Source organism: Pezoporus occidentalis, unplaced genomic scaffold (genome assembly GCF_034315485.1).
Source record: "Pezoporus occidentalis ecotype Australia unplaced genomic scaffold, CSIRO_AGI_Poc_V1 ctg18, whole genome shotgun sequence".
NCBI classification, from domain to species: Eukaryota; Metazoa; Chordata; class Aves; order Psittaciformes; family Psittacidae; genus Pezoporus; species Pezoporus occidentalis.
Window position 1 is genome coordinate 3,897,653 of NW_026913640.1, and position 576,716 is coordinate 4,474,368.

A 576,716-nucleotide genomic window follows, 5' to 3' on the forward strand; every position below is an offset into this window, starting at 1 on the left:
TGATATTATTATGAACATGAGTTAACTTTTCAACTAATTTTAGTATCTTACATGTCTCTTAAATAATTTGCAAGGAAGCCACACAGAAACAGTGACTTAAGATAACTGGAATTTTTAGACTCTTACTGTCTCTGTCAGTGCTGTTTCCAATACCATCTCCTTGTAAACATGAACAGCAGTGATGCTCAGAACCTACTAGCTTTAAACACATGTGCAGTATTTATTCTGAAGTTTAATAAGTACCACTTTAATCTTGGTGCTAAGAATACTTTACCAAAAATACCTATCAGCTTGTGGTTGTTTTCTAACAAAAAGACAAGAGTCATTAAGCACTATATATTTCACCAAAAATAAATTCCCAAAACTCCCAATAAACTGAAGATTATATTACGTTACTTTCCAGGGTGAGGACTGTAGGAAACCTTTTATTCCACCTACTTATCCACTCTCTTCATGAAATAGTTAACAGCTACAGTGGGACACTAGTAAGATTAAATGACCTACTGAAGTAAGTCTTTCTATTAGAACACAAACTATTACCCCCTTCCAAAATTTGCCATCTCAAGTCAGTTACAGATGTATTTTCATCTCTGACTTCTCTTCTTCAGATAGGATCTTAAAGAGGTCAGTGCCTTTTTGGAGTCATATATAGGAAGAGAGCAATAAAATGTTTCATGTTACAGACAGAGCAGTAAAATGTTTCATGTTACAGTAGCCACAGGAGCAAAAAACATCATTCAGATTGTTAAATTTCTGAATCAGGATCTGTCTCTTTCCTACAGTCAGGAAGTGAAGTTCATTTCGCTATCAACTAGTGCATCCTTTATACTCTAAACAAATCTAACTATCTTGCTGTCTGAATAGGAGTAAGCTAGAGACCATTAATACATAAACCTTTAAGGCTGCTAATACCAGTTTGTGGTTGGTTGTTTTGTTTTGTGTGGTTCATTGTTTTTTTTCCATTCTAGTGTGGTTAACAGCTGCTTTGTTGGTAAATGTCATGGAATCTTCTTGCTGACTACTCCAGCTATTTACACAGTGTATTCCTACAGCTTAACACTAAAGTACCCTACCTATGGCAGGCATCATCTAAAAAGCCACAGTAGTCAGTGTTCTTCCCTTGGTGCCTTTCTGACAGGTACAACAGTAGTGAATTAATATCTGGGGAGTCTGTACCAGCAGTCTTTCTTTCCCTGTCGATTAGCTCAGTTTGTCAGTGAATTAAATTAGTGTCTCCTCTGAGTTACCTTTAATTGATTTAAATGCTCTCCTTCCTTAACTGCGATGTAGGACAGGAGGTGGGAGAAGAGAGTACAATAACCTAAATATTCTTAAACAATGCTGGTAGTTTAACAAAATGGGAAGAATATTTAAGAACTTCTTATAGTAACTTGGAAAAAAGGAAATATAACCCCCATTTTCAAGAAGGGGAAAATGGATGACCTGGGTAATTACAGACCAGTCAGTCTCAACTCCGTGCCTGGCAAAATCTTGGAGCAGATTCTCCTGGAAGGCGTGCTAAGGCACATGAAAAACAACAAGGGGCTTGGTGATAGTCAGCATGGCTTCACTAAGGGGAAACCCTGCCTGACCAATCTGGTGGCATTCTATGATGGGGCTACGGAACTGATGGACAGGGGTAGAGCAGTTGATGTCATCTACCTGGACTTGTGCAAAGCGTTCAACACTGTCCCGCACGACATCCAGGTCTCTAAATTGGAGAGACATCAATTTGATAGGTGGACCACTCAGGGGATAAAGAACTGGCTGGATGGCTGCACGCAGAGTTGTGGTCAATGGCTCAGTGTCCAGCTGGAGACCAGCAATGAGTGGTGTCCCTCAGGGATCGGTGTTGGGACCGGTCTTGTTCAACATCTTTGTCGCTGACATGGACAGGGGGTTTTAGTGTGCCCTCAGCAAGTTTGCCGATGACACCAAGCTGTGTGGTTCGATTGATACGCTGGAGGGAAGGAATGCCATCCAGAGGGACCTCGACACACTTGTGAGGTGGACTGATGCCAACCTCATGAAGTTTAACCATGCCAAGTGCAAGGTCCTACACCTGGGTCGGAGCAATCCCAGGCATAGCTACAGGTTGGGCAGAGAAGAGATTCAGAGCAACCCTGCGGAGAAGGACTTGGGGGTGCTGGTTGATGAGAAAATGAACATGAGATGGCTTCAGTGTGCGCTTGCAGCCCAGAAAGCCAACCGTATCCTGGGCTGCATCAAAAGGAGCATGACCAGCAGGAGCATTTGAAACTTAAACAGGGGAAGTTTAGATTGGATATAAGGAGGAAATTCTTTCCTGTTAGGGTGGTGAGGCACTGGAATAGGTTGCCCAGGGAGGTTGTGAATGTTCCATCCTTGGCAGTGTTCAAGACCAGGTTGGACAAAGCCTTGGGTGGCATGGCTTAGTGTGAAGTGTCCCTGACCATGGCGGGGGGGTTGGAACCAGATAATCTTAAGGTCCTTTCCAACCCTAACTATTCTATGATTCTAAGTTGTACCTCAAAGGTGAGCATCTCAATTGTTAAACTTCAAATATTCAAATAAAACTAATTTCAGGTAACAACTGAGCAGTTAAAATTACAAATATTCCACAAAGAGTAGGGATGTCAACACTGCCATAACTAAGCGTGCTGCACTGAACTTTTGTAATATATATAATCTCTCTTTCCCTCTCACTTAAACAGTAATTAGTATATTAAGCATTAAATACTTAAACATAATGTGCTGTATAAAATGCTGAGCATTTTTAAGTTGCTTTATCTGATGCTCTTTTTCTTCTTCTCAACACTTTTTGTTTTTACCATTTCACTGTCTGTTCTCTATCTAAAGCTAGTTATTTTAACATCTCATTGAATTTAAGTCTATTGACGCTTTACACTCAGTGTACTCCATTTTTATGTATATACGAGCTGCTATTTAGATAGTCTTGCTGACTAAGCACTGCCTGGACACTATGTACACTATCTGGTTCCCCCAACGATGTTTCTGATGGAACATCCTTTATCATCTAGTGCAGCCTGAGGATTCTGGGGGAATTGTTTGCAGACTTGTCTCTAGTAATTACAACATCTTCCCATATGGCATCTGTAACAGCTGAAGTAGTACCATCAGGGAAAGTGTATTTGATTACCCTCAGTGAGATTAAAAAGAATGACATTAGGGTATTGTCAGCTGTAACATGTGTGTTATTTAATTACCTGGGTGAATTCCCAAAATGAAATGCATCTGAGACAATTACTGGTTACACAACACGAAGCACTTGAGAGCTTTGATCTTCCAATACTACCTTCAAAAAGTCCACTTGTAGCACACTCTTACTCTCTCCAAATGGTTATCTTCAATGTTTCTTGATTTATCATGTGTAGGGAAACACATAATTATTATTTCAGATAGAAAATATTTTGTTCCTTAGGATTAAATATTCAATAGTATTACTATTGGAAAAGAATTCTCCAAGAGGTCAGGAATTGTGGTTGCAGAATAATTTTTATATTAAAATTAAGGACTAGCCTTATTATCTTCAGATAATCTCATGAAAAATGGTAGAAGAAAAAGCAGTGTAGCCCTTTGTATTTCAGAAAATACTTGTGTTAGAAATATTCCACCAACCTGCAATAATAGTCTCTTTCGTGTATTTTGTGTCTCTGTGTTTTTCTTAGTAGCAATGGTCAGGTTTTATGCCATTTCCTACTCTCCCTCCTGAAAGAACTCCTTACAGCAGAAATGATCAGTTCTGTCTGAATTATATTTTACTTCAAAATAGCTTTAGAATTTTACTGTAGATTCCACAATATGGTACAAAATGTAGGCCCCAAAGCCACAGCAAGGCCGTACCTGAACACAGGGCTGCTCCTGTCTTCCAGAATTCACGCACTGTTTTGCCACTGACCACAAAGGTACAAGGCTATGCCACGCTTATTCCTTCAGAAGCTGCACACTGATTCCCCAGATCTGGTTGTGATCCAGGCAATGTCCTCATAACTTTTGCAGCATTATTATGTGCAAATCAATACAAAAAAGTATTTGACTATTTCACACTACAATGGTAGCATTCATACAATGCACATTTCAGTAGCTTTTACATTGGAATAGTGCTAATCTTAGAGCAGAGTAAATGGGAAGAATCAGGAGATTCATGTCCAAAGCTCACTTCTGATCAAATTAAATTGCTACTAAAGGTGCATAGCTTCTAATGGAGCAAAGCTATCATCCAGCACAGGACAGGAGGCTGCTTTGGTCACAGAGGTAATTGGAAGGAATGCCAGGCATGGATTTTTAACAATCACTGTTTTCTTTTTGCCACTTATAGCAAATAAACAATTTTCAGAGATTTTATAAATTATATAGACTCTCAAATATTCATAATTTATCCAGGTTATCTGAAAGCATCAATGTTGCAGGCATTTAGAATGGGCACATCACTTACAGAAGTTGTTGTGTGCACTGTTACAAGACTGTTTCTTAGGAAAAATGTGGTTTGCTTTGCATAATGTCGTAAGATTTGAAAAAAGAATACAGTCACATAATGGAAAAAAAAAAAAAAACACAACACACCCTATTTCTGCTGCAAGGAAAATTGAAAGTTCATGTAAGTACAACATGCATGTAGGAAACCTTGGCAATGTTTACACTGGGGGCAGTCCTCATTGAAACTTCATAGAACAGCTAGGGTTGGAAAGGACCTTAAGATCAAGTTCCAACCCCCCTGCCATGGTGAGGGACACCTCACACTAAACCGTATTACCCAAGGCTTCACCCAACCTGGTCTTGAACACTGCCAGGGATGGAACATTCACAACCTCCCTGGGCAACCTATTCCAGTGCCTCACCACCCTAACAGGAAAGAATTTCCTCCTTATATCCAATCTAAACTCCCCTGTTTAAGTTTCAACCCGTTACCCCTTGTCCTATCACTACAGTCCCTAATGAAGAGTCCCTCCACAGCATCCCTATAGGCCCCTTCAGATACTGGAAGGCTGCCATGAGGTCTCCACGCAGCCTTCTCTTCTGAGGCTGAACAGCCCCAACTTTCTCAGCCTGTCTTTATACAGGAGGTGCTCCAGTCCCCTGAGCATCCTCGTGGCCCTCCTCTGGACTTGTTCCAACAGTTCCATGTCCTTTTTATGTTGAGGTCACCAGAACTGCACACAATACTCCAGGTGAGGTCTCACGAGAGCAGAGCAGAGGAGCAGGATCACCTCCTTCGACCTGCTGGTCACACTCCTTTTGATGAAGCCCAGGATACAGCTGGCTTTCTGGGCTGCAAGCGCACACTGAAGCCAGCTCATGTTCATTTTCTCATCAACCAACACTCCCAAGTCCTTCTCCACAGGGCTGCTCTGAATCTCTTCTCTGCCCAACCTGTAGCTGTGCCTGGGATTGCTGTGACCCAGGTGTAGGACCTCGCACATGGCATGGTTAAACTTCATGAGGTTAGCATCAGCCCACCTCACAAGCGTATCAAGGTCCCTCTGGATGGCATTCCTTCCCTCCAGGGTATCAACCGAACCACACAGCTTGGTGTCATCCGCAAACTTGCTGAGGGCGCACTAAATCCCACTGTCCATGTCAGCGACAAAGATGTTAAACAAGACCAGTCCCAACACCTATCCCTGAGGGACACCACTCGTTACTGGTCTCCAGCTGGACATTGAGCCATTGACCACAACTTTCTGCGTGCAGCCATCCAGCCAGTTCTATATCCACTGAATGGTCCACCTATCAAATTGATGTCTCTCCAATTTAGAGACAAGGACGTCATGCGGGACAGTGTGGAACGCTTTGCACAAGTCCAGGTAGATGACATCAACTGCTCTACCCCTGTCCATCAGTTCTGTAGCCCCATCACAGAAGGCCACCAGATTGGTCAAGCAGGATTTCCCCTTAGTGAAGCCATGCCGGCTGTCACCAGCCACCTTTCTGATTTTCTTAATGTTAATAAAATCTTTCTTTGTTGCTCTTAGACAAAAATCAGATTATCACTTTAAGCAAAGTAAACGTTCTGATCGCTAAAACTCTGTAGAAGTATTTTCTCCTCAACACAGTGGTCAGAGTAAGTTAATCTAGTACACAGACATATGCAACCCATTACAGTTAAGTGTTGTTCGTTGAGGCCATATCCAAAAGAACATGTTTTATCCCAATTAACGTGGCCAGGCCTAACGTCTGGGCAAAATACGCCTGTGAGGTTTATTTCATTAATGAAAACCAACCATCAGACAGTTTTAGGAAGGCAGGCGATACCACAGACACCAGTATCAAAACGCGGTGTGGGCACAGCACTAGGCCCCGGCAGGAGAGCCGAGAGGCACAGAGCGGCAATGGCTGCTCCCTGGCGCTTCTGCCCCGTGTCTTCAGCGACCGAGACTCAGAGCAAACCTCCAGATGTTCCAGGACGAAGCTGAGGAATCAAGCATAGCTGATCAGCGTAGCACACCGCAAGGCAAACAGCAGCCCCCGTCGCTGGGAAATGACGGAAGCGGCTCCTGCCCCACAAAAGGCTGCACGCTGAGAAAACCGCTCCCGAAATAGCTTGAAACAGGGTAAACCCCACTCCTCTGATCGGCGAGCGCGGGACCTGCGGAAGAATAAACAGCGCAGCCCCGGCAGGGGATGCCGGTACTTGCAGTCTGCCGCCCGCCCAGTCCGGTCGAACTACAAGCCCCATAACAGCCTAAGGCTGCGGGGTGAAGGGGCGCAGGAGGTGGTGCCATCTTGAGGGTAAGGGGCGGCCGGCACTCCTCTCCGTCGGCCTGCGGGGAGTGCGTGGCTCGCCCCGGCGGCGTAAGACGGGCGGGTGGCTTGGCTTTGAGGTTCGTCTCCTCACTCTCATGGGGCTGCGGCCTCTGTGCAGCGGGGCCGGGAAGGGGCTTTTCTCCGCCGTTACCACCAGTGCTGGGTGGCAAAGAGGGACCGTGGCCGGGCGGGGAAGGGGGCAGTAAGGCTACGGCTGCTGAGGCTATGGGGCGTAGGCTGAGGGAAGTGGGGGGGGGGGGGCGGGGAGATGAGTGCCTTACACTGCTGGGAGGAAGGGTGGGAGAGCGGCTGACACACCTACCGAGAGCTGGGACCTGCGGCCGCGGCCCACCCACACCGCCCTCAGCCTGTGAGGGATGGCCTGCCTCTGTGGGGGACTCTGGCCTTACATGCTTTGTCACCCCCGTGCCCGCAAAGATATGGTCATGCAAGCAATGCCAGCCGGTTCCCCCCATCTGTAAGTGCTGCCACACATGCCTTCTTTTTCCATTTGGAGATTTAGTGTACAGGTGGAGCTTGAGGCCTTTACCGACTTGGTTGAGTCTTCTGGATGTTTGTCAGATTAATTAAAGTAGTAATTTGGTGTTGCTGGTGAGCCACATGTGCCAGCTCAGGTGCAATACTTACAAATAGTTCCTTACAGAAATGTGACAACTTATCAGCATTCAAGAGGCAAGGCTGTCACATAGAGTGGACTTTTCCGGTCAGTCCTCCTCCTCAGCAATACAAGTGGAGATGCTTTCACATGCAATTTCACTGTCCCAAAGGGTAGTCAGAGAAAGTCTTTTCAAGATTGTCAAGAAAGGATGTTCCTGTGTGGGACAGTCAGAGCAGCATCCTCCCTCTTTAGAAATACTGTCATGTGGCAGATGTTCACATGTTCTGTTTTCATTCCGCATCAGAATATGGGATTTGCACAGACACCATTCCAGAAGACAGATGAGGCCATAGAAACCAATAAAGCAACATTTTTTTTAATTTTTTTTTTCCCCAGTCCTGTTTTTGAGTGGAGGTAGAGTAACCCCTTTTTTGATAGATGTAGAATAGAGTCCATGATTCATATAGTGTCATACTCTTTTAATTTTCAAAAAGGAGGAACTGAGAAACTAGAGGTATACATGAAATATATGTATCTTGAGAAGAGGGGGACCCTACACACAGCATTGTTCCACCAGCTCTGAGGAAGAGGGGTAGTTGCATGGCCATGTTTTTCCCCTTTCTGACATTAATACTGTCTTCCAAGTAGTGAGGTCAAATGCAAACAGTAAAATCTCCTTGGTCAAGACATTTTGAGACTGAGGATGGCAAGATTTTCTTTGCATAGTAGGTTAGTAGGTGAGAATGTGCCTAGAGTAATGTCAGTTTTGCAAGTAAGCATAAGATAAATGTTACTTAATACTACATATAGGTCCTTTTCAGATAAAGAAAAAAAAAAAACCTTCAAAAAACCTTAGTTTTTTGGTCAGAATGAAAGGCATGAGCTACTTTTTTTTTTTTTTTATATTTTACTCCTAGAAAGGTGGAATGTTCACAGAAAGTAGAATAAACCCTCTAGTAGGAAAAATACTTTCTGGTTAGGTGCTGCATTTGTATTGGGGGGGGTGTAATTTGCTGAATAAAATACTTGGCACTTGATTCGTAATAAAATGACTTGGGTTTTATTACATTCTGTCTAGACCTCTTGAATACAAAGGAAAATCCAAGTAATTCTAATAGATGGCTAATGGCATGATTGTGTGTCACAGTGGTCAGTGCCATCTTGCTTTATTTTTAATTGCTCTTGTCTCTGAATCTTTCTGGAACTTCTTGGCTCATTCTCAGAATGCAGTCTGTTTGGGGCAGGGATTGGGTTTTAGTGTTTATTTTTAGAAAATGTGCAACAAGTGTTCTTGGTCCCTAACAAACGTCTTTAGTTGTTCTAAACCCAGAAACATTATAACAGACTGCAGATGTAATTCTAAGTCTTACTTGACTAGTACCAAATTACAAATGCCATCCAGTATCTGAGTGGTGTTAAATGAATTAGTTGACTTCAGTTTGTTCAGTCGCAGGAAATAATCCTTTTAACGGAAGTATTTTCATTATCGTTGGTCGTATTAGCAGTGATGTCAGGTATCAGTTTGTGCATTGGAAATTGGCACATGTTTATCTTATAAAAGAGATTTAGAACACTTGAGGGGTTAATATAGGTCGGTAGAGAGCAAAGGTTGTTGATGTAATTAATTTTTCAAATATTCACATTTAGAATTTTTTTGTAAATTATTTAAGTTATAAAGCATGAATGCTGGACTGGTACAGCACTAATGTAGTTATTTACTAAAGATGTTTAATAATGTGGCAGTTTTGCTTAAACAATACTCCTGGTTGGTGCTTTCTGCTTTTCTTCTGGTTGAGTACATTTTAGTTGTGACTGTGGAGGGTCTGAGGATGCTTGTCATAGGCCTGAATAACTTCTGCTTTTTTATACATTACTTTTAGAATGTGCATGCTGATTATATGTTATTTGTTTTCTAAGATGCTGCATGCTGAAAGCAGAGTAACTCTCTTGAAGTATCAGGATGAAATCATTATTGAACCATATTCTAAAAAAATGAAGTCAACAGAGGAGGCCTATGAGAACCTCTCTCCTGGTGATAACAAAGATATTCAGGAAGAAGTGGATACTGAGACAACATCATGTGACTCAATACCACTGTATGCCTCAGATGACCAAGGACAACATGAAATGCAGAAGCTAGAGAAAATACCTACAGGTGTCCTGAGAACACTGAATAAAGTGCTCCCTGAAAATAACCTAGTTCATTCGGAAGTTGTGCAGAACGTAAATCCTCAGTTTGCTTCAATAAATGACACTAAAGCTGAAGAAAAAGGCCCTTTTATTACAAATAATGTTGGTGAAGATAATATTGAAAATAGCATTACATCATTATCAGTAAATAGAAATGCATCGGATGAAGATTTTTTTACAAGCACAGAATTTATTGGACCAATTTACAAGCCTGACAAAAGTAACAAACAGGATAAATCTGGCAGTTGCAATGAAAGCAGTGAGGGAAACCAGAATGGAGTGCATGAAAACAGAGCTAAAAGAAAGGAGGCAAAGAAGACACAGACTATTACTTCTGCTGTACCAGAAATAGATGATGAACTGGACCAGTTCTATAAAGAAATTTACCAGTTGGAAAGTGAAAATTTAGATACCAGTTTTCAGGAAAAAGAAACTGAAACTTCTCAGGAACAATGCACTCCATATGACTGTAGTCAGATGTCACAAGAGGATTGTCAATGCATGTTGTTGGGCAGCCCACAGCCATATTACGAGAATGGACAGTGTTTCCTTGAAGAGCAGAGCAGTGAGAAAACAAGCCATGAGCAGCAGTTTGTCATGGAAACAAGTGGCTGGAAAACTGAAAATACCTTTGATAGAGAAGAGGATTGTAAATATTGGAACTACTCAGTGCCTGAATTCAGACCTGCTTGGCAGTCAGCAGAGTCCTTCATAATACCTCAGGGACCTTTTCCTCCTAGATTCAACCATCAGTCGCATTTTCAGGTACTTCATTCCCCACCACAAAAAACTGATGTTCTCCCTTCTCAGAATGGTAACCTTTCTTACAAAAATTATGGTTACCATGGAAATAGTGATAATAACAGTCATGGTTCATTGCTTGAGCAAAGTATCAACAATGCAGGTCATGCTGATACCTGTACTACTCAGGTCTTCAGAAATGTAAATAATGACCAGAATGGACTCCAAAATAATGGTTTCTGTGAAACCAGAGGAGAGTGTTGGAAGGATCCAAAAGCTGCCAATACAGGAGGAATGCACAGTTTTTCTTCTTTGCGGTTAACTGAAGAAAGATCTAGCTGTTCACAGAAATTGCTCCTCATCTTAAGAGGCCTGCCTGGTTCAGGGAAAACAACACTTTCTCAGTAAGTAAAGACTTAAATCTTGAGAAGCTTATTCACATAAAAAATTTTAAGAACTAAAACAATTAATATCTGGAAGCACTTGGCAAACTTTGGTATTTGTAGAGTTGGCTATTAAAATGCAGTAATTTTTGCTTAATTTTAAATGAAAAATGTCCGTAAGCATGAACAGTATTTGCTTGGGGTTTGGTTTTCTTTAAAGTTTTGATGAACAGGAGCTGGTTTGTGTTGAATTTAAAATGTTCTGTACCCACTAAATTGCATAATCTTTTATTCTGAAACTTTCAGGTGTACTAGTATGTGATGTCTGCTGCTTTTTTTTTTCCTATTTTTAAATTCCTTCATATAAAAAGGTCTTCCACTGAATGTAACAGCATTAATTTCACTGAACCAGAATTACTTTTTTATGCTCATTCAGAAATCTTCAAAGACCATTAGAAGAATTTTGCTACTCTGGAAATGCTTAATTTGTTTTCAGCGTGTTGATGAAACTTATCATAATCTCATTGCCTTTCTTTTTCATACTGTGGTCTATCAGCTTCTCTGGTTATTTGTGAACAACACACATGAAAGGTATTATTTTCCATTAAAAATACACTGTTGAAGTCCGATTAAGTTAAAAGCAGGTACCACTTCCAACTTGGATTTTCACTGTTGTGTTTTTTTTAGTTTAGAAAATATTTAAGGTGCCATAGAGCACAGACAGTGAGTGCTGTACAATATCATACTTACTGATAGAGCTTCATCCAGTAATTTTAACTCTAATACCATCTAGTTAATGGTTGCTCTGGTTTGCAAATATACATTTTTAAAGCTGTGTGTCTTGTGGGTATTACTGGTCATGAAATGGTCAAGTTCGAGATCCTCAGCACAGTGAGAACAGCATGCAGCAAGCACACTGCCCTGGACTTCAAGAGAGCAGACTTTGGCCTCTTCAGGAACTTGCTTAGTAAGGTTCCATGGGATATAGCCCTAGAGGGCCCAAGACTGTTGCTTGATATTCAAGGATCACCTTCTACAAGCTCAAGAGTGTTGTGTCCCAACTAGAAGGAAGTGCAGCAGGAGGGCCAGGAGACCTCCTTGGATGTATAAGGAGCAGCTGAGGAAACTTTGAGGGGGAAAAAGAGGCTTATAATAAGTGGAAGCAAGGACAGGTGGCCTGGGAAGAATACAGGAATGTTGTTTGGGAAGCTAGGGACCAGATAAGGGAAGCTAAGGACCAGTTAGAATTAAACTTGGCTAGGAATGTTAAGGATAACATGAGGGGATTCTATAGGTACGTACTGAATGAAGGACAGACTAGGGACAGTGTGGGCCCTCTCCAGAAGCTATTGGGATAACTAGCTACCCTGGACGTGGAGAAGGCTGAGGTTCTTAATGACTTCTTTGCATCAGTATTCACTGGCAAAGTCACTGACCACACCACCCAATTCTTGGAAGGCAGACGCAGCGACTGTGAGAATGAAGACCCTAGGCCCACTGTAGGAGAGGATCTGGTTCAAGATGAACTTAAAACCAAGTCCATGGGACCTGATGAAATCCATTTGCGGGTCCTGAAGGAGCTGGCAAATGAAGTTGCTAAGCCACTGGCCATCATATTTGAAAAATCATGGCAGTCAGGTGAAGTTCCCCACAACTGGGAAAAGGGACATATAACCCCCGTTTTCAAGAAGGGGAAAGTGGATGACTCGGGGAATTACAGACCAGTCAGTCTCACCTCTGTGCCTGGCAAAATCTTGGAGCAGATTCTCCTGGAAGGCATGCTAAGGCACGTGAAAAACAACGAGGTGGTTGGTGACAGCCAGCATGGCTTCACTAAGGGGAAATCCTGCTTGACCAATCTGGTGGCCCTCTATGATGGGGCTACAGAACTGATGGGCAGGAACTGATGGACAGTTGGCATCATCTACCTGGACTTGTGCAAAGCATTCAACACTGTCCCGCATGACATCCTTGTCTCTAAATTGGAGAGACATCAATTTGATAGGTGGACCATTCAGTGGATAAAGAACTGGCTGGATGGCTGCACGCAGAGAGTTGTGGTCAATGGCTCAATGTCCAGCTGGAGACCAGTAACGAGTGGTGTCCCTCAGGGATAGGTGTTGGGACTGGTCTTGTTCAACATCTTTGTCGCTGACATGGACAGTGGGATTTAGTGCGTCCTCAGCAAGTTTGCTGATGACACCAAGCTGTGTGGTTCGATTGATACGCTGGAGGGAAGGAATGCCATCCAGAGGGACCTCGACACACTTGTGAGGTGGACTGATGCCAACCTCATGAAGTTTAACCATGCCAAGTGCAAGGTCCTACACCTGGGTCGGAGCAATCCCAGGCATAGCTACAGGTTGGGCAGAGAAGAGATTCAGAGCAACCGTGCGGAGAAGGACTTGGGGGTGCTGGTTGATGAGAAAATGAACATGAGATGGCTTCAGTGTGCGCTTGCAGCCCAGAAAGCCAACCGTATCCTGGGCTTCATCAAAAGGAGCGTGACCAGCAGGTCGAGGGAGGTGATCCTGCTCCTCTACTCTGCTCTCGTGAGACCTCACCTGGAGTATTGTGTGCAGTTCTGGTGACCTCAACATAAAAAGGACATGGAACTGTTGGAACAAGTCCAGAGGAGGGCCACGAGGATGCTCAGGGGACTGGAGCACCTCCCATATAAAGACAGGCTGAGAAAGTTGGGGCTGTTCAGCCTGGAGAAGAGAAGGCTGCGTGGAGACCTCATAGCAGCCTTCCAGTATCTGAAGGGGCCTATAGGGATGCTGTGGAGGGACTCTTCATTAGGGACTGTAGTGACAGGACAAGGGATAACGGGTTGAAACTTAAACAGGGGAAGTTTAGATTGGATATAAGGAGGAAATTCTTTCCTGTTAGGGTGGTGAGGCACTGGAATGGGTTGCCCAGGGAGGTTGTGAATGTTCCATCCCTGGCAGTGTTCAAGGCCAGGATGTGCAGAGCCTTGGGTGATATCGTTTAGTGTGAGGTGTCCCTGCCCATGGCAGAAGGTTTGGAGCTAGATGATTTTAAGGTTCTTTTCAACCCTAACTATTCTGTGATTCTACTGCAGTAACTCCTTTAGACATGAAAACAGTAAGGAAAATTAAAAATACCATCCACAGTCCTGTGGAAAAATGCTTCCTCATTCAGTGCAGAAATTATGATGCTTAATATAAAGATATAAACTGATCTCTTTTCCATGTTTGATGTGCTGAATTCTCTCTGAACCTTTCTCCAAATATATTACTTGTTTTCTCTAAAAGATTCTAAATATCTTCAGATTTTAAGAACACATATTAATGCTTTTTTCTTCTCTTGCTAGTGAGATAAATTACTAATCTTATTTAACAGATGGGAAAGTGGAACTATGAGATCAAGGTCAAGAACGGTTACCAAATTTAGGTGTGGAATTTGAACTGTGTGGGACTTGATTTTCAGTGTATTCAATTATATGCAGTTTTGTTTGTTCAATGCTTGGCTGCAGTTGTTAATTGCAGTGAAATCATTTATCAGCATCTTAGGTACCTGTTTTGGGGGGAATTGCAGAATTAATGGCTTCCTATTGGGAAAATGTAAGTATTAATAAGTCTTGTTCTTAATAACGTTGAGAATGTTTTTCTGTTTAACATCATAGGACTCTGCAGTGTAGAGCAGGACAACAAATAGTCTTCCAAAGTTATGTTAGTACCCAAGATATCTTGGCAGGCCTGGCAGTTTTAGTACCTGCAGACAAACATCTACTGCTTATGCTACCAAAATAGTTGTTAAAGAAAAGCAGAAAATTGACATAATCTGTGTGGATCAGTACTAGAACGGAATAAGATGCATCTTGCAAGCAGGTTTCCCAAGTATGAAATAACAGCAGTGCGGTAGTAGGACCCAGGAATCTTGAGTTCCTGTTTGCATTTGGTAAAAGTAAGTGCTTGTCCTCCTGCTCCCAAACTTCCGCTAAAGAACAGTGTTTTGTTTCAACTGTTCCATCCCAGCTACTTGGAATCACAGGCATGTGTTTTGGAAGAGGCTTGTGGAATTCAGCTGGTCCTTCGTTCTGCTTGGAGCAGGTCTGTCACCATCACTGGATAGGATCAGCCATGTCATTGTCTAGCCTGATCTTGAAAAACCCACAAGTATGGAGACACTGCAGTCTCTGAAAACTTTTCTGGTGCCGTACTGTCCTCCTACTAAGGAAGCTCTTCCTAATCTCCAAACTGAAGTTCTCAAGCCATAATTTGTGTGTGTTCTCCTGTGTTATAACATGTGCTGTTACCTGGTAGAATCTGGCTCCTCATCTTTGAAGCTTTCCTTCAGGTGCAGGTATGGGCTTATTTACTGTAATAGGCCAATTATCAGATGGTCTTTTACTGTCTTCACTGCCAGACTAAACAAGCCCAGATGATATTAACTTCTCTGTAAGGTTGTGTGCCCATAATCTTCTTGACAGGTATCTGTTCAGTCCTTTAATGGTTTTCAGCATGTCTTTTGAACTGGGAAGCCCCAGACTGGATGCAGTATTTTGGAACTGACCACGCGTGAGCCAGGTAGAGTGAGGATGATACCTTCTATTGACCTACTGGCCACATTTTCTCTAATAAAACCCAGTGTGTAGTTTGCTCTTTAGATAAAGAGCACACCAGTCACTCGTCTCCAGTTTGATGTCCACTGTAATACACACATTCTTTTCAGCAGGGCTGCTCAAGCAGTCGCTTTCCCTCCTGTACCAATGCTTAGGTTTCTTTTTACCAGTGTCAGAGCTTCGCTCCTTTCCTTGTTGAGCTTCATGATATTTTGCTTAGTACTCAGGTTTCTCAGTGGCCTTCTGGATGGAAGTGCTGTTAGGTATGTAGGACATCACTACAAATTTGATGTCATCTGCAAGTTAATGATGAAGATAATGAAAAAGTCCTGCTGTCATCCCTTGCTGTACTTTGCTTGTTACTGAATGGGAGATGATAAGAAGCCTTGATAACTTCAAACTGTGTTATATTCATCACTGTTCTCATCTACAAAGGCAGTTGTTTCATCAGAGAGTGCATTTCAGTCAATAACAAATGATTTGTCTGTTGCAAAACCCACATTGGCTCTTCCTGATTACCTTAATTTCCTTCACATGTTTGGAAATAGATTCAGAGAGCATGCAGTCCATTGACTTTCCAGAACTGACATTAGGTGACGCCTTTAGTTCCTTGGGTCCTTGTCTTTGTTTACCCTAAGTATGATCATAACATTAATGGTTTTCTGGTCACTGGGGAGCTCCTCTCATCAACTTATTTCCTGAATTCACCTGATCTAGATAATCACAGCTCATTTGAATTCCTGTCTCTATCCATCAGCTTCCAGTTTTGTTTCCCTGTTCCTATCCAACCATGGCTTTTGATCTGTGCTTACTAGCTCCACATCTGCTCCTAAATTCTAAGGTGATTTCTCAGTTCCTTCTCCATCCACTTTCTTCACAGATTCATCTTGTCCCTGTTTCAGCAGCTGGTGGGATCTCATTCTCATCTTTGTTGTACCATCTTCTTCCCTGCACTTCACTCTTCGCCATGTCCCTATTTGTTAGTTCTGCTGCCAGCACCAAGTTTCTGTTTCCAATATTTATGCCACTATGCTTCCCGTGTCCTTTCTATTTTAGGCCAATTTTGTTCCTTCTCTTGCCATTCTTAAGATTGTGTTGGGAAAAAAAATGTGTTCTTAGAATTATGCAGTATTGGTACTGAATCAGCTTCTTGCTGCTGCCAGAATGCGCTGTTTGGGAATGGGTTTCCTGCAGGGAGAATCTTTCTATTTTCTGTTTTACTTTGTACAAAAATGAGTGCTTTATTTTCTATGCACATGACATTTCAAAATTCTACAGCTTGGGCAGGTTTACAAAAAAAATCTTGCAGGAAAAGCGAACACGTGTACTTTGCCAGATTTCACTTCCTCAATCCAAAACTTCTCAGAGAAAAGCTTGGTATAATGAAACATGATAAAAATTCTGTATTTCTCCTTTGATTTTTGGAAGTAATTGACTATTGTCTAAAATAATTTGGCCAGATAGATACTCAGCAGTGGTATCTTTAGCTCAAGTGACAAAAGTTTGCTACAATTAGAAGTAGATAATATGATCTTCAAAGCTGGAAAAAGTTACAAGAAAACAGACTTGGGATTTTTAGGGTATTTTGCTACTGAACTTGACAGCAATTTCAATTTTCCATTCTTCCATAAATATCTGAACATGAATTTGAATAAAAAGGAGCTTAATGAAGTTGAAAGAACAAATATTGGTGTCATTTAAGAAGTACATTTTGAATTAAATCCATTGTCAGGAATATATCAAGTCATCTGTATCTGAGACCATTTTCTTGAGAGCTCTATCTTCTGAACAGAAAAGTTGAAAAGTTGATATTTATAGCTGAATGTAGAAACAACTGTGTGATGTATTTTTTTGAACAGTGTTATAAGTCATGTTTTTTAAGTAGCATTTACGTAGCTTAGTAATGCTACAAATTTTAGAATATTTAGTCATTGGCTTTTTCTTTTGTCATCTGTGATATTTAGCTATTTTAAATAGGTGAATTATTAGATTGAGAGATCTTTATTATCAAATAATCTGTTGAAGTAGGCTAACTAGGATGCAGGTTGGGAGACCATTTTAGTTTTGAAATAAAATTAAGGCAGGATTTGTGTGTATGTGCACATGTATGCACTGGAAAAAATGTGTGTCAGTTTGCTCACTATTAACTATGAGTAATTTGGTTTCAAGTTGAGTTCTGTATGTTGGGCTAATATGCTCTATTAGATCAGACAGCATGTCTGGAAAAGGTAGGTGGGATGCTTTAATTTTCCTATCTGCTTTTATTTCACTGTTCTACTATGTTCAAAGGTAGGTGTTCAGCTGCAGGGAATATTAAGGGTGAAGAAGCTGGATTGCAGCAGTTGTATAATTCTGCTGCTCATTTCAGACATGTGCACCTATTGATGCTGATTAATCTGTAATGTGACTCTCATTAGAAATGTATGTATGTTCTTCACTGCTCATAAGTGGAATATCTTCTTTTTGTGGGTTTAGGTAGTAATGATGCTTTCTTTGCATAGATGTGCTTCCTGTTGTTTCTGCTTCCTAGTTAATGAGCCTTAGATACATTTTATTTCCAAAAACATGTTAGATGTGTGTGAATTATTCCAAATGACGTTGACAAGTGTGTGTTTTATATTTTGCAAGTTTAATTACTATGAATTCTGAAAGGGATAATTGTCAGGCTTTTAAAATGTTATGTTTTATGATTTCACAATTTAGATACAGGCTGTAATCATTGCTGTAATACTTGAAGCTCCAGTTCATAAAATCTTTCCTTTGTGATAGCTTATATGTTGTGTATAGGGTAAGATTCTGTTACTCTGGCTTCTTCGGTAGTCACTTTGCCTTCACAAATTCTGTAGTTTTAGGATTTTTCTTACAAACACAGTTTACTGTATTAAGTCTGTTGTATCAGTAATATAGGTTCATAAATAAAATGTGGTGTATTCTGAACTTTGGGGAATAATAACAAAATATCTCAAGAATAAACTCTTTTGATGGTTTACAGGATTACGTAACTCTTATCATTGTTTCTTTATTGTTGCTAATGATGTTTGGAAGATAGAATAGATTTAAGTGAATTATTCTCCAGAAGACTGAGCAAACAGAGTCAGTTCCTAGAAAAAAAAAATGAATGCCCTATTAGTCCCATTAGTTTTGATTCATCAGTTCGTATATAATTCCTGTGGAAGCCTGATGATTGGGTTCTCAGGAGCTGCAGGGCTGTGTCTGTGTACTCCGCTAGGAGAAGAATCCTAGTTACTATTTGCTATCTCTTTTATTAAGGCAGATGGTCCTTGCTATTCCAAATTTGTATACACAAAAAGTGGATGTGGAAGATGGATCCAGTTTTTATAGCATTATGCTTTGCAAATGTAGCATACTTTAAATAAGAAAATTGGACCATGTGTGAAATCATGTCCAAGTAACTTAATGAACATGAATTACTGTTAAGTACTTCATACCAGAGAGGAACAGGTATGAAAAAATGCTGTTGTGTGTGGTATATGCTTTACTGGTGCTATTTTATCTACTTGGAACAAAATTAGGCTTTGAATCCTTCTGTGCTCTCATAAACCAATGTAATACACCATTAATAAAGACATAGGCTCTAACAAAAGTCATTATTGTTCAGTGTCCAAAAGAAGTGGGCATATTTTTGGTGTATTATGCTCTGCTTTCTGAAATAGCATTACTGTTTGCCCTAAGGTAACCTTAATACTCAGGAAAAGGGAGAAGGAGCAAGAAGTCAAAACCAGCTTATATGCAGCCTTGATCATGTTACTTGACAGTTGCATCATTAGTAGTTTCTTCTGGTCCTCAGTAATCTGAATTTTGTTGTTACAGATTCTGTATTTTAGAAGCAAAAATAACCAACAACATAGTCATGGGACAATAAATGCGTAGGAATGTAAGTTAATATGCAGTACACTATCATAGTCATTAAACTATGATCCATAACAGATCTGTTAGTGCAGGTGGCAGAACACAGCAAATTCCTTGTGTAGGAATTAAACTTAAGTAGGTCTTCTGCAGATACATAGGAAAGCTTGGTAACTTCAAACTAACATACATTTCTTCCCTTACATTATTTGGGATTTGGCCAGTTCTTTTCTGTTCCTGCCACCTACGCAAATGTGCAATCCCATATAGTTCTGGTACAATTTGGATTTTGTAGGCTTTGGGTATATTGCCAATTTCTGAGCTGAAATAGTTGCCTGAATTTCCATAGGACAGTGATATCTTGCTGTAGCAATGGGCTACAAATACTCTGTGGTGCTGACTGCTTTGCATTTACAAATTTAAATTCACTATCAAAACCAAAATATAATCAAGGAGGTTTTGTAATCTCACTTATTCAGACTTATTATGTCGGTCAGACTCTAAACAGAATTGTACTTTTGTCTCAGTTTTACAAGGTTTTCCCTTAGCCCCTAATTTCCAAGGACTTTCTGAAAATAAAAGTTTACATTTGGCAGGATGAGGGTTGTTTATTGGGATGGATTAATGTGGATTTGATTGTTGTGTGCCCCCTCAACTCTAAAAATTAAGAGGTTTTGAGAAAGTATTCTGTGAGGTTTTCTTGACATGGGTCTATTTTCATCTATCTGAAAAATAGAATTTAAAATATTTTTGTGTTTTCCTTTGTTTAACAGTGTTCTGCTTGGTCAAAGTCATGATGGCATTGTGTTCAGCACCGATGATTATTTTCGTCAACAAGATGGATATACATATAATGCTGCTCAGCTTGGTGATGCCCATAACTGGAACCAGAAGAGAGGTTTGAATGCATAAAAGGAATCCTATTAAATTATGCTTATATGTAGAAGATAGAAGTGTAGCATAATGTGCATGTGTGTTAGCAGTCTGTATGAAAAGGATATACCTGTATATATATTGGTATAGGGTATATAGATGTATATGTTTAAAGTGTTCCTTTTAATTAATGTGTGTATATACCTATACATTAAATTTTGAACTTATAGAAGGCTTACAGTTAAAATTAGAAATTCTCTTTTCTTTCTGCTATGACCTGCTGATTTGTTACATTTGATATTAGTATCTTGATGGCAGAATTGAACCTTTTAAATTCTGCCAACAGCAGAGTATCTTTTTTTTTTTTCCCAGTATCTTTCCTAATCTGAGCTTCATCCAAAATTTATGGAAGAACTTTTCTGAGGAAGATTTCAGTTCAGTTTAGTAGATTAACAGTTTTAATAGTAATTTTTTTTGATACCTAGCAGTGTCTAAAGGTTGGGTTTAATTGGTAAGGAAGTAAATAATTGGGGTAGGAAGGGTAGCAGGCAGAATCTTGGCCTTTGTGTAGCAGTTCTCCAAGAATCTCATAATCTGGTCTGCTTTAAGGAGTGGACAAACTGAACAACTCCATTGTCTGTGCATGCAGATTATTGTCTGTGCTGCATTTCCTCAAGCAGAAGCTTGCTTTCTGTCTAAAGGACTACTTCTTTGCATCAAAAGATATGGAGGACCAAGGGAAAAAAATATTCTCCCCTTTCCTCCCCTTCTCATCCTAATGCAAAATTGATGATACATCAGGGGAACATTTCTGTATGAACAGTGAAGGAAATTTTTAGAGCAATCATTAGAATATCAGTTATAAAGAGCACTTCTGAGGGTGTAGTGCAGCAATAATAAATACTTTGAAGTTCCCAGTAGGAGCCTAAGGTAGCAGTTTACAGGTGAGAGGGCACAACAATTATAAGACTACTGGGCAGTTCTCACTTGATAATGGTTTCTGGCTGTTTCTGACTTGATATTAAGACTTCTCTATTTCTGTACCAGTTAGTTACACAGTGGTTTTGATAACTCAAACAGTATGTAATTTAGTTATTCAGTGATTTTGATAGCAAGAACAAGAACAGCTGTGCCGTGCTGTATAGAACACCCCCTCTGAAACATTCGCCAGAATAACTTTGGGTTGAAGTTACAGTCAATTCCTGCCTCCTGATTTGACTAGAGCTCTCGGACTTGAAGTACTTGAGAAGGTCTTGGTTTCATTTGTGTGTGGATTTTTGTAATACATGAAATGTGAACTGCTGGGGAATGGTAATCCTGATGGTTGGGATTCTGAAGGGTAGGTCTAAATTAAAGTTTCATAAAGATTATATCAGCTACATGAGATACACGTATGTATATATATTTCTTTTTAAATTCAAGTGACAACATATTTAGCTAGAGCTTCAGAATCATGTCAGAATTATGGAAAAATCAAAAATTTACTTTCTTCACAAATGAGAAAATTATTCTGTTAAAGTTATCTTCCCCCCCACGCCCCATTTTTGGGGAAGGAATGAATCTATGATATAGTAAATACAAGGGGAAAAAAATAGTCGCAAGTCAGACCTATTAGGAAAAAAAGAATAGATGAACATAATTTCAAGCTCTCAAATATTAATAAGATAGTGAATTACATACCCTTAATACTTAAAACACATACACATTTAATGTGAAGGTTGTAAGGTTAAGTGCACAAACATTAAGTAATCTTAGAATTAATTTGCCACTGTGATTTCAGTTGTCAGTCAATTTCAGTCTTTCAGGTGTTTAGGCCCTTTGCATTCACTTTTGTGGCTTTTCTAATTGTTTCCAATTTTAGTTCATCCTACCGCTTCTACTGGAACTTTTGGCTGTCTTTAGTACATTTTTAACATCGTTGAGTTGATGGGTCAAGTTGGGTTTATCTGCTTTTTTAACTCTTTTTGTTTGGTTTGGTTTTGACAGTGGTAGTAAATTAATAGCTTTTTACTTTTAAACAAAGCTTTATGTAAGGGGCTACATCAGCACACTTAGCACTTAGATCCAAAGTTAAGACAAAATGGTAAAATATGTAAGTGGGCTATAGCTGTAATATAATCTTGCTTCACAGGCTTTTGCAGATTAATGATGGTCCCATTATCTTCATTGCAGAATTGGCTATTTTCTTGCTATCTTTATGAATCTTTCTGAAATGCGTATTTCAGGATTTTTCCCTTGTTTCTGTCATCCTACCAGCTTTCTTTTCTAGATTTGGGTTTCAGAAATATCATTTGTGCCATGTTAATATATTTTTCGGTTTTTAATAGCTTTTTCCATCAATTCTTAGTGCTCTCTTGGAACATGCTTTATCTTTGCTTTTTTTCCTCCCTTCTGTCTACAAAGCTACTTTCCAGCCTGTTCATTTAACTTAATTTCTTCCCATTGTATGGATTGATTTCCATCAAGATAAATCCCTACATCTCTCCAATAACTTAGGGTTTTTCTTCTGCAAAAAGAACCTAATTTACTGATCCATGCACAGAGTAGTTCTTTTCTAAAGATGTAAAAGTTGTGTCCCTTTTGGCAAGTAATGGCAGAGGTCTTGCTTTCAGAATAAAAAGATGAAGGAAGTAAAACTATGAAAATTGAAGTAGTCCATTTGTCCCAGAAGTGGGATACTCAAGTACTGTCTCTTGAGAGGTACTCTCCTCTGTAGGAGTTCCTCTAAACTTCTGGTAAGAAGAGCCAAACTGCTGTCCAGGTTTGCATAAAATGGAGGTGGATATCAAGCTGATAAGGGTATAGAACTTGAGTTTTTCACTTTTTTGGACAAGTCTTCTGTGAAGCATTATGTAGAAGCTGGATGTCATCATCATGCTCCCTAGACGTGCCCCAAAAAGCTGGTTGTGCAATGTAGGGTTTTTTAGGGACAAATCCTAGTAATGTGAGTTAGGAGTCCTCTGGGAATGCTTTCTGGACTGTGTAAGGAGCTTAGAAGAATGTCTGATCTCAAGATCAGAGTTAGGTTTAGGCATTAGGGAGAGATACTTAACTAATTTATCAAGACTAAAGCAGTCTTGGTCTTACGAAGAGATACAGCTTTAGGCATCAGGTTAACATTAAAATGTTTTCTGTGCTGTGGAGCTGATGTATCTCAGGTATCCAGCACATTTGCATATTTTGTTTCCTATGGTCCTCCAACCGATCTCACCTCTGCACTGTAAGCTCTAGGACAGTTCTGCTGAGTAAGAAGCAGTAACATCTTTCTAGTCCAAAGTTAAAAGCATGCTACTGTGGAAGTGTCCTGCCAAGCAAACTGCATGTGGCTGTGCTCGATCTGTCTTTCCATCAGTAAAGATGGTAATTTGGATGTGCCTTTTTATCAGTTGCTATTTTCTAGAACTTGGAAGCAGCATGTTATTCCTGAAGCTTTTGCCCTCTTTTGGATTTGCTAGAAGCTGGCCAGTGAGTTCAAACATTATTGAGGTGGAGACAGCATGACTGTAATTTTTTATTTTTTTTAATGGATCTCGAAAATATTTCAGATACATGATGCCTTTCTGTGAAAATCACCTATTTCGTAGAAGTCTGTTGGAGAAGGACTGCAATACCTAACCGCAGGTCTCAGTTATGAATGCACCATGTGTTATCCAGCAGTGCTGGTAAAGCTGGAACCAGGATACGGTATCATGCTGGGATCAATATACTCAGCAAAACTTTGAGCAGTTTCATTGTGTTGCTTTGACTTCTACACTTCCCATTTACCCCTTTGCATCAATTCAGCACCGCCTGTTTATGCCCTTCTTGCTTCTAGTTCTTTCCATTCTTGTCTCTGCCTTTCAGTGCTTTTATTCCTTCTCTTAGAACAGTCAGACTAGATTAGTGCAAAAAACATCTGGAACTGTTTACTTACATTTATCATTTATTAAAGTTACATAGTTGTTTATTAACTTGCACTATTTTCCATTGTAGCAAAGCAAGCAATGGAGCAGGGAAAATCTCCAGTTATAATAGACAACACTAATACTCAAGCCTGGGAAATGAAGCCATATGTGGAAGTGGTAGGTTTTGTTGTGTGGGTTTAACATCTGTGACAAGTTTTCACCTTGCCTTCATATGTATAAGTTGGTGTGTTTTGTCCAGATACATTTTCCTTAGTCAAGTTTCTAAAAATAGCTTATTGATATGATCTGTAATTGGTATGGCAATAATTCAGACTAGTGTAAAGATTGACTCGACCTAATCTGTTTAGCCTGGAATGAATGTTAAGTCAGGTTGGGGGTGAGTGAAATTTAGCATGCTACCACCGCAGTGTTAACTACATCTGTTTATTATATTGTCCTTTAAAGCTTTTGTTACATTTTATATAATCATGATACACATACCTTGAATTTTTCTTTGCTTGCTGCAGGCTCTAGAAAAGGGATACAGAGTGGAGTTCCATGAGCCAGATACTTGGTGGAAGTTTGATCCTGAAGAATTAGAAAAGTAAGGTTTATATTACAAAAATTGTTGTAGTTATATATCAAGATAGAAAGACAGATAAATATGCACATATATGTAATACTTAGTATTTTATTCAGTATCTTATGCTTTTTTAGATACCCACCTACTAGTATAAAATTTATTTTATTTAAATACACATTTTGAGATGTATCTGTACATGAAAATATTATGGACAAACAGACAAATACGTAGAGGTCTTGTTGGCCCAAAAAGTCAATATTCAAATTTTTTTGGACATGAGTAGAAAAATGATTCCTGCTATTATAATCAATAATTATTCTTAGAAATTTGTTGCTACAAAGCACTGATGACAAGAAATAGGTAGAAGACAAAAAGAGATTACACCTTTTGGAAGGAGTGTAAAGGGTAAAAAGAGAGCTCATATTTTAGATTATTTTATTGCAAGATTTTGTGAAATTGTCCCTAGTCTTCAGAGTACCTGACTTAAAGTACTGTTGGACATAGGTCATTGGACTTGTGAGTTGTGAGAGTTCCTGAGAAGCTGCTTAATATTCCTGGTTGATGTCTCATCTAAGATATATCTGCTTTAGGAATCTATGAGGTATCAAACCAACTTAGGGAAATTTCATTGTTTGGAACGTAGTATCTTCATGGTTGATTGCAAAGTTTGCTTACTGATTGTTATTTTATGTGCTTCCAGCTGACATGGCTTGTAGGTGTTTCAGATTTGTAAAGTAGCCTCTACAATGCACGAAGTATGTGTGTATAATAGTTACATTACTGAATTATACTTCATGTTTATAAATATTGTGAAGTTTCACCTTTTGCTCCTAAGCTACCAGTAGCTTATTTTTAGAGATGAAGTCCTCTGTCTGCAGGACGGATTCTAGTAAGTTTGTCTAATTCTGGGCGCAGCACAGCCAGGTTAGGAAGCTGTCCTGGTCATCAGATGTTTTTAAGATGTTCAGTGTGAGATATCCATTGCATGGGAGAGACTAATTTTCCAGGAAAATTCGTGTTTTCACATGGTCTTAACAGGTAACAGGATAAACATGAAGTGTTGTTACCATTGAATTTTATTGTAAAGTAAAATTTGTCTTTTCCAAAACAAAACGAAACCACTTGAATTGTGAAGGGCTGCCAACAGTTCCTATGAGCTTCCTAGAGATGTTTCAGAAGCTCCAGTTGCTTTAAATACTTGAATAGAGGCCCATTGTCTGGAAACTTTGTTTTCTGAGAGTTTAGGAAAGGTGGTGATGGGAGCTTTCATTTGTTTGGGGAGAAGGCTCAATTTCTAAGGTTTGGGGTTTTTTGCATGTTGTTTCTCACCTCTTCTCTCTTCCCCATATTTGCATGTTTAGGAAATAGATAACAATAGAGATGATATTGTAGTTTTGGGATTCCCCTTATGAATTTTAAGCTAAACATTTTGTGCAGTGCCTGGGCAAATACTGTGCTAAGAATAAATTTGGATAATTTAATTAGTTGCCTGCATTCGTACATTAGAATTCTAAACAGGATCACTTAAGATTCTGTTTCTGGTAGTTGGAATGAAAAATAACCTACCTCCTACTTTAATTAGCAAAAAGACTTTTCCTATATTTTAGATACAGTCTTCTGATTTGTTTTTAGTGGTGCTGCCTAGAATGTTTGTAACTTTTCTCGAGTGATCTGCCTATATTCTACAAGTCAGGTGCATTTCTAGATACTTCTTGTTAGAAGTATCAACACTAGCAGTGTTAGAAGTAACAACGCTAGCAGTTGTTTCTGCCACTGCTTAGTGTGTTTGAGAAGTCCATGAAAAGGCTTTCTAGGTCATTACTGGGTGAATTCTTGATGTCAAGAACGTGACACATTTTTTAGCATGAACTAGGTATCAGTATCTTATTCTTCAGTGTGCCTGTGAGGTACAGATTATCTTTAGAGTCATTCATGAGTGATTTTGCTTTTAGTTTAGTTTTGTGCACAGAACTTCTGTAAAAATATTTTGACTCCACAGACATGACTTGCAGTAGTGCTCAAAACTTCTTTATACATTTTTAGAAAGAATTTTGTATTTTGATCCCATCTTTAGGAAATCTTCAAAACTGCAGGTGGGAGAACTAATGAGTGTCAAAATCACTGGTATAAGAGAAGGTTTTTTAAATTTTATTAAGTGTTTAATTGGTGTTGGATGAAAGAAATCCCTTGTGTCATGTTTGTGTCTTTCTGAGTAGCTGGTCAGCTGGGGACTAGAACTTTTTTAAAAAATATACTAGACATTTGATTCAAGGTTTTAGGGACTAACAGGTATCCTGTGTATAATCTGTATGTGGGGGTGGATGTTGCTGTAACTGTAAAGTTACCTGCTATGTAACTTCACATGGAAGTGAAATGCAAGCATGTTTAATATAATCCTTTCTCTTTCGTATGATCATAAAACTGCAAGTTGATACTGACTTCATTAAACTTGTGCTGATTCTTTTAAGTAGTCATGTCTGTGCAAGATTACTTTGCCAGTGAATTGGTATATAAGATTTTTCTAGGGTAGAAGGATTTAATAGTGACAGAACTTTGCTTTTATCAGTAGATTGTGTTCCTCCAAGCAAAACCAGCTTCCAAAATGTAACTGTTAGGAGCTTTTGCTGGTACATCTGATTGGTTAAGGATAGATGGCTTTATGCTCTTTCAGCATAGCCAAGCCTCCAAAGCATGAGTGAAGACATGCCTGAGGGGGAGATCCCAGTATTAAGTGACACTATGCAGCAGATTTGTTTAATTTTTAAAATTAATTTCTATGCTTGATGTGGTTTTGATTTCGGTGATTTTAGTATCCTGCCTTGCTCTTTAAGGAAAAGTACTTGCTCATTTATGAAGTGTTTATATACAAGTCCAGTTGTGGATGAGTGGGAGCTTTATGCCTAGAGCACTTGAACTGTAATCTTTTTCTAGGAGCACTAAGATATGGAAAGCATTGAGTAACACTATGCTTCCACCATATGACATGAAAGGACTTGGACTTATTCTTGGTTGATTGGCTGGTTTTGTTTGTTTTTGAGGGTTTTGTGTTTTGTTTTTTTTCTGTCATGAGAGTCAAGTGCTTTATAGAGTCTCTATATTCCTAGGAGATTGGCTTTTTTCTCTACTGTTAACCTTTTTTATATTTGTGAAGAAAGTCAAAACTGTTAAGACTTTGTTAACTGATAAGTTCAACATGCTGCTGCCCCTGGATGACACTCCAGTATCTGATGTTGTCTTCGGGAAGAGTGTCTGAGAGAAGTACTTTACTCTTAAGTCTTTTCTTCCCAGAAACTCACAGGAGGTTGGAGGAGGAGGAGAGGAGAGGGGGAAGGAAGGAGGGAATCAGTCTATTTCTGTGTAGAGTATTCTCTTTCCAGTATAGTCTGTTTGCTTCCAGTATTGATTTCTGTCCTATAAAACTGAGCAAGTTAGTAAGGAGGCCCAAGCTTTCTCTGTCCGCAGCAGAAAGAACAAAGATGCAGGCTTATGTTCACTATTGGTATCACTTGGAAATAATTCAGCTTGGACAAGGTTTCATAGTAATAAGAATGTATTGGGTTAAGATAAATGCTTGTCTACTCTATCAAAACTTTTTTTATTTTTGTATCTGTTCTTTTAGGTTCAGTTCTGTTGCAGTGCTGGCAATTCTGTGACAGCGTGTGCATGGCACTCGTGGCTTTCTTTAATGGCAGAGACTGAAATTTTTTGCTAACATGGATGTTAAGATCCTATTCCTTAAATACTAAGGAGATGGATACATTCTAATGTAATGTCTAATGTCTCAGGTTCTTAATAGGCCAAGTTCTCACTGAAGCAGCTACTTCGAACATTGCCTTCCTAAGTATTGATCTATAATATTTTCCATCCCTCTACTCACATAGCTAATATACCTTGTGAAACCTGATGAATAAATAGAACACAAAGTCTTTCTAGGTTTATTTAGGTACATACTCCTAGAGAATAACATCACGTTTCTGTATGAAGAATGACTGTAGTTTTTTCTATTATTTAACATATGCAGTAGTGAATTGTTAAAACTTTAACACAAATTGAATACTGAGAGAATGAAGGTGCAGTGTAATAAAAGTGAAGTTTCAAATATGAAAAGCAAAAAGAAAAAATGTGAAATTAAAGGATTTATTTATTTTTCTTAAAGAGTGTAGACCTATAAACATACCAAACAATTTATTTAAATTTTTATTTTTGTAGGAGGAATAAACATGGGGTCACTCGTGAGAAGATTGCTCAGATGTTGGAACGATATGAATATCAAATATCCATACCTATTGTCATGAATTCAGTGGTACCTCCCCACAAAAACACTCAAAGGCCACCTCTGCAACGAAGACATAGGTGGGGAGGCAATACAGACTTATGGAATTCTTTCAGTATTTCCAGTAGCCGATAACAGTTGCAGTCAGTTAATAAAAATCTGTTACTTGCCCTTCTAAAACACATCATCACCTCCAGTAAAGTAGTGGATCTTCTGTGTTTTAAATAGGCCTCTTTCGAGACTATTTTCATCTGGAGGTTGCTCCTTTAATGGACTTGTGTGTAAATAAAATTGTACATTTAATGGTGGTTTTTTTTAAAACTATATTTATTACAGTTGTAAGAACTTTGATTTTGGTAAAATATTTAATACAGTATGACGTATAGCAGTCTTCCTTCATAAACCAAAGACAATGATGTTGTCATACGTAAAGTAACTGTTGAGCAGTGTTTTTAAAGAGGTCATATTGGAGATCTTCTTTTAAAAGATAAATAAAGCCCCAGAAGAGGAAGTGATTTATGTAATAACCTGTTTTAATGATTGTCATCTAGTCTTCTTTTAGGAGACGTTTTTGAAAACAGTTTTGTCCTGGAGTGTTCTTTTGTTCTCTTTTGCATGTATTACCAGTCGGCATCATTCTGGCATGTATTTTCTCTTCAGTTGTGGTATTTGGCTTGGTTTGGTTTTTTTTTTTTGTCTTAGAAGCTTATCCGGCAGCTGAAGCAGTATTTGCCAGTACAGTATTCGCCAGCCTTAAACTGTACAAACTGAACTACTTTTTTATTTGTTCTCAGTGGTAGTTTATAAACTGTGATGGTAGTTGCACACCAACTTCTTTGTGCTGACTAAAACCCTCTAAATTTTAGCACTAAACACCCAAAATTTCACAGATATGTTTTCTAAGTCAAATTATTTTATTTATAATAAAAATGAAGTATTAAAGCAGTAGGCTGTCAAAGTCCCAGTCCACAGTTGCGATGCATCAATTCAATATAAATGGTGCATATAATTCTGTAAAACCAGTTATGTTTCCAGTTTCGGCATAGCCAATGTAATCTGATCAGAACATAACAAAGAATAAGCCAGCATGGAGATAGACTAATTTACTTCCCTTTTTCTCTTAAAATAATGACTTTGTAAATTTTCACTTTGCTTGCTTTCTAACAGCCTGTTGTATTAATAAATCCTCTATGTTGTTTTAGTATTTCAGTGCAACAGTCTTATTATTTTCATGCTTGTAGGATTTTATGCACATGAGCATTATTACTAGCCTGCTACCTGAAATAACCTAACTACATTTGATTTCCTTATACACTGAGTAAATCCTGAATAGGAGGGTTTGTCAAGAACATGAGTATGTAGTAAAAGAATTTTCATGGTTTTCTATCACTAATTTGGTGTAATAGTAATCAGAATTTTGCAAATTCCAAAGCCAGCATAATTTCTTTTACTTACAGATAATTTTTCAATAGGCCCTATAAATTACATCATCTTTAAAGCTTGAATACCATGAAAGTTGAAAGTCCAGGTATATAATGAAATATTTTTTGTACACTTACTGTGCAAATTAACTTTGTACAACTTGATGTATATCTGCAATAACATTTTCAGAAGCACTTCTGTTGACTGTAAAAGTTGAAGTGTGCAGTTTCACATTTTGGTAATTGTTTTAATTACTTGCAAAATTATTTAAAATACTTCAGTAGTGCATGGATTGCTAATATATAAAATTATGTCTATATGTAAAAAAAGCTTTCCTGCTATAGCGATTGTCTTCCCTCATTGTCTCTTGTTCATACCAGTTACTTGACTGTATTTTAGTTTTCGTGGTTATCTCTTTCCGTGTCTCGGAAGAGTCACAGTAATCATTGTAAATGATCAGTAGTACTTTAATTATCCGAAAGTTTTCCATTTGAACATGCAAGCATATTTCAAGTGGAAGATAAAAAGGTTTTAGAAAGACTCATTTTATTTACTCTATATTACCTTAAGCCATAATAAAGTGATAAAATTTCTTGCTGCTTTATGTAATACTCACAATGTGTTAAGGTTTGACAAAAAAGAGCAGATTATTGAAAGTTGATGTTATATCTGTTGGTACCTTCCATCTTCAGTTTTTAAAGGAAATAGATTTAATTTTTTAGCAATATTTAATTGATATTTAAGTTTTCTTTAACTGAAATCTGTATTTAAATATATACAAATTCATGGTGTTTTAAAATGATGCAGCACTTTTGTGCTGTATTTTTAATAAATTATTGGTATTTTTTATATGCAAAGCATGTTGTCAGTATTTGCAAAGGACACAACAAAAAATGAATGCTTTGCTTTGCAACTTGGCACTGTATCAAACATTTCTTGTAAACTGCTTAATTTATAAAGCCATATTCCAAGGTAAGTACAATGACATGGTAGGTGAAAACATGGTGGAATTACTGTCTGTGTAACATATTTTTGTTTCATGGTATATTAATATTTCATGTGGATATGACAGTCATGGTCATACATACATCTCAAAAGTTTTTTACACTGCACTGTTTATATGTAAAATAATAAAATAATGTGAAATACCTATCACAGGTATTTGGATTAGTCCTGCTTTCTCACAAACAAGGAAAATTACTTATTTTGTCAAAAAGGATGTACCAGAAATGTAGGAGCCTGCTGTTCAGTGAGACGGTGGAGGTTAAAAATTTTGACTGTCTGTCATAGTTTTTTAATAACCTTTGATGATGATGATGATGAACCTAGAATGAAGGTATCCTGTTGTTTCAGATTTTTAGTAAATTGCTAGCTAGTTTGTTACACTTCATGAAATGGTATCAGAATTATTTTATTTTTTTTTAATGCAACTAATACATAGAACCTAAATGTTATAGTTAGAAGTTGCGTTCGTATCTTGCTGCGTGCTTCAAATCAGTAAGATGTTTGGTAAGTAAATTTAAACAGTATAGTTAAGATATTCAGCTGTAGTTTAAAGATCTTGTTTTTTGAAGCAGGAAATTTAAATGAGAATAAATTTGCAGGACATGCATAATTTGGGTCATATAGCTGTCCAGTTAGCATCAGCTATATAAGCTTGCATATTGCTAGAGGGAAAAAACAGTTCTAGTTTCACTGCTTTGTCTAAACTGCTGCTTCTGTTTGATTAGTTTACTTCCTGTATTATCAGAAGTTTCCATCAGCCTTGTCTTTGATGAATGACTTAGTTTTCTTATTTTTCTTTTGGAAAGGAAAAACAAGGAGAAAAAAAAAAAGGAAACAAGCAAAGTTTAAAAAAAAAAAACAACCTAAAAAACCCTACCACTCCAACACCAAACCGCAGAAGAACTATAGTGCTGGGTTTGGCTGTGATAGAGTTAATTTTCTTCACAGTAGCTGGTATGGGCTATGTTTTGGATTTGTGCTGGAAACAGTGCTGATAATTCAGGGATGTTTTCATTTTTCCTGAGCAGTGCTTACACCCAGCCAAGGCCTTTTCTGCTCTTCACACTACCCCACCAGTGAGTGGGCTGGGGGTGCACAAGGAGTTGGGAGGGGACACAGCCAGGACAGCCGACCCAAGTGATAGCCCATACTATGTGGTGTCATGCTCAGCATATAAACCAGGGGGAAGAAGAAGGAAGAAGGGGAAACGAGGCATGTTTGGCGTGATGGCATTTGTCTTCCGAAGTAACCGCTACAAGCGATGGAGCCCTGCTGTCTGGAGATGGAGACATCTGCCTGCCGATGAGAAGTGGTGAATTAATTCATTGCTTTGCTTTGCTTGTGCATGGCTTTTGCTTTACCTATTAAACTGTCTTTATCTCAACCCCTGAGTTTTCTCACTTTTAATTTTCTGATTCTGTCCCACATTGGACCCAGGGATGAGTGAGTGAGCAGCTGTATGGGGCTTAGTTGCTGGCTGGGATTAAATTATGACAACATAATGTGACACTTTTTTGCATAAACTTTTTAATGTGCGACGTTAAATGAGGTCCTATGAGGAATTCTGTTCTTGTGCATATGTCCTCTTTAGGTTCATTTAATCTAGTTTACCATACTGCATAATTTTTCTTAAGCTTTTTGTCTTTTAAGAGGAAAACCAATATTTTATCTTTTGTAATCTATCTCTTGAAACCTTCTGCAGAGTGGAGTGTTTCTCTGCTAATAGAACTGAAAACTAGGCTGAGATGAGGTCCATAACATTTGTGTTTGAGTGGTTTGTGTCTGTCTTCCCTGATGGACTTTAGGCTGTGTCAGTATTTTCTTCTTTGAGCTGGACAATTGGATTCATTTTTAGTGGATTAGAAAAATAATTAATATTTTTATGTTTTTATGTTGATGTGTGTTACCTGTAGTTTTAACTGCTGCTTCCTCCTAGCAGCTGAGGTTTTGGGAAGAAATGTTTTCCCTTTGTTGGTACATGGTGAAGATGAGCTGCCAAGGTCCATGTTGAGAATTGAGAGTTTTCCCTGCAAAAGAACAGGGATATGTATTACAGTTCCCAGTAGAGAGCAATAAGAAGACATAGTGTTGAAATGCAGTTCATGAATTTGAAATTAAGTGCACTCAATTTAAAAGTGATCAGATGTTTCACATAAATAGATGAGATGTGGAAATATTTCACTTCCGTGTTTCTGCAGTGATCCTTTCTCTTTTCAGTGTTCTGTGCTCTCATCCTTTTGAAATAAAAGCAAGAGCAGAGATTAAAGCTCTTTAGTAATAATCTCCTAGGTGTGATAATTTCCTACTTGTATGTCAATTAATTTGGGATTTATTTTTTTAATAGGCTCATTGCTTGAATTTAGTTGTTAATCATCTTTTTTAGAGTTCACAGAAAAATATGTGAAAGCACAGCTGGTCATTTAAATATTTCAAAGGTAAAGTAGTGAGAAATACGGTTTGTCAAGGCCAGATCATTGCAAATTTGTCTAACTTATTTCTGTAGTAACAGAGAAACAGCAAGTGGTGTTTTTAGCTTGAGATAGCCTGTCAATGTCATTCTAGCTAAAGAATAATAAAAACATTGAAGTATTGCACCTGGAATGGGTCTTTGCAGTTTCCTTTGAGCTGATAATGCTGCTGCTTCATTTCTCAGGCTGGCAGGCAGTCCTTGACCATTTCATGTACACCATGCTGATACATATATTCTGTTGTAGCAATGCCATCTTGTACCAAGTCAGAATATTGTATCCATAGAGTATTTTTTTGTTGTACTTGCAGTCTTTTTAGTGGTGTTAAATATTTTTATTTTTTGGGTTGTTAATCAAATTCAGTTTTTCCTTTGTGGTCCATGAAACTGATATTAGGGCGGGCAACTGCTTTATAATAGTGTGGGTCATCCTGCTTGTCCTTCTAAAGTATTTTCCTGATACTAACTCTCAGGTATTCTCAGATTTTATGGAAACATAATAGAAAAATGTTTTGTATGCCTGCATGTTGTTTAACTATGGATTTAAAAAAGCACAAATTCTTTAGTGGATGTTGTTTAATCTCTTAAATGACTAACAGACAAGAAGTGCTGCTTTAGCTGACTGAATAAACATTTGTTTATTCGGAAGGGGTTTATTGTATCATTTACAAACAAGTCTTAGTCATGGGCCTATAATGCAGTTTGGCTGTTACTTTATTCATTATACTTCTATTTTTTTTTATTTCTTCATCAGCTGTGGCTTTTAGTAATCTATACTATAGATTGTAGTAATCTATAAAAAATTACTGAACAGCTTATCCCACATCTTTCTCTTAACCATGAAGAGTTTCTGAAAGCTCATGAACCTGACTTAAGAGTGGATTAACTATATTACTTTCTCCCCATTTAGTGTTTTTCCCAGCAATTCTCCTGTATTGCTTATAAGGTGAATATACTGCTTCACAGGGGTCTTGAGAGCATAAGTAGATATCACATCTCTTACCTGAAGCAAGACAGGTATACGTGTTTGAGCTTCATCTGCAGCTCTTTGCAGCTGTTCAGTATATCACTAAATATTCAGCGAGGTATACCTGGTAGCATTTCAAAACTATTTTCACTTTATGAAAACTGCAGTTAGAAGACTGTACTTACGGCTGTGCAGCAAAATTGCATTATATATAGGAGTATAAATGGAATTCTCTGTGTATGTGTATTCTTCTATACATTCTTCTATGTATAGAAGATCCAAAGTGGTGTTTCATTCTGTTTTGTTCCAACAGTCTAGACTGAGTTCTTGTTTCTAATAATGAATACTTAGATTAAGTTCATAATGCTGCCCTTTTTGGCCCTAAGTCTTGAGGAGAGGTTTTATTGTGAGCAAAGATACTTAACTATGATTTAACTTTTCTGCTGCTCTGTAGGGAACTGAGCTTGTAAATAGATTAAATAAATTTGTGTATTGCCTCATTAGTTTGTGTTGCCTTTGAAAGTGTCAAGCTTTGAGCTCACTGGTATGTGGAAGATGTGACATATTGGAGTGAGTTGAGCAGAGGGTGGTCAGGGCTTTGGAGCACCTGATACACAAGGAGAAACTGGGAGAAACAGATTGTTCAGCCTAAAGAAGAGAAACTAAGACAGCTTTAATGCTGTCTTCACCTACCTAATGGGAGAGGATGAAGATGGAGCCAGGCTCCTCTTAGATAAGAAGCAATGGGTAGAGGTTGCAACACAGGAAATTCCAATCAGATATTGGGTTGTGTATTCTCCATCGTTGGAGTATTCAGAACTTGCCTGGGTAAGGTGCTGAGGAATGAGATCTCAGTTGGTATTGCTTTGATCAGGGGCTGGACCATGTGGTATCTAGAGGCTCTCTCTGACATAAATTATTCTATTCTAATGAATATAGTGAGAGCAGTGTCCAGAATATCAGAAGAGTTATCAGAGAAGACTTCAAAATCACTAACAGAATTGCTGCCTGGTTTCAGGGTGTCAGATGCAGGCTGGAATTAATACAGCAGTACGTGATTCTCTTCTTACTCTCAAGTGGGCACTAAGTTTCTGGCATTAACTGTTACAGCAAAACTGGCTGTACTGTTTGTTTTGTTTGTTTTGTTTGTTTTGTTTATTTTGTTTCATAGCTATATTGGAACAGTTGCTTACAAGCTCCTGCCAATGCCTTTAGCTGATGCCCCTTTTTCTCCCTCAGACAGTGTCTGTTACCACTTGTCTCTTGTTAAGTTGTATTGTCTTCCCAGACTTTGAAAATTCTGGCATTTGTTAGTGCTTATCTAAAGTAGTCCTTTATTTTCTGTCCAAAGACAGAATTCTGTTGATGCTATATATCAGAATTGAAAGACAGTTTTCTGCAGCTGTTCATCTCCAACACTCAAGGAATAATGCAGGGCTGTTTTGTAAAAAGTAATAATCTTTAGGGGATAATTCATTGTGTCACTTGCGACTCTTTAGTCCTTGTGGTGAAAGATGTTTAAAAGGGAAACGAGTCAATGCCAAGGAGTAATACACAGTAATAGTAAGTAAAAGCTGGATACCCGTATGACAAAGTGTGACTGAGATGTGTTGAAAAGGTGTAATACCCTCCGGAGAATGCATGTTATAATTGAATGCTGTGCATCTCTGTTTCATATAGCATTTGAGAATGAGTGCAATACCTGGAGCAGATGTTCTGAAAAGCAACATTGTCTGTGGTTACAAGTATTTAAATTTCAAAATTGTTATCATCTAAGTTAGATGCTGGTTACTTAAATAGCTACTGATACTGTTTTATTTACTGTTTTCCTCTTTAACTTTCCCTGTTTTCCTCTTATTCTTGAATTGCATCTTTCACATCTGTCTGATGTGGGTGCTTTGTGCTCAATTACAATTGTCTTCATAACTCTGAATCCATCAATCCATCTCCCTGTTTTCTTTTCTTCCTTAACTATAAACTTGTGTGGAGAGCTGCACCTTATGCTGATTTAAAAACTGAATCTGTGTATTTCTCTTCCCCTCCCTTCCCCCCCCCCCCCCCCCCCCCGCTATCCTTTTGAATGTTTTTCTTGTTCTGCTGAAAGTACAATTTTTCTGTCATACCATCCATTTTCCCATGTTCCTTTTTTTTTCTTAGCCTCATTAAGTTTGCAGCATCATCTTGTTTTTTTGGAAGTTGTACTTTTCCCAGAATTATGGTCTGTGCTTTGGTGGATACTTAATTATACGTCTTTTCTCCGATTTTTGTTGATTTAGACCACTTTAATTCATATCCTTTGCCTCATATCCACATATGCAGTAGTGCTGTAGTTAGTGAAAAACTGAGACTGATAATTGTCTGGGAAGATGGAATTCTTCTATCCTGGGATTTTTTGAAAGTGTTCCTTAAAATCTCATCTATAAATGTCTTTATATCAATAGAAAATTATGGAGCATTGCTGCAGAGCAGGTCATAACAACCTTTATTAATTAGTGCAAGTTAGACTATAGTTCCTATTTCTCCAGACTGCTTCTCAAAGTTGCATATTTCATGTCTAGCCTGGATTAATTTCAATCAGGTTGTCTTCATGCTTGAGCTGGTATCATCTAAGTAATAGAACTGATATCAAACTTGACAAGATGAGTTATGCTGTACTTCCAGTGCGTGACACTGGCATGTGTGTCCATCACGTTCTCTTCAAGACTAAACACTGACAGAGAGAACTTAAATGAGGATTGATTCTGTGAGCCTTCACAGGTGAGAAAGCTGATGATAAACCTGCAGTTTCTTCTCTGTATTGTAAGTACATCCCCTCAAGTTGGATTCAGATCAATTGTAGCATTTCACTTTGTCCTTTTTTCTTCTTTTCCTCCTTAACCTGCTTTTTAATACTGAGCAATACTTAATGGTGCAAAGAAATGCAGTAAAACAGAAAATGGTGTTTTTTCTGTCTGTCGGCATCCATCAGTACCTTTAGTGCTGTTTTTTTATTTTTATTATACTTGTTTTTTCTGGTTAGAATTTTGGACTGTGTCAGGCAAGAGAGATTTGTGGCACCTACAAGAGGTTGAAAGCAGATTTGGAGTTGTTTCACTTGTTCAGGAAGTAGACGTTTGGTACTGGCCACAAGCATATTCAGTGAGTATGTACACGTGTATCAGTCAGTATATTCAGGATTTATTTCCTTAGTGTCAACCGGCATATTGTATGACTAAGGAGCTGAAATAGGAGATTGGATCTTTCAGTCAAAAGACATTTATGACTTCCATGAACCACCTGAAACTTCTTGTGGAATGAACGGACTGTCACTTGAAACTGAATTGCTGTTACAAACACCTCAGCAACTTGGGGATTTTGGTGATTTTGGTGGGGGGTTTTGTTGGTTTGTTGAGTGTTTTACTTGGGCATGGGTTTTTTTGGTTTTGATTTTTTTATTTTGAAAAGTAAAGTGGCTGCACTTTGCCACATTGTTCATTAAATGAACAGCATCTAAAGGCATGCTCTGATCAAACCAACTGTATGCTATTCTCTGTCTCCTCTCTAGATCAGTGTCTCTTGTGTCTGGCCTGTAACAGAGCAGCAGTCTGGTGGCTCATTATACATTGCGAGGAGCTGTGGAGACATCAGTCCTGTAGAAATGATAAAGATTGGAGTAGCTCTTCGAATGTTGTGAGAATTAGCCTATTTCATAAGGCAGTACTTAAATCTCACCACTACTGGCAATGCTGTTGGGAGGCAAAAGAATAATAAGTACTGGGTTACTTCAGATCAAATCTAATTAGTAGGATACTTGGAATAGGGAGCATTCATTTAGAACACTGTAATATTCTTACAGGTCACTTACAGTGAGTTTCCTTAAAATGGGCTGTGAGGCAACCCTAATATGTTGCTTTTGAAAGCAGTCACCTCAGTCCTACCCACCACTTCCTTTGTCTTAGCTAGACATTCTACTTATTGCTCTGGTAAATTAAATCAGCTCAACAACAATAACATGTACTTGCTTTCTTTTGATGCTGGCTCAGGCAGATAAATCCACCACAAGAAGGTGGTAGAGCCAGCAAAAGACAGATAATGGAAGTGCAAGAGCAATATCTGGAATAAAATCGGGAAAGGTGACAAGGACTGTTCCTTCAGGAGCAATAAACTGCTAAGCTGGATGCTCAGCTGTCTAATGGAATTTCACTTTTCAGGAAACCAAGTAGTGCTGACAAGTTATTTTGCATACAATGGTTTGGGTTTGAAGTTTTTTGTTTTTCTTTTTTTGTTCTTTTTTCAATTTTCTTGATCACCTAGTAGCAATATTTTATTTGGTTTTGAGGAACTGGTCTTTATCACTCATTTCAGTATTAAAACCAAGATATGTAACAAAAAGGCTGGCACCATGACTTTTTTTGTTACTCCAAAATTGTAACTTCATTTTTTGCTCGTTGCTGAAGTTAGGTCACAAAGCATTCAGCAATGCACTTGGACTTACAAGGTGGAAAAAGTGAAGTCTATCCCAGTAAAAACTGTTTTATGTAGGCAGCTCTACTATAATTTTGATGTTGAAAACCCACTCCAGAGATTTCAGAGATTAATGATGACATGTATTTCTGAAAGAGCATGTACCTTGTTGCTAAATGTCATACAGAATTGCTTTTTATATGTGTTAGTTCCTCTGTATTGCTTGGATATTAGGAATTGGATATTAGGAAAATTTCTTCACCGAAAGGGTTGTCAAGCACTGGAATAGTGGTTGAGTCACCATCCCTGGAGGTACTTAAAAGACACGTAGATGTGGGGTTTAGGGACATGGTTTTGTGGTGGACTTGGCAGTGCTACATTAGCAGTTGGACTCAGTTATCTCTAACTTCTTTCCAACCTAAATGATTCCACGATTCTTTTCTGTATTTCATTATGGCAATGACTGCAGGCATTTTTTGATAGAAGCATACATTAGCCTTGATGTATGCCAGAGCTAAAGTTTGTACAACTACAAATAAATAACTCTTTTCTGGTTTTGCCATTTTCCAGCAAAATGTGACTACTACCTTTAGATTATTTACTTTGCATGTTCCCCCTCAGTAATTGTGAAAGTGCATTTGTTTCTCCAGTAAAGAGTGTCATCTGAGCACTGACTCTTAATCAAGCTGGACAGTGCTATTTTGAGCAGTAGGTTACAACTTTGAACTCAAATGTAACAGAGTTATGGCAAAAAGCTTTTAATATTGTCTGAATAGTAGGCTGAGAAAAACAAAAGTGTTGTACAGAAAGGGAATTCCTACATTAATAAAAATAATATTATATGTTTTTCAGACCTGTTTATTACTAACTTCTTTTTTAATTTTCATTTTTTAAAATATATAGCAAAATTTACCTTTTTACTGAAACTGGTACTTTTCTTCTTGACCCATTTGCCTGTGTTGTATGCGTTTAAAAACAACTCACTAGCAAATGACCCTGTAAAGAAAAGTCTATCTCCATGCTGGTTCTTGAATTTTCTCAGTGTTTGTGTGCCTATGGTTTTACAATAAGGAAAAATCCTCAAAAAGCATGTAGATGGCCTAAAAGAGGAGGAACTATGAGCAAAATAAAGAAAACTAGTGGAAAAATTGCTTTATTAAATGCACGAACCTTAATATAAAACTGGACATACCCCAAGAAGGAAATTTTTAGCTATGCCATCATGGTTCATTACAGTGTTTCTTTGGGGTAGTATTTTCCTAGAAGCAGTTGGAAAGTAGATGTTGCCTAGAAAAGTGAAGAATAACAAATTTTCTTATTCTGCTCATCACTTTCCTTTTTTGCTTTAGTCCCGTCTTTAAGAGTTCCAGACCTTTAGAAAACAAATTTTGCTGAATTGCTGTAAAACGTCCATGTCTCCAAACCAAAGAAATGACATGGCTGTTATATTTATTATGAACTGTTGAATCTCACTACATAATCAACCTGGACCAACATATGCATTCATTATATTTTGACATGCAACAATTTCAATGCAATAATAACGGTTAATTTCTCTGGATTATCTGGGTGGTTCTTCTCCCATTATTTGGTGGATGTATGTCTGCTGTTCTTGCATTCTGAAGTGAATCCTATCCAGTGTGGTTTTCCTTACTGGTTCAGAATTAATGGGAAGGAGAGGAAATGAATGTCCTGAGTTCTACAATACCTTTTGGTGTGGCTTCCTAGCCTAAGAGGTTCTGTCAGCATTGTACTGAAGGTGTTGTCAGATGTGTCAGGAGTTAGGCACCAGAAACTTGCTTGAGTATTAGACAAGTTCACATCCGTCAGTAGCAGCGCAAATTCACGCCTGTGAGAAGTGAGTGATAAGGAAGAGTGTAGCTACAATAATGATACCAAGACTGGAAGAGCAAGCCCATTCCTTTCTAGTGCTGACCTGAGTAAAATTTGGTTGTCATTTCTGTGGGGTTGTTGCACAACAGCACAAGGGCCCCTAGGTACATTACTAAAGTATTCATGGAATTGGTGCACAAGTCTGATGTTTTATTCCCCACTCCATTAAAAACAACTAAAAATGTGACATTTTCTACTTTGCTGATAAGGGGTTTTATGCTTCTTAAAACCAGAGAATTTTCTCTTCTAACCCACTTTCAATATTATAATTCTTGTAGCTGCTGCTTTGTTTGCTTTAGTGTATTGTGTGAAGGACCATCCTGAACAAAGGGTTACAGAAAAGCAGAGAATTACGGAAAAGAAGGAGATTTTTGATATGAAGATTTGCAGTCAAGCTTAGCTTTGAAAATCCCATTTCTTTCTGGAGAGTTTTATAGGGAGAAGTTAGATTTTTTGCACTAGGTTTTTCTTACATGTGCTCATTTCAGGGTTAGCTGGCTGGTGGGCTAACGCCAAGATTTCAGGGAGGTCACCATTAGGGCTACTATCTGTTCAATTTGATGAGGAATGCAGAGAAAAATCCGATGTTCTGAAGAGACATGCAAAACTAATTGTAAATAACTGCCTAAAACTGTGTTAAATCTTCAGTACAGTATTATTGCCAGTAAAATATGAAATATTTTTTCCAAATACGTATGCAGTGACACATAATATTCTGAGCAGTAAATACCTGTTACTGTAGTCACTGTACCCTTCCATTATTCAAATTTTTGGTTAGTATGTTTTGTATTTGAGTCCAAATTAGATAAGTATAGTCAACTGAATCTTAATGGATGAAATTTGCTTACTACATCCTCATTTAGTACCCTTCTGCTCAGCATGGCATTTAATGGAATTTGAGAATAGCAGTTGCTCTTTGGTATCCCTTACTCAAACACCACAAAAGACATCCAGAAACATGTTGTTTGGTCTTGCAGTGATTTGTGATACTTTTGTAAAGCTAAGTTAATGAGATGGCAGCTATGTTTTTAAATTGTTTCAAAATGTTCAGGAGTGTTCTGAATTGTAGGGTGTACATTTGTGTAATAAATAGAAAGTTTTATTTGAGATTTGATTTATTTTAAAAAGCAGATGTTCTGTGTTTGATCGTCATATTAACATAAAGTACCTATTCTTCAAATTGGACACAATGTGTTATTACTGACATTTATTTTGCTTTTTAAAATTTTTTTATTATTGTTATTTTCACATAGGGAGACCATTTTAAAGAAAAACCATGGGCACCTGTCTACAAAAGCAAAGCAGAGGGGAAAGCGAAAAAGAAACAAAAAAATTAAAGGTAATCCTACAGAAATCACAAAGAAAATGTTAGGTGGAGCAGCTCATCATCCAGTTCCAGATGACCAGGACACATCAGGAAGTGAAGAGGATTATCTGGAAGAAGAAGACAGCAAATCATTGTGTATATTCAGTGAAGGTCCAGAGGATTCAGTAACAGTTTCTGAAGAACAGTCTAATGGTGATGATGAAAGCCTGAAAGAAGCTGCAGGGGTTTCAAGAGAAGGGTTTCCCATCTCTGTGTCTGGGGTCTCAACAATGACCAGCAGCACACTGAAAAATGAATTGCCTGTGGAAAGCGACAGTTCACTTCTAATAGATCTAAAACCTTTTTCTACTGATAACCTATCAAAAAATGCAGTAGATGATGAGGAAACAAGCATAGAAAATCTTTGCAGGAGCAGTTTCCTAAAAATAAGCAATGAGAAAAATTCTATCCCGGAAACAGAAGGTGTCTCTGAAGACTGTAACATCCTACTGTTAAGCAAAGAAAACAAACTCAGATCATATCAAAGTACACCTGAACCTGACATGGAAGCTAAGCTGTTAAGTGGTGAAGGGAAAGAAATCTTTCAGTGTTACAATTCAAATATACATGATAATGTGCCTGGTAATAACACAGAGGACACATGTGCAGTAAAAGCAGAAGAGAACAGCTCTAATGCCCAGGCTTTTTTTCCAATTAATTTCCAGTTACCTACTGAGGAATTGCAGCTGGGCTTTGATACACAAGTTTCTCTCTCTTTTTGGTCTGAGAATAAATCTGTAGGTGAACAAAGGCTCCCAAAAATGAGAAAACCTAAACAGACTCATATGAACAGTTCAAAACAGCTAAAATGCCGTTGGTCAAATGAAGGATTGGTGAAGGAAAACCGTCGGGTAACAGTAACTGGGAAGGCTGATAATGTAGTAAGTAATGGTCTGTCAGCACTTGCAGCTGGTGAAGTGCACTTTCATTCCCTGGTGGGAGCCAGGGCCACCTTCATGCAGTGTTCAAGTGAAGTAGATATTCCAAGAAATGATGCTGTACAAATGACATCAAAGAGAAAAAGACACAGAAGAATTGTCAACTTGGCACCAAAGTTCAATCTACCAAGACAGATTGATGGTAGTACAGATGGAGGGAAGGAAGTCCCAATAAAAGATAATGTTCCCCAGAAAAGTGTTCTGGAAGTGGGGAAAAAGAGCTTTATATGCAAGGACCACAGAGAAGAATGTGAACAGGACCATGCATTGCAGGAATATTCTGCAGCTTTCAGTGGCACCAAGGCAACCTATTCCATGCCTACTTCCGACTCAGATATTCTGTTACATGGTATTTCTTGCATTCATTTGGGACAGTCTTCTCCTATGCCAAAATATTCCTGCAGAGTTTGTGTGGTTTCCGGGATGAAGAAGGAACAAGCTAGAGCTCTTAAGCAACAGGAGGTAGTTGATAAAAAAGAGGGCGAAAGTGAACAAGTTTCTTCAGAGGTTACAAATAGCCGACCAGATATTTTGTCGTCTGTGAAAGTTGTTTCTGAATGTTCCGAAGATTCCAGTATGCTGGCAAGCTGCAGTGAAAGCGTGCAGGAAGCAGATGACACTGAGCCAGCAGAGGCCTCACAACTCAAAGATAATCAACATGTGAATACGGCATACAGTTTTCTGGGACTTCCCTTATCATTAGGATTTGCTTTTCAGCTTGTGCAGCTCTTTGGTTCTCCAGGTCTTCCACTGGGTAATACTATTCTTACTACTCCTATGTGAAAAACCAAAACAAAACAAAAAAACTCAACCCAAAAAAACCACAACCCCCTAAAACCCACAAACGAAAACCAAAACACTCCTGGAAAACCAGAAAACAAACAAACCCCCCCATGATTAAATACTTTATTTTAGGTACCAATTAATCAAATATTAATCCTATGGAAAGGAGTTATTGCTGCCTTGGTGATTATTTGGGGTTTTTTAAATGTAAAATTAATTCTCTGTCAAGGTGCTGTTTGGTTTGGCTTTGTATTTGCAGTCTTTTTAGTTACAAAACCTTACTACTTTAAAGAATGAAGCTCTTGTTGTTTTAATACACCCTACTGGGTAAGACTTTACTGCCTTGATCACAGAACTAAATGAAAACGTGGTACAAAATCTGTGCTCTAATACAGAGGTTGCATGGTTTATATTACACCTGGTTAATATGACAATATTCCATTTTCTTTATTTAGTGAAGTTTTAGTTTAAAATCTTGATCCCTTGTCCTATCACAACAAGCTCTGTTAAAAGTCTCTCGCCATCTTTCTTAAAGACCCCTTTTAAGACCTGAAAGGCTGCAATAAGTCTCCCTGGAGTCTTCTCTTCTCTGGGATGAACAGCCCAAACTCTCTCACCCTTTTCTCATAGGAGAGGTGCTCCACCCCTCTGATCATTTTTGCATTATTAAGTGCCACAGTGTTATATACTTGCCTTCCAGAGCTCCAATTGTCATACTTTTACACTTTCATTTTAATCATTGTTAGCACTTAAGAAAAATGGCAATCAGTCGTCAAAGGAGTTGTGTGTGGCAACAGTGATTTCCAACTTTTACGACAGGCTAATGTAAGCCTACAGAGCTGTAGCCAGCAACAAGAACAGCCATTTATTTGGAAATCACACTAAGACATGGATTTCCTGTGCATGAAGTTCTGCAAGCTTCCAAATTTAGTCAGTGGAGAAACAGTAACTTTGATTTGGCCAACAAATAGGATTAAAAACCAGACTGTTTTGGGGTGTTTTTTTCAGCATGTAGACCTTTACACCTATTTGTTTCAGTTAAAGTTAAGCATGTAGTTTCATATAAGCATTTTTTAGGTGGCAGGTGACTTCTGCCTGTTTATCTGCCCAAACTGACCTCAGGATTCCTTGTTTTTACTGTAAAAATTGGTGGCAATGCTACCTGCAGAATAGTGATGTAAACCACTGGCAGCATTATTCAGCTTGGTGCCCAAAGGACTTGCAAAGCTGCTTTATCTAAACCTGGCACCACACACCAAAAAGCTTGACCTGTAGAGCTCTACTTCAACAGAGCACAGGAGTTCCACTCATGTCCTCTGCTGTTACATACAAAACATTTTTCTCCTCCAAACTTGGTGAGTCTTCATAGCCGTGATCTTAAATTTCATCATCTTAGAGGGAGTTGTGGAGTCTCCTTCCCTGGAGACATTCAAAGCCCGCCTGGACACATTCCTGTGTAACGTTATCTAGGTGTTCCTGCTCTGGCAGGGGGAGGGAGTTGAGGCCATCCAGCATACTGTGATACTGTGTGTGATACTGTGAGTTGGCCATGACTTGAAAACATGGATCTTCTGAAGGGGGAGTTGAACAGGCAACACTTGGTAGGTTAGTGAACCAAATGTTCTCCTCCAGGTCAGTAACAGGTGACATTCTTTGGTGTTTAGGTGAGTTTCCTTTGGAAATAATGTTCAAGTACAAACCCACCCCAACATCTCTCTGAAGCCCTGCCAGGTGTTCGCTGGGGCTTTTTTCATCAAAAATATGCCTGCTGTCTGCAGAAGTTTGTCCGCATTCTGATTTGACTATAATTTTCCTACAGGTTCAAAAGTTCTTTTCTGTGGCCTGTTATCTATTATTTATCCATGTACACATTTGAACTACAGTATTTTACAACACTGGCAATTGCAGTAATTTTTTTTTATTATTATTATTATTTTGGAAGGAAAATTTTTGGTAAACATTTTTAGTTATTTAGAAATGAAAGATTTAGTTACTAACTTGCTTGTATCATTCTCATATAAAATATATTTTAGACTGTTTTCCTACAAAGAATCTCTTTTCAGCTTTTTAAACAGCATTAGAACATTTTAGAATGTTGTGATATTGTACAAATTCCTATAATTCAACATTTTAAAATGTAAAGGTTGTTACTTAAGTTGCATTTGTTTAATTTGTAGGCTGAAAGCTGTTGATTTTTCTTGTTTGCACCCAGTTTTGAGGGAGTATATCAGGGAAACGGAAGTATGGTAGGAAAGTCTTTGCCTGAAAAAAGAAACCAAACCCAAATCTCCTTTCCCCTCCTACCCCTCCTGTGCACTGGCCTTAGATTCTACAAAACCTAAATTTTGAGTTTGCTGCTGGCCCATTTAAATACCGGTGGTGGGGTTTTTTTAAGTCTATATATATAATGTGTGCAAAACTTGTAATTCAGTGATATATCTTGGCTATGAAGAGATCTGAACACTCAACTGCACAAAATATTTTCTCCTGCAGAATCCTTGTTGCCAGATGATTATATAGTTCCTCTTGACTGGAAAGTTTCAAAGATGATCTATTTACTGTGGAAGACCTCTGTGGAGGTACGAATTTTGGGAGATTTTTGAAAGCTTTCCAATATTCCAGGTGTAAAGAGGAATTCTTCGGTTCATAAGCAAGATGATGTTCTTTGCTAGTAAATTTGCTTTGTGGGTTTTTAATACCAGCAATGAGAAGGTGGATGTTTTATGTACTCTTCTAGGTAGAAAGTGGAAACTTACAAATTACTTTTCTTCCCACTGTGACTGTTGCTTTGTGAAGGTTTGTTTTTATTTAGGGAGCACGGTAATGTCTGGTAGTGGAAATGAGGAAAATCCTGTAAATACAATGAAATAGTAATTATAAAATAGAGCACGAACCCTGTTCTTCCCCAAAATAACAAATTCTCTTGTCACATACTTTCTTCTTTTCTCTGGATTATTATTATCTATTTTAGGAAAAACAGAAAACAAGCGGATTGCAGAATAGAAACGCTTTGGCTGGTAAGTGTATTCTGTGGTACAAGAACTGTATAAAATACTTCTTGTTCAGAAGAGAGAATAGTTAATGCTGAAGCATATTGAAGGTTTTCAGCACAAATGAGTCATAACACTCTGCTTTGTGCAAAAGCTTTAGGACGTGACAAATGAATTTGTGCCTCCATTAATTGTGCACATAGTATAGCAGAGCTGTGGTCACTGTGTTGCAAGAGCTGAAATTCCTTGGCTTTTCAAGTTTCCCATATGGAATTAATCCAATACTTAGCTCAAGTTTACCTGTTCCAGATCAGAAGGATGTTTTGCATGAAGAAGTCTTAAAGAAAGATTTTATTTCTCTAAAAGGTTGAGCATCTTTGACTTAATTAAATTAAATGATCACTAAAAATTGTCAGCTTGATAATCATAGAATCCCATGTTGGCAGGGACCTCAAGGATCCTCTGGTCCAACCTTTCTGGGCAAAAGAACTGTCTAGACAAAATGGCCCAGCACACTGCCCAGTTGAATCTTAAAAGTGTCCAACACTGGGGAATCCAGTGGTTCCCGTGGGAGATTATTCCAATGATTGATTGTCCTGATTGTGGAAATTTTTTCTCTTGTGTTCAATTGGAATCTCCCTGCACTAACTTTGTATCCATTATCCCTTGTCTATTCCATGTGACTCCTTGTAAAATGAGAATCTCTGTCTTCTTTGTAGCCACCCTTTAAATACTGGAACATGGTGATCAGGTCTCCCCTGAGCCTTCTTTTCTCAAGGCTGAACAAACCCAGTTCTCTCAGCCTTTCCACATGTGGCTTCCCAGTCTGTTGATCATCTTTGTGGCTCCAATCTGGACCCACCTGTCCGCATCTTTATTTATATAGTGGGGACCAAGGCTGAACACATTATTCCAGGTGTGGTCTGAGAAGAAGAGTGAAGTGGGATAACAACGTCATTGCTGCAGATGCCCTTGATGTAACCCAGCATCCTATTGGCTATTCCACAGCAGCACACTGTTCACTCATACTGAGCTTGATGTCCACCAGGACCCCCAGTTTCCTTTCCACAGAGCTGCTCCCCAGTTCGGAGGTCATGCACTTAAGCAGCATGAGGTATCAGGATACATGGGAAGCTTTGGACTTCTGCTTGCATTAATTCCTGCAGTGTGGACGTTATGGGATAAGGTTGCTGGTTGTCATTTTCCATGACTTCCATATTAGTGTAGTATAATTTCACAAATTCCATAATATGAGATTAGAAATACACAGTAGTAGTTCCATAGAAGCTGATAGGATTTTCTGTCTAAAATAGGAGAGGAGTTGGGTTTTTTTCTTACAAAAGAGAAAAGGATGCTCTTCAGGAGCTGAGAAGAAACATAAGAGTAGGAAAACACACACACATTTGCTCTCAGTCTCCCCCTGCATCAGAGACAAACCTGAAGGATTTAGTTTATTTTGTAGGCCATTTAGAAGGGAAAATCAAGAACATTCTGATTAAATGAAAGTTTGTTCTAGAAATACTCTATCCTGACATGTTATAAATGCCAGACTACGTAAGATAATTTCAGGTGTCTTTGGCTGCAGTTTATAAGTGGTTTATTTTTCAGATGATTTTATTGGTCTTGAAGATACACATAAAAATCACCAAGAGAATCAAGACTCTTCTGAAGCACTTGAAGTAGTGGAGCTGTTTCAAGGGATGATAGAGGAGAACACTGTGGCCTGCACTGGCACTGGCTCTCTGGATGCCATGTCTCATCAGCCATGACTGACTATATTAAATTCTGCATGATGGAAAAGGTAATCAATCCCTCTGGTGAATGTGTTTCATTCGTGTATTATATTTGACTAAAGAACATTGTTTGTTATAATTTTAAGATGTCTTTAGTCTCATCCAGCTTAGTTGATTTTTTTCTTCAAGTTAGGGTTGAGGGTTGTTTTGGTTCTTGAGGTTTGTTTTAAGCCTGAATGGGGAAAAGAGAAGGCAGCATTGTTATGAAAGGCATTTTTTCTCCCGAATCTAAAACCTGCCTGGTGAAGTGAAAGCAGCAGTCTAGGATGCCTAAGATCTGGGCTGTATTCCCAGTTTGGTTACTGTGGCAATCTGCTGTGAGTTATGTCATCTCAGTCCTATTTTTCTCAACTCTTCAGTGTAGTGAGCAGTGCTGACTCCATAAAGGGTCTACCTGTGAAGAGCACTGTATGAGCAATAAAACAGTATTTCACCAAGTTATGACAGTTCTGCATTTCAGCTGGGAATCAGCAGCAGGAGGTCACAATAGGACTCCATATATTGAAGTCTTAATTTTTCATGGATGTTTTCATTTGGTATGACAAAGTGCACTACTGAGTATTGGAAAGTATTGCAATTGTGTTCATGCTTGGCTTGTGAATTTTTGGAAACTTGGCAAAATTTCTCCAGTTTGCTTATGGGAGATATTCTAGGTAGACTGTGATAGGAAGGAAGGTCTTTTGGATCCAGCAGGAAAATGCTAGCTTAACTTTCCATTGGTGGTTTGTTCCAAGTGGCAAATGGATTAATCTCCAGTTTTAAAACAAGCAGACTGAGGTATGTGGAAATAGAATAACTTGCACTGTGGTCAAATTGAGCCAGAAAAAAAAGAAATCCTGAGGCTTAAATTATTCCCATGCAGACGCCACAGGACTGCTGGAAGCTCATCCACGTGAGGTCTGGCCAGGGGTCTGTCACCCGGTGTCCTGTGCCTGACCTGAGCATGAGTCAGTGGCTGGAGGAGGAGTCACAGATATGTTCTGTGCTGGGACAGTTACAAAAGCAGAAGTTGACGTTTTAGAAGGCTTCTTAATTTTCAGGGTGGAGGCTCATGACAGAAGTAAAGTAGTTGAATAGTTTGGGATGGAATTGAAACCTCTTGACTGGAGGTTGATTTGATTATATGTGTTTTTATCTCATTGATGACAAAAAATGACATTGGAGGTCACTTGCTGATTAGCCTGTACCAACTACTGATGTAGGAAGGTGAGGGGAGTCTCTGAACCACACAGTACCAACAGCACTAACCTCACAAGGTGCTGTCAGCACAGATCATTAACAACATCAAGAACATCTGGTAGCAGTATTTTACATAATCAAGCACTAAAGTATTTGGTAAGCAAATAAAAAAATATTTTCACCAAATGCTTTGTCCTGTTTCAGCCACAAATTATTGAAAGTTACTCATTTGTAATAATGCAGATGTGAATGCTCCACAGGCAAGGATTTTGCTTGTGATACTCACTGGCTGTCGCAGTGTGGATTTGTAACCAAAGTTACTACCCAGAATTATCCAGGTTTATTAAAATGTTTGTATGCTAAAGAAACAAGCTCAGAGAGCTCTGTACAATTCCCTGAGGAAAACTGTGATTAACCTGGAAATTTCTTTCCTTTGTGTGCTGTCTTAGTGTGTCCTGTGCATTTGTGAGCCAGCCGCTGACTGCTGCTCTGTAATGAAGCATCGTTAAACCCCAGTTTGTAACATGACGTTGCAGTCTAATACTCTACTGGACTGGCTTATGTTAGTCCTAGGGAACCTAGAATTAAAGCAATTGCCATGAAAAAGGACTCCCAGTCATTTTTATTTTTTTTTCTTTTTAAAAGAAGGCACTGCATGCTCTGTGCAGAAGGCCTTGGCAATGAAGATCTGTGCTGAGATGGGGTGGCTAACCTGGAAGTCCCTGCTGGCAGATGAAGCCTGTGTAAGGGTTGATTGCCCTGGTCCCAACCTCCTTGCAGCAGCTTTGGTGCTCAGCAAAGCCTTTGACTTGGGAGCGCTAAACTGGCTAGGGCTCTGTGTTGGGATGAGGAGAGAAGTTAGTCAGGGGTTTTGGGGGGGGGGGGTGTTTGGGATTGCTTTGGTTTTTTTGTTTTTTTTAGTTCACCATCTGAAATGAGTCAGGGAAAGTCCTGAAGGCTGTTGGAGAAAGAGGATGAGACACCAGAGCCTGGATAGTTTTAGGCTGCTCTGGAGCTGTGGTTTTGCCTCAGGCCAAGCTGTTGTGATGGCTCACTGCCACAGACAGTGGAGTGGGAGGTACCCCTCCTCCCAGCCCTGTGCCAGTTTTCAGCTCCGGCACTTCCTGGCTGGCATGAAGGCTACAGTTTCACTTGTTAACACCAGAGGAAACAAATGGATTGTCTTCTTCTGGGCTGGCAAATTTAGATAAGACTCTGCAAGGTCCAACTCGGCGCTGAAGCTCTGGGACCAGGGAGCAGACAGGGTGCTGCTGCTGCAGATGTGCAGTCAGCCCTGATACCAGGGACCACGTATCGTGTGATCATGCCTTCAGATGAAAGACTGGTTTTAAGCTTATACAAACGTTCCCCAGAGAAGCTGTGGCTGCCCCATCCCTAGGAGTGCTCAAGGCCACGCTGAATGGGGCTTTGAGCAACTTGGTCTAGTGGAAGGTGTCCCTGCCCATGGCAGAGGGGTTTGAACTAGGTGATCCTTAAGGTCCCTCCCAACCCAAACCAGTCTGTGATTCTATGATAAATATTAGGATTTTTTAATTAGAAAAATTAAAAAGAAATACTCAAAAAGCAAAACACATTTTTTAGGGTTTTCAGTTGACTCATGCTTACTGTCAGGCACAAGATACCAGGTGATGCAAACCCTTGGCCAGACCCCAGGTGGGTATTCTAGCAGTCCTCTGAAGTCTGCATGTGTAATTGCTGTAAAAGGAAGGTGTGCTTTTCTGGCCAATAGTGCCCCTGCTTTCGAGGGATAAGGTTGTATTTCCTCACCACAAAATCATTCTCTTCTGGTTGCTGATAAAGCAGACTTGCCAAGAATGATGTCCCAGAGTGGCTGTAAAACTGCTCCAGTGAACAACTATAAATGTTGTAATGGATTTGATTTCATCAAATGTCTGGGGGGGGAGGAAAAGTAAAAAAAGCTGAGGCATTCCTTCCAAAAGCTTTTAAAGTCATGGAAAATAAATGCAGACCTGGTATGATCACTTCAGTCCCTTTAGATTGGAAAATAAACTAAGCAGTACTGGCCAAGTGTAACTTAATCTGTTAGTCAGATGATCATGCTTCTGTATTCATGTTCTGTAAGGGTGGTTTTATTTAAATGGCAGAATGAACAGTGTTGGTGTTCCTCTGTGAAAACACAAGGTTGACCTCAAGTTGTTGTGAGAGCTCCTTGTAGTTTCATTGGCAGCACATCAGCATTTGTTCTGGAGATTAAGCAAGAAATCCGGGGTTAAAAAATGCTGAGCTCAGTGAAAACAGCATTATTTCGGTGACTGCCAGTTCTCCTTAGAGAAGGACTCATGAGTGCCAGGTGCTGTACAAATGCAGAATAATAAGACAAAACCCAGTGTCAGTTTAATCATTTATCTGCAGGACTACTGCAGAATAACTGTTGGTGTGTTTCTTTGTGAAGTGTAGCAGTCAGTAACTCCCTGCAGGAAGACTTCCTCCACAACAGCCCGATCAGGCTGTGGTTTTGATGAAATGAATCTCTTCATGACATGTATTACTGCTCCTCCTTTCCCTGGCTGTGCTATTCCCATCACTTCCCTTAGCTGGACGCGATGCTTCAGCAGCCAGGCTGAGGCAGTTCAGCTCAATCATCCAGTGCATAGAGGCATCCAGAAAGTTTTGAGTCTGGACCAGTGAGCTGAAACAACTTTTCCTTGAGCCATGTGATCAGCAGGACACATGCAAAGGAGCAGGAACATACAGCTGGGACAGGAAGGACAGTCTTTTGGCAAGGATGTCATGTGGGACAGTGTTGAATGCTTTGTACAAGTCCAGGCAGACAACATCAACTGCTCTGCCCCCACCAAATTGGTCAGGCGTGATTTGCCCTTAGTGAAGACATGTTGGCTGTCACCAACCATCCCATGGCCAAATCTCTTCCAGTTGCTACTTTGATACAATGATAATAAAAAAATAGTTTCTCTATCCTTTGACATTTAACCACTAATTAAAAAAATGAAAAAAAAAGGACATGAAAAAGTGTACAGAATTGTGACCAGAAAACCTCACCTGCCTTTCACAGTGCTCACCATGAAAACCCGGCCTACAGTTTACTTAAGCAGACAGTACAACTACCAGGGTGGGTAAGAGCTGCCCAGAATGGTGTTTCTGGAGCTCTCAGACAAGAGTAACCGTCAGGCTCTGCCGGTGGCTCCCATGAACTGCATAACTTGGAGGCCTGTGAGGTCCCAAGTAAATGTAAGGGGAAAGACTTGCAACACAACAAAACAATTATAGGATGTAGCTATGCTATAGTGGTATCAGTTGAAAAGTGATTAATTATATAATGTTTGTGACATGTAGAGGAAAAAAAATCCACTGTTACTCTTCTCTTTATTTTTCAGCCTTGAGATTGCTACATCCTTACTGTCTCTAGTTTTGACATCCAAGTTTTCATTTCCATTCTTGCATTTATTTTCCTTTTGCTTTCCGTCACCTGCTTCCTCTCCATTCTTTTAACTTTTTAAAGAAATAACCAACAACTGAGTATGAGAAAGACTTTTAAAACTATCAGACAGGTGAACTCTTCTCAGTCAGATTTGCAGCCATTGAAGTCTTTCTGCAGTCTGTGCTGTTGTGGTATTTCAGCAGAATCTGCTATTTTTTCTTTCAGAAACTTCTCACTTTGATTGCACCATGGAAGGACTTCAGTTGGCCACTGAAAATTTTAAACGTGAGGAGTAACCTGGAAGGAAGAAAACACTGTAGATTCTTGGCATGAATCTTTGGCCACCTTCTCCACAGCCCCCTGATAGCAATCTCTCTGTCCACGTATGAAAAGTCAAAATTGAGATAACTCTGTTGTGTGTGCCATAGGGTCACTTTCTGAAGCCCTTTGGGATTTATACCTTCTTAGTACATCCTTGAGTGTAGTACAAAAAGATTGAGATAAGAAACCTGTAAGCAGAAAGGAGATGTCTGTCAGCATGAGGTGTGAGCTTCAGACTCTGGTATTTAATTCACTTGTATCAGGATCCAAGATGTTGCCACATCAGCTGGTACACGAACTGGTAGTGATGCCTACCTGCAGGGAAAGGTGCCTGTTATGTGTCTTACCCTACTTCTGCTTTTCATCCTGCCAGTCATAATCACACCCCAGTCTGTTTACAACCTCAGGTGGAATGTTTTCATCAGTAACTCCTATTCTTTCACCCAGAGGTGCACAACTTACCACTTTTTCTCCTAAAACTAGGCTTAGTGGTTCCCTTCAACTAGACTTATTTGGGACTATAGAAATAAGGAGAAAATTCACTATAGATCTGGTTCAGACACATTGGAGGTGAGGTGCATATGGTTTGTGGTAGATTGATAAGCCTTATAAGCACTGGTAATGAGTGATTTGATATTTCTGTTAGTAGTATTGCTTTTGCCATTTTTTACTTAAATTCTTATGATATAAGCCTGAAGCAGCTGCTTCCTCTTTTTTTTTTTTCTTTAATATTGTGGTTTTCCCCTCAAAATTAAGCAGTGTTCATTCCTCAGCTAGAACAGTAACCTTACTAACAGCAATTCTGTTACTGAGGAAATTGTCCCGGTAACATGAGTATTGATTTCCAGGGGGAGATGAGCAGCAGAAATGAATGAACCCCTGACAATAAAATCTAAAATTTTGCTTATGGAAATGTCTATGTAAGGCCTACACAGGTATCAGGAAAGCTGGAAATACTTACATGTGCAGGGTGAGCTAAACTAGTTAGGTGATGAATTTAATCCCATGAAAAATCATGAGTGCTTGTGGAAATATCAAGTAAAGTAGGTGAGACAGGCAATAGAGAATGGAGGGACGTGAAAGGACAAATGGAATTACACCTAGTTAATTAATCAGAAAGAGCAACCTTTGTCAATTGAGACCTGCATAAGGCTGGAAATTACTTTGTAGTGAGAGCGAGTGACAGAAAAGACAGCTATAACCTCATGGTGAAAAAAGATGAGAAAAGATCAATGAGAAGAGGGGAAGCAAGGAAGCTTAGGTTGTGTGTACTAGCCAAAAACAGTATTTCCCATTTACACAGCCTCCAGATCCAGAATATTGATTCATCTGTTCATTCACCTCCTCCCTCTTTCCCTGCGCCCTTTTTGATGTGCATCAGCTGAAGAGCTGGTACCCAACTGCAGTCATGCTGAAGCTCCACTGTGCTCTGAATTGCTGATGTGTCCCCACTCTCCACTTAAACAAATCCTGCATATAAGTGTAAGCAGCTAAAGATGTTTGTAGCTCTAAATTAAAGATGTTTGTAGCTCTAAATTAAGGTTGTACTATTGGCGAAATGTACCAGCTGCACTTTTTTAATGCATTTCTTATGTACTTGTGTGATGTTTACTTTCCTTGGTTGGAAATGTGCTGCCCTTCTACCAGCAGAATGTTATACAAAATGTCCCAGAGAGAAGGAAGGTAATTCATGCTGGCCATAGCTACAGCTTCAGACTTACCTGATGTCCCACTGGCAGCAGGCAAATTAGTTTGATTTCAAGAAAATGTCACTTAAGGGTTAATATTTTCTTCCTACTTCTCTTTATTGAGAGAGAAATCTGAATGCCTGTATTTTCAGTTACCGAATACTGACCTTCCAGATTGCTTAAAATTATAGTAATTCTAAAAATCTCACAGTGCTCTTATATGGACAAAAGGTGTTTCATCTCTTTAGTAGGGTGTTGCCAGTTTAAGTTTACTTTAAACCCCCTTGGGTATCTTTGAGTTTTCAAGTTTATGTATCTTCTTTCCTACCACTATTTTTTCCCACTTGCTTCAGCTAGTCTTGGTGTGCCACATCCAGGGAGATAAGCTGCCTCCTGATCTGTGAACACTCTTTAGGTGCTATTTGCAAACTTCAGACCCAAAAGCTTCAGTGTTGTAGTTTGGTGGTGGCGTGTCCCTGTGGCATGTCCCTGTGGTATGCCTGAGGCCACCCACCTTTTAACCAAGCTGAAGTTGATACTGCATGTGCCTCTGAGAGGAAGAGTGTGATGCCATGCCAGCTGTTACTGGGTTTACTGGAAACTGGAAATTATTTCTTTGGCTTGTGTGGTGATCAACTTAGAGCAGATCAGATTTTCTTTAGGGGAAATAAATCTTATTAAACTCCCTACAGTTTTTCTCTTGTGATAATGTATTTGAAAAAAGTGGAGTTGATGGAGTGAGCGTGATGCACAGGGTCATTGGTGCAGGGCAGTTGTTTGGCTACAGCTGCTTGGAATCCTTGCCTGCCTTTGTGGTGGGGTGGACTCCATCACAGTCAGGGAGGGGAAGAGGGAAGGAAGAAAAAAAATCCATCTGTATCTGGTGTCCTGTAGATAGCTACACTCCTTGTAAGAGATTTGGTGATTCCCTTTCTGGTATGACCAATACACATGGGCAGCACAGGGGACTGAATGCATTCAGCACTGGCTTGTGTTCTCCCACTTCTGAGGATTTGGGAGTTAATCTTGATTTTTAAGTTATGAAAGATGGTCTCTTGGGCTAACGTTCCGGGTAGAAGGCCAGTGCCATAACTGCACGGTTTTGCGGCATGAGCAGCCAATGTCCTTTCTTTCCTGTATACTTCTCCTTCAGACAGCTTTCGTTTTCGCGGGGGAAGGTCTCGGGAGCTTGGGACGGATCGCAGGTCTCCCTCCACCGAGGAACACGGGTTTCCCCCACCACCCTGTCAGTGGACGACACAAGCCGCGGCGGGGAGCCGGGGGAATGATCCCCGGGGCCAGGCTCCGGAGCGGCTGCCCGGGCTTCCTCCTCCTCCCCGCTGCTGCGGGCCGGGCCGGGCCGGGCCCGGCTGCTCCTGCCCCGCTCTCTGCCGGGGCCGGCGATGGATGAGCGGCTGCTGCAGGCCCTGGGGCGGCTCAGCCTGCAGCCCCGGCGGGGACGGTTCGCCGGGCGGCTGGTGCTGCTGCGCGGGCTGCCGGGCTCCGGGAAGAGCACCTTGGCCAGGTAAGGCGGTGGCTCCGCAGCCCTTCGTCTTTCTCCTCCTCCGATCGCGGCTCGGTCCCCGGCGGCCCCCACACAGGGTCCGTGTGCCGGGAGCGGCACCGCGGGGTCCCCCGAGCAGGAGACACCGTCGTAAACCACGCGAAGGCGGGTGAGGCACCGGTTCAGGCTCAGGGGGAGGTGGGAGCCTTGCAGGACCCCCGACGAGTAAGCGCAGCCGTTTGGAAACCTCCTCTGCTCCGGGAACCGCTCAGAGCCTTTCTGCTCCAGCTGCCTGTAACTGCTTTGGGGAAGCGCTGCCTGTAGAACTGTGAATGTTGTTCGGAGTGGGCAGTACCAGAAGGGATGTTTATATTAAGATGGACTAATCACCCACTCCAGGCAGCTGTTTCTTCTCTAAGAAGTGCCAGACTAGTCCCTTTTTGTTCGTGGTGGGTTTTGTTTGTTTGCTTGGTTTTGTTTTGTCTTGGATTTGTACGTGGTTAATCACACAGTAAAGCACTTCCTCTCTGACTGAAAACTGACAACTCTGACTTGTGTTTTCATGGTGTCCAGCATTCCTGGTCAGACCTATAGGGAGTATAAAGTGGGCAGACCAGTCCACTCCCCAACAGCTCCAAGACTGACTAAAAATAGGTGGAAAACCCCGGAGGGGAGTGCTGGGAGAGGGCACCGCAATGAACATGATGCAGCGTAGCCACAATCTGGTATCACAAGACCTCACAGTTCAGTACCTCACGGCTTCTGGTGCCACTCACCCACTCTCCATCAAAAGAGGAACACTCGCTGTCTTCTTCCTCTGCTTGGGTGAGAAACACAAGCTGGGATCATGGGCTGCTAAAGGAAGGGCTCTGCTGTGGAAGGTGTGTGAAATACTGGGTTAATGTACAGTTTCCTCTTGTCAGTACAGTCCTTCCTCTCACACTGTGCTTTCTGCCTCACGGGACTTGGGCAAGACCAAGTTCTTTAATGAACAGCAAAATGCAGTGTTTTTACTGTCACCCAAATGTGTTCTCCCGAAAGAGGTTGTGTAAGTTCTTCTTCAGAAGGGGCTGGGTCTTCTCTTAGTGCAGAGCATAATGGTTTGAGGCCATATTCTCAGGCAGTGCAAATAACTGACTCACCTATGTGCTTTTTGGTTACAAGACAAAATTACTTATTAATGACAGATTTACAAACCAGTTGTAAGTATTGTTTTAGACGCCTTGCAAACTGAGCGTTTGAGGAACTTACTCTGTTTCTACCCCTGTTAATGATATCATTGCATTTAGCTGCTCAGCAGTCCACAGATCAAAGGGCAGCATTAAAAATGGTATTTCTTACCTCTCCATTAACTCTGCCCACATTATGGAAGGACTGTGCTACCAAAATTCTGAGATGTGCTATTCCCACGTTGCGTACCATTTGGTGTTGGTGAACAGAACGTGCTGAGCAACGTGATGTCTGCAGAAAACTACTGCAGCAAAGCTCAAGGCAAGATCCTCCTGGAGGAGGAGGAAGGTGATTATTTATTTGCAGAAGTAAGCAAAAAGGTTGTCTAGAGAAGTTGCCCCATCCCTGACAGTGTTCAGGGCCAGGTTGGAAAGGGGCTTTGGAGGAAGGTGTCTCTGCCCACGGCAGGGGGGTGGAACTGGATGAGCTTTAAGGTGCCTTCCAACCCAGATGATTCTATGATTCTGTGACTTCAGCTCTGCAGCACCAGGCAACACAATGTAAACACTAACAGGTGATTACACAATCCTGAATGTATTTACCAAATGTGACCTGCAGCCTGATCCCATGCAAAGTACGTCCACTTCTCTACCCACTGTAGGTGAGACACCCAGGTATGTGGGTGCTTTGCCAACAGAGCTGTTGGCAGAGCAGGGCAAAGTCCTCACCACGCTATTGTTGAAACACAACAGCGTTTCAGTGCTAGCGCTGGGCATGTGCTCCAGATCTTATTTTCTGCTGAAACTAAAGGCTTTCAAATGTCACAGAAATGCTTTACATTGGGAAAAGTGACCACAGCAAGTGGTTGCATGTGGTCTCAGTACCTACGTATTTTGATCTCAGTTACATTGGAAGTAGACTGAGAATTTTACTGGCTCAGAGATCTAGCCATCCTGTTGCCTTCTGAGCACTGCAAATGTTCCTTCCAATCTGCGTACCTGGCTCAAATCAGAAATCAATTAATTTTCAAATTTTCTGATGGAAAAACTTGACAGCCTATGGAATACTGTTATGTTTTTTTTTTTCCTCTCCAATAATATTACTAGTGATCATGGAGACTTCTCCCGAGTACTCTAACACATCCAGCTAATTGAAATCCTGAATATTTGCTTTTTGTCTACGCATATAGTTAACATCTGAAATGATGGTTTGAAAGCACTGAAGATGCTCTTTAGAAAAAAGGGACTTTAAAATGGTATAAAGCATGGGAACAGATTGTAGCTGAATAATAGAGGAGACTCTACTCACTGAAGCAGCTGTTACAGTGCTGCTTTGGTCAAACAGAAACGCAGCAGTATAGAATCATAGAACACCAGCTTAGAAGGGACCTCAAGGATCATTTGGTCCAACTTTTTAAGGCAAAGCATGGCCTAGGCTAGATGTCCCAGCACCCTGTCCAGCTGAATCTTAGAAGCATCCAATGCTGGGGGATCCACCACTTCCCAATGGAGATTATTCCAATGGATGATTGTGCTCACTGTGAAATTTTTTCCTCTTATGTCCAGTCAGAATCTCCCCAGGAGTAACTTGTGTCTATTACCCCTCATATTTTCCATGCAGCTACTTGTAAAAGGGACTCTCCATCTTCCCTTATCCTTTGTATTTTCCAAAACAGCAGCAAACTTCTCTTTAGCAAGATACAGAGCATATCCTACTTTGTATTTACTGCAAGGTAGAGAGCTGTGACGCTGTGCAATTAAATGTCCCAAGTAGGCAAATTAATACTGAACCTTTGACAGGTCCTGCTTATTGCAGCACAGCCCTTTGAGTTCAATGGCTTTTTTTAAGAAATGCAAACACAGCTTATATATACCCTTTGGTCTTGCAAAGAGATTTCATTTTGCTTTTCCTCCTCAGTATGCTTTACACTTTAGGGATCTAACAGCACTGGGTAATCTTCTTTTTACAGTGCTGCTCACAATGTAATAATTAATAACACTGGGCACAAATCCTCCCATTTTGCACAGCTGGGGTATATTTTGCTAAAATAAAGGTGTATTTATTGCATACAGGGATTAGAAGTCTGATATGATTATGTAAACCCCTTCTTCTCAACCCAGTTGTGGGCCTGTGTAGGTCATAGAAAACTTATTTCTGACAGAACATAGTATGAGTAAGTATAAGGGACAGAAAAACCTTCACAGGCAATAGGTGATTAGAGAAAGTGGTCAGTGTTAGTTTGGGTGTTTTAGAAAGCTAAAAGTGAAAACCAGCAAAATAAGCAGAAGGTGAAACACCTTTTTCCCACTTAATGTTTTCTTAGTTGCTGTTAGTAGGAGTTTGTTTGGTATGAATATAGCAAATGTGACAGTAATTCATAGCTGTTAGCACATTTTGTGTCCTATTTTATCTCCTTTGAAGCACAAGTTTTATCTACTTTAACTACCAGTGATATGAGGACAGTAGACTGAGTTTACAGATAATCATGTACTATTTAGATTGATTAGTGGTTAATAGCAAAGTCCTCATGCAACCCTGCATATATACGTGTTAAAAATTCATTAAGGTGTATGCTAAGAACATAATTGTTTAAAATGGCACCGGTCAAGAACATTTTTAAAGGAAACACTGAGAAAGAAAAAAACCCAACCTTGAGATCTTTTATTAATGTGTACAATTCTACGTGCCTATTGGTAGCTAAAGGGCCGACACGTATTTTAGCACAGCCAAGTTTTTAGAGAAGAGGCTGTGATGCAGGTGGGTAGAGCAGAGGGAAAGGTGAGGTGCTGAATTGTAGTGAGAGCTGAACCCCTCCATTCATCAGCACGGGAGTAACCAGGTGTGCATTAGGTGCTCCCATGCTTTTCATTACAAGAATTGTTTGCCCAGGACCAAAAACAAAGCAAAATAATTTGACTCTTTGCTAACTTTTTGCAGCGTGACTTTTGTTAGATCTGGTTGCCCAGCAGTGATTATGTGAGTAAAAACTCTCTTTGGAGCTGGAAGATAATATGTGGGTGCTAAATGATACGTAACAGCAGCTACAACCCAGTCCCAACAGCCGTGAGCCTTGTGGTTGCTAACACAGAATGGTATTAATTACTCAGCAGATGGTAGAAGTTACAGTGGAGGCGGAACAAAGTCAGCAGCTGACCTTTATTTGGCTAAATGTGAAGTGCAATCCTAGTGAAGAGTTGCTGCTGGCAGGCAGATTAGGGTAAAATTGGCAAGTAAAGGGTTGGGGCAGGGCTGGAATTAAGCTTTTTCTGTTTGTGTCTGTTTTTCACTGATAACCTAGAGGCACCTTTTCTCTTGCTGTTGCTCAATTAGATAAGACATTGAGAAATAGTTGTTTTGCATCTTATGGGGATGGAAAAGAAGAGGTTTATCAGGGAAGCTGAAATGAGTCCCAGGTCTGGAGGTGTGGTGTGAGATAGCAGGGCAGCAGCATTCATGTCTGAAAGCCACAGGGTTCCTCAGCTGACCTTACTTTCTTTTCCAGAGATGTTTTGAGCCTTAGGAAGACAGCGAGTAGTGAGATTATGCTGTGGGCTCTCCCTGGTTTTATGCAGATAAAATCTCCCTGATTTCATCCTATAACACTGCTGTTTTTTTCACTGAAGAATCTGGACACAGATCTGGGTTACACAAAAATGGGGACACAATTTTGCACTAAGGTCTTTCCTTATGCCCTCTAAGGACTGGCAGAGGAATGCTTCTTATTTAAACCAGCACATGAGCCAGCACTTCCACCTCCTAAAGCCAGTCACAGTCCATGAGGCAGCTGGTCAGCTCACAGCAGGACACACATCTGCCCTGCATGGGTATCCCAGGCTGAACAAGCATCGCTGCGGGATGCACACTGGTGTGAAGAGGGGTTGCCCTGCTATTGTTTTTTTGGGCTGCCAATCCAGACAGCTCAGACTTGTTTATAAAACCTGCTTAAATACTGAAAATAAATAAAAACTACTCAACTCTACAAAAGGAGGATTAAGTAAAACAGAGGCAAGTGAAAAGCAGAAAAAAACCATGAAGTTGCAACAAATACTAATAAATATTGGCTAATAACTCAGGTATGTGTTTGTAAATTAAAAAAAAAAAAAAGTATTATGTGCTTTGTTGCAAAAAAAATAACAAACCAAGACCTCCAAACTAAACTCAAAAATCCCGGCCAGCCAGAGCAGTGGCGATATAGACCACCTTAACTAAATGACAAATCATTCCTCCTAGTTATCTTCAGAAATCTCTCTACAGCAAAACTCTTATTGTCAAATGGTCTTTTGAGATCAACTTCCATGGGATTAGCAGGTTTGGTTTGGGGTTTTTTGTGTTTACAATCATACCTTCTCAGATAACTTCTGAATGCTCCATCCCTGGGGGTGTTCAAGGCCAGGTTGGACAGAGCCTTGGGTGACATGGTTTAATGTGAGGTGTCCCTGCCCATGGCAGGGGGGTTGGAACTAGATGATCTTAAGGTCCTTTCCAACCCTAACTATTCTATGATTCTATGATTCTCAGAAAGAAAGCTGAATATATGATGGGACTGAAGACTCGCCTGTTGTTGTGAGTCTGGTGTAGGTTGCTGAATTAAAGAAATCAGGACCACACCTTTAAGCTCCATTCTTTTCCTTCTGTGTGTCCACATACTGATGACATTACTGTCAGATCCTTTAATCCCAGATCCTGGGATTTTACAAATGAATCACTATCTGCAGAGCACTCATAAAGTGTGAGTTAATGATGGGCTTTGTGAAACCTGTGCGTTAGCCTATACTAATCCTTCTTTCATCTTGTTTTTTTTGTTTCAGACAACTGAAACGTGACTATCCTGGTGCTGTAGTTCTTAGTACTGATGACTTCTTCATTGAAAATGGTGTATACGTGTTTGAGCCTGACTTCCTAGAGGATGCACACAAATGGAACCAAAAGAGAGGTGACTGAACTCAATCCAGGGGTTTTAGAGAACAGTTTTGCTTTTCAGTCTGTCTTTAAAGTTAGTCCCCAAAATAAAATATCTGGAAGTGGTGTCATACTGCAGTTCCTGGGTACTGATTAGGAAAATACACTTCTGGCTTATAAATGATAAAATTGTTGGTGATTGATAGATGTTATTTTAATAAGTAAACCAGTGACTATTAGGTACCAGAAGCTGGCCTGCAGATAACCAGCCCAGCAGCAGCTCATTACAGCTGTATGCCCCATGGCCGTGGGGCTGTAACTTCTTAGATGTCTGTCCTGACTTGGAAAGGGGTGTTGCAGTGGGGCAACTAGTGATAGCCAGGAGGAAAACTTGCAAACCTAATTATAAATTTGAGAATGAAACAACTCAGGTCTCTACTTCAGTAAGAAAAATGTAATGTGCTTTTGAGGCTGCGCTCTGAACTCATTTCTAGCAATGGGAAACATACTTTCAGATCTTGTAGCAGGGATCTTCAGCAAATGACAGACATTTTTAGCAATTTTAAACACAGTGCTATGATACTGCTAAGTATGTTTTATGAGAGCTTCAGCTTGTACCACTGAGCAGAGCCAGTGGCTGCAGCACCTCCTCTAGGAGAGCACCTGTGGGGCACAACCACTGCTCCCATTTGGGTGGCAGCTGCACCAAATGGTGGGGAAACAAGGGTGCTAGTGGTGGGCAAAGAAAGGATGCTGTGGTAGTGAGACCTGGCTCAGCCTGTTACTTAATACATTTTAGCTTTACTTAATGTGTTACATTACAGCACGCAAAGCAATGAAGAATGGGAAAAGCCCGGTTATTATTGATAATACCAACATCCATGCTTGGGAAATGAAGCCGTATGTGATAATGGTAGGGAAAGCTCTGATTTATTGCTTTTATATGCTCACATTCGTGAGGTGATCTGACTGAAATGGTTCTTAACGTGGCTAAGAACAATTACTTCCATTTTCCCTTAGTTCTCTGATTATAGTTAAGGATTGATATTGTGATGAAGTAGGGGAAGAAGTGCCAGTGTAGCTGTCTTATCTAACCCGTTATATAGCTCAGTGAAGGCAAAGTTACTTGAAAAGATCGACAGTCTTTTGAACTTTCCCTCTTCTTGGTAATCAGGATGTCATCTCCTTCCTCAGCAGTGACATGAATTAAACAGTTCCCAACCTATCTATCTGTTGACAAATATAGCAAGATATGACTTACAATTTTAGTTCATGACTTGCAAAAAGTACACCATAAAGAGCTTCTGAAGATGCATTAGTATCTCTTGTCGGGAGTTCTGGCAAAGATGGCAATATTTTAGTGCAGTTTTATATTGTGGCCTGTCTGCTCTCACTTCTATTCTTGGGTTATGGTCTTGTCAGTTAAGAAATTTGTGTGTAAGTGTTGCTTGTAATGGGAGCACAAAAGAGGCAGGGATTTCTAGTGGTGCTGGAGAGCCGGGGCATGTCACCCCAGCAGCAGTTATGAGTGCCTGTGGGTGACTCAGAAGCACACGAGAGCACAGTATAAAAAGGTAAACAGTATAAAAAGGCAAAGTATAAAAAGATGAACAGATTTCCCTGACACCTTTCCAGCAAATCAAGACAAAAGCAAACCCTGTGTTAAATACATATATGTACATTTGTGTGTGTGTACATAAATATAAAGCAACATACTATGTTGCTCTGCCTTGGAAAAACCTGAAGCCTGTAGACTGAGTGGCTGGAAATAGCACATCTGATAGATGCTGACCTCACACTCTAGAAGCTCCAGGCTGCATGGCCAACCTGCAGCTCCTGAACTATTGGTGGCGGCTTCCAAAGTGTTCAAGTGCTAGGATGCCATTGCTGTGGGGGACAGGGACTGGGGCAAGGCTAAGGCAAGTTTTCCTGGGAGACCCAAACCCTTTGATTGTAAGAAAACAAACTAACTGGGCCTCAGAGCAGCACCTTGGTGGGCGTCATGGTTATCTTCCTGTTTCTGGCTCCTGATACATATGGTATATCTCTTAGATAAAATCTCTGGGGGTCTAGAAGATTGGCTATTCCTGAGCTTGGCAGCCATGCATCTAACACTTCTGTGTCCTTCTTCAGGCACGTGAAAACAGATATGAAGTTGTATTCCAAGAACCAGATACACCCTGGAAGTTCAATGTTCAAGAACTGACAAGGTACATCTCTTTGATACAGCAGACAGCTTCTCGTTTTATTTGTGATCTGAGAAATGTCAGCCCTCTTCCTCTTCATATATGCTAAAAAGTAACCTAGCAAATGACAACAGAACGGTTGTTGTGGAAAACGTCTATTACTCAGTACCTGGCCTGTAGTGAACTCAGCCCTGAAAAAGCCTGACCGCGAAGTGAGCCAGGCAGTAGAAAAAGCAACCCCCCTGAAGCGTGTATTTATACTGTAAGCTTCCTGGGGCAGGAACCCTAATTTTCATTCTGTATTTTGAGCAGCATTCTCTCTCTCTCTCTGGGCACAAAAAGATGTCCAAGCACTACAGACAGTACTCAGGCTTTTGTTCTTAAAAAATCTAACCATAACAAACATGGTCTTGCTGTAACACCATTGTGTGTGGTGCTCAAGTGTGGGCAATAAATGGAGCTCCAGAGGATCTTTATAAAGATCTTAACATGCACACACAGAAGGGATACAATGAATGTATCAATGCTGTGTGATGTGGTAGGATACAGAGGGAGCCAAATACGGCTCTAAGTATGTTTTGCTAGTGGCTGCAGGGTTAATGGTTACATCACTGAGAAAAAAATCCATGCAGGCTAATTTCCTAGCCTTTAACCAACCTGATGTAAAGTGCATTACAACGAATGAATAGTGCACTCCCATCTACTAGATCCAGTGGCTAACACATGATAACTTATTACTGCAAGAAAACAGGGCACAGGTATTTAATCTCAACCGATTTACTCGTTTTATACCAGCTGGGAACTGAAGTTAAAAACAGTGCTGCACCTTTCTGTGTGTGACACAGGGCAGAGGGTGGTGGCCCTGCACAGTGCTTGTGGCTTCAGGGTAAGGCAGGATACTATAGGCAGCAGCGGATGGCTTGGGGCTGAAGGCAGGTGAGGGCACTTAGCCTGCCTTAGCATTCAACTGCAAGTGTCAGCTCCTGCTTCACCAGCACCAGCTGGGAGCATTTGGAGGGCATTGCTGCAGAGGCAGATTTTACTACTAATCACTTATTATAGGTTGAGCTACTTGGTAGCTTGTACTTTGTTTTATTAATCATATGAAGCAAGTTGGCTTTTTACAGCAGCACTGCAATGCTAATCCAAATATTCTGTCTGGAGCAGCTCTTTGGCAGATGATTCAGGGACACCTGATGGTTACTTCTGCTGTGGTCCCACATTGCATCCTCACCAGCAATACAGTTTGTGCTGGTTACTGGGCGCAGGTGGCATGGGTGAGGGCACTGTCTGCTGCAGGGCCTCAATTACAAATTGTGCCTTATAGAGTTAAATGGCAAAACTAAAGATATTCTGAGTTTGCAAATTCACAGAAATTTGGAGTGGTCTTTGGAAAAAACAATTGTTACTTATGTGTTGAGAGAATGCAGCTGTTTCTGGTCTATCCAGGAAGCCCTGCGTGTTTGAGCTCCCCTCCCTCTCAAACATGTCATTTACCCTGGAGCCTGAACCACATCAGGTATGATTTTAACCCAGCTGTGCTCAGACAAAGCAACAACATTATTTTAACCTCTATACATGGTGATTTTAAGTCAGTGCCTGGGCTATTTACAGCCCTTGCCTGCATTTCTCCAGATGTACAAAAGCTCACCCTGAGGCTATCAAGCCATTAGCACTAAACTTCAGCAAAACTATACACACACTATATATATATGCCTTATATAATACAGAGGGTTTTCTACATGGCACTCTCATTTCAAAGCATTTGTCTAACTTCTTGTGTCCTGGCTACCCACAAAAATACTTGGGTTACCTTTTTCAGTTGTGACATAATATTTTCAAGAAGTATGTGGAAGAATACAACAGTTTGGGAAAATGGGGCCAGAAACAGATCAGTGGGGATGTGAACCATTATCCTGAACATGTTGGGAACTGTAACAAGCTTCAGATAACTTCTAACACAGGCAGCTAAATACTTGTATCTTCTGTTAATGTCGACTCTACAGAAGAAATACTCATCATGTTCCTCGACAAAAGATACAACAGATGAAGGAACAATACGAGCACAACGTTACATTCCACAGTGTTCTTCAGTCCGAAAAACCACGCCGAGATGAAAGAAGGTCCCATGAACCAAACGCAGCTTACAGGATGGGTGCCCATTCCTGCCCACCTCCAGCCCTCTCAAACAGGAGGCCTCACGTGGCACATACAAGCAATAGGCCTTTTAACCAAAGAGGTGGATTCCCTGGTGGGTTTTAATTATCAGGGTATAAAAGTCTCTAGTTGTACATCTTTTTCTCTAAACTGTTTTTTATTCTTGTATTTTTCTACTATATTTCTAAATTACTTTTATTTCTTGGAAATATTCTAATGCCTCTGGATTATGATCTCACAGCTTTGCATGACCGATCTAAGACCACTATCTCCAGCACAAACTGTACTCCCTCTCATCCCACTTCCTTCATGAAAATCCATCCAAGCTTACAGTGACAGTTAGTGGCTGTGTCACATGGGTTCTGTTTGGTTTTGGTTTCCTGCATCACTTAACAAATATTCCTAAGTTAATTCTTTCCTTCTTACAGGCCATGTGGCCAATTCCTTCTCCATGCAGTTGTCATTTCTTGACATTTTAATACTTTCTGTCTGGCTGTATAACCTTTTGTATCTTCCCACTCCATCTTGCCTAGAGCATTACTGCAACTTTAAGAGATGCAAAGTGAATGGTGGAAAAGGCAGCTCTAACAGATTTTAGCAAGATTTGATGTTCCCTAGTCCCATCTCTGCTGTTTGGATATATGTTGGTCTTTCTTAGCTCTTAGCAACCAAACAGCTTCACCAGCCTGGAGGTTAAACTTTTAACATACCAAACGGAGCCCTTTATCTTGCCATAGGATTTCACCTGGTCCTGAAGACATAGGAGTTCACCTGGTCCTGAGACAAGTCCATATAGAGGTGCTTCTAAAAGGAAACATTAGTATTAGGCCAGTGCTTGTTAGCTTCTAAGTAGAAACAGAGCTAATCCTAAGCAGATCCAAGTAGCTGAAGCACAAGTCTACCAAATACCTAAACTAAGTAGAAAGAAATTACTTAAGAAAGGGGAAAGAATGTTCTTTTAAGGGAAGAAATCAGTTCTTTGTCCTGCTGAGTGCTGAGAAGCCACTGACTGATAGATGGGTGAGAAGCTATCCTGCAGGGTTTTTAGCCATAGTTAAATTCTGCCAATTATGTCCTCACCAAGACACCTCATGAAACATTTCTGAAACGCAGCATTTGTGATGGCAATTATTTTTTAAGTGTGTGTGGATTATTAGGCAGTGCTTATAGAACAGGGCAGTGGTGAGTTATTTTGCAGTAGGATATGAACAGCTCACATTGGCTGTTAAGAAATATAGGTAGAGCTGCTATTCATCTAGCAATTCAGCCAAGAAGTGTAAAGGTATAAAGTAATCTACTGTTTCAGGGCAAAAGCCAAGCTCTCTTCAGGACAGAGTAGAAGTACAAAATGAATTGCATCTTCTACTAAAGCTGCATTGAAAGAAGCAGTATCATCACTGTAAATAATTGTGACCTAGGGGTCTAGGGAACCTGCCTCTGCCATGTTGCACAAAGGTTTACAGAACTATCAGCAAGCTTGCGTCAATTCTCGCAGTCCTAATACAATGTCCAGCTTGGCAACAGGAGCCATTCCCAGCTTGGCATGTGAGCCAAGGAAGTGGCACAGGACCCCTGAAAGGTTGTTGAGCAGGAGCTGGGGGTGGCCCTGGATCTGAAATGTCCTCCCTCCTTTGACTTGTGTGTGGTGGGAAACAGCAGGCAAAGGGCAGGCTAACAACAAACTAAAATGTGGAGCTGGCAGCCAGTCTAGCAGGATCCCTCTCCAGTGGAGGAACTCCAGTTTTGAGAAGTTTAAATTAATGAGAACAAAGTAATGAATTCAAGTACTGACTCACTCCCAGCAGAAGTGATGAAATTAAACATCTGATTGTCTTTCATGATACTGTGGCCTCGAGTGCTTCTTTGAGGAGTAGCTCCTTGGAAATGCTGACCAAGGATCTATCATTAATAACTTTGTATGGCATTTTGCTATGAATCAAATAGTATCTGTCCTCTAAATCTATTTTAGCATTATATGGAAAGTTCCAAGGGAAAAGTACAAGAACTGCGTCACAATTACAGAGCTGTATTTCAGAATGAAAGTGTAATGTTTGGTAACAATAAACCTAAGAGAATTGTTATGCCCTGTGCCACTTCTGACAGCCAAAGAACTGTTGTAACAAAAGTGACTGCTTTAGACTGAAACAAAGATCTTGCTGTAATTTAAGAATACATCAGAATCAAAGCAATGGTTTCAAAAATGTCATCAGACCTTCAGCCACACTGATGCTATTGTACGATACATGTTTGTGTGAGAAATGTATAATTACTCAACTCCAAATTATTTTGCAGATGAAATGTTGTTGTTTTTATAATACAGCTTTATTAAATACAATTGGAATTTAAGGTACAAAGTGTAAAAAAACCCTGAATTTGAAATATATACAGTACTGTACATGTGCATTTAGTAGCATTTTCAGGGGTTTCATCTTTGTAGCATTCTGTGGGCTGGTAACAAGTTGTCAGGTTCTTCCATCCTTCTGAAGAGCCTCAGCTACTTCAGAACTGCTTTTTGATGAGTTATTTGCTTGCCTAGTAGACCTGGAATTATTTTTGAGTAAAAGATTGTCAGATAAATTAGTAGCTATTGTATTGCTGTTTTCATTTACATACTCAAATCTTCTTTTCTTCTGGTAAATTATTCATGAGTGCTTGTGTATTAATCATTGCAAGTTCTTCATCAGCAACCAGGTCATTCTCAGGAAGATGGCCATTTTCTCTCAATTTTCTATAGGGGGTGACATGACCAATATTTTGATTTGTTTCTTTTGATGAATTGCTATGCTGTAAACCCAAACTTCGTGGTGGCTGAAATGCTCTTTTTAAAGATGGAGAAATTACTGAATACATTGGTGTCAGTGGTGGAGGGGCGGCTATGCAACTAAGGAAGTCCATGGCTTTTCTCTTCTTGCTGTTTTGGGGATTGTCACCATTAATTGTAGCAGGTGAAGGTGGTTTTGCTGACCCTCGTGTGACAAATTTCATATTTGGTGTGCTAGTTGACAGAGGGCTTGGATGCTTTATTTCAGTTTTAGAAGAGATCTAGTTAAAAAAAAAAAAAGTTTTTTATGTTGAACAGAATGTCCTATTTAGCTTCCTCAATTACTTCCACAAAATCACATTTTTGTACCAGGTTTTCCCCTCTATGTCACCATTCATGTCAAACTTAACTTTTGTTTGATACCTTCTGATGGTGTCCAATACTATTTTTCAAGTACTGATGCTTGATAAATCACTGTTTACATGTACATTAAGACAGTTCATTTACATTCTGTTTCTGAGATCTAAGCTAAATGTACGGGAATTTTCCTCTGCCAGGTGGTAGGAAATCAAAGCACTCATAAAAAAAGGAGTTTAGTCTTCTACGGCATTGGGTATATCCTTAACCGGTTGTTAAGTAGAGAAAACAAGGAAAAAAATTTGAAGGAAGAAAGGGATAGAATTTAGACCAAAAACCTTGAAGATAACAATACAGGATAGACACTGCACAACAAATCATTCAAACATATGCTTGAGAACCTTTAACATCTGTTTTAAATCTGTTAACATATTTAATAAATAGATATAAACAAAACCTTCAGAGGTATTAGCACTCCCTCTGAATTGGAGAAGAATGCTTTATAAGCTTAAATTTAGTCCCTAGGAATTGATACCACACTGGGGTGTTTCCACCTTCCTCACAACTAATGGCAAGAAAAATTTTTGTTCTGACTGCACTCAGTACTCACATCATGAAAAACTTGTCATCAGCAGCTGTCATGGAAAACTCTAGCACTATTTAACTCTATCTTTGTAAAGACTTATATAAAACGTAAATATTTACTAGGTGATACCTCTCCCCTTTTAATCCTAGAAATAGTGAAAAATATCTAGGAAAAGATGACCAGGAGGTAAATTCTCTAAGCAAAGATAGGAACTGCAGAATGCTATGAAAAAAAAAAGTAAAGATCAAGATTTTTCCCTCCTGTGACATCCCTGGCAGATAATCATCACAGTGGGACCAAGGAAGCAATAAACCATCTACAGGGAAAGAATGACTCATTTTACTCATAAAAAAATTCAGAATTATTAAATTGTGATGTGAAAACACAGGCCACAGGGGAAGGTTTTCATGTACCACCTGGAGGAAGAATAACCTACAGTTCCTCCTGGGGCATAATAAGCACAGAGAAAGCTAATCATCTTGCATTGCCCTGAAGAGAATGTATGGAGCAGACTGAGAAGTGAGACCATTCCCCACAGCTATCAGTGTAAAATTTGCTTATATCCTTACTGTATATACTGTCTGTATAAACACAGTATTAATTACTAGAAGCTTACCAAACTTTTATCCTCTGCATAAAGATCTGAGTTGCAGAAAGGAGAGGGGCATTCCAAGCCACATCTTTTAGTTAAACTGGGTGTAAGCAAGAGATTTCTTTGTAGCAGATTCATTAATTTACTTTCTGCATCAGAGCAAAAGGAGGCCACATTCTATAAAGGAGAAAACAGTTTACAATGCAGAATAGTTGCTTTCAAATTATGTAAGTACTGTATGCTCACAAAGTACTCAGGACTTCGTTTTCTCATCATAATCCCACTAAAGTTTATTTTGTATCAAACCAACAACTTTTAAGACTGCTGCACTTTCTGTGGAGGGAAGTATCATAGCCTCCATTTATTGTTAACAAGAAAAAAATCCTTTTGTATTTAAACTTATTTTTCAAGAAGTGGGAATGCGTGACCAGGACATGCTATTTAGCACAGCTAGAAAACTGAAATAATAAATTAAATCAACAATTCAATATTGAATATATTCACTAAGCAAGACAGTAAATTCCAACCTTTAAAAGGCTAGAGCCAAACTGTCCATGGCAGATTTCCTATTGACAGGTACAGTATTTGTTGCTAGCCAGAGAAGATTCTGTGGCACATGCTAAAGACAGTGTAGGTTAAGCTGAATTAAAAAAACAACCAAATTAAAACAAAACCAAAAGACATTAAAAAGGTGATATGTTGAGTCAGGAATGTGCAGGAAAAGCACATTAACATCCTACTCTGTCTCCCAGCATCAAATTCCCACCTTCAAAATCAACACCACGTGAATACTTGTTTTAAAGATTTCTTAGTACTAATGGAATTTTTGGTGAAAAATGTAACACAGCAGTAGCTAAAATTAAACCAAAAATATACAGATTTACCTCTATTGTACTTCTCAGTCCATTAACCTTCTCTAGAAGATAGCTTTCCTTTGGACTGCTTGAGAATACAGAAAGATCTCCAGCCAACAGCATAGGAATTTCTGACCTGAATTCTGATTGCCACTGAAGGTTGCTTGCAGAAATGAATGCACAGCGGATAACTATATCTTCAATAGCAAAGTGTCTGAGATCTGTCCAGATCTTTACTGCCACTAAATTATAGCTTTCATCAGATAAGTACACCATAGTAGTGAAACCTTAAAGCAAAAAAAAGTCTGAATTAAACCTTTAAATCTGCAAGGAAAGGTTGATTACTGCTATTTGTGACTGCAAAAAAGTCACACACATCTTGAAAGAGAATTGATAAATGCAATATGACAGCCTATTTACATGGTAGCAGATGTTTCTTGCTTCATTCACATTCTACACTCTGTCCTTATCAATTACAGAAAACAACTCAAAGTCTGTGTTCCAGTGTTTAAAAACCAATACTCCTATTGTGCTTTTTCTTTTAATTTGGAAGAGTATGCACGTGTCCCTACCCATGAGCTCCAGTGCCTGCATTCCAAGACACTGCACACAAAAGAGAGAGCTCACATGCAGGACGCTACTTCTGCAGATGCTGAACACAGATATGAGAACTTACAGAATTTATGGAATGAAAATAAAAATGCCTCTCTTGAGCTTAGATCCTCCCTTACTAAATTCTTCCTGAGCTAACAAGTGAGGACAGTTTTTCTTTAGGAAAACAGAATTATCTGCTAGCATATAGCAGTGATGAGCTATATTAGCAGGTTTTCACAGGCCTGAGATGCAGGTACAACACCAAGATCATTTTGACTTTTGAAATAAAAAAATTACTACTTATTCAATGAGAGGACATGAATGTGATCCAAAGCATACCTGTTCTGCTAACAGAAATGACAACTCCGACTAAATCAACCTCAGCACATGGTGGCTGAAAAGAAGGATCTGACAAACTGGTGAAGTTTAGGACCTGCCTTGGAAAGAAAATCTGTGCCAGCACCTCCTGCAATACCTGAAGAAACACAACATTTTGAAGTATTTACACAAGATACTTTATAAGACTGATACATTTTACTGATACATCTTTATGCATTTAAACCACTTACTGACAGTTGTAGATACTGAGTTTTCTTTGTTGCTGTTAACTGTATATTAGTTGAGTCTGATCTTGCTTTGGACTGTGATATTGACAGATGGTAGATTCTGTACCGACTGCCTTCCTTTAGCAACGAATAAACATCTAGCAGTGGACGCCAGATACTCAGCATCACCCCTGATAATATCAGATTGAGATGTATTAGCTATGCAATGCTGATTTGAAAGCTTTTAATCAAAATAAATCCACAACACTCCTTCCCACCTAAAAGCCCTAAACCAAAACCCAAATAAAACTGTTGTGTGTTGTATTAACACACATGCTAGAACTCTTCAAATCTATCTATGTTGGCCAGTTACCATGTCTAGATAGAAGTTATTTGTAATTTTCCAAGTACTAACCTTTATGTTTTTCTTGCTTTCTGTAGTCTACCACACATAATTTCCATACAGTAGACACATCTCTTTTGGAACAACCATTTTCTTCCTGTGCTGCTGACTCTAAAGCCTTCTTGAATTCTTCCTGTATCTGAGTTTGCTTTTTCTCACTCATTAACTGCCTGTAAGCATTCAAAGCTTTTAGCTGGTCTTCACTGAGATATCCCTATAACCAAGAGAAAAATGTATTTAGGATCTTTTATTAATTAAAAAATCCTGCCAAGATTTTTAGATAGCATCTGTTTGTCTGTTACAAGCAATTTACTGTTCAATGGATACACTACTAGGACTTGACATAAGGTGGTATGTTAACACAACAGGAGTCACCAGTCTTGACTGCTACTCAGCTAGTGCTCTGCTGTTGCAGTATTACATAACACACTGCTCGTATGTGACAGGGAGTGAGAAGCCTGCTTAAGAGCACATAACTAAGGTGAATATTTAATACAACTGGCATGCTTCTGTTTCATAAGAAAGAAGAAATAATAGAGAAACATTCTGTCAGGAGAAAAGAAGAGCTGCACCTCTCAGTAGGCTGCTATCTCTGAGCTAATACAGTGACCTACACTAAAATGCATCAGGAGTGTTACCTTTCTGACCAAGTCTTCAAGATCCAGATGCCTTTACATGCAGCACCATAGACATGATTAACATTGTATCAGATAGTCACAGATCATTTGGCTTTATGACAGTCAAGGATCCTGACTTGTAAAAGACAAGGTATGTATTTCATTTTTACCAGCTGGCAGGCACTAATCACCTGCACCTTCATTAACAAAGGCATATGCACTTGAAAGTTGTGATTGAACTGGAACAGGGAATGAGAACAATGACAATACAATCAAACACTTCAGTAAGCAGCATGCAAGAATATACATGTGAAAGTCCAGATGCATTTAGTTTTCATATTTAGAAGACAAAGAAATAAAATTACACGTAACTAACTTTTAATTGTGCTATATCCTGGATTTTTATGTCAAGAGAAAATAGCATTCTGTTTTATAATCCAATATATTATTAATCTATTTTAATTCATTTTTTTTAATCTTAATTTATTTAGCAGTAGGCATGCTGTAGAAAATCTCAAAAGGCAGCAAAAAAAATAGTAATTTAATAGTTGATTTTAGCTGTTAGGTATGATATTGTAAATCATACCACTAGCGTTTCCAAATTAGCCCAGTAGGATCTACAGTTACCTCCATATAACCAGGATCAGATGCATTTTGAATTGCTTCATAAAGTTCTGCACCATCCTGCAAATTACGGATTTGCTGTCTTGTGACTGTGCGTGATCTCAGTGTTCTGCTAGTTCTCTCTGTTGAAAAAGCACCATTATGTTGCATGCAATCAATGCAATTTGAAAGTGAAAGAAGAAATAATTATGCAAGAAGCATGGCAGTACGTAGGTCTTGCTAGAATACAAATAAAAACCACTTCTATATAGGAACTGATATATGTGTGTATATACATTCAGAAAATGCAAACAGAAAAAATGTCTCATTCATTCAAATACAACATAGATCAGAATATTTATACAAACTTTGGGGAAGCCAGTATCAGTGCCTGCACTTAGGAGGCGACGGTAGACTTGAGAGGCTGCTATGAAATTTCATCAATAGTTGACCACATTTTCTGTATGTCTGTCACTTCCTGTTCCTCTCATACAGCAGAAAAGCCTCAAAGATACCAAGATCTAGCATTGTTAGTTATGAGGGACTCTATGCTGAGAAAGCAGCTAGAGAACTTCTTGGTGTTACAGATCAGCATGAGAAAGATTTATGGAAAGTGAGCAGCTATCTGGGTTGTAGATATGACCATATGAAATTTGAACTGCACAGGTTACTGCAGTGATGGAATCCTATCTGTTTCTGGATAGAAAACCAACAACAAACCAAATCAACAGCAACAAAAAAATATTAACACCCCACCCACAGAACTCCACTGAACCAAACCCAATAAAAACTCCTTACAAAAACACAGACCAGAGTATTAAGACAGTTGGAATCCATAATCAGGGTGGCAAGAATCCTAGTATCCCTTAATCCTCATTCCAGTTTAGCTGAGTCAAACCTAAGAGGAAGCAAACACTTTCTATTGCAGCAGTGAGTTTCAGGAAGCTGCAGCACTTAGAGCAATAGCAGACCTGAAACTACCGCTAGAAATCACTGGCACAGTGTCATCCTGTTACGGAATCAGGAAAATGGCTGAAGTTGGAAGGGATCTCTGCAGGTCATCTTGGCCAACCCTCCTGCTCAAGTAGGGTCACATACCCAAGACCATGTCCAGCAAGCTCTTCCATATCTCCAAGAACGAAGATTTTACAGCCTCTGCAGGCAACGCTGTTGGTAACCCAACAGTGAAAAAGGGTTTCCTGATGTCCAGAGGGAACCTCCTGTTTCTGTTTGCGCCCATTGCCTCTGGTCCTGCTGCTAGGCAACACTGGGAAAGTCTGGCTCCATCTTCGGCACCCTCTCTTCAGGTATTTATGTCACAGATCAGATGCCCCTGCGCCTTCTCTTCTTGAGGCTGAACAGAAGCATCTCTCTCAACATTTTCTCTTATGTCAGATACTCTAACCCCTTAAGCATCTTCATGGCCCTTTGGCTCTTTCCAAACATGTCCACATCTTTCTTGTGCTAGGGAGCCCAGAACTGGACACAGCACTCCACATGCAGCCTTACCAATGCTAAACAAAGGGGAAGGATCACTTCCTTAGACCTTCTAGCAACACTCTTCAGCTTGTCACCAGGACCCCCAGGACCTTTTCCAGAAAGCTGCTTTCCAGCTGGGTGGTTCCAAGCATATACTAGTGCATGGGACTGTTCCTCCCCAGGTGCAAGATTTGCACTTCCCTTTGTCGAACTTCACAATGCTCTTGCAAGCCCATTTCTCCAGCCTGTTGAGGTCCCTCTGGATGGCAGCACAATCCTCTATTGTATCAGTCCTAATTTTGTATCATCACAAACCTGCTGAGAGGACACTCTGCCCAGATCATTAATGAAGAAGGTAAAACAGGACTGGACCAAGCATTGATCTGTGGAGTACACCACCAGTTACTGGTCTCCAAACAGACTTTATGCCACTGATCACCATCCTCTAGGCCCGACAGTTCAGCCCGTCTTCAACTCACCTGACTGCTCATCCAGCTCATGCGTCATCAGCATCTCTATAAGGATTGTAAGGAAGGCATTGTCAAAAGCCTTACTGAAGTGAAGGTAGACAATATGCATTGCTCTTGACTGGCTTGGATAGATAAAAGGCATTTCATCAGAGAAAGTTTTCAGGTTCGTTAAACATGGCTTCCCCTGGATGAATCTGTGCTGATTACTCCCTATCATATTATTGTCCTTTATGTGCCTGGAAATGGTTTCCACGATTAGTTGTTTCATCACCTTCTCGGGTATAAAGGTAAGCCTGACTGGCTTGTAGTTAGTTCTCTGGGTCCTTCTTCCTGTCCTTCTTGAAGACAGGAGACACATTTGCCTTCCTCCAGTCTTCAGGCACCTCTACCAATCACCATGATCAGAGCAGCCTCACAATGACATTAGCTAGCTCCTTCAGTACTTGTGGGTCCATCCCATCACCAACAGACTTACATATTTCCAGTTTATGTAAGCATTCTCTAACTTGATCCTCTTCCGGACTTTGCCCTGGTTTCTAGGGCCTAGGATTGCTGAAGGCTGGCATTGCTTGTAAAGGGTGAGATGAAAAAGGTGTTCAGTACCTCAGCCTTCTCCATGTTCTGTGTGACCAGGGTTCCTGTCCCATTTAGTGGTTCCACTAATCTCAGTATCTTCACAGTCCCCCAATGTTTGTGAGGCAAGATGCTCAGTCTTGAGTGTTCAGATCTACTAAGATACATTCTAAGCAGCGTCCACCTCTGGGTGAAATATTATGGTGTCAGGTCTTTGAAGAGAATGGAATTAACAGTTCTACAATTTTGTAGCACTTCCCTAAGCATCATCTCAATGCTAATTTTTTAGTAACCTGGCTACCAACACATTCAGGAAGAGTTTTCCAGAGAGCTGAGAAGCCAAGCAAATAAGTATATAACTGTTTTGTACTGAAAGGTCTTGATACGTAGGAAGTAAAAAACCTAAAACCTAAAACAACACAAAACCACCACCACCAAACCAACCTAAAACCCTATCTCTGCTTTTCTATCACCACATAAGTTTTGCCAGTTTCTTTAAACTCTTCTGTAAACACTGAAGTTTTTGTGGTTTTGATACATGTTCTGAAATAATGACAACTTTACCTTCATGCTTCTCATATTCTGCTTGGATTTTTGCAAACAGAGCTTCCAGTTTCTTTTGTTGACCCTCTGCATGCCTGGCAGCTTCCCTTTCTTCAGCTCGGCTGTTACGAAATACATATGAACCAGCTGACGTCTTTTCCATCCACTGAAATAAGAAGATTAAAAAAAGAAAAACAAACCCAGACTTTCAAATTTTTAACTTCATTTAACTTCCTTCTCATATTCACTGTTAAGTAAAAACGCTTTAAAAAAATGAACAGGCAATAGGTTGTAAGTTCTTTCAGTGTAATAGGTAGAAGGCAAAACCCCACAGCATTAGTTTGTAAATCTTCACTTTAAAGATACACAGACAGAATGAATGAGTAATCAAAACTGCATGATTCGACAGCTGAAGAAACCAAAGCTTATACTAATAGGTATCAATGATGTAATTTCGAAGATAGCTGGATCCCACTGGCAGATACATTAAGATATGAACCATCAAACTCAATGCTTAAAAATACACCAGAACTGCATTCTACCTTCTACCCAATTTACGTTTCCACATCAACTGTATTGTCTAACACACTAGGTTATATGCTGTAAAAGAAATATGATGTTCTTCTCAAGATAGTCTTAAACTTTTTCTGCCTGAAATGGTTCCACAGGACTCCAGTCTTGTTCACAACCTTGCCTACTTTGAAGGAATAGGTAAGCCAAACAAAGAGGTCAGTGCTGCTGAAAGTGATCCCTTACCTTTCTCTTTGCTGCACAGTCCTATCTTCTCCTTTGTACTTAGCATATATTGGATCTCATCAGACCACACTCAGTTTGTTAATTCAAAAACCAGCAGCTCATTGTGGGCTTTTTTTTTTTTTTTTATAGAATCATAGAATACTTTGGGTTGGAAGGGACCTTTAAAGGCCATCTAGTCCGACACTCCCTGCAATGAGCACTGGCTAGCTTTGTTTGGCTGTTTTTTTTGTATTATTACTATGAGTTAGTTGCTCCTGGTTTAATGAATTTAATTAGCTAAGCAACAGGATTAGGTGAGCTCCAGGTTTAGCATAGAGAAGCAACACAAGAACACAGTGAGAGCAGGATGAGAAAGGGCTGAAGGACTAATCCTTATGAAGAAGTGAATTGCTGAAATAGGCCCTGCACACCATGCATTTCCTGCAGTATTCACAGTTTGACACCTTTAATTAGGGTTACTGTGATTCCTATACTCCTTGACTCTTGAGTAAAAGGAGACAGACAGCCCACATCTTCCTATTTTTTTTGTTAGGTTTGAGCAAGTCTCAGTGCTTAAAAAAGCCCAAACAAACAAATAAAACATCAGCACATGAATCTTTGATATCAAGAGATACAAAGCACCACTTTTCTCCCCAGCCTGGAAGCTATTTACTATTGATGTAGTTACAGATTAGTCCCCTTTCTACCTATCACGCAGTTCACATAGTAAGTGCTGCAATTTCCTCCATTAATGACATTTATTTATGATTATGTAGTGATCCAAACCAAGTATTGCTATTACCTTTACAGAATTCATTTTACATAAATCAACAGTTAATATAACACTTTAGAAAGAAAACAGCAAAAAAACCCTTATGTGTAAATTCCAAGTTTAACATGTGCTAAGTTAACAAAATCTGAAAGTTGTATCCTGATTAGACTGTTAACATTAAGAGGACTGATTACTAATTTAAAAAAAATATTTCTTTTTGTAGGTGGTATTGTCATAAAAGCAAGTAGTTAGAGTGAAGTCTGACCATACTGAAAATCTCTGCATATGAACTACTTCGGAGTTTAAATTGTCAGTATTTTTTTCTCCTTTAAAACAAGCACTGTGCTTTTTAGATTACAGAACTGAAGTTCAATTATTTCTGGCTTTCTGAAGCTGAAAGCAAAGCCAACCAGAGATCCTGAGCACAAACTCAAATTCTTCTTACAGCAGGATGCTCCAGTCCTGAAATATTGAATACACACACAGAGCAGGAACCACTCCTGTTTATTTTACACATAACGGCATCTTCTCTCAAATTTTCTAGCTCTCCATACAATGGCTGATTTGAGGAATAATATAGCAATTAACTAACATGATTTTTACCTCATAAAACCTGTCAGATTAATAAAATAGCATACCTGAATAGGGTAAGTTCTTTGAACAACTACGTCAATACATCCCACTGCACCACCCTCACTGTAAAGTGATGACAAAGGCAAAGGGAAAGGCCTGGGATCCGAGTGAAATCCTAGTTTTGCATGCCATCGTGCACAGCGAGTGCTGTTCGCCGAAATCTGAGTAAGTCAAATGTTGAAAAACTGTCACCAGTAGGTCAAAAAGATATCCAATTTATTATAACTAGAGGGAAGACTATTTTCACATTGACCTTGCTAAGAATATCTCATTTTTGCACCTGAATATATCACACTGAAGAATGCATTTTAAACAGGAACCAAAAAATTTGATGAATTAAAATTCTCGAGGAAATGAGCACCTATGAGGCAAGCCACTGTTCTATACCAAAAGAGCAAAAGTTTTATGCTGAAACTTCACCCAGCGCTTTAATCATCCTCAAACAAGTTAAAGAAACCCTTGCTCAAGCTCACCCTCTCATGACCTGTTTCTTCTCCCCCATTCTTCCCCCAAATTCCATGTTGCCAAATAAAGGAGAAGGAAAAAATTGGCACAATTTAATATTTTAAACTTGTCTTTCTATCCTATTGAGTAGTGTCAGCTACCTGGTGTCATGTCTTACAAATATGATTATTAAACTTCAAGAAAACACTGTGTGTTTATAAAGTCCTGAGAAAGCTTTTTCTGCTTATAAAACATGGCTCAATTACACAGCGTCTATCACATTTCTTGGTCACATCCAGTCAAGCTGAACTAATATTTTGTTTTACCTTTAACATAAGAGAATCTGGGGCTTCCAGTGGTGTACATCCATTCTGAGAGCCAACAAGTTCTGCTCCATGCACTATGATCTTCTGACCAACAGCCAGCCTTCTTCTATGTAAGAAAGCTTTGAGAGGTGGATCCAGAAGAGCTCTAATCCCATACCAGCCATCAGTAACTTCAATTATTGCTGCTGCTTTTTTACTTTCCACATTCTTATTGCTACCACTAGGAGATACAACGGCGTTTAGCGATATGATTTTAGAGATACACAGTACAAGTGTTTTACCTGCTGCATCATCTCTTTCTGTAATTTTTTTGATTGCTGATCGTTTACTTTTATCAACTTCTAAATCATACCTACAAAAAAGAATTCACGATGCTTTGTTAAAGCAAACAAAATCCATCACATTGTTTTTCCTTAAAAACAACTGCAGCAAACTATAGCTTAATCAATTGACATGATTAAGTACCACTGTAGTGAAGCAAATGTTACGTAGAGTTTTGAAAATAACATTTTTAATACTGCTATGCATAAGTTTAACAATGCAAACATTCTGATAAAACAGTAAAGGCAAGGTAAAGGTGCTTAGTTTATAATATTATGATCTGGAAAGCACACAGTATCACAGATTGTAATTCCAAATACACTGCTATACACATACCTATATTTCAACTGCAACAGCACTGTTTCTGGTGTCAAACATCTGTTAGCAAATTCATGTGGAAAAGAGACTTCCATGGCTGCCAATTTCCATACAATCCATCTATAGTGATTGTAAACCCAGGCCTCTGTTATTAGCTTGGGATCCACACCAGGAGTGTCACAGAGAGCTCTGCAGATAAATTGTTAACAAATTAATCTGAAACACACTTAAGTTTTCACTTGCCTATTTTTCCCTGTCACTGTATTCAGTGTACGTACATAGGCTACATTAACAAAGGAATATTTATTAGAGTGAAAAGAGGAAGGTTACATCCCCTAACCTGATCTGGTTATTATCTGAACACTGGAGTTTTGTTCTCGTATGCTTTGGCAGCATTGTGCGTGCAATGTTAAAGTCCTGAATTAACAGAAAATAATAATATTTTATTGGTAACAGAAAATAGTAATATTTTATTTAATTGGACTATTTCCACTGTTGGAGAATTCCCAGAAATTTCCTAAATCGACTTTGTATGCTTCCTTTAATGGTCAGCAAAGATCTCCAACATTAGTCTACACAGTAAATTGACAATCCTACAATATCTTTACTTACACTAACAGAAACGTACTAAAAATGCCCAGTAAAAGTATTCAGAGGCTTTAAAAGATCACTCTGTTGGATTTTATTCTAGGGGATAATTAACAATGAGCATACTTGTCTCGAGTTCCTAAGTAGCAGTACCTGTAAAACTCCTTTTTTCCAGCTTTTCCCTCATCTGTAGGTATTAGCCATCCTCCATCAGCAAGCTGCATCCCATTTCCAGCTAATATATACTCCTTACTGAAGAAGTCTTTGATGAGAAACTGGAATGATTCTGCATTTGTGCTGTTAACTTGTATGCAATGTTTTGAAACACCATATGTGTAAAGCTGCAAAAAATTAGAATAAAAAGACAAAATAATTACAAAAAAAGTAAGAATTCAGCTGAATATCTAATATTATAAATTCAGATAAAAAAAATGTAATTTCATATGTAATCTGAGGAGAATGTAGGAATTCCCAGCAACTATTTTAGCAGAACAGCATGTCTTTTATAAGTGTTTAAAAACATTCAACAGGTTTTGTACTTTCACTGTACCAAAAGCAAAGGTCTTTGGATACAGACCTAGCTAAGCTTAAATTTTAACTTTATCTCAAAAAAAGCTCTTCATATGGGTTAAAAGTCAACAGCAACTATCATTGGTAGATTTTTTTTCCTTGTTTGATGCTTCTCTTGTTTGATTATAACACTGAAGAGACATATTTATGACCTTTATTATTTGGAAAAGTCTTTAAAACTGTGGATATGCAAAGCTGCTTAAATACTGTAGCAACTGATCTAACAGTTACTGTAAACACTCATCTCAAAACTGAAGAATGTATCTATTTAAAAGCTACTGAATGTTTGTTTGCTTGTCTTAAGGAACAAATTCCAGGAAAGACACACAGTAAAAAGACACCAATATACCTCTTCAGCAGAATAGAAACCGGGAGATTTCTCTTCTACTGCAGTTTTCAGAGAGATTCTGTTTCTTGCAGATGTTTTAATGACATAAAGACTGCCTGGCTGGGAGCTAATATGCTGCCTATATTTCTTTTTAATTCTTATTTCCTGCAGATCTCTGGCACAACAAAGATTTGTCATCATCTTGACCAGATCTGCAAAGAAAAAAAATAATTAACTCTTTTTTACAGTACACATATAAAGATACACAGTCACACTATAAAATCAAGTATCAAAAGAAGCATAGGACAGTTTGTTTCTGAAGCACCGTCTGAAAGCAAATTTTCATGTTCTTAATTAACTTTGGAAAAGAGTTGCATATGATTTATTAGGAGAGCAATATAAAATACTAGGAAAGTAATTAGTTCCTAATTTTCCTGAACCACCACCACCACCACCTCCCCACCACAAATAAAAAAGCTGAAAGAGAAGCTTCTTTTTACTTAAAAAAAAAAAAAAAAAAGCCTGACCAAGTATGAAAAACCCTTAAAGATTTAATTCTGATGGTTACTATTCATAACAGTTAAGTGATCAAAATCTGAAAAAATACCTAAATTGCCATTTTCTAGGTCGGTGTCTGCTGCATGCTGGATGCAGGACTGGTGGTCTTGAGGTTCAGCAATATTGTGTTCAGTTGTGATCCGATTTAATTCCATCTCTTTAGTCATGATTGGTGAGTCACACCTTTTGCTACTGTGCTGTTCACCTGTTGAAAATGTCAGCTTGGTTTTGAAGGGTGGAATAAAAGTTTTAGCAGTTTTGCCAGATTTGTACAATCTTCTTGTTTCTTCACTTTCTTTTGTTGAGGCCTTACATGGAGTAGAAAGCACTGAAGTACCATTTGAACACTGCCTTATTGCACAGTGCTGAAAAATGGCAGGTTTAGATCTGAATCCTTTAAAGTCCTGATCTGGTAGAGTAAGGGTAGGATTCTTGACTTCCTGTCGTTCTTTTGTAGCCCTACAAAGATGAAAACATTGAAACACACAGGTTTCAGCTTCCTGAGAAACTATTTGTTAGGATTTTTATAGTCTTAATTTAGTAATACAACATTCAACAGTACAATAGAATGACAAAATATCTATCTTTGACATTTTAAAAACCAAATAGTTAATGTCTATCTATTGAGAAAAGAGAAATACAAATGTAAAACTTGTTTAGCATCTCACTGGTTTACTGCAGCAATGTGTAATGGTAACTTGTTTAGTCGAAGTAAGATTATATGTGTTTTATAAAGTTGGGTAGCAAATTATTGCCATATATTTTTAAAAGGATATGAGGGCTTCCAAGTTTAAGAAATCGCATTAGAAGAACTGTAAAATATATTATAAATTTCTCACCCAAAAGGCTGACAAGTTATGGGTTTTAAAGGAACATGGTATATAAATTTTCTTCTGTCTTTGAAAATGCCTGTAAGATAATTAGAAAAAAAGTCTGAAACGGCACACTACATGGATATTTACAGCAAATATTTTTTTTTATATTAATGTTATAAATACATAATTCTACTCTGGAAACCTTTTTAACTGCTTTGTTCTTCCCCACCCCCAACAATAAAATCTTTGTATAAAACATCTTCACTTGTTGCAGATAGATATAAAGGATAAGTGAACTCAATGCTGAACTTTCCACAATTACTATCTGTGAGCCTGAAAGATGTTTTTAGGCTCACGAAAAGAAAATGTTTATCATTTATTTAATTCCAGTTAGGCTACCATTCCATTTACAATTCTTCTAGCAACTCTTTTTATTTTTTTTTTAAAGTTACAACAGATTTCGTGCCCATTTTCACAAAATCCTCCTTCAATCACTGAAGGGCATGTTTACCTTGGAATTATCAACATAACTAAATCATGTCTGCCTGAAATTTAAACTCATTTGTGCTACATCCTTGGGCTGCAATGAGGAAGTTTCACATGAGAAGTCATAGATACAAGATGTCACATGTTCTAGAAGTCAGAGGCAAGACTGTACTGGAGATCAGAATTGTTTTCAGTTGTTGCTCCAAAGAATAAACAATCCTGCTTCAGAGTAGGATAATATTTACATATGAAGGGTATAAAATTATTCTCTGGTAGACACTAATTCCATTTAAAACTTTAGATCAAGGGGTTTATGTTTAGAACAGATTTAGAACAGCATCCAGAAACCAATATACTGGTTAAACCAATATATTTGATGAATCCTGCTACTGAATTCTAGGTGACAGCATGCAGTGCTTAGAAAGAACAAGCTCCTTAAAGCTTATCCCAGCATATCCCATAACCAAAGCCTGTAGCTAAAATCATATTATCCAAATACCCTAATCACTAAGTAGCTTCACATAAAGCATCAACTCAAACTTTAAAACCTTGATTTCACTTGATTTCATAAACCTCCATATTACTTGTACTTGTTTAAAATATTAAAAGCATCTGTAACAGAGTAAACCAATAAATATATTATTCACAAATTATTATATGATGAAATTACCAATAACTTCTCATTTTCTTGTAGATACAGTTTTTAACTGAGCAATTACAGATCAATAAAATATATTCTGCCTTCTGAGACTAGAATTTGTGAGATTTAGGATGGAACAGATTTAGGAGAAACTGGATAAACTCCTACTGAGCTGTAAACCAGAGTTCTTGCAGAAGGAGTATACTGTAATATATTTACATTCTACACAAGAAGGCATACCATTAATCATGTGATTTTCAATTCAGCAGAGACATCACCACAGCAGCTTCCCTGGATTTCCATGACTATACTGATAAAAGCAGCAGTTAAGCAATCTTATTACACATAAGTTTACTGGAAATTGAAGAATTCTAAGGACAACCAGCACCAGATTACTGCTTAGAACACAAGAAGACTGAAGTTACCATCAGGGGTGCTTTTTGAAGCTTTCAAAGATCTAGGGGAATTCCGTGTTTTGTTAAACTCAAGCAGTAGCTGCCTTTTAATTGGAGGTTCTCCTAGAATGAAACCACAGATTTTGTTAAAAGTGATGCTCCTCTTAAGTTCAGTTTCTTATCAATACTGTATAGCTTAATTATAATTGCTAAATAAAACATTAAAGAACTCAGAGCAAACAGAAGTAGCAAGTTTTCAGATCATGTCTCTATTAAACAGCCTTTTCGAGCACCGAGCTACTTCACTGTAATGTGCAAAAGCTTCTTCTGTACAGTGTACAGATACTGTGTATGTGTTACTGAGAATGATTTCAAGACTTCATATAATGAAGTCCCTTGCAGAATCTTTTGTGGTAAGTCTGCTCCATCCAAATCAAAATTTGTGAGCCTTAAGTTATCAAACATATTCAGCACAATCTGCCTCAAAGTCCACTGCAGTGGACTCCAGCAGCACAGTTCACCTGCACCTTTTTTATACTTTAAGTACTTAGAGCCCATCCAGAATTCTAAAAAATTATGTAACACATCTTTTACAGAAGCTGTAACTAAGGATATGGTTCAACTGTGGCACAGCTGTTACAAGTTGGGCTGAGACCTATCTGCCTTTTCATGCCTGCCCACTTTGCCACACTGGCCTGCCCAACCTTCATACCTGAACTGGTGTAGCTGGGCATCAACTCTGGTGCAATCTACGATTGCATAAGGAGTCTGCAGCCAGCCCAGGTCCCTGAACAGGTCTGGGTGACTGTGCAAGCATTGAGTACCAACACTTCAGCCCTGAGACAGATCACTTTTAGATGGTAAACTGTGCTTTTAGATCAACACCTATTTTTCGTATCAGACTGGCAATCGTGATACAAGTGAAACCATTTCCTTACCTACAAGGCATAAAAAGGTGACAATAGAAATACTGCTGCTCATTTTGCAATGAAAAACCACTAGATTTGTGTAAAGAAAAAAAAAGGAAGTCTGTTCAGAGAGAAAAGGAGCAGTAGTTTTCTTCCATTTCTTTATGATAAACCAGCAAAACCTGCACACCTTCAAATACTAATCACAAATTCAGCTTGCACTGTGCATTTAAGGCTCTAAAGAGTGGATGAGCTGCAGCAAGTGGATAAACTCTGCCTGCAACAGGAATAATTTTTGTCATTGACACTGGAGAAAGAACTTCAACTTCTGTATGACCTAAAAATAAATGTGACAATTAAAAACCACCCTCAAACAACCTGCTGTGCAGAAACATGGAGTTGAACATACAGAATCATAGAATAGTTAGGGTTGGAAAGGACCTTAAGATCACCTAGTTCTAACCCCCTGCAATGGGTAGGGACACCTCACACTAAATAAAATAAATAAATAAATATATAAGACAAAGACCTACCGAGTGAGTTTTCTTCGAAGTACCTCTTCCCAAAGGTCTTAACATTTTTATCCAGTAGGCCACTGAAGGACTGTGCAGCATTAATTTGTGCTCCAGAACTGGAAAGATCGTCTTCCATAAAAGCTCTTGCACTTTCTACAGCCTCCATTTCCAAGTAACTATTTGGAGTCTGGAGAAGATTAATATTCCTTTCTGCTTTAGCAGTAACACTGCATGAAACTGCTTCAGACTCCGTTTTCATCCCCAGGTTCAGCTGACCTTTTCCAAAAGCTCTAGTCTCCTCTTGCTGAAAGTTATTTTTAAATGTTAACTGCTTGTTTTTCTTACTATGTGGTACATACTCGGGCATTTTGACATGGTGAGTACCTGGAAAAGACTTCATTTCCTCAAGGTAGATACTTTCTACATCAAAGTCTTCATTGCAGCTTTTTTCAATTTTGGATTCTGAGATCACTTTATCAGTTACAGATTCCACATGTTGACCACTCTCTTTAATTGAACTGAGTTGATCTGTAATGCAAGGCCCACTGCTCAAAAAGTCATCACATTCTTTAAAAATTGCCTTTGTTTTTTGATAGGCATTTTTAGAGACTTTTACCTGCTTTCCACTTACAGTGCTGAACCCAAAAGCAGGACCTGAAATCAGTTCAGTGCTGGCAATTTCTTCCCCTCTTGGTAACAGTAGCTGCATTTTCCTACGAACTACTTCAGGGTGCATTTCAGACTTTTCAACACCTTCCTCAACTAAAAATGCTTCTTGTACATGAGATGACTGATTCCCTTCCATTTCAGAAAAGAGCTGCCGGGCTTTCCTGAGCGACTCTTCTGATAGTTGTACAGGCTTACCACTTGCTGTACTGAAAAACCCACGAGTACTTGTAGAAGAATCTGACTCCTTTATCTGCTTATCTGGAATAGGCAAGTGCCCTAGAAGCTTACTATTGTGTTCAAAGCTTCGCATCTGAGAATTTGAAACAGGCTTTGCATCTGCAGATGTGTTTATATCCTGGTAATGACTTTCAGTAGCACTTGCATTTACTTTAATAAAATGAGATGTGGACGAATTAATCTCTTCAGTTCCTGCAGCATTTAAAAACTTAAAGGAATTCAGGCATTCAGCATGAATGATGGCAGATGTATTTCCAGCAATTTTTGTTTGATTGGTTCTTAAGTTAGTCTCATATTTCACAGATTCACTGTAGTCGTCTAGAAATATTTCTCTGACTCTTGCTAATGCACTTTCTGAAATAGGAACTGCTTTACCTTTTGCTGTACTAAACACAATTTGTTTCAGATCACCCCTCTGATTCTCAACACTAGGTGCCATTTCTTTTAACTCAGCTAAATTAGTTTCATCTTCAGGAAGACTGACTAGTGACTGGCTTTGATAAGCATTAACTGTGCTGTTCAGGAAGCCATGTGTATCAGCACAAAGTTCATTTAAATGTTCTAAGTCAAATTCTGTACTGTCACAGTTCAAATGAGAGCAGTTACTTTTCGAAGTTAAGAGGAGGGATTGATCAGATATACTGTTTCTATCCTCAGCAAACAAAGTATCTTTTGTATCTCCAGGCACAGAATTATCTTCGAGATCATTTGATATCTTCGTTAAATTCAGAGATGCAGCAGAGTGCACAGGGGAATCATGCATGTTTTCTGAATCATCCCTCTTTTTGGGTGAGTATTCCATCTCTCTCTCTCCAAACAGTTTTTCATCTTCAGATGAACAAGTTCTAATTAAAGCACCCCCCTCCTGTCCAGGAAGCAATTCCAATTCTGACTTTTCAGGACGGACATCAGCTTTTTCACATGTATATGAAGTTAGCAAACTTCTTTCACCCAGCTTGAAAGAAGTATCTACTTTAACAGTATCAAGAAGCACAGCCTGTTTAATGGGACTGCTCTCTACTGCCTGCTTAAATTTATTTCCAGGTTCTTCAGGAACAAGCTTTTTATTAAGTTTATCTGGGTCACATTGAACAGTGCTTTCAACACATAAATCCCAGTCTTTGACACAGTTTTTACCACATTTCCTTTTCTTCAAGGGGTTTTTAAAATAGTCATTATGTTCCTTTCTTACATCAACATTTTCTGCAAAAAACTGTTCAGCTTTAGCTAAAAACCCGTCAGCAACTGTTATTTTTTTGCCACTAGCAGTATGAAATCCAGTCAGATAACTCCTGTTCACTTCATTTTTTTCAACATCTACCTCTTGATCAGCAGGTATTTGATGATGGTAAGAACCTACTTTTATTCCACTTTCATTCTCTAACAGGATCTTATCATGGGTGGCGTCTTCTTCCATATTTTTATGATTTGCCTTTAATTTATGAGATTTGTCCAGAACATTTACATCTCTTTCTGCACGTTGTATATTGATCAAGTGTAGAGAATGATCCAAAGCTGCAACAGAAATGGATTTATCACTACCAGCTGGACTTTGACATTTTGGTGACGAGCATTCATTTTCCTTTCTGTCTTCTCCTTTCTGATTAGGAGACAGGTTTTTAATTTCATTTGCTATACTTAAACTTTGTTCTTCTGCACCTGTAATAGCATCTCCTACACATGTTACATCTAATGGGTCTTCTTGATTGCTTTCAACCTGGCGATCTCCTTGATTCAAAAATTGCTTGGAAGTTTTATGATTCTGGTTATAGTTTTTAATGAATGATACACCGCTGATGATAGCACTAGTACTGCTGAAACTAGCATTTTCATTATACTTTATTGATCTTTTTGTCTGATTTTCTGCATTTTCCTTAAACAGTGCACTAATATTTTCATTTTTTTTCTGTGCATGGTGGGAAACAGAACCTGGATGGGAAATAGCATCTATGCTTTTGAAATCTGAAACGCAAACCATTTTTCCTTCATTATCTTTTGCCAGGCATCTGACAAAATTACAGTTAGAAGACATATGACTATTTAAATGGTGACATCTAGTACTAGATTTAGAAGATTTAAACAAATAGTTATCATCATCCAAGTCCCTGAAGAGCTCTGCAGATCTGTTCAAAGCTGCCTTAGAAATATCTATTTTTTTTCCTGCAGCTGAACTAAAGCCTACACAATGAGAAAAGCTGTCCCCTTTAGCTACTGGAAAGCTCTCATTAGGTAGTCCACTTTCATTTCTGTCTAAATTAGCAAAAGTAACCTTTTTGCCATTTTCATGAAAAACCACTGCATTTTCTTTTTTGTATTCCATGACATCAGAGTCTTCATTTGTGTCTTCCTGCTTCATGCAATACTTACCAGGTTTCACCTGATTCTCAGTTTTTAAAGTGCTACAAAACCCAGCATGTTTCCTTTTTTCTGAATTATTTTCCACATTTTTTCTTCCACATGTTTCTACAGTTCCAAACTGTTGAAAGGCATGACTTTGTATCACGCTACTTTGCTTTCTAAACTGTGTAAATTCAAACTGACTACCTGTTTCTTCCAGGATACTAGAAAGTTCAGCAATTTCAGCTTCTTGGCTTGCTGTCAAGGTTTGATTCGTTTCTTGCAAGTACTGTGGGCTTCTAGGAAAGCTTTTACAGAAGCCAGTTTTGTGTGGAGTAAACTGTGTATGTCTGGGCTTAAGAAAATTTGTCTGTGAATCTAGAGAATCAGATAAACTACCAGCCAAGCTGCTTTCTGAATCTGAGAAAAACATACTCTCCTTTTTATCTTGATTTGAAAAGTTTCTGACTCTTTCCGTAGAACAGGCTTCAAAGCATTCATTTTCAATATCTTTAAACAGCATTCTGCCTTTTGCTATACTGACTTCAGAGAACTTAATCTGCTTATTGGAAGCAGTCTGAAAGCCACCAAAGCCCAGATTCAAACTGCATGCATTAAGACTTCCTGATGATTTCCCTTTATACTTTAGGTTCGTAATTGGCTTTTTATTGGAATACATAGGCACTACTTGTTTATCTTCTTCAGAAATCCCTTCATTGAAAGAATTATCATCTACACAATCTATGGATTCTTTAGCGATCTCCACAGCTACATTAGTGAAATCAGCTGCTTGAGGGATTTCACTGTTTTCAGTCCACTTTGGCTTTTCATTGTTGACTCTAACTTTTGAGGAGGCAGCTGCATCTGTTTTCTCCTCTTGTTTTAATCCAGTACTATGACTTTCTGAGCAGTTTACTCCCAGAGGTTCAAGTGCTTCTCTACAGCCAGCTACTGACCACTGGTCTGTAGCAAGCCTTTTATCAGTTGATACTTTATTACAACAATCACTACTGACTCCATTTATGCCAATGTCGATCTGACTCAAAGTATTATTGAAACTACTGTCTGTCACAGATGTAGTGGCATGATGCGCATCAACCAAGTGTTCATTATGCTTGGGGGAAGACCATGCAAGTTCTTCTTTCGGGCTCCAAGGTACAGAACCTCCACTGTTCACAGTAGCACCCATGTACTTATCTTTCTTGCCTTTCTCTGAGCAACAGCCTTTAGGGAACAATTTGGAATGCTTTCTTGCCATTAGGCATGCTGAAGCTAGAACTTTACGTTTTATATTTGAAGTTATTTCACTATTTAAAGAATTTATTATGTCTTCTTTCCATGTATTAGATATATCTAAGCTTTTTAATGATGTAGCAGGTTGACCTTCTCTTGCATTTTCCCTTAAGTCTCTCAGGTCCTGTTGCTTCAACCTGTCACTGAAGGAATTACCAGATGAGTTATCCATTATATCCATTTTTAAAGTACAAGTGCCAAATTTATTTTCCTTGATATTCGATTGCAAACACTTTCTCTCAGCAAGAAGCAAGCAGTCTAAAAGAGAAGACATTAGAGAAAAAAAATGTTAATAAAGTAGTTCTTATTTACTCAAACAAATGTAAAATCAGATCATTTCTACATATGCTTAAAACTGGTACCATAAACATCACTTTTGTTTTCAAATGTGAACACCTTGACAAGACTGGAGATCTGTTTAATCTACTTATGTTCTAATAGTCAGAAACAAGTGTGCAGTTAACTACTATTAGTTAAAAAAAAATAAATATATATATACATAAAATAATTTTTAGCTGTAATGAAATTTGAAGAGATGGGCTTTCATTCCTTGTCTCAACATAAGTTTTTCTTTCAGACTTTAAACAGACATACTTCAGCTCCTAACATTAAAGTAATTCTTCTAGTGACAATATCCACTTTTAAAAATAGGAGTATGTACTTCTTTCATTACATAATTTGTTTTTTTTTTAAATATTTTGTGTTTCTGAAAGAAACAGATGTACAGTCTTAAACCCTCTAATTTTAGAAAAATAACAGTACAACTTGATCATTCTTTCTGATCTCTCAGAAGTTATCAACTCAGTCAGAATAGCCCTTGACACTATGGATATCTAAACAGCACTGACAAAGATAATAAAGTTTGTCAATTAGAATAATGACTCAAGTTGGAAGTTTCCATTCCAGAAAGTACACTGAGAATAAAGCAGAAAATTAGCATCAGCCTAAGTGAAAATAATGCTATTCTGTTACTATTACTATAAATGGAGCAGTTCCATATGATTCCCAGTTGTAGAACTACTTTAACACAAGATTTTACATGATTTTATCTGAAACATTTAAATAAGATGTTCTTAATAAATAAAGAAGCCTCCACAAATGATGAAAAAATAATATACCTCGCTCATCAACACTGGCCACATGACATCTGTGAAATTCATACGAATCAGATTCGGAATGTGGTAATACAGGATGAATAGGTGACTCAGAGGTTACTTCTTTCTCTACTTCTTCTTCTTGATATAGTAAAGTATTATTTATTGTATAAATGAATCTCTTGGATCTTTTTCTTAAGCTGGATAACATATTCAGACTGCTTTTCAAGCCAGACTCTGTAAGAGTACTTTCATTATTTATTAAATGTAGGTCATTGCCATTATTTGGAGATGTAGCACTACATACAAGTGGGTGAGACAGAACATCGGTTATGACAGATTTAGAAGTTGCTTTTAAATGCTTGGAAAAGCTGCCGTTGTAGACTACAGAATACTCTGTGACATTTGTACTTTCAATTAATAAAGAATTACAGTTTAAGAAGCCCATTTTGGAAACCTTCTCAGCTGCACATCCTTTTACTAACTTTGGATCTTGAACACTCAGAGATACAGCTTTTATTGGAGTTATTTCTGATGTTGGGTTGTTTTCAGAATTTTTCACTTCATAGGACTTTTCTGACAAATTGACACTCAACAGCTTTTGTGCTTTTATCAAGTTTGACGTATCCAGTAAAGATGTTTCCACAGCATCATCCTTCATCGTTACTACTGTCTTCTCTTCTAAATTTTTCTCTCTACATAAGTCAGAAGGTGGAGAGCTACATATGGACATTTCCAAGTGAGTTACATCAAGATCAGATAAGTTCAGTTGAGACCACTGGCTTGATGACGACTGCATTTCCCTCACAGGCTTCTCATTCTCAGATGACTTACATGTTCTACAATCTTGTCTATCTCCTGCGATCCTAAGTGACTCCAGTTCCTTATGTCCTATTAAACAGCCATCTTTACCATCCCCTGTATCTCCACCTGTCTTTTGGAGTAAAGAGTCCTTTAGTTCAATAGAGTGGCTTTTTTCAGTCCACCTAGTTGTTTCCACTTCCTGTGAAATGACAGCCTTTCTTCTATTAGGCTGCTCAGAAGGAACATCTCCCTCTCCTTGTGCTGTACCAGTGGTTATTTCACATTTCTCCACTGTATTGAGAGCACGCGGCAACAGCAGAAGAGTTCCACTGGACTTCACAGGTTTGCTGAATGTATCCTCAAAGCTCTCCATCTTGCCAAATAAGCCATTTAACATCTCTGACTCTAAAGAGTTTAGAGAAGATCAGGAGAGTAAAAGAAGTAAAAATTAAGTGTGGGGAAACAACCTAGGAACAGCATCATGCTTTTATAGGTAAATACAGCTTTCAGTTTTATAGTAATTGCCTATACTCCAGAGGAAGTTTGGAAAGATAAATCTACATGACTTTAAAATAGGTTACTCTCCAACCTCAGCTGTTAGAGGAAGCAGGAAGCAAACAACACATGCAGATGCCCTGGCCTCCTGAGGGCTTTGGTGCTTAAGCAGGTTTCCAAGATGAAACCTAGCTGTCAAATGGATTTTTTAACTCCTATGGACAGAAGAATGAGTAGTAAATTTTACAAGATAAATGTCAGTATTTTTTCTTCCAAAATTTATACCTGGTGGTAGTACACACAAAACAACTTTAAGAAGCTGCCTGGTTTTGTCTATAACTGTCAGCTAAGGAAACTGTTATTTAAGGATTTAATTAAACTACCTTTTGCTTTGATATAGAATAGTACAGGATTTAGAAAGATTTAGAAAAGATTCTTATTTTTTTTAACTGATCAGGAAGCTTGTAAAAAGTTCCACATGATTAGCATAGATGTTAGAAAAATAATGAGAATTTTTTTGTTTCTGCATAGAAATAATGTGAGGTGGAGGGAAAATAACCCAAACTCTACTCTGTAGATAGACTTAAAAGTTTATTCATACCAAATAAAAATACTACCTTCTAAGATGTATGAAACTAGACCCACCTATCAAGATAGTGCATCTTAAAAAAGACAGTTAGGTTTTGTTTCGATAGTACCGTTTAATGCCTTTGCAAATCAGAGAAGTGGTAACAAAATACCCCCAAAACACCGTTGTCTTCTGTTTTCCTTGGGCACATAACCAATAGCTTAGCTTTATCCATAAGCTTTTTTAAGGTACATTTTCTGTAATTTCAACCTCTATAATTTTCCCTGTTAGAACTTCTAAATAACCTCTTGTCCAAAATGTTTGCCATTTGGAAGTCCACAGAATATTTACCAGTACTTGGTCACACACATCCAACTATTTTCAATATACCCATCAAGAGTTCATGCCTATGTTGGAGACATAAACCCACTTCTCATCATATTACTTTAACAGTTACTCATTCTCTTTACTTTCTATTTTTTTGCTGAGAAGCAGAAAGTATCACTAAATTGGATCTCAAAAAGAAGAAACTGTAACACTACAGATCAAGTGTACAGGTCCTTTTCCCTTATTAAAGTACATTACTCTGAAGTAGTATCTGCGTCCACATCCTTTCATCCTGTAATAATTTCTGAATAGAGCTTTCTAAAAAGATACAGTTATATTTCTTTTTACTTAAACAGGAACCATTAGTTTTAATTGAAAAAAGAAAACCATGAGTATGTGAATGCTTGTAAAGATACTGATTGTACACTGAATAACCTGAAAGTAGGGGAAAAAAAAAAAAAATCCAAAAATCAGAGCAGCTCATTTTGACTTCTAAACTCACGGAAGAGTCAGTGAAATGAGAACCCCCTAGCCATGAACTGCACAACAGAATTCTCTTGTTTTCCCAGTAAGTGCCTCTCCTTCTGGGTAAATAATACAATACTCATTAAAAAAGAGGCTTAAGCTTTAGACGGTCCTGCTCTGGATTAATACATTGACTGTTTGGATATATCATCCCATTTCAGGCAGGCATCTTTTTTAGCAGAGGGTATTGAACCTATTGCATGAATAGTTCTAGACACTGAAGTTAAAGATAGACCATTTACTCTGATAAGCATTAGAAATTGGAATGAATGATGCCATTTTGTTTTTTTTGAATCAAAGTTTAAATCCGAAGTTTTGGGCAAAAGGTCAGGGTAAAGTATCTAAAAGCATGACAGAATTTCATGTTTCACATTAGTTTTCAATTTAAATAGATTCTTCAGTCTACAGATTTGAAGAACCTTAACTCTGAATCCACAGTTACACACCTACAGCAAAGCTGTGAATTATGATACAAGGGCCAGATGCCTAAAGCTTAGTGTTACAGTGACCAGTCATAGATTTGCTTAAACTAGGGACATGAACCTTAGGAATTAATTACTAGGTTGTAAATGAATATTCTTAATGACAATATGCAAATTTAGCTCCTTCTGTAAAATTCTGAAGCGTTAACACCTGAGAGTACATAACTTGCAGTCCATAGTTACACTAAACGTAAACAGATAAAAAAACCAAAACAACTTTCCTCCTCCCCTAAATAATTTAACTAAGAACAAAAAAAAATCCAGTAAAAGAATCTTTGAAATATTTTGCAGTTCCTGTACTTTGGACTCAGTGCATATATTCAGTCTCACAGCTATTAATGACACAATTGGCACAATATAAATAATCTCATCATATCCTTGAAATCATGAAGATATTCAAATCAATATTACGATCTCTTTTCTCTTTGACTGAAACAAAATGCATACCTAATAAAACCGACTGCATTTCACGATCATACAACACTATTTCAGAGAAAACCAACATCTGAAAGCTATAAACATGGAGGTTTGAGCTATTCTCCTTTTTACATTGCATCTTCAAATGCCAAATTAACTATTACCAAAATGGGAAGACACAAAAAAAATTTGCAAAGTTATTTTATACTTTAGGAGAAATGGGTTTCTTCCTTTTATTTTTACACAGAGGTTGTTTTAACTAGTTCTCTATTGTAGTATGCAATGCAATAAGCCATTTTAGAATACAGAACAGGACATGAATTTGCCCTTCCTTTCTAGTATTTTACAGACTACAGATTACTTGAATATGTTTACTACCAACAACGTTGTTTTTTCTTACCACGTTTGAACCTACAATATGAAAATAGCAGTACATAATGCGCTGCAAGAATAATGCATCCTGACCCCAGCATTCACAGCCACCCTCATCAAATTCTAAACTGATTCTCTCACAGTTCTTATAGGTAAACACCAAACAGTACTTTTAGGGCAGTTCAGTTAATTCAGAAGAGAAGGAGACATACAATCCTAAGGATATACTGTCTTGTCTAGCCTGCATCAATCTCTACAGCACCCTTTTATACTCATGCATGCTGAACAGATTTCTCCCTTCTGCCATCAAATCAAATAAAACAGCTAGCTTGCAATGAACCTCTTCACTATTCACTAACATGATGTCAGGATACAGAATGAAAATGCTTTTTTTCCCCTGGCTATTTTCTGCATTCTTTTAAAAAAGTTAACATTTCTTTTTCCTAAAGGATTTGTCACATTTTGAACTACTAACATGTAAAGCAAATGAAGAAGAGACATAGCAATATCCAAAACCAACCTTACCACAGAATAATGAGTATTGGCAAGAAACTTCATGATAAAGCTATATCTGTTCAACAGCTAGAGTAGTAGTCTTGCTCCCCCTTGAGCCTGCACCATTTTTCTCTCTAAGCTCTCCCATAGTTTCAAGCCTTCACTTACTGATCTGGTTGTCATCCAGTGGCAAGGTAAGCTGATTTAATTAACTGACTCAGCAGAAACTGATTCCCTTTTTAAAGGCTAGATTAGTTTTACAAAGTTGACTCTATTCAGGAAGTAGGAGCACACAATTGGCAGGGGATATAAGGTAAGATCAGCTCAAGCTATACAATGCACCTCACCCTCAACCTTGCTTCACAGTATAGTCAGCAATAAAACAAAACACCAATGCATACCAAAATCTTTGATGTCATCTTCAGCAGTTAGCTCTACTGTCTCTGGTACAGGCAGCATACTTGCATCACTTGTCCCAGGACAGTTATCATGGTTGGAAAAAAAGTCGTGCGAAATCTGTAAAACAAAGACATAAGCTGTTACAGTAAATACTACGAATAGTCACTTTAACAGTAAAACATTTACTGCAGTATTTGAATAATTCCACATCTCTTAAAATGAAAGGCAACATTTTCACAGGTAGACTTGGAAATAAATAAGCAGATAACCCCATTTTCAATGCAAATCAGGTTCCATTCTACAGCCAATTTAATTGTGGTGAATGGGTTCAGCAGCTTACTGTAAGTAAGCCTCTCAAAAATGAACAAAGGAGACATAAGGAAGCAGAAAGACTTTCTGCTTATTTTAACTTGTAACTGTTTGTTAACTGTGAAGTTTCAGGTACTTAAGAATCAAACATAAATTTCTAATTGAATCTTGTTAGTGCCATCCTCAGTTTTCAGTCTGAATAATCATTCAGCTTTCATATACATACAGTAAAATTATAACTATACAAGAACTCTAACACCCTCAAAAGACTGAAATTAATTATTCAATTTTTACTCCTAGTGTAGTGGTTACATACAAGAAGTTATTGCCAAACAGTAACTTCCAAAGCTCTGTCAAAACAGGAAAAAACAAACAAACAAACTCCCCCTCAGATAAGTAGCATATTGCAATTCCTAGGTTTGATGTCTTTTTGAATGACTTCCACTGCTGCTGAATCCAAGTGGTTTTGGTTTGCTTTTTTAAAAACACAGCAAAAGTATTCCTCAAAGTGGGTTATTTGTGAGAATACAGTCTACAGCCAGGTTTTGCAAGTTTAGTTTTGTGAGCAATAACTTCTAAAATTAGCCAGACAGGAGAACCTAGAATGAAAATGACAGAATTTTTTATTCCTTGCTGAAGGAATGTAAACATGTAACTGAATAGCTTAACTGAAATTAAGGAACAGCATAGCTCTTAAAACTACTTACTATATCAGCTCTTCCATTCTGTTGCTTTGCTCCAGAAACAGAATCATTCTCTCTAGCTTTAGAAAACAGACAGACAAGTCAATTAACTGGCTCCAAGGTAATTTGCTGGGTTCAAATACAGTCACATTTTGGAAGGTTTTTCATTGGATTATTTTAAATGCAACTGAGATCTGTAAACAAAAAACTACTAAAAATTAAAAGTTCTAACTGAAAAGTCCTACAAGTGAGCCTGGGAAACAAATGCAGTTTCATAACAGCACAAAACATCCTCAATGACAAGTTGTGGTTTTTGCTGTGTGGGCAGACCAGTTACTCCTCTGAGACCACCATCACTGCCATTCCCCTTTCAAGCAGTTATTCATGGCACTGCTCTGTCCAAGGATCTGGACAAGACCATGAAGCCTCTGTCAAGAATTTGTTGGTTTCTATTTCCTCCCACAAAAGCAGTAATCACCTAGATTACAAAAGGAGAAAGTGAACCCTATTTTTAAGATGCCTAAGAGCAGTATATTCAAATAACATGTTTCATAGACATAGCAACCCCTTTCCATGTAGCAGCCAAATGACTCACACTTTCCTTTCACAGGTGTCAGACGGCAGAGAGTAGGCATCACTGCTATAAAATACTATGCTCATCCAGGAAGTGGGAGAATGAGAGCTCAAACAACTTGTCCCCCAAAGCACCACCATTAAGCTATGGGTACTTCCCCCAGCCTCTCTCTTCAGGTCACATCATTCTGAATGAACATGCAAAATGGCACAATTCAGTAGCCCTGTGAATAGTTCTATCCCCTCCCTCACAAGAGTTTTCCTTTCTCAAGAGTTTTCATCAACAAATCACACAGTCATTTTGCTTATCATATTCTAATGAAATTCCATTTAGAGCAACACCTTAGGTCAAGGCTTGATGTTTAGCATCACTGTTAGTTACCGCTTAAACAGCTATCACCCACCCAACTCTCACAGATAAGCTTGCAGAGCTGTTTCCACAGCTGCACAGTAAATGAGGTCCAGGAATTACTCTGTTCAAATAACCCAGGAAATATGGTCTTCAATTTGATCAGTATCTCAGTCTGCCTCACTGCACTGATGTGATGGTAGGCACTGTGAGAAAGGTTAAAAACACTGAAGCCAGCACTGCTGCTGGAAAGTTTACTCAATGGGCTACCTCCTTAGACTTCATAAACATATTCACATGACAACCTTAATAGTAACTAGTTTTGTGACAGTGCAAAGCAATCATCATCTAATCCTCTTCCTATGCTTTGCTTTATTATTTTTAAATTTATATTCCCTAATCCCTTATACAAAGGAATAAAACTTTTGAAAAGCAACGACACAATTAATGTCATTTCTCCTTTTACGGCTGCATTATTTTATGTCACTCACTTAGCATCGCTGCAAGAGTTTTGCCCTTTTTAATTAAAGCCAAAAAAAAAAAAAAAATCAGTGCACACTAAGTGAGCTTTCAGTGTCAAAACCCAGAACTTCTTTAGCGAGTCTTCATTTATAGAAATACCTAGTATCACTGTTGCACCAAGTGTAGGAGGTGTGGCTAAAGAACTTGACCAGGACATATCTGGATCCACTTCTGCTCCCAGACTTTCAGAAATATGTTTTGGAGTTCTGACCTAGAAATATATTTAACAATTATTATTTCTATGAAGAATTCCAAATGTACTACTCCATAAAAGGAAAACAGAATGCACGAATAATGTATTTACCTCCAAAAGTTTAGGTGTGCAAAACAAGCTTCCATATGGTCCTAAAAGAAAATATTTAATAAGGACATTAAATAATACTGACAACATAAGGGTTTTTTTTATCTACAGATATTAGATATTTTGTAAAACCAAAGAAGTGAAAATACAAACCAGGAATATTATTTCTCTGTGGTGTTCTGTAAGTATCCCTTAAAATAGCTGGACTGCAAAACAAAATCAAATATTAATTTAACTTCTAAATTTCTGAAAATAGTTAAATATTTTACACATTACATACATTACAACTTCCACCCATGGCTATCTGCCTGACAAAAAAAAAAAAAAGTAAATTTTTCCTAACTGGCAGTCAGTATTTTAAACCTTACTATAAGCTTATTACAAACAGCAAAATGCTTCTTTTCTGAAATATATTAATTTTCAGAGATTATTTGTCTGGCAAATAGAAATAGGATAGATTTCAGTATAACCATGCATTTGTTAATATGCTGTATGAAACTACAGAAATTGGCTTAATTAATTTAAATAATTAAACTATTCTTATAATCAACATGAGTACTTTGATCAGATTTATCTGAAATACACACATTTAAATTTACACATTTAAGTATAGAAAATTGAGCTATTACTAAAAAAACCTCAGTAAATACTGTAAGTGGTTTTACACATTACTACTTGAGAAGCACATGATACATCACTGCTCCTCTTTCTTGCACTGGATCTTGAGGATTTGGAAAGCTGAAAGAGTATCAACAAATACCATATAACAGCTGTGAAGGAATACAAAAATAGAAAGGAAGAACACCTGAAAGCACAGAAATTTTCAAAATTAGCTCGTGTTTTGTTTTCAGTTTACTTAGAAGCACATAGGTATCAAATACACCAGACATACAAGATTATTCACTGCTCTGAAAAAGTCCAACAGTCAAATATGGTGGATTTAACATTGATTTTCAGTAAAATCCCTTTTATTGTATGCTTGTGTTGGCATACTTAGCATACCTAGCTGCAAGGAAGTTGTGACAGGTACCAGGAGGAGAAGCAAGTATTTCATTTTCTTGATCTATTACTTTTCTTCTTGTGATACTTGGGCTTGTCAAATTCTCTCTGCCTGCAACACAGGATATAATAACAACACAGCTTCGCAAAACTACAGGCAACAGTTTCAGTTTAGAGGTTTAAAAAAAAAAAAATAAAGCAACATCCAATTTTTAGTTAAAAACAAAGCAAAACCCCCAAGCCCCAACCCTTTCTCCTCTGGTGTTTTGAGCATGTTCAAATTCCATATCCAAAAAATGCTAAACACATTTCAAATGCACAGCCAAAAAAAAATTATGTCACTTTATTCACCTGATATATGTGAATAAATACATATACACATGCTTCAGGACATTTTCTTAATCTTATTCAAGTCACATATTTCATGTCAGCTTTAATATACTGTATTGCGCCTTTCTTGTCACTGCAGAAGTTATTCTTAGGCGAAACTCAACACATGCAAACATGCATTTGCACAAACTTTCCCTCTCGTTTACTTAAGACACTGATTTGAATAAACATCATAAAGCAAAAATTATGTCAGGAACTGTTAGTGGAGGCACTGTCACTGGTAGCAGTAGCTGTTTCTATGCTAAGCATCTCCAGGCAAAAGTGAGTGTGCCCACCAAAGCAGCAGAAGTCTCTGAACGGTTAGACTCTCACATGAACACGCCACTACTCAGAAGAATTCGTACTCAGAAATTTCCAAACTTTCATAACAGAAATTACACCTAGTTTTCTGAATTTCTCTCTGCTTCTGAGTTCAAGCCCATATGCACAACATGACTGCATCTCAGTACCATATCAAGGTGAAATCCAAAAGCAGTTTGTTTTCACAAGGAGAAAACCCATGCACACAAGCTACCTGGCTCTAATCAAGAAAACTAGTAGAAGATCTGAGGCCAGCCACAGGTAAACTTCATCTTCCCTTCCTTAGGGAAGTATATGCAAATATCCACATGCACAGACACACAGCAAAAGTAACCATTCTGAAAAGAAGAAAAATAGGATTCCATGCTACCAAGAATTTACAAGGGACTTAACACTGTAGGAGTCCAAATAATTGTAAGAAACATGTCCTCAGCTGAGAATAAGTTGAGCAGCAGATCAGCAGTTAACTTCAGAAAAACAAACAGGATAACAATATTCTCCGGAAGCAATATTATAAAGTATATTTGAATAGTAGCACAGTTCTAGACCTTTAAAGACTTTGATTTAGGACCCAAGAACAGTTTTGGTAATAAAATTGTGTTTGTCTATAACCTGTTTAGAAAAGCGTATCTTACCGTTAGGAGGGCATAGACACGGCTGATGTACAAATCGGATATTATAAGAACAGGGTTACATATTCTTCCATAGAAAAGATTCTTATATATGACCTATAATTCATTCTCCACAGAAAAGAATCTTCATTCTGTCCAAGGAGAATAACTATGGCTTTCAGGTACATCAAAATGGAGCAGTAACATGCACTTTATTTCCAAATCCCAAGCACCTAATGAAAGTAATGAGAAGTACCTCATAAAGCAGTAAAATTCTGTACCCAAATGGAAAAGTGTAATTTCTTTCCATGACTTAAGAGTTTTCCTAGTTCAAAGAGCTCACTGCTTCTAAATCTTTCTAAAATAGGTGAAGGTGTGCTCTATAGGTCACCTCATACTTCGGCGGGATAAGCATTATACTCTTTCAAAAAGATTTTCAGAGATTTTGCATAGAACAAAAATCAGGCTGCTAAAAAGAAATAAAAATAAAATCACTCTGATTCTCAGTCAACACTTTACACTAATAAGCACACATCTCCTTATATTAACAGTATTCAGGGCATGTAGTGAAAGGACAAAGGGTAATGGTTTTAAACTGAGATTTAGATCAGATACTAGGAAGTAGTTCTTCACTGTGAGAGTGGTGAAGCACTGGAGAAGTTGCCCAGAGAAACTGCAGCTGCTCCATCCCTGGCAGTGTTCAAGGTCAGGCTGGACGAGGTGGAAGGTGTCTCTGCATACGGCAAGGGAGTTGGAAATAGGTGACCTTTAAGGTACCTTCCAAAGAATTCTGTGGTTCTACAGGGAACTTTGCATATACATTACCAGTTTAATGTAAGGCTGAATCAGTTGTCAAGATTAATTCTGTGTTTTTATAGGTGGTTTTCAGAAGCATACTAAGATAAGCATTTTAGTCACACAATTTCTGCAGCAGCATTATCTGTTACATTAACAGTAGTCAGCTACAACAAGAAAGCCTCTTGCTATGGAGGGCACAAGCCACCATTAATTGTCACTTTAAAAAATAAACAAAAATTACTCACTTGCTTCTGTTTTTTTCTGATCCACTTCCTTTCCCGGAGAAGAATAAGGTGGCAATATTTGTTCTTTAAAAATCGGAGGAGTTGATACCAGCTGACTGTATGCAGAGGGTTTAGCCCTTGGTGTTTTAAAAGACGTTTGATCAAGCCAGCCAAGGGGACCATCAAGTTCTAACAATTTAGGCTCATATGGGGGTGCTTCTGCGCTGAGTTCTTCAAACCAGTTGAGACTGACAGGTCCTAAGTCTATGAAGAAAACCATATAGCAAACTATGTGAAAAGGAAAAAAGAATCCTCCATGCAGGATATGAAAATATATTAGCATTTAAATGCTAGCAGCAACTTGCACTGCTCCTTCTGTCACACTTCTGTTTGTTTCTAGATAGCTTTGAGCTCCGATACCCACAAGATATAAAAGAATGCCTACCCAAATTCTCCAACCATTAACAAAACAAATCAAAGAGCAGATAAATACCGATTTTGTTTAAAATCAAAGGTATACTTGTGGCTTTTAGTTTATCTCTTATTTTAGTTAGACTGTCAAGTTAAGGTTCCTTTTAACAAATCATACTACTAGAGGTGCATTTAGCAAAAGACTAAACCTAGTCTGCGTGTAGGTACATAAGGAGGAAACAGCTTAAAAGCAAATTAAAAAAAAAAGTAACTGAGCACACATTATGAAAAAAGCTTCAAAGAAAAATATAAAGAGATATATAAAAAAGCAGGTATTAGCAAATACATATTTGGGGCAAGAAGAGCAGCTAACAAGTTGCAAAATGCTTTTCTATGGAACATACAGCAGATAAAATACCAATGTCCAGAAAGCAACCCTAATAAAAAATATTTCCTGTAGAAAAACCATACCTGATTCACTGCAATGTGCCTTAAATATTTCAAAGAAAGTCAGTCTCTCCACAGGTTTGCAAGCCATTGTGTTATCCATAATGTTACTGGAAATGTTGTGGAAAAACCTGAGAAGAAATGAGAAAAGACTTTCACGCAGTGCTATTCTGATGTTGTGGGACTGCAAGCCTTAAGCCTGGTTTTCTACGTTAGTAGGTGTGTCATAACCCAGCATGTTTAGCTTTAAGACTGTGATGCGTGTGCTCAAACACTGCAATGGGACAAACATAGTATGTAAACAACAGACCAGAAGAGCACAAGGCACCATACCAGAGATAATAAAAACACTGAGAAATATAGGACAAAACCCAGGTGGAATGGGCAGAACACTTTTGAGGTATTTTACTAATAAAAGAAAAATCCACAATACAATATATATTAATACATATAAACTGGTACAACCATTACAACTTATGTGTTAAGAATGTGATTTAAAGACGCATTCAAGGGGAGAAGGCATTGTCAATTTCACAGTCCTACTAAAAACCAGGTACAAGATAGCCATAGAAACTTCCCCGCTTATTTTAACACGTGTATTGTTTCCACGGCAAAATCAAGTTTCCCTCGCGATAGCTGTTTTACACACACTGCCTCACCAAAACGATGAGAGTGACAGGCACTTAAAAGAAGGGGAAAGGACTACCCTGAAGCAAATCAAGTAATGCAAAACTGCCTCAGAAGTACATTTTAGAAGCCGAAGCGCCCCGTTCACGCTGCTTCCCGTCCGGGACGGCTCCTGCCGGGGACCCACCACATGCGGGGCGCTGCTTGTGCAGCCGCCACCGCGTCACCCCGCAGCGCCAAGGGGCCTCACAAGGCGACACCCCCCTTCACCACACACACGGGACCTCGGCGGGCCGGTAACCGCAAACCCCTCGCAGGCCGCGAGCAAGGCGGCAGCGGGAGGGACCTGCCGGCGGGACAGGACTCGCAGGGAGGCCCCGCAGCCCGTTCAGGGGCAGGGGCAGGGGCAGGCCCAGGGCAGCGCGGGCAAAGCCACCCGCGGACCGTTTACCTCCGTCCGGCCCCTTAAGGCGGCGCGGCTGCATCGCCTCACGCGCGGGGGAGGCTGCCCTACTCCGCAGGAACAGCGGCACGCACAGCACCACCGCAACCCGGCCGCTGCCCCGCTCAAAGCTCGGCGCCAACACCGACCCGAGCGCCTGCGCACTGCGCGCACTCACGTTCCCGCCGGCCCCGGCGCTCCCGTCACGGGAAGGGGGCGGTGTCATGGCGACCCCGCGCGCCTTGTGTGGGGCGGGCCAGCTGCAGCCGAGGTAGTGTGGGGCTGCTTGTAAGTGGTCTGCCTCCGTGCGCGCCGTCTCACAGTACGGACAGGGAGCGTGCCGAGCCAAGGGACACGTGTCCCTGTAGATGTGAGAGATGAAGTATCGCATCCAAGGGACACATCCATCCTCCTGCTTAACATCTCTTAACACCAGCGTTCCGGAAAAAGGCTCCAGCAGCCCTGCAGTGAGATGTACTGCTGTGATGGAATGTCACTGCTGTGGAAATCTTGACCTCATATGCTGAGGAGGCTTATTAGGTTGATACTACAATGATGATATTACAATAAAGAGAATATTATTATCTTCCACACACATGGCCATTCTTGTTTTTGACTCCTGATAAATCCTTGCCTCAGCAATGAGTCCATAAAATAACTTCAAGTTGGGTGGAATACTCATATGTCACCTGCTTCAGGGTCTCTTTATACAATAATTTTTCCATGTCCCTCCTCCTTCCAACTAGATTATTGAATTTAATCCAATTTAATCTCCATGCCCCTCCCAAAGCACATGAACAGCTTACTCTTTTTGCAGCCATGCTGCAGTCATTAAGTTTAAACTTGCTCATCACGGTACCCTGGTTTTCACTTGCTACAGATAGCGCTCTGAAAACCCAAGCATAATGTGGAGCCTTGAGCCATCTTTCGACTGTGATGAGTGTTTCCTGAATCTTAACCTCCTGCTGATCCAGAAAAATGTTGTTTCTACTGATTTATTTCAGACACTTGAAATGATATTTCACAAGTACATTGTGAACTTTTAAAGACATCACCCCTGCCAGGTCTTCCGTAGCCCTGGTCTTGTTGACCCACTGAAATTTTATAAAGCAATGAGGAGTTACACAACAAAATTACTTCACATCACAGCAGGTCCAGGGATTTGGAGATTCTGCACTTTCTAAATCCTCACAGACACAGTTTGGATTATTTAATTACATGATTTTAACTATATTAACTATGATATTCCTTAGACTTGAACTACAGTGATGCGATTATGGAAGAAGGACTGTTAGACTAATATGTACGTGCTTGTACTGCTAAAATTTATTTCATTATACAGGCATTAAGCCACTTTTCCCGGTAGAACTGTTTTCCCTTTGGAGCAGTGTACAAGCTTGTCCTGGTTTCAGCTGCAAGAGTTATTTTTCTCCTTTCTGGCAGCCAGTGCAGTGCTGTTTTGGCTTTGGTCTGGGAGCAATGCTGATAACACACTCATTTTTAGCTGGTGCTCAGTAGTGCTTACCGCAATCCAGGATTTTGCAGTCTCATGTTCTGCCAGTAAGGAGGGGCACAAGAAGCCATGAGGAAACAGAGATAGGACACCTGATCCAAACTAACCAATGGGTATTCCATACCACAGCACCTCATGCCCAGTATATAACTGGGGGGAAGTTACCTAGAAGGAACCAATTGCTGCTCGGGTTGGGCTGGGTATTGGGCAGCAGGTGGTGAGCATTGTATCGTGCATCACATGTGTTTCTTGTTTTTTCCCTTTTAGTTTTACATTCTTTCCCCTTGGTATTTCCCTTATCATTATTACTATCAGTATTAGTATTAGTATTATATTATACTTTTAGGTATTAAACTGTTCTTACCTCAGCCTTTGGGGTTTACACTCTTTCAATTTTCCTCACTGTCCTGCCCAGAGGGGAGAGGAAAAAGGGTGTGTGAGTAAAAGGCTGCACGTGGTTCTGAGTTACCAGGTGGCTCTAAACCATGACAGTCCTTTTAGGCATCAAACATGTGGTGATACAGCAGAAGAAGTTTCTGAGAAAGAGAGTAATTCAAATCCTTCTGAAGGCCAGTTTTGCCATAAAACAGAGTAAGGTCAAGGGCCCTACCAGGAGATACAGTTTTTGGGAATAAAATGGCAAGATGGACATTGCCAGATCCCCACAGATGTGATCAACAAGATAACAGCAATGTCTCCACCAACTAATGAGAAAGAAACACAAGCTTTCTTGGGTGTTGTGGGGTTCTGGAGAATGCACATCCCAAATTAGTCTGATTGTAAGTCTTCTCTATAACATGACCCGGAAGCAGAATGATTTCAAATGCAGCCCTGAGCAACAGGCAGCCTTTGAACAAATTAAACGAGAGATAGTTCATGCAGTAGCCCTTGGACCAGTCCAGACCAGGCAAGATGTGAAATATGTGCTCTACACCACAGCCGGGGAGAATGGGCTGTCCTACCTGGAGCCTCTGGCAGAAAGCTCCAGGGGAGACTTGAGGTCGACCCTTTGGCTTTGGAGTCCAGGATACAGAGGATCTGAGGTCAGCTATACTCCCACTGAAGCAGAGATAGTGGCACTCTATAAAGAGGTTCGAGCTGCTTCAGAAGTGGCTGGCACTGAAGCACAACTCCTTCTGGCACCCTGGTTGCCCGTGCTGGGATGGATGTTCAAAGGCAGGGTCTCCTGTACACATCATGCAACCAATGCTACATGGAGTAAGTGGGTCATACTTAATTACATGACAAGCTCAGAGAGGAAATCCCAGTTATCCAGGAATTTTAGAAGTCACCATGGATTGACCAGAGGGCAATACTTTACACTAACTCATGGATGGTGGCAAATGCCCTGTGGGAATGGTTGCAGCAATGGAAGCAGAGCAACTGGCAACGCAGGGGTAAACCCATCTGGGCTGCTGCACTGTGGCAAGATATCGCTGCCAGGGTGCAGAACCTGGTGGTGAAGATACACCACGTAGATGCTCGTGTACCCAAGAGCTGGGCCACTGAGGAACACCAGACCAACCAACAAGTGGATAAAGCTGCTAAGATTGAAGTGGCTCAGATGAACTTAGATTGGCAACATAAGGGTGAATTATTTTTAGCCCGATGGGCCTGACACCTCAGGCTATCAAAGCAGAGATGCGACATGGCACCCCAGATAAAATTTGGATTAATTTCTGGAATAACCTTATAGACACTTGGGCCAAAGAGCACAGCACTGAGTGGGTATATCACATCCCCTACCATGCACCACCCTCTGGGAAAATCGAATGGTACAGTGGACTGCCAAAAGCTACACTGAGAGCAATGGGTCGTGGGACCTACAAACATTGGGATACACATTTAGCAAAAGCCAAAGCCACTTGGCTAGTCAACACTAGGGAATCCACCAACAGGGCTGGCCCAGCCCATTCAGAACTTTTACATAGTGTAGAAGGGGATAAAGTTCCTGTGGTGCACACAAAGAATTTGCTGGGAAAGCCAGTCTGGGTTATACCTGTTTCAGATAAAAGCAAACCCATTTGTGGAATTGCTTTTGCTCAGGGACCTGGTTGTACATGGTGGATAATGCAGGAAGATGGGTAAGTCTGGTGTGTACCTCAAGAGGATTTAAATTTGAGTGAATACAGCCAATGAACTCAATTATATGCTGTTGCCTGCTATGTAACACTTCTATAGCCAGTCTGCTAGATATCCATCTCTGCCACTCTGGGCTTTTAAAAGAAAATACATGCTGTCATGATCATCAGCAGAGAATAAAGGCATGGTTTCCCAGGCCAGCAGCAGCAGCAGATTAAGTGTGTGTATTTGCTCAGTTGTTGGGAGCAAGCAGACTTCCCCTCTCCATGAAACCTATGGTTGTCCCAGCTGTGACTGAATTACATCTGTTCATCTTTTCAGGGTCTTCCAGAAATGCACTACTTTTTGAGCACTGATTACTTAATCAGCTCTCTCAAGATCTTCACCAGTGTACAGCCACGTAAACAACCAAGGCTTTACTCAGCCCTGGACTCATTCTTGCAGTGTTCAATGCAGTCATGCAGCCTCATGGCTGTTTCCCACCTGAAATTGGAGATGAAGGCCTCCATCAGCAACACAAGCCAACCTGTGTGTGCGGTGCACAGCTGCAGGCCAGCTCGGTGCAGCCCTTGGTCTGACAGAGACATTGATGAGGTGATGATGGGACATCCCACCCGTGATGGTGGCACAGGGCTGTCCCATCATGGCTTGCATGCCCAGGCTTCTGCACTGTTCCTGAAGGACCGTCAACTCCTATTTGTGCCCAGCTCTAGGGGCAGGGATAAGAACAGGTCTACAACCCCCCCTTTGTCATTAGCCCTCCACCGGGCTGGGGCCAATTTCCCCATCAATTAGCAGCAGCTCTCAAGATAAGATAAAAGGCAGGGCAGGGGGAGAACTCGGGTTGACTTTTCTGTGGTTATGATCATGGAGGGCTTTGTCTATTCCCCCTTCAGCACATTCTCCAGCTTCAGGAGCAGCCTCACGCCGAGCCGCAGCGGGGATTCGGCAGTGAAGCAGCCCAGCTGGAAGCAAGGCAAGAGCGGCATCATCAGCCCCTTCCTCGGAGGGCCTCTCACCCCTATGCCCTCCGACTACCTGGACAGCTGCCGCCGGGCCCAGCTCCAGGCCCTGCTGTCGCAGATGAGCCCGGGGCTGGCGCCGCCACTGCGCCGGGCCAGCACCCGGGAGGCGGGCGTGCAGGTGAGCATGCGGGTCGACGCCGCGGTGCAGTGCTCGCTGGGGCCGCGCACGCTGCCCGCTGGCCGTCCGCTGAGCCCTGTGGCGCGCCGCGCCCTGGGACACCTTGCCCTCTACTCGCCGGTGACGGACAGGCGCCTCTTCACGCTGCCGGAGGCCGCCGCACCCCAGGAGAAGGAGGCAGCGGCTGGGACGACCCCCCAGCCGCAGGCGGCGGAGGATGACAGCAGGCATCAGCAGGAGGGGCAGGCTGAGGCGGCGCTGCCGAGCACGGAGGCGGTGTTCCGCCGGCGGGCTGTCTTCCAGGTGCGCAGAGGGGCTTCGAGGCCCGCTCCGGGCAAGAGGCGGGGAGCGAGCCGCGAAGCAGGGTGGAGGGAAACCTACCCCTAGGGAAGGGCACAGCGGCCCCCAGCCTGGCTTGCCTCTCAGGTCGCTCATCGCTGGCAGGGCTGAAACTCCCCAGCAGGCTCTTTGCAGCAGGGGGCCTCCTGGCTGTCAGAAGAGACGGTGTAGCGAGGGAGAGGGCTGGGTGTTCTTGTGGTCCTGGAGGCCGCTCATGAACTTTCTCTCTGCAGTTTTTGGAGCAGAAGTATGGCTATTTCCACTGCAAAGAATGCAAGACCAGATGGGAGAGTGCTTATGTGTGGTGCATTTCTGGAAGCAACAAGGTAGTTAACGAGCCATTTCTTGCCTCTGAGGCTTGTAACACAGTCACCCAATCTGTGACAAATTGGATGCTTTGGCACAAATTTAGGTACTGAACACCCAGAGTAAGTCTCTAGAGTAACCAAGGAATTGTTTGGGTTTTTTTTTCCAGGTGTACTTCAAGCAGCTATGTCGCAAATGCCAAAAGGCCTTCAATCCCTATCGAGTGGAAGCAATCCAGTGCCAGGTGAGTTGCAGATGTCAGTATCCTGGTAAAACTGACAGACTGTCATAAACTCTTAATAGTTTACAATTGCTGAATTAGGTTCTGACTTTCTCTGGAAGAGAATTTGCTTTCATCAAAGAACTGGGAAATGGTATTCGGGAAAGGTGTAAGGGGGTAGGACTCCCTCTCCTGCAGATGGCTTACATGAATGGTTTTCTGTTCAGACAGTACTATGCCCAGCTACATGAAGGGTAGGGTTGTGTGCTTCTAGGTGAGACGGTTCTTACAGCTCAACTGCATAGAGTTTTTATCATGAGCTGTTTTAAGTGTATTAGCTCAAACATGTTGCTATGATTAAGGAAAACAAAAAACACTTAACATGAAGTGAGCACTTTTGACTACTACTAATAAAATGTCTTGTTTCCTAAGACCTGTTCAAAGACTCGTTGTTCCTGCCCTCAGAAGAAAAGACACATTGATGTCAGGAGACCTCATCGCCAAGAACTCTGTGGCCGCTGCAAAGGCAAGAGGTTGTCCTGTGATAGCACTTACAGCTTCAAATACATTGTCTGATCTGTGTGCCCTCCTGTTTTGTGCTTTGCTCTTTTGTCAATCTCCTACAATGTTTTGACTTTAGGCTTTTGACCTGGCATTGGATAATGGATAAAGACTTTTGTACTTATTATAAAATACATAACTTAATTGTATATATGCTGTGAATAAAGTTCAGTAAAAGTGTGCTATCCCTTAGTTTCATCTTGCTGGGATGAAACAGGAAAGTATATCTGGAGGGGAAGAGAACCTATTTGATTTCCTAAAGCAAGTAAGTTTTGTGTGTAGTCTGCCTTTAGGGGATTCAAAGATTAAAACTGGGACAGACTTTTTCCGTAAGTCATCTAACTGAACTAATGTGGAAGATGAAAATGTTCTGGAGCATAACATCTGGGGTAAATGTATCTGTGTCTCTTCCCCCTGACTGTATATTAAAAAAAGGCAGTTTGATCAAAAACTGTATCATAGAAGATTATGCCTGTAACATACACTCTTCCCTTGTATGTCCCACATGTCCTCCAAGTGATCAGGGAAAATACTTTTTGAGCTGGGCTGTCTGTGATTGTGTAACACGTTTTCTAGGCTTAGTGTGTCCTAAAAAAGGAAGAACAAGTCCTGGTGCCCCCGATTCAATACTAGTTTGTTCCTCAGAAGTTTTCTTGTCATTTAATGTACCTCCAACATAGGTGGCTTGAATGTAATTGGAGGGAGCAACAGTGTGCTTTCATGAAGACGAAATGTGTTTGGGGGAATTCTAATTGAAGTCCCAGTGTTGCAGAAGCACAGTGGGATATTACTGCAGTTCATATTGTCCTAGGGCTTCTGTGAGGCTTTGTTGGGAATATACAGATTTCTGCTCTGACTGACGTTTAGAAGTGATGCTCGGAAAGGTAAATGGCTACATGACAGCTTTTGTTTTATCTGTGAAGAGCCATAGAATAGAGTAGAAGGAACATCTGGAGGTCTTTATACTCAGTGGAGGAAAAATTTAATGAAGTTGCTTAATGGATCATACTCTACGTCCAGGACAGTAATGAGGGATGTATACTGGGTAGTCTGTCTTGTTCAACATCTTTACCAGTGATTTGGAATAGTCATGAGTGTATACCTGTCAAGTTTGTAGGAGACATCAAACTTTTCCTGTGACTGTGATCTGTAAAATATCCATGATTTTGCTGAGTGGTAGAGCAGGTCTCAGCTTTCACCAACCACTAAAACTTTCTGTGGACCACCCCAATTACAGTTCTGAATAGCTTTCAAAAGTGAAATACGCAACAGAAATTTGAAGACAACTTTAACCACTGCAAATTATTTTACTCAGAAAAATAGCTGTGTGATTTGCCTTGCATTTATTTTGACCTGCAACTGTGCTGCAGAGCTGTATGGACTGCAAAACTAGGAAACCTGTAAAAGAAGTTGATTCCACCTCTTTGCATCAATGCAAGTACTTTTCAGGATTCACATACAGTGGTGGAAGTGTTCTGAGAATGAAAAAGGGGGTGCAAGAGAAAGGGCTTTACTGCATTCTCAGAGCTGAGGCTGATGTATCAGGCTGGACAGCTTTTCTTTTGCATTTAGTATAAGAAAAAAACCCACCCGAACCCAGAACTGGAAAGAACAGGACCATTACTGATGTTTTTAACAGAAACAAACCTTCACCTCTATTTTTGATTTTTATTTCCTTTTTGTTATGAAACTGATTTAGTCAGTGTCCTCTTCCTGGATGAGTTGCAACTACAGACTGACAATAAAGCCCTTGCATTCCTCACTGGTATATTTCAGTGTAATGAATAGTTTCACCATAAGTGATGGAAAAGGTGTCTTGGGGTTGCTGATCATGGATACGATCTGCAACAGTACAGATGCAGACAAGAACACAATCTTCACAAGAAGCAGATACTCTGTTGTGATTATATACGACTTCTATATTTTAGTTAAATGGATGTACTGATCCAAATATCAACCAAAGTTACTTCACAAAAATGGTAAGTGTATTTACAGAGTGAATAAGTTACACAGTTGTCAGAATAAAAGTGTCTCAGATGAGCAACAGATTTACATGCATACATTTAACACTGGACAGCAGTTGAATGTAAGAAAAAAAACCATACAGGTATGACTTTTATATATACATTACAAATAAAATAAGACATCTCTTTAAAGAAACTTAACATGAGAACTTGCATTTCACGTTAATATTTTTACTTTTTATACTCAAAATTTATATTAAATAAAAATATGCATGCATAACAGTTCAAAAGATTTGACTCTGTGATGGGACTTTCTCCTACAAAATGGCAAGTTAAATTAGATCAACCATCCTTTAATAGTATAAATATATTCATAAAAGCAACCTTCTAGTAAAAAGCAGCCAAGGTCCATTAAAAAAAAAACAACAACAACAAAAAAAATTACCAAGACCATTCATGATGCCTTGGGGGCCTAAGAACAGACCTTTGCAATATGATCCAGTACCTTCAGAGACAGTAGCCTAGTAACATTAGGAAATGTACTTCATAGCAGCTCGTTGTTTTAAGATACAATAATCATATTTGAATTACAGTGTACATTAAACTGTAGTCCATTTACAATTTGTTTCATATACACAGGCTCTCAGCTTTTGACCAACAAGTTTGTAAGATTCTGTGGCCAGCTTCATTCTGCCCATCTTTCACTCAACCAAATAAGAGAAAAAAGGAAAAAAATGTACAAGTTGTTTTTTTTTTTAACAAAAAAAAATATTATTTAGTGAAGGAAACATTGCACTTTTGCCAACCTAAAATTAATTCGCTATAAAGGAAGTATTGTTCAGTGTAGTAGGCTTTGGTATGCAATGGAAGTCACTTCTTCAGTAGTGAGTTGCAGTTGCTCAGTGAAATGCTAACTGATTTTTGTGCAACACAGAACAAAGGATGTTGTCCCAGATGCTCTATGCTACCTTTGTCCTTACAGTATTGCTACACATTTGAAGTTCAGCCCATCTCTTTTTAGAAGAAATCCTAAATGTAACAAGAGTGAGTACAGTTTGACCAAACCTTTGTAAGGCTGAGAAGACATTGAGCCACCTCACTCCAACAGGGCAGCACTCCCACCTTGAAAGAGGACACAAGAGTCCTGTCAGAGACTTGTGCCAGAAATGCTGGAGTCTGGAAGAAAAGTATTGATGACCCGATAACTCTGAGCTCTGCGGATCATGTCACGGATCTCTATATTCAGTTCCATTAATTTGGTACAGATTTCAGTCAGGCTCTGGTTGGAGCCCACCAGTGCATAGGTGCCCGTCTGACCCAAAGTTTGATGCCTGAAGTAAATGTTCAGTAGTGTCTGGACTTCATCGTCAGAGCTACTTCCAAAGATATCATTGGGCCACAAAATCCTGTGATCAAACAGGAAGAGAATATGTGTATATTAGCACAGCACAGATGGAAGCTGGGTGATAGAGATCTCTAAAAGGAGAACTGACTCACACATGCTTATAAGCCAAAGCAAGTCACTGGTTTATGCTACTCATTTGTTAGTCAGTCTGTTATCAAGCACTGAAATCACATAAAAGCACAATTCTTACTATCTAAAAAACAAAGCTTAAGAAAACTCGTTCAAATAAGTGGAACTGGGCTGAATGTTAGCTGATGCCAGTGACATTCACCTATAAGGAATTAGTTCTGTAAAAATATTCTTAAGAGCCTCACAGAAGTACTTTTGATCTACTCAGTGTAATTAAACACCTTAATTGTTGCAAGCATACAAGTTTGTATTACTGATTTGATACTGTTACTGTGGCACACTGCTGCAAAAGTTAGTAATATCAATGCCCCCATGTACCTTCTTGAAACAATTAATTATGCTGACTCAGCACATTATATGTAGTATAAAGTTAGGAAGGTAATAAATGTATACTTTTCTAATAACATGACAGCCTAATATGAGCCATGTAGCAAAACTTGCCTGCATTCTCTTATTTGTCGCACGGCTTTAACAAGTTCATTGTTTTTCAAGCACTCCAGCATGGACTGAATAGCTGCTTCTGTAGAATTGAATGTGGGCTCAGATTCCATCGTCAGAGGCTCAGCTGCGATTGCAGCAGTAGCATCCTTAAGGTTTTTCTTCAACTCACTCAGTTCTCTTGACATATTTAACAGCTGTTGCAAGGAGAAAGATGAGAGATGGGTATTTTCATTCTCCACAGGCACCAAAGACAGTAGCTATTTCAAACCTGTACTATATTGGATGTACACATTATGGAAAAGATCCTCTTTTAACACAAGGGCATTTCTTGACCTCTGAGCTCTGTACAATATAGGGAAGACACAAACTACAGATTTTTAAGCTTTGTGCTTCCTTTAACCCTATACTGTATTTTTGGTTTGCTAAATGCAAGAGTACATCTAAACAATCTTTTATTTTTCACCTCTGCTACTTTTTTCATTCCATAGTGGATAGTTTAAGAAAACATAGACTTCTCCTAGCAATGATGCTGTCATTTATTTACAAAACACATGCAGCATCTGACATGATTAACAGAGGGACAGGAATTGTATAACCCTCTGTCAGACTTCAAAGTTCACATGGCACAAGACTCATAAGTAAGTTAACAGTTAATTTCTAAAGTCTACCTTTTCATGCTCATACATCCTAGAAATAAGCACTCTCACATGAACTAATGATGGAACTTCCTTTCAGTAACAGCTTATGGCTCCAGCAAAATATGCGAATTTCATGGTAAAATAGTTCTTCCCCGTATTATTGTTTTGCAGTTTCACAGGCTGCATTACTTATAAAATTTCTAACTGTGAAATACAGTTACTGAAATCAATTCTCTTATAAGGAACACAAAATATTTCTAAAATTTAAGACTATTTTAAGATGCCTCCTGTCCTGTGTTCTCTTGAAAGTGGACACCCTAGTCACAATGAGCCAGCCTTCAGAACAGTGCCTTAAGATACAATAAATATTCAAGCTCTTTGTACTGCTACAGCATACCTGATAAAACAATTTCTATTTAGAGAGACTCTCTAAGCTATTTGAATATGTCATAAAATACATTTATAGCTTCAAATTTGTTTTACAACTACAGAGTACAATAACTTCTTCCCCTCAATAGTTTAAAATATATACACTTTACCAGGAGAAACTCACATATGGAATGGCAAGTTAAATCTTTCCTTAGATGATGCTTATTCAGCTTAAAGTAATCACCTCAAATATATTTCAAAGGATTACATATTTTATGCAATTGCTGAAAATAAACTTGACTAACAGTATTGTTCTTGTGATCTGTTTATTTTAAAGAAAGATACATAGATTTATCTAAAAACAAACGGCTACTTGGTTCAAAAGCGATAGTGTGCTGTGTGAAAAATAAGTAAAGAGGAAAGGCTGTAAAAATCACAGCGTTAAAAAGATGACATTAAGGTATTTAGTTAATTACATATTTAAAATAGATTTAATATTCAATGTTTAATGTAAACATCAAACTGATTTCAGTGTATTTATCTAGAGAATAAGAACGGGCAGTACGCTTGAAGTCAAAATATAAAGTAGTTCTATGCTACACACCTTTGTTTGCTCAGGTATGAGAGGATGCAAACCCATTTAATAGCTGCTGATGTTTCTAGTATAATGCACATGCAATGGAGACAGTTTATATGGCTGGAAATTCCAACACATTATTCCAGCAAAAACATTAATTTTGCATCCAGATTAAGATTAATTTACCCAATTATTTTGTTATTTCCATGCTAACAAGTGCTCCTGGTCTAAGTGTCTCCACAATGTTCAGAGAAAATCAGTCATGACCTAGGAAAAGGCTGCTTTCTGTATGTGTAATGGAGGTTCATTTTCCTAAAAATTAAGGCCTCATTTAAAATAAAAATAAACCACTTGAAGATGTTCACATAGAGTAAGTCCCCAGTACATGTAAAGTGTGTGAGTGAAGGTAAGATTTCATGTATCATACTAGTTTGTTACCATTGACCGAAATGACTTTTGAAGACTGAATGTATAAAAGATCACAGTCTCTGAAAGTACAATTACAAGAAATACAGTCTCTTGACCATATTTTAATGCAGATGCTGCTGTACTGAAGGATTTTGTCTGCAAACTTATATTCAGGGTGAAATGATGTAATCTTTGATGTAAGTCCATAGAAAGAAATATAAGAACATAGAAGTAAAGTGTTTTTTTCACTGTAAGATTTTTTAATTTGTTACATACCTCTGGCATGGAACTGACTTCATGCACTTGTCCGATAAGTTTACAGTAGGACTGAAAAAGCAACAGCAGCTGGAAGTGCAGTTTATATAATCTCTGACACAGTTCCAATTGCTAAGGAAAGATTTGTGGAAGAAAAATCATAAAGATCAGTGAGTTAGGCTAATTTTCAATAACTAATAAAACACAATGAGATAGTCCAGTTCTCAGAAAACATTGTTTTACTGGATTATGATCATATACTGTTTCAGAAAACGACATTCTTCTGCAGGTAAGTCATATATGACATTGAAAATAAAAATTAGGATGGCTAGCTCTCATGTAGCACACATCAGCATCAATCTCAAAGCAGCTTATATACATTAGCTTCACTATCTCCAATTTGCAGCTGGAAAGCAGATGCAGAATATGGGGGAAATTGCTTTGCTGCATGAAACATAAAACTCTTTAAAACTTCAGAAATGGCCAAAGAGCATTTCTGAGAGGATGGAAATCCAAGAGAGAAGCAATGAAGTAGTTGTCTAAGAGGTCAAAGCTTCTGCCTGCTTCTCTAAGGGAAGAGGGAGAGAGGCAATAAATCCATCCAGGAGCAGTCAGTAGGAAGTGCCAGCTCTGCAATTTAAACCTCAGCTCATGAATTTTCCACCATCTTAAAGAAACTATACAAATGATGGATGGATTTTAATGTTTAAGAGGACCTCTGGCTTCTACAATGTATTCTCTCAGATTAAGTAGATATTGTTCTATGTATATTAACTTGTTTCTTCCAGTGAGATGCGCAGTGCCACACAAAAGGTGTTGGGCACATTGAAGTAACATGTGATGGGCACGTCTGCCATAGGACTCAAGTTAATATGTTTATAATGCTGGCATTCGTGTGCCTTTCAGGAGGAGGAATCTGGTAGTTCCACAGCTGGATCATGATGGGGAAGGGAAGCATATTTGATCTTTGGCAAATTACAGAAGAAGTGAAACTTCTGCAAGTACAATTGCATGCCAAACATGACAGAAAAGGAGAAGCAGCAATTAATGTCTTTGCTTCCTTAAAGCACTTCATACACGCTTAGCTACCAGCACGTACTTCAGCTACTTGCTGAACTGAACTGCAAATGCCAGCACAAATACTTTGAAAGTACTTTAAAAACATGATAAATGTTAATTTCAGTGAAGTTCTTATTTACATATGGTTCAATATTTAAGTGCCAGGGTTTTTATTAAGACAAAATTAGAACAGCATCCTTATGCATTTCCAGTTTCAAAATCTCTGTACCCTCCATACAAGGCTGAGGGGTTGAGGTCAAGGAGATGTTCTTTGGCAAATTTCAGCTTTGTTTGTCAGGGAGGAGTGGACACCAACCACCACCTACGAACAGTCATCCAAGGGCACTGCCAAAATCAAGTAGAGGTAGTCTCCTTCTGAAGGAGGTTTATAGAGGAGAACGGGAGCAAGAGGTGAGTGCCAAGCCACGGGGTGTCAACCTGGCAGGGTTTGTCTTGCTGAAGGCCTGGCAGACAGGTCTGCTTGCACGTCAGCCCTGCTCTACCACAGCAGCGTCACTCAGCACGGTAAATTTGGCTGGTGTGAGCTCTGTAGTGATACACTGTTTCTGGTTTCCAAGTTGGTATGTTTTATGTTTGTTACTGGTGGTCCGGGTTGGAGTGTTCCTGTCCCAGATGGAATCCCACCACACCTGATAACGACAGCAAAGACCCACAGGAAGTGAAGTAAGGCCCATCAGATCCATAGTGGGGAAAAAAGGGAGGTAATGGCTGTGCAACCTGCTAGGACAGAACAGACTCATGGGAAGGGGCAAAACCTATTCGTGGCCAGGAGAATGAAGAGGTAAGGCATGAAGGATGCTGCCTGTTAAATAAACCTGCCCAGTGGCCATTCTCTGTAACTGAGGCCACGGACCACCGCCATGCTTGCATTTGCGTGGCTGATCATTCTCCTCCCAAAATAAAGAGTGAATGTTTAGATACAGCCTCCTGGAAATGGTTCTGGCTTCTGTCATACTCTAGCCATGCTCTGCATGTCAGGGGGTGGCTGGCACCCCAGGCAGGGAAGGTGCTAACTGTTCACCCCTAATACCAGCCTGAGGACACACACTTGCCCCATGGTCCTTTTTTTAGCCGGAACACAGCCGCAGGTTCTCCAACAGGGATCCAATTCACTCTATTCAAATTTTGGAGAACCAGCAACATTATGTAACAGTTACATACACATCTACTTGAAGCTGTCAGGGAGTTAAAAGTTAATTGAAAACCAGGACACGGCACAACATAAAAGAATAAAAATCTCAAGATAGCTTGGCGTGTAACACATGACTTTTTTCAGTCCTTACAGAACAATAATTCAGTTTCACCCTTCTGGTTGCTAACCTGAGTGAAAACAAACTAAGGTCAAATCAAAGACTCAAGTTTGACTCAGTATTCAGTTACCACATCAAGCAATTCCATCTTTGTTCTTCCTAAGTATTAGAAACCAATAGTGGTGAAACTATTAACATATAAACAAACACAATTTAAACCATATGTCAACTCTAAATTGTAGATTTGCATTAGGCCAAATTGAGAATTATGAATTCTAAAATAACAAAAAAGTTATCATCCATTTCAGCATATGACATACATTTAAATGCTTGATTTAAAAAAAAATTATGTAAATGCCCACTTAAAACATATGAAGGTGTCAGAATTTTGGTGCAGTATTTTTAGATTTCACAAAACACACATTAGTAAATTATTTTAGTCACTGCATGTAGAACCACATATTCTACAGGAAAATTATAATGAAAAAGGAAAACATGCTTAGAAGTAAAACTGGGGTGTATTAGTCCATCTACAGATGGACAAAGTATATGAAAAGAACTTCAACTTACTGCAAGAGATTCCATTTGCTACACAGCAAGCATGGCACAGGAGAAAAGGAAAGGAAAGAAAGTATAGTGTCAGTGAAATGCATGCAATAGGAAGCACAGCCCATCTTTAATAGCATAACTTGTCAGCAGTATTAGCAATGCTTGCCTCAATCTCATAACTGGTTGGAAATATCACACACAACATGCACAACTTCTTAATAAAATCAAACTTTAATTCTAATGGTAGATTCCAGTCTAAATACCCTCAGTTAGGTCTTCAGATTTATTAGTTCTGATTTAACCCACTCAGTAAATGCTGTAACTAACAAACACAATGACATCTGCCCAGTTACAGCCTGATGTCAGTGCATACACACATAGTGTTACAAAACATTTGGAATTCTTATTAAAATTATTTACCTTATCATCCGTACAAAGGCAACAAACACAGAAATGTGAAATAATGCTAACTTTGTATAGCCTGACAAAGTGTTTCATTCTGGTTTCTTTCCATGGGCCTTACTATCAAAAAATGTATGAAAAGTATTGTCCCAAATTCTGCCCTACTCTTCTGTAAAACCATGACAAACTATGCTTCAAGCTCTTGTGATGTTTAATTTCATGCCTTTTACATTGCTTGAATAGTTTTCTTCTTTTATTTAGTACTCTTGAAAAAGCCCCTTTCTATCTTGGCTTCCATGCAGTTCACATAAATTAAGCTTTGCAAAGCTAAATTCAGGATAAGAGGACAAGAGCAGACAGATCACTGCACTCTAATAAATTCACAGGTGTGCTGGCTTGTGTTTTTCAAATCTTGTTTGTCTCTGTCTCAGCTCTTCTGAAGTTTAGTGTGCCACCAACTTTCATTGGACTTTCAAAAAGATTGCAATCCACATATAATTTCTAATTTGTCATGGAATTTACGTTAAAGAAGGTGGGGGGGGGGGAGGGGGAAGGGGGGAGAGAAGCAGCAAGTAAGTGAATTCCATGATCTTTTTTCCCAGAAAACACGGTCTTCTCTGTACTGCTTCCAAAATCATGGCAAGCCAAAAAACGGGGTGGGGAAGGGGTTTCACATTACATGAAAAACCCTTCTTCACAGAAAGAAAATATGCTGGATACAAAATCTGCCTAAACTATATGGATGCTCAACTCCATATTGCTGTATAATTTTATGAGTGCAACTTATTTTCCTCTTTCAGCATAAAATGAAATATTCCTTTGAAGTTGAAAAGACACTAATTATTGGACTAAGTGACAATTCTTTTAGTCCCAGGCAGCAAAGGCTCGGGTAGAATGATCCTAGCCTTCACTCGTGTTCTCAATGTCTAGTTTAATTCCTATAGTAAATGAAGTACTGGTTTAGATTAGTAGATAGACACTACGCAATTAGTGGTGTTGCAGCTGAAAATACCAAATGTTTAGAGTATTTGGATCACTCGCACAGTCCTTTATGCAGCTAGTAAATGCTGCACCTAAGGAGGATGCAGCAACACTCTGATTCAGTTTTTTTATTGAGACAGAGAATTACTATTTTGTACAATTAGCAGACAAGGAAGACAGCAAAGCACTAATTTTTAGATCATGGGTCTTCTTGCTTTTCTCAAGAATCATTTTTACATACTGAAAAGAGATGAGAGTTACACAATTATTTCTTAAGACATTAACACTTTGATGGCTACACAGTCTTCAGTTATTTACTGGCACAGAAGAATCCCACCGTAACAAAATAACTGCTGTGTGCAAGGGGCTATTAATTATAAGTGCATTTTATTAAGGCATTCTATCTGATTTGATGTGCCAGCAGACAAAAGCTTTTCCCACAGTCTAGGAAAGTGGGTATATATAAAATTTGTGTATATATCAGAGAGAAAAAGAGATTCAGCATGTGCTGTGCATTCTTAAATATCCACTGGACTTGAAGGACAGTAGAAACTATTCTGTTTGGGGAAATCTGTAACACAGATGTGTTCCTCCTTTAGGAAAGGTGCCTACCTGAGCCAATTTTACCTCCCTGTCAATCTATGGGTCTGTCAAATAGCAGTCAGATAATTGGTTACTGAGTATTAAGAATGCCTAACTTAACAATGAGACTCACTGTGTCTTGAGTTTTACTGTAACTCAACTCAATTCCAGATGACTATGGTCCCAAGAAGTACACCTCCAGTCTTACTGGCATCCTAGAGTAATTGAATGTTTAGCCACAGGAAAAATCATAGCAACAGAGACATTCTGATTTTTTGGGGCAAGTTTTTCTGGTGTGCAGCATGTTGTAAATATCCACTAACAGTCTGAGTTTGCAAAGCCCACATCCATTAGCTCGTAGTGGGCTTTGGGATGAGCAAGGATTAAGGAAGGTGTATACTGACTTTGGACTTACAGAGTAAACTGAATGTCTCACTGGGAGATAAATACTTATTTGAATTAGCAGTTTTAACTGACAAGGAAAAAAATGACCTTTTATGTATCTCTTTTCCAGAGAAAAAGACCCAAACAAAACCAGACTGACTAGGTTCAAAAAAAGCCTTGTTTAGTAAGATTGAAGAGTGTACCGATAGCTGTACTCATCTGAGACTGTTACACCTCGACAGACAGCACAATGTCTGTCACAATACGTCCAGTTAATCTTTTGTCTATCAATTGACTCCTATGTCGTTGAGACTCTGTTGTTCAATGTAGCATCAAAGTTTACAAATCAGAGACACATCCAAATCACGTAATCTGTTGCAAGAATAAGAGGGTGGGGGGGAAAGACATTCTGGGACATGAAGCTTTCACCCCATCTCAGAAAAGTTGCTAGCTCCAGCAGCTGACCTAGACAACTTCTATTTCAAGCTTCTTCAATGTCAGAACAAGCAATCTCTGCCTTTGCCCATGTTTAGTAACAGTAACAACAGTCAACAAATCATGTGCAATTATTTTGAAATAAGATCTGATTAGAGAAACTGATGCCAAGTTAGATACCGGCATCAGCAGGCACTTGTGACGCAACTGCTTGTGCTAATGCTGAATTTGGTCTTATGTCTTGTCTGTAGAGGGGACTATTTTTACTTTAAGCGTTTTACCAAGCGGGGAGTTCTGAGAGCAAGGTGTTGCTTTTTTCTCCTTACAATTATTTATGAACCTTTTCCAGAAGCAGCCAGGTTTTGTGCTTAGCTAAGTTGTTGGGTTTTTTTGTTTTTTTTTTTAGGCCAGAAGTCTCCAGCAGGATTTCAGGTCCTAGTCTAACCTTGGTTCTTCCTACAATTATTAGATTCTTTAGCTTTCAGGGTGAAGAGAAAATGAGAGGAAAAACAATACTTGACAGTCTGGGAGTAATTTTTCCTTGTCCCTTCCTAATCACATTCCTCAGTTTCCCTGGACTCTTCCTCCCATTACACTTTTGTTGAGTGAACAGACCGTTTCACAGGGAAGCGCTGCTTCAACTGAGAGATAAATGAGAAAGGGAAGAAAAGAGAGATGCCTATTGGTCAAATACCTACCATCCTGTCAACTTCCAAGGAATAATGCATTTTGGGCTGAAGGAACAATGACGGGGAGAAACCAGGGACTTCTGAAGGAATTAGAAACTTCTCTTTTCAGTCTGTTTGATAAGTAGTAAAAATACTAAACTTGGCTTCACAAAACACTTAATTCTGAAACAGAGAACACCTAGCTGAAAACAATACCACATAAGTGGAACATGACATTTACTAACTTCTAGATGCATTTAGGCCAGCTATTTGAGCTCAGTTCAGTTTATTTCTTCTCTTCAGCACTCCTTCTCCTCTACTTTTTCAAAAAAAGTAAATGTAGATGATCAACATGCATGTTCCAATAGTTACACCTCCCTATGCATAGTTTATCTCCTTCTCCTGATGTACTTGCAGGAGAGGTAGTAGCATGTATTCCAGGTCTCTTTTCAGATTTAGGAATAGCTCACTTGTAACTTCCCTGTACACAATTCCTATTACAGAATAGACAGTATCTTATTTAAATGCACTGGAAGCTGCCTGTCACTTTTGCTGGTGCCAATAACAGGTGGGGGAAGACTGAACAGTTTTCCCACTGCCTGTGATTGCAGCCACAGGACTTATTAGCAAATTACATTTGCTAATAAGGTCAAGGAAGCCAAAAATGCAGGGGTGGCAAGAGCTTGGGATTCTTGGGAAATGGCATAGAAAATAAAAATCAGGGAAGTTCAAAGATGGGAAGACAAATACACAGAAGTGGGAAGAGAGGTTAAGATAAAACCGGAAGAAAATAAAGTGAACTGGGGGAGAAGACAAAAAGCTAATATAAGAATAAACCAAAGTATTTGAAAAAAATGGTTACAACAGTCAGTTGTGTGTTCTGAAAATGTCACCATTATCTTTCATAAGTTAAAATACATGGAAAGAGGAGATGTCACTTTTTTCTACACGTCGTTGCTACTTCCTGATTTTGGCTAATTCTTTCCAGCCCCCTCTAGTCCCCATCCCTCCATTCTTTTGTCTCCAAAAGGAGAAAAAAAAAAAACAACTCTACAAAATAACATTTCTCAATTCATTCTAAGCCACTAAGATACCAGCTGTTTCTTATAGCTTAGTATATTAAATAATAGGAATGCCTGCTGATGGTGCTGATTTCTGGAAAGACTGATTTGTTAACTAGAATCAACACACTGAATATATATACTTATGTGTATATATATGGGCACATGTATATGCAAAACTTGCTCAAAAGTGATATTTTGCCATAGCTATGAATACTTATCTACAGCATGAATTATTCCACTGGCCATTTTACAGTCTTTATTTCACAACTACTAACCTAAGCGTATTTCAACCAGGCAAATCTTGCTGTTGGGCAGACTGAGTGTATAACAGCTGTAGATAAAATGAGTGTAATGTGGAAATGCAGTACTCCAGAAATGATTTTCAGAGCCTCTGTGCTGTGGGAAACTGCTGCTGCAACATCTTTCTAAAACGGACAGCATGCACAACCCAGACAGGGTTAGCTCTGCTTCCCTGTCTAGACTAGGAAGGCAGCAGTACTGCCTCTGAATGCTTCCCATTTCCTGTGGCCAGGGCTGAGACGACAACACCTTTGAGCCTTACGTGTGAAAACTGGATTATGCCCAAGCCCAACAGAGACACAAGGAGGAAGTACAGCAGGATCTTGTGGGTCTAAGAACAAGATCTATCAATCACATGTGTTACTTTACAGGAGAGAAATATTAGGGCTCATTCATTACCTTCTCTTCTGAGTCCCCTGGCTGGCAGGTAATAACTCCATCTCGTGAGCCCCCAGCGAACGTTGCTTTGCAGTTTGCAAGCCACTGTTTTGAGAGAGAAATTAAAAGAAGATATAAACACAACCTATGGTTTGATTGGAAGAAAAGTAACAAAATCTTAACTTCACAGTATAGCATGTAAACAAATAAAAATCTGCAGTTGCATTTTTTATCTACACAGACTGTGGCAATTTGCTTTGACTGTAATTTAAAAAGTGTATTTCTGATTTCTGATGGTATTTGAATTGCATAAACCAAGAAAATGAATTAATTACTGAAAAAGGGAGAGACCCGGAATATTAAAGATGCCAATGTTTCTAAAATTAAGGGATACAATAGCTACATTTTTTTTAGTTCTGGTTCATATGTTCAGGAAGAAACACTTCATGAATCCAGTACTGAAACATGGGTTTTTATCAGTTTAACCAGATCTGAGTGTATCTGCAGTCTCCTGACATAGCACACAGACATACAGAACAAATATACACATGTACAAAACATAATCCAGCATACCGAGAGCGTTGCTTCTTTCCTGTTGTTGTATGTGTCCAGGTACTCCTGTAGCTCCAAAACACTGAACTTCAGCTTTTCAAGAAGGCCACAAGAGAGCAGCTGGAGAAATGAAATCAAAAAGTCTAGGAAATATGACTCTAAAAATATTAGCAGAGCAGAAAGTATTGTAAAGATCTTGCAAAAGTACACTTAGATTTACAGATACTAATGCTGAAAAATATATTTATGCAAAATTATACATAAATAGAATACTATACTGAAAACTCAATAGCAAAAGTTGCACCAATGATAATGTGGAGTTGAAATTGTGTTCTGTGTTTAACACCTTTGCAGAGGACAATAAAATACTGCACAAAGCCTAAGTAGTCATCTCCACAGAGGAACAGCTCTTCCACAGTCATGGCAGTGGGCCCAAGAATACACTTTGCAAGTTTCTACCTCTGTAGTTCTGTGTGAGGCCACACTGTCCTGATGCTGTTGCATAAACATGGGCCAGAATGAAAACAGCGGGAAGGGTCATCTCCTTCATTCCCTAAAACTTATTTTTATCCTCCAGCTCACATCACCGTTGACTCAAATGAAACCATTAAACAAATTACCCTAAAAATATCTTCTCCTTTTTTTGTTTGTGGAGCCAGCAGGGTCAAGCAGGCACCTGTTTTATATTGTCTTCTGGCACAAAGGCTTAACACATCATAACTGTTCTATGATTCTATATTGCCCATCTGCCAGTATCTACCTAATAATATGGAAAATACACGGAAATATGGTTAAGAATAAGAGACAAAATTAGAGATAGGAGTTGAGTATCTTTTTGACATATATACTCAGGAGTTGCTCAAAAGTAAAAGAGCGAGCCAGTAAAATAACACACTGCAACACAGCACATGCCTTTTGAAGAGAAATATACTCACTGTTTCGGCGTCTACAAAAAGAGTGGGACATTCTGAACATGTTGTTAACATCTGAGAAGACCTCACAAACTTGGAGCCTATTCCTCGCAGGTTGTCTCCTAAGTAACTAGCTGCATCGCAGGTTAAGAAGCAGAATCTTTTCTGAATATTCTGGAAATAAAAATACAACTTATTGTATTCTTCACTCAAGTAAAAGTTTCCTTCCTTTGCAAGCAAATGGAATGATTTTTTCTGTCCACACAATAACATGTGCAAAAGAGACTGTTTCCCTATGGAGAACTGAATGTGTGCTCAAGGATACTGAATAATAGTTATTATGCCAGAGACAGCATACAGCTGGGCAACTGCAAAACTAATTGCACAATTCATAATAATCTACCGCTGAAATACATTCTTTCTCATAAAGACGATTCAATCTTCATATAGCCTTTTATCCACAGGTAGCTTTTCTTTCTTGGTTGCAGAGCGTTAACAGAGTTGATCAGCACATGACTTTTTCTGCCCATTCCGGGCATTGTTTTGTTAGTATTCCATGTCAAGTGGCTAATCAGATAAGATAATGGACATCCTAATGCCAAACAGCAGCATGGAAAAATCAGAAAAACCCTTTTGTTTTCCCCTGTGGGAAAAACTTTCTCACTAAAACTTTGTTGCTTGGGAGGACTCCAGGAATACTACATTGCATCCGGGAATTATTCTTCTCGGAAGATTTTTTTTGTGTTTCGAGTTGTAATCCAGTCAAGTCTTTAAGAAACATTCTAGTGCTGATAGTTTCTTTTCAGTGACTAATAAGTAGGTTGACTAATAAATAAAACCAGTATGTTAGTCTTGCAGGAACTGGAATAATTATATTGATAAATACACAGGAGGTTTCACTGACAAAATGTATCTCAGTAAGGTCAACTGCTCGGCAGGTGGGAGTAACATGAAAATATAAAAAAAATATAAAAGTATGCAGCATTTTTGTATGATTCATTCCACATTACTATGGGCATTTTTCTGAGGTTAGGAACTGCATTACCATAAGCATGCCTCAATGAAGAGAAGTGCTTCCCAAATACCAATCCGGATGACAGACATATAAATAGCCTGTTACTGTTCCTACACTGGAGCACTGAAGTTAAGTACCTAAAATCAAGTAATAACTGAATTCAGACTTTATTGATAACGTAAGCTGTTGGATTGCATGATTTTTTTTTTAAAAAGCTACATAAGCCCTCACACTGTAGGTAGGGTAAACACTATGAATTTATAAAATGGTTAAAGACAAACTTCCTCTACAGACCAATTTCATAAGTGCTTATTTGCGAATCTCTCCCTAAAGCATCTGACCTGACCATGTGAACATACTTGAAATCAGATAGATTGATACTTTTCTTACTGTATGTTTCTACCATCTTACTTAACACAGAAACAAAGCACTATACATGTCACTCAGCACATGGATCAGATTCTCTGCTGCACTGAGTCTGTAGCAGAGATAAGGGGCTTCTACTAATTACCATCCAAACAAGTAAATTATTATTTTTATGAGCAACTAGCACAATCATCTGAATCATAGAACTTGGTGACAGTTGGAGATTTATTACTATGACGCCTTCTGAAAAGAAAAATACAGTCCAAGTCTTAGTGAAACTATTGCTGACAACTCTTCTGGCAAAGGAAAAAGATCTAGATTTGATCTTAATCCACTGAAAAGAGCTAGCTGAGAATGTGAAAGTGGAGTGAAATTTAGAAAAACAGATTATGGAACAGAGTCCAAGAGATGTTGGTTGAAAGGGACATCTGGAGAACATCTGATCCAACCTTCAGCTCAAAGCAGGGCTATTGCCAACACTAGATCAAGTCAGCATGGCTTTGTCTAGCACAGTCTCGGAAGCTCTATGGTCAGACATTCCTCAGGCTCTCTGGGTAACCTGCTTAGGTGCTGCAATGCCCTCCTGGGGAAAGTAATTGAGTTCATGAATCTGAGGCAGTGAAGGAGACATTACAGAAGTAATACAACTTACTTCAATGCATTCAGAATTTGCAGGAAGGAGCCCATAAGAAATAACTTCACGGGGAAAGGAAATAACAAGAGGTAGCCATTCTTTAGGAAAAAAAAAGAAAAAAGAAAAAAGAGGGAAGAAGCACATTCTGTACCACCACAAGATAGAAAATACGTTAAGACATACACCTGCCTATATCACAGATATTTCAGTCAGGCAAATACTCATGCAAAAAAGAAGAACAGAAAGTGAAACTGTGTTAAGTTACTAACTTAAGTTAGTAACTGTGTTAAGTTACTACCAAAAATAGCACAGAAACGTAGGCATGATATGCCAATGACAGAATGCATGATATGCCAGTGAGAGAAAGGAAGAGTGTCAAGAAGCAAAGTAGAAATAATTAAGAGGAAGGCCAAGGAATCACAATGTAGAGAAACACTAACATGCTACTGAAAAGACCAATGTGTTTAATGCCTTCTTTTGCCTTATTGCTCCCAGAAAGAGCATCTGTGTACAGGTAACTGAGACATCTATGAAAACTCTGGTGAGAAAATATCTTGCTAGTAAGGGCTTGGATATTTTTACATCTTTGCAGATTAGGGAAACATGCTATGACGGTTAAAATACTGGATAAAGAGGCCTAGGAACCATAACAAGTATTTTTGAGAACTTAAAGAACCCAGGGTGTTCTTATCTCAAAAAAACCCACAAACCCAAACCCAAGAGCAAAAGAATTAAACACAAATTTCAGGAAATGAGAGAACATATAAGATATGAATAATAGGCAGTACAGATTTGGCCAGATAAAATCATATGAAACCTTAATTTTCATGAAGGGCTAAAATTTTCTATTAGGAGGAGAAGCAATTGATATGTTATACATTAATTCATTTACTGTCTTAGAAGTAAGGCAGAGAATCCTGGTCTAGAGGTAACTAGGTGTGCAAAACCATATTATGAAATTAATTATCAGCAGCTCACTATCCTATTGCTAAGATAAATGGAGTAGAATTCCACTTGGGACTCTGTCAGGCACTAACCAAGTCATTAATGAAAATACTGAATAATGGAAGATGCTTCATGCTTATTAAGTACATGGATGGTTGAGCTGCAGGGGCTGCAAATTCTTTGGAAGCCTGGATTAGAATTCAGACTGATTTTGATAAACTGGAGAAGTGGTGCATGAAAAAAAAGACAAGGTTGTACACCTAGGATAAAACAGTCCACAGAGAAGAGTCAGGATGGAGAATAACCAGGGAGGCAAACTTTTGCAGAACAATATCAGCACACTAGATTGGGTTACAAGTGGAAAACGTGCAGTAGTCAGTAGAGAGAAATTTTTCAACAGGAATACCTTCTATAAGATAGGTAATCCTTTATAGTCAGGGCTGGTAAGAATTTAGGCTGAAATACAGACTCTCTCTTGCTTTTCAAGTAATAAACAGCCTACTGAAGAGAGCCCATAGTGGTAATGGGAAGTTACGGTGGCTTATGGGAAAGCCAAAAGAAATGGGGTTAAATAAAAGAAGTTTGGGATAGGTGAAGTCATGGTAATGGTCTTTAAACTGCAAAGAAGAGAATAAGTACAACTGTGTATAGAGCAAGAAACAATGGGCATAAAACACAGAAAGAGAAGTTTTCAAGCAATTAAGGAGAGCTTAAGCATTGGACTACACTACCTAGGAACATTGTGAAGTTCCACCTGAACCTAAAGGTTGAGAACAGTCTAGAGAAAAAAGTTAAAAAGCATTTGACAAGCACGAAAGCAACAGTTGATCCTGTCCTGGGCAAGATAAGGAATATAAGCATCAGGTGTCTTCCAGCACACATCTACTCATGTGTTTTAACAGTTCTATCTTATTTTATGAAAATAACTTCCTCAAAGCATTTCAGTCATGGTTTCGTCAAAAGCTGACTAGCCCACTGTTTAGATTCAAGAAAACATATCCTTCCTTTACTGCTTTCCTTTTCAGATATTCATCAAAGCACCAATCAATCTATGGCTAAGAAGATAAGCCTTGAACAGTGTTTTAAAACCATTAAAAAATAAAAAAGCAAGCGATTGTACTTTGGTATGTGTATATATATATATATAGTACTTCACTAAATATATCTTGTAATTACATGGACTATTAGTTCTACAGAAAATTATCATCTCAGCTATGTCCTTTTGGGTGCAGATTACAGTGGCTGTAATCTTTCAAGCAAAGTCTAAACACAGTATATATTTTATTACATGGGACTAAAGCGAATAATAATGCCAACCACAGGCATACTATGAACAGCTGTATGATTGCATATAGTCACTGTGTCAATGTAAATAATAAAAACATATTCTTAAATGTTTTCTTCTTAACCTCAGGTTTCCTCTTCTGGGAAGAGGACTTCTTGTAATAAAACAGCTTGGTTGTGGAAACTACTTGCTAGTTCTCAAATCTACTTGTCTTGGAATTGGCTGGTCTGCTGGCAGACACTGATTTGATGAAATACAAAGAAGCAGCTGTAAAGATAATCCAGAGATCTCTGAGCTATGACCCGTTTACAGGAAAAGTACTTCAGTAATTTCAGGAATTATAAACAAGTTTAACGTGTTGAGGGCAAACATCCAAGATACCATTAACTTGATACAGACTGAAATGTAGGTGCCCTGGAAAATGCACTTCTTTCACTTCACCAAGTATTGAGCTGACAAGCTCCTCCAAACAATGGTTTTGTTTCACAGTTAAATATTTTGGCAGTACTTTGCATTGCAAGCCTAGCACATATTTGGCCTGTTTTTGAAACTTCCTGTTGGTGAGGGTCAAAAGCCTTTTAAGTTTTAGCGCATGAGTAGCAAAGTGCAAACACAATGTAATTTCAGACAAACTGGGATCTTATGACAAAAATCTGGGAAAATAATACTTCTATCTTTTAACCTGGAAGAGGAGAACAAAGATACTTTTATAAAATAACAATATGGCTGTGACTCCAGCTAGAAAATTCTGGTTTGCTAATACCATTAACATTTTTTAAGAATTATTTTTATTACTGTTACTTAGGTTTTACTGTTACTGATTTTTTTTTTTTTTGAGAGCAGTATTGTAGCTTTTTCCTTTAAGTATCAACTGCAGAAAATGAGTAGGCCATCTTCCGAATATAGGGCAAGCACAACAGTAAATGTCATTTTTGCAAGGTAAAACAGGTATTTAACAGGTAATGTTCAGGTCCTGCATTACACACATTATTTATTTGGTTTTCAGAAGTGTGGTACCAGTTCCCTTTCACCTCTTCAAAGAGAACAAAAAGGACAAATAACTCAGAACACTTGAACAGGGCTATTAACCTCTAGGACTGCAATAATGGCAGAAAAGCTGAAAACAAATCATGAAGAAACACAGAACTCATTTTCAAAATTGAACTGGCATGCACTGAAGTCTACCCTGTTTTTTGTTTTTCCTTCCAAATGGCTATTTACCAGTATTTAAAAGGCACCCAAACATTACAGTGGTGTAATGTTTAAAGGAGGACACAGTGCGCAGCTAGAGATGTCATGAACTCTGGTGGAGCACAGAAGAAACAGGATGGAGAAGAGATTCTTACTGTGTGATACTTCTTTCTTATAAGGATAGCCCTAAAGATATAAAAAGGCATTGAGAGTGTATAATTATTAGTAGGGTACTAACTGCTAATAAAAAATGGTGTACTCTGAGATCATGGGTACTTAAACTCTGCATGAAGTTACCTGGCTGGAAGTTCACTGTTGCAGCATGCTAAACATCCTGCAGCTGCCTCATATAAGACAGAAGAAACAATTAGAAAATGATTTAAATTTAAATTACAGATAAGAACAGGCAGTCATTCCTTAGAACAGCTTCTACAGTTGACTTTTTTTTTTCTTATCTTTTTGCAAGATTCTTATCTTTGTGAGTATGCAGTTTTAGAAAGGAAAAATGTATTTCTAATCTTCAGACTCAGTCTCTGGAACTTATGTTACATGATGGCAGCTGGATATTTGGAACACAATATTTAATAATGTTGACATTTACGTGGGCACGGTTAGATTTCAATGGTTTCAGATGAAAGATCAGATACAATAGTTTGAGATGAAAAGGCTATTTCCTATCTCTTGCAGTTAGTGTTTCAGCCTATTTGTAAAATATTAAAGAAAATACTTTTTAAAGCAGATCCATATTTTAGAACATTACTTTCAAACCTGCAAGTATGAGATATGTACTATCTCATGTTTTATGATGCAACTGGTCCTAGGAAACAGTTCCGCATAAAAATCTAGTATGGCAATTCTTCAGCATGCAAAATTACAATGGTTATATACCTGGTAGTTCTTTCTGGTACTACTATCAAGAACCATCCTTACAGCCAGACATTTGATTGTCTATCTTAAACTTATTTCTCACCTTAAACAGGGAAGAGAACACATGAAATGTATAAACTGCACAGGAACCATCAGAGTCGCACATGAGCTGGTTGATATGACTACGCCAGGCTTCTTCTGCATCATCACATGCTGCTGGCTGAAATGCAGCAAGGATGGCAGAAAAAAATGGTGAGGGAGGAGGGGAGGCATTTCGATCAACATCTCCAAAACTGAAGGAGAAAAAAAAAAACAAACTGTGATGAAAGGATAATACCAGAAGGTGGCAGATAAAATAGGCTACAACAGAGAGACACATCACAAGATCAATTACAGCACATTTCTAAAAATATTCATCAACTTTCAAATGACTTTTGAAGGTTGGCAAAGTGTTGGCTACAGTAATAAAAACCTCCAAATACAAATCCCTATCTTCAAGCCATTATCATCTATCTTTCTCCAACTCATATTATCATATCATCATTTGGAACAAGAAGGCTGAAACTTCACAGGAGGCTAAAGTTCATGAAGAAGAACTCCTTTTTAAGGAAAAATTGGTTTAATAATGTACAGAAGCACTGAAAAGAATCTTGGCATGTACAAATACTATATACACTGACTTGTCCGTCCCCCAGTGTAATGGACTGGAGAATATCCATCCCTCCTCCACACTGTCTTTAGGACAGAGCATTATTTTGGCACTCCATGGTCAGTGAGGCCAGCTGACCTCCATTTTTAAAGGGTATTAACATACTTGATCTTGCATTATTACCCTTTAAGATGGAGAAATACTTCCTATAGCTCCCAAGAACAGGAACTGTGATTCTGAAATGTGTGGCACAAAGACCAAGCTTCTTTATATATCCTCATTCCTTTCCATAAACACCCACTAACTGCAGTCTAACTCAGCATCCAAAATCTGAAAGATCTCCATAACACATGGAAAAATCTTGGTGCCTTGTTGAAACATATACTGGAGTCCAGCCACACTTACCAGCAGCCTCAAGAGTATACAGATGGGATTTTGGACAATATTGTGACTTCCTTATGACCCATAAGAAATCAGACGAATGATGTGTTGAACAGCTAACTAAGCAGTATTTCCATTACTTTAAAAATCCTATTTTTTCTTTTGATTAAATATATTACATGTATAATGACAAACTGCATAGGTGTGCGTAAAAAAAATTATCTTCTTTATCCTAGAGGGAAAATCTTGTTTGGTTTTTTTTTTAATTGTGTGATAATTATGCAGGTAATTAGGGCACTGTCCTCTCACTGCTCTAAACTCATGACAATTTTATAACTTCTGTAGCCAAAATAGCCATTCCATTAACTGGCACATTGTTAACACTCTATTGTACAGTGTAAAAGAACTTTTACAAATAATAGCATATACAAGTACCTAGCAAGAGCAAATTGTTCCAGCCTGTCAACTTTCTCTTCAGTCTCTGTCATATCCAGACTAAGGCTACCACTGCACTCAAATGCTCCAGGGAGTTCATTTGTAGACCCTGAAAGGTCATCCTCATGGACCGCTGTATCGTGTTCTTCATGTACAGCTTCAACCTAGGGGAGTGAATGATGATGTCTTAGAAAACAGCAAATTAATAAGTTAATTCCACTAATAAAGCATTTCATGAAAAAACCCTACCTGATGACATGTTAAATAACACAGATATAAAGCCACAGATCAGAAATTGCATGAATCAAGTTACGCTTTTTCAAAAACACTGTATTTGCTTAATTTGCTGTCTTGGATCAATATTATTTTTTAGGCATTTCTTCAACTTAATTTGTCTAGCAAAGAAGTTCAGATTTCAGTGCATGTGGCAACATAACAGGGAAGTGTTTTTTTTCAGGAAAAACAATAGGGTTCTTGTTACTGTCAGGCTGCCCTTGTCAGTTATCCCTTGATAGGGTCCAAGAGTGCATTAAAAAGTCCCAAAAATATTGAAAAATTCCTCACTGCCTGGAACACTATATGCATGTTTAGAATTAAAAATTACTTTTAGCATGTCATTTACATAATAACTTCTATTCAAGAGGAATTCGAAGCATTCTATAGGCCATTAAAAGGATTATGCTTCTACTATTTCCTTTGTTTTTCACCCATTAGGACCTAAAGCTCTTGATTTCTTTTTAAAACTTTCAAATTTCTCTTGCATTTTTAATCAGAACAAATTTTGTTTCAGTTTTAATCTTTTGGCTTTTTGGTAGGATTGGAGTACACTTACAGAAATGGGTGAAAAATATATAAAATAGCATAATCTAAATATTCGTATCCCTCAAAGCATTACCATCACTGCTTTATAATCCCTTACAAATACTATCTTAATTATTGTAATTACTACCTTTAATAGAAAATGAGTTATACTAGTTTTGTGTTGTCAACAATAATACCTGGCTTTTGGCCCTGAAACACTTGAGAAGAGGACCATATTCTATGATTCTACTTAATCAGTTTGTTGCTTTCATTTACTAAAACTTTTTAAAAGTTGAGGTGATATTTTTGGTTTTGCTTACGATGCAACAACTAAACCTTTTTGGACAGTGCTAAAGAAGTAACAAAAATTCTCCTCTGCATTGCTGACATACCATCAGCTCTCTGAAAATAATAACTCAGAGGAAAAGAGAAACAGGAAAGAGCTCAGATTTTGCTTTATCAAATTAAATAAAAAATATTTAGGTGCAAGACTCAAGGGTTTTTTTACTAAAAATTGGACGACTTCTTCCTTAAAATACATACAAAACCTGGCATTTTAACTTAATTTATACTGACTCCAATTAGGCTTGGGTAAAAATGCAGAAGTATGCATACTAGAAGAAAATATCCTTGAGGCAAAAAACAGTAAGAAGGCATTCTCTATACACTTATAAATTCAAACATCTTTGCAACACTGGCAAATCCTTGTCAACTTGGGTTATGTATTTCACCAGTATCAAACCTGCATCAGGACTACCTGAACTTGCCAGTCAATACCACAAGAAATTGCTGTGATTTTACATTCTTCACTGATTTACTTTTTCCAAAGTTTTTCATTTTCTGATGAACACTGGCACATGGGCATTTGAAACTTAAAGAAATTTTCACAGTAAAGATTCTAAAACCTCAGGCACATATGAAGCTCATGAACTACAATTTGCAATTCTTAATATGCATATCAATAGCTACTGCAGCTGGATGCATGAGATTAGCTGCAGTCACCACCTGCAAACAGCTGTTCTGACTGCAGCTTCCTGAACTGAAATTCTGCCAACTTCTGATTATGGTTTTTACATGGTAACTTGTCTAATAACAGTTGTTTTGACAAATGATAATGAGTTTACCTTTTCCGCAATGACTATTTTGACAGGTTCCCCTCCTTTCCTATCCTTACTCACATTTTCCTTCTCCTGTCCTTTCTTACTCCTGGGGAGGCTTCTGACACAAACAATTTGTTTAATATTCAGCACAATTCCAGTCTCCTTTTCTAGGACTCCTTCACCAGAAGTTTTCATTACTTCTGTTATATGCAGTGCTAGCAATACTGTATACTTTTTGTGTGTGGCTGTATTTGGAAGGGACCAAGAGCAGGAACTGGAATGAAAGCTGTTGATTACACAAGACATATTTTTTCCCCAGCCCCATTCTGCATTATCACACGCCATTTCTGCCGAAGCCACCCAATTCAGACATGACAGAGAAAGTTTTATTGATAAAACAACAGTGTCATAAAGCCACTAATCCACACGCACATCCCACCCCAGATTATATTTCTGGAGAGACATTGGGAGGAGTAGGTTCACCTGATCTCCCACAAACAAGTATTATCAAACAGGAAATTAAAGAAACCATCTCCACATTGATAAATCACTTACCAAGCTTACTCTATGTTCATTTTCTGATACAACTGTCTGAAATAAACTGTGCTGAACATGGTTGTTGTATCCTTGCAAATCCTGCCTCCCCACCACCCCCCCAGGATGGCTTAATTTTGCAGTCATGAATTTAAAATTTCTGAATGTTTGCCAAAAGGCAACTGAATCCAGTGTGCACAACTGCACAATAGGTTCCCACATACAAAAAAATCCCAGAGAATACACGCATACACCCACCACATGAGTTAGCATATCATTCATTTAAATCAGCATGAAGGAACAAAAGTCTATTCCCTTAGGGTTGTAACTTGCAGCCAGTCCATGAATGTGTCTTCCAATGAGCTTGTAGTATCTTGCTGCATATGTAGTGCCATATACTTAAGAAACAATACATAAAATATTTTAATGAAGAAAGTATAAGTAAAAAGGAAAGAGTATGAATGTGCACGAGCATATGAATGTATTGTAGTATGCCAAACAGGAAGTCAGACTGTACTTGCTTTCATAGATCAAACCCTTTATGAAAGTGTAGGTAAAACAAACTTGTAAAAGTGTTATTTAGAATACAGTCTAGTTGGAAAAGAAGGTAAAAACATATTCACCTTTGATCCTTCTGACACTTGGAGATTATTCATGTCAGGCAAAGACACATCAAAACCGGACGTTCCTATATTAAAATGATGAGGTTCTGCTGATGTTGTGTCACACGATGTAGAAAGTGAGTCAATATGATTTGTATCCTCAGATGGGGAGAGAGTTATAATCTGTTTAAAAGACAAAATAATCACAGAAGAACTGAGTATATGGCTATCCTACCACACACTGCAACACAGATATCGTTTAAAAGGGCAGTGATGGTGGCTCTCTTAGTTCACATGCAGACATATTATAACCCTTTCAATGTTTCTCATAAAAATTGTATGCAAACGTCCCAGAGGTGAACACTGAAAACCTGACACAGTTTAACAAACTGGAGCTTTGTCCTATTTCTTTAAGTATTAGATAACATCAGAAAGATTTACTACTAGCCAAATGTGCAAAACTGTCACATAGTAATCTGTGGGAAAAAAAGGCCAAATAATCAGATCTGATGTTTCCTGTGTTTTGAACTTTGCATTAAAAGTCCTGTTTACATTTGCAAGTAAAGGAAAATCAGGCAGCAACCAAACACAGCATTGAGTGCCACCCCCCCAGTTTCAGCTGATTACATTGCACCTGGGGGAGAGGAAACTAAAAGCCCAGGCTATTTAAAACCACAACCCTGTATTTTCTTAAATTGGAAGTTTGCAACTTACTAGGTCTGAGTTCTCCAGGATTTGGCTGGTGGTCAGGTCCTCCTCCTCCGATGACTCATCTGAGTCCTCATGGTTCATTTTGTTGAGGCTGGGCGTGCTCCCTGAGAGCTGGCTCTCTTCCAGCAGCTGCATGTCGCACTTGTCCAGGCTATCCAGGGACCGTCTGCGCACTCCCCAGTTGAAGTTGTCCATGCTCTCCCCCTGAAATCAGATATAGGGTCACCTTCCTTGATCTGAAGCTCATAATATACAAACCACCAGTATCATTACATCAAAGTTAGCTCAAGAAATACTTTTATGTAAAAATGTAATACAAACTTGATATAAACATTTTGTTTGTTCACCTGGAGATAAGAGCAAAAGCATGGAAATGACAAGTTAAATGAAGATTCAGTATTTTCAGTATTAGATGTTTTTCATGCACTCGCTGATTTAAGAATTTGGTTTTGTAAGTCCACATATACACACACCTCAATACCAGGAGGGCAATGACAGGCAAATGAAAAGTTTAGAAGCAATTTTAGAGGATTTGTCCATGATGTTTAAAAGTATTAGGAGCACAGATCATAGTAATGGCTCAATTGCAAAACCTATGTTAATGATTTTAGGTTCTCTGGATTATATACATAATCATAATGATGAGTAGATTTGAATTAACCCTTCACTTACATACAGAATGGAATAGCTAAAGCAGCACACCTTTTAAAACTTTTATTCTAGGACCATATTGCTTAATTTAGTAACTTGAATTTATTTGAATTATTTGAAACTACACTTCGAGAAAAACCTAATTAGCATTGCCCAAGATTTCATGTTTTAAAAAGGACACAGTCAAGTGGACCAAACATTTTATATTAACTTTCAGTTTTGATCGCATGCACAGTTACATAAAGCCAAGTGCATTAAGCAACTCGCATAACTATTGTGAGGCTGGAGACCTGATACAAAGATCACTTGATTTCTGTTATGTATAAAAATGACAATTAGTTTTCCACTATTTTTCCATTTGTTTATGTATTTTCCAGTGGACTGTATCCCTTTTCCCTAATTGTGCTAACTTTCTTGCTCCCTTCTTCAAGCTTAGGCTCTTTGGCAAATGCAGGAATGTCTCCACAAGTGCTCCTGCCACGGACCTGCAGAGGCCAAAGGAGCCTTACACAGTAAGAAGGATATACCCTAAAGTATCCAGTTGCAGTTTTGGGTACTTTATCTCGGTGAAAGCCCTCAACTTACATCAATGTGGGAAGGAATTTATGGAGAAAAATGTTTCTTTTAAGGTTCAGGGCTGACTGTTTTAAACAAGACTGTAGGATGCAACACTCTGAAACAAGCAAACCAATTGCTGAAAATTCAACTTGACAGTTATTTTTTTAACTATGAATGTGACAAAAATACAGTTCTGCCTACAAAATCATAAGCATTACTATCAAATCATTAATTATGCGTATCTCCTGGGTTTATGCAGATTGACATTATGTGCAATCATAGAGAAAAAGGTCTCAGTTCAGTTAAGTCCCTTAAGAAGATCTGTAATTTTAAACACTTGAGTAATCCCCATTCAGGACTACTCAGACATTTAATGAATGGGGACCAAACTGCATAAAGTGCTATTAACTCAATTGCAATCTTACCTTCTTACCCATCAACAAACTTGCAAATAGATTTTATTTTGCATCACTGCCCTTTAATACAATGGAATGTGGAACATGATTAGATAAAGGAAAAGTTTGGTTTCATGACAGTGAGCTCACTGTTCATCAACAAATATGAGGAAAAAAAACAAGGAAAAAGACAATTCAGAAATGCAAGAACTCTAATCCACAGGAACATTCAGAACTAAGGAATACACTATATTCCAAGAGCAAATGAACATGAAATCATTATGAAGCCAGACACATTATTGGAAGAACCCTGTTTTCGTCTCAGGACTGAGATCACAGAGTTGTAGTTTTGTGTGGGAAAAGAACAGAAGACATCTAAGATATAAGAAGTTAGGTCTCTTTAAATAATAAAAATGACTGTTCAGTTCCCAATCATTTAATTTGACAATTTCTTTGCTTGTCCATCTTCCCCCCCAGAGGCTGGAGGACACATGAAGCAATGAGACATCCTCCACAAACACTTCAGTTACTGAACTAACAAGTGACAAAATAACATGATAAGCAAGCAAGCAAGCAAAGGTGACTGTCATCACTCCCTTATACTCATGATGCCTCATACAGCTTTTGGTAAACTTTCCAGCCCATGTCTATGGGAATATTTCTTGCAGTTTTATTCTGCTATGTCTCAAAGAAGGAAGCCAGCTAAAAAAACCCAGAAAATTAAATGGGACACTTCCAGGGCATGTAGTTAGAATGGGGAGTGAATTAAAAGTGAGGGAAAACGGTAAAGAGAGCTGAAATGCAGTATAATGCAAATACCCTTAGTATTTGGGTTAGCATAAGCTTGCTACAGGGGCACCCAGAATCATACTGAATTTAAACAAGAGGTCACCACTGTCTATGAAGGTGGAGTTATTGTTATTATAGTCTGTTAAACAATCTTTCTTTCAGATCTAACAAGAAGGGAAGATGTACATGAGTGGTTGTACAATGAGAGCAAAGCTATCTTCTATCTGAAAAGCCACCAGTAACAAACACCAATTCAACAGAAAACTGTCACATATTTTAAATGTGTCTGGCCAGAAGTGAGCAGGTACCACATAAAACTTTCCACAATTACTAGCCTCTGGCAAAGGAGCAGACATGCCCTTGCAAGTCACTTTAAACATTAAGATAACCCAAGGGAGTGATACAGAAAGGGCAGTAAAAAAGGGAGTAATCTTAATGTAAGGGAGAGGAGTAACCCTACGTAAGGGAGAGCAGCACTGCTCCTCCATAGAGCTGGTAAGAATCATGCAAAACTTTGTTCACACAAGTCCTTATTCTTAATTTATTGACAAAGTATACAAAGTTAATGGAGTCACACAAATACTGTCAGAAGTACTGCAGAGCTGCGTAGTAAGGCACTAGCTTCATATGGCTGTGTCTTTTGCAACACATGCATTCTTAGACAAAAGATTTTTTAGGGGTTATGTTTGCATAATAACTGATGTACAAACTGCCAGAAACAAATAGGCAAAATACTGTTTTTTTCTGATTTTGGTTTCATTCATATAACTCATTACAGTTGCCTATTCTGCCTACAGTTCTCTGTATACATTGACTAACTGCAAATTTAGGTCCCAAACTGGCAACCTCTGATGTACCTTTTCAGTTTTCTTCATAAATGAATCCAACAAAGTTGGTAGGAGTATACAGCTGAAATAAATTAAGCTGCATGAATTAATTAATTTATCCAACTAAATCGCTGGTAGGCCATGATGTAAACTTTCTGAAGAGGCCTCAGGTGCCAGCTTTAGCTAAATGCTAAAAGGAGCCAATATACCAAAACTGAAAAGCTGGAAATTGCATATAGTTTGCCCATGGAAACAAATGGCACAATCTTTACTATATTATAAGCAATAATGTTCTTTTATTTCTAAGTATTATTTATGCACAAAGATACTAAAGGGAAAAATGGCTCAATTTGAAAAATGCTGGTACTAGTATTAAGATCTTTCAAAATTTGAAGACTGTTGAACACACCAAAACCAAACTTGAAATGAAGCAGAAGTTTTGAAAAAGACCTCAAAAATATTTCTAATACAAGACAAAAAATGAAGCACCTGTCAGAAGTGCAAGCACACGCACGCACACCCACCCATCTATGCACACGCTTAAGAGGGGGAAGGCAACAACAAAACTATGATGTTATTCTATAATACAAATTTGCAAGAAGGCATAACATATGCTGGCACATCTGAGTTCAAGTAGCATTCTTACCTGAAGTTCCTGGGGAGCAGATATAACAGATAGAAAAACAAATAGAAAGAATCTATGTAAAATTACTGTATTAAAGACATCATAGAAAAACATTTGCCTACAATTGTAAGTAATATTATTACAGAAACTTCAACCCTTCAGCCTACCTTTTAAGTTTGAAAATAACCATTACTTGCTTGCACATGTTTATGAAATTTCAAACAAGTGTATCTTATGATCTGGGGATGACACAAGCATCACTGGCCTGTTTGAATCATAAGGTATTTTTTGAAAGACTGTACCCTTGCTAGCTTAAGTTTTATAACACTGTTTTATTCATGTTTATGAATATATCAAATTCTGACCTGATGTAAATGATATTTTTACTTGGTCATTAGAGAAGTAAACTCTTACAGTAGGTTTGAATTTGACTGAAGTATCCACTTATTTAAATCAATAGCAAATTAAACCTTTGGTTTACTTATTTAGTCCAATAGTGGACTAAACCTTTGAATACAAGGTCTCAGATCCATAGCAGTTTAAAGCCTGCATAAAGTAAACGACTACATTTTCCATTTTACTTCACATAAAACTGGAGAAGCTTAGTATCTGTTCCACAACCAATGTAAGACAATTACTATATCAATTTAGGCCTCTGTCTTGAAGTTAGCCACAGGTATAAACCAAATGGTTGCAGGGTCACAGCCCATGAAGGTAAAATCATTTTGATAGGAATTGTTGTGCACAATTACAAATTATAAATTTAAAGCTCCTTTGTAATATTTGGCTAATGTGTTTTCAACCATTGATGCCAACTGCTTTTTTTTAGTAAAGTCATGGGCAGCTGTGAGCCAAAAAATACTGTTTTGATACAGAGAATCCTAACTTTGGAAAATAGGGGCTCTGTGACATCTCTTTCCATTTCTTCTTTGTTTCTCTCCATTGGAAAAACAATTAAAATTCAGAGGTACATGAGTTCATACCTAAGGGGTCTATTTACCTTAAAATTATTCTACTCTTGTAACTGAACTAGGGAGAAAATTGATTATTTCTTCTTGTACGCATGTTCTTCTCAGGGCTTAGAGTGATGCTTGAGAGAATTTGTGTTAGAATCTAGTCCAGATATGACAAGAAAATTGATTAAACTGTTGGTTTGCTGAACATCTGCGCCTCAAGTAAGCACTTCAAAATAGCTACCAGTTTCTGAACATTTCAATAGAAACAAAATTGTTTGGTAATGGATATTGATTTTCGGCTTTTTCCTCCCCAGAAGAAAATAATACTTCAAGTTTGGTATAAGCAAGGTTAAAGGGTGTAACCCCCCCAAAATGCAGTTCTCCAACTTTTTCTTTTTATCAGTTTCAGGTCAAGGTGAGCTGACTGTCTTCACCTGTCAAGACTTGATCTGAGCCATCAGGGTTCTATTTAGCTCCTGCACAAAATGATGAAATCACAGACACCTAAGCGGAGTGGAAGGTATATCTCTCTATGTGTTACCTAGTTCTAAGAGCAACAACAGCCTGAAGGCTTGAATTCATGTTTTAGAGGCTTACTCATTAACCAACAGGTCAGGAACAATTTAACTTATGGGTTTTTAATCAGCAAACTTATTTTTGTTAAATATTTAGACCTTTAAAAATTGTATTGAAATAAATCCACTTAAAAGTAAATTCACTGAAGATGTACTAAAACAGAGGCTTTATCTTCCAGTAACAGTTTTGCAGTGTTTCCTAAACTAGATTCAGAAAGGAAGGGTGTGGTACCCTCTTAACTGTTATGCTACTGAAATAAACACTAAGTGAACATTATAAGTAATCTGAACTCAAAACTACTTTTCTAGTTATACAGTTCAAATTTTATGTTACAAGAACGGCACAGTGTTTAGTAGAAAGAATATCTGTTTTAATAAAAAAACTATTTCAAAGAAAACGTACTGTACCTCTCCATCTTCCAGCTCAACATCAAGGAAATCAAAGTCCCTAAAGACTCTGAATTGTTGTTCACTGTTTGAATCATCCATGTTCTCCTGCTCCCTTGTTCCGTCTTCTGAAGACACCAAACTTGTCTGGTGCTCAATCAGATCCAAATCACCACAGGAAGAAAAAATTACCTACAATTCAAAGGATTTCTTTTGTAACAAACTGTTCCCTCTGGTTGTTTCTTCCTAAAAGCTGTAATTGGTTATTCAGAAGACTGTATTTCCAGTACACACCTAATTCCTTCACTGAGTATTTTTAGAACACTATTATTTATGTTGGACAGGTGCCTTCAGATTAAACTTGTACAAAGAAACAACTTCATACTGTAGGAACACGTCCAAGAATATTACGGCTACCTCCTAATGGCTGCAGATTGATGTGGCCTGAATGTTTGTGGACATTAATAGGAACAAAATTCAGAGGATTTTGCAGAGAAAAAAATACTGTCAAGGGGACAAACACACACACACACACAAAAATCTCTGGTTAAAAATGTTCAAAAATATGTCAAGATTAGGAAAAACAACAAGCTGCATTTGTTTCTTTCCTACTAAAAATCATTATAGCTGCTTTAGTTGTTTTCTTGCACAAATGAAGGGTGTGTTTTACCATAATACAAATGACATGCAACATATTATAAAACATTCAGAAATTTTCCTTTCTCTGTAGAAAACATTTCATAACTATTTTAAGTGCTTCCTACATTGGATGATCTATTGCTCATTTCCTGGCACTAGATAATATTAATTTTTAAAGAGCAACATCAGGCGTACTGTCTAATGCAAAAGTGACATATGCCACCCCACTTTTATTTCTGTAATTTATTTTTTTACTTTATAAAGACTCTATATGAGTAATACCAGAGGTCATTACTCTCTACCCACTGAGATGGCTAAAGTAAAACCTAGAGCATCACAGATCTCTCACAGCAAAACTGTATGTAGCTCTCTAAGTAAATTGTCTCTAAGCGAAAGGGCTGTTCACTCACTCGTCTGTATGCTGAGAAATGCAGCATGGGCCAGTACAAATGACAATGACAGTAATGTGTCATGAAAGTAGCAAATCAGGTCAGCAGCTCTGGGAAACAAAGTTCTTCACTTTTCAAGTATAGGACACGGTGAAACAAAGAAATGGTCAATATGAGGCTACTTACTGAAGGATTTTTACTCAGCCCAACTTCCTGACCACAGAGAGAAAGAACATGCACCAGCTTTTCCTTTGTCCTTTTCTAGAAAACAAGATATTCCTCAAGTGAGCATTTTTTTTTTTTTATCCACCCATTCTCCCCGTGGCTAGAAACATACATTAACAAATTTTAATTAGGAGGAAGCAACCAAAGAATTAGTTATTAAGTGCTCAAAGCACTGCTTTCAGAGCACCTATGGGTACAAGGAAACATAAAAATTGCTGTTAATGATTTTGGTGTTTATTATTTTCAAATTAGCCTATTAATTCTACTGAGCATAATAAGGAAACATTGGATCCTGTACACCATTTCAGAAGGACAGTTCAGAAGCTTAAAATTAACCACATGCATCATTTTTTGCAGAATTGGGCCTGAGTCAGTGCTACATAATTTGCTTTACTAAAAAAAAAAAAAAAACCAAAAAGAGCAATAAATACCTTTATTCTGCATGGTTTTATTTTAACTGACAGATAATCAAAATTAATGAGGTAATTAAACATCGCTTTTAGGAAGATTGTTCGAAAAAATTCTTTTTACCTGAGTTCCCAAGAAAACAACACTTAGAAAATCGTACATGCTGTCTACATGCTCTCCTTGCTAATATCTGAAGTCACTGGTCATTCTTAGCTAAACCTAAGCTAGATTTAGAAGTCTTAAAAAGATGTATTTCCTGCAGGTTGAAAGAAAAAGCCATGGCAGAAGACAGACATAACTTGGTCCATTTCTGAGTCCAGGAAATATATTCAACACATAAGAGTCAGACCAGATGCTGTGCAGCCACTGCCCCTGCCAGCCAGGAGCACTGTGCAGGGCACAGAGGGCACAAGCATTTAAGAACCTAAGTGTGTATTAATTCAGCTGCTCTGAGTGCTACTTGTTAATGAACAAAGAGTTTACCTGAGAGTACTGGGGTCTCTTCCAACTCACAGGAACAAGCACATTGGAGTTAGATCCTGATGAGGTTGAAGAAGTGCTTCGGGTGACAGCCATTGCCCTGGGTTTACCATCTCGTCCAGAGGAACTTTGCAGCTCATCATATCGTCTCCCAATAATTGGAGTCTTAAACAGAGATTAGTTATTCACTAGTATTGTGCTCCAGGATGAACTTATAATGGGCCACATTGCTTCAGTTGCAGGAAAAGATTACTCTGAAGATCATGTACAGGGGTAAAACAAGGGCTGCACCACATTTCATGTCTCCTGATATGCATGTTATTTTCCACTGTGAATGTCTGAGTAACAATTTACATAGTTCATACATAGCTAGTACTTACTAGCTAGTTCATTACTAGCTGTCAAACTAGTTTCTAACATAAAAACCAGAAAAAACGCAGGAAGCTTATTAAATTTATTTCAAATCCACCTTTCTTGCAGGTGTGTTTTAATGGGTTTTTCCTAATAGTGCTGAACACTCTGGCCCTATTCCAAAGAACATCAAAATGCCTTCTTGGATAGACAGTAGGATACTCAGCATTTTCTAGAACTATACCTACATGAAACAGCAAGAAGAAACTCTTTACACAAATAGTGCAAGATGCCTTTTTATGTCCTTTTAACCTCAAAGTCTCACTATTATCTATATGAAATAGTCTATAATTCTGCAAACAGTCCTCAAAGTTCATAATAATGAGCTGCCCATTAAAGTCAATAGGACCATTCAGTTCTATAAAGTTAAAAGGTGTACAGGGTTTGCAGGACAAAGACTGCTGTAAGAGTTTGGTCAGAAGTCAGGCAATAACCCCTTAATGGACATACTTCTGTGTTTACCTGTTACAGAGAACATTGGCATCCAAGTATAAAATGCTTGAAGGGGGATTTTATACATATACTATAATTATATATTACAGTTGTCATAACTGCATCACAGCTTTCCTTCAGACAATTTTAAATATAATGAATAATTCCTTCACAAAAAAAATCGAGTAAAAATCCAGAAATAGCCTTCCAGCAAGGGTCATTTAATGTGTCACTGTGAATTGAAAAGCATTTAAAAGCCTTTTAGTTTGGTAATTTTCCTTTCCTAATTTTCCTAATTCTAAAACATATGGTTTAGGATTAGCAAATAATAGAATTAGGGTGTTAAGTAGCAAAATTACCTCTGAAATATCAAAATGAAACTCTAAAGTCTTCCCTGGTAGCTCCTTGGAGGCACTGTTCCACACTCGATGTATTTCCATTTTTGAAAGGTCACTGTGTTGGTAGGATGGTAAAACTAAACTGGCAGAACGAGAAACTACCAACTTCAGTATATTCAAGGCTTCTCTCCAGTGAATGCTCTAGAAATAGGTATATTTAATCAGCAAACAGAAAGATTCACATACATTCAGGATTATTTACATTTTGAAGTCCTTTTCTTTGCCATATAATAGAAGTGTGGAATTGGAATATTAGTATTCTTTCTCTCTCTTGGACAGTGACAAGGTGTGTCCTTGCAGACTAATTTCAACAGCAAAGACCAAGACTTGCCTACTGTGTAACTGTTAGGGAATTAGCCTGCAACCTGGGAGACCTGAGTGAAAGGCCAACATGGCAAATGATCTAAGATCTCCTATCTGAATGACTTAAAAAGTATGAATAAATGTAAGGCCCATTGCAGAATCCCCATTTAACAAGAAAGCTGACTTGACACAGGCTATTTAGAGGTGTGAATTCCTAGTAGAAATACTCTCCAAGAATTAGGTGCATAAGTCTCTGAAGGAAGTGTTTATGCCACATCTCCCTCATGACAATAATGAAAGAGTGGTCAGTTAGGCTTTGACTGGTATTAAACTTGCTCCCAATGTCATATAGCTGCAGTCTAACCCTTCTCACAAAGTGAACGCACAGCTGGGCATCTTACCTGGGGACACGCAGTCTATAACACATCAGGATGTTTATAAACTAGACACCACACCAGACAGTTACAGTCCTCCCTGCTAGTCTTAAATTCTATCAACTTATGATGGTAAATATTGCTAAGTTCCCATGCTAATATAAAGAATAAGGTATTTACCTGTACATATTTTTCAATGGTTTTTAGCACTTCCACGTTAAACTGTTTCACAGGAATAGCTGAGAGGTCCATATAACTAAGAAGACTGTAGATCATCTGTAAGAGGGACTGCTGCATACTAGGAAGACCTTTTTCTAGTAGCTGTTAATAAAAACGTGAAAATAACTAAATTTTGAGACTTTTTTCTCGTGAAAAGCTACGAGTTTCATGAATACCATTTGTACAGTTCATGTCTCTTCACTCACTGATTTTGCAATGCCATTTTACAATAACTTTTCAAGTGATGATGATACAAGTGTGAAATAAAGAGCTTTAAGTTGGGAACCAAATGCTAGCTTGTTTTGATAGTGAAATGTACATTTTATATATGCCTGCCCTAACTTATCCGGAAAACACATTCAGCCATTGAGTAAACTGGCAGGTAAAAATGTACACTGTAATTGGCAAAGCACATCCAATAAAAACAGGGGAGTATCTTTTTTTTTTTGCTGAAAGTCAGTCAGAAAAAAGAAAACATGCTGAAGAAACAAAACTACTACTATTCAGACATCAACATATATTTATCCAAATATACCTCACTGCCAGTTCTTACTGGCTGTGATTGACAAGGAAATGTTTTCTGTTTAGGAGGAGAGGGATTCCCTGGGCTCTCTTACTGTACAGGCTAATACAAAGAAGGCCTTGATCTAAATCCTGGAATTCTGGAACACCCAAGTGTAGATCCTGGTATACCACAATGAACCTTGGAAATACAACTCTGCTCATATATATACATGACAGTAACTCAGGAGGTGTCCAGACAGCCATGCTATGTTCGTGTATGTGTGTGAAATACCTCCACTGAAAATTTCCTGGAAGGTAGCACATTCTTTCACTGGTGACAGGTACTGTCCTACCCCACAAATTTCAGAGGCAATCAAATATTATTGCTAAAGGTTACTAGAGGCTCAAGTCTAGACCCTATCCTTCTATTCAGGCTGACAAAAAAGTTCCTCTAACACTGGTTACTAGAGATACTAGGGTCTAAGAAACAATTACTCTACGCTGCCTCATGTCTTCCATCAGAGCAAAACTTCAGCTGTTAAACCAAGTGGAGCCTAGTAATTCTTTACATGCTCTCTCTGGTCTGAATGACAAGGCTTCTCTTTTTATTGAATAAGAATGTTTCATGCAAGCCAAAATGAAATGATCAGGTAGGACACACACCTATCTCACTCCACTAAAAATCTTCTGACTTATTTCATCAGTAAAAGTGAGTAATAACTAGTGATTCATAAAACAAAGTAGGCAAATTCCATTAACAGCACAGGAGATAGAACTCGCTACACTTCATCTATTCCTCTACAAAAAGACAGCAAGAATTTTTAAATTAAAGGCACTACAATGGTAACCTGTTTCAGTCCATGGACACCTTTACTGAGATATAAAATGTACTTTGCAATTCTTCTTCAAACAAAGTTATAGTCTTTATTGGCATTCCATTAGGATCTTGCAAGGGAAGGTTTGATTCCTTCCTTGCAATTAGTTTCTGTGATCCAGCACATCAGCTGCAATACCATTTCAGTGTAGGAATAAAGGGTTGGAAGAAGTCATCTGAATGAAAGAAACTTTTTTGTTCTCTGAAAGAGGCTACTGCATCAGAGAATTCCTTTTGTGATATGAAAAGGAATTCTTGGGAAATGGGAATTCTGTCTCTACTGCTGGTTAGAAATCTGTTCTAGGAACTTTATCTCTGAGAGTTTCTAATTCCATTCCAGTTTGTATACATTTGTTTTCAACAGAATCCTTTGACTTAAACAGCTCTTGGCCCTTAAACTCTAAACATTTGTGGACTGTGCCAATTTTCACCTGTTCAGATGAGTATATGTGGTGGTTGATAGTCCAAGTGTGTACTTAAATACATCATGACTTTGTAGCAAGAAAGGGTATTTCAGTTTAAAAAAGAACAGCAACTTAAAATGCATTTAGTACAGTAAGAATCCTTTTGATGCCAGAAGTAACAAAAATAGCAGCAGGATGGAGTTGTGGTAACACATCATTTGGATCAGTGAGTTCCAGGACAGAGTTTTCACTGTATTTCTAAGAAGAAGCCACAACTGTTCTCAGTATTTCTTTTCCTTTTTTTTTTTTTTAATGGCTCTAGTCCATGTAAGCTGCTTTGAAGAATTGTGGATTCCTCTCTTGCTAGTGTGTGGTAACTATCTGGGTCTTATCTGGGTTTACGGATCCACACTCCATTAGAAACATTTGTCCCCTTACTGAAGCAGCAACTAACTTGGGACTAGGTGGAGAGATAAAGAAGGTATATCATAAGCCATGTCTGATAGAGGAGGTCTAAGTGGAACAATGCCTGACCTAGGACATGCTTCCTCTAGCAATACAGATGTGTTAATCTCTAGTGATTCCTTGGTTTTGAACAGGTTATGAATGGTCATGCTTCTATCATGAGCAATCCTCTGTCTAACAGGAAGGAGGAGGAAACATCTACCATGAGCACATTACTATGCACTGTTTTTGTCCCTTCTGCTGTGTTAATAGCATTAGCTATTTATGTCCAAGCATGACCCTGGGCTAAATGAATCATGAGCTAAACGTGTGACCCATGTCAATTCAGATATGCTACTAGAATGCTTGTGCTCTCATGGTACAAGGTTGATTTTTAAAAATTCATATGCAAAAAATCTAACATAAACTGTAATGTGTTTGCATGCTGATTTTGGTAGTGGAGGGTCAAAGTTCTACTGCACTATTAAGCAGTGATTTTTCCTCATCTATAGACTGAGATTCACAAGTATTTTTCCAGAAGAAAAGATAATTTTTCATGATGGAGTTGAATATGTAAAACTGAGTAAGGAGCACAGCTTGTCACTGTAAGGTTTGGATAAGAACACAGTTGAAATGCAAGGATCATACCCCTAGCTGACAAGCAATTACATGCCATCAAATAAGTTACACACAAATTTTTCTCTGACTGACAATAACTGAAGATTTACTTTCTGCCAAAGCATTTGTTCTCATAGTCTTGTGGTAGAAAGTCCCCTTCTGAAGGTATACCTGTGTGTTTGGAGGGGTCATTGTTGCAACACAAATTTCCTTTGTTATTCTTAAGCACCGCATGTCTCACAATTTCCCTCAGGCCCAAGCACTAGGGATTTAGCCAGGATTGTTAAAGCCCAAGCTCTGTAACCAATGGCTACAGCATTCAACTGCAGATTGCCCAGTGGAGCTGTTAACCCATTTGGGTTTAACTATTGACAGTGTATCCCACAGCTGATTTATAGGAGGCAGGAGCACATTATTCATCCTAGTCTGGGGAGTAACTAAGAAGAAAAGGGGAGACATTCTGAATACTGGAAAAATCTTTTTCATGGCCACAGCTGGATGAACAAGGTGGTTTCTTGTCTCTTGCTCCTCCTCCAGACTGGCAGCTACTCTATGCCCATACAATTATTCCCCAGACATGACTCAACAGAGCTGCACTCAATGTAAATACAGAGAAAGGAAGTAGTGCTTACTACTCTGTCATCCTTCTACGAGGGTGCTATGTGAAGAATGTGCCTTAATTACAGTAAAACACTGCCTGACTTGATGTTAATATAGTAGCATGGTACTGATCTATACATGGGGGAAGTGCAAAGAAAGAGTCTCCAGATGCATGTCTAAACCCGTTTTGAAGGGAGCAAGATTACATGCAATGGTCTTTCTGGAGGTGCTGAAGCACTAGTAACTCTAGGTAGACCACTGAAGGGAAACACTTTCCTAATACTGGAATAGCAAAGGAGGAAGAGTTTAAACCTTGTTCTTTACAGCATTCATTTATTAGGAGTACAAGTTTCTGCAGTGAAGGAGTCACTTGACACTGGAGGATTCAGGGTCATGTTTGACGAGCTAACAGTTCTTCAGTCTCTGAGTTTGGAAACAGACTGAAAAAACTCAAGGTCCTGTTTCAGCCTCCTACAGGAGTCATGGCTTTGACCATCAGTTAAGATCTGGTATGACTGTTTACTTAGAGTCTCCATGTGCAAACAAGGTAAGGAATTGCAGCTTGAGGAAGCAGGGCCAATTTTGCTCTAAGTCTTAACTGACTGTGGGAGCACAAACTGGCTTCTCAGTCTCTTGAATATATGTGGATAGCCAGTATCAAAGATGCCTGCAGAGTTTTTGTAGACCCTTGGCAGAGGGGAGAACGAATCTGCTCCAAACTCCAATGCTGCTCTAAAGAAGCATTCTAAAGAAATGAATTTACTAGTGACGTGGGTGTTGGTCTCTTTTCCAAAGTAGCAAGTGATAGGGTGGGAGGAAATGGCCTTAAGTTGCAGTAGGGGATGTTTAAGTTGGATATCAGGAAAAATTTCTTCACCAAAAGGGTTGTCAAGCATTGGAACAGGCTGCCCAGGTAAGTGATGGAGTCACTGTCCCTGGAGGTATCTAAAAGACATGGAGATGTGGTGCATAGGGACATGGTTTTGTGGTGGACATGGCAGTGCTAGGTGGACTTGATGATCTTAAAGGTCTATTCCAACCTTAATGATTCTGTGATTCCATGAGTCTATGAACACAGAACTGTCTTCTCCCTGGATGAGAGGGGAGACTGAAGGCATCTCACTACAGCAGGGAAGTGAAAGAATAAACCCGGTAACTACCAAGGAAATGGTGTCCTGATACTGACCTGACACAGGAAGCAGAAGTGGCATTAAGCTAAAGAGCAGAACTGAGCCTTGGATCCTCAGTAACAACACTGCATCAGCTGTATACTCCACACATGAGAAATGTTAGGATTAAGTGATGAGCACAGGTGAAAACCTGGGCAGCAAGACGATCCCATTCAGCTTTAGAAGAATGCATACAAATTTTTATCAAGAATCAGATCCTTAAGTAGCAGATGATATCTTATTTATGCTGCTAAATCCCTTTTGGAATTAGTCTATCCCTTATTTTGCTCAGTGGGATCTAAATAAAAGTTGTCCAGTTTCTCTCTGCTTCACAGTGAAAAATCTGACCAGCTGGTGAGTGAAGCTGCTTTAAGATGTATCACCCCGGAAGACCTTTGCTGCCTTTTGTTTTAGTGTTTAATAATTTCTTACATAATTCCCTTTCTTTCTGTTAATTTCTGCTTTTTAGTCTTAATTATAATATAAATAACAGTTAAAGAGAGCCCCAGTTATCTGCAGGCAGATTTCAGATCTGTGGGTTGTTGTGCAACAGAAGAGTTAACCAGTAGAGTTTTTGAAAACTTACCTCAGCCAAATATGTAACCATACTCAAAGTAATATCAGCAAATGCTTCATGAAGATAACGGCAAACCACGTTTACCCAGGTAGCACAGTCCCTTGTATAGCTGTGTGTTTTATAAAGGGTCATGACATGTGCAAGATTTGATAGCTTGGGGTTCTTCTCTTCCAAACAAACCTAATAGAATATAAATGTCAAAACACATTAAGAACCAGGCAACTTCATTTATGGGTTTGAGGATGTACAAAACAGTAAGTAACTTTGATACCTGAGCAATCCTTTCAGCTATATCTTTACAAAACTGGTTTGGGTTGTCAAAATGCTGAATTAAATGGGGCAGAAGACACAAAACATTCAGTGGAAATCCTAGAAGAAAAATACAGAACAAAATGTGTATTTGGACAGCAAGAGTCACAGTGATCTTTAAGTTGTTGTTTTGTGGGAAGTTACTGTTTCAATACTACATTAGCCATAAACCCACAAATACCGTCCAGTTGATCATGCCACTGGCCATGCCACATTTGTCTTAAAGGGGTCTTAGTTTGAAAATCCAGTACATCATTTAGGCAACAGTACTGTTAGGAAGCATGAACCTATTTGTACAAATATTACCACAAAAAGAGGTATTTACAATGTAAAATATCTCACAAAAGTATATAATTTATTCCTGTTAGTATGTTTATCTTTTCCACTTAACTGTCTTACTGACAGTCTTAACTGGTGGCATTTCTTTTACTGATGCTAAAACACAAAAAGTAATTCAGTGAATATTGATAAACGAACTGCTTTGGTCAGGCTACCAGGCACAGCTTTTGTTGTTTTATACTGTTCAAGTTAATAATAATAATGAATCAAAATTCTGCTGTAACTGGTAGAATGAGACTACTCAAATTGGTGGTTTTGATGCTAGGAGGTGGCTTCTGAACCAAGTGCCAGCTGCTGTCATTAGTATAAGGGCTTTGCCTGGAGCTGGGATTCAGCTTTTCTGTAACAGCTCATAGCTTAAAGCTGATGAAATACAGGCAGCAACTGTAACTGGGGGCCATAACAAAAGCTGCTCTAGTTCAAGTAGGAGCTTAGAGCTCAGAAGCCAAGAGACAGATTCAGACACAATTTGGTTTCTGAAAAGAAAGAATCTAATCTATGAAAATGACTTTCTAAACATTCATTCCCTCTCGTTCTATGCTATTAAACAAGTTGTCTAAGTTAGGAGCATAATTTCCCTAGGCTTCCTCTATACTCAGGGAAAAGAAAAGATACCTGCAGATGGTACCATCACAGCCCATGTGTGAATTATCCAATCAAAGTCCGGAATACAGGCACCACACAGTTAGAGATGGGCAGACCATTCATGGCATTCATTCCCTTAGTCTGAATCTAAACTTGTTATGACTTAATTGTGAAGCCTACACAGTTGTCTTAATATCTGTGTTTCTGACTGAAACAGAAGAGTAAAAATCTGGAACAATACAGAAAATCTCTTCAAGAAAAATAATTAAGAAGTAGTCAATAACTGGGTTAATAAGGTCTACATAATTGGGATTTTCAAAATGTTACCTTATCTCCCTATAGCCCAGGCCTCTCTCCTCACTCACTAACGTGCTATTATAGTTTATCTAAAAAGTGCACAAGAGTTTTTAATATTTATATTTCTAGGGAAAATCCCATGAAACACTAATTTAAGTCATTTGAAATATTCTGAAAATAATTAAATGGATAAACTGGCCATAAACTAGAACATATGACAGCATCTCCTTACATGTTTACTTTGTCAGCACTCAAACTGTCCACTGCTAAGCCCTAGAAATGAAATCTTAAATAATACATTACTGCATTCCTCCAAATCCTTGTTGTGCAATAGACTGGCTTTTCAGAAACACCCTATATTGTTATGAAATCTCCAAGAAGCCCACTCAGCTCAAAGCAAAAGTACAGCATGTTATACTAGAAGACAACAAAAAAGCATCATTTCTGGTTTTGTTTAGATAGCCTAATGAGGTCTGTCATCAAATGTCAAAGCAATGGAAACTGAAACAGAGGAAAGTATACTGGTTTTACCTATAGCTTGAGAGGAATCCACCATGGATATTCGAGACACTGGTGTCAGCAAACTAAAGAGCTGCAGTGTGAGATCAGTGGTAGTAAGGGAGGTGAATCCTTTCAGGAGTAGCTGCTGAAGCCCTGAGAAGTCTGCCCACTTCAGCTGTCCTTGTAGCTTCTCCAATTTCTCTCGGTTTTCAGCTTTATCTAATGGCAAGTGAGCCAGAAGTTTATTCAGTAACCGCAATGCCATTAGATATTCAAACTCAAAATCTGATTCCATTAAGGCCACAGCAACCCAGAAGATGGTGGCCAGGAGGTTGGTTGGATTGTTAATATGGGATGGGTCAGTGAGACTGTCCTTTAGAGAAGATGAACTTCTTGTTTTAGAGGACAGGCCTTGTTGGGTGCATGCTTGAATTCTGTCTAGTGTGGCACTGCGTGGGGGGTCCGAGGACTTGTCCACATCTCCAAACTTTTTGGGTACAGAGAAGCTCCTCTGGTGTCTGCTTCTCTCAGCAGTGGCTGTGTTACCACTAGCAGGATTTACATTCAGCTGTCCCGTGCTCTTCCGGTTTGCAGTAAGTTTGGTGCTTGATGTTAAATCTGGTGAAGATGAACTGAAACCAAAATATATAACATACATTGCAATGTGTGAATGCACAGCTTGAAACCTGTACATATTCATAGAATCACAGAATAATTAAGGTTCAAAAGGACCTTAAGGTCATCAAGTTCCAACCCCCTGCCATGGGCAGGGACACCTCACACTAAACCATGTCACCCAAGGCTCTGTCCAACCTCGTCTTGAACACCACCAGGGATGGAGCATTCACAACTTCCCTTTGGCAACCCATTCCAGTGCCTCACTACCCTCACAGTAAAGAACTTCCTCCTTATATCCAATCTAAACTTCCCCTATTTAAGTTTTAACCCATTACCACTTGTCCTGTCACTACAGTCCCTAATGAAGAGTCTCTCCCCAGCATCCTTATAGGCCCCCTTCAGATACTGGAAGGCTGCTATGAGGTCTCCATGCAGCCTTCTCTTCTCTAGGCTGAACAGCCCCAGCTTTCTCAGCCTATCTTCATACAGGAGGTGCTCCAGTCCCCTGATCATCCTCGTGGCCCTCCTCTGGACTTGTTCCAACACTTCCATGTCCTTTTTATGTTGAGGACGCCAGAACTGCACACAATATTCCAGGTGAGGTCTCACAAGAGCAGAGTAGAGGGGCAGGATCACCTCCTTTGACCTGCTGGTCACACTCCTTTTGATGCAGCCCAGGATATGGTTGGCTTTCTGGGCTGCAAGTCCACACTGCAGCCAGCTCATGCTGTTTCCCATTTATCAAACTGCAAATAAATATTTAAATAGGAAAAGGAAAACATCACACTGTCTACTGCAGCCTGTCATTTTTTCTTCCATAAGTCTCACAGACATGACTGAAGTGAGTTTCTTGTGGTGCTGCACCAAACCAGAGCAGGACAGCTTACAGTCTAGGCAGGTAAGAACAAAATGGGGATAAGAGACACAGAGCTGTGAAATGACTTGGGGCAATGTGCACATAATGAGGCAGTGGCAGAATTGAAAACAATTTTGGCTGTCAGTCTGCAGAATTGCACATTTATTATCATGAAACATTGAAAGAAAAGATAGTTAGGAGGACAGGCTCTTACCGTGATAACACTGTCAAAAGATCACTGTTCTTCAAACACTCAGACAGATTATCCACAGCCGCTTCCAAAGTAAGTAGTGCCTCCATTACATACCCCTATCAATATATGAGGTTAATCATTTAAACAAAAACATTCAAAACAGTGAATATTTTAAAATCTTCAGCTCATAAAAGGAATAGGCACCTACTGAAAACCTGTGATTTCTCCTGAAAAAAGAACCATTCACTTCAATGCCACTGCCCTGAACATTAAAATGTCACTACAACTGTGTTTTATTTTCTGCCTCTGAATGATCTATGAGGGCGTTCTAGGAGGGCACATATCTCATCAAGGGACTGGTAATGGCACACAGAACCTCTGACTTGTAGGTCACCGATTTAAATTCTGTACAAGCAGTTGTGACAGCATATTACTGTCATTTTGTGGCAGTTTCATTATGTGAGTAACATATGGAGGTGACGTCAGTCTACTCCTTTTTAAGAGCTAGTAGTTCTCTTTATTGAGTCTTGAATCTTGCAATGAGTAGTCTCCGATTGTAAAATTTCTGTCTGTTTAGCTAAATCAAGTGAACATCATAGTTCACTAAGAGAGGACTGTATCAAATCAAGTCAGCATATTTTGTACTACTATGGATGGTGTGGATTTTTTTATTCCAACAGATGTTAACATTTTAGAAATGAGGTAGTGTCTACTTCACACTGTCAGATTACATCAGCAGAGAGGATGATGGGCTCCTTAAGCACAAACTAATGATGTGAAAATGGAAAAAATGGTCATCACGAAGATTTAATTTTGAGTGATATTTACTAGATGATTTATAGTTGTTCTCTTTAGAGCTATAAGATTGTAACAGCCTGAAAAAGGCTTTGATAAGGTACATATGAATTCAGTGAACTCAGAGGTAACCTTTTCTAAGGCCACATTCTACTTTGCATCACTTGACTGCAGAACACCTTATTAAAACAGTAATTTTAAGTTAAGTATACACTGAATCAACAGTACTAAGAAGCTTATGTGCACATTCCTACCTGAATCTCATCTCCATGTTCTCCAATAACTTCTACCAATCTTGACAGGAGGTCTGACAACGCATGTGCAGAAAGGGGCTGCTTTAGGGCCCTGAATATCTGGAAAGAGCGACCCGCGTAATGTCTTGAAGAGCTTGAAAGAGCCGTTTGCAAAGCAACTTCACTTAGATGCTGCTCCAAATGAAAACCTAAGCAAAGAACATTGTGCCAATTATTATTCTTTTGTTAATGACAAACTTTACTGTGGGTCATAAGCAGCCTGAGCCAAGTCTGTGAGGAGGATACACACTGTAATGTATCCTGCAAACCCTGTGAAAAATGGACAGGCAGCAATGTTTGAGAGAACTTCCCACTGTTTAAGTTTATTCGACACAGAATGTAAGAAAATAAACTGCAAAACCAAAATTCTGGGTCTGTAAATGTTTGCCAGCAAAACCCTGAAATTATTAATCTGATTTCATTCTTTTTACAGCTCCTGGACAAACTTTCAAGCCATCCACTATTCTTGCTGGCAGCAACATGGTAACTTCTGAACACTCCCAAACCTAAAGCCGAGCTGAAGCAGGATTCTTTCTATTAGCCTCAGAAGGCTTTGGATAAGGTCTTAAATACCAATGCTGCATTCTGCTTTGATCTTGGAAGATATTTAATTAGCGACCGTGTTGGGTTTGAACATACAAACCATACATTTCCTAAGCTCTAAAACTGTAATAAATTAAAACTAAACTTTTATTGCCAGAAAAAATTTAACAAAGTACATTTGCTTAATAACTGTGATATATTTTAACAACAGGAAACAGAGGAGCTTTTATCTGGTAGAATCAATTAAAAGGTTTTCTACCAACAGCTTTGAAGAAATGTTTGATTTAACATGCAGCCACAATACAGTGTACCATGATTTTTTTAAAGCAGTTCTTTCATACGTCATACATCCTTGTTAAGACATACAACACATTGTGCTTCTGCATAAGCAGATCTGACTCACAGGATAAACAGTCAGTGTGACCTTGATGGAATGTTTTTTTAGTTATGAAAGGAAAAAAATTACTACCTGATTTGGAATCTTTAAACACAGATACAACGTGACGCAGAAAGTTAGTGAGCTGTTCAGCACTCTTGGTGTTCTGATTTTTGGGTGTGATATCTTCATGGCACCAAAGTGGACCAAATGCCCTTAAGGAAATACATAACAAAGTGCAACATTTCTTTGAGTTATCTGAAATAAATGCAAGCTGTTAAGAAATATAAACTGCAAAGGCAATTAGATATTTCCAGGACCACTGCCTGGAAAACATGCAACTGAACAGAACTTTATCAGCAAAATACAAGAAAATAAATATTCCTACACTGTATTTTACAAAACCTGTCTTGTGAAATATAATTTATACCATTTAGAGAGCAGCAGAAGCAAATCCATGGCTTTTAATTTAACATGCCTATGATCTGGTAGCTGTAGTCAGTAGTTAATATTGCTTTCACCAAGGCCTTTCACTATGTCCTGTACACTTCAGATCTAGTTTTATAATAATAAAACTGTCTTCCATTAGCTCATTGTTGAACATAGTACTGTCAGTCAATTAAACATTTTATTTCCATCAGACAATTTTTTTTTTCTGCTGTTCCTGACACCGTTGTTCTTTTAAGTATCTATCTACTTCTATAAGTATCAATGAAAGAGGAATGGGAGTCTGTAATTACTATAAAAGTTCAGTCATTTTCCTCTGAGTTTTTTCAGTTGCCACAGATAATTGTAGAGAAGACATGAAAGTATAGAGTACAAACATATCCTCTGCTTATCTCCATTACCTGGTTGTCAGAAACTCAATTAATTTATTTGCTTTCTCATCTGTTTCAGCAGCAGTATCCATGTCCTCAACCTCTTGTGTAATCTGTGGGAGATTTCCACTGCTGCCTCCCAGACTGATACTGGAGGAGGTAGAGCTGGAGCTCAAGCCCGAGTCTGGCACCGGAGATGACTGGTATTCCCGCAAAAAGTCAAAGCCACCTGCCAGTCAAAAGAGGGGAGATAAAGGTGGAATGCACTGTTAAGGCAGCATTGCAGATTAAAGTATCTGTCAAGCAGCTCTTTTCAGGGTCAGCAGCAGAAATCTTCTACTGGGAAACATGGGGAAGAACACGTGCAAAACACAAGCGTCAAATGCCAGTGGGAGTGAAAACGGTACTGTGGTTCTAAACATGCAGAATCCAATGGTAAATTAAAAATATCGAAGTCAAGATTTATTTCTTTTTAATGCACAAGGGCCACAGTACTTGAAAAAACAAATGCTGCAGGGTATTTTACATTCAGAAGTACGACTTCCTGTAAAGTGAATTTTGAAGTTGGCTTAGTGCATGCTAAGTTCAGCTCACTTCTCTGGGCTAGTCTGATGATGAAAAAGCCTCTGCAGGGTGGAAAGTTTTAGGACAATGATGATCTCCTAATTTTACAAATGTAATGACGATCAAGACACAAATGCGTAAGGCTTCTGTTCAACACCTTTAGTAACTGTAAACATTGGACTACTCACGAAATATTTTCAGCATTAAGATTAAATATCTGAGTAAGAGTTCTGCTAGATCAAAAGCTTGCCACACAACTTAAGATCTGAAATTAAAAACTAAGACCAGTTTTCTTAAGATTAGACTGCTTGTCGTCTTGGCTGTATCAACAACAGAAAAATTGGACTTGCAGTAACACTGGGAGCAGGAGTCCCAGACCTGCTGACAAAGTCCACTGCAGGACAGGAGACCTAATTTAGTTGCCTGACATTCAGGAACAAACCTGAACCAAAGTATTTTCAGTTAGGAATTTTTTGCTATGGCTACTCACCCACACTCTCACACTTAATATTAGCTGCTCAAAAAAGAGTACAAATAAAAAGTTTTAGTAACTTCTTGGACTTCAGTGGCCCAGTGGTACCAATTTTGTTGTTCAGACACAAGAGTGAAAAGTGATTTCATTTTGGCAGAAAAGCAGTAATATAATTTTATTGTAAGAATTTTATTCTGTATTTAATAATTCATGGACATGTGTTGGAAAAGAGATCTACACAATTCAAGACAGGAAATTCATGTATGAGGCAATTTTGCCAGACATTATTAGAATGAAACCATAATTGTTGTGTAAGATTTTAACACAACCTGAATAATTCATAAATTACAAAGGAAACAGATATTTGTGAAATACACTGCACTCTGTGGCAGTAATCTCTTTTCAATTCTCTTTCAAATGGCCAAATTAATTCATTAATCTGAAATAGCTACTCCTTCTTCTCACTACTTTTTTTTTTTTTTTTTTTGTGGCTCATAAAACATAATAATCAGTTACCAAGTAATATTCTTCATAAAGCTAAACTATTTATTACTTCTGGTTACATTCCTAAAGAATCACAGAAATGCCACTAATTTAGTGTCATTTCTAACGGTATTGCAAAGGTCCTGACCGTTTCCCAAACAATTAATCCTGACTCCATAACTCTACATTGGTTCTGTGATTCCTTCAAATCTCAACACTATTCTCGATTTTAGTAATATTACCTGACAATAGCAGCTTTCTACAAATTGTTACCAGCCAACTCCTCAAAAACAGGTAAATTGTTAAAAGTTAACAGAACACCTATCTCAGCTGAGGTCTGAAGTACTGCTCCTAACATGGAAACAGATCTCATGACAGAAATGAAGTGTATCTATGATATAAAGCAGGGTGTATATAATGTAAAATCTAACTTAATAACAGAAAATCTGAGCTGCGTATTCTTCCTGTGTTGGAGTTATTTATTCATTTCTTTTGAAGGCTGAGGAGTGATTGCCCTCATTTAAAGTAGTCCTGGCTCCCTGAGGAAGAAGTTCGGAAGTTATTATCTGTATTAATGTTTAAAATTCTACATTATATATTTTGCTTTCCATTAGATGGCTTTTTTACTATTATGAAAAGTTATCTAATAATAATTTGGGTGCACCTCTAGGGGAGTTCACATAGAATTAATATTAATGGCACCTTTAATGTTTGCCACTTTACTACTTTATCAAGCTGTGATATTTTAGGAAATGAACTTGATTTCCTCCTTTCAAAAACCTCACAGAATAATGCAATGTTAGTTTCTTCTTTTGCTTTATTACCGGTATAAAGATATTCAGGTAAGTATGCTGGTTGTACTGTCAGAGTCTTGGTCTCGTTCATCTCTCTAGTCTGAAGAAGCACTGATGCAATGGCTTGATAGTTGCTATTGCAAGATAATGCAATCAAAAGGTGAAGCAGTAATTTTTTACTGTGTTCAAAGACCTCAGGGCGGTAATGGTCAAGACCTAAAAGAAAAGGTTACAGCAATCACTGAATATGAAGTAATAATAAACTAATTCACATTCCAGAAATAGCAAAAATTCCAAGGCAGTTCATGGCAACAGTGCAAACAAACATAAGATGTAGTATTTCCAGACACAGTTACTAGCGTTTTTACTTAAATGTGTGTATATATTCAGTTTGCAGACTGAGGTCCCGTACAGAAGGTACAAAACAATGTGAGGCAATACAACTTCATGCATTGTCTCACTATAGTGTTAATTCGACAGGGCTGGAAACGCTCTAAAGATGAGAAATTCTTGATGGTGGTTGTAACTACATTGCTTATCTCAGTATCTGGCTTTCTTGCACAGACATCAGTTTTACAACATGTCCAAAGAGTCAGAGAAAAATACTGATTTATTAAAAGAACTGATAGAAAAAATCTCTTGAACTTCAGCTACCAGTGAGTAGCATGAGAAATTACCCACTAGCTTAGGATGCAGAACAGAATCGGAAAGCCTAGCACTGAAATACTCTGATATGGTTACCATTACTGCTGTTTGTAAGATTTTAATACAACCTGAATAATTCACAAATTACAAATATAAAGGAAACAGATGTTTGTGAAATACACTGCACTCAGTGGCAGTAATCATTTTCAATTCTCTTTCAGCATCTTCCAGGATATTTAAAAACACTTTCTTCTGTTTAGAGGCAGTTTCAGTGCTGAAAAATTGAATTATTTTCTTCTTTAGCTCCTCTCTTCTCAGGATATATTCCTCTTTAAAAAGTAGCTCCTTCATCACTTGAAGTGGCAGCAGCAAACAGGTCTTTCAAGTCAAGTGTTTTCCAGTACAGTCCAATCATGCTGGTTTTGTCTGGCCTGCAAAAATGAAGCTGCTAATTCTGCCACAGACTCAGCAATGTGTCTTTGGCTCCTACAGGCAGGTATTTGGAGGTTCTGTGATTCTTACTTATCTGCCCATAGTCTCCTTCAAAAGAACCACGGCCAACTCGCCAACCTCTTTGTGCATAATGAGTGTGCATTTTAAAAAAAAACAACACCCTATTTCATCAAAAGATTTCAAACAGAACAGTTGGTAAAAGAGTACCAGAAAAGGAGAATAAGGTATCTTATTCGACTGTATACTGAAGTATATCACATATATTCTACCACTGCAGTGTAATCTTCTAACTTAATCTTTTTGTCTACTGAACAACAAACTCTTTCCAGAGTGCCAGTGAATAGATTTACTGGTAACTATGGTGACTGACTGAAAAGTGGACTGTAATATCTAGTATTCCAACACATTTATTTCACAAGTGTCAGGCTGGGTTTATTTGTGAAAACTTTTCTTTATCAACCATGCAAGTTACGGAATGGCTTTATAATACTAGATACTTTTGTGTGCTAACAAATAAGGCCACTTGCTTTACATAATGTAAAGTGGCAGGATAAGGAATGTATCACTCTCCAGTTGAACTGTGTTATGGTCAAGAACAGACACAGAAATGCTGAAAAAACAGCGTCTCTATGCTCAGGTATATAGGGGAAGACAGTGACAATAAAGTATTCCAATAGCAGTGAAATTAATGAAGCTTGCTTTCCAGTGGTCTGTGTCCTTCCTTCACTATCTCTGCAGTACAGTATCTTGGCTCTCTTACACAGTATTTTTTCAAATGTAAGAGGCAGCACTTGTGTGTGTAGTCCAGGTCTAAAGCATGTGCTGACTGCCCAGCACAAACCAGACTGTAGAGGGGTGAAGTTTCGTGGGACTTTCTTGCAGGGGTGGGAGGCAGGTAAAGGTTTTTTAGAGATCTTTCAGGAAGACAATCATCTTCAAATTTCTACCCACCTCACAAATTTGGGTGAAATTGGTGAAAATACTCAGAAGTTTCAAAGTTCTGGGGTTAATTCACAGACTGTAACTGCCTCAGGGTGGTTTTTTTGTGTTTTTTTTTAGGAAATCATAATTAAAAATCTTTAAGAAACACAACTCTACAGCTTCAGCAAAACTAAACTAAAAGGACAGGATTACATTTAAACTTTATTTCTTGTTCTGTTAGTCTTACCTAAAAAGAGAGCATGTAGTAATAAAGGGAGGTGAAGGGCCCAATCTTCCCTCACACTGTGATCCACTACCATCTCAGTCATGAAGATAACAGCAATATTGCACCTGGAAATTAAACATCACAGTATCAGTTTGAAACCTCTTGAAGATGGGAAAACAGTAACACCATGGCTATTTCTGAAGATTAATTAATAATTAATTAAACAATCTCTAAATTTCCAAATCTGTAGCATTTCTTTTCAATTTGACTAATGCTGAAGCACCACAGTTACAGCTTTAAGCCAGTAAGTACGCATTACTGAAAAGAATATTCTAACTGTCAGTGCAAATTGTGTAGAAGAGGAATTTCAGAATATGCATAGCCTAGCTAGAATAAAAGATCAAGGGGGAAAAAGTGCTATGAATAACAGCCACAGAGGCTTGGGAAAGAGAAATTTTCCTTTTTTTCTAGTTGTTTCTTCAGTCTGATTCATATCAGAAAGTTATTTCCTACATCGTAAATAGTCTTTCTGGTAGAAATCTGGTAGAACTGCAAGTCTTCAGTGCCTGTTGATTTTAGCACTGGAAATTAGCAGAAATTGAAGTTATGATGTTCTGAGTGATGGGACAGTTGGATTGATGTTGGTCAACCAGTAAGAGGAAGCATCTCACTGAAATGTCAGAATGTGAAACTGCTCACCTATGAAGGGGTCCCCGGGGTGTGATGGTTTCTGGGAGATAGTCCACAAGTGGTGCCCAACATCCTCCATTGTAAGGCATGGGCAGGGGATGTGGTTGCTTTGTTTCAACAATATTCAATAACCAGCTTGTGTACGGAGAAACGGGATCATCTGCGTGGAAAAGCATTAAAACAGAGTGCATAAAATACAAGACTGGTTACTCATTTTTGAGAAATAGTAAAACAGAGTTTATGCTAACGTAATAGCTCAACTGTTTGGATAACATGATAAGATGACACGAGGTTTGCAAATCCTGTGTTCAATAACAAGTAATGCATTTTTAATCCCTCTTTCATGCTGCTGGAAATTAAAGAGATTCCAGGCATACAGCACTGAACGGTAGGAGCTGCAGCTGAATCCCTGCTGTCACTTCGTAGCTTTGGATCCAGATCACAGAGCACCAAGCAACGGACTTTCTCTTCAAAAATGAGAGAAAAGCTCAGCCAACAAAGCTGCTGTCAGAAGCTATCTGCTGCAAGGAGCCGTGTACATTCTTGCAACTCCTCACCAGTGCCCTGCTGAGAGATGCTACAAAGGCAGAAGTTAAATGTCTCGAATTAGGAAGGAGGCATAGGGAATGCAAAAAACATCTTCAGGGTAATTTTCTTTCAACAGGGATGGATTATCTCTTGAATTTCTCAAAGATTAATTTGACTTTGTGTCAGTATGACCGCTGCTGTATGTTAGTGAGTAATAGGTTTTTTCTTCCACCTGTTTATCTGCAATGATGTGGGTCAAGCAAGTTATTTCCAACACTTTCTGTCTTCTCTCAGCTTTGATCATCTCTTCTCTATTCTGATCTCTCTCATTCTTCCTGATTTTTCCCATTGGCCAGTTTTTATTTCTCAGGTCTGACAGTCTGTGCTACACTAGCATGGAAAGTATCCTTTCCAGGCCTGCTCTTGACATATATTCAAATATTGCCTTTTGTGAATTTTTAATGAGAGCATTATTTCTAATTGTTATTATACCTCTGCATTTAGGTTGGTTTAAAAATCTCAGCACTTTCCTTTTTTTTTAACAGCCTGTATCTGATGCTTTTCAGCTGTGCCACAGGAAACAAAAGTAGTTTGATTCCTACAAAAGTATCAGAGCTAATGTCTTCTAAAGCACAACACTTCTTGGTTTTGGCAAATCATCTTCAGGTTTCTAGATCTTCAGGAGTCCTTCAATGAAGTAGCTGCTCCTTCAGTTATTATTCAAATGCCAATTTGATCATTCCCATTCTTCAGTGTTAGTCTTCCAAGGGGCACTTTAGATCTTTATGATTTAGACCTCTACTTGTTTCTCCCATGATGATTTATTAGCTACAAATAAAGAATAAACTGACCTAATAATGTAGCAAAGTATAGCATTTTCACATATTTATCTTCTCAAGATTAACCAGATAGTGTTTAACAGATGCTTTTCACATAAAAATATCACTGCATTTAAGTGTTTCACATAAAACTGCTTCTTGAACTCCATACTAAGACCAAGCTACACACTCATGTTTTCATGGGTTTACATGCAGACTGAGAAAAAAGGAAGCATTTTGCATCTTAACATACAATCTTTGCCTGAACAAAAGAGTTTCTGTGCTACAGAGTTGTGTTGCCTATTTATATCCTCAGCGATTTATGTATGCTGAAGTAGACTGCAGAGAAGAGAGAAGCCGTATCACCAACTACTTCACAGCTTGGGCTGCCTGCCAGAGGGAATAAGTTGCTCTTTCTTAATTGAAATCGCATTATTTATCTTGTGGAATGACAAATGGTATAAGAATTACTCTTTCTTTTTAGAGTTCTATTTATTTTGTATCTTGGCATTCATATATTTGCATAAGGGCCCCTGTGAAAAGCAAACCTTGCATAAATATTCACAGTACTTATAAAGCTTGCAGGTATAGACAGGAAAAATGTTTGGGCACTGGCTTGAGGAGACATTCCAAAGAGCAAAAAAAATGTCAGTACTTTTTAACCTTTTATTACTCTAAGCTCTTGTCAAAACCAGCTACTTGTGAAGAATGTTCTGACAATACAAACATTGCTCTGTTTTGAAAGACTGTTCATGCAGATCAGATTAGCACTGGTGCTCCAGTCAACATCTGCTGAAGAATTTTAGTACCTGCAGCACTAGCAAGGCATAAGAAAAACAAGACCAGTGTGCCGAACGCCACTGAATTTAATACGTTGCACTCTTTTTTGTGTATTTAAATACTGCAGTATGTACATAGGCAATATGTTGTAAATATTGTTCTTTGTAATTATGAAAAATAGTTGTGTAAATACTTCAAATTATCCTGTTGTATTGTACAGTGTTTTGTTATTTTGCAGGAAAGTATTGCCAAAAATCTACTTGGATTAAAGAATATGTAAGATCTTTACTTTTTATGTCAAAATACTGTCCCAAAATGTGCCTGTAGCACCAGGACAAGACATTATGGCCTCAATATTATTTGACCAGGCTCTATTAAGTCAGAGATGAAAGCCAATAAATAGGTCTTGCCTTTTTTACATTTGGTTAGGGCCTAACCAAAATCTGTAGATTGGCTTCTATACAATTCACTCCAGAAATGAAGTCCAACCACCAAACTCTGAAAATTTACACTGTCACTCAACAGTTGAGAGAAATACCTTGGTTTTCTTTGGAATTTATGCTGAGCATCAAGTGTCCACTCATAGTACATTTAGTAGAAATACATAAGGAACAATAAGCATGCTCAGGAGCCCTATTTCACTCTCCCCTCAAACACAGGTTTGCACAGTACAGGCAGAAACTGGTTGCAGGAAGCAGAGAAAAGCTAGAGAGAAGACCTCATTTTTGGAAACTCCTGAATCTCTTCTTCAGGCTCATATAACAGCACTTGATTTGGAGGGAAATACTAGTAAAAGGCACAATTCAAAGTACTTGCTGGAGTGGTTTGGAAGTCTTTCACCTTGCCATATATGGAAGGTTCAAGGTGTTACTGTCTGGAAGATTCTCTGCTGCTGCCTTCTGTGAAGTTCTCTTGGCCTTTAAATAGGTTTGACTGAGCTCAGGCTAAATAAAGGAAATTAACTAAATGAGGTATGAAGGTAAAATAAGGACACTCTCCATATGGTGATGCTACATTACTGTTTATACAGAACTTAAAACAGAAAGCCTCTACCAGTCACGTTTTCCTCTCATACCAAAACACTGGAAATTTCATCAAGTTGAATAATAGAACTTACTTTTGTCATCATCGTAAGATCCTCCGGAGCTATTACTGTATCTTGATTCTAGTCGGGTATGTGCTCTGATTACATTACTGAACCTTCAAATACAAGAAAAATCTTCATTAAAAACACAGGTTGACATTGAACATCTGACTGCTTACACTACACAAAAAGCATTTCCTCAAGCATGTACTTTTGTACTGGAGTAGACAGTAATGTGGATGTAAGGGTCTTTATTTCACAAAAGAAGTTTTTTTGCAGCCAGTTTCTGAGAAGTTCTAATGGTGTGCTCCTGTGTTACAAGCTTTTAAAATCTAGCAGATGGAAAATTCTCATGCTGCAAAGGTGTGATTTTCTTGAAGTAAGAAACTGTGCTAAGGCTGAACTGAGATAAAAACTGTTCACAGCTAGTATTTTGTCACAGCCCCTGTTCATGGGTAAAATCCTGGCAACTTGCTAATGCAGTAACTGACTGAATAGTCCAAAGTCAAGCCTGTACAGGTATCAAACAGCACAAGCTGCTGCAGATCACCCTTTGGAAAATCCAGCAACTGCCATAGCAAATTTAGCAGATGAGTTAAGGGATACAAGAGACAGAACAAACTGTTCATAGCTGTCCTCAAGTCTGCCACAGAACCACGATAAGCTAACTTTTCCTAGTGATCTCCTTTGTTGGGTTTGAGCGAGAGAAGATATATATATCTGTCTGTGCTCAGGGATCTGACAGTCATTAAGCTTTGTATTTACTCATTCACGATTTGTCAGTATGTACCGTAAGTAGCAAAAGTTGTATGTATGATTTCTCAGCAAAATATTTGACACAGCTTTCTTCTGTAAGGCTTAATTTTAACATTAAATTTTACTCACTGTCCATGAAATCAAAAGGTGTGATCAAACCTGATTTTTCATAAAGATTTTAGTAGTCATTACTTGGTACACATTCTTGATTTTCCTTGTTTGTGGATAGTTCCTACAAAACCACAGTGTACTTAGCACAGCTCATTCAATGTATTTAACAAATATTCCTCTGCAATTTATTATTAAGCAGTATCAGGAACGAGAATCAAACAAAAAGCTTTTTTTTTTAACTTTTATATATGCTTATTTTAAGATGGTTTTACTGGGATAATGCCGCTTAGGATCAGTCTGAGCATCAGAGCTCCTCACAAAACAATGTAGAACTTTGCCCAACATCTCACCCTTAGCCTACGAAAACATGCACATTTTGGGGAAAAAAAAAGACAAATCAAACAAACCACAAACCTTTCATCAGTCTCTTTCACCATTCTGTTCTCCTCTACATCAGGAAAACTATCTTGGCCAGCTACAACAGTGTTGCTGCTAGAAGTGGTTCCTATATATGAGGTATCAGTAAGAACATTTGTTACATGCAGCAGACAGTATTTGCAAAGCAATAAAAGCCCGTAACTTAGATTTTCTTAGTAGCCACAGTCGAAGTGATCATCCTGCAAGTATTTGCACATATGAATGAACACCGTTACCTCTACAAATGAGGACTAATGATGTAAAGTTTACATGCTTTGAGGGGTTGATTAACATAATGATGCGCTTCTGCTCCTTAAAGGAAGCTCATTCTCAGGTGACATAAACTATTGCTTTTCAAGAATTTGACAAAACATTGACAAGGTTAAATTTGGGGTTGGTCTTGACTACTGTAGCTTGGAAACAGCATTAGTGTCTGGAAACAGAACTGCCACATGGTTGAGGCTCTCAGTTTTCAGGAAACTGCTGCTTTGGTGTATCTGCTGTGATGGCAGCCTTGATGATGACTTCTTGTTCTGAGAAACTAGTGGTAAAAGAACCACCTCATGTGAGTTCACCAAACATTGGTAATGTCCTATTAAAATAGTTGAAAGAATAAAGCATATGTTTACAAAGTATATACAACATTAAGAATCAAAAAGGACTATAATTTGCACTATATATTGCACTTATAATTGCAGGGCCTACAGTTTGCACTTTATATATACACAGATCTGAATGGGTACAAAAGCAAGAGGGGTTTTTTTGGTTTTTGTTTTTTTTTTTTTGTTTGTTTGTTTGTTTTTTGTTTTTGTAAGAGATAAAGACTCAAAAGAGCAGGAAAGCATAAATGGAAAATTTATTTAGGTCATACCAGAAGCTGCAGCTGAGGCTTTGTTACTGGCAGCAAAACGGTAAAATGGAGGATTGTCACAATGCTGAACTATTGGGTTCACTGGGTCTGTTTGCTGCAGCTCAAAAAGAAGCTCTTCCATGGTCTGAATAGTGTTGTTGCGACATAGATATATTGCAACCTTTTTTATCTAGAGAAGAAAATAACAGTTAAGTTCAAAGTACATTTCTGAAGTAACCAGTACATGTTACACTACACCACTGAAAAGAACCATGAGGCAAATGTTACTCTGGGTCAACGCAACCACACAACTGCATCCATTTTGTTCATATCAAAATAAAACTGCTCATCTTGATATCAAGATATTTTCTCCAGCAATGTGAATCTGTGATCTTATTATGCCAAAGTTTTTGCTTACCATCCACAAATGAGCTGTTTATGCGTATAACTATATAACACACACATACAAAAGCCACCTAATTTTGAACCTATCATTTAAGGATATCAGCATTAACTCTGAATTACACTCAGGGATTTATAGTTTCAGTATGTGATTTCCACATGATGGATTTTACTCTCTTGAACGGAGCAAACTTCTCATCTAGAAAGCTAGATCCACATGTGTATATTTCCAGATACAGTTGATGTGAAAGAGGTAGCCATAATAGAATAAGCCAGGCACTGAGTACCTACTTAGAACTGTAATCAAAGTACTAGAACATGGAAAAAAGGCAGAGTGATTATGTATACAGACTTCATGCACCCTGATTTGAAAAATCTGAGAGTATCATTCACAGAAATTCTTGGAATTTTTATATATTTTTAACAAGACCTCAAACTTTATTGTATGCACTGCAGAAATGAGGGCTGTTTTGATACTGAGACTGAATCAGTCTGAATTCTTGCAGAAAAAAAAACCCTTTTGGATTTTATGACGGTTATTAAAAGCAGAGACTCAGTATGGCTCAAAACCTTTCGATTCATAAACTGGTGAAGATGGGAAACCCTATGGCGAAGCATACCTCTGTGGCTGCCTTCTTGTTTTTAAAGATGTCTCTAACATGACAGTTATAGTGGAGCTGATACACTGGTTTGAACTGCCTGTTGGCCTTACCAAGTACCACTGTTCTTATACTCTTAAATACTTTTGTTAAAATAAACTTCCTGACTGCTTCTCTTTTCCTCTTTTTTCTCTCCTTTTCTTTTGCTTAAAGTAGAGAAAATGTACATATTCAAAGTCTCTTATACTCTACTGTACAAAAAACTTCCCCGAGACTTTCCAGATATAAATCCAACTCCTTTCCAGGGCTCATTTCTAGGTGGGCTCACAGTGCCACTTCAAGCTTCTTTCATTCCAGAAGGGGTCATGTTGCCTCCACTAAGTCTTTGCTGAAGAGGTTTCTGAAGCATAAATATTCCAAGAAATCTTTCAGTATGTATGTGAAAGAAAGGACAGTTCAGCATTTTGCACTGGGACACTGGGAAAAAATGGCTTAAAGAAAACAAGAGACAAAGCAATGAATTTAGCTGATTAAAAATAAATAAATAATACACAAATAAAGTAAATCAGGAATGCTTTTAGCGTGAACCCACATGGGCAGAACAGATGGCTGAAGGCATGAAGAAGCTGGTAACTGCCTTGGGGCACAGAGGGCTCCAAAAGGAGGCTGGTAAAGTGGCAATCTTGCAACTGCCTCAACTTTTGAGCCCAGGTGAGCTGGAATAGTGATTTATCTTTATTTCCTAATGTGTATGTGTTATCTACATGATAATGGAAGATACATGTTTATGGTATCAGTAGCATGTGTAGTTAGCAGACATAGGTATGATTTCTTATCTGCAAACCCCAGGGCATTATCCAAACACTGAGCAGATGAGCCTGGTGTATCTTCCTACTCCAAAGTTATCAGTTAAGGGTGACTCATAAGCACAGTCAGGCTTCCTACAGAAAACTTCTTCAGATTTTGCAAAATCTGTGAATCAAAATTTTATCTCAGCATTACAGAACAGACTAACAGGGAAGCAGAAAACAGGAACCTTCTCAGCTGCAACACCAATGAAAACCTGATTGTCTTAAGAGCCACTAGAAGCCTGGAAGGATAAGCAGAACGGTCCCACAGGCAAAACAACAGATGCTGAGCAGATGAAGCTGGAGATGTTAAACCAGACTGCTGTCTTTGGGAGTAAGAGGACTGTATTGTTCTGTAGAAGGACAAGGCTGTGAGAGCCCAGGCGTTGAGGCAAGAGGGTCTGGAAAGAATCTGAAGAAGAAGACTGCTATGGGTAAGAAGAGGGTTTGAGGTAGGCTGTTCAGAGCTGTGGGATGGCAACAGTTTTGGAAAAATGATGTGTTGAAAGCTCTGGGTTGGCAAGTATCTGGATGGGAAGAAGCTGCATGTAAGGGGCTCCTGGGCAAGAAGTGACAGGGTTAGCAGGTATTTCCAATCAGGCTACAGATTTAGGAGTGAGACACAGACTCAGCAGAGAATTACTCCTTCCTCTTAGAAAACTGCCCCTATTCATTTTGTTAGCTGTGAGAAATACAACAGCACTCATTTTGCCTCTTATTTTTGTTATCTGCCAACACAGCTCCTCCTCATGGAGGCCACCTTTGGGTCTGATCCCAAGTCTGTCATAGATTGTAGGATAAGTCAATTGGAAAAACCTGGGAGAGCCTCTGTCACTCTGTCACAATTGATGAAAATATCTTCATTACCCTCAAGACATTTGGGATCAACCCTTTTGTACTCTTATACAAATCTTGAGCTTGTTCTTACACCAACTCCACTTTCAAATGGTACAACACAAAAGATGTCTATGGTACAACATCTTGAATATTTTTAAGAGCTTCTATATTTCCTTTATTCTACTATGCATTGCAACCATCCTAAACATTTAAAGTATTATTTCAGCAGTTGTAAATGAAGGATGTTTATGAGGCTTTTTATATAAGTGTAATCATACTAATACTAATTTCAAGTTTATTTCAGGGAAATCAATAGAAAGAGATTAACTAATAAAACAGAATACTGTAATTGTCCTTAAAAAATTACTAAATTTAGATTCTGGTTCATCCAGCAACCAAGCAGTAAGGAACATGGGAATGGAACTATCTTGCTTTTCTCAGACAGCCCTGATTTTTATTTTAACTTGAATAATAACAATATCCTGCACAGTTTGATTTGCACATTGCAGGAACAGTTATATAATTCATGACAGCCATGCAAAGGCAGAAGTTGGTATGGTAAGGACCTTATAATGGTTAGGTATCTTATGTCTTTTATGAACCACACAAAGCCTTAGTCTGCTAAAGAAGGAAAGAATGTAGCTAATTGATAAATGAGAAAAAATATAAGCAATGAATATTTTTACTTCATTTTTCATGCTACATAAATTAACCTCTCAACAGTCACTCTGTCTTTTTAATAAAATTTTTAAGATAGAGAGATTGCAGATTTTCATGCAATTCTGACATGAAAAAATATTTCTAGTATTTTTTCCCATTTATTCTGGCAATTTATGGCCAGTCCCTGTTACTGGCCTCTTACACAGACATGGAAAGTTGCTCTTTGCTCAAAAGGGCCTATCCCTTGCTTGAAATGAGGTGTGCTCTGCTGTGGGAGATTGATATTCCTACTACTCAGCTCCTTTCCCGAATTTCAGTTTCCTGGCTCATTTATTCCCATGATGTAATTTTGTACAGTACGCGAGGGAATATGTTGGTACTTCCCAATGTCATGGGTATTTTCTTCATTAAAACCCGTGCAACCAACAGTAAATAAAATAAAGCGCAAACACTTACATAAGGTAAAAGGATGGTATCACTACTAACACCACACAAACTAATGAGAAACTGCAGTGTTATCCTAAGGTTGTTACTCCATTTTTCATTGTTGGCCAAAGCATTCCAGACATTTTCCATCTCTGGTCCAGGAATTTCATCTCCATACTGCAAAGGATCACAGACATACATTTCTTGAAATATGCAGACCTCCAAACTAAAGTGTACTCTTTGAGAGCTTTTTCTCATGCAAAACCAAGAGTAAAGTGCTGTAAAAAGTGACAAACCAGTATTTTAAAAACCTGACAGATGTCAGAGCATACATTCTATTTAAAAGTAATTAGGTTCAGATCCACAGAAAGACTTAAATCACAAATAAAGCTACATCTACACTGCCATCTACATCTGCTGGCATCTACACTAGTTACTTCAAGATGCCAGTTCCTCTGTCACACAGACAGCCTCAATGCTAGGTCAATTGGTATGGTTTGAAGAAAGCACACTTGTTCACTCTGCAGCAAAAACCCTGTGTGGTTTTTGGAAGCAATTTACTCTGACTGCTGCTGGTAGGCATTAAAGGTGAAAGTGCATCATCGCTGTTATGAACCAATAAAATTCCGCTAACAATGTCCTAGAGATTCCATACCATCAGATAATTCATGAGCTAGTAGCATGCCTTGGATATGCAACAAGTATCAAAAAAACATTCTGGTGGGTTGAAGTGCAGCCCCCACATTACTTCAGACATTCTCATATGACAAAATGCACACAAAATAATAATGATGTTTTACTTACAGGGCCTCTATATGAGGCAAGATCCAGAATCTACTGCTATGTAGCAAGGATGCAGACATTCTGCTTGAGAGAGGACTAACCCTGAGCAAGTTAGGAAATACAAACCATTCTGTCCCATATGACATAGGTGTCAAGCATTGCTTCCTGCAGTTTATGTATTTAGCAGTTTAGACATATATACTGCATCTGCCAAAAGCAGTGCCAGATCAGGCACCACACACTAGTGCCTGCAACTCAGCAAAGAGAAGGAAAAGATGGATTCCCAGTACCTTCTCCACCAGCTGCTTGGGCATTTTACATAAAAAAGTAATTGGAAAAAAGGAGTTCCTGGTCCTTCATCAGGACTGTCAATCTAAAATATCTTCCCTTTTACAAAAGCATGCTTTAACTAGTACCTTAAAGATTTATATTCCTATTTCCTTTCCACTTTCTTAAAAAATATTTGTTTCCTAAAAAGTATAAGCACTTCAGTAGGACAAATTCCAGGTGCTTATTCTTATCCCCAAATAAACTTTCATCTGCTGCCTTAGACATTAATCCAAGAGGTGATAAAGGAGGGAACTGAACTTAGTTCCTCTATGGATAATCCTTCATGCTCTCACTATTAAGTAGTTTGGTTTTTTTCAAAAAATAGGGTAAAACACTGTTCATATTTTGAAAGAGAACAGTTTTAGCATTGTCCTAAGAAGAAAAAGTGAAGGACCTTCCTCAAAAACAAGGTTGTGTCTCATTAGTACAGAATGTTCCCATGCAAAAATACTGGTATCAGAGGCAAGAAACCTAAATACCTTTTGTTTAAGAAATCTAAGTTGGAATATTTCAGAAATTGTTTTACAGGTTCGTTTCTTTGTTTTGCTTTTTTACCTTGGCTGTCATATACATGAGATTATTAAGAACCAGTGAGGTGGCTTCAGGAGAGCCCCAGCCATTGCCTTTTAGTCCATTTGTGGCTGCTATTTCCCCATCCTTGTCTTTCAGTTCATCCTCTGGAGTAGTAGGGCTTGAACCAGGGAGCAGCAGCCTGTTGTCTACAAGTTCAATATTATGAAGCCATGGTAGCAGATAGGTAAGCATGATCTGTCTTCCATTTGGATGCGTTGTTGGAAATCGCTGGCTTACCTCTAAAATTGTAAAAGTTGAAAAGGCCAACATATTAGTTTATGAAGAAACTTTAAGTACACAATTTAAACCAGATTTCTGACGTGTGTTAGGCTACCTGATGGTTTTTACCTTGCACACCACAAGCATACAAAAGCATGTACTTGAACTTCCTGAAGAAAAACATTAATTTAATGTTCAATCATAGGAAGCAATTGGTCAGGTCTTCTGTCTAAAATAATTAACATACTCTGGGCTTTGAAACAGAACGTCACCCTTTGTTATTGTGCCCATATTAGGTATTAAGTGAAACAGATGTTAATAAAGAAAAAAAAAGGATAATTCAGTTACTGGCAGTTATTCTAGAATTTCAAGAGCTTTTGGAGAATTATAATAAACAGACAAAAGTGTTCTGCAGAATTACAAATGCCGCATTAGCCTCCATATATCTAAGCTGTATTTTAAATCTCCTGCCAGTGCAGGAGAACTTTATCTAGTTTATAAGAATGAACTGGCACTGTAAGTGAAAGAGATTTGTAAAATCTGGGTAAGAAATACAGTGACAGGCTTCCTGCCAAGGTGAACCACATTAGCTCTCCTTACCAGAATTCTTCTGTAAAATCAGAACAGTTAACATTTATTTTCATTCCTCGCAGCCTGGTTTTTAAAAATCTTCAAGACATACGTTGTTTTCTCTCCTTATGATTCTAGATGTATGAAAAGGGGCCCTGATTTGGACTGTGGATTTGAGTTCTTTTAAGTGACACAGCCTCTACAGCAACATGAATAGATGGTAACAGCAATAATGAACAACATTTGCTTTTTTTCTTAAGATAAATGAGCCATCAGAATTTCCCTATACCAGTTATTTATAACTTACGGTATCTTGGGCACTGTGAAATGGATGATGTATTGTTCCTTTACCCTTTCTCAGACCCAGTAAAAATAACAGAATGGGATTTTAAGAGCCAGTAAGAATTCCCACGGTTGCAGACATTGCATTCTGTTATTTAAGAACTAGAGCAACACATGTAGATGGATTAAAAGAGACAGATACATCCCAAAGTGTCATTGCTCCCAGGAATGGTCTCAGAGTGGGCATATTCTGAATGGTGCTCCTGCAGGTCTGATGCTTTAACATTTTTCTCATTAATCTCAACAAAGATATTTCTGATAAAATGAAAACAATACTAAGAGTTGCAGAAGTTTCAAATAACAGAAGGTAGAGATCATGCATTCAGAGTCATTTGAATCATTAGTAAAACCGGACACAGGCAGTCAATCTTGCCAAAGCTGAAGTCATGTTTATACAAAATTAAGAACTCTATCCTCCCAAGTATCATCTATACAAATGTATGTATAAGAAGAATAACTGTGCTTAACACAGGAATCCATTATAGTAGTTTGCCAGTGTCACTTTAACTTGCTCAGGACCCTTGTAATTTCAAAGTTACCCTGAGATGATGCAAGCAGCATAGAGTCCCCAAACAGGGTTTTTAAATAGCTATTCTGTACTTTGTATCAGTACCTCTACGAAATATACATTGCATTATTAAATCTGATTTGACCTGAACCAGAATAAAAACAGGTCAAGCTAAATTTAGAAGCAGAATTGCTGTTCACAGTCAAAATGTCTTAGCAGTTTACCATTTGTACAAAAATGTAAAATAGATATAGTCAGACAGATATAAGTACCTGAAAAAAGTGGAAGGGTGAGTTCAGGATACATCCTTGCTAGTTCATATGAAAGATGAGCAAGTGAGACACTGTAAAGAGGTGGCAATGGACCATGTGTACCATACAAGATACTACCTGGTCTTTGCTCAGCTACCTTTTTTGAATAAACAAAAAGCTTTGATTCAAGGATCTATGAAAGAGAAAAAAATAATGTAATGAGACAAAAATTCATTAACTCAGGAAATGTCAGCATTTCAAGTTCAGGTATCAGAGAATGATCTATATGCTCCAGTATATACTCTCCAAATTTGAAAGACATGATAACTATTATTTTTCCATTCATTTTTATATAAATATTCCTGTAAGAATTTATAGCCAAGACAAAACTAATTGTTTACTATCAAAACAAAACTGAAAAGCAAATAAACAGTACTTTATAAGAGGCTCACAAAAAAAAACCAAAGATAGGAGGAAAAAAAAGTTGCTGATACATGCCTGCATAAGTTGCATGGAAATTTCATAAATCTCTCTGTTGGTGTCAGATGCTTTGAACAGCACCAAATTTAAAAGTGTCACTATATCAAAAGGATAGTTCCTAGAAAAACAAACAGTACATTTTTGTGAATGTTGGTGAGTAATGCATGTTATATTCCTCTGATTTACTCTGTAATATGGTCTAAAGAGAATGTCATCTTTCTTTTCTCTGTTCCTCCACCAGAATATGGGAAAGGGAGCTCTTAAGAATACATGCTGCTTGATCAAAGGGCCATCTGGTGAATGGGAAGAAAGAAAGGATTATTTATAATTACCTTAGACTAATGCTTAGGAATGCACTGAGTTACCCACAGTGAGAAATGCAATACCTGTGTCTATAACTGTCAATTCATTTTCACTTATTATATGAACTCCTTACAGAACAGGCCAACACCCATGAGAGAAGATGGGTAACATGAAAATTTCCACGATAAAGTACTTCTTAAGCCAAACTACAAAGAAAACAGTCCCTTTGGTAAAAAGACACTATCTCCGACATGAACATTCCTGGATGTTAGACAGTTTTATCAAAATGGTTTTCAAAGTGTAAACAAGAAATACAGCTTCAAAAATCCCACAATCTATAAAGTCAACATTAATTGTTAGGGTAAACATATTAAAGTGTTAACTTAAGTAGAATATTGATAGAAAAGCAGTTCACATGTCATAGTATTTGGATTTCCACTAAATAAGTTTCTGCTTTCTCATCATCATTTGTACATGCACCTGATTCAATTTTGAACCATCATCTTCTCATCATGTATGTGAGCTACTGTGCTCCTGGATTGCTACAGAATTCCTATTTGGACATTTTAGTGTTAAAAATGGCAAATACATGTGTGGCCTGGGACATTCTGTGTAATTCCAACTGCTACCTGCAATCTATACACCCGTCTCTCTCTCCTTCCACTAAGTTCAAAAAATAATAAGAAAAAGGAAATCAAGGGAAGCAGCTTCCTGTAGAAAGACAGACATCAGCAGTGAGATGCATTACTGCTCATTTTACAAGTAGCTTCAACAGTGCCCTCACTATACAGGTTGATACACAATAGAGGAAAAACTGTTAACATCTTTTGGATATTGATAAAAAATCCCAGCTTGCCAGAAATCAAGCTTTCCCTTCAAAGTAAATCATGCAGATCATACTTTCAGTTTTTACTGTAGGTATGGGAAAGATTCATTTTTAGGACACAGTAGCATAAGTGACACCATCTGAGTTAAAAAAAAGACTGGCTGAAAACCAACAACACAAGCTGAACCTGCAGGGTTTTTTACTTTTGAAAGTGTAGATTAATAGAGTAATACCTGCTTCCACACACAGTTGCGATGGCTTTGAAACATCCAGATGCAAGCTGGTATGATCCAGTATAACATCGATCTATAGCCCAATTGAAAAGATTGATTTGATCAGGATTCAGTTCTAGCAATAGGACTACAACTTCACAGCCAAGCTGATGAACCTGAGCAAACAAATACATGTCAAAACATGAGATCAGGTGAGATCAGGTATGTTCATTGTCTACAATTGTGAGTGACATAGGCAAAACAAGGGGACAATGAAGTATCCAAAATAAGGAAAAAGAAATCAGAAATTTTTTAACAAATACTTTTTAGGGATAGCAGAGTTGAAAAGTGACTTAGTTTTCAATACCCCTTACTTGAAAGAAAATCACATGTACAAAGACTACATGAATGAAACATATTTTCAAAGGAGGCTTCCAAAATTAAGCATGGAAAAAAGCAGAATCTTTGGAAAATTTGAGATACTTGATAGGCATTCTTGGGCAGCTTCCATTTGTATTGGTTAACTGATTTGTTAAATGTCTACTTTATACTTCATATGGGTTTCATAAAGTGACGCATTTTCATGTTTATCCTTCTTTTGACTAACACCGACGCAAGGCAGACAAAGAATAATACCTTTTCAAGCTTGAGGTTATGACAACTTGTATGTTTAATCCAGCTACATCAAACAATCTAATAACTCTCCCTATGGACCTTGTATCACTTAATCCTGGCACCACCACCACTACAAACACAGCACCACTATGGCGTGGACTGTGCCTTTGTGTTCCTTCAGTAGAGGATAGTAGTGAACACTAAACACTAATGCCTGCTAATATTCTGTCATCAAGTGTAGGTAACTACTTGTAGGACTGCAAATGATATTTAATGTTAATAGCCAGATAGGATCCCTTTCATCTTAATCTGAACTAGTTGCATAGGCAATGTAGTTTACTTACAGTCCTTCGTGACGATGATTAATCATGAATTACAGTGATTAGCTTGGGTGAAACAAATTTCACCAATCATATCCAAATATTGCATTTCAAGTTTTTAAAAAAAGTAATTTTTGTCCCCAGCAATGATCAGTTAGACATGGTGATATAATATTTGTTGATGATAATGAAACCATGTCAGGAGAAAAGTGTATCTTTTCCTTTCTCTTGTTCTGTGTGTTTGCTTACCACATCCATAGGAATTTCAGTTCTACATATCACTTACACATACCTTCATAGCTCCATCCCTACCAACATTCCAAAGTCTTATCTATTTTCTGAAAGATACTCTCTGGAGCTGTCCCTTCTTCTAATTTGTCCAACCTTGTTTTCATAATTAATTGCCATTTCTACAGCATGTTTCCTCTAGCTGCTCCACAAGTCTTTAGGTTTTGTTGTCAGCATTTTTTAGCAATTACAATCACCTGTGCTGGTATGAGACATTTAGGGAAAACAGCAGGTCAAAGTGCAAGATGCCACAAAGGGAAAGATCATTGTTCTCCAACTACCTGCTGTAAATCACCAATCTACTCCTCCTTAATTAAAGAGTTAGTCCAATCAGCTCTAAATACAGAAATATGACTGGGTAGTTACAAAGTCAAAAGTTATCTTCAAATAAATGGAAGAGAAGATTACAACAATAATCTATTACATGTTTTTAAAAACAAGCAAACAAACAAAATCTTCCTTTCCTGAATCATTTATCCTCTTGACTTCTTTGGAAGATCCATCCACTCAGCTTGCACTCAGATTTGTTTCACCAGCATCTATGTTACCAAGCAGGAAGGGATTTTACATTCTTATTCCCCAGAAACGTGAAGCAGGTGGGTGAAAATAAGCCAAATAGAAATACAAATATTTTTCATCTTGTGCCATTTTCAACTTTTTTTATCAGCTCACAAAAAGCCTGAATTTCTGTTGTAAGCAACACTGAGCCATAAGGCAATTTTTTATCTTATTATTTACCTATGTTATATTTTCAGCAATAGTGATCCTTTTTACTGTTTAACTGCTTTTAAATGAATTATACCTTTGTATTAGACCCTTGCATAAAGCTATTGTTTCCTGCTAAAAATAGAATGTATATATAGTTTGCAGAGTCATACACTCTTCGCTCACCTGGTACACAGATTCAAATCATTCATCAGTGTTGCATTTTGGTGAGTACTTACACGTAAATCTTGACAAGCCAGAATGTTATCAAGCCATTTGTAAAGATACCCATCAGGGGAAAGACCAACATTATCAAATACAGGTCCACAGCAGAGCACAGCTGACATGGCCTAAAAACACAAGAAACTTTAGTGACACAAAAAAGTAACAGGAGTTAACCTTTCAGAATTACTTGAGCCCAGATCCAGGCTAAAAAAGTGACAGAATCATAGAAATATATAATCACAGATTAGTTAGGGTTGTAAAGGATCTTAAGATCATCTAGTTCCAACCCCCTTGCCATGGGTAGGGGGGTCTCACACTAGTCCATGTCGCCACTTGGGTTTTCTTTTGAAGGGATCTATGGTGAAAATGCCAACAGTAGATTTTGCTAGAATTCAGTAATTATGTTGCTATAGGTGTTACTGGATTCAAGATAATGCTCAGTATAAGGATTTTGGAATGAAGCCCGGTTTCCCCATTCTTCAAGATACATTTTATCATTTTACCCAGTCTTCAAAAATCAAGGTACAAAAACATTTAAATTGCACAGAGGTTTCAATAGTATCTTTCTACAAAAATTTAAACTGTGTAAGTGATACAGCTTATAACAAGTACATAAGCTGTTATTTCCTGGTTTGCAAAATAATTAGCCTTGAAAAATGTCTACAAAGAGAAAATGCATAACCTCAGTGGCTTATACTGATATATTCTGTGATAGCACTGTACATATACAAGTTTGCATCAGGTATGCCAATTCAAATTTCTGTTAAATAAAAGGAAATAAACCCCACAATTACTGGAAAATTGTTACTACTCTTTTTGACAGTGAAACTTTAATACCTTTAATGCACAATACTGGTATCTTGTAATCTGGTGATTTCTATCACTGTAACGGTCCAGCGGTGTGAACATAATACTGAAAGGTCCTGCCCACTGGCTGAATAAGATGAACAGGTGATGCCTCAAGCTCTGCTGAGGGAAGAGAAATCTCCTGTGGTGAACTAAGTGAACAGAAATAGAAATAGTTGTGATTTGTTAATGCTAAATGAACATCCATGTGGCAGAGATGGTGACATCAGATTTCTACAGAAAGGGAGTTTTTCTGAAATATTTAATATACACTTACTCCAAAAGTATCTAAGCTCCTTTAAAAAAATGTAAAGAAATGAATTAAGATGCATCTTATTTCGAAGAACCTTCAGTTCTGAATTAATGTGTAGATCTACAAACATGTATGTCTGACCTTTCCATGCAGGAAAGTAATTATAGGATCAGGTTTTTCACTGCCTCTTGAATTCCTTTATTGGCAGATATTTACTTGTTTTTCTAATCCTTTAAATGCAAACTCAAAAAACACGTATGTCTTATTCTAATACAATTATAGGTAGGGACAAGAAATAAAAAAAACTTAGTGCCTTTTGTTTATAACAGAGATGTGGTATATTTTCTGAACAGCTAAATTAAGTGAGCAAATGAAAAACTTCTATGAATTCTTAACCATGTGGAGTAAAAAAAGAGAAGTCTTATAAACAATCGTTTTACTTCCCTGAGCAAAACATGATGGCAGAGGCAGTACTACATTTATTAAAGAGACTGGCAAACTGCTACTGGCCAATTATTTTTCACCCAGGAACTGTACTGGAAGCCAACAAATTCTAACTAGACAATACTAATTCAAATCAATATGAGCAGTGGCTAAGGATGATAGATGTTGACACGATAAATGTTTGCTAGGAATTAAATGTTATGGCTTTCTTAGTTATTGATATATTTTAAAGCTGTCTTGTTAGCAAAAAATACATCTGTGAATTATTGAAATGAATAATTTATTATTGTATTCTCTCAAAACATGGCTGTTTCATTGTATAAAATGCATACAACATGCAGTCATTTGGTTATATACCTGGTATAATATGAGAATGATTGCAGAGAGGAAGGCCTTTGCAAATATGGCAAAGTAAATACTAGAAAAACTGTATTGTTAATGTTCATCATTTAGAAGAGAAATAAAGGAAAGAAATTCAGTATTTCGTTTGATATCAGCAACTAAGAACTTAATGTTAACTTAGTTCAAAGAAATTTTTTTTTTTTACTGTCTTAAATGAGAATAGCATGCCCTGTTTTCCTTATTTTGTTATATACTTTTTATGTATCTTATAGCAAAAAGCAACTTTGACAAAATTTGCACGTTGGAAACCTAAATGAAAGCATTTGTATGTTATTCCCTTACTTTTCCTCTTTTGAATTCTTTTGTATTTGTTGTTACAAATGCTGCTATGTCCTGTCATAAATGATCTGGAGATAGTAGATTTACATAGGCTGAGTAAGCTCCAGAACTTATCTTCTAGCACTTACATGGAGGCCTTTAAAGCAGACTTTATTTTTTATTTTTTGCTAATGGAATTACGTTACATTTCTGAAGTGAACTTGCAATAAATAAAAAGCATGAAATGAGTTGGAGAAATCTTTGCTATACAATCGAAGTGAGATAACATGGGATATGGTCACAACACCTTGGGCAAGTTTTTCACTATATTGAATATTGTACTTTTTCTGCACCTACCTACATTCTTCAAGGCCGAGTTTATGAAGAGTCTGGCAATAAAGTCAAAGGGAAGAAAATAAGGACTTATGACAAAGAAATCTGGAGACCCTAGAGGTCACAGAAAATTTCTTTGCCCAGCTTCTAAAGAGGTGATTCTTGTATATGAACATTACAAACTTCAAGCTTTACTGGTTTTTATATGACTCTTATTACACTTTTGAACACATTTTTGTCCACATTCCCCTTTACATTTGTCATATGACAATTCACAAGCAGTGAAAAAAGCACAGGGAAGAAAAAGAAATAAAAAATTACTTATATATATTAAATACAATTTTATAGTAAGTTGAGATAATTTAGCAGCATACCTGGAACACACTGAATCAAGTTGGCAATCATTGCACTGAAATGTGCTCTCATATCCTTAAGGATTTCAACTTCTTTATCATTTTCTGCTTCCAGAAGCATGCGAGTCAGATCAACATACTCTAAGAACAAGGCTCCAAGGGCTAATGTATCTCTTTCTAAGGCTCCATTTGTGCTAGCACAAAGGAAAGTTGTACATTAATATAAAGCATCAATATAGTTACACTACAGATTTTTTAAGAAATGCATAAAAATCTCTCCATATTTGATATATTGATTACACAATTCTTCAAAGAACATACTGACATAAACCCAGTGTTGCAAACAGTGAAAATTATTTAACTTAAAGATCACTGTTTATGATGAGTAATAGTCCTACCTGTCACTTATAACACCGGCATCAGCAAGCAGCTCGAAAATTCTCAGTAACTGTAGTCTTAGTAGATCTCGGCGTTCTCGACGTTTCTTGTTCTTGGAATTTAAAAGAACAACCATTTTTTCATATGTGGAAGTACATACATAAAAAACCCAGTAATCTCAAAAATGTCAGCCCAGTAGTGAGATTTAAGAATTCCAGTTCAAGTATTTTCTTCATGAAGGAACTTGACTGCTTTTGGATATTTCATCATAACACTGTGCTTATACATTGACACAGAGATAAATATTCTCAAATTTTTGTCTTTTTAACTATTCTCGAACAGCTACCTTAGTCCTCATTGAAAATGTGGAAATGAAATAATGAAATATTGGATATAAAATAATCAATATTCAAGGTTCCTCTGCTAAAAACCCATGCTATCATCAAGTAGAAGAGACATTCATGTTAGCTTATCATCTAGTTTGGTTGCCAGAAGCATTTTAACGCACAGAACGATTACTCAGACCCCAGGAAAATATTTTAGATTAGCCATTCTTGAACTTGGTGATACTGCAGCTACATTCAAGTTATCTCCCAGCAGACACTGCTCTAGTACACTCTTGGATGTGTTGACTGCAGTGGTTGTACACACAGTTACCATACTCCTCCCATAGAATAGCACTGCACTGTCAACCATTTAATTATGTCTCATTGTCTTCTACAAATCTGCCCTTCTATCCTCTATTTTGCTGTGGATGCAACAAGGCTTGTTCTTTGCTAAACTGACTTATTTGTATCCTGCATCTCCACTAAGCCAAAACAAACATGAGAAGGTCAAAAAGCTGTTATTGCACTTAATTTGCTGCCAGAACAAGAAAAGCTCAGAGAAATCTCAGATTTTCATTTGCAGAAAGTAAGAATTGCAATACTGAGTCAGATCAAAGGCTTATCTCATCTAGTACTGTGGCTGTTCCTATAGCTGGTAGATGTCTGTGAGAAGAAAATGATACTTTCCGTGGTATTCTCACCCAGAACTGGCAGCCTGCAGCATCCTAGACAAAGCTTTTATTCAAATCATGATGCCATTTGATTTGTCCTATTCAGAGCCCTGTTTTTCTCCCTTTACACCTTAAGGGTTCCATGAAGCACATGTAGAGAAAAAGGGGTTTTTATTGTAACGCAGTGTTCAACAGGCAGAGCTGCCTCCTGGAATGGTGTCAGAGGCCATCTGACAAGCTCTGTGTCAGTGCCCACATGGTGGACCTTGCATAATGTCCATCTTGGTTTACCCCTGCAGTTCTTGGCTGTGCTGGTAATCCTCTTTCTAGTCATAGCATATGTCAGTTCAAGGATGCTATTTCTGATGTGCTGGATAGCTGCCTGCTGCCATGGAGTCCTGCCATGCTCTCTAGAGCTACATGACCCATGCAGTCACTCCTGGGTTTACTGGTGGTGCTGCTTGCAGGCAGGTGGCCCAGTTTCTTCGCATCAGGATGAATACAGAAATTAAAATTCCAGTCTCTTGTTCCCATATTGCTCTACTAACATTTCCGGGTGCTAAATTTGCTCCTACAGCATACTGTAAACCTCTACATCCTCTTGATTACTTTTCTGAGGGTAGAATGGAAATGTATATCTCCAGAAAAAGCCTTTCAAAGTCTAAATTGTCTTCAGTGGTGCAAAGGGAGAAATGCAGAGGCAGGAGGCTGTGCTAATGTGTATTAATTTACTTCTGCCCAGTATCAAAACAAGTGATCTTCATTCAAATCAATGACTTTTACAGGGATGGAAGGCATACAAGTGAACTGAGGTGTTACACACAGTGTAAGCAACACAGAGTGGAAATAGTAGTGGATGTTTGCCAGAACTATTAAAAATTGTCCACATAAAACTTGAGTGAAGGACCCGCCAAGTGACTTAATTTTTGTTTTGCTGAGAGTCTATGTTCATCTATTTATGATTTAACTTCTTGACCACCATTCTCTGCATGCCTTCTGTACCAAAGACTTGGCAGATGGGGACAACGCACCAGGTTACCATGATGATACCTTATTGAAACTGCTGTGGAGGACAGAATAGTGAACATACAGTTTGAAACTGCTTGAAAACCAAGTAAACAAGCCTGGGTAGAGGACAGTATTAAATCAACAACATCACTTTCTGTATGCAACTGTGCAGACTTCTTGGCTGCGTGGACACAATGCCTGTGTCTACATTAGTAAACAAGAGACAGGGTCTTTGGCCCTAAAGGCAAGTAACGCAGGCTGCCCCATATTCACAGTGCTCCAGAAGATCTTAAGAAGGCTGGCTTTGTCCATGCTGCCTAGCAGGATTTATGCAATGCTTCCCTGGCCCAAGGCATTGTGACTGCCTGTTTCCTTATCACAAACTGCCGGCTCTGACCTGAGGGTTGTGCTGCAGCAACTTGGCCCATAGGCTGCTGCACACAGGGAGATATGTAGAGGATAAGGGGAAGCATACCAGAACAAAAGCAGCTGAGGCAGTTTGGAAGAGAGTGGTCCAAAACTGAGCCAGGGAGGGAAAACTGAGCAGAATGGCAGCTCGAGTCCAAGCACCCTCTATGGCTTTCCCATTTAACTGCATAGACACATCCTGCAACTAAACTGTTTACTGGAGGCTACAGATCCTATCACCAGAGGTGTTTAAGACAAGGTCTGTCAGAAATGAAAGAAGACTAGTTCATCCTTCCTTAGACCAATTGGATGATCTGTTGAGAGCCCATTTAGCACCACTTTTTATTGTGACAAAAGAGAGTACTACAATGAGGGTGAAAACACTGATGAATTTGTCGGTTAACCTATTGTATTTAGAATGAAAAAATTTAGCTGAAGTTGAATTTAGTTGAAGTTGCTTACCCTGCAAATAAAAAGCACATCTGAACACTGGTGTGAAATGCGCCTGCAGCCCTGCTGTGCTGCAAGGTAATTTTTCCAGATATTGAAAGTGGATTTCCAATAGATCCAAGTTCCATATGAGGAGGTTCCATACTTAACTGGATTTTTTTTCCTCAGAATGGATTTCTATACTGCACATTTTGTATCACTGATAGACTTTAAATTACACTAGGTTTTCATGGAATTATTTTACATTCTTATACAGAATTAATAAAATTCTTGTTGCACACAGAGCTTAACTTGTTACTTAGTATATTTTATATATCTTTGTATTCTAAAGAGACAGAATTACTACTTTTGAATCAATGTTTTCAGTTTAAACAAGCTATTACATTTAATTTCTCCAACTAACCTCTGGTCTTCTTTCTAGGGCTTCTTTCATTAGTGGGTGAAGTTCTTCTACCAATTCCCTAAATAAAAAAAAATAAAATAATCTTTGTAGACAAAATCTAGTGTCCTCTGGAAAACATCAATATTTTATTCAATACACAAACCCATATGTCTAAAGTACAAATAAAAATTTAAGTATATTTAAATTACATACAAAATAACACATATGGATTAGAGGCAAGTAACTGAGAATATGGTAAGTGGGGAAGTACCTGAAAACAAGGGAATTTGTTCTTCCAAATCCTAATACAAGTGATTCTGTTATTTCTATGCTTTCAAGTCTCATCAAAGGCACTAGCTGCTTTAGTAAGACTCCAACAGATGGAGTTCCAATAGCCTAAAATATATTAAGAAATTATTGACATTTAATTGTCAGAATTATCAATATTAATTAAATACATCTTTTTTTAAACAAAAAACCCCACAACCCATTGTCCAAGAATCAATATATATTTCAAAATTGTGCTGAAATTATTTTACTATTATGGCTATCAATATACCGGTCTAGCTACATCACAATCATCTCAATAAAGCATAACAAAGAAATAAATCTGGGAAATCTCTTTGTTTTCGTTCAGATGATTGTAATTTACTTAACTTGTTTCATTAAAATATTCCAGTCATTGCATATGTGGAACTATTGCTCCTCTCAGATTGCTACTACTCGAAACTGTATTTCATATAATTATTCCCTCATGTCTGACAGGCATAAAATGTTTATTCAGAAATCTGCCTTATTGCTCAATAACATTATACAATAATGTTTACAGGTTGGAGAGTTCTACAAGGAAAGAAAAGGGATGACCAACAAGAGTTAACTTCAACACATATGTCCAGGACTTCTGTATTTTGAATATACATCACCCAGAATGCAAACAAAAGGTAGTATTTTGAAAATGCCATGGCTTTTGCTGGTATTTATTGGCACATAATGTCAATATGGGTTATCAGATATTTTAGTGGCTAATTATGTACCTTTAGCAGCTTGTGTATATCAAAAAAAATCCCTAACTGAAATACCTCAACAGAGTAAGATTTTGCATGCAGATGCAGTTTAGAACCCTCCTAAATGAATAATCTGTTTGAAACAGGATGCATTACCTTATTATCATAGTTCACTGTTCCATCAGGAGTGGTAGCCATGATCTCTGGTGTTGAAGCACGCAAGTGTCCTGGACTCATAATACTGGGCTTTGCTACTCCAAAACAGAGAATAAGGTAGTTTCTCCACAATGTAACATAGTTGTCTCCACTGGTTGCTGTACTTGTTTTCTTTGCATTAACAGGAATACTAGAATTTAAAAAGAAATTAAAATTATTAAAATCATTCCCCAGTCTTAATTAAACAGTATTTTTAAATACTTTAAAAAGGAATAAAACATGCTACATATCCACCAGCTTCAATTCAACATGGGAAAAATCAATGCAGTTGCAATTATGAAATTTAAAACTGAGTATCTGGGTAGTACCTTGCAGGATTTATGGACTGATACTGAAATATGAGACTAAAAATTCATTAGAATTACCCAACCCATCAAAATGAAAATTAAATGCAGACTGCCACTTACTTTGGATCCACAAGAGGCATTATCAACTGCAGCCTTGTGAAAGCGTATGGCCATGCATAACTGAGAGCTGTAGGACAATGTTTTGGTAAATTCTCCTGCCTAAGAAAACTGAAGAGGCAGAGAACCCATGGGTCTTTTACAGACTGTGCAAATATCCAGACATGGGAAGGACTTTTCACATCATAATGGCTATTTACTAGGACAGCATTCCACTCCACCAGCCACTGCAAATCCACGCTGTGTGTTAATGGGATTGCTGTCTATGGAGAGAGAAGACAAAAAACCAAAGTTACAGTCATTTATATCCTGCCATGTTCCCCCTCAGTCCTTGCTTATATTTTCAAGCTCCATGGCCAACTTCTGCTGGATTTTTTAGACCAACATTTTTATGCTTCCCATCACATTGCCCTTTCACTCAGGAGAAGCTTTTTACAAACAGTGATAAGAGCTACCACATTATTTCCCCTCTGGTTCTTCCTTATAACTCCTATGTACTGTGATAGGCACAATAACTTTCTATAGTAACTAATGATTATGATGACCAATAGACCAATATAGTCTGTTACTTTCTATTGTATTCTACTTGCTGCCACCACCGAGCCACTGTCCCTTGCATGATGCTGCAGCATGTAATAGGTATAGACTGTCCTTATCTTCATTGTCTGAACAGACGGATGGAGCCTTAGTCCATGATTAAGACACCTGCATGCTATGAAAGTATGAGAAATGCCAATGCTATTAAATAACTATTCTTCAGAATTCATCAGGGCGTTTGAATATGTTTATAAGGAATTAAGAGGCTAAAGCAGGCACTTAAGCAGTTTTAATCCAATTAAAATCCTGCTATCTTCAGTGACAAGTAAGGTTCTTTTGTCAACAAACCATTTCTCTACTGTAATTTAGATTTTGTCCTAAGGAAACAACTGTGAAATGAAAACTTAAAACACACATATTTTTGCATCCTTATTATTCACTTATGAGACCTCAAATAGAAAGTAATAGTTGTCTGCATCCTGAATCCACTGTTATGAAGTAATCATTAAATTACCACTACTTGCTGTACTTATCAGAAATCAGATACACAGACAACGCATTTGCTTTGCTATATTATTAATGCATAGAATTAAAGCACAAAATCCAAACCTTCACCTACAGAAACTGTAACAAACCCAGGTTTTGCTATTTCAGATGAATTTTCCTGGGTTGCAGAGTGAGATTTTCTCTTACTTGCTCAGTTTCTGATCCCTCAACTTTATTGTTTTCAGCTGTACAGTGGCCTGACTTCACCATCAGTTTGAAGTGCCCTTCCTACTCCTGGAAAGAGCACTCATGTAGCAAGGACTGATTATTGCTTTAAACTTAATCAGGCTGAAAACTGCCCCAAACTGATAGTTTCTGCTCTCTGGACAAGGGCACTAATCTCTAAAATAGTATGCAAAAGGAGTTGCCCTATGTGTCAGTTCCTCTGCTGATACTTCTTTATGCAAAATGCTTACTGCCTCTCTGCTTCACCAGGCCCACGAGAGAGTGAAAGTAGGGATTCACCCCAGCTGTGACTTACTCTAGAGCTTATAGGCTTAGGTTTGCAGGCAGGGCCACTTCTGAGCACGCGAGGGAGCTAAAGTTTATTGCCTTCTGGAACAGATGACAGCAGTGAGTGACTTCCAAGCACCCCAAGCTTTAAATAGTAGTGGCAGTAAGAATTTTTTAGTGGTTCTTTTGGATGCAGTTCATAGGTCCAGACTCTAGGTAGCTTTGATTATAAATTCAGTTATAATATTTTTTTTTATATGTAGTACAGTATGATCATTTTCATCAAACAGATTGTCTGGGACATTGTGGAGTCTTGGAGCTCTCGGGTAGATGGCTGGAGTCTTAAAGCTGTATGATTTCTTTGATTTCTAGAAGCTTTAGTTTTAGTCTTTCACGTCTGATATTTGTTATGTCCACATGCTATGTAAACACTAGCAGTAACAGTAAAATAATACTTACTGAATCTGAAACAGCCACATGAATAAAACTTTCAAGAATAGAAGAACTCAACTGATCCATGACATCAATCATGGGCCTGTCATCATCCTGTGTAACACAGATAACACAAGTTAACCTCTCTCCTGATCAAATTATGTCCCTTCTTGTTTTTCTGATACATGAAACAGAATGACCTAAAAATTATAACATTAATTTAAAATGGCTAAAAAAAATCATTGGTAATGATAGGTGCATTTTGTCTTTGTCATATGAATCTTAGAACCAAATCCATGCCATGGTTTGAAATAAACTTAATTTGCGGCTATAGCTCACTGCTTACCAAACAAAAGCACATATCAGAAAATCCCAAATGACTTTGGATATCTGGTATCAAGACTGAAGAATTAGCCTACTGTTTATTAAAGCATTCTTTTGCCATGAAGACACATATTTGTGTTCTTAGGCATTTAGATGGCTCACTGAACTGTGACCGCCAACACACAACATGACTGTCTTATTTCTATATCCATAAAGAAGACTTAGAAGTCTTTACTGAGTACTGTACTGTACAAAAATGTATGTGAATAATCTTAAACGTGTCTGATGCTTTTTTTACAAAACGGTATGCTACAGGAATGAGTTTCATTTCCAGTACAAGTTTATAATCCTCACAATACAAAAATGATCCATGCAGTAGAAAACAGGTTTTACAGTGTCTTTTACATTCACATCATGCTAAAAGGAAATATTAAGTTGCTGTACATGTTTCTCTTCAAATTCTTGTATAGGGAACATGTTATTAATGTGACATTGTTCAGTATACAGAAAGGTTTGCAGCGTTAAGGCAAATAGAAATGGTAAGCTCAGATCAAATGTTTTTTTATAAACTAAGTGCATACTTGCTGCTCTGCAACTATTATGTTAAAAGCAACTGTAACAGCAGTTTTGAGCTTTATCTTTAGAGAGTTTTAATTCAAAGTTCCAGAAAAAGAAAATCGTACCTCTGCCTGGCCAAGGGCCAGGAATAAAGCACGGATCTCTCTGAGGATTAAAACAGCTAGTTTACGTGTAGCGACCTGGAAGCTACATAGTAGAACCAGTGCAAATCCTTCAACTGCATGTAACACATTAGAATAGGGGCTTCTTTCAGATTGTATCCTGTGGCTGGATCCATTTGGTATCAACTGCAGAACAGTGCAAGGGGAAAAAAATGGAGTGATGATGTTTGAAAACCGGGTCTTCAAGAAATATCCTATTTAACTAGGACAATATAAAGAACCAAAATGCTAAAGTAGGGGATTTACAGCATTCCCTCAAATAATCAAATTTTGTTGCTTAAGTTACCTTGTTCTACAAAACCAATACGTGAGTATAGTCCTTTTGCCCTCCCTTTACTTTGCAATTCAATTACCTGCTTTGTTCCATCCTCCACTATAAAAATGAACAGCTAAGTCAGACAGTGAACAGTTCACACTTTTTTGACTCCAGATAACAGGTCCATAGGTCCTTTGATCCTGCAGCAGTCAACACCTTTGGAAGGTGGCCTTTATCATCTGACCCTCACCAGTAAAGTGTACAATATTTACTGAAAAGCATGTATTTATCTTTCCTACAGTTTTTGTAATACTATTATTACATATTAATTAATAGTCCTCTGTGATGTAAAGCAGCCTTCATGCTTGCCCAAAGGAAAACATTTCCAATGTGACTGGGTTAGGAGATTAAGAAGCCTGAAAATCATCTCTCATAATGAAAATATCTGTGGGACAGTGCAGATGGGAGGAGCAGGAGCAAAGCTGTTCAGTTCCCAGGAATGTTTGTAACACATGGAGACAGCAGGCTGCAGAAACAATCAGATTCTTTGATGTTTTTGAATCAAACAAATGAAATGGCTACAGGAAGGGAAGATCCACTTCACTCTTCTCAGCATTCTCACTAGCATTATTAATCAGTTTCAGTCCTGGGAACATGTCCTTCTGCCACATCTACATACACGTATTTCATTTTATCTGCTTTTGTTGATGTGCATATTTCAGTTTGACATGCATCCCTCATGTTGCTCAACAACAGTAACATCTGCTGTGTTACACAAGGACGTGGCTGTCCTCAAAAGACATCTGAAGTATGTACCTTAAAAAATTAGACATAATGAATTCTTCTCAGGTGAGTAAATACAAAATACATAAACCACAGCAATACCAAGGAACATAATTTTTGCCTTCAGTTAGCATAAATGTGAGGACACAGATCTCTTGATTTCATACCTCCGCAGATCTGGTTTTTGCCTGTTCAGTTTTTCCTGGAGTATGTATTACAAGCTTCCATTGTGTAAGCAACTGTAGCAGCAACTTCAGTGAAGTGTCAAGAAGGGTCTGATGCATATCATTCACTTCACGTAGCAGAAAATTAGTAAAACCAAAGAGTACATCCTCCCGCCAGTCAACAAAGTCAACAAGTAGACCCTGAAGAGAATTCTGTGCAATGTGTCGGAGTTCATCATCCATATGGATAGATAGCCTGTAAGTAAAGTAAATATCAGGTAATAAAAATCTAAGGAGTGCTTATTGTGGAAAGGAGCATATGTTTCTCCGTAACTTAACAGCAATGGAAAATTCCCAATGACAATGTAAATTTCAGTGATGCTACCATCATGGTTTCATTATTTCTGACCAAAACATCCTTAACCTGGTTTTATACTGCAGTTCTTGATACAACACTGCCTGAACATATTTATGGGTCCAAAAGAAGTCTCTGTTCCATTCCTAAAAGGTTGTATCTTTGAAGTACATAAACTTGGCAGCTCTGCTGTCTCCCCAAACCAAATATACTTTTGATTTACTTATTTATTAAATAGCTTCTATGTACTTATAGTAGCAAATGACTTGCAGGTTAATACGTAATTTCATAATTTATGTATTTATTTGCTTACTTTCAATATAAAAATAAAAGAATCAGAACACTTCAGTTACCTAAGAGTTAAAATTAACCTTTAGCCAAGAAGCAAATCCCAATTATTGAAATAAAATATTCAAAAGAAATAAAAATAAGAATTTGAATTAAAAAACTGCTTTACGTTTTAAACAACTAAGGATAGGGAAATGGTAAAAACAGCCTCGGGACTTTCCATACATTTAAAAACACATTAGACACCCCCAAAGTCCTTCTGAAAGATGGTGCAATTTTAGATCCCATTTTCAAATTATATTTCCTTCCTTATTTGCATCATGTTGAAGCTTTCAGCAGAAAAATTCATTATACTTTCTTTTGACACAAAAATTATCAAACCACTTCTGCGTTAGTAGCTTGGCAGAATAAAGTAAATTCAGATCCGTGTGTTCTGCAATTTTTGGTTCATTGCATTTATGATGTATTTTGTTTTAATTACCCATGAGACTGTAATTTTCTGTAGTGTGTTAGAACTCATTTTCAAAGTATTTTATCTACGTTTAATCTACAGAGTTGAAAATGAGGACACATTATAAAGGAATTGAGAGAAAGCTAGAAGAAAAAAACTCAAAACAGCCAGATGGAGTGGAACCAAATTCCATTCTGTTGGAAGTATATGATGAGATGCAGCTCATAACAAATTTGGTTCATTATAGCTCCCTAACTGGGAGGCAGGGGGCATTTTATTTAAGTCCAAGGAAAGCAACTGCCATGAAACTCCACCCCTAGTGAATATGACTCCAAAAATAACTGTTAAGCTTTAATAACCATATGACTTTCTATAGAAATTTGGAAACACAGTATTTTGTTGTGCTAAGAAAAGATCATTTTGGTCTCTATTTGGAATGCCAAAACCAGAAAAACAAGCAACACCCCTGAGACTATGATTAAGTCATCCATTAAATGACTGCCACAATGACACAAAGTAATAACAGAAAAGAGGAAACAAAAGAGGTATGGCTCTAAGACCAAATTGCAACGGCATTATCAAATAAGATGAAATTCAAATTGATCATAAGAATGCATCTATGTATTACCACTGCATGACAGGCAGCTTGAGGAAGCAAGTAAATGTTAGTTTGCACTTTAAGTCGGTTAAATTTAAGACCTACTTGGGAATTTGTAATGAATGATTTCAGTGGGCAGTGAAAGGGTAAAAAGTACAGTATGCACTTGACATCTGCTTTAGAGCTTATAATTTGAATACAGCTGTCCTGGAAGATGGTCTAGCTGCTGAGTCCTGGAAACCACCAAGAGACACATCAAATTCAAACCAAACTGTGTACAAAAGAACCCATTAACACAAAGATGTTATTTTATCCTTAGTGAAAAGAAAATATTTAATCCAACAACACAGCCCCCCAAAAATCCCTGGCCAAACAGCTTTTCAGGTTCTTTTCAGAACCAGGGAGGAACTGAAACCTCACCTCTTCAGAATTTTTTATCCTTGTATTGATTCTAGTCTGTGACGCAGAAAACACATAGTATTGCAATGTAGTGTTTTCTAGAAGAGCAAAGATGTATCTCCTGGGACTACTTTTTCATAACTGGGGGCAGTAGTCAGTCTGGAGCCAAATAAACATGGGATGGTATAGAGAATGTAGAAACAGCCCTGGAGCTGGGGTAGTGTGGAGACTTACGTCAGGTATAAATTCCTTGACCAGTTTATTACTTTCTTCCCTTAAGCTATATTTTTGTAGAGTGTTTTTAATCCACACTGTCCCAGACTAAATAGACCTAACTCTTCCAAGCCATTGATCCTCCTTTCACTTATTCTCTGGCCAGTTTCTCCTTCAAGCACAATGCACCAGCTTGGACATTGCTTTCCAAATCAGGCATCCTTGATACTGATCAGACCAGAAGAACTTTTTCAAAAGTATTTTAGACTTATTCCTATTTAAACATGTGAACAAGGTTTGCCTTAGGAACATCATTGGTTTGTGTGTGTTCAGTTTGTGATCCTGCTCTGCAGTACTGCGATCCTACCCAGTATTTCAACACATTGCTGTAAGTCTCCTGAACAGTTAACTGTTCACTGCTTTCCAACCTACTATGCATTTACTTTTACCTAAATTGTGTTTCCCTTGCTTATATTTGAGAATAAATGGTGAATATCATGAACTGATGGAAAAGAGTTCTGGATGATGTATCTACTCTCTTATAAAATGAAGAGTCTATAAAATAAACACAATGACTGTAAAAAATGTGAGGACTTTTATGTCTTATTCATTAATAGCATATTACTTTTTATAAGCGTATGATTGTCCAAGAAACAGTTACACATTCTGCGGCTCAGTTTTTCATTCTGTTCTCACCAAGCAGTCATCTAATATTTGAACAGTTTACCTTGCCAGCAAGTCGATCAACTCAAGTTTTGACATTCCGTCAGGAAGCAATCGAGGAATAGCAGCAACACATGTTCTGAAGAGATCAATTTTGGGCTTTCTTTCACCTCTGAAAAAATAAACCAGAATTTTCACTAAACTTAATAAGTAACTGTGTTAAATGATCCACCTATGGCATTTCAGAAAAGGGCTGGACATAATGGCCAAATGCCTACTAAGAACATCAGAACAGAAATCTAGACACTATAAATGGAATAAGGAAACATGAATAAATATTTCCATTGAATGTATGGTTTTGATGTTGACATCTATTACTGAGTAATTTACTTCTTTCAGAGAGAAACTGGCAGATATAACAAGATGGAGTTATAATGTAGGAGGATTCCTTCATCAAACTCAGCATTTGCATGATGCAAGCTTCAGATGAGGGAATGAGTTGGGTGTTCCCCATCACAATGCAGCTATATCACACCAGTTGTATAAAGCAAATAGCAGATACGTAAGAAGCCTAGATAACAAGGCCCTCAAAAGGACAAAGATCTGTGGGAATCTCACACCACATGCTATTGGACTGAAAAGGAAGCATAATTTACAGGTAAGTATGGCAAGAGAGTTTCTGTCTATCCCTGCCTGAGATAGCAGCACTTTAGCAAACATTATCAGCTCAAACATGTTTTAGTAGTCCCAAGGCAGCTCTAATATGTGGAATGGCTCAATTGCTCCCTAATAGCCTGGGAAAGTGGTTGAATCTAAAGTTCAGCATGAACCAAAAATCTAGGAGTCCTTAGGTCTTCTAAAAGTAGTTCAAATTTCAGCTGCTGATTATTTTCACAAGAGATGCAGTTCTTTTCTGACTTCTTACCAGTTTTGTTTCTTACCAGTTTTTTTTTTGTTTTGGTTTTTTTTTGTTTTGTTTTGTGGTTTTTTTTGTAAAAATGCAGATTAAAAAGTTCTTTAGACAAACCTCAAAATGTTTTGGGTTTTTCTATTTCCTCGTTTTTAACTCAATGATCTATTATTTGATGATTGAGTATGGAGGAAATAACCAAAGCACAACAGCATTTTAAACTGTACAGTCTTTCCCACAATATCATTAATTATTAGCCCGTGATATGCTTTGAAGGGATCAAAACAGCAAGGTCCTATTCAGGGACCCTACTATAAACATGCAGAGAAAGGCTGTTCCTGCTTTAATATGACTCTGACCAAACCAGGAAAGAATGAGGAGGAAGAGATACACTGAGAAGCATTGTAAACTACTAAACACCACACTGAATTTCAGTGACAAAACACAAAACTAACCTAGTTTTCCTGCACCACAGTGCAATGCCCTGCTTACTACATTACTGTGCCTCTCCACTTGACAGAGGACATTGCATTTGGATACCTTACTTCTCTATTCAGTCACAGAGAAAGCATGAATGCAATACCACCTCACAAGTCTAAAATAAGATTCATGGAGTAACACTGAACATTCACTGAAACAGTGGGTGTAGAAAAGGCATAAACTGACATTAAGCTTACTTACTTAAAAGATTAAAGCAAATTTTGTGGTGAATATCGTCCTTTCTTTTAACACTCTATTTCACCTTGGATATGTATTACATTAATAAAATGATTGTATGATTGTACAATGAGGGGAAACTTTTCATAATCACTTATCCCTGTCTCACTGTATCTGTATCCTAACAGACAGAATTTGAAAGAAAGCCAGCAACTGACTTGAAGAAAGAGTAAAATACAACATTTAATCCAAGAATTTGATTATAAACAAATCCCTTTGAACTATTATCGCTAATACAAAAAACTAGTCCAACTACTAATACTGTATTTTTATAGTTGTAAATAGTAAAGTATCACTGAGAATTTTATTGGCAGGCAAACCAATGTGTCTTCCTTGCTGACTTGAAATGGAAAGTGAGCTTTGCAGAGTTTCCTTATTATCAGTCCACAATGAGGGTAAATTGTGCCCTTAAAATGGAGACATGTAAAATAATAGTTTAAGAGGAAACTCTTCCGAAGGAAAATGAAGTAATTATTTATAAATATAAAATTTGTGGGTGTTTTGTGGGCTATCAGCTGCTCAGAAACCTAGCAGAAGATCCAAATCTGAGGCTCAAGTTCCCAATTTATATGAGCTACCAGTGTCAGCATGTGAAGTGCCTGGCAACAGAGGTCCTCACAGGGTTCTGCAGTCATCTCTGGACAACTCAGGATCCAACAGGGTGACCTCTAGATGAACACACCAACAGCTGTTCTCACCTGGAAGCTTGTGTTTTCATACCAGCAGATTTTTGTTACATATTTTCAACAAAAATCTTTCAAGTACTTGCAAGAACAGGTTTGCATGTTAGAAAAATGGATGCCCTACTCTGACTACACTGGAAAGTAATTACAACCAGTATTGAAATGCAGATCCCAGTGGAGGATGCAAGGACGCTCCTTAGTTAGGATTTTAGTAAGACACTCCAGAGTGGCATCTATTTCAACAAGAAATGCTTAAGGGATCAGTCATTAAATACAGAAGCATCTCTAACACTGCCAAAGAAAATTCCAGAATCTTTAAAATGTTATGACTATTAATTTCCTAGCCATTTCCCCCTGATTTTTATTTTTGTATCATCCGTAAAAAGTAGTTGAATTTGGATAGGCGCTGCAGTCTATCTACTACTTGCAGTCTTTTTAGCAAGGTGTCTTTTTTTTTCTTTTTTTGACACTCTATGAAAAAAAACATTATCAAAGAGACCAATTTCTTTTTCATCATACTTTGAACTATACCTTGAATTTTTCTGCCAGTTTTTTTTTCTCTTCTGGCATAACTACCATGTCCATCCCTCTATAACATGAAAGATATTCAAGGTCTCCTTATAGCTGGGCTTTCTACTATCTGTGCTCTGCATGTGTAAAATGATGTCTCTGTGTCTCTAAGGTCTACTAGATGTCCACCTCACTAGAACTCTCTCCAGAAAATTTCTCTTATTAATAATTTTGGATGAGAGTGTAAAATGCTGCAGTTCAACATGGCTTGAGATGTACTGGCTTTATTCTCTTTGGTGGGGTATTGCTTAAATCCAAGACTCTTAACACGACATGACTTGTTCTTTTTAATTAAGATTTGATTTTGATTACAGGTACGAATGGAAATTTTGACAGATTATTATTAATAGTGATTTACAGAATTTGTTGACTTTAATTTGAAGTTCAGTAATGCAAATATACCCTGAAACAGTGTTTTGAGCATAGGCTGACAGGTTTTCCACTTTGAGCTTTCACCTTCTACCATCTAAACGTTCATGGGATTCACACATGACTTTGGACACATTGAGAGCATCAGTTCCACTCCAAACACTGCAAGTACAATCAACTGGTCATAAGCAGTTATTCAAAGTATACACTAAGCTAAATCTTCCCCTTTCTTGCCTGTTGTTCTGATGACTCGTGATAGTCACAAATACATAAAAAGTTCTGAAATTACATCTCAGTATTTAATGGGATTTACTGTTCTTAAGCACTCACGTAATCATGTCTTCAGGTTCTTTGTTAAGCATCTGTATGTTGGTTAGCATCATGCAGCGACCGACTTCCTTGTCAAGGTGTCTGAGTATGTTGTCCACGGCTTTTCTTACTTGAGAATAATATAATGACATACCTGCAATAATATGCATTTCTGTATAATTTGGACTATTTATAGATATGCATATTTTGAAAAAGCTGTTTACTCGTGCTGTGCTGCATAACTTTAGAAAAAATGTTTTCCTCATGAGATGGCATATTCCATTAGTAATAATAACTTCATTCAGAGACAAAATATGTTGCCCTCTCCAGAAAGAATGCTATTGTATGAAAAATAACCCAAATGATATACAGATACACATATTTTTCCTAGAGAAGAAGTTAAAAAATACCTAGTTGAAATATGTCCCTACATAGTCAAATGAAGCCACACAGTTGGTGAAGTTATATAATGTATTTTGCACTTTCTATAGCAGAAGTAAAAGTTCTGATCCAGTAGCAAGGTTTAAAAACTACAGGCAAAGAGAAAAAAGGAATCTGAATGAGCTCTCCTAAAACTAATTTGGTATGGAAATTATTGGCATGATGTTTTATATGAAAAATGATATTAGCCATACAGCTTTACAGCAGCTGATGGACATCAAATCCTTTAAAAAAATAAAACTTAACTCTTTCTCTATATTCATGAAAGGCTAAAATTTTAATTTTCATAATGAAAATTTATGTATTAACTCTGAGCAATGTATTTTCAGTCATCTATTCTCTAGTCAATCATTTTCCTGTTTGATAAAGACAATGTAAGCTTACATCAATTTCCAGATATATTATGATCAAAAGTTGAATGACAGTGTAGAAGGCAAAAGAAAACACAGGAATTACCTATCTTAATCTTACATGCTATACAAGGAAACTAGAATTTTGTATCATAAAATAGTGGAAAAATAGCTAAAAAAACATATGAATTCAATACTTCAAACCTTTATTATCAAATTCACGAGGAACAATCAAAATGAACTAAACTAGTGGCAGCACTAAATACGTCTGTTGAACATTTCAACAGCAGTGGGTCTTATGTTGACTTTTTTATATATATTTTGAGATTACTACAACGACATAGCAACAGTACAACACGGGTGTTTGTCGCTGTTGTAGAGATATGCAGGCTTTCTTTCATGGAAATTTGAGGACCTAATGAAGTGCTAGGATGAGTAGCCAAGTCCTCCTTTTTGCCAGCAAGAGCTGGCACCTTCAGGGCATGATAAAGGAGCTTTTCTCTTGCAATCCAAGATTCTCTCCCTTAATTGACTATGAAGCCCAATGTAATGGACTTTTAACTTAGGCCCTTCAGTTCAGGTCTATTTTACATTTAAAAGTTTCTGCCACATTGGGAGTTTCAGTCTGCAAGTAAAATGAGGATATCAAAGAAATCTTTGCTGGTTTTCAAGGCTGGTAAATTTTCTGAGCACAGGCACTGTTTCTAATAAGATGAATATGCATGAATAAACACAGCTATTCAGCATTGAAAGAAGCTAATTCTTAATCTGTGTACTTAACCCCCCTCTAGAACAAAGGGTTGCTACCACTTGCAGAGCACAGATTTTCCTGAAACAATTAAAAAAAGCAGTATTTGTCAAACTAAACCATACATTTCATTACAATGCACAATAAAGTAAATGTTTACAATAAATATATCAATACTATACAATAGTATATTATTCTGCTCAGGTACTGAAGACTTTATCACATCCATTCTTATCCAAGCTTCTATATTGTCTGTTCTCTTACTGACCTATCATTTTAGCTTCCTCCTCTGTAAGAGTTTTGCTCAAATATGTCTTCTTCACTCTGAGAGTGTTTCCAGAGGGAAGGACAGCTCCAGTCACTGGCATTGGAGGTTCACCATCTTTCTGCTGCAAGCTATCAGCAATTACCAAGAAAGCTCTCAGACCAATATTCATTCTCTGGAAAGTTCAGAAGATGAATGAGTATCATAATAAAATAATCATATTCTACTCATATTCTTCAATCATTTTGAAATTCTGAGTTACGCACCTGCCAGCATTTTCCTCCTGTATCTCCGCTACATTGACTAGATTGATATATTTCACAAAAAAAGTCTATGAAATAAAGACTGAATTCATATCTGCACTATGAGTACATATGCTCTCTCCTCTTAAGTACTTGCAAATATCCAAAGTACTTTGAGTAGAACACTGTTTTATCTTCAGGATAAAACACATGAATATGACCTGGAGTTTAGTAATGCATCTTAACCGGACCTTCAGTTGAACTACACAAAAGTCCTACATGGTCCATTACAAAGAAAGATCAGTAACTGTCTCAAAAAGCCTCAGGGCTGACCATACTGAGTGAAAAGTCTAGAATAATGCTCAGTGCCAAAACTGTGATGTGAAAACGTCATGAAGATGAGGCTAAGTGACCTGAATGCCTTTTGGGAATTCACCAGAGGAAAACTTGCAGGCTTTGCATTACAATGCATAAAAGATCAGAATGTTTTCAATTTCCCAGGAATGTATTCAGAGGCTGTCCTACTGACAATCTCCTAGAGGTGCATTTACATAGATTATAGGGGCTTTTTTTGTAGAATGCTAAAGCCTATATACATCAAAAAGTGACCCTATTATTTCATTGTTGTCAGATTTACAATGCTGTTGAGAACCACTAACATTTCAAATGTTGTTTTATCAAGAAGCTAAGGCCTATGTGCACTCCCTACAAGCCCAGCTTCATGCAGTGCTAATACACAACACCCTTTGTAGGACATTCCTCAGTCAATACTGCAGGTGAATGACCCAAAACATGGTGGGGCCTGCCTGCTCAAGGATTCTGTTTCATTTTTGTTCACTCTGATGAAGACAGATGAAAGCTCTGCTCAAAGTAAAGCTTGCCTTTCACTTCTGCTGCTTTTGATAGTAAAAAGCTTAATCTACTTTTCCAAATATTGTTTGTATCAAATACAATTTTTGTAAGGTAACTCATTCTATTTTAACAACTTAGTGAATAGATATGGCTGCTTAATACTGGAAGAGTAATATAGACATATTCTATGAGATTATCATAAATGTCTTTTATTTTTCAAATGTTTATTCCTGATTTTCAAATGAAAATGTATTCAAAATTATAAGCAAATACATTATTTTCATGATAATTTTTCATTATTTTATCACTTATTTTTATTCTGATTTCTGAAAACATTTTTCAAATATCTGATTGTCTTCTCTAAGGAAAGCACTAGGAAGCTGGCTCATGACACTAACACTGCACTAGGAAGCTGACTCATGACACTAAAGCTAGTGGGGCTTTACTGGTCAGAGTGGTAAAACTTTCTTAGAGGCTTGGGGCTTTTTGTCATCTTCAATTCTCCTTGAATCATATAATCTTTTTCAGCAAAACAGTTTTAAAAAACATTGAAAATTTTACATAAAATTCTTTTTTGTATTAAAATACTTTAAGGCATATAACAACAACAGAGTGATAAGGAGATAACTGTGATCAATAGTTTACTTTTTCTTTCATACATTGCAGTACTTCACATTTAATAATACTCACTAAGGAAAAAGAAGATAGGCATAAACAATATGACATTTTACAGATTAAAGTTCACAAATGTATTTTACCAATAAATCAAGTTCAAGATTTGGCCTGAAAACTGGTGAAGGTAGAATGTAACCAGAAAGGAAATGTAGCACAATACAATACATACTAATATAGATATTATATATATGGTACACTAATATATACTAAAAAATGCAGGTGCACATCATACCTCAGGGTTGAGACTGAAAGCTTTTGCTGGTTTTCCGACACAAAGGAAGTCAAAGATAATTTCTTTCATTGCAAAATCTAACCGTTCCTAAAATAGTGAAAACATTGAACATTATTAAGCTGCTCACTTCTGCTACTTACTTGCTTTTAGGTAACAAAACGGTGAAAAGCAGTTTAATCAGGATTTACTTAAATTTACTGAAAAACAGATTTTCAGAAGTATGCAGAACATATTATCAGATCTAAGCTTCCAACACTGCTGTATGTTGATGAATTCAAGGATTTATGGCACTGAAATAGAAAATGATCCATTTTGGAAATAAAGCTTTTAATTATTTCATTTAAATTGTGGTAATTATGGTACTAGCATAGTATTTTACATAAAAGGATCTTGTTCACAGATGGCACAGTTCAGGGAAGATTTTAAGCATCAGTTTAATACATTCCTATTCAGAGACTTGTGCTTAAGTGTTTTGCTCAATGGGAATGTTTTCTGAATTTAAGCAATAAAGGAGATAAAACTGCCAGCACTGAAGGTTAGTTAATTTTAGCAAATCCCATTTGAACTGATCAAAACTGAATGAGCCAACTACATGCTGAACTTGGTTTTCCTCTACTTTAAGAGCAGTGCAACTCATTGTATAGTAGGAATGATTCAGTATCATGACAAAATATGGCTTATTATTTTGAACTTTATTGACAGTCAGAGACTATCAAGAAACGCATTCTCTGACTTGATGACAATTTAAAAAACTCAAAAAATACTTTTGGGTTGAAGTGAAAGCATTTTTTTAATCCATTTTCAGTGGAATGAAGTTAATCAAAATCAGCTGTTCAAAAGAAGTCTGCTCCAGCTCATTAGATAATTTTCTCATTGCCTAGTTGAAAGATACTGACAATGGTGTGGCGAAAAAATCAGACAATAGAAGTTTACTTGTTTGTTAATTTGTTATTTGCAAAACAAGTTATTCATGAATTATAAAGACATATGCATGGTTCTCCCATACCTGTGCAATAAACTGTATTATCTTTACAAAGATGTTCAGAGGCATATCTCTTGGCACAACACCACGGGACCCTTTTGGGAAAAGCGTTGTGACAATAGTAATAAGTCGACTGTAAAACAAGGAAAAAAAGCATCAGACACGTCTGGACCTTGCAGACCTTCTCTAAACATGAAACATATGTTGGATATCCTACTCCATTTAGAAAGACTAGAATGTACTTCCTTTGAAATGAAAACGTAATGGGATATCTTGCTCTGATCCTTAGCTACAAATTTGATGTAATTTATTTCATGACTATGTTACAAGAAGCAACAGACCAGTCAATGACATGGCACTTCAAAAGTATTTCTAACTTTAAAAAGGCAAAGAGTGATTTTTAGTTATTACAAAAGAAGAAACACTTTATAGGGTAATTTTAATAGGTGAGAGAATAACTGACAGTGCCACAAAAGTGAATAATTTCTTGTATACAGTTCAGTGTTTTATTTCACAAAAGGAATAGGTGCAAGTCAAAGGAATTCAGGAGAACTATACAACTTCTTCATTGGCAACATCCACTCTACAAGGCCTCATTATCATTACAAATACAGCATCTTACCTTTGGGTAGCTGTGTTGCTTTCACATTTAATTCTGATCATGTAAACCCACAGTAGTCTGTACAGAGATTCCAGTGCAACTCGAGCCATTTTTGGGTCCTTATTCTAGAGAAATATATAACATAAGAATAAACTTCATATACAAATGAGAAAGGAAGTTCTGCACTTAATAGACGTCAGTGTTCAGAGTTTTCACAATGACACTACAAAAAGACACAGCCTCAGAGCTGCTCAGTATGGTATTCCTGTAGCTGCAGGAATGCTTATGCATAGAATCATAGAATCATAGAATCGTAGAATCGTTAGGGTTGGAAAGGACCTTAAGATCATCTAGTTCCAACCCCCTTGCTGTGGGCAGGGACACCTTACGCTAAATCATATCACCCAAGGCCTCATCCAACCTGGCCTTGAACACTGCCAGGGATGGAGCATTCACAACCTCCCTGGGCAACCCATTCCAGTGCCTCACCACCCTAACAGGAAAGAATTTCCTTCTCATATCCAACCTAAACTTCCCCTGTTTAAGTTTGAACCCGTTACTCCTTGTCCTGTCACTACAGTATGTAGTGACATAGCATCTGACTTACCTCTCCTGCTATTACTTAACTAACTACCAAGTTAGTTAAATTTGATACAGGCTACAATTTAAAATCTTTTAAAATCTTAGTATAGAAAGTTCTGCACCCGCAAGTCAAATTGTACTGGAGCTTTCTCCTTGTCCCATGTGGTTTGGAGACAAAGAACTGTTGCTGAAAAAAACTGCCTCTAAATGAAATGGTGCTTTGACTCTTTCCTATACAGAATTCCTGGCTTGAACAGCTTTTTGTAAATAAAGTTGAGTTAATGATAAATGATCAATTTCAAAACTTGGATAATTACTAACTTTTACATTGCTTTCAACAGGAAAGTATTAAATTACTTTTGCACAGGATTTGGTCAAGGTCAAATATTTCCATGTCCTAGCAGGAGCCTTCTTTATTAATTCAAGAGAAAAGTTTGTTTCCATAAGATCAGAGACTTGCCACCTTATATTAAAATCAGAAATATGATCTGATCCATTTGGGGTTCATGGGAGCCCACACAGTATCGTGGAGTCACGTGTACTTTCCTGGTGTGGACAATTATCCTTCTAATGGAAGAATTTATCTTCCTCTGTTTTGAGAAGGCATAACTAACCACATTCCTAATTTAGCCAAATATTCAGCTACCTTACCTTCTCCCCAGACTGAAGATTGAATGTGCCACTATAAGTCCTATTAATCAAAGTATAAATCAATGAATTATAAGTGGCAAGGTGAATTTGATTTTCAATTGGTAAGGCAGAAGAAACTTACGTTTTCTCTAATGGTTTCAAATAATTTGTTGGGATCTCCCTGATTTTCAGAAAAAAACTATATTCTTGGCTGGATCCTCAGAGACCTTACAACTGTAGCCACCTTTTCTAAAGCTTGTGTAACCTCATAAACTCCCATAAAATTAGTTGCAATATAAATTTTTATTTTCTGAATTTCTTTGCAAAATAGGTTCTAAACATCTTCAGAAAAAGTAATTCAGGTACAGCTGGGAAGAAAACTTCGGACAGACTATGAACATTTCAAAGATATATTCTAACAGTAGGCCAGATACGAAGAGAAGCAATACAAATTCTTCCATTAAGACAGAGGCAATGTAATCAGTGTCCTGCAACTAGTTCCAGTCTGATAAAGCAATAACAAGTACTTTGTTTGCAAATGCCTTTATGAATAAAAGCAAGTTAATATTGGGTCAGTATTGGCATGTCACTCAAGCCAGTAACTTTTATCAACAATCTTTCCTGTTTCACAGATGTTTGACTCAGGCTTGGTTTGAGTTAAAGAAACAGCAGAAATTCAAACTAGGCATAAGAATACATTTTTGTTATTGAAAAAATCTGCATACCTAAAAAATATGTCCTGTTGAGAATAAAATTATGTATGGAATCAGGTAATAGCAATAATACAGCACATTTACCTAAAACAGATTTTCAACAGATCAATAGTGCATACTGAAGTTTTAATACAATATTAAAACCAGAAGATACTAACCTTGAGATTTGATAGGCAGTTGTTGAGGAAAATATGCCATCTGTTTAAAAAGAACTGCTTCTGACTGACACAAAGCAGGCATGTTACCAAAGGGTACAAAGCCTAAACAGAAAATGGATTATTTGCATGTCTACACAACCATATTATTTGCATGTCTACACAACATAAAAGTCAATTAATAGAGCTACTGTAAATTTAAGACACTAACTCCTCTGTTTTGGTCAGTTTGGGTCAGGTGTCCTATCTCTGCTTCCTCCCGGCTTCCCCTCCTCCCTGGCAGAGCATGAGGCTCACAAAGTCCTTGGCCAAACCAAAACATCCTTGTTATCAGCTCTGTTCCCGAGCTGAAAGTCAAAACACTGCACTGCACCAGCTACCAAGAAGGAGAAAAATGACTGCCACTGCTGAACCCAGGACAACATGTTAGCCAACGCAAACACATTGTTAAGTAGTACAGTCTGAAAAAGAACTTCCTCTAATGTCTTTACAGATATGTTTTATGGATGAAATAAAACCAACCAAATACCTTCTCATAGCAATATAATAATCCAAAGATGGGCCACAATTTTTTAGACTTACAGAGCTAAGTTCTGTTAGTTAACTGAGAAATGATAGCATGTAAATAACTAAACTTTATCATAGTAACAGGACCCACTGAGATTAGACTTGTGAATGCTCAGATGCCTATTACTCTTCAAAATCTGCAGTCACAATATTTAATGAGAGAGATGTCAAAACACCTAAAAGAATTGCCTTAAACTACAGGCAGTTCTTGGATCTGCCGGTAGTTACATCTTGCAAAATGAAAAAGAAAGGTAGATCATGTAAGTTCAAATACTGGAACCTTGTCTCTTTGTTAATGTTCACTTTGACACATCTTGGAAATGTCACACTAAAAAAAAAAAGCTAAAATGCACCTATTAATTTTGAAACTGACTGCTATTGCAGCAAGACTTTTTGGTTTCAATTGTCATGTTAACATACCAAATCAGGGCTTCAAAGTTATTAGTAAAAAATAAGGTAACTTTATCTTAAAGACCAACGATTCTCAAAATTAACCCTAAAATTCTAACTTCAGTCACAGCTCAAAAGTTTAAGTACACCATAAACCACAACTTCTGTTCCAGTAATATATAACATAAATTTGCTGTAGCTAGGTTAGACCGAGGCTCTTGAGCAAATGGCAAATGTAAATTAATTTTTTATTTTTTATAATCCTCTTGTCCAAAATACATATGGGAGAGGACAACTGAAGCCTTCTCATGGAAGACTTTCTTACCACATTAACATTATGACTATAATAGTTGAGTACTTGACAGGACCACAGAGTTTAGTAACATCCCAGGAGTGTTACAACACATCCTAAAAAACAGCCCTAGGAAGATACAAACCACCTCCTGGAGTTTCTTAATTATCTCCATTTACTACAAAGAGAACCTCAATGAGTTTTAGATAGAAAATGAGGCACAATGAATGCCCCCATCCTGCCACTACAGCAGTGCACCGATTCACACATCACTAATCTTGGAAAGGAAGGTCCTCCTCAAATTCTAAAGAGTGTGCTTTCTTCCTGGAAGCCTGGAAATATGCACTGCAGTTATTTCTGTCAACTGTTTGCCTTTCCCCTCCTCCTCCTCCTTCTCACAGTGTTTGTATTTCTAATCACACCCTCACAAGAATCTATTCTGTCACTTTTAACTATGTAGCCTCCAGTGTGGTATGTGTAGACAAGCAATCAAATGCAAAACTACAGCTGTGCAATCCTTTCTCAGGCATGTAGTATTGACTTTGGCAAGTACAGCCACCAGTTTGGGGAAGTTCTATTTAGTGTAAAAACTACAACTACAGCAAAGCTCTTACCCTGCTGCAATTTCAACAATGTTTTATTAACTAGGCAGAGGAATAGAGCCACACAGATGCAAGCAGAGTGTGGAAACCAAAAATCCACCCCAAGACTCCCACTAGCTCAAACTGGATCAGGATGCTCTGACTCTCCCCTGGGACTCGTGTAACGGTGGCAGAGAGCTCAAGCACACTCCTTCAGTCTTCCCAGCAGATTCACTAGCACTAGTGACCAGCATTTGCTGGGAGCACTGGGAACAGGGAATTGTTTTTGACTTTCCCATAGAATGAGAAAGGACAAATGACAACTTTCTCTACTTAAAAGGTCCAAGACTTCAAAACGAATTATCTAACACCGCACTGCTGATGTGTGCTGACCCAGTTGGAGAGACAGACTGCTTAAGGCGGCCAGCATCAAACTGACTCAGATCCTCATTTAATTCAGATAAACTCATGCTTCCAAAAATACATTGCAGAGCCACTGTTCATCTCACAAGAAAAAAAATTAAATAGGGAGCTGCACAGTAGCCAAGTTACAGATTAAAAAGGGCATGCGTTATACATTTGTTTTGTTCCTACAATGTATTATTTAAGCCCCATGAAAGAGCTGTTCCCACATGCCTCATTTGTTCTCGCTTGACAAGAAATGAACTCTATTCTTTCTCCTCTCGTCCTAATGTTTACACATAACAAGTATGAGAAAACCTAACCGCTTAATAATCACAGAACCAGAAGCTGAAAACATCTGTTTGAGTCAGACTAATTTAGATCATATTCTGAATAAAATAAATATGGTTATTTTCTGCAAACACAATAATCTTCTCCGCAAATAGGAATGTATTGGTTATAAAGCTGAATGCAGAAAAAAGTTTTGCAATCTCCCAAGGGTCTTGCTGAGAGATATTTCTGACAAAGAATTTTAGCCTCTGCTTCTTGGGGTTACTAACCAAGGAGTGCTTCTTTCGCGAGGAAAGTTCAAGTGTTGTATCATACAGGCTTTCAACAAAGTTCCTCAGGCAGGGGACATTCACTTCATTTTTAACAGCCTGAAAGAAAAGTTCATGTTAGTAAAACACTATTTCACAAGCTGCTCTACCTAATTTAAAGGAATCGTGCAAACAACCTGAGAAATAAACTCACAGCAGCTACGGGGACAAGAATTTCAACAAACAGTCCTGCCAGTGCATGCTTGATATCTTTGTCTTTAACTTCAAGGAAATAATGTGCACATTCCTAAAACAAAACAAAACAAGAAACATAAATTTCATGTCAGCTAGAATAAAGACCTTTAAATGTTTGCTGAATGCATCAAGCGTCAGTGACTATTTTTATCATGCAAATCCCACAGAAAACATTTGTCTATTAACTTCTAAATCTGCATTTTGCAGCAAGCACAAAGCTGGACATAAGTAAAGATCAAAAATATGTTATTCTAACCAGGATAATCCAGAAACTCTCCACTGACTCCAGCTGTGCCCAGTGGTGTTTTGGGGATGGCAAGGGAGTAGGACTCCGGGCTGATCTCATGTGTTCCCTGTGTATACCTCCAGGAGCAGGAGCAATAGCCCACATGGGCTGCTTTACACAATGCTCTGAGAGGCCAGAAAAGGAATGTACTTCTCTGGTGAGATACTCAAGGCAGGTAACAATCTTACTGTAAATATTATGGGATAAATTTCACTGCTAAGATCTGTTTCAAATTAAGGGTCTATATAGAACTGCGCTATGTGAGGGAAGAGACCTGTGGTGCAAACCTGCACCACCTACAACTGGGGATTGAGAGAGAAAAAATGTACTTTTGTTCTAAACATGCAGCAAACTACTATCCACACAGCTGTGCAGCTCAGGAAGTGAGGGAGGGGAGATAAGCATCCACCCATTTGTATGTTTCTGAACAACTCTAAGGATGACAAATCATCTTGCTCCAGTTATTTCTTCCTCTCTGGGTTCAGGGCCCAAACAGCCACTGACTTTACAAGGAAGATCCCCACTGACCTTTTTTCCTGCACAAGTATGCAGAGCAGTTTACACTTTAGACCATGCGTAATTTTTCCTTGCTGCAATTAGGATTCTGCATCACATGTCTTCAGTTACTCCAGCCATTTAGGCTTCACAGCTGAGACTACTGTGCAAAGGCATAGCATAGCTGCTTCTGTGCTCTGTGGTGGAAGATACAGTTTTTCAGAGCTGGCTCCTGAAATTAGCTCATCCGTTGGAAGTGTCTCTCTCTACTAGAGCAGAGCTGGTGTGACAGAGCTTATAGCTGAAGCACTGTCTGTAGATACAGCCGAATCACACGAAGAATCAAACTGTATTTCACTAAACTGAGCAAACTTGGTTTTCCTACATACACAGTTGCACCTTATGATGCATTGTTGCACTTGTAAGAATTAATTTTGTGAAGAGATATTCCAGTCAGGGAAGATGACTAGTGTGAGGTGTCCTTGGCCACGGCAGGGCGTGTGGAACTAGATGATCTTAAGGTCCTTGCCAACCCTAACTATTCTATGATTCTAAGATAGAAATCATCCGCATCCCAAATTTTGAGTACTACTATATGGGAATTTTACGACTGATTTCAATAGCAGTGAACACTGGACCTCAACAGTGCTGTGCCATAAAGCTGTGCCACAGTCACTCACTCATACTAGTTGTGCAGTGAACACATATTACTTTGATATCTTGCCAACTCTAAATAACTTATATTATTGTCAACACATACTAAGATATGTTCATATAATGAAGTGTAAGTTAAGAAGAAATCTAGCTGTTTCAGTGTTGTTAAACATATTTTAAGTATGCTGCTAAATATGGTTTAAAACACATTGCAAAAATGAAATAGATTGTGCTTCCTATTCAGGGCTTAGAGAAATGGCTTTGTGTGTCTGTACGCCTGTGTATTTGTATTCTAACTTCAAATCCTTACCTGTGGGCATTTAACATTGATTTTTTTACTCCACTGATACCATCAATAACCTGATCTTTACATGGACATGTATGCAAAACATGTATTTTACTGGATGAGTGGCTACAAACCATGTAGTCATGAGAGCAATCCCAAGAAAAAAACGACAGAATAAAAATGGTTAAGCAAAATAGACCTACTGACAGGAATAGAAGCCATTGTACATTACCAGCATGAATGCAGACTTTTAAAATGTTGAAACATGAAATGTTTTCTTTCCTTTTGCAAAATTATGTAATCTATTAATTTAAAGCATTCATGGTAGTCAATATGATGTGTACTAGTGGCTCTCAAACTGGGTGGGTACAGAATGTACCCTGCAGGAAGTGGGGTTAAGGTATGGTGGAAGGCAGCAATACATCCAAGGGAAATTCTGTCCAGCTTTTGCCTCAGTTCTTTGCCTCTTCTGTGTTTTTCTCCATCAAAAGTTCCTCTCCTCTCTGACATCTATGTCAATGGTGGAAGCTTCACTTTGGAGGCATGAGCAGCTAGGGACAGATGGCTAGACAGGGACACAGAGCAAGGAACTGCTGTGGACTGGCAGGGTGGAAGTGCTGGGGTCTACGGAACAAAAAAGCTTCTTGTTGGAGGACAGGATGTAGGGACTATATAACTGATACTATACAACTGTAGGGTATACAACTGATGAAATGTTGTTATGCAACGATACACTCCAGAGATTGGAGACTGGGATGCAAAGCTTCAGAACAAGGAGGAAGTAGCTGCACATACATTTATGTGGGAATGACACATACAAAACCTCCTGAAGTATTACAGGAAAGATGAAGTGCAAGCCCTTTCTAAAAAGTCTGGGAATCACAGTTATATTCATAAGAATTTTACCTGCATAAACTGAAGAGAAGCTTCAAAGTCCTCCACAGGATACATCTTAATGCGAAAGAATTTCATTCCCATTATAAGACTGATAATGCTTTGAACTACATATGGGTTTTGTTCTTTATGCCGTAACTCTTTTAACTCTGCCAGAAATTTCTTCTTTACTGCAGGAAATCTAGGAATTCACATTGGTTAGTTACAAGAAAAGTACACATTAGTATTTGAAATGCATTGTAAAGTATATAAATGGGGATAAACCTACAGAAGATTCAATTTTGGTTGTAAAATACCATTTCAGTCAGTATGTGAACAGATTTATTTTTGTTTATCTTTCTTTCATGTCTAATAAACTCAGAAAAGGACATGAAATATACAGCCTGATCTAGTCCCTTTAGATAACCGCACATTTCAAATTGTTTTTACCACACCCCTTTTTTACATAAGAGCTAACAATATCACTAGAACAACTCCCTCCCTTTTTTTTTTCCAAAATCTAGGATGAAATATAGTTTTCTTGTAAGTACATGCAATGTTTTCTAAAGAAAACGCATGAAAGATAACCACGAAAATACCCTTTTTCATGAAAAGGCTGTTCCTCCCTTCACTTCTTTTTTTTCCTAATAGCCATTAAAGAAACACTTAAGCATTAACTACAGATTGGGATGGAAGGGTCTGTGATCATTTTTGATCTGCCCAAAAATCTATTGGAGGTGTCTTTTGAGACTGTCCATAAAAATAACATAAAGGAAGATCACCCATCCTTCTTGAGATGAAATGAAAAGAATGTCATTTTCATGGGCAGGTGTAGTATGTAACAATCTTTTGTTATTGCTTCTGACAGAAAACACAAGAAAGTTGAAAGAAACAAGTTGGCAGGAAGAAGCCCTTTAGTGGCAGTTAACATCTTAGCAAGGCTCTTCAGAACTGAAGAAAAAAAGCAGTATTTATAGAGAAGTTATATTTTGCCTTTGACAAAGTCAACTTGATCCAGATGTCACTCCCCCTCTTCCCTTTAACCCAGACAATTTAGAAGCCCAAGTAAGGCCTTAGCTGAAGTCTGTGAAAGTTATATGATTTCAGGAACAAAAAATGTTTTGGCTACATCAAGCTAAACTGATTGGTTTTATGGAGCAGACTTACTCTCAACAACATCAAGAAGTCAGGAGACACCTGACAGAGATCACCATGCTGAGGGAGTAATTTTCACCCTCTGCTTAATTTGTGGTGTATGTGTACTATAAGATGTCATATTGTGTACATGAGTTTCTGAATCTGCTTCCAGATTCAAAACTATAACCCAAACCACAAACAAGGCTAGGTAGGATGAGGCTTTCAGCAAGCTGGTCTAGTGGAAGGCAGGGGGTTGGAACTAGATGAGCTTTAAGGTCCCTTCCAACCATTCTGTGATTCTATGAACTGTTTTATGTCATCTGCTCTAAGAAGTGCGGGATGAAGGATTCAAAAGCAAATGCATTAAGTTCTTAACTGAAATAACTGCAGAGAGACCTAAAAATGTTGTTGTGTTGGAGGGCAGCCATTTTTAGGTTTGCCCAGCTAGAGAAAAAATAGCATATGGAAAAGGATAATTAAAATAGCTCTATTCAGCCCATTGGGATTTTCACAGACGTCACCGCTGAGATAAGAAAAATAATGCTGCTGTAGTCAAGTTGATTTTATTCAGTATTACCAAACTAGGTGCAGAAAGCCCATGGTTCCCTAGAGTTCTATGCTCTAGAACACCTAGATGAATAGAGGGCCAATGAGCTGAAATTATCTATTCCTACACTATCTTTTAAGAAAGTAAGAAAATCCAAATATTCACATACTAAGCACGTAGAACTTCTCAGATTGACAGGGGAGATATGATATTCAATTTTGCTTACTTTGCTTGCGCTAGAACACCTATTACTTCTGCATACAAATCCGCAACAATATGCATATTTCCAGTGTTAGGACCAAGATACCTAGTGAGAGACAAGAAAGAATTCTTGGTTGAGAAAGCATGCTGTTTAAACCACTGCTATTAGAGCATTAAGAAAGTAATCTTTTTTCATAGTTTTTTTTTTGTATGAGAAAGAGCCTCACCCTTCTTTGTATTTAAAGTGCTTGAAAGCCAAGTTAATAACATCATTTACCAAACTGTCTATTACAGGATGAAGTGGAATCTGAAAACACAAAATAAAACATAATGAGTACACATCTATTACACTTCTACCTCCATACCTTAGTGCTAGTATCACTCATTGGTACCTTCCATACAGAAATATGGTGACAGCAGAAACAGCCTATAGCTCACAAAATGGTTCAGATAAGCCAGCCATTTAAAAAGAAATACTTTAACTCCAAAGACTTGGCAGAGTGAAGTCTGTATGAACACAGAATACTATGTAGCACACATGTGCAAGAAAGACAGCAATGTACAAGCATGCAGGATGCATCTCATGTTTTTGTTAGACTCTTAAGGATGGAAATAGAAAGAAGAATCCTAAAATCCAGCTTTATTGGTAATTTCCATTATTTATTAGTTAATGGACAGTTTAAGAATTCCATACCTGTTTCAAAACTTCTATTAATACTAAAGAAAAAATAAAATCAATAGCCAGATCTCTTCTCTCCATTAAATAGTCCCTCTGCTGTTCATCACTGCAAAATTAAACCAAGAAACACAATACTTAGGAGATAGAAAATAATTCATATTATATGCTTTCTTCAATTATACAAATGCAGATGACAGGAGATTGTGTTCTACTTTTTAAACTGCAGTCCTGTATTTCAGAAATTATATGTTCTTAAAATCTGAGACAAACAGACTAATCCTAAACTTGTTACTTTCACCGTCCTTTAGGTGTTTAAATGTCACTCTCCATTTCCTCCCTCTTTTTTTCTGGTTTATGATCAACACAAAACTTTTTCAAGAAAAAAAAAAACAAGAACGAGGAAAATTTTGGATTCTGTATTTTAACAAGTGGATTTCATGTCATTTTTCTTGCTGATGACACCAGTCAGACAGTTCTCAATTACACTTTGGAGGTAAACATAATAAATTATTTTGTGCCATCAAATACATATTTAGACTTGCGATGGATTTTGAGAAATGCCTTAAAGTCCCGATGGAGAATTCTCAACCAAACTATGTACTCTTTTTAAAACTGTTCCAGTATTTATTTTTTATAACTTTAGCATCACTTGTCAAACGTTCAAATGCATTCCTTGTGCAGAACACCACAGAGGCATAAATGTCTGAGGTGAGCAGCTTTAGCAACACAAAAAATACCATTTTGATCACCTGATTACAGTTTCAAAGTGTACTGAGAAGATAACATGAAATACACTTTTAAAGGGACAGTTCCGCAGTCTGCTTGAAGCAGTCACCACTGATTTCAGTGAGATTTTTGCTTGTGTAAATTCAGTGCAATTCTTATAAACATTACAAGCTCTAGTGATTTCACTTGGTCCATCTAGAAGCTGAGAGAAGAGTTCCAGGAACAAGCAATGAAACACCACAACTTTCAAGCAACTGTAACCTCAACAAAAGCTGATGGGTTAAATATGATACATTTTATGTTAGAATGTGTCAACAATGTGGCATGCACACTTAAAATTGTACCTTTTAGATTTAGTGCTTGTTCTTGGTCTGTATTCATGAGATTCATCTTCTATGCCATTCTGTCTTTTATACCAATCAAACAAAGTGCGCAGGATAGAGGGCAGACAATATTCTGAAAGTGAGCTCATTGAGCTTATAACCTATGGGAAAATACAACAAATCAACGAATCAGTTGATGTTCAAGTCTCCCCTCCTCTTCCTTATTAAAACATGTACTAATTCAATGGTTAGACATGTTCTTTCTTGTTTTCATCTCATTTTTGAGACCCATGGTATAAGCAGTGACTTAATATTCTGCATTTCCCATATTTAAAACACATGCAGATGGTGCTTAGGGACACTGTTTAGTGGTGGACTTGGCAGTTGGGTTTGTGGTTGGACTCAATGATCTTGGTCTTTTCCAACCTAAAAGATTCTATAAGAGAATCATAGAATAGTTAGGGTTGGAAAGGACCTTAAGATCATCTAGTATTCGACGATTATATGAAACATGAGCAGAAATACAGTAATGTCAATTGTGTCTTTCTATTGATGTTACTAAAATGCATTGAAATTGTGTATCACATCTTACAACACACCAGAAAACTCTCTAGTTCTTCAAGGAGTTTATCTGCTACACAATGTTGATTTGAGTTTGAGCATATTATAAGGAAAGAAAAAGTGATGAATCAGGGATACTGTCTTGCGAGTTGTATCTGACTGCTAGATGCCCCTCCTGAAACTCTGCAGTAACCTTATTCAACTGAATGTGCAGATGCGCCCATCTTATTATTAGGTTCACACATCTGATAACTTAGATTTCTCTTCTGTATATAGGAAAATACTTAGTTTCCCGTGTCTTTATGTGCACAAACAAGTAAAACATAGTTTACAATCATTCCTTAGAAGTTCCTGATTAAACAGCTCTAGTGGAATAATGGAAAAGAAAATTACTGCTCATTCAGTATGATTGGTGTCACCAGTTACTGAAATGCTACTGAACATGTAACGACTGAACTATGACTTAAACTTCCTATTACAGGAAACCATAAAGCTGCAAAACATGACAAGATCAAAAGCTAGGGTGAAAAAACCACCCCAGTATTATAAAAGAGGATTATATATGTATTGCCACAGCTTCAGCATTTATGTACATTCATACAGCTATTTTTAATAGGAATAAATTCCTTATCTGGAGATTTTGACCACCTCAAGATCACTCAGGGCTTGATCCTGCAAAGTGCTCAGTAAAAGGAGTGAACTCCTGAAGTATTTACTTCATGTTAAGCACGCTGATTATGTCATTAACTTTGTCAGGTTTATCCATCTACTTAGATTTAAACCAGTTCATTTCAGTGCTTCTGGAACAACAGTTGGGTTTAATGTCTCGTGTAAGACCAAACTTGTGTGAACTCTGTGACTAAGACGAGCAAAACTGGGAGATCAAGCACCTTCCATACAATTCTCAAGTGGTACTAAAAGCCTTAAAAGAGAACTTTTGTGGATGGCAGTTAGTTTAGATCAATAACTCTGATCTCTTGCAGTTTTTCAGCTTCTGAATCTATCTAATTCATAGTGATGTTGTGGTAGAGAGTTAATGAGACACTCTGAGGATAAAGTATTATTGTTCAGGTACTATGGCCTATAATTAAACACGGAGCATTAGAAAGCTTTAACTGGCCCTGTAAAAATAAAAGTTTCTATAAAAGTACTATTTTAGGAAAGCTGTCAATCCAGTGTTTCCAATATAATTTATTATCTGAAATATGAAACAAGTTGCTGTGGAAGGTGGCATACAGGCATTGCTTGCAGCAGTGACAGGAGGCTTTCATGAAGAATTACTACACCAGCCCAGGCTCAATTATACCAACTGCTTCAAGTGTAAGACTTCAGACAGATACTTAAAACACATGAATCACCTAGTGTCAGTGCAAACTATTCTCTACCAGCTCAGGATGCTTAGACATTTCAATGACTTCTCTACTGTTTTTCAAGTTTTCCTGAAGCTGGCATAACGCCAGTTGTTAATTATGAGATGAAGTGAAAAAGGGTTTGCTGGGAAGACTATAATAGAGTCACAGAATCATAGAATAATAGAAAGCTTTGGGTTGTAAGAGGCCTTTACAAACCATCCAGTTCCAGCCCCCCTGCAATGAGCAGGGATGTCTTCCACTACACCAAATTGCTCAAAGCCTCACCCAACCTGACCTTGAATGTTTCCAGGGATGAGACATCCACAACTTCTCTGGGCAGCCTGTTCCAGTGCCTCATAATAAAAAAATTCTTCCTTATACCTTGTCTGATTCTACCCTCTTCTAGTTTAAAACTATTACCCTTGTCTTACCACAACAGGCCCTGTGAAGAAGTATGTCCCCAAATAGACCTAACTACCTTGTAAGGGTCACTATATTTAACTGTAAAGAAAAAGTTTCAATCAGGCCTTCCTGCATGTTCACAGACACATTTATCAATGCTGTCCCCTAAATCCCAGCTACACAATTTCATTAACCACAAAAAGTAAAAGTGACTCCTGTTAAATCTCAAGCCATACTGTTTCTACTGAATTTACAGTGTCTTTAGTAGGGATAAAAGGTCAATATAGCTTTTCTTTAAAAATCTTTCTGTCATTGCACTTTCAAGACAGGAAGGAAGGGCGGACTGGGCAAAGACCTGGCTCTCAGGGAACAGGAAGGGAGGGAAGTCTAGCCAGCGTGTTGGTTACTCAACCCTTTCATTTACTGGAAGTAAGTCCAGGAGTGAGATGAATTCTAGCTCTGTGCTGCTCCTGAAAGGGAGTGAACAGATGTACAAATATGTCCTTGTCGGACAAATGATCACGTTCTTCCATCATAAATGAACTACCTACTGTATAGCTTAAGGATAAGAAAGCTGCACAAGTAGGGAGCTGTTTAAAACTTGTGTTTGAAGAGCATTAAATATACTTTATGTAAATGCTTAATATTTATTTTGGATTAATATGTAAAAGTAAATTTAAAGAAATTCTGACCAGGTATTTTGCTACAATTTATATATTTTCATAAGTCTTGTTACATTGTCAAAATACAAAAACAAGAAATGTATCAACTAACAGCACATAAATGCTCATTACTTTTTTTATTTCACATATTAATGTCTAGGTGCTTTAACAGCAAATATATTAAAAACTGCATTCAATTTCCAGCAGTGTCATTAATTCCTTAGCTCTGCATTTTTTTCACATACCATATATATCAGTATGTATGTTAATTGTGCATTTTATTGCCATTTTCATAGTGCAGAATTGCAGTACTTCATTTTGTAGTGTTGGTTTATTTTTTGTAACTGTTATTTGCACAGTGTCTGCATATCCTGGCCTCAAATTGTTGTACAGATTCCAAATAATGGACTTTAGGAGTGAGATTTTACATTTTCTATCAACGCTACTGAAAGAATAATTCGATAAACATTGTCTTAGCTGCATTTAGGATACACATAGCCAACACAAAGTCTTCCTTTCATTCAGTGTTTTTTTTTCCACTGCGTGCATGTCTATAACAAAGCCCCGTAACTACAAACAACACAGATTCAAGGAAAATAACAGCTGCAATGAAATCCTTGGTCCTCGATATCAACAGCAAAACTCTCATAGACCACAGTAAGCTGCGATTTCATATGCAATACATGAATTTAAGGAAATAAAGTTAACAATTTCTATTCAAAACAATTTCTATTCAAAATACTCTAGACTGTGGCAGGGGTAAGATTTTTTTTGGACAACAGTATGCAGTTAAATCTCCTGAATGTTTATAACTGGTAACTATTAGTTGGGCTCACTAGTTCTCATTTATGGTCTTGGTTTTGTAAGTAAAAAAAAAAACAGGATATTTTTTATACCATAATTTTGTAGATGTGTAATTTCACCTAGCTGGCTTATACATTAGCAATGTTTTTAGCTATTTTACTGACAGGATAACAGTTTACATGAAATCCCATTTATTTCTGGTGTGCAGCAAATTCAATTCTGAATGTGTTAACTTTTAATTTTGCCTTCAGATTTACTTCTTTGCACACTGCTTGAACCCAAATCTCTAATCAGGAGTCAAGGGTTCTATGACCCCATCACCATCATTTCTTAGACTACCTCTTCTACCTCTTCCTCTACCTCTTCCTGTGCCCTTCTGCTGGCGAAGAAGGATAATGCATAAAAGAGGGAAAGGGAAAACAACAGATGCCAGCTGCAATACTACTGCAATGATGATGGTACCATGATTCACTTACTGCCTATAACAAATATAATACTGGATGGGAAAAATTACCAGTAGGTCATTGACCACATTCAGACTGTCATGAAAAAAGAACCCTTAATTGCGAGTATATTGCTTAGTGTCTTATTTATATTTGTATTTATTTTCCACATTTCTATAATTAATGTTTCTTTTTTTTGCTTAAACTATTTTTTATTTCCATCTCCTAAAAGTATATAAAACATTAAATATTTTGGCTTTCCAATCTATATTACCCAACCTAGTGCACTTCTAAGAAGAGAGTAGTATAATTAAAATGGGCACAAAGTTTTGTGCAGTTTATGCTGAAACTCTTGCAACAGGCACCTCGTACTTACTTCCACGGCCCAAACATTACATTCATTTTGTATTTTCATATGGAAAAATGTCTGCTGCTTGGTCCAAGGTTACACAGTGCCCTTTTTCTGCCTCCAGTTCTTGGAACATTTATATACTGTAGTAAGAACAGAAGATACTTCAATAGGGGCTGAGAAAAGACTAATAAAAATGTTTCCTTGGGTGAGGATAAGACTCTTGGATAATTACAGTTTTTTTCATCCTAGCTTTTGATCTTTTCATGTCCTGCAATTTTATGATTTCCTGTAATAGGAAGCTTAAGTCATAGTTCAGTAGTACAATGTTTAACACTTCTGTAGGTGGGGACACAGAGCATGCTAACGCTGGAGTAGTAATGCTCATTGCCAACAGGCAACTAGAGTTGTCAAATCAAGAACTTTTAAAATATGATTTTAAATATACTACAGAGATATTAAAAATCATATGAAGAAGCTCTTCATAATTTCCTGTATTTATTTTCTTTATATACATGCACACCCAAAAAGGAAAATACAGTGTGAGGAATCCAGTTTGTCAGGCTAATGGTGAGACATCTGCAAGTGAGGAGAAGTAAGATTACTTCATACATTGCTCAAGATACTATTATGAGTTTGAGGAGGGTGATGCAATTGGCAGCCACACAGAGCCCACAGAACAATACTATCTACCTAACAGGAGGCACTGGCACTACATCCATACAGAGAGAAACAGCTCTGCCTGAGCAGCCAGATCACTAGACAATGGATCCATTGCCATCATCACAACTAGCATTCCTAAAACAGTGTTTGAGAATGGGCAGGAAAAAGTGCTGGTTCTCAGAGAGCTAGAGATAAAGCTGCTTAGCGGAAGCAAGCAATACTTTCATAATAACTTTGAATGGTTCAGGGGTTTCAATGTTAAACTTCATGCTGATTACTCTGGGTAGCTAAAGTTCCTTTCTGCTCATTGAAACCTACTGCAAAGGGTTTTTTGGGGGGCTGTTTTTTCCACCTCTGAAGTTGATTTGCAAAAAGCAAATTTTAAATCAAGCCACAAGTTATTTTTGCTGCTTTTTAACGCAGAGTTAGAAGATGCATCAGATATTTTAAATGAGTAGCGACTTGGTCACTTCAGCACCAATTATCAATTTCATTCAAACTGAACAGGGATAATTCTGACAAAGTCAAAGAAAGAAAATTAGATTCCTCTGAGAGTGTGTCACTTTTGATTCCTTAAAATTGGAATTCAAAATTACTAGACACCTTGTGAGAATGTTTGTTCATGGGGACTCTCCCTCTTTTCCTCCTTCATTTCTGTAATAAAAATGTTAGGAATGCCATGTGTGGCCTTTTCTGGCTTTGCTAGATGACTTTATGTATTCCAGGACACATAAAGTGTCCAGGAACCAAAGCTTTCCACACCTTACTTGGAAGTCAGAAGCAAGGGACTATCAACCTGGTCTTCCTTCGTCTCATAGACTCTTTAAATATTTGAGTTACTTAACTTAAAAAATAAAACTTAAATGGTTTGACTTAAAAGCACACGTCCCCTTATTTGGTTTTTTAGAAACATGTGGAATCATGACTTTCAGAGTTTTCCAGGGAGACCACATTTTCAATACTTATTTTTAAATTTTTAAGACCTTCATTTTTTACTAAGAACAAAATTACTGTTCTGAGAGATTTATAATACTGACATGTTACCATTTGCAAAACAGCTTTATAAAACTGGGTGGTACTAACCTAATCTACCGAGTGAAACATCAAATAAAGACTTTTTGTTCTATCTCTCTGTTTCTACTTTAGCTGAATTTTATAAAAACTCTACTGTGTATTACAAATTTTTGAATGAAAATGTAACTACAGTTTAGCTAAACTGAAATTATTTGGTAAGTATGAACCATGCTCTTGAAAACAAGCTCATTAGACAGGTTCAGGTTCCATCTCCCAATCACAGGTGTACATCAGTCCCACGAGCACTACAAAATCTCAAAATGATCATGCTGTTCAAGCAGAAACCAGTGTGAAACCTGAAAAGGGAAACATTCCCAACAACTCAGGCTGAGGCAGGCAGGCAGGCAACCTGAACATTTCAATCTGAGTACCTTGTTTGTAAAATTTCATGGAACTGAAAACAAGGTTTTTCTGACAAGAAGTCTGAAACAATCTAGCTCCCTACTTTTCTACCAACTCTACACATAGACAGGACTCTAGAAAGACATTAGAAATGTATACAAAAGTTGTGTATAACAAAATTTGCCTTTGTTTTTTGCCTGCATCATACACCCCCAGCATTCAGAGTAAATTACCACAGTAGTAATAGCCTAATACACAGTTGTTTCACTCCAGGAAGCATTTGCTGTTCTTAATTGATCTTAATTGTTCCATTTTCTATCTACTTACTGATAACTAGGAGAAGCATAACTCTTTTAATTCTTCCCTTTAAAGCACCACAATTTGCTTAACCATGAATATTTAATCAAACCATGGCCACCCGTTATGTATTTGTTTAATGCACTAAAGGAACAGTACCACAAGGTTTGCATATGGGTGGCTTAATTTGTTTTTCTTTCCCATTTGTGTGTGACACTTCCCCCAGGAAGGAAAAAAAATATATAAAGTTAACGCCAGAATACCACAAAAAATTTCATTAGGCAGGTAGGGAGTACTCACAAAGCAGCCTCCTTTAGCCTACAGTGGCTGTCTCCCCTGTGGGGTCTCTCTGTGGTCAGTGAGATTGGCAAGGAGCTCCCCAGTACAATACAGAAGTCCTATCATTTGCCTCCTGCTCTGAACAGCCCTTTGAGTAGGCTACCTCTCCCCAGAAAGCAGATGCAGAATAACCTAGAGAGTCTCACTTGGTCAAGCTAAAATTATGAAGTGAGCCTTTGTGCAGGCCAGTGGCACCTCACAAAGCATCTTTGCTTCTGGTGCAATGTCCCAGAAAATTCACAAAATGTGTCAAATCCATTTGAGGATCCAAAGTCCTACTTGCACCTATCTGCTCTCCCAAAGTTAAGTTAATCAAGGTGGTACCTTATGTAGGTTACTTATATAGGATTTTTTTTCTAGATTTTTTTTTTCTAAGAAGCACTGCTGACAAATTAATTCTTCTATACCATCACTAAAATGTGTGTATATTGCTGTTGGTTTTATTCTTATACTTGTCCCATTTCACTTGTTTCAAAAAACACATATTCTGAAAAGGCACAAAATTTGCTCTGAAACCTCCATCAGGTGAAACAGCCAGGAAATAATACCTATGCTTAATACACTGTAAAAAAGCAGAAAAGTCTATGGCAAAAAAATATTGACAACAGCGGAAAAATTCTCCTAATTTAAAATCAAGAATGATTAGGCAAAGCAGTCATCATTCTACTAAAGTTCACTGAGAGATATTGCTTTTGTAGTGTGCAACGATAGTATAGGGAACTAGACTGCCATCCAAGTATTAGTTTTATAGTTTGAGGAAAGGAAATGATATAATTTCAAATGTCTTACTTGATCAAACTGGGGGTCTTCTCCTCGTTGTAGAGATTTGGTCAGTGGCTTCTCCTAAAAGAAAACATATTAAAATGTATTTCATAGGATCAAGATAATGACATATTCTATCAACTATTATTATTTTTTCTGTTAGATTTTTACTAACATAATTTGCTTCCCAATCGATTTCATGCTGGAGATACTGCTTGTTTCATAAGCAAAGGTAGACCTGTGCATACATATGACATAATACTGACAGGGTGTCTTTAGTGTCTTTCCAAGAAAGAAAAGGATTAATCATTTATTACACCTGAGTTACTTGGTATTCACATTGACGATAATTTTTTTCAGAACTCTGAAAAGTACCTGGTATTTTCTCTGACACATAACCAAGCATCTCTATTTAGCTACATGGTGTTCCTGCTTGTTATAATACTACCAGGCAATGCAAACATGTGCATAGATACAGTGCACCCAGCAGTGCATGCCAAAAGAAAGGCGGTTTTAGAAGAGCCAAACACCATAGAGTTCATTTTTAAGGAAGATAATTGTGGAAAAACTATTATTAAAAAAAAAAAAGGAGTGGAAGCGAATTTTCATGCTGCCTTCTCAGAGTATCCAGGAAAGCCAACTTGGAGAGTCCCCGTGTGTGAACATCCATTCCACCTATACAGCTTTTTTTTGCCAAGCAGGTTCAGTTACTGAGTCATGTGGAAGTACACAGTCCAGTATTCCAGATATACACAACAGCATGAAAAACATGAATCTCCTAAACCAGGATGAAAATAAACAATGCACGAAGGCATATGACAGTCTGAAAAACATGTCACCATCACAATCACAATTCTGCATTGAATTGTACTACTGTTGCTGGTGTCTGAAATGTGCCAGTGTCTTATTCTTCTGTAAGTCATGCATCTTTCTTCTCCTACAGCTGCAAGACTGGGGCTCTCCCACCAGCTCAGCATGAGATTTTCTGTTCAGCTTTCAGCAAACTATTACACTCATTATCATCTGTTAATGTATCAGGCAAAATATCAACACTGCCAGGGGATGTGAGATGCAAAACAAAGAAATTTGTAAAGCTGCTAAAATAATGGAATGGAGAGAAATCTTAAGATTTCTATTATTCAATGCTTTTCTCTGAAGAAAATGTTGCCCAGTATAATCTGCTGACTGATTTTGAAATTAATTATGCTGATCCACTCGTAATGCCAGCTGGCAAGGAGGTTGGCTGCAGGGTGACTACAGTATCCCCTGACTACCTACCAAATAGAAAAATCAACAAAATGCTTTCTCCTGAGTCTCTGATTTATCCAAGACAGTCATCAATACTTTTCATTGTTATTTGTAATGTCTAAAGTGACTCCTCCAGGTTAAATTAAGGGCATGTCAACTATTAATTAGAACTTTATGACAGATAATTGGTAATGAGCAGACACAGTAAAACCCCATAGCCCAGAAACACACACATGACGCTACCCCACCCACAGTCTCCCTCAATCAGTAACTCCATGCTACCCTACCTAGCTGTGTCTCATGGGAGGACAATGCTTCTTTTGTCTATTGCTGCACACTGGAAAGGACAGCAGATAATCTTTCAAAAGTAGCATTCAACTTATTACTTATTTACAAGGGAAAAGATTTTTAAGTTTTCATGGATCCTGGACAAATGAATGTACTGAGGATTAGTGAAGTTCAAAAAAAAAACCAAACAAACTCAAACAAACCCAAAGCATAACTTTTTTTTTTTCAATTAAACTTCTGATTCTGTTACAGATGACTTGTGTTACCACAGAGAAATTTCTTAACATCTGTTTCAATAAAAAAGGCTTTGGCATGCAGTAGCTTTGTGTTCCAACACTGCAATGCTTGGCTTTCGGAGTAGTATCTAAAATCCTGCAGAAGTGCATTCAGTGTTTGAGGCAGAAGTGAGGTGTGGGGTTCCTTGTCACAGGCTTATCTATTAAGGTGGACACAATTAAGCAGGACAAAACATGCTGTGGGAACCCAAGTTTGGAACTGCAATACTAAAAAAGTCCTCATCATCTGTTACCTATCTCTGGAAGCACAGACACCTTATAAATACTTCAGTTCCTAATGATGATGCCCCCCAGAGGCTGTGCTTCTGAGTAAGTGAAGTTCCCTCCCTTTTCACAAGGCAACACAACTCATCTCTTGCCCTCTTACAGGTGACTAGACCAGGACTTCCAAACCCATGGTACTTTAACCTAAAGAAACTGTTCACAGGCCACACAACAAACTGGGCTGCAGCAGAAGGCAGACCAGGGATGAAGACCAGCTAAGGACACCAATCAAAAGCCAAGAAGGGTTCTGCTGACACTTCTCAATGTCTCCAATCCAGGGCTTTAACTAAGTCCTTTTAATTCCCTTCATCCCATCCTGCATCTACTGCTGTTCTTGCCACTACTCCTTTCCTCACGCTCTTGCCAAGCAGCAGCTGCTGCTGCAGCTGTCTCTGCCTCTTCTCTGTTCCCCTCTGGGTTGCTGCTGTTGTTGCTTTTGACTTGGCTCTTTCCAAGAGGGTGGTCACTGACTCTGCCTGCAACTGCTCAGCCCATCTGGAACCCATGAAGCCAAGTGTCTCTGCACACACACCCCTTCCGGAAGTAGGGTGCCCATCACTGCACCCCTGCAGTGAATGGCAATAGTCACAGAAAATTCTATTTGGGGCATGGAGATCTGAGAAGACGCAAGGTAGAAGTGATTGCTGTTTATTATTAATGAGTACTGAATAGGTAATGAACTGAATAAAGATGAAAGGCCAGATACAAATACATTTTTTGGTGTCTAAGAGCTCCTACAATATAAAAGGATGATTGCTTGTATGATGAGGTTAACCAGTGACCATGTCAGGAAGACACTACTGAGTAAATTCAAAGACAGCTCAGCTACATGCAGGTACATGTAATAATAGATAATTTAACCTTATCTGCTGTAAGCAACCTGCCTATTCTATACCACTTTGTTCTAATATCCTTACACATCTTACTATTTAAATTTATGGAACATTTTCAACACTGTTGCTATGGCAGCTACTATATAAAATACATTTAAACTTAGAGAAGACATTTTCAAAAGGTTCAGAACTGGCAAAGGCAAGGTTAAAAATTATAATAAAGTGAATTGCCTCTGAGTAATAGATTCCATAGCAGCCTGTTTACCCTGGAGATACACTTAGAAGTTAAACAAAAAAAATCTTCAAAATGTTTTCCAGCCTCAAGGCACTGCTTTATTTTTATTTATTTTCCTGCCCACCCAGTTGAGAAATGGCAAAGAGGCCCTTGTATATTATGACTTGACTCTGTTTGAGTCTCTGAGACACTTTACAGAAATGTCTTCCAGATCTTGGATGAATAGGTAGGCTGAATTTGAAGCCAAAGCCTACAAGCACGAAATATGAATAAAGTTTTGATTAATCTGAAAAAGCCCATAGCTTTCTGGGCTATAAAAAACATCAGAACATTTCAGAAGAAAGGACTCTCAATAATAACATTTCCATTTTTAATCACTAAGTTAAACATCCTTATTTCTTGTTTGAAGTGATGCCTTCAATTGTATTTGTTCGAAACTCTGTATTTGTTCATGCTGGCAACTCCCTTGATATGAATATGTTAGAGATAAGCCGTAAAGATCAGCAAAGACTGTTTTGCATTTAATATTTGAAGCTATTGTTTTCAAAAAAACGATCTTAACTTTTTGCATTGCCAGTGCTTACAAAACAAAATGCTCTCTTAGAAATTAATTTCCTTTCTTTACCTCATTGCTGCTGTGAAAATATTAATATAATAAAATACAGCATCTCGAAAATGCAATGGTAAATATATATTTTACCACATTTGAATATATCAACTATATATGATATTTACAATTTATCTAAAAAATAACATATCAGTCAAACCCTCTATTCACATAGGTACACTAAAACTTTTCTCCAAGGACTGTCAGTCAGCCACTTTTACTGGTTAATATATTAATGCTTTTCCAGGGCTGCTACACAAATATAACTGGGTAAATTTACACAGGAAGAGCTTTTCTCGACCACCTGTCACAGGACTGAATGTTCAGAGAAACAAGAAAACAAAAAGATTTTGTAGTGCCTATTAAACTTCAGTATGTGATCAGGATATAAATTGCCCCTTAAATTTATTTTGAACCTCAGCAACCATTACGCATTTTATTCCTACTGAACTATGACAGGGTATTGTATTACTTACTAAGAGAAAACCCATCTTTTTATAAAAATATGGAGGATGAAAGGATATTTTTAAACAAAATGTAACTTTTGCACTGCATGCTAAAAAGCAGCTACACATACTTGACTGAGTAGTCTTCTGGGATGGAAGAGTGACCAAAAAGAAACAGAAGAACAGACCTTTTCACAATAATGAAGCAGCCATTCAACTACTACAGCTACAGTATACATAAAATGCATGTAAGCACAATCTTAAGAACCAAAAAATCACCAAGTGTGATTCTTTCCTGCTTACAATGAATCAAGTCAGCCTTTCTCCCTGGCCTCCAAGTTGATCATCTTTGTCCTACGTTCTTTTCAACAGGAAAGAAAAGTGGTGTTTTATAGTAAAAGGTCTGCTCCAAAAATAGATGGATCAAACATGCTAAATTTTTAATTTTGCCATTGGTTGTTTTGTACATACAAAGACTGGAAAACATTACTGTCAATCTTGTGCCCGCGTGCTGTGTAAATTATTTTCTGTGTCACCCAGGAGAAAATGCCATGATGCCAGTTTGTTTCTGAAGGCTGGATATGCAAAACTTTATTGCACAGAGAAGCATTTCCCCTTCATATGCTGACCTACATGCCAGCTGCCTCTGAATGGGACAGTTTGTCTGTCTGGTCCTGGCCACCACTTCAACTGTGGAGTGTCCTGACTGCGTGCTCCTGCCTTCTCCCTGCTAGAATGGTTCTATGGTGATCCTGCATTGAGCAGGTTCATGCAGAACAACTTACAAGTATTTACTTCTGATTTGCTTGGATACAACAGTCCTCAGTCCCATAAAAAAAAGCTGTTGTACTGAAAATATGTCTGAACTTCTTGACAAATAATTTTCTTCTCTTATTTACCTTTGTACCATTTGTGAATTCCCACCAGGACCCCAGGAAGCCTAGTAATCTATATCTAAGCAATTAAGAGAGGCAAGTGTTTTGACTCAAAAGCATGATCTGTTGACTCAGACAGTCTCCCAAATGTCTTCCACCTAGAATTTCTATGAAACAGGCAATTAGTGTCCCGTTTCCACAACTTTTCTTTGCAATTCAGCAGATCCTCATGCCACTTCCCTGAATGACAACGGAATCTTTGATTTCTCTTGTTGCTCTGCTCAGCATCAGTTATCTGCTACATACCGTTCTTAAGAGACTGCATCAGTGACCACAGTACACAGATCGTAAAATAAACAGAAAAGGGAATTTCCTTCATTAACCTTTGAAATTCTAAGCATATACCAAAAGGAAATTCTAAAGGCAAACATAATAAAAAAGATATGATAACACAGCTTCACGAAAACACAACTCTGCATAAAACAAAATTATAGACTAAAAATGTTAAAGAAAACTCTGATGAGCTTCATATAACTTTTGAAAGTTAAGTAAAAAATGCAATGTTAATTGTACATAGTACAAACAAGAAAGTTCTTTCTTTTACTCTCTTTGAGCAAACAACTCAAGAACTGTGACATTCTTACCTGAACAGTAAAAAAATTCCCAGATATGCTTTCAGCTCAGTGTTGATATTAAACAGTCACAAACTTTAAACAAAGGTTAAGTGCTCTTAGAGATATGTGGGTAACTGCAAAAACTCCCCCAAAACAACTTTACTAAGCCACTTTAAGCCCAAATAAGCTGATAGTTACCAGTGGACCAGTTCCGGAAGAAGTATTTTACATACGTGCTTTTGTAAAATCTGGAAAGTTGGAAAGAGTTCTAAGGATGACTTTACTGAAAGTGGGCTCTAGCATAAGTGCGAAAGGAAATTTCATTGGCTGTTTATTTCCAGAGTTTTTTGGTTTTAAGATTGTAATTTAACGAACACATCAAAATCCTCTGTCTGAACACATGCAAATTGTAAGACAGGCTAGGATCATAATGCTTTACCTTGTTTCCCCCTGATGTTAATTACATCAGTACAACAGTGTACAAAAAAGAGGTGAATTTTATAATTAAATTTAAAAAGAGCATCTAGAAACAAACTGTAGAGACTTAATGTTGACACCATAATTCAGTCATAGACCTGTATTAGTAACCTGACTGATTCTGACTTAAAAGATTCCCATGTAAGAAGATAATACAGACAATAAATTGTTACAGATTCAGTGATTTAAACTCCTGAAAGACTTATCAGTAATCAACTATTGTGGAGCCAGAGAACAACATGGCTACTACACTGCAAAGTCTGACTGCAGCAAGACACAAAAACCCAACAGGGTTTGTGGTTGTTTTGCTTATATGCATTTTTTTCAAGGTGAGCAAGATATATAGGATTTAATTCTCAAAACTTATTGAAGTAAATACAGATTTCTTCCTCTGTTGTTTGTACTGAGATCCATTACAATGCATCTTCATAAAAATGTCTCTATATAATAGAAACAAGAACATGCTCAAAATACAGACACCCAGATCAAGCTATACTCCATTAAAAGCACTGTTTCCATATTGCTCTCACCATGAAGCCAGGAAGAAGGATTTCTGGGGAAATACTCTAATAATTAATTATGCTTCATATAAGACTTTGGTTAAGAGTACTGTCATGAGATGTAGTATGAGAGTCCATGATCTTTCATCTATGAACCCATGGGACTGGAATAAACATGATGCTCTTAAAAGGCATTTGATCCAGTGATTTGTATGTAACTTATTTTTAGCATTCTAAGAACAACAGACTGTGGAGATCTAGATTTCCACATCTATGTTAAGATCTTTGCATGAAACTGCTCTCCTGTTTCAGCTGTTTAACAAGGTGGTTCAGCTAGGAACTGTTCAACAGCCAATACATGCCTTAAATAAAAAAAAAAATAATTCATGGGCATCCATATAAATAATCACTTCTATGAAGAGAAAGTTTTTTGATGCTGTCCTGGGTTCAGCAGTAGCAGTCATTTTTTCTCCTTCTTAGTAGTTGGTGCAGCGCTGTGTTTTGACTTTCGGTCTGGAAACGGAGCTATAACAATGATATTTTAGTCTGACCAAGGACTTTGTGAGCCTCATGCTCTGCCAGGGAGGAGGGGAAGCCAGGAGGAAGCAGAGACAGGACACCTGACCCAAGTTAGCCAAAGAGGTATTCCATACCACAGCACGTCTTGCCCAGGATGTAACTGAGTTACCCGGAAGGACTAGGACTGCGGGGTTGGACGAGGTATGAGTCGGTGCTCGGTCTGGTGGGGTGGGGCAAGTTATCAGTTGGCTGGTGGTGAGGTGTTGTATTCTCTTCCCTTGTTATTCCCTTTATCATTATTATCATTGGTGGTAGCAGTAGTGATCTGTGTTATACCTTAGTTACTAAACTGTTCTTATCTCAACCCGGGGGAGTTGCATTCTTTTGATTCTCCTCTCTGTCCCTCCGGGAGTAGGGGGAGGGCAAGAAGGGGGGAAGTGAGTGAACGAGCTGTCTGGCTGGGTTTAAACCACGACAGATGCATATAAATAATCACTTCTGTGAAGAGAAGGTTTTTTGACAGCAGACTTTTGTGAAACAGAAATACTGAAAGATCCAGTGGTGAATTAAATAAATTAAGGAGACAAAGTCACTAAGTCAAAAGTGTGTAATTTGAGCAGTACTGCTCCCTCCTTTCCGCATCTCACATTACTTTTGAGAGCTGGTGAAGAGGATGACAGGATGCTCTTCTCTGCCCTTGATGTACCCTGGTCATTTGGTCATCTTTGTTTCCTAAACAGAGAAGTTAACTGACACTTCAATCCTGCATGCAACGAGTTTTTCACCAACTGATTTATGATGAGCAGTTATTTCTCCTGTGCAAGAAGGACATGGTAGAAAAATGCAGAAAGCTTTTTTTTTTTTATCCTGCAGGGAACGGGAGATGCACAGCTTCCCTCTTGAGTGCACCACATTCTTTGAGTTACTACAAGAGCACTGCCCTCACCTTCAGTCAATACCTCCTGACCATGGCAGAGCTACAAGGATTTAGGGGACGTCAGTGTTACAAGCAGTGGATGAGGTTCCTTCTTCTGATACAGAACTGTCCACGATCCCACTTTTTTTTCCAGTATCTTAATCTCCAAGGGAAGCAGGACTTGACTCAGTTATGGTAAGGATTGCTGCTGGAGTGCTGAAGTGGTTTTGCTGGGACTGGCTTGGCAGGGCCATGGCTGTGGACCGCTGTGGAGAACTGAAGACCAGCCCTTCTTAGGTGTTGCTGCAGCAGGGACTGAGGGCTCTGCACCTGGAATGGGATCTTGGGCTGTGTGCAGGGGTGGGCAAGACTCAGAGGAACCCCCCATTAGGGCTTATTAGTGCCCGAAGGACCCTGACCTCAGGTTACCCATTCAGAGTAAGGTGACCTAATTTAATCAAAGCTATAGGAAGCTTTTATCAGTTGATTTAAATAAATGTAGAGTTGTAATTGCCAGGCTGCTTCAAGCACAGCCAAGAGCTCTGTAAACAGGAACCACATTTCTCCTAATCCTCACACAGCCAGGGGTAATAAAGGACAGCTACTGATGTGGGTAATGGTCAGCTATCTTGCAGCCACTGCTGCTTTAACATCAGGTAGCTATTTATTGTCATCAACCATGCATCTGTTTGCATACAACAGACCAAGAGATGAGGCAAGTGAACTCAAGAAATTCTGATGACTGTCAGTAGTTCACTTTAAACTTCCTTTATTTTGGGCTTTCTTGCATTTAACTCAAAAGCTGTAACTGTACCATAGCAGACATGTCTCCAGGTAACGATCTGAAGCCTTCTCCTCCTGGTTACTGGTACTGATCCAACAGCCTTTCAAAGACGATGCCAGAAGGCCCTTGCAGAACTAATGTCAGCCTTGACTGTTCTGCCACAAGCACGATGGCCGTGAAAGCCGCAACTTCCATGCATACTACATGCCAAGCTAAGGCAACAAGACCTTATTGGATGGATTTCCAAATTGGGAAAGCAGCACCATGAAGTACGTAAGTTTTTCTCATATTTGTCATGCCACCACATATGCAGAGTCAAATATGGTGTAATTCAAGCTGTCTGATGTGTAAACTGTACCATGCCAGATTCAGGCTAGTAAAGAGCACAGAAATTTAAACTTAAAAATGTGCAGCAATCCTGATGAAGTAGCACCTCATTGACTTCAAACACGACTCTGAAAGCATGCAAAGGATGAAGCTGTTACAAAAATATGGGAAGATATCTCTTTAATGAATTGCTATTTATCTGGCAAGAATGCTACCAAAGTATATATTTTCTTTCTGTCCTTTGTGTTGCCAGACCAGTGATAACACTGGCCTGAGATGACTGTAGTATGACTTTCATTTTCTGGACAATGGTAAAAACCAATATCCTTAAATGACACTAAAACGTGTCTAGGGTCATGTGGTAGGTTCTCTGCTATATTTGCAAGTATCAGTCAGCACGTGATACAGTGTAACAGCCTTGGTGACCTTGGATTGAATCTGTCTTCCAATGTTAAATCCTCTTAGCAATTTGAATCATCATATGCACCATTAATTATCCTCCAACTGCATCTATGCTGTAGTGAGGCCTAGGGACAGTGAACATCCTGGAGAGTTTTGCTATTGGAATGAGATCTGAAGCCTCAAACAGCATTCTGCCCACACACCCGGCTATGGAAACCCTGAGATCACTGAGAAAGCTCCTGTTGACACTGCCTGCCTCTGAAATGTGTGAGTGTTTTTATGTGTGTGAGTGGACTTGCATCTAGCTGTGAATGCCTATGCCAATGGCTGTGCAAAATAAAATGTGTGCTTTTCCTTCCTGGTTGCTAAAATGGCCTGAACTTTTCCCCTCACTTGCATATGGATGCTGGAATCTGAGCATCCTGCACCTTGTCTTCATCCTTCTGCTCTCCCCACTATTACTTCTGAAACCCTGCATTTGTCTCTTCCTCTTTTTTTCTCAACTCTGTCATTCATAGTCTTCCCTCAGCTCCTCGGTTTCAATCCTATGATATGTACCCCTGACGACACAGAAGACTATCTCATCTGTGGCCACTGCTTCAATCATACAAATCTTTCTGTCTTTCAGGAAGGTAACTGGCCTGAGGTTCAATATTAAACACCTAGAAGGACTACTGCTTCATACTTTTCAATGCTTGGCTTCTGCTACAGGACTCAGCCTGAGATAGGTACTGAGATAATTAGAGGGGGATATTATTTCTGAGGCAATGAGCGGAAGGGGAAGTGAAAGCTTTTTAAGCCATTTGAGTTAATTTTGCTATATTTGATGCTCTCCATCTTCAGTATAGAAGCTTGATTTTTCCCAGTTTTTTTAGTCTTCACATCCTTTGAGTACATGAGTAGAGATTGCTTATTTCATGGGCAAATTTATTTATAATATTTATACCATTTAAATACTAAATAAAGAATACAGCAGAAATGAAGAGTTAAGATACATTACATATTAGAAACTGCCCACATGCTTTACAGAATTTTAACTACCAAAACCACTAATGGACTCAAAGAATTACACTAATTACACATAATTCTTGAGTGACAGAGAGGTGGATGAGGACAGATCTGACATCTTTGTAGCATTTATAGAGGCAGATCCTAGGGAGGATACTTTTTTAATGGGAAAAAAAGAACAGCATTTTCAATATATACTTGCATGAAGTTATCCAAATAAAGTTGTCTTCTTTTCAGTTTATCTGGACATACACATACTGAGCAGGCAGTTAGAACAGAGCAAGGCAATTTGCCATTCTTCTCTTCCATGAAATAACTTGTTTCTTATAGTAATTTGGCTGTGCACTGTGAATAAACAGGGGTCTGAAGTCCCCAAGTATGACAAACTATTCATAAGGACTTCAAAAGTTAAAAAAAAGTGTAATGCTAATGTGTCTCATTATTGATGACAACAAAGGAGTCATCCCTCATGTGATGCAGCTGGAGTCTTAGCCCATGTAAACCAGAAAATTTTACATTACAGCTGTGGGATAAAACTGCTTGGTATTATTATAGCCTATATAAATCATACTAGTTATCACAGCCCAGCCCTCAGAAAACAAAAAACCTTCAAATTCCTTTTCTTCCAAGTCTGTCCTTAACATATTTCTTCTCTTGCGTGGAGAAAGTGAAGCCTACATTAAAGCTAATCACACAGCAGTGTTACTATATATGTTGGTTGGTCAGGCTTTACAAAACCAAACTTGTATTATTCTTTCCCTTTTAGAATTTTCCTAACCACCTGCTTCACTATTATCACCAACCCTGCTTTGAAGTAGGTATGTATTTTAATGTCATTGAGCTTCTAATTACATGGAATTAATAAATACACTACTATCAACCACATCACCGCTTTCAGGCTTTTTCCAACACTGAGATAAAACCTACCTAATAAAAGGAGAAAGTTGTAGGCAGAATACATGAATATGCTTATAGTCCTACTCCTGTAATAAGTAAATTTTGTTCTTCAGTTCAGTATTCTATGATTTTATGATTCAGAGAGATCCTGAATTTACACAAGCCCAGTAAAAGAAGATGCTTGCAGGAGAAAAGCATAATGAAAGTTTACCAACAACTAAATTAACCATTAACCACAGTCAAAGCCTGTAGCGCACCATGTTTTATCGATGTCTACAGCTGTGTGTAAGTACTGCTGAAAGCCGCATTTAAAGATTAGCCTGATCAGTATGCACAGGATGAATTATTACCCTAAGTGATAATCAACAGTCCCAAAAAGGAAAATATTTTCTGGGTTTTTCTTCCTTACAGTGCTAAGATACATAAACATATTTTATCATTTCAACTGGCAAATATATTTCCCTGGCATTCTCATTCTAGCTTCATTTTAAGCTCACCACTTCTGGAAAAAAAAAAATCGGTGGTAATAAAATATCAATTGTGTTTGTAAGTGAAGCAATGCAGAGAAGATTTACAACATAAATTGATAAAAATTAAATGTGAATGCAATCAGCTGTGAAAAAACATCTGCAGGAAATATTCTTAACATTCATTATAAATGAGAACAATTATTTACAGAAAAGCAAGAAATTAAAGGTTATCATGAAGAAATTATTTACGTTTCATTTATGTGAATTTAATTTTATAAACTGGAAAATCCTTTCTAATTAAATCTGCTGTCAAACACCTTTAATTTGGATTAATATAATTTGACAATCTAGGTATAGTAGTTTAATCACTAAAAATTAGCCACATAATTGTGAACTTACTTAATGTAATTATTGAAATGTTTGTTATATTCCAGAGACACCAAAAATGCATTATTTGACATGCTGGTTACTGAATCTGGCAGCGATCAACATAAAAAATGCACTGCCATTAACTGTTGATTGCTTATTTTCATGTTGATTGCTGCCAGATTCAGGAACCAGAATGTCAAATCATACTTGGTTGACAGCCAAGGCATCAGGAGTAGTAGGTGACATTGCCCTCTGCTTTCTGTACTGCTGGCATCTTGCTATCCCAGCTGAGATTTCACGGGGCTGCAGGAGGGGGTGAGTGCTCTACACTGCTGCCTGAGAATATAGCAAGTTTTTTGTGCCTTGCCAGCATCTGCAACTCATGGCAGGACACAAACCTGGTTTTCCACCGCAGCTGCCAGAACACTGTAATTTACAGTTGGGCTTTGTGTACGTCACAAAAGAAAGAGATGGATATATCAAAAAGGCATATGCAACCCAAAGAAACTGAGAGAAAAATTCATAAAAACAGCAGTAATGTTAATCAGAAAGAATAAGCAGGCAAAAGGTGTGCATGAAAAGAAAAATCCAGGTTAAAAATGTATCAGTTAAGTCTTTAAATTAATTCCATAGTAACTTCAGAGATTTTAATGTGAGCTAGACTTTGTGATAAAAGAGAGGAAAAAGCCATTATATTATAAACAGATCATTTTAGCTTCTCTAGAAGATATCTTAACTATTCATCACTCATTACAAAATTTAACTGTCATATCTTGCAATGAGTTAGAGAATTCAGACTAGACACATCTCAGTGTCAGAGTGCTCTGCAAGTTTCATTTTCTTTGAAGTACGAGTTTAATTAGACCAGAATCTTCAAAGAGCTCACTATTTGACTACCTATTGTGAAAAAAGGCCAAAAAGCATCTCTACACCACCAATTTATAATCTTTGTCTCCCAGATCCCTGGGACTCCCTGGTCACAATTCTACTCAGTAGAATAAAAATATGGGAACAAAGCTGCTAAACATCCAACAGCTGCCCCACAAAAAGGGTGGACTTAAATTCTTAGGCATTATTCCAGAATAATTTTTGCCCTTTTTCCTTGTTTCATTAGAACCTAATTATTTCAACATTATTCTGACTGAATATCTTCATAATTCTGCTTACACATTTGTCACAGTCATCCTCAAACAGCAGCATGCCATGACCGGTATGTCCTATTAGTAAGATGTATGTAATTGAATTATTGTTCCTGTCTCATGGTTAGACCACTGTAAGAAATATATTCTGAAAATGTCGACAAGAAGATGACATTCCAGTCTCTTGTCATATTTTTACATTCTATGTTGAATTTACCAAATAAAATCTCACTGCACAATGTCTGGAATATGGTAAGATCAACATTCAGATATTCATAGCTTCACAAAGTGACAAAAAATAATATATCAACACACAGCAACTCAAAACTATCTTAACACAGGGTGAAATGGGAATAAATCAGGGTCACTGGTTCATATCTATGTCTGAAATGCAGCATGAAAATGCAGAGGTTAGGGTTTAAGACTAACAGAGGTGCTGCAAGGAAACTCCATTCTCAGTACTGGTCTTTCTGTTGTTTCCCTGACCTTGTTAAGTAATTTTTCAACACATTTTGTCTTAAAATTTTGAAGATTTTCAACATGCATCACATGAGGACTGGATGGTAACAAATAACTGCTGACATTGTTTTTTTAAAGGACCTGCTCTATGACTGTCAGTTTATTCCACTTTTTGTAATTTGGAGGGGACTCATGAAAGAAGAAAAAAATGGATTCTTGTCAAAATATTCCTTCCTGTTATTTCCAAATTATGTAAGATATTTCTGTCATCTTGCATCTACCTAATATTTCAGTGGGAAGTCTGGAAAAAATTTCCAAGCATCAGATGCTTCTGAATCTAAATCAAGACATAAAGCTAAACAGATGCCACAATCTTAATTTTACTGTTCAGAATACCCAGACCTGAAAATGAGGAACTAAAGTAAGTATTCCATACTGTGCTTAATAACAGAAATGTTGCAAAGATTTATTAAAATCCCCTTACAGCTCAGAAATACAGGTTCCTGGTTGTTTTTACTTTTTTATTTTTACCTTGTCAGAACTCAAATGTAGCTTACAGACCTATTCTTCTGTATTCAAAATAACAAGAATGTACAGAAAACATCACCTCAAGTTAAAATAGCAGACTCACAGAAATGCAGTTACAGAAGACAATTTGCAACAGATGTACCTGTATGTTAAATTTGCCTAAAATATGAATAACGATGGGTCTGTCACTGACTGTGCAAGACCTTGTAATGCAGTTCTTTTTTCAAATGCTGCATGCTTTCCAAGTCTGGAAAATAGCTGCTACAGCACCTTGTTAGATTGTGAAATCTACCACTAGTCAGAACTAAAACAGGAACCAGCATTGCTATTCATTTTCATGTTTCAGCTGAAAACTGGTAATGTTCAGAAATACTGTTTTAATAATTTTTCAGCATTTTCTAATCTATTTTGACTGAAGTAACTGCTCTCAAAGGTGTGAAATCTATGTTGGCTGATATCTCTTTTGCCTCTCAATCACATTAACACATGCCCATATTGCAAACAAATAAAATAGTCATTCATATGACATTCATGACGTCCTGAACCCAGGACGTCATGTCACCCCTTTAGCATATTTTGCATTCCTCTGTCCTCTCCCACAACCTTCTAATTGCCATAGTAGCATATCTTACAGTTTTGAAAACACTATCAAACTCCAGTGCAGATTACAAGCAAAATATCCTTCATTTCACAGCAAGCAGTCTGATTTAAAAATAAATTCAAAGCAAAGTACATATATACTTAAGAGTTTCTTTTTACTCACAAGAGGTTCTGCCATGATAATGCGAATCTTGCGTTCAGCCAGAGTAGTAAAGTTAACAAATAAGCTCTTGAGGACATATTCGCCTGGTTTACTGTCTGGGTCAACATTAATAGGTAACATGGCTGGAGGTCCTTTTTCCCTCTGTGTACCAGAAACAGGTGGGACAGGTGGCTTGATATATCCGTTACCAACTGGAGAAGCTGAAATGCAGAAAAGGCACATTTACTTATGGGTGATCCAATATATCTTTTCCAGAGCATCCCAATGGCCTACTATACTGTCAAAGCAAAACTGGAGATTAGTTGGTAATCAAAGAAATACACAACACATAAATATTATTTCCTTGGTATAGTTACAGGTAAAAGCTAGACTGGAAGAAGAAATCAAAGATGAAATCTTATGCATCCAAATTAAGTAGTGTTTACCATGCAGTGCACATTAAATGCTCTTTTTTTTACATGGTAAGACTTACTGACACCTAACTGAATCACATCCTTATTTCTTATCCTTTGTCTTACAGGTCAGATCTGCAGCTCAATTGTCAATTAACTTATTCTTTATTGCTAGTCAAGCTGACCTGTCCTTGCAAAAGCCAGGAGTCTGGTCTTTTGTCTAAGCTGAGATGTAAAAGGCCTGGTTTTCCTCTCATTTATACTGAGGTCAGTCAAGAATTGCTCCTTTAAAAACAATGACATTTCACCAGTCTAAATCTTACACGAAGAGTCAGATGCAAAATGGTTTCCATGGACAAAAAGTGTTCATTCTGTATTAGTTTTCCTGGAAGTACCAAACCCTACAGTCCCATTTGGCACTTGTGCAATCACAATTGGTGTACTAAGCCCAGTTTTGGGCTCCCCCATACAAGAATGACGATCCTGTTTTTGGAGCAAGGCCAAGGGAGGATGATGAAGATGGTCATGCATGTGTGCTACATGAGTACAGGCAGAGAGTGCTGAACTAGTTCAGTTCTAAGAGAAGGCTAAGGGAAGATCTTACGGCAGTCTTCAGCTACCTAATGAGAGCATAGCAAAGATGCAGCCAGACTTTTCTTTGAGCACGGTGACAGGACAAGAGACAACAGATACTAGTTAGAATGCAGGAAATTCCAATTAGGTATATTGAAAAACATTTCCACTATGAGTGGGTGATCGAACACTGGTACAGGTTGTCTACAGACAGAGTAGAAACACCACTCTTGAAGACACTCAAAACTTGATTGCGCAAGGCCCTGAGAAACTTCCTCCAGTTCTCTAATCCTCCAGAGGTCCCTTTCAATCTAAGTTATCCTGTCACACAGTGGATTCCCCATAACCAGTATCAAGATATTCTGCACTAGGCTTAGCTTTACTTAGTGTTCTTTCTGGGAAACTGAAGTAAAAATAAACTTAAGTACTGTGAAACAAAACCTCATTAATTCAAATATTACTATTATATGCATAAAATTTCCAAAAGAAAATCCTCAGGCTTAGCTCATACTGGCAATAAAACTCACATCTGGCCTTCAGGAAGGTACTGGTAGCACTCTCTGTTGGCTTTGCCAAAGACTTTAAAAGTAGCAAATTAAGTAACACTGCAAAGACCATCCATTAACCATCCTGAATGCAATGAAAGTGTTGTAACACCCGTAAGAACTGTTGGTGATTGGGTCAGAGGTGCTTTAATGCAACACAAACTGTGGAAAATATTGTGAACTAATACCTTTATAGCATTTCCCCACAGTATTGCAATTCAGTATTACTGAAAAATAGAAAAGATGCACTAGAGGAAAGAGAACATGCTTTCCTTTAGAAAAATCAAAATTTATAAGTACCATTTATGACTATAATGCAAGATAGAAATTCTTTCGTTCATGTAGCTATTATGCTTCATGTGTAACACATCCATGCTTTGAAAATAACTATCCTGATTGACAAGGTATGCCTTCAGTCTTCAGCACAGCAGCACCACCTCCTCCACTCCAACAGATGTTTCATGCTAGACTTGTTTCCTGCAAAGTTGCACTTGATTTTTGAGGGAAAAAGCATAATCAAAGAGTCTTGTTGGCATTAGGAGTTTTTGGATAAAAGAGAGTCTACAGAATAGTTCTACATTTCTACATCAGTGTTTCCAAAAATACACTGTTGTTCTGAATAAAAATCTATTTCAAAGTAATGAAAAAGAGTCACGAGAGAAGAGTATAAATGTCATCACCTAGGCTCTCCTATAGTTTAAGCATGAAGACAGTGGAATGCAAAGGACCAAATGCAAATTTACATGAGCTATCAATATACTAGGTAATGGAAATTTCTCCACAAATAGCTTTAGGAAGGAGTCAGACAATATTTTTACAATCACTAATATATTTGCCAAATGCGTTGTTTTGATTGGCTCACATTTACTCATAAGTTTGATCGACAAGTGCTGACTTAGGAAAAATTCTTTTTGTGAACCGTGAGCCTGATTTTCTTATGGATTTGTGTCCTTTGTGCAGCAAAAACCTTGTCCTTCCCCCTGTCATCACCACAAGCTCCCTCCATCATTCCCAAGGTCTGTCCCCAGTCCTGCACCCAGCGCTGGGCAGGCCAGCTGCCTGCCAACCAGCCTCTGCCAAGTAAAACACACCCAGGCTGGGCTGCCTGCCTCTCTGGCTAGTGCAGTCATTCCAGGCTCCCTCTTGAGGGAATCTGGAGCAACCTAATCAAATTCAAACTTGTCTTCTGTTCCTTGGGCAATTTCGGTTTAAACTGGCTGCTAAATTCGCAATCTAGTACGAAAGGGACATGCAGGAGTGGAAGGAAGGAAGGCAGTGTGTGAGATCGTGCCTGCCTCACATCCTTACAGAATTATAGAATCATAGAATCATAGAATAGTTGGGGTTGGAAAGGACCTTAAGATCATCCAGTTCCAACCCCCCTGCCGTGGCCAGGGACACCTTACGCTAAACCAAATCGCCCAAGGCCTCGTCCAACCTGGCCTTGAACACTGCCAGGGATGGAGCATTCACAACCTCCCTGGGCAACCCATTCCAGTGCCTCACCACCCTAACAGGAAAGAATTTCCTTCTTATATCCAATCTAAACTTCACCTGTTTAAGTTTTAACCCATTACCCCTTGTCCTATCACTACAGTCTCTAATGACGAGTCCCTCTCCAGCATCGCTATAGGCCCCCTTCAGATACTGGAAGGCTGCTATGAGGTCTCCACGCAGCCTTCTCTTCTCCAGGCTGAACAGCCCCAACTTTCTCAGCCTGTCTTCATATGGGAGGTGCTCCAGTCCCCTGATCATCCTCGTGGCCCTCCTCTGGACTTGTTCCACCAGTTCCATATCCTTTTTATGTTGAGGACACCAGAACTGCACACAGTACTCCAAGTGAGGTCTCACAAGAGCAGAGTAGAGGGGCAGGATCACCTCCTTCAACCTGCTGGTCACACTCCTTTTGATGCAGCCCAGGATATGGCTGGCTTTCTGGGCTGCAACCGCACACTGCCGGCCCATGTTCATTTTCTCATCAACCAACACCCCCAAGTCCTTCTCTGCAGGGCTGCTCTGAATCTCTTCTCTGCCCAACCTGTAGCTGTGCCTGGGATTGCTCCAACCCAGGTGTAGGACCTTGCACTTGGCATGGTTAAACTTCATGAGGTTGGCATCAGCCCAGCTCACAAGTGTGTCAAGGTCCCTCTGGATGGCATTCCTTCCCTCCAGGGTATCAACCGAACCACACAGCTTGGTGTCATCGGCAAACTTGCTGAGGGCGCACTCAATCCCACTGTCCATGTCAGCGACAAAGATGTCGAACAAGACCAGTCCCAACACCTATCCCTGAGGGACACCACTCGTCACTGGTCTCCAGCTGGACATTGAGCCAGTGACCACAACTCTTTGCGAGCGGCCATCCAGCCAGTTCTTTATCCACCGAGTGGTCCGTCCATCAAATTGATGTCGCTCCAATTTAGAGACAATGATGTCGTGTGGGACAGTGTCGAACGCTTTGCACAAGTCCAGGTAGATGACATCAACTGCTCTACCCCTGTCCATCAGTTCTGCGGCCCCATCATAGAAGGCCACCAGGTTGGTCAGGCAGGATTTCCCCATAGTGAAGCCATGCTGGCTGTCACCAACCACCTTGTTGATTTTCATGTGCCTTAGCATGCCTTCCAGGAGAATCTGCTCCAAGATTTTGCCAGGCACAGAGGTGAGACTGACTGGTCTGTAATTCCCTGGGTCATCCATTTTCCCCTTCTTGAAAATGGGGGTTATATTTCCCTTTTTCCAGTCATCGGGAACTTCACCTGACTGCCATGATTTCTCAAATATGATGGCCAGTGGCTTCGCAACTTCATTCACCAGCTCCTTCAGGACCCGCAGGTGGATTTCATCAGGTCCCATGGACTTGTGCATGTTCAGATTTTTAAGATGGTCTCGAACCAGTTCCTCTCCTACAGGGGGCCCAAGGTCTTCATTCTCACAGTTCCCATGTCTGCCTTCCAAGATCTGGGTGGTTTGGTCAGAGCCTTTGCCAGTGAAGACCAAGGCAAAGAAGTCATTCAGGACCTCAGCCTTCTCCAAATCCTGTGTAGCCAGTTCTCCCGAGAGCTTCCTGAGGGGGCCTACGTTCTCCCTAGTCTGTTTTTTATTTGCTATGTACTTGTAGAATCCCTTCCTGTTATCTTTAATACCTCTAGCTAAATTTAATTCCAACTGGGCCTTAGCTTTCCTAACCTGGTCCCTAGCTTCCTGTACAACATCCCTGTACTCTTCCCAGGCCGCCTGTCCTTGCTTCCACCTTTTATAAGCCTCTTTTTTCATTTGAATTTTCCTCAGCAGCTCCTTATCCATCCAAGGAGGTCTCCTGGCCCTCCTGCTGCACTTCCTTCTAGTTGGGATGCAACACTCCTGAGCTTGTAGCAGGTGATCCTTGAATATCAACCAACAGTCTTGGGCCCCCCTGCCCTCTAGGGCTATATCCCACGGAACCTTACTAAGCAGGTTCCTGAAGAGGCCAAAGTCTGCTCTGTTGAAGTCCAGGGCAGTGAGCTTGCTGCACGCTCTTCTCACTCTCCTGAGGATCTCAAATTCGAGCATCTCATGATCGCTGCATCCAAGGCTGCCCTGGCGCGTCACATTTCCAACGAGCCCTTCCCTGCTGGTGAGCACGAGGTCAAGCATGGCACCTCTCCTTGTCGGCTCCTCTGTTACTTGCAGAAGGAAGTTGTCTTCCACACAATCGAGGAACCTCCTGGGTTGCTTGTGCCGGGCTGTACCGTCCTTCCAACAGATGTCAGGGTGGTTGAAGTCACCCATGAGAACAAGGGCCTGTGAGTGCGAGGCTTTTCCTATCTGTCTATGGAGTGCTTCACCCGCAGGTTCTCCTTGATCAGGCGGCCTGTAACAGATCCCCACAGTAATGTCTCCCATAGCTGCTCTCCCTTTAACCCTGACCCACAAACTCTCTGTGGACTGCTCACCTGTCCCCAGGCAGAGTTCTGTACTCTCCAGCCTATCCCTAACATAAATAGCAACGCCCCCTCCCTGCCTGCCAGGCCTGTCTTTTCTAAAGAGCCTGTAACCTTCCATCCCAACACTCCAGTCATAGGAGCCATCCCACCATGTTTCTGTGATGCCTATTATATCATACCCCTGTAGACGTGCACACATCTCTAATTCCTCTTGTTTGTTCCCCATGCTACGGGCATTTGTATAGAGGCAATTATGTTTGAGAATCCCTGCTCAAACTACCTGGGAGCTGCCACCCTTTACCTCAATCATTGTGGCATTCAGTCAGGATTTCGAGACTGGAATTTAAGTCCACAGTCATTGTTAGTAGGAAGCTTTTTAACGATGATGCTGTTAGGTTGTGATGTAGGCTGATCTAATCTTTTCTTTTCTTCGGATATCTAACTGAAAAATCAATTATTTGCACACTGTAATGGAGAAATGCAATTATTTGTGAGATTTGTCAGTGCAGCCAAAATTTTTATTCTTGCCCTTCTTTGAAATATGGAACTGTACAGCCTTTCCCTCAGATAAAGAAAAAATAATATCCTTGGGGTTAATATCTATCATTGGTACAGCAACTAAAGCAGTTATAGAAATGACTGACATATGACACAGATTTAGTTCAAACTTTCAAAAGATCATTTTATAGCTGCTAACTCCACTTAAGCATCTTCAGTGGGGAACTTAATATTGCCAACAGTGTGAGGGTCACACGATCATGAGTTGGTCATGAACTATTATATACAGGTTTGGCTTTCTAATGCATCTTTTCAGTTCCATTATCTCAAGTATTTGCATATGCTTGATATTTGCATTGCAAAAATCTGGCCCAGTGACTAGACTATGACTGACATCCATATTGATGATGTATGAGCTTTAAAAGCATATAGTCCTTTTTCCTAGACTGAGAGCGATAAATCCCAGTTTGCCTCTGGGACATAAAACTGGAAATCAAGGACTCAAAATTTAAGAAACAGCATTAAAGTCATCCATGATTGGTCCCTCTATGTTGACACATTACGATGTGTGCCTTAAAAAGGATGTGCCCATTTCTGTCAGTTATGCCAGTGAAACTCTGTCCCATTAAATAACAGGCATAATTTTTATGTGAGAAATCACCACATACAGTTTGTATGGGTTTATGTAGGAGACACCTGGGGAGAGTGGGGTGGGAGGAGGGGGTTATACTAAATTCTAAATATTGATTTCATTGGCAAATTAAGTTTTTACTACCTGATTTCAAAATAATGTTCAAAAATGTTCTACAAAGAGAAGTACTGGAATGGACCACTGCAACAATTAGACTGAACTCCTAACACATTGTGGGGTACCAGTCACCACACAAGTACTGCATTAAACTAAAACCTTCATTTAGAGAAAAGTAGCTCCTTCCCAAGGACAATGAATGGTGATGCACATGCAGCAGACCATGGTAACCCTGATGCCCAATTGCCCTGCAATAGCAAGGAATCTATAGGTCAGTTTTAGAAAGTTGTATAAATATTTAAAGCTCCTAGCCTAGGAAAATCTGTACAAAAAAATTAACTACACTGGAGCAACTACGAGATGTCTGCACCACTTTCAAGTGAAATTCTGTCTGTCTGAGGGCTACTTCTCTCAACCCATTTTCTTGTTTCCAGCACATGTTCCACATGTTCCCTATTTTCCTAATGTATCTGCAATAAGCTGTATTTAAACAATACTCTTTTCCTACAGAATATTTTAATTTAGTTCAGGCTATAACCATAGGATTTTTTCAATGTATTCAAGAAAAAATAAAAACCAAGGAGTAAATATGGAAGTAGTAAATACAATATCCCATGCAGTTGTCAACACAACCATAAACTACTACTATAGAAATGATTACTGAACTAAAATCACTGCAGAAATTTTTCCTGTACTGATCCTTTCCCCAGTCAGAGAAATAGTTGTTGAAAAGCACAGTAGTTTTAACACACAAACACACACGGTCACTGAGCTGATAATGGGGATGAGTACAAAATGCAATTAACGTAAGAGAGTCTCTGCTATGACGCACACTTCAGGTAATTTTCTTAAAGCTCTAAGATGAAGCAAAACAACAGATCACAATGCACAAGCCAAGGTTCTGGCTACACTGGACACAACTTCACCCAAACGCAGCTACTGGATTTTCAGTATCCTTAAGCAGAAGAAACAGAAATTACTGGTTTTAGTTAATTGTGTCAAATATACATTTTAGCAAAACCAAACAATCTAATAACACACCCCAAACATGTATTTTCATTATTTTCGTACCTACCGAGCCCCTTTATAAAGCCGATCACACTGGATTTTCTCCAACATGCTACTGTAATATCCATGAGCCTGTGTGTACCTAAAATATTCCACTCCTTCAGTTAGAAAAGTTAGAATTCTTTTCTAACTAAAATCAAAAAGGAAAGGAGTTGCTTCATAATCCTGTTTCATACTTCACTACAAATTTTTCAGCACTGAGGCATACATTTCTTTCAGTTTTCAGGTTTTGTTTTTTAACAGACAAGTGCTGAAGACCTACAATGTGTGAGTTAGAGCAGGCCTCCGGAACAGATCAGCCTTTCCATAACCAAAGGGGTAATTTTTAGCTTCAGCATATGATGATGACTACTCACAGAGTGGCTGCATGTCTATATTTATCCACAAGTACATACTATGCTGACAGATTAGTGAAACTACTTCAGGCACGCCAAGAACATGAGACAGTATAATGGAGTTCGTCATTAAAAACCTATGTATATCAAACACACGTGCTATCATACAATCCAAAGTGAAAATAGTAAGTATGGAAATGCAAAGCACAGAAACAACATAGGATGGGTTTTCCTTTGCAATTAAGGTCTTTTGGCCAGAAGTACATACAGTTCAAATTCATTCCTTGTGATAAAACTAATGCAGTATCTCTTCTTTTCCCATGCCAAGAGTCAGTGAGAAACCACATACCCTTCAGGATAATTATACAGCTGCTGAAATAACTCTTAAGAAAATCTGCTGTCCTTTAAAACTGCAATTATAATAGTAGAAAGAAAATACATTATTAAATAAAGCGTGAAGAATTTAATTTACAAGGATGTGATACATGTGCCAATGTTACCAAAAGGTGGCTTTTTCACCCTTGAAGGAAAACTTTCCCAATTAGTCTGAACTTGACAGAAAAAGAGAAAAAATTCAAAGGAAACTTTTGCTGAAAGAAACAAACTAAAAGTCTAGCAGACACATTTTTATCTTGATGAAAGAAACTGTAAGATTCCCAAGGAAAATGTTATTCCAGCATACTAGTTAAGATGCAGTAGCAGAACTGTTTTAATGTAAGCATTACTTTCATAGTTCATTTGCATGTTTTAACAAAAAATAACCATAAAAGCATAAAGTTATCCAATAAAATATCATATTAATGACATGCAATATATATGATAGGAAATTTATTTAAAGTACAGGACTTCAAGGTGAGCAATTGATGCTATCGATATCTGATCTTTTTGTGTTTCTGATCCTCTCTTAGGGGGATTTACAGTCACAAATGAAAAATCAGGAAGAATTGAGTGCACATCTAACACCCACATTCAGGCTATTTGGAAAGTAAATGGCTAAGGCACAGTGGTAGAGGTACGGGCCTTACTCTTCACAAGGAATACTCTTCATAGGAATAAATATTCACCTACATGTTTTGCTTACTGCTTATTTTCCATTTTTTATTAAAAGAGTTGATAAAACAGGGAGTAAATATACCATTTTTAAGATACTTCCCCCCTCTTCTCAATGGCATGCTTACCTAAATATAATTTAAAATAAATGCAAGAAAAAAAATATTATTAAATACAATATATATAATTATATAAATATGATTAAAATAAATGTAAGAAAAAGATTGTATGGTTTATAGTAATTTCTAAGTTCCATGTTAAACCTGCTGTATTAATCTGCCATAAGCAACAGCACTGCAGACATACATAGAAAACCTTCTCTAGTGCTGGAAACCATTTACATTTCCAATTGTGCTGAGGTTGACATGCATTATCCTAAGGATGGAGAGATCTGTAATAACCCTTTGGATACATATGTCCCAGGCAGAGACTATCAACTGTGAAGCCTTGATATTATACTTAACTAAATGTATTGCTGCAAAGCTTCCTCTATTTTGATAAGGCCCATTAACAGGTAAAAAAAATTCTCTGTAGCGAAAAATTCACTCTCTGACAGCAGCATGCCAACATAGACTGTAGACACAGGCACATACAGACATTAAGAAAACATGAGAGAGTCTATATGTCAAAAAGCTCCCCTCTTAGTAGAACAAAGTTGTCTCTAAAACTATATATATTAGAAATCATAGGATCATAGAATAGTTAGGGTTGGAAAGGACCTTAAGATCATCAAACTCCAACCCCCCTGCCATGGGCAGGGACACCTCACACTAAACCATGTCACCCAAGGCTCTGTCCAGCCTGGCCTTCAACACCGCAAGGGACGGAGCTTTCACAGCTTCCCTGGGCAACCCATTCCAGTGCCTCACCACCCTTACAGTAAAGAACTTCTTCCTTATATCCAGTCTAAACTTCCCCTGTTTAAGTTTGACCCCATTACCCCTTGTCCTATCACTACAGTCCCTAATGAAGAGTTCCTCCCAGGCATCCTTATAGGCCCCCTTCAGGTACTGGAAGGCTGCTATGAAATCTCCGAAGACTTTGTTTAAAACTGCTCAAGCAGCTACTGGAAGAAACTAGGTCATTCTGTGCATCTATCTTGACACAGGAACTTGACATAAAACTATCCCAATTCATCCTGTCTTTCAAAAGCCTATTTAATCCAAATACAGGATTCTTCAGGAAGAGTAACTTTGGGTTACCAATTAGGTAGATGGTCTGCAATGCCACAAAGATAAAACCCAGTAATTCTATGCAAAACCAAAGTCTGGGCATAGCATGTAAATCCCTATGCCAGAGGAAATACTACCTACTCTAGCAGATAAAATGGAAGAGGCCTTGAGGTCAGCAGGGAAATGTATAAAGTTCAAGATTCTGAAGCAAAACAGCTCATTCTGAACATGAAGGAATAACAGAGAATTTCCTAAAAAGGTGATGAGAAATGACCTAAGCTCTTCCAAATGGAAATCTTCAAACCTCTTGATTACGCTGAAACTGTAAGGGAGAAAAGGTTAATTTATAAATTTTAGATTACTCCATCTCTTTAAAGAGACATGCCTCAGGAGAGTCATTTGTGTAAAAGGGCACAGGGAAGAGAAAGGAAGGAGATATCTTCAGTGTTAAAGGCAATCCAGGATTTGGTCACAGATTTAACTGAGATGAGACCAATATTTTAAATTATTTCTGTCTGAAGACTTAGTGAAAAAATGCTGTTGCCAGGTTTGGATATATTTATTTCACTGTTATCAGAATACTTGAACTACAGAAGACAGTTCCAGCCCCTGTAAACTTGGTTGGGCAATCCTTCAAATTTCTATTCCTTTTACCACAAGAAGAGACTGTAAATTCTAGGTGAACACAAGGAACAGAATGGAGCCTCGGAACAAGTCCCAGATCCAGTCCTCTGAAGGCTAGAAACAAAACGCAGCATTCATGAAAGTATATGGCCACTCAGTAGGGCTGATGGATGCTAAAATACCACTTGTGGGAAATGCTCTTCTCTGCACGTGTACAAAGAGCTCAAATGCTTATTTCACTCAGAGAAGCTTATGAAACAGACACCTTTAGAGATGAACTGCATTAGGAAATAACCAGTTTAATACAGATATCTTTGCCTGAGCTCAGGGAAACATTAGAACAGGAAAATGGTCCTTACACTGTCAGGTTTTATTTGAGATGGATGTGGTTAAGTGCCTAGTGGCTTTGAAGCTAAGAATCTTGCTCAGCCTAGTACCTCCAAAAGGTTAAAACTGTTGGTTTGGCTTTATTAGCCACTAGCAACCTTCTGGCCCTCAAATCCTAGCTGCTGGCGGGTAGGTGCTAAGCTACATAATCCTCAGATATGCACTGCAATTCTGTGCAAGAGAAAGGTAATTGATATGAGACCTCACAGAGGAAAGCCATGGGTAGAACACATTTTTTCCTCTTGCGAGAGATTGTTCCTCCAAATGCAGAGGGATTCGAGAATGATGACTGCTAAAACAAACAAACAAACAGGAAATCCTGTCATGTAAGTCCATCCACTTTCTAAAGATTTTTTCACTGACTTGGCAAAGCTCCTGGTAATTATGATCCCATAAGATGTAGACTTTCCCTCTCTTTTTCTCGTAAGTTGCAGGGCAGGGGTTGAGCAGCTTAACAATGTTTGCTAGGTTCTTATCTCAGGTCCTTACAAGACATCTGAGGCAGAAAAGCAATTCTCCTCCCTGTCCATTTTCTTTCCTCACCGTTTATTTTTCTACTCCCTTTCCTCTAGATCATTACTTCTTGTTTACTTATGCCACCATTCTGAAGATATGTGGGAATCTAGACATGTAACAAATACTATCAGCTGTGCTGATCTTGGAATTTGCTTGGTTTATTATGAGATTAAAAACTGGAAAAAAAAAAGCTAATTAACCTTGTGAACAACCCCAAAACAACTGTCAACTGCCATTTAAGTGCTCTGTTTGGGAGTGACTTCTCACTAAAGGAAATCTCTGTGTTGCTTCTGGTATCATCCAAATAAAACATAAATACTTCTCAGTTTCTGTGTTTTATATGGTAATAACATGCTGCTTCTTTGAAGGCTGATTTGAGATTAACAATATACTTCCAAAATCTTGGTATCTTTCCTATATAACTTCAAAAGTTTTGTTATCTTTTCCAGTTATTTCAAAAGTAAAAAATTCCAAATAAATGTGAAAAGATACATTCAGAGCATCTTTTCCAGATGAGTAAATGAACTGCTTGTTTGGGTGTGTTTTTTTTTTTTAATTGCAACATTGAAAAGTTTTATTTCTGAAACAGAATTTCTTTGAGCTCAAATAGCACTTAAAAAGTCTTTTATTTTAAGCAAAGATGTTCATACTCTTCTTTTACACTTTTTTATGTACTAAGGAAAAAGCTACCCTGCACTTTGGTTTCATTCAATCAGAAAATAGTTTCCTATAAGATTTTTAGACAGATGTTTTCTTGGGGTTGCTTTCCTCCACAGAAACAGGTAGATGAAGATATTCCTGTCATTTTGTGGTTGATGGGTGTTAGCAGAAGAATTATTTTTAGGGAACCTAGGAAAGTGCCGAGGAAGCACAAGGTTAAAAGGTCCCAAAAGAGAAGTAATAGTTACTTCCAAAAGAGGGACCAGCAAACAGGGAGGATGTGACCCACATCTTCCTTCCCTACTATGCTGGTTTTGGCTGAGTAGAGTTAATTCACTTCACAGTAGCTGGTGTGGGGCTATGTTTTGGATTTGTGCTGGAAACAGTGCTGATAATTCAGGGATGTTATAGCTGTTGCTGAGCAGTGCTTACACAGAGCCAAGGCCTCTTCTGCTCCTTACATCACCCCACCAGCGAGCGAGCTGGGGGTGCACAAGAAGCTGGGACACATCCAGGACAGGTGACCCCAACTGAGCAAAGGCGTCATGTTCAGCACGTAAAGCTGAGGAAGAAGAAGGAAGGGGGGGACATTTGAAATATCGGCAGTCGTCTTCCCAAGTAAGCATTATGCATGATGGAGCCCTGCTGTCCTGGAGATGGCTGAATACCTGGTGATGAGAAGTGGTGAATGAATTCCTTGGTTTGCTTTCCTTCTGTCTGTTTACATCTGGATGTGAAGTCTTTTCAAACCTAGCTGATTCTATGATTCAAAGTGCAGTGCTATATTGAAGAAAAATTTTCAAAACTGTAGTTGCTCTCTTGACCTCATCTTATGATGCACCTCATCTGTGCAATGGCTGCCTTTTAGGAGAAGGTTCAAACTTAGACACCTACAGGCCAAATATCGAATTTAATGTAGCCATCTAGATTGGACATTCCTAGGTGATTCATCATACCCTTCTTAGATGCTTATCTTAAAACAGAATAAATCACTTTCTGGAAGTACATATCACTTGTCAGAGATTACCAAAGGAGAACTAACAACAAAGATACGCATCCAAGGTTGTAAGAGATGACTTTCCTAAGTTTGTAGACTCTCAAAGAGCATTTTGTAGAGACTGAAGAGCATTGTGGTGCATTTCAGCATGTACTGGCTAGGATACATACCCTTGCTCGTGTGAGTGGAAAATGGAACAATACCAGGAGTAAACGAAGCCGCAAGCTGGCACTGTGAACTGGCAAGTTTAACCTTCACAGACCAAGAAGACTTACTAAATTTTGTGAAGCTTTCTATGATGAAACCATGGGAGAGATTTCTGTGAATAAAAACTAATATGAGGATAAGTTAGACATTCATTCATGTTTCCCTCTACATTGAAGCATAGAAAGTAACAGCTATACGAAGAAAAATGAGAAAAAAATGTTTGCAGCTAACGTCTGGATTAATAATTATCATTATCAACCCCTTACTCTATGTCTGATTGAATCATTATTCTTATTATTTATTAATAGATGCAGCAGCACACTCACAACAGTGTCTGTCTTCTATGCTCAATTAAACACTACTTGTCCTTTTTGCTTGAAGACAACCCAACACACGCTGTTTCATCTTTTATTAGCCACCAGCCATTATGAGACTGTAGTACCTAATAACCCTTTATTAACATTACACTAACAACTCCTTCTTTGAAACTGGAGTTCACTTATTTCTTAGCCACAAACCTAGCTTTGCTAGACTCAGACTCCAGGTGATAAATATTTCTCATGGTGACTCTGAAATACAAAACCAGCAGGGACAAGATAATGAGTTTTGCTATCCACATGAGCTCAGTGAAGGTTTTTGAAAGTTTGGCTTGAGTACAGATGCCTACCAAAAAATTTTCACTTGAATAGATGAGTGAAGCCTATGTCATTTAGCTGCTGTCCAAGGGACTTTCTGCATGACCAGACAGTTGCAAATATCAAACACAACATGGACAGGACATTGCTCTCATGCTGGTCAGTGGGCCATGACAAAAAACTTCATCCATATATTGAAATATCTAAATGTTTTGGAGTAAGTGACTGCCAGAAATATGTTATTAAGTTTGGAGAGGAACATGTACCTGTAAAGTTAAAACTCTGCATCATTTAATTATAAAAATAAAGACAGAATCCTAAAATTAACATTGGATTTTCCAAATAAAGAGTTTAAACATGGAGAAAACAAAATAATTTCTTAGAAAAACTGGAAAGCCTAACTACATCTGAAAATAATAAAAAAATTTCCTTTACCAGATATTCAAAGGAAAATTCAGTATTCCTGACAAAAGTAGTATTTTATCATGTTAAAGTGATCTTATCTTAAAGTGTGAGCAAGGACAATCCAGGCAACCACAACACCTGATATTCATCCCGGAATGGCTGCATTTGATTAACAAAGAACCAAAGTATACCTGGTATAACACTGTAAGCATAGATTTATGGAAAGTAGATTTTATTAAACAAACTCTATCTTTTTATGAGACTATAAATTTGGTTAATAAGGTTAAAAGTGTAGTCTTATATTTCTGTTTGGCAGCTGGACTGGTATCTTACCAAACTGTAAAATGAGAACCAAAAAAATAACGTTCACAACAAAAATAGATTAAAAGCTAGCTGACAGATACTTCTTAAAATGGGTTAAGGAGGTTCTTGGTCCTGTACTGTTTACCCTTACTACCAATGACATGAAAAAAAAAAAATTCTGTAAGTTTTACAGGCAAAACATAAATTAAGAGCATTTGACAAAAAAAAAAAATACCAAAAAGGTCCCTCTACTTTGAACAGCATTTTGAAAACTAAATGTAAGCAGAGAATATCTGAGATATTAATTCTAACCTATGAAGAAGTGCATAGCCAGAGACAAAGAACACTCACCACACAAACAGAATCATGCTTTCTATTCCTGTGAAGCACTGGTGGTGAAAAAAGGCCTGAGACCAGGATGACTAATATACTGAAAACAGGCTGCTATTCTTGTGACCTGAAGAGCTATGGAGAGCCTTTTCAAGCAGGATAAACAAAAGCAAAAGCAGGCAAGCTCTAATGCATCACTGCCAGTGTCTCTGCAACATTGCTGGATGCTCAGTCCCATTCTGGTGTCTGCAACTTGAGAAAGATGCTGATGAACTAGAGAACAGTCAGCAAAGGCAACCATATAATGACTGGAAAACTTGCCTTAAAACTTAGTTTAGTTTGACCATGAGAAAGTTACAGGGTCTTTTAATCATATCCTCTAATGACAGGAATTTGCACCTATTGCACCTATAATACCTATTTGAAAAATGTGCAGCCACTGAACCCAAATTGCCTTTTAAGACAACACAGGTATTAAGGCACTTCCAAGGTGTGATTCATTACCTCCTCATAAACATGTCTACAGAAGCTCATCTGAACTGTACCCTAAAGTGCATATTTGTCTCCACTGCCTATCAGGAAAGCCAGGCTTGACTACGACAGATTTAATATCTGAAAGTTACGAGAAATGAATTCCATGCCTGCTCAGCATGAACATGAGAAACAGAAATTTGGTAACAGACAGCTCTTCATTCAGAAATGTTCATTGTCTGGAATTTTAAACGAGACAAATGCATTAAAGAAGTTAAACACAAAAGGAAGGAAATTAACTGCCAGAATGCTGCTAAGGCTGGTGCTGATTCTTCCATTAGTGGTAAGTTTAAATTGAGATTTTTTAAGACATGCTTTGGTTCAAACAGAAATTAATTCAGAGAAGGCATAAAGCCTGCCCTATGAGGAGAACAGACTGGATGACACAATGTTTTTTTCTGGTTGTGTAATTTATGACTTGCTGAATACATTAGTAGAAAACATTGCTGAGAAAAATCTTTCATTGGTAAAGTGCAACACAGACATTCTAAGAAGTATTCTTCTATCTCTAATCTTGACAGTATCAAGAAGCAGAAGTCTGAATGCCTATCAGTACTTTATTTCTCTTGTACATCCAGATACAAACATAACTTGTGTGACCAGAGTATCTTTGTGATTTATGTAATAATTCCCTGCCATGATGGTTTGCTTGTCAATTATGCTTTGCTAAAACAGAAGCTGATTTTAAGGGTTGTTTTGTAGAACACACCTCAGGATGTCATGGAAGTGGAGGCAACTTATTGGGATGATATGATTTTCAATGAATATTTTAAAGAAAAAAACACATTGCCAGAATAATTTATAAGTATGCCTTATAAAGTAGAAGTGATAATCATACAAACCAGTGTTTTGCCTTAAGAGAATGCTTGCATAGAAAAGTGAAGCTCTCTGGAAGTGCAATGATATGCCCCTGGGAAGCCATGTTCCACTGTCTGAGAAGCATGTAAGAACCATGGCTGAAATGCTATTACTGGAAGTATGTTCACATGCATATGAATGTGAACTGTCCTGAGAATCTGGAAAGCCTAAAACCAGACCTTAGTGCATGTTACAGATCTCCAACAAATGCCTGATCTGCTACAGAACAAAGCTGAATCAATATAAAAATTCAAGGCCTGCTCCTTCTACAACATCACAGTCTGAAATAAAATTCAGTTTCACACTTGGGTGTATAAGAAAGGCTGTGGTAATGCTCTATGCATTACAGAATTATGTATTCCAACTATTAGACATAATTGTCTTCCTTCTTCTCTTGCGGCATATAAGAAGTTCACCAAACTCAGTAAATTATCCTGCCTCTGTCCCAAAGACAACTTTATAACACAGCGTTGAGGCTCCAAGGGAGCAGGGGAGCTCGGAAGAAAAACATGTTTCTAGCAGTATGCAGATAGGCCAGAATTGTTCTATTAAAACTCCCTGATTCTCATTGGAGAAAGAAATTAGAACTATACTGACCTAAAAAATTTATAAATTATTTTGTAAATATATATAGAATCAAAAATGTAATTCAAAGAAAAGACAGTAGGCAGTGTTTGGCCTCACTGTTCCATAAACTGTGATCTTACCAGAAATTGTATTAGTTACAAGCATCAGCTGTTGTTATGGGACATCACTGCACATCAAACACAATGACAAGCTATATTAGCATAATGGGTTATTATTCCCAGGTCCATGTGATCAGTACTCCATGGCAACTCAATGATAATGAATGGCTTTGTCAGTAGGGAAGCATGTACAAAACGATATGGAGCACAAGCTTCAAGTAATTTAAATGGTACATAAGGCTGTTAATAAATTAGGAATTTAAACACCAGGATTGACATTTCTTTCCATATATACACAGAAAGAGGCACTGAAATTTGCAGTAAGTTCTCAACTGACCATTGCCATTGCGGGGACTTGGCATTTCCAAGACACTTTCACTCAGGGCTGAAGTCAGTTGAGAAGTTGGGTGCTGAAACCTGGCCTGTGGAACAGAAACCAGAAAACCGACACAAATGATCAGGTGAGTCACGCAGCAGCTGAGAACACTATCCACAACAGCCAGCTGAGCCCAGCACCACCTTAGATACATCCCCACATGGACTTCACATTGTTGGGCCACTTCAGATGTACAAAACAGAGCAAAGAAGCGGCTCCCGTCCTTTTCAGTTTGGCTGTAACTGTTTTTTATGTAACAACTTGAGGGCTAACGAACTCACCTGGAATGCTTACTTAAACCTCAGGATTTTGACCTCTCATCTCCCACCTTCTTGGAGAGTAACTCGTTTTTCTGGCTACTGGCCAGAATGGTAAGGAGGTAAGGATTACGCATGTCCTGCTTGTTCAAGGTTTGACAAATGTGAAGAAATAATCTCTAACTGAAAGCACAGTGACTTAAATACAAGCATGGCTCTAGATCAGCAGTTGCCACTTAGTTAATCAATTAGTAAAGACGCTGCTGGTTTGGCAAAGTGTATACTTGTGATAATAATACCGCTAAGAAACAGCTGCACAAAAAACCATACAGGAACTCTAAAATGCTATAAATTGCAAGTTACGCTGTTTATGTACCAAGTCCAGACCAAACCACTAATCAGTCTTTCACATGAGATAAAAAGATGCCAGGATAATGACCAATAAAATAAATGCCCACTTCCACCAATTTATTTTCTTCTACATCATTCTAACCAACAGCAAATGCTGCATTTTGAACAGTAATATTTGTTGCATATCATTTTCTTAGCATCTTTAAATAAGACAAATGAAAATGTGAAAGGATTACAGTTAATCAGATTATTTTAAAGACCCTGGGTATGTTAAATATAACCTTCACATATACTAGGCACTTAACCAAAACCACAGGGATGGATGCTCTCCTGCAGCTAGACCCAGGCTAACTGCCCCCTACCCTCTCTTTAGGTGGAAGCACGGTGAAAACTCGAGGACTCAGCGCTTTGTGCACAGGCCCACTTCAGTAGATTTTACCTGCTGGGCAGATGAGAACTTGAGCATCAGATGTGACATATGACAGAGAATGAAACATAGCTGAGGAAGTGGAAGGACTGATGAGAAATGTCACTCTTGAAAGAAACATGATTACCTGGCTCATGTGTTTAGGTAGATCTCAGGCATGCCTGTGAGATGCACACACTGGCTCATAATGTTTGACTTAGGTACAAAAACCCGTATGCCCTTGGCCATCTTAGCTACTCAGTAGACACAAACTCATCTGAGTTACTTTGCTCTGACCGACAGGAAAGCACAGACAGAACCAACCAAATGAGGTATTCTGTGGCAGCTAACTTTACCATAAATGCAATGTAATTCATTAATTAGTTTAAAATATATCCTTAAAGACAAAGGTGGATAAGAATCCTGAAATGCTGAAAGCTATACGGTAATACTGTATTATTTCAGAAAAGATGAGGCCATAGCAGTGAGTTACAATAGATGAAGTTACAAGCATCAGGTGTAAGGACTGATGGAAACTGTATTATGTGCTGGTTTTTTTTTAAATTTGCATTGTATTTTGTATACAAAATTGTATTACATTGTAATACATTGCATTTTGATGAGTCTGTAAAAAGATCATTTTCTTTCTTGAAAAAAGTATAGTCTAAAACTTCATGTGGAATATCTTAATAGAGTAATTTTAAAATATAGTTTGTGAGTTTTTCAAAAAAACCATGAAATCAATCTAACTCCAATTCCACTGATGTAAACAGTTAAATCCTCCCATGTCTTCAGTGAAAAGGCCTCAAGACAATGCTCACCCTTCTGAAAATACTGCTCAGTATACCTTACTTAAATTATCAACGCAGATATTTATCAGAATTTCATGACACCATGCCAGTTCTTGTATAGTTTATGGAAAACCATAGCTATAATTTGAATCTGCAAAGCTTGTGATGTGTATGATTCAAAACAGAAAAAAAGAGACTGAAAAAGATTAACGTTTGTGGCAACAATGATCATTTGTGTCATCAGAAGTTTAATGATTGAAGATAATATTCAGCATAATGTATAGATTCTAACCTTCCAGCCAAACGTTTCAAACTCTAATTCTGTAAAGTGGGGAAACATGCCCAACATAATAATTGTGAACTGAATCAACTTGAAATGTCAATTCTGAATTTAAATGATAAAAAAACCTAAAACTTTATAACAAGAAGTCATGCCCTGAGGATACTATCATAATATAAATGTAATCCTTAAAATGTATGACGTCCTAGCCAGGCAGGCTTACGAGAATTTACCAATAAGGTTGAAATTTGGTATGTAAGTATCTGGGATATGTGCTAGCTGTGCAAGAAGATCTGACTAATATTATACAGCCTTTTGTTCTTAATTGAGAAAAGTGCTTGATTAAAATCCGTGGCAGCAACTTTGCAGAAACTATCTCATTACTTTGCGGGAATAGATTTCTTTTTGTAACAGGAAAATGACTGCATAAAGTAATAATAGACTTTATGGTGAACTAGAAAGAATGGTATTAATATTAGGCAGACGGCCATTCTAAGTATCTATTAATATCATAAGCACATGATAAATTTAAACAGATCTCGAACTTGCCAGTAGGGTGATGCTTCCATGTTACTCCTTGATGAACTACTGCTTGTCCTCAAATAAATAAAAACCCCTTATTGTAACTACTGTTCTCAGAGCTCTCTGGGATTTCCACTTTGGGCAAAATAATGCTGGGAATTAGCCAAGGTGCAGCTATGCATGTGCATGGACCTTCTCTCACTGCAGGTCCAGAAGACAGTCAACCCTACGCCTCTCCTTCTGGTGAAGAGCTGGCCCTTACACTAGCGTTTAAAAATGTAGCCTGACTTATTTTTCACGTTTCAAAAATTAATTCTATCTTGAAAGACATTTACAGATTCCCATGGCAGGTACATTTTCAGATTTCTACTCTAAACAACCCCTTATTTTTATTTTTTTCCCTCCTTTGCTGATATTTATATACGCTAATGTAAGGATGATCACTAATGTCATCAACTTGCTATTTACCTCCTTCCAAATCCCTAATGAGGACATAAAATAAAATAAAGCCTAGAATCCATCCCTGCATGCCCAACTGTTTAGCTCAGTCTAATGTGACAACAAACCTTTGGAAAGTATATTTTCTTTACAGTGCCTCACACATTGCTCTCAAATATTCACTAATACCCAAATACATGGTCTGTTTCTTCATACAGCTGAGAACTCTGCCAAAAGCCCCAAGATCTGTTTGACATACTCCCTTGGGAGATCCTGGGACAGACTTGCTTTTATTATTGGCTAATATACTACCTATTGTGTCCAGTTCCGGGCCCCTCAGTTCAAGAAGGACAGGGAGCTGCTGGAGAGAGTCCAGCGCAGGGCAACAAAGATGATTAAGGGAGTGGAGCATCTCCCTTATGAGGAAAGACTGAGGGAGCTGGGTCTTTATAGTTTGGAGAAGAGGAGACTGAGGGGTGACCGTATAAGTGTATATAAATATATAAAGGGGGAGTGTCATGAGGTTGGAACCAGGCTCTACTCAGTGGCAAACAATGATAGGACAAGGGGTAATGGGTACAAACTGAAACACAAGAGGTTCCACTTAAACTTGAGAAGAAACTTCTTCTCAGTGAGGGTGACGGAACACTGGAACAGGCTGCCCAGGGAGGTTGTGGAGTCTCCTTCCCTGGAGACATTCAAAACCCGCCTGGACACATTCCTGTGTAACATTATCTAGGTGTTCCTGCTCCGGCAGGGGGATTGGACTAGATGATCTTTTGAGGTCCCTTCCAACCTCTAGCATACTGTGATACTGTGATACTGTGGAGGAGAAATGCATGAGGAAGTTATCTGCTACTGCATCGCAAGAAATAATAAAAATAATAATAATCTGGTAAGAGTATGTCTTTGTATATCTGTGTGCTTTCCACTGTGTGCTGCATTACCCCACTGGACTCAGGCATTCAGAAGCAAGGTAATATAGTGGACGTATGATTCATCTGATGCCGAATGAGCCATTGACCCAGTTATCCTAACAGCACATACAAGTCACTTGCTGCTCCCCTCACCTGGTAACATTTAACATTTTCTGTCACCTAACCCAGGCACTAAGGCAAAGGAAGGCATATACCCTTTGGTGGAGATGTTTGGTATAAAGCAAGGATATAGGATGGAAATCAAGATTCCTGAACTGCATTCCATGCCTGGGAGGGGATTTCTCTGTCTCTCACCTCCCCCATCTCCCCATCTGCTTTCCTCTTACTCCGTATCTGCAATCTGGTGTCTCCTCATGGCAGTGTTCTCCCCACTTCAGACTCCTCATTCCAGTCCCAGACTCCCATGCACTGTTCCCCTTGCCCACCAACAATTGCTCAGCTTATCCTTCCAGCCATTTCAGCCCTGTCCCCATCCCTCCTCCCATCCCTACCCCTTCATCCACCCCTTTCAAGATGCCTTTGGCCCCATTTCAGGAAAAATTACTAGCAACAGAAAAGAGAGGATTCACATAAAAGAGTAGGCACAGCAATACATACATATCAACAATCATGCTCCTTTTTTCTATCTATCTTTTTATAAAATTCAAACCTGTACATATCAACAGTTTTAAAAGTTCATTAAAATAGTAATTCCAATGATTCCAGTTATTTTGCTTGCCACAGAAGTCTGCAGCTCCCTGTAACGTGCACTTTTACCTGTCCTGTCCCTTAATGCTTGAATACATGACAGACAAATCAGTAAAAGCAATCAAAATTTTTAATTTCACTTTCCCCTCAAAAATTTTTCCATCTTCAATTTTATGACACAAATGTTACAGATTCACTATGGACAAGCTCAGACTTTGCTTAATTTACTACATTCCCCAATGACTTTTGTATTTCAACAGCAATCCTTTCCAAATTTTGTTCCCAGAGAGTTATTGCTTTTGATCAAGCACTCATCCCATTAAAGAATACATACGTTGCTCTGCCACATTCTCCTGTCTGTGAGTAATAGAACAAAAATCAAACTAACCACCTAGTTTTGGTTCAGATGGCCCACAGGTAAAGGGTGTGGTGAGATTATTTGTTTCTAACATCTGCCTTCAAAGAAAAAGAATTATAGCTAAGTAATTTTCTCCTCATTTAAGGCATCACTGGCAACATGGGATTTAAAATAATCCAAGGATATTTCCATTTTAAAATTACTACTTACCACCAGTTAAAAGTCTCATTATAAATAATAACTGGCTGAGTCATGATTCACAATGTGTCATCTGGCTACCAAGAATGTGAAGGAAGAAAGGTTCTTCCAATAAAGAAATAGAAGATAGGGCTTCATTTCCAGCTCTAACACAGGTTTCATGTGTAATCTTGTGCTTCTCAGTTAATTTCTGTTTCAAGTTGCCTAGGAATAGCAATACAGAAGTAATACTTCCATCTTTCATATTAATGTAAATAATGCTAAAAGAATTTGAGTCTGTAAACCTCTCAGAGGGAAAGACCTGTAAGAATATTATTATAATGTAGGCCATTGCAAGCAAGGTATTTGCAGCAGTTTTCTTGCATCTGAATTTGCATCTCGTGAATATATTTCAAAATAAACAACACTATGAGTTTTATGTGCAACACTCTCAAAGGTGTGACTGAAGCTTGTTTCACAGATGGGGTATTTACAAAGGCTGTCACAGCAAGGGTTTCCTTAGGTCTAAGAAGACAGGAAGCTGCAATTTTTTCAACGGATGGACTTTCCTCTTCACTACCTAAGGGTGCAATTTTGCAAATTCTGTAGAAACTTAGGTATCTTTAAGAATTCTGCACTTCTCTGAATTGTTCTTAATTTGGTCACTATGTTCAAAAAAGGCACACAGACTGTATAAGCCTTGCTTCCATTGGAAAGCAGACTAAATGTAATTCCAGTTACATGGAAATTAATTGCAAAACCTGATGTCAGGTAGCTTAGACTACTTTCAACATCTGACAACTCTGTAATATGCACAGAATAAATCTCATTCTGATAACATGCAACAATATATTACCGTGAATATATGCAGAAACCTACTCTGCACACTTCTCAAGCAAGAACTTTGGCTAGAATTCTGTCCAGGTGTCCTTCTGACTAAAAAGCCAAATTGATCCAGATGTTTAAGGACATTCATAAATGACAATCAGAAATGCAGTAAAAAAATAAATTTGTGTTTATTCTATTCAACAAGTTATTCAAGGGAATCTGTATCAAAACAAATAGATAAATAGACACCCTTCGAGGTTTAATTTACTCCACATACAAGTTCAGTCTCTTCAAAGTTACACACAGAGGAGCTAGAAAGCTAGAAATTAGGAAAAAATGTTAGTATAAAGATCACCTAATTACAGGAGAATTCCTGCAAAACAATACCTTTGGCAGACTTCTGTGCTGGGCCAGGTACTACTGATTACTTAAGGATTCAAAGGAATGTAAATGAGTCTTTCAAAGTCAAGCCTTTAAAAATAAACCTAAAACCATCTTTTATAACCATTATAAACCCATCATTTTATAATTAAAATCAAGAACTATAACAGTCAAGATCTGTTACATTCTTTTGATTGGTCTTTTTCTAACGCCAAACCTTCTAACATCTTTACATTCTGGCCGTACACAAGTCACGATTTCTGGCCTCCTCACTGACTAGTGAAAACCACAACAGCCTCTCTACTAGTAGGGATTAGCACTACATTTGATGACAGCAGATTTCTGAAAGCATAGAAAGTATTCAGGGTAAAGATTGTATAGCATGTCTCTCAAAGGGTCCCATTTTTTGTGTGTGTGAAACTTCTCTAAGGCTACAGCCACCTAATCAAGCAACACATTCCCTTGGAGACATGTGATACCTGTCACTACAGAGATCCCACAGTATTTACAAAACAACACTCAGACTTCTCTTCAAACCAGTGCCCTAAAAAGCTCCCCCAAATCTGCTTTCTGGGACATGACAGAGCTGACTCTCTCTGGCAGCTCTAATACCCGTTGCATCTGTGACCTTGATATCATGCACAAACGTCAATATTGGTGATCCCTGTGTTTCACGCAGAGGAGAAAGCAAGCAGCATTTGACAAGTCAGTGAAACCACTGCTGCTTGGCTGAGAGCAAACTAGGAAACCAGTGTTTCTCAGATGTGTTTCACTTATCCACTTGCTTTTGCAAGCTCTGCTGTCTGCTAGGAATAGAAAAACTTCACCATCCCTCAGTTTTGAATGTGACTGTAATTTGCAATACATAAAAGATCATAAATATGTATGGAATTGTCAGGCTTCTCAACAGTTCCTGCAAGGAAGAGAGGCTGTGCTCCCGCACTATGGACTTGCACAAGTTCTACCTTACCCCTGCCATATCAAGGGGCACTCCAGCACCTGTCAGATAGGCCAGAGGTACCTTGATGGTGAAGACTGAGGCAAAGGCAGCACTCAGTACGTCAGGGTTCAACACCCACAGGAATTCAGTCTCTAGGGCTAACATGGCAAGTGTTGGAGCACTTACATTGGTAAGTGCTTAGAAGCTCAGGAATGAATACAGAAAATAAAGCTGGTCAGAGACATGCAATCATAATTCTGGAGGTGTGGAGCCAGCTTCCTACCATCCACAAGTGCATACAGAGAAGAGGGTTTCAACTATTAATGAGTCCATCAAAAATTAATAAAATACAAAAGGCATGTTAGGTAGCAATTTTGGTTATATCCTCCATTACTAAGCTTTGGATATTTTTGTACATTTTATACACCTAAGGTAACCTGTATATTATCACTTCTTTTATACTTCCATATATTCCCTTTAATATATTTACAATTTATATATATATGCACATAAAAATAAGATACACAGCTTATTCAGCAGTATATCATATGTATAGAGGAAACTGTTAGTTCTTTCCCTGGTCATTTTGAACAGTAGCTAGCTATACTGGAAAAATAACCAAACTACTGGTAATTTGATAAAATCCAGGATATAACAAATTCATCACTCAGAGTGGATGCTAACAGTATAACAGAAGAGTTTTGGTTTTACCATATATAAAATTATTGGAACTTTATGGAATATCTACCAGTGATTATCTACATCTAGTTTATGCCCAATTTACAGACTATCTTAAATTTAGAGATTAGGACTGAAATTTTATCACAAAGATTACATTCAAACTATTTGTACACTTTTACTAGGACAATTCAAACATCTTAACGACAAGCAAACTCATTCTGTAAATAAACTGAATTTTGCAATAAAGCATTTCTGATCCTTTCATCCTTTTTTTCCTCCTAATATGGTAGAAATGATTCTGGAAGGTCCTGAACAGAGTATCAAACATCAAAATAAATAAAAATTCTTTTTTTAAGAGTTCTTAGGTCATAAAACTTCCACTTTCCCTTACTTCTACAAGGAAACATGTCAAAGTGCAAGTTCTAAATTGGGTACCACCATAACACAAGCAGCCCAAAGTTTCCTACACAGCTTTGTGGATCAGAGGATCAGATCTGCAGACAAATATAAAGAAAACTGTCCTGGGAGATAACAGTCACTACTATCAAACAAGTCACTTTTCTGCTGACAATCACAGACTACTTAGAGCCGAAGAATACACTAAGCACCCTAATTTCAGGCTCAATGGATAGAGCAATCAATTCCCTTCATACTGCAAGACAGCTCGGATTAACATCATCCTTTGTTTGAGGCAGAGTTGTATGCCAAAACCTGAGCAGATGCTAACCTGTCCCAGGGCTCCCCAAAGGCAGAGGCTGTGGAAGTGACCAGCTTTCTGCAAGTGTGTTAGCAGGCAAGAGGAACAGGTCCAAGCATGACACCAGCCCAGGCTGCTGTTTCGCTGTCAGCGCCAGCCTGCTCTCGCCCTTACCTCAGACATATGCCACATCCCTTCCCCAGCTGCAGGCCACCCATTTGCCTCAGGAAAGAACTGATCCCTTCCCTGAAGGGTAAGTTTGTAGCACATCCACTTCTTGAAATCATCTCACTTTGGGCCTGCAAGAGTAGGAATGAGAGAGGTGGCAGGGAAGAGCAAGTTCTTGTTCAGGGAATGTGTTAGATGTTTAAGTGGGCACTCAGAAACACGGAGGAGCCTCTTTCCTTCATTGCTATCTTGCTACAATCACTAAGTCCGATAGCATGGTGCGCTTAGTGTGCTCAGATGTAAACAGGTCTATGCTTGCCTCCAGATAAGTGACCCCCTGCAAAACAGCTGTTATCACCTTCCTGCACAAAAAACAATCTCATTAGAGTATCAAACCAGTGCACCACAGAACTTGGACATAATGCAGACTTTTACCAAAGAAACTGCCCCCAGCCTTCCCTTTTTATTGCTTATGGACACAGGACTTCATGAATTGTCTCTGTAAGAAGGCTGACTTTTATTGCTAAATATATTACTTTCATTTAATGAAAGACTAAATGTCCTCCACTGATTTCTGTTCCTGACAGTAGAAACATGTCTTCAAGAGCAGAACAGAATACGGCTGACATCTTGGCAGTCAGCAATCCCTCAGGCTTCATATGGGCCATTGAGAAGTTTCTCTGATGCCTGATGATGTTCTTCTGACAACACAACTTGTTTTGATGCTAGCACTGTGCTCAGATCCATATGTGACCAGCAAGCCACAGAGGAGCCAGAGGTCCTTCTGGGACCATTGTGGGATGCTTCTGTGTTTGAGCAACATCAGCAATAGCTGATGTGGGTGCCTGTGTACCCCCAGGATTAAGCTGTCTCTATGTTACCACCACTAGTAGACACCAAGTGGTTAGCCACTGCTACAGGCACTGGGCATGCAGGAGTACAGAAAAGAGACCAGTGTGTAGTAGGAGGATTGAGCAATGGCCTTTGGACAGCACAAAGTTGAAGAGGAGGACGATAGGAGGATTTTGATGTGGAGGGTGACTACTTTGGAAGAAGACAGGGAAGTACAGGTAGGGCAAAAGAGTTCAAAGTCCTAATACCAAAAAAACCTTATTCTGAGTCTGAATTAAATACAAGTCCATGGGAAAAAAAAAAACAAACACAACTTGCCATTCTAAAGTAGATAAACAAGTGCAATCCTTAAGATAAGGCCCTGAAGATAAGTCCATTCTATGAGAAGTGGCAAATAAAATTAAAATGTTCACTATCTAAAATGTGCACTCTCAATTATACAAAAAGACACCTTAAAAATCTATCTCTAGTAACTGGGAGACAATGAAACGCAGTTTCTACCAGCCCTTGTAAGAGCTGATTTGTGAGAACACAAGTGAGCCATCTACCTGAGCTGTCTGGATTCTTCTACAGAATCCTATTCTCCAATAAACTTAATTGCTGATCTGATCTAGAAACAGCGAAGAAAGAAAAAAAGGAATTTATTATAGAATTCCCTGCAGTTTATACTGATGATACTCCAAGTTTCTTGTAGCTTGGTTTTTAACCTTCTATACAGATTAATTTTTAAACTGTGAATTTAAAAATGCATTAAAAAAAATCAGAATAAATCTAAATATCTGATTTATTCAAAAAGTAAAAACAGTCTAGGGAAAGAGCAGATTAAAATCCTTAACATTTGTATTAATATGCTATTCTTTGAATTAATTACAAGTATTCATTTGCAAAAAGTATTTTGCAATACTTCCATAACAAATCTGAGGAAAAGACTCTTGTCCTACTTTTGGTGAGCCCTATTTTATTCTTATAATCTAATTGACCTTAGTGAGCCAGGTAAGTACTACTCACCATGACCATTTTAGCAGTAATTTTAAAAAGAAAGAATGCAAATGATTAATACAGTTCTTGACTAACGCAGAATTTGCAGTTGTTGACTAATGCAGCACTGATCAAAAATACTAGTGAATCCCAATTCTGATCCCATCTCCGAAACATTACAGGAATATTTTCCAGAACTGCACGACTTGCACGGTATCTTATAGACATGTGCAGAGCAAAAGTCTTTTTTGGGAGCTGCACAAAAGAGTATTTTGAGGTTTTTCAGTTTGGAGGGATGACGCAAAGGCCAGACTGTGACTTGGCTTTTTTGTCCCCTAGGAATGCATGCTCATTGAGAACACTCCACTGACTGCATCATCCTGACTACAGTACTTAACAGGTACCTAAGACGAACTGACTCCAGCACCTACAAATTGCCTGCCTCTTTAGCTGGTGTTCTACCCTAAAAATGTAAGCAACATGCTAGGTGAACACCTCTTCAAGTGCTCTGTAACAGCATGTCAAGAATGACAATTTTTTAAACACCTTAGACAGCAAAATCAGAGAAAATTGTCATCGCAAGTAGAATAACTGGGTATATTTCCTGGTATGATATAGGCAATGGGTGCCGTTGGCAATCTATTAATAAAGGTTAATGCCCTGTGTAAGCCAAAACACAGATCAATAGAAAGGCCTTGATTTGCTAGGACTATAAAGCACAGGAAGGATAAATGTTATTTACAGCTACATACAAGGACAGCACCTCAACACTATTACTATTGAAACAAAATATATACTGTAGGACCCAATGTTATTTTTCTTTTAAAACAGTTATGTTAGACTCTTTCTACAAGGTAAATGCCCCAGTATAATTTATAGCTTACTTCTGCTCTTGGGCATGCAGACACAGCACCTATTTTCTGAAAAACATGTTCCTGTGCATGCATGTGCAAGCTTCCCAGCAGTTTCTCAAGCAAGGGAAGTGTTTTCCTCTGCTCCACCCATCACATAGCAGAGCTGAAGAAAGCCCTAGGTCTTTTGAACTCCCTAGTCGTCTTATCAAGCTGGAGGTTTTTCAGGTAAAAAGGATAAGTGCAGATTTATAAACATAGCCTTCAAGACTGGAAGAAAAAAAAATAAAATTCTTGGCAACAAGTTGAAGTCAACCTGGTCAATTTATTTTATTTCCTCTTACTGTTTATTCAAATACAGTAGAAAGTCTGTTTATCAGCTAAAATAATGTCAGAAATAGCAATTACCACACACTATTTCCATTTTCCTAAAACAAAGTTTCACTTAAGGACTTCTAATTTCAGACTAGAAATATCTTAGGTATTTTGAAGTACTTTCAATATACTTCAATGTAGAGGAAAAAGAAAAGATTAAAATGTTACATTTAATTCCATAATGTAGTTATTTTTATATTCTAAAGTGCTAGTTTTGCTTATTCTTAGAGTTACAGTAGTCTGTTACAAAAATCACGCCAGAACTGATTTGATTTCTATACCATAAAGTGACTTGTTTTTCTTCTGTCATAAACTGTGGCTAGGTTGTAATAAATATGTGTTGTCACAATCCACACTTCTCAGTATTTGATTAGCATTAGTCCAAAAAGGTAACTAAACTATAAAATTCTCTTCCAGTTCTTGTGGGATCACTGATTTGAATGAATATGCACTAAATATTCTGGAAGGAGGGCAGATAAGCAATACTGTTTAGGTAACAGTAGTATTCCCTGGTGGCTTCACGCTTGTGGTAGAAAAACAGATTCAACCAAGCACTACAGTGTTACTGAGGTTACAGATGACCTGGAAAAATACAGTTTCTATGGATATCATTTAATAACGGTAAGTCTTGCATGTCACACATCTAATACAGTGTTATTTTCATTTCTTTGCAGGTATTCAGACACATGCTTTGTATTAAGCAGATTTTGCAATTTTTTCTACCATGGAATTTAAAAAAACTAGCCTGTTATGCAGAAGTTCCTAAGTTATAGATAGTGGGATAATCAGAACCTTACTGCATTCGTAACCAAGTTGGATTTTTCCAGAGACATTGTGTTCTATCTTTTAAAACCAGTTAATTTTAAAGATTTAGCACTCTTAAGACAAGCTTCTATAGGAAAGGAATATACTGTTCACGTATTTTAAATCAACATGCATATTTCTGCCAGAGTTAACCCATGGCTTACCTAATCTGAATATATTTGCAAGCACTAATTTTACTAAGAAATCTTCATTACATAATAATGTGAAAAATCTGAAGAGTGTTTGATTTGTTTGATTTAAACAGCAATGGAAATCAGGAACAGCAATACTGAAAAGAGCAAGGAAGACTAAAATGCTATTTGTTTACATTCTGCAAAACCCAGCCTGGATTAGATAAATAGACGGATTCTTAAAGGATGGAAATATTGCATAAGATTCTGAAATTAAGCATAGGGTGGGAAGTGCAGCTATAAGCAACTGATGTTTTGCTTTTCAACTCATTAAGATAACGACTTTCAGACCTGAAGTACAATCATTATATTTCTGTCCTTGGTGCACAATTAATGAAAAAATCAACTTCTGAGCAATGCCACACCCTGGTGATTAAACAGCATTTTCAAAAATATTTAAACAGCGTTTTCAAAAATATTTAGATAGAGTCTGGACAAATCAAATAAACATGTAGGCAGGAAATGCTGTTTGGAATGCACTCCCTGCAATGTACTGTTAGAGAGAGCCAGAAACAGCCTAACTTCAGGATTCAATCAAGCAAAATCTAGTATAATCCCATTACAGCCTTTGCAGTTAATGAAATCTATTTAAATCTCTGACATTCTGATTTTTAGAGTTGACAAAAGCAAAAAATTATTTGGTTTCTATAATACAAACATACAGAAAGATAAGATATTATCCTTTAGGTTATCCTAGCTATTTATCAAGCAATGCGTAATATGAAAAGATTACTCTTCTGCTACTCACTATTGCTCCAGGATTTCAGTAAATATTTGATACTGATTTCAAAGAAGCCTGAATCCTGCTGGCTAGCCATGTCTGCTGCATACAAAGAGGCTTCTATAATTCTGAGCAGCTGAAGTAGCAGGTACTATGTATGTAGATATGACTGTCACCAGTTAGTGATGTAAATGAGGGGTCAGAGGAGGAAATGAAGTCTCCGCAGATCCACTTCTTCCGTTCATGGTAGGTAAGCTCATGGAAAAAAAAGCAGCTCAACAACAACAAAAAAAAACACCATGAGATTTTTGTCCTTTGCTCTTCCTCCGGGGCTTGTACTTAATTCTATTTGCAGAGTATTTTATTCCCTCACCCTCTCAGTATGTATTTTCATTTATTCCATTCCACAAGCAGGCAAATTTCGTCTGGTCGGTTAAGGCATATGCAGCGCCACAGCACTTGTTCCATAAAGCACAGTTAGAGTATCTTCCCGAAGGGTGTCTGAGCTGTGCTTTTAATAACATGCAGTCTGCCTGTCTGAAGCTTTTTTTTCCACCAGAAGCTGACAGCCGGAGCTTATGCACCGCCTCTTGCGAACCGAGTATCAACTTGAAGCCCCACTGAAACCGTTTCTTCTGCAGCTGGAGGAATTTCACACGTACTCTTTAGCTTTGGGAAAAAAACCACCCTCTAACGAACATCCTCTTTATGCTCTGGTCAGCTGCTCTCCTTCCGCCTGTTTCCAAGAAGAGCATGCTGAACAGTAGACAACTGCATCATGCTGCGGTAAAGCAGAGCTGCACCCATAGATCTGATTGCAGTGACGCTGGGAAAAAAAAAGGCTCTCCCTCAGGCCAGTTGCACAAGAAAAGCACTTCCAGAGCACTGAAATCACGGCATTCAGCCTGGCTGCTTCTGCTTTTCTTTCACTGCTACTGAAAAATGCGTTGTTATTTTTTTTCTTGACTTCCCCCCCCCCCCCCCCCCCCCCCGCCGACAAATATGAGAGACAGCAAGCTGAATTCATAACGGCAAATAAACCAGAGAGAGCACTGCTTGGTATTCACCTCCAAAGGAGTCACAGAAAATTCTCAGTGTGATGTTGGTTTTATCTTGAATAATGTTTTTCTTTTTTTCTAAAAAGGAACTGAATTCACATAAGGAATCCACATACAAAAATCAGGCAGAAGCAATTCACTGCTTGTAATCTCTGGATTTTCTACAAAATAATTAATAGCTTAGATTTCCATATTCCTAAGGTTTTACTTCATATCACAGTACATCACTATGCATATTTATGGTAATGAAGAAAAGTAAGATGAATCAGTTTCCGAAATATTTTATGTTTCATACATTCTTGGCATCATCCTTCCAGATATTATTGCCTGGGAATAACAGTACTTCTTTTCTCACTTAAGTGGAATAAATTTCCTGCAGCATCTCATAATTACAGTATCTCAGCCAAAATAGCTTGTCTGCTGCTGACTCTTCTAAAAACTTTGTCAGCAATTAAATTTGCACATTATTTTTAGTTTCAGTATGCAGAGAATTTGATGTTTGTATTGGAAACTGAGGAACACAAGGGTCATTGAGACCAAACTCCTGTGGTTCTCACTGAAAATATGCTAAATGTCTTCTGTAAACATACCTCATCTAGAGATAACGTTTTGTGTCCTCACTAATAGAAGGCTGTTGTAGAAACTCACTTTATAAACCTTCTTTCAGTTCTTAAAACTTGACTCAAAAACAGTTTACACTCTTTCATGAACATGTGCTGCAAGAAATGTTCAGAGTATCTCAGGTTTGATCTCACCTGATATCAGAGGTCTGATCAGATCTTTCTCCCTGTACTGTTAAATATCACCCCATTGCTGTCACTCCAGCCCCCAATTTCTTTTCTGAGACCCCCACCCGCCATCCTTGCCTCCCCCACCTGCCAATGCCTCCTCATAGTACCACCCTATTTCAACCAGCACACTCCAACTTTTTATAATTAAAGATAAATTTAATACAAAATTTGGCAAGCCCCAGGACTGATGATTTCCTACCATCCCACTAATTGCTTTTTCAGCAGAGACAATGCCAGGTAGGTTTGGAAGTCCTTATTCATCCTCGCAGAGAGTGCATTCCTATGTTCAAGGATTTAAGCAGTAATTTTCCCTGTGGTGCTACATCAGATGCTTTTCTAAAGATGATTGATATATCAATTTGATCACAATTCTCTTGTTAGAAATATAAATTAATTTGCAAATAGTTGTCTTTCCTAAATCTGTATTGGATTTTATCCAACTTCCAATTAAATCCACACCTTAAACACAATCTCCCACCAAATTTTGTTTCAAAGCCTTGAGTGTGGCTGACGTCAATGAGCGTCTCTGTTGACATAGATTATTTTTCCCCCATAAATTATGTGGTTTATATTTACAAGGCCAAATCTCTCTTTTGATATATTTAACAGAAATTTTATTACCTGAGCAACTTCATATGCCCACTCTTCCATTATAATGAATGAATGTCCTGGGTTCAGCAGTAGCAGTCATGTTTCTCCTTCTTGGTAGCTGGTGCAGTGCAGTGTTTTGACTTTCGGCCTGGGAACAGAACTGATAGCGATGTTTTGGTTTGGCCAAGGACTTTGTGAGCCTCATGCTCTGCCAGGGAGGAGGGGAAGCCAGGAGGAAGCAGAGACAGGACACCTGACCCAAACTGACCAAAGAGGTATTCCATACCACAGCACGTCATGCCCAGGAGGTAACTGGGAGTTAGCCGGAAGGGCTGAGGGACTGCAGGGTTGGAGGAGGTATCGGTCAGAGCTTGGTCGGGCTGGGGGGGGGCGAGTTATCAGTCGGCAGGTGGTGAGGTGTTGTATTGTCTTCCCTTGTTATTTCCTTTATCATTATTATTATTGGTGGTAGCAGTAGTGATTTGTGTTGTACTCTAGTTACTAAACTGTTCTTATCTCAACCCTTGGGAGTTGCATTCTTTTCGATTCTCCTCTCCGTCCCTCCAAGAGCAGGGGGAGGGCAAGAAAAGGGGGGGAAGTGAGCGAACGAGTTACCTGACTGGGTTTAAACCACGACAGGAAGTTATCTGGTTTTTAAGATCTTTTATGTCTTTTTAACCTCACAACTGATCTTTGTTTCATTTGCATTATTCTTCCTACATCTGTTCCAGCGAGTGGCTGCATGGTTCTGAGTCACTGGATCGGCTTAAACCATGACACCAAATCACTTCGTACAAAGATGATCCAAGTAATGTTCTTGTCGCTTGTCCTTCTTGATCTTTACCAGTTACTGAGTCTAACCAGCACAATCTCTTCTTGCCTTTGTGATCATATGGTGAAGAAATAAATGGGCTGTCATGTCCAAGGCTGTCTGGATTTGACTACTATAAGTCGAGTTTGTGTTTGGGATGTTAAAGTATCACTCAGTGCCTGTTTGCACTTCCCATGGCCTAACATTAAGGCAGCTATAGCTACATTCAGCCTTCTGTCTAGAAGTGGTAGATCCCCTAGCACCATTTAACTGACTTTCTCCAAAGGGATTTGGAGCAAAAATAATTCCATTTCATGTAGTCTTTTTTTAACATTGTATCACAACATCAGTATACAATGCACAATCTCACAGCTTTCACCTTTTAGCATTCTTTCTGAAGAACACTTTTTCCTATTGTGCACTTCCACTGGCTGTTGTACTAAAATATTGAACAATTTAACGGATGTCTTAAGACAAAGCATACTAAAGAAAAATGCCAACACTCATAGTTTGTATGGTTTTGGCATCATATGAAAGACTTCATACAGAATACAACTTTGATATTACACTTACTGATCTCACAATTGTACTAAGGAGAGGTACAAACTAAGGAACTGCTTTCAGTCCACAGAGCAGTCTCTTAAGATACAAGAGGAAAAACTACCCCACTACTTAAACACAGGTGTTCACAGCACAGTATTCAATAACATCAATAAAATTTACCTCAGTGTTGACACTCCTCCATTATCAGTTCTGCTTGACAAAGTACCACCCAGAACATACATACCTCTGAATTTAACTTTTGCTTTAACAGCTTCTTCAAAATTAATAGCATTACCAATTAAAATCTCACTAATTCCTATGATTAAGTAATAACAAAATAGTAAAAAACTTCAAAACGCTAAGCTTAATTTAAATATTTGAAAAACTAAATTTGCTCAAATAGGACATATTACGGTTTTGCTCACATTTAGGAACACTCCTAGAACAGGTATAACACACTGAAATGGTAGAAACAGCAGCATTCTAATCTGGTGCTCTGAACTTGAGGCTGACAAGACTAAGAATTTACACAGCTTCCACTTCAACTCTTGTTGACTTTATGATATTTAGAATTTAATTACATATTTCAGGCTATAAGACAGACATAAGCATACAAAATCTGTCAGTGTAAGTAAGCATCCCGATGATGGATATTTCAGTCTTACATATTTACAAATACAGTTGGTTTCTTTTAACAATATCACTACATAAGAGTTTATGATAAATGATAATTTAACAAGTTTTTCACTATGGAAATCAGATCTGTAATATAAGGCTTTTCATAGGTCTACCATGCTGGAGCACCTGCTGATTACCATGATTACAGAAGCATTGTTTCAATTATAAACATTTGTATGTAAACCCAACTCCATATTCGTGACATGCAGTGCACCTTCTGTTCTCTCATCTGCTTTCTGAGATCATAGTAGCAGATAACCAGGAGCCTTGGGTACCTGGCTTATAGCCTTCAGTGGCCAAACAGTCTGTGGAGTTTCCATTCCTCAAATTTGGAGCTCAGCAGCACGGTCAGAAATGTTCTCATGAGCAGAACACTGCCTGAACAGCTATTTTCATTGCAAAACATGAAAAACAGACTTCCAAAACTTTCACTCAGTGAAAGAATAACAAAAATACATACAGCTGAAGGTATTCACAATATCTGTCTTGAGGCATCCAGCTTAGATGCCGATGCTGGGAGGTGAGTATCTTCAGCATGACTCAAAGAGTTCTCAAGAGTTCCAGTACAGAGCACAATTACTTTCCAAAGCAGCATTTTTCTTTTCACTGTCTACATGATACTTAGGGTAACTATTTCTGTAAATCAGATACTGTATTTAGAAACCAAATACGTAACATTTAGTAGCATAGGCACCCATTTTATTTACATTTTTAGTCACTACTATTTATAACAGCCATACAGGCAGTTCAGTCCTCTACATTTTGAGCAATGCTTGCAGGAACTCTTAAAAAAGCACAGGGAGATGCGACTATAGCACAGTCCTTGCACAGTATTTCAGGGCTCATTTTAGTTTGGTATGAAAGGACCTATTCGGCTTTTGCAGTCTGAACTCTTCAGAATCTGAGGCTAAATGCAAGGAGTAGCTGAAGGGATGACATCCTCCAAGGGATGACAACAGCAACAAAGCAAGAATAAACTATAGATTCAAATTTTGTACACTATTTCCTTCCTAGTGCTCACACACTGATTGCCTTCTAGTTGCACAAACTTCTCACTGCGTTCCGTATTTGTTGCTATCAGAATGAGTTTTTAAACTTACATAGCAGGTGATTATATTTTTTACCTCTAAGTACTTATGTTCAAACTCCATCAGTAAAGCACAGTGATTATATTTATGAGCACACAAATACCTGCTAACACTACAAAGCCTCTCCTAGGCTGGCAGTGAAACATGTTTATAAACCAGTTTCTCCTATGGTGTCATCCTGCAAGATGCGAGGACTTCAACCCAAATCTAGCAAAAAAACCCTACACAAACCACAACTTTTTATTTGCCCAGATTGCTCATAATGCCTTGCTTCTACCTTTGCTAGCTGTCAATCACTATTCTACTGCCTAGTTCCAGGCAGTGATGTGGACACAGATCCCAAAGCCAAAAGTCACTTTTCTGAACTGCTGGAAGTTGTAACTTTGTTTTTGATTCTCTATGGCTTCACCAAGTCATACAGCTTTTACTCCTTGATTTGGGTCAAATGCTATGTCCTTTTAGCTAGATAGTGCTGTATACTGAATTATTCCTGTCTCTGATTTTCATAGAATCATCATGGATTTACAGCGGTACAGTTTAGATAAATGTTTAGCTGTCTGGAGTTTTTCACCCCAAGGAACAAATCAGGGCTGCTTATTAGGTTCTCTGTTGTTGTGATACAATTTAGTCCTTTTGGGCCAAATAAAGCAACCCTACAATGAATGATTCACAGATAAATTGCTTCCAGTACCGAACACACCTAACATTTGAAAATAAAAAGGATCTATTATCTTATCACATCATGGGATATATTGCAATGCATTCATGACTTCACATACCCTTATTTCATAAAACTACCTGAAACCTCTTTATGATGTACTCTTGAAAGACTGTGTTAGCTTTCAGACGGATACTGGTTGTAGTCAAACAGTATTCAGGTGCCCAAATATAATTGTCTAGTATAATTATACATACCCGAAGGCATGCAAGCAATTCAGAGACTGGCAGGTAGAAGACCTACATGAGATCCACAACCTTCTGAAGCAGTTGAGGGCATTCTCTTAAATACCTATGCTTAGGTATTGGATTTGATCCCTCTGGTTTCAGGAGGAAAAAAAGAAACATTGAAAAAAACAATATGTCTATTATTTGTGAAGCGAAAAGTCCACCTGGAAACCAGCAATAAAGAAGGAGTACTATTTTTACATTTAAGCAGAAACCCCACAGTATTTATATGTAGGCAGTTCATGTTCTTCAACTTGGCGTTTGTTGAGTTTGTGTACTTCTTTCCTTATGTTAAAATATTTACAAGGTTTGTTTGCTTTTCTTATTACAGCTTGCATAACACAAAACAATTCAAGGCAAACATTAACAAAGCAGCTTGCACCTTGCTTTACTAATGTTCTCTGCTAAAATGAAAATCAAAATTGTTATCTAAATCAACTCAACTCTATGTACCTGTAATGTCCCATAATTTAACAAGGTAAAATAAACATCTTGCTAGGGTCCCAAATTGAAAGTACCAAGTAACAAAAAGCACTTCACAAAATAAAATTTCATTAAGCAAACCCAATTTAATGTGGTAAATTGTAAATAAAGCAACAGAAATCCTTCTTAGTTTATGTCTCTCTAGTTTTGCTGCACCATTTTGTTTGCCTTGTGTTTGTAACTGAGTGTTAAGATACTGCCACCTAGTGATAAAAAGCAAACAAGCAGAAGTGGCAGAACAGTAAATAATGCATAGGGAATACATGTTTTCATTATAAACCGTGTCGGAATAGAAGACAGGAGCATAGAAATATAGTATCAGGCAATTTGGGTGCAATTATATAAAAATTCTAATAGAAGCCTATTAAATAGAATATAATAGGATAAAATTAGAATGTTGCAATAGCTATACAATAGATTGGTACCACATAGCCTAGGACAGACGGAACACAGGGGTTCTGGCTGTCCTACTTTTCCTCAGCTTATGAAATTTCACCACACAATGCACGATTGAACCCCTAAATACTCAAAAATTTAGGGCCAGAATTAGGTGAAAATCAGGGCCTCTTCCACTACCCATCCACCTCTCTGTGATGCAGTTGTACCTCTTTTACCCTCCTCACAGCAAGTGCTCAGTGAGAGCAGAGAAGAGGAAGCCAAGGAAGGGGAAGGGTTGGAGCATGCCCATCACTAGATATTCATAGAACCACAGAATTGTTTGGGTTGGAAGGAACCTTTAAAGATCACCTAGTCCAAGTTCCTGCCATGGGCAGGGACACCTTCCACTAGACCAGGTTGCTCAAAGCAACCTGATCGCTTCCACAGGGTCTCTATGAATGGCAAACAGTTACTGCATGTTACTGTAGCTGAGATCAGAAGACTCCTCATCTTCTCTTCATTCTTGTGCTCGCCATTAACAGGCACACCCTGAAGTTCAGGCACAGATCTCCCAGGGCCACAGAGCTGGGGACAAACCCTCTCTCCTCTCCCTCCCCAGGCATGAAAGAGGCAGCCAGCTGGGAACCTGCCTTGGGAAAGGAAAAACTCCTGACTCCTTGGAGAGGTGCCTGAGATGGGAAGCAGAGGGAGGGAGACAAAGAGATGGCTGTACCCGCTTGGAACGGCAAGCTGATGCCAGAAACTATCTCTGATTCAAACCAAGCACATCACACGCTTTAGTTTTCCTGATTTTGTCTCTGTTCTAGAAGGACACATTCAAAATACTCATTTCCACCTCAATATGCTGCACATGTATAATGTTTTCATTCATTACCTAATGATGATGAGGAATTTTCAGTGCCGTACTTCCAATTTGCTCTCAAATACTAATACAGTTTTTATCTCAAGGTATGCGCTTCCTGCAGGATGATTTTTGAAACAGATGTTTTCCTGAATCTCAAATACATTTACAGGTATATTTTTATTCTCTTAATTCTGCCATAGCAGCTCTTAAAGCTTTCCCTGGCTTTAAATAAGATGCTCTTCTGATAGGCTACCTGCTTACTTGTTCTTTTTTTAACTTTCCTTTCCAGTCTCTAGTTTTATCTTTAATTATTAACACTTCTTCCTTTCTGGGTGACCTATTTGGATACTCGCACTTCAACGTTTTCATTACTCTGTAGAAAGGTATCCTTCTGCTTGTATCCCTTTGCTCTGTTAGCAACGTCAACCTTAGAAGACAAGCTGATTTTTTTATTTCTCATAAAATGAGAACAAGTTGGAAGGGTTTCAACCAACTTCCATCTACTAAAGATCAAGATGAGATGGACATGGGATCAGACTGTACTACATTTGCTGCCTCTTACACCTTCCTATCAGGTATCGAACTCTGACTGCTATCAGAGAGAGGCCATCAGACCAGCCAGGTATCAGGTCTGAGATGGCACACACGTGCCCATGTAACGGAAACACCCTCACAGTTCCCTCAGATGGGACTTATGCATACAGTGTTCACTCTGAATTAATCCAAAAAATACTACCTCTTGCAACACTTGCATAACAGTTACCTGGCTGAAACGGGGAAACTGAGCACTGCCAGGATCAGCTAACACCAGTTTTTACCACTGTCAAGTGATGAAGAAGTATCAAATTGTATGCATCACTGCATCAACTTTCCCTACATGCCTGACACATACTGCTACATGCTATCTCAAACAAGACTGTACAACCTTCAGAGGAGGACTCAGGCCCTTGCTGTGAGTGAGGTGCTTGGCATAGCTGGAACCCTGCCTCATTACAGTAAAAAGAGCTTTTTTTTTTCCTCATTTTACTCAGAAATGCCAACAGAAATACCCAACATTCAAGTAGCTCAGACTACTGCTACCTCCAGTTAGACCAGGGACCTAATGACTCAGCTGCATAACACCTTCAACTTCTGAAAGTTCTTTTTTGTTTCAAAGTGAGAAGAAATAACGCCTCAATACCCAGGATTACCTAAAAAGTCAATGCCAGGTGGCAGACCAAAATAAATATTTTTCTTTCCCTGACTGCAGTTTATAAACAGGGCATGCACATGAACATACACTTCTTAGCTCACTTGATACCTTTAATAGCTAGGCTGTCAATCACCATGCCCTTCATCCATTTGAAAATATTTCTGTTTACCCAAAGTAAACATAAATAGCTATCAGCAAAAATCTTCCTGACTCAAACCACTGGCTGTTTTACAGCAGCTTTACATAAATGACTGCAGTGAGGTAGTGTCAGGAAAATCAGGTCAAATTTCTGTTTCTTGTGGTTCTTCTTCCCTCAGGTTCCTCTTCATTACGTACAGATGACCCTTTTGGATATGGTTCCTGCCGTAGTGCTCTCCTGTTACTAATCAAAATTATTTTCTCCATTATGAAGAATTGATGCCAGTAAACATCTCAATCCTAATCGGTTGTTGAAAGAGAAATGTGTTGTGCTCTATGTAAATCCTTTTCTATACAAACCTCCTAGGCAAGCATGTGTGAGGCACAGCATATGGTGTTTACTGTGTAATACCCTTACTAGCACAATGGCATTGTTAGATGCTGGCTAGATAGGAGGTAACACTTAAATAGAGTAACTCATTGTTCTTATATGAGAATAGTTGTTCTGATGTGCAAAATCTTTTCTGAAGCAAAACTTCTTAACTTTAATTAAAAACTTACCTATAAGGATGCACTGTTTCACCTTTTGAAATAACCTGTGGCAGGAGAGATCTCAATTTCAGAGAGAGAGGTTTTCTTTGCTGATCCTTCCCCATCCCCCAGCATGGGTTGGACAGGGCTTTGAGCAACCTGGTTTAGTGGAAGTTATCCCTGTCTATTGAGGGGGGTGGAACCAGTTTTCTTTAAGGTCCCTTCCAATCCAGACTATTATATGACTGTGATTAATACAGCTCTAGCACCCTCCAAGTTGCTGCCTCTCTATAGAAGCACCAGGGTCCTCACAGAAGCCAAGTTAAATATACATGCAGTCCTTGTAACCGGGCCTTCTGTATTGTTCAGAGTCTGTCTCTTCCTATTTATCTAAAGAGAGCTACAAGGTCTAACACAGTTCCCTGCTTAAATTGGAAAAAGGCAAATGATCATCTTGCTTAACAGGGTAATGTTACTCAAGGTTTCTCTCATGCTACATTTGAATGGAAACTGCAATTTAGTGAATAAATGTACAAAAACCCCTTAAAATCTGCTTTTTATTAACAAAAAGAAAAATAATACTATTTTGGGCTTAGCACCCAAGGGAAAAAGCACAAAAGTCACTTTTAAAATTGAATTATTTCCTAGTGAAGACAATACTTATTATAGTTACTTTAACTACACTAAAAATGATTAATGATTTTGAGTCTCCACAGGCTAGACTTTCAGAGGTATTTAGCTCCTGAAATACCCAGCAATTGCTTTGTAGATTATTAAGTGCCTAATCTGGTTCAGTATCAGACTTCTAGTACTTGTTTGTCCACTGTATCATTAAAAGCTTTGAAAATCTAAACTATGTTGGTTTTTTTTTTATTAAAATGAGTGGATTTCATCCCCTCACATGTTTTCTCTTTCACAAATCAGAAAAGAGGTTCTTTCTTTTTCATGGCTTCTCAGCCATGAAATTAAATCTGAAATACAGGACATATACCTGAATACAATCCCTGGAAACAGAATACTTGAATAAAAGTACTTGAATATGATTCTCAGATCTGGAGAAAACCCAGTTAAACTTTATAACAAACTAATCCAAAAGGGAATGGTGATCATAAAAATAACAACTGGGATTCACTTGATTTAAAATCTTGCAGTGGAGCTGCAAGTGGTGCCGGGCTGTGGTTCTGGGTGTGGAACTTGAGCTCATGCTCAGTCGGGTGCTGGCGCTCAGTGACACTGTATCCTCCTGACTCAGACAGGGCACTAACGCACAAACCTTGCCTGAACTCTTCCACAGATCAAGGGAGGTCACCACCAGCTACTGACTAATTCAGTGAACTAAAACCAGCTTCAGTACAGATAGAATCCTCTGTAAAACAGAAATTTGTCCAAGAACATACTTCTTCATCTTCTGATAACACAGCAGATTTGACCCAGGGTGTGTTTTTATGTTTGGTTTCAGCTAATATAAGATTGTGCTACAGCTGAAAAACCTGTGAAGTTCTTCCATCCTCTCCCTTTGTCCCATAATTTCCATCTGGTCTCCTTATGGTGGCACTGGCTAGGAGAAATTTGATTTCGGTGCTGCGTATGTATTTTGGGGAATATGGTTGGGGCCACAGCATTACATTCATTTTATGAACAGGGCTTTGAACAGCCTGGTCTAGTGCAAGGTGCAGGGGGGTTGGAACTAGGTGATCTTTAATGTCCTTTCCAACCCAAACCATTTGAAGGTTCTATGATTCTATGAATGATACTGTGTGTGTCCCTGAAGGAGCACCTGATCACTATGGTCAACACAAAAGATGCTGCATGGGGATTTAGGTGGGGAAAAGAAACAAGAGAAAACAATGTTTTTAAATCGAAAAAAAAAAAAAAAGGAATGTTTAAAATACAAAAAGATACTTTTCACAGGTATCACATGGCTAAATAACTTTCCCAACTGCTCATATACACTTACAAACATCTGCAACAGTTACTGCATTTTAAAGTAAGAACATTCTTCCAAGCCACTCTTCTGGCTGCATCATTAGTAAACTTTGGCTGTTGCAAGAACTGCTACATTCTAGGTTTAACTGTGTGAAGCACGACCAAACAGCGAGTTTGAAGATTTTAAAAGCCAGAATGGACAGTGATAATCAGCCTGATTTCCTGCATAGGTCAGGCCAGAGAATGTCTTTATTTCTGGTCCATATACAGTAATTCAGTTTAGCTAGGCTAGACAGAAAACCCCTCTGGCAGAGCTAATGTGAGTAATGCTAGATCCAGGTTTAAACTATTTGCAAATGTCAAAACAGGTACTTACGGAGTCAGGTCTAGTCTACAAGACACAAATATAACATTTCACATATATAGACAACATTATTAATTCTCAGTAATATACAATGAGATCAAAATAATCTAAGATCTCAATCTGTGTGGACAACAGGCTGTTCGCTATTACTAAAAAGCAACAACTGCAACTCGTATTTGTTTCTGTAGTTCCATCAGCACATTACAATACTAATCTGATATTGAACCTTACATTACCTACTTCATATACGACACAAAGAGAACCAGATTGAAAATGGCATAAAGAAAAAAAAAAACAATCTTAAAACTAAATCCACTGATTACAGTTCTGAGGTTGTATTTCATCATTTTGTCTATGAGGATATTGCAGAAGGTACACTGCCAGAAGCCTTTCTAAAGCTGAGATAAACAGCATCCTTTGCTCTCCCAGCATCCACCAAGCTGGTTATCTTGTTTTAGAAAGCTATTGAGTTGGTAAAGCATGATTTCCCTTTTAGACAAACATACTGACTACCGCATGTACTCAGTCATCTACTTCTCCTGTGTTTGCAAACGGGTTACAGGATTATTTATTATTTGCTCCATCACTTTCCCAGGCATTATGGTGAGGGTGACCAGCCCATAGCTCTGTGGATCCTCTTTCTTGCCCTTCTGGAAGAAACAGGACACATTTGCTTTCTTCCAGTCCTCAGGAACTTTCCTCAGTTGCCATGAGCTTCCAAACGCTATCATGGCTGGTTTGACAGTGACATCAGCCAGCTTCCTCAGCACATGCGGTTGCATCCTATCAGGTCCCGTGGACTCATGTACATCATGTTTTTTTAAAATGTTCCCTAACCTGTTATCCCTGCAGCAAGGGTAAGTCTGCCTTATTTCAGGCCTTCTTACTGGGCTCTGGGACCTGTGATTCCTGAGCCCTCCTGGAGGTAAAGACAGGCAAAGGAGGCATAGACTTGGCCTTTTCCATTTCCGTCACCATCATTCTTCCTGCTACTGAGTGAAGTTGCCACAGCTGCTAAGACCTCTTTTAGGATGAGTTTTCAAGTTGGAGGAATGAAAATATAACATTAGATTATGCAGAAGTATTCTTAACACTGTGTTGTGGTTTAAGGCCAGATGGTAACTCAGAACCATGCAGCTGCTCGCTCACACCTCCCCTTTCCCCCGCCCCAGCTCCTGGAGGGATGGGGAGGAGAATCGAAAGAATGTAACTCCCACGGGCTGAGATAAGAACAGTCCAGTAACTAAGGTGTAACACAAAACCACTACTGCTACCACCAGTAATAATAATGATAAGGGAAATAGCAAGGGAAGAGAATACAATTGCAACCAGGTGAAGGCCAAACTGTAACACTACTCTTACTTATGTGTCCCATGACATTTCGTATTACTCATTATTTCTAAATTCTAAAGAGAGAACTACTGATTTTCTAGTTCCAGAACAGATTTAGAATTGTATTTGTACACATATGCTTTACTTATCTTCAGACCCTGAAATTCCATGTTGTGAGCTGAATTTAGCTTCTGCTCTTCTTTCACCCTGGCATCTTTGTGTGATAGTAAAAACTCTGCCACACACTAGACCGTTCCACTTTGGAGTAAAGCCTCAGCATCCAGTGGAAATCTAGCACTTGAATGATTCTCCATACAGGACTCAATAACCGTCCATGATAGATTTGAACAAGCCCTCACAGAAGTACTTTAAGATGACTCATAGAGCAAACTTGTACTGGAGTTTTATTGACCTTTATAGTTATTAAAGTCATCCCTTGCTGGACAGACTGGCGATTCAAGTACATTATCACAAATCATTATCACAAATGCCATGCCTATATTAAAACCTGGGCTGTTCTCTGGCCATGGCGAGATGGTACGAAGCAGCCTACAAGCATGCAGTAAAACATTAAATGCGGGTGGCAGCATCCAATTCTCTCTTGATTCCTCAGCTCTTGTCCACTTCTGAGCTGTGCTTAAGAATTGTTAGCGGAGGCTACAGGCTGGTCCAGGCAAAATGGGGAAGTGGAGCAACTCTGGTAGAGAAGGATTTCTCTGGCTTGCATACAAGGAACAGGAGAGACAGGCTAGCATGAGATTGGTTTAAACTAAACACAGTTCAAAAATGCAGGACAACTGAGGTTACAATAAGAAAGATGATACTTACTGAGTGCCTCTTTCCTTACCATTATGCAGACTAAACATTATGATTAAAAATTATCTTGCCAACCCCTTATTGTTTGCATCACAAATGATTGTAGAAAGGGTTATTAGGAAGAGCAGATAATTCACAACAAAGTGAGCATAGGCATGCACAGTAACGAGTTCTGCAACTAAAGCACATTGCCATCAACCACCATGAAATTGCAGAAACAGTAACTCCAAAGACAGAGCAAAAACCCACAGAAAGCCACAGGAACACCCTCAGGCAGCTCTAAACCAAACAAATAAGCCAATAACCCCACTACACAGCCAAGTCCTTGGAGGAGGAGCAACTATACTGTTATCACACAAAATATACTTTGCTTATCTAAGAAAATACTTCCTGGAAACAGTAATGTCATCAACTAATAGATGTTTGTTGAGTGTTCAAAATTATATCTGATTACAAAATTCCATTCCAGCATTGCGTAGCAGCTAGACACTTGTATAGCCTGTGCAAGAAGAATTTAAATTGATGTCACCTTGTGAAGCAGTGTGCAGTTTCAACTGCCCAGAAAACCCAAATATAATAATGTCCTGAGCTCCTCACATCAATTTACTAATTTAAGATCCAATCCCCAAAATTCATAAAAATCATATTTCAAATTAACCACTTATAATTAATAGCAATAAAGAAAATTAATGAGAGATACAGTTGATGAAATTTGTTCTTTATGAAAACTTATATATATTAACTCAGTGTCTATCTGCTTACAGCTGATTTACCAGAAGTATTTCAAGACTTTCCTTTCACTACCAGGACATTTTTCATCACAAGAAGAAGTACCAAAAAGTCTTCAAGCTAACTGCAACTGTGTTCAAAGAAAGTCTTTTGTAATTATGATGAATTTTATTGTCTACACCCATCTTCAGAAAAAATAGTCTCTGAAACTAAACAGATTAATAAAATACTGATTTCTAAAATTCTTATTGAGTTAAGTATTTTTAGGAACTCAAACTTTTCTGTTATTGTTTAAATTCAGGTATAGCAAAGAAATAAAAATGAAGAAAACATTGAGAACACTTATTTCAGAAATTCCAAGACTATCAGGTGATTTAACTAGGATACAGTATGTTACCATTAAGGGCTAGGGAAAGTATAAATAGCTGAAAGGAAAATAGTTATCCACCAAATGCACCCAACAGGTATTCAAACATATCTACAAGTAAATAAGCACTACAGCAGAACTATATTTTGAATGATTTTTATGCAGTCCATAGACTCATATGACTGTCAAGAGAACATATTTTAATGTCATTAACTACATCAGCTTATGTGAAGATTGCACTTCAGAAGAGGAGCAAAATATACATCAGGAAGAAGGTTAAATCAAAGCCATTACAATAACCTTTAAGTCTGCTTTTTTAAAAAACATTTTACTAGGCTGACAAGCTTTTGATTGCAGCAGATGCACTACTGTAAGACTTTAAAAGTAATGTTTGTCTAGCATGCAATGAAAGGGTATGTATTCCTCTATGAAAAAAAAATATTATGGACAATGTTTCCAAATCATTAGCAATAAAATGATTCTTTACAGGCCAAAGATGGGCATATTTTTGTGGTGACTCTGCTCTTTAAGGCGCATGCTAAATCAGCTAAAGAGAATAAAATATTCTATTGTCTCATGACAGCCAAAGAAAGATTTACTTAAAAATAATGTCACCAAACCCTTATGGATTTACTGCACATGAAATGTAGTTAAGGCCACTACCATTTGATGTAAAGAGTGACTGGCTTGTTCTTAAATCTTTTAAAACATTTTTATATGTTTCTTATTTTGCTAACATTTCTTAGGGCTCTGATTTTCTATTTTAAAATTCAATATATTTTAGATTAACATACCTTTTTTTCTGATATACAACCAACATTGATATTAATTCAGTGCTCCTCGAAAATTACATAACCATGCAAAAGAAAGAGCCTGTCATGTTTCCCAGGAGGCAAGCACTCAGCACGAGTTTTGAGAGTTCGCTCTACACTTTAATCATTATCCTCTAGATAGGACATCGCAGAGAGTCAAAGGGTCAAAATGGCAAACCATGCTACTAAAACAGATTCTTTTTCATGTGCTTTTACTATGCCAGCACACAGAGAAACTTGTGCTGAAATCAGGAAGCAAGTGCTGCAATTGCTTCACAAGGTCCTTCAGTACACTGAAAATACTATAAACCCTTAGACATCCTAAGATTTGAAGTACATTACTGTGTGTACAATGGATTTTGTTCACTTGAACACTGGACTCTCCTTTAAAGCAGAGTTTGAACATAACTGATGGTGGCCATCTAAATCTAGGAGACAACTAAAGAGTTTTCAAAACAAGTCAGAAAACAAAAATCCAAGCCAGAATAGCAGATGGAGCCTTCCCTACCTTAACCCCACCTTTCTTCCTATATCCCCCCTCATCTCATTCAAATCACTCTCCAATAGACATAGACAGCTTCCTTTATTTCCCAAATACAACTTAAAGGTGAGGTAGCATCTTGCCTACAAGAGCATGAGGAAATCAGTCTTTACAGTCCATAAAATACCAGTGAACCCAAGAAGAAAACAAGTTGGACAACACGCATATATTACATCAGACTTTCAAATGCAGAATCCATAGCCTTCCTCTGAATCATCAACCCATCCTTTCTGAAGAAAATGACACTTAAAAAAAACATTCAAGAACTAAAATAGTAAGAGTATATTAAGTAATATATGTAGAAATATGTAAGCATAACAATACAGAAGGAAGGCCAACAGCAAAGCCTTCCTTTAAGACATTATCAATTTGATAATTCCTATTAATAAAACAGTGGTCACTAACCCAGATCAATGGGTGGACACACAGTCAATCACCAATTTTATAGCATGGTGGCATATCTTAATATAATTCTCAATAAAACATACAGAACTAATGTCAGTTTTCAATACAAACAGCAAACAAAAAAATACAACACTCCTCTCCCCATGCATTTTCAAACAACAGAAGGTCTTGCTAACAGTATTAAGGGGAAACCAAGCCAATTTTTTCAAGTCAGGAAGGGAAGAGAAGAACTTTGGAACAAGACAATCTTGCCTTCCCTTCTGCTGTCAGTGAATGATACTGGTAAAATACAGCACCAATACAAGCGATTCTGCCACACTTCAGCGTACAGGGTGACAGTAGTGGTACCAAAAGTGAAAAGCAATTATCATATGCAGATTACAAGCACAAGTTATTACCATGCATTACACTTTATTCAGAAGTAGAATATTCAAATCTTCACCAAATTAAAATACTGAATGCAGATCATTATAACTCATTTAAATCAAGATACATTCTGTACTCATAATTTTAAGCATCCTTATAAAAAGTAATTAGATTTGGCAAGTCTTTCCCAATTAATGTAGCCAGTCAAAAGAAAAAAAAAAAAATCATACGTACTGGATGTTTTATCCCCATGTCTCATGAAAAATTAAATTATTTATTCATATCACTGCTGAAGAACTTTTAAATATTTTCCTTATATATAAACCCCTTCTTTCTTTTATAAGTTTCAGTATTTTAATTTACATGCCAACATGATGTCAAATCAACTTACTTATTTTAGAAAGTGACTTTGCTAGACTGTATGCTGGTCTGAACTCCAGAAATGCTTTGAGTGAGTACCTCAAGACTTCTAACTGTGACAGTATTTTCACTGAAAAAAACAAACAAACAGTGAATTTAACACAGAATACTAGCTCTTCTGTTGTAAAATCACAGACTGACAACCTACATTCTTACTTTAAGTAGCTATATAAAGTACTGTTAACCACACTGATGTTTGTTAAATTAACACACAGCAACACCACAATGCTTTTACAAAGCAGAAGTAACCTGCTGTCCCACAGAACACATAGAGCTTATTCTAGCCATAGGCATACAGCCATGAAATGGGAGTGTGCCTGATCCTGGGAGGCAGAAAATCCAAAGTATTTTTCTCAACCCTCTCTCTGCCCTTCAAAACTGACAGCAGTCAACAAGCATTATTCAATGATAATACAGGCTACTCCATATGAAAATGAAGGAGGAGAGGAAAAAACCCACCAAAACACAAGATACTAATGACAATAGTAGAAACAGATTTTCAGCGTACTTAAACTAACATCCCCAGCTCACAAATAGCTTCCAAGTAGAACTACACTATTACACTATATTTTAGTATTTTGACCTTTGTAATTTCTGTATTGGTTATTTAATTGATAAATACAGATTAATTTTCTTCAGCCTCTTGTGCTTCTGAACATGAGTCAGCATAGCCATTTAACAATGTTTAGCTAATCCATTTTAACTTCCAATTCAATTTACCTTTCCAAGGTACCTCTGTAACATGGCCTCCTAAGGCCCCTTGTTGCCCACTCTGCCTTTTTACACTTCTTTCTTTCCTCATTGCAAGTCACAGGTTTATCTTCAGGTTAAGACAAGTCACCATTAATTTTTTTATAGTCCTGCCAAGCTAAGGTTCAGACATGGCTATGATGGCATGCTGAGCCGAGGGGATGTCGGCAGATCTCTACAAATTCAACTAATGAAGCTGGTGAACCTCTCTCTGTAACTGACAATAAATGGCTCTATAGTGTTGATTATGATCAGTTGTGCCTGTGTGGTTGTTTAAAAAAAAAAAAAAAAGTAAAAAGGTGTCACTATGAAGTAGTAAACCTGAAAATTTAGGTATCAAAAGAGGTCACTAACCATGCCCTGAAGTATACAACAGCTCTAAACTTTTTGAATTTAAAGACCAATAAGAAACAAAGTGCTTTGTTGAAAGAAGAAGAAGGTGTCTCTGTGCAGGGTATCCCTTTGGCAATGCCACGGTTTCTCCTCACATAGTTTCTGTCCTCCACTTTACATGGGAATGAACACAATAACCCGGTGATACCACTGTTTGGATTGTCCTGGCTAGGCATATGTGAATGACTCAATTCCTGATGACAAGACAGACAGCCAGACTTCTCTCAGGTTGTGGGTTTCAAAGAGTGAGCTTCTAGCTATCACAGTTATGAGGAAGCTGCAAAACAAGCCTATCGCATGCAAGATGCTTCCCTTAGTCTGCACCATTTGAAACAAGAGTCCCCATGTGTGAACCAACCTATATCCTTGCACCCAGATGCCTTGACATGTCACTATTCATTACTTTGTTTGTTAAGCTCTTTAAGATAGAATAAAAGGAAAGAAAACAAGATGTACAAGACTTCAGACTAAATTGCAAGCGTGTCCTAAAACTAAGACAGGGTCATGGTGATATAAAAGACTAAGCAGAGATAAGAGTATTAGAAGAAAGCGGAGGAGTCAAAATGACAGAGATTTAAAATATTTGTATTAGTAGATGACCATGCTGAAATAAGGAAATTTGAATTACCACATTGTTAAGAGGGCTTGAGCAGTGATCCGAAAGATTGTAGAGCAAGTATATATATGTATATTACATATTTATAGTATATATAAATATATATATTTAATATCTATCTGTCTCAAGTGTTCAAGGTCAAGTTGAATGGGGCCTTGAGCAACTTCAACTAGTGGAAGATGTCCCTGCCCACAGTAGCGAGGTTGAACTATATGATCTTTAGAGGTCCCTTCCAACCCAAACCATTCCATGATTTTATGACACAGTTGTTTCCATTCTAACCTGCATTTACAGCACAAAGACAATGGTCTAGTGGACTTCAAGCTTACTTTGTTAACCTGTTTTCAAAAGCAAATCCAGTAAAGCTTCTCCCATGTATACTGCTGACCTACCAAATGAAAGTCTACACCCATCTTTCCATCATGCTCCATCAATTGCTTATAGCAAGCAATTTGCATTACCTTTGAGTTAAGTGCCCTTGAGTGTACAGTAACACAGCTGCAGTGGATTTCATAAGCGTAATGGCAGCATTCCAGACACACAAACTACATTAAAGTGCTCATATCTGACGCAGCACAAACTAGCATTACTGCTAGTGTAGTAATTTGGGAGGGTGGAAAGAGAACAGAGAGAAAGAAGAACAGTATGATAAATAAATGAATAAAATTATTAGAAAATAAAGGAGAAATCTGTGTGTGCACAACAGAGTAATGGTGTTGGAGACCAAACACAAGGCTATTTAATATGGTTTGGTTTTTTTTTTTAACAAAAATGTTGATGTATAGGGAAAAGAAGTGAAAAGTTACAGGAGGAAAAAACCACCAAGCACAGGAGTAATTAAGGAGCAGAAAAGGTAGCTAGAAGACAAAAAGCAGCAACTGAAAAAGAATAAGGTCAGAGGGTCTATCCTGCTCAAAATAATGTGGTTTGACAGTCACCAACAGACCACATCACCTCAGGAAGAGCCTGTTCAGGCACCGAGAAGCACAGGAGCCTTGGGCATGTCTAAGTCACCTGACTTCAGATCTGATAAGGCTTTTTGCATTCTCTTAAGCTGGGGAAGTAGAACAGGAAGAAGGAAAATAAAGCTTTACTTCCTAAGGTGTTAAAATATTTCAAATACCTTAACAAAGGTACAATGGAGGCACTAAAACCCACATAAGAAGTGCTGCCCTGTGTCATCTTTTAACACTGTACTCCCTTCAACAGTGTTTCAGCTCGTGAGAAGGTACCTATTTAAGTTTAGTTGTCATGAAGGAATATAACATTAATATTTAAATAACACTTTTGAATATACTTCATAGCTCTTCAAAGACCTATTTGACTATTCTATTTTCCCCCTGAAATTTAAAAATCCTCATTTTTATCTGTAAATGGAGATACATAAAAGGATTAAATTCCTCTGATTGCCTCATAAAAATACATCTTCACTTTCAGTAGGGATGAGCTAGTATTGATCCTTTCCCCCATAAAACCTTTTAAGTCCTCTTAGGTAAGATGACACAATTGTTGTGCAACAAATGCTTTGTGCTCATGGTAGTCTGTTGCATATTTTTAGGTATATTTCAAATAATAGTAATAAAAAAAAAAAAAAATACCCAGACTTGTTATTAGCTTGACTGAAATTCACTCTTACATCTTGTTCCCACTTCTTAATAACTAGAGAGTTAAACTGAATTATTAACTCCAGACATTACAGGCTCCAGCGCAAGCCAGGAATTCAAAGCATGCATTTAACTATTTAATGATGTTAATTTCTGGCTACACACACAAAAAAGTCAGCTATACTGAAGAAGTCTGTGTATCCCCAAACCACTCTCCCCCAAAAAAGCAATGAGAGACAGTATCAGAGAAGCAAGAGAGATACACTGCAGCTATTGACTGCATTGCTTATAAGCAGGGTTAAGCAAAATGCAGCTTAAAGCTGTAGAGAAAAAAATGGTTTTCTTTAAATCTAAATATAAAAAAAAAAATAAAATCCCACAAGCAAGGAACATGAAATCAGAACTATGAAGAAAGTCTCTCTTTCTGTTTCTATCACTTTAACTCTAATGGCTGACGTAATTTAAGATAAATGTACTTAATTAAATATATCTGTGAAGACTGCCTTAGGTTTTAAAACAGAATAAATTCTGACTGGAATCAGCTACTGAGTCCTTCAAATATTAACAGGTTAAAAGATATTGCACAAACATACTATTAGCATAGCATTTCCTACCTGAAAATATAGAAGGTCTTTTCTTAGAGCGCCTTGGACGTATAGGCTCTATGTTCCTAATATTTCTTTGAAACTTTCCTTTCAAATCATTTTCCAGCAGGATGTCTGGTGGTAGGCTTCTCTGTCTTGTTGATTTACAATGAGTCTTACAGGAATTCAGTTTACTCTTAGTCCTAGAGTACAAGTTGCTGTCATCAACTGCCATTATTGAGCGCTAGCTGTTAAAGCTACCCCAGCTCAAATCCAACCTGAACAGCCAGAAGTATTTGGACTAATGGTTACAGACCCAAGCAATCTCGGATGTTTTCATGCTCAATGCGGCACTCATTGGGGAAGTTGAGCAAGTTGATAGGCGCGTGCTGGACAGGTGTAGAGTTACTGCATGGCCCCTCCTTGCATCAGTGAAACAGCACAGGGAAGGGACATGCTGAAATCACTCCTTTGAATCTTTTCAGGTAAGTAGCAAGTTAACAAACCTGAGCTCAGCAGTACAATCTGCGCAAAGGGGAAGACACAGTTTAATATGAGGCACTGTCTAGGGCTAGTGTGGTTTACATTGTATCAACAGCACTTCTCCGATCAGTTCATCAATAGTTCATTAACTTGGCAAGCTAAACAAGTGCTGCTAAACCTTAAAAAGAGAAAACAGAGTGATGTAAAAAAAAACCCAACCCAACAAACAAACAAAAGAAAACCCAACAAAAATCCAACCCAGTCACCAGCCTAGGTACCTGTCTGGGTAAAGGTTCAACCTGAATGGTATATGCTTGGGTTTTTAGTCCTGTCCTTTGGCAATGTCACATTTCAAAGACTGATAAATAGCCCAAAACATCCAAAGCACAAAGGTTTTTATGGCCACAGCATCACTTTGGGGTTTCTTTCCTCAAGAAGCACTAATGTTCTTTCCTACTGCAGTGAGAATCAAAGATCTGCCACTTTGACTGTCTGCCTCTTTAGGGAACTGCTGACTAACAAAAATAGGTCATTTAAATATGCATATGCCAAAGACAGTCTGTGAATTTTCAACTTCACTAAAAGCCAAGGTACTGTTCTGGTTTTGTTCCAGTTATCCTAGTGAAATATTTTGGGCCTCCCAAGGATATGATCTTACTTTCTCAAATGTTCAGAAAGAACAAATCCTAATATTTTCTATGAACCTGCTAATTTTCTTTCTTGAATCCTACCATAAATGAGATAAAAATGAATTAGTAAATTCAAGAAGTTAAAAAAAACCTTCTAATTACATAAATTTTGCTGTTAAATAACAGTAACTTTTTAACATGGAAAAGTGAATAAGCAGGATGGTAATTTAAAGTGAGAGTAACTAATATTTAAACCATGGATACCTAGGGCAAACTGATTTTAACACTTGAAGATAGAACTTGATTTCTCTGAATCATTTAAAACACTTAAACCATGAATGGTTTCATTAATTTCCTAAAGATAGGGTACACTATATGGCTGGTGTAATGATCAAGAGGCTGGCTGCTTCAAATACAGTTTTTTCATGAAATTCAGTACAAATTTTGTTATTGTTGACAAGAAATAAAAGGTTCATCTACATGCTTTTGGAAGGAAAGAGGGGAAATTGTGTAACTTAGCATATATCTATATAGCTTTTTAAGTATTTTATTGTGTTAGAAATGCAGAAGGATGCAAATAGTTTGCTCGATTTTTTTCTTCTTCCTCTGGAAATATGATTGCATTTGGCTGGGAGTTGAAATTATGAATGTAATAATCCAATCTTAAATACATTGGAACAAGAAATCATACCCCACATTCAGAACAAACTGATGATTTAAAGTGTTTTAAACCAGCAGTAACTGTAGATAGCAAACTGGTTATTTCTGGTCTTGCTGAGTATTCAAAGGATTATGAGCTCTGTTTATATGCTGAAATAACCTTTTGAAAATCCCACTGGACTCCAAAATAGGTTAGGTGGTGGGAATTAGGCTATAACCAAAGGGAATTTAATGTGTAAATTGCTCAGGGACTTTTTAGAAATGCTTCTAAGGCCTTGGTCTTCATCATTAGAGGCCAAAATACATCTTTCATGTACTTCAAATCTGTATAATCTGTGAATAACATCCTAACCCCCCCCCCCCCCAAGTTAATAACAAAACCCCCAAACAGGTCTGAGAAGCTTCCCTTGCTTCCCCTTCTTTTCCAACTGCATTTGCTTTTTCAGCTTTGACTGAATCAACACAAAAATACTCAGTCCATTCCTGACAGAACAACTAAACCAAAGCAAATTAATCAAAAGCTTTTTAAACCAACAGAAAGTGCTCAAATCTGAGCAAATGTAAATATATTTGAACTATGTGTGAAGGCGATAAAATAAATACCAAATGCAGGAATTGACATTTGAGGAGCTTTAAACTGATATCTGACAGAGATTTAAATAAAACTCCAACATCTTCAGTAATATTTCTAACCATCAAGCTACAGAATATTCCGGAAACAGCTCTTAACTTTTCCTGCTGAAACAACTCCAACACACATAAATACTTAAATATTCATTACAAGAGTGACTTGAAAGTGACTGTCCCATATTCTAGCTGAGTGATACAATTGCTGCACTATACAATCTTACCTTCTCCAGCCCAATAAATATTCATGCCGAGTGGAACATTTCCAACAGGAGAAATCGCCGCTGGGATGCTCAAAGGTGTGATAGTGATCACACTTTCAGATGTGGGGAGACCTACCAAGGGCACATGTCCCTGATCCAGCAGCGGTACACAGGAATCTAAGAACAGTATACCCCTAAAAGTGGCCTTCAGGTGGAAATACAGAAGACAGATAAAAAATATCAGTCACAATATCTCATTACTAAATTGCCTTTTGTAGGATCTGCTCTAGAGCACATACTGAAAATTCTTTCAGAGCTAAAAATGAAGACAGAGAAATAATTGTTTTGAAAACTGAAAATCTTAAGCTGCTAAAGTAAAGGAACATGCAGCAGCAGAACAGAAGCTGAGGGTCCTGGTGGTGTCTGAAAGTTGTTGGAATGAGGTGCCTAAGTGCCATTTTAGTAGCCTAACTTTTCTAGTGATTTAGTTTATGTATCTCCTGTTGGTCATTTACTCCTCTTTGAGACATATGTGTAAAAACCTGTAAGTCTACTCCCAAGTGGGATGATCACAGAATAAGTTGCAGGACAATGCAAAGAACAAAACTGGAAATGATGAAGCAATAGGGACTTAGAAGAGATGATTATTAATTATAAGACCAAAGAAATAAAGCAGATGTGCTGAACATTCAGAAAAGATTTTATGATTCAGCACAGGAAGAAAGGAAGAAAGAGCACTCTTAGTAAAAATTTATATTATTCTCCACTGATTCTGCAGCAACAACATACCCCTCATACCTTCTCTTTTCTAATTAGAGGCAGAAGCTTTGCACCTTTATAGATGGAAATAAAACAAGGAAAAAAAAAAAAGGAAGCATGATGGGTGGAAATAAACTTTTTAACTTAAATGCAATTAATCACAAGGTTCCTATCATATACACCCACGAATACAAAAGGATATCTAGTATCAAATGGTTGGAGTACTATGGAAAAGTAAGTGCATTGCTGAAAATTACAACAGAGACTGAAGAATTAATTATTTCGATGAGAAAATGAACATGGGCCCGCAGTGTGCGATTGTAGCCCAGAAAGCCAACTGTATCCTAGGCTGCATCAAAAGGAGCGTGACCAGCAGGTCGAAGGAGGTGATCCTGCCCCTCTACTCTGCTCTTGTGAGACCTCACCTGGAGTATTGTGTGCAGTTCTGGTGTCCTCAACATAAAAAGGACATGGAACTGTTGGAACAAGTCCAGAGGAGGCCACAAGGATGATCAGGGGACTGGAGCACCTCCCGTATGAAGACAGGCTGAGAAAGTTGGGGCTGTTCAGCCTGCAGAAGAGAAGGCTGCGTGGAGACCTCATAGCAGCCTTCAAGTATCCGAAGGGGGCCTATAGAGATGCAGGGGAGGGACTCTTCATTAGAGACTGTAGTGATAGGACAAGGGGTAACGGGTTAAAACTTAAACAAGGGAAGTTTAGATTGGGTATAAGGAGGAAATTCTTTCCTGTTAGGGTGGTGAGGCACTGGAATGGGTTGCCCAGGGAAGCTGTGAATGCTCCATCCCTGGCAGTGTTCAAGGCCAGGTTGGACAGAAGCCTTGGGTGAGATGGTTTAGTGTGAGGTGTCCCTGCCCATGGCAGGGGGGTTGGAACTAGATGATCTTAAGGTCCTTTCCAACCCTAACTATTCTATGATCCTATGATTGAATATTTTCTTTTTTTTTTTTTTTTTAAGAGGGATATAGCATAGTTTAAGGAATTTATTATCAATCCTTTTATCCAAAAGTGTGATTAAAATGATGATTAAGAATTGAGTAAGACTACAACACAATAGGACTAATCAACATAGTTGCTAAAAATAAGTGTCATTACTCTATCACAGTAGTTTGAGTACAGAAGATAAAAGAGTAATTATTCATGCCAATGGCGTACACAAGAGCCTTCAGAAGAGTTTGCTACAAGAAAGTAATTGTCTTGCATTCAGAACCGAATCATGAAAGCACTCAAATGATGAAAAACAAAGCATGCGAATTATAATTTCATTACATTTTCAGGCTGGCAAATGTTTATAAGGCTTCAGGCTTCTCAGGTAGGTTCTGTGTAGCTCAGTACTTTCTTACAATTTGGAAAGGTCAGCATCAGGATTATGCATTATGGTCAAAGGCTAAATCAGAACACCATACCCCTTTCCTCCAGCAGACTATCCAGTTATAGTGTCTGCAGTTTCTATTACTATTTCTTTTTATTAAAGTTTGGTAAATAAAAGCCAAAGGAAATTGATGTGTGATAACTGATTTGTGTTTGGATGATACTGTCTACTGCAGAAATACAGTTTTGAGGCTACAAAATTAGTATGGTCCAGGTCACAGAAAATGAAGTTTTTGCACAAGAGGAATTATCATTAGCTTTTTGTTAATAATACAGCAGCGAATCTTGTTAAATTTCATGTGCAGTAAGCCATGTGTTATTATGACTGCATTAGAGCTGTCAATCTCATTTTAGCTGAGGAAATATTTGTGCTTATCAACAGTAGAAATAAGAAAAGTTTTCCTAAAAAGTATTCTCAGTGTCAGCCAGTGCAGGCTGGGTCAGAAAATCTGTATTATGGAAGAAAAATAACCAAAACCATGATGAATTCCTGTCTGGTTTGGTAATTTCTATATCAGTGTATATTGATTCATGGACCTTCTTACCATGCTATATGTACCAGAGAAGAATGGTACGTACTACCTCCAAGGGAGGATGAAGTGTTTTAGTCATGTATGTTGGAGGAACTGCAATGGCAGGAAAGTTTGAGCTTTACTAACATTTTTAAAACCAATCTAACTCAATCAATCAAGCCTCATGCTACTTGCCTGTGGTACATGGATCCTCCTTCCTTGTTGCATTAGCCCCCGTTTTGGGAGGCTGCACAGCAAAGCACAGCAAAAGCCTAGGTTACCTTTACAGGTGTTGAATGTGCTAAAAGAAATCAAGTTGATAACAACGAAGTTAATATTCCTGGGTACCCACTTGCTCAGAGGAGACTGTTTAACAGCACATAGCCATTTAGAAAACATTGTCTTCTTTCTTCCCCCATAAGAATTCATTACCTGGGTCTCATCCCCTACACGTATCTGAACAGTCACAGATCTGCAAACTTATCTGTGCTATGAAGTTTCTAACCTCTTCTGATTTGCATTTCAAATAAGGAAGTTAAACAATGCAAGAGAAAACACGGAATCAAAATCTGAGGAAAATAAAAATTTCAACCATTACTCTAAAATTATTTGTTTGATTTTCTGGAATAACCTGGCTGTCTTAATCCATAGGATGTGAACATCTGACATGTTCTCTGCTTGAATTAACCCATTTCTTCCAGTCTAATGCTATTATAAGAAAAGAGCCTAGATTTGATACAGCCTTAGGATCAAAATACGTATCTTTAGTCAAGCATCAGTTTTCAGAAGTGTGTATAAGAGGAAAAGGTCAACAAATAACCAGTCATGGTCATACTCCCAAAGACAGCAAGGAGAGAATTTTAGGTTCACATTAATTTCTACCCTTGTAGCAAACACTTGACTCATCCAACAGAGCAATTAGGACTTAGTTGCCAGACTCCACCTGACCTTAAGGCAAGCTAAATCAGAGTATTACATGATAGTCATATCCTGCACTACATTTACAGTTTTAAGTTGTGATAGATAACACTGAATTACAGTCACAGAAAGGAGAAATAAGCTTTCAGCCCAGACAAGTCCTCACCTCCTGCAAACACAGATGAATCATGAGGAAGAGAATACAGCTTTTCCACTGTTGCTTTCTATGCTGGTATGCTGATTTTAGTATATGAATATTGACAAGAGATTTGTCTGAGTGTTTCAACTGCACTGTCTTTCAGCTGAAAGAAGAAAAGCACCTTTAATTTGTAGGCATGCTCTTGTTTGCTAACAACAAAGAAAATACATGGTTAAAGCTGTAATCTGCTTCTATGATAATATTAGTCCCTTACTGTTTGATGGATAATGCACACTTCCCATATTAAGAGAGGAAGCTGACTTATGTCACAGCATTTCATAAGCAGAATAATTCATATGCTAATGTACATTTGTAGTAATTTCACTTCACGCTGATGTTCTCATTACATGATAGCTGTCAGAGCCTTATCTTCACAAGGACTTAAAACCCAATCCTTCTCCAACAGAAAAGCAGTGCAAACCCTGGAAACAGGCATTTTCTGGCCAGGTAGAGTGTAGAGGCACAGCCAGGCAACAGGGCTCTTTGCATACAGCCTCAGAAATGTCAGAACATGTGGCTTTGCCAGAGCAGCAGCCCAGAGGCTGAGCATCCTCAAGAGATCAAAGGCTGAGGGTGGAACTTGACAGAATCTGCACAACAGTAACAAATGCAATTACAAAATCATGATTGCTGTTATTCCACTGCAATTTGTGGCAGTAGGCCTATGCTCTGGGTACAGTGGTAAAAGAAAGACCTAGAGGCTATGCAGGGGTTTTATTTAATAGGGTGTCATATTAATCCTGAATAAAATATGGAAGATGTCCCCATTTTTCCTACTGCATTCTGTGTAGAAAGTGAATACTGCAAGCAAGCTATGGATATGAAGGTTGCAGATCTTAGACACACTTTTCTATTTAAAACCACTACTAAGTGTTAATTATTTTAAATAAATTAGATTTTGTTTGCACATATCTGTGAGATAATAAAAAAGATTTTCAGCTTCTGTGGAAAAGAAAAAAGTGTTACATATATAGAAGAAAAGTTGAAAACTTCTGGAGCTTGAAAGTACTTTTTAGAGATATTTGTTTCCGTCAGTTACAAAGAGTTTATTCTATACTTGCTGTTAAGAGAGGCCAATGTCCAAAGTGATCATGGGGATTTAGGAAATCCAGTCATTTTCTTTTCCTTTTTATAAAAACAAAAGGACAATGAAAATTCTGCTTTTCATGGAGGGCAAATATGTATGTGGCCTTTCAATAACATTGATTTCTAAAAATTCCAACATACTAAAGCTGCATTGATTCAGTGCTGGATGAGATGCCACAGAGACAGACTGGGCTGCCCTGTGGCAGAAACAGTCCCTTGCTCAACACTCTGTATTGCTGGCGATACACAACATTCTGGTTTTGAAGAGGAAATAAGAAAGGCAGCCAAAACTTATCCTTCAGTAAATCTGTCCTATGCAGTGTAATGGAATAGACCTAGATTAGGTTTCATGTGTCTTTCCCACATTGCAAAATGTAAAAAATAAATTAAAAAAAAATCAAACCTAAAGAAAAATGAACAGAAAACACTTTGAAATAAGTAGCAGACTGAAAAGAAAGCAGGAGAGAAAATTTAGCTCTGCAGTCCTCTTGAATCCTTCTGAAGATTTCATTTCTCATGTTTTCCCAACCTCCATATTCTCCTATAATGTCACACTCTGCTTAATGCATGATTACTTAACTTCCATCACATCCTCCCTCAATATTCATGCCTTAAATATTAACAGGCTGTGTGTTACAACTTGATGCAAGGATGTGATCTTGAAACCCTAGGGTAGTACCTGGTGAGTGTTAACATGGAATCAAAGAATACCAGGTTAGAAGGGACCTCAAGGATCATCTTCTCCAACCTTTTTAGGCAAAGCATGACCTAGCTAGGTGATGGCAAGATCTCCAAGCCCCCTGTCAAGAAAATGCTAAAAGTATCCCACTGCTGGGGAGTCCACACTTCCCTGGAAGTATTATTCCAATGGTTGATTGCTCTCAAACATTACCCACATAAACAAAAAGAAAGTAACAATATGACCAGTCTTTGAATCTAGTAATGATATTTAATTTTTTAATAGGTGTTTCCTGCTTTGACTCTAAATACTACTTCTACATTTTGTGTCATCCATTACTAAATAAGGGTGAGATTCAAATCATTCATCTTCCACTTCAGTTTGAATCCAAATGAAATTTTTGTGCCCAAATATTAGGAATCAAGACTGTCTTCTCTCCAGCACCATTTAAGTTCTGATCAAGGCTGTCACAATCCTACATGCAATCCAAGGAGTTCTAACTTGCTCGTAGTTTTGGGATTAAAAAAACATAATGTTTTGAGCCTCCCAAGAATATGATTTTCCTTTATCAAATGGAGAACCCTACTGCCTCTAGTGGGACTGAGCTCCAGAACAGCAGAAAGAACTGCTGCCTACCCTCCTACTAGCCTAAGATTCAACTTTACCCTTATGTTGAAACAAACTGTTCCTTAGATCCTCAACACTGATACCTGCTGGTTTTCCGAAGTATAGTAATCCAGACAACCAGGAATAGCTTGAATCTTAGTTTTTCATTTAAGACAAACAGGTAAAGTGCCTATGTTTTGCTGGAGTCTCCAGACAGATGAATCTGAATTTTGCCACACCTGAATTCAGATGTACAAACCAAACTGCTTTCAGAAATATGTGTACTTGTAACCACTATTAAAGGAATTGGAGCATAGAAATTTTTATTGTTCAGTATCAGCTCAGAGTATGCTTGATTATATGCCTGTAGCTTTGCAGCTTGTCCATGCTCTCCCTAGAAGCCCACTTCATTTTCAAGCATGGCACATTGCACTGAATAGGAAAGCCACATTTATCTAGGATAATTCTAGAGTTCTTGTGACAATACAGTAAATGTAGATGGATCCCTATCAGTGAGAGAACATAACCTTGTTTTATTCAGTTGATTCCTTAAAATAGTGCTTTCAGTTTCATATAGCAATAATAAAGATATCTATTAAAGTAACAGTATTAGCCAAAGGAGCACACAAAAAGCAAGGTGTGAGCCTATCCCTCAGTTTTCCCCACAGTCAAAAGCAGTCTTTACAAAAGCACCTTAAACTTTCATCTAAGATGGCAAATGCATTCCATCTCCATCAGTCAGCAAACCATCCTCCTTCCTAGCTGTCGCACTAGCAGGGGAGTCAGAACAATGTGCATATTTTTGATGTTTGGCACACAAAAGCAGGTTTAAAGTTATTTGCCTGGCATGCTTTCAGTGCATCCCCTTTTGTGGGAAGTGTTACATACAGATTTATGTACACTTTGACTTAATTTTATTCTCTCTCTCATGTTAGGAAAATACTTGATTTGCTCTCTATATCCTTGTCTGTACTTCAGCTTTCTTAGAAGTACTTACAAAAGAGTGAGATCAAACAATATGAAAATGATGGTTTTCCATCTGAGGCCAGAGCTCTAGAAACACCAGAATACATACTTACCAGCTACTTTGAATGCCTGATTGAGGCACAACCCTGAGGACGTGACTTTTAGCTCCTGCTACAGAAGTCAGTGATATACAAGAATACAAGTATGACATTGCTACAAAGTCGTAAAGCATGGATGTGTAAATTATTTTTAAAACCTTCCAATACAGACGCAAGTACAACACACCTGCTTTGTACATGTTTAATTGCACAGTATTAAACTTATGTAATTTTACTATAAATACTTATTCTGCATTTGAACAGTAATGATAAGGTCCACTTATTGGATCTAACTCTGCCATGCAGTAGGATATTTCCCATAAAATAAGCATTTTTCTATGTACATGCTTACCAAAGTATTCTGTAACCTCTCTTATCAAATGCGTCTTAATTAGTCAAAGTGATTACTCATGCTTTGCTAGTGCTCCTGAATTTGAACTCCAAACTGAAAATAGGATCTCTCTGCATACCTCCTCCTCTCCTTCTCCCATCTGCAGCAAGAAAAATACTGCCTGGGTAAAAATTAAAGCAGCTGAGAGAGTTTCTCTACACAAGTTCATAAATGCGGATTTAGAAGCAGTGTGGAGGTCCTCCTACATTGTCATGGAAATAAAGACAGAAAGCAAGGAAAGGAAGAGCTACCTGAATATTAAATATAAATTTTCTTTTTCCCTACACATATAGATAAAAGATGACAGCCAGCAAACATATAAAAATATAGGGGAAAGGAAAGGATGTGAGGAAACTCAGGGTCTCCAAACCACAGGAAGCAGTGGCCAACTGCAAGTTACTGACACAAAGCACCGACACAAAGTCAGCAACAGCAAGCACTTGCAACTGGCAAGCACAGGCACGGGCTGAACCCTAAAGCAAGCTTTAAGGTGAGTGAAGAATTCGTGGTGCTTAGAGACTGAGAAAGGAGAAAAACTCCACAAAACATGAAAGGAAGAATTAGATTCCCTGTACAGACTTACTTAAAGCCAGAGATATTTTGGGGTTCTCTTTACCTCATTTCCTGAAGATGTGTGAGGACCTAACTAGTTAAGAATCATCACCTTTTAAAACAATGATATTAAAAGCTTTCAATTTCATTGATTATTTTCCCCTGACCTTTTAAAGCATCAGCTGCATGACAAGATGGCATCTAAATCATGCCTGAGACATTGTTCTTGGACAGGACTGGAAAAACATCATGCTGATTACACTGCTACAAACCTGACATAATTTATATAGCCTGTATACCAATGTTAGATTTAAGGGAATGTGCCTGTGCATTTTATATCTATATTTATTTATCTTCTTTTTAATGTGGCTAATAAAACTATACAGATGTATACTGATCATTCAATATCCCTATAATTATTCAGATTAGGATGCTCAGTGGTCACAGCTGTCATTAATACAACAGAACAAGAACAAACTAGAAAAGCATTTAAAAATTTCCCTGAGATTCTTTGTGACCATGTACTGGCCTGAGTTAACAATGATTTAGACTAATTTGACAATAGTTACTTTGCAAGAATGGTAGTAGATGAATTCAAAACAGTATTAGCAGAAGAGAGTAATTGTGTTTCCTTTGCAAGCACCCTAATACAGGGAAAATGATAAAAGACATCATGTGTTTAACGGATGCTCCCTTTAGGCATTGTGTTGCTGAAAGTGTGTCACAGCTGCAAAGGCCCAAGGCTCACGAGATAAAAACCAAAAAAACCCCCAAACTATTGTAAGCAATGAAAATAAGAAATAAAGATCACTCTTGCAACAAACAGAACAGAAAAGTAAGTTACTTTTCTGAGTGTCAGCTGTGCAACTGGCAAATGTTGAACCAATAGGACACAACCTTATTCTGACTAGTAACAAGTATGAAAACAACTGAGAAAATGTAGTGTTAGTGTTAAATGAAACTATGTGATAACCTAGTTTAAGTCAGATGCTCACTGTAGCAACTACATTTTTAAGACACCTGTTTGCCCACTGACTGTGAACATTAATCAACACGTATATTCATCTCTCAAGAAAAAGAAACACCCTTTCACTCCTTACTGTCTTCTAGTGTTATCTCTATACAGGGCTTCAAAACTGGGAAACATTTCATGCAAAGTCAATTAACAGCTTAGTTGGAGAAAAAAAGCTTGCCAAAGGAGGCAAGTCCTGCAACACTCCCAAAACATAGTGAGAGACTCCCACTGAACTCTTCCAGTGATTCATTCCACAGTCCAGGGAGGTGCATGAACACCACTGTCCTCCTGCTTCTGACAAGTTCCATTTCAGGCTTTATAACCCCAAATGAAGATGAGTGGCAATATATTGAGGTGCAGTAAATTATTCAGCTGGACTGTAGGGCATTTAGGTCTTTTAAGACTCAGGATGATAATCCTGAAATTAATCGAGATTTAAAGATACTCAAAGACCCTGCAGCACTCACGCAGCTCAAATAAACTAAAATTTCCTGACATTTCAGATTAGTTTCAAAAGGAATTTGAAGAACTAATGCCTGTGATAGCATAGAATGCCATGATCTGGCTTATCTCTGGGAAGTTAAGTTGTTACCAGTCTCTAGGCCAGGCAAAGATGAAAAATACATTCCTGAACACTTCTGTAACTACACAAGCATCCAAGAAAAAGTGGTAATACTATATACAAACCAATTATTTTCAGGAAGACATGTATCGGTAAGATAAGTCCTTCAATCAGTTTGTGTTAGGAGTCATTACCCTTACATTTTCTGTAGTTAAGTACTACTGTCATGTTAGTGCTATAAATTCAGCTGATAAAGCAACTGTATCTGAGAACAATTTTCAGCTAAAAGTGAAAAAGTGTAATAGCAAGGTTCAGACCTACTCGTGGTGTTTCACACTGCTGGTCATATCGTTTCTATCTTTCTTAGGTGGAGAAAATTATTTGGGCTATCCTTCAAAGTGCTGACTCCAAACAGCACGCTATGAGGGCAACAGCTCTTTCAGCATAGTGTGCAAGTGTAATAAATACTTTGGGGAGGGTGGAAACTAATAGGGGGTCCCAATGGGAACTAAATAATCAGAGATTCCATTGGTTCTTACACAGATTGGAACACACAGAGGAATGGGTTAAGTTCAGATCACATTTCAGCACAAATGAGATTTCCGGATATGTTTCTCGACTGTGACAATCAAGACACAGCTGCTTCTTATGGGAAAGTGAACAGGAACATCTCCCCCAACTGAGGATAGAGGAAACTCTTTTACCCTTAATGGCAGACTTTTACCAAGACTTACAGACACTTAACCTTTCAACGCTCTTACAGGTTAGATGAAAGGAATGCCACACCAAGACCTCCTGCACTATGGTCATCATGAGTGAAGCACAATAAATTACAAAGGATTTCCTTCCACCAGCAGAGCTGCTCTGCTGTGGAGGAGCCCGCATGTGAGCACAGGGTTATGAGGACTTATGTTTTTTTTTCTGCTCTAAGCAGAGGGCAGGAGTAGGTCTTCATCTCTCAGTATTTGTTCTCTCCTAATTTGTTCATACAATTCCCAAGCTCTATGTATTATTATTTTAATTGGAAATGGCAAATTAATGGGCTGAACATTCTTTGATGGTCAGAGTGCTGAACAGGAAGTCAAAGTGAATTATTCAAAGAAGGTTTATCTTCCAGTCTCTTAAGACAATGCTGAAGAAACTGGAAAAAATGTAATAATGAGATTCTTACAGGAATTTTTGATGTTCCTACTTAGGTATCAAATTTATTCAAAATTGGGAACATAAAGCTTTCTCTCTCATCATGTAGCTCTGGATAATGTCACTGCTAGACTGGAAACATCTTCCTGTCAAATCCTCTAAAGGCAGGTGTCTGGCAGCAGATCTCTGCTGCTATTACTGTTGAAATTGTAGCAAAACTGGCAAACTTGATTTGCTACCATATACATCAATCCCCACATTAGCCAACATGTGTGTGTGCATATCTGTGTGAAAGGGTATACAAAAATCCACTGGAAAATAAATCCAAATCTTTCTGCAACCTGAGCTAAGATTTTTCATGTCACTTTCTGGAAACATAGAAAGTAGGTCAGCCCATATTCCAAAATAGCACATCAGCACTGAGAGAAAAAGTAGTATATCTGTATCTGTGGACTTTTTAGCACAGTTCTCTATAGGGGTGGAATGGAGAGTGAAAGCTTTTCCCTTATTGTACTATGTGGAGAAACACATAGAAGGAAAAATTGCTTATACCTTTAAAAAGCCCCCAAATCAGCCACCTATATGGGAAAAATGTTATCTGTTTTAATCAAAGCAAATACCACAGAGTGAAACCATTTCAGCTTTATCTAAATATAAACAAAGAAAAAGCCAGGAAGTTTAAAATGTGTTTAAAATGTTGTACTGGGTATGTATCACATCCTGTTCCTTGTACATCTTGTTCCTTGTATCAAAATTCTATTTGGTAAAATATTTACTTTGGAAATAGCGGCATACTTTCTGTGATGTGGTTGTTCATCTTGTGATTTTTTTTAAAGGATTTGCTGTTCCAGTAAGAATTGCTGCCTATTTTGTGATACCTTACGTGCTATGCACTCCTACACAAAAAATATTTTCTTTAATACCAATGCAGGTCTCCTGCATTTTATTCCCTGCTCCCTCCCCACCCCACCTTTTTTTGAGGAACTAAAAATGTACAAGCAAAACCCGAATTATTTAAACACACATCAATATAAAGATTCTGAAGAACTCTTCTGGTATTAATATTGAAAAACTCCTTTCATAAACTATTACAGTACCTTAACATGAAAAGAAAACCAAAATCCACTCTTAGGCAACAGCCAATGATGCTTATTAGCCCTGAAAAAGTTATTACCTTCTTCAAGTCAATACCAATACTCTTGGTTACAACATGATGAATGATGCTGATCTGCTTCCCAGAACAGATTTCAAGCTATAACATTGATATTTCTGATTACAAAAAAAAAATTATATTGCCTCCCCCAAATTCCAAGTGTCAATCTTCGTTTGGATCTCTGCAGTAGATTAAAATGGATGTTTGAAAGGTACTGAGCATTGTACATGAAAGTTAGAGGACCTTTTAATTTCAGTGATTTTTATTCAAGCAGCAGGACTATCCTAAAAATAACAAAACAAATTTATTTTTAGTTCTTCCTACTGGTCTATTCATGCTCCAGTTCAGTTCTTGGACACCTAGCTATCATTTATTCCCCTGTATCAGTCCAACCTGTTTAAATACCTCATCCACTATCTTGTGGAGCACTATAATCCATGTACATATGCACATAGCTTAGGCAATTATAGAGTTAGACTCTTCCACACAGCCAGGCTTAATTCTCTCCAAAAAGGGAGACTGAAATGGAGAGCAGTTTCCTGAATGCGTAGCTGTTGTGATCTGCACTTTTCTTTCACAGTCAATAACTTAATGCCTGCTATCACAACTTCAGTAAAATTTAGGACCTTCATAAGGCTACACAGGTTTCACAATTAACTAAGTGAAGAAATGATGGAGTTTCTTACTTTAAAAAATGAAGTCAAAGCACTAAAATAAAATAAAATGGTTGATTTTTCATGTCCTGTGAGAATTTTTAAATTTTAACCTATTAAATGAAGTGCATAATTAAACACATTTAATTGCTTTCCTAGATTGCAACCAGATAGCTTGTCACATGCCTTGGTGGGTCTACATATAGAGAGTTTTGATTCTTAATTTCCAAAAACCCAAGGCACAGAATCGACTTAGCTCAACCTAGAGCTGGACAAATATACTACTAAAGTATCATGACATCAAATAAATCAAAGAGCATAAATTTACAGTGCAGAAGTAGAATAAATAAGAAGAAATAAAGCAGTTATGTTTATGAGCAGAAACAGATAATATTGTCTTGCTGTGTCAGCAATTTCATCCTCCAAAACCTAAGAGGGTCTGTGGAAAGATAATAGGTCCCACAGTCATCAGACTTTAGTACAGCTAATTTTTCTGACATACCACCAGTGTAATTAAAACCCAACCCTTTCCTAGTTAGATGGAACTAAATCAAACTGTAAAAGGCAAGATATTTCACAAGAGCACATCATGTCAGTTAGTCTCACTTCTTTTTTAGAAAATAAAGGTCCATGAATATATTTGCATATTCATATATATCCTGCTCTGAGTTCAAGGACATTTACAAGACACCGCTAATATGCCAAATTCATGTTCATTGGAGTGGGAAGCCTGCTGCCATGAGATACCATTTTCATTCAGAAGCCATTAGCTTAAATGTTGAGAGACTGGATTTCCTTAAACTGTTTTGTGAAAGAGAAGCATTAGTATAATCAGTTTTTAGAAGGCACAGCAGAACAGGTGAACTAGTCCAAAGGGGTCAAATCTAGTATTTTCTGAGTCTGCTTAACCAGGACATTGGAGGTCCTAGAATTACAGTCACAAGGTAGTCTAGGAAACAGCTGTCATTTCCCAGCTTAGACCTTCTAATTACATACAGTTGTACTCTTCCAGACCAGCGACATCATGCATTCCCCCCTGGCTCATGTGGCACAATGATACGTGTTCAATCTTGTGTCTAGAGCACTAGTGACCGTGCTCTAGACTCCTGTGGCTGCATTATTTTATATGGGTTAGATGTCTCCCTTACACCCTCCAGTGACTGACACAGGAATTTCAGCATGTTCCAAGGATACACAAACTTGAAATGTCACATGCTGCTGCAGAGGTGCGTCCTAGAGCCCTACCACAAGTCAAACTGAACTTACAGACTCTGCCCTATGGAGCCCTTTTCATGTCAGCATGCACGTACACATCTCTGCTGCACAGAACTCTAAGCAATCACCATCTCCATAATAGTTCTAGAATACATATCACACATTTACAGATCTCTGTGAGCTACAGCATAAATACATCCTTCTACTTGTTTTGATCTGCACTGTCTTGGATAAAAAAAAACAAAACAACAAAACAACACCCCAAACCATCAAAATAAAATAGGCACTGAATAATAAATACTAGTATAATAATTGTTCCCGTGTACTGAAAACCATCATTCAGAAATATAGAGAAGCTGAAACAGAAAAACCTGTATTGAAGCAAACAGCAAAGATCATAAAAATCACTACTCAAATTGAAAAGTCTATAGGCCTATAAAGAAGCTGCATATACTGCTCTTTAAAAGCAAGAGAAATATTTAATTCTTCAGTGGAGTAGAAGTGGAAGCACTATGGAAGACAGTACTCTAGGAGAAATACTGCTAACAGTATAATCTGGTGTGATTTACAGCCAGTTATAGGGCAAAATTAATCGACTGCAAAAAATCTTATTTTTATATGACATAAGGACAAACTACAGTTTAACAATAATAGGTTAAAAATCCATCCAACCTTTTTAGTTGGGAAAAAAGGTTTGGTTTTGTTCAATGGAGGGACACTACTGAATTTCTACTGATGTTGCTCTCTATTTTTCTCCTGGTTCCTTGAGATGTAGATGCATGGTAGCAATTGCAGCTATTTCAGATACTTATTTAGCAAACATGCAAAATGATTATTCATCTTTTTTCAAACACATTTCAGCATTTACAAAACCAAATATAGCCAACTGCTTCTGTAAGGAATTTCTGTCCCTGAAAGGCTTTAGCTAAACGCTTGCACTGTATCAGACTAGTTTAAACCCACAACTTTCTTCAGCTCCCGGTATTGATTTTTCCAGCTTTAACTAACAAAGAGTCCATAAATACTTGTAGTAAAGTATGTGCATAATCTCATGCCACATGTGGTGGTCTTAATATAGCTTTGTAAGTCATATTTAAACTGAAGCAACAAGAAGCCAAAACCCGTCACTGCCAAATTTTTAAATTCACGGACACAATCCTCTTCAGTAAGAGCTACCTAAACATGAGATTCCAAATCCCAGTATGCCTGGTTTATATTTCTCACCTATGCAAAAGACTCTTTACGAAGAAAAGGATAACAGTTGCCACATATATTCAATAAAGAAATGCATTCATACGTAAAATTCACTATTATTCTAACAGAAAAACCTCACGTAACTCAGTAATAACTAGGTAATTAATGCAAAATCTTACCTTTCCCTAAAGTGACAGTTTCCAGCAGTGATCTCTCTTAATGCTTTAATTTTGCAATATAATCTTCATAAATATTTTTCTAGTTCAGGCAGAGGTGGGTTAACTGCAAGCAGTCTGGATGCTATCTTGCTTACTTCCTGGAGATCAGTGTTTTGCATTGTGAGCCATCACAGCTACCTAGGGAAAATAACAGTCATCTTAACCTTTGGTCACCTGGACAACATTATATATTGCTGCTCTCAGATTAAACAAAAGATTAAGCAAAAACTCCAAGTCTTAAAACATGACCTTAAAAATTGTATTTATCTACCAAAAAATTCATAATAGAAGCTGTTAAAAGAATTACTGCATACTTTCTTACCAGGAATTTGTGCTTTTTGCTAGAGACATAAAACAAGTGGGAAAATTTTACATGCAAATGCTGTAAATTTTTTAAATGACAACTTGTCTTTACATTGACAATATGTACTAGAACTTTTTTTATTTTTGGTAGATTTCTGGTTAGAAACCACAAGCCACAGCAGAAATTGAATTATGCTGCAATTCCTTAAGCAGTAGTAAACAGTTGTGCCTCCAGAAAACAAAAACACTGAGAGTAGGAATCTACCTTTACTATTTGGATATAACTGCAAGGTCCCTATTAGAACAGGAAACATTATTTTTTAATGCAGTCTAATAACAGCTGCAGGCTCAAAACCAGAAGTTACTCAGCCACAACCATTCTTTGAGACAGGCTATGTACACTTGCACTTATGCTATATGTAAGTGGCACAAAGCTAGTGGCACTGCAACATTTCCTCACCTAGACTGGCTGAAATCTTCTGAGCCCCCCCAAATCCTAACAAAGACGGCTTTCAGACTGCAGGACCAAAAGCCTGGTTCTTATTGTGTATCAGGTTTATGTCTTGGATTCCCTGGTCATGGTACCAAAGGAGCATGAAGTTGTCTCTCATGCCATTCCTCTGAGGAACATGCTCATATGATGCCATCTTAGTGTGTCCTAGGTTTTAATGCTGTTTCAAAAGATAGTGATGGAAAAGAAGCCCAGGGTTTCAAGTAGATCTCAACATACAAAAAGGTTTTGAAGCCAATACTGCCACTAGCACCATGCCTGCATTCAAATCATGTCTGTGTTCAAAACCACTGGCAGCAGAAGTGGGTACTGCACTTTGGAGGGAGAGCACCATTCCATGATGGATAATGCCCAGAGGCCCATAATGCTGGATTATAAAATCCAACTTGAATTTTGTTACCATGAGACAATTTAAATGTTCTCTGTGAGCTCAGGAAATGATGATGCTACACAGACCTGTGACATCAGTTAGACACCTTGTTTGCTAACTTGAGTACAAGATGTAATTGCTCAGGGCATTGTCCAACCAAAGCATTGAATTACCTCCAAGGACAGAGTCACAAATCTGTCTGGACAGCCACAGTGCTGTTAGTGAACAGCATGCATGAATCTGAATACTCCAGACACACATCAGCAAATAGGACACTCTAAGTCCAACATTACTTGACCTGTTTAGGCCCATGAAATGTTTGACAGGCACTTAATTAAAAGATCAATTGAGTTGATATTAGCAAATGATACTCGGTTTTCTGCTATCTCATAAGGTGTTTTTCAACCCTGATTTCTCTCCCCACCTGCCTCTTAACAACAGGGACCACATTCACCACTTCACCATGTATTATTAAAGGCCGATATATTTTTGCTTCCCTCTCTTCAGTGCCTTTTTCCCTCTGGATAGCCCTTTGCAGCTGTTTTACATAAAAACACAACGCCAGTTCTATCCACACTTTAAGAAGTGCTACTGTAACTCTGGACAATTCTCTTCTTGCTTGTTTAAGCAAGAGTTCAGGTTTCCTGAACATTAATGCAACTATCAAACTGTGGCATCTGAGTCAAAAGTCACTGAGATAGACAGGGCAGTCACAGCCCAGATCTGATCCTTCACACTTTCTGTAACCATGGGTGTTTTTTTATTATGCCAGACTCCAGATTTTAAAGTTAAGGTCCCCTTTTGTTTTAGATGCTTTTGGGGTTTGGAAAATGAGAAGTGGCAGACAGTAGATCTGAAGGGTTCATGAAACTACTCCAGTTCCTCATCTCATGCCAAGAAGTCCATTCTTGTCTGCAACATGATGTCAGAGATGTACAAGATTTCTGGACCAAAAAATGGGTTATCAAGTTTTAGACTCATCAAAGAAAATCCCAATAACACAGAATACTTCATGTTATCATCATCAATACAATCTAGTGGATTTAGTCTGTCATACATTACATGTGTGCAGTAAGGAGAACTTTAAAAGCAATTGCCTGGTTCTGCATATTCATGTGATAAATTGCACTCTCCAATCTCTGGTAGCCTGGAGTCACTACCCTTTGCTTTCAGGGAGGAGGAGGGTCAGCAGGAGAGTGAGGGAGTGCTTTCCATAACACTCTCAGGCAACACTGTAAATACCGACTTTCATGGACATACTTTAAAGAACAGGAGCAACCTGAACCAAGCAGTTTCCAGCCAAACATTACAACCATGTGTAGACACACCACCCTTTCAGTTGTGTACAAAAAGGGCAGTCTCCTCTACAACCAAACCCTGAACAAGGATAAAAGTAAGGAACCTGAATTAAAGTACAGTACGGATATCATTAAATTGTGGAATGCTGCACAATGATTTATTATATGCTATCTAACTTTTTAGCAATCCTCCTTGAGACATTTCTTGGTAAGTATGTTATTTCTACACCGGTATTTACACCCAACCATGACTTTCACACATCAGTGCTTTGTTACATAAGTCTTACAATATGTGCAGTGCAACATGTGTAAGTCACAGAGATCAGTGATACTTCCACCATGCCCAACTTCTGAAAAATCAGGATCTTTGTTTGTATCTCTTTTTAGAAGTAATGAAAAAATTAACAAATGGCCTAAGTAGGTACACATTGTTCTTTTACATGTTATCACTGAACGGGCATGTCTGAAATAATCTTCATAACACAAAATAATATTTAAAAGTATGATAATTATGCCATTAAAAACACGAACAATGTACTAACTCCACAGCTGTACAGTACGACATCCCCAAGTAAGGAAGTTTGTTAAAATTGTTCTCCAGAAGAGAAAAGCTACTGAATGTAAAAGCTGCAGCACTCCAGCACCCTCTGTTGGCCTACCTGCAGTATGTTACTTTGCGTACTCATTTGAGAACATCATTTGTTTCACAGAACGGTTAGGATTCCTTAAACTATGACAAAGATTCCTTTATACAAAACGAATCAACCACCCCACCCCACAACCCAGCTTTACTGAGAGAAACGTGAGATATATACTACAATATAATATCAGAATACTCACTACTGCTGGACCTGTCATGCACTAGCCTGTATTTGCAGATGGTCAGAACTGATCTAATTACAAGGGCAAAATGTTCTTTACTAGCCCTCTCTGTTGTTTAATATTTCTAATAGGTACCAGTAATAAAAAGAATCTCACATGCAGCCAACAGAAACAGCAGCTCTACAGAAAGAACAATCATTTTTATGGAATATCTTTTGCTGTGACAACTGAGAACATCACATAGAGTATCATCCAACAAAAGAACGCGCTCAAACCACATCTCATCAAGCACACAGATAAATAAGGTCTAGATGCCAGATACATGGTGATCTAAATATAAACTCTATATACTGCACTCTGGAATATGGCCAGATGGTGTAATTTCCAGAAGCAGAGGCCCTTAGCCCAGCAAGCCCCGCAGCTCCTTTGCAAAGCACTGCAACAGCAGATGTGAAGTTGCAGTGGGGACTGGAGAGGAAGAAGGAGGGGGAAGCAGTTAAGGCTGAGCAGACGTGCTCTCATGGTGTTGAGGGAGATAAGGGTGTTACAGACTGCTTCTGAGAAAAGCCACCCAGGGCTGCCTGGTCCTTTCTGGCTCCTCAGGGGGTGAGAACAGCAGAAAGAAGTCTATGCCCACCTGTGCAGCGGGAGGCAAAGACCTGCTGCCTGGTCATCTTGCAGTCCTTGAACCACTGCTCAGGAAAAGCCACAGGCAAAGGAAAGGCATGACCAAAGTAGGTCCTTACTGAGCTGTCTGCTGCTTCTGCCAGCCAAATGGTGGAGTAACTGACTACTTTATCTACCTAAAGCTAAACCCTAAAGCTGACACTGACCAGAATCCAAAGAACCAACAAAAGAGCTTTTCTTAACTGACCTTAAGTTTAACATCAGGGCAAAATTTAGTCTCAGAAATGTCACCAGCTATTGCAAACCTACTCCTAACACTGTCTCTTAACTTTGCACCTTTAAGCAAGTATAGTTTTGCACCTGCTTAGGTGTTTTTTCCACAGCAACCTGTCTGCTCACCTGAAATTCATACCCACTGCCTCAACAGCCATCCAGGCTCTGCTTTCTTCTCTTCCTTCACTCATGCAGCTTCACAATTCTCTCCTATTTTTTCCGTGTTTATCAACTTTAAGACAGTGCTAATAAAAAATGATGGTCAGATAATAATCTCTGTAACATGCTGAAATGCACAAAAGCTTTTGCCAACCAAATCTGTAGTACTATTTGTCAGATCGCATTATAAATCCTATTTCAGGTATTTACATATATGCATCTACTTTGGGTAAATTATACTTTACTGCTTAACAGGGATGAAGAAATCAGATTGATTTGGAATGTCACAATCTGAATCGTTACAGTCAAATTTTTATTGCACAGAAGAAGATTGAAACTATCTCATGAAATCTGTGCAGTTCATTTGAGGTCACTCAGTAACCAGTCCAGATGACAGAGGTGGACCCAACTAAATCCACATCCCTAAACCTCAAAATTGAAAAGAAGCCCCAACCCAAAACAAAGCAAACAACCAAAAAAGCAGTCAAGCATTTGCGGTGCATGATATTATCATTCGTTTTCAGGAGTTAGTATTTTGACAGTTATTTTCAGACATTGATATTTGTGCTTTAAACTAGTTCCTGCTGGCAAAGATCTTTCTCTTTAGCCTAGTTTTGTCATTTTAAAGCAAAATTACTGCTTGGTTTTTTCCATGTTTAAAAGGTCTCGTTCCAAATAGTAAATGGTAGAAGTTATTTCCTCTAAGTCTTGGATGTTCATTAGATCGCTGTTTATGGCTGCAGTAGCCTGTTCAGTAACAGATCACTTACGCAATGAAGTTCCTCTGCCTAGCAACCCTAAGGGCGGGGTTCAAAACAGCAATTGCACCAGTCACATTTTGCAACTAAAAGTGAGGGAAAAAAGAAAAAAAAGAAATGCAGGAAAGGGGCGTGCAAGGGGAAATACTGCTTTTTTTTTCCATGAGAACAGTAACTTAGTAAGAAAAGACGGTAACAAACAACATAGAAAAATGAATCAAAGGCATCTAAAATAGTTCCTAAAGTTGTAATTAATTCTGAGATCATAATATGATAGTGATTATTAAGAGAAATTATTCACGCAGAGAACACGTTCATCCCTGCAAAGGATCATGTAAATACTTTGCTATTCTGGCAATAATCTTCCCTTTCCACTGAATACTGAGAATCTTCACTTACAAAAAGTGTCTTGTTAACAAAAGTTACTGGCAAAATAGCTGGATATTTTGAATACTTACAAAGAAAGGTTCAATATTAGTATCTTTATGTTGAGATGTTAAATTGAAAAAAAAAAAAAAAGAAAGCAAAAGCAAACATTTAAATTACTTTTAACTGAGTTCCAGCAATAAAATTAACTTTCTTAATTTCATTTACAAAGTTTGTGCTGGTTAAAGGTAGGCACAATGACAAGATAAAATACATTATTTTGGAGATTTTAATTAAATATTCTGTGAAGAAATCAAGGAAACCAGTACTTCAGACACTAGTAAATGAGAAAAAAACCCAACAAAACAACAAAAGCATTTGGGCATGTATCACTCTATTGTTCATATCAGTTATTCCATTTCATGATTTCCCCACCTTCCCCGATTTGAAAGTCTTTCCCTTCCTATGCTTGCCCAGAAACTGATTAACTACATAATGAGAATAAGCTTCACCCAGGAAGTTATCCATTTACATTCATATAGAACTTGTGTTTTTCATTTTTTAAAGCAGAGGAATGTGGAGAGGAGAATCTACCTTGCAGGCAGCAGGGATGCTCTCAGGCAGTCCATGGAGTCCAAGGCCACACCAGAACATCCATGTTCACTTCAGACCTGCTACTGCTGTGCAGCACAATGTTTGGGTGATGCAAGGAGTGAAGCTGTACCAGTTCCTTGCATGGGCCCAACTAACTGCACTTCTCATCTGTTTTGGCCTGGTCAAGCCCCGGCAGTCTGCAGCTCTGAATTGGTATAAACAGCTCAGAAAAGCAGCATGTGGTCTCAAAGACAATCAGTATTAGTTTTCATTTATACTTCAACACTTATCCCAACATACCAGTTTCTTATACAGGAGCCTTTTCTGAGAAGTGTGTTGCTTTACACAGCAAGTAAATGCACAGCTTACTAAACTGAAGAGTCTGAACTGCATCTCTCATGCTCTAAAGCAGACTGATAAATATACCAATGCTGGGAAGGCACTATTCTCTGATTTGTTATCATATAATCCCTAGAGCTCAACTTGGCAGATTGTTTCACACCAAATGTACAGAAAGTCACATGCCTCTTTGACATTTACCTGATTTGAGATAAAATGTTCACCGTCCAACTGACTGTATACCTGCACAACCTGATTACTATTAGCAAAAGCAGTTAGCTAACAAACATCCTGTGGTCCTAAAAATATTTATTTTATCTTCTTTTCTACTAGTAAATTAAGTGATACAAAATAAATATCTCAACTATTAAAAATTAGTGAGTGAAGGCAAGGATCAACTGTGTTTGCAGGCAGGGTGGCAGCACATGGATTACTGCCTCCCACTGCGGTCACCAATAGCTCTATCCTGGCTTTCTGGAGAGCTCTATATTGATTTAAACTTTGAAAATTAATATAAATAAATGCCATCCCATTCTAGTTTTAAGCTCTCGTGTCTCTATTTTATATGAGAACTTTGCAAAACACAACAGTTCTACATAAAACTGCCCATCAGTGTTGAATAACTTATATTTGTCAAGGATATTAAGAGTGAAAAAGAAAGAATGAGATGGCATTTTAAAAGGCCCTAACATCTGAGACAGAGGATTAAAAAAAAACAAACCAAACAAACCACAAACAAAAAAACCCCAACCCTCCCTCTACTTCACATTAACTTTTGTTGGAAAGACTTGAGCACAGCAAACAAGAGAACTGGTGGGACAGAGAAGGATGTTGGATGAGTGGATATCATTTTCCAGCATCAGCACTGATTTCCTCCTGCTGAAAATGATCACGTAAGTGTGACCTCATTGGGAGTCAAAGTAATAAAGGGAAAGCTCTTAATTGCTTAAAGGGCAAGCAGTTTTCTGTACATGGCTAAAAAGGAAGGTAAATGGTGGTGGGGTATTGCACTTGCCACCAGCAGGACAGTGCCACATTCTCTAAAGAATTCTGTGGCTTGCTGTCATACTGCAAATATCTCTACTGGTGCATCAAGTATTAGTTTGGCAAGAGCGGAAGCTCACTTGAACAAAAATATGGAAACTAATCCTCTTATTAAAAAAAACTCAGATTTTTAATTGAGGCCAAAAATCTGAGGTAGGCTTGTGTGATGTGGCTGGCTGCAACAGTTTTCAGATAGGAAATACTCTTCTGTTTTGCTAGTTTTAATTAAGTTTGATCTCTAAACTGGCATTTCATTAAATAGTTTTCCTTTTTCTGATCTCTCTCCCCGCTCTGTTTTGATTAATCAGATATCCAAGCAACTTCACTGACCCAGACACTGCAACTTTCAATAAATAAACTCTGGATGAAACATTTAAGCAGTCTGTACAAACATCCCAAACAAGATTTAGACCTGAAATTTTCCAGCTTTTCTTGTGAGCATGAGCAGGAAGAACAACTTGAAAGACAGGTATCAAAATCAGTAGAACAGAAATCTCTTTTCCAGAGAACTTTTTTCTACCATGATCTGCAAAATGTTTCTCTCCCATCAAGTAGCTTAAGGAAAAAAAAACCAACAAAAAACCCATCCACTGCAAACAGTACCTTTCCTTCATGTTATAAAATCAGCCATCTTTTTAATTAAGTTTAAATTGGCTTTGTCTAATTAATAGGCAAATTCTGTTGTACAGCATTACTCTCTTTGTTACCCATCTGAAGTAATTATTATTTTAGATAAGAAAATTGAATAATAAATCTAAAAAACAACCAAGGAAAGTCTCCCCTTCACTTAAGTTGACTTAACCATCTGTTACACCCTTATACATAAAGGTCTTCAGACTGAAGACTAACAGAAGTAGCATGTAAGTAACTTTTTTAGCTTGGAATACCCATCAGTTTGCTGCCCACATACTTATTAAAATATTTAGTACCAAAATAAGGACAAAAAAAAGAAATACCAATCCTAACAGAAAACAAAATATTTGAACTCTGAAAGCAAAAGTTTCTGAATATGAGTAATCTGCCAAAAAACCACCCCAAACCAAAATCAAACTCTGGGTGCGCAGACTCAATAATAATGGTGTTCTGAATAACCTTTAGCAATTGCACTTTCTAGCTGTCATGTATATGACAGTATCAAAAATGAAATAATCATAGAATCATAGAATCATAGAGGGTTGGAAAGGACCTTAAGATCATCTAGTTCCAACCCCCCTGCCATGGGCAGGGACACCTTATGCTAAATCATATCACCCAAGACCTCATCCAACCTGGCCTTGAACACTGCCAGGGATGGAGCATTCACAACCTCCCTGGGCAACCCATTCCAGTGCCTCACCACCCTAACAGGAAAGAATTTCCTCCTTATATCCAACCTAAACTTCCCCTGTTTAAGTTTTAACCCATTACCCGTTACCCCTTGTCCTATCACTACAGTCCCTCCCCAGCATCCCTATAGGCCCCCTTCAGATACTGGAAGGCTGCTATGAGGTCTCCACGCAGCCTTCTCTTCTCCAGGCTGAACAGCCCCAACTTCCTCAGCCTGTCTTCATACGGGAGGTGCTCCAGTTCCCTGATCATCCTCGTGGCCCTTCTCTGGACTTGTTCCAACAGTTCCATGTCCTTTTTATGTTGAGGACACCAGAACTGCACACAATACCCCAGGTGAGGTCTCACAAGAGCAAAGTAGAGGGGCAGGATCACCTCCTTCAACCTGCTGGTCATGCTCTTTTTGATGCAGCCCAGGATACGGTTGGCTTTCTGGGCTGTGAGCGCACACTGCCGGCCCATGTTCATTTTCTCATCAACCAGCACCCCCAAGTCCTTCTCCACAGGGCTGCTCTGAATCTCTTCTCTGCCCAACCTGTAGCTATGCCTGGAATTGCTCCGACCCAGGTGTAGGACCTTGCACTTGGCATGGTTAAACTTCATAAAGTTGGCATCAGTCCACCTCACAAGTGTGTCAAGGTCCCTCTGGATGGCATTCCTTCCCTCCAGGGTATCAACCGAACCACACAGCTTGGTGTCACCAGCAAACTTGCTGAGCGTGCACTCAATCCCACTGTCCATGTCAGCGACAAAGATGTTAAACAAGACCGGTCCCAACACCGATCCCGGAGGGACACCACTCGTTACCGGTCTCCAGCTGGACATTGAGCCATTGACCACAACTCTTTGTGTGTAGCCATCCAGCCAGATTTTTATCCACCGAGTGGTCCGTCCATCAAACTGATGTCTCTCCAATTTAGAGACAAGGATGTCGTGTGGGACAGTGTCGAACGCTTTGCACAAGTCCAGGTAGATGACATCAGCTGCTCTACCCCTGTCCATCAGTTCTGTAGCCCCATCATAGAAGGCCACCAAATTGGTCAGGCAGGATTTCCCCTTAGTGAAGCCATGCTGGCTGTCACCAACCACCTGGTTGATTTTCATGTGCCTCAACATGCCTTCCAGGAGAATCTGCTCCAAGATTTTGCCAGGCACAGAGGTGAGACTGACTGGTCTGTAATTCCCCGGGTCATCCATTTTCCCCTTCTTGAAAATGGGGGTTATATTTCCCTTTTTCCAGTTGTCGGGAACTTCACCTGACTGCCACGATTTCTCAAATATGATGGCCAGCGGCTTCGCAACTTCATTTGCCAGCTCCTTCAGGACCCGCAAATGGATCTCACCAGGACCCATGGACTTGTGCACGTTCAGATTTTTAAGATGGTCTCAAACCAGTTCCTCTCCTACAGTGGGCCCAAGGTCTCCATTCTCACAGTCCCTGCGTCTGCCTTCCAAGACTTGGGTGGTTTGGTCAGAGCCTTTGCCAGTGAAGGCCAAGGCAAAGAAGTCATTCAGAACCTCAGCCTTCTCCAAATCCTGTGTAGCCAGTTCTCCCAAGAGCTTCCCGACCTACATTCTCCCTAGTCTGTTTTTTATTTGCTATGTACTTGTAGAATCCCTTCCTGTTATCTTTAATACCTCTAGCTAAGCTTAATTCTAACTGGGCCTTATAATGAAGACTTCCAAATCAGTAAATTTAAAAAAAGACCTTCAGTTGCAAAATTTCTTTTAAAGATTACTTCATTTATGAAAACTAAACAATTCAGAAAGCATTTGTAAGGATACCTTTATATTTGCAATCAGTATTGCTTTCTTCATTTGTACAATAAACCACTGTTAATTATGCTGCCAGCGAACTGCTTCAGAATTAAGCAGAGAACAATTTACTCAAAGCAGAGAACACTTTACTCAAAACTTATGCTAACAATACATGATGAACATTTATCTTGACTAAATAACATTTTCTCGAAAGTATTAATAGTGTGCAGAGTTCTTGATACATTCTTCTCCACCCTGATCAGAGGAAGATCCTGATCTGTTCATCTCTGACACTGAAGCCTCTGACAAATGTCTATCACTCTATTAAAAGAACAGCTGGAAAAACTACATAATACAGTTTCAAGTTTTGAGAGAAAAACTTGAGAGTATCTGTGCTTTGCAATACTCAGCACTATCTGCTTTTCTGCAAGAAACCACTTATAAAGAATGTAAACAAACATTAACCAATGCATGTAACTTCAATGTTAATGTTCTCCTGTATGCAAATCATAGACAGTCACGTATATGGAACTCATTTACTGATGCTTAGCAACCTATATGGGAAACAACGCATAGAAAAAGAAACCTATATTCCATGCTAAGATAACAGAAAACCAGCAAATACCAGGTAGCTGAAACACAGGCTTCACCCTTCACTAATCAATTAAAAAGACGATTACCCCCTTTGCCTTTGTTGGAGATGTGTACAGATAAACAGACAGGCTTTGATGCTGCCATTTTTCCCAAGATGTTACTTCAAAATTTCTTTAAAGCTGATTAAGGAAAATAACTGTTTGTAGTGTTTATGCAACAACACAGCTTTCCTTCGCTGTGATTATAACAAAGTTTTAACTGACCAGTACACCTCAAAACCCAGCCTACATCAGCTTCACTCAGCAGAGCTTCTCAACACAGTGTAGGACCAGTCACACGAAGCACACCTTTGCTACCAACACCCCAACCAATATCCAGATGGGAACCTTCACAGTCCTCTAGCTTTCATTTCAAAAGGATGAATAAAAAGGCAAGGACCAGACAACAGCTGCCATTCACTGAAGAGTCTCCCATTAATGAGGAGGCCATGCTAAAAGATTAAGTGCTTTTCAATTTTGAGGTTAATTACAGTTATCAGCTTTTGATCTGTATCATTTTCACATCTGTTTTAACTGCCCAGCTAGAACCCCCTCTCTCAAAAATAAACATCACAAGTCTTTTCACAATGATACATTTATAAATTTCACATTCCCCAATGACATTTATATCTGAGAACTTTAATGTACTGGAAAACCCTACCACCCTTTTTTGCAACTAATAAAGCTGTTTTCTAATACCTAATGTTACACCCACTAAAAAATGCAGGAAGAAACACAAGTACTCCAACAACCAACTACATACAGGTCTTTTTGAAGAGGACTCCACAAAGTATTACTATTACATACACATGGACTGTTGCTTCAGACACAACACAAAGCCCCACTCCTGCTTGATACGAACCCACTTGTTAAAGCACTATGCATATAATACAAGTATGAAAAACATATAGGTTTTGAATACAGTTTCTTACACAGAGACCATGGTCGGTCTGCATAAAACCATCAATTTATAAAACACCAGTGCAAGCTTTACATTTGATTCAGTTCTCAGACAGACAACAAAAATAAGTCTGAAACCACAATCTTTAAATCTGTCTATCTATGGAAACAGGAATATTTAGGCATACTACAAACCAGCTGACAAAAATGCTGATTGCTTTTATATGTATCTAGCACCCCTATGATCCTATAGCCCTGCTATGCTTAACAAAGATAACCCCTTTCCTTTTCCTCTCAGCTTGCACGTCTTGACCCATTTATAATCATTACTGCCTGATTGCCTACTTTGATGCAGAAAAATACACAGGAAGCCTGTTCAGCTTTATAAGTTAATGAAGGAAATCAAGTGCCTCATCATGTAATACAGATCTGAACTTTTTGTTATGCACTGTATACTGCTCCCTACTTACCCTAGCCAGTAAATTAACTACAACTGATCCTGATGCTGATATTTGCCATCCTACTTTACAGCATCTCTCAATTCCAACCCTTGATATTTGCCATCACTATTTCACAGTAACTATTGAATTGGTTTTGATTTGTTCTGATTCGACCTTTTTAAAGTTCTAATATAGTCATAACTTGGTTATAATTTAACTTACCCTAGAGAACATGAAGACACGTTTGCTTTAATGAGGCATTTATACAAGATGATTTGCACACTTAAAGCATTAAAAGAGTGTTTGTTTGTTTGTTTGTTTTTCACAAAAATTAAGCCCACAGTATTTATACAGAGATTACTTCATATCAGTCTTTTTTCCCCCTAAATAATTTTATTCAGCTTGTAAGCAGAAAAAACAATACAGCAACCTCAGGATTGTTGTATGCAAGCCAACCGTATCTGTTTAATTTATTTTAATGGGGCTAATTAACAATGAAAAATAGCTCTTGCTACTGGGATTGCTAAAAAGGAATTTATGACAAGTAAAGTTTGCCACAGGGCAGCTGGACTGTATAACTATTCTGTATGGTCACTGATTTCCATTATTCATTTATAAAAATGACACATTTATTAAGCAAAACTATAAAGGCATAATGCCTGCAGTTCTTTGCTGCAGCAAATCTACAATGTTTATCCCAGAAAATAGCTTTCCACACTTTACTCAGAGATACCTTTGCAACAACAGTCAGATTTTTACCCGTTTTGAAAAAGCCTGCCTTTAAGCTTATCAGGACGCTTGTAAGTATTATTCCTTAATTCCAGATGCCCTAGGACATTTAGGATTGTTTGTTTGTTCTTGCACACAAAAGCCATGGGTACTTTGCTTAAAAGTTTATGCAAAAAACCTGTCTCAGTCTATGCTAATGTTATCCTCTGAGGTTTTTTTAAAGTAAAAATCATGCATGAATATCAAAGAGCACACTGTAAATGATCGTTTCTAATCTTAGACATGTATCAATTATTCACTAGCTTGTTCTTCTTGTGTTTTATCATATAGACTTCACCATGGCAACACTATTCTTCACTTCCTAGCCTTAATCAGTGAATCTGTAAACTAATATTAGATTTGCTGTTGGATTACTTGATATTCTACCTATTACACCATGAACATGCACGCCTCTCTTTTTACACCATGAACCATAGACAGTTTCCACCAGATCAATAAACTTTCACTTGCTTAGCAATATTGAGATGGTAACTTTTCTAAGAATTAGCTAGTTCCTCTTTTACTGCTAAGTATAAATATATAGCTTTGAATTACCGCCAGCAAAATTAGAATGGAATTTAATGTCTGAATGCAATACCTGTCTTATACAACTGGGAAATGGTCCACTTTCCAAACCCCATAAATTTTAAAATTACTATTAAGCTTTAGAACTAAATCACTTAATTCATTAAATACAAATATTAACAAGTATCTTAATTAAAAAATGTCTTTATATCTGATAGTCTTCTTGATACTATGCAATTTACAGAATATACAATTTATATTTCAAAGTTTTCTTTCCCCTTGTTTTCCAGCACTGTTAAACCGTTTTTCATCTTCCTACAATAAATGCATTTTTTCTACAGAAAAAGACCCAAGTCTTTGTCCTTTACAGTGAGTTCCTTCTTTCAGATTTCTCTCGTGTTTAATTCATTTTTTCTTCACCCCTTTTTCCTGTGTTTCTCCAAAACTCTTGATCCCATTAATTCTTGCCTTCCTTTTGCTGTTCCAACACACAGTATTTCCTTTCCCCTCTGGTTTGTGAGAATTGTCTATGTATCTCATTCATTGAAAAGTGTAACGTGTGGTATCTCTGCTGCGGTCTCCAGGGAGCATTGATTCAAGTTGCGCTTTTGATCATATCATTATTATCCTGGCAGCAATTTCTTAATATGTAAAAATCTGACTATAGTATTACTAGGAATATACACAGAGAGCTCATGGTTCTTCCCAGTAAGTCCTTAATATTGTTCTCTCATTGTTCTTTGTTAAAATTATCAACTCTGTGATACTTCCCTTAAACTTTAACTATCATCTTCACCAGAGTTAAAATGAAAAACAAGGCAGAAATCCCTTTTCTGAAGGAGCTATCATACCACAAAACATTTCAGAGTCTTGCAGTAGGATGGATGTTACCTAGAGAGAAACATTGTTAGTGGTTTATGCTTGACTGTCCACTGTCCTTCATAGATCTGCAAGCCTTGGTGAGTTCCTTTCAGGTCTGGTATAATTATAAGTGGATTCTTCCTGCCTCTTGAAAGATGAAATTATCAGCCTGGTACTGAACAGATGTCAGTCACCTTGTGACAGAGCTGAGGAGATCACAGCGGTTTCCTTGTGCTGCTATTTCCTCCAAAGTGAAGCAAGGAGCCATCTTCTTCCCACCCAACTCGATATACATAAAGATAATAGGGCAAACTGTAAAGCAAGTTGGATCAGAAGTTTATTAATATTTTCACAGCCTGACAGTTGTCAACGAATATTCCAAGAACACAAGAGAAGAAAGCGCAGTTGACTGAAGCAACCTCCTCCAGACAGAGATGATACTCAACATTCAGCATCAAGGCCCTGTGCACTACCTCTTCACCCCTTCCTCAGGGTTTAGCTGGCTGTGCTTAAGGCTGGCTCTGCTACAGTTCTGCCAGAGAGCTGTGAGACAAGTTGTGCGGGAAAGAGCTATGAAATGCCTTGTTCAGGGTTTCCCTCTTTTGTTTGGGAGCTACACTGATGCTCAGTCTTGCCCTTGGTCGCCGCCATGGAGCCATGCTCCCACTATGCCTGTACCCGGCCACAGGCCCTCACCAGCTGACTTGTCCTTGGACTTGCTTCATGACTACAGACCTGTCTGGCAAATGTGGCTGTTAGCTGTCCCTGGATACTGTCACCACACTGCTCCCCTCTTCCTGTTCAGGTTGTATGTCACCCTGTGCCGCCTGAAGTCTCCCTTGCAGAGCACCTGCTGCTCCCTGACAACCACGCTCTAACACAGGAAAACATTAAGCTCCCAGTAAGAGATGATGTTAATGTCCTGCCTAAAACCAATGCAGCCTCAAATAACACAGAAAAGTGCATGTAGCTGCAGTTTTCAAAATACCTTTTCCCACCCATCAATGACAAGGTCACCACACCTCCGTAGTGTATTTTGTCAGCCCCAGGGATGCACACACAATACACACAGCTAACCATAATTCTCCACACATAGATAGGAAACTACCAGCCTTCGGTACATCTGCACTTCTCTCAGACAGCAGAAGCTGTGCCACCAGCAGCAGAGGGCACTAGGATTACACTTAGAATTCAGCTCACTGGAACCCACTGCAACTCCTGCTTCAGCTTCTTTGCTCCTGCTCAGACTCTGGCTAAGTCACTAATTTTCAGTGGTCTCCTCAGAACTCGTGGAGGAGCATATTATCTGCATTAACATGCTAGACAGCACATACACCAAATGACCTCAGGAGCCAACTCTTACACCTCATGTATAAGCCATGCAATTTGTGCTATGCAGAAACATAGCTTACAACCCCAGTGAAGTGTAGTACTCTTAGATTGCAGTACAATTTGAAATTATTTCAGCAAGGACAAAAGAACCAAACCTATGGTCCTTTGTTGTGACTATGATGGTTTGAAGAGATGGTCTCAGAGCAAACCAAGCTCACCTTGCAAACATTGCACACAGGTAACCATGGAACAGGGGGGTACTGCAGCCTGTTCTAGAAGCTCCTACATGAACCCCAACGCCTTGCAGCTGTTGCAGTGTCCATCAGAGAGGCTTCAAAAGTAGTATCAGAGGAGAAAAAGTATCATATACTAACATGAGAATGTCTCCCATGACATGTCTGTAGAAACACCACTGTAAGTTTATCAATAGAACTAAACTAGCACTTGGGTGCATGCTGTCCTCTTTACATGAACAAGATGGGCAGCACACACGTTCAGATCTGTTCTTGACATTTGATACCAATGGATACTACACAGAGGGGAAAGGGTTTTTTTTCATCTTTGGGACCCTCTGGACTTGCTGTCAGGACACTGACCTGTTGGAGCAAGTCCAGAGGAGGGCCACGAAAATTATCAGAAGACAGAGATCCTCTCCTATGAAGACAGGCTGAGAGCTGGGCTTGTTCAACTTAGAGAAGGCTCTGGGAAGACCTTAGAGCAGCCTTCCAATACCTAAAGAGGCCCTACAAGAAAGCTGGAGAGGGACTTTTTACAAGGGAATGTAGTGACAGGACAAGGGGTTATGGTTTTAAACAGAAAGAGGGCAGATTCAGATTAGAAACTAGGAAGAAATTCTTTACTGTGAGGGTGGTGAGACACTGGAACAGGTTGCCCAGAGAAGGTTTAGGTGCCTCATTCCTGAAGGTCAGTGCCCTAGCCCCTGAAGACCAGGCTGGATGGGGCTTTGAGGAACCAGGTCTAGTGGAAGGTATCCCTGCCCACGGCAGGGCATGAGAATGAGATGATCTTTAAGGTCCCTTCCAACCCAAACCTGTCTATGATTCTATGATTCTTCCTCAGACTTCAGTCACTTTCCTAAATACAAGCTATGAATAACTTCGCAAATAGGACATGACTAAAATACGTCTTGCATTAATTGACTTTTTATGGCATAAAATTAAGACAATAAGATTTCAAAGCTTGAGCTTGCAATTGTCTAGATTCCCATTCTAACTTTGATCCAAAAGGAGAACAGTATAAACCTACCTACACAAATTATACTTCCTAATTAAATTATAATGGTAATTATTCAAGCAAATAAGCAGGAATTTTTTATTAAAGCATAACCACAGGAACTGATAATACTAACAAATTTCTGCTGGAAATACTGAAAACTATCAGCATCCTAAAATGAGATCTTATTTTTAAGCCTTGTCATAAAACTTAAATTAGGTTAATTAAAAATATGGAAAATACTTCTTTAGAGAATAAAATGTTTATTTAAAATAACAGCAGATAAAATAAGCTGCTACTTGAAAATTTTTCCATGAACAGACTTGAGCATTTTGAAATTCTTATGTAAAAAATGTTATGTTTGTTAACTTTCACCACCAGCTAAGTCTCAACGATCTCTTTGCTTAAGCGGTCAAACTCTTATGATGAAACAAGACTATGCTGGAAAGGGTTATTTTCCTGTCTCATGCATTTTTCCATCTGACCAGCAACAAAAATCCATAGGGCTTTCTGAATCCTATGTAGCATGATGAAGACTCACTATTGCCATTCTTCTGTTGAAATTGCAGTGCAATATTTCACAGCTGATACTCAAAAAGTGAGAGGTCAAATAAAGCAAGCAACAGTGGATTTATTTTCCATCTTTATATGAAAAGTTTAGATTAACAATGCACCCACCTTTCTGTCACACCACAATGTACATTAAACATACAAACAGGTTTTGAGTTTTTTACATTGAAAACCAAAAAGAAAAGGCCAGACGGTTTCTGGCTGCAGTACCTTCTGGTTCTGACTGCTAAGATTAAATGGAAGTTAAATCAATATAAAATAGTTCAAACAAAAATAGTAATGCTATCTATTCAAAGACAGATATGTCTACACTCCAAATTTTAAGGTGTTTTTAAGCTAAAAGATTACCTGTAATGGTAGACTGAATCCAGCCCAAATTGCTACTAAAGCTTAATGTGCTCAGTGATGTTGAGTGTGATTGCTCCATCCGTCAGCAATGAGGATACAAATTCACAAGAATGACAGTATAGCAGCCTGTATCTTAAAAGTTAATTTAATGATGTTCCTAGTCTCATTAAAAGCATCTAATGCCATAAAATTTCTGATGTTAATAGTTTTTTCCTCATGATATTTCTGAGGACTTATTTCAGAAATTAATAGGCCTTTGTAGCTCTGAGATGCGGAGACACACTTACAGCATCTCATATGGTAGTCAAGGCTTAATTTCATTGCCCACAAACAAGCATCTTGTGCTGCTTGAGATGCTGCAGCAAAACCTGGTCCCCAGGTGTCAGCTGAGGTAGATATAGGTTTCACATGGGTGAAACTACAGTTACCCATTACATCATCCTGCCTGGGACAGAAAGCCTACTTAAGACCGTCCTCACAAATACTGATGGAATTTGGACATGCTTCAGGAAACACCAATAGTTTTAAAGCATCTAAGCTGGTAAATAGAGAGGCAGAGAGAGAAAAAAAAAGATAAATTTGACCAGCTCAGTCTTAGATTATTTGGTTATATTTTGTGTAAAAATCAAGGGAACTCCCTGCAGAATTGCATTATACAATATCGCACACCAGTTAGTCACCAGAGTGCCCATGATTATCAACTTTAGTTTCTGGGTTTAAATGACATCCCCAGAGGTAAAAGAATAAAAGTATTTAGTACAAAGATACCAGAGCCTTTTCAGTTACAGAATGGAGATTATAAACCAGTAACATGAAGCACAGGAAGTCCCCAAATCTACTTTTAACTTCCACATATTTAATTACAGCTCTCTAATTGAGAGCCATGTAAACTAAGTTGGTCAGTTTATTTAAAGCAAGCACACTGAAAACATGAAGTGATTCAAGTTATGGCATAACAGAAAACACGGACTGAAATAGGTCCATCTATCAGTAATACCCAAGCTCTTTTTTCAGTTCATGTGCTATCTACATACAACTTACTGCACTAGGAAAGTTCATTAAGTACATCAAAGACAACAGGCTGAATATCAGATTGTGCAAAAAACTAATTAGCTCCAAAGTTTTGTTGTTAATGCAATGCACGTAGGCAATAGTGCACAGACTCTTCCAATATAATGACAGACTGAGTATCATTTCCTATAAGAAAGAGAATGTAATTCAGCAAAAGACTACAGCAAGAAGTCTTGATGGGCAAACACAGATTCAGTCCAACTGCCTACGACAGTGGTTTAGCAGGTAAAACCATAGCTACTGTATTGGAGGAAAAGTGGCTTCAGCATCACTGCTCTTCTGCCTTTGGGACAGCCCACCAGTGTTCAGTGACATGCTTTTGATTTGATACTGAGCAGGTCTAGAGACTGGAAAGCCACCAGCGGTGCTGATAATTCTGATGGTAACACACAGGGACACACCAGTCACTTCCACCCTACTGCTGTTGATGCTGGACCTCTGATGCTTATAAGCAACTCCCTACTTCAACTGGAATCACAGGAATCACTGAATAGCGACCAACTTGCATTGTTAACCTTTTTTCTTCCTGACAAATGCAATAATAATTAAGCCACAAAGTAAAATTGGATCCCTCACAAATACTCATAGGTATTCTTAAGAATACTTCAAAACGGCATATATTGATACAATTGTCTGTATCAACACAACTTTTAAACACAACATCTGCATTTGCTACTGGCAGAAAACAGTATTCATGTGTTATCATGGCCAGAGTCACAACAGCAAGAAACTCTAAGAGGTGATGGTGGTGCCTCCTCAGAGAGAGATCTCAGGTACATCCCAAAATGAAGCCAGTAATTTTTCTAGCAAGGCAGTGGCACCACCACCAATACCTGCTCTGTACTACAGTATGATGTATGATGTCTGGAATTACGCAGATCCCTCCAGCACAAAACAGGCACAGTTCTGCACTCCCCTCAATTCAGTCATTACTTCCTATGGGCACAGGAGAGAGGCTACTGAAAGGTTCTGCTAAATGAAGGTTTATAAGAAAACATTGAAGCATGCTTCCAAGAGAGTGATGTGGGTTCATCACCCCTCTCTGTCAACAGCATCCCACAGCATGGAAGCTGAACACTTCATGTGCCCCCACCCTCAAAAATTTAACTCTAAGCTTCATTAATCATAAGAGTTCCCACTGAAAGGAACATGGGAACTATCAAAATAGCTCATACAAGTGCTTCATCTAATCCAGCATGCTGTCTGTTTATTAGCCTGCAGCAGATGGTTTGACAGAAGGTGCAAGAAATTCGTCAGTGGACGACTCTAGAAAGGGAAAGTATCTTTTTAGTTGTTCCATCTAATTTTCTTATGTTTTGAAGCACAGGGATTTAAAGCAGCAAGGACTTAAAAAATACTGAAATAATTTATATAGTGCATGCATCTATTAAAGTATCTAATCTTTTGTTGCAGAAATATCAGCATCTTCTCACTGCTCAGATATTTTTTCTGTTAATTACATAAGCTAACAATACACCATCTAAAAAGAACTCTTTGCCTGAGTTTTTTTGACTTTATTACACAGCCTTCACTCTTCTGTCAAAAAGGGTAGACAGAACACACAGTTCCCTTTCCTCATGAAGACTAGTATTCTGCATATAGTCCTAAGTGGAAAAAGTTGAAAAGTGCCAATCTTCTCAATCTTGCTTTATATGGAAGGCTTTCCAAAGCCTATTTATCATTGTTGCCAGTCTCCAGCTTCTATTTCTGCTCTCTTTCTGGACAGCAAATGGCTGTACGTAAACAGAGATACTCATGTCTTTGCTGACAACTAATTCATACAATAGGGTGAGGAAAAAACTTCAGGGCCTATATTATCTATTAAGCCATCAACACAGAGAAATATTTACTTTGATGTCTCAATGGTGTATATGGATTTTATTACTTTTATTGAAGAAGATCTTAACATACGTCAACACTGAATTTCACACGACACAAATTTATTCAGAATCTTCTGTAATTTACTGTAGGCAAAGTAATCTGCAAGCATGGTGTGTTAACTTTTCATCCAGCATGGTGTCACAGTACTCTATCACAGGCAGCAGTTTAAGTACTACCTTTTTCACTCTTTTTCACAGTTTTTATGAGAAAGAAAATGCTTAAATATAATTTAACCTACTATAACTGCTACTGTAATAATTCCACAGCTAATTGTATTTGTTTATATACAAACTGTATATCAAGAACTACCTGCCACAGTAATGCTTGAATATGGCTTATGTGGCATATTAAGGATACGTCTATTCTTCCCCATTTTCCAGTGGAAAAAAAAAAAAACAAAACACAAACCACCTATGCAATACATTTAAATCCTTGAAAACAACAGAAAAACAGCTCAGCCATTTCTTCCTTTCCTTCATCTTTTAATGGTAGCAGAAATGAGAAGCAGAGTCATAACATTACAAATTGCTTCAGACATCATTTGAATACTGCTGTTTCTCAGATGGATTCAGGGACCTAAGTACCATCAGACTTCCATCACTCACAAAAATTCTAGAGTCCTGGAGGCAGCCCGTGGATCCTCCCAGTGGATGGGGAACATCATCAGACCGCTCAAAGAATGGAGATTCATTTGTGAATAGCACAACCTTACATACTGATATCATATACCTCAAAGCTAGGTATTAGCATGTGAATTAGGAAAAAAACCTAAACAAAACAACAAACCCCACAGCAATGCTAACAAGGCAGAAGTAGTGATCGGAAGAAGTCAGCACAGGAATTACTTTTACAATTTTTACAATTAAAAAAGGCCGCTACAGCAACCTTTCCTTCCCAGCATGTCTTTCCCTCCACTAATAATTTTGACCATAGCAACTAAGGGAATCTTAGTATTTTCCATTTTTTTAATTAACACAATTTTAAAAAACAAACCAAACACACACACACAAAAAAACAAACCAGAAACCCAAACTCTTTACATATGTTTATAAATTTAAATTCTCTCAAAAATTCAGTGGAAAGCGGGAAAAAGCCAGTGGCATCATATTAAATATGTGTACTTAAACAGAACTTTGCACACTGTTCAATCTGTCAGAGGTAACATGTTCTTGACTGTTCCTCTTGGCCTCATATTTGTGTAAACTGCATTAGCACTGCAGCAGAAACCAAATGCAGACTTCAGATGGAACAGTTATGTTTCCCTTTTTATGTGTGACCATTAAAAAGAAATTATTAAAAAAAAGAGAGTGAAAGAAGAAGAGGAAAAGAACCTCCCCAAACTACAGCTTTTGGTCTCTGAAGTTGTATTTTATTAAAATACAAAAATAGGAAACTTAAGCAATGTAATTGTGCACAAGAAGAGCCCGAGCTGGTTTGTTGCCAGTTTATACTATTTAAAAAGCTTAAAACCAAATCTAACCCATAACTATGTCAATGCAGGAACTGTTCTTTCCTCTGAACATCATTTCCAACCCTCCGATCTCCAGCTGCTTCCTAGGGAGAAAAATACCCACACAGTCTCTTCCAAGGTCGTATACATCATTTAGAACTTCTTCTAAATACCACTGCCAAACTGGTACTTGTATAAGCTTGTGCAGCTTTAGCTCCCTAAAAACCAGCCTTTTATTTCCCCATTACTCTGAGCCATGTCTACACTGGAAAACAAAAGGATGGACAAGACATGACCTCGAGCACCAAACACTAACTGTCATACTGCTCAGTAGTCTTTTCCTCTGTGATAGAGCTGTTCCAGACTGAGGTCAGCTTAGCATCATCTCCAGGTCCTGTACTGTAGTGGTACAGAAGTAGTCACTGAGGACTGACTTCCTGGAGCCAGACCCATGCTTCTCCATCTCCCAGCATTTACCTCCACTGCAGCTTCTGGCTCTCTCCCATGTCCTCTTTGTTACACTTCAGAAGCTGCTCCAGCTGGATCATATCTTCCTTGAGGGTCATTACCATTCCCTTTTCCTTTCAGAAACATTCAATCTGACCCAAAAAACAGCAGGCAGGGCTAAATATATACGTAGCTGTTCTCTCTTCCTTTTACTATAGCAGTGGTTCTTATCTAGTATACAAGACACTGTCTGTGTAAAAAAAGAGGAAACAAATTATGCATGTTTAACTTCTGAGATCACATTAGTAAGCATCTTATGAACTGCAAGAGCAACATAAACCAAATATTTTTATTCTGAAGTGTACCTGCTAGTATTCTCATGAGACTACTGTAAATAGCCATAGCCCATTTGCTTGCCATGGTTAGCCTGGGCAAGAAATAATACTGCACAGTTTATACAGTAAGGCTAAACTCTTGAGAACATACAATATGTCTATTACCAACAGCATACTTCCGAGTACTCTAAGGTTTAATTGTGATTCATTATTATTGACAGAAAACAGTTTTCTATTCTTCTTTCTGCAATTAAAAGAAACAGGATATTGATTTCCATTTGTTATAGGACAGTTTCCTATTCGCATGGTATGGATTAATTTCAAGATGACTTCTGTAAGAAGACTTCCAGACAAATGACCCTGCGACAGGCCAAAACTGAAATAACATATAAAAACCATCCCTACTTAAACTGAGTCAAGCATTGTGTTTGAGTATGTGACCCCACAAGTATTTTTAATAGGAGGAGCAGGAGCTTTATGGTTGCAGTATATATTAAAGCTATTCTTTCAAACAGGTACCCCAATCCCACTTGTGACTCTGCACTCCTTGTACAAACCCTTGCTAAGACATTCATGATATTAAACCCTAAGATACACACTCACAGAGATGTCTTGCCTGAATAAACTGTAGCTAATACTGCTTTCAAATTATCCATTAAAACTTTAAATTTATGAAAAATAAGTACATTTTAAAATGTGGGTCTGATATTTCATTTAAAAAAACAAACAAACAAAAACCCTAACAGTATTTTTATGAGCCTCCTGTTGACACTAGGCAGTCCAAGAAATAGTATCTGGTTTCAGAACATGTTTTAAACTTCTTATATGCACACAATTTTCTTTTTTTTGAGATGCATCTCTGTAAGCAGAGCATCAGAATCCCAACTGCTGCAGAATAATTAAAATACAGATTTCAGGTCTGCTTTGCTAAAGCTAAGAAGCTTATGTGATCACAAGGTCTGTGAACATCTCTCCTTTCCCCTCCCAACAGTTTTCAACCACTTGGCAGATATTACTGATTTTTGACAGGATAGCGACCTCAAAGGTAGTTAAATTGCTACATGCTTTAGGGAAACAGATGGCCAAATGAAGAACAAGTTTCTGACAAACAGCTCCATTAAACACCCTGAATGAGACAAAGGCTGGAGTATGGATTCACATTATAATGCACATTAGCAGAGCACATACAGAGAGAAACTATACCATGCCTTCAATGTACTAAAACCACTGATCATAATAATGAGATAAAGCATAAGATAAAAATTTGTAAGAAAATGAGCTTTACCAGCATCAGACTTCACAGGACAGGCTTGCTGTAAATGATGATCACATTCAATCGGGAGACAGAAGCAATACGCAAATATAATATGAAAGATGCAGATTGTGCTATTTTGTTTTTAAATCTTCTGACAAAGATTATCTAATAGAACTTTGGATAGCCAAAACATCTCTCTCACAATATGCATTGCTAAAAATACCTCAAATGAGCATGGCATACAAGTTTCTATGTATATAAAATGTAGAATTTTAAGGTACTGAAAATGTTAATTTAATAATAACAAAGCTGAAAGTGTATCAATAGACTAACCAGGCTCCATTAAACAATTACAGACCAAATTATGATTAAGATAATGCATACAGCTTTCCTTCTAACTCATTTCAAAACTTACCAAAACACACAGGGGGGGAAGGAAAAAAACAAAAAAAACAAACCAAAACCCCATAATATTGATGAATTCTGGGTAAAAATGTTTGTTAAACAGCAGTGTATGGAATTATGCACTGAAGAAGAGTCTACACTGCTATAGTACAATAAAAACAATTGTATGTTACCTCTTGTCTGTCATTTCACCCTCACTGCCAACAGTAACTGCAGGATCATTCATGGTATTTCATCACATGCACAGAGGTTAAAGTCACGCTTTTGCCCAACAGCAGTAAAGTTGCCACTCTCAACAAGTAATCCTGCTTGTACCATTAGAGAAAACCAGCTTGCTTTCTGGATGCATCAGTTTGTATTTTCTTTATAATAAGTACAAAAGTACATAATTTTTTTTTCCAAAGAACAATAGCATATATTCAAATTTTGTTTTGCTTTTGCACAGAATTATATTTTTAGTAAGGACATCTGAAAGAAAATATTAAGTAATAAAAATAATGTAGAAACTGATTTCATCTTTTAGAAAAATAAACTCCACTGTATTGCTTTTATACAGCTTGTCAGGTACACATATGATGATTACAGTTAAAGTCCTGCAGTGAATGAATATAGGTGTTCTGATGCCAAATAAAGCCTTCCACAAGCTGAGATAGATTCTTTTTCAGTGATCTATTGTGCAAAGAGCCTATCTTCGAAAAACAACTCCTACCTAAATAAAAATTCTACCTAAATCCATGGCAGTGTTCAAGGCCAGGCTGGACAGAGCCTTGGGCAACACGGTCTTGTGTGAGGTGTCCCTGCCCATGGCAGTGGGTTTGGAACTAGATGGTTTTAAGGTCCTTTCCAACCCTAACTATTCTATGATTCTGTAAGACAGCAATATCCTATAGCACTGCTAAATGTCTTGCCTTCCCTCCCATGCATAGTATACAGAAAAGTTCCAGTCTCACTCCAGAGATGTGCTTAGGCATGAAATCCTACTCCAGGTTTGTACACCCTGTCACGGCCTGATCTGGGGGACCTTGCAATTTCTGCTCCAAGACAAACCACATACTATGATGCAAAGAATAAAATAAATCCACATCCTAACAATCACTCATTTACAATGATGACTGACACTTGTATTAAATTCCTTTCAAAGTACTCTAATTATCTGTGCTCTTACATAACTGCAATAAAAACAAAATGCTCTACCATGAAGCATGGGCTAATAATTTATAGGCATCAGTAACCTTATTTGTATTATTACATTCTTTCTCACTGCTCAATTAAAAATATGACGAGGCACTTCAGAGAATCTGGAGGAGAAGGGGAGTGTTAAGTACAAATGTTCAAGAATTGAGTCTTAAATATGAGAGTAAATGTGTACTACGTTTTCACCACTATGCTTTAGACATTTGCCTAAAATATCTAAGGAGATTTCTTGGTTGACATGGAGAGTATAATAGAAAGTCAATAAAAGCCATGATTTTTACTAAGGCTATATTGGGAAAGAAAACTTCAACTGGCAGGGACAAAAATTGAAGTTTTAAATTTAGTTCTCACCTCCTGTGACTGCAGTAACCAAGAATTCTCCCACCACTTCTCCAGCCTGACACTGCCATCTATAGCAGTCTCCTGCCATGGATGCCTGCAGCAATGACGCTGCTATCAGAGAACAGAACAAGTGGTTGTGTTGCAAACATGAAGTGTTCTGTGGAAAGCAGGTTTGGATGCTACATCAGTACAAGCATTAGCAGCCAATCACTTAAACTGGTGCAGCTGCTGTGGGATTAGCACAGAGGATGACTGATTTCTAGCCTAGGCGGAGGTATTCCTCGAGCAAGAGCCACAGCATCCCTTTCAACGCCAGTTTGGTGTATATAGGCAAGCCATGGACTTCTTTCTAGAAAAAAGGAAGGTAAAGGCATCCACCTCACAAAAGTTGAAGGAGCACTGATTTCGAACAGCACTGTCTGTAATTTCAATCAAAGTTCAAACACGTAAATCTGCAAATGTAGTGTGAAGTCTGTCAGGGGCTCATGGAAACTACTGCAGAATTTCACCAGCAAACTGTAAACCTTTCAAACCCCCCTCCAGAACACCATGCAAAGACTATAAAGCTCAAAAAAAACCAGCAGAAATTCCTAAGCAATACCATAATGAAATCTATGCTTAGGTTCACAGGTTCTCATTGAATAATACTGACTAGTACCATTCTACCAGGTGATATTTACAAATTCTCATAAATACATATTCACAATACTTATTTTTACCAGAAACCATCAACATCAGGAATCTAATAGGATTCAGAAAGAGACTCTGAGAATAAATGTGAGGTGATAAGCATCCCACATTCAAGATGAGACTGATACTGGAATTGAGCAATATTCAGAAGTAGGCTGTACTGCAATAACCCCTTTTTTTTTTCCTTCTGCTTCTATGTCAAGCTTCTACAGCTCAGGAGACTCAAGTAAGTATGTATCAGCCTAGAGGGTCATTTCAGACTTCTCTGTTGTTTGTTGATGCTGTTTATATATAAGATTCTTAAACACTCACTAGGACAGCCCTTAGAACATAAACTTCACGTTTCCCAAGTTCAAAATAAAAGACCTAACTAGCAAGCATGGGCACTCATAGGCACAGTCTCCACAAGAGAAGCTGAGAGATACACATCCCAGACGATCCTACAAACTGGTGATAATGGGATTCCCTGAGAAGCAAGTTTCTGTTCCACACCTTGCTCCAACATAAATAGAGCAGGAATCTGCAACTGGGCAGGTTTCACACACAGATGACTGTTGTCACCACTGCAGTTCAAAGTATAAATACGTGGGCAGGAACACCTCTATTTCCCAAAATGTCACGTTTGCCCTAATTGTTGAATCTGGTGGAAAATAGTCAATTTGGCCTAAGTGTGTAAACAGCCTGGCATCAAGCAAGCAAACAAACCCCCTGCATAATCTAGCTGTCCCCCATATTAGCCACAGATCTAGACTGAGTACTTGTATCAGAGACAAATATGTCCAAAATTATCATAATTATGCATAATAACATCTGAAGAAGCTATTAAGCATTATTTGGGTTTTAAGCCAATTTCAAACTACAAAGCATTGGATTCACCTTGAGCGTGGGATGCAAATTATCTCAAATTTGTTCTTACAATTCCCTCTGAAGCATCTGGCATTAGTCATTGTCACAGACCCCAGGTTTAATTTAGCGGAGTCGTTCCAACATTCAGTCCTCCAGGCCATAAAACTGAAAGAGAATGAGCTGCATTATGAAATTCTGTCCTATAACAATAACATTAGAGCTAGTGACAGCATTTCTGTACACACTACAATAAGCAAACCATTCATGAGTCTAACAAGTGCATTCCTAGTTTCATGTTCTTGTCCAAATTCAGACTGAAATTTATTATATGAATCACTGCTATAATGGTCTACTTGAAGACTTACGATGATCTCCCCTTTCAAGATTTTGATCTTAACAGTCCAAAATAACCTGTTTTAGCAACTATGCAAATCAGTCTCAAATGCTGTCAAACCAAACAAAGCTCTATACCCCCCACAAAAACAAGTTTGGTCGTATGAAAATGTAATGTAATGTGTCATTAATTTATTTATTTTACCACTAGTTTATTTATTTTACAATAATGACATGCTAACAGAACATTAATACAGACTGGGAAAAACATAGCCCATTTCTGAAACAGAAAATATAATTTTAAAAGCCCTGGAATATTAGTGATGGCAAAATTTAAAATCTCAGATATATAATCTAGAGTTCAGTGAACCTGCAGAAGAGGTTTACACATGTCAAGAATATCCAAGACTCACATAGGCATTACAGGACTAAATAAAATAATAAAAACCAACAACAACCCCCTCATACATTTGATTTCTTCCTGAGTGGAAGTTCACTACAATTAATACAAGCATAACTGTCAGGTGTTCCCATCATTATACAATGGCAGATGCTATCTGGAGAAGTAAGATAAATTATTTATCAAATGATTGTAAATATCATCAAATTCAGTGCAGCCAGCCATTCAAAAGGCTTCTAATAAATTATTTGATATAGCTCTAATGGAAAACATGAGCTATTCAGAAACATTTGCTATTAAGCAGCATCATACTAATGTTTTGAAATTCTACCCAGACATGTCCGAAAGTGACATCCTATGAATCACATTACAAAGATCTTCTCCTGCTTTTGAAATATCAGCACCATCCAAGAATGTACATAAATTAAGAAACAAGTGGTTTTGGCAGTCACGTGTCACGATGGAGAACATGCAGATTTTTATTCTGCGCAGCCTAAGCACTTTTTTTTTTTTCCCCTCCTGAACAAGAAAAGATGCCCACATCATTTTCCACATCAACTGCATCATAAATATCCACCAAGGCTTCTCCAGAGCATTAAACAATGCCTGTACAGTACAAAGGCAACTTCCCAGTAATAACAGGTTGTACTGTATTGTTCGAGGCACATTCCTTCCCAAGGAAAATCTATTTCAAGATTAAAGCCGAAAAGCTTTCTGTCTATTAAAACGAGTAGACTCTTTGTCATTCCAAGAGACTATATGACACTGTTAATGGAGAAAGGACTCTAGGAAAAGTTGGGAGCAAACTCCCAAATTTAGGATAAGGCACAGAAGGCCAGTGGACAAACACTGATGGGTAAATTATCTGGCATTTATTTGATTTTAAAAATAAAACAACAAATAATGTTCATAAGGAGTTTATGCATTTTAAATTAATATGCTAACCTGCTATTAACCACATCCCAGTAAATAGGAAATGTTAAGCAAATGCTTGGGAAGAATAATTTTACAATTTATGAGAATAAAATCTAGCAATCATGCTTAGAGCAGTGTCATGAAACAATCAGCCCTTTGGTCCAAAATGCTAGCATGGCTTCTACTAGCTTCTAGAACTACAGATGCTCATTACTACAGTCACCCACAGATGGATGCGAGGTGCACAGTGGCAGGACGTGAGGAAACACAAATTGCAACACAGGAAATTGCCAGTAGATTAAGAAAAGAAAATAAATACACCACAAACGCAGGCAGACACTGGCACCACCACAACCACAGGGACTGTGGCATCTCCAACCTCAGAGATGCTCAGAACTCACCTGGACAAGGTCTGAGAAACCTTATCCAACTGGACTTGTTTGGGACGTGGGAGCAGGACTAGATGACATCCAGAGGGCCTTTCCGATTTCAAATACTCTGTGATTTGATGTTTTTAAAATTCCTTTCCTTATTGGAGATACACTTTTCATTTTTCATTTACACAATCCTCCTGTACATTTGCAGTGGGTTTATAATGAAAATCAGAATTCTCCTTTGTGAGCAATCATGACCATTCATACAAACGACACAATATACACATGATATACTGTATCAGCCGATACAGTAGCTAAAAAACCAAAAAGATTAATTTACAAGATAATAACTAGTACTGACCCTTGCACCTTGTTGTCACTCCTTCAACCTCTATCACCCACATGTTGCAGATGTTCCAGAGAGAAGTGACAAGACAGAAAAGGAAGGAAACACCAGCCCAAAAAAGCTCGAGTCACTGTAAAAAGAATGTCATGAATCAGGTGTGCCAGCACATTAGACCTTGTGCCTCATGCTGAAGACACACTGTGGAGGACAAAGCCATGAGCATCGTTGTTCATGTGCTTAAGAGGTGACCTTAAGGAAGATACATCAAAAGCATCCTGTGTGCACCTGTGGATATTAACTGCCTCACAGTTGCCTGTACCACTGAAACTACATTTTTTTTTTTTCATGGAAAAACAGCTTTAAACCCCCACAACCGCCACGAGGCCTCCAGAACCACTTTATTTCCCACTCCTTAAATAAGAACTGTGCTAATTTTAAAACGCATTGTGATGGGAGGCACATCTAAAAATAAGTTTGTCGGCTCTCAGCGGGGCCCGTCTCGGCCCAGGCCCGTCTCTGGCAGAGCAGCCGTCACGGTGCCTCTCGGCGGCCCCGCAGCGGGGCGAGGGCGGCAGGTGGGGCGGCGGCTTTGTCTGCGACCTGGCGCTAAGCGAAGGCGGCGGCAGCAGCGCGGAGACCGCCGGCTGGCGACTGGGCTCTGCGGCGGAGGGGCAGGGGCAACGTCCACCTCATCGGCATCCCTCAAACTTTCTTCCGGGCCGCGAGGGAACAGACGCCGCCGCAAGCCCCCGGAGCGGAGCCGGGGATCGCCCGGTGTCTCCGCCTCTCCTCGTTACCGGGGCGCGGCCGAGCGCCGCCTCCCCTCTCCAGCCGCCCGCCATCCGCCGGGGACGCGCCGCGCTTCGGCCACCCGCTACCCTCCCCACGCCAGCCGCCGCCCGCCCGCTCGCTCGCTGCCTCCCTCCCTCCCTCCCTCCCTCCCTCCCTCCCTCCCTCACTCACCCGCGCCCGGCGAGCACAGCCACCGACGCGTCCTTCGCTCGCTCCCTCCCTCCCTCCTGTCAAGTTGAGCCCGGCCTCCCTGCCGCCCGATCCCGCCCTCTCGATCGGGAGCGGCGGCAGCCGGACGAACCCTCCCTCAGCGGCGCCTGGCACCGCCCCGCTCTCACCTGGGTCCTGCCGCCGCTGCCGCGGGGGGAGCGGGGAGGCGGAGGCGACTCCGGGTAGTCCCGCTCGGCAGCGAAATCGTGCTGCTCCGCCCGGAGCTCCCTGCGTGGGGCGGAGCGGAGCGGGGCGGGCGGCTCCTCCCCGCCGGGACGTCCCGGGAGGCGAAGGGTGCGGTGGGCCGGGTTGGGTGCGGTTGCCTACTGTCCGTCAGGAAGACACGGAGGAACCAGGGAGTCGTAGTTGGAGAGCGGGGCAGCCTCGGCAGGGCCGGCCGGGAGCTCGCCCATCTGCGGTGAAGGGGTGGCAGGAGGCCTCAGCGCTGCGGGGAGAGGGTGCCGCGGGGGGACAGGGACCGGCTCTGGGGCTGCGGGACCCGGCTGCCAGCGCCGGCAGCTGCCGCGGGCAGGGCGAGCCGGCCGGGGAAACTTCCCTGGCAAGGAAGAGTTCTCAGAAACGGCCTCGGCACTGCGTTACACCATCCTGGCGCCGCTCCCTGCGAGCAGCAAGTGTCCCCGGTCAGATAACCCTGCTCGGAACAGAGATGCTCGCTGTGTGGAACAGGGAAATCGGCGTTATGCAAAGGTGTAAACCGGCGGATTTTCAGAGAAACGTGCAGTGCCGGTAGTACCTGACAGCAGCGAGGTTTTAAACGGAAATTCCAGTTGGGGTGTGGGTGTAAAATGAGTCAGAAAGGCTAAATGAAATCAGAAATCAGGGGAAGCTGCAGTGAGAGCTCTGCTTGGTGTTCAGAAGGAGCAGGAACGTGGTTCTAGGTGAGACAGCATGCCACTTGCTGCACACTGTGGGAGTGGTGAGGAACTGGTACAAGATTCGAAGACTGCCGTGTCGGGCAACTTGCAAGGTGACAGTATGTGTGGAAGGAGTCAACCAGGAAAGACTTGAAGCCATTCACTCACTTTCATGAAGTGCATACACCAATGCCCTATAGTCCTGCATTGCTACACACACCTTCAACATAGTGTTCCTGTTCATCCATTCTGGTTGGCCCAGAAATCCAGCCATATCCTGGGCTGCATCAAAAGGAGTGTGACCAGCAGGTCGAAGGAGGTGATCCTGCCCCTCTACTCTGCTCTTGTGAGACCTCACTTGGAGTATTGTGTGCAGTTCTGGTGTCCTCAACATAAAAAGGACATGGAACTGTTGAACAAGTCCAGAGGAGGCCATGAGGATGATCAGGGAACTGGAACACCTCCCGAATGAAGATAGGGTGAGAAAGTTGGGGCTGTTCAGCCTGGAGAAGAGAAGGCTGCGTGGAGACCCCATAGCAGCCTTCCAGTATCTGAAGGGGCTATAAGGATGCTGGGGACAGACTCTTCATTAGGGACTGTAGTGATAGCACAAGGGGTAACGGGTTCAAACTTGAACAGGGGAAGTTTAGATTGGATATAAGGAGGAAGTTCTTTCCTGTTAGGGTGATGAGGCACTGGAATGGGTTGCCCAAGGAAGTTGTGAATGCTCCATCCCTGGCAGTGTTCAAGACCAGGTTGGACAAAGCCTTGGGTGAGATGGTTTAGTGTGAGGTGTCCCTGCCCATGGCAGGGGGGTTGGAACTAGATGATCTTAAGGTCCTTTCCAACCCTAACTATTCTATGATCCTATGATTCTATGATTCATAGAATCATGGAATGATTTGGGTTGGAGAGGACCTTAAAGCTCATCCAGTTCCAACCCCTTTCCACGCACAGGGACACCTTCTACTATACCAGGTTGATCAAAGCCCCATCCAGCCTGGCCTTGAACAACTGCAATGATGGGGCAGCTACAACTTCTTTGGGATCCTCTTAATCGCTCGCCAGTCATGTTTTAGATAATTTTTAGAAATACTGAGGAGTACTTCTAGGAATACAGACAAGTTGCGCAAAGGCTGTTTTGAGGGTGCATGTGTTGGCTTGGAAATTAAAAAAATTTGTCAGCTGTAAGATACAAAGACATGTAATAACTTCTCTTCAGCTTTGGGAAAGCAGGCTTGTAAAAGCAGCTCGGTGTCTTCTTCCTATGAGTAACATACTGTTTCTTAAAGACAATGGTGGGGGAGGCCTGGTTGCCTAGGGAGGGATGTTCTTTCTCTCTGTATCCTTCCAGTGAGCTTTCTGCATCTCTCTCTCCTGCTGAAGTCACCTGTAGTTTTTTCTTCCTGCACGTATGCTGGGCTGGCTTCCATGTGCAGAGCTGCCAGTCAGAGACGTATCATTAGTCTTTCCAAATTAGTAAGAGGCTCAAGTAAAACTGGAATTAGTGGCAACATTAATTAGTGGAGAGACTAACTGGGGTGTCTCTTCCACTTCTTCCTGAATTATCATGAAATGTCAAAGTATATAGTATCTTTGAGGCTTATATCCCAGTTTTCCACTCAACTTGTCAAACTGGCAAAGGCTTCAAAATTTGTTAGAGGCATGTGCTGATGGACAGAAGGACAGAATGACAAAATAATCACGTAAGCCCCCCCATCGTTTCTGATTGATTCCAGATCATATATGACTCGTGTTAGTTTGTGATCCATTATAAACCAGATAGTATATTGCACTTAGACACCTCTGTGGCAACTAAATTATGGTGTGACGTAAAACATAACTCATAGCAATTGGTTTTGAAATTAAAACTCTTGACTCTCAGAGAGTAATTATGAATGGGAATTCTTTGTCCAGCAATGATGTATCTAACAGGGTGTCACAGGGTGATGAAATCGAGGATCTATTGTTGTCTATGCATCATCCATACACCATCTGTGCAGTGCCTTACTGCCAGGCAGCACAGACCTATTAGGGGAGATGGGGTAATAGACCTCTGCCTGCCTTTTAGTGTTGCTCATCAGTCTGCAAGGCAAGCTCTTAAATATTTTGGGTCGATGTCAGAGCGTTGAAAGTGAAGAGGTAAGAGACAGTGTTTATACACTGTCAGCTAATTCAGTGCTTCAGCCTTCCCTAAAATCTCACCTTTGATGTTCTGTAGGAAAACTGTGTGGTAAATACTTGCACCTGAGAACCACCATTCCCCTTACTGTGAGTTTGTATTTTCTGTTCCCTTTTCCTGATTAGACAGCTTTCTGATGTTCCTTATTGCATCAGCTTATTCTGCATGAAAAGTCAATAGTTTTGGTCTGGAGCCATTTTATATCCCTAGACCTGTATCTTGGGGATAATTTTATGAGAAAACTCAGCATCTTCATTGTAGACTTTGACCTTTATAACAAGTAATGAAGATAAGGTATAATTAGCACAAATGGAAGGGTATTCTGATGAGAATATAGGAAAAGCAGTGTCATTACCTCTAGCACCTAAGATGTCTTTGCAAGCTGTGCCATCTTGTAGGTTGAGACTAAGCTCTTGAAAGCATCTTGGAATTTTGAAGAGGTGTAAGGTTGCATGAGAACATCAATTAAATCTCTACACATACAACTTACAAGCACAGCTGAGATCCAAGAATTTAAAGGTTATACACACAATATTCATCTCTGAGAGTGAGTAGTGTGGGCAAGAAATTAAATCTTGGCTTATTCCCTGGAGTGCACTAACCAATGCAGCTGAGCCACTGCAGGACTGATTGTGATTGTGCATGCTGCGACAAAATTTCTATCCTTTGTTTGGCAAAAAAGAGGAGCAGAGGGGAAATTGTGACTTAGAAAGGATTGGGTGAGCCCCCTTGTCCTCAGGGCAGCTAGATTTGTAATTACATTTAACTAGGATTGCTCTTAAAGCCACAGTGTGGTTTTCTAATGTGTGTTGAAATCCATTTTGAGAACCAGTGGTTCACTTAAAAGGCAGCTCTATCCCAACCATCCTTTGGGTGTGGAAAGAGTGGGCTGTGCTAACATAACACTTTATTTATCTAATACTCTTTGAAATATTTGACTTTATTAAAAAGAGACTGAAACCCATTATGTCCTTTGTCCCATATTTGACAGATGCTAGAAGTAGACACAAACAGAGACTTGCGTTGTGTTAGTGACTGGAAAAGGGCCAGCATTAACTGTGTGTCACTCAGTTTCCCCTCTCTCCACCCCCTTGAGATTTTTCATGCCAAGAATGTTTTAAAAGGTGTTGGAGGGATATAGCTGGAGTTTAGTTCATGAGTTTAGCTCTTTTTTGTGTATTAGAATAATTTCAGATGGGGTTAGGATGGTCTTATTTTAGATATTATTTTTGTTGTTCACTTAGGAAATCTCATTCCTCAAATGCAGATGGGCATCATCCAGTTTGGGCTTTTTTGCTATCCTGCCCCTAAAGCATGATCAGGTCTTTTTATGAATACAGAAAATATGTTAAAGAGAAAGAGTTGATTATTTTAGCATTTCAGCTATCAAGTAATCTATTCAGTAATCTGTTATACTGTGGATCAAAATTTTACTAGAACAGGCTGCTAGGAGGCAAGAGCAATCTAGGCTGAAGGATAAAAAGTAAATTAGATATAAGGAAGAAGCTCTTCTCTATGAGAGTGCTGAGGCACTGGAGCAGGTTGCCCAGAGAAGTTGTAGCTGCCCCATCCCTGGCAGCATGCACGACAGGGCTCGACGGGGCTTGGAGCAGCCTGGTCTAGTGAAAGGTGTTCCTGCCCATGGCAGGTGGGTTAGGAGTAGATGATCTTTAAGGTTTCTTCTGACCCAAACCATTCTATGATTCTATGAATGAATTAACAGGAAGTTGGAGGATTGTGTAATGATGAAGGATTATAGGGTGTTGGTGTGTGCACTTCAAGAAAGAAAGTGAGTGAAATTAAGGGAAAGACTGTTGGGGATCTATTAGAAGTGAGGAAACAGTGCACTGAAACAAAGTGAGGGAGGCAGGAGGCGGGTTTGGAGAAAGATTGGAATGGTAGGGAGGATGTGAAGGGAGACAGATGGGCTGAGATAAAGAATGTGCAGAGGAAGAAAAGGAATAAAATTGATAAAGAGAGAAGGAAGGAAAGTAAAGAAGGTGTTATATGGGGACACTGGGAAAAGTGTGGGGTATGTAGTGGAAAGTTAAAGATTGTTGTAAAGGAGACAAACATATGGGGGAAATACTGAATGGGAATCTGTGCAAGAAAGGTCACTGTGTGGAAGAGGAAGGGAATGGAGTGTCTGAACTCTTTTGGCCTTATTTTCTGTTATTTATTTAATATTGTCAGTTCTTCATGGTAGTAAGTAATGGTACTGAAGTCCCTTGCAAGTAAATTAGAATACCTGTGTTCTTACAGGGATAGCGAAGGTTGAATTTCCAGCTTGAAGTGATTACTCACAAGGTGTTCATGCTGGCTGAAGGGCTGGGAGCTGGGATGTCATTTAATAAAGTGGCCAGCATACTTTTAAAGGTCACACAAGTTGTCTGGAAGCTCTCTGTGAAGCTCAGTATTTTTAGAATAGAAATTTGGGGGGGGGGGTTAACATTTTATCTCTGCATCTTTTGGCTTTAAAAATCCCTATTTTGCTGACTTAAGAGGTATTCGGAATCCACACATAACAAATTTTATAGCACAACTTTTAATAAGAAGGAATTTTGTACCCTAACAAAAAGAAAGTGATGCACTATGATAGTTTGGGTTCGTTTGGTTTCTTCGTTTCTGTTTCCAAGGAAACATGCTTGAGATGCATGTCTGGAAAAATCATAGAGAGTTGCAAATGATAATTTATCAGTTTGATAAAATTGATAACAAATTGTTTTTCTAGTTTGGGCATTTTGGTACATCTAAGATCAAAATGTTGTTGCAGTGTCTTTCAGAAGAGAGCAACTCTCACAGCAGGTAACATGGCTTGAAGACCCCAGCTTTTCTGCTTCTTCCCCCTTCAGTTGGTGGCCTACTGAAAATGAAGAGCAAGGGAAACTTTCAGACCTTTCAAAATTATCAAATTCAAATTATTTGCTATGACAACAGGGTAATGGCATTAAGCACCTTTCTGCTTGACTCTCCCTGCTTTTTCAAAGGATGCAGGGTACAGGTGCTCTTCTGTTGTTGCCTTACATGTATTTGCACTTCGGTAACACCCAAAGGTCAACTCTTTTTGCTCAGTAGTGACAAGTTCTGTGAAATATGTGATTTTGCAAACTCCTATTCCTATGTTAACAAATGCTACACTAGCAGAGGCATAAAATTGTTATTGCTAAGTGCTGACACCTCCTTTCTCTCCTGACATTGAGAACTGTTTTTAAGTAAGGTTTAAAATTACATAATTTTTATATTAGGCAGAGCTTGCCCATTTCTTTTAATTTAGGACAATCCAAGAAAATCCTGTTTCGATTCACTGAAGGCCATGATCAGAGAAATGACATTCTTAAATACAGTCTCAGTTATTTCCAGTGACTGGAATAGATCTTTCATTTCAAAAAAATTGCATTTCCTTTGTGGAGTCTTTGGTCCAGAAGTGTCTTATTTCAACAATGAGATTTCAGGCAGGACTTTCACAACTACTAACTCATCCGATTTGTGAACCTACCTCTGCCTGTTTCTGTTAGTTGGGGTAAGTGTGGACAGACTGAATGGGAGGTGATGGTGGAGCTGACTTTGGCACCTGTCAGAAGTGTGTTGTGGGGGTATATTTGATGACTACAAAAAGTACCACCTGCAAAACATGCCACATGGAGAATCATCCTCCGGGGGATAATAGATGAAATGCATTTTGATAACAGACTTCATCGGTTCACAGAGGGGGGCACTGTCCTGAGGTACTTGTCTTCACCACCCTTCAGATGCTTACAGACCCTTCAGATGCCTTCCACAAACTCTGTGTGCTATGGACTTGCATCTAACAATACTGTTTCTTCCTGACAAGGGGACTAAAAGGTGGAAATTTGTTGCCAAAATCTAAATAAATAGAACTGTAATAGTTTGTCCCCTCTAAAGGACTCAAGCATGCAGTGCAGTTCTGTGTGGCTTCTTGGCTTTGTCATTTCCACTAGTGCAAGGGGGTGCAAAAAGGTGATGTTTTGTGGTGGTTTGCACAAGCAACTTCTCTATGATTTGATTCAGAGCAATCGTGAATAGGGTCATAGCTGATTGGGAAATAAGCCTTACTGGAGTTAATTATAGTTGTTTAACAGGGACTACAGTACTAGACCAAGCACCAATATATTCCCTGTGTAGGGGAGAGGCAGGACTGTGCACATTTCCTGGACTTCTAGACTTGGAAATTGTCAGAAATTCCTGTTTCTTCTTCCTTCAGACCCAAACGTGCAGCAGAAGTTTACAGGCTGCGTTTCTGATGCAATTTAATTCTTTAATTCTGCACTTTAATTCTTTAATTTCACGCTCTCTGTTGCTTATGCTCATTTCACATAAATGCTTAGTGCGTCACTATCCTAAAGTGGAACTGGTTATTATCAAAGGCTCTGTTTTCTTATGCAGTACAATCTTTGTCATAGGAGTCATAGTTTTTAAGGCTATTGACAGAAAATACAAACCTAAAGACTCAAAAGTGCGGTTAAATACATTAAAATTGATGAAGTTTTTCTACACAAGGAGGTAGGGCAGCTGCCTTTAAACATGTTTTGTTTATGGGATAAAGCTAATATTTAGCAATAGCTACCTTTTTCACTCCAGAGCCTCCTTGAAGAAGAATTTTAAGTTGTCCTTAATTGCATGGTAGACACTTTGGGTGGGATTCAGCTGCCTCAGCACAGATGCCTGGTGCCCTTTGAGAAGCCCTGGGGCAGTGAAGTCATATGCGGGGTTGGCAAACGTGCTTAGGGACCCATGGAGATGCCTGCGCTGCCAGAGACTATACCTAGACTTCTCTAATGGCACTAGACACCTGTGTTTAGATAGGTGAATTTCCCCCTTTATGGCAAGGACTGCCTGGCAAAATTCCCCTGGTAGACATTTACAGGTTTTAGTTAAGTCCTAATGCTTATTTTGGGTTTAATTTTAGTGGGAGTTTTCTCAGTGGTGTGTAAAGGTTCCACTGCAGTCCACTGTTGTCCTCTTTTCAAGTGACTACTAGCTTAATGTCTGTCTGCTTGATGAAAAGAAGGGGGGGGGGGGGGGAAGGGAAGCATCTGAATCTTTAGTACAAGGAATTCTGTTTAATTTAGTTTGTGCAGAGCTAAGCCCTCAAGAAGCAAGTACTTAAGTCCAGATTAAGTTTTAATTTATATGAATAAAAAGTCAGAGTATTTTCACCAATTTCAGAGCATCATTTCAGATACTCAGCAATATGAGTGAGTGCAGAATTAATACATAAATTCATACAGTACTTAAGGTACAATAATCTTCCTGTATAAACTTATAATTTAATGCCCAATTTATGCCCTCTGTCTTAATGATAAGCAAAAATGCTTCTGCTGTCAGAAATAATTACATTATTACAATTTTTGATCCATTGCTTTTGGTTAATGGTATTCTTTCAAGGTCTGTCTTTTTAATACCCCTTTGTATTCAAGTCCATTTGACAACATATTTATCACTGCATCAATATAATTTTACATTTTGAGTAGAAATTTGGAAGCAATTTTGAGGTATTCTGTGGTGCCTGATCACAGTAGAGCCATCAAAAGTGTTTGCAGGTATATCTAGTAGCTGTTTCAAAGGATTAAGAAGCAGAATTCACTGAAGACCAACATTCAGTTTTACATTCAGGGTGAACTGATCTAGTTGTTTTCTGCTGCCAAAAGAAAGCAGACTCTCTTTTGTCCCCCATTATTCTCCTCACTCACTGAACGCTGCACAAGCTCATTTAATTCACCAACCTGAGAGAAAACTAGTCCACAAAAAAAAAAAAAAAAAGTAATTTTTCTGGTGGGTTCCAAAAAAGCTCAGACAAATGTCAGAGCTAGTGCAGAAGGAGTGGAGCCACACAGCTGGGCATTAAAGAGGGGCAGAGAAAGAGGAGTGGGGAAGCAATGGGGGAAAGACATTCCACTTTGGTAAATCACGATAAAGTCAGCTGCTTGTATAACCACAATCGCAGTTCACAACTGGATGAGTATTTGGAATGGGGGTGTCACTGTTGCCCTTAGCTCTGTAGATCTCACAGCCAAATGACATGCAGAGCCATGGTTTTAATGAGCAGTTAGTATGCATCTGTGCAGAACTACGTGCCCTAAAGGAACCAGTTAAGGTGTATATTTAGTCAGATTTCATATGATCACTGCTCATGAGATCCTGATTCCTATGCCAGCCTAAGTATTTGGCATGCTGCTTTCTGTCAAAATTTGTTTGCATTTACCTGTCACTTGGCTTCCATACAGATTGCCAGGTACCAGCCTTATTGCCTTATACAACTTCCTGGTGTGATTGGTTCAGCCTTTTGCTATCAAAAAGCCAGGGCTAGCACTTTGACTAACCAAAGGGGTATTTCAGAGCTCAGATAGAAAACAGGAATATACTTTTCTGTACATAAAATACTTGTTTTTTAAAACCAAAGGTAGCACACAAGCATATCATGCAACAAAATATTTCTAGGCACTGAAAACTTGTGAAATACATATGATACTTTGGGTGGATCAGTAATTAAGAGATATACCACCCTGTGTTATTCATAAATCTTCCTAATTGCAGGAGGAGCTTGGACAAATACATTTAATGTGTCATTTGAGGATCTCTGCATTATAGAAATCTGTCATTTGATGTATACTTAGAGCAAGGTCTGGGTCCAAAAGGTCCAAACATAAATATGCTCAATTTAGTGCTCTCAGGAAAATGAAGGATGAGTCAATTTTAACAGGATTTCAGTCAGTGGTGCCAGAAAGTCTACATAGTTCAAAGCTGAACCCAAATCTGAAACCAAATAGCTAAATTTACCAGCGTAGGGTTTTTTGTATCCCAGAATAGTAAGACTAAAAATCCTTTTATGTTAGATTATGAACTGTTTACTGGTACACTGTAACTTTAAACACATTTATAGTTTAATTATTTCTGTAAATGTTACTAATGACACTGATTTTTTTTTTTTTCCACTGTTTTATTTCTTCTTGGTTTCTGCTTTCTGAAACCATGAGCAATATTTCTTTGAGATACCAAGATGCGGCTCACAGAATATCCCGACCCGGTTCTAGTCCACTTTTCTAAAGAACTTGCTCTGCCCACCCACAATGACAGACGACATGGGCTTGGAAACAAAATTTTTACAATTGCCTTGATTATTTGCTTCATAAATTAGAAGGAAATTAACTGCTTGCTTCACAAATAATTCCATGATTTCTCAAAAGCTGAATGTAATCTAAGAAAAACCAAAAACTTCCATACGCTAACTAAATTACAATAACATAAAAAAATGTCATAAGATGCAACTTCCTGGGCTGTTTTGAAAGGAAGCCAATATGCTTTTTGAAACTCATCCTAAATCTTTTCATATCTTTTATGGTAAGGCTTCAAAGCTGAACTGTCCATGCAGTGATTTGTGCTTTAGTAGAAGCCCAGGAGTATATATCTGCCTTTTGGAGGATGCTGTTAGCTGTCTCTTCATTTGAAGTTGTAATTGAGAATATAGATGAACAATACATACTGTAATACATATCTGCTTTCAAACAGGCATTGTCAATAAAACCTCATACTTTATAAAAACTTCCTGCTCACTGTGTAACTAATGTAAACTTTAAATGTTAATGCTGAAAGGAACCTTATTTATATGTGGGTGCTTATTTACTATTTGCATTTCACCAGATATACATGATAAAAAAATGTTTTTCTGTATGACTACTCAGTTTAAATTGTAATACAGCAGAGGAACACTTGAATTAAAAAAGTAATTAATAATGGCTGTCAGATGTAGAGATGAAGAAGAATGTAGGAGAAAAATGTTTTTTAGTATTTTCATATTAAACATATCTCTTCCTTTATTCTTCATGCTTTTTAAGCTATTTGTTATCATTGGCTTGAGGGGAAAAGAGGCCTTTGTCCATGGCCCTCTTTTCTCCCTCAATTGCAAATAGTAAAGCAAATAATGAAACTTCTGTTAGTGCAGTTCCAAGGACTGTTACAGTCTCCAACTGTGGTCTGATAAGATGTTTAAGCTGATTTAAACATTGTCAGCCACTAAAAGTGGCAGCATGCTTTCCCCCATCACCTCTGGTTGATTCCTCACCTTGCCCTTGCAGCAATGCTGCTTTTAATTTTTATTCAGTGAGCTGAACCAGGGTAGCAATATGGCTGAGAGGTAGCCCTGCAAGGAAACCTGGCTTAGCACCAGGCTGAGGTGGCAGCATTTCAGCAGAGAGAAGTGGAGACGTGGTGCAGAGAAGCACCTTGCCAGTATTCCTGCAGGACATGTTTTTCTGATGGCAGAGCCCATCTGCTGCAGCTGTATGCTGATCAGATGATCTGACTGCATGTATGTGAAGAAGGCTCAGTAAAACTGTTCCAGCAAATCTATCTGTTGGCAGAGCTCCAGCACCTATAGGGCTGGAAACGAACTTCTCAGGCAACTTCTCTTGATTCTTTATAGCGTTCTCTATGTGCCCAAAGCTGATTTACACATGTAGTATTAAAAGACCCCAGGATGTCAGAGCAGAGATTTTACACCCTCAAACAAGACTGCAAACTCCTCAGTAGGTATGAAGCAATGGGGAATCACTGAATATGGGATCTCAGCTTCTGTGTTTGGATATTCCTGTGCTGGATAACATTTCTTTCATCCTGAGTGGAGTTGATTTTGATGAGCTGAGGACCAGTTTTACAGTAGTCAGCAACAGAAGTACATTTCTTTGTTTGTATGTTTTCTTACCCAAGTGCACATCTTATTCAGGGAGGGGAAATGGTGACCGAAATGCTACAGATATTTCTGTTGAAACACTTCTGCTTGTGCCATCAAAGGCCGCACTTCTGGGCCTCATAGACTCTCACAGGTGAAGAGCCCTGGCCTCACCTCATCTTATTCATCTGGGAAACCATATCTCATCAAGGATCACCCAACATTCAAAAGTAAAGCTGAGGGACTCATTCCCTTTGAATAAGTATTTTGTAATAGAAAAAAATGTCAGAAAACATTTGCATGACCTGGTAAAGAGCACTTTCTGCTGACATAATCCCCTCAGTATCTGTTAGGGTAAAAAGAGAATTGGATCCTGAATGGTTATATATGGGTGTATATATATGGATGTGTTTACATATATATATATATATGGATATATGTAAACCCCCATGTTTATAAGATTTATGGCATTAATGTTTTTTGCCATCTCAATAGATACTCAGAAGTACAATGTTCTATAACTTTTGTACTTAAATTGTATATTGGTCCATCTGTATATGCTATGTCTAAAATCACTGCCAGCATATAGTTTAGTTTCATCTTGTCTCTTGGTGTTGCTCATAATCCAAATGCCTCCAGTGATTTAAGTTTAATACTGCCTGTGTTGAAAAGACAGACAGCAAGCTGTTCTTGGATCTCTGGAGTATTTCTGGCCCGCACAGTCCTATGGGGAGAGGTCCTTAGGGGTGTTATGCTGCAGTCACAGCTCTGCTACCCTTTAAATAGGTACAGTGTGAACTCTCCTTGCTGTGTGACCAACTGCTGCTGACTGATATAAATACATTAAAGTCTTATGGACTGTGTCTGCAATCTTGTTGCACTGCTTATGCCACCCTTTGCCTAGTAGCCCTCGGATAACCCTCAGCCATGTTCTCTAAGCACTGTGAAATGCCTGACCCTAAATATGTGACTGGTGTCAGCTTGGGTGGCATGACTCCTCAGTAATTCTATGCACCTGGCATTGCAGAATGACAGATGGTGCATTGTCCAGTGCCTGGAGCTGTTTGAAACCCAGCTGTCCTCTCTCCCATTTCTCACATCAGGACTACTGGGATCAATGTGGCTGCTGAGAGACTTCAGCAGGAGCAGCTCCTCACCTGGAGCTGTATGGTGGCATCCCAAGATGTGATGGGGGAAGTCTGGGTCAGGGCCAAGGTCAGCAGGGACTTGTTAAACACAAACGCTGGTGGCACATTTTTAGTGCCAGAGGGCCTCTCAAGGGCCTTATGGCAGTCAACATGGAGATACTTGAAACAGCCTTAGAGGTGTGGTCCCTCAGGGTGTATGTAAGACATTATTGTTAAGTGGAAATAAAATCTGAGAACTGCTGTTATTTTTAATCGTGCTGTCACTGAAAGGCAAACATACCTGTAGTACAAGTGAACTACTTTCTTGAGATACCTTTTCCCTTGCAGTGAGTCTCTGCAATGGTAGAGAAGTGATTAAAGAGCTGCCACAAACATCTTGTTAATACCTTTGTGCTGTGCTGCTTGGTGAACCTTTACAAACATGATTATTTCCTCTTCAATTCCTCCATTGTCATGCTCTTGCCCCTTTCTATGTGTGGTAGCAGGAGCAAAGCAAAAGTAACTAAAATGTCAGCTTCTGAAAGCAGCATTTCAGTTACTCAATGTTATTATTAGTACACACAAAACAGAGCTGAAAAATAATACAGGAATCAAATGCAGATGGAGAAAAGAAAGAAAACAGCAGGGAGCATATAAGGAAGAATAACAAACCTTGAAAGAGGAGAGCATCTTCCTTTTTCACATTAAACTCTTAACCTTAGTTTTCTGGCTTCTCTTGCAATAAGGTGATGAAAGCATTACCATTACACTGTGCTTCAAGAAGTGCAGAGCTGGTTGCAATCCCTGAAACTCTGGTTTCAGAGGGCAGAATATTCTCAGAATGTTTTTGAGGTTTCCTAGCCTTCAAGGAAGGAGGGATGTCATGTAAGAGGTACTTGCACTGCTTGCATCCTAGCTTTTTATATTAGTCAGCATCAAATTAGAAACAAAGACATTAGATTAAAAATTAATTCCCACCTAGTGTGCACAACCAGCATTACAACATCTTACCTCCATGCGATTGGAACTGCAATGCTTTGTTTTTCTGACATTTTTAGGCTGCAGAACAGATAACGTTGAAATACTGCTCATACCAATGGACACATCATCTTGTTTGACCTTTCACAAACTGTTGATATTATTGATTTCTAAACAGTGGAATAATAGGACAAGGCAGCCCAAGCCGTGAATATGTTTTTGTTCAGCCCTTTTTTAGAAGTTAGAGTCTCTCTTTTGATACATAATTTATTTAAGGCATCTCTGTGCTTGAATGCAGAGACGTAGTTCAACATTCAATCCACCAACACCATCATCTATCATACTGAAGTACTTTTTACAGATTTATGCAGACAGGAAGGTGACTAACTTTGCTTTCTGTTCCATTATTCATGGGTTGTCCTGAGGGGACCTTTGTTGATATGACAGTGTGCTCCTGAACAACCTTTGTACAGAGTAGGAAAACTAAGTGGTTTTATCCTGGACAAACAATGAATAATGCACAGTATTTTAAAGCTATCCTAAGGGCACATACTGTAAAACACTAAACATTGGAAATGCTGATTAAAACAGATTTCTGCAAGAGTTTTAAAATTCCTGTTTTAAAAAACATCGTCCTCTGGAAATAGGACAGATTAGAAATAGGACTGCAGACAGTCCTGTCTGATCTATTTTATCTTTTCTTTTGAGTAGGGAGATGATGTAAAAGGTAGATTGACATTTAAAAGATCTAGCTCAGAGTTGAGTTAGAGTATCTCCTGTTAAGATTTCCAAGGCTGAGGCATTTGTTGATCAGTCATTCACTGGTACAAGGCACTGAGGAATGTTTTTTGCAGCCATCAGGCTCATGACCTTTGTCATGGTTTAAACCCAGTCAGGCAATACGTTCACTCACTTCCCCCCCTTCTTGCCATCCTCCTGCTCCTGGAGGGATGGAGAGGAGAGTCAAAAAGAATGTAACTCCCACGGGTTGAGATAAGAACAGTTCAGTAACTAAGGTATAACACAAATCACTACTGCTACCACCAATGATAATAATGATAAAGGAAATAACAAGGGAAGAGAATACAACATCTCACCACCTGCTGATCGATAACTCGCACCCCAAGCCCGACCAAGCATCGACATATACCTCCTCCAACCCTGCAGTCTCCCAGCCCTTCCGGCTAACTCCCAGTTACATCCTGGGCATGAAGTGCTGTGGTATGGAATACCTCTTTGGTCAGTTTTGGTCAGTTTGTCTCTGCTTCCTCCTGGCTTCCCCTCCTCCCTGGCAGAGCATGAGGCTCACAAAGTCCTTGGCCAAACCAAAACATCAGTGTTATCAGCTCTGCTCCCAGGCCGAAAGTCAAAACACTGCACTGCACCAGCTACCAAGAAGGAGAAAAATGACTGCTGCTGCTGAACCCAGGACAACCTTAAAAAACTCTGCATTGCAGCTAATTGAACTGCACTTGGGATTTTCACTTTTCGCCTTCTTTTCCTGCTCCTGTGTTTCACTTGTTACTGATCATATACCAGCTCTGAGGGACAAGAGGTGATTTTATTCATCACTGTGTTCTGTCAAAAAATTATGTTATAAAGACAACTGTTAGTTTTGTCCTGTCTGCTCGTTAAACAGATCCTAGTACCAATAGAGTAAAAATGTTTAACGCAGTACAAAGGCAACTTTCCTTTTAGGTTTTCATAGTGGGCAATTCTATAAGCAGTATTTGTTCAGGTGCAGTTGTTTGTTCTGACCTTACTCTTTAAAAATAATAATAGTAATAATAATAAAAAAGGGTTCAAATAGCCAATGAAATGTTTATAAAGAATTACGGATGTCAGAGGGGAAAAAACAAATGAGCAAACCACAAATATTTTAAACCTCTCCCCACCCTACCCCCCAATATTTTATATGCTAAGAAAATGTGTTAAGTCATACAGGGGGAAGTCCCTGAGGACTGGAAGAAAGAAAATGTCACTCCTATATTCAGGAAGGTCAAGAAGGAGAATCCAGGGAACCACGTGTCAGTCAGCTTCACACTGATCCTTAGGAAGATGATGGAGCACATAATCCTAGAAACCATTTCCACACACATGTGAAGGACAAATAGATAACTGGGAGCAATCAGCATGTTTGTGTGAAAGAGAAATCATACTTGACCAACTTGGTAGCCATCCACAATGGAATAACTGCTTTGGTGGATGCAGGGAAAGCAGTGGATGCTGTTTATCTCAATCACTCTTAAGTCTTTTGACACTGTTCTACTGATGAAATATAAACTAGATAAATGGACCGTAAGGTGGATTGAAAACAACTGCCAGGCTGAGCTGTACAGTCCAGCTGGAGGCCAGTCACTAGTGAAGTACTCCAGGGACTACAGAGATGCAGCTTTTGGTATGTCAGGAAAGGTTGCAGAGGAAGAAATTGTCTTTCCAAGGCATTTACATGAAATCTGAACACTGAGTAGCTAGCAGCACCTGTTTGAAGGCACAGCACATATTTTAGGTGGCAGAGCAGCCTCGCTGGGGTGCTGCCCTCTGACTTCTGCTCCAAAATGCTACCACCCCTTCTGCAGTATCCACAGTGGGGCTGCTTTGCTCCTTTCCTAGCATCCCCATGCATTGTTATAGCCTGTGTGTATCCAAAGTCCTGCTGTGTCTGAGGAAGTTCACTTCCTATAGCACCTACAACAGCAGAACCTACTTCACCTCCACAGGTATGAGCAGAAAAACCACCTATATGAACCAGCAAGATACTGCAGCTCCTCTGCCCTGGACTCCTGCTCTGCAGTCACTGGGCACATCCTGAACCCAGGAGACTCCAGGGACTATTCAGGCCAAGCAGGAAAGTGTCTATCATATTAAGGCCCCCAGTAGGTTGCTTATTAGTGGAAAGTAGGTTGACTGGGTCTCTAACTGAGAGCATCTTCTGATACCCAAATGCAAATTTAGATTTCTTCAGAGAGAGTCCCATACTGAGGTGTGTGCTGTGTGAATACTTGGGTCAAAACCTCACAGTTGGGTTCGTTGCCACAGTACAATGACCTTCTTATAAGAGCTGACTTCCTGCCTTCATGGTGGTTCAAATATATCCATCGTATTTCACAGTTCTGGGTGGCCTGAAACGCATACTCAGTTTTGTCATCTCACCTGACAAATATTAACTCTTCAGGCTTCTCCTTATTTTCAGTGATGTGCCCATGCAGTTGGCAGTTTTCGTCCCTTGATCTTCCTCCCTGGTCCAAACCCCTTTTATTTGATGGCACTTCAGAATAACTTACGAACTGGAGCTTCTGAAATATTTTCTGGAGCTTTCATTATTAAATGCATTTAAAAAAAGGTAAAAGTTTGCTTAAAGTTTCACTTTAGTCTTATTTGAAGAAAAAGTTTGATTCTTCTATTTATAACAGGTAGGCAGCTCATATGCAATAAAGCCAAAATACAGCTAAGGTGGTTATAAAAACATAAGTAATAACAGGAGCTTGTTCTTCCTAGCAAGTGCCTCAGCCCCATAAATGCTTCCCCAGGCACGTGCTTACCTATGCTGCCCGGGTACCTCTGCTTCATAAAACCTGATGCAATGAAAACTGAATTGACGGCTTTCAAGGGTTGTTCTGAGATGTTCATTATTTAATTTTTATTTCAGTCTGGGCTCTGTTGCTTACACAGGAAGTTTCTCTTGATTTTTAGTACCTTAAAATATTGTAATAACACTGCTCAGGTCTTGCAGTTCTGAGTAGTGACTTTATGTGCACAAAGAGACATTCACCACTCTTAGAGCTCACGTATTACTTAAACCTTACAAGACTAATATATATTTACACTTTGCGTACAATGTTCTAGCCAAATCCCACCAAGGACTTCCACCCCTGGGAGAAACACCTCTCTACAAGGATATATCCTGAAACTGGTAGTACAGACCAAATGAGACAAAAGTCCTTTCCCTTAATCTATATATATATGAAGACTATAGCTGGCAAATACAGATACACTCACTGTCTGGGGAAGGGGGTGAATAGTAGAAAAATATTGTTGGTTTTAGCCCCAGTACACAGGCTGTCTGTGCTTCAATCTGCAATACAAATCTCCCCTGATAAATGCAGCGATTTCTATTTTAATTTCCAGGAAGATGAATACAGAGATAGTAATGGCCAAAAAGAGTTGACCTATGAATCTCAAAGAGATCAATGCAGCTGTAAGACAGTTAGATCCTGCTATCTTGCTGAGAAACAACCACTTGAACATCAGTAATATTGATATTGAAAGTTAATACTGTCCTCAAGAGGTACTTTTAAAAAGTCCAATCATAGATGAAGAGCTATGGGTGAGAGGATCATCTGTCTGCATGAATGAAGTGGCCAAGGTTTTTTCACCAATATGAGAATTGCCCTCCTTCAATGACTATCCCATGACTGTGTCAACTGCTGCTTAAAGAAACTAGTTGTGAGAGTGTGGAGAATGGAGGTCAAGGCACTGTGTATTAGCCGAACAAGCATCACTATGCAGGAGGGGATAACGTCTAGGAAAAAAGGTAAGATAACTTTGTATGCTCTGCTGTAGGGATACTAAGCAAGCAAACGTCTTTATGGCATTTTTGCTTTATGTTCTTTGTTTTACTTTATGAGTAAAACATGAGTACTTTTACGTCATGAGAAGGGGAAAAAAAAAAAAAAGGGCTTTTCACCAGGGGCTTTCTCTCTCTCTGGGAATTTAATGAAAGCACTAAACATGAGCTGAAATCCATCTCTGTTCTGGTTTCAGCTGGGATAGAGTTAATTTTCTTCCCAGCAGCTGGAACAGTTATGTGTTTTGGATGTAGTGTGACAATAATGCTGGTAACCCATGGATGTTTAGTTGTTGCTCAGTAGCACTTACCCTGATCAAGCCCTTTGCAGTCTCTCATGCTCTGCCAGTGAGGAGGGGCACAAGAAGCCAGCAGAAAGCAAAGACAGGACACCTGACCCAAATTAGCTAAAGGGGTATTCCGTACAACAGCACATCATGCTACAGTATGTTAGAAACAGGGGGCAGTTGGCCTGGAGGGGTCAATTGCTGCTCAGGGATGAGCAGCAAGCAGCAGGTGGTGAACAATTGTTTTGTGCAAATTTTGGGTGGTTTTGAGAAAGGAGTTATTCCTTTCCCTCTTTATTTCCTATTATTGTTGTTATTATTATTGCTGTTGTTGTTATTATTATTATACTATTTTATTACTATTATATTTTACTTTCATTATTAAACTGTTCTTATCCCAACAAATGGGATTCTGATTCCCACTCTGGGGGATGGGGCCAGTGGGCAAGCAGCTGTATGGTACTTATTTCCTGGCTGGGCTTTTGTCTTGGCAATGTCTCTTTAGGATAGTATTTAATATAAAGCCAAATTCCATAGCTATTTTTCACATGGCAATTTTCATCAGTAGGTTTCAAAATGCCTTACAAAAGGTTTTATTATATCACAGAGGGGAACCTGAAGTACAGAGAGGTAAAGTGAGTTGCACAGAGAGCCATGAGCTGGGATGTGCATAGAGCCTCACCATTGTGAGATTCACCATCATGAACCCCACAGACATCTTCTGAACACGTTTATGATGGCCATGCTTTATTTTTAATGATTTACATGTAATCACTTTTCTCCTGGATACACAAATGGAATTCAGTGCTCCTAATGAGGCTAAGTATGTTTTATGATAAAACCATTAACAGTTTACTACTTTTCTTTAGTGCCTTTTGTATTATGGAGAATTATTTACCCAGTTTTCTACAAACATGAGGTACCAATTTTCTATTATAATAGGAAAGGAGGATACCTTCATTGCCATGTTATCTGTTAGCAGCTGCAAGGTTAGCAGGGCTGGACATAACCAGCATGGTGGTGGAGAACTGTGACATTGTCCAGCTCCTCTGTGGGCTGACAGGGGAAAGCATGTGCTGCCCTACATGCGCAGGAGGGCCTGTAGCCTTCTCAGGATTTGCGAAAATTATTGCCTGCAGCTATATATATATATATAGTGTCAGGGTTGCTTAAAGATGCTTGTGTTGTAATTTTGTTTTTCTGATGATCAAACTTACGGAGTTACTCATGCATAATTCCACAGGATTTTGCAGATGTAGCAGAGAACCTCTTCACTGGATAGCCTCTTCTGGGCCTCACCTGCATACGTGATTGAAGATTGTATGTATGTACTTAAAAGCTCAATTTCTGAATGCAGAAAAAGTCAAATATTTTGGGCAATACTTACTCTTCACCAGTGGTTAACTAGAATTCCTCTAGCAGAATTGGTTTGATTTAATTGAATCTTTAGCAAAAGAAATCACACACAGAGCATTGCCTGAGATTTCCACCTGGAATACAGAGGGGATTTCAATGAGAAAGGAGAAACCCAGCAGATGGCATCAGTGAATACTATTAAAAAATATATTGATTGACAACAGCAACATCCCTGCATACAGGACTCCTTACCTCTCGTGTCTGAAGGGCAGTTTTTTGAACAGAACAAAGCATGCTAACCTATGAAAACACGATGATGGTAGAGGCTAGCAGGTTCACACCTGTGAAGAAACAAGATTCAAAACAAATGGTACTTGGTTTTCTTTCCCATCTTCCCTTTCTCCCCACCACTTCTCTGTTTCATTCTCTTCCATTATTTCATTATAAGTCTTACATTAATGTATCTGTAGTACATAGATACCAATTTTATGTTAGAAACAGATCCTCAAAATTGCCTAGTGTCACACAGCATGCTCACATATCACATGTTCCCATCTTCTACACAGTGAGATGTGAATAAGTTGTAAGAAGTTACTATAGAAACCCAGTTACTGCACAGTATGGGTGGACTTGTGATTCCAGAGAGATCTGGTCTACTGACTAGAAGTGCTGCAGAAAATCTGAAGCAGAAACCACCTGCAGGACTCTCACATAGCACAGAAAGAGCAGCATATTCCCCAGCAAAGTGACAAACCAATCTGAGGCATATCTTCATTTCAGACTGGCTTCCTCAGTTCTGTATAAATATCCATCCTAAAGTACCAAAAGAAGAACATGTGCAGAGCAAGCTGTGCACTTGGATTTGCATTGCACTCTGCTATGTTGCAGAACAAGGCTTTTAGCAGGCAAGTTCATGGACAGGAGTACTCAGTAGCTAAGAGCCATTGCAGGAGCTGGTTATGTCAAGATCCCAGCACCTGTGCACTGGGTTTGTATGGCAAGGTTTTGGTACAAGGGTGGCTTCTGTGAGAAGCTGCTGGAAGCTTCCCATGTCTGATAGACCCAATGCCAGCTGGCTACAAGATGGACCCACCGCTGGCCAAGGCTGAGCCCATCAGTGATGGTGATACTGCTTCTGGGATAAAAATAGCAGCAGAGAGAGAGGAGTGAGACTATGCCAGAGCAGTAGCTCTGCAGACACCAAGGTCAGCGCAGAAGGAGAGGAGGAGGTGCTCCAGGCGCTGGAGCAGAGATTTGTTCCCATGTAGCCCTTGGTGCAGCCCATGGTGAGGCAGCTGTGCCCCTGCAGCACATGGAGGTTCACACTGGAGCAGATTCCACCTGCAGCCTGTGAGGACCTCACACCAGAGCACAGAGGTACCCAAAAGAGCACTGGAGCAGGCTCCTGGGAGGACATGTTGCCCCGTGGAGAGAGGAGCCCACACTGGAGAAGGTTTTCTGGCCAGAAATGTGTCAACAATGGGATAACACATATATAGGTAGCATGGCAATAAACCCCATGATACGGCATGGTAAACTTTTGATCCACAGCACTGCATAATTTTTATACTGTCCATGGTATTTAATATCAGAAACTCCAAGGAAGAACAAATACAACCCCATTAGACAATCAGCACCTATTTAAGATTGAGATTTTACAGTTTACTGAAAAACAGCAATGAAATCCTTTACGTATAATATACTTTTGCATGTTTAGCCAAACCTGGCTAGTATTCAAAAATAATTTATCCCCATGTTTGCAGCATCAGAATTCAGGTTCTATAGGGCTATGAGCCCCTGGCCGCAAATGGGAGAGTGGAAGCTTGTGTCAGGACATAAGAGTGGAAGTGTTGCTGAACAAGGCTCTCACGAGCATGCAGCAATCCAGGGCCAAGCTCCCTGGCTGTGGCCAGCACGGTGGTTCTTGCAGACAGCAGAATATTTAACCACTGCAATATTTGGCACAGAGACAGCCAGCACTGGAGAGAGGCTATGGTAGTGTCTGGGCAATGCTCAGGGTACAGATGCTGCAGTGGCAAAGTTTCAGCCAGGAGCAAGCTAAAAGTCATGCCTTGGCTGTCTTCACCATCAGTGAATTCAGCAGATATTTTTGGGACGTGATTCATTAGGCTTCTTTGGATGTCTTTTTTAGAATTAGGTAGATTGCACAACTCACTGACTATAAAGAGGGCACAAAGTGACTATGTCATAGACATCTGCACTGTAAGCATCTGAAGTCATGCAAGATGAAATCTTTGCTGTATGAAGTTAACACACAGTCAGAAAAGAGAGTTTGTGGGCTTGGCCAACTTGAACAAAGAGAGGAAAAATAATAACAGATCTCATGCTTTTAAAAGGTTAATCACCAAAAACCAGTGTCACACTATTGCACCATAAACTTACAAGAAGGTAGAATTTGGCCACAGCAAGTATAAATTTGGTTCCATGTTTCTATTGGCTTGAGGATTTGGGAGCAATTGCTGGACAGGATTTGGTGGGATCATTTGAAAGTCCTCAAATTTTGAAATATCGAATTCAAAAACAGCAGAAGTGCTTACTAGTTCCCATGGGATAAAAAAAAAAAAGAAAAAGGAAGGGAAATAGGGAAGGGAAAGGAAATAGGGAAGGGAAGGGAAAGGAAATGGGGAAGAGAAAGGGAAATAGGGAAGGGAAACAGCAAAGGGAAGGGAAGGGAAGGGAAGGGAAGGGAAGGGAAGGGAAGGGAAGGGAAGGGAAGGGAAGGGAAGGGAAGGGAAGGGAAGGGAAGGGAAGGGAAGGGAAGGGAAGGGAAGGGAAGGGAAGGGAAGGGAAGGAAAGGAAAGGAAAGGAAAGGAAAGGAAAGGAAAGGAAAGGAAAGGAAAGGAAAGGAAAGGAAAGGAAAGGAAAGGAAAGGAAAGGAAAGGAAAGGAAAGGAAAGGAAAGGAAAGGAAAGGAAAGGAAAGGAAAGGAAAGGAAAGGAAAGGAAAGGAAAGGAAAGGAAAGGAAAGGAAAGGAAAGGAAAGGAAAGGAAAGGAAAGGAAAGGAAAGGAAAGGAAAGGAAAGGAAAGGAAAGGAAATCCTCCTTCCCATGCCATGAGTGACAGAGGACCAGAGAACTGAAGAGAAAGGTATAGTCAAGGGCAGATGGGGTGTGCTTGCAGCAGATGTAGACTGCCCTACATGAGGCAAGAGAGATGAAGAGCACTGATAAATGTTCATATATAGTGCCATGGGGCAACCACTTTGCTCATGTCATGTGTCAAGAAGAAAGCACAGGGTGTAGAGGTACAAGGCTGGCGACTGGGACATGTGAGCAAAAATGTTGTACAGAATTGTGACTTCTGTTCTGCTGTAATACAATAAAGGACAGCAATGGGTGTATGTGACTACCCAAATAGATCCCAAGGAAATGCCAGGAACAACTGCAATGAACACTGAAAACAAATAATGCAGAAATAGAGCTCTTCTCCTGTCTGTGGTGTTGCATGATTCAAGGGGACTTGCTGGCTGGGCAGTACATACACTACCATCAGGGAAATATTATATTAAATATTGGTAAAAAAAAAAGGTTTGTATAATATTACAAGCATGCAGGCAAAACCAGTACTGGCACTGAGAGCCTTAAAAGCATTAAACTTGATAAAAATTCTAATAGTTATAGAACCATGAAAGGACACTTTGTGTACTGAATACATTCAGCAAGCATTTCCTGAAGTGTCTGAAAGCAGAGCTTCATTCTGCAGCATCCCAATGGACCTTCAGTCTACAAATTCAGTGTCAGTAATGCATGTGCTGAAGGATTTGACTCTGAGAATGAAGACCTTGGGCCCACTGTAGGAGAGGATCTGGTTCAAGACCATCTTAAAAATCTGAACGTGCACAAGTCCATGGGTCCTGATGAAATCCATTTGCGGGTCCTGAAGGAGCTGGCAAATGAAGTTGCGAAGCCGCTGGCCATCATATTTGAGAAATCATGGCAGTCAGGTGAAGTTCCCGACGACTGGAAAAAGGGAAATATAACCCCCATTTTCAAGAAGGGGAAAATGGATGACCCGGGGAATTACAGACCAGTCAGTCTCACCTCTGTGCCTGGCAAAATCTTGGAGCAGATTCTCCTGGAAGGCATGCTGAGGCACATGAAAATCAACAAGGTGGTTGGTGACAGCCAGCATGGCTTCACTAAGGGGAAATCCTGCCTGAATAACCTGGTGGCCTTCTATGATGGGGCTACGGAACTGATGGACAGGGGTAGAGCAGTTGATGTCATCTACTTGGACTTGTGCAAAGCGTTCGACACTGTCCCACACGACATCCTTGTCTCTAAATTGGAGAGACATCAATTTGATGGATAGACCACTCGGTGGATAAAGAACTGGATGGATGACTGCACGCAGAGAGTTGTGGTCAATGGCTCAATGTCCGGCTGGAGACCAGTAACAAGTGGTGTCCCTTGCGGATCGGTGTTGGGACCGGTCTTGTTCAACATCTTCGTCACTGACATGGACAGTGGGATTGAGTGCGCCCTCAGCAAGTTTGCCGATGACACCAAGCTGTGTGGTTCAGTTGATACCCTGGAGGGAAGGAATGCCATCCAGAGGGACCTCGACACACTTGTGAGGTGGGCTGATGCCAACCTTATGAAGTTTAACCATGCCAAGTGCAAGGTCCTACACCTGGGTCGCAGCAATCCCAGGCACAGCTACAGGTTGGGCAGAGAAGAGATTCAGAGCAGCCCTGTGGAAAAGGACTTGGGGGTGTTGGTTGATGAGAAAATGAACATGAGCCGGCTTCAGTGTGCGCTCGCAGCCCAGAAAGTCAACTGTATCCTAGGATGCATCAAAAGGAGTGTGACCAGCAGGTTGAAGGAGGTGATCCTGCCCCTCTACTCTGCTCTCATGAGACCTCACTTGGAGTACTGTGTGCAGTTCTGGTGTCCTCAACATAAAAAGGGCATGGAACTGTTGGAACAAGTCCAGAGAAGGGCCACGAGGATGATCGGGGGACTGGAGCACCCCCCCGCTATGAAGACGGGCTGAGAAAGTTGGGGCTGTTCAGCCTGCAGAAGAGAAGGCTGCGTGGAGACCTCATAGCAGCCTTCCAGTATCTGAAGGAGGGATATAAGGATGCTGGGGAGGGACTAGTCATTAGAGACTGTAGTGATAGGACAAGGGGTAACAGGTTAAAACTTAAACAGGGGAAATTTAGATTGGATATAAGGAAGAAGTTCTTTCCTGTTAGGGTGGTGAGGCACTGGAATGGGTTGCCCAAGGAAGTTGCGAATGCTTCATCCCTGGCAGTGTTCAAGACCAGGTTGGACAGAGCCTTGGGTGAGATGGTTTAGTGTGAGGTGTCCCTGCCCATGGAACTAGATGATCTAAGGTCCTTTCCAACCCTAACTGTTCTATGATTCTATGATTAGCAAACCCAGTGAGAAAGGGTAGAAACAGAGGCAAAATTTCATAATTTTGCACATTTGGCTATAATGGAAAAAGAAAATAAGCCAAAGGAATAGGTTATTTGTTTAGCTGTGATCCAAACAGCATAATCGAAGTGAACTGTAGCCACCTGGAAGAGGAAGAACACCTACGGAAACCTGCAGTGCTGAGTGAGTCCATTGCAGTAGATGCTCAATGTAGGTACTGGCATACTTGGGCTGCAGTGTATCATTTTTACATCACCTGTTGGGCAATAGCACTTCAAGGGATTTGATGCAATATCTGCCAGATGATATTTTAGGGAAAGGTCCTTAAAAGGGGGAAGAGGGGCAGGAACTGAAATCTTGTCAGTGATGCTCTAGTAACGTGAAAAACAAAACCTATTCTGTTCATCCAATGCAGCTGGCATAACCTGAAACTGGTTCATGGCAATGGCAAGGCAGTATACATACAAAAGTTGTATTTTGATTCTGACTTAGAAAAAGGAAACATCACAGATGAACCAGAAAGAAAACTAACAAAATTACGAAGTCAACTGCTTAGATAAAAAGCATTTTGGTTGCAGTAGCCCTTTGAAATGACTGACAAAAGGGGAAAAATAACTAGTCCCAAGGGTTCCAAATATGGTTTACGAAGAACATATTAGTCTGGTAAGATGGGTAAGGAGAGCTTGAATTTGAAAGCCTCAATAGAATAGGTGAGGAATGACTTGTACATTTATGAAGAGTACCAGCAACAGAACTTCAGGAGCCTCTGACAGATGTGCCAATGTGTGTGTAACATCTACCCTTACGACCAATGCAAATCTGTTATTGCTACAGCTGTATCAAGGTTGCCCAGAGAGGTTGTAGATGCTCCATCCCTGGAAAACATTCAAGGACAGGTTGAACTGGGCTGTGAACAACCTGATCTAGTTGAAGATGTCCCTGCTCATTGCAAGGGGATTGGATTAGATGACCTTTATAGGTCCCTTCCAAAGCAATCTAGGAATCTATGATTCTATGAATAAAACGAGTGCTTATACCCACTATGCAAAAAGGTTAAATCCCAATTTTGAACTCCAGATCTTTAGTCCTAGAACAGGCATACTTTTGACACCTGATTTACTATCAGGGATTCCTGTATTTCTAAAGAACCTAGTAAATGTTCCTGCCTTGGCTATTCTCAGTTGCATTGTATGTTTAAGCTCTAGAAAGACAAAGAGGAGATTCTTTTTGACAAGAATTTCAAATTTTATTTGAGGATTTGGTTTGGCTCTTGTCTGATCTGAGCAAGAGGCAATTTTCCCCTGAGATTTTAAACTTTAAAACTCTCTTTTGGATTACATACTGTCTATGCCATGAAATAAAATGCCTGTCATCCTGTCAGCTAGTTTCCTGAAAAAAATGAACTACTATTGAAATCAGTTTGTTCTGGTTAATTCCAGCCCAGTAAGTGGGGGGAGGGGAGAAGAGGAAGAGTGCGGGGGGGTGTGGGGGGTGTGGGGGGTGTGTGTGTGTGACATTATGTCTGTCTTACATTGTTCCTGTACTGCATGTTCTCGGTTGGAAACATAGATAAGACAATAATTTTGACAGGCAGGCAGGTGGTACTATTACATTGGCAGTACCATATCTGTCACAGTTAATGTACTCAGATTGAAATAACTACACTTTCTCTTGCTGGTCAAGGTTTATCTAGCAGCAGAGCACGTCTCCATCCGTGTTTCAAAATGGTGTCCTGTCTTACAATTACCACCTTGTTCATGTGTTGGCTTATGGGCTAGAATATTGATACATGCTGCATTTAGTTCTGTGAATAATGAAACGAACAGCTGTAATGCAACTTCAAAAAGAATCTACAAGGAAGTTATTCTGGCACAGCTGCTGTATGATTAACTAAGTTATCCATCAAAAACCTGGAAACACCCATTTGAGATGTCTATGTAGAGCTGTCTGATAAGACAGAAGACCTACAAGAGAACTGTGGCCTTATGGATTAGCAGGTGACAGGCAGGTGGGATAGATACCTAAGGGCATCTCCAATGGCATCAGACTCTTTTACACAGGCAACTGAATAAGCCAGTGGTGAGCACAGTTACTGGGATCAGGAGAAAGACTTACGTCAAACTAGACAAGCTTTTGGTTTGCTGAATGGCTCTCCTGACTAATAATCCATCTTGTACTATTCAGCATGTCCTGTGGTATCTGAGATATCCATGTGGTCAGGCAGACACAACACAGGAGCCATGAAAGGCCAAAGAATTTCTCAAGTGGGGATGCTGTAGGGAAGTCAAATAGCACTAGAAATCTGACCTGCGGGCAACTGAACCAATCACCTAAATTTTGTCCTTATTGTAATGGCTTATGATACATTGATCGTGTGGTTACACTTGAACACTTACGGGGGTCTACAAAAAGGAACAGCGTATTACTATGTATGTTGTCTGCATCATAGAATCATACAATGGTTTGGGTGGGATGGGATCTTAAAGATCATATAGTTCAACCCCACTGCCATGGGCAGGGACATCTTCCACTCGATCAGGTTGCTCAAAGCCCCGTACAACCTGGCCTTGAACACTGCCAGGGATGGGGCAGCCACAGCTTCTCTGGGCAACCTGTTCCAGTGCCTCACCACCCTGATAGAAAAGAATTTCTTCCTAATCTCTAATCTCAATCCACCCTTTGCTAGTTTAAAGCCATTCCTCCTTGTCCTATCACTACATTCCCTTGTGAAAAGTCCCTCTTCAGCATTCTTGTCAGCCCCTTTTAGGTAGTGGGAGGCTGTTCTAAGGTCTCCCTGAAGCCTTCTCTTCTCCAGGGTGAACAAGCCCAACTCTCTCAACCTGTCTCTTTAGGAGAGATGCTCCAGTCCACCAGTCATCTTCATGGCCCTCCTCTGGACTCACTCCAACAGGTTCTTTTGATGCAGCCCAACACACGGTTGGCTTTCTGGGCTGTGAGTTCACACTGCTGGCTCATTTTGAGCTTTGTGTCAGCCAACACCCCCAAGTCCTTCTCCTTGGTGCTGCTCTCAATCCAACCTCTGCCCAGTATATATTTGTCCCTGGGATTGCCCCATCCCAGGGGCAGGACCTTGCATTTGGCCTTGTTAAACTTCCTGAGGTTTGCACTGACCCATCTCTCAAGCCTGTCAATGTCCCTCTGAATGACATCCCTTCTCTCCAGCATGTCAACTGCATCACACAGCTTGTGGTTGGCAAACTCAGTCCCACTATGACTTCCTCACAGTGTTTTCACTGTGTAAAACAGGAGGAAAAAAAGCAAACAATGCATTGCAGGAAAACTGTTCAGAGTAATCATTCGGATTAATTCAGGAGGCTTTCATTTTGCTTAACAAAAAAGAGTGTGAATTTTAAAATAACATGTTTCAGCATTTTATAGAATGGCAATCAATACTTCACATGCCTTGTGTAATTGATGAGTGTTTCTCCTGGGAAAAAAGGATATTATTTAGTGTAGTGTGTTAGTAAAATGTTTCAGGTTTTGCTTACAATGACTGAAGCTACTGTGGACTTTCAATGTGATCCTCAGAGAGGTGAGAAAGTGCACTGAAACACAGATTGCTAAAAGAAATAAAATCTGTTTCTTCATTTATTTCAGGGAAAAGTCAAGCTAATCTAGTACCTTTTTAAATTCAGTTGGGAATTCTCATTTGTAACTTAAAGCTGTCTTAAAAAGATTATGTGGTAATTCTGTAATCACGCTACAGGACATATCCCTTTCAGAAACACAGAGAGAAAAAGCGATCAGATTCATCCTTAGTATTCTACCCATCGCTTTCAATGCGCAAACTTTAAGAACTGTAAGCCTCAGATATTCTCCTTTTTATAGATGAGGAGATATGATATCTTCCTAAAAATTTTAATAGCAGGAAAATTAGCTTTATCATTACTTCTGTTCATCCAATATTTCTTTGCTCTGATTTTTTCCATAAGTCACTTTGAAGCCAGCTGGTACTGGCACTGATGTTTGGCTATTGCTAAACATGGATCATTTTACCTCTGACTCATCATAACTAACCAGTGGAGGTATCTAATTTGGGAACCTGGTTGTCTGAGGGTCTCTCTATAATGTATGAATGCAATAATTGCTGAGAGGTGAAATGAAACAAAGATAATTACGTAGATGTGAAGTTGTCATGTTTAATATAGGTAGAACATGGGAAAACAAACACAAAATTAAAAAAAAACCCACAGTAAATTCAATGCTGAAGGTCAGTATTAGTGAATGAGTTTTCATTACACCATCAAATCAGTGTCTTCAACAAATAACACTGGTTGCTACTCTCCTTCCACAGCCAGTAGCATCCTGCTTCGGTTACTCATGTCACTCCAGTCACTGACAGCTCCCCTTCTCCTTCAAGCTTTCCCTTCTTTTTCTCACTTCTACACTTTCTGCAGGTGTTTGATGTTTCTGCCTAAGCATGTCATACCAGATAATGAGACAACCAGAACCCAGATGCAGTGTGACTACTTTACATGCAGATGAGCCTAATGCATGCACACTTCTCTCCAGAGGAAGTGGTACTCTTGAATCTTAAAGCAGGTGCCCGAGTTTCCCAGACAGCTACTAGGGGAGGCTGGTTCACCTCCAGAGCACAGAGATCCTGCCTTAGCTATCTTTCTATAGGCTGTACAGGGGTTATAGATAGCTTCTAGTATAGCGTGTGAGCCAAAGCAACTGAAAAATACAGAACTGGCCTCAGAGGACCCAGGTGAAGCTGGGCACTCCCATGCCCATTAGGGAGGGAACCTGATGGGCAGTAGGTCAGAGGAAGACCTTGTTTTTCAGCCATACAACTGTCTGTTGTAAAACATGGAAAGTCTTGGAATAAGTTTCCCCTCGCCCCTTGGTGCCCTAAGAAGTATGTGCGCCTCCCTCATGTTAGGTAAATTTCTGTCCTTCTAGCTTTGATTCTGCATGATCTTCTGCCTCATGTTTGGCAGGAAAGGTGCAGCATACTCACAGATTACAGGCATGTAACAAAGCCTGTAATTTAAGTACAGATTTTAGAAAGCTCACGATTCCCCCAAATCTTCTGATGAGGAAGCACACTTGAGTTATATGAAGAAACCTGTGAAGTAAAATATATATTAGAATGAGCACATAATGATTCAATCTAACATGGAATGTTAATTTCATGTTTCAGTATGACTGCTTGACTTTTTATTTTTCTAGTTGTGTTGGAAGTTACACAACTTAAAATTAACCAGGGCCCTGGTTAATTTTTCCAAGCCATAACAACTTGTGCTACTGTGGTCAGTGCAAAAGCAACCTACAATATAAGTAGTTAGTTAAGTAAATCTTTCCTTAGTTTTAATTAAAAACAAGAAAATTACAAAGTAAAAGAGAAATATGGAATTTTGTTTGATTAAAGGCTCTGGAAATTGCTATCGAGAAATCTTACATGGTCTAATTCAGCCTTTTTTGCTTTTGCTCTCACTTCAATTCATACAGTACAGTGGAGGGAATCCCTGTTCCTCACTGGCAAGACAGCACATGGTTTAACACCAAGGAGCATTTAATTTTGCATTTCTTAATCTGTAGAATTTTTATTCATGAACATGATCCTCCTTCAGATTCTGCTTTTCTTGTCCTGTGTAGTGTAGGAGATATACCTGAATATATATATATGTATAAAATAAATGTGATTTATTACTTTATACCAATATATTTTGTTTTAGCAGCAACAAAATGGTTTGCTCAGGTTTCCTGCAAAGGGAAAATCCAGTCTGAGTGAGGAATGGATTCAACAAGAATAAAATACCTGCAGGCTGAGATACAGACATACTATATTTTTTCTGCTTTGTGATCAGATTGCAAGTCCCAGGATTTAGTGGAGTTTAAAAAGCACCCTGGTGCTCATCATCCTATCACCAGGCAGAAATAATAGAGCAAGCCTTTTTCTTATTCTGCTGAAAACAGTGATTGTGACAATTGTCAAAATGTGCCATGTGACTGTACATACAATAATTCAATTAATTATAAAGAATACTTCCTTGGCAATGGCACTGCTGTCCTGATGAGGCTTTATATGTTGAGACAAATCCGCTCCTGAGGACTGAGAGTCACACATATTCAAATGCCTTTTGTTGCCTTATTTTCATACTTTTTTACTTACAATACCATGAGCACATCATATTCCAGGAAGGTGGAATTAGTTAAGGCTTTAATGTGATTGCCATCAAAATCCATGAATAATAATAAGGAAAGTGTTTTCATTTGCTTGTTGTGTAATCATCTTGCAGGAGGGAGTTCAAGCTCTGAGGTAGGTTTTTTTAGTTGTTTTTTCTCCTGACCTTCCTTTATTTATTTCTTACAAAATTAGCCCAAATTTACCTAGTTTTGACCATGACTGTAGATATCAAACAAAGCAAATTATGCCCTTTTCTTTGTTGTAATTTTGTCTCTGGTTCAGTTCACGAGCCATTTCAGCAATAACAGACTAATACATTGCCACTTCTTATGTGTAATCTGCATACCAGAATAAGTAGAGACCACTAGGTGGAGATTTTACAATTAATTGCAGTGTATATCTATACATTTTAAGTTAGAATAAACATTCATTCACAATAACCCATTTCTTTTTCACTGAGAAACTAAAGTGAAAGAATTTTGCTGAACTTGTGAAAGTCATGAGAACAAGAAGCAGCTCCCAAGATTTATGTTGGCAGAGGACTGTGATGTTTTTTAGACAGTCATTTGAAACACCGTGAGGTTCAACTTTGGCAAGGTTATACTTGATTTAGGATGTCACATCTTTAAAAGTGGCTTGGTGTAACAGAATAAACAAATGGTGAATTCTTTCTTCACAGAAAAAGATGTTTTCATTTATCAAATGAAACTTGCAAAATTATCATAAGGGGCATTTGAGTACAGATCCTCTTGGAAGAGTCTCAAGTGAATTGTTTATCATTGATCTTCCTGAATTAAAACATGGTTAGAAAACAAGATATTTTATCATGCTTCATAACACAATATGTAAGTGGAAGGAGAACGTGCAAATGTAAATATTTCAGAGAAGAATCCAAGATAAGATTTAGTTACATTGCTTTGAAATTTAAAGTAAGTTTAGATTTTACGGAAACTACAGAGGAAAAAGAAAGAATTTAAGTTACTAGTAGCAAAAGGTAGCACAAATAATTGGTTTTGGTACTAGTTTATTAATGCATTTTATTTCTAGGCAATGGATTCTTTGAATAATCAAGATATATGCTGAACTGAACAACTCAGAAAAAAATGTGTTTATTAAAAACTTCACATTCTCAGTATGATTACTGTAGGCTTTCCACACATGCTATGACTTTCCTCAGACTCTTTCCCATGGGACCTGGTAAGGGTGGAAAGCTATTCCAGCTCCTTCCTGCTGCATCCGTTGATTCAGCATTCACCCTCTGGAGCCTGGGTCAAAGGTGGCTGGTGCCAGCTCTGATGCCAGCAGCTGCCTGCCATGAGCTTGGCTAAAACAGCAGAGTCAATGAATCACTGAAGACACAAAGTTCTTCATCTTCTTTGCCCTGAGCCAATGTGCTAGCAGCAAAACCTAGATTTTCTGCTAGCAAGCCCAACTAATTTATTTCTCTGGACACTATTAACAGCTGCTAGATTTTATAAGAATACATGTATTTTTCAGGTGCTGCTTTATTTGATAGGAGTCACGAAGAATGAGACTTCACGTCTCCCTCCCAAGTGCAGCAAGCTCTGCCTTACGTGGAATTTTCTATTCCAGTCATCACCATGATATCTGCTTGGGAAATTGTCCAAGGACTAAAACACTCATTCAGTTTTCTAAAAGGAGATGCTAGGTGTTTGCTGGTTGTTTCCAAGAATTTTCAGTTTAGTTCATGAGGTCCCTGTAGGAATTCTGGGAAAAGATAGATGATTCTAAACAGTTTTACAATTTCAGGAGTGTGCTTTATTTTTAACAGAAACATACTAAAGATGGTCCTGGCATGTAAGACACCTATGGGAAAGTGAAATCCAAATTTTGATCCAGATGTGATAAGCATGGGGAGTTGGCAAGCAAGATTCCTTCATGAAGATGTTTGAAAGTACTACAGAAAGAAAAGAACATGGAGGAAAACAGAAAGCTAGAAAAGAAAGCTACTTGATTACTGAACAATACCAATATGAAACTAAATTAATACTATCTAAAAACTAATGAACTGCTTTCAAAGAGAGGAGACAGAAATCTTTCAGTCAATTGATGAGAAAAATAACAAAAAGGTGAAGAACTGTGGCAAGCAATATTTGATGTTAAAATGCAACTGAAAGTATTCTAAGCTTTCTATCTGTCTCATGAAAGACTGACTATTACTGCAAAGGCAGTAAAATTTGATTTGATATTTTCCAAGGAAAAGGTAAAATTCATGAAGCACTCATACCTTTCTTGAGCTACTAGAATATGTGGAATAGTGATTGGATGAGACTTTGAAGAGCTGAAGTTTAGATTCCATTTCCTGTATTTTGGAAGGCTGGTTGCTCAGAGGTGTCTAAAAGGCAATCAGTTTTTTAAAAATGGCAGAATATGGGTGATAATGTACTCACAGTTTCTGAAGTCTGCATAGTCCAAAGAATGCTTTCCTTGGTACTGCCTGAATTCAATTGTGTTGCAGAAATCTAGTACAGGTAAAGTAACAAAGATAGGATAATCACGATTCATTAAATTCTTAGAAATGCAAATGTTTTATAATCCCATATTTATTCCCTTCTGCCATTTTAAGCACACTCTAAATTAATGCCTGATATAATACCACTGAAGTCAGATTCAATATTTCCCACCAGAACTTTCTAATGACTTCTTTGAGGCTATTATGTATGTGTCTATTTCCAGCATATGTCATGTCCTGTTTCTTGATTACGCATATGTAATAGAAGATTTTAGGATGTAATAAATAAGGTACAAAATAGAAAGCACAAGAGACTGTAAAGAAAAGCCAATACTGTTCCAGGCTACAGATATATTATTTTGAATTTTATGAAGCATGAAGCATCACTACCCATCCTTGGCACACTTACACTAACATACATTGCACCAGCTGATGCGACTCAGATGAAAATGACTGGCATGTATATTTTATTTATATAACATTGGTTCTAGCTCTCTGCCCACTCTTCAAATGATACAAGCCACTCTCATGACCATTGTTCTTGCAGGCTGCTAACCGCTTTTGGATGGAATGCAGTTTGAGATGTCATTAGCAACTGTCAAATGAAAGGCATACACCATCCAGTCAGAAGGAAGAGCTGAACTCAAATGCTGTGTACTTAGGGGATGCATAAAGATTTGTCTTAAGTCTGGTATATGAATTCCTACCCTTGGATCTGTCCCTATTTTCTTATGTAGACTTCATACATGCTAGCTTTTATGTGTGCTTTAATCCTTTAAGAATTTATCTGAGGTATAGGGCTAATGATTGATTTTTCTTTTTGTCATCAACAACAGCTGTATTTAAGAAAAAGCGTGTCATTATACCTGAAAATTTCTTATATATGAATGTCTTCCTTCTTCAGAACTCCATGAAGGTTAGACTAGTTCCCATGGGAATTTGAAGGAAGCTGTATTGAAAGCTCTCCAAGTCAAATTCCAGTAAAAACACCATCCTACTATATAAAGAACATGGAAAACACATGGATAATAGCTTGAAAACATGGAAAATAGCTTGGGGAAAAAAAAAAAGTACCAGTGATCTGTTAGAGAATTGCTGTGTACACAGCTACTTGCATAATTTTGTAATTGGTTTTCATGGTAGCGTAGCATCAAAAAAAGAAAGGAAAAAGGGAAAAAAAAAAAAGGATGCTTTATTTAACTTTTTAAAACAGTAAGGTGCAGTTTCATGACAACATACTGCCTTTCAACATAAGGTGGAATGTCATATTAGACTTAATTTAGACTTATTTTCTGCTTAGACTTATTTTAGACTTATTTTCTGCTTACTGATTTTTCCATGGTAGGGTGCAAGACTAAATCTCTGTGTATTGCATATAAACCTGCCTGCATCTGTGCACATCTGGCTATACTGGAAGACCAGCATGATCAAAGCATGAATTTCAAAGGCAAATGCTGTGCTATATACTGTTCAAACAGTGATCACACAGCTGACTGTATATTGATTTTGTTCACTCTATATACTCCAGGACTTGTAATAATTTAATAACCTGTCAAGATGCTCCCATTTTCTTCACCTTTGTACACCTGCTGTAAACTTCGTCTGGAAGAGAATGGATCCGGTTGTGTACGAGTGACCTAAAAGCAGTTGGTAACTGATGCTGAGATCGTTAAATTAACTGGTCAGTGTTGCAACTGTCAAAAATCAGACCTTATATCTGGGTGCAGCTGACAGAGCATCAGAGCCTGGAAAGGACTTTGGGCGCATTCCATGATGTTACACATTGGGTGCAGTACGTTGGGTGCGTTACCTTGCCTGTGAAGCCCAAGGTTTGTCACCTGTCCTTATTGTTTAAATTCCAGGCTGAAGCTTGAGGGCCTGCCTGGGATTAGCTGGGAGAACACTGGTCTCCCTTTGGTATGTTTGGAAAGTAAATTTACTTGACTGCTTGAACAAGCTAGCTGAAGGCCAGCAAACTTCATTATCAAGTTTTAGGACTGGCCTCTTTAAAATATTTCCTTTGGTGATCCAGAAAGATCTTTGGGAATTTATCACATTAACATGTATTCAGCCATATAGAGATTTTAACAACCTGTAGGACTGGAGCTGGCAAACTGAAACAAGGAGCTGTCAGTCATCTTTAAGAACCAATAATCCTGAAATTCCTGCTTTGGTAACATCAGCATGTTTGGTGGGTGCTCATTACCCCAGTGCTGGCTGCACAACCAGTGATCTTTAGAGAGTGGCCTGGGGCTGGCAGGCATTGAGCAATAGGAATGACAAACACAAATAGCATTCAACTCACCTAGTTGTAAACATCTACAGTGCAAGAGGCACATCTCGGCTAACACCCCAGCTCTCTTTAGAGGAGAGAAGTAAACATGCTCTGTGTGCTGTTCCTATGACCTGTATTAGATGACTGGTTTACAGACACATATGGACATACATTGTCAGATGAATTCCACACTGAAGTGGGCCTTGAAGCAAAATGCTCACAGCATTCGCTGCATACTAATAAATCACCTGGTAAACATCTATAGTGAGTAATATCTTCTGCTGTCTCTGGATGAAGAAAGCCCACACTTGGTAGTATAGCACTATGCCAAGTGTATTTAGGCCTCCGTAAAATAGCTTTATGCTGGAGAGCAAAGGAAACTCTATGTAGAAGGGGGTTATGTTACTTGAAACAAGTGAAACAGACTTTAGATTAATAGCAGAACATTCTAGTTCTGTTTCCATGCAGCTGGAACCTTCTGGGTATTGACAGCAACCTGGGAAAAGGAATTCTTTTGTGAATGTCTTACATATGACCCACCCAGTATGTCTGATCAGATGGAGTGTCATTCTGAGACCTCTTTTTAGAAAGGCATTCCATGTCTAGATGCAACCCCCCCCAAATAACCTTAGTAAGGTTCACTTATCTTAAAGGCTGTAGGACACTATGCTGCACTTCCTGGCACTGCAGTGCTTTACATGTAAAGAAAGCAAATGTAAGTAAAACATAAATCAAGTTTAATATCCTACTGTCCATAAGCTACAATAAAAAATAACTGAAACAGAACATGTGCTTGATGTATGTATAAATTTAGATATACAAATGGAAACATCTGAGAAACAGTTTCCACTGGAAAATGCAGATTTGTTCAAGTCACTCCACTGAGAAATTGGATGCTTTAATTTTTTGATTTTAGTGCAGACCAGAGGGAACACAGCATCTGAAGTTGCCTCTTGCTTGCCAAGACATCGTCCTTGTTTTCTAGGATTTAAGGGAAGGGCTTTTTTTGGGTACCGCAACTTGGCAGTCCATCTGAAGGACTGTCCCAGAGCTGTAATACTTTGAGCTGAATCTTCTGGGTTTCTGACTCTTCATCAGAAGGCAGGAAGAAATATTTTAATATTTTAGAAGGGATCAACATAAGGCATTTCAGGATTTATTTTTTTTTTAATGTTTATGTTAACGGGAAGATTTTCTTTTTTCTTTTGTTCCCAAGGGGGATGAAAACAAACACAGACTTTCCAGAAGTTTCCAGAAATGTAATTACCATTTTCTGGCAACTTTATAGATCTGCAACATGGCACTAGCAAGTACATTTCACATTGCATTGCTCTGGTGTGCTCTGGTGTGAGTGCAAAAAGTTGTGGTAAAGTAAATGAGTCCCTGAGTGCATCTGAAATTCCAGATATCTCTATAATTATAGTAAGTACATGTATGCAGTGAAAAGCCTTAGAAGTGTAAAATAGTTTAAGGATAGCAATAAGGGCATTAATATTAAGTTAGAATTCCTCTGATAAATCCAGATAATTGGGCTTTCCATGAACCATATCAAAGTTACTTGCCCAGTCACTGCTGTCTGCTATGAGAAATGTTAACATTTGTCAGCTGTACTTTTGATTATCTATCTATCTATCTATGAGAACATTAATTTGTCAGTAGGGTACATGTGTTTTCTTATATGGATTAGTTTTATTGTCTTTTCTGCTGTTTATAAGTAGCAATTAGAAACTTAAATTAAGAAATCTCATGCAAATTGAATATCAGAAGTGTACCAGACTATAAGCATGGCAGAAAGAGAGGGAGAAATAGAGACATCTAATGTTGATACAAATGTTAGAAGGTGTGCTTATAAAAAAACTGAATTCTAAAGTGGAATGGTTAATGTAGTGGAGAAAATCATGCTGCAGTACATGGTATAGCACAGACAGCTACAAATTGTCTACAGTGAAAAATCTACACATAATAATGGAAGTCTTCTAGGACAAGACTGAGAGACAGAAAGTGACGCAGTAAAGCCAGAAAGTTTACATCAGTTTCATTAAATTAATACATTTGGTAATCTCAAATTTCAGGCAAAGGCATGGAAAGTTGCAATAGATGGTTAGTGAACCAAGTTTATAAAGCTTGGACTTTTTTTTTTAATAGATTTTTTCAGAAGGTGGGAATCTCTATTATATATGGATAATATCAGTCTTTGGGGCAATCAGTGTTAGTACACCACAGAGTAGCTTGGAGCTAGGAGTGGAACACAGGTGAATGGTTAATAGGAAAGGTGCAATATGGAAAGCCATAAACACAAATGACCACATCCAAAGATGGTAGCTGAGGGGTAATGGTAATGAGAAAGGAAAGAGGCACAGGAGTATTATTTGAAATACTCAGAAAGAAGAAAAGTGAAAGAGATGTAAGAGCTTCCTTGGAGGCAGGTGGGGAGGGAGGACACAAGGCAGGAAATGACAGTGGCGTTGACACATTTTTTTCTCGCCCAACGTGCTTCACAGTCACAGAATGGAATGTGATATGGATGGAATCAGACTCCAAAACAGGGATAATTTATTAGCTGAAAAGGGAGATTGTTCTCATAGATCTGAGTTCCTCGTTGCTCTTTTGGATTAACAGTAGGCACAGAGATCAGTAAGGCAGAGAAGAACAGTGGTATGATCACCACCAAACACATACGTGCTTATGCACATATACCAACATATCTGAGACTCTTACAATATTTGAAATCCTCATAGAAAAAGAATTCCTCACTTTACTGGTAAAAAACCTTACTGAGCATAAGTACCTCTACTTATGAGCAGTTCGTGAACCCACTTTGAATGATTCCCCATACAGATATGCCATGATTACCCACTGTCCTCAGCAGAGGATGGGATTCCACAGGAATCTCACCACTGGAGTCTGCCTGGGGCATCCAGACACCCTGTCAGTTTTCTTTGCTGACCAACATGGTGTAATTCCCTCACTCACCAAAGAAAAGAAAGTACTCAATTACATTGAAAACCTCAGACTTGTCAGGCTTGTGGATCATCTGCTGACTATTTGTGATTCAGTGTATATTAGCTGGAGCAGCGCATCCCACAACCAGATTTTGTTTCTGTATACTTACAGATGTTGCAGTACTCACCACAGTTCTCTTCATCTGCACCATTCTCGCAGTCATTTATTCCATCACAGTAAAAACCCCACAAGGAGGCAAATGGGCATGGAAATTACCCTTTTTGGCAGATACAGCCAAGTTAAATGTCTTCCATCAGCAAGACTTCTGAGAAAATATGAGAAGATATTTCCTCTGTAGTAGAATAAGTTTCAAACTAGAAAGGCCTGATAAAACTGCAACCACAGCATGTGACAGAGTATGTTCCTTTTTCACTTTAAAGAGCTTTGTATGTAATTTTATTTCTGCCTCTTGTATTACAGTGTCAGCTACAAATGGTTTCCCAACACTGAAATTTAAAAGACACAGCTTGAAGTTTCTGTTTTTTTTTTAAATTCTCTCTTTTCCGTCATCTGCAGGACACATTGCTGGCCAAAATGAAACTGATTCCTCAAAGGTATGAGCATTAAGTATCAGAACCCTGTAGCATGGCCATGGATGGACAGAGAAGAGGTATTTTAAATGCTCCTGGATAGGCAAATTAGAAATGTCACATGAAGAGAAAACTTCCAGCTGGAGCACGTGGAAAGCCACTTCTCATGGCAAAGGCAGCTGGGCAGTAGGGAAGCATCCACTTACACATCTGAGAGTTAAAACTATCACACACAATTACAGTAAAATCTTTGAGCAACTGGCAAATCAAATCTTGGTACGAATCTGCAAAGTTGGTGTCAGATTTATAGCCCTGTAAATCACTCATTTAGACAATCTGTTCAAAGCAAGAAAATAGTTTTTATTTCCTCTATTGGCGCACAACACAAATGACTGGTTTTCTGCAGTACATTTCCAGGACATCTCTCTATTGTTCCATTATACGTATAGAGCATATGTCCATTTACAAAACCACTTTTTTTCGTTTCACAAGGTTTATGGGAGCTTTTATGGCCAAGAAAAGCTAATGAAAGAATGCTAAAACTACAAAAAACCTCAAACCAAATAAACTGGGAAAGTTCTTTGTATCACACAGAGCTGATTCTGGTTTTACTCATTAGCATGTCTTTGAAAAGTGAAGTTCAAATTTGACAAAGCAAATTTGATTATAATCATAGTTGAAGACATCAAAATGTCCATAGACCTACCTTGCAAAGGCAGACATGCTGACTGTAGACACATAAGACTCCTATGGGGAGGGACTCTTCATTAGGGACTGTAGTGATAGGACAAGGGGTAACGGGTTAAAACTTGAACAGGGGAAGTTTAGATTGGATATAAGGAGGAAATTCTTTCCTGTTAGGGTGGTGAGGCACTGGAATGGGTTGCCCAGGGAGGTTGTGAATGCTCCATCCCTGGTGGTGTTCAAGACCAGGTTGGACAGAGCCTTGGGTGATATGATTTAGCATAAGGTGTCCCTGCCCATGGCAGGGGGGTTGGAACTAGATGATCTTAAGGTCCTTTCCAACCCTAACTGTTCTATGATTCTGTGATTCTATATACCAGATTAAAATTAAACATATAGGATAAAGTTATAGGGACAAATGACAAGCAAAGTAAAGTAACTCAATTCCTATGAAGCTGATGGACAATTAAGGGTTATTTATAGAATATCAGCAAGGATGGAAGAAATTGGATGGAAGAATTTCAGCTAAATGGTGATTTTTAAAAACTGAGTATGTTTTACTCTAACACTGTCCTAATAATACTGCTTTTTATAAGATACAAAGAATTGAGGTTGAGACATGATGATAGGAGATGGAATACATAGTTGATTCCAAACAGGCTTGAGATCCAAATTCTACTGCTTTTGGAAATCTCATCAATATATGCCTTGCCTTTTAAGTAATATATCTCTACTAGTCTCTTGCTACAAAACTTAGAAGATGTATAAAAAATTTTAGACTGGGTTTTGCTGGGATCCAATGTGTGGATAAAACCAGGCAGTTTAGACTGTTTAAACTATAGATCTTTCTATATCAGTATTTTGAATAATGTTACAATTAGACTCTGCTTGTTTATCAATGTCCTCATGGTAGTGCCAATATTTTTAGTTCTAACTGATTTTTTTCATCTATCAGGTATTGCACAAAGGATGGACTGGAAAAAGCTTTCTTTTTGTATTCATTCAGGGACACAAAAAGCAATTTTTCAAAGTACATTTGTATGTTCAGTATGGCCTGACAGTTCCTTTTAAAGAACTAAGTGTGTCCATGACCTCTCAAGAGAAGCAAAGCTTTGAAAGAGTGCACGTACCAGAGCTGAAAATGAATCCTAAGTCTCTCTTCACTCAGCATTAACTTAATTGCACTCACAGACAAGAAACCAGCTATTATCCATGCAGGAAGGACTTGATCTTTTAGTTTTCACTTTGAGTCTCTAAATTTATTTTAACTTGTCTTAATTTGTTCTTTTATCAAGCATAATGCATTTACTGCTTTTATGGCTGCAGTTGCTCCTGACACACTTTCCAGTAACACTGACACACAAACTACGGTGTCATCTGCTGGGTATCCACATCTGTTCTCATCGTCTGCAGTATTATGTGGAGCAGGTCCATAAGGCTTGTAATTTACTACCCTATGGACAGGACTTTGGCAGATGAATAGATACAGGTAAAAGTAGAAGCTTCTTTCGAAACAGGCATGCCATAAAAGCAGTCTTTTATTCACTATGTGATAAAATTCAATATTCAAGTTTCTCTCTGTGGTGGAGTTGCTCCTTCCCTATTTACTATAAGATTTCCCCTGTCTCACACCATAAATTTCTGAGTGGCAAAAATCGACCAAACCATGTCACACATTACTGAGAATGAGCTAGGTTCATGCAACATGGGCACAGTTCTCAAATATGTCACTGTTATTCAATGGGCTCTAATGAAACAAGTGTATAAATTGATTGCAAACTTGTAGTGCAGGCAAGGAATGATGTCTCTTTCAGCTACTGTGGTTGTAAGGACAGTTTTATTTAAAGCAGAAAACCTGAAACAATCTCTGCAAATGTCCAACTTGTGCAAAAACTCTCCTTTGCAATAAGATAGATCCAGAGATTTCAGCACTGGTTAAAACTGGTCTAGCGAAAGCCCCTTGTTGAAACTGCTTGGCGCTGTTGTAACACACATTATTAAGGCACGTTTCAAATGATAACAGAATACTTTTTTTTTTTTTGATCTTATTATTACTGCTCCCATGTCCCTGTGAGAGCAGAAAGGCCAGCTTGCTTTATTTAGCTTCAAAATTGCTGAAATATTACTGAGAGCTCGGTGGGATCACAACTGTTGTTAAGTTTCTTAAGAAGGAAGAGATGAAAGAAAACAAGCAAGTCAAATGGATCATAAGCACTTATGATTAGTAAACATTTTTGGAAAATGGAAAGAGAAGTCTTTACATTTCTGGATAGTGTTTAATGAAGACACAAACTAAAACATACACAAAATTATTTACTTGTGTGCAGATCTAAATTTTCATAAACCATTCTTTTCCATCAGTGTGTTTTTTCCAGCTGGAAAAGAAAGACTTGGGTTTTGTCCTGGTTTTGGCTGGAATAAAATTAATTTTCTTCTTAGCAGCTGGTGCAGTGTGGTGTTTTGTCTTTAGTCTGAGAATAATGCTGATAATACACTGATGTTTTAGCTATGGCTCAGTAGTGCTTGCTTTAGGGTTCCTGCATTTACTATGGTGACAGTCCCTTCATTCACATTGCTCCACAGGAAAACAACATCCCTGAACTCTCTTTTTAAATGACTGGATCCTTTCCCTGGTTATACTTTTCCCTGGTTGAGAACTGAGTCACACTATAATTTATATTCAGTAGTTGTATGACACTCTAAATATGATTGATTGTCACACTTACAATAGCTGGGGTCTTTTATTGCCAGAACTGAACTGCATTGGTATTGTTATTAAGATCTGAAATGTAAATCCCTTCCTGACTCTTCCTACTCACTGAAGAGGTCCTATAGCTCCTGTGAAGAGCAGTTCATCATAAAAAGACTTAAAAGTCTGGATTTAAATATTTTATCCTTAGATTTGTCACACATAGAATCTCCAGGCAGTGATATAAAGCCTGAAACCACTAAAGACACCTGTTCTCTCAGCTGCATCTGACGATCCTCCTGAGGATTTGCGATTTGGACTAGTAAGTCTTATTCAGGTGTTGAAATTTCAGCCACTGTTTTAGACAGTATGGCTAATTAGCATTAATTACAAAGTTATGTTTCGGATTTGAATAACCTTCTTTCCAGTAAGTGGCATGCCAGTTTTGTTTCTCCAGCATGCCTGGGATGCTGTATAATCACTTTCCAGAGGTCTTGGCATATGAGGGTGATTGTGTGAGTTTCCTTCTGGCTGGCTGACCTTGTGTCTCAGTGGCCTGTTGGGATGGGTTTTAGGAATAAATCCAAAAAAAAAGGAGCTATTTCTGACAGCCTTTAGAGGGCAGTAAGATACCATCTATTTTATACAGAATCAGTTTATTCACACTAAACACTAAGGGCACTTTTTGAAGGTTAACCTGCCATTCAGCCATTCAGTGATCAACAGTATTTATAATCAAGTGATGTTTCCCACTCTTTTGGAGTGGACTCATATATCTGTTCTAGGAATTTTAGAGTATGTACCTACGGAAGCCTAAACAGCCTGTAACTAATACCCATTTTACACAACAGATGTTTTCCCCAGGCATAACTGTGTCTTATGATATTCCCAAAGCTGCTATAATGAACATGTACATTAGTAGACACATTTAAGAAGTGAGGGCAAGACCCTCTCTGATATCTGATCAGTCATTCTCCTCATATTTCTGTACTGCTTGTAAGACAGTTACGTGAGGGCTGTGAGGACTCATCCACACAGGAAAAATATCTCTGATTCACATCTCCTTCCCCAAAATTTTTGCTTGTACCTGCGGTTATCTGTCTTTTGAGCTGGAACCTGTTCAGGATGGAAGCTGCACTGCCTTGGAATGCCCAGTTTTCTTGGGTTCAGTCCCACTCTGGAGCAGTCTGGACTAATCTGGTTTGGCTAAAGGAAACAAAGAATCTGCTGTTAAATCAAGGAAATTCTGCCAAAATTGTTTCAAGCCTTATTGTCTGCTACTGATAGGGGGTATATGGAAAAGCAATTTGAAAGAATAGTAATGTGAAAATTTGTATTTTTTTCTGACAGTTCAAAATAAATAAAGATGCATTTTCTGGTGTGTAAATAGGAAATATAGTAAGGAATGCTTTAGTAATAAATTACTTCCAACTTTTGTTGAAATGAAACTTGTAACAATGAAAGCAATGTATTAATCTGTTTAATGAAAAGGTGAGTAATTGTGTGTATTTTATTAACCACATTGTCTTCAACCAAATGTTGGAAGCATAATAAAGTTAATGTTAAAATTAAAAAAAATCTTCATATGAGTAAAATTTCCTTTGGCAATACAAAACATAGTGATTTAAAAATAGTTATTTTTAAGTAAAATTCAATACATAAAAATACATTTCACTCTATCGTAACAGGGCATCTACAGAACAAATAATATAATCGTTAATACTGATTTTTGTCCCAAACAGACTGACAATTTTGAAAATGTCTTTTTTTCACAGCAATTACTTTGCTGTTCCAACTTCTTATTTTGATTACTTTAAAACCTGCCCTTTGTGCATTATTAGAAAAAATGCTGATTTATTAAGGAATTTTCACAAGTCGATAAATGACAATTCATGAGCTCATTACAGTGAGAACGATTTATTCACTTTTCTGTAATGCTTCAGGAATTACTAAGAATAAGAAAACAATTATTAAAAAAGAAACTGCAGAAACTGAAAAGTCTCAATTCTAGGAAATTTTTGTAAATGAAATACTGTAGCTTCTACTTGTATGTTTTTACATTCAGTGTTTCTATAGGAAAGAACCTTTCTCATAGAAGCATCTTTTAAGCAATAATTTCTGAGATTCAAAGCGCTCTATCAAGTGTACATCAGCATAATTTTATTATACTGTTACTGAAAGGATTTTCTTGTCCAAACTACAACAATTTTTCATGCACTAGAGAAATATTTATGAAAACTCACTTGTTATGTTGATGGCCATGAGCAGCATTTCTGCCCTGAACACCTTAGTAGCTTCTCTTGTAAATAATCTCCAGTTCAGCTATGTGTGGCATAGGGCATGTTCACAGCCTGCTGCTTCTCAGTTCTAAAGGAGAAATCTCCTGTCACTCATCAGGTTTCTGGCAATTATTTGAACCATAGTGACAGTTTTGCCTGGTTCCTGGATTACTACTGCTTTCATTTGAGAAAGAGTGTAAGGGATTTTAATTTCACTAGATTCGTGAGTGATTGCTGACAAGGTAATTTTGGGTCACATTTGCAGCAGATGCAAATGCACAGATTTGCCAACATTGCAACATGGAAGGTGATTAAAGTTGGAGTTGGCAGAAAGGTCTAAAGTCTCTTGGCCACCACAGTAAAATTACGTTATAATCTTGCTCAGCACTGACTCTCCGTTTCTGTTTTCTATATACTGTCCACCCAGGTACTTGAGTTCCTAGCCCAAAAGAAGAGATGGATGACACTCAGATTCAGCAATGAAAATGAAAACTACAACCGAGAATAGTAGCCATGCAGAATTATGTGGAGATCACATGAAAAAGCAAAATAGCACTGGTAAATGTCCTTGCAGTTTCTTGGCATCCCATTCCTTGCATGTACTCAGCAAGCTGTGTGCTCAGAGGACTGAGATGCAATCAGCTACAGGTTGCTAGCTGCAAAGGAGCAACACTGTCCCGCTTCTCACTCTTCTTTGGGACTGTGCTACAAATCACACACTGAGAACCTTCCTGGGGCCTTCACAGCAGTTGCAGAGACAATTCCTTGCCTATGGTACAGGTGAGACTGATCACTAAGGGATCGCTAGGAAATCACTAGGAGACTTTTATGCCGCTGCTTACCTGCCATCATATCGGTGATGAAAATGGCAACTACCTATTACCTGAGGTAATGACAATTAACTACTATCAGTCATGGCTGATTTTGCTGTCCTGATGTAGGAGTCCGCCTTACACCTCAGTGTAGAAAACACTGAGTATAAATTACTTGAGCCATGTACTTAGCTGCATTTTTAAGCACTGTACATAGTACTAGGTATATAATACATTCAGGCTATATGCTGGTCTCTGCAAGGATGACATAGTGCACAGAGGACTTCCGTATAGACCTCAGACTCTCCAGATGTATTTTTCTTCATGTGGCCAATTTCTCATGACTACCAACATTTCTCTTGATTCCATGTACCCTTTTCAAAGCCATATTTAGCCAGCGAAAAAGGTAAAAAGGCTACTGAGGACTGAAGAGACCTCTACCTTTGCATCCTAAGAGCTAGTGTTCAGAGTGGGATGTAAAATAACAACATAGGACTGTATCCAGAAACACAGAGCATGACTTTTTGAGGTCAGTAGTTCTTAATCTGAATTCTGGATGTGACAGAAATGTGTTGGCTGAAGTCAGCCCACAGAAATGCAGAGGAAGCCTTTCCCCACTTGATCAGACATCTAGATTGCAGAGTGCTGCTGGGAGGCTCAGCAACTAGGACCTCAGTCCTACCTACTGCTAGCACAGAGGAGAAAAATGGTTGTAACGAGGCAATGTCCTAAATTGGAAAAGACAGATATAAAAAATGACCAACTGGAGGTGAAGAGCAGGAATGCAGAAAAAAGAGCATCCATCACTTAGAGTGTCAACAAGACAGTGTTTTTGCCAGTGCTCCCAGGCACTGAGAGAGCGTGGCAGAACTGAGCTCATCTGTGAGACAGGATGAGCAAAAGCAAGACCAGTGTGGAGGCTGGCATAAATGCTGTGTGTTGCTCAAGCAGGAGTTGGCTGATGAGAGCCTGGCAATGAACTGTTTGCAGACAATGAACTGTGATGTGTCCCTCAAGGTACAAGTGTAAGAAAGTGCCCAGGAGAGTAAGAGGAGATGTTGAGAAGCCCCTTGGTAAAACAGAAGGTAGGATATCCACTGTGAGTGTTAGGCATTTCATACTGAATCCCTGAAGCAAACATGAGATTCCTTTTGAGGAAATGAACCTTCAGGATGAGATGTTTAAAAACAAAAATGGAATCCTAAGACTTTAAGCCGTTCCCCTAACATTTTGGCATCCATCGAATGATGTTTGAATATTGATGTATTTGGGGCACTGCTGTTTTTCATCAGGCTGTGAGGAACAGCTATATGTTTCTAATAATAAGCTGTTTGCTGTCTAATTAAAACTGTCATGAGGAAAGTGGCTGAACTGTCACAGGGAGAAATTGTTTCTATTCCTGTTTCAATCTTTTAAAAATAGAAAACAGATGTTTCCTCCATTCTCTGCTGCCAAGCTGTGGGGAACCCCGTATAAGAGAAGCATCTGTGATGCAGGCAGCACTGTAGAGCCTGTAACCATGGGAGGAACACCAATGTGGGCAGGATGTTGTCTTCTGCGGGGTTTCTAGGTTACCAGAGCCAGTTGATTTTGGTCTCTTTTTTTTTCTCATTTAACTTTACTTTCCCAGTGTGTTTTCTCACATAACAGTGTTTGTTGTGTTCTTGTGATGTGGCTAGAACTAGTTAGGAGTTTTAATGGGAAAGCATCAAAAATGTTGATTTGCAACTGCTGACTTTTTTTCTCAAATTGGAATCAGCTACACAGTGATTCAGTTTAACTCCCTCCGACACCTTCAGTATGCAGACTTGCAGGCAATTCCTCATGATCATTTTCCCAGAGAGCTGTAGCCTTTTGCAAGAAAACATGTTTTACCTGTAGTTAAAATCCTTCCTGTCAACATTCACACTATGGAGTTTTCTGAGTTAATAGGTGTGCTATCAGGTCAGCTCCCCTTGCAAAGCACACATGCTAGAGTGCTATCATCAGGCATTTCTCTTGCTCAGATAGTACAAGACTGCCTGAGGCATGTTATGGCACTATTTCACCTGCGGTGCCATGGTTTACTGTTTTAATAACTCTCCATGTGCAGGAAGAGTGACTTATTTTCAAGTTTCACTATGGCCTGAGCAATGTTCCCTTAAAATTGTGTGTGTTTCCTTCATCCAGTTGTAGTTGCATTTATCTAGTATTGTTTGTTTGAAACCCAAAATACAACACTGCTGAAAGTAAACGGAAAAGAATAAAACAGTGCTGAAAATGACACATATATGAGTGATCTCTGAGGAAGAAAACATTAATTCTCATTCCTTGTTTTCAGGAGTTCCATGTGGGGATACTTTTTGTAAGCCTCAGGGTACTTAGCATTTAGAAGACAGCTTGGGGCTGTCAGTGAAACACAAATCTAGTGCAAGCTCCTTTTAAACTGCTGGTTAATTAATCTAATCAAACTGAATTTAAACACTGGCTTCTTGAAAAGGTGAATTATCTGGTGTTAACACAGCCGCATGCTTGAAAATGCATAAAACGCTGTCCCTGTCAAGAACAAGAGACAGGCCCACAAGGTCTTTGTGATAATCCCAGCCTGCATTGTCAATATCAAACATAGATCTTTGCAGTAACGTTTTTGACAGCCATATGCATAAAAATTCACCAGAACTGTGTAAAAATGCAGCTTGAGGAATTAGAGATGTCTCCTTCCCTGAAAGAAGGAATAAAACCAGTGCTTGTGCTTTTCACAGTGAATGATTCACGTGCCTGTTGTTAGCCCTTTCCTCGCCCCCACCAGTGAACCTTTCCAAGCTGCGCCCAGCAGAAGTGCAGTTGGGTACAGCCACTCCCTGCAGATGCAGTGGAAATGGTAGCACTTTTACTTGTGAGGGGTTGAGGAGCCTTTCCACTGACTGTGAGATCCCCAGCTGGCGTGGTCCAGGCTGGCAGTGCTGCCCATTCCAGCTAACAGTGGTCAGCTTATTCGACTGCTGCAATGACAAGAAAGAGTGGAATCCATGGCCAGTGATTATAGCCAGGAGCAGGGTGAGCTGGGCATGGGGACCTCCTCTGCATGACAGACATGGACAAAGCCACAGGGCTTTTCAGTGCAGCAGATGCATGGGGGAATCAGTCAATATTCACAAGCATTCCTACGTCTCACTGAAAAAAGGTATTTGTCCTGTTGCATTTTTAGCATGACAAAGCACTGTGTGCAGGGAAACACCTTGCTGCGAAAGGCAGATGTATGGAGATGGTGTGCTTGTAAGACTCCTTGGTTTCCTGGTACACAGAGAGGTTCAGCATTTTCTCGTTTTGCCATTCTGATGCTTTCAGATTCTGTAGGGTATGTGTCAGCTGATCTGTCAGTGCTCCTTTTGTTCTGTTATTTTATTTATTAATATTGTCTGCACACATTTGCTCTGGACCATCTTGTTTCTGAGGCACTTCCTAGGGATAATCAACCATCCATCCATTTACTCTATTAAAGCAATCAGTGATTCACCTCTGTTTCAGGCTATGCTAGAACCTAAACACTCTCATAATGCCATGTAGCATCCCAAGCTTCCTGTTCCCCTTCGTGGCTTTACAGGACATGACAGTGTCTCCCAGTGTCCTGCTTCACTGCAAGATGAGCAGGACCAGGAGCACAGCTGTGTTGCAGGGTAACACTGGCCTCAGTGCTCCTACTGACTTGTCAGGACAGAGCTTGTAGCACCTGAGCTGCCTGAAAGCCAGGTAGCTTTAGGATGGTAACTCCCCACATAGGCTGTAAGGACACAGTGCTGCTCTGCAAGAGGGGTGGTGAGAAAATGCAGGCAGAAGTAGGTAGGGGATAGAAAGGACAGGCAGTTCCTGGCAGCGTTCACTGTAAAATCTGCCTCTGGTATGGAGATCAAGGCTTATCAAGCAAGAATGGGAGCAAGACCCCTCACACGTTTTTTTAGCCAGTCCTTATGAGTTAATAAAAAAAAGAAAAAAAGAATCTGTACAGTGGGAGACAATGTGAGAACCTGCCAAGCAGCAGAGGAATGCTAGCAAAGTTGAGAATTGCCCCTTTTCTGAGTGAAATTTGGGCTTGCTCAGGTCTTGCAGAGTGGCTGAGGACTTTCACCAGGTATGCCACTGACTTCACTTCATTGTACAAATAACAAATATGGATGAGGAATGGCTTTTATGGGAAGCTGACTGGTCAGCAAGCAGGGGGGAAACAGGGTGGCACCGGTACATCCTAAAATTATGTTGTACTTTCAGAGCTCCAGGGAGGGATCAACTGGCAGGAGGAAGTAATTTATGATCTACCTGGTTCTTAGTATTTCCACAGGCCAAGAAAAGCAGAAACAGTTTATGTCCACAAAAAGTTGTTCTTTCATAGCATGAGACTGTGTGTAGCTCAGTTTTCAGTTTGCTAGAGAGGGGATGGGCTGGTGGACAGAGAAAGCCTGGCCCTCATTAGGAAGTGTGAGCAGGTTGTGGGATGTGAGCTGGGATAATTTCCAAAATAACTGGGGAATCCAAGCCTTGAAAAGTCAGTGGAGATGTTCAGATTCAGCTAACCCTCCAGGGCATGTAATGACAAGACAAGAAGGAATGGCTTTATGCTGAAAGAGGGTAGATTTAAATTAGATATAAGGAGGAAATTCTTCACTGTGAGGGTGGTGAGACACTGCAACAGGTTGCCCAGAAGTAAGAACCATCCCTGGCAGTGTTCAAGGCCAGGTTGGATGGGGCTTGGAGCAACCTGGTCTAGTGGAAGGTGTCCCTGCCCCCGACAGGGGGGGTTGGAACTGAATGAACTTTAAAGTCCCTTCCAAACCATTCTATGATTCTGTGATTTGTGAGTTCTTAAATAGGTGGTGATGCCACATACCCAATATGGGATATAAAAAATTGAGGTTTTTTTATTTTATGTAGCATATAAGCAAGTAAAGCTGCAACCTGCTCTATCAAACCCACGCTTAGAGTCATGTCATCCTTCACTCCTAGTCAGAGCTGATTAGGTAGAGTCTTGTAAAAGTGCTCTTGTAAAAGGCACTGCAAATGTCTATTTCCTCACTGAAGGAGGCAGTGGCTGGAAACCAGGCAGGCTTACAGTGACTCTTCCAGTACATCACATAGCTCATAACGCTGCTGTGCTGAGCCAGAGGGTTCCCATGAGCAGCTTTCCGGATCTGCCATAGCTAGTGCTGCAGCTCCGGTCTGGGGAGCTGCTTGTGCACCTGCTTTGCCAGGGAGAACCTGTAAAGTAGCATCCGGTGAATGCTTCAATATACACAAACATAGGTTTATGGCAACCAGAGAGCCAGGCAGGCCAGAAAAAAAAGTTACTTGCTAGGTAACACAAAAGACGCCTGCTAGAAATATTCCAGACACATTGGTGTTATGGTAAGGTTTGTTTCAAAGCTGGCCTGTGACTGTTAAGGGAGCAAAAGTCCTCCCTAGTACCTGCTGCTGAGGAAGAAGTTTTGTGCTTTATTCAGTGCATTATACTGTGCAAGAAGCCAGAAGAAAACCACAAAGGGTCAGAGAAGAGGGTGAGCCCAGTGTTACAGTACTTGCAGTAAGGTAAAAGAGAGTTCAAGCTGCTGAGCTAAGGTCGGGTACAATGAATTCCAGATCAAATGTGAAGAAAATGGTGTTCACTACACAGGGAAAATGAAACTTTATCCTCTGGCTGAATTACTTCAACTAAAGGTGGGGGTTTTATATAGTTGCTGCGTTCAGGTTAAAAACATTCACTATGAATCACAGTAATGCTTCTCCAAATATTGTACAAGCTATTTGGTTTACTGCCAGGAAAGCATGTAATGAAAATTAAAAATAGAAATATTATTTAAAAACAGGCAATATGCATGCATTTGTTGATGATATTTGTTGAAATAAGAAGGGACATGAAATATATATATGGATTTTCTGAGTTAGAGCAGGAAGTGAAATACAATTGATGATACTTGGACTGTTTTTATGGAATATGGTAATAAGTAAAAACATTTGTGACATTAACTCAAAGATGATAAGAAATATTCAAAGAATTATGGAAGGATTTAACACAGTAGAGCCACAAGCTTAGATTTAAAATGTAATTGTCTGCAAATGAAACACATTAAAATGTTTTAAAAATATATTAACCTGAAAACAGCAGAAGAAAACCATCTGAAGCTGCTGAGAAGCTGTGCATAACTCACAAATTCCCCAGGCACTGCAGAATGGAAATAAAACATTGAGAAAAATATTTCAAACTGTCTCTGTTGTAATAAGAGTAGTTTGTTTTTAACAACCACAAAGAAATTCTTGGAACTTGTATTCAATTTGAAAACAGAACCTAACGGGCAGTTGTTTCGGGTTTTTTATCAGAGGTTACCTGTGTCGTTAGAACTGATGATCCATCCTGTGACTTGACTGAAGCATCATAAGCTGGGTTGACTTCATTTTTTCTGGATTTTAATTAAAAAGAAAGCAGATAGATTTTTGAAGATAAATTAAAGACATAACACTGGACCAACTGAGTTTACAATTAAAATTTAATCATTAGGCTAAACTGATTACCAAATGAACACAACAGGCACTCAGCACAAACTTTGCTGTTGACTCTAGTGAGGACTGTATTATTTTGGTTTTAGATTTCAACTTCTTTTACCTACATGCCTACCCAGAGCTCTATCTGATATATTACATTTATACACCTGATGAAGGATGTTGGTTTGTGTTGAATATGCCAACTTTACAGAAGTAAACTTTAAGTATGAGTACTGGTCTTAGACATTTGTCAAGGAAATGTTTTTGGTTCTTTTCAAGGAAGCACAGATTTGTGACAGCATTTCAATGACAATGTTGTAACACTTAGGGCAAGAAATTATATGGTACTGTAAGGACTTAGCATGTAAGTCCTGTCCTTTCACAGTGTGATACAGACACCTATAATTAATGCTTTGTATGAGTTTTATGGCAATTTGGACTCCCTCAGATAACAATTCCCAGCTCCTAATACATTGAGCTCACTAGTTCAGACTCAAAGGCAATGTGATTAGCACACAGCTTAAAAAAAAAATATAAATACATGCAGAGAATAGAAGATTTCAGTCCCTGGGCCTTCTACTGTGTGAGTGCTTTATTTCGGATGCATTAAAACATCTCTGTTTATCAAGCTTCTGATATCCTACAGAGAGATACTTGTAAACAAATATCTTTTCCTTTGAAAACCCATTTAAAAGAGGAAGAGGGGCACTGACATTGTTTTATGTGGTGGACAATTTGGCATGTGGGAAGGAGAAGGCCTCTACTGTGTGTTGTGCAGAGGCTGACATCAGTTGCTCTCTAAGAGCATGTTGAATCACTAGGCTACTGATCTTAGTAGGCCAGGTGGAAAGCCGTTCCCAGCCATGTTTTTACTAGCAGATTAAACAGCCCCCAGCCATGTTCTCGAACAGAGACCACATGATACAGACTGGCCCACAACTAAGCTAGTAAAACCTTACTTAGTAAACCCAGTTTTAACAGGGTGATGGTATCCAAGCTGTGTGCCTGGAATGATTCCTGGACTGTTAGGTGCTTGAATACTTTGCTGTGTCTGAGATTCAGAGGACTCCTAGGTAGCTCAGGACAAACTTGCACCTGTGAAGAATATAGACCATTGCATTCTTCCATAACTGTTTAATTTACTTTGCAAAGGGTAACCTCCATGTCTGCTAGAAAGCTAGAAATCTAGTCTTCTTGGTAGTGGAATGAAAGCAAAAGAGAGAGAAGGAGCATGGATGTGTACCTAACACTTGAGACAATCAGAGTGGTCATCCTTGTCCTCAGAGCTCTGTGGTACAAGAGGCATTGGATAAAGTATATAACAACCTGGGAACAAAAAAATGGTTTATTTGCTTTCAGATGAGCACTCAAATCACTGCTACTTCAAGTTCCTTCTACACAAAAGCTAGCAAAACCTTCACCACTCTAACCCAAATGGAGAATGCTTCACCCAGTGAAGTCTATTCCTCAACCATTAAGATGAGAAATAGAAGATTCAAGAAGAGATGTGGCAGGAAGTACAGCCCATGCAGAGGAGGAATGAGGTGAACATATGACATACGGAAAGATACTGGGAGTTGAGAAGGTATATCCAGCAGAAGTCACAGGGCTGGCAGTCACTTACTGAATAAAGTGGACTCATTGCACATTACATTCATGTAATATTATTTTTATTTTCCATTTCCTCACTAACAATGGCCTCACAATAAGTGTAAGGACATTAGTTCTGACATGAGGTATGTGGAGACTTGTGTCTGGCTTGAAAACAGGTAAATTCACAGATGAGGTCTTTCGAGTCTTTGGAAGTAAAGTCAAGTCTATCAAGTTGGGCAGTTATACAGAATATCCTTTGTAGGGTCTTTGGTTTGACTTTTAGAAACATAGATAAAACCTCAAACTCCTCATATGTAAATTGTTCTCCTGTTCTTTTTTTGATTTTTTTCTCGTTCTCCTGTTGATTTTTTCATTTACAGTGTAAGAAACTAGTCCAGAATGTTGTTTGTAGCTGTTTCTTGCTTCTATCAAACAAAATGTGAATGTTCCAATGAAAAAGTTATCAGCAGGGGATTGTTAGGTAGTTTGCAGGAAAAGCTATGACAACTCCCTAGCTCCAAGCAAGTCTCTGTCTCTTTTCAAAGTTGTTGTTCCATTTGAGCCTCAGAACAACAGTAATTCAAAACCATTATATGTAAAATCCTCTGTTTGTCATTCCTCCTGGGAAAACACTTTTCCTCTTCATGTATTGTGTTGTTTTCCTAACTGCACAAGCCTAATATTTACATAGCAAGGTAATCATTAAACATGTTTTTTCTTGTAAAACTGCATTTGACAGCAGCTATAATTTGTGTTAATAATACACATTTCAGTGCTTGTGTTTTCCTCTCAGTTTCTTTAGAAAAATATTCTATTTACCACAGGAAATGGCTGCTGATGCGTAGAGTATATTTGTCTAACTTAACATTGACAGGCACTGAAATTTCTTTGGATGTGTCAGTTCGCCAGCTTACATTCTCTTTGTCTCTTCATATGTGCTCATGTAAAATAAATCTTACATTGTTTGCCTTTATTAAAATCTCAATAGTTTAATGGTTTCTTTTTCCTCCATTCTGAACTAGTTTAGTAATTTGATTAACTACTGAAAGTCTGGTGGCACTCTGGAGTGCTATCCTTGTTGGCTTGAGAACACCACATCATAGGCACTAAAGTTAGCAAGACTACTTATTTCCATTCTATATCTAAAATCAGGCACCTTCTACAAAGATATCCCTGGTTGCACATCCGGCATGTAGTAAATTGGCACATATTAATTGATCTCAGAAGCTTCAAACCAACAGCTCAAATGGGGAAAGGAAGGCTGATGAAATGATGCAACACTAACATTTTTCTCCTTCAGAAATCACTCAAAGGTGATACCCAGTGCAATGCTGTGTGGCACTTTCATGGGCGCTTTCTTGTGGTGCAGTAAGACAACATACACACGCGACCCTTTTCAGCATAGACTCTGTAGTTAGTACTTTTTGTAGTAAAAAAGGTGATGAAAATATAACTGAAAAAGAGCAAGATTACCTGTTGCAAGCATTGCAGGAAACTCTGAAGCATCTATATTAATGACAGCGAAATCTGGAAGTGAATAAGCTCTCTGCTTTTCTAGTCAAGTTCTCCATAATGGTTCTAGCCCCACCCTCAATACTTGGATGTAAACGGATATGATGATTAAAAAAAAGCACACTTTGCTTAAAAAGAGGCCATTTTTTTTGTGTTCAGACGTTTATTTGCCTTGGCCTCTGGTGGTACAGCTGTCAGCTGTACTTGCTTCTGGTCTTCTGGTCTTCTGTTTGATGAAAAGGTTCAGTGCAACTCCATTTGAGAGCTAGCTGGCCTATAGAAAAGAGGATACAGAACTTTAATAACACAATGAAACACATATATAAATGCTAAAAATATTCCAGGCTTTTAGAATGAGAATATACTACCTTCTGAAAGAACTCCAGAACCAAAACAAGTTTCCTGTTCAGGATTTGGAACCATGCAGGGGAAACAGGGAACCATCTACTGTCAAATTCTGCTGCTATTCTCAGATGCTCACCATCTTCCTGCAATGAGTGTATGTTTCCTGTCAGCCTACCTGTGTGTCAGGTCCTCTTATACCCTGCATACTGTTTACATTGAGCTGAAGCTTGTGTGGGAGCAGACTGCAAGATAAACCCAGTCCTAGATACTCTCCAGTGATCCTGGAGGTACCATGCTTACCTCAAACCTCCACCCTGAGCAATTCTGACAGTGACCCAGACTGAATCCCTGGCTCTATTTCCAGAACCACTGGAAATTTCTGTTACTTGTATGTGACTATTACACTAGAAAAAGTAATATATATGGTTTTGGCTTTTTAATTATTACAGAGATTTGGATGACTCCATAAGAAACTTGAGACCAGGAAGTGTAAATGCAACCCTAATTAAGAAGTTCTATGTAACATTTTTCTCCTAACACATGGTAAGTATTAATGGAAAAGAAGATTTTGAAACCTATCAGAACAAATAATGAAAAGCATCTTAGAGGAAACCAGCTGACTTAGAATAAACAGGAGATGCATAAAGACAACAAGCTAGTTAATATTTGAGACTGTGGCATTGTCAGCACCAGTGTGACTGTGTGTGGTCAGGAAGTTTTCATACCTTTCCCACACAAATATACTATAAAAAAAATATTCTATTATGTTATCCCTTATTATCTTTTTCTCCACTTTTCTCTCATACTTAGGATGACTTGCAGTTCAGTTCATTGCAGTTCAGTTCATTACAGTTCACCTTCAAATCCCAAAGCTGCATTGTTCAATGAGTATTCTCATAAAAGAGAGAGAAAAAAAGTAAAGTGCTCATCAAAATATGGCCCATTTTGTAAATATATCATCAGACCAGACATTTTGTGAAGCTGTCCACAATGTCTGTAGCATCATGTCTACTTTTCAAGAATCCTGAAAGAAAAATTGACTCATTTCCTAGCATGAAGTCATCTTACATCCAAAATGGTGTTGTGCTGGAGGACTATCACATGTTTATAAAATATGTGACAAGGAATAAAACTGTTTTCTGCAGTGTACATTATTTTAAATGCAGAAGGGAAGGCCACCACACAGCTAGCTAAATCAGTTGTCATTTTGCACATCAATCACTGCACCAGGTGCATGCATTATGTGTATAAATTCCCATCCAGGGAAATGTGACTGTAAACTTTGATGTATAATTTATTGCAGTGAATGATTTCACTGGCAATCAATGAACTGGGCTAAATGTTAGATTTAAAATTAGATAGCAATTGAGAAAAGAGAACCTCTAGGAATCACTTTCTGGGGAAAAAAATAAATGCAGGAGAATAAATTCTCACTGTTAGCCAGCACAGTGTTCTGCTAAGCATCTAAAACAACGGCTGAACGTTACTGTTCCTTGACCTGCACTTCCAGTGCAAGTAACTCTTTCCTCCCCAAAGCTCTCTGTGCTTGCTCCTTCTTGGCAGTGCTAATTTTCTTTTACAGTCACTCTCTAACCACAGTATTAAAAGTATTCAGGTTTTAACAAACAAGATAATAAGGGACCTGGCAGCTGAGGCAGCATAAATTTCTCAAGGCAGAGATGAGTGACTGGGGATGGCAGGGAGAAAGAGAGAGAGAGATCAGCATAAAACTATAAAACAGGAACGTGTACCTACAGCCTTCAGGATTAACCAGGATCCAATTGTAGTAATGCCAAAGGTATTCTGAAAATGTTCCTGCTTTGGAAATTATGGTCAGACATGTTAAAAATACTAATATAAGGTATTATCCTTAATTAAACTGAGAAGCTGGAATTATGTTGACAGAATTTAATAGCAAATCATTAGAAACATTCATCTTTAAAATAGGTGAAAGCACACCATGCTGAATATGTAAACTAGGTCAGCTCTTGTTTAAATTCTGTACTGCTGAGAAAACGACACCATAGGGAATGCGATTTAGAACTAGATTGTCTGGCAGATCATAGTAAAAAGCTAGTGGTTTAATTATCATTGCTTTATGAAATCATAAAAATTACAGAAATGTGGCATGAAAGGGACCTAAAATGAACCTTTTATATACTCTGATAATCAAGCAAGTTTAAACCTCTTCAGAGAGATACTTTGCTAAGCCAAAATCATCCAGGGCTGGGGATTTTACTATCTTTCTTAAAGCCTGAAAAAGCCTTTTGGTGCTTTCCTCTCTGTTAGCCTTAAAAAAAAATATTGGAAGGTTTTTCTCGTATCTGCCTGACATGTCCATTTTGCAGAATCACAGAATGGTTTGGGTTGGAAAGGACCTTAAGATCATCCAGTTCCAACCCCTTGCCACAGACAGGGACATCTCCCACTAGACCAGGTTGCTCATTACTTTTTCTTCTAGTTTTGGTAGACAGAAAACCAGTCACAATACATTTTTATTTTTTTTTACTACAACCTAAATAAAAATGCCTTTATTCCATTATTTTCTAGGCTACATGATCCCAGTTCTTTGGATTATTTTTTTTTATATAGACCATACTTGCTAGGCTTTGGACTCTTCTACTTACTATATCTTGCATATTCTTCAAATGCCCTGTATTTGCCCCAAGTGTGGTGACCTGAACTGACCCATGTTTTCCAACTGACATGTGATCAGTGCCATACAATATTCATATCAACACACTCTGGAAATCCAGAAATTCATTTCCATTTTTTTTTTTTGCAGCATTTGTGCATTGCTGGCTCTTTACTTAGGATTTTGGTATTTGATATTTTTCATCCTTATTGTAGAGCTTCTTGATTTCAGAGCACTTCTCCAATCAATTCAGACAATTCAGAAATGTGTACTCTGTACTTTCAGCCATGTTGAATATTAATATATGAATATTATTGGTGATGGTAGGGGCTGAGGCTCTGGGGAGACCTTAGAGGTGCATTCCAGTACCTAAAGGGGGCCTACAAGAAATCTGGAGAGGGAGTTTTTACAAGGGGAGGTACGGATACGACAAGGGGAATGGCTTTAAACTGAAAGAGGTAGATTTAGTTTAGACATTTGGAAGAAATTCTTTACTGTGAGACACTGGAACAAGTTGCACAGAGAACTTGTGTGTGTCCCATCCCTGGAAGTGTTTCTGAGGGCTGGAAAATGGAGCTTCTCCACAACATCCCATCCTCTGCAGCTGGAGAGGGCATGACTGGAAAAAGAGAGTGTGCTCAGGCCTGCCCAAAGGCTCAGATGGTGCTTCCCAAAGTGAACCCACCATTTCAGACTGGCAAACAGCCAGTCCAGGAGGGTGGAAGGGTGCTTTCTAGGCAAGCAAATTATGGGTTTGATTTTTGGTTTTGTCTTCCTTGGGCAAATATGCTGCAGAACTTCCTTTAAATACATTTTAGTTCTCCATATGTGTTTACTCAAAAAAATTAGATGGGTTCTTTTGATGTTGCTATAACAAAATTATTTAGAATGAGATATATGTGCAGTATTAACACACATTACTATTAGTTTAGTCAGTATCCCAGACAAGGACTATATCTTTTCATGCAGCTCTTTGCTATTGCTCTCAAGACAACTTACTGCCTCTATTATAAATGGTCTCTAGTTGATTTCTTTAGTGGTTTTAATTCTTCCCATGTAAAGAGATAAATCATGTTGCTCTGCATCCAGTCGTGAGAAAACAAAACACAAACAAAGCCCCTGTAGCTAGGGAGGTTCCTCACTGCAGCTTACTTCAAAGCCTGCCTCTCTTACATGACTCATTTATTTCAGTGTTTACTGGAGCACAGCTTCTTGTAGTAAATGGAGCAAAAATAGATTTATTTTTGTTTCTGAAACTGATTTAGAAAGTAAGGAACCTTATTTATGGATGGGAATATTGTACCTACTCAGGGGAGCAATATCATTGTCTGTCATATGATAGTATTTCATCTTATTATTTTGAGGAATTGTCTTCAGTGTTTTTTGTGAAATGCTTTGAGATATCAACATCTTATGTAAGAACTTAACCCTAAAAGATGCTGAAAATACTCTAGCCTTGATCCAGTAAAGCACTTGAATAGGTATTTAGCTTAAAGTGCATAGGAATACCCAGGGGAATAAATACATGCTCAAAGCTAAGTACATACTTCCGTGTTTTGTGGGTCAAACCTAAAGCACTCAAATCCTTGCAAGAATGAGCCCCCAGGCCTTTTGTTTTTATAGAGTATTTATTTACTGAGCTTCATAAATCCATGTAGATCATTTAGCTCAAATAGTGCTACAGAATGCTTTCAAGTCTATACCGCTCCACCCTGCACTGTTTGACATCAGTAGTAAGCTTATTCAATGAGAATAAGACCAAATCTTCATAGTTTGATGGATTAACATGAAAATTCTGCTCATCTATCAGAAAGATAATGCATGTACTGAATGGTAAATGATCAGTCTGTGTCCTAAAGTCATACACAAACAATAATACTTTGTGCTTATCATGAGCATTCAGAAATGTTCTATGCATTTTACAAAGAAAGACAGGGGGAAAGGCTTTTCCCAACACATTTCCTGTTTGTGCGTAGGGCGGGCCAGCATGGGAGCATCACATGTAAGCAAGGGTGGTGGGACAGGAAGGAGGGAGATAAGCTAGGAATATACCTACACCTTAGGAGCAGACCATGAGCTCTGCCGAAGCACTTAACAAAAACATCCTGTGGAGTCTGCCTGACTGCAAAAAAGAATGAGTTAACAGCCTGCCACTTAGGAAAACAAGCAGTAAGCCTTCCTTTCCCACTACTGATGAGAAGGCAGAAAATATCATAAAAGGCAATAATTATGAGAGGCAATTAAAAATATAAAAGGAGGGAGGCAGACTTAAAGGACACAACAGTCAGGGTGCAGGCTTAAAGGACACAACAGTCAGGGTGCAGGCTTAAAGGACACAACAGTCAGGGTGCAGACTTAAGGGACACAACAGTCAGGGTGCAGGCTTAAAGGACACAACAGTCAGGGTGCAGGCTTAAGGGACACAACAGTCAGGGTGCAGGCTTAAAGGACACAACAGTCAGGGTGCAGGCTTAAGGGACACAACAGTCAGGGTGCAGATTTCTTGCTCATCCTTGAAAAGCAGAAATAAGAAAAACGAGAAAGTGCCCACTTTCTGACTGCGCATTGACTGGAGTTCAATAATATGCCTGCATTTACCCCACACAGAATGCCAGAGCTGTGTGTGCTGTCATGGTAAAACATATCAGCACTGTTATAACGAAGTTCAAGGGTATATTTTTAGCCCAACATTAACTATTGCAACCACTTTGCTTTACTGTGAGAACCTGCCAGTGAACTTATCAATCATATCATCAGTACTTGGCCAACAGACATGTTGTATATTGCTCATAAACTCCTAATCCACTTTTTGGAAATCCTCTGGGTTTTGGGGTTGGGTATTTTTTCATCCTTTTTCCTTGCAGGCTCTATGGTGTGTGAAAAATTCCAGGTCTTTTCTCCTTGTAATGCTTGTTTCTGCCGTACAAAATAAAAGCTGGCATGATCAGAAACCACAAAACTCAAATAACTGAGAAGAACCTGAATCAAGAAAGTAAAGAATAACTAAAATCATGCATGATATGTATATTTAAGTAAACAAAAAAGTAGCAAACAGTAAGTGTATATTTAATACTAAGAAAACCCCTGTTTTCACCAAAATCTGTTAAAGAAGCAACCTTCAAGTGTGCAGAAAAAGTCTCATAGGAGCCGTGATTTTACTATACCATAAAAATGTTTACCTCAAACAAGTATGTTATGATTGGTAAACTGGAATTATCTACTGCTTCTTTTCATTTCTTGTTTTATCATTGCAATAATGCCATTAAAGTTTAGACCTAACATTTATTTTAAAACATGCTTAAACAATTTTCATGCTCAAAACCAACTGTCTAGTCAAGGTGAGCATTTTGTCTTTCTGAGGCACAGCATTGTTACAGTCTGTGTGCTACCAAAACTCCCATGTATTCATGCCTGCATGCTACCATGGTTTCATTCAGTACATGGAGGATGTAGTATATATTGAATATAGTGCTAATAGATCATAGTCACCCATTTAAACATTACCAAATTGCAGTCTTGGTTCTCTCGTATTTTTTACTGGTGTTCTTTCTGTCTTGGAGGATCTCTCCCATATCAGGAAGCTTATTACAGAGTTCTCTATACTCCACTTGAATTCTGCTCAAGAAACATGCAAACACATCATGCAAATACACCGGAGAACGAGCAAACGAAACAAAACTGCATGCTGGTATTTCATGATCCTCCTGAACTTGTACTATGTAAAAGTCTCTCCTCTGAACTGACAGATGTTTCTCCCTGAAGTCTCTGTGTGCTGGGTGCTCATTGCAGCAGCCTCTGAAGGTGACCTTTCCACATCTCTGCTTTTTCTCTGGCCCTCGAAATCATATTCAGTTAAATGTGACCGTTCAGAGCTTCCTCGCATCTCATTGTTCTTGTGAAACATCATTATTGCCATTTAACCAAGATGTGGTGATAGGATTGAGAGATGCACTCAGGCTGTGCAGATGCCCAGTGTACAGTGCTAGATTTTGGTGAACTAATCAGCACTTCAGTCATAAGTCCTGGTTGTTGTATCCACTCTCTATGCACACAAACATGCTTGAAATAATAGAATAATTATTTCCAGCAGTCAAAATGATGGCAAAATGAAACACAAACAGGAACATGTTTCTTGTATAGACACCCATCAAAGATTCTTTTTTGTTTCATAGGCACAGTAGTATGACTGCTGCAGCTAATGTAGCCCATGTTGGTAACAACCCTATACCTCTATTGGATGTAGCCCCACAATTCTGAAAGATGGAAGGATTTTATAAAATCAAACAAAGTAGTGATATAATTTCTTAGATTTGTTTGGCTACTAACTTCTCATTGAAAAGCTAATCACGATACTTCATTGCTTATTGGTTTATGTTTTCAATAGATTTTACCTCTTACTTTACTATAAATTCATACAATGCCCTCTTGTAGATATATCCACTTCAAAGAAAACTATTAGCACTTAAAAGGGATTTGGATCTATCAGACCTGAAATTTAAGTCTGTGTCAAAAGGTCCTATGAAGACAGCTCTGTCAGGAGACAGAAAAGAGAAGAAAGCTGGAAACTTTTAAATTAATTCATATTAAATCAATCTTCAGCAGCACCTTCTTTTGTGTGTAAGGAGATGCAATTTTTTTTTTCTCTCATTTTAGTTATTTTCAGTTTGTTTTTACAGTTGGATGATTTTGGTTTTTAAATTACTGTGAAAAAAAAACTACAGAGAAGCTTCCTCTCCTGGATATGCATGAAACAAATTACTTTATTCTGCTTGTACTCTTTCTGGTTTTCATGGCTTTGAACACAAGAATGTGCTGCATTTTATACCAATTAGTTTTCCTGCAAATTTCCATGATAATGGGTGATCAATATTCTGTTTTTGCCAACAGAGCACATCAGTGAGCAAAAGCCAGAAGCATGGCAAGCATGATAATTTTACAGCAGTGATCAATACCAGTATGATTCATTGCACAAAACATCCCATAATGCTACTGTTCTTTCATTATTTTGGAAAGCATTCACTGTGTGCTATGGACCAGTTCCTGATGACAATTACATTGTTAGCAAATCTTTTGCCAATTCAGGGGATTTTACATCCTCTCTTTAATGGGACAAATACGACTTATTGCAGATGAATTGAACAAGCAGCACCAGATCTTCTGTAAAACTTCCACTGGGTTGGCTCTCTCATCTGAGTATGGCCAAACAATTACACAGAAGAATGGAAGCTTGTAATGGCAAAGAGCTGCAGGAGGAAAAGGCTTTCCCCAAAGCCCTTCCTCCCAAGCTTGTCTGTTTAAGAGTGTCATGGTTTAAACCCAGTCAGGTAACTCGTTCACTCACTCCCCCCCCCCTTCTTTCCCTCCCCCTACTCCCGGAGGGACGGAGAGGAGAATCGAGAAGAATGCAACTCCCACGGGTTGAGATAAGAACAGTTTAGTAACTAAGGTATAACACAAATCACTACTGCTACCACCAATGATAATAATGATAAAGGAAATAACAAGGGAAGAGAATACAACACCTCAGCACCAGCTGACCGATAACTTGCCCCCCCAGCACCGACCAAGCACCGACCGATGCCTCCTCCAACCCTGCAGTCCCCCTGCCCTTCCGGGTCACTCCCAGTTACATCCTGGGCATGACGTGCTGTGGTATGGAATACCTCTTTGGTCAGTTTGGGTCAGGTGTCCTGTCTCTGCTTCCTCCTGGCTTCCCCTCCTCCCTGGCAGAGCATGAGGCTCACAAAGTCCTTGGCCAAACCAAAACATCAGTGTTATCAGCTCTGTTCCCAGGCCGAAAGTCAAAACACTGCACTGCACCAGCTACCAAGAAGGAGAAACATGACTCCTACTGCTGAACCCAGGACAAAGAGGCATTTGGACAATGCCCTTAACATGCTTTAAACTTCCCATATGGTGAAGTTTATTGAGAAATGTGCATATGCCAAATATAGTAAATTTCCTAATTATTTACAGGAAAAGTATCTTTATCGTTCTCCCATCTTCATTAGTTTCACGTGCTTTGGCCCACAGATGGTGTGTCACTGTAGTTGCGCTTCTGATGTCCTGCTTTTTCTGCACTGCAGCCAACTCTAGTCCCATCCCAATGGCTCCACCTCTGTGTTTGTGTAGAGATCTTTGATAGAGTTCCTTCCATTGCCACAACACTTCTTATGGCATGGGCTTTACTACTTTTTCATTATTTTCAACATTTGCTTATTGTTTCTGGTAATGAAAGCAGAAGATCCAGTTATCACTGTCAACCTAGCTTTGCACACCAGTTTTTTATGTTGTAGCTTGCCCAAATTCAAATTAGAAGAAAAGCTGGGAATAAGACAGACAAAAAGAGGAAGTCTATGTCTAATTCAGACTTTTTTAAGGTTTTCTCTAGATCTCAGATGCCTATTCCTAGCAAATATCCTCAGTATTCCAGAAAAGATACCAGTGCATGAGATCAACCACTCCAAGATTTCCATTACGTGAGGTATGTCAATATTTTTGTATTTGATTTTTTGTCACAAGGACAAAAGTCAAAATACAGAAATACTTAATGTATTGAAAGTCTATATGCTTTCATATGTGAAATATCAAAGCAGTTACAGTTCTCTTTTTCCAAGCTTCTCTTTTAGAAAACAGCTTTGCATCCTTTAGACCCCAAACACTAGAAATGGTAGCTCAGGAATTCATGAGACCTGTTCTGCAGCACATCTTCCCTGGTGAGCTGTGGTCAGTAGTACCCCCCCAAGCAGGGAGGGTGGTGCTGAGTTCAGTGTGATGGGGACTGATTGTTCCATGGGCACACAGTGGAAAGTTGAATCAAGGCAGAAATGGGATTATGAGCACAGGATTAAAAGATACCTAAGGTAGTGTCATGGTTTAAAACCAGGCAGAGCTTCTTCACTCACTCCCCCCGCCCCCCGTTCTTGCCCTCCCCCTACTCCCAGAGGGATGGAGAAGAGAATTGAAAAGAATGCAACTCCCATGGTTTGAGATAAGAACAGTTTAGTAACTAAGGTATAACACAAATCACTACTGCTACCACCAATGATAATAATGATAAAGGAAATAACAAGGGAAGAGAATACAACACCTCGCCATCAGCCAACAGATAACTCATCCCCGCCAGCCCGATCAAGCTCTGACCGATGCCTCCTCCAACCCTGCCGTCTCCCAGCCCTTCTGGGTCACTCCCAGTTACCTCCTGGGCATGACGTGCTGTGGTATGGAATACCTCTTTGGTCAGTTTGGGTCAGGTGTCCTGTCTCTGCTTCCTCCCGGCTTCCCCTCCTCCTTGGCAGAGCATGAGGCTCACAAAGTCCTTGGCCAAACCAAAACATCGCTTGTTATCAGCTCTGTTCCCAGGCCGAAAGTCAAAACACTGCACTGCACCAGCTACCAAGAAGGAGAAAAATGACTGCTACTGCTGAACCCAGGACAGGTAGACCTGAAGATTTGCACGTACCATAGGTCATTTGGATTTTCCTGATAGGAATGTCTATGGAAACAGTAATCTTTCTAATGAAAGATTTAAATGAGATCCCACTTTCCAACAGGGCAGTCTCTTATGAAAAATTTTTACTAATGCCTTAATACTATTTAGCATTACAGCTAATCCATTATAAAAAAAATGAACAAACAGAAGACAATAGGATAAGAAACACTTTCTTCTGCAGTGACATGGTTCTATAATGATTTTTGCACTGCAGGTAGGGTAGTTAAATACAGACAGGCACAATTGGTTTCTGCTTAGGAGTACTTTATTACACAGTAAAACAATACTCTTTTACTAAAAATACACACTACAGTTAGCCAAAGACAACCTTTTGGGGGCCAGGCTCCTACATGATACAAGCAGTCAGAGGGCCACTGAAGTCTAAAGAGAAAAGGATTCAATTTTAAGACATGCAAAAATTGGATGTAAGGTTTTTGGTTCCAGCCCAAATCTAAATTAAATGAAAATGGTTATGGTGAAAACACTGATTTAGAAGCCTTTTAAACATTCCTTTTAAAGCCCTTTGACATGTACAATGACCCAAAAAACACTTCAGTCTCAAAACCACTCAATATTTAATATCTATATTTAAGATCTACTGATATCAAATTGGCACATTTTGCAACCAGTTATATACTTTCCAACCACTACATCATTTTAGTGTCCATGTCACTTCAGTAATGTGAACCCATTGCATTAATGTTCTGGCCACTCTCAGATGCCTGCCTTAGAAGCAAAGAAAATGGATCTCTCCAAAGTTGTCTAGTCCCATCATTGTTGGATGCTGCCAGCAAGTGTGGCCGAGTAAGACTGGGTGGATTGGGCAGTTCCTCTGAAGGCAGCAGTAAGAATGGGGGGTAAGAGGGTACACATACCACGGGCTGAGAAAGGAAGTAAATGTTTTGTTTGCAAGAACATCTCTCAGGCTCCCTGCTGATCACAATGCCTGCTCCAGTGTTTTGGTTGTAATGCTGGAGGGTGGGACTGAATCCTGCTTTTGTGGGTCACCAGAGTCCAAGGTACCTCATTCTCTGGGGTGTCTGCCACAGGAGCGTGGTTCTAAAACCACCCATCTATCTGTATCTAGCCCCTCTACTACTGCACAGCCTTTTAACTGTTTTCTGCACAGCCTTTTAACTGTTTTCTGTTTATTGCTTACAAGGCTGCTATTAATATAGTCACCTGACACAACAGATCATCAGCTATTCCTTTTATGATTGGGCCCACAGCTTGGCATTATACCTTGCTTTGCGGTTACTGTTATCCTGTTGTTGCACTTCACAGCTTTTTCTGCAGAAGGGCTGAGCACTCGTTGCAATCTACCTCCTGTACTGAAGTCTCGTTCCTTACCAGCTCCATATGGGTGGAAGCTTCAGACTTCTCAGGAGCTTTCTCTGTCGAAACCCTAGTTTTAATTGTGAGGAGAGTGAACACCATTCTGGCAGAGCACTTCCCTGTGCTGTGGGCCTACAAGCAGGGTGCAGGACCCTTCTCATATGCCTGCTGCACCTTCCTGATCCCTGTTTGCATGCCCTGTTTGCTGCACTCCTGGTTGCTCCTGCTCCCCAGGGCCATTTAAAACTCCCAAGGTTGCTCCTGGCAATGCCCAAGCCACATCAGCCTTCCTCATGATTGCTGCTGGCAATGAAAACAAACAATGAAAGCTTTAAAAAATAACTGGAATAAGTTGTACAGTGTAGGCAAATACAGGAATGAAAAAATAGATAAGTAAAAAGTAGGAAAAGGTTGTTACCTTAGATTTTACTAGTCAGCTAACCAGTGTCCAAAATGGAGTTACAAGAGACTGCTGCGTAGTTGCGAAAGCAGAATCTGTAATTCTGTTATTTATAACAGGTAGAAATATAATGAACACCCACATTAATAAGGAGTGTTAAAGCAGAGATCAGCATCAGTCAAGGATAAATTACTTTTTACCGTTACAAATACCATATTCCAGACTGCAAATATCCCTGCTGTTCACAGAAACAGTGGGACTAGAAGAGAGTAACCAAACAGAATAAAATCATTATCAATCAGATGATTAACTTCATCACATCATGAGATGACATCGTAGTCTTCCAGAAAAGGAAGAAAATATAAATAACCCCTTTTCCTAAGCAAATAATTTGAGAAATCTCAATTTAATTTTACAAACTGACTTTGTGGGGACTGTTAATGTCTTCGATGTCACTCTTCCCATTATATCTCCTTTCAAGCTTCAGAAATATTTAATGCATGAATACCACAGAATCTTTTCAGGAGATAATTTTATTAAATAGATGTGCTTTGACTGAGTTCACGGTCATTTTCTGTTCCCTTTTTGTAGGTATGCTTATACCAGAATTTAATGACAGGAGTCTTTGAGTCACTTGACTTGAACATGAGTTGAGAATGTCCATTGAAAGCACCTACTTTAAATTATAAGAGTCTGTCCACAAAATTTGATCTAAATCACTTTATTCACCCAATAAAGCAACAGAAAAAAAAACCCTATATTGTTTACAATATAGTGCACAGACCTATATTCACATGGATCCAGTCCACTCATACCTTGGAAAAACACTGGGGCAGGAAGTCCTATATTCATATCCAGCCAGAGGAGAGGAACAATTGTCCTCCAAAAGTTAACTTCACTACTAATGTCCCATACAAACACCCATGACCAATGCTGGCAGCAAGCTGCACACCTTCTCACAGCGTGCCCTTGAATTACTTAGTTGTATTTGGCAAAAAGCCTTGGTGTTACTAAAGCAGTGTGGCCCAGTGGGCACCCCAGAGATGCTGCTGGCTGACCCATCTCTCTTCCCTGGATGTGGGATCTTACTGCAGTCCAAACAGCTTAATGAGCCCCCTGCCCTCATCTACCTTCAGTAGCAAGTGTGAAGTCACCAGGAGCAGAGAAGGTAGTGACTTGGGCACAGGGAAAAGCAGGGAGGGAGGTAAAGGCAGGCTGAGCAGGGGGAATGTGTTGCTGGCACTGAGAAGGTTGTCCACCAACAGGACTTGCAAGGTATATTGTGCAGAAGAGAAGATAATTTTAAATGGTGCAAATCCACAGTGAACGTGGAAATATCTGTTTGGAGACGTTACTGTAAGAATGGTGAAAATCAAGCTGAGCATGATCAAGACTTACCCCAGTGGGAAAACACTGCAAAGCTACTAGCAGAAGATAATACACCAAATGAGAAGGAGGATGAGTGACCAGTAATTTGGTTTAAGAAAATATTTCTTCCCAATGATTTCCACTGAAACTAAACCTAAGCTGGATCCCCCTGTGATGGCCAGGCCATGCATAGGTGTCTCCGGCACAGATTGAGCCAGACCTTATAAGTGCCTATAAATATATAAAGGGGGAGTGTCACGAGGATGGAGCCAGGCTCTACTCAGTGGCAAACAATGATAGGACAAGGGGTAATGGGTACAAACTGGAACACAAGAGGTTCCACTTAAACTTGAGAAGAAACTTCTTCTCAGTGAGGGTGACGAACACTGGAACAGGCTGCCCAGGGAGGTTGTGGAGTCTCCTTCCCTGGAGACATTCAAAACCCGCCTGGACACATTCCTGTGTAACATTACCTAGGTGTTCCTGCTCCGGCAGGGGGGTTGGACTAGATGATCTTTTGAGGTCCCTTCCAATCTCTAGCATACTGTGATACTGTGATACTGTGATACATTCTATTCACTTTTTCTGCAGCTAGGCCAACAGTTCAGGTGCCTCTCACTTCAATTCCATAATTTGAAACCAATTTGTAGCAGTTCCAAATGATTATGGTCAATTTCCCAGCTGGCAGTTCCAATAATAAACAGAACTAGCTATTTTATTTACCTCAGTCAGCTTTCGATTTGCCATGGGTACTTAAATCTTATTTTGACAGCTGTTTCTACACATGCTGGATTTGAATGAATAGAAGCTACAGGTTGCAATAGCAGTAATTCCTTCTTCCATGAGGTTTCCCACAATATTAAGTAGCTTTGATTCCTGACTGTGCTTATCATTTTCTATCCACGATCACTCAGAGTATCAAAGTAATCTGACTGTTGGAATGAGTAAACAACCATTCCCTGTCTAGTTCATGTGTAGGTACCTCTAATTTCAGGAATAGCTCAAGTCATTTTATGGACAAGGACATTGGGTTCTTAGGGAGTTCTGTGTATGCTACTTGTCCCAACACATGGTGTTTAGTCTTCCACAGGGCAACTCCCAGAAATAAGATCTTCAAAAGCAGATCTTCTGTAATAAAAATTCTGAGAAGAAACTCATTTCCCCTCTTCTTCACATCTCACTTCCTCATTGTGGAGTGTACCACTGCTAAAATTACTCTTTCATCTGCAATGGCTGCTGTAATTGAAAACAGGCTGTATGACCCTTTAATAACATGCTGCAATAATTCAGTCCAGTATTAAAAAGCATATTATTATATTACATGCTCTGGAAGAGACAGGAAAAGTTACCAAAATTTAGTGGATAACTGTTTGGACCTATTAATTTTAAAACTAGTATTTTTAGCAAAGAATAGAGTTTTCCTCAGCTGTACAATTCATGTCCTCTGTTTCTCAGATTTAGTTATAATAAGATTTTGACAAGGTGTTTGGTGACCGTAGTGCATTAAAAATTCTTCAGTAGAAGCATGTTGTAACTAGAAAGCTTTCTACCAGTCAGTAATCCCTATTCTGTTCTGAAGACTCCCACGGTTTGCTTCAACATCTGTCTCCAGAAATAACAATCCTCTGGCAATCCATGCAGTCTACCACATGCAGTGGGAATAACTGGTACCCATTTAGGTGGGACTTGCTGCCTGTTAACTAAGTTTCCTTAAGGGAAGGGACTGTAATACCAAAATATCATGAAGATCTGAGAGTATTTGAAAAGAGGTTCAAAAAAGCCATGCACTATTGTAATAGATATAATGCATTTAATTCACATGCCTTTGAACTCATTTCTGTGGTGTGGAAAGCAGATAAAACTCAATGAAATTAGAGACATATCTGCTTGGGAGAAAGAGAGGAGGTGTTATATAATCTGGGCTACAGGTCCCAGTGACAGGAAGTTTTCAGGGTGGGATACACCTGTAAATACCTATCTGCCAGCGGAAGGCTACTGGGAATGGCTGTCACAGCACATAACATAATATCAAACCAAAAGACTTTTGAGCTTTAATATTGGTCAGGCAGGCACCAGTCTTGGTGGGCACCAAGAGAGGCTCAACTCCACTGTACAGCTGCTTCAGCCCAGACTCCTCTTCAGCTCAAACTGCAACTGCCCTGTACAGGCAGGGAGGTGTGACTTGTTTTGCTCTCAGCCTGTCAGGCTCACTGTGTACCAGTGGAGGGTGAATTTTGTGACAGGAAAAGCCCTCTTTGAAAGGGCACAAACTCATCTCTTTGTCTTTGCCATCAAACAAGCACATCAGGTGACATGGTTATTGCCAATTGAGGATCAAACACACAACTGAGGTGAGAGCAAAATCCTTAGAAAAAACTACTTCTTTAGTGCCTGAGACGTTAAAGGTCCAGATTTGACACAATCAAATTAAAAAGAGAATGGTTTTCAGGAGCTACTAAGATGATGCTCACCACATCCCTCTGTGGTGTCAGAGAGATGCAATCAGCCTGGCATAACTGATACCTTTCATCCCATCAGTAACTGAGGACAGGGTAAAAGAGGCCACTGTGCTATTACAGAGTGGATTTTGACAGAGAAATCCTGTTTACTTACCATAACAAATGTTTGTCAATACATTTCTCTGGACTGTGTTTCGCAGGTAGCTGGGTTGTAAGAGCTCAGTACTGAACACACAGAGTTGAGGAAGATGGAGTTCGATAAATCAATGGAAGGCATCTGCACAAGCCAACCCAGGCCCCAGGTAGAATAAATTGCCTCTTAAGATGCCCCACCAATGCCAGTCTTAGCCTTGATACCTCAGTGAAATTCTTAAACTCTGTGGCATAAATACAGAATGCAATGCTTTGGCTAGGGAATGATACAAATAGCTTGTGCAGCAGTAATTTCAGTAATAAATTCCATAATAAGATGGTCAGCCATTGTGTCTGTTTCTCGAGTTTTAGGCCTAAAAAATCTTTTTAAAGATACAGAACAGCTTCCTGACTTCTACAAGCTCACCGTTTTATAACTGCTCCAAGCTCTACTCCTTGTCCATGTTCCTCCCTGACCCTTGCCATCTTTATTCAGTGCCAAGGCCTGTATCCTCAGAGCTTAACGCACACACAAACTGGCTGCTCCTTCCTACTCAGTCCATTCCTAGAGTCAAGTAAAGGTCAGTTTGTGTTTATAAGCCTTTACACCTGATTTTAAAAGTTCACCTAGGTACATCAAAATAGCTTTACTTGAACAAAGGTCAGCAGAAACTTTGCATTGGCAGCAATGTCTGGGAAAAAAGTCATAGGATAAAAGCAGAGAAATACCGCTGACTGCCCTACATTCTCTGATGTTCACAGATGATGTTTTCTGGCTCTGGTCCAGCATGCAGTAACTTACGTTTAATTAATAAAAGTTTAGGAAAAATTCAGAGAAGGAGGGATGGAACATAGAAGGGACTCCCGGAAAGCTAAAACTCTTCTCACCAAAATTAAGAGAAAAAGATGTCTGTGGAATGAGTAATTGCACACCAATACTTCAGGCAGGTCATTTTGAAAAGCAACAAAGTTAAATAGTGGGTATAGCCAACTACTTTCATTTCAGCAACATTTCTTATTTTGCAAGAATTATCCCAGATTACTATATTATTGCAAAAATCTAGGATTCACTGTCTTGGCAGGAGCTCACAAAGCTCACCGTGGCTTTAATGATATCATTTGAACCTGGATTTGAAGCTTTCTATTATTCATCTTGGTTGACACCAACTCCTTTTTATTGTACAAAGTGAGACTTTCTAGCTCAAAGAAAGTGCATTTAGAAAAGGAAGCTATCTTTGTCAAATTCTACCCATCATCCCCTAAGAAAAACTTCTTCACAGAAATAGTTTCATGGGCTGCTCATGAAATTCTCTCCTCTTTGGAAACGTGGGTAGCTTGGCAGCAGGACATGCTCATTGAGTCTTGAGCTTTCTTCTTCAAGAAATATTTTCAATATTCTGGTCCTAAAGGCTTTGTGCATGAAAGAATTTGAGGTTTAATCCTGGCCAAATAGCCTAAATTTCTGATGCAAAAATGTCAGTCACAAGCTCTGTGATGAATAATGGAGTAAAATCAATTTGAAGCCAAAAATCCCTTCCTTCTTTAAAAAGGAACAAATACTTCTGCTTGCTCATATGCTTTGTATAATGTTCATCTATGTTCAGTTTATATTATAGGAAACTACTGTCACTACATTTTTCTGATGCATGTTTTTCCATCAGAAATTTTTAAGTGCATATGCTTGTTGTATTGGCAATAGGAAAGTAGATTGTGTGGAAAGAAGCCTACAGATTGCTGATTTCAAGGTGTGGGTCCTCTTAGCAAACCTAATCTGCAAGCAGGTGTTTTGAGGACACTTGCTGACAGCCTTCCACTTGTTTTGTACTTTCTTAAAAAGGTTGCGTTCTACCTGGGACTTGTGAATGCCTTTGTTTTGTTGCTACCAAAAGCAGTTTTGGCATTCAAGAGTAAGGTTTTCTCTGCATTTAAACAAGCTTGTAGGGTATTTCATACTACAGCTTTGATGCCTATTTTTGTGACAGTATATTGACTGTATATAATGTTCTAAAGCTCATGCATAATCCTCTCAAATGCTGGGGAAAAAAACCTAAACAAACAAATGATGTTTCAACTTAGTAGAACCAAAGTATTGCTAAAGTTTTACTTTTAGTGTCATTGAAATGTATGTTGGCAAAAGTTTAAAAACAATATTTGTAAAAAAATGAAGTTTTAAAGGAAAACTGTTTTGGACATCTCAAATCTCTTGTTCAAAAGGTAAAGCACATTTTTAATTGCTCTGAGTTATTGGAAGAAAAGCAACATGTGTGTATATGTGTATATAACATATGTATACATACATGTACATAACATATGTGTGTATATGTATATATAGCATAAGAGACTAAACACAACTGTCCTCTGGGAATGGGCTGAATGAAACCAAACTTTGTGATAGATAAAAGTGATGACCTGAAAATACAAGCAAAATATTTCTTTTCACAGATAACTCAAGGATCACAACAAAGGTTGCCTGGAACCTCCTTAAACTGGGTTTTGATGTCTCCCCCCCTCCTCCCCCCCCCGACTCAGCAGTGATCAATCTTCCATGATCCTAAAATCAATAGTACTTCCTAGGAATAGCATGCAAGGTCCCACAACAGCTGGAGTTCAGCTGCAGGCATGTTACTGCTCTTGAAAAACAGCAGAAAGAAGAAAGGGAAAGGAGATCAGGAGTGGTTTGTGCAGTCTGCATCTTGTTCTAGTAATTAATTCCGTATGGTCAAATAGATTGTACTGTTACTTCTATTTTCCTACATGTCATATTAATGTCAGGGTAATGTTGATCTCTCTGTATTGTAATATATGGTCATAAGTTGAAAACACAATACTGGTCCATGACAGCCCCAAGAAATGGGGTTCTTGAATCCAGCTGAGCAGCTGAAAAGATTACTGCCATATTGACGGCAGAACCAATTTAGAATTGAACACAGAAACAAACACAGAGCTGCAAATAGAAAATGTAATTAGAACACACCCCAAGATGGGAATCAAAGATCCACAGTGTCATAAACAGAGTTTGCTTTCATCACATAGTCATGAACTACAACCATCCATTCCTTGATGGGGATGGGAATGCTCTGCCATTAACAAGAGAGTTATTCATGGGAGCAAATGGGCTGAAACAGGGTCTGAAGAGAGAAGGAGGGTTTCGGCTCGGGTTATGGATTACTAAAAAGAGCATGCAGAGGACATGTGCATGTAGTATAAAGAGAAGGGATGAGCTCACTTAGGAGAGCACAAACTGAACATATATCGGTTTTCATCTTTAGGGCAAAGATGTGCAAACCAGAAAATTCCCTCTGCAAGAGACCAAGATGACATTTTCCCAATTTGAAAAAGAACAAGGAGGAGGAGGAGAGAAGTGTCTCACATCTGGGGGAATAACTGCAAAATTCAATGCAGAAATAATTTTTTTCTGAGCTCTTTCTGAGTCAGACAGGCATCAGACTGGATCTGAGCGTAAATAACATGATGCAGATGTGCAGGGGGTTATTTCTGCTTCAAGACATCCTACAGACTGGGCTAAGCATCTGGCAGGAAAATCTTCCTACAATCAGTTGCGCACTGGCTTGAGGAGCTTGCAGACTGCACCATGATAAGCTTCAACTGCTCAGGAAATATCTGATGTACCTCAGTGAGTGCACTATACAAATAAATTGATATTTGATGTTTTTGCAATAGAATTGTAAAAGCTTTTAGAATCTAACATTATTAACAGCATAAAAGGCATTTGTTGGTGTGTTCTTCTGTGCTGAACCTAGTGAGCAGATTCAGCAGCTGTCCTCATTTCCTCCACATTGCTTTTTCCTCCAGTGACAAATTCAGTCCGTGCTGTAGCACCACAGTTGCTGTATGCTCCATGGCCTATCATTTCATGCCATTGAAACCTTTCAGACAATGGCAGGACTCCCATAGGGTGACCATGCACCCAGGATTCCCAGAGCCCCAGGGCAGCCTTTTGCTGAGCCTGTGCAAGAGCAGGGCCATGTGTGACAGGCATTCTGGCTTGCCTTCAGCGCAGCTGAGCAATACAAGTTGGCACTCTGCTAATAAATAGTGTCTGCAGCTGTTTACAAACTAACATGAATATTAAGCTGCAATTCCAATTGCTGGCTCACTTTCTCAATCACCAAACCCAGCTCAGGGGATGTATTTGCTATCACACCTACTGTTTCTGAAGCCAGTTCATTACACAAGGTGGAATTATGCCCCTCCTTATCAAGCTGAATTTTATTCCTTCCTCAGATTTCTCTTCCCATAGCTTGCTTCTGACCATCCACCCTGCCTTTGCCATAGTACTCTAAAACTGTCCCACTAAAATCTAAGCAATGTTAAACATTTGGATAGGGACCATGACTAGAATGTTTTCAAACTGCCCTAGTCTGCCCTTACTAGCGGCCTTGTACCTTTTATTTTTCTCTTTCAGTTCGTAAGACTTAAAAAGTACTTTCTATTCAGTGTAACTTTAACAAATGGTAAATGTCAGGTAATTGCAGGGTATGATTTAGCTTGCCTTTTGGCAGTTTTCCCCTTATCCCAGTGCTTCCTGACCTCTGAGGCCAAAGACAATCCGAGTTAATTTATGGTTACTTTGCTGTGAAGCAGCCTGGAGTGCTCACACAACCCATTTTGATGTTTTCAGTGCTGGAGGAAATAGCCTCCAGGTGACAATAACCATTTGAACCACTTTTGGTAGAGTGATGTGAGCATGACTGTTAAAACAGCCAGCATCTGCAGTGTTTAATGACTTGGTAAATCAGAGGAGTAGCATTAGACTGGCACCCTGCAAAAATAGATGGGAAGCAGTACTTTGTCTGAATAAAGTGCCCACTATTTAAGGGTCTATAATTCTATGCAAGAAAATTAGAACTTAAAACTACCTTGTGACACTGGTAAATATGTATCTGCATTTCTGAAGTGTAGAAAGCTGTAGAAAGCACAAAGAGAACTGCTATCTTCTCATAAATAATCCTGTATTTCTACCACAGAATTCTTTTTCTTCCTTTAATACCATACAGTGAATGCTGGAGGAAGTTGCAGCAATAAAGAAGGCAGAAGAACATATTCTGCTGATTTAATTAAAAATCATCAAAGAAAACGGTTTAGACAATGTCAATACAAACACAGTATCTCTTGGAGGAAAAATTCTGCATTTGTCAGTTATGAAGACAGACAGACTCAGGGGAAAAATACATATTAAATTAGAGCCAAGAATTTTGAAAGTGGGTCACTGGTGTTACTTCAAATTAAAAAGTGATGTTAGCTGATTTCTACTTTTATTTATAAAGCTCTGTGAGCAGCTGAATTATTTCTATGCTGTACTACTGCAGAACGTCACCCAGCCATTTCACACAGATGAAAACCAAAGTCATGCTAAACTGTCAGATCCAAAATCTGACCACTATGACAGCTGTCTAACAGTGATGGTAATTTTTTTGGTATATTCATGTAATAAAGAACATCCCTGGCAACTACAGCTGGAAAGATATCTGCTCCATAACAAAATATTCTGCCAGCCAAAAGTCCTCTCATCTGTGTTTCTTTTCAGTGCTTCTTCAGTCAGGTCTTATGTTTGTGATGTTCAGTTGCATTATTATTCCCCGGGTTGTGAATCACCATTAAACCGCATTACCTAGAGGACATGCTGAAGGAGCAGAGTGTGCCTGCCACTGCCTTTTGCCATGGGAGAAAAATCCATACTTGGAAAAACATCTGTACATTTACAGCTACGAGCTTTCTTTCAGTACATCATGTGGTATCAAGATGGGATACAATTCTCTGTTGAGGTATAGATGGCATGACAGCTTCTACTCCAGAGAATAACCCAAAAGCTGTAAAAAAGCCTCCATTCTTGGTACCCGTGGAAGGAATAAAGCAGACATGAATGGAACTGGCTGCTGTCTCCTGGCCTCTCAGTGGTACATTCAAACCTGGGGCTAGCTCCTGGTCTTCCCTCTCCCCTCTCCAAGGGTATCATAATATCATGATAGAAACAGAAGCCACTCATCTGTAACTGTAGCTCTGCAGGGAATCTGTAGATGCATACGCTGAGTGAGATGGATATATTCCCCATGAATTTTTATAGGGGCATGGACAGAGAGCACATCTGTGACAGAATGTCTGTGAGTATGTCCCGAGGAAACAACCTAACCAGGAGCTCCTGGGCAATGGCTGTGGCTGCCCCTGGGGCTGGTCCTGGCGCTGTTGCAGGACTTGTGTCACATCACTTCTGATGGAAATGTCAGGAACAGAAATAGACATAACTGAATCATGTGGGAACGTGCTTATATAATCAAATGGATATTACCAATCTCCAGAATGATAATATGGAATCATAGAATGATTAGGGTTGGAATGGATCTTAACATCATCTAGTTCCAACCCTCCTGCCATGGACAGAGACACCTCCTACTAGATCAGATTGCCTAAGGCTCTGTCCAACCTGGCCTTGAACACCACCAGGGATGGGGAAGCCACCACTTCCTTGGGCAACCCATTCCAGTGCCTCATCACCCTAACAGGAAAGAATTTCCTCCTTATATCCAATCTAAACTTCCCCTGTTTAAGTTTTAACCCGTTACCCCTTGTCCTATCACTACAGTCCCTGATGAAGAGTCCCTCTCCAGCATCCCTATAGGCCCCCTTCAGATACTGGAAGGCTGCTATGAGGTCTCCATGCAGCCTTCTCTTCTCCAGGATGAACAGCCCCAACTTCCTCAGCCTATCTTCATAAGGGAGGCGCTCCAGTCCCCTGATCATCCTCATGGCCCTCCTCTGGACTTGTTCCAACAGTTCCATGTCCTCCTTATGCTGAAGACACCAGAACTGCACACAGTCCATGGAAATCAAGCAGCAAAAAGACAAAGAACAACTACTGTGCCTCAGGTCTTCCCTACCCTCCTCCTTTGCTACTCACTCATTCAGAGGCAGACTGAATGCAGAGGTCTTTTGTGTCTGTTATTTAGCTACTGGACATGTTGTAAATGCTTCTTGTTCTTCAAGACCAGACAAAAAGACAATGAAAAATGAAAGGACCTCTTTAGTTCAGCCAAATGAGCAGATGGGCTGAAGGTCTTGAACATGGAAAGAACCTGGCATTTGTTCAGGTCAAAAATCCAAATAACATTTGGAACATGCATCTGAAAGAAGGGCTAAAAGCTTCTAAGAACAGAGCTGCAGTTGTTGACTTAAGGTGAATATTACAGAATCAGATGAATATTCATCTCAAGAAGAATAGCATATGAAGGCACCCTGTGAAGGATATGAAGTGCAGCTTGGAATTCAGAAATTGTGAGCCTAAATTCAAAAAAACCCAACCAACCAACCAAAAAAACTCAAACAACAACAAAAACCCCATCAAAATACCCCCCCCCAAACAAAAAAACAAACAAAAAAAACCCCACAAAGTCCCAAAACATTAAAAACGAAGTTAAATCATGCCTTGCAGTGGGGGTTGAAATAAAGTGGGAGGGTTTTGTCACATAAGTGAAAGAAGAAATTTGTGGGCTGCTCTCTAGTGAGGTAAGGTTTATGGGAAGTCCTGGATTGTCTCAAGCAAAAGGGGTGCCCTGCCCCACCTGGACTCTCAGGAAGCCAAAGCAGCCACTTGGTGGAACAGACTCTTCCAGCTTCACAACAGTTACAGATGTCTGGTGCACAACTGCAGTTCTAGGTGCATTTAATTTCAGAAGCCATGTTTGTATTCCAGGGAAAAATGAAATGTCAGTGTTTCTTACTTCAGCCTTATTTGGATCCATAGCTGCCATGAAGCAGGTTTGAGGGACAACTCACTGACCCACATTCCTGAGGGACAGCTGGTAGCATTGTAAGTGTAAGAAGATTTTGAGCAGAGAAACCCTGGTTTAGGCTCTGAAGTGGCTCTTCTTCCTGTGCCTTCACAGTTTCAGGAATTGGTGCACCTGAAAACTCATTGGATTTTTGCAGTTTTACCTTCTGGGCTAATACAGATGTAGTATTAGCTTTAAGTCACACAAAAGAGGAGGACTTTGCTCCTTGTCTCAGAATTCCATCTTATACAAGATACAAACTTGAACTTGCACTTGAATGAAGTCATGTGGCTTTTTATGCAATAGCCACACTTGTACAAATGGGATGCTGCCATTCCAGGTAATCCTGCCTAACACAACGATGAGGCATGTGTCCTGGGGGAGAGCTGTCCTGGCCAGCATCCGTGCTAAGCTCTTTTTCCAGCTGAAATTTTCATCAGCTCACCAAGCCCACAAAGCTGTTGAAAGACCCCGCTGAAATGACAGGGATTCAATTAAAGGTGTGACATACACCTGCTGAAAGGGTTTTTTCCTGAGTGCCTGGCTGCCCTGCTTTGAGATAAAAGGTTTGTGCTTCCTGGGTAGGGAGGGAAGAAAGGAGAGAGATGTGCTGAGCCTGTTTGTGTCTGACAAACCCAGCCGGGATCAGTAAAACATGAAAGGCAATGGTTTGGCTGGAAGTACAGACACTGAGCGTCAAAGGGAGGAGCATGGTGACTGTGTGTACCACTACCAAAGTCTTCCACAGCTCCCCTGGTGTGTGTTGCAATGGCAGCACCAAAGGAGACAAGAGTGTGGAGAGAGAGGCAGCCTGAAGCCAATGATGACAAAGGTGCTTCCTAGTGAATAAAAAAAGCTAATGGAAAAAAGCACTGACATCATTCCTTGGAAGTATATTTATTACATTGTTTAACAAACACAGTCCCATTAATAGAATTAATTTAGTTGACTTTTTTTACTTAAAAGGAGTAATGGACATAAATTGTGAACGTTAAATGGCAGGGAGGTTATTTGAGGGCTTAAAGTAATTTCTAAGAGCCAGGTGCAGGTTTATGTCTGGTTTGATTTATGAGTAGAAATGGGGGGTCAGTTTCAACACTGATATATGTCACTGTGTGGCTGAAATGGCATTATCGTACTCAAGGATTGCACAGGTCACAAAAGAGAGAGCAATCCAGACTCAGGTTAAGGGTAACCTAAACAAAGGGCTTACCACACTTGGACAGGATCAGAAAATTTAATTGGATAAAGCAAAAAATTAAGCTAACAGAATATAAACAACCCCTTAGCAATGACGTATTTCGACTTTCCCAACTGTTTACATAATGAAGGAGATGCATCAGTTAACAGAGTGTGAGTCAGCTTCTCCTCTCACCTAATGGACTATTCTGGGGGGTAGAAGGTTTGAGGGATAATTCATTTTGTTCGTGTGATGCCCTTTAAGATCTGTATCAGAAAGCATTACTAAGTACAACTGGTGATTTTAAAAGAAAAGGGAGGCGTGAAAATGGGGAGAAGGAAAGATCCCAAATTAATCGCAGTGTGAAACATTTAAGAAAACAAGTTAAGAGATCGCTTTCCTTGCAGTAGTTGGGACTGTGCTGATAGAAGGCTTGTGCTGGGGAGCTTCCGCAGGCTTTGGGGAATGATGTTCACAGCTTTGTGGGACGCTTACAAACAAGCCAGCACAAGACTGATTAATGAGATGGTTTGCAGACATTGCTCTATGTTAAACTGGTTTTCATAGACTTTCCCTTAGCTTTACATGAAATTGGGAAACTGAGGTACCAGGAAACAATCTGAAAGCATCTTATACTTTAGCTGAGCTTTCCCTCAGCCAAGAGTCAAAAGAAATGGAAGGGATGATCATGCCTTGCCTGTTTTTACACTCAGTAATGAAGCTAGGGGTACATGACAGAAAACCCCCAATAGACCACTGACAGTTTACCTGCAAGAATTTTGTGTAGCCTTGTCTCAGACTATGAGAGGATTTTATGGTGGCCTATGATTGTGTTGAATTCAGCTGGTTTCAACTGTCAGACTAACTTTCACTCAGTTTCACCAGACATTTTGAAAGGTTTGATGTAATTGCTTATTCATGCAAAGTCAGAAATAGCTGGTGAACGTATCCAAATTATTTTGGCAGATTGCCCTTATATTCTTTTTCTGAAGTAAAATAATTCTTTGGAACAATTTTAGCAAAACAGAGTTGTTTTATTTGTTTACAGATGGAAAGTTGTCCAGAAGATGATATAACTAATGATTTCTAAGATTTGGATCTGTAGCATACCTTGTATAGCTCTTTGATGTTTTTTACCTAACACAGTACCTTTACAGCATAGCTGCTGAAAGTGTTTTAACTAAGACTGCTTAATAAGGAGATGCTCTTCATGCCAGGTTCAGTGACATTTCCCCTTTGCCTAAAATTAGCACTGAGTGCTAATTGATAGTCCATAGCCAAGTTACTCTGTGAAAGAGAGCTGGTTTTGGTCCTACTTCATGTCAAACATTATTCTTTATTTGAACTCTAGTTCCCAGGACAAGTTCTCATTTATGGCAGCTTAAATAAGAAAAACTAAAGAAAACCCAGTGAAGAACCAGTTCTATAGACTTGTAGGAACATTTGTCATCTGGTATTGTTAAAGATGAGATCTTCAAAGATGCTAAGCATGTGCATCTCCCACTGACATCCTGAAAGCTGCAAGTGATCACTTTGCCATGGGACCATTTGAGTTGCAATACATAACATGGTCATGAGGCTGCTCTTTCCTGCAGAAAATAGGAGGCCTTCTGCCTTCCTTAAGTTTAAATTTTTGCTTTCAAGTGTTGACTCATGATTTCATCTATGGATAAATTTCTTGTGAGACTGTGTTCCTATGGTCTCACACCTGTTAAAAGAGCTCTGCAGTAAGTGATCTCCATACATTCAGGGATAGGGAAAAGAAAGTAAAAATCACAAATGGTCTCCCACAGCTAGGTAATACCACCAAGTAAATTGGGCACATTGGAGACAGAGCTGCTGGGTTGTATGTGAGGCTCCAGCATCCCACAGGACACCAAAATTACAGCATCTTCACTCCTGGCTTCCTGCCTCTGCCTCTTCGTCTCATTGGTCAGTCCTTCTTTCTCTCTGGTCACCCCACAACAAGCAAATTTCCCTCCATTACCACACCAACTGCATCTGTGTCTTCATCTCTTATATAAACCTAGCCACAGTGTAACTTTTCCAGTCATTATTTCACTCTTTTTTCCCTCTCTTATCTTGTTTCAGCACATCTCTGCATTTCCTGTTGCTGAGGAAACACTGCTCTTTTCCTCAGGGAAAGAGAGACACCTCCAGAGCTCTTCCTGATTTCTCCCTGTTTTCCCTTTCTCTGTGATGCTGTTTCAGGACTAGGGGGGAAAGGTGGTAGATGAGGTTAAGGCATGAGACTGTAAAGTGAAGAAGAAGACAAGTAGAAGTTCTTTGAGCAGCTGAATGTGTCCATTCTCTTTTCCCAGTCAGGTTCTATGAATATGGCACCATCAGCCCTTTTGCCATCTGCTGAGAGGGGCGAGCAGCCAACCGCACTCCCTTCATCACAAGGCAGGACCAGTGGCACAGTCAAAACCACCCTGTCAAAGGTCAAACCACTGCTGTACACTGTTGTCTGTATGTGAACAAGACCACAGGTTTAGGCAAATGTTTTTTCCCTGATATAGCTATCTCCTTTGATCAAGTCATAGAATCCTAATTTGAGTAACTGAGTACAGGGATAATTACCAATCATACCAGTGACAGCACATTTCAAATTAAGTCAAATGTGAGTAATCTGCAGAATTTCTTTTTTCCCAGAACAGATGAGAATCCATTATCAGGCAATTTCAGACTTCTCTAAAAAAGAAAAACAAATTCTAGTGGCCATTCCTGCTTTACACATTAAAAAGGCCCTGGGCTTCCATGAATAATGTTTTAATGTGATTCAAAAAACTAATTTCCTCCTTCTGCTTCTCACTTATGGAAGTAAAGATTCTGATCGAATTGCTCTCCCACCTTCTTTTTCTCTCCACCCACCCTGTGCCTTTTGGGTGGGCTGTCTGCCGTGCACACCAAGGCTGAAGAGCTGTAGCACAGCTTGTTGCAGGCAACAGACATTGTTAAGTTTACAGCCATTTGGTTCCCTGGATGTGCAAGTTTCTTGGGTTGACTTAGCGAGAATTTTTGGGGTAATGCTAAGGCCACTCACTAGTGAAATCCCTGCACATGAGCTCCTGTGAGACTCTTCCAAGTAATTTTACTCCGCTTATTTTACAGCTCCTATGGCAAAGGGGTGCAGGCAATGTGGGCAGAGAGGAACCGCAGCTGGATGCTGAAGCTGGTTTATGTATGAACTCTGGGTAGGGTCCTTTCCAAATCAGGATTCAGTTTGCAACAGGACCCTGCGATGGTGATCTCCGTGTCTCAAATGAGACCTTGCTACCTGGCTTTTGTACTGACCACCTCCATTACATCCAGGTGTATAGGCTGCTTGCCCTGGGTTTGATGTTCTGTGCTGGCCCATGGTGTCTGCGTGCACCAGCAGGCTTGTAGTGATGGATGCATAGCACAGTTTGGAGGGATCTGTGAGAGCAGTACCTGACACTTCCCAGGCCTCACATGTGAGAAGAAACCCTGGTCCCTGGGTACACTTCCCAAGGGAGGGTGCATGCAGTAATCGGTGCCAACCTCGCACACGAGCCTGCTCTCTCCAGAAGGTCTCCCTTCCGCTTTCTTGATACTCTGCCCTGTCAGATACATCTGTTTTGCTGAGGACTTGGGAGAGACAGGGCTTCCTAGGGCTCTGGGCAGGTTGTGTCTGCTGCCTGAATGCCCAGGGTGGCCAAGGTGCAAGCCTAAACTAATTTGTGCCACTCAAGGGCAAGAGAAACCCATAAACCATACAAACAAATATGCACCATTTAAAGCTGTTGTTGCCGTAATGGCTATGTGCAAAGAATAACAGAGCCATAAATCCTAGGCAGCACATCCTGCAAAGAAGTCCCTGTAACCCTGAGACCTCGTTAGCCTCCTGGGTACTGCCAAGCATCATGCTGACATGGGCCAATGGCTGTAACATTTTGAAGTCCAAAACTCAGTCTTTCCCCTTACTTCCATCAGTTTGGTCCAGTGCTGGGAATTTTGCCAGTTTCTCAGTGAGAAACAGACTGGTTCTTAGCAGTTGGATCAGCTCAATTTCCTGGGTGCTTGAGAAAAGTGTTAACACATGTGCTGAGTCCCAGCCACTAGACAATGACAATTTTAGATGCATTTGGCCTAACAATGGAAAAACACAGTATCACTGATGGTTTGTGCTAATGAAATCTACTTCCTTAGAATTAGGTCATAAGTGACATTGATTCATTCAGTCACGGCCTTTCCCACTGCAGATGTAATGATAACGCAGAAACAGTAAGCTGAGCAGCTCTCAGTGGCGTATCAGAGTAAAAGACACAGTGACACACACCACCAAGAGACAGAAAATAGAGAAGAAGCACTAGGTAAACCTCTAGAAGTACCTCTGACATGATCCTGATGAAAGCTCCAGAAGGGAGCTTTTTGGGTGCTGTTTTAAAAAAGCAAAGGCTTAAATCTGTTCAGTTTCCAAGGCACCACAATTTGGGTAACCGCTTGCTGAAAACCATCAAGTATTTCTGTTGCATTTTCAGGGTGAACACTGAGGCCAAATAGTTGCTCAAGTGAGAAGTAGATGGGCTGGTCCCTGTAAGGGTCTTGAGAAAGACCATTTCTGCATAACCATTGTACAAGCTGAAGTACACTGCCATCTTCCCCAGGCACAGACATTTATCACCCTGCCAGGTACAGGGTGTCACTAGCTCACTTCTCACTATGAAACCACAGAAGTTACAAGTTCTTTGATAACTGAGCACTGGAAAGAGCCTTATGACCTTCAGAGGTTTCGATTCCCTCTGTTCTGCACTGCAAAGGTGAGGGAAGATGGTGCAGTGACAGTCCTCCATGTACAGCTTCACAGAGCTGAGCCCAGAAGATCCAGATTGCAGCAAATGGCCTTAAACCTGTGCTTTTCACTCTATGCCAGGGCAAAAGTAGAGACACATCATTTTGAGGGATGTCAGAATAAATCGCTTCAGTGTCTGCAGAATCGGGGTACTTTGTTCTGACACACTGAATTGATCATCACTAAACCCATTTGATACTTTCCACTGCTTCATCGGAAGTTCAGCTCAGGGCTCACAGTTACCTGACTGAGCTCTGTGAGCAAGACTTCAGAACAAATTCAGGGTGGTGTGACCTTCACAGCACACTGTGTAACATGTCCACAGGAAGCACGTGCTGTCTGATGGGACATGCTGTTTTCTACAAACCCTGTCCCATGAGAGCAAAGGAAGGGAAAAAGAAGCCAAGCCTCCTCGAACCCTGCAGCCTCAAGACAGTTCGTGACAGTTCACAGAATACTGTGAATCACTTCAAACCTATGCAAAACATAATTTTTTAAACAGATTTTTTTAAAAACACTGGATTTTTTTGATTTTTTTTTGGTGGGTTTTTTTTTTTAAATCCCTTAAAATGTCTTCCTAATCAACATTTTCTGACCAACACTAATTGTGAATAAAAAAAATATAATCAGAAATCAAATTTGTTTTTAAAGAGAGATTCATGCACACAGCTTGAACTTTTAAATGAGGTAGGAAGGTTTTGCTGACAACAGGATATCAGCAGAATTCTTTTCCTATTGTTCAGGTTAATTGAAATGAGCAGAAAACCAAAGCAATGAAGAACCATTTCATTCCCGTGAAAGATTATACCAGGCTGCCATAGTGTTAGAGGGATTGCGTGATGAACTCCAGAGCTTGAACAGCATTCAGAGAGGAAAATCACCAGGTCACTAAACCCACCAGGTCACAGTATCACAGTATGCTAGAGATTGGAAGGAACCTCAAAAGATCATCTAGTCCAATCCCCCTGCCGGAGCAGGAACACCTAGATAATGTTACACAGGAATGTGTCCAGGCGGGTTTTGAATGTCTCCAGGGAAGGAGACTCCACAACCTCCCTGGGCAGCCTGTTCCAGTGTTCTGTCACCCTCACTGAGAAGAAGTTTCTTCTCAAGTTTAAGTGGAACCTCTTGTGTTCCAGTTTGTACCCATTACCCCTTGTCCTATCATTGTTTGCCACTGAGTAGAGCCTGGCTCCATCCTCGTGACACTCCCCCTTTATATATTTATATACACTAGTAAGGTCCCCCCTGAGTCTCCTCTTCTCCAAACTATAGAGACCCAGCTCCCTCAGTCTTTCCTCATAAGGGAGATGCTCCACTCCCTTAATCATCTTCGTTGCCCTGCGCTGGACTAGCGCAACGGTAATGCTTGAGCAAGAGTGAAACATATTGAAACAAGAAGCGGTCGCGATTGTTTTAGAAACCCCTGTGTTAGCACAAACTAACCAATGATTTTATTGTACCCTAGCAGAAATTGTATCTAACACTGAGACTATAAAAATGGCTGTATTTTGCTAAATAAACGAGACTTGCTGACCATGATAGCATGAGGCTTGTCTCCCGCGACTCCGACATTTGGCGCCCGAACAGGGACCAAGGAAGGGACCGTCCCTTTCAAGAGTTGCGGAGGGTGCAGGTCTCGACATAAAGACGGCTTCTGCAGGACAGCAGTGGCACATCGGTGGACTGCGTGATCTCTGCTTTGGCCCGGAGTGCAGCATCGGCTGGCTCTGCTGCTACGCGCTGCCGACGCCTGGAGGGTGCAACGGATCCGGTAAATATGGACAGGCAAGCGGCGTATGATCTTTTTACTGCCTTCCTCCGTCGTCGGGGGCTAAAAGGCTTAGACTTTGATAAGGACCTCCCTGCCCTTCTTTCTCATGCCCAGTCTCTCGGTATTTTTAGTGACCCCCACTCTGTTCACCAGTTATCGGAATGGCGTCGCTACGGCGATAAATTATGGGATCTTACATTAGATGATGATAAAACTGCTAAAAAGTTATCCAAATTGTGGCGTTTGATACATAACGAACTCCTGATGGTACAGGCAGAGAAACGTGCGGCTGAAAGTGCCCGTTTGGCACAAGATCAGAATCGTAACTATGATCCTTCTGCCCCTAACCCGCCGACCGTCTCGTCAATAGAAATACCCCCCCCCTCCCCTCCCTCTTTTCCCTCTCCCTCGTCTGCTCCTGTTTTTGAAAACGGACCATCTGAGTCTCCTCAAAACTCCCTTCCCTCGTCCTCTAATGCCACGGAGCCGTTCCCCGGAGCCCTTTCGGACCTCGCGGAGGCTATGGCAAATCAGAGGCGGGACGCTTGGGCTGCTTTGGTACGCCACGGAGTTGAAAATGGAGATCGGGTCCTTGCCGAGGAGGCACAGGATCACGTCACTACTTCTATAGCCTTTCCTGTCGTTTTTCACCCACGACCTGGCGGCGGTTATAGGGCAGATATCACTCAAATTGATTGGAAATTATTGGCACAACTTCGTGCCACAGTTTCTCAATTCGGGGTTACTAGTGAACCGGCCAAACAGATACTTGATTATTTATTTAATTCACAGATTCTCTTGCCTGTAGACATCACGGGTATCGCTCGTTTGATTTATACCCCTCACCAAAAGCTCACGTTTGAAGCACGATGGCGGGAAGAAGCTGCTGCTTCAGTAGCACTACCCCGTGCTCAAGGAGACCCCCTTTTTGGAATTACAATGAATGAATTATTAGGAAATGGTGATTATACTCGAACAGATGTTCAAGCTGGTATAGGGGTAGAAAAATTGAGGGAAGTAATGAGGGTAGCAAAGCGCGCAATGGACAAAATTCGGGAACCAGGAGGGCCCCCTATGTACATGAATATTAAGCAAACACGAGAGGAATCCCTTGGGTCATTCATTGATAAATTGATGCAAGCCCTGTCTAAAGCTGGTGTTGCGGAGCACATGCAGGATGCCCTCCTGAAACAGTGCATTATACAGAATGGTAATCAGGTCACACGTTCCCTTATTGCTACTGCTCCTGGTAATTGGACAGTTCAGGACCTTTTAGATAAAGCAAATACCCTCCCCTCGGGCAGTCAAATTTTTGTAGTAGAAGCCCTTAACAAAATTGGCGAAAAAATTGGCGAAGGTCTTAGCAACCAATCTAAAGCTCAAAGCCAAGTTTTGGCAGCCCTTGCACCCCTCCAGGCGGCACTTGCGCAGACCCGTCCTCCAGCCCCAGCCACCCGACTGAAATGTTTCCGATGTGGAAAATTAGGCCACATTCGTCGTGACTGTCGGGCCCCTGGTGTTTGGTGCGACCTGTGTCAATCGCCCAATCACAATACTAATACATGCCGCAGACGACCAAACCAGGGAAACTCCCCAGCCAGCGCGAGGATGAGCCGCGCCAAGACACAAATAGCCGCCCAACCTGCAACAACCTCACCCCTGCAACAAGTGGCAGCCTCGGATATGACCTGGCAACAGCTGTAGATGTTACCTTTTACAATACAGACACCCACGCTGTTCCTACAGGCATTCAAAGTCCCATTTTGATTAATAATCAGCCGGTAGGAGGCATTATATTGGGCCGCTCTTCAGCCACCTTGCACGGCCTCTACATCGACCCCGGTGTAATAGATCCTGATTCCACAGGAGAAATTTTTATCCTCGCTCGTACCAACTTCCCTCCATTGACTGTCCCGAAAGGAGAAAAGATTGCTCAGTTTATTCCTTTCTTCTCTGCCATACCAACCCCACCACGTAATTCGCCTACACGGAAAGGACAATTAGGATCTACAGGGAAAATTACCATGTTAAGCCTTAACCGCGAGCCTCTCCAACCCACTATGCCCTAGAGTGAAAAAATGTTTAACTCAGTCACGGAGGAGCCAGGTCTGCAGATGGCTACATACCGAACGGGAGACACCTGATAAGAAAGACACAGCTGCGAGCAATGGAGACCCCGAGTTCGGCGCAGGATCAGCCCCCGAGTCCCCTGAATCCGAGCCAGATTTATATCCTCTGCTTCCAGACCCTGACTCTTCGTCTCCCGGGTCGGTCTGCTCAGACTTACTGGCCCTGGAGACGCTCAGTTGTAACAATGGGTAACCAAATATGTGATCATTACGGGGGAATTTTCTGCAATGGGCATTTCTGCATATCCTGTGTTTACTACACAGCAGGGGGCTAAAGAGTGGGAAGCTCTTGATCTCAAAATAGTTAAGGAGGCCTGACAAACAGTGACCACGTATGTGTTAAAATCCTCTTATACCCAAGCTGTATATGTTATGATTTTTTCTTGCAATTGACAGGGAGAGCCCATACAGTCTCTCTGTGATACTCATGTACTAGAAGTTGGTAAATAAAAGTATGTCCAGGTTTCTGTCAACCCTTGGAGACCTCTGTAGATACTGCTGGCCACTTCTTCCAGCACAGGCTGGCCACCTGTGTCAGAATGAGTGTGCATTTTGGTCAGTATAAAAGCCCAAGCCTCATGCGATGTGGGGGAGGCAGAGCCTCTGCGGGGACGCCTGCTAAGGTTGAGCCTGCCACCTCACACTGCAATGATGCTTCTCGGAGCTGGTTTGCTGTTAGTCTCCACAGGGTCCTTGTGCCACGTTCTGTACGTGGGACTGTAGTGGGAGTAATGATGGCTTTAGCAGGGACTCAAACAAAAAAAAAAAGAGGGGGGAGAGAGAGAGTAATGATGTTACATTTAACTTTAACCTGTCTACTTCTCAAGAACTGAAGAACTGATAACCTGGGGGAGGGGGTGTATTTGTGCCCTCCTGCCTACAGGTCCGTGGCGACTGTCTGCAAAGTTTGTGAAGCCCTGCCATGAGCTGGACAGACGAATGGATAAACCTGATGCCTCAGCTACAGGAGCTGACTGTGATTACCCCAAGCAGAATGAGATAGAGGAAGAGAAAGAACAAATAACTGCAAAACATCACTTGGGGACAACTGAAAAGTAACATCCTGAATATGTGTGCTTGTAAAGTAGCTATATTAGAGGTTGTGATTTTGTGTATAAAACCACCTGTATTTACTAGCTAGTTGCTAATAAGAAACTGCACCTTGTATTGTATAGATTTGTCACTTGTAAAAGAGATGTTAGAGTATGGAAATTTGCAGTAGCTGCTAGAAAATGCTAAGGCAAAAGCTAGAAAAATTTTAATACAATGGTAGTGTTATAAAGCAGGTGATGGAACAAATTAAGAGGGGGGAGAATTCCACTGGTAAGAAATTTCTTTGGCTAGTCCTTCACTGCCATCAGCATCTTCAACATGCTGCTGCACCCTGTAGTAGTTACTCTGCTAATGTAAATTTGTGTGTGCCTTGCTGTAGTAGCGACTTGTTACTGGATAAAACAAAAGGGGGAAGTGTAGAGAGCTTAGCAATGGAATGGTTAAGTAACAGAGGCCATGATACTGTGCAGCTGGTGGAATTATAGGCCTCAAGGGTACGGCAATCTTGTGGTTAATGTTTGCTACGAGTTGCTTAAGATACAGGTTGTATGCTTGCTGAGATAGCGCAACGGTAATGCTTGAGCAAGTTGAAACATGTTGAAACAAGAAGCGGTCGCGGTTATTCAGAAACCCCTGCATCAGCACAAACTAACCAATGATTTTACTGTACCCTAGCAGAAATTGTATCTAACACTGAGACTATAAAAATGGCTGTATCTTGCTAAATAAACGAGACTTGCTGACCATGATAGCATGAGGCTTGTCTTCCGCGACTCCGACATCCATCCACCGTGTTATTTCCTCATAAAAGGCTAAGAGATTGGTCAAACATGATTTCCCCTTGGTGAAGCCATGTTGACTGCCCCTCATAACCCTCTTATCCTTGATATGCCTTAAGATGGCACCAAGGACAAGGTGTTCCATCACTTTCCCAGGGATGGAGGTGGGGCTGACCGGTCTATAGTTACCCGGGTCCTCCTTCTTGCCCTTTTTGAAGACTGGAGTGACATTTGCTTTCCTCCAGTCCTCAGGCACCTCTCCCGTCTCCCAAGACTTGGTAAAGATGATGGAGAGTGGTCTAGCAATGACTTCCGCCAGTTCCCTCAGCACCCGCGGGTGCATCCCATCTGGACCCATGGATTTATGGATGTCCAGATTGCTCAACTGGTCTCTAACCCATTCCTCATCGACTAAGGCAAACCGCTCCGTCGACCTGACTTCATCTAAGGTCTCAGGGGTACAGGGCTCTTCAGGACTGCCTGCAGCAGAGTAGACAGAGACAAAGAAGGCATTCAGCAACTCTGCCATCTCTGTATCTTCTGTCACCAGGGAACCCAACCCGTTCATCAGTGGGCCTACATTGCCTCTGGTGTTAGTTTTATCTGCCATGTATTTGAAAAAGCTCTTTCTGCTGTCCTTGACCCTTCTCGCCAGGTTTAATTCTAACGAGGCCTTAGTCATCCTAGCTGCCTTCCTACATCCTCTTGCAGCAGCCTTATATTCCTCCCAAGTGGCCAGCCCCTCCTTCCACGACCTGTAAACTCTCCTCTTCCACTTGAGCATACCCAGCAATTCCCTATTTATCCACGCAAGTCTCCTGGCCCTCTTCCTTGACTTCCTACGTGTCGGGATGCTCCAATCTTGAGCACGGAAAAAGCAATCCTTGAATGCCAACCAACTATCTTGGGCCCCTTTACCTTCAAGCAGCCTTGCCCATGGGATTTCCCCTAGCAATTGCTTGAAAAGGCCAAAGTTTGCCCTGCTAAAGTCCAGGGTTGCGATTCTACTTGGTATTCTACTGGTCCTACCACACAAGATCCTGAACTCCACCATCTCGTGGTCGCTGCAACCAAGGCAGCCCTCAACCCTTACTGCTTCAACCAGACCCTCCTTGTTAGTGAGGATGAGATCCAGCAGTGCTCCTCTCCTGGTCGGCTCATCCACCATTTGCAGGAGGAAGTTATCATCCACACACTGGAGGAACCTCCTGGACTGTGGCTGGGTTGCCGAGTGGCCCTTCCAGCAAACATCAGGGAAGTTAAAATCCCCCACGACGACCACGGCCTGTGACTGTGAGGCCGCTCTCAGCTGCCTGTAGAAGGCCTCGTCAACTTCCTCACCCTGATCCGGTGGTCTGTAACAGACACCCACAACAGTATCTCCCCTGCCAGCCTGCCCCTTAATTCTCACCCACAGACTCTCAACTCGCTCATCATCTGTCCCCGGACAGAACTCGGTGCATTGTAGTTCCTCCCGCACATAAAGAGCAACCCCACCACCCCTCCTGGCTGGCCTGTCTTTCCTGAAAAGGACATAGCCCTCCATGACTATATTCCAGTCATGTGAGCTGTCCCACCACGTCTCTGTAATTGCCACCAGATCACAGTCTCCTGACTTAACACAGGTTTCCAACTCCTCCTGCTTATTTCCCATGCTGCACGCATTGGTGTACAGACATTCCAGGGAGCGAGCTGAGCACACCGATTTCACCCTAGGATTATAGGAGGCCTCCCAGTCTACATTAATTCTGGAGCGCTGCCCCACTGGGGCAAGCCCAGCTACAACCCCATCCCCCTTCGAATCTAGTTTAAAGCTCTCCAAATGAGCCCTGCTAATTCGTGCCCCAGCATCCTTTTGCCTCTGTGAGACAAACCTTTCCCACTTGTCATTGTCCAGACTGGTGCCCTATAAAACCAGCTGTTATCAAAGAATCCAAAGCCCTGCCTGTAGCACCAGTCTCGAAGCCAATTGTTTATGAACTGAATCTTCCCATTCCTTCCCACATCATCAGGGTCACAGGTATTCTGCTCTCTGTTACTTGATAAAAGGGTAATTTCAGACTAACTTCCAAGGAGTTGAGTGAAGCCAGCTTGCAGAGGTACCCAGAGGCATGGAAGAGGTTTTGAGAGGGCTTCCTCAGGGGGTTCTGATCCTCTGCTTGCTCCTGGTAACTCAGGCTGGAAGCTGGTTATTCAAATAAAACACAGATTTCCATCTGGGCAAAAGGCTGGCTGGCACAGCCTTGGGGAGGTGAACTGAACAGACAGGACCTCTCTTTCTGCCCCCAAATGCGAGCCCTGGGGATGGGTTTGAGCTTGTTACATTTGTGGTGGGGGTCAACCTATCTCCTCTAAGCAAAGCCAGCCTCTAAGCCTGCTTTTAGCTTGCCATCAGCCACGAGGCATTTACAGTGCTCACATGGCACAGCCTTACATTAGTCAAGTGAGACAAGACCACAGGGCAGCCCTGTCTTCCACCCAGCTGTTGTTGCAACTTCCATCCATCTTCCTTTTTTCTTTAGGCAAACCATTCTCCTTGACTTTGAATTTGAGCTTAAATCAAGAGAAATACCTATCTTTTCTTAGCCTTTTAAAATGTTTTAATCTATTCCTTTCCAACAGCCTGATATAGTTAGATTTATCACTAATGGGTTTCAATACATTAAGTTTTATGACTTGGTGGCTGACACTGTTTATATCACAGAGGTATTCATTTATGTACATTCTGCTTGTCTCAATTCCCAAACCTCAAATTTATTAGCAAAGAAGAGCTGGGAGAGCTGATGTAAGAAGCAGTATTTGAAATACAGTAGTCAGCCAAAGTGAATCTGTGCTATAAAGTGCCTCTATGTGGGCTTCATAAAAGTCTTACTGAAAAGCATTTTTTTGCAAGAGTTGTTAAATTACCCTGCTCATATATATGGACACAAACATGTACTTGTACCAAACAAGTACTGAGGACGCATCTATATATAATACATGAGAGGAAATGGAATTTACTTTAACCAAATGCATAGTGTTTTGAAGCTACAGATTAGTCCAGTGGCCAGAAAACTAAGGTAAAATGAAGACCTATATTTCACTAAGCCTTTTTTGCTTCAGGCGTGCAGCTTTAGGTACCCATGGCTTTACTTGCAAATGTGCTGCAATCCACAAATTTATGTGGACTTACCTATACTTTGCCAGCCACGAACGTGTGTTACCAGTTGACACCTGAAGCTCTCACATCTCACCAGGCACAAAGTAATTTGCCCAAGGTCATGCAGGGTTTTGCAAAATACCCCAAAACTTATATTTCCTGTCCCATCCTTCCCACTTCAACCAGTACGTGCCCTGCACCCATTGGCTGGTAGACTGCTCCAGCTTCTTCTTCATGCACACCACTGATGCTGCTCTCCACAGATGAATGTCCCATGAGCTGGCAGAGGGAGGCAACTTTTCTAGTAGTCCCAGAGAGGCTCCACACAGAAACATAGGGACCATACACCCATGCTCCCACAGGAGGGGAGGGGTGATTCACGTTCTCCCAGTCTCTGGAGTTTTATCACCTTTGTCCAGAACAGTGCTCTAGGAGGAGAAGATGAAGTACCTCTGAGCAATAGGTACCTGCAGGAAAAAATGCCACAGGCCTTGAAAATAGCTGGGAATTGTGGGATGATTATAAGGAGATAGAGACTGTCTGTAAATCTGCAGGTGGGAAGGAGAAGGATCTTGTATGGCTGAGCACCATTTAAAGCCCTTGACTAGAGACAAACCATTACTGGGCTTGGTTTTGAATTAAATTTTGCTTACAGTCATAACTGTAAATCATCACAAAAAGAGGATTTCAGTGGAAACTGACATGATAAATTGTAACTGAGATGTCATCAGCCTTTGGATACTTGCTTTTATGTAAATTTTTTCTAATATTCAAGGATGATTCGGAGTAAAGTTCCATATTTATCTCTACAGTAATATTTTGGCTTATAAATGTTAATGAAAGCCAGGCACACCGAGATATGCAGAGAACTGGTTTACTTCCTATAAAACAAAATAAATTGGTCTCTTCAGTGCTGGGTTGTTGTTTTTTTTTTTTCTAGTTAGCTCTTAAAGAGGTCTTATAACAACAGAGCCTCCGATCTCACAGTGATTGCCTGGCTCTCCTTTCCTTTCCACTGCAAGTCCTAGATCTCCTCCTGCCCCAATCACACATATCCTCTCTGCTCCCTGCTTTCCACTCAGCCCCCCAAGTCCCTGCGTGCTGTTCACCCCTTCCCAAGGACACTGCTGTGCCTCCCTCCAGCAAGGTCCCATCTTTCCCACCTTACTCTTCCCCCAGATAGTGCACCCAGCCTTCCAGTACAGCATACAGCTTTCTCTGCTGCACATTGGACTAGACAGTAACTAAAGCCTTCCAGCCTTAAAGCCTGTGGCTGAATACAGTGGTATCCATAGAGAGAAGAAAATGAACCCTGGAATTTCAGGTACCTTTGAGCACCTGTTGCTTCTCAGGAGACCTGCTCTAGTAGTGGTGAGAAAGTCCCAAAAGCACCCATTTACAATGGGTACATGTCCCAAGGAAATCTGCAGCATTACTTTTATACCTTTATTGTTTAAGTAGAGAGAAGCAACTAGAGTGGTGGAAATGAAATTCTTCCCATGTCCAAAATGTGAACCTCCTAGTACGGGAACTGTAAGTTCCAGTTAAATTTAGAAGTACAAAGACACAGAACCTGAAAAGCAAATCTGATTCAGTGAAGAGAATGTTTCTGGCAAGAGGCTATAGAAATTTTATGTTCAAGAACAAAGATGAAACATCCTTTTTTCCTCTCAGTGTGGACAGAGAGGCTTTCCATGTCTGTGGGAATGGGTCCTCTCTCTGCTGGAAGCCCACGGCTGCTCTGGCATCACGTGTTGAACTGAAGCTGTGCAGACCCAACAGGGTGCCCTTTGCATCAGTTAATCAGGACTGCCCTGACAAGTGGGTTATGAGGCTCATTAAGTTTTTATGAGTAATGAATCATTTAATTTCACCTTTAGGAAGCACAACAAGTGAGTGCAGGACTGGTTCCTGGCTGTTGTTCCTCTCAGCACTAGCATGAGCTGCTGGGGTGTTGTTTTGATGCAGCTCTTGAGGATGGAAAGTACCTACAATCAGAAAGCTTTTCCTTGCTGTGAACATAGTTAGGAAGATCTTCGGGGTTGTTTGATGACTGCCTTAATATAGCACTGCCTCTTACTAAACACAGCTTGTAATTCCATTGTCAAGTCCTCTAAGAGCTCACTGACATGTTAAGGGCCACCTCCAACTCTTTGCTAACCTGTGCGATACCTACTTGGAGGCCGTGGGGGGTTAACAAATGCAGCAGAGAGCAGCACGTCAAGCATAATGCTGGATGGTACTTCTGGAAATTAGAGGATTAAGTAAAAAAGTCAGTCAGTAAAGGCTGTGTGGAATCCCCCTGATGCTGCTTGAGGTGTGCAGCAAAAGTAGAGGTGTGAAATATCCAGCAACAAGGAGGCAATACCTCATATACTGAAGACATCATGGACAGTGCTGTCACTGTGAGCACAGGAGAGGAAATGGGTGAAAGCTGAATATTCACCCACACCCAGCTCTGAGGGGTAATAGGTGATGTAGGGAACTTGCAGCTGAACACTCTATGGGCATACAGAGCCCTGGCTGCACACGGTACTCTGGAGACACACAGGGCTCCTCTCTCCAGGCCGTGCTGTTGCAATCTCAGGTGACGGAGGACACAGTCAGCGGCTGGTCTGCCCATGCTGGGCAGGTTGGGGAATAAAGGACAGTGTGGAATGAGCCCCAGCATTGTTGCTGCTCTGAGCACCAGGTAAAGCCAGGCTGATGCAAGCTTGAGCCTGAGCAGGATGACCATGGGGCTGTCCAGTCCTTTCAGCACTCCTGTATTTACAGTCGGTGCACTCCAGTCGGAGCTGGAGACTCATAGTCATAGCAGAGAGCAAAACAGCCCGATTCCTGGGAAAGGTATGTTAAAAGGAATCCCACTGGCGACAGAGAGTTTTTCTCCCAGTTTTGCAGAGAAATGATATCACTGCAGTATTCACAGGTAGTGGGTGCAGAGGAATTCGTTAAAGATAAAATAGTAATTGTGCATTGCTCTACAACAGGCTTCAAAACTCCCCCCTTTCCAACTGTCTCCTCCGTGGGAGCAAAATACAGTAAATTATGCTGGTATGTAAATGCATATAAAACAGTGACAAAAAATGCAAATAGAGTAGGAGAATAGCTCTGGGGTGCTCTGGGCATTTTCTGCTTCACAGGTACCCTTGGTTTAAACAAGAGCACACCCACCTACTTGGGATGGGAGAATGACTAAGGTCCCCTCAGTCTCTCTGCTGATCTCTGTTTGGATGGTAGGTTCATTAGGCAAAGAAACAAGCTGTGGAGGGGAGAAAAGCGCTTTGCAGAAAAAGAGATGAGTGGGAAGTCAAATTTAAGACTGCCTGAAAAAGAGTTTCCAAGAATCTTACATGCCCTGGGGTTTAAGCAACACCGGTTCTGAGAGCCAAGGAGTGTGAGTTTAAAGTGTTTCAGGAGGAATCAACACACTTGCAATTATCCCTGCAGAAGTGATGACATGTCTACAGCTTTGCAGCACGCCTCTGAAGGACCCCCACTGGGTTGACCCATCTCTGTTGTTTTTACAGAGCATTTCCCTGCGCTGGTCTTACAGGGCTGATCTACTACCCTTAACAAATAACTAGAGAAGTAAAAGAATGTTATGTTCTTCAGCCTGTGAGTAAATCTCTTTTCTCATACCCCTTATTCATAAAGAAAATGACTTGAGACACTTGCTCAACAAAGGCAATAGTGTTTGTTATTCATTAGCTTGTTATTGAAAATTCCTGCTTCCTGCTGCAAGGAAAAGCAAACTCATAATTTTCTATTCATTAACCTTCCCATGTAAAGCGATTTAAATTTAGGCTTTACCCTGGTTTTGTTTATAATCAGACCACAGTTTCAGATCAGCTGCAGACTGGTGCTGCCTGGGAAGCACACTGCTGCTTAGAAATGGAGCTGCGCAGACAGCCCTGAGGCACAAGGTCTGCTCCAGAAAGGGGTGCTGCAGGCAGGGTGTACCAGGGAGCTGAGATGTCTTGCTGTGACTGTTGGTGATCTCAGGGCAGTTCTGCTCTATCGCGGTTTAAACCCAGCTGACAATTACATGTAACACAGACACTTGCTCACTCCTCCCTGGGCAGGATGGGGAGGAGAATAGGAAGCGGGTAAAACCCACAGGTTGAGATAAGAACAGTTTAGTAATTGAAATAATGTAAAATATAGTAAGAATAACAGAAATAATAAAATCAATAATAATATTACATAAATAATGATTTTTATTATTATTAACAAAAGGAAAAATGAAAACAAAAGAAACCCCACAAGTGATGTACAACACAATTGCTCACCACCCACCGACCGAAGCCCAGCTCATCCCAAGCAGCAAAACACCCCCTTCCACCCAGTCCTCCCCAGTTTATATACTGGGCATGACGTGCTGTGGTATGGAATACCCCTTTGATTAGTTCAGGTCAGGTGTCCTGTCTCTGCTTCCTCCCAGCTTCTCATGCCCCTCCTCACTGGCAGAGCATAAGACTGAAAAGTCCTTGATCAGGATAAGTGCTACTGAGCAACAACTAAAACATTGATGTGTTATCAGCATTGTTCTCAGACTAAAGCCCAAACACAGCACTGCACCAGGTACTAGGGAGATAATTAACTCTCTCCCAGCTGAAACCAGGACATGCTCCCACAGAAGCCAATAACATGAGCTCACTGATTGCTGTGAGGGCAGCAATACAGTGTTGAATAATAAAGGATTCAGGGATTATAGCATGATTTTGCCCAGGGAGCTTTACATGCCTGTGAGCACATAGCTTGTAGCAGTATTTGCTGAGTTACTCATGGATGTTGTACACTGGCTTTGAAACTTTCTTCAAAATAATTAGAAATTCACAGAGATATTTGAATACCTTCATAAATTTTTAAATGGATTTGATAATTTTAGTAGGGAGAGAGCTGTTATGTAACATTTGAATAATTAATTGTACCCTGAGGGGGATGACTCAGTCAACTCAAGTGTATTTGTATTTGTCTAATGCAGGCTATTTCTGTTTGAGCAACAGCTATTCCATGAGACATGTTACAAAGGGTGCATGTAAAAATAAATAAAAGACAAAATTAAGATAGCCTTGCAACGTTACTCACAGTGCCCGAGATGTATAAGCCCAATATCCACTAATGAACACTCCATTGGTATCTGTATCAGGTCTTCCACCTACTGAGAAAGGGGATGTAAACTACCATCTGCTGCAGAGAGATGCTCTTCATCCACAGCAATATGGTCAGAACATTGCAAACATTTTTAGTAGGAAAGATGAGCAACTGCAGCCTATCACAATTTCATACCTTTCTTTATCTCAACAGATCCAGCAGCTACTCAGCTAGTAGAGAGGGAGCCCTGGGATCTATATGCTGCTCCTTCAGGTGTATAAGTACTGTATGCAAAATGGAGCATCTTTGACAGCCATGACTGCTCCATGTAGTCCAGTGGCTCCAGGTAGCACAGAGGTTTCTGCTTAGAGCTTAGAGATGAGCATTCAGGCTCCCCCTCAAATGACTTCTCATCTTGTAAGTAATGCTGTCACCACCATGTACCTAAGTAATGCAAAGGTTTGTGTTCTGGATGGGTCGAACATACCTTATCACCACCAGCAGGTGCAGAAACATCTTTTCTGTAAAACCCAGGGGAGGGCTAGGTTGGGAAGTCTTAACTTGTAAAGTCTTAACATTGCCTGTAAAAAGTCTTAACATTGTCTGTAAACCCCAGGGGAGGGCTAAGTTGTAAAGTCTAAATTATAATGTCTTAACACTGCCAAGCCATCTTGAACGAGAATGTTCTGGTGGTTCTTACTAGCAAGTACTTGAGTATACCGCTATCTCCTACAAGCCATCACCCACAGATCAGATCCATGAGTTATACTGCTTCTAAATAATCCCAGTGAGAAACTTTGCTCTGCTCAGCCCAGCCCTTGTACCCAACAATCATTAATTCCTCTGAAGGCTGACACAGAGCCATGGGAAGCCAACACTGGTTAGCAGCTCCTTGCAAGAGGGCAGTTATTCAGAGTCTGCTTGATGGTCCTGGTATGATTTGCACTTAGTGGGGCTGATGTGGAGCTGCTCCTGAAATGTTTTGCAGATATAAGCAGGACTTCAGTCCTACTGGGGCATTGCCAAAGAAATATATGAAGTTTTTTCTTACCATGGAAGCAATTTCTGTGACTATTAAGGGAGGTATCTGCCTGCACCAATCCCTTAGAAGCTTTGAACCCTCAGCCTCAGCAGCAAACACTTTTCTTCCATTCTTTTCACAAGTAGAGAGGCTCTAGCATGGAGAAGCCTCAATCTGACCCACAAATAACTGACACAATGAAGTGTGCACTTTTACAAGCAGATTGCCTTTGTGCTGGCGGGAGAAGTGCACTTCACACTGGAATGTCAGGGAAGCCACAGAGCGAGTGCGCAGCTGGAGGAAATCCCTTCCTTAGTGTCTCCAGTGTGACACCTTCACTGTCCAAGCAATGCAACCTTTGGAAGGCTGCAATAAACCCTTGATGCTTGATACTGGCAATAAGCCCTGCAAAGGGACAAAGTGTTAATTGAAAACAGATTCTCCTTCACAAGCAAAAGGTCACAGTGGTAACTGCCCATTAATTTCCAGCAGGATGAGGGCAGCAAGGGGAGCACCTCTTATACAGCAAGGATGAGCAAACACTGGCACAAGCTGCCTAGAGAGGTGGTGGTATCTCCATCCTTGGAGATACAAGCTGCCTGGACCTGCTCCTCGGCAGCCAGCTGTAGGTGGCCCTGCTTGAGCAGGGGGGTGGACCAGGCGGCCCCGAGAGGTACCAGGGCTATTCTGTGATTCTGAGCTTCTGTGCAGATGTGCTGTTCTCTTGAGAAACAGCTCTGACAGGCACTCCCTGTGGGGAGCGAGGTACAAGGGATTTGCTTACCCAGAAACAGCAAGTGCAGCCTTGGCTCAAATCCTCTCAGAGACTGAGTGTGATTAATACTGGTGGGAGCCAATGAACTACTCACCTGGAGCAGATATTCAGCCCAGCTAGAGCTGCGCTCCATCTTCTTCCTCTTCACAAGTCAGGAGAATTGGCCTGGCTCTGCTCACAGATCCAGTGTTAAAGGTACTTTGCAGGATGTACAAAGCTGGAGCTTTTGCCATGCACAAGTGAGAATCATAACGACCAAGAAACTTCCCTGCTAGGAGCTTCAGCTCTCACTTCTTGAGAGCAAGATCTGGATGGAAACTGGCTCAAGGCTGTGTTCCCATACAGCTACTTCCCTCATCTCTCTGCTGTTTGCTGCATTTTTAGTAATAAATTGCTAACTTTAGAGCCAAGTGGCAGCAGGAATTGCAGTGTATCAGAGAACACTGATACACTGCAAACGCTATAACCCTGAAGGGAAGATACTGCTTCTGAATTACCAGAGTTGTATGAATGATAACTGTCCTGGGTTCAGCTTAAACCATGACAATAACTTACATGCAAATTCAGGTCTTAGGGGCCCCTGTGCTTTCCAGACCAGGAGCTGGTGGAGGTGTTGCTCCATGGTTATCTGTAGTAAGTGCACAGGTCCACTGTTGACAAATTTTAGAGAGCTGAATCGAGGTGGCTCTTTGCATGAAGGTGTTCAAGAACATTTGGTCTCAATCAAACATGTAGCCTAAAATGTCCATTCCTTTCAACCTGCAAAGCCAGAAAACTATGGTGTAGCAAAGCACAGGGAAGAAAAAGGGTTTGGGGAAGGTGGGACATGGATTTCTAAGTCTTAGAGAACTTTCAAAGAACTGGTAAATTACTGCTTCTTTGGCCCTCAGATGGCCATGCAAACAATCTGAATGATGCCAGGCAGTGCTTACCAGAGTATCAGAGACCTTAGAGGAAACTATACCATCCTGTAGGGAAGCTCAGCACAACTCTGCCAAGCCCAACCTGATTATTCAGTACCTCTGGCATGGCAAAGTGTCTGATGTCTGGAATGAAGACATGGCCTAGCAGGGTTATCAAAGTGACTGCTGGAGCACGTCCAGGATGAGGTTTGCCTCTTTCAAAATGTGGATCAAAATGAACTAAACTTTCTTAGGATACAGTGCACCCAGGATCTCAGTCTTGATGGTCTGATATCAAGGGGAACAAAATAGGTAATCTGAACACCTAGTTTGAAGGAACTGTCATAAGCACAGGAAAAGCTTCAGATACCTGAAGGGGCATCCTACTGATGATGATGTTTGCTAAGGAACATCTGCCACCATTTTTAATATGTGCCCAGCAGAAGCAGTGACTGTCAGGAGCTCACCTTCATCAGTAACTGTGGCAGTAAGTCATCCAGAAATCCAAAGGAGGCTGCCGTGACATTCATCAGTCTTTCTGAGATCAATCCCTAACTTCTGTTCATAATGCAGGGCTTAAAACTTTTTGAGACCATCTCCCAGTGTGACCACCCCTCCTGGTAAGGGGACTACTGACAGATAGGCCTGATGAGATACCATGCTATTGACATACCAGCTACAAAGCTTATTCACTTCTCCATATGAAAAGTTGCTCAGTTCTCTGAGATCCTAACACCGTATTCAGCGAGGAAAGCTTGGCTGGGTGCCCTGCAGAGCTTTGGGTCTTTGTCATTGGCATGTTTCTTGCCCTGTATGTTGTGGTGGACCAGCACTTCAGTTTGCATGTATGCATGGCCCAGGGTCCACAATCATCTTCTTGTCTGGGGTCCTCAGACATTGTCATGGCAGCAGAGATTATCTTTGAGGTGGCTCTGGACTCGTACAACCACAGGATACTCTGAGAGCACAGGAACTGAAGCACTACCCATAACCACCATTGGTGGAAACCAAAAACCCCAAGCTCACCCTTTGAACTGAACTTTGTCCATACCAATATTACACAGGAAGAGTCATACTGAGTCTGGGCAAAGGTCTGTTTAGGAATTTATGGAACTTTCTGCTGTGATTTTGTACAAACCATTTTAAGCCCTTTTGCGCTTTCCAGCCTCTGTCCATCCTGTGCCAACAGGTTCTGCAGTTCAGTTTTGTGCTACAGAAATACGTGTGCCTGTACTGAAACTACCCTGACAAGTTTGTAGTGTACCTCAGTACCTGGCTTATGAGATAGTGAAAAATCACTCCCTGTTCACCTTTCCTGTATCATTCGTTAGATGGAGTTCTGCCCCTCTCATGCCTTTTCAAATGAATACTTCTAGCCTGTTTATAGTCTTTCACCGAACAGATCTACTCCATATTTCTAGAGATCCTTATCACACCTCGCATTTTTTCTATCTTTAGAGTTAAACCAAGCAAGTTCTGCAATATGTTACCTTTTGACCTCAAAGGAAGATATTTCCTGCTTAAATGATTGCTGACAAGCAAACAGCTCCCCAGGTCCATAAGAATCTGACTCATCTCACTGCATTTGATGTTTCTGTTCAATATCTCTTTACATCCGATACACGCAACGACAATGCAATGAGCCAGGCCATGTTACTGCTTCTTGGGGTCTATTCAGTCCCACAGCTGGACTCCTATGCAGTACTGTCTTGCCTTTTTCAGCACATGAAGAGTTGTGGTGCTTGAATAGAGCTTTCCATGAAGAGCAGCACTTTTATTATGTTTGCCCATGGGGCCATAAGCTACATCAGCTGTGTCGGTTAAAACTGGCTGTTATTTCAGCTATGTGGGGGATCTTGCCTGTGGGTGGGTGGAGGCAAAGGTTGGAGTTAACCAGCCCACTCAGGGTTCCGGTTCTGCAGAGGCTGGAGAAAAATCACATTTATACACACGGAAAAAAAGCAGTAAATTGTAGCGTGGGCTTGTCCATTATTAACGTAAATCCATAATCCTTTTGTCCTTGCAGTGAAGATATGATAGAAACCTCTCAGCAAAGCTGCAAAGGCTGATTCCAACATGGAGATCAGCATCTATATCTATGAGCATATGGCTGCATATATGGACATAAAAGCTGCACAGACCTCAGTTTTACAGCTTAACTTCAGTATCTCTTTCCTTTCTGCTTTTCTGCATTCTCTGTCCTCTTCACTGTAACCCATCAACCTTCGAGGGTATTCATTTGAGAAACCAGAAAGATTTTAAGAATGAAGTGGGTTAATTGGTAACCAAGGTCATGAAAACACTCACTATAAGCACCTACGATGATGCTGGAAGGGCAATAAATACTTCATCAGCTTTTGAAAGACTGGCAGGATGATTATAGGCTTCAAAAGCAAACGTTTGTTGAAGTTTTAATTACAGCACTTAGGTGAACAAGTGGCAAGGCATGACAGAGGTAAGTCAGCTCTTGTAAAACAAAATTATGTCTTACTCTGCTAGGACTTTAAATCTTTTTCAAGCATTCTGTACTTGACACTGTTCCTCACAAGAAGATAATAACCTGGTAATTATGGGATTATTATCCACATTTTATTTGGTTTAAAAATGTATTTCACTGTTTATTAAGTGTAAAATCATTCCAGAACTAGCATTTGTAAGATCAGAGGCATTTTGGTGAACATCAACAGAAAAATTCTAGCCTGTACAAACTGTACAAACTAGCCTGAATGGAAAAAACAAATTCTTAACTTTGTCGGGACAAGAGACAGGCTGCGAACTTCTCAGCAGAGATACATGAATGGGCAGAATGAGGCCATAGGAGAAGAGAGTAGGCTAAATCCAAGCACTGCGCCTGGAGCAGAGCTCCTGTGAAGGACTACCTCAAGGAAGTATACCTGATGAACAGAGCCATACTTGTTTCCAACTGCAAGTGAAAGGAGCTTGCAAACAGAGCATTAGTGAGATGCATAGTCTCCAGAAGTCTTTGGAAGAAAAGGCTGGTGGATTGGCCAACATCACCCATCAGCACTTATGACCAACTGTCCTTAATAAGCACAGAGCTACAAATGCCTCCTGAGCTCTCAGCTTGTCCTGACACTGGCTGTTATTTCTCATGTTTACCTAGTGTTACATTCTGTATCACATCTGTTACCTCGCTAGCTAGGGAATGGTCAATGTACTTGAAGCAGGATCAGCAAGAGCTCTCCTTAAGACAATCAGGGAACTCACTAGGTATTCAGTCATACAGTGTTTCCCTCCTTCTGGGGGGATACATGCTGTGTTTCCTGCCATTCTCCCAGGCTTTCAGGGAGCAGGTAATAGACACTACCATGCAGCATCTATCCTGTTTTCAGTTTAAAACTGTTACCCCTCCTCCTATCCCTACGTGCCCTTGTAAAATGTCCCTCTCCATCTTTCTTGCAGACTCTTTATGTACTGGAAGGCTGCTCTAAGGTCTCCCTGGAGACTTCTCCAGGCTGAACAGGCCCAGATCTCTCAGCCTGTCTTCATAGGAGAGGTGCTTCAGCCCTTTGAGCATCTTCATGGCCCTTCTCTGGACTCTCTCCAATAGGTCCATGTCCTTCTATGCTGGGGGCCACAGACCTGGATGCAGGTGGGGTCTCGCAAGAGATCCCTTCCCTCCAGCCTGTTGACCACACCACACAGCTTGGTGTCATCAGCAGACTTGCTAAGGGTGCATCAATCTCACTGTTCATGTCACCAACAAAGATGTTTAACAGCACTGGTCCCAGAACCAACCCCTCAGGAACACCACTCGTCACCAGTCTCTACTCAGACATGGAGCCATTACCACAACTCTTTGACTGAAACCATCCAGCCAATTCCTTATCCACATCAAATCCATGCTTCTCCAGTTTAGAGACAAGGATGTCACGTGGGACAGTGTCAAAATGCTTTGTACCATCTAATGGGATAGCATCCCGGGTCTCTTCCTGAGACATATTTTAGTTCCAGCCATGATAATAAAAAGTCCTAAACCATGTCAAATTAAGGAACTGAAAATAAAGTAATTCAGACACTTTCCTCTAGTCAGCAGTCATTAGGGCTGCTGTTAGGGTAGTTTTCTTGCACAAAAAGAAAGTTACCCAGATAGCAAGCTGCCTCTGCCTCCTGCCCAGTTTTTCTGCTCACTGAGGAAGAGACAATGTCAGATGTGGGGAAATAAGAATAGATTCACAGTCCTCATTTTCTCATGTGATCAAATGTGGGACCCAAATACGTTATCACTGATCACTCCTGCTACGCTGAAATATTTCAGGATTTGAGTTTTTGCTCCCGAAAGCAGATTAATCAACCAATCAAATTATCAAGAGAATTCTATGAAAGAAGTATCTTAATACATGGCAGTTTTCTATATTATGAACATTAAAATCAGTCAACAATGATCCACAGCTTTTCTTTTTCACACCAAAATTCTGTAATGTCCCAGAAAAGGGAACTTGAAGAACTTCAAGTTGTCAAGCAACTTTGCAGTCCTATTTCAATCTGCCTGTTACAAAAGTGTTGTGAATTCAACTCCTCTTGCTTTGCTTTAACATTACATGACTTATAATCCCCTTGATTTTCCTTAGAAACCTGAGTACTGTTGAGGCTCATTAATGTGCAATTTTGTCTTTAGATTTCAGATAATAACAGCCTTCCTAAGTCTTTTAAAACTAACTTTAATATAGAAGGCTTCACATCTTGTTTGCAAAACCTGTCCACAATCCTCTGCTTTAAAAAAAAAAAAAAAAAAGCCCCAATCTTATTTTTTTTAGTTCATACTTTTATCATTCTTCTGCTAGGGTTGCATAGCATTAGTTATGTCGCAAAAGTCAGAGTTTTGGGGGCAGAATGTTTGAGTAAATTATTGCTTCATTGCTTTCAAAACAATAAAGATGAGAATCAGAAGTCTGATGCTTACTAATACCTCCACAATTGTGTAGTAAAATCCAGAGCTAACAGCAAAAGAAAAGATGGAGCTTCAGACAGCTACTATTACATGTGTCAGACCAGAAGCTGAAGTCCAAGTAAGCAATCAATGAACAAGTCAATGGCGCCCAATCTCTAAATAAAACAGATGTCTACAAGTATAACACAGCATGACCAAAAACTGATTGATTTTGACTGACCTATTCTGCCCCCACAGGGCCCAAGCACATGTGGAATGTCACCAGTCTGAAGTTGGAAGTGACTGGACTACATTGCAAGACCTTTGGAGAATTTGATATTGACATATATTTTATGATAGCATCAAGATTCCCAATCACATGTGCTCACTGCAAAAGCCTTTTTCGTTCACATAAAAACAGAGACTTGAAAATTAATCCACTGATGTGGTTTAGTGGTGGACTTGGCAGTCCTAGGGTAAAGGCTTATGATCTCAAATGTCTTTTTCAACCTAGCTGATTCTATGATCCTATAAGCATGTCAGGAAGGAATATGAAAACCTGAAAAGTTTAAGCTGTCTCTTAGTACAATTGAGCATAGAATACTATCCAGGTGATGAAATTATGATGCGTGCTTAAATAATCCTGTACTTGGTTTGCAAAGAGGAAGGTGGCACAAAAGGTTAAAGAAGAATGCTTTTATTCAGCTTTCAGCTCTCACAGTTCTAAACAGTAAACATAATTAACAATTCACCCACAGTACTGGAGAACACAGTCCTGGGGTCAGTAAAATGTCTACTGTTAAGGCACTGGTAGTGGGAAGAAAAAAGACATAACATGGATTGCTCCTATTTAATCAGAATCTGAATCTGTTACGAACATGTGCTTGCTATTCAAATGCTTAAAATTCCACAAGCTACATTCACAAACAAATGTTTATACAACTTCAGTAATTACTGAAACACAGGAATCAGTGGCTCCCCTACTTCAACTTAAGAACAAGTATTGCATTTGGAGTGGAATCAGGTTGTAACTTACTAAAAGAAAACAAACCACAAATTACTTCAGCAGTATGGCTTTAAGACCCTGTATTTTGGTTACAATATAGCAAGCAAAGTTAAATAACAGCATATAAGCGCCATATACTGTAATCTCAAAAGGAACAGTTCTACAATATAAAAATTAGTTTAGAACATACTAAAGCCAGTTTTTGTACAAACATTTTTACAAAACTGAAGTACTCAAAGAAATGAAAAATCAAAAATATTTTAAATATGAATAGAATCACTCTTTACATGTATGTATGAAATTACTCACCTTGATGATATAAATTAGAAATACTACAAACTTCTTAAAGCTGGCATCCATATACTATTGAAATACACACATCAGAAATACTGAAGTGTTAGTTCTGCAATAATCCTTTAGAGTCACATTTGTACTTCCCAAACAGATATAGTAACTTAGGTATCTAAAGGAGCCACAGTGACCTCCCGTGGCCACTTAAGAAATCCCGTTTCTCCATTTTGAACATGAAATTCCTCACAAACGCTAATAAACTTAAAAACAGTGGTTCACGCTTGGTCCACCAATCCCAGGAGACGTCAGTACTTACATTTGAAATGAGTATAAAGGAACATAGCCTTCACACAACCATAATCTAGCTCCTGGTCACTGAAACAAAGTCATGTCTCCCCTCTGATTTATCACCAAAGAACCTGCTCCAGAACAGCTTTTCTGAGCACTGTTTTGTGTAGGTCAATGTAGGTGATGTTCAATAGATACTCCACACATATTCAGTATTAGGCTCCCAAATATATAACTTCAGCTTTTGAGAGAACAAAGGAAGGAGATGTAAATTGAAGCTGCCTGACTCCAAGCCCAAACCAAAACACAAAGTTATATGAGACATTTTAAACGTTTCAAGCTCATTGGTATACAAAACCCTAAAACATTTTAAAAAGAAACCAAGTGTGACAAAAGAGTCAATTAGGTGCCTTCTCCCATTGCTCTAAGGAATATAACAAACGGGAACAAACCTTGTCTTCTGTATCATGAACAGATGAACAACATGAGACCACCACAAAAATCACAGCAGTGACTGTCTCTTCTCTGCAGTACATCCATCGACATTTACATTCTACTGCTTATAAATCCTCTCTGTTATATCCAACTTTCTTCCCATTAAGTGACTCTTCTGTGTTTGGTGCCAGCCATGTGAAATATACCTTCACTGGATCAATATTCCAATGCTTGTGAAATGATACTGGAATTTGGTGAGAAAGGTAGCCTTTTGGGTAGTCCATTGGCCTCGCCTAGGGTGGAAGAATAAACCAAAACCACTAGTACTCCGTGATGAAGAACAAGTTTAGAACAAGAAAGTACTGTTGTCCAGTGGCCTGTGTACCACAACAAAGCAATGTGGAATTGACAAAACATACACAAAGGGGTTTTCACATCATTATATTAAATCAATTGACAGGCATTAGTTTAGATATCCAACTCGCACTGCGGTCATCATGCTATGAAGTACACTGACATTAAACATGCCCTATTTCTCAGGATGAAACCATCACCATCTATGAAAGTGAATGATGCAGTATAATTTGTATTGCATCTTTTTAAACATACACTTTTGCTTCAATAACAACAGATTTTAAGTAATACTCTCCTGCTCCTCCTATTAATAAGAGTTGCCAGCACATCCAGTGCAACTGTAGGATCCTAAGAGGGCTGTAAGCAGCTAAAATATATGAAGTTTTATGATGGGGAAAGGTTACCAAACACAGAAACACTGTGGTGCCGGAAAACTGCATTGTCATTCTTCATCAAGTTATATCAAAAGAGACAGGATTACAACACAGCTACTTGATGCAGCTGACTTCTCCATGCATCAAGCATGTTTCATTTCCTCTGACAGCATGTAAGTGTATCAATATATAAAAAAGCTCCTTGGTAAAACAGAATCATAGTATAGTTAAGGGTCATCTAATCCAACGCCCCTGCAGTGAGTAGGGGCATCTTCAACTAGACCAGGTTGCTTAAAAACAAACATCCAACTTGGCCTTGAATGTCTCCAGTATGAAGATATCTGTGCTTCTGTTTCATAACATATACACAGTACAATTTTGGATTCATGTACTTCAAGGAACATTGTACATCACAGTATTTCAGTCAAGCCTTTAAAAAATAATTTTCCAGTTGACAGAAAATCCAATTTTGTTTTTCTCATTTTTAAAATACTTATTGCCTAATAGTGGAATTTGCAGAATAAGCCCACTTAGTTTTTATTCAGTAGTTCCACACACACACACACACACCCCCCCCCGTTAATTTTTGTTCAAGGTATGTTAAATTAGAATTTGTTGTAAACAGCAGTAAAGATGATTTACAATTTCAAGTGCAGTGGAAAATCAAACTTCTAGGATTTCACTTTCAAAGTGATTCATTAGCAGATGTACACCATTAAAGATGACACGGAAGTGCCCTGTTTCATTATATAAGGGCCGTTCCTACATATCTGTAAAACCAGTTCTGTTCTTTCTGACTCTCCTTTAGTTAGGTGTTGGGGTTTTTTAAACAAACACCTGTGCCAGCACAAATTATTCAATAACTCTGTTGACTTTATAAGATGCATTACTTGCTTTCTACACTGAAAGGAGTAAACAATGATGAAGAAAATAGGAAAGTAAACAGCTATGATTTTTTTATACAGACAACAAATTAAAATATTGAATAGTGCTTTCTCAGGCTTCCCATTCCTCTAAATAGTAAATGTAATCAGAAAGAGAATCTTAATACAGGAAAACCTTATAATTTAAATAGCAAACCTTTTCCCCCCACTGACAGCTGCTTTGAATTACATGGCAATTTACAAATTTTCAAGTAGCATTTTATCTTAATCTCGGTTCATGTTGAGACGCACAGGTCTTTCCAGTTTTCAAACTAGGTTAACACCTGAATATCCTCAACACCACACTGATTAAAATGCTGATTTTTAAAAATGCTGTGTAATGTCAGGAAAAAATGGTAAGTGCTGCTTCTCTTTCATGCCATGGGAGGAAGGTAAAGTAGTTTATGAGGCAGCAAATCTCTGGCATTGTGTTTTCAACTGTAATGCTGCAGTTAGATTGTTAAATATTAAATATTCTGGAAGACAGAAACAAGGTTCTAATCTATTCCAACCCATTTCTCCCAAACTGGAGAATACAGTCATAAGAAAATTATGGTTTGTGACCGCTTTTTCCCCTGTGTTAGCATAGGGCAATTTATAATATCTATACTACTCTGCAGAATTCACCACAAAAGCAACAGTTCTGAGAGTAATTTTACATTTTATATTTTCACTAATGAGGTATGTCAGAATACTAAACACTGCATCAATAGAAAAATTGGGTAAGTAGAAAAGAAAAATTTACTGCAATATTTCAGAGTCGGTTCTCCATTACCTGAAGAGAATTATGATGCAGGGTTTTTTCTTTTTGTAGAGAACATATCACAAGAATTCAAAGCATGTGGCTCCTAATTTTATTTCTTTTTCAAAATTCCCACTTCTGACAGCATTTTTTACAAAATGTAGTCTTAGGGTAACTGAAATATCTTTTAAACTATTACAGCATTGTGATAATCCCTGCTTTGAGAATATTATTTGCTTGCTCTGTAGAGAAATAAGGTATAGGAGCAGCATCTTGGTTATTGTTATTACACATTGATTGAGTCTGCATTATTTATGAGTTTGAAATATTTATGAATCCTGTTCTATGTGCATACCTGAAATAATGAAACATACATTAAATACTAGTAAAAATAACTCTCTGACCTGATGGAAAAGTGGACTATGTGTTATAGGGATTCCTAAGCCACTGAAACACATCCCAAGGACCATATCATCAGGCGCATCCATGCTGTAACACCGGCATTTACTAGCAAGTAGTTTCTGAACAGCTATTCTGCTGAAAACCATCCTAGATTTAAAAAAAAAGGCAAATGAAACATATAAGACAATAAGTACCAGAGAAGCCAAATGACTCTAATTACTAAATATTGATAAATGATATAACTGCACAACAAAATGTGGCCCTCTGGTACAACAGATTTGAAATTTCAGAATTTGAGAAATCAGTGTTGACAATTAGTGCAAGAGGCATTTTCTGAAAAAGAATTAATTTATTTTAGTTAGCTTTAATTACTTTAAGGACCAGCCAAGCTAAAATTATCCCTTCTGACACCAACTGTTTTCCTCTACAAATCTGTTCCCAGCAGCACAACTTCTTACTAGTTAGGACATTTGGGTCTTGGAGCATCATTACATTTTAACTGTTTCTGCTGTAACTGAATTGTGTTGTAATTCAAGGTATTTGCACTCAAAGCAGGGACTGATGTAGATCTCAGCAGGAGTTTAAATAAATTACCCTCCTCCGCCAGTGATGTAACTATATCCTCCTGTTCCCAAGCCGTAACCATACCGCTCTCCAAGAAATACTGGTTCATTTGGGTCATAGCAGCTGAGCAATTTTCGGAGCCTGAAGATACTATAATATGAAAAAACAAATTAAATGCCACCATTTAGACATTCAATTTGCAACAAACACTGCTAACATAAATGAATTCCAGTAAATAGCACAAAAATGATAGGAGAAATACAGAAATTATACAAAAAAAACAGAGATGAAACTTATGTTGCTGAATTTGGTCAAATGATGACTCAATTAGCTTAAAATACGTTTCTGAAGCAAGCAAAGTTTATCAACAAAAGTGAGCCTCATCTGAGAGAAAACATGGAATCACAGAATAGTTGGAAAGGACCTGAAGATCATCTAGTTCCAATCCCTCTGCCATGGGCAGGGACACCTCACACTAAACCATCTCACCCAAGGCTTCGTCCAACCTGGTCTTGAACACTGCCAGGGATGGAGCATTCACAACCTCCCTGGGCAACCCATTCCAGTGCCTCACCACCCTAACAGGAAAGAACTTCCTCCTTACATCCAGTCTAAACTTCCCCTGTTTAAGTTTTAACCCGTTACCCCTTGTCCTGTCACTACAGTCCCTAATGAAGAGTCCCTCTCCAGCATCCCTATAGGCCCATGAAATTATAACATCTTTGCAAATCATCTTTTCTCCCCAGGAACTGAAAAGCAAACAGGTAGATTTAGTTATATGACTATCAATTTATCTAGATTTACAGCCTCTTCCAAATTCTTCTTCTTTCACAAGCTTTAATGTGAAGTGCTATCTTGAAGCACTTGTTCTCATGGTCATGACTCTGTGATCCTGCTGGTTGACTGCTGTGCCTTATTTCACTTACACTGCAGTGCCAGTTTTCATGTAAACAAGGTCTAAATTTCTAACAACGGCAAGTCCATGGATATGGGTCTGTGTGCCTGACACAGGCCCTCCCTTATGGAACCTTTCTTGTGGCACATTACATAAGGAATACATCTGAGAAAGTGTACTAGCAAATGACTAAAACCAATCAGCTCAGACATGCCTATACTGAAGAATTACAGAATATACAGTTGCGTAATAGCACTAATAAGCATAGTTTTTATCAAGTTACAAGATTACATTGGCTTTAATATCAATCAAAGAATGCTGAATGAAAGTGACAATTTTTTTCTTTAAAGGAATATGAAGCTACGTAATTAATAAAACATAAATACATAAGAGATGAAGATTGCCAAAACTCCTACTGACATGAACAGTGGTAATTCCTGAAGTATTGCAATATATACCTTATCAGTGTGTCATCATCCACTATGACTAACCAAGGAGTTCTGGAAGAGCTAAGATTCAAAAACCTTTCCAAAATCGCAAAAGTTTTCCCACAATGACCTAAAGGAAGAGGAAAAAACAGAATACACATTTAAATAAAGTGAGATTTTATAATAAACCACTTTTCATGCATTAAATCAGTATTCTACTGCACTGTAAAAAACATCTTGGTAATGACTGGTAAAATATTTGAGATGAAAGTTTAAATTACATCCTTTGTTGTGCTGAATGGTATTTGTACAAATTGTTCCAATGCAACCATTGCTTTATATGCAGGAATATACTTTTGAAGGATGCTGAAGCATGAAAACCTGAAAAATAAGCTTTATTCCAGCTATCCTGTTAAGATGATGAACAATACTGGGCAAACTGCTACTCTTAATCTCTAAAACAGTAAAATGAGGAGACTGATAAAAACATGTTCCGCAAAATACTCAAAGATATTTTCATAGCATTTCGTGATGCATCATTCAGGTCCATTGCTTTTATATAAATATTTAAGTTTACATTAATCTACCATACTCATCATCAGCAATTCAGATCCTGATAACTTCCTCCAAGGAAAGGCCTTAACATTTATCACAAGACTATAATGAAGTTGAGAGGTAAACCACCCTTTACTGGGAATTTAGGAGTAAAACACTCTTGTTCAGAATGAGCAGGACAAAAGAAACAAGAAATATCAGACTTCTACTGAATCTCCTTTAGATTCCAGAAATATCTAATTGCAAACAGTCTGTATTCATCTAGAATACAGCTGATTATCTAAAGCAATTATTGCCATCAATATTACAATTACTACATAATCATTAAAAATAAGGACAGGATATTATATTTGAAGCTACTTCCAGCTAAAGCATTTTTTGAGAAAATGAAGTAACTCGATGCTGAAGAAATGTAGAAAGTCCTGGATTTACTGATTTTTGTGAAAGCGTAACAAGGCAGATGATATATGAATATTTACAAAATTGAAACCAAGACTTCAGTATTATATTCCATCAAGAAAGATGGACAAAAATAGTATTAGAGCAAACTCAGCATGATTTGTTTGATTTAGAATGCCAGTTGCCCATTGCCCCCCACAGCAACGCTCAAAGGCCAAACGTGGAAGGTTCCTTGCCCCTGGTGTGACTAGAACTACTGGGCACAGCTTCTACAGGTGATCCACACAGGCCCAGAAGGTCTGCTACCTCCTGAAAGCACCCACTGGTTGCACAAGTCACACTGCAGACATGAAAATGAAAATCCCAGCCTGTTCTCTCTCTGCCTGTAACAGACCTTGTGGTGGACAAAAAACAAGGGCAGCTGGAAAGCTGCAAATAATCCAGAGATCAGAACAACTGACCTAGTGCGCCAGGTAAAGCTAATAGGCCACAGCTTGGACACTTCTAATTCAGAAGGTAATAGCCTGTAGCAGAGACTATAAACCTAAGAACAAGTGATCATATGAAAGGAAAAACCCTTAAAATTAATAAACTCATGGAAGCCATCACACCCATAGCCTTTTTTATATTCAAATACAAAGTAAATTAAAACCACATTATTTTTTTCATAAAAAGATATTCCAATCTTAACATTTCATTTTTGTGCTTAAATCAAGACATTCTAGGCACAAGCATATAATATTTATATATCAAATGTCGCTGTAGTTTATGCCCAGTAACCAGATGGCACTGTCTGAGGTATTTTGAAATAAACCTATGACTTATGCTACTATTGATAATGTTACTCAAGACTGTCAATAACTCAAGAGATATTATTCTTATCCTGAGTAATAACAGTAATTTTTGTTTCTTGGCATATATCAGCATATTTAGGTTTCCACTAAGAAGAACATTCTTATTACACAGGTGAACTGCACTCTCCATCCATTTCGTGTGGGGTAAAAAAGCACTTTCGGTTTAGGCTGCTCAAATGTGCTGCAGAAATACAGAATCTCTAAATTTCATACTATACATGAAATACAGATATCAGCCATAAGACTTACAGACAGTTGTTTGTGCAAAACTGACAACAACAGTCAATAGCTTACCTCTGTCAGTATTAGGTACGCCTAAATCTATAGTAGGAATGGAGATGTCGGCAAAATCACTGTAGTATTCAATAAGGGCAGCTTCTCTTTCCCAAGTCTGCTTTACGACTGGTACTGCAAAACAATTGTTGACATTTAAACACATGTAACTTGATTAAAATAAGTACTTGATCAAAACATTTATGCACCTTGTTAACTGACATATTCCTTTGCACAGAATATGCTGTTCAAACGTTTCAAATTCAGCATCATGGTTTAAACGTTCATTCTTCTTCCTTGTCTACAATATTTAGAGAGAAACATCTTTTATGAAAGCTAGTCAGGGCTGTTTTATTTATATAGCAATAAATTTTCTTTTAAAATATGATTACAGTTCTATTCATATTACATTGAAACAATGATGTTTACATTTATGCTAACTAAAGGAAGGAATTCATTACTTTTACACTTGCTATGGTAGACTTTATAGCACACATCAGCATGAACACTATCAGAGATCAATCATTCTTCCGGTATTGAAACTTCCAGTATTGAAGTATGCATTTTTAAAAGAGCACATCCACTGTACAGTGTATAAAGTATTCTGAATCAGAAACAGACCAAATGCACCTTTTGAAATACTACACTTGTGTTATATACATCATATCTGGCAACACCATCATATTAATGCTCAAATGCACCTGTCTCTGGAGACATTCACAGGACATTTATCATACAATCAGTTTTGATCCCACGGAGAATCTACTCAAAGGAAGAATGCTTAACGTTTCTCTACAAAAGCAATCGTCTTCTTATTAGATTGCCATTTTACATGAGCATTTAAAATTGATCATAAGAAATTCTAATAATGATTCTATGAATGTGTAAACTATAGCCAGAAGTGAATAAATCATGGGTAACATAAAAAAGGCCAAAAGCTTCTGCAGGGTGTTTGGAAGAGAACTATCAGATTAAAAATAATGACCTTTTGTTCATTTTAAAAATGAACAAAAGGACTTAAATGACCAAATACTCTGAAACAGTCATTAACTGCTGTCATTAACAGTCTTTTTTATGTTCTCTGAAACCATCCAGCAGGTCTCACTGGTAGCAGCTGGTTCTTGAAATGGAGGAAATATTTATGTAACTTCCCTTTGCTGCTCTGTAACTCTGATGCTTGTGAACAACTCATTTTACCTCCTTGCTGGAATCATCCATCACCTAACTTGATGTTTGCTGCTGTACTGGGTTTGCATTGCAAGGTTTTGCTAGCAGGGGGACTACAGGGGTGGCTTCTATGAGACGCTGCTGGGAGCTTCCCCTACGTCTGACAGAGCCAGTGCCAGCCAGCTCCAAAGATAGACCTGCTGCTGGCCAAGGCTGAGTCCATCAGTGATTGTAGCAGTATTGAGATAGCGTATTTCAGAAGGGGGGAAAAAAAGCCCTGCACAATTGCAGCTGGAGAGAAGAGTGAGAATATGTGAGAGCAGCAGCTCTGCAGACACCAAGGTCAGTGCAGAAGGAGAGGAGGAGGTGCTCCAGGCACCAGGGCTGAGATTCATTCCCCTGTAGCCCGTGGCGCAGCCCATGGTGAGGCAGCTGTGCCCCTGCAGCACATGGAGGTCCAGACTGGAGCAGATTCCCATCCATGGAGGACCCCACGGTGGAGCTGGAGGATGCCCAAAGGAGGCTGTGACCCCATGTGAAGCCCATGCTGGAGCAGGCTCCTGGCAGGACCTGTGGCCTCATGGAGAGAGGAGCCCTCACTGGAGCAGGTTTGCAGCAGGACGATTTGCAGGAGGACTTCTGATCTCACTGGGGACCCATGCTGGAGCTGTTAATGAAGAACTGCAGCCCATGTGAAGGACACACATTGGAGAAGTTCACTGCAGGACTTCTCCATGGGAGGGACCCCACTCTGGAGCAGGTAAAGAGTGTGAGGAGTCTTCCCCTGAGAAGGAATGAGTGGCAGAGACAACATGTGATGAACTGTCCACAACCACCATTCCCTGTCCACTGCACCACTGGGGCTGAGGCAGTATAGAAACTGGGAATAAAGTTAAGTCTGGGAATAAGGGAAGGCTGGGAGGGAAAGTGTTTTTAAGATTCATTTTCTCATTTTCCTACTCTGATTTGATTTGCAATAATTTCCCCAAGTCAAGTCTGTTTTGCCCATGACAGTTATTGGTGAGTGATCTCTCCCCGTCCTTACCTTGACCCATAAGCCTTTTCTCATATTTCCTCACCTCTGCCCAACTGAGGTGAGCACCTGGGGTCCAAGTCAAGGGCAACCCACTAGTTCTTGAAATGGAGGAAATATTTGTATAACTCCTCTTTGCTGCTATGTAACTTTGACGCTTGTGCACAACTCATTTTACCCCCTTGCTGGAATCATCCATCACCTAACTTGGTATTTGCTGCCTACCTACTTGCTCTCACAGAGACTCAAAGGATTTATAATCCTTGATTGATCAACAGTAACTTTGGTAACACCACAGTGAATTGAATGATAACTGTTAAGACAAGAGTCATCAAAACTCAATGCACTAACGGAAAAGCTTTAATATTTGGAAAAATAGAATTTCACTTCTGTAGCATTGTGCAATGGCCAATATTGCTCTTAAATATTTTAAAGAAATGCAAAACTGCTCTCAATTTTTGCATTAAAAAAATCAAAGGTAATTATGTACAAAACATGTTCATACAACGTTATGGTGGAGTTCTGAAATGCAAACCCAGGAATTTTACAATGCTTTACCTCCTATGCAATAAAAAGTCACATGCCATCATATAAGATTGCATAATTAGGCATTAGTTGACAGAAAATGCCATGTAAACTTCCCTCCTCTCTCTTCCCCCAGCTAGAATAAGAGGACAGGTAGGCAGGAATTTATTTTCTTATTTTGTGTAAATGCTCTAGTTTAAAAGTTTCTCCGAAGAACAAAACCAGAAAGCTTTCAGAAAACAAGGCCCCAGCACAGAACTTCCAACCTTCACCTGGCAGAAGAGACACGCCTGTAAAGGTTGTTTTACCCTTCTGCAACCAAAGACTTCAACCTCAGTAGCATGGTTTAACATACAGAACTACTTGCTATTATGGGCTGAGCTATCATATTTCTCCACTGAAAGATTAATTCACTGAAGATTGTATTTCTTCAGTGGAGCTCCCCTTCTTTGTATAAATGAAAAAGTTCACTGAAGCAAGGACCCGAGACCTTGTTAAATGGTCTAACAAGGGGACACCAGCTAAAGTGTCTTTCTCTTTTCTTTGCTTGTTTTGACCAAAGTGTCACCATCCAGAGTAGTATCTATTGCCAACTGAATCCCACAATAATTTATAATTTCTAACTCATACGTTTCAAAGAAACAACAACTATATGAAATTTCAGACTAGCTGTTGATGCAAATATTTATGAATATGTATTAATACCTGTGATCACATGGAAGCTTTAAAACCACACTGCAGAGATGTTTATAGAAGGTCAGCTCTAAGCTCTTAATAATATTTTATTTGTGCTACTTCTAGAACCTTGACCCATGTCTGCAGTCTTGAAATTTTCTTATACAACCATATACCACATCTGTAAGGAGAGCTGTATGTGAAGTAAATTCTGAAGTAAAATTTTAGCTGCTTTTGCACATGGAATTCCAAGCCTTAATGTTGCACTAATGTAGGTTTTGGCATACAATAGGAAATGACTTACCAGGTAAAAAGAGCTCTCTGAAGCTGGCATCCATTAATCTGTCAAAATCTTGAGTAAGATTATCCTCTATTTCGTAACACTGGAAGCTGTGAGGAAAGTTCAAGAATTTTCCTCAGTCTTCAACAGGTGTTTCTCGAGAGGTATTTATGCCATCTTTTTGAAGCTCTTTTCTGACTTTCTAGGTTTGGTGGGGCTTGGTTTTAATTTTGATGTAAGAAATAAACATGGATCCAGAAAGGAGAACTCTTCAGTGAACTCCAATTACAGGACAGTCAATTTTGTTTTGTCAAAAGCTACTTTAAAGATAGCCCTATGATCAGGTGATTTAAATATCAGAAATGTGTCTTCATCAAGTGCAGAAACATTAAGAAAAAAAATTCCATAAATCTTACTTTGAAGAAAAACCCCAGCAAAAATACAACCCCTAAGACTAATGGTGACAGTGTTACGTATCTGGAGTATTCAAGGACACATGAAACTCACGTAAATTCCTGGAAATAAACCCATTCCTGAATTTCCTTATTATCAAAACATGTAGAAGTAAACTGGAATGGACTGGTAGGTGGCATCAAATAGGTAGAGTGTCTTCTGTTAAATCAGTGGATTTGGAATTTTTCCTTCCAAGTTTTGTTGACACTAAATCTACCTCAATTTAGCTGAGCCTTACCATGTATTACCTGAAGGTAAGTATCAATCTGTTTATTTTCTGTGCCTCTGAGAAGGAAGTTAATACTTACTGGATGTATCTTGTTGGGCTGTGCTAGGGGTTTTTGGTTTGTTGTTTTTACCATGGATACCACAGTCATATTTTCATGGTGACTATCATTACTTGAACAACACTACAATTTTCATGTGAAACATGCCAGTGTGGCACACTTGAGAGACTCTTGATCCAGGCCATGGCTTGGACAAAGTACTACAGATGACCAGATTTCTACATGAGACAAAATTTCCCATTCCAAGCACTATAAAACACATGTGTACGTCCAATTGCATAGGCTGTCAACAGACAGAAGTAATAAGACAGTGTAAGCTGCTCCATCTTCTGCTGGAGAGGAGAGCTAGAGAAATGGAAGGGAGGATGGGAGAGACCTTTCAGCTTCTTCAAATTTCTAAATCAGCCACCACAGAACTGCACAATTGTCACTGCTAGTACAAGGAACAGAAGTGAATCAATTAGCTGGGGGAAACGCACTGAAGGATATTAATAGTTGCTGTATTACTCACTATTGCAACAGCTCCAATTTACAACAATATAAGCTAACTTTAGGCATATTTTTAATTTAGATATTCAAGGATTTTGCCACTATAACACATCACTAACGATGAACCATCAAATGACCACGACTTTTCATTTTAAATGTTTCACAGCAATCTTGAAGAGCTCCGAATAGCAGAGAGAACAAAAAAAAAATCTACCTAAAGAATAAACTGGTTACAATTCTGAAACTTTCATGTTTTGCAGGGGATTCTGCAAACATTTAGTCCCAAGAGCTACAAAGACAGCATGTATCAGCTTGGTTTTTAAGTATTAATTTCAGAAATTATGTTGCATGGAACCACTACCTTGACCAATCAACAACTTACTTCTGTCACCATGAAATTTCTGGCATGTTTTTACAGCAACAAAAACATCTTCTTTTTTCACTGGTTCTCCCTATATGAACAGAACAAAAATTCATGTTTTAACTGCAGGCTCTGCCTTTAACATTTTATAGGGGATGTTTGTCCATATATATAATAATATGTTATTATAATATATGTAATAAAACAAATACCTTTTAATTGTAAAGCATGACAGTAAAATCGTGTATTAGTAATACACTAGAAAGTACATTTTTGTTTCTTAAATAAAGGCCACTAGTTGTTTAAAATACCTGAAATATCATTACTGAAATACTTTTTCCATTGATGTAGTATTCTAATATAAACTCACTGGGGAAAGAGAATGAGTAGTAGAACCTGTTGAACTAAGAAATATTCGTCTCGAAAAAGAATGCTTTCTTAATTTCTTTGAAATTAATCAATACGAGAATATGCTGAACTGTATCATACTTGGAAAAAGAAGCTTAAATGCTACACACTAGAAATCTCTGAATTTCTTCAAGTGTAATAAAACTGCCACTTTTGTTTGTTTTCCTTTTGGCACCTATAATTTTCCTCTCCTGGAAGCATGGAGCACTTTTTGGCCCCTAACAACACTCTACCCATAATATCAGAAATGTATTCTCCTTGAGTGGAAGAGATGGGTTGTACTTTGAGGCACTGAATACTACATTACATTTTATCTTTAGCCTCAAGAAGTTTTAGACTCCCATCTGTGAAAAAAAGATTATCTATACTTCAGTATCTCACAGAAATGTAAGAAGAAATATTCTATAAATCACGCACAGATCAAATGTTGTGGTAAAAAGACCCATTAAGGCATATGCAGTATTTGTTTGCCATGAAATATCTTGTGCCACAGAAGGCTGAAATCACATCCAGAAATAGATAAATGCTAGAACAAACTTTTTTTTTTTAACTTACTGAAAAACATTTTCTTAAGGTTTGAGATTATTAAAGTCAAGTTTTACGCATTTTAGTAGCACTTTTACTAAGCAATTTGAATTTAAAATATGGTACTTACACAAAGTGGCAGAAAATTACTGAATGTTGTTGCACAATGATCGACTTTATATGAGTTTACATCATCTGTGCAGAACTCAGGCACTGGAGTAAGATGTGGTCCTTCCCCTTTCTGCCAAATATACAGGGCAATCTATCAAAACAGAAAAGAGTTATGTTAGCAATGAAACTGGATAAAAATTCTCAGGGTATACAAAGAAACCATATTACAGGGTAAACTTAACAGGAAAACTGAAAAATACAGGATGCTGTAAAAGATTTGCCCCTTAGTTGATTATCTAGCTGCATACCTTATATCTTGCTCACATTTCTAGAGCAAGATATAAGGGGTTCTTTGCTATAAAAGAAATTCTTTAGCCAGTCAAGTTTTAAAATTTATTTCACACCTCATGAAACTGAGTTACTGCACAAAAAGTAAGAAGATTCATAGTGTGGTGAAGGAGAGCCTGACTCTACTGCACAGGGAGAATGGGGCTCCTCCAAGGGAGGAAAATCAGTTTTGAATTCTAATTCCTGTTTCCCATGTTATTTACTCATATTTCCAGTGACTCTTGCACACACACAAAAAAAAAGTTCAGTGATTCATTGGAATATGGGACCAGACTCAGCACACACTAAAGGAAATGAAAAATCGGTGTCCTTTTCATTGTTTTATACCTACTTAGGAACAGTTAGTTTTACACCACCTCCATCCATTGAGGGCCAGAATTCAGCTCCTTTTCTAGTAAATAATGTGATCATTAAGATAGTATTAAGAGGGCATAATATTTCCTTCTCCCCAGTGTTCAGAACAATGCAGTGCAAACCAAGAGCTTTAATATGGTTTGAACAAGCCCAACTCACCAAACCAGTTACAGACTTCTTACAGATGATTATTTTCCTGCCCATCTCATTTAGGTCTCTACATCCTCAGAAAACCTCAACTGTGCAAAAATCCTTTACCCCTTTGAGACAAGGTGTACCCCACCTGCCACCAGCAGATCTGGTGTCATGTAAACTGACCCACAATCAAAACCAGTTATTGATCTGCTGGCTTTTCTTCCCCCATCATCCCCTGCAACTGGAAGAATAGAGGAGAACACTACTTGTGCTCCTGATCCCTTACTCAGTTGTCTCTGTACCACTTCAGATTTCAGCTATTCAGAATTAATGTCTGTCACATGAACCAAAAAGCAGCAATGCTCCTTCAGCACAAAGTGTATTTAACAACTGTAACAACATAAATTATTTATGAAAGTCCGTAATGTGCTATGATTTCCCACTGAATAATGAAATCTTCAATAGAAAGCCTTAGAACGGTGTAATGCTATCATATTTCGGAAGAGAGGTGAAAGAAGAATGCCATTTTGGGTTATAGGACAGGATGACAGACTACTCCTAAAACAATGGAAATGTATTTACAATTAAAACAAAACAAATAGTCTTAGTCCTAGTTCAAATCTAATGTTAGATCCACAAAAAAATCCCATATTCACTTCGAGTTTTGCATAAGCCTCAGTGAATTTCCTATATATTGTACAATTACAAAAAGTCTAAAAAACAATCTACAAATGAGCAGAAGCATGACTAAAACCTTCACTGTATTTGCAAGATAGGCCTTCCAGCTCTACAGTGAGATAAATGTTATGGATATAAGAAACAGGGATTGGGAAAGTGAAAAACCCCTGATACAGAGCAAAATAAAATACCAAGGACTAAAAGCACATGTCATTAGGACTCCGTCAAGCAAAAACATTTCCTGAAGCATTTATCATCCTTCATAAATTTAAAAGTTATACACAATCATTAAAGATCACAGATTATATAATTTGATTTGTTGTCAATCTTGACTCACACAAGAAGGACATAGAATAAAGATGATTTAAGAAGGAGAAGATGGTGATTTACAAAATGAATGAGGGGGAAATGGAACTGCCTCTAGGGACACACAAGACTGCACAGAAAGAATAACTACAGGGCTGAATTAGGTCATCAATAGCAATAAATTTGAAATGAAACATATGCAAAGAACTTCCAGCAGAATAAGAAGTGGATGGAAGCAATTTTGCTAGTCAAATGATCAATTGTTCTTCACTAAGCAATCTGTGGCACATAAAAGGAATGTCTGCCAGTGATTTTTCTTTTTTTATACGACACTATGTTTAGAGGCTTGGTAAGTGCTGAGGCAGACTGGAATATTGGGAATATACAAATGACACTGAGGTAACTTACAATAAGAAGATTAGCAGTGTGAAGCCCAAGGCTTTGCATTTATACGAAACCTTAACAAGAGGAAAGAAACAGCTTGTTGGCTTGTTTCATGTAGCAAAATGAAAGCTGAGAGGTGTCCAACTGCTTTTGAGAAATACATCAGTCGAGGGGAAACTGTGTGAAAGAACAGTGTTGGCACCAACCCAAATTCATTTAAATGCCCTACCAATTTATACTCTATAAAGACACTGTACATTTATGTTGAAAATTAGGAGGTTTATAACCATTCTAGAATAAAGACCTGAAACAGAAGCAGTAGTTTTAAGTAAGGTGTGATTTTTATTTTTTTTTCCCCAGGCTGGAACCACGATTTATAGCTGACTTTCAGGAGCTTTAAAAGATTAACAGAAATGTAATATCACTCATATTTTCAGGCCAAAAATCACCGAGCTTATTGCAATTGTTCTCCCCTTCCACCCTTGCTCAGGAGTCCACTTTGGTGAAGCACAAATCCTTGCACTGCAGAGACATTTTGAAGGCAGAAAATAATAAAAAAAAACCTTCAGAAAATGTGGCACTGATATTCTTGCCAAGAATTCTTCCCCCCCCCCTTTCTTCTCATGTTCCTTTCAGTAGACTTGTCCTCTGAAAGACCTAGTAGCTACCGTTTAAGGCTGCTGCAAACCAGAGGCAAAAAAAAGCGCATATATACTAGACTTCTGTCAGTTGCAGATTTCATTGCTTACACAGCAGTTAGTTCCTCAGATTAGTGAATCCAAACTCCACCATATTTAGCTCTTACAGTCTGACTTAGAAAATAAGTGAGGCTGTCTAATACCTGAGGAATTCATGTCATCTTACACTTGATGCATTGGAAGTCTCTCTCCTTCACAGAGCAAGCCTTAGAAGATACAGTAATGTATCAACCATGTATGTATTCCACCTATAAATGCATTTTTATTACTGAATTCTTATACGCTTGAAACATAATTTTAAAATGTTATAATATTCTAAAGGAAAAGAAAGAAATTAAACATGCCATCGCAAGCATTTTACCAATGTCTAAGAAAAACTGTTATTCCCATTATCATTTATGACCATTCAAATATACAGACTTGAGACATTTTTAATTTCATCACACCACTACTTACCTCATGCTTTAGATCTATTGTAAAGTCTGATTTGAGTGGTTCACTTTTCAACTTCTTTGCAAGCCTATACAATTAAAGATAAGGAAATTTATTAAAAATCCCCACACTTAAAAAAAAAAAAATCAGTCGCTAGTGTATGCAGCAAAGTGTGGCTGGTATTAGTGACCATCTTAGAAGGGGAAAAAATAAATCCTACTTTTGTATTTATGTCCCAAGAAGCAACTTATATTTTTCTTTCTTTTTTTTTTTTTCTCTCATCTCATCACAGTGTGATGATGTTAATAGTAGTTTTCAGCACACACATTTTGATATATTCTTCCTGCCTAAGAAGAAAATTCTCATCTGGAGTAGATAGAGAGTCTGACATAATATTTTCAACAGATTAAAGGCAGCAGAGCGTCTGAAGCTCAATATTGATCAGCATCCCACACTTCAGACAATATTCTCTTGTGTATTCCAAAGAAGAGTATTTAGGCACCTTCAATTTGTGAAAATACCTTTCCTCACTACAGCAAGATGCATTCTACTTCTGAAATCTCTGAACTTTTTGAATTTCAATTAAAAACTAAGCATCTAATCTGAAATAAATATCAAGGTTGCCTCTATAGCATGAGAAACACTTCTAGAGGGCAATGTAGTCACTCTAAAACCCAGGAATAAAACTGCTGTGGGTGGGAGAATTTTAAAATGACGAGATGGTACTGAACTAGCTGAATGACCAGTAGTACTAGACAACTACTAACTAGCTGACATGACATTAACTTCTAGATAGGCAGACTGAAGCGAAATAAATCACATGGACAGCAATAATACAAAAATCTAGTTCTGTAGCCTTGTCTACTAATGAATTCTTGTTTATTTATAATAATTATGCTTGGAATGTGTACAATAAGGAAGAAATGGAATTTTATCAAAGGAGTATTTTCTGGGTAAATTTATAGTGAAAGCTTATGTAGGTATACCCAGAGCTCGCTGTGTATTACTGTGCCTGGTTGAATGTTTTGCGATGCACCTTTGTTCCTCAAGCCAAACTAGAATTACACGTATCAGAATGGATGCTGATAATAAGGGTGGCAGCAGCAGAAGCTCAGTGTAGGCTCTGAACTGCAAACAGCAACTTCAATTGAAACACAGCTCAAATTAAAATTTGACTTTGCATATCTACATGATCAGCAATTAGACCTTCAACTGTTCTGCAGGAACACCTTCATCTTTTACGGAAAATATTAATCCATATGAAATCATAACTCATTAAAATAATATTGATTAGTGTCTAGAAAAGATGTGTAAATTGAACATTCTTAATTACTATCAGTAAACAAGAAGTTATTAACAATTCAATTCTTACTTGTTAACAAGTGGAATGCTAAGTGCCCAACCAGCAGCAAAATCTGGAAATTTAAAGACTGTAGGATTTTCAGCAAAGGCATAATGGTGAATTATTGTAGATTCTTCATCATACAGTGCTTTACCTAAAAACCACTCCTGTAAAGGAATATAGGAAACAATTTTGTTCATCTACAGCATCCTTTTAGTGAAGATGATGACTGCATTCATGCTGAATAAAGCAAACCTGAAAACAAAATCAAGGGAAGCATATTTTTCACAATAATCCAGACAAAAATTGTACTTGGTAAGAAATGAAACTAAAAGCATTCTCTGAATTCAAATACACACTGTATTTTCAAATTCCAGCATATGCCCTGGATTCCACCTGTTCAAAGAGCACTGAACCCCAGAATCACAGAAGGGCTGAGGTTGGCAGAGACCTCTTGAGATCATCTGGTACAATCTCCATGCTGAAGCAGGGTCGGCCAGAGCAGGTCGCCCAGGACTGTGCAGCCATGCTTTGAACACACTCCTCAACCTCTCTAGCCAACTTGTTCCAGTGTTTGACTGCCCAAACTGACTACTGACTAGATGAGACACTCAAATCATTGCATTCAGGAACTTTATCCATTTTGAATTTCCATCTGTCTCGCCTCTTTTACACTCAGGAACCTAAAAGGCAAATGCAATTTAAATATCTTGATCTTCAAAACAGTTAGGTCCCAAGTATACATTTGTAAATTAAAAAATAAAGCAATATTATTAGTGTTTTAAATAACAGTAAGAATTTACTACTGTCTCTGCGATATCTGAAATTATTAACAGACTTAAATACTACTTCTTTAACAATACTGTCATTTAGTTGTCTTAATCTTTCTGTTTAGAATGGATATAAAACAAGTATACCCCCATTATTTTTGCAGAACAGGGACTGCAATGAAGGGAAAAAAGAATATATATCTATATTCATATAATTTTAAATACATAAATATATATAAACTGCTTTTCAGGCCAGAAGTACAAACCACAAATCAGAATTCTAAATCACCTAATGATTACATTAAATCTTTAAAGTGTGAAGTTCTTTGCGTTAAGAAAGTAATTTAAGCTTTTTTCCTGACAATTTATCAGTTCCCATTAATTCAACACTAAAGAGATTCAAAGGCAGGGCAACTGTTATTTCACAAAAGACTCTCTTTCTCCATACTCCCTGCCATATTTGACTTTCCCCCTCCTTTAAAGGGGCAGCTATTAACAACAATGAAAAATTCTTTCAAGGCACTAGCACAGTTCATACACTGTATACACCACTCTATACACTTCACATGAGAGATAAATAATTTGCACAAAATTCAAGGCAAAAGAGAAAATATTCAAGCAGAAGTACCTTAGAAATATCCAGCCCCGCAAAAAAACAGCCTAAGCCCAAGAGGATCTTGTATCTCAGTACTCATCTTTCTAACTCCAAGCAGATACTGCTATATAGGCTGAGCTAAATTTTACAGCTGAGGAGCAACAAGTGAGATTTGCCCAGGGTGCAGCAGTCAGCAAATAACAGAAGAGAGGTCTGCGTGCACCAGGAGACACCTAAAACCAAAACTAATGGGCTGAGCTTGGTGGGAGCATGCACACGTGGATGCCCAGAGGACATTCAGCCTGGCAAGACCATGGCTACCAGCCAGGACTCAGCCTGGCTGCCAGGTGGCATGTCTATGGATTGAAAAAAGCCAACCTTACTTTCCTTTCTCTACATACCACGGAAAATTAAACCCATACATATAACCACCTCAGGCTTTTGCATAATATTATTTCTGTGGCAAACAATGATAGGACAAGGGGTAATGGGTGCAAACTGGAACACAAGAGGTTCCACTTAAACTTGAGAAGAAACTTCTTCTCAGTGAGGGTGACGGAACACTGGAACAGGCTGCCCAGGGAGGTTGTGGAGTCCCCTTCCCTGGAGACATTCAAAACCCGCCTGGACTCATTCCTGTGTAACATTATCTAGGTGTTCCTGCTACAGCAGGGGGATTGGACTAGATGATCTTTCGAGGTCCCTTCCAATCTCTAGCATACTGTGATACTGTGATACTGTGATACTGGTAATACTAAGCCGCAAATCACAGTGAAGTCATTCTAGGTGACAGCAAATATTCTCCAAGCTTTTTTGGTCATAACATTGTTTATTTGCTACACTGAAATGTAGGACAAATCAATCTCTGCTTTACAAAATGAAATTGGTTAAATCTGGCTTTACAAGATTAAATTCATCATATGCAAAGGAACTTATAATTTAAGGAATAGTGCTAAGCAAATTGCATATATATAAAAATGTGTATTAAAGAATGTGATTTATTGCACTGGATCGCTGTTTCAAAAATGGAAAAGATAACCTACCTTCAATACGAACACTCCAAAGTCTTTAGAAAACTTTGAACTAATAGCTGAAGGAATGTGATGCAACAAAACTCAAAACGGATCTCAGAGAGGGCAGAGGTGACTTCACCTAACTTCTCATCAAGCTGATTTTACAACTCTCTTTTGTATTTACTTACTCACACATACCAAGACAGTGCACTGAATTAATTTGTTCAAGACTTGTGTCTGATGCAGAGGGCAGGAGATATCACCTGTCAAATTCTCACTGCATCTTGCTACAACATCTCATGAATTCTTACAATTCTCAAAGTCTAACTGTTCTTTAGACAGATCTTGTATACCCATCAGTTATCAACAGCTACTAAGTCATTACTGACCATCAGCTTGGTTTACTCATTCTAGATATCTTTGTGGCTGTAGTCTATCACCCTGTTAGGGTGACAGGGAGTGGCACATACAATTTGGTTTAACCTTGCTGCTGTTCTCCATTATGAAAGCACAGGCTGAATCCATCTGCTGTTGAAACATAGAATCACAGTGGGGCTGAGGTTGGAAGGGACCTCTGGGGATCATCTGGTCTAACCTCCCCTGTTCAACCAGGGCCACCTATCCAGCAGGCTGCCCCAGACCATGTCCACAAGGCTTGTGAGTTATCTCCAAGGATAGAGACTGTAAAACCTCTTTGGGCAACCTGTGACAATGCTCGGTTGCCCCCATGGTAAAAAAAGTGTTCCCTTATGTTCAGATATAACTCACCACGTGAGTGCTTGCCTTGAGGTCTTTATGTAAATCAGGCATTCCTCACTGTTCTTCAGTTTTACTGCAGTCAATAATGTCCTTGGCTGTCAAAGCAGGTCATTCTCTAAATATTTCTTCATGGCCTCTTATCATGCTTTCACTCAAAATATTACATTCATAACAGTCTCAATAGTTCTGTTACTAATCTCTATATATCCAGATAGAAAAGCTGCAGATTCATCAACTATTCACATGCCCCACTGTAGACTTTTTATGGTGATCAATGAATACCACAATTCTACTATGCAGATTGATAACATTTTAAAATGAATAATGAATGTACCCATTCTGGTCTAACTCGTCTTCACTTTTTTGACAGATGAACTACTACTTCATACAGGCTGTTATCGGAATCAGTTATGGGCTGTTACACTAAGATGACAATTAACTATGTATGCAGGTTGGAACATAATTTGTTATTGTAATAGAATTCATATGCAATGCAAAGAGAGATTACAACCTGCATAAAAGCAGCATCTAGAACAAAAAATTTCATGTTTCTATTCTGAAAACACTGAAGTAGGTGTTTCTGAAACAGAAATAGATATTTCAAAGGCCTGCATATATTCAGTCAGCCATTTTGAAGACAGTGGTAAACAATGTAGGATCTCTGAGTTATCATTACCATTTTAGAAAAGAGTTGTGAGAAAACACAAGGCCATGTGCCTGCAAAAGAAGTAAAAATGCTAAAGTGAGACCTGACACAGAGTTCAATACTCAGTCAGGGTAACAATAAAGAGGCAAATCATATTCCACACAAGAGGTTTTAGCTGCTTTTATTCCAGGCAAAGAACTGATTTTTTTTTCTTAACACTGATAATTCTGCACAGTAACACCTTTCAGTTGCATTGCCAAGTTTACTTTGTTCCTTGGTGTATTTGTCTTTTCCTCTGCGAGTCTTTAGGTGTTTTTTTTTTCCAGCAGGTAAAGACAACTGCCTTATTAACAAGACAGTTCAGAAACAGTCAGTTACTCAAATTAACATCAGTCATTCTGCCTGATAATAATGAGAACTTGATGACAGACAGGAAAACGTGGAGAGTGGACCACACAGCAGACTATATTCATCTTTTTACTGACACCATATGATTTTCAGGCTATCCACAGCAGGAATCTTTGCTCTATTTTAACAGTTCAACAGCTAGATATACTGCTCATACTGCTTTATGTTAGAATACCTTGCTCACTCTCAGACTCAGCAACAGAAATATATCCCCGTGTTGTAGGTTTTTTTTGGATATATCTTTTCCAATGTTTGGAGCTCTGAGCCATCCAGGTAGTCTTATAAAATCCTGGATCACAGAAACTGTTTAGTAACTAGAAATCCTAAAATTCTGTATTTATAATTTTGTGCTTCAAGCAATTCCACATTTCATCTAAAAATCAATTCAAACACATTCAAAAGGAAGTTAAATATCTAAATTTTTATTTCACCTTAGAGCTGTCAAATCTTCCAAGTGTTTCTAGCAGCTTTGCAACTTGTATTCTTGTATCTTCTTCACAGAAGAAAATCCATGAGGAGTTCCTACCATAGGTAACAGAGAAGCTAACAAAAGGAATTAACATTTTATTAATGTGCTAGCTTATGAAGAGGATGACAGATTCAACCGATATTCCCTAAATATAAGTACTTTGCAATCAATTATTCATTTACACAGAAACAGAAACTTTTACTACTACTTTAGAATTACTCCCCTACCTTCCTCAAAGTTAATTAATTTCAATATAGGATTCCTGAGTCCTTCAGAAAATTCTCATTTCTTGTTTCTCTACTCCTGTCAGCTTTAACCACTATTTAACAAAACAAAGCCTTATTAATTCATGATGCCCTGATGGAAAAAACAAACAAACCGATCTTCACTTGTCCAGTTTCCTTTACTTAGCTTTTACACTGATTTAATTAAACAAATCATCTGAGAAGAATAAGAAATTAGCACCTATGAACATCATAGATTTTTCCCCATCCAGCATTGTCTACTTTCAAAACCAGCAAGAAAATAAACAGCAGAAATGTAATTCAGCAAAAATAAGTAAAACAGGGTGATAGGATACTTTATGCTTTAGGGAATGGTATATGCCTGAAAAAAAAAAAAACAAACAACAAAAAACCCAAACCTACTATCTGAGAAATACTTATGCTAGAACATGTGGTACCTTCCTCCGCAGGTCTCCTAATTACATACTAGAAGGACTAGGTGATTGCCAGGTGCTAAAATAGATCAGTCTTTTTTTCATCTGGGACAAGTACTAGCAATAGTGCGGCCAGTGGGACTAGGGCAGTGATCATTCCCCTGTACTGGGCACTGGTGAGGCTGCACCTTGAATCCTGTGTTCAGTTCTGGGCTCCTCACTCACTACAAGAGAGACACTGAGGTGCTGGAGCAGGTCCAGAGAAGGGCAGTGAAGCTGCAAAAGTGTCTGGAGCACAGGTGTGATGAGGAGCAGCTGAGGGAACCGTGGGTCATTTAGTCTAGAGAAGAGAAGGCTCAGGGGGAGATTTTATCACTCTCTCTATCTACCTGAAAAGAGGCTGTAGTGAGGTGGGGGTCAGTCTCTTCTCGCATCTAACAAGTGAGAGGACAAGAAGAAATGGCCACAAGCTGCACCAGGGGAGGTTTATTGGATATTAGGAAAAATTGCTTCACCAAAAGAGTTATCAAGCACTGGAAAAGGTTGCCGAGGGAAGCGGTGGAACCACTGTCCCTGGATGTACTTAGAAGACATGTACATGTGGCCCTTAGTGACATGATTTAGTAGTGGACATGGCAGTGTTAGGTTAATGGTTGGACTCTATGATCTTAAAGGACTTTTCAAACCTAAACAATTCTATGATTCCAAGTCCTATTCCAGTCTGGTTTTGACTACGATAGAGTTAATTTTCTTTATAGTAGCTGATATACCATTTGAAATCATGCTCAGCAATAAGAGCTGGGGGAAGAAGGAAGGAGAGATGTTTGAAGAGATGGCATTTGTACTCAACACTGAAATCTGGGCAACTCTTTCCCATTCAGGCAAGCAAACAAGCTATGATCAGCTGGGAATGAGAATTCCTAGCTGTTCGTTCTAAAACTTGCCAAACAAGTACAGAAAGAGCATCACGTTTTTACACATGTACAGTATTCAGTGCCCTGTGAAGATGAAGGCTTCTCTTTCACACTTTTCTGCTCAGGTAGAGCTCAGGAGAGAAATATCTGGATTTACATAAAAGCAGGTGGGTGAAGGCCAAGGAAAAAGCACTAGAATGACCCTGACAAAAACGATTACTGCATCTTGCTAATACAGCAGATACAAGTTTACAAAAAGAATGATCTGTCCCTCTAGCTACTGTTGGACAAACAGAGGAATTTTCAAGGCTAAGTATTTAAGGCCGGCAGAGAGTCTTACGTAGACCTTATATCACACAACTTTGGAGTTCAGATTGCAAGGAGTCACTGGAGGTACTCGCATAAAAAATAGTTTTAGGTTAGTAATTTTTAAAAATGGACTTCTTCTCTGCTTAATGAACATGGTTACTGAGAAGAAATGTAGTGGGCCTTCTGGAGACAGTAAGGGTACTGTATTGTAAGACATCCATCAACGTTTTTATTAATACAAATTCTGAAATAGAGTGTTTCATCCAAGTTAACATGTGTCCAAGAAGTAAGACTTAAGAACTGTCTTAACTGTTCAGAGGTCTCCTTAAAAATGCTGACAACTACAGAACTGAGGAAAGCCACTCTCTGAAAGCAGTTTTCAGACAAGAATGCATCTTAATTCACAATTCTGAGCACCATCAGTTGCTGCAGAATGAGCTGATCTCCCTTCCTCCTCTTCTGTCCACTGAGAAAATAGTACAAGTCTCACAACATCAACATACTTCTAAACTACTGCATGTCTTCATTCTGCCAAAAGTGATAAGAAAAACAGTAGACACAAGGAACTTCATATTCCAGAATTCTCAAGGTGGAAATCTCTACTTAAGATTCCTCTTCTGATTCCTAAATCTATTTCTTCTGCTTTATCACACAAATGAGCATTTCTATTTTTGCTTCTGAATTTTGCTAGCTTGTAAGAACTGTAACTGTAAATCCTGTCACTAAGACATAAATAATTCAGAAGACAAACTACTAGGTCATTGAAACAGGAGTTTAGAAGGAAAACCAAAGATGATTGATAGTTGGAACATAATCTTTTCAGTTTTTCAATTTACATGAATTCTCCTTTTCCTTCCTTTCACAGTTTACATATTTCTTGAAGATACTATACAAGCACCACTTTAATGTTTCTAAACACACAAAAAGCAACAAAAAGTAGATGGAAAAGCATCCTATCCTGCAACCACTCTGATGCAAAAACCTCAAACAGAACCAGAAACACCTTCTGAGTAACTCTAAATTAAACCTCAAGAGGCTCTAAAGCCTCTGGCATCAATTTCAAATGCAAGTTTTAGGCAAAGGATAGCCTTCAGCACTGTGGAGTTTAAGAACTTTCTGAAACAAGAATCATTGTTTTCTGACAGTTTACTACACACTACCATGTAAATGGAGCACGTTTTCCTTGGAGTCACCTGCATAAACTAAGAAGAAAAGATATTTGAGACTATCTGTCTTCTCTGCCTATACTAAGATGAAAACAGGCCCTATAAGTTTCTTTTTAGATCTCGAAACCTACACCTTTTCACTACAGAGGCAATACTACCTCTTAAAAATACTGCAAGCAGTAAAAGATAGAATCACCAAATAGGTATTATTATCTATTTTTAAAAGAAAAAATATTTATTCACTTCATTCAGCCACATAATCTGAAAGGTCAAAAGTTCTGAAATACCTCACACTACGTTCTGTGAGAACTGGGGACCACACAGGAAAATAAATATTTTAAAAATGGTATTTCTTTTGACTAGTTTACTTCCCTAATTACTTAAAAACCCACACTGATTTGAACGTAGTTGTTCAGTTACATTATATTATTTTTGTTTTTTCATTTAAAATAGCTTCCTATGATGTAATGAAATTTAACAGAAAATTGCTTTGGAAAACCAAAACAGGGGTAAGCAAATGAAGAATTCAATTCTCATTCAAAAACTCTGCTTATGAAAAAAAGAGGTCTGAGTAATTAACATTTATTTTCTTGGTTGCAAAAACCTTCTGATAATAACTGGCATTTGCTAGACTTACTCTCTCATTAAGGGTAATATTGTCCATGCACCTTCATGCCCGTTCATCTGATGAATAAGCAGAACTGTAGGTAATTCCTTTAAGAAAAATAAAAATATTCCCATTAAACTTGAATTGTATGTACTCTTTTTTCCCTAAACACCAACTAATCTAAAAAATTTATTCTGGAATGATTACTTAGTTCTTCATTGTTTTTTTACCAGCAAGCAGCCCTGCAGAAGAGGTGACTTTGGATGAGATGAAACAACGGTGGCCTGCAGTTTAGGGAAAGTGCTTCTTCCAATTCATGATTCCTTAATTCTCTATTAGATATAAAGCTAATACACTTCAAGTTAAATGTTTTGTATAGGTCCCTGTAAACAACTAAGCAATACAGCATACGCATTTCTTCTCCATATCATAAAATCCCATACTGTAAAGAAAAACTTACAAATAATGTAGGGTATTCTACAGAAGCTTCCATTGGACAATCACATTACACAGAGCTTGTGTGAGAGTTCCAATACTCTTTACTTTGCTGAACTCAGCTTTGACCTGTCACAGTAACATCATGACAAAACCCCATGGGTTCACGCAAAAATCAAAATGAGGAGTTAGCATTTTTTCTTCCTGAAAAATCAAAGAGGCTTCCTACAGAGTAAAAAGCTTTTCATACACTTCTTTGCTCTTTTTGGATTTAAAAATCTCCCTGATGTGGCAGATCCTGATGTCTAGCAGCAAGCTATCATTCTGGGGTAGTTAAAAAAACACCCTTTTAACATGGCCCGCTAATAAACCAAATTTTTAATTTATAAATTTATGATTTATAATACATGTTAAAAGTGGGATAGACTAAAGAAAACCTTTCTACTGCTCTAAAGAATAACTGTCTCTGAGAAGTGCATCAACCCAATCAAAAAATAACAATTTACTGGTTTCAAAATTACTTATGCTTTGTGAATGATCCACACTGAAAAGAAACAATTCCAAAACTCTAACTTGGAACAGGATATTCACCTGCATCTAAAATTTTAGCAATTCTGCTTTATGGTTCTAGTTCAAGCAATCTATCAAGTATGTTTCTGGTTAGTTTCAATTTACTGTAAAACCAAAGGCATCCAGAGGATTTTAGTGGAAGTGGCAAATCTTAAGTAACAGTATGCTCAACATCTGGTATTTCAATAAAATGTACCACTTCATGGTAAAAGCATAAAAATATGTTTGTTTACAAGATTGCAGATAGGAAGACAAAAGCATAAACTTCTGTCTTTACAAGAACATTTGTTTTTACAAGCATACAAACACTGCAGTTATGCAGTATTTGTATGTGGCCATGTATTTCATGTACAATAGGAGCCTGACAGAGATAACAATAGTTAACCATAATACATTGAATATCTGTATCACAATAAAGGCTGAAGTTGTATTAGATACCAGTAACATTAGCGCACGCAAAAAGGTATGAAGTAAATTACATAATCTAAGTAGCTGTACCATACACCCAGGTATCTCCTCTTCAACAAAAAATATCCAAGTCTTTCCTTTGTGCGTATCAAAGGAGTGATGATAAAGAAAAAGCGCTCTTTCTTGAGCTAATCTGATACTTGCAAAGTATCTTTTTGAAATTCTCATATGCCTGCTTCCTTTCTCTACCCAACCTCCTCTAAAACACGAAAAAACTACATCCTGCACATTCCCTTTCCTTCCACACATCTCTAACAAATGCATCAATTCTGATTTAATAAAGGACATGCTTAACAAACACTGTACAACTAAAATAGCCTCTTCAAAAATATAAGAGGATCTCTGTGGCTTTTTCTTTCTCATTTTATGCATTTTCACTCTGAACCTAGTGGAACTGATGTGACCTATTCGTTTTATTTATTCTAACTTCAGTACTAGGGCAGAAGAAAGCAAAAAGCACCTGAAAAAAAGCTTTGGGGAATGAAAGGGCATGTGCAGTATAGCTTATTCAGGGGTTGCTAGACAGTCAACTTTGTGATAAATAACTTACACATTGCATCTGTGTATCTCATAAACTCTCCTAAAAATGCATTCATACCCTGTACTGTATACACAGGTTATTTTATCTTGAAATTGTTTCCACAGTTACAGAGCCCATATGCTCTTGCACGTATTAACTTTACATATGACACAAGTCAAATTTAATCTAACTAAAACAATTTCAACACTTTTTAAGACCATTTTAGAAAAAACAAATTTTCCTAATGTACTATATGCAGTTTCAAAGGGTTGAGGGAATGGCCATAGCAGTACTGAGCTTTCTTAAATCAAGAGCAAGATGCTGTGTGCAAGCCTGTTCTCAAATAATCTTACATTAAAGAAAAGATAGAAGCATTTATCCAATCACATGGAGGGAATAACTGCAGCTTAAGAAAGTGATTTGAAGTGTTCTTGACTATAACTTCAGAGGCAAAAGAACTGTCAGAGTCTTCATGAACAGGAAGTAATTTTATTCCTTTTTCCTATGGTGCATTATATTCAAATCCTCAGAACACAACTTCGCTGACAGAAAATATACTTGAAAACACAACCAATGTCCTGTCTCCTGCATGCTTGCATGCTAGATCCAACCACTCATGGCCTGGTAAGAATTACAGTATTTGTATCAGAAGTGACTTTTTAGGCAGTTAGCTGGAATATTAATCCTTACAGAGTAACTTATTTTATCATCAAAAAGAAAGCCTTCTACTACTATGTACTTCTGTCTCCAAAACCTGTAATTGTTATATTTTGTAACAAGACAAAAAGATGTGGAAAAATATGGAAAAGCTTTGAGTGCTTATTACAATAAATGCTACCGGAGATACATATAATGAGACAGTAGTCAAGAAAGACAACAATATACTGCAGCAGTGCCATTTGTTTGCTCGTCACTTGCGTGGATAAAAAGCAGTGAGGAATACTGTCCTCACAGCTCAGTTTATAAGAATTCTAAAAAAAAAGCAATCATACAAAAGACAAGACACATGGTATACAGTACACAGCTATTATTCTTGAAAGTAAGCACTGATGGTGAGCCATAATACTTATGTTGCAAACTGATTTGAATAAGATTATTTATTTAGAATGTGTTTAAGATAGGATTTTAGTACTGTGGCTGGTAACATCAGTGTGTAAAGTAAGTTTTTACTTAAAAGCAAAATCTTTCTCAATGAAAACTTAAACCAACAAATTCACAGCTTTAAACTAGAAGAGGGCAAATTTAGATTAGATATAAGGAAGAAGTTCTTTACATGAGAGTGGTGAGGCACTGGAACAGGTTGCCCAAAGAAGTTGCGGATGTCCCATCTCTGGCAGTGTTCAAGGCCAGGTAGGACGGGCTTTGAGCAACCTGGTCTAGTGGAAGGTGTGGCAGGGGTTTAGAACTAGATGATCTTTAAGGTCCCTTGCAACCCAAATCAGTCTATGATTTTATTACATGATTTCAAACAATGAAATGTAGCTATTTATGGGGCTCTGTTGATTCCTGTATTATTAGAAAACTGTCTTTTCAAAATCTATAGCATCTATTCTAATGCTGGATGGTTCCAAATTCTGTGTATCATACACTCACACAGACAATGGTTTACCTGTCCTTTGCTCTTCTCTTTCTTTAGTCTATGGAAACAATATAAGCTCATTATCCTTCAATTTATTGCAATTATCCACAAAAATTCTTAGCCTCATAGAAAGTTTTAAGTATTTCCATCTTTTAGTAGATTTTCATATTAACAGACAAATAAATCACGAGTGTCTTTCACTGATACCAAGTTTGAAGCAGTCACCTTCCTAGCTAACTTAATCTGACAGATGGGGCAGCAGGTCCCTTTCCCCCCAACAGTCTCTTACCAAGTAAATTTAAAGTAAGTTTTCTAAGGAAGAAAAAAGGGAGAAGAGAAGGAAGAAGGAGAGAAAAGGAGAAAAAAAAACTTCCACAAGTAAGAAATTCAGTAGTGTCCTGGGTTCAGCAGTAGCAGTCATTTTTCTCCTTCTTGGTAGCTGGTGCAGTGCTGTGTTTTGACTTTCGGCCTGGGAACAGAGCTGATAACAATGATGTTTTGGTTTGGCCAAGGACTTTGCCAGCCTCATGCTCTGCCAGGGAGGAGGGGAAGCAGGGAGGAAGCAGAGACAGGACACCTGACCCAAACTGACCAAACAGGTATTCCATACCACAGCACATCATGCCCAGGATGTAACTAGGAGCTACCCGGAAGGGCTGGGAGACTGCAGGGTTGGAGGAGGTTATTGGTTGGTGCTTGGTCAGGCTGGGGGGGGGGGGGGGGGGGACGACACGACGACAACAAGTTATCGGTCGGCTGGTGGTGAGGTGTTGTATTCTCTTCCCTTATTTCCTTTATCATTATTATCATTGGTGGTAGCAGTAGTGATTTGTGTTATACCTTAGTTACTAAACTGCTCTTATCTCAACCCGGGGGGATTTGCATTTTTTTCGATACTCCATCTCTCTGGGAGTAGGGGGAGGGCAAGAAGGGGGGGAGTGAGTGGTTTAAACCCAGCTGTCTGGCTGGGTTTAAACCACGACAAGTAGATGTATTTGAAATACTAGCATAAATGATCAGGAGAATTTACAAGAACATATTAAAATGTCAACAGGTACTGATTTTAAGGGTTTAAAACTGATGATTTAGAAATTCTAGTCTCACGTATACATGACAGCAGTGAATATGGCACTCTATTCAAAGATGACTGAGCAATTTTAGCATAATACACAGCAGCCACAATGGAAGAGGAAACTTCAGATCAATTTCTTATACTATTCTAATAAAAATACACCTTAGTGAAATGGTTTTATTCAGATCCTACTATGTATGCAGAGATTGCTGCAGAAGAGGCTGAGAGGAGCACCTCTGCCTAAAGCACTTTAAACTTCCCAATATCATGTATATATTTTGCCCTGACATGAGAAGCCATATCTGTGAGGTGACAGGTCCCATTATCTCCATTAAAAAATCAATGCAATTACCACATTTGACTAGGGGAAAGCAGCTATATAACAGCAGTGTATGATGTGTAAGATAGGGCCAAGAGGAGCCTATTCATCACTGCTAAAGCATTTAAAAGATCTCATTAGTGCTGAAATAGCCAACTTTTGCATATTCCTTCAAATCTACTGAGTATCTATTACAGGAAGATGATCTTATTCACCTTCTAGCATTACACCATAGGTAACTCACAGGTTCAACAGTTAATGGGCTAGACATCAATTTTGCTAATAATAAAGCCTAGTAATTGTCAAAAGGATTCTGGTACCTTTGCAGAATGAGAAGTAAGAGCATATCAGAAAGTCGGAGATCAAACAAGTCAGAAAGCCAAGAAAATGGCTGAAGGAAAGCAAAGATAAGAAGTCTGTAAAACCTGTGAAGTCCTGCAAGATAACCTTAAAGAGATCCAAGACTATCACCCTGAAATACATGCTCAAAACTAAATACTAATTTTGTACATTTTTCCTGAAATGCTTTCAGAAGGTTTGATTTTTAGAACTTAAAGATACACCACCCTTCAACAGATCAGAGTTCAGAAGCATTTCAGAAGTGGAGCACCCAAACACTGAAGCCCCAAAAGTGAGCAGCTGCATTTTCAAATGCAAATCTCAGAAGAAATTAAGCATTATGAAGACAAACTATGAACTCAACAAGAAAGAAAATTACCAAGAACATGCTGATATCAGGCAATGTATGCAAGGAGAATAAGTAATGCATCAGAAAACAAATGCAGATGTTAATATAGATAAGGGAAATGTGAACTTCATACACTGGCCACTTAAATTAACAGCTATAGGACACTCCTAACATATGTCATCCATCAGCCAAACTGGAAACTGGGAGATTGATAAAGAAACAATATTAAGAAAAAGTAATGAATATGTTATCTGAAGCAAATATTTACTCAACATAATACAGTGGTTTTCTATGTACAGTTCATACTTCTGACTCTGTTTCTTTTAAACTAGTATTAATAGTCACTACAGTAACAGTCCTTGAACTCACAAAAGAGCAATATACCCTTTATATGCAGGGATAGTTTAAATTTGTGGAGATGACACAAAGTACGGAATTTTATTCAAAACAAAGTAAGCCTAATAGTAACAATACTGCAAATTATAATTACAACACTTCCATAAAACAGAGGTCACACTTCACATCATCTATTTTTCATATGGAAGTATGTGATGCTCATTTAACTTTCCAGTACTCCATGGTATCAGTCTTAACATCTTATTATTACATTCTTGGTTTGTTGGTTGGTTTTGGGTTTAGTTTTTAACTCCATAATGGATAGCACTAATTTGCTATAAACATCTATAGTTTGGTCCTGTAACAACAAGCAAGTGAACCTGACGATTCAGTTGATCCAGTCCTTAGTTTCTATACAACAGTTGTCCTTTAAAACATACAGATTTAAATTCCTTTGTCTGAAAGTAATAATTCCATATGTATTCCATATGAATTTCTAATGTTGATGTGCAGGATTTCAGAGATCTTGTGTCTCTTCTCCAAAACCAGTACTACTGGGTCATACCCCACAGTGGCCAGCAGTGGAACTGCGTGTTGACATAAACAAGACATACCAAGTACATGCTGGCTACGCTCATTTTTTTCCTGTACATTGATGACTTTTCCCTGGTCAGGTATGAGATTTTTGGTATGCTGTACTTCCAGCACTGCTTCTCTGAGATGCTTTGAATATTGTTCAACAGGTACTTTTTGATATTGGAAAAGTGTTGCAGAATGACTCTAAGAGCAGGACCATAGAGTTCTGGAGGACTGTGCAAGCAAGGCAGGGGGTGGCCCCCACAGGTGGCGGGAGACTGGACCTGGGAGGAGAATGTGGAGGAAGCTGTGTGGGGCTAACCAATACTGTTATGCCACGAAGGAGTTTTCCTATATATGTGTGAACTGCGCCACAAATAAATCAGAAGTTGCTTATCACCCATATTGGGTTGGCCTGTCTGCTTCTCCTCGCCGCTTACAGAAAAGAATCACTATTTCAGCATTCAGGTTTTTTAAAAACCAAGTTCAGTTTGCTCAAGGCAGAAGTACTCACAGGTACAACTCTTCAATTACAAAAAAGATTTTACCCCTCTCCCATAAAACATGACTGTACTCCTGCCTCACTGGAACTATTTATACTTCCACTTACTGATCTTTTCCTAATTCATATTCTGCAACACCAATTAGGGCGCTCAACTAAAATCTTTGTTTTTAACAACTGAAGTCATAATCCTCTCTGCGAACGTTGTATCTGAACACTTGTCTCAATCCCAAAGATGACTCTGAAATTCAGAGCAGAACTCCACAGAACAAAGGCTGTTCACATGACTGATTTGATTAAAGGATTAAAAATTGCATTTAGAATAGATTTAATTACAAAAGGTTTTACAAGCTTGGATAAATGCAGCCTAAAACATCCAGGAATCTGATTTAGGCATTCCAAGACCAAGATATATAAGGCAATCTAAATCAGACCACATACTTTGCAACAAAGAATCTGGAATTGAAAAATGGGTCCAATAACCTCACAGCAAGCTATTTCATATCAAGGGATGTATGCCCCTCTTGCTTTTTTATTACTAAAGACAAAGAAAATAAAACATTGCTTACATACATGTAACTTTCAATTATGACTTCCAATCTAAGCCTCTTTATAATCTCTCTCTAGAATAAAGTTTCACAAATAAAATATATTAATGTTAAGTCAAAATCAGAATTGCATAACTCCAAGCAGCTAGCAGGCTAGCATGGCCCACCCAGCAGGTAAGAGGCAGAGTGTGCAGTCTCCAGTGGGGATGGCAGAGGAACAAGTAGTCAGGGAAGGTACCGAACCAGGGAGGGAGCCAGTACAGATGTAAGCAAGTAAGGTGTGAAAGACTGTTGCTGTAGGATGCAGGGAATCCTGTGTTAGGATTTCAATGCCATAAAAATCATAGAATAGTTAGGGTTGGAAAGGACCTTAAGATCATCTAGTTCCAACCCCCCTACCATCTCACCCAAGCCTCTGCCCAACCTGGCCTTGAACACCACCAGGGATGGAGCATTCACAGCTTCCCTGGGCAACCTATTCCAGTGCCTCACCACCCTCACAGTAAAGAACTTCTTCCTTATATCCAATCTAAACTTCCCCTGTTTAAGTTTGAACCCGTCACCCCTTGTCCTGTCACTACAGTCCCTAATGAAGAGTCCATCCCCAGCATCCCTATAGCCCCTCTTCAGATACTGGAAGGCTGCTATGAGGTCTCCACGCAGCCTTCTCTTCTCCAGGCAGAACAGCCTCAACTTTCTCAGCCTGTCTTCATATGGGAGGTGCTCCAGTCCCCTGATCATGTCCACACACATGCTCTTCCATTGCCACAGTGCTACGGCTGTGCAGTGAAATTCTGACAAAACCTACATTGCAGCATCTTCATAGAATCACAGAATCCTAAAATGGTTTGGGCTGGAAGGGAACTTAAAGCTCATCCAGTTCCAAACCCCTGCCACAGGCACGGACACCTTCCACTAGAGCAGGTTGCTCCAAGCCCCATCCGACCTGGCCTTGAACACTGCCAGAGATGTGGCAGCAACAAATTCTCTGTGAAACCTCTTCCAGTGTCCCACCACCCTTATAGGGAAGAATTATTCCCTCATGTTTAACCCTAATCTTCCCTCTGACAGTTTGAAGCCATTTAAGTTTTAACAGGTCTAACAAAATGAAGTACTCGCCTAAAATTATTCCATTGCTTAAATTATTATGTTTTTCATTTCATAAAGAAAGCACCTTTCTTTTAAACACACTACAGTCATATCAGAAAATCGCATTCATTAAATGCCATCAAAACAAAAAAAGCTGTTATACAAAAAGGTCAACAGTTCAAATTAAAATTATTTAGTGATAAATCAGCATACAGTCAGTAAAAACAAACTGAAACAGTTTTCTTACAAGCACACAGAAGACAGTTAACAAAAGGAATTAAAGAAAGGCACAACAGAAAGCAATATTTTCAGTAAAATGCAGTAAAAGCATGCATAACAAGGTGCAAACTGTATTATCTAAACATACCTTTCCAAGATCTGCAGCCTGTTTTAAAATATCTCTTTTCAGATCTTCTGCTCTCTTGGAATGAAAAGAATTACTTTGACTCTGGATGATAAATACAATTTCTTTTAATTCTGCAAACCAGAAAATAAGAAGATTTAAAGACAGAAGATGTTATTTTTAGTTTTTCTCCAAAGCTAGTGAGAACCCAGATATAGAGGGGGGTATCCATTACATAGCAACTCTTCTTTAGTTATACAAACATTTAATGTAATAGTAAAAAGGCATAACTGAACACAGAAATAAATCCAAAATGGTCCTTTTAACGATTAACATATAAAACACATGACATGAATAGAAGATCTGCAGCAGATCTTATGCCCCCAGTTAATAGCCATATTCATGAAGTTGCTTTTCTTCCAAATCACCAGTACTCCTATTATTAGAGTTAAAAGCTGTTGATCATAGACCAGCAAGGTCTACGATTGGTAGAGCAATCCCTCAGCACGCAAGACATAAACATGAAACAGAAAAGAAGCTTCCTCGATAAACAGCTTAAAACCCTACCCAGAAACAAATATCAGATGGAGAGACACACACATAAGAATGAGGCAATACTCTTATCTCATAGGACAGCACCAACATCTCACGTGTGTTTACAGTGTTTAAAGGCACCATAGTTAATAACTTTCAATGGGACAGGGGATGGTAAGAAATTTAAAAGAAAATAATGAAGTAGCTTTGCAAACATTTATGGATAGAGAAAGTGCTTTTTAAAAAATACAAGTAGGTGATGAAGCCAATAGCAACATTTTCTTGATCGTAATAGACCAAATAATCCTTCAGCAATCTGAAAACTAAGAAAAACAGGCAGATTATGACCCCATTCAGAAGCAGAACACAGCAGAGGACAACAGAGGATGAAAAGGCAAAAGGAAGAGGAGAGGACAAATGCCCTTCCAAAAATTCTTGACAAGTTTGACCTCTCCTGTAGAACCCATGCAAGACCATAAGTAAGCGCCAATCAAGGCACAAGATAAGAACTGCATGATATTGCAGTTTCTGTTTGTTTGGCCAGAAAAGGCTGAATTTTACAGATACCATGTAGAAAGTGTGCAGACAAGAAAACTCAGACTATAATTGAAGAGGTCCAAGTCAATGACCAACCAATTACTGCATAAGGAAAAAAAAAGTTAGCAATGCTGTTGTCCACTGTTCAAGGAGATAAGTAGAGAACAGGAGGATGGAGAACTGCATTTAAGTCTGTCACTCGAGGTGACAGACATACCAGGCATAAGGAATAACAGATTCTCGTTAATTCAGCAAGAAGACAGCACAGAAAAGGCTGCTCAGCTACTGCCTATAGATGACATCACTCCAAGACAAGTCAGTACCAAAAGGAAAGTCACATGGAATCTGCTCAGAATGTCAAAAAGACGTGGAGAAGGAATGAAGTGCATACCAAAAAAAAAATAAATATATACAGGTAACAAAAAAGATGCAGGAGTCAAACTTCAGAAGAGCAATACTTCTAGAACACCATCTTTAGCAATATTATAAAACATGAAAGGAAAAAATAAAGATACAAAACCTCTAGGAGAGCTTCCTAAGAACATCTTCTGGTATTTCATTGAAATCAAACTGTCAGTAAGGTACGGGAGATGTCAAATTGAAGACAGCCCATCATGAGAGCTCAGTAGAGCTAGAGTCATGGCTGACTGAAAGCTGCCAGATTTTCCTACGTGCAATGTCTGTGAAGACAAACATCCCAGAGGCAGAGGACCTTAGAGGAAGCACATGAAGCTTCTCATCAGGCAGTAGATTATTTAAACACTTTAAATCTGCAGTTTCAGTACAGTATAGATTCAAGTTTTACATCATGCAATATTTAAAGAGTATATTCCTGCATCATAGATCAAATCAACCTAAAAGATCCTGGTGTCACATCAAGATTTTAACCTCTATATTAAGAATGCAAACTTGGCAAGTGCAGCAGAATGAGTGAAGAACAGTAGAACAAAGATGGAAAACAAATGTCCAAAGAAGGAAAAAGAGTAAAACTCTCAAGAAAAGAGTCTCAAGGAAAAAAAGTAAAACTGAGCACATGAAGTAGGATCACAAGAAAAACAGTGCAACAAACAGAGCTTTAACCACAAGTATCCTTGTCAAGATTATGAAAATATTACCATGTCCACAACCTGAGGATTTATTACATTTCTTTGTTCCTCTGAACAGTTACTTGCTAATTTAGACTGATGACAGCTCGAAGCTGCAGACAAAATGTTTTTTCTATTTTTCACTTGAAAGTCTTTTTCCCTTGCTGAGTCACCAAGACAAACTCCGAACATGTCAAATTGTGTGAGATTTCTGGTAATAAAGTTGCAGAGATGGCATAAGCACTGACATAGCTATCAGCTTTGATTTCACATTTTTCCTACGCAGCATTCCTTCATTCTCTGACCCACCAAACAAACTGCTTAAAAACACCCATGCACAATATAAACTTCTGAATAGCAGGCTATTTGCTAGATTTCCTGTGTGAAAACTAAAAATAAGGCAAAAATTAATACTACACTTCATTGATGTGAGAGTCAAAGGGCTAAATCTAAACACAGAACACTGCAAATCTCCCCACAGATAAAAAGAAAAAGCTACATTGCTCTATATAATTACTGGTTTAGTATCAGTACATTTAACAGAATGCAAGCATCTGAATTACACTCAGTTTCATTTATGGTACATTTAACAACAGCTGTGATATTCCACAGTAGAATACTTTCTAGAAGTAATCTAACACTTACTTTGGTGTTACTGTTTTAATCCAATGGAAATAGTTTCCTCTGCTATAGGCACTTTAAAATAGTTCAGAAAAAGAAATATTTACTGTATTAAGATGTCAACAGAAAATAGGCGTAATTGTAAACACCTAAATTATTTCTCAAGTTGAGAAGTAGTCAATTAAGCAAGACAAAGAATGGAGTCTTTTGGAAGATTAATATCTAAAAGAACTACTGATACGCAGATACTTTATTTCCCTTCTTGTCTTCTTTTCTATTTTGCTTCCCTAAGACACTTATACATGTGGAAAGTCTTCAAAAATCTCAAATGGGAAAATACTTCAAGTTCACATTAAAAAAAAAAAATATATATAAATAAAATTCATTTGTTTAAGGCTAAATGGAATATTTGTACAATGAAAACCCAGTGAGAAGGACAAAATGCCTCAATATTTATTGAGACAAAACCTAAACTGCAGAAGCACTGATAATTTAACTAACAAACCAGACTCTACTGCATATGTCAGAAAACTCAGCTTCCAATGTGAGTTTAGAAAAATTAGGCCATTTGCATATTCTGTAGGTCTTCCCCTCCTTTTATGCCAATCATAAAATCAACCTGAAACTCTAGATCAGAATCTTTTAGCTCTTGTACTTTGAGCAGATCATTACAGCCTAGTATAAAGCTTCCACAGTTAAAAGTAAAGCCAAGTCTTTTCACTCTAGGAATAATTCGTGTTTATATATAGTTACTGGGATCCTTCTGGATTAAAGGCAGTGTATGCATATATATAGACAGACATATATACAGACACTATCATATCTTTATGTGCATACTTATTTATCATGTATGCTATAAGCATTGTAATGACTGATTTCTGTTTATGGTCTGCCACATGAGAACTGAAAGTCATCCTAAATTCAAAAACTACCTACGAACACAGTTTGAATATTTCCAGTATTTCTATTTCCTGAATTTTAGTAAACTTAATAACTTCCAAAAAAAACCTTTAAAATCAAATCCAAACACACTACAATTTTAGTACACTTCTTTACTCCTTGAAATTTGAAATAATAGTATCCAGTCATCTCTCCATCAACTGCACACCCATTCATACTTTTGTAATACACAAAGTATGTTGTTTACCACTTCAGAGCTCATGATGTGTCCTAACGCTTACTTAAAAAGAGAGGTTCATCACCCACACATTTGTTCTGATACCGAAGAAAGAAAACTTATTTAAACCATGCATGTTGTTCTCACCTTTCCTCCCAAACTTCCCTCATGAATTCCTAGAGAGCCTAGATGAAATGCAGAACTAGGCCAGGCGGGACATTAAAAGGGTGTAATTGCAAAAAGTGCTTTTGATCCTTTCAGAATATTGCAGGTATTTGCAGAGCAGAAGAAGCGTAACATCACCATATTTGCAAGAATCAAAGAAAAAAAAAAATCCTCAAGACTACTTCATTCTTCTTCTCTCATTTAACACACTCTTTGAAAAAAAAGAACAGAAAACCCCCTTATCAAATACCCCCTTAACCCACAGACAAAAGCTAGTAGATACTCCTGTGGTGAAGGAATGACTCAACCTCTCTTGGATCTCAGCAACCCTCTGGAAGTGCACCTCTGTTTTCACAGACTGCAGACGAATCTAGAACTTGCGCTCCCAAGCTTAGTATTTCATTGAGTTTCCAAACAAAGCAAAATCATTGCACGCTACCCTGAAGTAGCCAGTGCCTCACTTCAAGGAAAGATTTGCTTTTATTATTCAAATATTCTAAAACCTGAAAATATTGCTGCTCGGTAGTGTAGCCTACCATCTGGGAACAGATGTAATGCTGCCTGTGGAAACATTAAGCGAGGTAACTTTCCACAAAGATGACAAACCAGTGGCATAAGGAGGGGGGGTTGGAACTACATGATCTATAACGTCCCTTCCAATCCAAACCATTCTAGAATTCTAAGTCACATCTACCTGGACTTGTGCAAAAAATTTTGGCACTGTCCCACATGACATTGTCTTGAGAAGGCTGCAGGAGACCTGCAGGGGGTGGTTTTAAAATGAAAGAGGGTAGATTTAGAGTGGATATTAGGAAGAAGTTCTTCACTGTGAGGGCGGTGAAGGAATGGAACGGGTTGCCCAGAGAAGTTGTGAATGCTCCATTCCTGGCAGTCCTCAAGACCAAGCTGGATGGGGCTTTGAGCAACCTGCTCTAGTGGAAGGTGTCCCTGCCCATGGCAGGGGGGTTGGAACTGGATGGTCTTCAAGGTCCTTTCCAATCCAAACCATTCTGATTCCACGATTCTAGATTGTAACATTCCTAACTATAACCTACTTAAGTAATGAGATCATACTGAAACAGATGAAAACCCTGTCCTGTCAAAAGCCAAAAAAAGGAGTCTGTCAATGCCTCCCTGGGTGTTTTACAAACTGAGGCACAGCAGGTCTGCTGGGAGCAATAAATGCAGCAACCAACACCTGTCTATATAAGATTGCACAGAAAGAGATGAAAGAACACAAAGAGGAAATGGTTTATGACACCAGGAAAGGTTGGGTTACAAGGGAAACAGAGCAATACAGCTTCCATTGACAGGTCCTGAACTTTCAATGGCAAAATGGGACATAAATGGGACAAGGCACTTTGTTATTTTCCACAGAAGTAGTTATCTGTGTCAGGGCCACAGCTTGCAACCAAGTTCAAAAGAGCCAACAAACAAAACCCAGATCTTCTCAGCACCATTCACAGTTCTGTTAGCAACTCCACTAAAAGCATGCCATATCTTGGCGTTCAGCTTTGATGTCAGAACGAACATGCAACTACTCAGAAACTGCTACAACAGAGACATGGTTAAGGTGGTTCTTTAAGAACAAGCAGAATCAAGTGCTCAGGTTTTAGAAGAATGAGAAGTACCATTAAGAGTCCAAGTTGCTTTTTAAGAACTGAGCTGTTGTAGTAAAGCAGAGGCAGACCTAGGCTATAGTGCCGAGACTGTATTATTTCAGGTCTGTATACTTTTTTGCTGAAAGGACATCAGACTTTTTTTCAGAAAAAGCAGAAGCTTGCAGAATTTTTTTCTCATACTTTATCTCACATCCAGTAAAAAATCATTAGATATATATAAAATATTTAAATATTTTCTTCTAGATATTACAAAGTTATTACAAGTTGTTACAAGTAATTTATAGTAACACTACTTATTGCAAGTACCACGAGAGCCTAGCAGAATGGTAAAATTCAGTTTCATATTAATTTTTTAATAATTTTTTCATTTTTTAAAACAGCTACTAAGTGTCATGAAATTTGATTTTAACTTATTATGGACCACAAAAAGCAATGCACCAGCTTCAAAGTGCAAGCACACATTTTCAGAAAATTGGTTAACTATAAGAATTGCAAGCACAAAGATGAAGAAAGTTCTGTTTGATGAGACTACTGATGAGCAAAGAAAAAAAAATTAAATACTTGGGAATCAGCAATTAACTAACAATGCTGTTGAGTATTTAGGCACTGTTCACACAGTCACTTTTGAAAGCATAACCATACTTTATTTACACTAAAAAGGCAGCCACAACTGAAAACAAACACAGACTGTACAGTACTTACCTCTGCTCATTTTACTAATTGTTCCACTTTTTTTAGACTTCTAGATGAAAGGAGAGAAAGCAAAATAAGAATACACACAAAACCTCAAATATTTGTATAAACACAGGAGGGCAAAGCATTCATCAGATTGTAAATGCACACACAGAGGTTTTAACTCAAGAACTAATAAAAACTAATGCAAAAAGCTTTTCATCATCAAGAACTGAAACAGATATTCTACATGTTTATATACTATTACTTAGACAATACAGTAATAATAGGAAAAAAAAAGAGAATGTCATGTCTTTATAAATATAAACATATATATTTATATACATGCATCTCCTGAGCACAAATATTGGAATATGGAGCTTTATAATACAGTGTGTAAAAAAAGCCCAGCACACTCTTACTCATTTGATCCACTATCAAGCATCTATTGAAACACAATTCCTAAAGAAAGACTCAAGAGTAATTTACATCAAGACGAATAAGTATGAAAAGGCTGTTGCACATAACATGATTTCACTGGGATTTACTCAGGTATCACCTACATACATTTGTGATGGAGTTTTAGCAGAGTGCCGAGGAACAGACAATGACACTGCATTTGCATTGTTAACCAGGAAACCAAGACACACATACAAAAATATCCTAGGAACATACTCAATTGCTTCTACATAACAAAGGCTGGGTAGAAAGGTGTTGTTTAGTCTTAACTAAAGAGAGACAGAACTGGAGAAATAGCTATGTGCTTCCTACAAAAATCACAGGAAGGAAAACAAAGCCTTCATTTCTTGCCCAATTTCTCCCTGGTAACAGCACCTCAGTGCTTCGGTTTCTTCACATGTAAAAATCAAGATCATCTTTACTAATTGCATAAGGTTGTTGTGGTATTTATCTTGGTTCAAGTGTTTTAAGACCTTCAGATAGAAATGCCATACAAGGCACTCCTCAGTAATAGGCTCTTTTGCAGTTTTCCTAGCCTTGTGACTTAATTCCTATTTATAAACACATTTTTCCGCCCCCCCCTTTTTAAAATATCATATCCATCTAATCCTTTTAGTTCTACTAGCATCAGATGATCTCTTCCTCTGTTCAGAACTGACTTTTACACTGAAATGCCTAAGCTCCGACTTCCTTGGTACCCATCTGCAAAACCTTTTCAAGAGTGCATTCATGTTTATGACCCTTTTTAGCTGATGAGGTCAACACAGTTGAAAAAAATCTTATAATCTTAAGTTATTTTGACGATTATACACAGTACTACCATCTTACAGCATAATACACACACATTTTAAAGTTAATCTGCATTATAACCAATAGGGGAAGATTAATTTTCTATGCAAACAAAAGTGTGTGCTCTGTGGTACATAGTGTAATGAACAAGCTGTATTTTACAGTTATTAAAACAAAACCACTGTTGCTCATTATCACTTCCCTGTCAAAATGAAGATTTTAAAAAAAAAAAAGGAGGAAAAAAAAGTATTTTGGCCTGAAGAGTTCATCTGAGAGAAGGTTTCGGAACACCCAAATAGGAGGAAAGCCTTCATAAATTTCATCCTACATAGGAATAATAACATTATAAACAGCTAGATTAAGACCGTAATGGAATTTGACAAGCAGTAACTTACAAGTAATGAAAACAGAATGACATTATGTAGTCTCCCAGACACTGCAGCAGATCAGCAGTTTGCAGTAAGGCATTTTTTTCATTTATGAAAATGACTGTAGATATAGCAATAATCAACACCAAAAATTGTTTAGAAACATATATCTCAGACCATGCTTCTATTGCATTTCATGTGAGATCACTAGATCTGAATGGCATTTATAGATTCTAACTCTTGATTCATTCCAGACTTTAATTTTCCTCCCTTAAGCCTCTTTTATACATACATAGATTTCTGTTACACATATATACATATAAAAAAAAAAAGAAGGTAGCTGGAATTTTGTTGAAGGAGACAGATGCATACACACCTAACACCTATTATGTTATTTAACACTGAGGCTAGTTCTGCCATTACTTCCAACCTGTTAGTCTGAAATTTCATACGCAAGCTTTACTTGAGCCATGGCTTGGGCAGTAAAATGCAATAATGCTGATTTAGCAGGGAGGCAGCCATTTCTCTCTCAGTGTATTAGATATTTAAGAAAACCCAGAAGAAAGCAAACCCCATGTCTGAACTAATAAAAACTACCCAAAACCTGTTCTCAACAGCAATAACACTATCCACTTTTAGAAGCAACACGAAATTGACATGGTTTTTTTTACTGTAAGTTTCCAATGCACTTTTCAGCTGACCCTGGAATAAAGAAAATAAATTGTTTTCTAAATTATATTTTTTTCCACAACAAAACCCTCCAAACCCATTTCTCTTCACACAAATATCAGTATAAGTCAGTAAATCCAGCATAAGAAAGAAACCAAAACTGTAAGTTTATTCTAGTAATGCTAAGAATCCATGGGATAAATTAAGATCCTAGTAATACTAGAAGAGCAGTGCTACGTGCAACTTGTGTCCCATTAAAGGTATCTCATATGGTACACAGAACAGAAAGACATTATGTGACATTTAGTACCACTGAAGTCAATGATCAAAATAATCAACGTCACAGATGTTGAGCCTTCTGCTCTGGTATCTTCTAGATGATTTTATAATGTCTGTAAAATGTTCCTGCTCTGGCAATTAAAATTTATTACCTGCAGCACTGTTAATTCCGTCTCATCTTCTGCATCTTCAGGAATTACAGCAAAAGCTGAAAGAAAAAGCAGACTTTTTTCATTTCATAGGAGCTCATTTTCACACTTGACAAAGTTCTGCAGCAAAAGAAAAAGAATTTAGGAATATTTTCACATTGAATGTTACTATATTTGTAATAATCTTTATGAACATAAGGCAGTCCATTCTTACAGAATTTATACATTTGCTGCCTGACAATTCTATTCCTATACATTCCTGAAAAGATCACTCTTTGATGTGAAGCCAATTTACCTTGGCTTCAAGACAAATAAATTCCATTAAAACAAAACAATAAAATCTGTTCAGTCCACTAGTCCACTTGACAACAGCATAAAGGGACACCTACACTCGACACTATCTTAGGTTTACATTTGGAGTACCAAAGCTACATTTGGAATCACAGAACTGACAGCACCTGACAGAAATTTCTATCAAGCTTTGAGATAGCTGTCACATGCTTGGAATGCCATCTTAGAACAATAGTCAACCTTGTTAATGTATAAGAAAATAAACATTTAAGAAAAGAACAGAGACCCCAATGAGCTAATTTGCACAGACTGAGCATTATCTTAAATCTTTTATACTGACACCATCTTATACATACACTTCTGCTTCATATTAGAAAAATCAGCATAAAAAAGGGTTCTGGTTTGTGAGGTTTTTTTCTTGTTGATACAGTCATCTAATCAATTTGACTCACCTTGCTCATTTGTAAAAATAGTTACATTTAACATAGGAAAGGTTTGCCAAGGATCTTCATATGGAGTCTTTTTCTCAAAGGTACTAAAGAGATGCAAATGCAAGTAAGTTGCTATAAATTGGAAGGAACTCAAGATACTACTCATCATGGTCAAGTTGATGGGTTTCTTAAAAACTGGGACAGAAAAAGATCAACAGATTCAGTGAAGTGTCTCACTGCAAGTTTGAAAGCAATTTCAAGCAATAATAATTTAAAGTGAATTACTAGTCAATTCCTTTGAGATGCTAGAAACCTGGAATGCAGGAAAGCAAGAAGACAAGATTGTCCAAAGGCTGTTGCACTCCATCTCTGATTAGCTATATTCCTATGCTCTTGCAGCTGGAGACCTAATTTCATCAAGTGTCTAGGAGCTGAGTTTCACAATTACATTTCAGGTCTCAACTAATTTGAATCTCAAATCACACCACTAGATCCAGACATCCCAAAATTCTAAACCAGTAGACCCATGTTGACCATAGCTACATTTCAGTAAGGCATTTAGCCAGGAAGAAGAAAACAGAGTACAAGTAGGAGTGCTCCCGCAAATATTATCCTCAAGCAAATGTTTTGAACTTCTAGTTCAAAAGTGCACAGAGAATACCTCAATATGCCTATCATATCCCTTGCTGACAGCATGTTCTGATCATTTTCCTCCTTCTCTTCCAAGGTAACAGTACCTACAGCTCCAAATAAGGAATATCTTCCCCTACACAAACCAGACCTACATCATCAACTTTACAAGATCCTAATTACAAGATCAACACAAAACACTGTTACACCGGGAAATGTGGCAATTACATAGTATCAACCTGAAGAAGCATCCCCTCGTAAATTCAGCTTAGTTGCAAAACTGAACACAAGGAGAATTTTCAGGACTTTCAGCTGTGGAACAGCACGAGAGACTTGAAACAACTGTGACTGACAAGAGATTATAGAACGGTTATACTTGGAAAGGACCTTAAAGATCATCTAGTTCTAATCCCCCTGCCATGAGCAGGGACACCTCCCATTAGACCAGGGTTGCTCAAAGATGCTGCCTCTCTCGCTGCAACATTTAAAACCCTGTGCCACACTGCTTCTAAGATTTATAAAATATTAATGCACATGATCCTTGAAACAAATCAAACAACACTCAGATAACCTGGGGGGGGGAGACCTATTGCATACTATGCCTTTGAGAGCACAGCTAAATCCTCTTCGGGGGATTATTTTAACAACCTACTTTACCTTCATATTACAGAACCACAGAATTGTTGAGGTTGAAAAAGATTCCAGAAGATAATCTAGTTCAACTCCCATGACAGCAGAATGCTCAAGACATTGTCTAGTCAGGTTTTGAGTATTTCCTAGGACAGACATTCCATAAACTCTCCAAGCAATCTCTTCCAGTGTAAAAAGAAAAAAAAACAAAACAAAAAAAAAAACAAAACAAAAAAACAAACACATGTTTAAATGGAGTTTCCTGTGTTTCAGTTTGCGTCAACTACCTTGTGCTTTTAGGCCCCACAGGGTCTGGCTCTGTCTTCTCTACTGCCCCCATCAGGTATTTACACATGTTGGTAAAATCCTAAATGAACCTTCTCTTCTCCAGGTTGAACAGTCCCAGTTCCTTCAGCCTCAGCTCATATGTCAGGTGCTTCCACTAATTATCTTCATGTTTCTTTGCTGGGCTCACTCCAGTATATCCATGCCTCTTTCATACTGGGGAACCCAGACCTGGACATAGCACCCCAGACATGCCTCACCAGGGCCGAGCAGATAGGAAGGACCCATGTACCTCGACCTGCTGGAAACTCTTCCTAATGCAGCCCTGGAGGCTGCTGGCCATCTTTGTCACAGTGGCACACTGCTGGTTCACAGTCAAGTTTGTTGCCAACCAGGACCCTCAGGTTCTGCAAAGCTGCTTTCCAAACAGTGTGCCCTTAGTGTGCACTGGTGCATGGGGTGACTTCCTTGCTAGGGGCAGGACTTGTCATTTCCTTATGTTGAACTTGTTTGTCCAAGTTTTCTGTTTGCCTGTTTCTCCAGCTCATTAAGGTCCCTCTGAATGGCAGCTGGTGTATCAACCTCTCCTACCCATTCTAATTCCTCTGCAAACTTGCTGAGGGTTCAACATGTCCCACTGCCCAGGCCATTAATGAAGAGATTAAACACTACTGCAGCCATAATCAACCCCTAGAGCGCACCATGCCACTGATCAGAGCCCATGAGCCCAGCAAATCAGTTTCCTATTCACCTCACTGTCCACATATCTAGCCCATACTTCATCAGTTTGTGTATGACATTACAGGATACAGTATTAGACTTTGTGCTAAAGTTGAGATAAACAACATTCTCTGCTTTCCCCACTTTCATGAAAGCACTCCTCTCATCACTGAAGTCTTTTGGGTTGGTCAGGCCTTTATGAAAACATCCTGACATCTCCCAGTCACCTTCTCGTCCTTTCATGTATTTGTCTTTTCCTTCCTTGGTTGGTAATAGTATCCAGGACTATCTGCTTTGCCACCTTCCCAGGGATTGAGATGGCACTGGCCAACCTATAGTTTTCCCAGATCCATTTCCTTGCCCTCCTTGAAGACAAGAGCGACATTTGCTCTCTTCTGTCCTTCAGGAATCTTCCTCAGTCACCATGACCTTTTGAAGATTACCAAGAGTGGCCTGCATTGACACTGTCAAGCTCTTGTGGGTACCTCCCATCAGGTCCTATGGACTTTTGCATGTCCAGTTTGTTTTAATGTCCCCTTAACTGGTCCTCCTTCGGTGAGAGTAAATTCTCCTTGCTCCAGACTTTTCCATGTATTTCAGGGGCCTGGGACTGCCAAAGGTGAGTCTTACCAGTACAGACCAAGGCAAAGAAGGTTTTGAGTTCCTCAAATTTTTCCATGTCCTTCTTTTAACCAAGTCTCTCCCCAAATTCAGAAACATTTTTCCCTAGTCTCCCTTTTCCTGCTGATACACCTGTGGAAGCCCTTTTTCTTGCTTTTCACAAGTCAAATACCTTGCCAGATTCAACTCCATGTGGGCTCTGGCTTTCCTAACAGCATACCTGCACTCTCAAGACATTGTCTCCATATTACTCCTGGAATGACCTGACCCTGTTTCCATCTCTTGCATGCTTCCTTTTCGTGTCTGGGTTTTGAGCTCCTTGTCCATGTCTGTAGGCCTCCTGCCATCTTTGCTTGCCTTCCTGCACATGGGGATGGACCATTCTTGAGCTTGCAGGAGATGAACCTGGAAAAATCAACCAGCTCTCCTGGACTACCTTCCACATCAATCTTTCTGTATTGCTGAGGACAGTGGCAGACTGAACATGCCTGGCTAAAAATTACTTCTGTTGCAGCTGCCCTGACACAGTGCAACTTCAACACTCACACATATCATTTATTAAACAAACCAATATCTCTCATGAATGCTGAAGTTCTCTCTATACCACTACTCTTACTCCCAGTGATTTCAGACATGCAGCCTCCCCTTCTTTTCCAACAAATAAACATATTAAAACAACTTGTTATCTTTTACACTAAATATTCCAGGAAGACTTTTTCCACTTAGAACATTTTAATAAGACAAGAACTGTTCAGATTATTTTCAAACTACTGAAGAACCATTCACTAAAAAGATTAGCAGACCCCTGAAGACACCAGAAGAAAATCCTCCAGTCTTCACACAGCAGCAAGCTTTTCACTAAGGCAGACTGTATGAATTTATTTCAGCAACAAATATGCTGTGGCCCCTCTACTACCTTATTAGCAAATCTGCTCTGCACACATAATCTGACATGAGTAAAGCAGCCTTAAGTAAACTGGGATGCACTTGTGGAGTAAGTTCAAGTCTTACTAAGATATGGCCAGGACTGTTCTGTCTGAGCAACATGATATCTCAGCCTGGAAGTAAGTACCCTCTTCTACGGATTTCCTGGGAAAAGGGTGGCATCAGAAGAATGTGGTAAATGTGGCTGGCATACAACTGATCAACAAAGGAGCTACAGGGTAGGTAGGAAATGCAGTAACTGAGCACAGCTGGGCATCTCTAAGATTAATTCATCCACCCACTATTCACTCCCAAGAGAAAGGTGTGCCCAGGAGGAGACCTCAGATAGAAAAATTCTAACTACACATGCAACTACACATGACCAGATTAGTTGTACAACACAGGTAAAAAAGTAAACTCTCTGTGGCAAAGATATCTTTTTGTTGTCTGTAAAATGCACATGCACAAACAAGCATGATGTATGTCTGGGAGTTATTAGATGCTCCTATAACAAAACAGTAACTTTCCATGTCCAAACATTAATTCAGACAACTGCAACAGATTTCTTCCAGTACAGAACTCCCCAAGGCACACATCAATCTCTGGAGCTAGAGGCACCTTTGCTAAATCCAGAATTTCCTCCAGACCCTTTGAGTTTTTTGATACAGTGCAAGCATAGTTCAGAGGGACCACTGACTTACCACGGAGCACAGGGAAGATAAACACTGAGAGAAGAAACAGATTAGCTGGTGGAAGTTCAAACTGCTGGACATCACAGTAACCAAAAAGGCTAGAATGATTAACTGCACCATTTCCTGCAAACAAAGCTTTCTAAAGCAGAAAAAAAAACAACAAGGCACTGTCTTAAATGCACCTCTTAATTTTGTTTTTGTTATGTCATTATTTGATGCATTGCATACTTTGAAGTTTGCTAACACACACAGCTATTTACATCATCTGGCACAAGCAGCGATAAGCTGAATGTGTCAACTGCCAGCCCTCCCCTCCTTTTGCTAAATGCTCAAAAACTGAGGATAAGTAGGAAAAATGAAAGAAATTTTAGAAAGAAAGCTCTTTATTTCCATCAATCTTATTTTTATTTCTTTTGAAAGCAGAACTAAAATCCACTGAAAAAGCCAGACAACATTTCGGATTTTCCATTCCAAACCCAGAAATTTAATCAGAGAATGTAATAGAAGGAGCTTCAATTCCTATTTTTCTCAAGTAAACAGACTTGCTTATAACATGAGAATGTAAAAATCGTTTATTATCATTGTTTAGCAGCAGAACTGCAGGCATATGTGCCAACAAACTATTTGGAAAATGGATGTAAATACTGTAGTATTAAAACACAGTATACTGTATAAATATAGATAGTGATATAATACCGCATTATAAATGTAGATGCAATCCTTTCTTCAGTACTACCCTTTCCAGTGTAAGCAATTCCAAAGGTCTACATCCTTTGAGTGCAAAGGAGGTTAAAAACTGAGGAGTTCATTTTTCCTTTCACAGACAAAATCCATTTGAAGCAGAAAGGCAACACTTCTGTTATCTTCCTCTTTTACAGTCTGGTTTGGGGCTGACTTACCCCAGAGTCATTCCAGACACCTCACAGGGCTGTGTGTCAGTTTAAATGAGCCACAAAAAAGTGACAATTCTATGACGTATGTACGGCAAACCCCTGGCTAATAATAGCCACTTCAAATAATAAAAGCCATTGATTATGTTGTATAGACAAAACATTTAAAATATAATTTCTTTATATTTTTAATTACAGTTTAAAGAAAGAGGGATGGAGGAAGTGGAGGGGGTGATGCAGGTAAATTTCCAGCATCTGAAGCTTGTCATAAAAGCAACTCGTTTTATTTCTTTACACTAATGGCACACATGGGAAGAAGGCAGTTGAAATCACCACTGCAAACCACTGAAATGTCTAAATGAGTGCTGTGTACACCACTATCTTTATAATAAAGGCAAGCAAAGAAAAGCAGTAAAAGCATCATCATTATCCCTTATGATTGTCTAGAATTAAGACCAAACAAAATCATCTGAACATGTTCTCCATTCTTCAAGCTGCCACCTGCAAGCCAGAATGTATGAAATGACTTAACTGCCATCATACACGCTATTTTGTTCTGCAAAATGTAATCCAAATTATTTCTGTTTTCCAAGAGCAAGGCTGATTGGTCGTCTCAAAAGTATGGGGTTTTTAGGAAAGAAAAGACTTTAATTTAAAAAGATACTTTTAAAACTGCAAGCAAACCATGATACTGCAACAAACATCCTGTGAACAAATTGTATACCAGCATTAATTGAGACCTACTAAAAAAGAGGTAATTGCACAAGCAAGAGTTCACCATTGCTGCCTTCTACCTGCGGGTGGGTATGTATGTATGTACAATAAATACACATATAGACAGGGAAAATTGAAGCTGCTATTCTCTGACTGTGATGACAATCTGTTAAAGGTTACCAGTGCTACAGCACCTTGCTGAAGCACTGGAGCAAAACTACTCATCCTGGAAAGAATGAAACACAGCTTTAGGAGAGCAGTGGAGTATTAGATCTCCTCCAAAGCCCAATCTGCATAGGTGAAAGAAAAAGGGGTTTACATGAGAAAAATCAAAATATCACTGTTTTACTTTGCTGGAATCAGGATTTACTTGTACCGAGTTTCCCTTGCAGGATTTTGATCCACAAGGCACAGGAGAAGAAGAGAAACAAATCCAGAAGCTCAGAACAAACTGACCAGCCTCTGCTGACAGAGATGGAAGAAGCATTCAGGAACAGAAATAATGGGAAACAGAACAGATGTATCTGTTCCTGTCTCTTAAACTCACGGCAACAGCTACTCACTCCAAGAGCCTGTAGCGATCCAACTGCCGACACATTACTAACCCTTCTCATCTTCTCCCACCCGGCTGCACACGTTAAGAACATCTCTAGAACACAGTAATACGGTGTTTTTTCTCTACGCTGATATTTTACCCAGGCCATATTGCCTTTCCACCTCCCCTCAGCAACTCCTCTCAGAGAGGCGCTGATCCAACCCGAGCACGTCTGGGTGCCAGCTGGCTCTTCAATGGAGATCCCCCTGACCTCAGGGGCTGTCCCCCAAGGGCCGGGTTCCAGGCGAGGGCTGCCCGCTGCCCCGCGCCGCCCGAGGCAGAAAGGGCGCCCTGTTCCCCGCGCACCGTGCGGAAGGGGCCCCGGAGGACGGGAAGCAGTCCGGGCGCGGGCAGCACCGGCTCCGGGAGCGGGGGCCGCTGAGGGGAGCCCGCGCCCCCGCTCCGGGCTGCAGCCCAGCTCTCCAACAAACTTCGGCGATGAGGCTCCGCCGCCTGCCCGCCCGCTTCCCCCACGGGGTGGGACGGACAAGCGAGGGAGCGGCTGTTCCAGGGCACCCACAGTTCTCCAGCTCCGTCCCGTGTTCTCCTCCCCTCAACACCTCAGCGGAGTGGCCGAGCGCCCCGGCTCTCCTCCCTTCACCTCGCCATGGCGGCCCGGTCCAGCCCCCGGCCACTCACCCCGGTTGCGGAGCAGCGGGAGAAGGAGGAAGAGGTGAGCGCACGCAGCGAGGAGCCAGCGCTTGCAGCCGGGCTCCCGAGACATGTCGCCACGGGCCGCCGAGGCTCACAGCCGGGTCCGGAGGAGCGGGGCTCGGCGTCCCCGCCAGCCCGCCTCTGCCGCAGGAGCGGGGCGAGCGGCCTCCGGCTGCTGGCGGTGCCGCCCCCCCCGCCAGGGCCCGGCACGACCGGCCGCCACCGCCGAGGGGAGGGACGGGGCGGAGCGGCTCCGCGGCGCCCTCTGGCGGGCAGCAGCGGCACAGGCGCCCCCCCCACCCCCGTGCCGGGCAGTCCCCGGGCACCCGGAGCTCCGGCAGTCCCGGAGGCCACTCCGCGCTGTCATGGCGAGCACGGGTGTACGCAGCCGTGACTGACCATCCAGCTGCTGTTACCAAACCAACAACTTTAATTCTCACTGCTACATTAACTTCACAGAAAGTCCACAGACAGGGTTTCTAGGTTGAAATCTGCAACCAAGAGTGGAGACATGAGGTGCATCGTTGAGTGCAGGCACTCAACATGAGTGGGCCACAGCCTTGGCACCAGAGAACTCCACAGCTGCACACAGCTCACCCATAGGGAACACCACCCAGAAAGAAATGCAGACCAGGAGCTGCACAAAACTAGCTTTAGGGATAATGGGAAACAAAGAAGTAGTATCTGACATGCATAAATGTCACAATACAGGCAGGAAATTTGGACAGAACAGCTGCATGTGAACAAAGAACCTGTTAGCAAAGAAAAAAATTACCCCACATGGATCCTGGAGCAAGGAAGAAAAAAACATCCACAGGAATGTCAAACCTGCCCCAGTGAAGCAGCTGACATGCTGACAGCTTGCTGCAACATCCACCCATACACCCCAGACCACAGAACCTCAACCTCCAGATGCTGGGGAGCCAGAGAAGGGTGAGCAGGAAAAGGAGGAAAAACCCCGCAGTGTGTATAAAATTTGCCCTGCACTGCCACTCTTCCTTTTTCCATAGAAATTAGACCTGTATTAATAATTACAGATTCTTCACATTCAAACTATAATAACAAGAAATTCTTGACCTTACTTAACATAAGGCATGCCTCTTTGCCCTTAAGTGATTTTGAACATAACAGCCGGTGCCCATAGGTTTCCTTACACATTGGGTATGTGTAAACGTGAATCCCAGACGGGTCTGTATCTGTCAAATACTTTCCATGCAGAACCCTCCTACCAGCCCAGCCATTCAGTACACCCTGATCTCACTGGAGACAAACAGTGCAGTTCTTAGGTCAGCCGTAAACTTCCTGTATTTTTAATCCAGTAAGGCCAAGAACATGGGACCTAGCTTGGACCTTTCCTCAAAACTCTGCAGCTTCTAGATCTACTGCATTCTTTTTCTGACAGATGAAGTGCATACAATAGGGTACCTTAGGCATGCCAGAGAAGGGATTTTGAAGATGAATGGAAATCTTTTCACAGTGATAAATGATCATTCTCACTGCAAGTTCAGGCAAGCACATTTATATCACTGTAACCTGGTAGCAGACTTCACACTAAAACTTTCTCAACAGAAATAGATCAGCCAGACTGCCTTGGGGTGTTAGACTTGTTTTATATATTTGCTACCTCCCTTATATTGCAGGGGGGTTGAATAGAGAGGAAAAACAGGAGACAAAAGTGAGCTACCACAGCTTGTTATTTGCCTTACAGAACAAGTGCTTGTTGCTGACATTCTGAATCACTAAATAAGTTACTGGCCTCAAGAAAAATAATTCTAGTGCAATTTAAATAAAAACTTTCATACTACATTTCTCCCTCTGATTCTACGTGCATGCTCATTACCAGGAACAAAAAGCATTAAGTTATCCTTCCATTTCTATGCTTACAACAATATAAAAGGTGTTAAGCAGGAGGATTCACACGTACATCTGCATTTGTTTTCCTTTGTAAGTTCCAGCAGTGTTTCCTGCTCTTTCTCCCATTTCCCTGTTATGTACTGGTTGCCAGAAGTATTCACATCACAAAGATCATGCCCACAACAGCTGGGATTAACATTAGGCTTTTCACTTTCAAAATGATTAAGATACACCCCTGTTCAAATGTTTCCCTATGCAGCAAGTCAGTAAGGAAAAAAACAAACTTCCAGCCTTTTGCTGAGGTGTAATCTATGTTTGGTATCTCACAAATATAAGAGAAATTTCATTGTAGCAACCTCCCTAGAAATATGGAACTCCATCGTCAAACCTAATGTTCTCCAACTGTTAAGAAAAATAGCACTATAATCCTGTATTCAGGGCTGGGAGGAGGAAGGAGGAAATAAATTGTAGGAGGTATCCTAAATTGTGGCACTGAGGCCTCTAAAATTTCTGAGGTTGATTTTTCTTATGGATTTGTGAAGCTTTGCTGATTTACTTATGCTTGACAATTTGATGTGAGACAAAGCAATGTTTCAGTAACTGAGAATTGTCAGTGACTGGAATGGGGACAACTTTTCACCTACGATTTTGGTCCTGAAAACACTTTATGTGCATAAGCAGTTAAGAGATCAACAGAATTATTTGCATGGTAAACGTAACTCCTTACACCTTTAGCCTTTTTCATGAATCAAAAAAAAAAAAAAGAAATTCAAAGAATCTGTAGTCCCAATGGAAAGGTAAGCTTGACGTCATGGCAAGTATTTATATTTTACCAAGCATAATGATGAATATCTACAAACCTTACTTGGATTCCAGCTGTGCCATTTGGGCTAATGTATTATTCACCCATCCCTTTACACCAACCAAAGGACAAGCAAACTTTCTAGCTCAGAACAAAATACTCAGATTACCATGTCAGACAAAAAGGGAACAGTGGGAGTAGTTCAGAGACAGGTGACAGCGTGACAACACTTAAGACTGGCCAGACTGGCACATGGTTCAGAGGTGGTTTGCCCTTGTGTGCAGGCAGCCAGCAGTGATTTGGAATACTCTGATGGCTGTGTCATCTGTTCCTGTAGAAGGACTACAGTATGGGAGAAGAGGGATATTATGAACCAGACACAATAGCAATTTGTGAGTTAGAGAACTTGACTGAACTACTTTGTTGTGTTAGCCATTTGAAAAATGTTTAACTAATACAGGAATGACCATGTAATCATGCAGTTCCTTTCAATGGATGGCACAGCAAGGCACTTTCATCAGAGACAGGCCTGTTAATCACGGGAGTCAAGTTCTGTTCCAGCTCTTCCTTAGGTTGCTGCTGTTCAAGCTCTGTCCTACTTGACAAGTTACATAAGCAGGGCCATAACTCTAAACTATGACTACTCCTGAGGAAATCCGCAACACCAATCCAAATGGGTTCAGAATCACACAATTCCTTTTTTAATCAGAATATGCATCTGGTAACAGAATTTCACAGCTTTCAGGTACTTCAGAGTGTAATTTGATGATAGTTCCATTCCATTAGGAACACACCATCCAGGTAATACCCAATCTACATTTCTCAGATGCCAGAGAGTGAGCTCAAGCGTGGGAGCTCTGATAGACCACATTGCTCAGCTTTTAGCTACACTTCCTTATCCCACTCAGACCACTCTAAACAGCTCTTTGCAGGAGAAACTGGCAATGGACTGAGTGATGTAGACAGGACTCGGTCAGTGACATTTGGCCTGGGACTTGACCTTCCTTGTTCAGAACTGGTAAAGCTGCAGTATCAGAGCACATGTGTGCTGTAAGCCTGACAACCAAACCACCAAGGGCAATCCAGTCAACCCGTGTGCTAGCCCACAAAGTAGTCTGAGTTTAGTCTCCCTCCTTCCTGGGTTAATCTGCGGACCACTTGCATTTACTTAAAATTTGAAAACTCCATCTTGAGGTAAGTCTTAGGGCACTCAATCAAAACCTTATGGAGAACAAATCTGGGGCTATAGCAGAGTCCTGGGGACAGAGTCCAACCGAGCAATTTCTCGTGACAGAGACTGCTGTTATTAGATTACACATGCTTTAGAAAGGACCTGGAAATTCACTGGGCATTAACTGACCAGTCACAAATTCTTAGAAGACCATAAAGATGGATCAAAGATGGGGCAAATAATGCCTGCCTAACAGCTCCTCTGTGTTATCCTGCACAGAAACACTGAAAACACCTTAGGTGGTGTATTTTCTGAGGTTTATAAGATAGTCCAAGAGGCAGAGTATATACACTCAGGGTAGCACAGGAGGACACAGGTATTTTAACATCTTTGAGTCATTACAGACTAAGCCACAGATGAGAAACAGGAGACCTATCAAACTGTGGAACTTGACACAGATCCCCAGAATGCCTTAAGACAGATGCTTAGATGTCAGTGTTTCAGTCTCCCTTATACACCACACCTTCAAATTTCTGATTGGATAATCTCAGCTCTGCAGGAAGTCTAAAATGGTTATTAATCAGGTAGCACAAAGAATATAACCTATAGCTGCAGCCTTATCAAGTTCGTATTTCTTAAATTTGTGGTTTAAAACACACAGTAGCAGTAAATCAATAGGTCTGTGGGAGAGAAGCAAGCTTGGTATTCAGAATCTGGAATCCTTTGGAAGGTGAACCCAGAAACTAAATTCCCTCTCTCCCTCTCCCCTACCCTGCTTGAAACCTTTCCCACTTCTTTTCCTACACTTCAATGAGTAACTCATCCCTCCTTCCCACAGAATCAGTTAAGAATCAGTTAAGCATAGTTAAGTTGCAGAATCTGATTCTCATTCTTTCTTGCCATATTGGTTAGACATTAACTTTTACTGACAAGATCTTAAACCATCCTCAGATGTTTTCCACAGCTACACAAAGTTATCATGTTGACTTCAGTCATTCTGCAGTCCTAAAATTCTACCTCCTCTTTGGCTTTGTTTTTACTACAGTAGCTCTAACCTGTCTAAAAAACCTTACTACAAGACTATCCAGTCTACCTGTAAATTACTGTAGTAACCTATCGTATCAGAGAAGGAATTCAGACTGTCAGAGTCCTGTGGAAAGGACCTTATTATCCTTAAGTTCTTACTAATACTTTGTCACATGCAATTATGTGCAATGATAAAATTTTCCCTTTCTACTTTTGGAAACTCAGTTTTACTTCATGAGATTATTTTAAAAATCGAATCATTTTATCTAGTTTTATCTAGGTTCAGAACTGACTGAAATTATTTAATCCCATATGATACTGACAAGAAAGTTCAGTTATAAATTATTTTTATTTTATAATTTTTATATTTTCATTTGTATTTTTAGTACAACTCTCCTGAAAAGCTATTGTATCAACTCTTTTCAGAAGCAGTATCTGCAGACAAATAGCTGCCAGGTTAAAACTAGGGGGGAAAACCATTATTCTGATTTCTTGTGGCTGTCAGAGGATAAGAAGAAGATGATTTATGCTCCTATCTTTGTACCACAGTCAAGGATAAACAAGGATAACACTTTTCAGTCTCAATTATAAGCCAAGGGCATATTGCCCACTCCTTTGGTCAAATGAACAGCTTGCCTAAAACAACTGTCAGACTTTATACTCTCTCCTGTTTGGTCTCCTACTGCTTCCATCTGACACAGAACTGCCTCTACCAAGCATGCCTGAGCTCTTTATATTTTCCCTGCAAGTGCAGCTATTTGAAAATACAAAATGTTAGTCCTAAACTACCTGATAGTGTCTTTTTATCAATTTCTGAAAATATTACCTTGTCAACTGAGAGTGTATAGATGAACAGCAAGGGATTTAATGGAGCAAAACCATATAGGAATAGAATGCTTCTGTATATTTTAAAGAGCCTAGCAGCCTTGTTGACTCCTTTCCCTTGCTTCTATTCCTACAAGCAAAGAAACAGTGGCATGAAGAATCACCTGCCCTTCTCCGCTGTGTGCTAAGTCATACAAGCAGGTTAAAAAACAAGGTGCTCAAGGAACACTGAGAGTGAGTGGTCAAATAATGTCCTCTGAATGTCAACTTTTCTGCTGTTTTGATGAGCTGTAAGTAACATGGTCACTCAAACACTGACTAACCTACATCAGTTGCTGGGATTATTGTCTCAAGATGTCCCACATCTCACAAATTGCTTCCACGTATTTTGTTTTACCTCATTACAGCTGCATTGTGAACTATGACAGTCCAGGAACCAACTCAAAATTCATTCTGACATGCCAATTTGGCAGAATAAATAAATAAATAAAATCCTTAGGAGGATGCAACATCTGAACTGTGCTTAACAAAGACTTTGGGGTATCTCTGTCTCATAGTTTTTATTTCTAATAATCTCAAGAAGTGCAGGGATTACACAGATAAGAACACTCTAAGCGATGGCATGAATGAATATAACAAAAAAGGCAGAGGGATTCATAAAATCACAGAAAGGTTTGGATTGGAAAGGACCTTAAGATTATTCCAATGCCCCTGCCATAGGCAGGGACACCTCACATTAAACCATGACACCCAAGGCTCTGTCCAATGTGGCCTTGAACACCGCCAGGGATGGGGGTGAACAACCTCCCTGGGCAACCCATTCCAGTGCCTCACCACCCTTACAGTAAAGAACTTCTTCCTTATATCTAACCTGAACTTCCTCTAATTAACCCTTGTCCTGTTGCTACAATCCCTGATGAAGAGTCCCACTCCTGTATCCTTGTAGGCCCCTTCAGATACTAGAAGGCTGCTATGAGGTCTCCACACAGCCTTCTCTTCTCCAGGCTGAACAGCCCCAACCTTCTCAGCCTGTCTTCATACGGGAAGTGCTCCAGTCCCCTGAGCATCCTCCTGGCCCTCCTCTGGACTTGCTCCAACAGTTCCATGTCCTCTATGTTGAGGACACCAGAACTGCACACAATACTCCAAGTGAGGTCTCACAAGAGCAGAGTAGAGGGGCAGGATCACCTCCTTCAACCTGCTGGTCATGCTCTTTTTGATGCAGCCCAGGATACGGTTGGCTTTCTGGGCTGCAAGCACACACTGAAGCCAGCTCATGTTCATTTTCTCATCAACCAACACCCCCAAGTCCTTCTCTGCAGGGCTGCTCTGAATCTCTTCTCTGCCCAACCTGTAGCTGTGCCTGGGATTGCTCCGACCCAGGTGTAGGACCTTGCACTTGGCATGGTTAAACTTCATAAGGTTGGCATCAGCCCACCTCACAAGCGTGTCAAGGTCCCTCTGGATGGTCTCCAGCTGCACATTGAGCCATTGACCACAACGCTTTGTGTGCGGCCATCCAGCCAGTTCTTTATCCACCGAGTGGTCCATCCATCAAATTGATGTCTCTCCAATTTAGAGACAAGGATGTCATGTGGGACAGTGTCGAATGTTTTACACAAGTCCAGGTAGATGACATCAACTGCTCTACCCCTGTCCATCAGTTCTGTAGCCCCATCATAAGAGACCACCAAATTGGTCAGGCAGGATTTCCCCATAGTGAAGCCATGCTGGCTGTCACCAACCACCTTGTTTTTCATGTGCCTTAGCATGCTTTCTAAGATAATCTGCTCCAGGATTTTGCCAGGCACAGAGGTGAGACTGTAATGCCCTGGGTCATCCATTTTCCCCTTCTTTAAAATGGGGGTTATATTTCCCTTTTTCCAGTTGAGGGGAACTTCACCTGACTGCCATGATTTCTCAAATGTGATGGACAGCGGTTTAGCAACTTCATTCTCCATCTCCTTCACGACCTGCAGATAGATTTCATCAGGTCCCATGGACTTGTGCACATTCAGATTCCTAATATGATCTTGAACCTGATCTTCTCCTACAGTGGGCCTAAGTTCTTCATTCTCACAGTAAATGACACTGAGACAAGTTTCTCCAGAGAGGCTGAAGTATCTCCATCCTGGGAGACATTCCAAACCTATCAGATAGGAGCCTTAGCACCTCCAGAGATAGTCATGGAGGTGCTGGAGTCATTAGACCAGGTGAACTCAAGGGGTCCTGCCCAGGCTAAATTAATGTCTTTTTCTGTGATGGTAGGGAGAAGAATAGCAAATGACACCTCTCTGACACACACTACAAAATCAGTCTATAACTTTGGGCTTATAAACTGATTCCATGGACAGTAGTTGGTATTTGCTGCCTGTTGAAGACCCCCACTTAAGGCAAAACAGCATTTTAAAATAATTATTTTGCAGAAAGGTCAGTCATTAAAGGTAAAATAATTCAATTATGAGCTTGCCAACCATTCTTGCTCATGAATAAAGTCACCTAACAACCAGTCCCTGACATGAACAAAATCCCAAAAACATCCCTGTGCAATAAAAAGAGTATTTCATTATATCTGAAAAGTAATTTTGCATTCTGATCTCAAAGGTGGGCATCTGCTTTCTCCTGTTGACAGGGGTAAGAGAAAACAAGGGCTGGGACAGTTAACGAGGTGAGGAGCTTATTGAGCAAAATTGACAGTAGGAACCAGAGCACTCCTCATACCAGGAATTTTCACTTATGAAATGGCCTTAGGAGCCACTTCAGAGCAATTGCACCCATCACAGGCTGTATTTTCCTCAAAGCAGTTTTAGATTATGCCCACCAGCAGCTGCCCCCTTAGGATTATTTTATTTCGCTTTTGATACAGAAAATCAAATGGCATCAGATCGAAAAAAAAAAGAAACCAAACACAGAATGTCACATGTGGTACAGAACCAAATACAGGAACATCAAATGAACATGACGCAGAGGAAATACAAAAGTCAAAGAAGTTGAGGAGATTGATGTCAAAATCATAAAGTATTACCAAAACCCCAAAAATATAAAGTTCTAAAACAAACCCATTCATTTAAGCAAACTGCACTGTGGATATGCCCAGTATGCTATGCTGCTGAACAGAAATAAAGAGCTCTTTACATAGCTTTACAGAAAACACCACCAATCCTAAGTATCCTCTTCCATCTCCTCATTCCCAGTGCCAGCCAGAAGATGCAATGGACTGGGTCTAAACAGCCATGGCACTTAGCAAATTGGCTCTTAATTAAAAGAAATTTTAAACTGAAGTTTTATTAAAAACAATAGAACACACAGGTGCTGTTCCTGCTTTTTACATTAGTGCAGAGCTTCCCAACAGGCTGGCTGGGGCACACACCCACAATGGAAGCTTGCCTGTAAAAAAAGAGTATCTATTTCAATTAAAAACTTCACAGATCTGTAGATTAGCACTTGAAATCAAACAGCAGTTCCGTAAACTAAGCAACATCAGTTCTTGGTCAAAAATCCACAACCATTTAAAGCAAGATGACTGCTTTTTGACTTGCCTTATACAGTTATGCCAAAGGCAAAAAGGGAACTGAGCCAACCCTGTAATACTGAAGCTAGGAGGCATCTATATGATAGCTTACGTGAGGCAATGGTGCCACCCAATGTCCAGAAGTTATACATGATCTTGTTTTTCTTTACAAGAACAAGCAAAAAAAACCCACAAAAAAAAACCAACACCATAAAACAACAAACCAACCAACAACCAAAAAAACCCCAACAAGCTCTTGTAATTCTTATTAGTAATCAGACCTGTATGCCGAGGCTTGGCTCAGACATCAGATTAACAGATGTGTAAAATTCAAAACAGGTAAATATTTCATATTTTTACTTCCAGCTTGAATTCTCCGTAAAATAGATATTAGCACAGCCCAGGTAAATTCAGACTGTCAAAACACATTAACCAGCATTTTCCTAAGGTCCTCATTATTTTAGTTTCACACCTTTGGGCCCACTCAGTTGAGGCCTCTCATACGGATCAGTCTTCAGTTTGTTCCAAGCAGTGCATGGACTTCACTACTGAAATCAAGTCTCTTGCACAACAATGCAGTTTTCATCCAGGAAGCCCTGAATCTAGCTCACGTTCAAAAGCCAGTAACTTACTAGAAGAGCAGTATCTGTAACTATAAAGAATTCAAACAAGTTTATCATATTGGAAAAGTTTACCAGGAGCTCATTAATGACAGTCACTGTTAAAAACATACGTCTCAGTTTTGTTCCGAACTTTGCTCTCATCCATCTACTAGAAGAATATTACACTACTAAAATAAAAAATAATGCTCTTATAAGCATATACCCCTTTCTTCTATAAGTAATTTTAAGTCTTTAAGTAAATCTAAACAATGGATTATTTATACCACTTTGCAGAGCACCATAAAGCATGCTGCCAGCTCTTAAGAGTTAACTTCAACTGTTCCAAATCATTTAGAAATGTAAATACAAGAAACCACACACAGCCATACAAGAAAGACACATAACAAGTCACACTTATATTTGTGCAAGTATCGACATCACAAAATGTAGTCTTGTGTTAAGATCTATATCCCTGTAGTGGAACATTCTGATAGTTATTCAAATATTACTTCTTCATGCTTGTTAATCCTTTAGACAACTATGGGTTTGTGCTGCCTTATTTTCACCACACTCATAACTGAATGTTATGGTCACCTAACAAATAAACAAGTTTCCTTCATAAGCCCTAAATTTCCCAAAGACATATAATATTTCTAAGTCAAGCATGTTATTACTTTTTTCCTCAAAAGAATAATTTTCATAGTTTTATACATACCACCTTTGAGACATTCCTTGAGGAAAAGGAGCTGGAGTTCAGGAGCTCAGCCTGTTGATTTTTAATTTTCCATATATGCAAATTGTATGGATAGAATATCCATATAGTCTATCCAATAGATTTTTGCAGCCTTCATATGAATCATAGAATCATAGAATAGTTAGGGTTGGAAAGGACCTTAAGATCATCTAGTTCCAACCCCCCTGCCGTGGGCAGGGACACCTTATGCTAAATCATAGCACCCAAGGCCTCGTCCATCCTGGTCTTGAACACTGCCAGGGATGGAGCATTCACAACCTCCCTGGGCAACCCATTCCAGTGCCTCACCACCCTAACAGGAAAGAATTTCCTTCTTATATCCAATCTAAACTTCCCCTGTTTAAGTTTTAACCCATTACCCCTTGTCCTATCACTACAGTCTCTAATGAAGAGTCCCTCTCCAGCATCCCTATAGGCCCCCTTCAGATACTGGAAGGCTGCTATGAGGTCTCCATGCAGCCTTCTCTTCTCCAGGCTGAACAGCCCCAACTTTCTCAGCCTGTCTTCAAAAGGGAGGTGCTCCAGTCCCCTGAGCATCCTCGTGGCCTTCCTCTGGACTTGCTCCAACAGTTCCATGTCCTTTTTATGTTGAGGACACCAGAACTGCACACAATACTCCAGGTGAGGTCTCACGAGAGCAGAGTAGAGGGGCAGGATCACCTCCTTCGACCTGCTGGTCACACTCCTTTTGATGCAGCCCAGGATATGGTTGGCTTTCTGGGCTGCAAGCGCACACTGAAGCCGGCTCATGTTCATTTTCTCATCAACCAACACCCCCAAGTCCTTCTCCGCAGGGCTGCTCTGAATCTCTTCTCTGCCCAACCTGTAGCTGTGCCTGGGATTGCTCCGACCCAGGTGTAGGACCTTGCACTTGCCATGGTTAAACTTCATGAGGTTGGCATCAGCCCACCTCACAAGCGTGTCAAGGTCCCTCTGGATGGCATTCCTTCCCTCCAGGGTATCAACTGAACCACACAGCTTGGTGTCATCAGCAAACTTGCTGAGGGCGCGCTCAATCCCACTGTCCATGTCAGCAATGAAGATGTTGAACAAGACTGGTCCCAACACCGATCCCGGAGGGACACCACTCATTACTGATCTCCAGCCGGATATTGAGCCGTTGACCACAACTCTTTGCGAGCGGCCATCCAGCCAGGTCTTTATCCACCGAGTCGTCCGTCCATCAAATTGATGTCTCTCCAATTTAGAGACAAGGATGTTGTGTGGGACAGTGTTGAATGCTTTGCACAAGTCCAGGTAGATGACATCAACTGCTCTACCCCTGTCCATCAGTTCCGCGGCCCCATCATAGAAGGCCACCAGGTTGGTCAGGCAGGATTTCCCCATAGTGAAGCCACGCTGGCTGTCACCAAGCACCTTGTTGATTTTCATGTGCCTTAGCATGCCTTCCAGGAGAATCTGCTCCAAGATTTTGCCAGGCACAGAGGTGAGACTGACTGGTCTGTAATTCCCCAGGTCATCCATTTTCCCCTTCTTGAAAATGGGGGTTATATTTCCCTTTTTCCAGTTGTCGGGAACTTCACCTGACAATCGAGGAACCTCCTGGATTGCTTGTGCCGGGCCATACCGTCCTTCCAACAGATGTCAGGGTGGTTGAAGTCACCCATGAGAACAAGGGCCTGCGAGCGTGAGGCTTTTCCTATCTGTCTATGGAGTGCTTCGTCCGCAAAAGAAGAAGACAGCTTGAAGCTTGAAATTCTCAAAATACATTTTATTAACAGATTTCTGTGGCATCATGCTTAAGATTGTCATATGTTTACAATAGCCAATTTATTCTAACTATAGCTGTGCTATATTCTAACTATAGACATGCTGCAAACACTCAAAGGAAACTTTTCTAGTACTCCATTTGTGGCAACTGTTGACATTGTGACAATGCAAGCAGAGAAATTACATATATTTCTTTCAAGAAAAAAAAAACATGCAGGTGTTGGATTTGTATGTGCATAGGCCCAGTACCACAAACATACTCTTTTAAAAGATGTTTTATTACATGCTCTTTCAAAGCATGCTTACTGTAACCTATAGTGTATGTATATCTATTTAGTCAGTTACATTATTGTGCTGTTCAGGCCTAACTGCTTAGTCAGTATATTTTCAGCAAGTTAGTGAAAAAGAAATTAATTTCTTAGTGTCTATAAAGAAGATAACTGGTATTAATATTGGTGAGGGTTTGTTGTTGTTTTTTTTCTTTTTTAATAAGTCAAAATAAGTCTTTGCAGTGCTTGGGATATTTTCCAGTGAAAAAATGGCCTGGATTATAGTCAGAAATTCTTAACAAGTACATGTCATGCTAATATTGCAAGTATTATTTTTTTAAACATTCTACCAACCTTGAAAGCACAAGGAGTCTGCATAATCTGCACACATCTAATTAGCACTGAGTCATATAAATGATACATAATGACTTGGCAGCATATTGCCAGATGGTTTGGTATCAGATCAAGTAGTATTAGCTTCTTTTTCTCCATTCCCCTCTTCACAATTTTCATTTACACACATTTTTATTTCTCTACTTAAAAATAACATCCAGTTCCTTTGATTTTATATACACAAACCAGTCAAAAATCCAATGATTTTTTTTTTAATCCAGACTGACTCCTTGCTTTGCACATTCTTGCTTTTTCAAGTGCATTTAGTTTATTAATGGCACTTAAGCAATTACGCAATTGTTTCCATATTTACTTAAAAACTGTTCAGCTCCTCACTACTTCCAACCAGTGCCTTGCAGCTGGTCACCTACATTCAATTTGTTTTGCACCACTTTCTTATGCAAAACACTTCTTGTATTTAATCAACAGGGAAAAAAAAGGTTTTGAGGGAATTACAAATACATAATCACTCAAGTATTTCAGATTAATGAACACTTAAGGTTTAGTATTATTTGAATATTCCTGAAATCCGTAATTTTGCATCTGAAAGCATTTATAGTACGCTTACCTTGCTGTAATAAGTTTACTAAATACAAAGTAAATGAAGTGTAAGTGTTCTTTTCCTAAAGTCGTCACGTTTTCCAACAGGCCAATCCAGTTCTTTAAGTGAAAGAATGAAAACATCTGTACATGTAAGTGAATAGAACTAAAAAGTTTACAATGACATTGACAGTCACATTTAGCTTACATTCTCCATCTTTGCATTATTTAGTTTCAATTTTAGTTCTGTGTTTTAATAAATCCAAAGAATGCTTGATCAACATTAGACAGTAATGACTGTTTCCCAGCAACCAAAGCAAACATTCATAATCAGAATTTTTGAGGAATTCACTTCAAACTCAAAAGCAAAGCCTGCTCCATTTTAATTCATGTTTTATGAGCACACACATCTAATAATAGGCGTCAAAATTAAAAATAAATAAAGGAAAAAGGCAGCCTTGTTTCAGATTAAAAAGTTACTTCTGGGTTAAGATTTCTATTCATAGTGTCAGGAAGACGAAGCATCACCCCTTGGTTACTCTAGGATTTATATCCATGCTTTGCCATGTGCTAAAGCATGCTGAGACATGTGAAGACATTAGAATTTGCAAAGTGCCGAGGCTTTTATCAGGAAGCATGCAAAAATCTATCAAGTGAAGCTCGTTTGCTTGACCAGAAAGGCTGCACACTTTGTTTAGAGTGGCTATTCCCCACAGTAGGGATGCTCTGAACAGCACAGCCCAGATTTGAGACCTTTAGAAAGCAGTGCCTGTTGGTTGCTATGCTTCAGGCTTCTTACACTACCACATTGGTGATATACCCTCATTGTTTCTTTCTCCAGGGTAAGTACACAGATCAAGGTGTTAACAAAGATAACTGTAGAACAGTATCATTTATACTTCCTACACAGAAGAAACCAAAAAAAAGCCAAATGAAAATACTCAGCTATTTTACAAGCATAATCTGTTACTTGTTGCTTCATATAGTTCAATAAACATTTGGCATTTCATATTATTTTCCTTATTACCATCCTATTTTTTACTTGATTTACAAAATGTTTATATACCTGAAAATAAATATACAGTGGTGACAAAGTGGTACAAAAATTAGTAAAAAAAAAAAAAAAAGAGCTGCAGTACAGCATTTTACAGCAAGGGTGAGACTGCTGGAGCTATCTAGTCAACTAATTCACATTTCCAGAGAGCTGACTTGATAGGAATGTCAGCCTCTCTTTGGAATAAGCTATGATCTCAAATGCTCTTTACACTTGCAAACTTAGCCTGGAACCCAAGAACAAATGAACCATAATCTCATCAGGTTTTAAAGGCTTTCTCAAATGAAGAGAAACAGAAATGGTGCAGAAGCTTAGACTGAGCAGCACGTCTATCGTGCACTATCATAGGAGACAACTGCTCATGGTTACAGAATGTCAGATGCAGTAAAGCTGGCACAGACAACTTCCAAATAGATTAGAATGACAGCATGGGCTGAAATGCAGCTCAACTCAGAAATAGAAAGTGATAACATATGTAAGTCCCCAGAGAAACAATACAAAGACCTATTTACTTGTAATGCAGTATTTAGTTGTTGCCTGCCTATGTGGGAATGGGCTTTCCTGTTTTCTGTTATAAATATCATGATTACGTACAAAGAGTGCTGCCTCCGCTGTCCCAGCAGAACTCCTGTACATCTGTGTTTGGGCCCCTAGCAACACAGCAGAAATCCCAAGTACTCAATAGATTTCTATGTTATGTTCCATGATTCCTGGCCTTCCACACCTCTTTATTTCACTTAGGTCATGATTTACAATGGTGATACTCCCTGCATGGATACTTATGTCATTCTACCTCCACACCCCATGACAGTTTACCAATGTTAGGACTGCTTTAACAGATGAGGCAACTCCTGTTTTCATGTGTAATTCAGTTTCTTAACACCCTTATTAATGCTCTGGTAGAGGTCACAACACAACGCATTCAAAACAAATATGAAAAATTATTTAAAGGCCCGACCAGCTACCATTTTAAAGCATTGCTTGCACTGATGAAGGCCAGGTTGCTTTTTTCTAGAAGTTGGAATGTGGACACGTTTAAAGAAGCCCTAAACTGTCACAGACAGTAAGAGCTCTGACATAGCTGAACTCCCTGTGCATGCTGAGGAGCAAAGAAAAATCCACAACAGATAAATTTTTGTCAAAGTTTCTCCTTATTTACCATAAGCTAAACACCTGAATAGATAGAATATTTGAGTAGACTGAGCAACAATCATCTTAACTGTGCAAGACAACCTCGAAAAGTTCAAAAATATGGGGCAATCATTATATTCTGTTAATAAGCTGCAACAGTTGATACATTGCAAGACAAAAAGGTTGAAATAGAGTACCCATGTGTAAGGATCCTATATCCCACTTAACAGTGAGAAAGCAGGAACAGCAGAACCTTCTTCTTCCCAGCAGCATTTAAGATCCGAGACTAGTTGACAGCTACCAAGGAGAATGTTAACAGAAATTTTGCATCAGACTAGCATGTCTATCCACATGGCCATACAGTAAAGGCTGATGTGACAACCTAAGGGCAGCACACTGGTAATTGCAGTTCCTGGGCTCACAAGCTTTCCAACACAAGTAAACACCAGCAGACAATAGCTACAGGGTCTCCCCACCCCCCATACAAGACAGTTAACTGTCCTTAAGCAACCCTGCCTATCTCTAGTTCAGAAAGGAGAGATGCCCAGAGTCTCCACTTGGAAAGGTAAATGAGCATGCGGGTTTCCCAGGAGGGGTGCAAGAGGATCTCTTACAGCTATACACGCACTTAAGGTGGTTGGCACCACCAGTCACAAAGCCAGAGTAGATTTGCATTATACATCTATTTCTGACTGCACCCTTTCCTCTCACTGGTAAAACAGGAGAAAGATAACTTGGGCACCAATACTTTTTACTTGCACCCACAGGGCTTTGCAGTCTTCCTTGATTCTGCCCAAGTTCCAGCTTGCGGCGTCGTTCATGCCCAGATGAACGAGTAGCAGTGGGTAGTAGGCTGTGCTCTTGACAAGTTGTGGCACGCTCTAACAGTATCTCGGACCTTAGCTCCCAAAGGCAGCACACTTCATGTGCCTCCTGTCAGGTGACAGATGGGTGCCTCAGTGCCCCTTAACAGTCACCCATCATGAGCATTAACCATGCTGGTACAGTTTTTCCCTGCAGACCTTGCTCATGGGTGTCTACAGCTGTTAAAACTTCATATCTGCTTTTGGTTGTAATGCTGGAGGGTGGGACTGAACTGGAATCCTGCTTTTGTGGGGCACCAGGGTCCAAGGTACCTCATTCTCTGTGGTGTCTGCCACAGGAGCGTGGTTCTAAAACCACCCATCTATCTGTATCTAGCCCCTCTACTACTGCACAGCCTTTTAACTGTTTTCTGTGACTCAGTCACCTGACACAACAGATCATCAGCCTGTGCACACCTTAAGCAGGTACTTCCTTTTCTGCAGAAGGGCTGAGCACTCGTTGCAATCTACCTCCTGTACTGAAGTCTCGTTCCTTACCAGCTCCATATGGGTGGAAGCTTCAGACTTCTCAGGAGCTTTCTCTGTTGAAACCCTAGTTTTAATTGTGAGGAGAGTAAACACCACTCTGGCAGAGCACTTCTCTGGGCTGTGGGCCTACAAGCAGGGTGCAGGGCCCTCCCTGCGCACCCTCCTGTGCAGACTTCTGTGCCACTTCCTGGTTGCTTGTGCTCCCCAGGGCCCTTTAAATCTGCTGCAGTTGTTCCTTGCAATGCCCAAGCCAGGTCAGCCTCGCTGCTGGCTCCTGTCAGGTCTCTTAGATTTTGCTCGGGCTCTCCTGGCTCTGGGAACCCCCTGATCCACCTTGATCCAGCGCTCAGCCACAGGACTTGACATTGCCAGTGCTGCATGCCTTGCTGACTGAAATCACTCTTTGATCTTATGTTTGTTGGCCTTCATCAGTGATGAAAAACGGGGTTCTTACTCACACTGTAATGGCCAAACTTGTTCTTCCACAGAGCACTTCCTGGTGACACAGGGGCTGCATCCACAGCCAGTGTTTCCATCTTACAGAATTGCTGGCAACAGATAGCACCAGCTACTCTTTCAGAAGGGCCCTCACCACTGTTTCAGCTGCCCCTGGTCCCACCTTAGGGACCATCTGAAGCAAGCATCTTACCGCTATTGCATTCTTCACCAGTTCTTATCTCCCTTTTACTCTTCCCCAACCCTCAACACCACTTTCAGTTCCACAGTGGAAACTGACCTCACAGATAGCAAGTCACTACCAACATGTGCTTCTGCTCTATGCCACTGAAGAAACAATTACTCCTATGCAGGGATCACAGTTCACTGAAGCTCCACCACTGCACAACACTGTACTGTGCCATCAGACAGATGGTGCAAGCAGGGTAACTTCCAAACTCACTGCTGAGCTTAACATTTTTCTTCCTTTAGAGACCAGCTGCAAATCTGGGCAAACAGTCAAGTTCTACTTATTTCTATTCAAGGATAAACAATGTACAGCAAAACAGAAAAAGCAAAAGGAATGTTCAGTATCTACTTGCATCATCTACAGTGACACTTACTAGTGGGTATGCTGTATGTTCATTAATTGCCACAACAGAATTATCTAAATAATGACTGAAAACACTAGGTCATGAAGGCAGCAGAAGCATTTCCCGCATTTCCTTATCACCCAGGAAAGAAAAAAGGATATTTAAGCACATAAATATTTTAAAGAAGTCTACCTCCTAATTTAAAATGGGAAGTGGATTAGCAGGAATATTTACCATGTTGAGGAGAGACAGAAAGCCTCATCAATATATGCAGACACTACTGCTTGGCCAACCTGACAGCTCGTTCTGAAGTCAGAAGTTGTATCCTCAGCTAGTCACACACTGATCTCAGTGGATTTTTCAGGTATGTAGCTCTTCTGAAAAAGGCCAGCACTGTTTTAGGGAACCAGTTCCTCCCTATATATACTCAGGAGGGGTCAAGATCCAACACAGAGCTGAATATTACCCAACTCAAAAGTGAAGCTTTAGGAAAGATAGATTGCTACAACACAGTACCTGGAAAGTAAATAGGGGCAAAATACTTATGTTTTGCCTCTTCTACAGAGGGACACTCGGGATTCTGAATGCAACAATCTCTTCCCACTCTAACAGCCAGGAACAGAAGAGCAGCATCTAACAAATATATCACGGACAAGCAAGATCAAGATCTGTACCTGCCATGCCTCTGATAACAAAATACAGGGGATTAAGGCCTGCCTGTAGCAGGGGATGGAGTACTGAACAGACAGAACTAGACAGCTACAAGGCAACAGGACATTTATATTATAGCAGATTGTGGCACTGGGCAGAGATAAAAGCCCTTTTAAGGAGGCCAAATGATCTATAGCATGAATGTATTTAACCCGTGCTGTTACTTTTTGCTAGCCATAAGAGCACCTCAACAGCGCAGTGGGGGGATACCCGTAATAATGTGGTAGTCGGCTCTACAGTCTACTCCTCAGCGTATTAGAGGAGTAAGGATACTGCTTCTCTTCCACTCTGCCGCACGTATAGGCTCAGCAAAAAGCAAGCTCCTTGATCAGTAGAGCTAAGCAGGGGAGAGCGGAGCACCCCGGCACCTCCCCTGCGCCCAGGCAGCTCCTCATACAGCCCGTGCCATTGCGGGCTCTCCTCCTCTGTGCCGCTCACCCAGGCTCAGCCCTTCCCCCGCCACCCGCGGCTAGACCCGGGCTAGTTCCGCCCGCCACCGGCAGAGCGGGCGCTTCTGGCGCGTACCGCCATTTACAGCACTTCAACGCGACCTCAGAGCCCGCACAGGCACTGACAGCCCCCCGGCCCAACGCTTTTCCTGTCAGCAAGCAGCAGCAGGGCTCTCCACAAGATCCAAGCTCTCCAGCGGCCCGGCCTCCCTCGGGAAACCCCGCGGCCGGACAAAAGCCCCGCCACCCCTCGGGAGCAACAGCGGAAGGGAAGAGGCGAGCAGACGGGCTGGAAAGGGCAGGCGACGGAACTAGGACAGCACACTGAAAACGCAACTCCGAAGCTCCCACCATGTCTCGGCGAGGAGCCGACTAACTGCTACCACCGGGCGGGCGGGCGGGCGGCAGACACGACCCGCCCCCTTCCCGCCTGCCCCGCCCTGCCAGACCGACTCTGACTGGAGCCGGCGCAGCTCCGCCCCGCCTCCTCCTCTAGTGGCGTCGGCGGCGTCCGTGGTCGCCAGGACAACGGCGCGCGTTACGGGGAAGCGGCGGCGCCGATTGGCGGGAATTGTTCGAGAACGCGGCCGAAGGCGGAAGCGGAAGCCGCACGTGGAGCCGGTGAGTGGTTGCCGCAGTTTCTGGAAACTTCGTCTCATTGTCATATTTAAAGCGGCGGCGCCGGCTCCCCTCCCGTCCCTCCCGCCCGCGCGCCGAGCAGGCAGTAGATCGGCGGCAGCGAGCTGAGCCGACCAGACCTGAGGCAAGGCGAGACAGGAACCTCTTCGCCCGCCCCCGCGGGGGCCATGGCCGTGGTGGGCTTTGACCTGGGCTGCCAGAGCTGCTACATCGCTGTGGCGCGGGCCGGCGGCATCGAGACTGTGGCCAACGAGTTCAGCGACCGCTGCACGCCGTGAGTGAGGAGCTCGGGGGGTGGGGAGGTGATCGGATGCGGCGGCGGGGTCCTTTCTCGGGTGGGGGGCAGCCCGTCCGTGGTCGGCGGAGGGCCCACGCTGGAAGGTGCTGGAAGCTTCCGGGGGGGGGGGGGGGGGGGGCGTTGGGGGGACCGGTCTTTCACGGCGGGAGCCCCGTCCCCCTGAGTCGGGACAGAAATGTGTCCTGCGGGTACGGAGATGGATATGAGAGTGGTCTGCGGCGGGAAGGCTTCTCCGGTAATGGTGCGGCAAAGCCGGCGTTTGCGAGGAGAATCCCCGCCGGGGCAGCCTGGTGTAAATGGGGCACGGGGACAGCACACACGCGGCTCTGTCTCTCCGCGCTCTAGTGGGCTCCAGCTGCCCTGGAGCAGTTCTGCAGTACGAGCTCGGGTAGAGAAAGCTTCTGGCTCAAAGCAGGAGTTGGTTATGAAGTTAGGAGCAGCCAAGCAAGGATGAGCAGGACGTAGTCGGGGCGCGAGCTCTGAGTTGTTATTTTTATGTTTAACTCTTCTCAGAAATCTTCCTGAGGAGCCTTGGATTCGAGCCAAGGCTTGCAGGTGGGTAAGATCGTTATTGTGCCGTTTTGGAACAAGCTGGAAGAATGGCACTTAAGCGGAAAGACTTAGCAGTTGAGAAAATGTATCCGTGACATCCCTCAGCCACGTTCATTGTCAGCACTGAGTTAATTAGCCTGTTGTTCTTTTCAGATCGGTGGTTTCGTTTGGATCGAAAAACAGAGCTATTGGTGTCTCGGCTAAAAACCAGGTAGGTCCTTTTCTGCTAGTTGTTTGTAGCAGTGAATTGGCCAGTGCAAACAGTTGAAGTGCCAGTGGGTGTAAAGAGAGTTGGCGCACTAGTTAAAACAAAATACTTAGTTTTCCTTGTCAAGCCTTTTATTTGAGAAATGCTGTATTATGCTGCCATGCTTCCTCCAGAGGGATGCAGGATGATTTTACTAGACCATTACTGCACTCTTTCATTTATGATAGTATTTTCCAGTTGAACACATTCTTTTTCTGACAGCTTCAGGTCATCAGATTTCTTTTCCTAGTAGTTGTATGTAGGATTTTCCTTGCACTTGAAGGAAGAAATTTTAAATGCTGTGTATAATTTGTTAAAATTAAATGCAGAGGGAGAGTCTTGGCTCAGATTGTTAAAGCTGTTTGGGTACTTTACAGCCTTCGGTTTCAGTGGAAGGTAAGTGCCCGTGGTTTTGAAGGTGTAAGTCCTTAGTTCTGCTTTTTGTGGTGGGTTTGGGTTGGTTTTTTTTCCTCTGATGAAAGTGTTATGAAAGATTGAATCTTTTCTTCATGAAAGTAATATTTTCAGCTTACAAGGACGGCTTACTTCTGATAAATCTTGAAATAACTAAGTTTAATGGTTAAATAAACCCGGAGGTATTGTGTGATAGATTGTTACATAACTGCTGCCGGTGGAGGCCGAGTGTGCAGCCCCCGCTGGCCCGTGCGGATCTCTGTAGTAAAAGGACTGCAGTGGGTTTCCATGGAGAAAGTACTAAAAGACTTCCCTCCCCACTGTAATAGCTCCCCTCTTAATTTTAATCAGACAAGGCAATGCGAATAGGTTACGTCTTCACAAGCACACATATACTTGATCACAGGTTAACATTTGGAGTAATAAAGTCAATGCATGTGTTTATATTTTTTCCTGAAATTTAAGTTTAGCATTGCTTTTGTTTATTAGACTGCTTCCAGTTTCAAGTTGGAAACTAGTATGATTCATCAGTGTGCAGAAATGAGTTGTTACTCAAAACAGCAAGTGATCTGAATCCTGTGTACTCTTGGGTGTGTTCCAGTAATGTTAGATTATTCTAGTAAGTGCCATTGAAAATACAGAGTAAACTGAAAGTGGAGTTTCTCTTGAATTGCATTTAAAAGCATGCATTTGCAATGATGAACACCTGTGACTCCAGTTCTTCAGACTAACCTTTATGTGTTACTATATTGTCTCTTTCATGCTTGGTTGTCTTAGCCATTGAAACCAAATATTTTTACTAGAGGATATGTGATACTTAAAATTATAAAAGACATCAGAACATTTATTACTCTTGCTGCACTTGGTCCGGTTTGGCTCATCATTTGAGATGTAAATCCTGTTTCTTTGATTTCTAAAGGTAGAAATTTCTTGACATGGACAACTGTGAGTTGTATTTTCAGTGTCCTAGGGTGTAATAGCTACTAAAATCAAGGAGTAAAATGATCACAGGTTTTATTTGAGCAAATTTCTTGGTTAATAAAAGGCAAAAGCCCCAACAAACAAAACTAATAATAATGAAAAACCAAACCCCAGCACACCACCTCCCCATAACAAAAGAAAAAAGCAAAAATATTTTGACTGGTGACTTCAACAGTGATTGTGTGAGAGCTCATTGATGCTCAGAGGTGCTCTCTTGCTTTATCACTTGAGGAGCTGCTATTGCAGTGAATTTTCAGAGAATTTGTTTCCTTTAGGTAAGTCTGTATCACTGGAGTTAAGAACAGTGTGTTAGTTAACAGACTGTAATTGTCAGCTTTTTTAATTGTGACTAAGTAGGAGGATACCAAAGCGTGCTACACAGACCTAATGACATACAGTTAAGCTAAAAATATCTGAGGATTGTTCCCTTAGAAAAGGCTCTGAGGCTAATTCTAAATTAGGCTATAAAAGGTACTAGAGTGTTTGTGATTCTTTGACCACTGTGTGGTAATAACTTTCGTTTCTGTGTTCTTTAGCAATACAGCTGTGAATTACGTAGCATTGAAGTACTCTGAAGTTGTGGATATAAAAATAAATGAAACCATGTTGGGAAATGATCTTGGACACAGGAACCTAAATACTCTACTGCATTGAAGTACTGGAATGGCTCCTGGCATGATTTTTGGCCTGTACTAACTCATGCTCTTGGTAGTAGTAATTGCTGAATTCCTAGTAGTGAATTTGGGTGGGACATCTTCCTCTCCACACACAGACCTTTCTGAAAGTATGATGAATAGCATGGGTATGGTCTGCTTCTTTGCCAGGGAGCTTTTCTGTTGGAGAACTGTCATGCTTACATAGTTTTCTAATATCAGATATAGTTTTTCAATTCCATGATGGAAAATTGTCTGCAATAAGAAACTGATGCTTTCCTTTGAGAGTAGTGAATGCTAGAAATCTTCCTCGGGATGGATGATCATGATTTAAGTTATCATGCATTCTCTTGATGGCTACCTATTCTGGAGAGATAAATGCACTTTAGTTTCTCTCCAATAGAATAGGGTTCATTCTGCTCTGAGATACTGGCAGTATCTCTTTAGGCCCAGACTAGTTGTCTAATTTCTGTTTGGCATTGTACTCCTGATGAAGAATGCTTCTCTAGGTCAGCTGGTTCTGTAGGTATACTTCAAATATATACTTTAAGCTGACATTGTTGCCAAAAGAGTCTCATGTTTCTTGCTGTTTGTGCACTGAATCCTTCAGTCTGGTGCAAGAATTTGAGTAGCTGCTAGGTGAACATGAACAGAGGAATGACATGGTTTAAAAGTAGCTCCGGGGGGGGGGAAAGTACACAGTGGAATGTATGGGGAGATTTAGTTAGGAACTTGGTAACTGTGAAAGCAGCTGTTTGCTGTTAATGTAGTGGGGTGAGGTGGCTGGGCTTGGAGTGCCAGTTTACAAGCATTGCAACTACTTGGAAGCTGGCTGTTGTCTTTAACTGTTTGAATTCTGTCTAAATTCTGTTGTGCAGCTGCTGAGTTGAGCAGCTCTGGTGCCAGTACAGTTGGCAGCAGAGGACTCCGGTGAGGTGCATGGGGACTTCCTGAACAAGGGGATCTATGGGGGTCTGGGAGAGACACCAGGAGCCTGTGGCTCACTCAGGCTAGAGCAGCTGATGGGATCAGTCCTAGCGCAACCATGGCCAAGCTCTGCCATCCCCTGTGTCTGTCCCCCTGCTCCCTCAAGGAAAAAGCTGTTGGGGAGTGCCGGTGACCAGAATGAGTGAAAAGGCTGTGATGTGGCAGTAATAATTACTATTAATAGTGATACCAGTTGTTCCCTGAGTACCCAGCTGCTGAGCTGGAGGACAGGGACAGGGAGCAGAATGAAGCCCACATGTCCAAAGGGAAATGATCAGTGACCTGCTACACCACTTTGGCACACACAAGTCTGCTAGGGCCGGATGGGATCCACCCATGGGTACTGAGGGAGCTGGCAGAAGTGCTCACTGAGCCACTTCCTATCATTGGTCAGCAGTCCTAGGTAACCAGGGAGGACCCAGTGGACTGGAGGTAGCAAATGTTATGTGCACCCACAAGAAGGGGTGGAAGGGGGATCTGGGGAACTACAGGGCTGTCAGCCTGACCTCAGTGCTGGGGGAGGTTATGGAGCAGATCATCTTGAATGCCATCACATGGCACATAAGGTGATCAGGCCCAGTCAGCATGGGTTTATGAAAGGCAGGTTCTGCTTGGTGAAGGCCTTCTTCTATGAGAAGGTGACCCATTTGGTGCATGAGCGAGACTGTGGATGCTGTCTACCTCAACTTTAGGGTAAAGCCTTTCATATCATTTCCCAGAGCATTCTTCTGGAGAAACTGGCTACTCATGGTTTGGATGGGTATAGTCTTTGCTGGGTGAAAAACTGGCTGAATGGACAAGCCTGAAGAGTTGTGGTGAAAGGAGGTAAATCCAGTTGGCAGCCTGTCACAGTGGTGTTCCCCAGGGCTCAATACTGGGGCCAGTTCTGTTTAGTATCTGTCAGTGGTGTGAACAAGGAGACTAAGTGCACACGCAGTAAGTTTGCAGACATCAGGTTGGCTGGGAGTGTTGATCTGCTGGAGGGTAGGAAGGCTCTGCTGAGGGATCTGTACAGGTTGGCCAGCTGTGTGAGGTTTAACAAGGCTCAGTCCTGGGTCCTGCACTTGGGTTACACAACCCCATGCAACACTCCAGGCTTGGGGAAGAGTGACTGGGAAGCTGCTCTGTGCGAAAGCACCCAGGGGTGCTGATTGACAGCTGCTGAACATGAACCAGCTTGTGCCCAGGTGGCCAGGAAAGCCAATGGCATCCTGGCCTGTATCAAACAGTGTGTCCAGCAGGGCCAGGGCAGTGATAACCCGTGTACTCAGCATTGGTGAGGCTGCACCTCAAATCCTGTGTTTGGTTCTGGGCCCTCACTACAAGACAGACATTGAGGTGCCTGAGCGAGTTCAGAGATGGGCAATGAAGGTGGTGATGAGTCTAGGGAACAAGTCCTGTGAGCAGCAGCTGAGGGAGCTGAGGTTGTTTCCCTGTAGAAAAGAAGGTTCAGGGAGACCTTCTGGCTCTCTGCCTTACAGGAGGTTGTATGGAGGTGGGTGTCTGTCTCTTCACCCAACTAATGAGTGATAGGACAAGAGGAAGTTGCCTCAAGTTGCTCCAGGGGAGGTTTAGATTGGATATTAGTAAAAAAAATTCTTCACCAGAAGGGTTGTCAAGCATTGGAACAGGCTGCCCAGAGCAGTGGTGGCATTGCCATCCCTGGTGTATTTAAGAGGCATGTAGATGTGGTGCTTAGGGACATGGTTTAGTGGTGGACTTGGGAGTGCTATGTTAACGATTGGACTTTATCATAAAAAGTCTTTTCCAGCCTTAACAATTCTGTGATTTTAAATTAGGTGACTACAGTACTAGATAAAGATCCTCTTGGTTGCTCTCCTGATTGCTTCAAGGTTTTAGAGATACTTCTGTAATCCTTATAATCATTAATATATAATGGTCCGTAAGCATCTGTGTGTCTGACTTGTGTAATCTTCTGTAGTAATAAGCTCATATAAAGAGCCAGATAGTAATTGCAGGTGTTACATAAACATATGACAAGTAAACAAGCAGTTGGCTTAAAACTTGATTCTTGGGGTCCTGCAGACCAGCACTGAACTCTGCAGGTTGATTAACAGTGGATTTCTAAATTTCCTGTTTTTCTTTACAGCAAATTACTCATGCGCATAACACAGTTTCTAACTTCAAGAGATTCCATGGCCGTGCATTTAATGATCCTTTTGTTCAAAAGGAAAAAGAGAAGTTGAGCTATGATTTGGTTCCGATGAAGAATGGTGGAGTTGGAGTAAAGGTAAATTTGCAGTATATATTTTGGGGTTTTGCAGCTAAGTTTAAAAGTTTACACTTCAGCACCTAGTCATGAAAATACAGGTTTCCTTTAATTACCCTAAAGGTTTTCTTTAACCTTTCTGGTAAAGAAGAGCTTTTGTATGAATAGACAGCTTCCTCTTGAAATAGCAGATGTTAACTGTCAAATTAAGGTTCATTTGCAAGTAATTGCTGAAATGTGAGCTTCCTTGTTGGCAAATTGCACATCCATCTCAAAACATCCCAGAAAAAACACTGCTAACATAATTATGAGGTCCTATGGTTTTACTTCAGACTATTAACCTTTCTGCCACTCTTGTGTGTACTGTATTGCAACAATCTAATTACATGGTTACAAATTCCTTGTAAAGTAGCAGGAACTCTTTAGAATAATTGCTATAAATGGGTGACATGTCTGTCTTTAGTGTAAGTTACTTGCAACAGATGTTCAAAACCAGTTTGTACCACATTACAGGTACAAATTGCTTCCATTTCAAGGAGTTTGCTGATACAATGTCAGCTTTTCTTGGAATAGGTACAGTTAAATAACAGCATATTCATTTACAGAAGTATACAAAAATATTGATAATGAGGCCTTGCTGGCATAACAGGCAGTGCTGCTTCATTAATGAAGACCCTAACTTAGGGCTGTGAATTCAGTTTGCTGCTTTTTTCCATACCTTGAACTGATGCCCCAAAACTTCAGTATAGATCAGGCCTAGGTAGTAAATAGATTACAGAGGAGGTGATACAGTTGATGACGTACAGATGATACATTGACTGAAGAGTAGTCAAGCTTTACAAAGGAGGAGATACTTTCTCTTATGCTGTCTGTACTCTTGTGAAATTAACAGGTAAATTCAGACAGAAATGAATGTTTTAATTACGGTGTGTGTAGGAGTCTTACTATATGAGAGTCTAATATTGGGAGGTAGTGCTACTTGTTATTTCTTTGTTCTCTATTTGGAGAACAAATGAGTGTTTTTCTATTTAACTGGTAAAAACTTAAGCAACATCTAGTAATACTGGGATATTTAGAGTGCAATTTTTCTATTAAAATTGAAATGCTTGGGTTTTGGTTGGTTGGTTGTTTTTTTTCCCAAGTTGGACTGTTGAAAATCAAAGGCAAGAGCTATTTTCAAGAATCAGTTGTAACATTCCTTCACTTCATCATTGCTATTTATTTTGTTACACACTAAAATGGTGATCCAAATAATTTCTTGGTAAGGGAGCAACAAATGACCTTTTTGCTGAGCTTCACCTTAAGCTTTTAGTTGTTTTACATGCATAAGTGAACTGTTGTGGTGTATTTCTTCTTTTCGGAGATTCCTCACACGTTTGAGCAGAAGCATTAGCATGTCAGGAAAATAGCAAGAAATTCTTGACTTTTCTGCAGCTGACAACAGTTTGAAAATTGATAGCTGTTTTTACTTCTTTGGAATAATGCTGTGTAACCATGTCTAGCTTTAGTCACAATTTAGACTTGTGCTACCTTTTACATTACTTCCTAGCAGTTTGCTTTGTCTGTAGATTTGATACGGTTATTAATGCTGTAAGTCTGAACGTGGAATTTCTGCTTCTGAAGACACTCAACTGGGAAATCAGATTGGAAAGTGAAGTTCTATAATGAAATAATTAAGCATGTCATGGTTAACAGTATTAGCAGTGTATCAAACAACATTAAACATAAGTAATTTTTTTCCAGTTGAAATAATGTAGTTATTTTACCTATTTCTTCTATCCAGGTCATGTACATGGATGAAGAGCATATCTTTAGCGTGGAACAGATTTCAGCTATGTTATTGACTAAATTAAAGGAGACAGCAGAGAGTAATCTGAAAAAGCCAGTAACAGACTGTGTTATTTCTGTAAGTAATTGTAGTGCACAGGGACATTGTCTTTTAACTTCAGCTATTGAGCACATTTTGTTTCTGTTCATGTAGAGTGAAAAAAGACCACTGCATAAGCGCTTAGAAAGGGATTAATCTTAACTAGCCTTAGAGCTTTTGGCTTAAAGAAATCCCAGGGCCACTTCTGTATTCCAGACACTGACCCCCTTCATTAACTTACTCTCTTGGAGACTTTTGCACTTTCAGACCCAGAGCATTCCTGGGATCCAGGTATATACCCTTCTGCTGCAGTTTGTTTCCATGACTAAGCATACTAATTACTCATTTTAATGAGTAATTCAAAATATAGACACCTAAATATAGATACCTTTGTTTATTGAAGTTTGCCCTGTAGCAGCTGAAAACCTTAGTTTCTGTCCTGCTTATGTTCATCCTCTCAGTAAGTTAATTTGTTTTTCAATTTATGACTGCACAAAAGGTTACCTCAGATACAGAACAGTCATTCCATTGGAAAGGCTGAGTATGAAATAACATCTGTCTCTGGATTCCCAATGGGTCTTTGAGTAAGACTGTCAGGTGTTACATCTAATAATGTTTAGATCTGTTATTAGAAGAGATTGTTTTCCAGTCAGTACCTGACAAGTGTCTTTTAATGATGTAGATTCTGTCCCTGAGGGCATCAAAGGTCACTTTCCAATGCTAATAGTAGAGTTCTGTAGCAAATTTTCAACAATGTATTCCTCTTGTTTAATTCCAACTCGGCTTGTTTGAATAGAATATTTCAAGTCTTGATTCAGTACAGTAGTAGTTGCATGTCAGAAGACTTGCAGTGATCAAGTGTCCTCTTGAAGAGGAGAGATAAATATGATTTTTAAATGCATACTTTCAAATAAACAGTGTGTCTCATTTTCTGGAAATAACTTCCCATTCTTTCTTTCTTCAGGTTCCATCATTTTTCACAGATGCTGAAAGGAGGTCCCTTCTAGATGCAGCTCAGATTGTTGGATTGAATTGTCTTAGATTAATGAATGACATGACAGCAGGTAAGTAGGGTAAAATGGCATTTTTCTGCAAATGAAAGGTGTGATGGAGGGTGCATTTAGCTACTTTAAGAAACAGGACTGACTTGAAAGATTAGACTTGAGATAAACATTCTAAAAGCTTGTTGCTCTTCTGTTAATTTACAGGGGGGAAAAAAAGGTGTTTATGACTTCAGCAGTCCCCAAAGAGTACCTTTCCAACCTCTTTCTCTGCTGAAACAGAAGTAACCCTTCACACCCAATTCAGAGATGACCTCTCACAATACAAGCCAATTAAAGGCCTAGGCCTTTCAAAAAAGCATTTTTCACTTCCTTTTTTTTGTTTGTCAGAAGGTATCAGGCCATCAGAAAAGCATGCAGCTCTTTCCCATCCTTAGCACCAGCAGCCTTTTTTTACTGTGTAGCCTGTAGCATTTCTGATTTTCTTTTCTTTACCTTGCAAGGCTAATGGGTGCCATCCAAGTTTCTCTGATATTTTAAATGTAAGAGTCTTTGATTGTATCTCTGGGGAAGGGGTTCTAAAATACAGTAGGACATAAAAGCAAAATATTGTTCATTTGTTTTTAATGAAAGGCAAATTCTGCTGAGACTTGCCAAATTCATGAATTTATTTTTTAGCTTGGAAACAAAGGCAGTGTGTTCAGTTTGCTCAGAGATAAAAATGTTATGTGAAACAGACCAATACACAATTTCAGTTAAATCTAGATCTCAAGGATATAACAGATATATTTTGTGAAATAGTTTCTGGTTTTAATTAACCACCATTTAATGACTGCTTGTGGTAGGGATTAATGTGTGCTGGTACTGGGGTTTTATAGACCCCAAAGCATCCACACAGAATGAGTGCACCAACTGCAGGGGAATTTCATGTTAGACACCAGAATCCATAAATCCTAAGTGTCTGATGAGTGGGAAACTTGGCTGTCCTTGTTCCACATGGTCTGGAACTAGTGCATTTGATGTGAGAGGGGGAGTTGGTCTTGCCATCTCCTGAAGTGAGAGAATGTCAGTGTTGACTGTAAAATGTTGCTTTTCAGAGCATGTATTCCCAGCCTTCCTTTTGACTGTAAGACTCTGGTTCTCTTGCCTGATAAACTTGGTATCCTGGCTATTATCTTCATCTTGGGATTCTTTTGGTCATACACAAATGTACATTCTTGCACATTTTATCTCATGCCAAAAGCTCAGCCTTTCCTACTTAACCATGTAGCCAAGATTCTCTAGGGTTTTATCTGTCTTCAGTTACTGCATCAGCTTGTTGCTTAGCTTTGACACTGCTAACCATTTGGAATGAATGCTGCTACAAAGCTGTGTTCCGTCTTAGGACTTCTTCATCCCATGTTTTCATGTCCCACTGGCTTCTGTTTTACAGTTCTGATGTACTTCATGAACTGTCTGCCTGCTAATTCTGTATAGGCTGAGGTTCTTGCCTTTTGTAACCTCTGCTGACCATTTATACCATTCCCAGACAAAACTTTCATGCCTGGGAGGTACTCCTTGTAAATACAAAACTGAGTTTGGGTTTTGTTGTAAAGATGCTTTGGTTTTGATTACTATGCAAAGCAAAAAAAAAAAATCAGTTGTTAATAGATCAAGTTTGTTGCTTATTTTTGTGTGCTTAAACACTTGGAGAGTATGTATGTGACTGAGGAAGGATGTTATGCTTCTCAGATCCTAAAACATATTAATGGAATAAAGGTTCCATGTAGGTAAGACCTTATGTAGGTGTATGTCTGGATATGTCCCATTGCTCTTGATTCTGTAGCTTAATATTCACAGGGTTGTGATGGCATGCAATTGGAGACTCGCTAGAGATTGCATGGATAATATGACATTTTTCTTGCAGTGGCTCTGAATTACGGAATTTATAAGCAGGACCTGCCAGCTCCTGAAGAGAAGCCACGGATAGTTGTGTTTGTTGATATGGGGCATTCTGCATTTCAAGTATCAGCCTGTGCATTCAACAAGAGTAAACTAAAGGTAGTAAGATTAAATGAAAATGAAAGGGTTTATCAGACATTATAATAAAATAGCCTGTAAAACTGCCTTGGTTGTAAAATTTGGAAAGTATTTAATGCATGGGGAGTGGTAACATGTCAAAAGGTGAAGATTTTTATCGGTATCCTTCATTTCATTAAGATGGTTTCAAATAGAGGCTGTAAATTCTTTGCAATACACCAATGTAAGATCTACAATATAACTGTTGTAATTTAGTTTTATCTAAATGAATGTGTGTATGGATTAAAATTGGGTGGTTAGGATTGTCACCCAGTTACTTAGTCTTACTTCCACTGTAAAAGTGAAGAGCAATTATTGGCTGCTATGGTTGATTGAAGTGCTTAAGCCTGTGCACTGCAAGATAGGCTAACTTGCCCCCAACCTTTTGTGAAGCAAAGACTTGCTGATTTTGGAAGACTGCATTTGATTTTTACTGAGTATAAGGCTAAATAATTGTGTTCTTTCAAACCAGGTGCTTGGCACAGCATTTGACCCTTTCTTAGGTGGAAGAAACTTTGATGGAAAGCTGGTAGATTATTTCTGTGCAGAAATAAAATCTAAGTACAAACTGGATCCAAAAACAAAAGTTCGAGCTCTTCTTCGTCTGTATCAGGAATGTGAGAAGCTGAAGAAACTAATGAGTTCAAATAGCACAGACATTCCCCTAAATATTGAGTGTTTCATGAATGATACTGATGTATCTGGAAAAATGAACAGGTGAGTTCTGTACAAGACGGGCAGTTGCTTTGGTGGCTGTATTTCTTAAACAAGTGTTTCTTTCCATGTTTGAAAGAAACTTACTGTGCTTAAAAAAACAAAGTGCAGGTGCTGAATAGCTGTGGCATTTCTGTAATGCTAGAATAACTAAGGCTGTGAAATGTAGTGTTCAGCTACCTGAACAATGTTTCAGTGTAATAATGCGTGTATAAGAAGCTTGGATTCTTTCTATAGGTTGACACATTCTCAAAACCATGGATAGATGCATACAAACCAGACCCCGGGGGGCTGGCTGCATATTTAGGCCTCCTGCATGTTTTAAGTAACCTAAATCCCATAGTGCTCTTAAGATAGGAAAAATTGAAGCTTTGTTCCTTTTCTCTGTTCTTACTGTACTGCAGATACTGTCAGAGAAATGGAGGACAGTGGGGCTGACTTGATTATAGTCTGAGTGTAAATGAAGTTTATGTGTGCATATGTGTCTCTCTCTGTTGCATGCACTTACAGGCAGAACTTAATTTGTAGTTACTGTTAACCCTTTAACTACTGCCAGGAGAGTAGTGAAGGGGTTTTTTTTCTTCTGGGATTTAGGGAACAGTCCTTTTATTGTAAAGGAAGTATCAGTGTTTCCTCATTTCTTAACCTGTAACCTCTGCTGAGAGGCAAATATATAGCACCTTTTGAAAACATACCTTTGTCTTGCGTAACTACATTGATAGCAGTGTAGGAATATTTGTAAGCAGCTGTTCATGTACCACCTTGTGTATGGTTGTCACTTAAGTCTACTCATAGGGGTTTAGCTTCAAGTCTCTATGCAGTGTAGTTAATAAATGTGGTCAGTATCAGTTTGGCAACATACTAAGAAATCTTAGTGGTGGGACAGGCATACTTTGGTTAACTCAGATTCTTTCTTAAGGTCACAGTTTGAAGAATTGTGTGCTGACCTGCTACAGAGGATAGAGGTACCTCTGCTTTCATTAATGGAACAAACACAGCTGAAAGTGGAAGATGTAACTGCTGTAGAGATTGTGGGAGGAGCAACCCGCATTCCTGCTGTCAAGGAGAGGATTGCTAAATTCTTTGGCAAGGATGTCAGCACAACACTGAATGCAGATGAGGCCATAGCTAGGGGCTGTGCTCTGCAGGTATAGTACCAGCAACACTTGTTAATCATTAGATTTATTGAGAACACTTCTGTGAAGACTTAGCCAAGCAGTTAGGAGAAATGGCAGAAGTGGTCTGTTCTAAAGTACTTAAGAGAACAGATGTGCTGGGTCTTTTTTGGGACTATGCTGATTAAAAAGTTCAGAGTACTCCTCTGTGGTGCAGTACTTTACTGAAAGTGCTGATCCTGGGTGTATTCTGTAAGGAGTCCACCCTTCAAAATAGGGATCTTTAATGAGAAAAAATTTAAGTTGCTGTTAAGCTGAGGGAAGATACTTTAATTGACAAACTGTATGAGAATTATCTATGGAGAGCCCAAGACACTGCAAGTTTGCATTTTCTGGTATCCAACTTTCCATCTGTGTGAAATGGACTTTTATTCTATCTCCCCCTCATTTTTACAGTTTCCAGCTGGTGAGCTATATTTTACAAGAAAACCACTCCTTCTGCCTTCTTCCTTTTCTCCTTTACTTGCTCACTTCTTTCTCTTCTTTGACTTGTTTCTTTACTCTGTCACTAATTGCTTTCTATCACTATCAGCTAGTTGTCTCTAGGGAAAGAAGCAGGAGTTGTAAGGTAAACACCAATTCTTTAGGACTAATGCAGCACTTCCATTCTTTCTAGTCCTGGTATTCGTTTAGACTGCTACCTTTTTTCACACATTAGGAATAAGGCCAAAAGTCCCACTAACCCAAAGAGTATCAACACTCCTGCATGAGATTTCTGTTTTCTTCTCAGACTTCATTGAAATCAAGCAATTTGCTCAGCTCTGTTCTAGTAAAGTCAGCAGAATTCTCGTGTTTAAAGATACCTAGCTATCTTGGGGGTGGGTGGTGTAAATCAGTTAACCAACTTTAATGCATGTCTGTTTTTTGTTTAGTGTGCAATTCTTTCTCCAGCTTTTAAAGTGAGAGAATTCTCAGTGACAGATGCTACACCATTCCCAATATCTTTGTTGTGGAACACGGAAGCAGAGGACACTGAAGGGTAGGTAGCTCAAACTGCAGTTCTGTGAAGCTTTTGGCTTTCATAATTCAAGGATAAAGTTCTTAGTTGCATGTAAATTAGGATCTTGGCATTCTGATGATACAAGTCCATAGACCGTGTACTAGAGATTGCTGACAGTCAAGAGGCATGTGTAAAGGCATGCTCTGAAATTTTAACCATAACTTTTCATATATTAAAAAATAAAGATTAAAAAACAAGTGATTAAATTCACTGCCAACCAGTATTTTCTCTTGCATTGCTCATACCTGGTTATCAGGTTTTGAAATGTGAAATGAGCTGGATCAGCTACTGGTTCCTGATCCCACTTTACTTTCTGGCTTTTTTACTCAAGGTGTTCCTATCTGGATTCTTGTTTCAGTAGGAACGTAGTACACCGTGGAAGTATTGTGAGCTTCCATGAATGCTATTTATCTGGCTGAAAACAGACTCAAGGATGTAACTCTTAAGGTTTCCTAAGAGAAATTTCTTGCAAATGAAGTGTCTTAAGACTCAGGCCTCTCTGCTATTAACTGTGCCATGCCTGTAGGAAATGCAGCTACTGTCGAGGTTGTAAGGAGGTCTAAATTCTAGAGGTCATCAGTCCTAGAGGGACCTGTTCATGCCTGTCTCATTCTTGTAATTAGGCCCTTTTATCTGTCTTCTGTATAGCTGTAGAACCTAATTGTTCTGTCACATGCTTCTGAAACTAACCTGAGAGATCACATTCTAGGTGAACCTCTTATTTTGTCACATTTAGGTTATTAGATGATATCCTTCCAAAGTTAAGAGACAAAACTTACTTGCAAATTAGAATCAGACTGGTATAGTAATGGACAGATCCTAGAGGAAGAACACAATAAAGTTGGTTGTCTTTCTGTCAAATCAAGGAATGAATAATAAGCTGGTATCAGGGTTCTTACTTGAGCCACTGAAAGTAAATGAGTATGGAATTAACAGTGCTATAATTAGTCTTTTGAGATGAACTGAGGAAGGGTGCAAATTATTATTTCAATTATGCTATTCCAAGCTCAGAATAGTGTATTTGCAGGAAGCAGGTTTTGGAGGTCTCCTGGAAGTCTGTCACTGAATGGCCATCTACATCTAAACTTGCTTGCGAGACTCAAAATGAGTGGAATAGGACAATTTTCCAGTACAGTACACAACAGTATTTTTTTCCTTCCAGTACAGCAGTGAAGTATCCTTGGAATTGTTCAGACAGATAAATGTGCCAAAACATAATGTTTCTCTGAAGAGTTTTGACCCTAGAGTGAAGTTTTTCAGCTCAAATATTCTGCTAAAAGTGGCATTTCTCTTAATTATAGGGTTCATGAGGTCTTCAGCAGAAATCATGCAGCACCTTTCTCCAAGGTTCTTACATTTTATAGAAAAGGTCCATTTGAGTTAGAAGCTTTTTATTCTGATCCTAATGGAGTGCCATATCCTGAGTCAAAAATTGGTAAGTAATTGTCCTGGAAATAGTGTTGTCTCACATTGTTTGGTCTTAAATCAGTCCTGCAATTGTTGTGTGTTACAGTATGGTTATATGATTTATGTGTTTATTTTTCTTGTGTCTTAAGGACTAGATTTTCAGCTTTCCCACTCAATAGTTAACTGAATTTGGCCTTCATATGTTGCTTCAGTCCACTGAAGAAATGAGGGGGAGCTACAGCTGAAGGCACAGTGCTAGAATGGAGCTATCACTATAAAAGATAACTTTTAAACTTTTCTGCTTATCACTAAAGCAAGCTTGGAATGCTTGAAAAATCTCCTGCATGTAAAAATTTGAACATGTCTGGAGTAACTATTGGATGTTTTTCTCTTACACTTTCTGGGTTTGACTTAATGCTGAATAAGTCTTAATCAAGACAGCCTAAATAGTGGCTGCTGCAAGGCTGCAGTATTGATTTGAATTGTATAGGTAACATTTATAAGCAGTTCTTTCATCTTTTTTGACAAATTACAATATTGACCATATTATAAAGAGTTTACATTGTGGTTAGTTAGAAAAAGATTGTGATTGTAAAGACAGGCCAATTAAATAATTGCTGTGAAGTTCCAAGCATGCAATTAAATGTTGTATGTTTGCATGTAAAATTAAGGTAAAGCTATTATTAATTGTTAAGTAATTATTAGCTTCTGTTAGGAAGCTCAGCAATCGGAATGCTCAAATTTTTCTTCAGAGTTGTAGAAGAAATAACAAATCTTAGGTTAAGTATTTGATATTATGGCTGTCCTGTTAGTTAGCAATGCACTTAAAATACGGCATCAGCAGAGTTGTGGTGTTAAGCTTTATAAGTATTCTCAAAATACATGGGAGAAAAAAAAATCTCTCCATCTGATTTACCACTATTTCAGCAAATGCCTAATGCACTGCAAAGTTAACAAAAGCTATTATCCTAACGGGGGGGGCAGTTACTTTCTCTGTTTCAAAACAAATGATGTGGTTGTCTTGCTGAGAGTCACAAAGTGCAAAAATTGTGTCTTCAGAAACCACCTGAGTATTTTGTAGGTGTAGAAAAAGGCTTCCTCTCATGTTAACTCTTGCCATGAAGACTGATGGTGGGATTTGTGAGTGTTCAATTTATATGGCTTTAACAAACAAAAATGTTCTGCAAACTGATAAGAGCAGAACTAGAAATCAGACTGGTTTTGGCTTCCTTGCCCATTAACTTTTTGCACAGAACAGAACTGTTAGTAGTCCTAATGAGTGAGTCAGTAGTTCTGATGTGAATGCCAAAAAGAAGGACTGGTCATAACTCCAGTATTGTTGGACTTAAAAAGAAGGGGGAGATGATATTCTTCAGCCTATAAAGTAAGCAGGTAAAAGCTTGTCTACTTGTGGTTTAGACTTATTGAAGGAATGTGTGTGAGCCTGTGTAATTCCAGCCTCTGATGAGATCAGTGGGCGTGGACACAAGCATTCTAATCTCCAGGTCATTGTTCTGGTTTTTGGCATGTAACCATGTAGCAGGCAGGAAAAATGTCTGCTTTTAATGTCAAGAAGATCTGATTCTTCTTTTACTGTTAATTTAGCTGTCAGTCTTTCTTAGTCTCATAATACTTTCAAGTATTACAAGAGTTACAAAACAATTTCATTCTGCCCTAGAGTAAAAAGTAATGGCAAACTTGCATGGATATTAGAAGCTGCAAAGACCACTTTCAGAAATACTGTTGGGCAGTCACTCATAGTAATAAGACTTACCACTTGACATTGGACTAAATCTTTGTGTAGTTTTCTTTCATCCTGCTATAGCATCATAGGCAATAGCATCATAGGCAACACAAGTAAGGGGGAGTGAGGTTTTTTATTTATTCTGTATTGCTAGTGTTGGGAGAAACTGCCCTATACTAAAATAAACTTTCTCCCTTTCGTAAGGTAAAGTTGGATGAAAAGTAGTATAGTTTTAGTTGCCCTTCCCTGCTGCCCTCCTTTTGGGGGCCATGAGATTGACACAGAGACTTCATCAAATATTTAGAAAGTGTCCCCTATGAAAAAGGGATGTATTTTCCTGGCTCTGTAATATGACGTAATTCCACTGTGTGAGTATTAATTCGTTTGTATTTAGGTAGGTATGTTATCCAGAATGTGGCAGCCCAGAAAGATGGAGAAAAGTCTAAAGTCAAAGTGAAAGTCCGTGTCAATACTCATGGCATTTTCAGTGTGTCCACTGCATCCATGGTAGAACCAGTTAAAAGTGAAGACAGTGAAGATGTCAGTGTTGAAACTGAAGTGGAATCTCAGGACCAGAGGCCTATTGAAAGCCTGAGTGATGTAAGTTGACTTGGCTTGTGTGTGAATGTCCTTACTGGTGAAAGTGTGTTCTGCTGTTACGTAGTTTGGAAGAAAAATACCTTCTTCTAAGGAGAAGTTAGCCTCTGAGTTGGGTTAACTTTCAGCTGTGCATAGTTTTCAGGAAATAGTGTCTTTATAAGAACAGCAGAAAACTTGTGCTATCTTAAGTGTGGATTTTAAAATCAACTATTGGGCAAAGTGCTAAAAAGCAGAAGATGGGTTCCTTGAGGGGGTGGGGTTGCTTATAGCTGCTGTAGTTACCAGGATGCTCCAAATAGGGGAGATTGGTTTGGATTATTAGTCATCCATGTTCTGTGTTAAAAGGATTTGTGTGCAATCCTTCTTAAGTTTTTTGAAACTTTTTGTGAAAGAGGGAGCTGAATTGCCCTAACATTGGGCACTTTCAAGGTTCAGGTAGACAGGGTGCTGGGGCGTCTAGTCTGGGTCATGCTTTGCCTAGAAAGGTTGGACCAGACGATTCTTGAGGTCCTTTCTAACCTGGTATTTTATGATAGTTCTCTACAGCATTGAAGGGGAGGGGAACACTGGGGAATAATGCAGCATTGTTGTGTACTTGATGTTTTTAATAGTTTTCTGAGGGGGGAAACTTAAAAAAGCTATGACTCAATAAACTAGAAGCTACTTCTTGTAAGAAGAAGTGGTAGCATGCACACACACGCACAGAGGTATTATGCTGCCAAGCCTGGCATTCATAGCATTTTTAACAAGTCCTTTTGAACTTGCACCTAGTCCTTATCTCCGTCAGTTAAAGCGTGTGTGTTACTACGTGTGCACAGAATGCTTTATAGGGCACTTCGTACAGTATGTGCATCAGAAGTGAAGTGCCCTATAATTTTATTAAATACAAGTGCACATGCCTTCTACATCCTTTGTGCCTGGGCTTTCATTTCAGAAAAATATCCAGCAAGAGAACAGTGAGGCTGGAACACAGTCCCAGGTACAAACTGATGGTCAGCAAACGTCACAGTCTCCCCCTTCATCAGAACTTCCCTCTGAAGAAAACAAAATCCCAGATGTCAAGAAAGTGAGTGACCCTTTAACTCTGTTGAAAATGTTATGCTCTATAATGGTGGCTTTTGAAATAGTAACATATTCCAGGAAAAAGTAACCAAGTTGGTGCTTGGAACTTTTTTCATTTCTATACCTTTTCTATTGTGAAAAATAATACATACATATCAATGATTCTTGTACAGAGCTTGCAAAAGAATTCCTGCAAGAAGTCTTTCTCTCCCACTTCGCTGTCTTTATGCAACTAATGTGTTTGGGTTGCAAACATTTCAATTTGTTTAATAGCTGTTAAAGGCCAGGGTTATTAGGCCTGCTGAAGGAAGTTGGGATCAGGAATTCATGAGCCTAAGAGGAAATGATATATGTGCAAACCCAAAACCTGCATGATATTGTTAGTAGTTTGCTCTTTTCATCTGAGAAGATGAAAAACGTTTTAGGTTAAAATTTTACCACTGTCAGCATCACTGGCATAGTGCTAAGCTGTTGAATCACACTTCTGGAAAACCTGCAAGTACACTGTATAGCTGAGAAACATCTTTCCTGTAGCTCAGTATTTACTGCCTATGAAATAGACTGTAAGGAGAGTAGGATAGGAAGTGGAATTCTTTGGAAGTGCCTTGCAAGTGTGTTTTGAAGATTCTGAAGGAACAGAGAAGGTCTCTGCATGTTCTTCCTGTGAATGTTTCTTCCATCAGTGCTGCTACATCAGAAAGTCAGGGAAATTCTTATTTTTCTTCTCTCCAACTCAGACAAATGAGAAGAAAGCTGATCAGCCCCCAGAAGCCAAAAAACCCAAGATAAAAGTGAAGAATGTGGAACTGCCTATTGAAGCTAACTTGGTTTGGCAGTTAGGAAAAGATCTCCTCAATATGTATATTGAAACAGAGGTGAGTTAGAGTGCGGTTTAGACTGCTTTCTTGCTTGCAGCTATTAACCATTCATCTGTTTCTGAAGGCAAGCTCTGATCTTTTACTGTAACCCTGAAGAGTGAACACAAATTTACAGTGAGCTAATACACAGTCTAACGCAAAACTGATATGTTAATCAAAGGGTTGAAGTGTGGTTTATAGCAATGGTATCAGGGCACTCACTGATCCATGGCATGACATCACAGATTGGTTCAAACTGTTGTGATCCAGAGAAGTGCAACCTGTTTCTTAAGATGAGTCCACAGCGTAGTAATGAGAATTCCAATAGTTCTGTCAGCCAAGGCCTTTGGGAGATTACTGTGTTTACAGGAGCTGTGCACTGAAGAATGCTGTTTGCACATAATGTTTATTTTTAATTAAATTATTTTCTGTGGTTATACAGGGCAAGATGATTATGCAAGATAAGCTGGAGAAAGAAAGAAATGATGCAAAGAATGCAGTGGAGGAATATGTATATGAGTTCAGGGACAAGTTGTCTGGACTGTATGAAAAGTTTGTTTGTGAAAAGGTACGTTATGATTTCAGGAGCTTCTCTGAAAATACTGATACCAAATATCTGTTTTGTGTTCCTTGGGCCGGCTTTCTTATAACCACCCTGGAAATAGCTGAAAACCACAACTCATTTGAGTGATGGCTGGGACTGATCCAGAATTAGTTTCAGGCTTAGCAAGTATTACACAGCCCTGAAAATAAATCTTGTCACAAATAGAGTAAAATTTTTTTCTAAATAAAGTTGGTTACTAGAAGGGGATACATGCTGTGTTGCTGTATCCATAACCAAAAACCATGAATTAGAGCTGTACCCAGAGCACTGGTGTAATAAGCACTAAAGGTGGTAAATGCTACCTGTGGTGTAGATGTTTCTCAGTTCAGGAGCTGGTGTGGTTGAAGTGACTTAATTATGCAAAAGCTGCAGTCAAAATATAGGTTTTTGTGTAAGAGGTTAAGAATTAATGTGTATTTACCAATGTCCTGTCACTGCAGGACAAACACAGTCAATTGGTGCATATTTTGATGCTTGACTTGTTAAATTATATTGATGCATAGGATCTGCAGGGATTCTCTGCACTCCTAACAGAGACAGAAGGCTGGCTGTATGAAGAGGGCGAGGATGAAACTAAGCAGGTGTACGTGGACAAATTAGAGGATTTAAAGGTAGGTTGTTAGTATGTCAAAAATGCAAGATTTCCAAAACATTGCCCAGAACAACATTAGTGGCTGTTAATGAATCATATAACACACAGGAATTGCCTTTTCTAGAAATTGGGTACTCCAATTGAAATGCGCTATCAAGAAGCAGAAGAACGACCGAAGCTGTTAGAAGAATTGGGACACAGGCTCCAGTGTTATGCTACAATAGCTGGGGAATTCAGGAAAAAGGTAAGTGGCCTTAAAGTATCTTTCTTTTTACCACATAGTTTCACTGAGGCTCACCAGGCAGAAGCTTCAAGTACACCTCTCAGATAATCTACTGTTATATAGGTCACAAATTCAATATGGCAAATGTTTCCCAGTACTAAAAAATCTTGCAGTGTGTCATATCTTCAGTTGCTTTGTACTTCTGGATGTTTTCAGGTTAGAAAGGACATTCTTATAAAGAGCAAGGGTTAGACTGTGATTCTTGACCTATTAAAAGCTAATTGACTTTTTTATAAGTGTGCTTCTCTTCCCACTTCTTTCGGGAGTAAGATTTGTGCCATGTTGAGAAGCATTAGTATAACAGCTACTCAGAGTAAACTAAAATATCCAACTTTATTATGTATGGGTTTTGTCTGGTTTTGTTTTGGGGTTGTTTTTTGTTTGGGGGTTTGTTGTGGTTTGTTTTTTTTTCCAATTGGTGTTTGAAGATTATTTTCTGGATAGCATTCCTGCCTTTAAAAATTAATCCCATGGGTTTCAATTTAATGAATTCTAACAAGGCAGCTCACAAAACTCAAGGCAATTCAGTTCAAGATTGAGACTTGCATCAGAAACAAGTATGTCTTCACAGTTATAGATCACAAAATTAAGTGAAGGCATTTAGTATTGAAGTCCTGACATTCACTATTATGTAATCTTTAAATAACTAGCATCGTGGAAAATAGTATATTTAAGACTTGAATCCATATTTAGAATTTTAAACTAAAATCATTGGCTGTGTTGCTGGGTAGGTTCTTCTGATACCAGCTAATTATGTAACTGGAATTGTAGGGAATGCTCCTACAGATGAACAACTGTTTCCTTTCTGTATACAGCAGACTATCCTCGGCCCATGTAGGACTCCAGGAGGGAAGGGATGTTTTTGTATTAGCTCTAAGGATTTTATGTTCAGTTCCCTCTGTTGTCTAGGTTTCTTGTTTGATTATTGGGCAAAGGAAGCTTTATTTTGACATCCGTATTTCTTGTGGGCTGTAACAGATTCAGCTTGTTCACAACTTCTGTTTATTTTGAAAATAAGTAAAGATTATAAGTTGTAAGTAACTGGGATAGTCTTGTTGGCATAACTGAATGACAGAAAATGTGACTTAACTAATACAGAACATTTGTATTTGGGCAGGATGAGAAATACATCCATATTGATGAAATGGAAATGATGAAAGTAGAAAAGTGTGTTAATGAAGTGGTAGAGTGGATGAATAACGCTGTGAGTGCGCAGGCTAAGAAGAGCTTAGATCAGGATCCAGCTGTGCATTCAAGTGAAATTAAGGCAAAGCTACAGGTAAGTGTACTGTAAGAGACCAATTTCAGAGGCTAGTGCAAAAGCTAGACTAATGAATGTACCTGTCCCCCAATTTCATCTTAACTGCTCCAATGTTCTTAAAAGGTGGTTAGTGAGAAAGCAGAGGAGCTGCACTGCAAAGTACACAAATCTGGAGCTTTATTGATGTGTCTTTCAGTCACCTTAAAAACTTAGGTTGTTTTCTGTGTTACGGGTTGTTTTCAGTGTTACTGGTAGGCACAAATAGTCTTGAAAAAAACCCATGTGAAATCCAGAATAGTGGGTTGAAGAACTTTTCCCACAGATCTTCAGAAAGTAGACCAGTTGATTTATTTCAGGGTACAATAAGTACTTGCTAGTTTGGGCTTGGGAAACATACAGAAGCAAATTTCAAAGTCTTTTGGGCACAGGACTCTTCACAGTAGTGAAGCTGATGAGTCCTTTAACATACATTCTGACTACATCTTTTCCCTTTCTTTTAGGAGTTAAACAATGTCTGTGAGCCTATTGTGACACAACCAAAACCAAAAGTTGACTCTCCTAAGGAAGAAAACCCCTTAACTGACCGGGGTGATAATAAAACTGAAGACATGGGAGAAGATGACAAAAGTTCTGAAATGCCTCAGCAAAATGGTGAATGTCACCCGAGTGATCAAAACACCATTAGCATGGACTTGGACTAAACCACTGCACTTGCAGCAAGTTATTTCATCCCATGACAGAAGATATTTTTGCTGTCGTATGTGATGGGGGGGTGGGAATGCATCCTTTTGGGAACTATTTATATTTTTTTTCTGAAGATTGTCTGGGATATGTTGTGTTAAGGGAGGCATAATAGTAATAGTGTTGGTCATGACTATCCTAAAAGGAAAATTGCCTTGGTAACTTCCAGATTCCTGTGGAATTGTGAGTTCATACTAAGCTTCTGTGCAGTATTTAACCATTTGCATCACTAAAGATGAAAAGAAGCCCTTGCTCTGACATACACTGCTCCTTCAAAAGGTTGTAATCAAAACCTTCGTAGGCATTTGTAGATGCCAAGGTAGTTTTCTTTTGTCTGGACATCTAATTGGGTACGTCAGTAAAAAGCCAGTGTCTGTCCCATTCCTAAGGACTTTCCAGAAGAAATCCTCTGTTCTAAGGTTTTTGATCATTGCAGTTCAAAGCACTTATCAGATAATAAGATGGTGAAATGTGTTAGTAGCATGCAGAAACGCTTACGTTTCGTCTCTTGCTAAAAAATACATTTTTCATGTGGGGTGCATAACATGAAGGAAATGCTAATTCTGTTAGTGTTATTGTGAAGCTTTTTAATGAGCTTTAAAATAAAGTTCATTTTACTGGTATCTCCTGACTTGTTGGGGTGATAATTTTCAAACTTTTGGTGGAAGTGTTGCCCTTTTCTCAGCTTTCTATGGGGGTTTGTTCTATGCATGAGAGTTACAAAAAAAGGCTTAAAACTATCCCACTTAGCACAAAACAGTTGTGCAGCAAGTTCAAAGTTAAATCAGCTATTTCAACAAGTTATGCCTCTTTCTTTGCCCCAAGGGTTGTACAAACCTGAAAGAATCTGGAAGCTTCACAGATGTTAAGGCATAGGATGAAATTTGTAACACAACCCTTTATCTTGGAGGCAATCTGCAGTTCAGAATAAGATGTTAAAACCTGATTGAATACTTAGGCCATGCTCTGCTGCCCTTTGTTATAGGCTGAACTGAAATGGTGAATGAGATTTCAGCCCGTTCTTCTGAGCAAGTGGCTCTGGTTAGACCTTAGTAAAAGTTTTAAAAATCAAGAATTCCTTCCAATTAAATCTCTGTGAAAGAAGCTTATTTTTAGGTACTTGGAGTAGAGGAGGATGCTAACAGAGATTGCTTGTATCCTGTGCTTTAGATATCAAATTACACTAGGGGGTTGGACATGTGAAGTACTAAGGGAGAGGATTTTTCTTGGGAAGCGTATTCCAAAGGGTGTACTGATAATGTTGGAGCATAGAACCCATGTATTAATAAGCATGTGACACCAGGTGGTGGAAGATCAGTGTCACTAAAGGCAAAGGTATATGGTTGGTTGGTTTGTTTTTAAACTGTTAGTGTGGCACCAGCAGTATTTTGTTTGCAACAACAAAACCATAAGGAGAAAAGAGAAATTAGCCTTACTCAAGCTATCGAAGAGGGGAGTACAGGTGGGAGGGCTGGTGCTTTCCAGGGACAGCTAATCTTACTTGTAACAAGTATTTTTCTTCTAATTGGTGCTTTTAGCAGTATGTTAAGTCTTCTCACACCCAGGGCAGGAGCAGTACTACTACAGTGTGTGCAGCTTCCCACGGTAGCCCACAGTAGTGCCCAATTTTCTATATTGAGTATAAACAGCTGGATTATCAAAATGTAGATCCTGCTACTGCTGCCTGTTCTTTACTGCTGCTGATCCGTCACACAGTTGTGTACAGTCAGCAACACCAAGAATACTTTGATTATTTCCCATCCTTTTCCTAGAGCTAAAGCGTAGGAAGTCAAACCAGACTTCAAAACTGTGTTTGGAGTGTAGAAGAGTACTTCTGGTTTAGTACTGATAGAGTGGCAGCATCAAAGATTAAGTTTTTTAACAAGCTACTGCTTGCTTAGATTATTGCTGAAATGGGAATTACGGTTCTAGCACCATAAAAGATCTGAACTTGCATTGCAAAATCAGTAGAATGCCATAGCAGGAAGCTTTGCCTGATCAGAGGGAAACTTTGCGCAGACATTTAAAGTAGGACTCTGTCAGAACATCTAGTTCTGGATCTACAAAAGGAAGCTTTGCTGGCCCTGGGGTGATGGATTGTTGTGTTCAGTTACCTCCCTAGAAGGTACTGCTCTAATTTTCCTCTAATGAACCTGTATAAAAGAAATCTGTACTGAGAACAGACAGTTTTTGGTGGTTTTTTTTTTTTTTTGGAACATTAACTATTTTCATGGCAGCTAATGGTGTGGTAAATGATTGATCCCTTATGATTAAGTGGCTTACTTGAATTCTTACAGTGCTTGTATCTGGGGGGGAGGGAATGGAAGCAGAAATCGGGGATTCAGCTTTTCCTCCTCTGTCCTCCCACAGTGTAATGAATTTTTGGCTTTCTAATTTACCTATTACCCCACAGGTAAAAATCACACGTGTTTTCATTTTGATCCCAGCATCAGCACAGGGAGGTGAGTACGTTCAGGGTGGCAAATTCCTTCATGCTGCCCCAGACCAGAAGAACACTCAGTGCAAGGCATAGGTTGCTGGCCTGTTTTTAATCTTACTGACATGGGTGTGTAGTGACCTTACTCTGCTACTGACTGAATGTTGTACAAAGGTTTGAATCTTCACTTTCAAACAACCTTTTGAAATTATTCTGATGGAGTCTTTTGGGTAGTGTTTTCTAAGTCGTTGCATTTACTTACAATGCATTTCTCTTTAATTCCCAATTTTACTTAAGTCTTTACAACTCAATGTCTATAGTGACATTACTGATTGGGAGACTCTCATCAGTATTCAGTGTATTTTTGGTTTTGAGGTATGGCTTTCTTGAGCTGTGTTGCAAAGTTCTTTGGACTCTGGTTCTTTCAAAGATCCCAAAAAAGTGTCTGATAAATATAAATGTTCATTTCTTATGCAGATGCAAGGAGGTCAGATACCTACTGAAAATGTTTACAATCGTGAGAAGAAAAGTCTCAAAAGGCACTTACTCAGACTGCCTTGTTGGGTCATTATTAATCATAGTTACATATATAAGTATTCCTTAACTGCCATTATCTTCCCAACGTAAGACTTATGAATTAACTCTGGCTTTAAAATTAAGCTTATAAGCTCACAACACATAGAAGATTGCCTGAAATCCAATTTATTATTTTTTTTTCCCTGTAATTCTGAATCTTGGATAATTTTAAGTTACGTAGAATATGTAAGACTTGCCAGGACTTTTGTACATAACTTTGCCATTATGGGCTTTTTTTAAAGGTTCAGTGGAACTAAGCATTGAAGTGATATACTGTCTGAGAAATTACTTTTTAAATCAAATTTTTAAGTATTTTTAAACCATTGAATGCTTAGAGCTACAAAAGGATAAGGACAAAATAATCTAAAAGGTCGTATCTTAAATTTACTTTTATCTACTGTATAACCTCTCATAAAGACTTGATATAAAATGTTTCAATGGCCTGTCAGTGCATAAACTGACTACTGTTGAAGTTCAGATTATGCATTTTAACACTTGGGGATCTTGCCTCTCAGTGAAATTTTACTTTAAGTATTTACTGCTTCTCCCATTTTTGCATTTAGGTTTTACCTTCATCAATGTATGTGATGAAAATGCTGGAGCCAAAATAAGACAATCACTCTGGAATACCAGATATGCTTGCTGTATATAATATACTATTCTAGTAGTATATTATATACACTCTAGTAGTCTCACTAGAGTGAGGAGTCCCTGCCCATGGCAGGGGATTGAAACTAGATGATCTTAAGGTCCTTTCCAACCCAAACCGTTCAATGATAATGTATCTCATGCTAAATTTCATCCTTTGCTCCTCAGTCTCTTGTAGGAACGGCAAAGACTTGCCCGAAGCACAGTCTTGTTTCCATCACTTGTTTCGGTGGAGAAGGCAAAGCCGGAGGCACAGGAGGCCTTGCACATTGCACAAAGAAAAGCTGCTGTCTGTGTGCAGACCTCAAGCATGGGCTTCCTGCAAGCTTTGGGTTGCTTGAGTTTGTGGCCTTCAGGGCAGAAGTCCCTTCTCCTAGCACTAGGTGAATGGGCAGCCTCTGTGGGTCTGTCAGCTCCTAGGGAGCCCAGAAGTGTTTCCAGAAGGCACAAGGGGAAACATCCCAAGGCTCAGCCTGGCCAAAGGTCTTGAGGGAAGGTGACTGTGTGAAGAGGTGCACAAGGGGGATTTGCCTCAAAGCTCAGGGTAAAGCTGGTAGGATGTCTTCAGTTAGCTGCTAGGTTGAGGAGGAGCAGAAAGTGGGATTACAATATACACATAATGGAAAGCTCAAGGTATGAAAAGCATTGCCTTTTTAAACAAGCTGTAGAGGAAAGAGGGACTTCTGAAGCATTGCTATGAGTGCTCTTTGGCTCCTGGTTCTTCATTCATGTGGATGAAGAGAACCAGTAGCTCTCATTCTGCAGATGAGGATACTAGACTGCCAGTGATCCCTCTATGGATCCTTCTTGAGAGAATGGGAAGGAGAGGGAGCCACCAAAGATTTAGAAAAGGAATTGAGGGATCAGACTACAGAGGGGGCAGAGGTACTGGTATTCTCTGAACAAGGAGCTCTGACTGCATGTATGGTACCTGTGCCCGCTGCTGATGCTTGTTTTGAGGAACTGAGGCTGCAGGAAGGATCAAACGCATCCAAGGAATGCTGAAGTAGAAATGGCACCATAGAATAGCACTTCATGTTTATGAGAAGGGATCACTGCTAGTGACCTCTGGACCATGTGGAGGGCAGAGCTGAGGTTTCCTGTGCTGCCAGGGGGATGGTAATTTAGTACCCTGATCACATTGTTTTTCGCATAATGAAAAGCAGGTAGTTGTAGGCCTGTGTACGTTGTGGGTATTTCCACAGCCCAAACTGAGCAAAGTAAGGTCATACTTAGGCTCCAACTGTGTTTATGTGTTATTTGTACGTGTCTGCAGCAAAATAAAGAATGAGTCTGTAACATCCCATAACATTCACAATAATACACAGATAGAGGTCCATAGGGATGAACATGTCACTGAATCACATTGGAAAGAGGCTATACTTTGTTCAGGGCCAAGCAGACATCAGAACAAATGAAAACTAAATTCCTCAGAAATGCTGTTTCAATGCAACAAAATGTTAAAATAGTTCTCATGCAGAGCATGAAACAGACCCATGTGGGTAAATAGCTCCTACAAAACTGCAAGGATGTGAGTGTTGCAGGATGCTATACCAAAGTCCTTGCTGAGATTTTGCTCAGCCATTACCTCCTACTGAATTCAAAGTAGGTTTGTTAGTGTTTAGCCAATGGGCCATTAAATTGCTTTACTTGAAATGCTACCCAGGGGCAACCTTAGCAGTGTTGAAAACAAGCTGCTGCAATACCAAGGACAGATTTATGAGAACTTGCAAGAAGAGAAAAGAGCTTAACAGGGGGGAGGAGAGGGTATTTTGTTTGTTTTGGCTTTTTATTTTAATATAGCTACAACTTACAGGCAGGAGCTTGCTTGTTTAAATCCTTACTTTCTCTTATCGTGTTTGCTCAGACGCATGCATGCATACAACCTCTCAAGCAGTTTATCTAGATAGGAACAATCCATATCACACTGGTGGGTCCTGGTCTCTATTCCCTTGGTGCTGTCGGCATGCTCACATCCATCACCATTGGCTTGTTGGGAGTGAGGGCTGGGCTGAGCTGTCCCTGTGCTCCAGACTGAGATGGATATCCAGGCTGCGTGACTAACCAGCAATTTACTGTCTGTGGTAACAGTGTGGGTTGTTTTAATGGACACACACTGTGTCATGTGGGGGTCTAGCAAACCCAGAGAGGGGATGCAGCAGCTCATCAGGGAGAACATGCTTTATCTCCTTCCTTCCACACACAGTTTGTCTGGAGCTGCACAAATGATGCTGAGCTCGACTCTGCATGATGTGCATATGCTGGTGGGCAAGCTTATAGGTGTGAAGCCAACAGGCTCTAGGAGTAGAAGGAACCTGCAGAAAAATGGTGGTGGCAAAACCATTTTTCAGTAACAGTGGAGTGTGAGTCAGTTGGGAGAGGAACACGCATGGGATGACATTAGGGTTAGAAGCAGCAATCCCAAGCCTTCCTCCACTGATCATTGCGCTTACAAGGTGTTTATTTACTAGGGCTCCATAACATGCTGGCTTTGTCATTTTTGTCATTCAGCTCCAGTATTCTCTGGGTATTTGTTTTCTGAGCAAAGGTTTACTTTCATTCAAAACTTTAACACAAAGGGAGGGATCAATAAAATATCCACATTTAATGAAAAAAGCCAACCCCAAAACAGTTAAAAAGGATTAGAGCAAGTCCTGTTATGAGGGAAACTCAGAGCTTTCCCACAGGACGGATCACTGTCACGTCAGGACCAGAGGTCCTGCAGATTTCACCCCATAGGAGAGGTGTGCTGTACCATCACCAATGTGATGGGCTTGTTTTAAGATGCTGAAAAATCAGTAATCTGCATCTACATGGCTTTAATCTGACAGAAGGGAGATTTAGATTAGACAATAGGCAGAAGTTCTTCCCTGTGAGGGGGTTGAGGCACTGGCACAGGGTGCCCAGAGAAGCTGCGGCTGCCCCATCCCTGGCAGTGTTCAAGGCCAGGTTGGACGGGGCTTGGAGCAACGTGGTCTGGTGTGAGGTGTCTGCCTGTGGCAGGGGGGTTAGAACTGGATGATCTTTTAAGGTCCCTTCCAACCCAAACCAGTCTATGATTCTGTGATTCTATGTGGTGCTGCCTCTCCATGAGCATTTGTGAATTCATGTGTTTTCCTGTTTCAAAATCCTACATTTTGGCTGCCTTTAAAACAAAACAAAACAAACAAAACCAGCAACCAACAACAACAACAAACCAACCAAACACCAAAACCACAAACAAATGAAAAAAACAAAAACAAAACCAAACCAACAACAAAAAGACAAAGTCTGGACTCTGAAAAGTAGCTCTAAATTTTCACTTAAATTCCCACCCCTCATCCCCACCTTTGTGCCCCAACTTCCTTTTCTGTTTAACAGCATGGAAAAGGCATGTCCTTACCTACCTTTACTGAGGCCTTGGGGATCTCACCAATACTACAGTGGGGACCAGAGGATATTGGGGTGGATTTTAGTAGTTAAAGTCCCTTTGAATGAACTTGGATCAGGGTGTCGATAGGCTGCATTTAAGCTGCCTCTGCTGGGTGGACAGACAATTACCCGGTCCAGTCTGCCTCACTCTGTGCTAGTGGGAGTCACAGGAGAGGACAAGCATCACCATCTCATTCCCAGGACCTGCCTGTGCTCAGAGCACATCCCACCCCGTCAGATGAGGGATGGAGACAGTAATGTTGACAGCTATGTTATAACCCACTATGCAGTCCCTCCTAGAGAAGCTGCTCCTAGTTGTGAGATGCTCAGATGCTGAAATGCTCATATGCTTCAGAGGAGGCCTGGAAGCCAAGTGGTCTCAGGGCAAGGGTCTGAGGCCACCCAGCAGGGACACGAGAGCCCAGTGAGCAGCATTCCAAACCCCTGTACCTGTCTGCATCCCTGGCTGTCCTCCAGGGTTCTAGTGGAAACTGCTGTGGGAATATTCCTGCTGTGTCTTACTGCCTCTTGAGTCACCCACCCAAGGGAGCACCCACCACAGGCTCTGGTCCCACACACTGCAATGGAAGCGGGAGCAGCATACATAAGAGAGTCATGTTCCTGAGGGCAGTGCTGAGGAGATGACAGAGATGTGGAGCTACATACCCTGTAAAGAGCAGGGTGTTAAATATGCACAGCCCACATTCCTCATGCTCCCGAGGGAGGGGAGGACTGCGGCCACACTGAGCAAGCCCCGGGGAAGCCAGGAACATGTGGAGTTGCTCTGCATCAGCCACACAGGGGAAAGAGGGAAAGAAAGACTTAAGTGGCTCTGAAAACTGAGGTAAGGAGAATGAAGCTTTTAGTCGTACAAGCAATGTCCTCTTTATTTGCCCCAATTAGGGCACTGGCCATCCTCATTGAACTGTGCTCTCATGGGCCTTGCACCTGCCTGACCACTGGCTTCAGAAAGAAAATCACACTGCAAAACACCCTCTCTCACCCCTTCTCCCCAGCTGCCCTTCTCCTCAATTTTAGGTCAAGAAGAGCAAGTGTATCTACATAAGCTGGGTACATAGAGGTAAGCAGAGAGTTTGCTGTGGTTGTCCTTAGGCAAGTTGAAAACCAGCATCTCTGGTTCTCAGCATCCCTAATCCACGGGGAAAAGAGAAGGAAAGCTCAGTCTGACTAAGAAGTTGAGAAGGAAGTGCTCTGCTTTTTTTGGGGTGTTCCACTAAAGGTATCTGAGGTAGTTACAGAGATAGCTTCAACTCTGGCATTTCCCAGTTCCTGAGTATTTGACTTCAGATTTGTAAATGTTCTAACGCTGGCAGAAGGCATGTGTTTATTTTGCACGGATTATGTATGAGCTGCACGTTAGGAAATGAGACAATTTCAGCAACTTTGCAAAGAGATAATCAGGGTATTTTATCAGCAGCTTCTACAGACCTCAACAGGGACACTGAAAATATTTTAGCATCTTCTTCAAATATGTGAAATTAAAAGATTGGTGCTGTGTGGCTTCTGAGCATGTCTGTTCATTGACTGAAATTTGGATAAGAACAGCTTCATGTTAAGCATTTTCCATGTGTGAGTTTCCTATTATGCCAAGTCAAATGTAATGGGCCCAGATCTGTTAACACAAGTTTCCCCAGGAAGGTTTAGTCAGCAGCCCTTCACTGTGAGCTTTAGCCTGAAGGAAGCAGCTTCTCCTGCTGATTGTGTTGCTCTGCACCTTCCTCCATGGCTTCATCTCTGCCTGCTGCCACGTGTCCTGCAGACTCCGGGTCCCGCTCTGGGATCCTGAGCAGTACCCTCTCTGGGTAGGTTTGGAAGCAGGTTTGAAGGAGCATTGTTAGCATACAGTGATGTGGCATGACCCTGTACAGAGCCCAAAGCCCTGCTCATGTGGGGGGTGTCTGGGAAAAACCACTGTGAGATTGAAAGTTTAGGGATGAGGAAGAGCTCCAGCCAAGATTCCCTTGGAAACTATTTCTGTTTCTGCAAAGGATTTCTCTATAGAAGTGATCAGGGGGCTGGAGCACCTCTCCTGTGAAGAGAGACTGAGAGCTGGGCCTGTTCAGCCAGGAGAAGAGAAGGCTCTGGGGGGACCTTAGAGCAGCTCCAGTGCCTAAAGGGGGCTGACAAGACATCTGGAGAGGGACATTTTAGAAGTGCATGGAGTGACAGGACAATGGGGAATGGCTTTAAACTGACAGAGGGGAGATTTAGATTAGGCATTAGGAAGAAACTCTTCACTGTGAGGGTGCTGAGGCGCTGGCACAGATTGCCCAAAGAAGCTGTGGCTGCCCCATCCCTGGCAGTATTCAAGGCCAGGCTGGATGGGGCTTTGGGCAACCTCGTCTAGTGGAAGGTGTCCCTGCCCATGGCAGGGGGCTGGAACTGGATGATCTTTAAGGTCCCTTCCAACGTAACCATTCTGTGATTCAGCCATGATTCAATGGTGCACCCTGGAGAAACACCAAAACCTCCCTCAGCGCAGCAGGGTGGCTGTGGGGGTCCAAGCCCCTGAAGCACCAAACACCTTTTGTGATTCAGCATTATGATCCTGAGTCACTACATTTTCCTCCTTTTAATTTTAGAAGTAAATAGTTCATCTCCTCTCCATCATCTCAACTTATTCCTCCTCCCATACCTGTAAAATTTCCTAACTCACAGTGAAAGTTACTGAGTTTCCCACTAACTGATGCAGAGCTCTTTTGCTCTTCCCTACTCTGTGACCACAACCCTAGCCCCCTGGCTATTATTTCACCTTTCCTTCTTCCAGTCTGTTAGCAACCCTTTTCCTAAGGAGCAAGCTGGACTCACTGCAACTTCGCTGGTGTGTCTGCATGTGCTGCTCATCCCATTGCACAGGCACAAACATTTCCTGTGCCAGCACCCAGCAGCTGTGGGAAAGGGGGAGAAAACATTGGAGGGACCAGAGGCTTCTAAGAAAAATGAGATATTAAGAGAAAATCAACAATTCTGTCATCTTGCTCTAAACCCAAAACTGTTTTCCTAATACAGAGGAAAAGGAATAAGAAAAGCTCAGAATAGACAGAAACTAGCACCACAGATGGAGCTGAGGTCCATCCTTCCTTGGCAGGTTAAACCAGGACAGCAGAAAATCTAGCCTGTGAGGCTGAAAAGCTATGTGTGTTTATAGTCAGATCATGAAGTAAGAGCACAGTTGCGATTGTGCCAGCGCCAGCGTTTTTAGGTAACCTTTTGTCTAGGTGAAAGGAAACCACAGACAACGTGATATCAGCCTTGTCTGCAGTTACCACATTTAGGTTCAAAAAACACCCAACCTTCTTGACATTTATTGGGTCTGCAGTGTAGATGGGCCATTATCCTTGTGCACATTCTTCATACTACATTGATAATACTTGACTACCTCACAGTGTTGCTGTTAAAGTAATGACTGTACTTTGTGTTGGGGTTACTGGAGGAAAGGTGATGTTCTTGTGTATTATTACAAGTGATTTGGGCTGACGAAACAGCATTATTTTTTTTCTTCTAGGTGCCTGGGGACAGAATGACTCAGGGGCCTGAGCTGGAAAGGGAAAGACTGAACTCCAGGGGTTTCAGGTTTTCGGTGTTCCTCACGAAAATGATGATTCTTAATAGGCATTGCTCATGTGGCCGGGCAGCAGAGAGGATCTGTAAGTAACTGATACAAAGGGACAGCAGCCTCATCATAACTGTTGTTCTAGATGACAGTAAAGGATAGCTTAAGGGAAAAAATGTAAGAAATATTGCACCAGCAGTTAATTTGTGCTGCTTCCATCAATTCAGCTAAGCCTAAGGAAAACAAATATATGAGTTTAAAGATGGTTGCTATAGAAACCAGAAGAGATTTTATGCTTGCTTATGAGAGTAAAGGAGGTTCTGATTGATAAGACAATCACATTCAAATAGTCACTATGGAAACCCAAGGTGACCTGGAGGAGACGTGACTCCTCTTGCTCTGCTCCTGTGGGCAGACGAAGGCAGCCTGGGTGGGGGCAGGTGTGGGCTGGGTCATAAAGCACGCTGCAGCAAGGCAGCACAGTGCTCACTGTGATGCTAGAGATGCTCAGCATTCCACATCACAAAGCTGTGTGAATGATGGTCTTTGTATTGGTGAAATACATTTATTTACTTGCCCTTGAAAGAGAGTTTCTCTTACTGAAATCAATAGGAGGTCTGCAATTGACTTCTTTAGGAGCAAAGCAGATTTTAGAGACCTTCCTGTGTCTTCAATCCATCAAAACAAGGAAGCACATTTGTATATTTCCCACTGAGCTCTGTGTCTGGCAGCTGCCTGTGCATGGCTGAAATGGGGCCACGGAGTTGCTGAGCACTTTTTGCCTTCACTACCAAGCCCTGTGCTTGCACCCTGGTCCCAGAAATAGGACAGAAAGTGAGCTCAGTGTGCAAACCTTTTTCTTGTAGACTGGTTATTTGAGGACAAAGGTCCTCAACTGGTCAGCATGCACCTGACATAAACCAAGAATTAAGAAGCTGATAGTACCTCAGTAACCAGTTAGCATTTGTTTTCAGTATCCATTTTTTAAGTTGTTAATAGAAAGTTAGGTTAGAGGGAATGTGCTCGAAACTCCTGAATGCAGTCAAAAGCAAAAAAGTTACTCCATATGTTTACTTTCATGTTATTATCTTGATTAATGCAGTGTTAATGCCATGGATGTCAGCTCCCAGTATCTGAAACACACCTGAAACAAGGATTCAGACTGGGCCAGACCCCACCTGGTTCCTCTGCCCAAGCCCAGACACATGCCTCTCCCATATAATTTAGAAAATCTTTGATTCACACTACCCACATATGATCAAATGATACAGGTATAAATCATCAGAGATTTTTCTCTTGCATTATTTTTGGTAAGATACAAAGAACTAGCCAGCAGCCTCAGGAAAACACTAACATTCCTGAGATCTCACCAAGTTTCCAGTGTAAATATACAGAGAGGAGGAAAAAAGTGTTGTTTGGAGAAAACCTGAGGATGCAGGTCCAGGCTGCAGGAGTAGGGTACCAAGCAGCACAGGTTCCTTCACAATCTTTCTCTCCTGTGTCAGCTGTCAAAGCTGTTAAGTGTGGCCAGGAAATTAGTTCAACTCAGCTGCAAGGCTGTGCCTTTTCTAACCAGCCTTGGTGGGTTTAGAAATTGCCCTCCCATGTAGGAAACCTAGCTGCACTTCTGCGGCAGGTAATCCATAAAACCCAAACCTAAACAGACAAGCAAAACCCAAAACCAAAATAAGAACCCCGAAAGAGAATACTGCTTCTCCTTCCATCATCAAAGGACATGTTTAACCCTCAGGCTACTCCTAGCAGTGCAGGTAGCACTGACACTGTGGTGGGGAAGCAGGGAGAGCTGGTTGGACACACATTAACCTGAAAGAAATTCCTACTGCTTTGAAAGATAAGCAAAATTATTACATATTACTAAAGCAGTCAACCCGTGGCTGGAGGGAGAAATCACTCCTTTAACGGAGTCATAATAATTCAGTTACGAACAGCAAGGGAAAGAGAATAATACTGAATAAAAGATGTGCTCACAGGAAGGTGCAGTCTGCCAGGTGAGTTTCTGTTCTGGTTTTGAGTCTGTAGAAAGGAAATACATAGGCAAATAAATAAGAACAAGTTAAGCTCTTTGCACAGGAATGAATGGTGTAAATGTATAGCTGAGACTTTTATCCTCAGCACACTGCTGCTCACTCTCTCCACCACCAAATGCTAATCACCAGCATTGTAACTCGGTCTCTGTGCACCCCCCCAGCACAGGAAAATCTCTCTGGGAGAAAGAACAGCTGTAGCTGTTCAAAGTGTAAAGGTATTCTGAAGCACATGTGGGAACCCAACAGCTTTTTCTCCTTAGCAGTAAGGATCGACAGCACTACTTTTCCAGTGCTGGGAATGGATTGAGAAGATGCTTTTCTGAGGACTTATCATCCTTTTTCTCCAGGCTGCAGTGGTTTCAGAGCATCCCTCCTGGAGGCACATGCTACTCAGTATTCCCTGCAAATCATCCTGACTCAAACAGGCTCCCTGGGCCTCAGAAACCCTGTGCCAGAGGCATAAGCTGCTTCTTACAGCCTGCGTCTGCAATCTCCACTTTGAAACCTGTCCCAGGAGATGGTACAACTTGCTCTTCTCCTCCCATCTTCCAGTTTTAAAGACAACCCCCCCTAATTATTATGATGGCAGCAAAGCAGCATTTTGAGAAAACAGTCCATGCAAACAACCATTCTCGTAGGGGTTTGAAACCCTAAAGCTCCCAACACTGTGGGTTATGTTTTGCTTTCAGAGCCCAATCCTTCAGCTCTCTGCAAAGCATTGAGTGGCTGTCAGCCTTAGAGCTGTTCCCTGGTAAATACCATGTATACACTAGTGGGTAGTGAAGGGTTTCTCCGAGAAGCAAAAGGCGGTAAGCACCATCTGCTGGCTTCAGCATGGAAAAGGAAATCAGGAATTTTTCACTTGATTGCATGCCTCTTTGGCTGTTCTGCCTCCTGTTTTAGGGTAAACTCAAAGAAACTGGTGCAACAACATAAAAATAGAGCAACCAGGATGGGTATTCCTAACCAGAGCTAGACTGCCTGGGCAACATCACTTGTCCCTCAGACAGACCAAGATAACAGGAAAAAAAAGAAGGAAGTTAAATGCAATGGCAGTTTACAATAAATCTGTCAGTGTTCAAACTGGGCATCATTAAAGACCTTAATTTCTCACCTGGTTTGCATTATATCTGAAACATAAATGCTTCCCTGAGCCAAATATTGACACAGCCTTAAAAAATGAAACAGCCAAGAAATGTTTTGCAAGAGAATTATACGCACAGGCTCATTTTCTTCCCTTGTCCCTGATCTCGAATAAGGATGTGGGGATTTGGCACAAAGAGCAGAGCAGCATTTTGCAGATGGCTAATTCATGTTGTAGATATTGGTTACCAAAGGACCAGTCATTAAGCCAGTGAGAGCTGAAGGCACACATTGGCTTTGCAAAGCTGCTCAGCAATTTGTCATAATTGAACCCAGAGCACCAATAAAAGTTACAGATATGTGAGAACTGCCAGTTTCCAAATAACCAGCAGAGCCAGCGCCAGCCTTCTGCATTCGGAGTGAGACAGAAAATGCCACACTCACAGTTAATTCATGGGAAGGCCTCATCCTGCAGCACTCGGCCCAAGACTGTCATGTCCCTGATGGTGGTGGTCTGGAGATCCCAGCCCTTCCTTGCCTTGACCCAAGTGGCAGTGGTGCCTCCCTGGGGAAAAGTGTCTTGTCCCCATGCCATGGGGTCTGCATGGACCGGCCAGGCCAGCATGCAGCAGCTTGGGAGAGACAAAGGGTGTCTGTATGCATCAGAGGGGCATTTCCTACATGGTTGCTCCATAGGGAGCAGTGGGGTTTGTGCTGGGAAGGGATGCTTGTTCAGGTGCACCAGATGGGGCTTCTTCCTCCCTTGCTCAGCCTGAACACTGTGCACCTTGCTCATTCAGTCAGGCAGCCATAAAAGGGGCAAGATGCCCATTTTGCTATCTTTCACCAAGGGATAATTCTTCCTCAGAAGATGCTTCAATAACCATTTGGAGTTATGTCCTCAGACTGTGTTTAGAATATGAAAATGTTGATGCTTAGCTGTTTGAAGCCTATTCTTGCTTTTGATTGCAGGATGAGTAACCTCATCCTGACTAGGTTTGTCCTGCCAGACATCCGTGGGAAATGGTCGCAGAGGCTGTTCTATGCTTCCACAGCAGAAACAAACAGGAGGTGGCTTAACACTCTGCCTGCTGTGATCAAGTCAATGAACTAAGAACACAGCATCTCTGCTCTCTGGTTAGATTAGAACAAATTTTTAAGAGTTCCTTACATCCACAACCTCTGGGTTGTTCTCAAGATGAATGGCAGGTATTGCAGGTTTCACTTCAGCACAGACCTCTCCAATGTCTTCTTTTTGTCTCTAATTTGCAAAATAGACAGCTTAATATTAAGTGCTGATATGTTCATGTGGCCATAATCCACTGAGAATGCCTTATTTGGAACATAAGCCATTATTTCAATGCTAATACTGGCACTCAGGTCATCTAATGCATCATTAAGTACAGCTTGACACTACCAGTATCTTTAAACATCATCTGTCAGCAAAATCCAGCTTCATTAAAGTCCCTGCTAAAACATCCTTATTACTCCATTACGGTAGCTCCACAATAACATGTTCATGCATTGCAAGGCTTATTGCTTTACCATCCCACTAACCCAACCTTTCTTTGGCAAAGGTCCTACCCTTTTGCGTGTTTACAAACAAATAACACTTAACTTTGCAGGAGCTTAATTGCTTTTGTTTGCAATACTACACCTTAATATGAATGGTTATTTGTAAGTACTTATTATGCATCCTTGTAGAACCTAGTAATAAACTGTGAAACATCATGTGCAAAATTAACTGGAACATGGCTTGTTAATTATAAAAGGCGCTGTAAAGTACATGTTTCATTTAACAAAATGATTAGTTATAAATATTTTATTGCAGGCTGATTGGTACACCACACAGTAGTTAACAGGGACATTTCGTTGTACAGGGTCCAACCCTGCTTTTTCTCACTTTGTAGGAAGCAGGATTAAACCCCTTTACTCAGCACTCTCCCCAGGTGAATGGCCCCTAACTCCTGCATCAGAAGGCAAAATGCCTGAACAGGGCCTTGAGCAACCTGGTCTAGTGTGAGGCATCCCTGCCCACAGCACGGGGGTTGAAATTAGGTGATCTTAAGGTCTTTTCCAGCCCTAACCATTCAATGTATTCTATGCCTTCCTCTGGCAGATGTAATACATTGTCACCCATCCCCAGTGTAAAGCTAAAGGGAACAAGGAGGTTTTGGGGTCATTGGCTGAGCTGCACGACATTGTCAATCATGTCACCTCCCATTTGTACAGAATATTTCTTAGTGCCAAATATTTTGGAGGCAAGTCCTCAACAGGCATTAGCTGCATTTCCTGTTCACTCACCATCAAGGGCAGGATGTTCCCATACATTACCTTTTATGTCTGACTTCAAGCTGAATAAACACCCAAGCACATAATGTGGGTAAGGTAGTAAAATTAAGATTATAATGAAGAGCGACAAAGTGACATATTTAATGATACAGCTTTGCACATCCAACGGGATATTGTGGAGAAACATCACATGAGACTAATTACTGTCAAGGCCAGAGAAATCCAATAGCACAAGCAGGAACCCCTTATGCTCTTCCCAGGAGGAGTTTGTTCTACTGTGTCATGATGGTAAATTCATCACCTACTTAGGCTTCTCCTTGATGAATGCAAGGAGATGCCATTTTTCTCCTTGCAAAAAGCATGCAAGGATATTGCCATTCCCATGCTCCATGAGAAGATAAAGTGCTGCTGCCAGGTCTGGTCTGTCTTCATAGAACAGAATCATAGAATCATAGAATAGTTAGGGTTGGAAAGGACCTTAAGATCATCCAGTTCCAACCCCCTGCCACAGGCAGGGACTCCTCACACTAAACCACGCCACCCAAGGCTTCATCCAACCTGGCCTTGAACGCCGCCAGGGATGGAGCATTCACAGCCTCCCTGGACACCCCATTCCAGTGCCTCACCACCCTAACAGGAAAGAATTTCTTCATGGCTGCTCTTGATGCCTCTAAGGACCTCAGACACCTTGCAGAGATCAAGTATTATGTGACCTCCACCAGACTAAGTGTGATGTAGATTGCATCCTGTTAAATATAGTGAAGAATGAACCATCAAATCCCACCCAGGATGAGCCCCTTACTCATCACCTGTAGCGCTGACAACTCAATTATTCCACACCATCCTTCTCTGTTGGTGGGGCTGACCCTTGCCTCATGCCTTCGTAAAGTACATCCACATTTGGGAGTGCTGTCATGAGGCCTGGGTGGGTTTTGGAGGAGTGTCCAGCACATGTTTATTGCTGCACAGGGAAAGGAGCAGGGAGAGCAGTGTGGAGCCTGCCTTTGTGTCAGTTTGAGCAGGATTAGGATATCAGGATTGTTTCCTCAACTTCTTGCTCAATTTGTGATAAAACCCAAGAAGGAAGATTGGATCCTGTACCATGCAAAGCGTCACCTAAGACAGAACAATAAAGTACAATTTACAGAAGGATTTTAATTTGAAAATTTGAATCTCATGTAATACTTCCTCTCTTTAATGTACTGTAAACCATGACTTAAATCTGATTAATGGACTTCTGGGACTGCAGTTTTTACTCCTGGTTTTGGCTGAAAGACTTGTTCTCCAAGTGCGAGAAAACAAATGAAAAGCCCCAGAGCTGCCCCTATGCAAAACGCACCCACTGAATTCTTCTGGTTGCAACAGAGACTTTTCCCATGAAAATTTTTCAACTTGCTCATGACTCTGCGAACTGTGTAAGATACAACTCTGGGACAAACTTGTGATGTGAACAGTAACCAAATCAGAAGGCTTTATTTTCTCAACAGATTTTTACTCAGCTGGAAATAACAGGGTTTACAGTCTTGGTTTCCACACTGGTTTCTGAAGAAGTATTAGAATTTCAGGAATATTTTTTTTCCAAATATGGATCAGATTAATTCATTACAGATACATTTTATGCAAAAATGCCAAATCTGTCATGACTGAGCAACAATTAATGTGACCCAAATACAGTTCAGTTCTGTTTGCAGAGTTATCCTACTCTCCTACTGGTTTTACTCCAGGCAAACAGCCCACCCTTCCTCTTTCCATAACCGTAAACAAGTAACCACTCTGGACACAGGGTCAAATTGTACATTTAGAACACAGCTTTTTCATATTTTTCAATTTCTAATACTACGGGTTTCAGAATATTCTGGGAAATTCAGTGGCTACAACAGCACAGAGGCTGTTGAAGGATCCCCTGTCTGCTGGATTAGGTCCATAGAGCCAAGCTACACGTCTTTAACAAAATGCACTCTTGCTTTTCAGGCTTTGTACTGTGTTATGTGGACTCACACACTTCCTCACTCTCTGCTTGAACTTCTCTACATGCATGCATTGATTTATAACCTGTCTTTTCCAACCCCTGGGAGTAGAAAAAGCAACATAACATTACTGAGAAAGGTTTTATTTGGTTTGCTTAAAGATCATTCATTACCAAGTGCGTTACTGTGAGCCCACACTTCTGGACAGTTTTGTATAGAAATACAATAAGTTTCTTAAATCCAGCACGAGTTCATTATTCCAGTAGCTGAGAAAATTTAGCTTTGAATTAGCTTAGCACCTGGAGGTGGATCCTGTCACCTGACTCCAGCAAATCACAACAACTGGGCTTAAATCTCTTGTGCTTTTTGCAGCCTGGCTGTATTATTTAATAAGATGAAAACCCATTTGGCTACTTTTTAGTCATCTGGATATAGTGATATAATTATTGTTAAATAATGAAGGAAAACAAAAGCCAGGAAATAAGCCCAGGGCTTTCTCTGCACTACAAAACAAATTATGGTAATTTCAGGCTCCTTAGAAACACACTGTTGAGAAAAGCGTGGTTTGCAGAGTGTGAAAAGTCTATGTAAGTTTGGAAAAATGTTTTTAAAATATTATGGATCAGGTTAAACTATGGGTCTTGTGTGCACCAAGTACAATGTGGGACAGTTTTTCCTGGATATACAAAAGTGGTCCACTTGGCACCTCCAGAATGGAGACCTCCATCAATTCACTCCTTTCTTACAGGCCAGAGTGGATCTATCTGAGCAGCACTTAGGCCTGGAGGATCAAGATTATTGCTACGAAGTTGGACTAAAACATCCTGATTGTCCATTCCCTGGTCTCGAGAAAGGTATAATGTGCTTGTGCGGCCGGCCTGAACAGCAGAGGATGGCAAAAGGAACCAGGACAGAGGTGGTTGATGCTGTTTCCTGCCTTCCTGGGCAGTGAGTGGGGTGGGAGACAGAAATTCCTGTGAAGCCTCTGCAGAGATGGATATCCCCTTTGGTCTCCTGGGGCTTGTGAGGTGAAGGTGGAGAGCAGCTTTCATGCAGTGGCTTCAGGTCAGCCGTGTCCCCAGGTATCTGGGAGTGCAAACCGGTGGTCCCCACTACAGCCCTGGCTCCACTGCGGTCCCCTCAACCCTCCGGCAATATGAATACATGCTTGTCAGGAGGCTCTAACCTTCGAGTGGTCATCACATTCTCATATTTCCTCTCTTCTGCTATCTTTGAACCTTGATGCCTGACTTGAGCTGATTTTCTTCTTGCATATCTTCCCCTGCTTCTGACACTTCCTTCCCCCGTCTGTCTGGCTTGCTCCTTTCCCTGATCCCTCTGCTCTGCCTTTTCCTCGTTCAGGTACTCACTTCCCTTCTCCTCTCCTTCCCAGGGCTCATCCTGTTGCAGAGTCCATCCCACAGAGCAATTCCCATGGGAAAAGTAGAGAAGCCAGGTGAGCGCTGCGCCGTCCCCGTCCCACAGCTGTGCCCTCTGCCCGAGCCGGGTCGCATTCTCAGCGTCATGGTCTCGTTTCTTTGCTGCCCCTGCTGGCCATCAGGGCAGCCTGAGCCATGACTCAGTGGGGCAGTTCTGGGAGGAGTGATCACACCAGGTCATGCAGGAACCAGGGCTGTCCATTTATCGTTTAAAGGGTCACAGCACTATTCCCAGGACCTGAACCCAGCCAGCCAGGATGTTTTGTACTGCTGGCAGAGTGCTTTGTCTGCAAAGCCCACCTCCTTCTGCAGCTGGACCCCTGACTCCACCGCCAGCAATCCGCTAACCTGAAACCCTGCTCTTTTCAATACTGCCAAAATTCCCATGCTGGAGCACAGGTGGGAACACAGGCAGAGACCTCAATCACCCCTGCTCCCACCATTCATGGCCATGCTGAGCACCTCCCAGCACGACTCCAGCCTTTCATGTCATGAGCAACAACAGGAGAAGGGATGTATTTAGCTGCCTGGTTACAAACATTTTGGAGCATGAGTAAAGAACAGTGCTGCCTTTCATTTTGTGTAGGCTGCCCAACCCACAGATGCCTTTCTAAGTGGGTGGCAGATCTCTTCCTCTAGCAGAATAGATCTTTCCCTTCTGACAGCTCTTGGCTCCTTCCCTGCTACAAGGTCCCAAAAGGAGCTGGAGGCTAATCCTGGAGCACAGCTCCCATTTCCCTTCCTCTTCCAGAGCTGTTTCCTCCTCCAGAGCCAGACAGCAGGAAATGAGGCTGAAGGAGAGCAAATTTATCCCCAGCAAAGCACACATGCTGCCAGCAACCACAGGCTGAAAAACTGCTCTGTACGCGGAAGCCTTTTCTTCCTCCACCTAAACCTTTGTGCCAGTTAAGGAGATCCCTCCAGCCAAGGGATTGCATCTCTCACAACCACTTGGCTCCATCCCGATGGCCTCAGTGTATCCAGTCACTGGGAACATCGCTCTTGGCCCACACTGGGCATTTGTTTGCATGCTTGTGTAGAGAGAACAATTTTGCTGGCAAACCCATACCTGAAATACAGAATTCAGCCTCTGGAGTTCTTCAAGAATAATTTGTTGTTCAATGTCGCAAATGAACAAAAGAAAGCAGGTATTAAGAAGTCACCCACAGTGCTGTTAGTCACACTCGCAGTAACGCTGTGCAGTGAATTGCCTCGGAGCCTGGAGCGTGTGCTTCCAGAAGGGACAGGGCTGAATTAATTAGCAGACACTTCGTTCCCTCTCACATTGCTTTCTTGTACCTATGTGTCCTGGTTTCAGCAGTAGCAGTCATTTTTCCCCTTCTTGGTAGCTGGTGCAGTGCAATGTTTTGACTTTCAGCTCGGGAACAGAGCTGATAACAAGCAATGTTTTGGTTTGGCCAAGGACTTTGTGAGCCTCATGCTCTGCCAGGGAGGAGGGGAAGCCGGGAGGAAGCAGAGACAGGACACCTGACCCAAACTGACCAAAGAGGTATTCCATACCACAGCACGTCATGCCCAGGATGTAACTGGGAGTTAGCCGGAATGGGAGACGGCAGGGTTGGAGGAGGTATCGGTCGGAGCTTTCGGGCTTGGGGGGCTAGTTATCGGTCGGCTGGTGGTGAGATGATGTATTCTCTTCCCTTGTTATTTCCTTTATCATTATTATCATTGGTGGTAGCAGTAGTGATTTGTGTTATACCTTAGTTACTAAACTGTTCTTATCTCAACCCGTGGGAGTTGCATTCTTTTTGATTCTCCTCTCCGTCCCTCCGAGAGCAGGGGGAGGGCAAGAAAGGGGGGGAAGTGAGCAAACGAGTTACCTGACTGGGTTTAAACGACGACACTATGCAAACAAGATCCCACTAATATATATTCCCTGAATAAAAATCTTCCCTGTGCCTACTGAAGACAATGGGGATTCAACACTACCTTTGAGGGGATCATCCTATTTTTAATCCATGGCTGTCTCCTCATTGCAAGCTAAGTGTGATAGCTGCTAGGAGCTCACTGCAGTCCTTAACCTGTGCATAGTTCCCAGTAAAATCAAACATGTTATGGACAACCAAAATATTTGCAGCTCTTCAAGGAAAGTGGTTTTGTCTGTTTTCCCCCTCCCTTTCTTCAGATCAGGGAGGCACAGTGTTTGCTGCAAGCCCTCCACATATTATTATTCATTCAGCAGAATGACAGGCAACAGTTTCAGATTTTCACAGAGCTGCCTTCATCAATAATTTACTGCTTGAGCAGAAGTAATAAGAAGATCCTGAGATGGTAAGTGATGGGACAGAGCAGCACTTTGCTTCATTACCAGTACATGTACACCTGATGGCATCATCCAGGGATTGATCCAGAGCCATGCTGTCATACTGTTGACCCTGTACAGCCTAGAGCCAGGGTTCAATGCAGAGAGAGGCACTGGGCAGGTCCTACAAAAGAGGTGGTAGTGTGAAAGCAGCGAATGGACCAGCTGCAGCAGACATGTTCCAAAGCACAGGAAAACTTTGTAAAGGGAGTTGAGGACAGGTAAGAGGGGCAATACTGGAAGTGATGCAAGTCTGCTCAGCAACCCCACCTTCCAGAGGCAATCCCACAGGCTTGAACAGATATCTCCAAGTGACCAGAGAACCCAGTCCCCCTACTCCTGTTAGGGGGCATCTCTATCTGGCTTCCCCAGCAACTTGTCCTTTTTGTTCCCACTGCCACATGGGAGGGGAGAGGAAGGGGGCGAGCCCTGGCTTCATGTTTTCCGGAGCAGAAGAAGCAGAAGAAGCTCTCCTACATTGGCAGATCTCATCCAGACATGACTTTTGTTCTATTTTAGCCCCATCCCAGCCTTGGCTCCTCCTCTTGATAAACCTTTCATGTGGAGTCTGTGGCTGGCTTCCTTACAGCTCTTTTTTTGCGCTCCCATACTGTGTCAAAGCCAAAGGACGACCAGACAGACTCCCCATGCCAGCAGCGACAATGCATATTCATGCAGCCATAATAATAAAAGCGTGCAATACTTAGCATTTATATTGAGAATTTTGCCTCCTGAGTAGCAGACATAGATTAAAATTCTAATTCTGCTCCTGAATACCAGTATCTGCTGCTGGCCTCCCTCCCACCCCCTTCTGCTTTCCTGAAAGTCAAAAAATAATTGGCTGATGTGAGAGATGGTATTTCTTTATTTAAGGTGATGGGGCTGGTGGAAATCTGTTATTCATGCCGTGCACGTTTGCGTCCTGCACACAGCCTAAGCTCTGTCATTCCCCAATAAGCAGTACATGCTGCTGTGTACTCTCAAAGACCCAGCCCTACTCAGAAGACAATTCAGCCAACACTCAGGGACAGAAATTTCCTCTGATTAATTGTTTACCCTACGCCTGTCTATCTGCATCTGCTGCAGAGGCTTTGTATCCCATTAGCTTTTCTTCAGGCAGTCCTGTAGGCTTCAGCATCCCAACATCTCTTCACCAGTGTTACCTCCTACCCACACATTCTTGTAGTTTCTCCTTCATCGCTTGGAGGCTCAGCTCAGTCATTGAAAACAGAGCTTTACCTCAGCTCCACACTTGGCAGGGTTCACTGCTGGCTTGTGCTGATGCAGGCAAGTGTCTGGGAACAGCTTGCCTGAACAGCAAACTTCAGTTTGGGCAGCTCATGATATGAAGATGAGGCTTGATTTCTCTGTCATATCAGAGCTGCCGGCTGTAGAGCCAGTAGCTAGCACTATTTGGAGTTTGAATTGCCACTTGGATATGTTTTTGGCTGGCTCTACCATCAACCTGAACAGCTTCCCATGTAATTCAGCATGCCATAAACAGTGTTTTTTTCCTTGTTACTGGGTAATTAGGTTCTCCCAAACCACCAGTGACAGCTCTGCATCTGGCTGCCTGTCTCCTTTTTGCCAAATCCTATTCACAGCAGAAACATTTAGGAGTTGAGGGATGCACACTGTAGGGTTCATCACACCCTTCCTTCTCAGAGGTTCTTCACAGGGTTGAAGTGATGCTGAGCACTTGCACTCTGTTATCGTTACCATGAACCCAAGGGAGTTACCCTTTTGCTGCACTTCCCCATGCCTCCTTCACCAGACATTTGGGGACAGGAGAGCCGTCCTCCTGGGGTACTCCCCTGAAGCTGTGGGCAGGAGGTGCAGCTCACAGCTTGAGGACTCCCAGACAAGCTGAGGCACTCGAGATACAGGGAGTCCTGGCACTGGTGGGCCGTGGAGCTTGTGCAGCACCCTGCCAGAATCAGCTGCAGGAAATCATGATGGGCAGTGGGTGGCAAAGGTGGCTTGCTGCCTACCTTCATTTATTTAGCAGTAGCAGATAATGGGAGAGAAGAGATAGAACACCTGAACCTTTGGGAAGGGATGATGAGGTAGATCACACCTTACATGAACAGTAGATGCTGCTGTATACTGGTTATGTTTTGTCATCAAAGTTATGTTGGAGTGCTGGATGCAAACAGAACACAGCTGCATTTGTTCTAGACATACTGGCTGGAAGGGACCTTTGGAGGACTCTGGTCCAATGTCCTGCTCAGAGCAGAGCTGTCATCAAAGCTGGACCAGGTCTTGTATCATCAACAAATTCTTGAGAATCTCCATTGAGGGAAGAAATGGACTATGCCTGATCCAATGTGAATCCAACATAAGACCCTTTATTGTGACAAGCGCATATCTATATCATTCTGCTTCCTTTACACGCGATCACGCATTCTTTGATTGGTCGCCTCGCATCCCTTTTATAGTCTACTAAGTGCTAAGCAGTAACTTTCCACTCTTTTACTCCCTTACCATCCCAATTTAGCAACACTACTAAGGGTTACAAATATTCATACTGTTTGGTCTGTCTTTGAGATGCACAACCTGCTTTATTTTGCAAACTGCCTGCTCTGTTTTGCTAACCGATCTTTACCCTTCATAGTTCTCTTTACAGCCCGAGCAGGGCTTTAACACCTGGTGTTTTCTTCACAGTTCCCAAGGCTTGAGCCTGTCCAGGGCAACAGCACCTGGTATTTTCTTTACTGTTCCCAAGGCTTAAGCCGGGCCAGGGCGATAATGCCTGGATCCATTTCATTAACTATTTCTATCCATCACCCACACTCCAGGGATGTCTATTCCCCTTTCTGGATAACTGCTCCTGCAAAACTATTATGTCCTACCTAAAACTCCTAGGCCACAACTCATGGCTGTTGCCTCTGCTTTCATTGTCTGGCATTACTAAGGAAGAACTTGACTGCAGGCTCTTAACAGTAGCCCTCTGGGCAGTTGTAGGCAGTATTAGGTAGCTGTTAAATCAGCCTCTTGTTCTCCAGAGTAAACCAGCTCGGGTCCTTCAACCTCTCCTCCTGGGCTGTGTGCTTTAGATCCTGACCATCCTGGTAACCTTACGCTGGACCTTCTCCAGTTGTTCCATAGCTCTTTTGAACTGGGAAGCCCTCAAACTAGATAATATTGAATATTATCCCACAGCTATTACTCAGATTCCAGCTCTCTTCACCCACCTACCTCCTCTTTGCTGACATTCCCATGGGATTAAAGCTCCCTGTTTCCACCTGTGAGCTACTTCCATGCTCTTCTTTCCACTTGTTAGCCACTGTGGGTGCACAACACAGGCAGAAAAAAAGGTCAGTATGTCCAAAGAGCTCACATCTTTTTGCTTTTTGCACAGCTTTACAAATCAATATTGCCTTCCCGCTACAACCTTGAACCACTTAAAATGCTTGACCAAAAATGTTAGGCTGCTCATGTGCCAAGAACACTCTGCCATGTTCACTAAGCTTGTCTTCCTCCTTTATCATGTTACATAGACTTCCTTGTACCCATGTACTTCATATAGACCTATTACATACACTTCAGCCACAAACTCCCATAGCGTAGCTCATCACTTTCTGGGTTTGTGTGGCTACAAACTCTATAGAAACCTATTCCAGAGTCAGAGTTCCTGCCTGTCACAGCAGCTGCAGTTAACAGGAACTTGCTTAATACTGAAAGCAGCAGAATGTTGCCCTGGTTGGTGCTTTCCAGCATGTGCTCTAGCTGCATCTGTGAAAAACACAGATGAAAACTAATTTAAGGGAAGAAGAAAACCATGGTATAAAACACAATCTTGAAAAAAGTCATTTTCAAGTAGCAACAATGCTCATGCTTTGAGACTGCAGAAAAGAATCTGTTTTGCCAGAAGAACAGTGTGGGATTTCCAAAATGTTAGTAATCATACCCACTGCGTAACTGAGAACAATATCCATGTAGCTCAGATCCCTGTAATCAGCAAACAGCCTGTTTCTTCCAGGCTCCAGCATGCAGGGGAAACCCCAAACATCACTGACACACACTTGAGCAGGTATTACAACTGGCAGCACACTAACAATCCATGCCTCCTGTAAATCATGCCTGTGAACATCCTGATGAAATTGTGTGATGGAGCAGTGGTCCATACAGGAGGTGGTGTTCCAGGCCACCCATGAGACCGTCCTGCAGCACAATGTCATGGCTTGTCAGCACAACTGAGCTTGAAACAGTGAGAGGGTGCCTGGTTTGTGCATTACTGAGACTTTCTGTTATCTTTTGAAGCCAGAGTGAGAATTATTTCTCCTAACACAGCAGCAATGGGAAGGAGGGGAAGGAAGCCTGTACGTGACTGCCACATTGAGCTGTTAGTATGAAATGCACACAGAAAGCTACAGGCAAGCCAGAAATTCTCAAGTCCTAATCTCTTTTCACATCAGGCTGTAATTTGTGTCATGTCTGCACAGAACCCAGTTACCAAAGACTGCTGTAACCACGGCTGAGTGGTACCAGGTATTTGTATTTTATCTTTACAGTCTGTATTAATTCCAATGCCTTTAGTGCTACAAAGAGTTTACAAGATGAAAACAGAGCAACAGAGTAGGGACAAGTGCCCTTCTGTGGGTGGGAAAGATAAAAACAAAAAGGAGAACAGGGAGAATGACTGCTGGCAGCAACAAGGACATTATTATTACTGTGGCTTGGTAATTCTGTCAAGCCACACAAACAGTTGGAAAGGGACAAATTCAGCTCCAGATCTGGACAGCTTGGTTTCGTGGATACCCAATACAAGCTTGATGTGTGACCTCCTCCTACAGACTAGTCAATGCACCCATGCACCTGGCGCACCACTCCACTGTCTGTAGGGCTTATTGTGTGCCCAGCTACAAGTTCCCACTGCCACCTG

At 39.5% G+C, this 576,716-nt stretch overlaps 8 protein-coding genes and 1 long non-coding RNA gene across 22 annotated transcripts; 6 read left to right on the plus strand and 3 right to left on the minus strand.

Annotated features, from left to right (window-relative positions):
• Nucleotides 1-6,610: 6,610 nt before the first annotated feature.
• Nucleotides 6,611-31,320, plus strand: N4BP2L2 (NEDD4 binding protein 2 like 2). Of its 2 annotated transcripts, XR_009964110.1 has the most exons (7): nucleotides 6,611-6,821; nucleotides 9,281-10,698; nucleotides 14,206-14,264; nucleotides 19,906-20,030; nucleotides 23,978-24,066; nucleotides 24,417-24,493; nucleotides 28,682-28,742. XR_009964110.1 is itself a non-coding variant. In XM_062615065.1 (6 exons), exons 2-6 carry the CDS (start codon nucleotides 9,281-9,283, stop codon nucleotides 28,878-28,880), a joined length of 1,908 nt encoding a protein of 635 aa, XP_062471049.1. In that variant the 5' UTR covers nucleotides 6,642-6,821; the 3' UTR covers nucleotides 28,881-31,320. The 2 variants fall into 2 exon arrangements, 1 of the variants encoding a protein (XP_062471049.1); XM_062615065.1 differs by lacking the exon at nucleotides 14,206-14,264 and having other exon boundaries at nucleotides 6,642-6,821; nucleotides 28,682-31,320.
• A 370-nt stretch (nucleotides 31,321-31,690) lies between these two features.
• On the plus strand, nucleotides 31,691-54,450 carry LOC134161841 (uncharacterized). Its single transcript, XM_062615063.1, has 6 exons — nucleotides 31,691-32,484; nucleotides 42,196-44,000; nucleotides 46,523-46,608; nucleotides 47,001-47,046; nucleotides 48,628-48,820; nucleotides 53,638-54,450. The coding sequence occupies exons 1-5, from the start codon at nucleotides 32,387-32,389 to the stop codon at nucleotides 48,786-48,788; spliced, it is 2,196 nt and encodes a 731-aa protein (XP_062471047.1). The 5' UTR covers nucleotides 31,691-32,386; the 3' UTR covers nucleotides 48,789-48,820; nucleotides 53,638-54,450.
• Nucleotides 54,451-56,531: 2,081 nt separating this feature from the next.
• N4BP2L1 (NEDD4 binding protein 2 like 1) lies at nucleotides 56,532-67,487 on the plus strand. Its single transcript, XM_062615066.1, is given in 6 exon segments — nucleotides 56,532-56,946; nucleotides 62,904-63,028; nucleotides 63,819-63,907; nucleotides 65,128-65,204; nucleotides 67,187-67,379; nucleotides 67,382-67,487. Coding segments are annotated over 6 exon segments (627 nt in total). The 5' UTR covers nucleotides 56,532-56,824; the 3' UTR covers nucleotides 67,403-67,487.
• A 2,266-nt stretch (nucleotides 67,488-69,753) lies between these two features.
• On the minus strand, nucleotides 69,754-105,443 carry BRCA2 (BRCA2 DNA repair associated). The gene is given in 28 exon segments (XM_062615067.1): nucleotides 69,754-69,811; nucleotides 69,813-69,952; nucleotides 69,954-70,379; nucleotides 71,658-71,810; nucleotides 72,518-72,774; nucleotides 73,421-73,556; nucleotides 73,651-73,817; nucleotides 74,042-74,243; nucleotides 75,274-75,392; nucleotides 78,336-78,480; nucleotides 80,460-80,615; nucleotides 81,225-81,576; nucleotides 81,882-82,052; nucleotides 82,605-82,792; nucleotides 83,371-83,561; nucleotides 83,957-84,366; nucleotides 84,747-84,816; nucleotides 86,274-86,366; nucleotides 87,685-92,460; nucleotides 93,321-94,505; nucleotides 98,183-98,297; nucleotides 99,197-99,252; nucleotides 100,716-100,827; nucleotides 100,921-100,961; nucleotides 101,071-101,123; nucleotides 101,920-102,028; nucleotides 104,261-104,503; nucleotides 105,122-105,443. Coding segments are annotated over 28 exon segments (10,203 nt in total). The 5' UTR covers nucleotides 105,201-105,443.
• A 5,146-nt stretch (nucleotides 105,444-110,589) lies between these two features.
• On the plus strand, nucleotides 110,590-112,515 carry ZAR1L (zygote arrest 1 like). Its single transcript, XM_062615106.1, has 4 exons — nucleotides 110,590-111,207; nucleotides 111,477-111,569; nucleotides 111,719-111,793; nucleotides 112,202-112,515. Exons 1-4 carry the CDS (start codon nucleotides 110,623-110,625, stop codon nucleotides 112,343-112,345), a joined length of 897 nt encoding a protein of 298 aa, XP_062471090.1. The 5' UTR covers nucleotides 110,590-110,622; the 3' UTR covers nucleotides 112,346-112,515.
• A 1,713-nt stretch (nucleotides 112,516-114,228) lies between these two features.
• On the minus strand, nucleotides 114,229-345,366 carry FRY (FRY microtubule binding protein). 11 transcript variants are annotated; one of them, XM_062615076.1, is made up of 64 exons: nucleotides 345,237-345,366; nucleotides 313,627-313,803; nucleotides 291,783-291,881; nucleotides 242,148-242,347; nucleotides 226,911-226,964; nucleotides 218,855-218,994; nucleotides 217,800-217,890; nucleotides 217,333-217,412; nucleotides 217,131-217,211; nucleotides 215,254-215,422; nucleotides 212,586-212,678; nucleotides 212,393-212,491; nucleotides 209,604-209,705; nucleotides 207,542-207,645; nucleotides 206,944-207,052; nucleotides 205,938-206,024; nucleotides 203,940-204,111; nucleotides 202,154-202,286; nucleotides 198,639-198,746; nucleotides 195,611-195,863; nucleotides 194,348-194,530; nucleotides 193,364-193,454; nucleotides 191,376-191,631; nucleotides 190,909-191,098; nucleotides 190,020-190,144; nucleotides 189,770-189,827; nucleotides 186,524-186,615; nucleotides 186,147-186,319; nucleotides 184,074-184,234; nucleotides 183,251-183,361; nucleotides 181,105-181,259; nucleotides 179,761-179,860; nucleotides 179,284-179,455; nucleotides 177,355-177,611; nucleotides 175,717-175,863; nucleotides 171,936-172,104; nucleotides 171,062-171,152; nucleotides 169,814-169,896; nucleotides 166,580-166,730; nucleotides 165,902-166,005; nucleotides 163,666-163,851; nucleotides 161,353-161,551; nucleotides 160,598-160,719; nucleotides 159,547-159,734; nucleotides 158,519-158,613; nucleotides 156,861-157,462; nucleotides 155,071-155,168; nucleotides 154,809-154,979; nucleotides 149,571-149,711; nucleotides 148,675-148,854; nucleotides 147,476-147,637; nucleotides 146,546-146,620; nucleotides 145,344-145,523; nucleotides 139,572-139,772; nucleotides 138,879-139,040; nucleotides 135,821-135,984; nucleotides 134,459-134,648; nucleotides 128,077-128,226; nucleotides 127,163-127,261; nucleotides 126,611-126,694; nucleotides 121,417-121,434; nucleotides 118,538-118,648; nucleotides 116,270-116,463; nucleotides 114,229-115,700 (listed from the first exon to the last, which is right to left on the minus strand). In XM_062615076.1, the coding sequence occupies exons 4-64, from the start codon at nucleotides 242,265-242,267 to the stop codon at nucleotides 115,442-115,444; spliced, it is 8,895 nt and encodes a 2,964-aa protein (XP_062471060.1). In that variant the 5' UTR covers nucleotides 242,268-242,347; nucleotides 291,783-291,881; nucleotides 313,627-313,803; nucleotides 345,237-345,366; the 3' UTR covers nucleotides 114,229-115,441. The 11 variants fall into 11 exon arrangements, with proteins under 11 accessions (XP_062471060.1, XP_062471062.1, XP_062471061.1 ...); XM_062615078.1 differs by lacking the exon at nucleotides 345,237-345,366 and adding an exon at nucleotides 345,070-345,150; XM_062615077.1 differs by lacking the exon at nucleotides 291,783-291,881.
• Nucleotides 345,367-440,928: 95,562 nt separating this feature from the next.
• Nucleotides 440,929-453,002, plus strand: LOC134161792 (uncharacterized). Its single transcript, XR_009964086.1, has 3 exons — nucleotides 440,929-441,225; nucleotides 443,432-443,519; nucleotides 452,846-453,002. It is a non-coding gene; the product is annotated as an uncharacterized LOC134161792 (long non-coding RNA).
• A 266-nt stretch (nucleotides 453,003-453,268) lies between these two features.
• Nucleotides 453,269-507,094, minus strand: B3GLCT (beta 3-glucosyltransferase). Of its 2 annotated transcripts, none has more exons than XM_062615096.1 (15): nucleotides 506,849-507,094; nucleotides 498,790-498,845; nucleotides 496,104-496,143; nucleotides 489,745-489,854; nucleotides 480,706-480,782; nucleotides 476,984-477,095; nucleotides 472,392-472,528; nucleotides 471,044-471,107; nucleotides 467,704-467,835; nucleotides 466,662-466,731; nucleotides 461,392-461,505; nucleotides 459,320-459,419; nucleotides 457,997-458,116; nucleotides 457,405-457,549; nucleotides 453,269-454,900 (listed from the first exon to the last, which is right to left on the minus strand). In XM_062615096.1, the coding sequence occupies exons 1-15, from the start codon at nucleotides 506,931-506,933 to the stop codon at nucleotides 454,733-454,735; spliced, it is 1,530 nt and encodes a 509-aa protein (XP_062471080.1). In that variant the 5' UTR covers nucleotides 506,934-507,094; the 3' UTR covers nucleotides 453,269-454,732. The 2 variants fall into 2 exon arrangements, with proteins under 2 accessions (XP_062471080.1, XP_062471079.1); XM_062615095.1 differs by lacking the exon at nucleotides 506,849-507,094 and adding an exon at nucleotides 502,615-502,756.
• A 19,745-nt stretch (nucleotides 507,095-526,839) lies between these two features.
• HSPH1 (heat shock protein family H (Hsp110) member 1) lies at nucleotides 526,840-550,656 on the plus strand. 2 transcript variants are annotated; one of them, XM_062615089.1, is made up of 18 exons: nucleotides 526,841-526,979; nucleotides 527,709-527,766; nucleotides 532,948-533,088; nucleotides 534,851-534,973; nucleotides 535,899-535,998; nucleotides 537,842-537,975; nucleotides 538,466-538,710; nucleotides 539,627-539,855; nucleotides 540,755-540,861; nucleotides 542,184-542,317; nucleotides 544,428-544,633; nucleotides 545,568-545,699; nucleotides 546,433-546,570; nucleotides 546,995-547,120; nucleotides 547,660-547,767; nucleotides 547,873-547,992; nucleotides 549,149-549,310; nucleotides 549,793-550,656. In XM_062615089.1, the coding sequence occupies exons 1-18, from the start codon at nucleotides 526,873-526,875 to the stop codon at nucleotides 549,991-549,993; spliced, it is 2,571 nt and encodes an 856-aa protein (XP_062471073.1). In that variant the 5' UTR covers nucleotides 526,841-526,872; the 3' UTR covers nucleotides 549,994-550,656. The 2 variants fall into 2 exon arrangements, with proteins under 2 accessions (XP_062471074.1, XP_062471073.1); XM_062615090.1 differs by lacking the exon at nucleotides 545,568-545,699 and having other exon boundaries at nucleotides 526,840-526,979.
• Nucleotides 550,657-576,716: the final 26,060 nt, after the last annotated feature.

What these genes read in the sequence shown, in the direction of transcription:
- N4BP2L2 (XM_062615065.1), top strand. Translation starts at nt 9,281, where the DNA reads ATGCTGCATGCTGAAAGCAGAGTAACTCTCTTGAAGTATCAGGATGAA. An exon ending in GGGAAAACAACACTTTCTCA is followed by an intron (nt 10,699 to 19,905) that starts GTAAGTAAAGAC and finishes TTTGTTTAACAG; the next exon opens with TGTTCTGCTTGGTCAAAGTC. An exon ending in TAACTGGAACCAGAAGAGAG is followed by an intron (nt 20,031 to 23,977) that starts GTTTGAATGCAT and finishes TTTCCATTGTAG; the next exon opens with CAAAGCAAGCAATGGAGCAG.
- LOC134161841 (XM_062615063.1), top strand. Translation starts at nt 32,387, where the DNA reads ATGTTTGGCGTGATGGCATTTGTCTTCCGAAGTAACCGCTACAAGCGA. An exon ending in TTCTCCAGGTCTTCCACTGG is followed by an intron (nt 44,001 to 46,522) that starts GTAATACTATTC and finishes TTTCTCCTGCAG; the next exon opens with AATCCTTGTTGCCAGATGAT. An exon ending in TGTGGAAGACCTCTGTGGAG is followed by an intron (nt 46,609 to 47,000) that starts GTACGAATTTTG and finishes TATCTATTTTAG; the next exon opens with GAAAAACAGAAAACAAGCGG.
- ZAR1L (XM_062615106.1), top strand. Translation starts at nt 110,623, where the DNA reads ATGATCATGGAGGGCTTTGTCTATTCCCCCTTCAGCACATTCTCCAGC. An exon ending in GCATTTCTGGAAGCAACAAG is followed by an intron (nt 111,570 to 111,718) that starts GTAGTTAACGAG and finishes TTTTTTTTCCAG; the next exon opens with GTGTACTTCAAGCAGCTATG. An exon ending in TGGAAGCAATCCAGTGCCAG is followed by an intron (nt 111,794 to 112,201) that starts GTGAGTTGCAGA and finishes TTGTTTCCTAAG; the next exon opens with ACCTGTTCAAAGACTCGTTG.
- FRY (XM_062615069.1), bottom strand. Translation starts at nt 295,993, where the DNA reads ATGGCAGTTGATGACAGCAACTTGTACTCTAGGACTAAGAGTAAACTG. An exon ending in CTTGATTCAGTGTGTTCCAG is followed by an intron (nt 184,235 to 186,146) that starts GTATGCTGCTAA and finishes CTGTTCACTTAG; the next exon opens with TTCACCACAGGAGATTTCTC. An exon ending in GTGAAAGAGACTGATGAAAG is followed by an intron (nt 169,897 to 171,061) that starts GTTTGTGGTTTG and finishes TTGTATTTGAAG; the next exon opens with GTTCAGTAATGTAATCAGAG.
- B3GLCT (XM_062615095.1), bottom strand. Translation starts at nt 502,741, where the DNA reads ATGGCAGGAGGCCTACAGACATGGACAAGGAGCTCAAAACCCAGACAC. An exon ending in ATATTACCCTTAATGAGAGA is followed by an intron (nt 477,096 to 480,705) that starts GTAAGTCTAGCA and finishes TCCTTTTGTTAG; the next exon opens with CTTCTCTGTTACCTATGGTA. An exon ending in GAAGATTTGACAGCTCTAAG is followed by an intron (nt 472,529 to 476,983) that starts GTGAAATAAAAA and finishes ATTCCTTTACAG; the next exon opens with GAGTGGTTTTTAGGTAAAGC.
- HSPH1 (XM_062615089.1), top strand. Translation starts at nt 526,873, where the DNA reads ATGGCCGTGGTGGGCTTTGACCTGGGCTGCCAGAGCTGCTACATCGCT. An exon ending in TAACAGACTGTGTTATTTCT is followed by an intron (nt 534,974 to 535,898) that starts GTAAGTAATTGT and finishes TTCTTTCTTCAG; the next exon opens with GTTCCATCATTTTTCACAGA. An exon ending in AAAAGTTTGTTTGTGAAAAG is followed by an intron (nt 547,121 to 547,659) that starts GTACGTTATGAT and finishes ATTGATGCATAG; the next exon opens with GATCTGCAGGGATTCTCTGC.